The following is a 576,716-nucleotide window of genomic DNA, read 5'->3' as shown; positions in this document are numbered from 1 at the left end:
TGTAGCGTGTGGCATTGTGGGAAGAGGTGGATTGTCCTTTGAAAAAGCAGTACAGACTTCCAGATAACTGACTGATTGATTTTTGTTTTTCACATATCCTACTGGTCCTTGATTTTCCAATATGTTTTTGGGAGGTATAAGTCAGTAGCAAAGGAAATGCTGATATCCTTTGTGGGAGCCAAAGCTGCTCTCCTGCTCCTTCTAAAGCACAGAAACACCACAGGTAACATGTAGGAGCTAAAGAAATAAGCTACTAGCTCTGACCTGTGATCCACCTGTCAACAGATTTGTCCTGATAGGGAAGAAGTGACTAGGAAGACCTTTGCTCTACCTATATAAACATGGCCTTAGCGGGTTGAGCAAATGTCCTCCTCACCAGCTTTATAGTGAAGATCAGCTTCAGGGCTTGGGACACCACTGGGGAAGGTGATAGCATTTCACAATGCTATTTCACAAAGTGACAGTCTAGGGCAGGCAGAGGCAGGGATCAGGAATAACATTAAGGTCATAATGTCAACTTAATGTGTCTTTTATTGTGTTCTATTGTAAAATGAAAACAGATTACGCTGGAAAACACTCAGCAGATCAGGCTGCATCTATGGGAGGAGAAACAGCTAACATTTCAGGTCGAGGACTCTGTCAGAACTCATGGAGATTTATTGGTCCTCTGAGACCATTGCCTTTTAAAATCTACCTTGCACTCACCGTGTTGACTTCTAGAAACACTGCAAGGACAGAAATCCCGGCAAAATGTATCCAACGTTAAAAAAAATTCTTGCTGAGCTTTAAGGTGACATGAAGAAAAATGGAAGGGAAATACAGACAGGAAACAAGTGTAAAAGTGTAGGCAATTTGCTGAAATGAATAGCCAGAGCAATAAAACCACTCAAAATGTCTTCAGCAGTTACTCATGCACATTATCTGAAGGTGGATCGAGAATGAAGTCACTGTTAAGCAGGAGAATTACTGCACAACCATTACTGTGTGAAACATTACAGGCCCAGAAGGCAGGGAACTGCAGGGGATGCTATTAAATCTGCATTCACTGTTCTATTGCATAGAGAGCACTTAACAAAATTCCTCAGAGGAATACTTCAGAACTATGTTGCCATTGTGCACATGCGGCGTATCTAATTATTGGATAAAGATATTCATTGTTAGAAAGAGTAGCAAAATAAAGGGACTGTATGAAGCTTTAAATCTCCCAGTAGGCTGAAAGTATTTTTGCCTGCCAATGAAATGTAACATTATCTATTTATTTCCCTTTGATGGTCATCTCCAAATTTCCACACAAACATATTGTTTTCCCTGAATTACGTTAGCATAACACAGAAAGCAACAATCGCTAAAGACACATCTATCAGTGTCACTGGAGAAGCTTCCCTGAGAGCAGAGGTTTAAAGGGAGAGTCAATAGAAATGTTGAAAACAATGAAAGGTTTTAAACTGAAACTTTCTGCACAGGAAGGAGAGCTGATAAGGATACACAAATTTTAGGTATCAAAAATTCTCAGGCAGCGAGGTTTGTTACGAAGTGGGATAGAAAAGCCACAACTAACTAATGAGATGGAAGGTAGTAGCGTAGTTGTTTGCACAATGCTTTACAGTACCAGTGACCTGGGTTCAATTCCCACCACTGCCTAAAATGAGTTTGCACGTTCTCCCAGTGACCACATGAGTTTCCTCCAGGTGCTCTGGTTTCTAGCCACAGTCCAAAAATGTACCGGTCAGTAGGTTATTTGGTCATTGTAAATTGTCTAGTGATTAGGCTAGGGCTAAACCGGGGGTTACTTAGCACCACAGCTTGAAGGGCCAAGAGGGCCTATTCCACTCTGTATCTCAATAAAAATAACACATACAAATAATTGTATGAAACATGCAAAGGATCTGAAAGGGTTGAGGAAAAATTACATCCTCCAATGAGGCCGCTTACACCTTGACACTAGAGCTATCCTATTCAGGACTGATACCAGGAAGCAGTTGTTCACACAGAGAATCATGGGGAAAATGATATTATTAAGTGGAGGTGTTCTTTCAGGGACTAGCAGCAGTAGTCAGGTCTCTGGCAATGCAAATGGCTCTGTGACTCAGAGGGGAAGGGGGCAGTCAGAGAGGGCAAAGGTGATTGAAGGCTCAGTAGTGAGGGGGCAGACAGGAGATTCTGAGGCCACAGAGGAGAGGCCAGGATGGTGCATTACCTCCTGGGCACCAGGGTCAAGGATATCTCTGAGTAACTGTAACTTCTCAAACGGGAGGGTGTACATATTGGTACAAATGGCATAGGTAGAATGACGGATGAATTCTTGCAGAATGAGTATGAGGAGTTAGGAAGCAAGACCTCGAGGGCAGTAATCTCCAGATTACTTCTGCTGCCATGAACTAGCAAGGTCAGAAATCAAATGACAGGCCAGGTAAATTTGTAGCTGAGGAGTTGTGCAGGGGGTAGGGATTCAGGGTCTTGGACCATTGGGTTATCTCTTGTGGTAGCGGTGACCTGCACAAGAACGAGCTTCACGTGAAACAGAGAGAGAACAATATCCTTGCAGGAATGTTTGCCAGAGCTACACAGGAGCATTTAAACCAGAATGGCAAGAGGTTGGTGTGACTCTAAGCAAGTATGGCATCAAAAGCAGCCGAAGCAATTCCACATCTAACTTATAATACTTCATGTGGCAGCATTTCAGAATCACAAACAGGGCGATTGTTTTTTATATATGATGTGAAATTTGTTGTCTTACAGCAGCAGACATAAAAAAATCTATAAATTACGAAACTAAATAATTATTCCAAAAAAAAGGAATAACAAGGTACTGTTGATGAATTCATGGACCATTCAGAAATCAGATGGTGTAGGGAATGAATCAATTCCTAAACTGATGAATGTGGATTTTCAGGTTCCTGACCTTCATGCATGAGAGGAATAACATAAAAGAGGGCATGTCCCAAATGGTGAGGTTCCCTAATGATGGTTGCTGCCTTCTTGAGGCGACGCCTCTTAAAGATGCCCTCGGTGATGGGGAGGATAGTGATTGTGTTGGAGCTAGCTGAGTCTACAAGCCTCCGCAGCCTCTTGCAATGCTATGCATTGGAGCCTCCATATCAGGCTATGAGGCAACCAGTCAAAATGTTCTCCATCATAAAGCTAAAGAAATTTACAAGAGTCTTTGATCACTTAACAAATCTTCTCAAACTCCCAGCTTCCCATCCCTGAAGCCCATTATCAATTCCTTGGTCTTTCTGATGTTCAGTGAAAGTTTGTTGTTGTAGCACAACTCAAGCAGCTGATCTACCTCATTACCATGTGCCTCCTCTTCATCATCTGAGGTTTTACCAACAACAGTGGGGTCATCAGCAGATTTGTCAATGTACCTTCATCCATCCGCTACTCTGGGAAAAGCAGATCCTCCGCATCTCTGTCCTAAGTCTACTCCCCAAATCTTGACACTATGCCCCCCTGGTCTCCCTGTTCTAGTCTCACCTACCAGTGGAAATAACTTCTCTGCTTCTATTTATATATCCTTTCCATAATTTTTCTACAAATTCCCCTCTCATTCTTCTGAATTCCGGTAGTATAGTCTCAAGCAACTCAATCTCTCCTCACAGGCTAGCGTCCTCATCTCCAGAACCTGCTGCACCAGCTCCAAAGCCAGCCTGTGTTTCCTCAAGAATGGAGACCAGAATTGCATGCAGTACTCCAACAGTGGCCTCACCACTACCCTGTACAGTTGTAGCATAATCTTCCTGCTCTTAAATTTAATTCCTCGAGCAATGAATGCCAACATTCCATTTGCCTTCTTAATAACCTGTTACACCTGCAAACCAGCCATTTGTGATTCATGCCCAAGCACGTCCAAGCCCCTCTGCACATCAGTATGTTGCAGTCACTGATCATTTAAATAATAATCTGATCTTCTATTTTTTGCCATCCTGCTCCATCTTCCAATGGTGTACTCTAAGGTGCAACATGTTGTGTGAGCAAAGATATCCTTTTGCATACTACCGCTGTAATGCATGATTATTTGAGTCATTGCCGCCTTCCTGTTGGCTTGAACCTGTCTAGCTATTCTCCTCTGACGCCTCTCATTAACAAGGCATGTTTGCCCATAGGTCAGCCACTCGTTGGATTTTTTTTTTTTTGTTTCTTGCATCATTCTCTGTAAACTTTGGAGACTGTTGTGCACGAAAATCCCAGGAAATCAGCAGTTTCTGAGATACTTGAACCACCCCATCTGGCACCAACAATCACCCCATTGTCAAAGTCACTAAGGTCACAATTTTCCCTATTCTGATGTTCGGTCTGAACAACAAATGAACCTTTGACCATGTCTCCAGGCATTGAGTTACTGCCACATGATAGACTGATTAGATATTTGCATTAATGAACAGGTATACAGGTGTACCTAATAAAGTAGCCACTGAGTGTATATATTACACTCTGTCCCCTTTCCAAGTCTTTAATATATATTGTGAACAGTTCCAGGCCCAGCACTGACCCCTGTAGCACTCCACTTACGACTAGTTACCAACCAAAGAAATACCCATTTAGCTCAAGCCTCTGCTTTCTATTGGCTACCAAATCCAATATCCATGCTAATACATTACCCCAAGCTCCATTCATGCTTATCTTATGGATAAGTCCTTTATGTGGCACAACTCTTTCAAAGTGTGCATATAAGGCATTGAGTTTATCAGGGAGAAAAGCATCACTGCCATTTATGCTGTTAATTTTAGCCTTAGAGGAAGTAATCACATACAAACCCTGCCACAGCAGTTGTGTATGCAATTCAGTCTAGTTTCATTTGGAAATGCCTTTCCACTATCACAATGGCCTTCCGTATGTCATACCTGGACTTCATGTATAATTCTTGAATCTCCAGTCTTGAATGACACATCCCTCTATATACAGTGAATCTCCTGGTTCATCGACAGTTTCTGGTTTGGTTAGACTCGATATGTTCTCAAAGACATTCACTTGTCCACACTGGTCTTGATGATGGCATATTCGTTCAGGTGCAAAGATAAATTCCGGATTGTGGTCCACTCCATCGATTCAAAGCAGTCCTGTAATCATTCCTCCACCTCTCTGGACCATACCATCGCTGTCCTCACCGTGGGCATTACAGACATCAGTCTCTGCCAATATGCCGGGAGTAGAAGTACGGTGTCAAATATGGGCATGGGATGGCATAGTAAATGTTCCTGATGATGGTGTAACAGTGATTGAGTACATTGGCTCCTCTAGTTCTGCAGATGCCATTTTGGTAGTGGTTGATCACAGACTTCTTCAAGCTGGCCTGGTTGAGGTCTCCTGCAACAACTGGGAAGGCATCAGGGTGTGCTATCTCATGACTATTGATCACAGTGTACAGCTCCTCCAATGCCAGCCTGACGTCCACCAGGGTTGAAATGTACACTGCAAACTGCATGATGCAAGTACAGTATGTTACCCAAAAATCCACTTGCATGATTTTATTTAATAACATTTTATAAAGCACCTCCAAGATATCAAACACATATTTACTAATTTGTACTTATGTAGATACAACTTGAAAAATTTCCAGTAGGTTTGTCAAGCTTGATTTCCATTTTTGAAATGTACATTGACCTGACCAGTTCTATTGCTATTTTCTAAGTACTCTGTTACCACTTACTTGTTAATGAGAAATTCCTGTTCTCACTACTGATATCAGGTTATATGTTCTCTCTCTCTCTCTCTCTCTCACACACACACACTCACTCACACACTCACTCTCTCACACACACACACACACACACACACACTCACTCACACACTCACTCACACACACACACACTCACTCACTCACTCACACACACTCTCTCACACACACTCTCTCACACACACCCTCCTTTCTTTAACAGTTGGGTTACATCTACTACTTTCCAATCTGTGGGAACTGTCCTGGAACCTCTGGTAGTTTTGGAAGATAACAATTAGTGCATCGGACATTGGGCTTCCTTTGAACAGAACATGTTCATTCTTATCGTCCATCCCACAGACTGGTCAAGCATCAGCTTGACAAAATCTGCTTCATATGATCATTTATTGCAGATCATGTACCAGATCAACACACACAAGATTCTGGAGGAACTCAGCAGGTCAGGCAGCATCTATGGAAATGAATAAACAGTTAACGTTTTGGGCTGAGACCCTCCTTCAGGACTCTGATGTACCAAGCTCCTCTGTCACAATCCCTGGGTACATCTTTCAGCAAAGGCAGGGCAGACCTACCAGAGTTGACTACAAAGATTGGTAGGAGACCTTGGAGTCCTCATAGGATTAGGTGAAGCTTGGGCAAGGAAACTTCCTCCTTGATAATGGAAAAGCCTTGAGTTTTGGCAGATGAATCAATTTTCCAACTACTCTCCCACTGCACGTTAAGTTCAGAGTCAACAAACGAGAAGGTATTTGACACTGTCCAGGACGAATCAGTCTTCTTGGCTAGGAGCTCATCAATCTCCTGAAGCAAGCATTCTCTCCACCAACAGCAGACAATGGTTGTAGTGTGCACCATCTACAAAATACACTAGCATTAATTGCCCAGGTTACTCTGACATTATGTCCCAACCCTCTGACTACTAGTACTGAGAGGGAAGGGTAGAAGATTCAAGAATTGGCAGTCCTTCATTATCACTGGGTCTCAATCTTAGAACTTCCTTCCCATAGCATTCATAAGGACTGATATGTTTTAAGAAGGCAGCTCACCACTATCTTCTCACTGGCAGCTAGAAAAAGGCAATAAACGTTGGTCTTGCCAGTGACAAGCAGTTTCTGGAAATGAATTCTTAAATATATCTTTAAATAAATGCTAATTAAGGTAAACCAAACCTGTAACCTGTAATATTTAGGTCTTAACACAGCCTGGGGCAATGTGAGGTACCCATCTGCTTCAAAAAGGCTTCAATCATACTAGTGCCTAGGAAGAACGTGCTAAGCATCTTCAATTACTATTATTCAGTAGCACTTACCGTATGTCCATTGTAATTAAGTGCCTTGAGAGGTTGGTGATGAAACAGGAGGAGGAAACTGAAGGTCCATGAGCGAGTCCTCATCAGGGGATGAGAGGTGGAAAGGGTCAGTAACTTTAAATTCCTCAATATTTTCATTTCAGAGGATCTGTCTTGGGTCTAGCACATAAGCGCCATTACAAAAGAGACACAGCAGCATCTCTACTTTATTAGAAGTGTGCAAAGATTTGGCATGTCATCTGCAACTTTGACAAACTTTAATAGATACACGGTGGACAGTTTACTGACTGGAAGCACCAATGTCCTTGAACAAAAAGGCATACAAAAAGTACTGGATACAGCCCAGTCTATTACAGGTCAAGGCCTCTCAACAACTCAGCACAGGAAAGCAGCATCCGCCATCAAGGACAATGCTCTCTTCTCACTGCTGCCACGAAAAAGCATTACGAGCATTAGGACTCTCAACACCAGGTTCAGGAACAGTTATTACCCCTCAACCATCAGGCTCTTGAAGCAAAGGGGAAAACTTCATTCAACAACACTTGCTCCATCATTGAAATGTTCCCACAATCTAAGGACTCACGTTCAAGAACTCTCCATCTCACATTCTTGATATTTAATGCTTATTTATTTATTATTATTATTTCTTTCTTTTTGTATATGCACAGTTGATTTCTTTTACACACTGGTTGAATGCCCAAGTTGATGAGGTCTTTCATCAATTCAATTATGGTTATTATTCTATTATGTACTTATTGAGTATGTCCGCAAGAAAATGACTCTCAGGGTTGGATATGGTGACATACATGTACTTTGATAATAAATTTACTTTGAACTTTGAAATTCAAGTCCAAGTTTATTGTCATCTGACTGTACATTTATACAACCAAATGAAACAATGTTCCTCTGGACCACAATGCACCAACAAAATCTATATACACACAACACATAAAATATTACCACAATTAAGTTAATAGAATATAATTCAAAGTGCATGTAGTGCGCAGCACAGGTAAACAGTAAAAGGTACAGTAGACAGTAAACAGCTCGTTGTCCTAATGATGAGATTTTGGTGGTGGCAGGGTATTCATTAATCTCACAGCCTGAGGGAAGAAGCTGTAACCCAGTCTGGCAGTCCTAGTCCTAAAGCTACTGTACATCCTTCCTGACAGTGGTGGGTCAAAGAGACTGTGGGATGGGTGGTAGGGATCCTTAGCAATGCTATGGGCCCTTCATATACAACACTCTCGGTAAATGTCACAAATGGGGGAAAGAAGACCCTGGTGATCCTCTGGTCCATTTTCACTAACTTCTGAGGGTCTTGCGTTCCGATGCCTTGCACCTTTCACACCACACAACGATGCACCCAGACAGGACACTTTTGATGGTGCTCCTGTAGAAAGTTGTCAGAATGGGAGTAGAGATCCTTGCACATTTCAGTCTCCTCAGAAAGTGAGAACGCTGCTGTACCTTCTTGACTAATGAAGAGGTGTTGTAGGTACAGGTTCGATGGTCCGTTAAGTGCATGCCAAGAAACTTTGTGCTCTTCCCTGTCACAGAACAACCATTGATGTGCAATGGAGAGTGGTCAACCTGCACCTTCCTGAAGTCCACAATCATTTCTTCTGGCTTGTCCACGTTGAGACTCAGGTTGTTCTCACACCATTTGACAAGCGTCTCTACCTCCTCTTTGTAAGCCAGCTCATCATTGTTGCTGATGAGGCCAGCCACTGTAATATAATCAGTGATCTTGATGATGCGTTTTGAGCTGGATCTGGCAGCGCAGTTGTGAGTCACAGCTTGAATATCAGTGCAGCTGTGAGTCACAGCTTGAATATCAGTGGGCTGAGCACACAGTCTTGGGGGGCATCAGTGCTCAGCATGATGGAGCTTGAGATATTGCTACCCACTCAAGTCTGAGGTCTTTCCATCAAGGTCCAGTTTCAGTTATAGACTTGATCTATACCAACTTGTGGAGTCTCCAAGGCTGCCCCCCACCTTTCCTGTTCAGGAACAGTCATTACCCCACAACCATCACTGAAATGATTCCACAACCTATGGACTCACTTTCAAGGACTCTACAATTCATGTTCTCAATTTTGTTTATTATTTATTTATTATCATAATTTTATTTTTCTTTTTGTACTTGCACAATTTAGTGTCTTTTGCACGTTGGTTGTTTGTATTTGTTTGTGTGTAGTTTTTCATCGATTCTATCGTGTTTCCTTGTATTTACTGTGAATACCCACAAAAACTGAATCTCAGGGTTGTATACAATGCAATAAATTTACTTTGAACTTTGAATAAAATTTGAACTTTGATGCAGGCTTTCAACTCAAAACATTGACAATTCCTTTTCTGCCACTAATGCACAATGGGAGAAACCCATTGAGTTCCTCCAGTAGATTGTTTTTTGCTACATTTTATCACCACAGTTGTTTTCCCTCATCAGCATTAAATTTAATGACAAATCTTAATGGCATTATGTATGTAGATGCCACATAAGTACACATACACAATAAAATATGTTCTCACATGTCTCCGTGTCTTGTTCTAACTTCCCTGTATACTCTACATAGCTTGAATTCAAAGCAAGGAATCCATCTGTTTCAGAGAAAGCACATATCAAAAGGAGCAAAAGAATTTAAAAGGAATCTACAAGTGAAAGGAGGTTTTGCTCTGTTCTCTAATCTTGCCAAGGAACTGACGGCACATGTGCCAGGCAGGAATTCATTTCTAATATCTCTCTCCCCTTTTTTGATCTCTCTTCCTCTCCATCTCTGGAGACAAACTGCCGACCAATATCTTTTATAAGCCTACCAATTCCCACAGTTATCTTGACTAAACCTCTTCCCTCCCTATCTCCTGTAAAAATGTTATTCCCTTTTCTCAGTTCATTCACCTCTGCCACATCTGTTCCCAAGATGCCACCTTCCTTTCCAGGACATCAGAGACATCTCCCTTTTTCAAAGATCAGGGTTTCCTTTCCCCCACTATTGATGCTGTTCTCACCTGCATTTCCTCCATTTCCCGAACATCCGCATAGACCCCATGCATCCAGTACTCCCGATGTGGCCTCTTCTACATTGGTGAGACCCGTTGTAAATTGGTGGACCACCTTGTTGAGCACCTCCTCTCCATCTGCTGTAAGTGGATCTTCCGGGTGACCAAACATTTTAATGCAAATTCCCTTTCCCATTCCAATATGTCTGTCCATGGCCTCTTCTTGTGCCAAAATGAGGCCACCTTCAGGGTGGAGGAGAAGCACCTTATTTTCCATCTGGGTAGCCTCCAACCTGATGGCATAAATATTGATTTCTCCTTCTGGTCATTTTTTCGCTCCCCCTCCCCTCTTCTTCTATTCCCCACTCTGGACTTTTACCTCTTCTCCCTCTGGTGCCCCTCCTCTTTCCCTTTCTCCTAGGGTCGACCCTCCTCTCCTATCCAAATCCTTCTTCTCCAGTCCTATCACCTTCTAGTTTGCCTCCATCCCCTCCCCTCAACTTTTTTTATTTTGGCATCTTCCCCCTTCCATTTCAGTCTTGAAGAACGGTCTTATCCTGAAACATTGACTGTTCATTTCTATAGATGTTGCTTGGCCTAATCAGTTCCTCCAGTACTTTTTTTTGTGTGTTGCTTTGGATTGCCAGCATCTGCAGACTTACTTGTGTTTATACTGTGGAATCTGCTGTGAATCATAGTTTCAAGCACAGCATTTTATGTTGTTGCACATTTTATACCAATTTTCATAAACCTCTGCCCTCTGCTTTTGAATCTCCCAACAGTGAATATATCCACTGAAACCCAGAGCCATTTCCATCATTTCTATTACACCTCCTGTTGCTCGTGCTTGCTGTAATGACAAATATTGTCAAACCTCTATTCTGAAATTAATCATCCTGCTATTCTTACAGTCAGTATTCTCCACTCCAAGCAATGATGTTCTTCGTTATGTACAGTGCCTAGAACTGGTCATAAATTTCCTGCTGTTTCCTCTATAAATCTGCTTCCTCTGATTATGGACTCTCCTACCAGTGGAAACAATTACCTACAATTTCAATTGCAAAATGCAGTTACTTTTTCTGTCCTGGCTCCTAGAGGGATACATGATGGAAACAAGCCCTGCCCATCTAGTCCCCTAATCATCGTGCCCATTTTCACTAATCCTCCATTAATCCCACACTCTCCTCAGCTCCTCTCAGATTCTATCACTCAACTACATATGGGGGAAGCTTACAGTGAAGAATTCACCTACCAATCTGCACGTCTTCAGGAAGAAACCCACACAGTCGCACGAAGAACATACAAACTCTACTTATTTGCACCCAGTGTCAAGATTGGATGCAGGTCCGCGGTGTGGTGAGGCAGAGGATCTACTAGCTGATCCACTGTGCTGCCCAACTGAAAACTGACTTTCACTTGGACTGAAATTTCTGAACTTCTACTCTCACTCTGGAAATTCAAAGCAATACAAATCCTATGATTTCTACAGGAAGTGGCGCCTCGCTTGGGCACAGAGCACAAGGAGCAGCAGTTACCCTTGCTGGGCCCTCCTTGGGGACCTGGTGTTCTAAGCAAGTGCCAGACTGCCAGCAAAACCAATGACTAACATTGGGCTCACACCTCTGTCATGACATCTGTCCTTCTCCACCATTCTTTCCCCACCTCTCACCTCGGGCCAGATAAAGACTGGGGCCACTGGGCACTCTACACGCTGCCTTCAAACAAAGTACCTGTGGCACATTTCAGGACCAATAATATCCAACAGTAGGGGTGGGCAAGAAATGGTGGCTATGCCCAGATCCACAAACAAAACTGAACTAAAAAAAAAACTCCCAGCTTTGGGCCTTTAGCACAGCTGGCGTCATCAGCAGGGAGACAATGTCTGAAACCCATTAAGGGTACGAGAATATCCAAACAAAATTCTCCTTATTTACTCATCAAATCCTCTACTTGTGCATCCACTGAGGAAATGCTCCAAGTTATGTATTGTAAAAATTTACTCAAAGAGATTACTCAAAGAAAAGCCAAGTTCATTGCTTTGTAAATCAATATAACCCTCTACCTTTTTCTACGTGTGCCCTCCTCCATTAGAGCTCTGTTGGGCTTCTGACAAACATCAGCCAACCATGGTAAACATGTTTGGGTGAAGAGCATCCCTAGAGATTGATCTTAGTTCACCACCTTCTGAAATGGATATCAAACATTCTAAACAAGTGAGCCGTTGACTAAATGGGCTTTCAGTGGCTTCTGAATGCTTGCCGAGGATACAAGTTAATTATACCTGTCTATCCTCAAGTTCACTTGCTTTCGTTATCTATCCTCTGTCATGTGGGGGCATTTTATTTTTCCGCCATACTGAGGTCTCTTAACTCAATGACAAGAGCCGTATAGGAGGATTTAGTGAGGTTAAAGCTTGGGGTTTCCCGTTGTGTGGTTAGTTAGAGCTATAAATTTAGAAGAATAGCTTGGCAACAGCAACCTTAACGTTATCAGACCATGAACAAAGGCAGCTCTGAGAGAATGCCATGAATCACAAGACATCAAAGGAATCTGGAGAAAGGCACCCTCATTTTAAGAGAGAACTAGGCAGCCACTTAGAAGAAAATAATTAAATCGTGCATAAATCATTTACTCAACAAACCCATCAATAATTTTTGCAATACATTGACTGGTCTGATGCCTTAAAGGGAGTGTCAATCTAATTGTACAGTTTGTAAAGGTGATCTGTAATAATTATTTGTAACTCTGTCTAACTTAAAGGCTTTGCTGCGCAGGCCTTGTAATATGTTGTTAAAGATGTTATCAGTTTTGGTCTGGTGGTTTTTTGTTGTGGAACACCATAGTAAATGAGAGTTTGCTGAAACTCCCTGCCTCTTGATGGAAGGAGTAAATTAGCCTATCTTCTTAATTCAGTGCATTGATCTCATAATTGTGCAGGTATGAGAACTTTAAGGTTGGATAACATTGGATACAGTGCGAATTCCGTCAACATTCTTTCTTATAAGGAGACTACTCGGTCCATCACATCCATGCCAGCTCACTGGGAGGCAATTTCATTGATCCCATTCTCTCTCTTTAGTCCACTGTACATCTGCCACTCATTCTTTCCCACATGTACTCATCAGCTCTGCGTTGATTCGTTTTGCCATTAACCAGCTCTGAGCAGAAACCTCCCAGTACATCTTTAGGATATGGAATGAAGCTGAAGCACACAGCAGAGAAACACATGGTCACAGGGTGAACATGCAAACTCAGAGACAGATAATACACAAGGTCAGGATCAAAAACTGACTGCAGTGTCACTGCTTTTCTATTAGTTATGCCATCGGAGTAAAGGGTCCAGAGTTATAACTGAAGCATAAAGGAACACCAAGCTAACCAGTGTAGTAAATGATTTTTGGAGAGCAGCCTGTTCTCTAAGTGAGCTGGCTGTGTTATATTTCAGATGGCGTATCAAATTACTGCATACATTCTTTTGTAGGAAGCGCTCAGAAGTCCTAGTGTAAAGTGATCCAGTGGTTTAGAATAACAGCCAAAGCTCTGGACTATTGAACCATAGGCATGAATTGGAATCCCATCTAGAAAATTTAAGTAGTGAGTCTGGATTTAAACTGGTTGAAGTAATAGTTGCCAGAAAATTACTGTAGTCACAAGTTCCCACCTGGCTTGGAAAGGTCACCAGAACGAACTATACCATTCTCACCTATTCTGGCTGACTCATGAAGTTAGACCCAGCAATTCGGGATGAACAATAACTGCTGGCATTATCAGAACCAGTGTAAAAAAACACAGAGATTTCATTGCAAGGTCCCAGTTAAAATGGAAGGTGAGATTGTATTGATCTGGTTTCTTCCTCGAACTCTAACAGAACAACAGCATCACTACATTCTCAAACTATTCCCCCGGTTGGCCTCATCTTGCAGTGTATTTTATGGGAACTAAGACCCATTGAAACTTGGCAGTCCGTGAGGCACGAAAGAATGGAGAAGGCCAGCTTAAAGAAGAAGGTGGTGGCCACACCCACACGGAAACTGGACGAGAAAGGCTATCTTAATGGTGTGTGCTTCTCTGTGACGGGTGAAGGAGTTTGGAATCTCAGACACTCACCCTACATGTCTCATATCTATCCTGCACTAAAATGAAACTAGCACCCTACCCACATCAGTGTATATACCTCAACCTTGGGATTTACTGCTGAGGCCAAGGTGTTCTAATCAAAGCTTCACAGAGGGAGAAAAGCCAATCTTCCTGGGTGATTTCAACAACAGGGTGGAATCCCTCAGTGGGAGAGGGGAGATCAAGGAAATCCAGCTCCAATACAGTCTTCCTCCTAAGCGGATGCTAGGAGCCCAGATTTGACATAGCCAACACCAGGATTCCTGGTTTTCCAATGTTTTTTGTGTTTCAATTTTTTGAATGTCCTGTATGGCTGGGGCAACAACATGTGGTCTGCAGCTTCCAGAATCTTCCAAAGGTATATGACCAGAGCATGAGGTAACATAAGATATAGGAGCAAAATTAGGTCATTCGACCCATTGAGTCTGCTCCGCCATTTCATCGTGGCTGTTCCAATTCCTTCTCAACCCATTATCTTGCTTTCTCCCTATAATCTTTCACATCCTGGCTAATCAAGAACCTATCAACCTCCCCCTTAAATACACCCAATTCACACAGCTGCCCGTGAAAACTAATTCCACAGATTCACCACTCTCTGGCTAAATAAATTCTTCCTCATCTCTGTTCTAAAAGGACGTCTCTCAATTCTGAGGCTGTGCCCTCTAGTCCTAGACTCCCCCACCCCCGCTGGAAACATCCTCTCCACATCCACTCTATCCAGGCCATTCAACGTTTGATTGGTTTCAATGAGATTCTCCCCCCCCCCCACAATTCTTCTAAATTCCAGCAAGTAATGGCCCAGAGCCATCAATACTCCTCATACAATAAGATTTTCATTCCCAGAATCACCCACGTGAACCTCCTCTGAACCCTCTCTAATGTCAGCACATCCTTTCTTAAACAAGGGGCCCAAAATTGCTCACAATACTCCTAGTGAGGCTTCACCAGTGCCTTATAAGCCTCAGCATTACATCCTTGCTTTTATATTCTAGTCCTCTTGAAATGAATGCTGATTTTGCATTTGCTTTCCATACCACTGACTCAAGCTGCAAGTTAACCTGCACACAAACTCCCAAGTCCCTTTCTACTTTGGATTTTTGAATTTTCACCCCATTTAGAAAATAGGCTATGCTTTTATTCCTTATACCTAAGTATATGACCGTATACTTTCTGACACTCTATTCCATCTGCCACTTCTTTGCTCATTCTCCTAATCTGTCTGAGTCCTTCTGCAGACTCCCTGCTTCCTCAGAGCTACCTGCCCATCCACCTATCAGCCGCAAGCTTGGCAAAATGCCATCAATGCCTTTCTCCAAATCATTGAAATACAACGTAAAAAGAAGGCCACTAGTCACTGGCAGCCAATCAGAAAAGGGTCCCTGTATTCCCATTCCTTGCCTCCTGCCATTCAGCCAATGCTCTATCATTGCCAGTGTTTTTCCTGTAATACCATGGGCCCTTTCCTTGTTAAGCAGCCTCATGGATGGCACCTTATCAAAGGCCTTTTGAAAATCCAAGTACACAACATGCACCAATGTCCCTTCCTCTATCTTGCTTCTTATTTCCTCAAAGAAATACAACAGATTTGTCAGGCAAGATTTTCTCTTAAGGGAACCACAGTGACTTTGGCCTATTTTATCACGTGCCTCTCAGAATCCCAAATCAACATCCTTAACAATCGACTTTAGCATCTTCCCAACCACTGAGATCAGCTAGCTGGCCTATAATTTCCCTTCTTGAAGATTGGAGTGAAATTTGCAGTTTTCTAGTCCTCCAGAACCATGCCAGAATCTATTGATTCTTGAAAGATCATTACTAATGCCTCCACAATCCCTTGAGCGACCTCCTTCAGAATCCTGGGGTATATTCCATCTGGTCCAGGTGATTTATCTACCTTCAGACCCTTCAGTTTCCCAAGCATGTTCTCCCTAGTGATAGGATCTGCCCTGACACTCTTGAACTTCTGGCATATTGCTAGCATATTCCACAGTGAAGTCTGATGCAAAGTACTTATTCAGTTCGCCCACCATTTCCTTGTCCCTCATTACTACCTCTCCAGCATCATGTCTGGTCAGTCACACTACTACTTGCAATAAACTTATGTACATTCCAGAGTTTTATTCCATAATTTAACTGTTCTGATTGGATAAGTAAGCAAGTATCCACATACCTATTATAAGCGTGTATATGATTATTTAAATTAGTGACAGAGAGAGCCTCATCGTTGCAAGGCAGGATTCATTTGAAAAGAACAAGTCTCCTTGGGAGTGAGTGAGTTTTAGTTGAGTCAATAAAAAAAAATCAAGCAGCCAGTGAAGTGAAGGAGTGGACCAGTGTTAGAGTGGTCAGGCTTTGGTTCAGCCGGCTTCAGCGAGAACAGGTGGAGGCCAAGGCTGCTGAGCGCTTTGTTACCATTTGTTTTTGATTGTGGAACTTGGACTCGAGATGTTGCAACCAAAGCTTGGTGAGGAGTAGAGTAAGTGACCTGCAGTAGGTGAATGGGAAACTCAAAGTTTTCAGAGCGAAGTCACAGGTAAGGACAGGTAAGTTTTTTTTATTGTCTGTAAATCTTTAGTCCTCAATTCTGCGTAAGTAGGATGCTTAAGACAGTGGAATCTTTCTTCTGTGAGATGTGGGTTTTTGGGGTACCTGACCATCTCCCTGATAATTATATCTGCAGGAAATGTATCCATCTCCAGCTCCTGACCAACAAGATGAAGTAAATGGAGCTGGAGCTGGATGTACTCAGGACCCTCTGGGAGAACGAAAACTTCGTAGATGAAACTTGTACTCAGGAGGCCACACCCAGAGTGCAGGCTTCAGAGAATAGATGGGTGACAACCAGGAGAAGTAAGGAGAGTAAGCAGTCAGTGATAAAACAGGGTATCTTATGGCCATTCCCCTCAGCAACAAGTATACCCCTTTGGATACTGCTGGGGTTGTGACTAAAAGGGCACCACAACAGCAGCAACCAGTCCAGGGACACTGTGTCTGGCTCTGAGGCTCAGCAGGAAAGAAAAAAGTCAGACAGAGTGATAGTGATAAGAGACTCAATAGTTAAGGAATGGGCAGGAGATTCTGTGGCTGTGAGACACCAGGACAGCGTGCTACCACCCCCCCCCTCCCCAAAGGCTGAGGTCCAGGATGTCTCGGAACAGCTGCAGAATATTCTCAAGGGGGAGGGTGAGCAGCCAGATGTCATGGTGCACATTGGCACTAATGACATAGATAGAAAGAGTGGAAGAGGTCCTGCACAGAGAATATAGGGAGTTAGGAAAGATGCTGAAGAGCAGGACCTCCAAGGTAGTCATCTCTGGATTATTCCTGGTGCCATGGGCTAGTCAGGACAGGAATAGGATGATAATACAGACGAATGAGTGACTGAGTGCAGGGGGCAGGGTTGCACATTCTTGGACTATTGGAACCTCTTCTGGTGCAAGGGTGACGTGTACAAGAGAAAATGCTTATACGTAAACTGGAAGGGACCCAATATCTTGGCTGGGAGGTTCGCTAGTGCTTCTCGGAAGAGTTTAAATTAGCTTGGCTAGGAGAGAGGAACCAGAGAACCAGGTCAGAAAGTGGAGGGGTGGAGAGGAAGGTAGATGTCAGGGCCAGTAAAAACAGACAGGATCAAAATAATAGATACAATAGGACAGATAGTTTGAAGTGCATGTATTTTAATGCTAGGAGTATTATGGGTAAAGGTGATAATGATGGTGATGATAGATACTTTATTGATCCCAAAGGAAATTACAGTGTCACAGTAGCATTACAAGTGCACAGATATACAAGTATTAGAAGAGAAGTAAGAAAAAAAAAAAAAAAAATTACCTCAAACAGCCTAACAGGAGGCGGTCATCACTTCCCCAGCTATAGGTTGACTCATCATAGAGCATAATGGCCGAGGGTAAAAGTAACCACGTATAGCACTCTTTGTAGCAGCACAGTTGTCTTAATCTATTACTAAAAGTGCTCCTCTGTTCAGCCAAGGTGTCATTCAGAGGGTGAGAAACATTGTCCAGAATTGCCAGGATTTTCCATCGGGTCCTTTGTTCTACCACAGCCTCCAGTGTGTCCAGTTTGACTTCTATAATGGAGCCAGCCTTTCTAATGAATTTATTGAGCCAGTTATCATCACCCATGTTGATGACATTGCCCCAGCACATCACCACAAAGAAGATTGCAGTGGCGACAGCTGGTAGAACATGTGAAGGAGAGGCTTGCATATGCCAAAGGACCTCAGTATCCTCAGAAAGTAGAGGCGACTCTGGCCTTTGTGTTGGTGCTCCACTCAAGTCTGTCATCCAGATGCTCCCCTGGGTACTTGTAGGTCCTCACCAAGCCCTCAGTTTCAATAGTAACAGGAATCAATGAAGGCTTAGTCTTCCCAAAGTCCGTCACCATCTCCTTTGTCTTACTAACGTTGAGCTGCAGATGATTCAGCTTGCACCATTTGGTAAAGTCATTCACCAGGGCCCTGTAGTCATCCTCCCATCCTCCATTTATACACCCAAATATTGCTGAGTCATCAGATAATTTCTGCAGATGACACGACTCTGTGTTCTATCTAATCTTAGTGTTGTATCAGTGATGAAATTAGAGCATGAATAAGTACATGGAACTATGATGTTGTGCCCATTACAGAGACTTGTTGTGAGAGTGCCCTGAATGGGTGCTTAATATCCCAGGGTTTTGATGTTTAGGAAAATATAGAGAGGGAGGTAAAATAGAAGGGGGAGTTGCACTACTAATTGGGGTAAATATCACAGGTGGACTCAGAGGGGACATAATGGAGGGTTCTTCCACAGAGTCTACATAGGTAGAACTCAAAAATAGGAAGGGTACAATCACTCTGATGGGATTGTACTACAGGCTGTCCAATGAAGAGAACTGGGACTGGGACATTGAGAAACAGATATGCAGGCAGATTAAGGAAAGCTGTAAAAGCAACAGGATTCTTGCCAAGGGGAACGTCAACTTCCCTAATATAAGCTGGAACGTTCTGCGTACAATTGGTTTAGATGGAGCAGAATTGGTTAGGTGCATCCAGGAGAGTTCCTTAAATCAATACATTATGTAGTTAGTCCAACAAGAAGAGGGGCTGTACTGGACCTGGTGGTGGGTAATGAACTAGCCAGGTGACCGACCTTTCAGTGAGTGAGGGAACATTGAGCACCTTAAGTTTTAACATTACTATAGATAAAGATAAATGGACCTTGCAGGAGAGTATTAAACTGGATCAGAGAAAATTACAAGATCGTTCGACAGGAACTATGGAGAGTTAATTGGAAACAGCTGTTTTTGGGCAAGTCCATATCCTACATGTGGAGGGTGTTTAAAGACCAAATGCACAGAGTGCAAGACAGGTACATACGTTCCAGTCAGCAGGAAGGACAAGGATGGCAAGTTAAGTAATCCCTGGATTTTGAAAGAGGTGATGAATATAGTCAAATAAAAGGGTATGTAAAACTTGGGAAGTTAGAATCAGAGTACTGAAGGATTATAAAGAAACCAGAAAACAACTCAAGAAGGGAATTTGGAAAGCCAGTATGGGCCATGAAATGTCAATGGCAAGTAGGATTAATGAAAATCCCAAGGCATTCTATACATACATCAGGAGCAAGACAATAACTAGGGAGAGGGTGGGACCACTCAAGGATAAGTGGGGGAACATTTGCTTGGATGTGAAGGATGTACGTGACATTCTTAATGTGTACTTTAGACCAGGATTTATCAAGGGGAAGGACATAGAGGATAGGAAGATCAGGCTGAGAATATTAATATACTAGGGCATTTCAAAGTAATGGAGAAGGTAGTGTTGGGAATCTTACAGAGTGTTAAGAAGGATAAGCCTCCAGTGTCTTATGGGATATACCCCAGGTTATTGGGAAAGGCAAGTGAAGAGATTGCTGGGGCCTTGACCACTATCTTTGTGACCTCTCTAGCCACAAGCAAGGTCCCAGAGAACTGGTGAATAACTACTGTTATTCCATTATTCAAAAAGGGAATCAGAGGTAATTCTGGAAACTATAGACCGATGAGCTCATGTCAGTGGTAGCAAAGTTGCTGGAGAGAATTCTTAGGGAAAGGATTTATGGGTATTTGGAAAACTATGGCCTAATTAGGGAGAGGCAGCATGGCAAGTTGTGTCTTTCTAAATTGATTGAGGTTTTTGATGAGTTGGTGAGTGTGACTGGTGAAGGTAGAGATGTGGATATTGTCTACATGGATTTTAGTAAAGCATTTGACAAGCTCCCTCATCCAGAAGATTAAGATGCATGGGATCAATGGTGAATTGGCTGTCTGGATTGCCCATAGAAGACAGAGGGTGGTGGTTGAAGGGATTTATTCTACCTGCAGGACTACGACAGGGTGTTTTCTCTCGAGTGGCAGAGACTGAGAGGTTTATAAGATTATGAGAGACATAGATAGAGTAGACAGACAGTTTTTGTTTCCCAGGGTTGAAATGTTTCATACCAGAGGGTATGCATTGGAGATAAAAAGGGTTAATTTTAAAGGAGATGTGAGAGGTAAGTTTTCTACACAGAGAGGTGGGTGCCTGAATACACTGCCTCTGGTGGTGGTAACGGCAGATACATTTGGGTCTTTTAGGAGATGTTTAGAATGGCATGTGAATGTGAGCAGAATGGAGGGATATGGATGTTGTTTAGGCATAAGGGATTAGTTCAGTTGGCCAATTGATCACTGTTTTATTTGGTTTGGAACAACATTGTGGGTTGAAAGGCTTGTTCCTGTGCTTTATGTTCGCACACTGTGTGATAGAGTTGAGAATTGCTCTGATAGGGAGAGAGTTAACCAGATATAACATTGATATTGCAGCCCTGAGTGAGACCTGGCTTGCAGGAGAGGGTGAACTTTGCGAAAGGAGAGCGGGATACACATCCTTTTGGAAAACTTCCTCTTTGGGAGAGGCTGGGGTTGGATTTAAAGTGAAGACAGAAATCGCTGGCAGGCTTACTGGACATCCATTGGGTGTGAATGACCATGAAACTCCCCCTGATGCATCATAGGAAGAACGTCACCATCGGCAGTACTTATGCCCCAACCCAGAAGATGGAAAGGACAAGTTTTATGAAGAACTGCAGTCAGTTATTGCCACTGTTCCCAAAACAGACAAGCTTATTATCCTCTGACTTCAATGCAAGAGTAGGCTCTGACAACACCTGCTGAGATGGGGTCAGTGGCAGGTATCACTACACCTGGAGCAGGTCATGGCCTCTGCTCGGTGCAGAGCTATGTAAACATTGTGGAGCAGCGAAAAGAAACAGGCAGAACCAGCCCTCACCTTACTCCAGTCCCAACATCCTGACCTTTTCAATCTGGCCCGGCACTTAAATCACTCAAACTTTGGGTTGTTCCTTGCTCTTGGACCGTTTTGGGGCCTAAACCCCACCACCACAATTCAGCCTATACCTGAACTTTCCAATTCGACCCAGCGCTTAAATTGATCAGACGTCAGACCTTTCTTTGCTCTTGGGGACACCTTGACCCTGCCTCCACCTATGCTTGCCTCGACAAGGCCTTTCCTACACCTCCACCTCTGCTACCACTCAACTCCACTTTCCTCAACCATTTCTTTCCTGCACATTTGTCTCCACCACTCGCCTTAATAAGCTACTTAGTGGTTTCCTTTGTTTTGTTTTTTGCTGCCAGTAAGTAGTCACTAGGCATCACCAGGGCCACCTTAAACTGGATGGAACTGACGAGATCCAGGCCTATGCAGATGGTTATGATTTAAAGGACTTCGACACTGCACTAAAAGAAGACTAGGGCGGAAATCATCAGGATCGTCCCCTGTCCTCATTGCTGCTGGGAACATACTGATTATGGACAAAAAGAAAATTCTTCGTTAGTGGGCTAAACACCTTAACAGTGTTCTGAACCATTCTCCGACTATAAATGACAAATAGATCACCTGTCCCAAACACATGTCAATGAAGCACCGGATATTCCTCTGACCTCAACTAAGAAGAAAGCGATACATCAGCTCTTTCGTGGCAAAGCACCTGGATCAGATGCAATACCTACAAGGAAGGTGGTGCAATGCTAACTGAAAAGCTCCATCAGCTCTTCCAACTCATGTGGCACAAGAGACAATTCCACAGGAAGTTAATGACATATCCTTCATTCTCTTGTGTAAGCGAAAGGGAAACTGACAGTCCTGCAACAACTATTGGTGAATGTCCTAGCCATCTCTCACAGGCAAGATCTTCACCAGTCTTCTTCTCAACCATCTCACATCGCACCTTAACCAGGGACTCCCACGAGAGAGCCAGCATGGATTCCGGAAAGAACGTGGGGCTATTGACATGGTGTTTGCTTCAAGGCAGCTGCAAGAGAAATGTCAGCAGCAAAATGCTGAACTGTTTCCCTGCTATCTGTTAGCAAGATAGAGTCGATGGAAAATCATGGCAAAGTACACACCATGGTGCATCAATTCCATAATGGCACGCAAGCTAGAATTCCAGACAATGGTGAGACATCCGAGCCTGTCTTAGTGCCAGCACTATTCAGTCTGCTGTTTTCCATTTGTTGACTGATGGCTTCAGAGACGATGATGTAGGTATCAGCATCAGATTTTGAACTGTTCAGCCTCAGGAGGCTCCAAGCAAAATCTAAACTTAGGAGAGATATCATCAAGATTTCCTATTTGCTGATGACTGTGCCCTCAAAGCCGGTCCAAAAGATGATAAGCAGTGCTGTTTTGACAAGTTTTCTGATGTATGTACCAACTTTGGGTTGACCATCAGCACCAGGAAGACTGAAGTAATGCATCAGTCAGTTCCAGGAAAATCATACACTGAGCCAAACATCACAGTCAAAGACTCAACCCAGTAAGCAGGTCCCGTATCTTCCCAGGACATCGTCATTGATGATGAAATAAATGCAAGCTTCACCAATGCTGGTGTAGCCTTCAGCAGACTTTACTCCAACATCTGGAACAGAAGAAGCACGTCTACAGATGAAGCTGATTTATAGGACCATAGTACTTCCCACTCTGCCTTACACCTGCAAAACATGGACAGTGTACCAACAACATGCCAAGAAACGGAATCATTTCCACACAGTCTGCCCTCCCTCAGAAAGCCCCACAACATTAAATGGCAAGACAGAATCCCTGACATTAAGATATGTACCAAGGCGGGCCTGCCTAGTATCTACATCATCCTGATGCAGTCTCATTAATGCCGGGCAGGCCACGTAGTTCATATGCCAGACCAGTGGCTACCCAAGAGACTGCTTTACAGCGAACTACAGAAAGGAAAACATTTCTGTGGAGGCCAAAGGAAACACTATAAAGACATCTTGAAAACATCACTAAAAGCCTTTGGCATCAACCCAGACACATGGGGACATATCATCCAGGACCGGGTTGAATGCCATTCCTCACTCCAGAAGAGTGCAGTGATACATGAGGCAGAAAGGACAATTGCAGCAGAGAGATTTAGACTAGCCAGGAAAGCCTGAGCCAGCAAACCCAACATGGATACTGTCTTTTGTCCATACTGCCGAAGGACTTTTAAGATCACAAGACAAAGGAGGAGAAATAGGCCATTTGGCCCATTGAGTCTGCTTCACCATTCAGTCATGGCTGATGCACACTTTTCGAGCGTGGGTGGTCTCTCCAGCTATCTGTGTACCCACGCAGCAGTCCAGCCACTACAAATCGCAGATAACTGGAGTTACCTCCCTTCAGCTGAGTCAGCTGAGGGTTGTAAACAGGCAGCAACACTTCCTCGGGGCAAAAGAAAATGCTTGATTCCAGGCATAAAAGCTGCCCCAAAGATAGCGTATACCGTCTCTGTATGGCCCACACGGGAAGTAGCTGGCTTCAACCTACCAGAAGCCCGTGGGGTGTGCACACTGGCATTTGATCATGGTGCAGCAGGTGCAGCCTTCTCTTTCATAAGTAGAAAATGAAAGAATTGCCCTACAGCTGATGTGGAGAAGGGCAATCTGCTCATCACCAAAATAGCCGCTGTCTGGTGCATCAAGCGAGCTGTGCATCAAGCAACTCCTTTGAACTTCACAGCTGGCCAGAACTTTTTGCAAAGCAGTTTGTCTTTGCATTTAAAATGGCATATGAATAAATAAAGGACTGAATGCAAAATATTAACAAAAAAGCAGTTATGTAGAAAGATTCAGTATAATAAATTTTCTAGATTTCATTTATGTGAACTAATTAATCTAGATGGCTTTTGTATGAAAACCTATAGCATGGAAAAGTAGAAAGGCATTAAGCCTAGGAAGATGTAAGTGGAGAAAACTTTAGTTTTGAAGTTTTATTGCCTGCAGCAACCAATCCATGCCAACCACGATGCCCGACTAAACTAGTCCCATTTGCTTGCATTTGGCCCATATCCTTCTAAAACTTTCCTATCTATGTACCTGTCCAAGCACCTTTTAAATGGGGTTAAAATACCTACCTCAGTCATTTCCTCTGGAAGATCATTCCATAAACTGCCTACTCTCTGTGAAAAATTTGCCCCTCAGGTTCCTATTCCTCCAAGAGGACCACAACCTTGTCATGGTTTGGAGGCTTGTGTGCCTCATTGACCCGCAGAGCTATGTTGGCTGGAGTCAGAGCTTTACGCTTTGGCTCTTGGTAGGGTCACCCACGCCAAACAGTTCAAAGTGTAGAGGCCAGACCAGTCCTCCAGGTTTGGGGGTTCAGCTCAGGGCTAACAACCCTGACTGGTAAAACAAAATTGTTATGGAAACAGCAATCAAGAACCCTTCTACATCTGAGTGTGATGGTATTACTGAGTCTCCATCTGGGACTTGCATGACTGACAGTAGTGAAAACCAAGAGGAAGCTACTGGCACGGTGAAGGAAGCTCTGAACACTACCAGAAATAGAGGACCTTCATTGTTGCTTTAAACATCAATGGCATAATGGGCAGTAAGTAACTAAGTTTTCTATTAAATCTCTCCCCTCTCACCTTAAATTGATGCCCTCTAGCTCTTGAGTAGAAATCAGCAATGTAAATTTCTTAAGTAAATTTCCCAGGTTGAAGACCATTCATTAGACAACAGCGACATATATCCTTCTTCATTTTAAAACAATAGTTCTGTTTCTCTCTACAGGTGCTGGCTGACCAGCTAAGTATTTCCAGCATTTTCTGTTTTGACCTGCAGTTTTTTTTTACTTTTTCTTGAAGCATTATCTTATAAAGCAAGGGGTAGAAATTTAATTACGTGAAGCATTAATGTAGAAAATCATAATTTAAGAACCCTTGGTTTAAAAACTAAAAGTTGTAGTGTACAAATCAATCATTACTAGCTTTGAATTGGTTAAGGTCAATTTTCCAGGCTGTTCATTTTGTTAGGGTCTCTCAGTATGAGCAAGATAGTTGAATGATGCACTGTATATAGTTTTATGCCTGGACAACAAATCTATCTACTACATTCTTCTGGGCTATTATCGTGAAGCTTCCTGACAAATTGTGCATGCACTTTTCTCACAGGGGTGAAATTGCGGAACTGACTATCTGAAGAAGCAATTACTGTTGTGTCAAACTTCTTCATAAAAGAGCTGAATGACTGTCTGAATAAGGACTGGATCTGAATTGATAAGAAAAAACATAGATCAACTCTGTACCAAAGCACAATATTCCCCATGTGGCTGGAGTGATGAATGACTCATGGGAATATAACTGGCTAGAGCTGAATAGTATTGGTTGTAAAACCAGAGTAATATCCCTGAGATTTATTGGATTATCTTTGAGGGTCAGGACTGTGTCTGTTTGGGTTGCCTATGGTTGTGCAGTTTCTATGAAGTAAACAGATAAGGATTATAGAGTCATACAACATGGAGTCTGTGCTGGTTCCCTGCAGATCCACTCAATTTATCTCATTCCTAGCCCAACATCACGTACCAACATTTTTTTGTAAGTTTCTATATTTTACAATTGCCTTTGAAATTTATCATTGAATCTCTTCCCACTAGCCCTTCATGACTAAAATAAATGTTTCCTCATCTAATCACTCCCAATTACTGTAATACAAGGTTCTAGGTATCAGTCCAGTGGAAACAGTATCTCATTCTACCTAAATCTCTTCCATCATGCACTCTGTTTTATATGATCTCTCTGTTAGTAAAACATTTTGTAAAATGTCACTGCAAAACTTGTCTAATTGCTTTCCAAATTGAAGAACACATTCCACAGGTAGGTTAATTCTGCCTTGTATGTGTCTGCTCATTTCATAATTCTGTGCCCTCCCATAACCAATTTTTTTCTGCTATTTTCCACAGTTGCTAGTATATTCCAACTTGAAATTATGCTAAGTTCAGATCATTTATAAACAGCCATGATTTGGATTCAGTAGCTGGCTTCATTATGGCACTGACTGTAAACCACTGAAGAATGTACTAAATATGTGAAAAGCACCACATAACCTCCAAATCTGTGGTTCTTCGACAAGGAGTGAATGGAAAATGATTTTAGTTGCAAGAACTTCCATCCTTGATATATGTTCCAGTTGCATGAAACTTAGAAGTGAATGCAGTAATTCATGAGATTAGTTACAGTAGTAAATCTTATAAAGCTGAACTTCCTGGACAGAAACACTATGAAGTCCAAGAATGGTTACTGCCTAAACCCAGACTTCTGATACCAATCATTACTGAAATCTATTGATGGTCTACTATGATCCAGACCACAGTTTACAAGGATTTCGTCAATTGCAAGGTAGATTGGGCTAGCATATCCTTTTCTCCACTCTCCAATCATGTTTGAAAGAAAACTCATTCTGTGCATTTCCTGTACAATGGGAAACAATGGAGTTGGGGGCTCTGAGCATGATTGGCACAAGAAGAGACTTCTGCTTTCTGCGAGCAAATATCCACAAATGTTGCTCAAGATTTCCAGCATCTGCAAAATCTCTCATGTTTAAATATTCACAAGTGCCATTTCTACAGTCAGTGATTTCAGACTAAGCCAATATTACAATGCCATCATGGAAATGTTAACACTGATACAGTCATGGTGCTCTTCCAAGGTTTTAGCCTGTGGGTTTGACACCTTTCTATTCAATTCAGCCTGAACCCATTCTGATGGGAAATTAGTCAAGGCTGATAGAGCAACACAACCTTGAACTCATTCACAAAAAGACTTTTGTAAAATTTTTTATTTTTACCACAACAAAATTGATCTTGTGCATTTGGATTCTCTATTTCCTCACTTGCAGACCCCAGTCAGCTCGGATTGGCAACAACATCTCTTCCACAATCTCCATTAGCACAAGTACGTGTGCTTACCCCCTGCTCTACTCACTTTACACTTGTGATTGTGTGGCTAAGCACAGCTTCAATGCCATACTGATGACACCACTGCTGTCAGCCGAATCAAAAGCGGTAACGAATCAGCATATAGGAGGCAGATTGAAAATCTGGCTAAGTGATACCACAACAACAACCTCTCATTGAATGTCAGCAAGACCAAGGAGCTAGTTATTGACTTCAGAATGAGGAAACCAGAGGTCCATAAGCCAGTCGACAACAAGGAATCAGAGGAGGAGAGGGTCAACAACATTAAATTCCTCAGTGTTACCATTTCTTAGGGCCTGTCCTGGGCTCATCAGACAAGTACAATTACAAAGGAAGCATGGCAGCACCTCTACTTCTTTAGAAATCTGTGACGATTTGACATGACATTGAAAACTTTGGCAAACATTCATAGATGTGTAGTGGAGAGTATATTGACTGGCTGCATCACAGCCTGGAATGGAAATACCAATGCCTTAACCAGAAAATCCTACAAAAAGTAGTGGATATAGTCAGTTCATCACGGGTAAAGTCCTCCCTACCATTGAGCATATATGCATGGAACACTGTCACAGGAAAGCAGCATCAATAATCAGGGACCCGCACGACTCAGGACATGCTCTCTTCTCACTACTACCTTTAGGTAGAAGGTACAGTAGCCTCAGGACCCACACCACAAGGTTCAGGAACAGTTATTGCCCCTCAACCATCAGGCTCTTGAACCAGAGAGGATAACATTACTCAACTTAACTTGCTCCATAACTGAACTCTCCCCACTTTCAAGGACTTTTCATCTCATATTCTCAATATTGCTTACGTATTTATTATTTTTTTATCTTTCTTTTTGTATTTACACAATTTGTTGTCTTTTGCACAATGGCTATTGTACCATATAGCCCACTGTATGATATGGGACTACTTTATGTCATAGTAACATGTTATTGAGCATGCGCTATTGGGCGTGTATTGATCTGCATATATGTGTTCAGTTCGGTTTTAGTTAGTAAAGAACCCTGTTAATGTAGCTCCAGTCTCCAGCGTTTTTATTACTGATATTGTTGTGCAAACGGCCACATACACAACAGTTATCTACCCTATTGGTATGGACTCTCATTGATCCTATTATGGTTATTGGATTTATTGTGTATGCCCACAAGAAAATGAATCTCAGGGTTGTATATGATACTTAGATAACAAATTTACTTTGATTTCAGGTTGTACTGTATATATTCTCTGAAATTAAATTGAACCATTGAACTCTGAACCCATGAATAACTGCAAACATGACAATCAATGTAAGGTATAGCATGAATTTACTGAATTTTGATGTAAAATTCTACAACCACTGTATTCTAGGAGGACATCTGTGTTCTGTACCCTACATCACTTTAACTGCATCTCTCAATTTCACATTCTCTCTCCAAGCTGGTCAAATTTGATCCTTGTTCCCTTACAAAGCACCCTTTAACTCTATTTTGTTATCTTTTAATTCCTGATAAATTTTAACTGAACACTCCACAGTGACCACTCAGGATGTTGCCATCCCCATTCTGTTTGTGCAATGTAGGAGGTGCTCAAAGTCCAAATATTAGCACAATAATAATGTTTTGATGTTGAAAGGTTTGAGATTATCAGCAGTTTAAAAGATGGTAACAAGTTTTTCCTTAACATTCAAGAGCCTATTGAAGACAGATACAGCCATATGAAGTCACCCTGCTGTCTATCTGATAACTTGTAATATTGTCACAGAGCAGGGATCCAGAAGAAAAGCTTGCTTTTTGTATAAACAAATTCTCTATGATTTTCTTCCCAGCTTAAGTCTTTGTATAAAAAGTTCAGCAATAACATTGGCTTTGCATTGTATCTTGGGAAAGGAATTACAGCCAATTTTTAGTCAACTTTACTTCACCATGTGTTATGCATTCTTGCTGAAGATGTGCACTGCCTTTGGGCATTGTTGTAGCAGGCTTCCAATTCTGACAGGAGAACAATGCTTCATTCCCACACTGACATCTCCCATTGTGATAGTACAAACATTTTTCTTTAAAAAAATCAATATGTAAGTAATACGAACAAAATGAAAATTGTGTTCTCCAGCAGAAAGCTGGACTGAAACAAACCAATTCTGCACACAATTTTGAGGAAATGTGGGGGCTTTCATGCTTCTCTGAGTTTCTTAATGACAATGAAGAGGGGTTTAAAAGAGACAGATAATAAAAATGGCACAAAACATCACAATGGTTGATTAACTAATTTATATATATTGAATCAGAAAATGAATTATTGCCCTCTTCCACCTGATGAATTACTGCTGTGTATCTCAACTGCAGTAACAGAACAAATCCCCAGCGTGGTTTGTCAATGGCTAATTAAAGTGGGTCTTCTTTGAAAGATTAATGCAAAGCTTAATGCAAACACACTCTTCTCCATCCCCTTCCAAAAATAAACCTTCCCATGATTAAACGATAAGATAAATCAAACACATTTAATTTTCTGGTACCTTGTGTATTCCTGGCCCATGTTCTTGCCAGTTGCTCAGGCAGAATGAGTTTGTGCAAAAGTACATTAGCTATGGACCTCTCTCCATGTGCTGCAGTATTCTGTCCCTGACTTCTAATCTGAGACCTCACAGCTACCTCCTCCATTAATTCATCCTCTTGTATCACCCCTTCAAATGTCTCCATTTCTCTCTGTCTAATTATTCCTATGTGTCCATCATCATTAAATCCTCCAATAGATTCCAGTCTGTGATCAGTCTCAACTATCATTTCCTCTACATCAAGTTGCTCAGCAACTCATCCATAGATTAGCCACTTGAACCCCCTGATTCAGTCTGTGAAACCTTGAGTTTAACATTCTCATCCTTGTTTGTCTCTATCCCTCTCTGTGACCTTCTCAGCATGACATCTCTCAATGTCTGCTACAATAGTTTGTCTTGATTTTAATCACTCTCCTACAGGTACCAATGCTTGAAGTTAAGTCTGCCCACTCTGGAGTTTCTTCCTCAATCATTCTCCTTTGCATCTACATATCTCCTTTCACTCTCATAACTCCCTTGGGGTTGGGTAATGTTGCCAATGTAGTTTGGAAGACCGGAAAATACCTGATTGTGAATTATTTTTAACATGGAATGGCTGTTGCCATCAGCTACCACATAGACTGCACAGAGTCCTAGTCCTGTGGTAAGAAGGTCCTAAAAGACTGGAGATCAAGTTCTACTACACAAACATGCATTCAATCGCACACACACACATGCATACACACAATACATTGACATATATATACATATGCATACATATTCTGGGATTGAAAGGCTTGTCATATGAAGAATGTTTGATGGCTCTGATCCTCTCGTCCCTGGAATTCAGAAGAATGAAGGGGGACCTCATTAAAACCTATCGAATGTTGAAAGGCCTAGGCAGAATGGATGTTGAGAGGATGTTTCCTATGATGGGGGTGTCTAAGACCAGAGGACACAGCTTCGAAGAATAGAGGGATGTCCATTTAGAAAAGAGAATTTCTTTAGCCAGAGGGTGGTGAATCCATGGAATTCATTGCCACAGTTGGCTGTAGAGGCCAAGTCATTGGGTATATTTAATGCAGAGGTTCATAGATACAGTCAGCCCTCCTTATCTGTGGGGGATTGGTTCCGGGACACCCCACGGATACCAGAAAACGCGGATGCTCAAGTCCCTTATTTAACCTGTCTCAGTACAGGGGTCTTTAGGACCCAGCGGAACCCTGGACTTTATTTAACATGGCTCAGTGCGGTGGACGTTAGGACCTAGTGGCACAGCTCTGAATCCGCAGTGTTTCTGTTCACAAAAATAATCATGATCACAATTGAAAATAAGGTGGAAGTAATAAAGCGATCTGAAAGAGGTAAAATGCCATCGGTCATTGGAAAAGCGTTAGGCTACAGTCGGTCAACAATCGGAACAATTTTAATGGAGCATGTGAAAGGCCCTGCCCCGATGAAAGCTACAATTATTACTAAGCAACGCAGTGGTTTAATTATTGAAATATGTATGTTTCTTAAGTGCTTTATATGCATAGAATGGTAAAATATGTACTGTATACTAAGAAAAACGTTTGACTAACTGACGCTAAATAATACCGGATGTACCTGTTCCGACTTCAAATCCGACTTAAAGACAGACTCAGCAATGGAACTCATTCATAACCCGGGGACTGCATGTACTTTTAAGTCATTCCTAAATTACTTATAATACCTAATACAATGTAAATACTATGTAAATAATTGTTATACTGTATTGTTTGTGGAATAATGACAAGAAAAAATAGTCTGTACATGCTCAAACAACAAGTGCTGGAGAGAGAACTTCCGGGTTTTCCCGATCCGCGGTTGGTTGAATCCACGCATGCGGAATCCGTGTACTTGATTGCTCAATGCATGAAGGGATAAGAAGAGAAGGCAGGAGATTGGGGCTGAGAGAGAAAATGGATCAGCTATATTGAAATGGTGAAGCAGTCTTGATGGGCCAAATGGCCTACTTCTGTTCCTATATCTTATGGTCTTATAATACATAAACACATGCACGCATACTATAACACATATATACATACATATATGCAAAACACACAGGCACATGCAACAGACACTCACCACCTCTCCCTCTCTCTGACTCTTCCCCCAGTCCCAATGACTCTGACTCGAGACTCCCCAACCTCTCATGCCCCTGTCGAACAGTTCTAGAACTCTTTGGATGAGCTTCTGGTTTTCCACCTAAATACCTTCCAGTACCAAGTTTTACAGTTAATGTTTTCTATCAAGTGCCTTGGGAATTTTTATAACAGTCAAAGTTCTATGTGAAAACAAGTTGCTGTGTAAACAAGCCAAAGCTCTGGATTAGATTACAGCCTTTATTTGCTTCCAAGTAACAGTTAATCACTAGCTGCAATAATGCATTAATGACCAATTGGAATTTACTGTTGTATGCATTGACCTACATCACATGAGAGAGATCATAAAAATACCCTGTCCTGGGATGGGACGGAGTGGGGGGTGGTCACAACTTCACTGTAACTGTTGATCTTTCTAGCCACCAACTTTTTGAAACTTGGTGACTTCCCAGACTTCCTTGGTGACCTCATATTCAATAGGATCTCTAAGTTGCAACAGATACCTGATCATGTGTGTGTCCTGCCAATGACTCGTAAGAATAGTTAGATTCGCAGGTCATCTTTAAGAGCAGCAGACATGATAACTGTGGTCAGTGCTGCAGGCTGCCAAGTGCTAATGACTCAAACAGATCATCAATCACCCTCAAATACTTGTTATGCTGCTGCCATTTAGGATGGCAATGAAGGTCCTCCATCTCTGTCTGTCCTTGGTCATCTTCTCTATTGTGCCCAGGTGTGGTTTAGGGTTCCCATTTCTGCCTCTATGGTTGTCTTTTGTCTCCTGCGTTTCCTCTGCTCTTCAGGGGTCCAACGAAGTGCTGTCTTAATGATGTAGTTGGCCTCTCATCTCATCACGTGCCCAATCCATTTCCAACGTTTCCTCACGATGATTGTGGCCGTGTCCTCTTGGTGACACCGAAGGAGTAGAGCGTGGTTGGAGATCATTCTTGTCCAGAAAATATGGCAGATCTTCCGGAAGCTCATGGTGCGGAATGACAACAGCTTGGCAAGATCATTCTCTGTCGTGCACCAGCGTTCTGACCCGTACAAGTGTGTGGACAGTCTCAAACAAAGGGACTGACTTACTACTGCCAAATTTAATGATGGTATTAAAAGATGGCAGGGAAGTAAGTTGCAAAGAATCTACAAGAGATAGACTGAATGGGACAAGAATTTACAAATGGCATATAAGGTAGGAAAATATGAGCGTATCCACTTCGGTAAGAAGAAAAAAAACAGAAAACTGTTTAGTTGGAGGGTGACAACAGGTTACAGTGGGATTTGGATGTCCCTGTACAGGAAATTCAAAAAGTTAACATGCAGATGCAGGAAGTAATTAGGAAGATTATAGTATCTAAAGCTTAGATGGCATAGGTTTGGAGCATGACATAAAAGTGTACAAAGGATCTAGAGAAGAACTTTCTTGCCCAGAACACTGTTGGAATCTGGAATGGTGTCTGAGTCTGTCAATATCATGGCAGTCAAATTGTATCCAAATGAGCACCTGAGTTGTCAATGCATAGAAGGCTATGAACCAAGTGCTAGTAAATACATTAGTATAAATGCATATGAGGAGATGACATGAAAATGGTGGGCCAGATGACATGTCTCAGTGCTGCACGTCTCTATGAGTCTATGACAATTTGAACACTGGTGTGTGGAGGATGTATAAAGGCAGGGAAGTCTTATTACAGCTGTGAGAAGGCTCCTTTTGTAGTTTTGGTCTTCCAACTTAAGGAGGAGTGTACTTGCTTGGAGAATCTCAAAGAAGGTTCATAAAGTCAATTCTTAATATGAGGAGATCCACTTTTGAGAAAGGCTGGGCAGTTTGGTCTATCTCATTGGAAAGAAGAAGAAGGAAAGGTGTTCGTATTTAAGATAAAGATACATCGATTGCTTAAAACAGATGTTGAGAAAATATTCTCCTTTCAGTGGAAATCAAGAACTAATGGGCATAGTTTCAGAATGAGGCATATTTAATGTGATGATGACTGGCTTGGAGGAGGGTCATGATTATCTGGAATTCTCTTCCTCAGAGATGTGGAGACTGAAGTTCTTAATATAATCAGCAGCGATTTGACATTGTTTTTGTCCATTGTTAAATCAAGTTATAGGCCTGATGGTACACCTGAATTCTTCGGGTTAACATGAACTGATGAAAAAAGATTTCAAATGGTCCCTTTTAAAAGCGAAAGCTCACCAAAATCAACATTCACAGCACTATGGATTGTCTAGAGACGGCAACTGCTGGAATCTGGAGCAACAACAATCTGCAGGAGGAATTCAGCAAGTCAAGCAGCATTGGTGTGGGGGAAAAGAATTGGTGAAACCCCGCATCAGGATGGATATCATAATACACTGATGCTCTTCCCCATCCAGCATCAGTTTAACATAGCTTTCATGAGTAAATGGATTTCTAAGCCTATACACTCAGTGGCCACTTTATTAGGTACACCTGTACACCTGCTTGTTAATGCAAATATCTAATCAGCCAATCATTTGGCAGTAGTACAATGCATAAAAGCATGTCAACATGGTCAGGTGGTTTAGTTGTTGTTCAGTCCACACATCAGAATGGGAGGAAACGTGATCTAAATGATTTTGTCTGTGGGTGGTTTGAGTTCCTCAGAAACTGCTGACTTCCTGGGATTATCACGCACAGAAGTTTATAGAAAATAGTGCAAAAACGATAAAAAAGATCCACTGAGTGGCAGTTCTGTGGGCAAAAATGCCTTGTTAAAGAGAGAGTGCAGAGGAGATTGGCCAGGCCGATTCAAGCTGACAGGAAGGCGACAGTAACTCAAATAATTACACATTACAACAATCCAGAAGAGCATCTCTGAGTGCACAATATGCTGTACCTTGAAGTGCAGCAGATGACCACAGACATACAGAAATATACCCAGCTGGTCACTTTATTAGGTACTTCCATGCATTCGGTATTTCTGAATCTCAGATCAAAGTGCACAATTTAAAGTAAATTTATTTCAAAATATGTTACTATATATTAGTTGGAGATTTGTTTTCTTGCATGCATTTGCAGGAAAAAAAACCTACAATAGAATTTTACAAAAAACTATACATGAACAGACAAACACCCATGTGCAGAAGAGCTTTGTGCAAATAAAATAACACTTAGAACATAAGTTGTAAAGTGTCCTTGAAAGTGAATCTGTTGGTGATAGAATCAGTACAGAGTAGTGGTGAAGGAGTTATCCGTGCCAGTTTAGGAGCCTAATGTTTGTAAGGTGATAAGTGTTCCTGAATGTAGTGGTGTGGGATTTGGGCTTCGGTACACTCTGTCCATTGTTAGTAGTAAGATGAGGGCATGGCCTGGATGATGGGGGTCCTTGATGATGGATGTTTCTTACTGGTGGCAGTGTTCCATGTAGATGTACTCAATGCTGGGGGAAGCTTTGCTTGTAATGGACTGGGCTCTGCCCGTTCTGTGGCCTTTTTCATTCCTGAGCATTGGTGTTTCCATATCAGGCTGCGATGCAAGCAGCTAGAATTTCCTCCAATGTGCTTCCATGGAGCACTGTCATTTCTTGGTAACATGCCAGATCTATAGAATCTTCTAAGAAAGTAGAGGTGCTGCCGTGCCTTGTTTGTAATGGCATTTATGTGCTGGTCCCAGGACAGATCCTCTGATGTGTTGATGCCAAGGAATTTAAAGCTACTGACCCTCTGCAACTCCGTTCCTCTAACGAGGGCTAGTTCATGGACCTTCAGCTTCTTCCTCCTGTAGTCAGTAATTAGCTCCTTGGTATACTGATGTTGAGTGAGAGGTTGTTGTTGAGGCACTACTCAACTAGATTTTCAGTCTCCCTCCTATATGCCAATTTGTCACCACCTTTGATTTGGCCAACCACAGTGGTGTCATTATCAAACTTAAACACGGCATTGGAGCTGCACTTAGCTGCATAATCAAAGTTCAAAGTAAATTTTATTATCAGTCTACATATATGTTACCACATACAACCCTGAGATTCCTTTTCCTGCGGGTGTACTCAGCAAAGTGAGAGAGGAATATGGAGGATCAATGAAAGATCAAGTAGACCATAGAGGGCAACAAACTGTGCAAATGCAAATATAAATAAATAGCAATAAATAACGAGAGCACAAAATAACAAGATAAAGAATCCTTAAGGTGAGATCATTGGTTAAGGGAACATCTCCATAGATGGGTGTAGTTATTCTCTTTTAAGAGCCAGATGGTTGAGGGGTAGTAACTGTTCTTGAATCTGGTGGTACAAGTCCTGAGGCTGTTGCATAAAGTGAGTAGAGCACACAGCCCTCTGGTGCATCTGGGATGATGGTGAGCATGGAGGAGATGCAGTTGCCAGTCTGCACTAACTGGGATCTGTCAGTGAGGAAATCAAGGATGCAGTTCCACAATGAGGTACCAGGGCCTAGGTCTTGATACTTAGTGATTAGTTTCGAGTGGATGACAATGTTGAATGCTGGGCTGTAGTCAGTGAAGGGCATCCTGACATATGCACCTTCATTGTCCAGATGTTCCACAGCTGAATGAAGAATGAATGAAATGGCATCTGCTGTGACCTCTTGTGACATTAGGCAAATTGAAGTGGATCCAAGTCATTCCTTAGGCAGATGAGGAATTGATAAGCCACTTGCTTACTGGAATACTTTTTTTCCACTGCACTTTGAGGTATAGTCATTTCCTCTGGTTCAACTGCCTGCACAAGATTAATTAATTTGTCATCGTCTACATTACATGGGTGCATAAGCAGTTCAAGATGCAACAATTTAGATCTTTATTTTGTAAATGTAATAGAGACCATAAGACATTCAGCCCATCAAGTCAGTTCTGCAATTTCATTACAGATGATACTTTTACGCTCTCAACCCCATTCTCTTGCATGAGATCAGGGCGATAGTGAGAGACGATACAAGATCTAAGGAGCAGAATATTGAGATTAGGAATAGTAAAGGGGAAAAAAATCACTGGTGGGAGTTGTCTATAGGCCACTGAATAATAACATTACAGTGGCACAGGCAATAAACAGATATATCTGAGGCTTGTAAGAATGGAACAGCAGTTATCATGGGGGACTTTAACTTGCACATAGATTGGGTGAATCAAGTTGGTCGACGCAGTCTTGAGGAGGACTTCATAGAATGCATATATGATAGCCTTCTTGAACAGCATGTTACAGAACCTACAAGGGAACATGCTATCTTGGATCTAGTCTTGTCCAATGAGACAGGTAATATTAGCAATCTTGTAGTTAGGAATACTCTGGAAAGAGTGATCACAGTATGACTGCATTTCTCATACAAATGGAGGGTGCAATACATCAATCTAAAACCTATCTAAACAACAGAGACAACAATGAGTTGAAGGAGGAATTAGATAGGGTAGACTGGGAACATAGGCTATATGGTGGGATGGTTGAGGAACAATGGAAGACTTCCAAAGAGATTTTTCACGGTGCTCAAAAAAAGTAGATTCAGTTAAAAGCAAGGACAGTAAGGGTGGGGAGAGCCAGCCTTGGATAACTTAGGAGATAAAAGAAGGCATCAAACTAAAAGCTCATGCATACAAAGTCGCCAAGAGTAGTGGGAAACTGGAAGATTGGGAAAACTTTAAAAAGCAACAAAGAACCACTAAGCGAGCAATAAAGAAAGGGAAGCTAGATTAGGAAAATAAACTAGCATAGAAAATAAAAATGGATAGTGGAAGTTTTTATAATTATATAAAGTGGAAAAGGGTGGCCAAAGTGAGCGTAGTTTCCTTGGAGGACAAGAAGAGGGAATTGATATTGGGTAATGAGGAAATGGCCAAGGGTTTGAATGACTATTTGTGTTGGTTTTCATGGTGGAGGACACGTCTAACACGTCAAAGAGAGTTGTTATGGATGCGATGGCAGGTGAGGACCTCGATACAATAGCAACCACTAAAGAGGTAGTGTTGAGCAAACTCATGGGCCTAAAGGTAGACAGGTCCCCTGGTCCCAATGGAATGCACCCACGTCCTGAAAGAAATGGCAGAGGTTATAGTTGAGGCTTTGGTGATAACTTATCAAAGTTCTCTAGGCTCTGGATAGTCCTCACAGATTGGAAAGCAAATGTCACACTACTGTTCAAAACAGGACGTAGGCAAAAGGCAGGTAACTATAGGCCAGTTAGTTTAACATCTGTAGTTGGGAAAATGCTTGAAGTTACCATTAAAGAAGAAATAGTGAGGCATCTGGAAAGAAATGAATCCATCAGACAGATGCAGCATGGATTCAGCAAAGGCAGGTCCTGTTTGACAAAATTACTGGAGTTCTTTGAGAATATAACAAACACAGTGGATAGAGGGGAACAGATGGGCATTATTTACCTGGATTTCCAGAAGGTGTTCGATAAGGTGCTGCATAAAAGACTTATTCATAAGGATGCATAGAGTTGGAGGTGATGTAAACTTCTGAGAGCGTTAACAGATTGATGACAAACCATACCCTGTCAGCCAGCCAGTAGCAACAGCAGGAGGAGGAGGAAGAGGAGGATAAAGAGCAGGGTAGGAGGCCTTTTCTGGATGCACAGTCAAGGAGAGGCCCATTGTGTTACGCTCCTCAATAAGGAGAAAAATGACTTGAGATCAGCTAATGAAGCAGACCACGATGAGTGCAGCAAGACCTTTTTAACAGTTAAGGTGCACAGAGATGAAGCAAATAAGTTTTATGTTCCTGCCAGCATTTAGCATCTCCAGGAGATGATCCTGGTTAGGAGAATGCCTAACCACTTCTCTGACTTGTGACTGCATTACCATGGATGAAAGAAAAATGGATGGTTATAAGCTATAAGGGAGGGAAAGCTTAGGTTGATTGTGGACACAACCGAAGGGCCTATACTGTGCAGTACTGTTCTATGGTCTAAGTCAACATTTTGGATCTTAGCACAGGACAAAAACATGACATAACTAGACCAACTACTATGACATAAGAATGAGTCCAGTGGTGAATATTCTGCACTTGTATACTCACTTTCTCACCCCTAATCCTCTGAGGAAAATTAGGTGTGTGTTGAAACCCTTGCCTCATAATTCACCATGGGGGAAGGGGAATGTGGAATGTGAAAAGGACACCCTAGTATGGGGACACTCTGCTCTGTGCCCTGTAATGGGAAGTACCATTACCTTCACTGGGATAAGATTAGTTAGTTCCTGCTGCCTGCAGCGTTGTGCAAGAGAGCAGGAAGTGTGCTACTGGGTGCCTTAGCTATTTGGGTGATACAACAATCATTGTTGAATGGCCAGCAATGTGTGTGAGCTGTGGTGATTGACTGAGCAGTGCTAAACATGAGAGGGTACAGAGGAGCCAATGAATTATAGCTATCTGATTGATATGCATTGCTGGTAGGGGAATGAACAATGTGCATTGAACTGTGGCTGAGGCTGGGGTTGGACTTGATGGGGAATGTTGTGAAGATGTTTTCACTACTTTGAATGGGTGTGTGGGGTCATTTAAGTTCTTGCATCACTAAATCCTGTTCCTCAGGGCTTGATCCCTGCAAAATGACTTCCTGGGCAACCTGCTCCCACTGCCTGCACAGTGAGGGTTACTGCCCTCCTGCTGGTATGGGGCCTCCCTACTCCCTCTGCCTGCTCCACCAAGAGCTCCTGTATTCACAGAGTTATAGAGCATACAGCAAAGAAACAGGCCCTTCTGCCCAACCTGTCCATGTTGACCAGGTGCCTAACAAAGCCAGTTCCATTTGGCCTATATCCATCAAAAACTTTCCTATCCATGTGCTTGTCCAAGTGATTTTTAAACATTATCTCGAGCCTGTTTCTACTACTTGTTCTGACAGCTTGTTCCATATATCCACCACCCACTATGTGAAAAACCTGACCCCAGCTCTTCTTTAAAACCTTCCATTCTCACCTTAAGTCTATACCCTCTAGTTATAGACTCCAGAAAAAAAACCTGTAACCATCCACCTTATCCACGCGCTTCATAATTTTATATATCTTGATGGGATCACCCCTTGGTCTCCAGCAATCCAAGGAAAAGTAACCCAGGCTGCCAAGTCTCTCCTAAAATCTCAAGACCTCCAGTACAACCCTTTCTGCTCCCTTTCCAGCTTCCATTTATGAACATCTTCCAGCTTTACACCTGCCAGTATTCCCTGCTGCTGTAATTTTTATTCCTTTATGTTCAGAGTGGCTCAGTTCATGTAAGTGTCCATCTTTTGAGGTGAGAAGCCAATGACCAGCTGGTTTAGTGCTAGATATACACAATCTAGTGAATGGTATTTGTATGAATTTCAACAAGAGCAATGTGTGCCGATTAATCACAACACCCACTTGGTTTTGGAGGTAGCGGAAAGCATGGAATTTATCTCTAATCTTTTCCAAAGCTCTCCATCACTGGGATTTTATGTCAGGTCAGATCTCCTCAGATCTGATGAGACTCAAAGGATTTAAAGAATTCAAAGTGCATTTATTATCTAAGTATGTATGTAGTATACAACCCTGAGATTTGTCTTCCCCACAGACAGCCACAAAACAAAGAGCATAGAAACAGTTCAGAGAAAGATATCAAATATCAAACACCCCACCTCCCCATGCACAAGAAAAAAAATCACACAAATGGCAACAAAAAAATGAGCAAAAGCAAAAAAATCAAAAGATGCATTACACTTCAGCTCTATGTTCATTATCTGCAGGCTGCCCCCATTCAAAAATAGCTCAAAAGTAGTAAAAAAAAGGGGGGACAACCAGAAACTAGGACACATCCTAAACCTGAATTAGAGTTCTAATCTATAAACCGCGTCGATTTAACTTTACTCCGGCACCATCGTCTGAAAGCATCAATGGAGAGAGAGGAGGAGATCATTCAAACGCAAGGGCCTTCCCTTGGAAGCAGCGAAAGAGATGGAGAGAGAGAGAGAAAGAGTACCAGACACAGACACCATCCTCTGGCAGCAGCTAGCGAGAGGCTGGCAGATGGTGTGGAACTCTCGCTCGCTTTCCACATCAGCCTTGATGATTTCAATCTTTCTTGGTGCTTTAATCGGCAAGAGTTGGAGTCGATCATGGGCTCGTGCCCTATCTCCATCTCCAGACCTCCTGGCCTCCATTCCACACACTTTGCACGCAGCCTCAGGGAACCCTCTCAGAGACAGCAAGTGCCAGATCAACCAATCAGCCTGAACTCATACCTCCAGTATGTAGGTAACAGGTTCCAACAGCAGCAGAGCCACATCTGAATTAAAAAGATGTAAAAGAAGTGAAAGGAGATCAATTACTAGAAATTAATTACTTTGACTGGACTCTCTTTGATGTGAAGAATCACACTGGGATGGCTGGTTCTGACAAATGGAGAAACGAAGGGCCTCTAGCAAGACATCCTAACAGACAGGTAGACATGGCGCATTCCATGATTTGTCATTTTGGGTCATCTAGCACATTTCATTTGAGGACCAGGTCCCTAACATGATGGTTGTCTATGACCAGCGCAGAGAGTATCGTGCTAGAATCTCTGTGCTGGGGTCTGTTGTCTGCCTCAGTCAACAACAGTAACACTGTAGCAGGCTAAGTTGATCAGAGGTGATTACTTCATCTGTCATCTGCCTGCACAGATCTCCATAGCAGGGAAACTGGTGCTTTGACTTTATATTTAGGTTGCAGGTAATTAAACTACAGGTTGAGTGGTTCTAAAGAGAGCTCAATTATTACAGTTTCCCTACTTGGCGAATAATTTACATTGGATCTGTACTGATTCTATCAAAAGGCTCTGCAACATCCAGCTACAGAATGCTGAATGCTATCACTGGGACTCAGCTATTGATCAGATTGCACTTGAACATCGCATTAGTATTTCTGCATCAGTACGAAAGGTATTATTTTCATTTCACAGAACCTCAATTTGGATTTTGCTGCAGGAATATTGTCACGTCCAACAGATTCACTGGTCAGACAGCAACTAGAATCTGCAAGTATGCAACTAATTGGAGATATCTAAAAGTTGCTACCTGACTTCCCCTGCACCCATCAGTCTGTGTTGTGTGCACATTGACTTACTGAAGAAACTTCCCCTACTGCCCCATAGGCTCTGCTGAAAAGTTCCAAGTAAATATTATTATTAAAGTACAGATATGGCACCATACATAACCCCAAGATTCATTTTCTTATGGGCATGCTCAATAAATCTATAGAATAGTAACTATAACAGGATCAATGAAAGATCAACCAGTGTGTCAAAGACAACAAATTGTGCAAATGAAAATATAAATAAATAAGCAATAAATAGCAAGAACATGAAATGAAGAGTCTTTCAAAGTGAGTCCATTGGTTGTGAGAACATTTCAATGATGGGGCAAGTAAAGCTGAGTGCAGTTATCCCTTTTTGCTCAAGGGACTGATGGTAAGGGGTATTAACTGTTCTTGAACCTGGTGTGGTGTGAGCCTCTTGACCCTTTTACCTGATGGTAGCAATAAAAAGAGAGTATGACAAAGATGGTGGGGATCCCTGGTGATAGGCACTGCTCTCCTATGACAACATTTCATGTAGATGTGCTCAATGGTTGGGAGTGCTTTACTTGTGACGTACTGGGCTGAATCCACTATTTTTTGTAGGATTTTCCATTCAAAGGCATTGGTGCTTCCATACCAAGTTGTGATACAGCCAATGTACTCGCCACGACACATCTATAGAAGTTTGTCAAAGTTTTAGATGTCATGTGAATCGCTGCAAACTCCTAAGGAAGTGAAGGTGCTGCCATGCTTTCTTCACAATTGTACTTGTGTGCTGGGTCCAGGACAGGTCTACTGAAATAGTAACACCCAGGAACATAAAGTTGCTAACCCTCTTCTCTGATCCTCCAATGAGAAATGGCTCTTGGACCACTGGTTTCCCTCTCCTGAAGTCTATAGTCAGTTTCTTGGCTTTGCTGATATTGAGTGAGAAGTTGTTGTTATGACACCACTCAGCCAGATTTGCAATCTCCCTCCTATATGCTAATTCATCACCACCTTTGACGTCAGCGCACTTGAATATGGCATTGGAGCTGTGCTCAGCCACACAGCTGTGCCGTATCACACAAAGAGAACTGCCATTGAAATTAACACAAGGAATCAGAATCAGTTGTCCAATAAAAACAGTACAGAAAGTTTGGCTGCTACATTTCCAGTCAACCGAACTTATAACAGGGTGATTCATTATAATTAAAGGAAATCAATTCCTCACACCATGGAAATTAATCTTATGTGCAAATTCTCATTCTTTTGATATTTAATGTAAAGATCTTTAAAACAATATATTTTATTTATTACATTTATTTGATCTCTTTCATAATCTCATCCTTTTCTACTAAGCATTTTATCTGTTCATGTTAAAGATTCTGATATTTATATATTTGTTTATTCTTCCTTGTTTCAACTCTCCAGTGGCAAAATTCAGCTCCACGGCACCTGTTATTTGGTTCCAGTTGATAGGATTAGTAAGGGCATCAGCATTTACAATGCTAAAGCCCACCATCAATGCTCAGAGTAGGCAAAGACTGACATCGCTCTCCGTCCAGCGAATTGTGTGCCATCAACAATCCCTCTCAAACTTGCAACAGTTAACCCTGCATACAGCAGCAAGTATGCGTTCCTACTAAAGGGATCAATGACTATTTTTCAGCCTAGTCCTCACATTGGGGCAGCACAATAGCATAGTGGTTAGCACAATGCTTTACAGTACAGGCGACCCAGGTTCAATTCCCACTGCTGCCTGTAAGCAGTTCGTACATCTTCCCCGTGACAGCGTGGGTTTCCAGCGGGTGCTCTGGCTTGCTCCCACAATCCAAAGACCTACTGGTTGGTAGATTAATTGGCCATGATTAGGCTAGGATAAAATTGGGGGATTGCTGAGTGGTGTGACTCAAAGGGCTGGAAGGGCCTATTCCACGCTGTATCTCAATAAATAAATAAAATGCTGCAATGCCTTACTACATTCCTGAGACCATTGAAGTTACACAAGTCTACAGGTAGCAGTGTGCCTGCTGATGAAGGACTTGGACTGTGGAATAGCAAATAGGGAACAACAATCACATCTTGATTAGATTTACCATAGTTACCAAAAAAATTAAGAAAAAGATTAGCTTAATTTGTCACATGTACATTGAAACACACAGTGACTGGCATCACTTAGCGTGAATGACTAATACAGTCCGAGGATGTGCTGGGAGCAAGGCAGCAAGTGTCAGACAGACAGACAGACATACATACTTTATTGTCACCATATTTCCAGCGCCAATATAACATGCCAACAACTTATTAACCCTAACCCATATGTCTTTGGAATGCAGGAGGAAACCACAGTACCCAGAGGAAATCTACATATTCACAGGGAAAATATACAAACCCCTTACATACAGTGGGGTGAACTGAACCTGGATTGCTGGCACTGTAAAGCATTACACTGACTGCTGTGGTACTGTGCTATGCAAAGCACAAGGAAACTGAAACTGGCTGATGACGTTTCATTCTCTCTTGTCCAAAAGCAAGAGTCATAGAAACAGCAGATGTCTCAATGTTACAGGATGCCCTTGATAGTTTTCATGTCGAGTTGCAGGCGCCACATGATAACCTGCAAGTATTATGAACTGGAAGCGCTTCTGTTCTCAAAATGTCTGGCTATGCAGAGTGTACCATGGAGGTGCAGCACACGACTCCCTTCTTCACGTAGCAATCCTCTGGATCACATGCAAATGACTCTGCAGAGTGCCCTGAATGAAACAGCTGACAGCAATCCACATCATACTTGATAATCACCTTACCAGCCTGGAGACCACGTAGCTCTCATTACAAATGTAATTGTCTACTTGGTATCAACTGAGCATCAACAGTGAAGGTCTGAGTTTTGCATTTCCAACCTTTAATATCACCCAAGGCTCACAGTTCTCTGAGATGAGCAAGCAGACACCAAGCTGAGACTAGTTGATGCATAGCTTGACACCACAGTTTGCTGTTTCTCATCACACTGCTCAAATTACCTCCAATGCATCACATATATCCTGCTGTTATAAGACAACAGAATGGTCTCCCAGTACAATAACATGGATGCTTTACATCACAGTCTACTTCCTTAAGGCCTTGCATCTTATTGTCTGCCTGCACTGCACTTTCTCTGTATCTGCAACACCTTATTTTACATTTTGTTATTGTTTTCCTTCATACTACCTCGACTTACTAATGTAATGAAATTATCTGAAGGGATGGCATGCAAAGGGAAGATTTTCACTGTACCTCAGTCCATGTAACACTGACAAACCAACTTACCAATTGACATGACTCCACTTTACTAGTGGTAATAGCACCTTACAGTCTGTTCTTGGTGTCAGTAGACCACACATTTCTTTCAGTGCTGTTCCTGTCCGGGAACAGTGAACACTTGTGCTTTGACCCACACTAAAACATGCAAATGTATTTGCAATAAAAGATTAAAGAAGCAAGGTGTTGGAAGATTATTCAGGTTTTAATGAACTTTAAACCAGTCTGCTCATTCAGAGAACATTGGAATAGAAAAGAGAGCTTTACGTTAGAGTATCTGTATTAACTTGACACCACTAAAAACAAATATAGGGGTGACTGACAAATCAATAAATTCATAAAACATCTTATCCTAAAGAAAGAACTTGCATTTATGTAGTATCCTTCACAGTCAGACTGTCAAAATTTGTCTCATAACCATTAAGTTATAGATGCAATATTTCATTGTATTAGCTGTCAGCCTGTGAATCAATCACCTTGGGCAAATAATGGAAAGTGACATGGCTAATTTATTCAAATAGAAAAATAGACTTCTTGGTAAAAGGAGCATTTTTGGATACAGTATCTAGTAATTTCAAATCACAACAACTTGTATTTATACTGCTTCCTTAATACAGAAAAGCTCCTCAAGACATTTCACAGCAGGGTTAATAAATAAAATTTTACATCAAGTGTCATTATATTATGACAGAATAACAAAAATTTGGTCCATGTGTAAGGTGTATCTTGAGAGAAGAAAGAACAACAGGAAATTTTTGGAAGGAATATCATAGATTAGAACCTTAAAAGCTGCAAAAAAACCATTAATATTGGAACACGCCAGAAAAAAGCAGGATCTCCCAATGGCCATGCATTTTAATTCCACTTCCCATTCTCATTCCGACATGTCTATCCATGACCTCCTCCACTGTTGTGATGAGGCTACACTCAGGTTGGAGGAACAACACCTTGTATTCCATCTGGGTAGCCTCCAACCTGATGCATGATCATCGATTTCTCAAATTTCCAGTAATGGCCATTCCTTCCCACCCCTCCACCGTCACAATTCCCATTCCTCTTTTCCCTCTCTCACCTTATCGCCTTTCCTGCCCATCACCTTCCCCTGGTGCTCCTCCCTTTTCTTTCTTCCATGGCCTTCTGTCCTCTGCTATCAGTTTCTCCCTTCTCCAGTCCTGTATCTCTTTCACCAATCAACTTCCCAACTCATTACTTCATTCCTCCCCCTTCCGGTTTCACCTATCATCTTGCGTTTCTCCCTCCCCTCCCCCCAGCTTTTAATTCTACTCCTCAGCTTTTTTTCTGCAGTCTTGCTGGTCTCAGTCCAAAACATTGACTGTACTCTTTTCCACAGATGCTGCCTGACCTGCAGAGTTCCTCCAGCATTTTGTGAGTGTTGCTTGGATTTCCAGTATCTACAGATTTTCTCTTGCTAATGTTGGGAACAATTAAATTTGGAATCCTTCAAGAAACCGGAGTTAGGAGGATAGAAAGATCACAGAACGTTATAAGGCTAATGAGATGGTAGAAATGCAATGGCCCAAGTTTTTTTTTCTTCTTTTCTTTTTTGAGGTTTTTTTTCCTTCTTATTTACCGGTAGTCCCTTTTTTCGTAATTATTATGAGTTTGGGAGGTTATTATATATGGATTATCATCTATCTGAATGTATACTTAACCTATTAATTATGTACTTTCAAACTCTGTATTCATGTTTTATTTATGTTTGTTTAAAATTAATCAAAAGATTTAAAAAGAGATGGTAGAAATCTGAGGGGAGGGCTTGTAGAAGGAGTGAAGGTAAAGGTGAGAATTTTAAAACCAAAGCCTAAATTTTAAATGTGAGTCAGTGTAAGTCAGGAAGTAGAGGGATGATGGATCAACTTGACTTACTGTGAAGTAGGGCAGGGACAGCAGTTCTGGATATCCTTTGGATTTACAGAGGGAAAAATTAAGATGTCATACAGAATTTTAATTGTAAATTCCAGGGAAAACAAACACCTCAATTAAAACTCTCCTTAACTCCCTCAAACCTGAAAAAGCCCATTTCTTGGCTTTTTTTTTTACAGTTTAAGATGTAACAACATACCATTCAAAAGATACATCATCTCAGAACAAGATCTAATGATGAAAATTATAACTAAAACCAAGCAATTTTCAATTCGGAAAGCTCAGGTCTGTCTGTTACAAGATTGAAATTCCTCGGTTAAGATTAGGCGGGATCTTGATTGATTTAGACTCTTGTCTGAACATTCACACCCAAAGGGAGAAATTAAGTATGAAAGCTTTATAGTCACTGACATTTTGCATGAGATTAGAGCTACATTAATAAATATTGTGTGGATTTAATGGATATAACTCAGAGGAACACAATCTCCTGAAGACTTCGCTGGGAAACAAGATCTGTCATTAAAAAATACATGATCCATAAATTTACTGAGAAGACAACAAAGAAAACGTAGTTATGTTATCATTGTGCACCATACCAAGGAAATTCCATGCCAAAAAAACAGGATCTGTTAATTTTAGAGTTCTTAGATTGTGAAATACAAGACATAGGTGCTAATTCTTTCTTTGTGCAAAGGTAAGGTATTTCCATATCATGATCCTGAGGGTATAGCTGCTCACCATACACTTTAGCAACACCACAAAACTCTCATTGATATTTCTAGGCAGCACTGTCATAGGAACACAGAGGCATGTATGAGCTGGAAAGTACCTAAAAATATGATTGACGTTGCTCTGAGCACAATTACACACGTTTGCTTCATAGTATTAAAGACTCATTCAAATCTCCCTCTGAAGGCTGTTAAATTTAAATTCAGGCCCATGTCTCTGTAGAAACCAAGAACTAATGTTAATCATGTAGTCCTTGGTGCAAGTTTTCCAAGTATATTACCTAACTATACAGACCCAATGCTAGTCCTGGACCATAACCAAAGGAATATTTTCCCTTGAAAATTTCAATCAATTCAACTTCCAATACTTTTGGAAGAGGATGTCAAAGATAATATAAAGAACATCCCTTTCAGTTAATCCCACTAAAACAAATGTTCAGCTCATTAACTCACTGGAGTTTTGGGGGTACTTGCTTTGCACAACTTGGCATTTGCCTTGGTTACAAAAGTGACTAACCTTCAAAAACACTTCATTACCTGTTCCTTGATTGTGAATAGCTGATAAAGATGTCTATTTTTCTCTGCTCTTATATCTTCTTTGTCACATTACTTTCACCTTATACAAAAGTGGGGCATTTCCTCCACTTTTCCCCACAGATTTAGGATGGGGAAGGGTGACTGCATCACCTGATACATTATCCTCTTTGATCCAAAGTATAACACATCTCCTGGTAAATAAACTATTGAATTGGTTTATTATTGTTACATGTACCAAAGTGCAGTGATAAACTTGCCTTGCATGTCATCAATTCATTACACCATTGAGATAGTATAAGGTAAAACAATAACATAGGGCAGACTCATAAGACATTCTACAGATGCTGGGAATCTAGAGAAGAATTCACAAAATGGTGGAAGAACTCAGCAAGTCAGGGAGCATCTATAGAGGTTAAACATTTGCTCCTATCATTCTTCACCCTGCATCTGTCCACCTGTCTCCTACTAGCCTCACTCTCATCCCTACCCCACTCTTCTTTATATTGACTACCTTGCCTCACCATTCTCAGCCCTATTACAGAGTCTCAACCCAAAATGTTGAAAATTTCTTTCTTCACGCAAAAGCTGCTTGACATCCACCAGTCTTTTTTTTTTGCATTTGCAGTCCCGTGACTCCTCTCTTTTGATTATCCTTGGATTGTGTTGGTTGTTGACACAGAAGATGCATTTTCACTGTATGTTTCAATGTTCATGTGAAAAATGAAGCTTTTTTTTCCTTTACTTTCTGATTGCTGTGGAAAGGTATATTGATTCATATTGATGGATAGGTTTGATGACCAATAGTGAGAGTGGGAAGTGAGGTTAGGGCACAGAATAATTAGAGCCAAGGAGTTTTGCAATAAAATTTCCAAGAATTTATCCATCCAGAGCTGGCCACCATACAAGTGTGCTGAGCTTTCAGTCAGCCCACACAACTGAACAATCTCATAACTCCATTTTCTTTTGAATGAGAAAGTCCAAAGTTTGCAGGGGTAATCAAATTTAAATTACACCCAGCTTGGTGATTTTACAGAGCAGCTGCACAAAGATTCACTCTAAAACAATCGTTTAACACGCTTTAATAAAACAGCGGCGTTTCAGCAGCAAGGCACAGGGAAATATTGTTCAACAACAAGCATTTCTGTAAATAAACAATATGTAGCATTCGAAAAGAGAAAAAGGAGGGTTTTACCTTCAGGTGTATAACCTGACAGATGCACAGAAAAAGCAAAGTACTGACTCTCCTTTAAGCTGAGACTTGTAAGAGTCTACAAAACTGGCATTGCCAGTATTCCTTCCCATAATAACCCCTAAATGATTAGCTGATTATCTGCTTACATTCCCATAGTAACCAGCAGTCTGACTAAGCATGGGAATGGACGGAGACCCTTCCCCCTACAGCCCCTGCAACAATAGAGGGTGGAACTTACTTCCCACACCTGCTGGTGTGCATAATACTGAACAGCACCACTCAACAAGTAAAGGTATAATCTCCCACCATGGTCCATCCCTGCCCTGGCGGTCGCCTTCTGTTAGGTCATTAATGATAGCAATAAGATTCTTTGAAGACAATAATGGACACCAACCTCTTCAGATATTTTGTTTAGTTCCTGAGATGTAAAATCATTTGCTTTATTTCTTCCTGTGTGAAATGAACCACAAAAATAAATGTAAACTATTAAGCCATTGATCTTTCAGGAACTGATTTGGCTGCTGCTGATTTATTCCAACTTGCCCTTTGTTATTTCTAGACACAGCTATTCAAAAGCTTGCCTGGCTGGGCTTTTGCATTCCATGATTCATAAACTTGCATTTATCCAATATTATTCCGTATTTATCCTTACTTAAAATAAGTATCCATCACTCTCCATTGCTGACCACATTCGGGCCTTCGTTGGTCAGGGATGACTTTGGATGTTGTGTCCTAGTGGTCTAGATACACAAGCCAGGGAAGTACAATATGGAGAGCAAGCTGTTGCCTATGTAGCAAGCTCCCCTTCTCCATGCATCTGATGAACCCAAATGGATGGCAAAGACCAATACAGTTCAGCATCAACTGCATTGCAGGAGTGGTCAGTCAGTGTTGAACTCAACATACCACACTCTCAGGGACTCCAGCTCCGAACTTTTCATCAGGTTTCACTCCCAAACATTTCCCCGTGAGTGGGTATAGTTGCAAGGCAGTAGAGGTTTGAAATCAGAGTTTTCAGAGATGAACTGCCAACTACGGCTAATGAGACCCATCTACGCAAAGTGACTGGTTTTAAGGTGCCAGTAACCTGCCTTTGCCCCTTCTTCAGTCTGTGGATATGGCTCTGCACCAGGCTTGGTAGCTGAGCCACAAATGAAGGCCAGAAGCTGGTTGTCGGAGGCTATTTGAGGCACATGCCATTGGGAGCATTTAATAGGTAGTAGGAGCTTTTCCCTATTTCACTTCTGGCCAATGTTCTAAGATGTGCGCGTATGCACATGCACACATCTTTTGCTACTAGCGCCCAAAGGAATTCAAACTGCACACAAAAGGTTGTCATCCTCTATCTCATTGGCATGTTAAGTATATTTCACGAATGTACACAATCACATTTCCTTTCCCAGTTTCTGATGCGGAGTGTTGACAAAGCAGAGTTTGTGATGATTTGTCTGCAGATTTTAGAACTGGCTTATTTATTCTGTTTTTATTGAAGAAATTATTGATTCACTACTTTGAATTCCAAAGAAGCAAAGGGCATGAAGAGCAGAAGAACTGCTAGCCCATTCAAAGTGGAAAGGCTTAATGAAACAGCAGAAACTGCTACACTGAAAGCTCATGAGGTCAGGAAAGTAAAGCTACGAGAAATATTTATGTACAATACAGAAACTGGTGTTATCTGTTTGTATTGATAGTGCTTTGCTAGATGTTTAAATGAATAAAAAATCAGTGTGCACATGTTGGTGTCACTGGGCAATAAAGCACAGCACAAGACTTTTTGTGCACACTGGTCATTGTAATTTAGTGGGAACGTGGCTCCCAGCTATAACACCCTTAAGGTTACCTCCCCATCCCCACAGCATATAAAATTCAGATTTCTAATGTTCATATCTCTTCTCAGCTCAGTAAAACTCCCTCACTCAGCATTACTGCGTTTCTCCAGCACCAGCCTTCTGTATATTCCCTTCTTTCACTCTACTGGTGGCTAAACATGCCAATAGTCACTAGACAACACCATATTCTGGAGCTGTCTCTAAACCACTCCACTTTACTCTTCAGTTAATCCTTGTAACCTGGACTGGTGATCAAAATGTTCTGTGGTCTGGCCCTCATGCTTTGTCAATCATTGCTTGATTACACTTCTGTAGAAGTAAGTTGAGAGGAGTAAGTGTTGTTGAAATGCAAGGGCCTGTATATTTATTTGCATGGTGTGATTTTGTTTCGTATCTTGCAAATCCTGCTCAGATTTAGTAGTTGGGGCATGTTGCATGGTTATGATTGGCTGGCAACTTGATATGATGCATTTGGGCACTGAGCTGTCCTGACTTGTATGGAGGCATCAAATGTCATTTAACTCACATTTTGACATGACTTGCAAAAATGCAGATTGCACTCTGCCTGACATGTGATTGACGTGAGGCACACTCATTGAAGCAGGCCTGAACAAGACAAGTTGAGAAGACAAGTCTGACCAGCTCCGTCACTGTTGAGTTTGGCTCATGCATCCTCCTGGAGGTTAAGACCCCTTAAAAGTTTTCTGCTTGCTTCTAAGCCCCAGTTGACGCAGGCTCCTTCCACTACTTCCACCTTGGACTTTCATTCTAATTATTTTCCCCAATGTCCACATCCTCTCCAAGTAGACAACCACAACCCTAATGTACTGACAGATCAATTACAATACTTCTTAGATGGTTCAAACCAGCAGTCCAGATCTTGACCTTCCACCAAGATCCAACTCACCCTACATTTCTAAACTCTGTCAAAAAATCACTTCCCTCACCCCCACCAGCCTCCCTATTCTATCTCCTGGAAGCAGTAATCCTAAACTATTAATGATGTCTGAGGTGAGGGTGTGGTTTTGCATACAAGATAAGCTTTGCTTCACCCATGCGAGGCTTGTTTTATGTGCAAAATTAAAATGCTGGAGGAATTCAGCGGGTCAGGCCAAGCTGGTGCATCTCAACCCAGAACAAGGGTTATCCATTTCTTTCCACAGATGCCGCCTGACATGCTGAGCTCCTCTGGCATCTTGTTTTTCACTCCAGATGACAGCATCTGCAGTCTCTTGCAACACACACAAAATGCTGGAGGGACTCAGCAGTTCAGGCAGCAGCATCTATGGAAAAGCGTAAACAGTCAACATTATGGGCTGAGACGCTTCATCAGGGCTGGAAAGGAAGGGGGAAGGAGACAAACTAAGAAGGTGGGGGGAGGGGAGGAAGCAGAACAAGGTGTAAGAGGGAACCAGGAATGAGAAATGCACCTTCCACCACAAAAGCAGGATTCCCCAGTGGCCACAGATTTCAATTCTACTTCTCATTCCCATTCTGCCATGCCAATCTATGGCCTCCTGTACTGCCACAATGAGGCCACACTCAGGTTGAAGGAGTACCACCTTATGTTCCGTCTGAGTAGCCTCCAACCTGATGCCATGAACATTGGTATCTCAAACTTCCAGTAATTGCCCCCCCCCCCTTCACCATTCCCCATTCCTGTTTCCCTCTCACACCTTCTCCTCTTACTTACCCATCAGCTCCCTCTGGTGCTCCTCCCCCTTTCCCTTCTTCCATGGCCTTCGGTCCTCTCCTATTAGATTCCCACTTCTCCAGCCCTTTATTTCTTTTACCAGCTCTTTACTTCACCCCTCCCCCTCTCCCAGTTTCACCTATCACCTGCCTCCTTGCACTTCTTCCTCCCCTCCCCCACCTTTTTAATTTGACCTCTTGCCCTTTCCTTTCCATTCCTGATGAAGGGTCTCGACCCAAAACGTTGACCATTTACTCTTTTCCATAGATACTGCCTGGCCTGCTGAGTTCCCCCAGCAGGTTGTGTGTGTTGCTTTGGATTTGCAGCATCTGCAGATTTTCACTTGTTTGGATCTGCAGTCTCTTGTGCCTCCTGTCTATGTGCATCTCACTTTGGCCTTCCTGCACATTGGAATATTACAGTGGGAGGCCCCCTTACAAACATGCATTAGTTTTCCTGCATATTGCCAGTTTAACATGGTAGTTGAGGTGAAAAACACTCTTTAGATTAAGTTCAAGGTATTTCATGTGCTACTAATAATATAACATTGACCCATTTCCAGCTGAGTAGATTCTGCCTTTATATAAAGCTCCGACCAGCATCTGATCATGGGCGCATGTTGGTCCTCTCACTCAGCACATTGGAATGGAACACTGCCACGTCACAACACAGTAATTAACACTTGAGAATAAGCTAGAATCAGGTTTAATATCACTAGCATATGTCGTAAATGTTGTTAACTTTGTGGCAGCAGTACAATGCAATACATGATAAACAAAGAGAAAAAAAAACTGAATTTCAGTAAGTATATATATGTGTATATTAAATAGTTGAATTAATATAAGTGGAGCAAAAACAGACATTTAAAAAAAATAGTAGTGAGGGTTCATGGAATAAATGTCAATTTAGAAATTGGATAGCAGAGGGGAAGAAGCTGTTCCTGAATTGTTGAGTGTATGTCTTCAGTCTTCTGTACCTCCTCCCTGATGGTAACAATGAGAAAAGGGCATGTCTTAGCTGGTGACCCTGATACTGAATTTTGCAAGATTTGAGTGATGCTGTTGGTCAGCATGTTTGGTTTTGTTCGATCTCCTGAAGCTGAATGACTTTAACATTTACCATATAGTAATAGTGTCAATCTAGAGTTGACTTCATTATTCATCCATCAATTTGAGGAATTTAATATAAATCCTGCTTTGGGAAAGTGGGCACAAAAATCCAACTGGCATTCCAAAGGGTTAATGTCGGTAAACACATCTTTCACATAAAGTGCAAAGCCAAGCCATCACCCCTCTCCTCTCACATGGGCATCCCACTGCATTACATCATCAAGAACAGTGCTGTTTGCCCCTGTATTCTTAATAATAGTTATCCCTCTTTATCTCCTTTTTTAATTTCTGATGATTTGAGTCTTTGGAACTCTCTCCCTCAAAGGCCAGTAGAAGCAGAGTCTTTCAAACATTTTTAAAGCAGAAGTAAGATAGGCTCCCATTAAGCAAGGTGGACAAAGGTTACCAGGGTTAAGCACCAAGGTTATAATTGGATAAACCATAATTACATTGAGTGACAGAACAGGCTCACTGAGCCTAGTGACTGAATCCTGTTCCTAATTTGCATGTATGTTCTGCCAAAATAATGGCAAACAAATTTTCTGGTCATTATCATATTGCTGGTTGTACTTTGCTCTGCTCAGAAATTGGTTGCAATGTTTTTTTATGCTACAAAGCAACCTCACTTCAAACACTGCATGAGCTGTAACACACTCTGGGATATCCTGAGGTCATGGATATAGTAAAATCTTTCTTTGAATATGAGTGAATGCAACCTTTGTTGTGACACATAATTATCCTACAAAACCAATACAACTAAGACAGGTGGTGGCTTCTGAAACCTTCAAGAAATGTTAGTGCTTTCTAAAAATGTAAATGAACTTCCTATTAAATTGAACCAGTCAACATAAAGCAGACGATGAAAATGTATTTTTCAAGGATCAACACTGAAGCATTGGGTCTCCACATTGAAATTCACTTGACTGACTTCCCACTGCATGTTACCAAGGTAAAGCAAGACTAGAACATTGCATCCACCTGATCTCAGAATATTTCATAGCCCAATCATAACTTATGATTTGTGAGTAAACAAGTAAACAATCAACTACTTCTGCTGTAAGAACTCAGCAGATTAAGCAGCATTGATAGGAGGAAAGAAATTAGACCATAAGCATGCAAAACATAGGAGGCTTTACTGGGGCATTCAGCCTTCTCTGCCATTCAATCTCAGCTGATATAATTTTCCCCCTCCCTTCTTCCCATAATGTGATGCTCTAATTAATCAAGAACCTACCAACCTCTACTTTAAATATACCCAATGACTTGGCTCCAGAGCTGTCTGCAGCAATGAATTCCACAGATTCACCACTGTTTAAGCAAACAAATTTCACTTCATCTCTGTTGAAAACCTTCTATCCTGAGTTTGTGCCCTCTGATCCTAGACTCTCCCACTATTGGAAACATCCTCTGTACATCCACTCTCTCTAGGCCTTTCAATATTCGGTAGCTTCCCCCCACCTCCAGCCCACCACCCTCATTCTTCTAAACTCTAATGAATACAGTCCCAGAGCCATCAAACACTCCTCAAATGTTAACCCTTTCATTATTGGTATCATTCTCACAAGCCTCCTCTGGACCCTCCCCAATGCCAGCACATCCTTTCTTAGATATGGGGCCCCAAACTGCTACACAATACTCCAAGTACTCCAAGCCGACAATGCTTCAGCCCAAAACCCTGCGTTAGCACTGGCACATGACGCTGGAATCTGGAACAACACACACTCAACTGAAAGAACTCAGCAGGCTGAGCTGCATTGGTGGAACAAAATAAATTGTTGACCTTTCATCAAGTTTGATGCAGCTCCGGCAATACAGCACACCTTTGCTTCTTTATTGAAAGTTATGTGGTTGAAGCATAGGTGGGATTTGATTCCACAGCCTTTTGAGGTGAAACTTAAGAGGAGACCATAGTGGCTTTGACATATCACAGGTTGTAGGTACAGGATCCAATTCAGACATGACCCCATGAAATCATTTTAATGTAATGCAATAAAACTCTGATCACCCAGCACCTTTGGGACTTTGGTCATGCCAGAACTATTAATTTCTTTACTTATTGAGATACAGCGCGGATTAGGTCCTCCTGGACCTTCAAGCTACACAGCCCGACAATCCCCCAATTTGATCCCAGCCTAATCACAGGACAATTTACAATGATCAACTAACCTACCAACCGGTATGTTTTTAGACTGTTGGAGGAAACCAGAGCACCTGGAGAAAACCCATGTGCTCATAGGGAGAACTTACAAACCTTATGGGTAGCAACGGGAATTGAACACGGGTTGATGGTATTGTAAAGCGATGTGCTAACCACTATGCTAATGTGCCACCTCTATTAATACTCAAAGCACTTATTTTACTTTTTATTATATTAGACATCAGTTTGAATATCATATTTTGCTGTGAACCCAGTGAGTTTCATGGGAATGAAGAACAGACAAGCACAGGACGCTGGCTCCTAATGCAAACCAAACCATGTTCCTGGGTGTTCTGGACTCTAACCTTGACTCAGACTCGAATTTAGACCCTCTTCTCCAGTCATGCATGTAGTTTCAACTCTGGATCCCTGACTCACCTTCGAGTCAGATGCCAGATAAGCAGGATGTCTGATCAATTGGATGCTGGATTCCTGGAGTTTGGTGTACTGAAGACAAGTTTCACTCCTCAGGATAGACCAGCAGAAATTACCCCCGTGTTCTTGTCAAAAATTATCCCTCAACCATGAGCTGGAACAGGTTATTGCAGTAAGTGGGATCTTGTATGCAAAGTGGGTGCACCTCCCCGCATTCTAAAGTCACGTACATAAGGTCTTTAGTGTTGACGAAATGTTTTGGGACACTTGTCAGGTTATGAAAGGAGGTAAATGAACAAAATTGATAACTAAATGCAGGGAAATGGCACAGCATGTTTACTTGCTTGAAAATCTAGGGCAAAATCAGTGCAGTACAAACTCTTGAGGAAAAGAAACATTAAAAAAAACAGTGAGTCTATTTAGCATGTTCTACGAAATCGAGCTAAGGGACCCTGTTGGGTTTAGCTTCAGGTTTGTACATTCAATGCTACTTTTCTCATGAAAATTTGTCTTTGCTTTGGAGTAGAGAGCTATTTTGGAGATCTTGATTCAGCTTGGGATTGAGTTCAGCTTTTTCACTCCTTCATATTGTTGTAGATGCAGGTGGCAGGAGTGGATGTATCTGACAGTTCAGTCACAATGAACCTTGTCAGCTTTAGCCTTATTAGATGGTTGGATTACACAGAAAAGAAAAATGTGATTCTACCTGTCTTGCCTTGCAAGAACTGACAAGCAAGCAGCAGAAAAAATGAAATTCCATGTACATTCATCTCCCATTACTGTAAACAAGTCACAAAACTGGCCCTAACTGCTGTCAGCTATGATTCATTATGCTAGGGATAATCACCACTCGTCAGCCTACAGAAAGAGGAACCACAACCCCAAGACTGAATACAGTTGAGTGGCACGCAGGAATATCACTCAGTGATTGATGCTGTGTAGCAAAACCAGCCGGTTATTAGAGCCGAATGTTTCTCCCTTCTTTCAAATGACTCATCTTACCTAAGTGTAATGTGAGCTCACATGTGTGCAATATATTTACTCAAACTGTTACAGAATTTTTCAGCGTCATCTCCCACATTCCACGCTTGCAGATTGTATCGAGACATATATTTTAAGTAACTGTTGGCAGAGGAACTACAGATTGCTGAAAAATTAACAGCAAGCTAAATTAGCCATTGTGTTGAAGATGTGATGGAAAGAGCACCATGATAAAGTGCTGCTGACTAAATAAACAGATAAACTAATCAATAAAACAGTCAGAGTAAGATTTGGTCTTTGCTCCATTCCCTGGACTTCTGCTCTCACCCATTATCCTTCATCCCAGAAGAAGGATGGTATTCTTCCCCTTGCCTTCCATCCCACCAGCGTCCAATGGATCATCGTCTGCTATTTCTGCCATGTGCCCAGCAACTTCTTTCATTCCCCTTTCAGTATTCCAATGCAATATTCTCTCTGCAAGTATCTCCTACATTAATTTATCTTCACCAGTTCCCACACAACTGTGAAAGATCGAAGATGCTCTTTCACCTCTTCCCCTCCCAGCATCCAGGGATTGAAACACTGCTTCCAAAACACCAGTCCATCGTGAAAAGAATAGTAGAATGAAGCAGTCAATATGTACTTATGAAAGGAAAACCATGTTTTAACTAAGAAACACACACAAAATGCTGGAGGAACTCAGCAGTCAGGCAGCATCTATGGAAAAGAGTAAACAGTCAACACTTTGGGCCGGGACCCTTCATCGGGATTGGAAAAAAGGATGAGAAGTCAGAGTCAGGAAGTGGGGGGAGGGAAAGAAGAAGTACAAGGGTACAAGGTGGCAGGTGATAGGTGAAACTGGGGGGGTGGGGAGAGGGGGGATGGTGAAGTAAAGAGCTGGGAAGTTGATTGATGAAAGAGATAACGGACTGGAAAAGGGGGAGTCTAATAGGAGAAAAAAGGAAAGGGGAGGGAGCACCAGAAGGAGGTGATGGGCAGGTAAGGAGATAAGGTGAGAGAGGAAAATGGGAATGGGGAATGGTGATGAAGGGGAGAGGGTGGCAATTACTGGATGTTCGAGAAATCAATGTTCATGCCATCAGGCTGGAGGCTACACAGACTGAATACAAGGTGTTACTCCTCCAGCCTGAGTTAGGCCTCATCGTGGCAGTACAGGAGGCCATGGGCTGAAGTCGGAAAGGGAATAAGAAGTAGAATTGAAATGGTGGCTACCGGGAAATCCTGCTTTTTGTGGGAGATGGTGCAAAGCTACATTCCCCATTCCTGTTTCCCTCACTTCAGCCCCTCCCCTCTCCCAGTTTCACCCATCACATGCTGCCTTGTACTACTTCCTCCCCTCCCGTCATCTTCTTAGTTCGAATCCTCTCCCCTTTCTTTCCATTCCTGATGAAGGGTCTCAACGGTAGTGGCAGTAGAGGAAGCCATGAACTGATATGTCAGAATAGGAAGGGGAAGTAGAATTGATATGGGTGGCTACCAAGAGACCCCACCTTTTCTGGCAAGTGCTCAGTGAAGCAGTTTCCCAATCCACATCATGTCTCACGAAATACAGGAGGCCACACCAGGAGCACCAGATACAGTAGATGACCCAACAGTCTCACAGGTGAAGTGTCACCTCAGCTGGAAGGACCATTTGGGGCCCTGAATGGTAGTCAGGGAGGAGGTGTAGGGGCAGGTGCTTAACTAATCTGCCACAGTACTTTGAAAATCAAATAAGGTGGAACCAGTGGACGTGGTGCATTTTGCTTTTGATAAGATCCACACAGAAGGTTGGTCAATAGAGTGGGAGCACATGGAACCAGAGACGGTGTAGTGATATGGATTGAGAACCAGTTATCCAACAGAAAGAGTGGAAATAAACATCTTTCCTTGATTGGCTGTCTGTGAATAGCTGGTGTCATAGGGATTCGCAATAGGGATAGGGATAGCTATTCACAATCCAAGCCAATAATTCAACAATGGGGACTGAACATCATATTTCAAATTTTGCTGAAGATACAAAGGATATTTCTACGTATGGAGGAGGATGTAAAAGAATAAGTAACGAGGCATGTAAAGAAACTAAGTGAGTGGGCAAGGACATGGCAGATGGAATAAAATGTGTAAAATGTGAAGTCGTCACATTGTAATATAAAAAACAAGATAGCAAAGTAATTGTAAATACTGAGAGAATAGAAAACTTGATGATCAAAAGGACCTAGATGTACTTGTTCTCAAGTCACTGAAAGCCAACATGCAGGTGAAACCAAGCAATAATGAACGTTTTAGTCACAAAAGTTTCTGCAGATGCTAGGAATCTTGAGAAACACACTCAAAATGCTCAAGGAATTCAGCAGGTCAGGACTCATCTGTGGAGGGGAATAACCAGTATATGTTTTGGAATAAGACTCTCAATCAGGACTGAGTTCTTCAACCATCTTCTGTATGAACACACACCAGTCCTCATTGGGGGTTCAGCAGTAGAAAGGGTGAGCAGCTTTAAGTTGTAGGGTGTTATCACCCCTGAAGATCTATGCTGGGCCCAACATATTGATGTGATTATGAAGCAGGCATGCCAGTGGCTATATTTCATCGGGAGTTTGAGAAGATTTGTTATGTCACCGAAAACTCTGGCAAATTTCTACAGATGTACAGTAGAAAGCATTCTAACTGGTTGCGTCACTCTCCAGTATGGAGAGGCCACTAGACAGGAGCAGAAAAAGGCTGTGGAAGCTTGCAAACTCAGCCCGCTCCATCATGGACACTAGCCTCCCTGTCTTCAAGGACATCTTCAAAAGGCCTCAAAAAAGGTGGCATACATCATTAGAGGCACCACCCAGAATATGCTCTCTCCTTATTATTACAGTACTATTAGAGAAGAGGTACAGGAGCTTGAAGACATGTACTCAACATTTTAGAAACAGCTTTTTCCCCTTCAACATCAGATTTCTAAACGGACAATGAACCAATCCACGAACAGTACCTTTTGCAGATTTGCTGCATGAAGAGAAGCTGAATCTACTAGAGTTGTATTTTCTTGTTTAGATGAATGTGAGATGACCTCATTGAAACTTACAAAATTCTTATGGAACATAACAGGTTGGATGCAGTGATGGAGATGGGAGTGGGGGGGGGGGGGGGCCTCGCTTGGGCCAGTCCACAGAGGGCTGTGGATGTAGAAGCATTGAGTTCATCCAAATTACAGATCAATATCTTTCTAAAGGAATCCAGCCATATGGAGTGAGAACAGAAGAAAATAATTGTATTTGTAGGCCACTCAGCCCTCAAAATTTGTTCTTCCATGTGATATGATCATAGTCAAAGGGCTGCAGGCCTCTTCTCCTCTTCATAGTTCCCCATAGCCTTCATAATCCTGATCTCTCTCGTTCTTTTTAAATATCCATTAAAATATACCTTGTAAATATTCACAGCCTTGCTATGCTTGTGCGTGGGGGGGGGGGCTGGTGGGGGGGGGGTGCTTTGGGGTTCTAACATTTAACTATCATTCATTCTTTGGGGCACTCTGTTTTTGCAGATGTTTGCGAAGAAGAAGAATTTCAGGATGTATATTCTGTACACTTCTCTGACATTAATTGTACCTATTTGACACTCCAGGACAGAGAATTCCAAAGGTTCACTGCCCTCTGAAAGAAACATTTCTACATAATATATTTTTAAATAACCACCACCGATCATATGAATTAGTGCAGGAGAATTATTCTGGAGTGTAAGATCCGCCATGATCTTATTGAATAACAGGACAGACATGACCAGCCATCTGCTCTACTCCTGCTTCACTTTCTTAGGTTTATCATTAGGGAGCCCACAGTGGAAGCAGACCCCTACAATCCAGTGCACAAGTTCTTATTCTGCAAATACTGACACTTGTATATCACATGACTCAGCCATGACCTTCCTGTATATCAAAGCAGGCTTGGAAGTCAAATTCCAAGAAAGAAAAATGGGGCACCAGATGAAGGCGATAGGCGGACAAGGAGGTAAGGTGAGAGAGGGAAAAGGGGATGGGGAATGGGGGGGTGTGGGCATTACTGGAAGTTTGAGAAATCGGTGTTTGTGCCATCAGGTTGGAGGCTACCCAGAATGAATACAAGGTACTGCTCCTCCAACCTGAGTGTGGCCTCATCGCGACAGTAGAGGAGGCCATGGATGGACATGTCAGAATGGGAACGGGAAGTGGAATTAAAATGGGTGACTCAAATCTTTGTCTGGTGGTTTTGGATAGATCAACAGATCAGGCAGCTTGCATTGCACTATTTGGGGTGCCAACCTGTCCAGAAAATGCCAAGAGCAGCGGGTCTCCATCCCTGGGAATGGCTTGCATTGCCTGGCAAAGGATTCATGTGGATTTGATGCACCATTCATGGGCACAATTTTTTTAGTAGTGGTGGATGGAGCTACAAAGTGGCCAGAAATGTTCCTAGTAGTGTCTACTACAGCCTAGCACACAGTTGATGTATTGAGACTGGAGTGTTCATCTAGTGAAGCTTTATGAGTGGAATTAAGAAAGGTATAAACACAATGATGGGGCTATATCATAGCTCACCCGATAGTCTGTGGGATTTGTCGAGAGATCACAGACTGTTGCAAGAAACATAATGTTGTGATAATAGGTGATTTTGACTTTCCACATGTTGACTGGGACTTCCATACTGTAAAAGGACTAGATGGGATAGAGTTTGTCAAATGTGTTCAGAAAAGTTTTCTTAATCAGTACATAGAAGTCCCAATGGGAGAGTGTGCAATACTTACCTCCTATTAGGGAAAGAGGCAGGGCAGGTGACGGGAGTTTGAGTAGGGAACACTTTGCATGTAGTGACCATAATACCATTAACTTCAAGGTAATTATGGAAAAAGATAGGTCTAGTCCTCAAGTTGAGAATCTAAATTAGAGAAAGGCCAATTCTGATGTTATTAAGAAGGATCTGGCAATTGTGGATTGAACAGTCTATTTTCTGGCAAAAGTACATTTGGTAAGTGGGAAGCCTTCAGAAGTGAAATTTTGAAAATACAAAGCTTGGTATGGGCCTGTCAGAATAAAAAGCAAGGATAACAGGTTTAGGGAATCTTGGTTTTCAAGAGATATTGAGGCCCTGGTTAAGAAAAGAAAGGACGTGCATAGCAGGTAAAGACAGGTAGGAACAAATGAGGTACTTGAGAAGTATTAGAAATGCAAGACAACACAAGAAAGAAATCAGGAGAGCTAAAAGAGGACATTAGGTTGCTCTAGTTGACAAGGTGAACATAGAACAAAGAAATTTAGAGTACATTACCGTTCCTTCAGCCCACAATGTCATGCCAACCATGTAACCGACTCTAGAAATTGCCTAGAATTTCCTTACCACATAGCCCTCAATTTTTCTAATCTCTCTGTACCTATCTAAGAGCATCTCAAAAGACCCTATTGTATCCACCTCTACCACCATCACTGGCAATGCATTCCATGCACCTGCCACTCTCTGTATGAAAAAAAACTACCTCTGACATCACCCCCCACCCCCCGTACCTACTTCCAAGCACCTTAAAACTATGTCCCCTCATGTTAGCCATCACAGTCCTGGGATAAAGCCTCTGGCTATCCACCCAATCAATACCTCTCATCAAATTATGTACCTCTATCTCTCATCCTCTGTCGCTCCAAGGAGAGAAGGCCAAGTTCACTCAACCTAATTTGGAGTGTTGCGCGTAGTTTTGGTCTCCTACCTACAGGAAAGATGTAAATAAGTTTGAAAGAGAGCAGAGAAAATTTACAAGGTTGGAGCTGGGGCTCAAGGACTTCCATTATAAGAAAGATTGAATAAGTTAGAACTTTATTCCCTAGAACACAGAAGATTGAGGGGAGATTTGATGGAGATACACAGAATTGTGAGGGGTATAGATAGGATAAATGCAAACAGGACATCACATCAGGAGGTCCTCAGGGCAGCGTCCTAGGCCCAACCATCTTCAGCTGCTTCATCAATGCCTTCCTTCCATAAGAAGTGGGAAGTTCACTAACATCTGCACAATTTCAAGTTCCATTCAGAGTTCTTCAGTAGCTGTGCTTTTGTCCAGCAAGACGTAAACAACATTCAAGCATGGGTTTATAGGTAATGTAAATGTCATAAAAATTACAGGCAATGACCACTCCTACAACAGAAAGTCAAACCACCTACCCTTGAAACCATTGACATTGTTATCATCACTGAGTCTCCCACCAGATTGTCAACTGGTTCAGCTTTACAGTATAAATATCATAGATTCAAAAACAGGTTTTGGCTGGGCAATATGCTGTGTTTGACTCACTTTCCTGATGCTCCTGGACCTTTCCACCATCAACATAGTATAAATCAAAAATGTGTAGAACTGTCTGTAAATGCCTCAACGCGTGCTGCTTTAAGAACTCTTAAATCTTCGTCCCTTCTTGAACAAAGCAGCAGATGAATCAGTGTTAACTTTATTGCACAATAAATATGCTGAAAAAAACATGAAGGTAAAGCTGAAACATTTCCAGTGAGAAAGTCTTGAACAAGAGGATATACATAAGGGGACAGTCATTTAAAACTGATGCGTACAGAATCACAGATGGTAGTGAATCTATGAAATTCTCTCTCTAAGTTGTAGAGGCTGGATATGACTGGTACTTAAAAAGTAGGAAGATAAATTTTTGAAAGAATAGGGAGATGAGGGCTATGTGTAACTGGCACAGTAAAGGAATTGAGACCCAGAGAAGATCAGCAGAGAAGAATTAAGGCACCAGCTGGCCCACTCATACTTCAATTTCATTGTGTGTTCTTCTATAGATGGGGTGTTTGGGTTGAGGCAGACTCAAGGTACAAGAACAAGAGAGATTGCAAATGCTGGGATCTGGAGCAAAAGTGATGCCAAATGAACTCAGCAGGTCAAGCAGCATCAATGAAGAGAAATGGACAACTAAAGTTTTATGTTGAGATCCTTCATCTGAACTCCAAAAAGGAGAGATGTGGTTTAGGAATTAAAAGAGGAGGAAAGTTAGGGCGCTAGGACAGCGAGAAGAGTGACACAAAGGCAGAAAGTGCTGAAAAGCTATCAACATAGAGACTACTACCAATGAGTCTATGAAACTTTTAATATTGTGTCAAGTATACTGGATTTGAAAGTTTATGTAAACTCTATGGCATACAGATGGTTCAAACTTATTGAGATAATTATGCTATTGCAAGAATTACAGAGGACGTTGCCAGCCAAATGTGAATGTGACCCAAATAAGGAGCGGTCTGCTGGGAGAATCACAGCCTGATTTCATTTCAGAAGCAAACTTGCTTGTAGATAGAAAATAAGAAAATGAATCCTCCAATCTCAGCAACATTCTAATACAAAGCACAGAATATTGAAAAGTACAGCACAAGAACAGATTCCTTGGCCCACCATGGCTTCTCTGACCATGATGCTGCTCTAACTAATCCCATTTTCCCACATGTGGTCCATCTAAATGATGCTTAATTGTTCTGTAATTTCTGCTTCTTTTACCTCCCCTGGCAGCTTATTCCGTACACCTACCACTGTCAATGCATGGTAGGCAGATCCCTACAATCCGAGTCTTTATTCCAATATGACTTTGCCAATTGCTGACACAGTTGCAAATTAAGTATATCACATATTTGCTCACCTATTAATATGGTATGTCAATTTATGAAACACTCTACATTGTTATCCCTTAAAAATACCTTTCGTGTTTCAGTTGTTTTTTTTCTATGTAATAAACAGATATAATGTAAATTAAACATAAAACTATACATTCAGTTGTTCCACAGATTTGCATTCACCGACATGCCTTACAGGTCTACTCTTCTCTTTCATCCACCTGCAGTTAAAATGGTCTCATTTTCAAATAGAACTGGATGAATGTGACTAACAGGCTTACCTGCTTGGAGGCACTAAATGTAACTGCACGTCAATAGCCTTGTACATTTCTGAGCTACAACTATGTGATCCATGCACAGTCTAGATTTTATTGGAAACTGAATGAAATGCCATTTAGAACCAAACATGGCCACAACAGTCCCAATTTTCCATTTATCTCTATATATTCACTGGAATTCAAAACTTCAAACATAATCATTGACCTGCAATCTTCCTTTTTTTTAGAACTTAGCTTGAAACGCTGTTTCAATCTAAGTTCCAAATAAAGAAGATTGCAGGTCAGCAGTGAATTTTTCTGGTCTGATGAAACACCAAAACACCACAGATGCCAGAAGACCAAACCAAAAAGCTAGAAAGTTGTGGGAATACTCAACCAGCCATGCAGCATCTGTGGAGAGAGTAACATGGACCTGAATCATGAATTCTGTTACTTAACCTTTACTCTAAACCAATGCGATCTAGTTTTAGGCATCTAGGCATTGGACAGTATGTAATTTTGTTTGTTTTTTGTCAAAGTACTGAAGGTGAAAGCAATTGTGTGTTTTTTTTCCTGGCCAAGGTCTACTACATGACTGATTAATTCACAAACACTTTTAAGGACAGGTTCTTTACTTCTTGACTGTGTCTAACACATGTTATAGGCAGTTTGTTGTGATTTATCTGGGGCATTCTTTAAAAAAAATTGATGGGCCTGAGTATTGTGAAATTCATGTGTAATACTGTACCATTCACAAGAGCAATCTCAGAACAGGTACATTAGCAGGATTCAGACTGTTTATAATGATTTGTACATTTTACACCCTGTCCTCATTATATGTGGGGGATACGTTCCTCGCAGTCGACGCATAATGTGAATAATTATTTAAATGGAGAAAATAGGGATGTGTTCTGGAAGGCTTCCTAAATATGTTTTATCTGTAATTTACTCACATTTTCATACCAAAACGACACAAAAGCAGTACCACAAGGCAACATTCGTATTATATTTCATCAACTTAAGGTAATATTCAACGTAATAAATCATAGAAAGTTAACATACTAGGGGTGTACAGTACTCATCAACAGTGGCTGGTGTGTTCACTCCAGGAGATGAATTGTTGCTGTGGTGTTGGGCAGCTTTACATGGATGAGGTGGATGGTTGTGGGTCGTCAGGATCATCAAGGACAGCAAAGGGTGAAGGGAGACTCACTGAACTCTCAGTATTGCCAGCAGCAGGAGATGACACCGGTTTGAAGAAAGTGATGAGGGTTGTTTGTTTGGCAGCATTTTGTTTTTCAGCATAAATTTGCTTGTAGGGAAGAAGGGTAGACAGCAGGGAATGACTGAAATGCTGACTCCATTCTAAACTTGGGTCCATGTCCATCGCCATTTGTGCCAAGTGTTCCACAGCCTTAAAAAAATTTCTGCCAGTTGCTTCACCGTAAAATCCTTTACCTGCAACTCGACATTTTCTTTTTCATCGTTATCACCTTCAGTCTGAGTTAAACGCAGAAGGTCATCCGCACTTAATTCTTCACCATGAGAATCCAGGAGTTCTACTACTTCAGCAGTCTCAAGGTCTGAGACTCCTTCCCCACCAATTTTACGGCTTAGGGCCACACAATCCTGGACAGCTGCAGTGAAGGCAGGAAACCCCTTGAGGGTGTGCACACCCTCTGCCCAAAATGATTTCCGCACTCCATTGACAGCGGAAGACCTGACCTCTTTCCAGGATTCATCAATGTTGTTGATGGCATGTCTGATGTTGAAGGACTTCCATCATTCCCTCACCATTGGTAAACTCCCTGGATTTTCAAAATCGTCTGTTGCTTGCAGCATCTGAGAGATAGTTTGCTGTAAAAAATACGCCTTGAATGTGGATATCACATCTTGGTCAAGTGGTTGAATCAGCACTGTTGTGTTAGGCGGCAGGAAACGCACTGTTATGTTAGGATGAATGCTGTCCAAAAGTTTAGGATGGGCTGGCACATTTTCAAGCAACAAAAGAACTTTAAAGGCAAGATTCTGTTCCCAGCAGTAGCGTTCAGTCTCAACAGCAAAATGATTAGCAAGTCAATCTTCAAAGATTTGACCAGTGACCCATGCTTTCTTGTTAGCTGCCCAGTGGGCAGGAAGCATATTCTTACTCAAACCCTTAAAGCGAGGGTTTAATGAATGGTAAACTAAGAGAGGCTTCATCTTACAGTCTCCTTCGGCATTGGAACACATAAGCAAAGTCAATCTATCATTTGCTGCCTTGAAACCTGATGCAGTTTTTTCATCCTTACTTATGTAAGTGCATTTCGGCATACGCTTCCAAAAAATGTCCAGTCTCGTTGGCATTAAACACTTGCTTTGGTGTGATGACTAACTCAGCTGTCATAACAGGGTAGCGTTCAGCAGCTTTGTGTTTCTGATCATGGACTCACCCAGGCTGAAGTAGCATCCCAGAGCTGTGTTAACTTCTCCTTACGCCGCCCTGTTTATAATTTACAACTTTTTTTCAAGTGTTAAAGCGGTTCTCTGCCGCTTGGCTGATGGCCCAGGACTTGACATTGGACACTTAGGAGGCATAGTTAAATACTTCAAGCACAAAATCACTGCACCGTAGGTAAAAACAAAAAAAGTTTAAGAGCGCAAGATCGCACAGCCACACGTTGCCAAAACCAATGCGAGACTGGCAGGAGTGAGACTATGTGGCGTGCGCACCAGACTTGTATTGGTTGGAAAGCGGTGCTTCTCATCCCAACAGTGAGACTGTGAGGTGTGCGTACGTGACTTGTATTGGTGGGAAAGCAGTGCTCCTCACATAACTGTGAGTTTTGGACGCATATAAGGAGACGTTGGTAGAAATAGGTTCCTTGCATAACTGTGAATCTGCATTGTCTGAAGACGCATATAATGAGGATAGGGTGTACTTTATAGACCACAAATTACATGTATCCATTCATAAACAAGGTGAACCACCTCATACTACAGTGAAGTACACCTGCTTCTCTTTAATTTCACATTACACCTGTGTTATTGCTTCACTATTTTTGCTGATTCTTTGAATATGTTTTTCAGTGCAGTGATCAGAACACCTTTCTGATTAGCTATTCCTTGCAAAGTTTAGTCCATCGCGGACTCAGTTAATGATGATCTAATACTATATGGGATGTTGGTTACAACAATTACTTGTGGGGAATGCAGGTTCAATAATGTTGACTATCCTGATTTTCATTTAGCTGTATATATGCAAACAACAAATCTAATGTTGCAAATGCATTGCTTCAACCAGCTTACAATTAAGTTTTTGTGATTTAGGTCATGGGTATAGTACATTATCAACCATTTGATTGGCTGAGTCTTTCCAGTCATTACAAAGCCAGACTATTTTATATGTAATCAGCACAAAGCATCACAATTGATCAAGTTAAGTCAAGTTTATTGTCAATTTTCATCAATGAAGTTCAATGTGATCATTTGAATACTTGGAGTATTTGGGCACAAGGTGTACTGGTTGCCACATTATAGGAAGGATGTGTCAGTGCTAGAGAGAGCACAGAGGAGATTCACCTGGATGTTGCTTGGATTGGAGGACTTTAGTTATGGGGACAGGCTGGATAGTTTGAACTTGTATTCCCTGGAGGAAAGGAGGCAGAGGTGTGACCAGATAGAATTACATAATAACTGAGTGTAAAACTCTCATAGTCTTACGTACACAGGTACACAGACTTGTTAATGCAAGTATCTAATTAGCCAATCATGGGGCAGCAACTCAATGCACAAAAGCATGCAGACATGGTACAGAGGTTCAATTGTTGTTCAGACCAAACATCAGAATGAGTAAAAAATCTGATCTAAGTGACTTTGACCATGGAATGATTGTTGGTACCAGATGGGATCAATGTAAATTTATTATCAAAGTACATATACCATATACAACCCTGGGATTCATTTTCTTACTGGCATACTCAATAAATCCATAATTGAATAATAATCAGAACAGAATCAATGAAAGACCGCACCAACTTGAATTTTTTGAGTATCTCAGAAACTGCTGACCTCCTGGGGTTTTGACGCACAACAGTCTCTAGAGTTTACAGAAAATGGTGTGAAAAATTTTAAAAAACATCCAGTGAGCAGCAGTTCTGTGGGTGAAAATGCTTTGTTCATAAGAGAGGTCAGAGTAGAATGGCCTGATTGGTTCAAACTGACAGGAAGATGACAGAAACTCAAATAACAATGTGTTATAACAGTGGTGTGCAGGAAAGCATCTCTGAGTGAACAGCACATCAAACCTTAAAGTGGATGGGCTCCAACAGCAGAAGACCACAGACATACAAACAGTGGCCAGGAGATAGCTAATAAAGTAGCTACTGAGTATAGATAGAGTAGACAGTCAAAATCCTTTTCCTAAGGATATCAAAAACAAGAGAATAAAAGTGAGAGGAAAAAATGTAAGGGGGATTTACAGAGAGTGTAAGTTATGTGGAACATGTTGTGAGATGAGATGGTGGAATCAGGCATAATTACTATTTTTACAAGGCATGTAGTCAGACAAATATGCAAAGCATTGAAGGGTAGGGTCCTAATGCAGGCAAATGGAATTAGTGTAGATGGGCAAAACAATTGACTTGGACATCGTGGGTCAAAGGGCCTGTTTCTATGCTACATGACTCTCTGACTCTATAAGTCTAACTTTGCCTTCAATTAGGGCTGTAACCTGCAAACTGCTTGATGCACCATCAATAACTCACGCTGAGACTTAGGAAGTGAGATATCGGCTTTTATTGACTGAAGAACAACACTACATCCTGGGAAAATGAGGGAGAGCAGCAGACCACAGTCGCCTTTATACAGGGGTCTGTGGGAGGAGCCACAGGAGCAGTCAGCAGGGTCTGTGGGAGGAGCCACAGGAGCAGTCAGACAGGTATATCTAGTTCACCACACTGCTGCAATATAATGCTAATGCTGGCATCAACATCAGATGGTTGTTTTGAATTTGCACCACAGTTCTGGATGATTGTCATAGCATCTCCCACTAACAGATAATCATCTAGACATGTTCACTTCTCTATAGTTCTGGTTAAACCCAGTTGCCTGCTCTATGGTATGATGAGTGCCTGCACCTTGACCCATTTGGGATAAATGAGGAGTGGAAACAATTACGGTAATCACCGCTTTCAGAAGAGAATTGGATTAGTACTGGAGGTGCAGAACTTGTGGTGCCTTTGGTAAAGAATCAGGGGGAATGGTATTTATGGAATTGTTCGACTAAATTCCAGCATAGATTTTGATGGGCTGAACAACCGTTGTGTGTGTTATTTCAATGATGTGGTGTTGAAGCAACAGCCTTGCACTCAGTGTCAGTAAGACCAAGTTGATTGTGGACCTCAGAAAATATAAGATGAGGGAACACACACCAGTCCTCCAAAAGGAATCAGAGGTGGAAAGGGTGAGCAATTTCAAGTTCCTGGGTGTCACTATCTCTGAGGATTTACCCTGGGCCCAATATATTGATGAAGCTACAAAGAAGACATGACAGCAGCTATATTTCATTTGGAGCTTGAGGAGATTTGGTTTGTCACCAAAGACACTCACAAATTTCTACTGATGTACCTTGGAGACCATTCTAACTGGCTGCATCCTGGTATGGAGGGGTTGTGAGGCTACTGCACAGGATGGAAATATGCTGGAGAGAATTATAAACTTAAACAGCTCCATCATAGGCACCAGCTTCTTTAGCAGCCAGGACATCTTCAAGGAGCAATCCTCAAAAAGGCAGCATCCATTAGTAAGGACCCTTATCACTCAGGACATGCCCTCTTCTTATTGCTACTATTGGGAAGGGGGTATAGGAGCTTGAAGGCACTCACTCAATAATTCAGGAATAGCTTCTTCCCCTCCACCATCTATTTGCTGAATGGACATTGAACCCATGAATACTACCTCACTACTTCTTTTAATTTTTATTTTTGCACTACTTATTTAATTTAACTACTTAATACATATAATATACTTAATGTAATTCACAATTTCCTTTCTCTATTTTGTATTGGATTGTACTGCCACTGCAAAGACAAGTTTCACGACATATGCCGGTGATATGAAAACTGATTCTGATTCTGTAACTCTTAGAGATGCATACTGAGAAGACATACTGAGATACTACTGACAGCTCATCAGGCAAACAGTCTAATGGGTCAAGTTTCTTTCACAAAATAGGAGAGATCAGAATAGCCCACAATTATCTTGGATCAAGTTCTCATGGTAGAATTAGTAAATACTGTAGCTATCAAACCTGACTTAAGCAATCATTGTACATTAATTTAAAGAGAGGGATTGCATTTAATTGTCCATTTATTTGATTTTTGAAGCTTTTCTTCACTTTGGTTGTCATTCCATGTACACTGACATAGAGAAAGCTGGCAGGCTATTTCATCATCATTTGATTCTACTCCATCATCCCTAAAATCTCCACACTCACAGTCGGGGATGCTAAATAACAATCATCACTGAGAAATGGGATTCATGTTTTTTCTTCTCACCCCAGGTAGGTTGAAATGCAGGAGACTGCAGATGCTAGAATCTGCAGCAACAAACAATCTGCCGCAGGAACTCAGTGGGTCAAGCAGGATGGTCGCCGCTTCAGACTGAAACCCTGTGACAGGACTTGCTAAAGCTGTCTAAGGTTCACATCTAAAGATACGATAGCACTGGAGAGAGTGCAGAGGATGTTCAGCAGGATATTGCTTGAAATGGAGGATGAGAAAGATATGATGAGAGAGTGAGTAAGCTAAGTTTGTTTTTGCTGGAGCGAAGACAGACAAGATAATTGGATAGAACTATATAGTATTACAAGAGGCATAGATAGAATGAATTATCAAAATCTTTATCCTATGGTAGAACATTAAAACAAGAGAGCATAAACAGAGTTTTAAAGAGGAATACTTCTTTACACTGAGTGGTTGATATCTTGAATATGCTGTCAGAGAAGGTAGTAGAATCAGATACAATTACAATATTTAAGACTCATTTTAGAGACAATAAAATAGGCAAGGTAGGATATAGATTTTGTGCAAGCAAATGGGGTTAGTATATATGAACAAAAAGGTTGGCATGGACACAGAATCATACATCACGTAAAGAACCAGAGGGCTCCATCACCACCCTGAATACATGCAAGCCCACCATCAGGACAGACTCACTTAGACCAGAGTGCTTAGTCTCATGAATTTTCAACATTGTTTGCAGACCAGGTAAAGTCTGTGGCATCCGGCTTTAAAAGGACTTACTGCCTTCCCTCAACTGATGAATCAGTGTTCCTCCATTTTGTAGAACACTTGGAAGAAGTATGGAAAGAAGCAAGGTCACAGGTCAGGGGACTTCAATGTTGATCACCAACAGTAGTTGGTAGTGCCACCACTGTCTAAGCTGTGTCCTGAAGGTTATATCTGCCACATTGGGTCTGCAACATTAATGAGTGGACCATCAGAAGAGATTAGTTGACATAGATTCAGTGAGTCAAATTGACTCTTTCTACATATCAAGGGTATCAAAGGGATCAGCACTGGACTTCAAGGCAAATAGTCCTCAGTTCGAATTCGGCTGGGTCCCAATCCGGGCAGCATCTGTATTTGTGAGGAAGAAAGGCTGGCAATCTACTTCAGTGTCTTGCCACAAAAAACTTATGGACAACTACACTATCCTTAGGGTCACCGCTATTCAATAACAACATATATACAGTCGGCCCTCCGTATCCTTGGGTTCCGCATGCGCAGATTCATCAACTGCAGATTGAAAATATTCGAAAAAAAATTCCAGAAAGGTCCAAAGAGCAAAACTTGAATTTGCTGCGCGCGAGCACTACGCTGAATCCAAGCGAATGAAGTGATGTGTAGATAGACATACCCTGCTGTAGCCTCCCGCCATTTCACAGATCCTCAGTCTCTCTCCAGCACTCATTGTCTGAGCATTGTTTGCCTCGCATCTTGTTCGTTCGCTACTTGTGTTGTGAGCGAGAGGAAGGAGTTTAAGGCTAGTAAGGGATGGCTGGGTAGCTATGTAAAGCGCTACAGCCTCAAGAACTTAAAGATCACGGGAGAATCGGCATCGGCTGAGGCAGCATCAGCGTTCCCAGAAGAGCAACAATGGTTGTGTCTGTACTGAGCATGTACAGATTATTTTTCTTCTCCTTATTCCCTAAACAGTATAACAACTATTTACATAGCATTTACACTGTATTAGGTATTATAAATAATCTAGAGATGATTTAAAATATATGGGAGGATGTGCGTAGGTTATGTGCAAATACTACGCCATTTTATATAAGGGACTTGAGCATCTGCGGATTTTGGTATCCGCGGGGGGGGGTCCTGGAACCAAACCCCGCGGATACCGAGGGACGACTGTCTGTTGATAAGTTAAATTAAATAAGTAGTGCAAAGAATGTAGTGAGGTGGTGTTCATGGATTCAATGTCCATTCAGAAATCTGACAGCAGAGGCAACCGATCCTGGAAGAAATGTAGCAATTCCATGATTTTACAGGAATTAACCAATCTCAGATAGGTTGTTTACTCACTCGCTCAAGGTTGACGCTGGCTATAGAACAATAGCTTGAGATTTTTTTGGATGCAGGTATGCATTGAACAAAGGATTTGATAACACAAAACTTGGAAGTGGATAGTAACAGAGTGAAGAAACATATATAAATCCTGTCACATTGAGCAGACAAATATCTGATAAAATTTAATGTAGAGAAATGTGAACAAGTGAGTAAATGTTTGAAAGTAACAAGATGTATTAGTCAAGCACGTGGGAATTTGGACATCTGAAAGAGTGGCATGTAGGACAAAAGCAGTGATGTTACAAAAATAATGACAATGCTTTGACTGGAAAATTGTATTTCAGTTCTGCTCACTTCACTTTAGGAAGATATGAAAAGGTTGCAGAAGGTTTTTTGGAATATCTCCAGTGATTATGGATTTCAGTACAACATTGATAAGATAAAATAAGATAAAACATTGGCTAAGATAAACCTGCTCTTCTTGGAACACTGAAGACTGAAAGATTTGCTGGAACTGTTCAAGATCATGACATGTTTGGAGAGGATAATAGTTGGTGATGGGAGCTGGCATCAGAGAACACAGATTCAAAGTAATATGAAGAAAACATTTTATACCAAGCAATTATGATCTAGAACTCACTATTTGTTATTCTGGCAGAAACAATCAAGAAGAGTTTTCAAAATAGAACTGGATAGGTACTGGAGAGCTGTAGAGAGAGCATGTAGAAAGGAACAGGCCAATTCGACAGATAGCTGAAACAAGGTAATGGATCAAATAGATTTCTTCTACACTTAACACTATGATTCTACATGAATTAACTGGGTAGAAAATTGGAGCTATACCACAGATTACTTTCTCCAGCCCAGGGTTACTGACGCCTATTGAACAACACCTACAAGCTCTGAAATTTAATTGCAAGACTTTGTCTCCACTACTGTAATCTGATAGTTTGCCAAATGTTCAATTTTTGGATGTGGTGTGACAGCTGTTATCACTCGGATAAAATGATATACAGACAGATGGGTGAAGCCATTGGGATAATGAGTCATTCCTGGCTTCACAAATTAAAAAAAAGATTTTAAAAATTAGTATAGAGCATTTCATTCATTCTCTGGTGAGGCACAGCCTTGGCTAAAAAGGTCACCTAGAAAGAAACCAAATAAAAGCCTTAATAGGGGATCATAAAGGGAAGAGGAATGAGACAATTGTGATGCACTGTCTCGTTCAGTAAGGGAAGAGAACAAAGGTTATGAAAAGAGCACAGTTAATTAGTGCAATTCATGTGTTGAGGGATAATTGGTTCTGCGAATGTTTCCTCCAGGATCAGTTTGTCAGATTAAAATAGGCTCTTTTGATAGCCTTGATGGGGCTCAGTATCCTTTTGAATTGCTGGTTGTTAAACTGTAATACAATTTGAATGTCAACGTAAGAGTGCTCTCTGATGTGGCTGAATGTTTTAATGTCACATTACATAGTGTTTTGTGTTGCCAAATATCACAGATAATTAGGAATTAACAAAGTAGCAGTTTGCATTGATATTTTCATATTCTACCATTAGTTTAATACAAAGTTGTCTCCTTTTGGTCTGTCAGGTGTTCTGTCTTTTAGGCATTGAGTAATGGATTATAATGTGGTTTGTAGGAGATGTGCCAGTGTTGCAAGGGGTTTCCCTCTCTTCACTGACCGACCACCCAGCAGGTATGAGGTAGTCCAGCTCAGAGCAGGTACTGTGAGAGATGAAGACGAGAAAATGTGCAGATGCTGGTAATCCAAGCAACACACACAAAATGCTGGAGGAACTCAGCAGGCCAGGCAGCAGCTATGGAAAACAGTAAACAGTCAATGTTTCGGAATGAGTCCCTTCATCAGGACTCAAAGCACAACTCTGAGAGAGGTGCTTTGACAGATGAAGGACCTTTCTATTGTTTGTTTGTACACAATGGAATTTGGTCTCTTTGCTAGTACCAGGACAATGATAATATACGTTTCTGGAAAGCTACTTACCCTTTGAAATGACATCAATCTGTATAATAATATCTCAATGGATAATAAAATGTCTCAAAGTACTTTATATGACCATCACAAACAAGATTTCTCATACAGCCACAAGGAGAACTATGTGAACAGGTGAAATATTTTTCACATATCATCGTGAAGGGAAGGATTAGTGAAGCATCAGCTTCCTTTGAGTCTCAATTCAAATCTAACCCCAGATTTTAGTACTTATCTCAACTGGAATTTCAGCACAGTACCAAGAGAATGCTGCTCTATTATAGTTCCCATTTTCCAGTTAAGCCAGACTTTCTCAGATAACATAAAAGATCTCAAGGCACTATTTCCCAACAAAACAAGTGTCTTTTCCCAAGTACACTTGTCAATGTACATCCTTCAACCAACAAGCAAAAAGAAAATCTTCATGTCAATGATATTTGTGAGAAACTATTTTGTTTAAATTGACTGTTGCATCTCATATACTGTATTACAGGAGTGACTGCACTTCAAAAGTACTTCAATGATTGTAAGACATTTCAGGAGACGCTCACAGCTGCATTCGAGTGGCCACCTAAAAAGGGAGCGGGGACCTTGCCTACATTTCCTCCAGGTCACAAGAGCAGGCAAACAAGGACTGCTGGCTTTGCCACTGGGATTCATGGATTGCATTCCTCTCCCTACAGAGTAACCTCCTTCCTGGAGGCATTGGCTGTTACTCTGAACAGTCTTCATGGGTACCTACATGCTAAGAACATGTCTCCTGTAGGCATCTTTGTTCTCCAGCCTGGACATATCTCTGACACTTCGGGAGAACTCTAATGAGACCTGTACTGCAAGGTTCATAAAACCACATAGCCTGTCTTCCCATTGTCACCTTCAGAGTGGCATTCCTTTTTGATGTGTTATAAGTCCACCAGCCATCAGGATATAACACTTAAAGAGACACTCCATAACCAAGGTGATACCTTTCCAGCTCTAGCATTCCTGTTATTCTGCTATGTTTCAAAGATAAAGAGAAAACTTGGCAATTCATGATAAAACTAGAAGCTAAAATAATTTAAAGGAAGTTCCTTGTGGGTATGTTTTGAAGTTTCCTAAGACTTTGGGGAAAGGAGAAATACTTTGTGGGTTACAGAGATTGCTGGAAAATTTAGAATGTTTCATCAAAAGGGACAAGGGATGTGTTAATAGAGGTACAAAATTTATGAAGATATTTGAAAGGGTAAAGGAAGAGAATTATAACCATGGGATAGTTATAAACCAATCTAATAAGGAATTCAGGAGAAATTCCTTTAGTTTCCCATTAAAGGCCACTATGCCAGCAAATAGGCAAAGAATTGCATGGGAAAGGGAAAAATTCTAAGCACTCTTGTCTAAGCAAATGAAAAATGTAGTAAGTTTAATATTTTTTAAACTTCTAATTATAAGTTATATGTTTGGAAACCCGTACCAGTCGATCTTTGAATCAAATTCTTGAATGTGCAATTTATTGATGTAATCAGCTAAGTCATTAGATAGTATTGTGTAAAACAAGCCAAATATTTCTTCTTGATCAGGAAGAGAAGCTGAGGCAACTACATGATAATACCTTCACTTAATCCAATCTGGCAGAACACCATGATGGTTAGGGAGACATCTGTTGCCCAGATGGCCAAACTATCTTACTCTTCAAGGTTAGGAAGATGGTAAAAAAAGCTTAAAGATATGAAAATAGTCTGACTAAAAATTCATCTTTAAGAAATCTAGATTATCAGTATTTTAAATGGAATATGATGAAGAAAATCTCTCTAAAATTCAATCTACTGTATTCTGATAAAAGAACTAAAATTACTTTTAATAATGTACTGTTTATTATTAAGTGATAATTAACTTTGTATAAACTTGACATCATTCCTGTTCAGTTAAAAATAAAGGACAAAACTACTAACTAATGAGAAAATAAAATTAAAAGGGAAATATTTATAAGGCTATGATTTACATGTTAAGTTTGTGTAGATGTGAATGGGGGAAGGCATTTCTGGACAAATTGCGGTAGTGGGATGGGGGATGGGTTATATTAAACACTGGCCTTTCATTGTTGCTTCCTTTCAAATCCAGCCTTGGCTGTAAAGATCAAACTCTTTTGTGTGTATCTATGGTGTAAAGGTCCTATTTTACGAGTAATCTTAACCAGGTTACTGCTAGGTAGGGAGCCCATTGCTGAAAAACACAATCTTTATCACAGTAAGATGTAACATTTATCAGTTATGTGTTCGAATAAAGATCAGCAGCTGTCATATTGATATCAACACCTAATATTCAACAATAGCATTTGAAACAGAATATGGCATCCTTATCCTTTCTGGTTCATGCCCGACTGAAGTGTTGAACCTATGTAATTGACCACTGAGTGAATTCATTTGTAAGGGTAGCCAGAGATGGGCAATAAATGTGGGATTTTCTGGTGTTTGCCACATCCTGAGAAGGAATAAAAAAAAAATTAAATGCAACTTACACTGAAGAGATTATGAAAGAAGATAGATAGGTATGGCAATAATGGCAAATACACTGGAGCATACTGGAGACCACTGTACAGACCCATACAGGATTGGACCTAAGATGTTCATTCATTTCTCAGGATCTGGATGTCAGCATTTTATTGCTCATTCCTAGTTGCCCCTGAGCTTGAACTAAAGGTGGATGTTGGATGTGATCCAGCAATTTTCTCTTTTTTATCTACATAACAAGATCACACTAAGCTTTAAGTTTATATTGTAGCATTCCCAAAAAAGTAACTTTTAAGTTCCAGCCAGATTTCGAATTTGAACAAAATATCTTGTGACCTTATCAAGGAGTGAGTACTGTCAGGGAAGGTGCACCTCAAATAGCAAAAATCGTACCTTATCCCACATCAACACATCAATAGTGGATTATGAACCTGTGGTCGACTCCATTACTCTGCATGAATAAAGAGCCAAACAGGATTAAAATCGATAAGAAGCAGAGTGGAAAATTAACGGCTGTTCAGTGCTGTCTACCTGTGTTTGATCAGTCTCTCCCTCAGTGCTGACGAAAGGTGCAGGAGTCTTGGGCCCCACGCTGCAAGGTTTGATCACTTCAGCAGCTCGTGGCTTGTAGCTGTGGACTCATAGTCGGCTGCAGTTTGATATCTGTTGTCCTCAGCGCTGAACGTGCTTCACTACTTGCACGATTTGATTGAGGCGTTTTAGCACTGAAGTGGAGTTGCAGTTGTGGTCTGCACCAAATGACACAGCCCTGAACTGACTGATTCGGTGGTTGTGACCCCTGCCATCGACTCCTGGACTGGTTTTACTTGCCTTAGCGGCTTGTGGCTGTGGACTCACTTTTCGCGATTGTAGGTTTGTTGTTTGATGTTTTGCGCATTATTTTTTAGCTTTTAGTTTCATGCATTATTTTTTCTGTTTTTCGCATTTCTGATAGTCTTGTTTTGTAGGGATTTTCTTTAAATAGGTTTTAAGGTGTTCCTTTGTTTTGTGGCTGTTTGCAGGAAGATGAATCTCAAGGTTGTATACTGTATATATACAGTCGGCCCTCCTTATCCGCGGGGGATTGGTTCCGGGACCCCTCGTGGATACCAAAATTCGCGGATGCTCAAGTCCCTTATTCAACCTGTCTCAATCCAGTGGATCTTAGGACCCAGTGGAACCCCAGACCTTATTTAACCTGTCTCAGTGCGGTGGACATTAGGACCCAGCGCCAGAGCTCTGAATCCGCAGTGTTTCTGTTCACGAAAATAATCACGATCGAAAATAAAGTGGAAATAATAAAGCAATGGGAAAGAGGTGAAACGCCATCAGTCATTAAAAAAGCATTAGGCTACGTCGGTCAACGATTGGAACAATTTTAAAGGATAAAGTGCGAAAGGCCCTGCCCCGATGAAAACTACAATTATTACTAAGCAACGCAGTGGTTTAATTATTGGGTTTTTTTTAAATCTGGCACACATAATTTATTAATGTAGTAATATACAGTAAGAAATTTTCTAAATCTTCATATCCTTGTGCATTATGGTAAAGTAACTTTTCAGCTTCATGGTATTGTGATAAAATCGTTACAGTTCCTCCAAATGGAATAGTAAAAATTCATGAGGGATCCTGGTTGCTTGCTCATTTTTTCCTAAGAATAACTTTTCCAACTAGAATTAAATACATTTGGTGGGTGAGACACATTTCTTCTTTGCTTAAACATCTGATTATCTTTACGTTACAGTCTCAAATTCTTTCTTTGCCAGCAGCAGATTAAAACCTACAATGATCTGACACATTCCAACAAACAGGGACATTGCAATTCTGCCATTTTTCAGCAGTGTAATTTTTTTTGTACAAGTTGCAAATGTCTGCATATGTATTAAAAAGATCTCTGCTAATTTGCATCAGGCTATTTTGAATAACATCAGATTGCAAAGATTGACATTGGGTTTTGGGTTTTTGATCCTCCACATCAACCCAGCACGGTGGAGGGCGCACTCCATAGCGATCTGTCATTAGATCAAGCTCGGGAACTTCCCGAGCCCGGCGCTGAAACATACGTTCTTAAGTGTTTTATATGCACAGAAAGGTAAAATATATACTATATACTAAGACAAACGTTTGACGAACTGATGCTAAATAATACCAGATGTACCTGTTCCGAATTACTTAGTAAGAGAACTTCCAATTTTTTTCGATCCCAATGCACGATAATCCATGCACATCCTCCCATATACTTTAAATCATCTCTAGATTACTTATAATACCTAATACAATGTAAATGCTATGTAAAATAGTTGTTATACTGCATTGTTTAGGGAATAATGACAAGAAAAAAAAGTCTGTACATGCCTGAACAAGTGCTGGAAGAGCACTTGCAGGTTTTCGCGGTTGGTTGGATTCACGCACGCGGAGTCCGTGGATAAGGAGGACCGACTGTACTCTGATAATAAATTAACTTTGAAATTTGATATTTCATCAATAGTTACTAAAACTACTAACAAAACACCTGCCCAACAATACCACCTCTTTCAACAACAATGCTCTAATGCTATCTTACTTCCGGCAACTTCTGCAATATTGACAGCCCTTCCAGCAATCACCTTCTCCAAAAGTATGTCTCAAAGAGTATTAACACTCTCCAAGGAGAAAAACGCCATCAATGCTCCCTCCTAGTGTAACACAAACCAAAAGAGGTGAAAGTCATCACGAGGTTCCAATGGGCACAGATCCTGATAAATGTGTTCCTCCTCTGTGTTCTTTGGTTATTTGTTTCTCCATGATTATCCAATCAATAAGAAGGGAATAGTCAGAGAGAAACTGTTAAGAAACAAAATAAAACCGCTACTGCTGGAAATCTGGAATTAAAATAAAACAGGTGGCGCTAGTCAATCTTGATAGGAAAGTGGACAGAGAAACATTTAAGAGTTAACATTTCAGTTAGTGATCTGCCATCAAAACTAGAGAAGAGAAAACAAGTGTGTTTTGAATAGTGGAGAGAAGGATAATGAACAGAATAGAGGGAGCATCTGTAGTAGGGTGACAGGGACAGACCAAAATCATCCAGGTGATGATGCATTTGGTAGTATCTCATCAAATGAGGGGAGTTGGAAAGAGAGAGGGATTAAAGCACAAGAAACTGTGAGAGACAGAAACTACAGTTGTGTGAAATCTCAGACAAAAGGTAAAAGTACTCAGTAGATCAGGCAGCATTTAGAGGGAAAAGCTGAGTATTATGAATGGATGGATTTCACTGGAACAGAGAAAGGCAAAGAGGTCAGAATTGGACTTGGATGGAGTGAAATTTACATATGACTGAAAGCTTGCTGTCTGAATAAGGAAAATCTTACTATATTGATATGAAACAAGTATTGTGGGAACTATTAGTGTCATGGCTTTGGTCTAAAACCCAAGGAATAAATTAGTTTTAGCCTGCTTACATTGCTCTAATAACATGTTACTCACAAGGTACGGTATTATCTGCAAGACAGAGCAAGGATCTTACCTGATCTCCTGCTATTTTTTTGGTAATTAATTTATTGTTAAACCTGAACACATTAACTCCTTTAAGTACCAAAAAAGCAGATGTAAGGAGATTCAGTTTGCTTATGGAGACTATCTTATTTTAATCACAATATTGCCAAACCAATCAGAGATAACTCTCCAATAATACTTAACAAGTAGATATTCCATCATATTAAGTGGGATTAAGCTTCTTAGTGGTTAGCAGAAAATAGGGTGTCAGGATAAATAGATCATTTTTCAGGTCAGCAATCAGGGGAGGAATTTCATCTCTCAAAGGGCTTTGAATTATCCACCCAGTGAATCAATGAACATATTGACAAGGAAGTCAACTACAAGTCAGTGGAGAGAGATTATGAAAGTGATGTTCAGGCCAAGAACGGATCAGCCACAATCTTATTGAATGGCCGAGCTGGATCAAGGATCCCATAGCATGCATGATATTTTAGTCCAATCTATCCTCAGCTGAACTCTATACGTGGGTCCCAGCAGGAGTCATTGATTAGTGCACTGGAACACAAACCTTGATTGATATTTCTGGAATGCTGGTACCAATTGCAATCTCAGTTAACTCAGTACAGATGTGATGCAGATGCAGCCTCCATATTAAAATCTGTTTCCAGTTAAGCTGATTGGACCACAGAGTCAAAAGTGCCAACCTATTAATGATAAGTGACATCAGAAGGATGTCAGAATAATGCTGATTGTTGAGATTGTATTACATTGTGAGTCAATCCCATTATGAAACAAATACCAACAGGTTTTTTTTTATCCAGTGCACTGGTAATTCAGTATTCATTACTCATAGCTAGAGGACAAGATTAAGGCTAGACAACAGGTACAAGATGCCTTTTAATTTGCTGTTGTGCTCTGGTGAAGCTCTTACTTTAGTCCTACACTGTAAATTGATTTTACTGACACGTGCAGGCTCTGGAACATTACTGGACCTTCAGAAGCAAACATCAATCTGGCTACAACAATGATTGCCCCCACCAATAATGATTCTTACAAAATCCTAAAGTAGAACATCCAACTTGAAATTTCTGGTTTTCAAAATATCATCACTCTGGCAACTAACATTTAATCAATCAACATTATTAAATTGGAAATGATCAAGTGCAGTGGGATTAATTTTGTTAATAATTGAATTAACCTTTTCATTGAGTTAGAATTGCTACGATGATATTCCACTCTTTGTCCTCCAAGAGGACCACAACTTTGTCATAGGGTTTGGAGGCTTAAGTGCCTCAATGACCTGGAGAGCTATATAAGCTGGAGTCAGGGCCTTGAGCTTTGGCTCTTGGTAGGGTCACCCATGCCAAACAGGTCAAAGGATAGAGGGCAGACTGAGAATGGTTCACTGGACCTTCAGGTTTGGGTATTCAGCTCAGGGCTAACAACCCTTACAAAAACAGCAATGAAGAGTCCTTCTATATCTGTGTGTGACTGTGTGGACAGACAGAGGTGGAGGATCTTCGTTGCAGCCCTAAACGCTAGCAGCATAATGGGCAGTAAGTAAGTCTACATTTTGTAATGGCTTCCAGCAAAGAAATTTTACACATATAGAGGCAAATATGATGCAGTTATCTGGTACAGGAACTCAGATCATATACTGTATGATAAACAGATACCAATAAATGGATTCAAAAGTAACTGAAGTGAAGAATTTGTGATTTGAACCTTGAGAATTACATTTGTCATCAGAAATCTGAGATTCAATTACTGTCTGTGCCACTTTTTATATGCTCTGCAATCAATATACTGTAGTGTTCACATTCACAGCTGGAGTTGTTGTCAGCCATTTTTCACAAGGTGATTACTCTTCAGTTTTGAGGAATGTCATTTGTCAATTAGCCAGTGATAGAATGTTAAGGTAAACAGTGATCTGTCATCAGTGCTTTTTAATGGCTCTGGAGTATTCACACAGTAAGGTTGATTTTCCAAGCTAGCAATGTTAGCAGTGGGAGTATGTGGGGAGGTGGGGAATGCAATGAATTAGACAAGGGCTTACCTAGCATCCACGCAGATTATTGTCCACAGTATCCCGAGAGGTGGATCCCATACACACAGCAATGTACTGGCAGTTCAAACACAGAAAACAATTTTATTGATTTATCAGGAAATCTCTTTTTCTCATGTTGTCAATGATTGTTGTATGATAGAAAACTAATCAAAGATTCATAACTAGTGATTTCTAGTAAATTAAATCACCAGTAGCTTGACATTAATTTAAAATCATTTCCTAAAATAATACACAAATGATAGTTTACAATATATTTACCCAGCATCAGTTATATCTACCTTTACTTTAATCCAAACATGCCTTGTTCTCATTGCTACCTTCAGGAGGGAGATACAGAAGACTAAAGGCAGACCTTCATTGATTCAGGAACAGCTTCTTCCCCTCTGCCATCCGATTTCTGAATGGACATTGAACCCATGAACTCAGCCTCACTACTTTTTAATTTTTATTTTGATCTTACTTATTTAATTTAACTATATATACATACCTTAAAATAATTCAAAATTTTTTCTTTATGTATTGCACTGTACTGCTGCTGCAAAGTTAACGAATTTCACAACATACGCCAGTAATATTAAACCTGATTCTGAATGCAATTCTTTTTCATAACCACACACTGTGCTAAGGTTAGATCCATAGCTAGTCAGTGCAATGAAGAACTTAGGAATTACACTATATAGTTACTATTTTGCTACAAACATTTTATATTGTGGTTTGATTGAGGGGTGATGTCAGGCATTAACAAGTGAAATAATAGTAATATTTTTCAAGGTTAGAAGAAGTATTATAAATGTATACTAACTTAAAACATATAGTAACTACATCAGCAAAGGGTTGTTCAAAACTATTGTGAAAGATGTTAAAGGAAAAGCTTTAATGATGAGCTGTAGTCATTATTTTCCAGACCTCTCTTGAATTAGAAATTGTCCTTAGTTGGAAGCTTCCTATGTTATTCCATTACTTTTATAACATTGAGAAAGAAAGTTATTGACTTCAAAGGTTCATTTAATGTCTGAAAATGTATACAGTATACTACTTGACATTCATACCCTTCACAGACATCCACAAAACAAGAAACCCCATAGAATGAATGTTAGAAACATCGAAGCCCCAAAGCCCCCCTCCTCACTGATATTATTGAAATATCGAACAAATATGGAATCTGCAACTAGAGAATGAGTAAGTGAATACTTGAACAAACAGGGGTAGTGTGGATTTGTAAGAGGTAAATAGATTACAGTACATCCAACTACTCTAGCTGAATTTAATGAGAAGGCTGCTACTGTAGTGTCTGTGGATTAAAAACAGAAAGTGCTGGAAACATTCAGCAGTTCAGGCAGGTAGCATCTGTAGCAAGAGAACCAGTGAATATTTTGGGGTTGCATCCCTTCCTCAGAACCAAGCAAAAGAGGAGCTAGTTGGTATTGGCTGTTGTCACATTGGGAAATGTGAAAGGTGGAACAAAAGAAACTTTTCCTGATAGAGTGAAATAATGGGCTAGTTAACATTAAACTTATTTTACAGTGTAATGCTTTGCTGTTGTTATTTAGTCTGTGTAATGTTAAATAGTCTAATTACTCAAAAAAATGTGACTAGCAAGGAAACAAACATTTGTAGATTTCCTAAATCTGCAGTTTTGATATTTACATTTACGAATGCATAAGGACAATGTTTATATAGATTTTCAGAAATGGCTAGAATAAATTCTAAGATTCTTAAAGAAAAACAAAAGTATGTCAAATTAGAAGCAATCTATAACAAGATATTGAATCAGGAGACAGGAGACACAAGTTAAAGATAATTGGAAGGCATGTTCTCTAATTGGTGAATGTGATTTGTAAAGACCTTTACTTGCTGCCTTGGTTCTTCAATAACTTATATGAAGGAAGTGAGAAAGAGGCCGACAATGATTTACTCGACAGTCCAGCAGATCATGAAACTATGGAGCAAGAAGGGAAAAGAAACAAACGTTCTTCTTAAATTAGCACATTACCCTAGATTCAATACTGGAATAGAGATTATATTAGGAAAAAAAACACAAGTCATATGAATCTGCATCTTTCCCTTTCTCTCCCTATCTCATGCATCTTCCTACAAAGTTCAAGAGCACCTATATTCAGACAAAATGTCCAGTTTAAGCTATAGGCTAGAGAGAGAAAGACAAGCCAATAGAAAAAATGCAAGTGTGGAAAATTTGAAATAAAAATTAAAACTAAAACTACTGGAAATCCTGAAGGGCCAGGCAACATCTGTGAGGATAGAGAAACAGTGTAATCTTGCAAATCAATTACTTTCCATGAATTGGAAATAGTTTTTATGTTACAAGGAGAGTGCAGCGGTGTGAATAAAAGAGGTGGTCTCTGATAGATTGTGGACCAAGAGAGACTGATGTAGTTTGGGATGGCATCCGAAAAAAAAAGATGCCTGGTGGAGAGGAAAATTGTAAAATGACATACTGGAGAGGTTGATTATCTGAAGTCAACAAATTTAATGTTAAGTCAGAGTTGGAATGGGGTGGAGTGACAGGCAACGAAACGGTCAGATCACACATGTGGATTGAACACAAGATGTTCCCCAAAGTAGAGAAGACCACGTTGTGAGCACCGAACGCAGTGCATTAAATTGGAATAGGTATAGATGAACAGTAGCTTCATCTGGAAGATGTATTTGGGTCACTGGACCATGGGGAGAGAAGTGATAAAAGTGCAGGTATTGCATCTCCTGCGGTGATATGTAAAGTCTCCCTTATAAAAGGGAACTGGGTATCGGAGAATATCAAAGAACAGAACAGGCATTGGACTGGGAGCAGGTTGTGCAATTGTTTGCAATTAATGTTATTCTTATCTGTAAGCGCAGTCCTGAGAAAAGAAAGAAGCTAGTTGCTGCAAAACCCACAAATATGAGTTGTCTGATTAGACTCTTATGCAGTAATATATATATAAATATATATATATATAAAGTTTATTACTAACTTTGAAACAGAAAAGTTTAATCAATCTACTTTCTGTTTTTCATTAGAAGGTTATGAACCAGAATCAGAATCATATTTATTATCACAGAGTACGTCATGAAATTTGTTGTTTTGCATTAGTAGTAAAATGCAATACATAAAAACTATGTTGCAATAGAAAATATAAAAACTAAATAAGCAGTTCACAAAGGGAGCAAAATAGAATTTTTCATTGTTCACAAATCCAATGTTTGATTGCTAGTAATAAGAATACTACTGACATCTTACATCAGGAGGTGCGCCAATTTACATGTTCTGAATAAAAAATTGGAAAAAACAGTTATAAAATACCTAGGAAGCACCAAAACAGAAGACTTAATACCTGAAAATTAAATCATGGCCAAATTAGCCACTGTCAGTAACTAACCAGCTTATGAAAATCTGTTCAAGCAGGAAGAGTATATCTGTGATCCTTCTGCTACATGTGATCATTTCTATGATACTCTGACTGTGCATGAACCCTAACATAAAGCTAGAAAAGCAAAAGATTTGATGTACACTACTATTGGAAATTACTCAGGTGTTAAGAGCAGGAATTGACCATTCAACCTTTCAGACCTGGTCTGACTGAAAACTTAATGCTATGTCCTGTCAGTCTGGGGTAACCTTTCAACCCTTACATCACAATCTATCTCTGCTTCCTTTCTCCTTTGAAAGAGAAAGTTCCAAAGACTCACAAGACTAAGAGAAAACAAAACTGCCACATCTATGCCTTAAATCAAGGGTTCTGAACATTTTTATGCCATAGACCACAACCATCAGCTGAGGATTTTATGCACCCCAGATTGGGAACCCTTGCCTTAAATCTACAACCCCTTTTTTTTAAACAGTGACCCCGAGTTCTATATTCTCCCACAAATGATGCTCTCACCATCTAAATTTTCACCATCAGTTGAGATCTTTTGTGTTTCAATGTGGTCCGCTCCTACCCTTCTAACTTCCAGCACAAGCGAGCCTAGATACAAACTGACAGTTCCAGTTATCAGTCTAGTACTTACTTTCAAATCTACTTCCAATATTTCAATATCCCTCCTTTATTAAGAAGATCCCTTTTGTATTTAATTCCCTGAGCAATAAATTGACATTTTTCCTAATTATTTGCTGTAACTTTCTTTAAGGCACTTGGAGACCCAGAACCCTCTGCATCTCAGAGCTTTGCAATTTCTCATCAATCAGATGATATACCTTTGAATTATCACAGCCTACTCCATTTGGCAGATCTTTGCCCATTCACTTAAGCCAGACTTTCTCCTTTAGTCTCTATATTTTCTACTCACAGCTTACCTTCCTACCTATCATTATAACATCTGCAAACTGAGCAGCTGTGTTTGCTGCCTTTATCCTAGTTATTTATACAACCATTTTTTACATCTTAAAACTAGAAAAAGACCCAGATATTCTGTTTTATTGTTAGCCAGGCAACATTCCATCCATGCCAACATGTTATTTCTCAGATGATGAGCTTTTATATTCTACAATAACATTAGATCTTAACAAATGTCTTCTAGAAACCTAAGTACATCCCAGTTCTCTTTGTCTATAAAAACATGTTACATCTTCAAAGAACTTCAACAAATTGGTCAAAAATGATTTCTCTTACACAAAACCATACAGTCCCTAATTTTTTATGTATTTTCCAAATTCTGCACAATAATATCTTTAATATTAACTTGTAATATTTCCATGTGACAGCTGTTAACTGGTGGGTAGTTTTCTGCCATCTGTCTCCCCCTCTTTTTGAATAAAGGAGTGTATTTGCTATTTTTCAATCTAATTCAACCTTACCCAAATCTATGGAACTTAGATAAATAAAAGCCAACACAGAAACTATTCTGAATGCCAGGTTTTTAAGATCCTACTTTGAAGTCCATCAGAAATTTATGAATGTTTCATTTTCTGAACACTGGACCAATACCAATATGTCAGTCAAGCAACAAATAATTCACTGGAGCATAGGAACCATTCTTAGAGGCAGTGTGGCGATGAAAACAATTCTCAGAGAATTGAATTGAATTGACTTTATTTCTTACATCTTTCACACACATGAGTAAAAATCTTTACGTTACATCCTATGTGAATGTGCAATGTATAGTAATTTGTAATAAATAGTATGTACAACAGGACAGTCAATATAGCTCAGAAATACAATTGTGAATTAATGATGGCCTGGTGGAAGAAGCTGTCCCCAGAACCTGTTAGTCCTGGCTTTAATGCTGTGGTGCTGTTTCTCAGATGGTAGCAGCTGGAACAGTCTGTGGTTGGGTGACTTGGGTCCCCAATGATCCTTTGGACCTTTTGTTTCTACACACCTGTTGCTATAAATGTCCTGAATAGTGGGAACTTCACATCCACAGATGCGCTGGGCTGTCCGCATCACTCTCTGCAGAGCCCTGGTACAGCCAGTCAGGATGCTCTCAATTGCGTCCCTGTAGAAAGAAGCCATGTGGTGAAGGAAATGACAATGGCTTAGAAATGGTACAACTACCAAATACTTTTACTAATACCTCAATACAAAGTTCAATGTAATGAAAGAGAAAATTAGTTAGGTTGGAGAAGAGTTAGGAAACCAGATTCAAGTTTTGGATAGGACTTCAACTGACAGTGTGGGTAAAGCCTACTAAGAGGGGTAACTGTGGCATTAAGCTCAATGGTTTCAACAGCCAGGGTATAAGGTATATCTTTAAATTCAGCCCCTCACTTACCTTTGCCTTTGTGATTTATTCAAATACATATCACGCAGCACAATGAGATGCAATACCTCTTTTAAGATGGCAGTTATTGTTTGCATGATGTTTTTTCTCTCTCTCTCTCTCTCTCCACATTAAGGTATTTGATTGTCTTTTTCATGGGTTCTTTTAGGTTTCATTGTTTCATGGTTGCCTGCTAGGAGACAAATCTCAAGGTTGTATAGTATATACTTACTTTGATAATAAATGTACTTTGAATTTTAAGGTTATTATAGATGCACAGTGGAGAGTATCCTGACTGGTTGTATCATGGCCTGGTATGAAAACACCAATGCCCACAAACAGAAAAGCTTACAAAATGCAGAAGATGCAGCCCAGTCCATCACTGGAAAAACACTCTCCACAGTTGAGCAATGTACAAGAAACACTGCCATGAAAAAGCAGTATCCATTATCAAGGACTCCCACCATCCAGGTCATTGGGAAGAAGGTACAGGACCCTTAGGTCCCACATCACCAGGTTTAGGTACAATATTATTTATTACTTATTTAATTATGACCCTTCATCTATTCATCTCCTGAACCAATGTGGATAACTTCACTCACCCTAACAATGAACTGATTCCACAACCTATGTACTTACTTTCGAGAACTCTACAAATCACGTTCTCAATATTATTACTTATTTAGTTTTTATTATTATTTGTTTTTTTTTCATTTGCAGAGTTTGTCTTCTTTTATCCATTGGTTGTCTGTGTTTGCTTTTGTGTGGTTTCTCATTGATTTCATTGTATTTCTTTGTATCTACTGTGAATGCTCACAAGGAGATGAATCTCAGAGTGGTACATGGTGACATCTACATACTTTGATAATAAATTTACTTTGAGCATTCAACTCTTTAAACTTTGAAGTGCAAGAATTTTAGTTCCAGTCATGATAGTTATATTTTTAGCAAATTGATAAACATCCTATTTGACTTTAAAAAGTACTATTAGTTACAAACATGCATGTTTCTGTTACATTTATTTGATTGGGGGGTGGCGGAGAGGCAAGTTGGATATTGTACGGAAATCTACACCCATTAACCTATAATTAAATACGACCACCAAGTTGAAGGTAACATTTCTTTGCATTGAATTGTATTCATAACATTTTAAACTACCACTCATATCAAGAACCAATTATTATTTAGTCTGAATGTGCATTGGTGTCTTCTATCAGACAATGTAAAGAATACAATGAGCAAAAATACTATTTCTACTACAAATCCCAGTGGCTGAGCTAAGCTGAGTTGTTCTTTTGACCTGCTCCCTCTCGTCTCTCAGCTGGTGGTCTATGCATTTTGACAGAATTCTTTATTTCAAAAATGAACCAAATGCCTAGTTTTCCATCTAATATTTCCTCAGCTGCCCCAGCAATTCTTTCTCTTTAGTACTTTTCCATTAATTGACTGTGATAAGGTGGTATGTGGAGGATTACTCCACGGGAGTTCCCTCTGAGGTTTGCTCATTCACACATTCTTCTCTCATCCTTTCTCTGATGCCAGCCAGCATATAGTTCTTCATCTTTTATTTCCCTGAAGTAGGGAACGAACACAATTTCTTGATAGGTATTCATTCCCCCCATCATTGGCAAGGTGATAATAGTGTATACAATCACCAAAACAGGCTGCACTTACTTGACCAGCCTTCTCCAAACAGCACCTTCCAAACTTGTGACCTCTAACACCAAGAAGGGCAAGGGCAGCAGGTGTTTAGGTGTCTTGCCCTCTAAGTCACACATCATTCTGACTTGAAAATATATTGCTGGATCTATTGCGCTAATTTCTAAAGCTCTCTGCAGAATGCCAGGGAGGTAAATCACACTGACCCTTAGAACAGCAGTTGGGAGGGGTAATTAATTCCAGCATTGCCAGTGATATCTAGATCCTGAAAGAGGATTAAATAAGAGAAAATAAACCTAAAATAAATTCTCACCACATTGCCTTTAAATCCTCCCAGGTTCTACCAGTCACTTATTTAATGGAAACAACACAGTGGCCAAGCAACCTACCAACTTGCATGGCTTTGAGATTCTTTGAGAAACTGGAGCACTGACAGGAAACACATAGAGTTACAGAAAATGCGAGCTCCACACAGATGGCACTGGAGGTCAGTGTGGGACCCAGTTCCTGGAACTCTGGGCAGCATCTTCACAACTGTGCAACAGCAAAATGGCCTCATAAAATTTAATAAAGGCTATATAGGGTTTCTGAAGCACTGTATTAAATGCTTGGGCCAATCCTTCTTGATTAATCAGCCTTGGACTTGGCCTTAGTGTTTGTCTTTACTTCTCCTATGTGATAGAGAAAATGAACGTTCAGGGTGATTGACAATGCACTCAAACTTCTTGAAAGTTTTTGGCACAGTAGTCATCCAATCAAGTGGAGAGTATTTATGTTTTGCAGATGGTAAGAAGGCTTTGTGATGTCACCAGGTAGTCACTCATATGATTGATTCAGATTGTCATTAGATTAGTAACAGGTTGCATTACTTGAAGCAGTATTGAGGGCTGGTAGTGATGTGAGATGATGAGAACTTTTACAAAACAGTATCTAGTTCCTTACTGTATCACTCCTAGCATTCCCCTTAAGGATGACGTCTCCCATTGCCACTTTAGAGCAGACTTGAGAGCCTTTCTAATCTCTGCAAGCAGAGAGCCTGTTTCCTCTCTCCCAGCTTGTCTATCAAAACATTTACATTCAGACTGGAAAATCAAGGTGCATGCTCTCACCTGTGCTCCACAGTGGCTTCAAAATCTTGTGAAATGATTTATAAAGCATTTAGATACAAAGAGAATCCCTCTGAGATTTAGGCATGATTCAGTTATCAGTAATTTGTTTTATCTAGCAACATAACAAACAATTGGATTTTATAAATAAGCAGTAAGCAACAGGACTTGATCATATATGCTGGATGCTCCAGTCCAGTGGGAGCAAGTTAAATGGGTAAAAGTTAATCATGCATCATGATCATAACCAGCATTTCCCAATTTCTCTCCAAGACCCATTCATCATAGATATTGTCTATTTATTCTATCAGTTCCACTTCATAACTTGAAAACTTTGATCGATCACAGAATATCTTTCAAAATTCCAGCGCATTAGAACTATTATTCTAATAAATTCCTGCACCACTCTTCCCATGCACAACACTTAGAAGTTCACAAAATTCTCCAGACATGTTGAAGGAGAGCTTCATATAGATTAAGTTTAAAATCTACTTCCTAGAAACCAGTGTATAAAATCACCATCCTTTGATAATATTATGTACCTGTTTTTGATAATTAAACTATATGTGCATATGGATTCCCAAATATCTTTGGATTAACTGTTTCTAGCTTTTCATCCTTATGTCCCATGTGGAGGATCTTATATTTAACATACAACTCCATTTTCTACTGGTTTGCCTTTTAACCTAATCTATTAATATCAATATAATTTAATGTATCCATCTACACTATATCTGTGAATTGCAGAAAAACTTGAAGCTATCGACGTCTATTCCTTTGTCTACACTGTTAACAAAGACAGTAAATAGTTGAGGCCACAATATAGATCTTTGTATACATCATGAATCACACCCTGCTTATCTATCTATTTATTTACTTATTTGTTTATTTATTTATTGATTGATTGATTGATTGATTGATATACAGCGCAGAATAGGCCCTTCCAGCCACGCTGCCCAGCAATCTCCTGATTCAATCCAAGCCTCATTTTGGGCCAATTTACAATGACCAATTAACTTCCCAACTGGTATGTCTTTGGACTGTGTTTGGAGACCAGAGCACCCAGAGGAAACCCATGTGGTCACAGGGAGAATGCGATTCCATTCCAATTTGAATGGAAGTCTGTTATCCCTACTTTCTGTCTGGTGAGTTGGTGGATTTCCAGGCCAAGCTAACGAACTTCCTTCAATTTCAATAGTTTCAGTTTTAGGTAAACTTATTCTGAAGGCTTCAGTAAGTCCATTTCATTCTCTGTCTACTACTTGGATTATCTACTCAATCTTTTTTTTAGATAGGATTTATCATTTGCAAATCCATTCTGAATCTATGACCAGATGAAAATTTCCAACTGTTTAGTCATTCTTCCCTTGATTTATTTCCTGACAATAGAGGTTGGGCTACTTGGTGAAATGTCATGCATGATGTACTTATCCAAAGGACTTTTGACTCTCACCTGTCTAATAACAAGTATTCACCTAACTCTGGACCAGGGAAAATCTAGACACCTAAAGAGGAACAACATTATTCCTAAGCAGGTATTGGATGTTTTTTGTGTCTTTTCTGTCTTTCCTGGGATTTACATGATTCTGTGGTGTGCAGAAGCTTCTGGGGAAATAGGAAACCTAGCACTAATGTGTAAGAATTTTTAAATGGTATGCTTCCAAGTACGGTATATAACACTTTTCATTATTTTGGTTTATTTCAAATGGTTTTATAGTCAAATATTCCTGACATGTAATCACAGTTCTTTCAGAACAAATTCTTCATGACTGTACTCAAACATTAGGCTTGATTTCTGTTTATTTCTCTGAAATGGGATTTGAACTCACAACCTACCGGTACTGCATTAAGTACTCAATTAGTAGCTGAAACAACCAGTATGCAAACAGAATTACAGATAGAAACATAGAAAACCTACAGCACAATACAAGCCCTTCAGCCCACAAAGTTGTGCTGAACATGTCCCTACCTTAGAAATTACTGGGCTTACCCATAGCCCTCTATTCTTCTAAGCTCCATGTGCCTATCCAAAAATCTCTTAAAAGACCCTATTGTATTCACCTCCACCACTGTTGCCGGCAGCCCTTTCCACACACTCACCACTCTCTGAATAAAAAAACTTACCCCTGACATCTCCTCTGTACCTACTCCCCAGCACCTTAAACCTGGGTCCTCTTGTGGCAACCATTTCATCCCTGGGAAAAAGCCTTTGACTATCCACACAATCATCTTATACACCTCTATCAGGTCATCTCTCATCCTCCGTCGCTCCAAGGAGAAAAGGCCGAGTTCACTCAACCTATTCTCATAAGGCATGCTCCCCAATCCAGGCAACATCCTTGTAAATATCCTCTGCAGCCTTTCTATGGCTTCCACATCCTTTCTGTAGTGAGGCGACCAGAACTAAGCACAGTACTCCAAGTGGGGTACCAGGGTCCCATATAGCTGCAACATTACCTCTCGGCTCCTTAATTCAATTCCACGATTGATGAAGGCCAAAACACCGTACACCTTCTTAACCACAGAGTCAACCTGCGCAGCAGCTTTGAGCGTCCTATGGACTTGGACCCTAAGATCCCTCTGATCCTCCACACTGCCAAGAGTCTTACCATTAATACTATATTCTGCCATCATATTTGACCTACCAAAATGAACCACCTCACACTTACCTAGGTTGAACTCCATCTGTCACTTCTCAGCCAGTTTTTCATCCTATCGATGTTATGCTGTAACCTCTGACAGTGCTCCACACTATCCACAGCAGCCCCAACCTTTGTGTCATCAGCAAACTAACTAACCCATCCCTCCATTTCCTCAACCAGGTCATTTATAAAAATCACGAAGAGTAAGGGTCCCAGAACAGATCCCTGAGGCACACCACTGGTCACCGACCTCCATGCAGAATATGACCCGTCTACAACCACTCTTTGTCTTGTGTGGGCAAGCCAGTTCTGGATTCACAAAGCAATGTCCCCTTGGATCCCATGCCTCCTTACTTTCTCAATAAGCCTTGCACAGAGTACCTTATCAAATGCCTTGCTGAAATCCACATAAACTATATCTACTGCTCTTCCTTCATCAATGTGTTTAGACCCATTCTCAGAAAATTCAGTCAGGCTCGTAAGGCACGGCCTGCCCTTGACAAAGCCATGCTGACTATTCCTAGTCATATTATATCTCTCCAAATGTTCATAAGTCCTGCCTCTCAGGATCTTCTCCATCAACCTACCAACCACTGAGTTAAAACTCACTGATCTATAGTTTCCTGGGCTATCTCTACTCCCTTTCTTGAATAAAGGAACAACATCCACAACCCTCCAATTCTCCGGAACCTCTCCCGTCCCCATTGATGATGCAAAGATCATCGCCAGAAGCTCAGCAATCTCCTCCCTTGCCTCCCACAGTAGACTGGGGTACATCTCATCCAGTCCCAGCGACTTATCCAACTTGACGCTTTCCAAAAGCTCCAGCGTATCCTCTTTCTTAATATCTACATGCTCAAGCTTTTCAGTCTGCTGCAAGTCATCACTACAATCACCAAGATCCTTTTCCATAGTGAATACTGAGGTAAAGTATCCATTAAGTACCTCTGCTATTACCTCCGGACGCATACACACTTTCCCACTGTCACACTTGATAGGTCCTATTCTTTCACGTCTTATCCTCTTGCTCTTCACATACTTGTAGAATGCCTCGGGGTTTTCCTTAGTCCTTGCTGGCTTTCTCATGGCCCCTTCTGGCTCTCCTAATTTCCTTCTTAAGCTTCATTCTTAAGATGTCATCCTCAAAGTATGGTTCACCCTTATTCATTTAAGATTCCCTTGAAGAAGTTAAAAATAAACATTTTACAACAGTCATCAACAAATGTTTTGTTACATTTAAGAGAATAAAATGTTCACTGTGATTTTGAATGTATCTAATCACCACAGGAATGACAGAAAACAGGAGGAAAGCAGCATTTTGTATTTCTTCAAAATTCTTGAATTTTGTCATGCTAGCTTCTGTCTTCTGTCATGTTTTTGCCATGATGCTCAAACTGTGGGAGTATGTCCAAGGTAATAGTTATAAGCTGACTCAGAGTAGCTAAAAATGTGCGGTACAGATACATTACTCCCACATTCCTTCAACCTTCAGGATCTACAATTAAAATTAAACTAGTTGATTTCTCATTGCATTGTTCATGGACAAATATATACTGTAACTGCACCATTGTCTGTCTGTCTCCCACTCTCTTTCTGCATTGTTGTATTTGCCTTCCCACTCACCTTTCTCCTTTTTTATTTGGTTATAATGGAGACATTGACAAAGCATCAGAAGGGGCATTACACCACAATTTGCCTAGCAGATCATTAGAGCCTTTCTTTTATTTCTCAATATCGGGGCATCATAGGAAAATCAACATTTATTGCCAAACCCACAGTCTTTCCAGTTAAGACATTCCAACAGCGTTGTTAGGAAATTCCAGGAATTAGATCCAGCAATAATCAGGAACCAATCACCATTCCAAGTCAAGATGGTGTGGGGGAATCGACATGTGGTAGAGTTCCTATGTTCTTGAAGACCATGAACTTCACAGGGTGGGGGCTATTGTTCAACTATAACAGCAGTGCTTTTTAATATAGTGCGGCCACCATGCATCAAGCATGGTCAGGATGGTGAATTAGATGTCAATCAAGAAGGCTGCTTTGCCCTGGACAGTGCTATGAATCTTGGATGCTGTTGGAGCTGCACTCATCCAAGCAAATAACCCATCAAACACCTTGAAGGGAGTGGAAAGGCTCTGTGATGGCAGAAGTAAAACACATCACAAAATGTCTAACCTCTGACTATTCCTATCGCCAGAGTAATTATATGGTTACATACAGATATCTGAAGATTTATCCTGGGCCCACCATATTGATGCAATAACAAAGAATTACAGCGAATTAGGAGTTTGAGGAAATTTGGTATGTCACCAAAGACTAGCATATTTCTACAGATTACCATGGACAGCATTCTAACTGGTTGCATCACTATCTGGTATGGAGGACAGCACCGGACTGGAAAAAGCTACAGGAAGTTGCAAACAGCCAGCTCCATCATGAGCACTAGCCTCACCAGCATCTAGGGCATCTTCAAAAGGCAATGACTCAAAAAAGCTGCATCCATCATCAATAATGCCCATCATCCATCACCCATCACCCAGAACATGCCCACTTCTCATTACTACCATCAAGGAGGAGGTACAAGAGCCTGAAGACACACATTCAACATTTTAGAACAGCTTCTTCCTCTCCGCCATCAGATTTCTGAACGGACAATGAACCCATGTACACTATCTCATTATTTTTTTTACTTTTTTTGCTCTTATTTTGCACTACTTATTTAATTTTCTGAATTTAATTTTACTTGTATATTTTCTTATTGTCAATTGTAGTTTTTTATTATTATGTATTACACTGTACTGCTGCTGCAAAACAAAAAAGTCACAAAATATACCTAAGACACTGAACCTGATTTTGGTCCAGTTGGGGTTCTGTATAATGTGGGACTTTGTGATGACAATGCTGTTGAATACCAAGTGAGTTATACTCTATTCTGTTGGAAATGGTCATGAATTTTATGTGTCTGAGTGGTGTCTGAGCATGTTGCATACAGACAGGGACTGCCTCCTTTACTAAGGACCAAGAACCAGTCTTCAGGATATAAAACTGTACACATTTTAACTTCCAACTGATACTTCATTGCTAATTAAACCAACTTATTGGCTATGGGACATTCTCTATCCCATTGAAACTACATAGGCAATGACTAGAAGAATTTTCCTACAATTAGAACATTGTTAAAGGTGTACCTCCACTGCTTAAGATGGGGGTAAACGTTCAGTAGTGAAATGTTTTGTCACTTAACCTTCTGGTTAGTTGTATATTTGTGGAGCCTTCAACATTGTACCAAAAGGGGAATATTTTGTGCAACACACACACCAAGTGTTGGAGGAACTGCAGATCAGGCAGCATTGATGAAGTGGAATAGAGTTGACATTTCAGAACAAGACCCTTTATCAGGACTGGAAAGGAAGGGGGAAGAGACTAGAAGCCAGAATAAGGAGGAGGAGGCAGGAGAAGGAGTACAAACTGGAAGATGATAGGTGAAACCAATGAGTGAGAAGGTATGTGGGTGGGGGAGGGGTTTGAAGTAAGAAGCTGGGAGGTAGTAGGTGGGAAAGGTAAAGAACTGAAGAAGGAGGAGTCACTTAGAGGAGGAGAATGGACCATGGGAGACAGAAAGAGGAGGAGCATCAGGACGAGGTGATAGACAGGTGAGAAGGGAAGGATGGGGGAGAAAGAATCAGAAACGGAAAAGGAAAGAAGGGGTGGGGGAAAAATTACCAGAAGTTTTAGCTATTGATGTTCATGCCATCCGATTGGAGACTAACCAAACATAATATGAGGTATTCCTCCTCCAACTTGAGAGTGGCCTTAGTGTGGCAGCAGAGGAGGAGTGGACCAACATGTCAGAGTGGGAATGGGGAATGGTTGGCTACGGGAAATCCTCTGTGTTGTGGAGAGATTAAAGGTGCTCAAAACGTGTTCCCCCAAACTATGTTGGCTCTCACGGGTGTAGAGGAAGCTCTTTAGTGACTAGTGGGTATTATTTACACCAATTTCCATTCATTCCCCTGGCAGATAAGGATCAGGACGCATATGCTCTGTAGATCCAGCTTGGTGAACATCTGGGCCCTGGGGAGTTTTTCCAAATACGCTGTCCATTGGGGGGGGGGGGGGAGGTGGAGTTTAGAGGTTCTAAGTGGTGATTTTGTTGAGTCCATGGTAGTCAATGGAGGAATGAAGAACCCTATCTTTGTTCTTGACAAAGAAGAATCCTGCACAGCTGGGGACTGGAATGGTCAAATGAAGCCATGATGTAGTGCTTTGGCGGTGTAGTCATTCATGGCTTGGGTCTCAGAAGGGGTGATGGTGAACAAACAACCACAGGGATGTGTGGTGCCCAGGAATAGGTCGATCGCACTGTCATGTTGTCTGTGAAGCAATAGGGTGCCAGGTTTCCTTCTACTGAAGATGATGGCCAAGTTGTGGTATTCCTGCAAGAGTTTGGTGAGTTTGAGAGTTTCCACCGTCCCCAGGGTGAAGTTAACTAAGGTGGCAGGCAGGTGGGTCCCTAACTCAGCAGTGAATCAGATGACCAGGCAAAGCAAGGGTCATGAGTGGAAAGAAAGGGGTAAACCAAGATGAAAGGAGAGGAGGAATTGGGTGGACTCGCAGTGCTCATGTGCACTGGCCATGTGCGCACTCTGACCATCCCAGACCCCAAGGGATGTCCGTCAATGGCTATGATGCAGAAGGGGTGAGAGTTAGGTTTTATAGGGAGTCCAAGGTGCATACACAGATAGACCAGAAAACTGCAGCAGAATCCACCAGAGCCTTCTGTGTGCATAGATCCATCAGGCTGTGGAGGAGGACAGAAAGAGTGAGTTGGACTACGGTGCTGAAACGAGGAGCCAAGGGAAGCTTACTGGATAGAAGGCCTCTCGTCTCTACCTGGTGTTGCCGTTTGATGTGTAGGTGATCGGCTTCCCTGCAGTGAGCACACAAGTTGTTTCTCCACCGACTCTCACACTCTTGAGAGGTTAAGGGAGCTCGCCCTAACTGCAGGGGTTCTGGTGGCTGATGAGGGTCCTGCTGCCTGAAATCATTCTGGGAATGGAACTTGAGTTCTGGCTGTTGATCTAGAGGGTCATTCCATGAGATCCCTGTCAATATGGAGGGACAGAGTAATGAGGCTTTCGAGGTCAGAGGGGATCTTCCAGGTAGACACCTCATCTACAAATTTGCTGATGATACAACCATTGTTGGTAGAACCTCAGGTGGTGACGAGAAGTCGTACAGGAGTGAGATATGCCAACTAGCGGAATGGTACTGCAGTAACAACTTGGCACTCAACATCAGTAAGACGAAACAGCTGACTGTGGACTTCAGGATGGGTAAGACAAAGGAACACATACCAATCCTCATAGAGGGATCAGAAGTGGCGAGAGTGAGCAGCTTCAAGTTCTTGGGTGTCAAGATCTCTGCGGATCTAACCTGGTCCCAACATATTGATGTAGTCATAAAGAAGGCAGGACAATAGCTATACTTTATTAGGAGTTTGAAGCAATTTGGCATGTCAACAAATACACTCAAAAACTTCTACAGTTATACCGTGGAGAGCATTCTGACAGGCTGCCATCACTGTCTGGTATGGAGGGGCTACTGCACAGGACCGAAAGAAGCTGCAGAAGGTCGTTAATCTGGTCATCTCCATCTTGGGCACTAGCCAATGAAGTACCCAGGACATCTTTAGGAAGCACTGTCTCAGAAAGACAGTGTCCATTATTAAAGACCTCCAGCACCCAGGGCATGCACTTTTCTCACTGTTACATTCAGGTACGAGATAAAAAAGCCTGAAGGCACACGATCAGTGATTCAGGAACAACTTCTTCTCCTTTACCACCCCATTCCTAAATGGACTTTGAAGCTTTTTAAAAAATATACAGTATTTCTGTTTTAGCACACTTTAAAATAATCTATTCAATATATGTAATTGGTTATACTTGTTTATTCATTATGTTTTATTTTATTTATTATTTTTTTCTCTCTCTGCTAGATTATGTACTGCATTGAACTGCTGCTGCTAAGTTAACAAATCTCATGTCACATGCCGGTGATAATAAACCTGATTCCGATTCCGATTCAGTGCACCAGGAACTGTGACGGCAATGGACCATCAGTTCCACTGCATTCCAGCTGCACTCAAACACAAGGGTCCTGATTTCCATGGTATAATCCAGCACTTAATTTGAGCCTAAACACAGATGAAGTATCTGATCTGCTGCCTCCCTTCCACTTCCCGGATGGTTGAAAACCTGGCGCATTTCAGCATTGAATTCCTCATATTATTGCAGATGGTGGTTTTATTGTCCCAATTAGTGGCAGCCCAAGTCAGAATTCACCCAGTCAAGAGAAAGAGAGAGAGAGAGAGAGACGACAAAGGCAATGTTGGCTCGGACAATTTAATACAGAAGTGGCTGCAGCTCGAAGTGCAAGACACATGGGACAGGAAGTTGAGGCATCAGATTGGGGGATCCATTGAAGCTTTTGGGCACCGGAATTCAGGGCTCCAAGGGAGGAGGTTGACTGGCACATGGTTGTTATTATGAGACAGAAAGTTAGTTGATAGTAGTGAGCAGATGGCCAATGATTTCCTACTGTTTCTGGACCATGCGCACATGCCTGCAGATGCTTTTCTTTAGGCGTGCAAACTCTGCTGGGCCAATTACTATTAGGAAATATAGAGGAGGCTTGACTCAAATGCACATCAACAGAAACAACTTAGTAGAGAGCGATCACTTTAATAATAAACTGCAAAATAACAAGCCACGATAGGCAACAAAACATAAGAGGACAGATACTTAACACAAAGCAACATGGTAATTGGCTAGGAACTACTGGCCAATTCAATGAATGGACAAGGACTGTAGATGAGAGTTTGTTTTAAATAGGCTGCTGGTGATGCATTGGAAATGAGTGGCAGGTGACTCCTGTTAACTGGGTAGAGATTGGGAGGGGCCTGACAATTGCTTTTGCTTTCTTTACCACTAACTCAAGCAGTAAGTTAACCTTTAGGGAATCCCGCATGAGGACTCTCAAGTCTCTTTGCATCTCTGATTTCTGAATTTGCTCCCCATTTAGAAAATAGGCTGCATTTTATTCCTTCTACAAAGGTACATGGCCACACATTTCCTACACTACATTCCATCTGCCACTTCTAATCTGACTAAGTCCTTCTGCAGACTCCCTGCTTCCTCAAAACAACCTGTCCCTCCACCTATCTTGTGTTGTTCACAAATTTGGCCACAATGCCATCAATTCTGTCATCCAGACAATTGACATTACATGAAAATAAGCAGTTCCAACACTGATTCCTACAGAATTACCACTAATCACCAACAGCCAACCTATTGTTCCCACTTTTTGTTTCCTGCCAGTCAGCCAATCTCTATACACACTAGTATCTTTCCTGTAATACCATGGGCTCTTATCTTGTTTGGCAGCCTCAAGTGCAGCACTTTTGTAAAGGTATTCTGAAAATCCAAGTAGACAACATCCACTGACCTTTATCTATCCTGACTGTTAGTTCCTCAAAAGATTTAACAGATTCATCAGCCAAGATTGTCACTTGCTGACTTAGGCCTATTTTATCTTGTGCCTTCAAGTCCCCTGAAAACTCATCCTTAATAATGGACTCCAACATCTTGCCAACAACTGAAGACAGGCTAACTGGCCTATAATTTCCTGTATTTTACCTCCCTCCTTTCTTAAAGAGTGGAGTGACATTGTCTCTTCCAACCCCATTTCAAAGAAGGTAATTCATAAAATGGCTGAAGCCAGTTGCCCCGAGAAACTCCTACAATGAAGACCTGGGGCTAGGATGACCAACTTCCAACTGCACAACCGTTTTCCTTTGTACAAGATACTACTGGAAGTCATTGCAGTTTTTCTCTTTGATGCCAATGAATTTCAGCTTTATCAGGGCTTTTTTGAGGCCACACTTTGTTAAATCTTGATATCAGGAGTAGATATTTACACCTCACCACTGGAATTCAACTCTTTGGTCAATGTTTGGATGAATGCTTTGATGAAGAACTGAGTGGTTCTGGCAAAATCAGCAGGTTATTGGTGAGTATATGCTATTCAGCAATACTGCTGATGACTTTGCTAATGACTGACAATAGACTGATTTGATTGCAATTGGCTAGATTGCATTCATCTTGATTTTTGTGAACTAGGTAATTTTTCACATTGTCAAACAGATGCCAGCATTGTACATACTAGAACAACTTGTCTAGAGGTGCAGCTAGTGCTTGAATGCTGGTCTTCAGATGAGATTGCATGAGGGTCTGGAGTCAAAGGGCCACTTCTTCCCATCTATACACCACTGTGCTACCAGAGTGACAGGACATAACTAAAAACTATGATGGAGGCTTCTGCCATATTGTCACTTGGGTATGTGTCAGGCTGTTGCTTGATTACTTTGTGGACACCTCTCCCAATCTGGGCATCAGTTCCAAGGTATTTTTGAAGAAGTTTTACAAGGTTAGCTGTGCTTGGAGTAATTCTACTGTGTTGAATGCAGGGCCTAGGTTGATGCCAGATGGCTTACATGGTTTTATTCTTTCTATAAATTTGTTGATGATACAACCATTATTGGCAGAATCTCAGATGGAGGAGAGGATGTACAGGAGCAAGATATGCCAGCTAGCTGAGTGGTGTCGCAGCAACAACCTTGCATGCAACATCAGTAAGACCAAAGAGCTGATTGTGGATTTCAGAAAGGGTAGATAAGGGATCACAAGCCAATCCTCATAGAGGGATCAGAAGTGGAGAGAGTGAGCAACTTCAAGTTCCTGGCTGTCAAGATCTCTGAGGATCTAACCTGCTCCCAAAATAATCATTGCAGCTATAAAGAAGGCAAGACAGGGGCTATATTTCATTAGGAGTTTCAGGAGATTTGGTTAGTCACCTAAGACACTTGAAAACTTCTACAGATATACCATGTAGCATTCTGACAGACTGCATTACTGTCTTGTGTGTGGGGGAGGGGGAAGCTACTGTACAGGATTGAAAGAAGCTACAGAAAGTCATTAAATTAGTCAGCCCCATCTTGGGTACTAGCATCCATAGTATGCATGACATTTTCAAGGAGTGGTGTCTCGGAGTGGCGGTGCCCATCATTGAGGACCTTCATTACCCAGGTCATGCCTTCTTCTCATTGTTACCATCAGGTAGGAGGTACAGAAGCCTGAAGACACACACTTAGCAATTCAGGAACAGCTTCTTCCCCTCTGCCATCTGATTCTTAAATGGACATTGAACCCATGAACACTGCCTCGCTTTCATTATTTGTTTTTGCACTATTTTAATTTAAATATTCAATACACATATATACTTACTGTAAGGGATTTTCTTATTTATTTTTCCAGTATTATCATGTATTGCATTGTACTGCAGCTGCTAAGTTAACAAATTTCACAACATATGCTGGTGATATTAAACCTGATTCTGTTTCTCTGAATGCAGTGATAATGGTAAACTGAATGGTTCACTAAGCTTTTTCCACAGGTCATTTAAGAGTTAATCACACTAACCCAGTCTGGAAACAGACATAACTCTGAAGAGGGAAGATTGTAGATTTCTTCCCTTGCAAGACATGAGTTGACCAGATGGATTTTTATAGCAATTGGTTATATTGTTGTCACTGTTCCTCCTGCCTGGGGATTGAGGGAAGTTTACAGACACAGCTTCAGCATCTTTCCATTGCCTTTTGGTGCCTGCTGTAGGTAGATAATGGCTGTATGCTGGTGACATATGTTTTCACACCTATTCAGGGGATGAGCACCAAAAATCTTCAGCTTTTCCACTGCAGCAGACAATAGGTTAGCATTTCTACCAGTTCCTGTCAAACATCACCACCCACTAATTATAAAGTTTCAGAGTAAGATTGTGGAAATGCAGATTCTTTCTCAGGTTTCAGGTTCCACCTCTCAACAAAAGACATTCATAATGAAATGTACCATTGTCTTCAGTGCAGTAGCAGAGCCTTTCAATGATTGCGGCAAAGGGCTTTTGGAGATCAAGGCCTAAAACCTGAGCAGAAACTCATGGTCTACTGAATAGCAGTCACCCCTGCCCTTGTGTATGCTTCAGAAACTTTATCTGAGAGTTTCTGAAATTTATTAGAGGGGGATGTTGTTCATTACAGCCTAAAGCAGCACATTGACTTGTACTATATGTTTCAATGAGTAAGTCAACAAGGTTTGGACCCAGCTTTTGAATATGTGAAGTTGCACACAGCAGCTCACCTGTTAAGGTTATGAGAACCTTGATTCGGGTCTATAGACACTATGGGTTGCACAGTCCCCCAAAAGTCTTGTAGGTTATCTTCCTTCAGCGGACACTTGTTGGAAGGAGGTGCAGTACTGTGGTGAAAAATAGGACAAAATGTTGAGGAAATACTGTAGCCTTGTTTGATACCAGTCTTGACTCAAATTAGCTTTGTTGTGACATATTTGTTAAGATCGTGGCTTGCATGCCAACCTAAAACAAATGTAAGATGGAGATGAGTTTCTATAGGTAGCCGTACTTGGGGACGCTACTCCATTGTGCCTCCTGCTTGATGAAGCCAGAGGCTGAGCAAAGTCAATAAAGGGTATTTAAAATGGCTGGGCCTGTCTCTTGCAATTTTTTTAAAGCTGGTTTGCAGTGAATACACTTAGCGACTCCGCATCCACAGCTCTCTAGCACAGAGAAACCTCTGAAAGAAAAGCGTCATCACTAATCTAAAATAAGCCACCCCCTTAGCAAGTTTAGATTCTGAAACAGGGGTAACAGCCTCACAGCACCTAACCAATAAAGCTATTCAGAATCATAAATAGCGTGGTACAAAACAAATCTACTCAGTTTTTCTTCAGTAAACAATCCTTTCAGCCCAACATTCATTCCAGTGACTACAGATGGTACAAATCTGAAATAATTTTTTTTAAAATGTCAGAAATACATGCTTGCTTTCTAACTTTTGTTAACCTCTTATAAACACTATTCTACAAACATTATCTTTATTTTTCCCTACAAAGGTGCTGCCTGCTCAGCTTTTAAAGCATTTTCTGTTTTTTTTTATTTGAACCTATGAAAGATTTTTTCATTCCCTTCAAACAAATTATTTGGGTTGCTCCAGTAAAGCTTTCTTATTTTTAAACTCACTCCCTCGTGCTACAGCATCTCCATGACCTTTCTACTCCCTAGACACAAGAGATTTGATGGATGCTGGTGTTGCAGTAAGTCTCTTAACTTACCTGCTCATTGAAAGGCATTCCCTCTTGGGAGGTAGACAGTGGTCCGTGTAAGGAGCATTCCAGTCCCTCTCACTAGCTGATGATGTCACGGTGCCAGTAGAGTTTAAATCTAGCACGCAGTAACCACACAGTCTCTTTTTGCTCTCAGGTTGCCATGGACCAAGTAGATTAGCGTGCCTTGAAAATGCTAGAAAGTGGGGGGGCGGGGCGGGGGGACGGGGTGTGCTGTAGTAAAGGGTGCACAATTTAGATAAGTATTTGCCACGATTTGTAGATATAATTTCTGTTTCCCTGGTGCTTCAGGCACTCAGTTTAAGTAAGTACCTGTAATGAAGTTTACCTTGAAGGGTTTACTTAATGTTTAGTGTCTATTCTGTCTTGTAAATAAAGAGTTAACCTACTCACCTAGGGGTGATTGATAAGTTTGTGGCCTAAGATAGGAGGAGTCAATTTTAGAAAAGCTAGCACATTTATTTTTCAACATAGTCCCCTCCTACATTTACACATTTAGTCCAGCGGACATGGAGCATACGGATCTTGGACCTCCAGAAAGTGTCCACAGATGGGTGATTGATAAATTCGTGGCCTAAGGTAGAAGGAGATGTTATACAGCTCTCATTACATGCACATGCGGGTCAACTCTTTGAGTGATTATGCAGAAAGCTTGAAGTTAATAATTCATCTCCTTCTACCTTAGGCCACAAACTTATCAATCACCCCTACTTGGACACTTTCTGGAGGTTCAGGCTCTGTATGCTCCATGACCGCTGGACTAAGTGTGTAAATGTAGGAGGAGACTATGTTGAAAATTAAATGTGCTAGGTTTTCTAAAATTGATTCCTTCTACCTTAGGTCATGAACTTATCAATCACCCCTTGTACTGGCAGTTGAGTGTCTTCTGTCCCTGCTCACCGAACCTGTGAACCTGATTTCTCACAACTGCTAGAAATCTTGAGCAATACACAGAAGATGCTGGAGGAACTCAGTAGGTCAGGCATAATCTGTGGAGGGGAATAAACAATTGATGTTTCAAGCTGAGAACTTTTATCAGGACTGGGAAAGAATCTTGACCTGAAACATTGGCTGTTTATTCCCCTCCATAGATGCTGCCTAACCTGCTGAGGTCCCCCAGCATTTTGTGTGGTTTGTTCTCTGCTCCCTAGCTTTCCTAATCCTTTAAATGTCCAATGAATCTGTACTACTCTAATTTACAAACGTAATAACTAAATGTAATCACTACACCAATGGGGACTGTGCTTTCAGCTGAAAGTGCAAAGTTTGGAATTCCCTCCCTGCCTCATCAACTGAGTTTCTTTTTTGTAATACACTGACAGAAGCCTGGGTACTTTGCTCATCTATTGTGCTCAACATCTATTTCAGTTTGATACCAAGCACCTTGGGCTATAAGGCTACATTAACCATGTGAACTTAGTGAAGGTCGATTTTATTGTGTTTCCTTTGTGCGTATTTGTTATGCTTTACTAGCTATTTGAGGAAGGAGAATAAGCCAGCGTATAATTGTTGATAAAATAGATTTGAAGTTGACATGGTAATATCCATTCCCAGTTTGCCACTTCTGGTACATATTGAAGGAAATGACGGAGGGGAAAAAAAACTAGTTCATCCAGTTCTTTCCACATGAATAACTATTGAGTCCGAGTTGTATAGTTTAAAAACAGGCATTTTAGCACATCCGTCTATGCCTACTATTACACCTTTCAGTCTGCAATTATGAAGAAAGCATGGCGGCGCCTCTACATTCTACTTTCTTTCTTTGTGAAGATTTGGCATGACATATACTACGCTGACAAACTTCTATAGATGTGTGATGAAGAGTATATTGACTGGCTGCATCATAGCCTGATATGGAAACACCAATGCCCTTGAATGGAAAATCCTACAAGTAGTAATAGGGCCCAGTCCATCATGGGTAAAACCCTCCCCACCATTGAGTACATCTACATAAAACTATGTTGCAGGAAAGCAGCATCCATTAACAGCAATCCTCATCACTTAGCATATGCTCTCTTCTCACTACTGCTATCAGGAAGGAAGTACAGAAGCCTCAGGACTAACACCATCAGGCTCAGGAATAGTTACTACCCTTCAATGATTAGGCTCTTGAACCAAAGGAGATAACTTCACTTGCCCCATTATTGAAATGTTCCCACAACCCATGGACTCACTTTCAAGGATTCTTCATCTCACGTTCTTGGATAGTTATTGCTTATTTATTTATTATTATTATTCCTTTCATTTTTGTATTTGCAGAGTTTGTCTGATTGTCCAAGTTGGTGCAGTCTTTCATTGATTCTGTTACAGTTATTATTGTATATTGGATTTATTGAGTATACCCACAAGAAAATGAATCTTAAGAGTTGTATATGGTGACATTTATGTAGTTTGATAATAAAATTACATTGAAGTTTTAAATTTAATCATTGCCTGGTTATCTTTCTGTGTTCTGCTCGTTCAATTGCCTATCTGGATGCCACTTAAATGCTGTTACTGTTGGTGTCTGCATTGGGTCCTCTGACAGTTCATTCCAGGTACCAATTACGGTACATGTGTAAAAAAAATTACCCCACCTCTATATCTTTCATAATTCTACTGTACAGACCTCTATCACATCACTTTTCAGGCACCTATGATCATGGAAACACAATTTCAACCTATCCAAACTCTCTTTATAACTTAAGACTCCAATCCAGGCAATATCTTTGCAAAACCTTGCTGTATCCTCTCTGACATAATTGCATATTTCCTACAATGTGGCATCCAGAAGTGCACACAATACTGCAAAGGCTCCCTAACCAATGTTCTGTACACTTGTAACATGCCATTCCAATAGTTGTACTCGATGCCTCATCTGATGAAGGCAAATATTCCACACATTTTTTCCCACTACCCTACCTACTGATTTTGCGACCTTCAGGGAACAATGTACTGTATCCCTGTATCTCCTGATTCAATACTTCCTGGGGCCCAGCCATTCATTGTGAATGATCTGGCCTGGTTTAACTTCCCAAAATGCATAATGTCACACTTGTCTGCGTTAAATTCCATGTGCCATCCCTTTGCTCATTTTCCCAGTTGATTAATCTCCTGGCGTAAACTTAGTCAACCTTCTTCAAGGTCCACTATGGCTACTAATGGTGGTCTCTGCTGCAACCCTGCTTTCTCATCCAAATTATTAATATATATGACAACAAAAGCAGGACCTAGCATCAATCCTTTTGGCATACCATTGGTTACAGATTTTCAGTCTGAACAATAACATTCTACTACCATCTTCTAATTCGTATTATTAAAACTATTTTATATCCAAATTGTCTTGCTCACCCTGGATCCTGGTGTTCTCACTTTCTGGAACAGCCTACCATGCAGTACCTTGCCAAAGGCCTTACTAAAATTCATGTAGAAAATGTTTTACTCCTTGCCCTTGCCAATGCTTTTGCTCATCACTTCAAATTCATAAGGTGTGATTTCCCACTTACAAATTCATGCTAACTATTCCCAATCAGTTCTTGCTTTTCCAAAAGCAAATAAATCCTGTCCGAGAAATCTTTTCAATAACTTTCCCATTGTTGATGTAGTTTCTGGTTTATCCTTACTTCCCTTCTTAAATAAAAGCACAATGTTAGCGATCTTCCAGTGTTTCCCAGAGCCTTATCTGTGGGTAATAAAGTTACAAAAATCTTTGCCAGGGCCCCAGCAATTTCCTCCATTGCTTTTGGGCCATTACCTTGCATCAGGTCTGACAATGGAAAGGGAAGATAGCGAGTATAAAGACAGAGAGGGAGAGTAATAGCAAGGGGCCAGTAGGTCCCTGGTGAACTAAGCAGAAATGAAGGATGCAGGCAGCTAGGAGGGTGGTTAAGTGGGAACACAGAACATATCAGTGCTGGAATCTAATAAGGAAGAAAGGTGATAATGAGAACCATTGTGGGCGAAATGAATGGCTGATGGAACCAGATCAGGAAAAGGGTTTCAGTGGGTAAAATGTATGAGTAGTAAGAGGATGGAAAAAGGAAGGCAATGGGAACAAATGAGAGTGACGGGCCTAAATGTGGATATGGCAAAAGGGACAAAACATGGGAGCACTGGAGATGGATTAGGAGAGTGGGGAAAACACAGGAGGTAAAGGTTACATTAAAATGGAAAATTTAACATTCGTAACATTGCATTGTAGACTATCAGATTCAGATTCAGTTTATTGTCATTTATAAACCACAAGTACAACGCAGTTAAAAAATGAGACAACGTTCTCCGGAATGATATCACGAAAAAGCACAAAACAGACCACACAAGAAAAACTACATAACATTTGGTAATCCCCAATCCAGAGACTGGAGAGGCTGCTGCATATCGATATCGCACTACTGTCTTAGCACGTTCCCTGGAAAGGAACTACAAACCCATCAGGCAAATCTAAAGCTACAAGACCCACACAAAACCACATAGATTACATATAAGTATAGTTAACATATAGTTTCAACAGTGCAGACAATACCATAATTGATAAAAGACTAACTGACAGAGACCACATAATTATAACACATAGTTTCAACAGTGCAAAGCAATACCGTAATCTGATAAAGAGCAGTCCATGGCACGGTTTAAAAGAAAGTCTCAAAGTCCCGATAGCCTATCATCTCACGCAGACGGTAGAAGGAAGAAAAACTCTTCCTGCCATGAACCTCCAGCTCCGCAGCTTGCTGATACAACACTTTGGGAGCTCTGACCACAGACAACTCCGAGTCCGTCCGAAAACTTCGAGCCTCCGACTAGCCCTCCGACACCGAGCACCATCTCTGCCGAGCGCTTCGACCCCGGCCCCGGCCGCCAAGCAACAGGCAAAGCCGAGGATTTGGGGCCTTCCTCCCGGAGATTTTTCCAATCGCACAATAGCAGTGGCAGCGAAACAGGCATTTCAAAAGTTTCACCAGAGGTTCCTCCATGCTTCACACGTCCGTCTCCATCAAATCAGGATTGTACACGGCCCCACTTACAGATAACAGATATTCATTCCTGGAGTGACCGCTGCGCGCTGCGTCGCACCGCCATCTTGGCTGAACAGAATATAAAGTATTGCCTCTGTAGTTTGCATTGGGCATTACTCTGCCAATAGAGATAGAAACATAGAAAACCTACAGCACAATACAGGCCCTTTGGCCCACAAAGCTGTGCCGAACTTGTCCTTAACTGAGAAATTACCTAGGGTTACCCATAGCCCTCTATTTTTCTGAATTCCATATACCTGTCCAGGAGTCTCTTAAAAGACCCCATCGTATCCGCCTCCACCACTGTCGCGGGCAGCCCATTCCACGCACTCACCACTCTGTGTAAAAAAAAACTTACCCCTTGACATCTCCTCTGTATAGGTGTCCCCACTTTACGAATGTTCACTTTATTCCACTTCACTTTTACAAAAGACCTACATTAGTAACCTATTTTCACATTACAAAGAGGATTTTCGCTTTTATGAAAATTTTTCCCATATAAATTAACGGTTCTTCGTTTTACACCATTTTGGCTTAAGAAAGGTTTCATAGGAACACTCTACCTTTGTAAAGGTGGGGGCACACCTGTACCTGCTTCCAAGCACCTTAAAACTGTGCCCTCCTGTGCTAGCCATTTCAGCCCTGGGAAAAAGCCTCTGACCATCCACACGATCAATACCTCTCATCATCTCAATCAGGTCACCTCTCATTCTCCGTCGCTCCAAGGAAGAAAGGCCAAGTTCACTCAACCTATTCTCATAAGGCATGCTCCCCAATTCACGCACCATTCTTGTAAATCTCCTCTACACACTTTCTATGGTTTCTACATCATTCCTATAGTGAAGTGACCAGAACTGAGCACAATACTCCAAGTGGGGTCTGAACAGGGTCCTATATAGCTGCAACATTAGCTCTCAGCTCCTAAACTCAATCCCATGATTGATGAAGGCCAATGCACCATATGCTTTCTTAACCACAGAGTCAACATGCGCAGTAGCTTTGAGTGTCTTACGGAGTCTGACCCCAAGATCCCTCTGATCCTCCACACTGCCAAGAGTCTTCCCATTAATACTATATTTTGCCATCACATTTGACCTACCAAAATGAACTACCTCACACTTATCTGTGGTGAACTCCATCTGCCACTTCTCAGCCCAGTTTAGCGTTCTATCATTATCCCACTAACCTCTGACAGCCCTCCACACTATCCACAACACCTTCAACCTTTGTGTTATCAGCAAACTTACTAACCCATCCTTCTTCTTCTTCATCATGGTCATTTCTAAAAATCACGAAGAGTAGGGGTCCCAGAACAAAACCCTGAGGCACCCCACTGGTGGCTGACCTCCATGCAGAATATGACCCATCTACAATCACTCTTTGCCTTCTGTGGGCAAGCCAGTTCTGGATCCACAAAGCAATGTCCCCTTGGATCCCATGCCTCCTTACTTTCTCAATAAGCTTTCCATGGGGTACCTTATCAAATGCCTTGCTGAAATCTATATACACTACACCTATTACTCTATCTTCATCTATGTGTCTAGTCACATTCTCAAAAAAATTCAATCAGGCTCGTAACGCACGACCTGCCTTTGACAAAGCCATGCTGATTATTCCTAATCATACTATGCCTCTCCAAATGTTCATATATCCTGCCTCTCAGGATCTTCTCCATCAACTTACCAATCACTGAAGTAAGACTCACTGGTCTATAACTTCCTGGGCTATTTCTACTCCCTTTCTTGAATAATGGAACAACATCCGCAACCATCCAATCCTCCAGAACCTTTCCCGTCTCCATTGATGATGCAAAGATCATCACCAGAGGCTCCGCAATCTCCTCCCTCGCCTCTCACAGTAGCCTGGGGTACATCTTGTCTGGTTCTGTGTCTTATCCAATGTTGCTTTCCAAAAGGTCCTGCACATCCCCTTTCTTAATATCTACATGCTCAAGCTTTTCAGTCCACTATAAGTCAACCCTACAATCTCCAAGATCCTTTTCCATAACGAATACTGAAGAAAAGTACTCATTAAGTACCTCTGTTATCTCTTCTGCTTCCATTCACACTTTTCCACTGTCACACTTGATTGGTCCTATTCTCTCACATCTTATCCTCTTGCTCTTCACATACTTGTAGAATGCCTTGGAGTTTTCCTTAATCTTGTCTGCCAAGGCCTTCTCATGGCCCCTTCTGGCTCTCCTAATTTCTTTCTTAAGCTCCTTCCTGCTAGCCTTATAATTTTCTAGATCTCTATTATTACCTAGCTTTTTGAACCTTTCGTAAGCAGGTTCCAAGGTTGGTGTGGGATTGAGAAACGGGGTTGAAACAAAATGTAGCCAGGAGCTCAGGATGGTTACATGCACAGAACATAGATGTACTGCAAATTACTTGCCTCATCTGCACATGGACTTGCGATACAGTGAACCCACATTTGAAGCACTAAATATAATAGATAAGATTGGAATATCAGTCTTTGAAATTGTGGGAGTCAGTGGGTTTATTATAAACATCAGTGTGTAGCCTGTCTCCTGATACGGAGAGAGAGATTAAGAAAAGGGGGAGATTGATGCAAATGTAGGAAATCAATGTCTCATCATGAAAACAAGAGGAATACACTTTACCTTTATCTATAAAGTGGCCACTTTATCTAATATAGTATGTTTGTGGTCTTCTGCTGCTGTAGCCCATCCACTTCCAAGTGTTGTGTGTTCAGTGAAGCTTTTCTGCATACCACTGTTGTAACACATGGTTACTTGAGTTACTGTCACCTTCTTGTCAACCTGAACTAGTTTGGCCATTTCCTCGGACCTCTCTCATTAACAGGGCATTTTTGCCCACAGTACTGCCACTTACTGGATATTTTTTGTTTATAGCACCATTCTATGGAAACTCTAGAAATTGTTATGTATGAAAATCCCAGGCAATCAGCTGTTTTGGAGATACTCAAACCACCGTCTGGCACCAACAATCATTCCACAGACTAAGTCACTTAGATCACATTTCTTCCCCATTCCAATGCCTGGACTGAACAACAACTGAACTTCTTGACTATATTTGCCTGCTTTTATGTACTGAGTTGCTGCCACCTGATTGGCTGATTAGTTATTTGCAATAACAAGGTGCACAGGTATACCTAATAAAGTGGCCACTGAGTGTATGTCAAGTTTAGTCAGTGGATCATGTGAATTCCTTGAAGAGTATGTGGGATGTAGTAGTACCCTTAAGAAGGAAAATAGGAGGGCAAAAACTGCCATGAGATATCCTTAACAGATAAAAGAGAATCTAGAAGATTCTATATGAAGAGCTTTAACCTTTTACTATACATCCCCTCCGTCTTGCACTCTAATATAGTCACCTCATCCATGACAAGCAAAGAAAAGAAAGACACTGGGCCAATAAAAAAAGTGATGCAGTCCAAGACATCAATTATGACCACATAGGATAAAGATGATCAATTGATAGATTTTCCCCCATTTTTTTAATAATCAGTAAAAGGCGATAAGCATTTCAGTCTGGAAACAGCTGAAAGAGAGAATCAATATCTACCACACCTATTGACAAGGCATTTCAGAGACATGTTCTGGAAAAAGAAGAGTAACTAACTATACAACAGAAGAGATTTTGCAAATGCTGGAGAAAATAAGCAGGTCAAGTAGCATCTATGGAGAAGAATAAATAGACAACACTTTAGACCTAGACCCTTTATCAGGCCTAACTCAGTCTATTCCTCCTACTTCACTGGGGAAAGCCAAAAGGCATACATTTGAACAATCTGGTAAACTGGAATAACCTATCATATTATAATTTCATAAAAGTATTCCATAATCATATTGTTAATATTAACTTTATCGACAATGTTCACTATTCATTGCACATTTATTAAGTAGACAAAACTCTCCACATACAATAATAACCCACTTCAATGTTGTAGTGAAATAAATAAGAATTTATTCTTTATTTCTGAGCACATCAAAAAAAAATTCACAAAGTTGACTCTCTTGTCTGTGACTACGGGCTTCAGTCAACAGCAAAAGTTAACACTTTCTAATCTTAGTCACTGATCAGGGTTAGTTATATAGCTGAACTGGCGTGCTATCTACTTCGCTTAATTCCTGAACTGCAATACAGGAGGTACCATTTTACCAAAGTTAGGAGACAAAACAACAACATACTCAGGTGCAAGGTATGCAAGTCATTATTACTAATTCTAAAATGAACTTATGTAACCTTTACTTGACCATCTTTAATGTATTGTGGGTCACCACAGGTTAATTGAGTATTGCTTAAAAGCCTTCCATAAACATTGGGTTCAGCAAAGAGGTTAAGCAGTTTGTCTGGGGTCAAGAACTTTTCTGTGAGCTATGCTCAGTTGTTGAGTTGAGAATGAAGTTACTGAAGGAAAACGTCAAAAACCAGTTATTCTGCAAAGATTTAGCCCATTCTTTTTCTGCTTTAGTACACCATAATGCATGCTGACTTGGTCTTGTATGATTTTGTTATTAAAGTAAAATAGTGCAAAGTTGATTTACAGATGTATTATGGCACATTGCACCTTATGTTATTTCTGTACTTTTATAGGTTTTTATACTCTGAGCTACTGCTTCAAAACTTCAGATGGATACGAGTACAACATAACAATGAAGGAGTGCTGAGGTGCCGCCTTTCAGGTAAGATGTTAAACAGAGTACCCATAAATATCCCATGGTACTCTTTTAAAAGATTCCTGGACACTATTTATCTCAAAGACCATAGAATAAACCAAATGAATAATTAACCATTTTGGTCTTGCTATTTACTTAATGAGTAATCGTGCATTAAAAGCATTTGAAAATAAAAAATGAAAATGTTGGAAATCTAAAACAATTATAGAAAATGTTAGAGATACTCAGCAGGTCAGGCCTTCTATGTGGGAAGAGAAACAGGTCACCATTTCAAGTAGGAGACCTTTTGTCAGAACAGTTCATTGCCAACCTGAAACATTGACTTTTTTTCTCTTCCCACAGATGAGGCCTGAGCTACTGAGTATTTCCAACATTTTATTTAAAAGCACATAATCGGTTTTGACATACCGTACTTTCCTTGGGATAGGAACATCACAAGTTCTTCCTTTATGAAAGATACAAAATAACTTTGTTAATGACAAGCAAATTACTAAATTACCGGTATTCACAAAAACATTTACAAAGTTTATGAAGAAGAGGCTTTGAAATCACTAAGTGCTTGATTAGGAGCATGAAAAGAAGGAAGAACAATAATGATTATGCCATAAATTAAGGAGTTGTAATGCTGACAGAATCTAAAAATTCTGAATTACAGAGATTGTACAATACTACTATCAACAAGTCCTTTTGTTCTCAAGTGAAACTTGCAATCTGATTAGTTCAAGCAATGAAATTATTTTATTAATTATCAAGAAATTCTACCTCACTGCTATGTGTGAATTTAGGTTAAAAGCTGAAATAGCTTATTTACCCGAGGCGTTCAATATGGCATGTGCCAGTAGATTTCTAGGGAAAGTTGAACTAGTATTTTGTACAAGCACTAGGTGCCTAACAGGGTAAAGGGATTAAGCTTCTATCTTTTTCTGAAGCAGGTACCAATAGGTTGAGTCTGAAGAGAAAGTGGAGATCCAAACTGTGATTTATATCAAATACAAAATTCTAATATTATGAATGGAATCCTTCCTAACTTTTAAGTTATAGTTTTCACTATCAATCAGAAAACAGGCATTTTAAAATTAAATACAAGGTATATATTACAGAAAGTTCCATAAATTGTCTTCCATATCTAAGATATTGCTTTTCAGTAACAGTGGGGCCCACTGAGGGTAGAAATGTAATGCACATTGCAAGTGATCTGATGTTAAATGAAGCAGCCATGTAACAATATACTGAACATCTGGTCTTAGTTTCCTTGGTAGTGGTTATAAGTATCCAAGAGGATGAGGAGGTGTCCTGGCTAAAGTTGAATGATATATTCTTACAGAAAGGGTCAAAGATTACAAAGGAAATACATCAAGTAAAGAAATATAACCAAAGAGACATAAAAGGAATACCGTAATTTTAATCCTAATGTGTGGTCTGTTTAGGTGTAGATGGTGGGGGATGGTGCTCAAATCTGCAGGAGTTGATTGGAAACCCCAGTCAGAGAGGCAATTTGGTGTTCAACCATACACATAACAGGTCTGAGAAAGTCTGTCCACTGGCTCCTGGGGTATTCATTGGCATGGAATAATATGGCATTGTCAATATCAAGCAGCTTACCCATGTGCACATGATGATACATTGCGACTTAGCTCTCAGGCATGTAGGGCTGATAAGCTTTCCACTGGTTCACTCACAACTGCTGGGGGAGCTCAGCAAGTCAGGCGGTATTAATGGAGGGGAATAAAGAGTGGCCATTACAGGCCAAGACCTTTAATCAAGAATGGATAGGAAGAGGGCAGAAGCGAAATAAGAACTTGCTGGGGATTTCACATTGGCCTCAGAGACTGAAATTACAGAGTTGTCTGGGGCTGTGACAGTTCATGAAGGTGCCTCCATGTTCTATCGATCAAAGTGAACATAAAAGACATTGAGTTCATCTGGAGCGAAACTTAGTTGATATTTATGTAGCTTGGTTTTGTTTTGTAGGAGGTGATGACATTCAAGCCCTGCCACAGCTGTCGCGCATCCTTCTGTGATTCAGGTTTGGTCTAGAAATGTCATGTCGCATGTGAGATAGCTTTCAGGAGGTCATACCTAGACCTCCTGTACTTTCCTTGATCGCCTGTCCTGAACACCACTGATCTAGCCCTCAGCAGATTGCGGATCTCTTGGTTCATCCAGGACTTCCTGTTGGCGAAGACTCAGAATGAGTTTGTGGGGACACACCCACTCATGAGTGTCTTTATGAAGTCCATGACAATCATGGCGTATTTATTCGGGTTTTTGATGAGTCCTTGAACATGGCCCAGTCGACCAACTTAAAGCAATAATGTAGCCGTTCTTCTGCCTCCCATAACCTTCTCTTTGTTGTCCTTGCCTTTGGTGCCTTGCTCTTTAGTCTCTGCCTCTATACAGATAGGAGAAAGACAGCCAGATAATCCACTTTCTGGAATTGCAGTCGAGGGATGGAATGGTAGGTATTCTTGATGGTAGTGTAGCAGTGGTCAAGTGTATTGGGTCCTCGGGTGCTGCAAATGATGTGCTGATTGTAGTTGGGCAGAGCTTGAAGTCCCCAACAAGGATGCAAGATATATCCGGGTAGGCTGTTTCTTGTTTTTTTTTAAATCATGGCACTCAATACATCTTCCTTGATATCTGCCTTTGGTGGTGTCTCAATTGTGGTCAGAATCATGGCAGAAACCTCTCTTGGTAAGTAGAACAGTTGGTCCTTATCCAGTACCTTATCCAGGTACAGCAGGTGGTGAAAAAGGCAAATGGTATGTTGGCATTCATAGCAAAAGGATTTGAGTACAGGAGCAGGGAAGTTCTACTGCAGTTGTACAAGGCCTTGGTGAGACCGCACCTAGAATATTGTGTGCAGTTTTGGTCCCCTAATCTGAGGAAAGACATTCTTGCCATAGAGGGAGTACAAAGAAGGTTCACCAGATTGATTCCTGGGATGGCAGGACTTTCATATGAAGAAAGACTGGATCGACTAGGCTTATACTCACTGGAATTTAGAAGATTGAGGGGGGATCTTATTGAAACGTATAAAATTCTAAAGGGATTGGACAGGAGGATTGTTTCCGGTGTTGGGGAAGTCCAGAACGAGGGGTCACAGTTTAAGGATAAAGGGAAAACCTTTTAGGACCGAGATGAGGAAAAACTTCTTCACACAGAGAGTGGTGAATCTGTGGAATTCTCTGCCACAGGAAACAGTTGAGGCCGTTTCATTGGCTATATTTAAGAGGAAGTTCGATATGGCCCGTGTGGCTAAAGGGATCAGGGGATATGGAGAGAAAGCAGGTACAGGGTTCTGAGTTGGATGATCAGCCATGATCATACTGAATGGTGGTGCAGGCTCAAAGGGCCGAATGGCCTACTCCTGCACCTATTTTCTATGTTTCTATGTAAACCGCATCCAGAAGGTAGCACGCGTAAACAGGGAGCATCTGCACTAGTGTGATAGACATCAGTGATAGTCCTTGCGCATAAATTTACTGAGTACTGTGCAAGCCACATTTGACTTACTAGTGTCCAAATGAACACTGCAATCAAGTCCAGTTCCCTGGCTGTCTGCACACTTTCATCCATGCACTGTAACAACTAGCCAAGACTTCCAATACAACACCTCCCAAATACACAATTGGGGATACAGAGGAATAGCTATTTTCTCAAATGGCTGTGGAAGTGATGTGTTAGAGTAAAGTGGGCAAAATGAGTAGATACAAGCAAAATATGCCATGATGATTATTCTTTCTAACCCAGTGATAATTCAGGTGGTTCTAGATTTGTACCCAGAAATGGGAGAGCTTTGGACCTGCTGCTTAGTCCTTCTTCTTGCCTCTATTCATACCTTCTTGGTGTCAGCTACAGACATTTTTCGAACACAAGAAATAAAAATCACAGTCTTGTAGCTATGATGGCCCTTGGCATGATATTAAACAATGAATCTTAGAGCAAGTTTTCAAAGCATTTTTTAAAAAATCTGTGTGTAATGTCTTAATTGTTGATGTGAAATGGAATTCTGTTTGTCATCTTGTACCTGGGCAGCTTGAAATCCATTACAAATCCATTGGAGCCAACTTTGTATCCCAATTGGAGGTGGTCTTATTCATTCCCAGCACCTTGAGAAGTTAATCCAGCCTAAAGTAACTGCAGTTGCAAATGGGAAAAAGTAAAAAAAAACAACAAATGCTGGAATAAATAGGAAGTAAATTGGTGAAATGAGCAGGTGACCAAGATGGATCAGTAAGGTGGTGGATTTACAAAGCTTAGAAATGAAAGACAAAAACTATGCCTTCAATACACCAAGCATCTTTTTCATACCTGCCACTGGTACTTGCATTATTTGCATTAATCATTTTACTTATCTTTTTCTTCAAGATAAAATTATTTTTAGTTCATTTCCTTGATCTTGAAACTGCTGGGCATTACATATAATGAGAAACACAAGGGACCACACACGCTGAACCTTGGAGCAACACACAAGATGCTGGAGGAACTCAGTGGATCGGGGAGGGAATTGGACTGATGATGTTTTGGGTTGAGACCATTTATCTGGACAACATTATATCTGAAAGCATTAATCTTAATGCATTTGTTGGAAATTATACTCTCAAATGATGATGAATCAGTGAATAGGAAGGAGATAGATAGCCTAGTGGCATGATGTCATGACAACAACTTTTCCCTCAATGTCAGGAAAAACAAAAGAGTTGGCCATTGGCTTCAGGAAGCAGGGCAGTGTACATGTCCTGTTGAGGTTCAATGGTGTTGAGGTTCAGAGCTCAAGTTCCTAGGTGTAAATGTAGCAATAGTCTATCTTGGTCCAACCACTTTGACGCCATGGTTAAGAAATAGCACTATTTTCAGAGATGATATTCAGCATATCCCTGTTGACCCCACCCATTTTTTTTTACAGATGTACCATAGAAAGCATTCTATCAGGACGCATCACGGTTTGGAATGGCAACTACTCTTCCCAAGGCCGCAAGAAACTGCAGAGTTTTGGATACAACTCAACATATCATGAAAACTGGCCTCCCCTCTATGGAGTTCTTCACCAATTCTCATTGACTCAGTAAAGTAGCCAGCATAATCAAAGATCCCATCCATACTGTACATTTTCTCTTCTTACCCTTCCACATATACTACCATACTCAAGAAGACCTTCTATCTACTCTTATAAGATTATAAAACAGAACTCTTATAAGATGAGTAGACTCTTGACCTCACAATCGATCTCATCATAAACTTATATCTTATCATCTGTCTGCACCACACTGAAGTAGTAATAGCAATAAGGAAATGGTGGATGAACTGAATAAGTATTTTGCATTAGTCCAGGGTGGAAGGCATTAGCAACATCCCAGAAATTGAAGAGAGTTGTGGGGGGGGGGGAGGGGGGCATAAGCGAGTGTAGTCACTATTACTAAGGAGAAGGTGCTTCAGAAGCTGAAAGGTCACCTGGACCGGATGGACTACACTCCATTGTTCTGAAAGGTAGCTGAAGAAATTGCGGGGGCACCGCAGTAGTGACCTTTCATGAATTACTAGAGTCTGGAATGGTTCCAGAGAAATGGAAAATCACAAATATCACTGAACTTTTTAAAAAGAGAGGTAAAAGACAGGAAAGAATAGACCAGTTAGACTGACTTCAGCACCTGGAAAGATGATAAAATCCTTTATCAAGGATGAGGTTTTGGGGAACTTGGGAGCACATGATAAAATAGGCTGAAGTCCAAATTTCCTTAAGGGGAGATCTTGACTAATAAATCTATTGGCATTCTTTGAGGAAATAACAGGCAGGATAAACAGAGGCGAGTCAGTGGATGTTGTTTACTTGGGTTTTCAGAAGGCCTATAATTTACTAAGGGAAGCAAATTTATGTTCTCCTTTAAAACACAGGAGAAAGAATCCATTATTAAGAACCCACGTCAACCAGGACGTACACTCTTCTCATTGCTATCATTAAGGAGGAGGTACAGGAACCTGAAGACACATACTCAACGTTTCAGGAATTGCTTTTCCCTGTCCACCATCAGATTTATGATTGGACAATGAACCCATCCACACTACCTCACTATTTGATTTCTCTTTTTCTGCACTTCTTTGGCACTATGTATTTAATTTATATACATATTTCTTCCTGTAATATATAGTTTTTATTATTATGTATTGCAATGTACAACAAATGCCAGTGATATTAAAGGCATTGAATCTGTGAAATTCACTGCCACAGACGGCAGTGGGCGCCAAGTCATTGGGTATATTCAAAGTGGAGGTTGATGGGTTCTTAATTAGTAAAGGCATCAGAGGTTACCAGAAGAATGTGGCTGAGAGGAAATAATAAATCAGTCATGACTGAATGGCACTGCAAACTTGATGGGCTGAGTGGCCTCATTCCACTTGTATGTCTTACCGCCTTTCTTCTGTAACTGTAACAGTGTATTCTGCATTCTATTACTGCTTTCCCCTTGATAAATCTCAATGAACTGACATGATGTAATGATCCATATGGGTGGCATACAAAACAAACTTTTTCACTGTTCATGGAACAATAATAACAAAAAATAAATTTACACATTTAACATTTGATTTAAACAGATTAACATTCCACATATTAGAAGAGAGAAATTGTACTTCATGCTGTACAGTACTATATATTTATATTACAGTTCTGCATTTTTAAAATACAGGAATTTGAGAAGCAAAGTAAATAACCCAGCATATCAAAAGTTTAATAACTATATTCAAATCTCATATTATTCAAAATAAGCTCATTTTAATTAAAAGATGTAGACAGTAAACCTGTGTTTCCATCAAGAGAGAAACTGAGTTGACTTTCATGGAAAAATAATTGAACAAAGGTTTAGAAATAAAATGTGTCTTAAATTGCAGAGAAAGACCACGGGTGCTCGGGAACAAAAGGGATGCTTGTAATAGATGGAGACAAAATGATAAGGTGGCAACAGGCAGTATAGCTTTGATCTGCACTTAGTCCAGAGCATGGACTAATGATCTGGAGATAAAAGTTCAAATTTCCACTATGCCAACTAAAAGAATTCAATTCATTAAATAAATCATTAATGAAAATTGAGTATTGATAAAATACTCACTGTTTAAAAAAATCTAGTACATACTTATTGTAAACCTGATCTGGCCTTTGTTTGATTCCACTCCCACATGCAAGGAGTAGACTTTTAATGGCTCTCTAGAACGATCAAGCAAACCTTTCAGTTTACGAGCAATTAGGATGAGAAATTGGTGTTGGCTTTGTCAGTGACATTAACATCTCAGTAATGAACAAATAAAAACAACCTCTGGTGAAATGGAGAACAAAAAAAAACTGAGGTGGGGAGGGTGTTGTGGCATCAAAGGAAGATTGAAGACATCAGACAGAAAGACTGGACAGATTAGCAGAGAATTCTTGCTCCTCCAAGCCCAAAACAGAGTTGAAGTACTTATCTGCCACCTCTTTACCTCATTTTAATTGCTGGGTTTCTTGAGTTTGGAAAATGTGAGCAGCCGTTAACATTTGAAACATTGTGAGCCATATCACCGCATCAACTTAGTTGAATGTGAAACTCACCTCCCTGTGTAAATTGATTGCCTGTTCCTAGTATTTCATGTTAAAATGAAGTGGAAGGAAAGAAGGGAGGAAAGCATCATTATTTGATCTCTTCTGACTACAATGGAATGGTGCCTGAAAATCCCCATATCACGTCCTGTTCTTTCCCCACTTCAATCCGAAAAACTTATTGCTTGAAAGAGAGGGAATATGTCAGGGCAAATACCCCAGTCAAGCCCATGGATAGACATAAAATCAGAGGCTCTAGGATTCTGGTGGTGGTGGGGAAGAAAGGTTATGTTGCAGGCAAGTTTGCATGTAATAAGGGCCTTGTTTAATATAGCATCCGTCATAACACCAGCAGCTCGTTCATAAACCCGTTCAATCATTAAGGTTGCATTTCATGAACAGGAGACATTGCCAAGAGGGGGAACAAACAGCATCTTCGGGAAGTCAGGATAAAAAAAACCACAGGGTAACCCCTATATTTGGGCATTTAATATTAGCATGGTCAAACAATTGGCCTAACGTTGAAATGTCTGTGCATTCAATGTAGAAATGTTGGCAATTCAGTAGGCGTGGGACTGCAGATGATGTCATTGCTAATCTTCTTAAGTTTACAAGGTGTGATGCACCTTTAAAATATCCGCAATACTCAGTAAAACAAAAGGAAAACTAAACCTCACGTACTGCAGGCATTACCTTCCTCCAACCCTGGACCTAGATAAATCTCCACAACAATCGTCACCCAGCTTGCTCACGTCATTCCATTGGGCGAAAGACGTTAATGATAGACAATTGGAGCAGCCAATGGTGCTTGCGGATTCCGACATTCGCCTCGAGAAGACGTCACGCGCACAGTCGGAGAGGCGGGATTTAGTTTCTTTCGCAGTTACAGTTGGATTTGGGGGAGGGAGGGGTTGCTGAAAAGGGAATGTTTGTCCGTCACCGCGTGCACTTCTCCGCGCGTGCTCACTTTTGAATAATTAACGCACCGCCCACGCGCAATGATTGACAGCGCGTAAACGCCTCCTCGTCGAATGGTGCAACGCAGATTCCTCCCACCGCTCGTCGTGATTGGTGATCGTGACCGTGGAGGGCTGGCAATCCTGTGAGATCTGAGTGCTGATTAGACAGTGCACATGCCAATTAATCAGATCCGGAGGCTTTTTCATTGTGAAGTTAGGTTGAGCGGCAGTAGATGGAGGAAGATCCTTATTGAATGTAGAGTGTATTTTGTTAGAGTCTTTTAATAGAGCCATGACTGGATTTCTTTGGCTGGGCAGCATGAATTGTGAAAGGTCATGGCACTGAGTCCTGATGATGAAGACTATGACACCTCTCAGGTCAGCCTTTAAGAATCATTTTGCTACTTTCCTTAAAGGCTTAATGTGCCTGCGTGTGTTGTGTGGTAATATGAGGAGAAAGTCTTAGTTAGTAGTGTCTGCTGTTGCTACTGGGCAAGGCCTTTTCATACCACTCTTACAAAACACACAGCACTGGGAAATAATGATATCCTTTTCATAGACATGTGAAAGGTTCAGGCAAGTGGAATAGTTTGTAGTTCAAGATGTCAGTCTCTCCGTTTAGAAGAAAAAAGTAACCTAATTGATTATTCAAGCTAACCGTGTAGGAATTTGCTTTAATGAGTCATAAATCTTTACAGAGATTACATGAGATAGCAGGATATCGCCTTGTTGTGCATCATCTGTGCATAAAGATGGTGTACACATGGATTGAGTGTAACTGATCTTTCTTTTGTGGTGTTATTAAAAATAGTTGCAACTCTAGATGGGTTCGTTCCCATGTGCTTCAGTATCATTTTGAATGTATTTTGAAACGTTATGAAATCTAGTGTTTAAAACTATAAATATTTACCAGCCAAGCCAATGTTTGAGCTTGCCTCACCTTCACATTACCAATTAACCAGTCATTATTTTAGTTATTTTTATGGTTTGTTATGTAATCAAAATATTAAATGTCCACATCAGCAGTGTTCCTGCATTAGAATTAAATCTTAAAACCTTACTGTCTAAAGATGCCATTTTCATTGCAAATTTTTAATGACGGTTTTTAATATCTTTTCTGAATTGGTGCTTGGAGTAATTTCATTAGCAAGGGAATTTCATTATTATCCTGACAACATAAAAGACGCAACATCATCTTTGAGCCTTTAAAATTAACCTTTAGATTTAATGAGCTAATGTTTCACCAAAAGTCCATTGTTCTGCAATGCAACAACTTAAGGGTCTAAGGGTTACAGGGTTCCTGTATGTTTCTGACTTTATTGAAGGATCAATATATAGGCATCGAGCTGCATTTTTGTAAGCTAATAATTATCTTGCATGGATACTCTGAAGTGTTAAGATGGCTCTTGTGGAAGTTTGTTGTATTGACTTGTTTGCTATGCTGTGTGGATGGTGAAGGGCAGTCTTTGTATTTTTACAGAAAAGTCAGTTTCATTTTCTTGCAAATTTTGTTGAGTATTCTCACTTCCTGTTAAATCTTAAAACAAAACTTGATGTATAAGTCTGACTTTTGAAATGCATGTCCTTGGCCAAAAGCTTGTGTTGAAAATCAGTTATATTTGTTACCTGTTGTTGACCTCTGGTCAAATTGCTCTCTCAAACTGGCAGCCATTAAGCTCTCCCAAGGTAATTTAGTCACCTATCCCTGGTTCTTTAGTGGTTGTTAGTGTAATGTACAAATGTTGAAATGTGAATTTCTATAACACACCCAAGCTATCCCACGTTAAATGGAAATGGCAGCACAGAAATGGGTAACAATTTAACGGAACTAGAAATAAAGAGCAGCTTTTATACAAAGAAAAAATTAAATTGAATTTTAAGATATAGTTTTCTTAGCCATTGTTATTGAACCCTCAAATGTCCTGTTCTTTGTCCTGGAGTATCAATTATGAACACAACATCGCTTACCAAACTTACAGTTCATACAATCTTGTTTAGAATTGGCACCTATCAATAAATCTGAATAAAATTTTGTGAAACAAGAATCTTCATCAGATAACTGTACAGTATAGACTTCAAGCTGTACTTTTTTCATTCTTATGCCTTTTTTGTATTTTATTTACTTTAAATATGGTGCTTGTTTACTTTAGTTTTAGTGTGGTAAAGCACCAGTAAGAGGTATCTCTTTGCCAGTGTAGATGGCTCAGTAAGTTTCTTTGTGACTAGCTAACAGTGTTTATGGACAGTATTGTTTTGATTGCTTTTGTATGATTGGTCTATCACATTAAGTTTTGTGAACTAGCTCAAGTACATTTTTATTTGACTAAACTACTGTATCATGTTGTCCAGCTGCAATACTCAACCTTAGCTGCTGTCTTTTTGGTGTCTGTGGTTGTTTTCCTAGTCAGTTTGGTACTGTAACTGCAGAAATAGTTTGTAATGGGGTTTCAACAATAAAGTCTCTGTGTGCACTTATTCAAGTTTCAGCACTTTATAATGTTTTAAAATTTACCATGGAGACTTGATTTTATAGAATAAGTTGTTTTAATCTGGATCACTGCCTGAAAGAAAGACAGAAGCAAATTTGATAACTTTCAAAAATGAAATTTGATAATTTCAAGGTTCTGGGACTATGTGAACCGGTTCATCTCTGGTTTCCCTTCCAAGGTGTCAGATAAGAACTGTACTGTACTACCTCACTGAAATGACAAGTCATTTGTTAGCTTTTGATGTAATAAACCAGCTTGTTTGGATAATAAATATCTGCATTCATGCATTTCTAGTAGGGATTCCAGTATTATATCCTGATCACTATCTCAGTCCAGTCAGAAAAATTAAATTCAGATTTAGGATTTTCTATGCTTTGCAGCTTGGCTTTCTAACCCATAGAGGCAGAGCTATTTTAGGATTTTCTTTGCCAGTAGAGCTATTCCATCTGTGTTTTCGAGTTGCACTGGCAGGAAATATTAATATTCTTGCTAATTATCAAAGATTAGTAACTTGTAGTTTACAGAAAATAGATTTATTGTACAGCTACTTGAAGGTCACGGGGCTACAAGACAATTAATATGTGATAGACAAAACAAGAAATAGATGAAAGGATATGGAGTTACTGCTGGAAAATGATGTAAAGGTAAAATCTCAGTCATGATCTTACTAAATAGCAGAACAGGCACACTGGCCTACTGCTTTTTTTTTAAATCTTGTTGAAGCAGGGAGGAAGGCAGCAAAATACAAGGTGGACACAGCCTTAGTGATCGAAGGAGGAGTAAGCTGGAAGTGGATAGAGTACAAAAGAGTACATCAACAGTGTAAGGAGAATACTAAATTAGGGCGAGGCTAAGGAGTTTGGTATTGAGTAAAGAATTTTGAAATCAACTGCTGTTTGGGAAGCCACTGCAGTATGCATGGCTGAATGGTTGTGCCTTTTTGAGATGCATTTCTGTGGAAGCACATTATTTAGTTGAAATTTAAGTGACAAACTCTAATTCTGAACAATTTCAGTTACTTTTGACGGACTTAAAATTTTAAAGCAAATGGTTTCTTCATTCCACTGGAACTTTGTATCAATTTTGGTTGCTTCCTCTTTGAGTACATGTTGAGCCTTGCCTTTGTGAATAAGTTTTGTTTGTGAGAATGTTGCTGTACTTGAAATTACAGTCTATGCACCTCATTGCTATTTCTTCTACAGTAGCATTTGTAATGTAGTTATGATATTTTAAAAGGCAGGTTTCATTCCAGCTGCATATTTGTGGGTCCCAAAAATTTAAGATTTTGCAGAATATTGAAAATAATGACATTCAGAAACTGATTATTATGGGTTTTGATATTTAAGATGTACGATCAATTATAGTGAAACTATAATTTCATTTCCAATTGTTTGGAAATCTTGATCTGGCATCAGACTTGTTATTAGTTGAGAGTGTGAGCTGATGGGGCAGAAGCAGAATGCATAGCCAGGGTTCCAGAATTCAACTAGCACTGAAGTTAGGACCTAGAACACCAGAGGTCAGAAATGTGGGTAGGTTTGTGGCAGAATTGCATGTATATTTTCTGCTCCCTTAAACTTGCTGAGTTCATGGAAACTTTATTATACTGCCATGTAACATGTTTTCGAAAACAAATGGGTACATTTGGATATTAATAGGAGTTTCATCCAATAATTCAAAAAAAATCTTAGTCCAACACTACTAAAGTCACAAAGGTGCTGGATTAATGGAGTTTTACTGTACATGGCTTGCAAATGATCTGATCAATAAGTTGGGATTTAATTCAGTGGTGATCAACCTGGTTGATTTACTTCATTTTAGTGCTATTATCTTATGGTAACATAGAAGGGCTAATCTGTTTTATGAGTAAATGTTACTGTTTGGATAATTTGTTATTCAGTGATACTTAACCTAAATATTCTAAAAGATTAGTGATTTGTGACTGAAGAATTTGATTGCAATGAACTGTCATTTAAGGGGAATAATGCAATTCATTTCTGTATCCCATGAAATGTGTAGTGTTAACCCTGTAAAACCTGCAACTTTCTCACTAAACGCTAGGTTGAGGAACACTCAAATTGCCAATATAAATTCTGTACTGTTCCATAAACTGTATTTGTGTTTAGCTGGGAAATCTGTGTGTATTTTGACACAGTTTGAGGTTTTACATTTTTTCCCAAGTCTCTGGAAAAAGCTAAGAAACTTGTGTTTAATATTCTGTGGCTCCTTAAGTTCCTTTTTAATCATGCAAGGTCATGTTTGTTCAGTGTTTGAAACACATGATATACTTCCAGCACTACCTTGATAATACATTTTGCTTATCCTTCCCAAGTCAATGTTCATCTCTACTACTTGTATTTCATGTAATGAAATAATAAATCCAGCACTTGGGGATTGCACATCAAATTGCCACTTTGTATTCCTGGGTCCAGAGCCCTTTGTTATCCTGGTTTTTCTTTTGTAACTTGATAACCAAGAGAAATTTTTCCAATATAATGTTTAGGAAATAGGAATAAATGCCTTTTCAAAAGCTTCAAATTATTTTAATATTCTCCTGTGATTTCAACACCATGATTCCAACCAAACTTACCTCCTCACTCTTAAATCTAAGACTCAGCACCTTCTGCAACTGGATCCTTCCTGACCAACAAACCACAATTATCAAGGACAGGCAACAACACTTCTGCCACATTTATCTGCAGTGTTGGTGCTCTGCAAGGCTGCAGCATCAGCTCCTTAGTTTGCTCCATATAGATGGGAAATGGGAAGGAGATAGAGCCTAGATGCATGGTGACCTTTCCTTCAATGCCAGCAAACCAAAAAGAAGCAGTCATTGACATCAGTAACTGGGGTTGAGTACACATCTTCATGTTGATGGAGATTGAGAGCTTTAAGTTCTTAGATGTCAATAACTTTGATGCAAAGATGGTGCTGACCCAAAATCTTGAAACATCATATCCCTTCAGATGTTGGAAGCCCTGTGATATTATTGAGAAGGAATTACTTGATTTGGATTCTAGCACAATGAAAGGATGTTTCCTAACCAGGATAATGTGACCAGGAGGGAACTTATAAAATATGGTGTTCTCATTTTCTTGCTGCACTAGGCATTCTAAGATGTAGAAATTACAGATTTGGATAGTGCTGTTGCAGATGTTGACAAATAATTGCACTGCAGTCACAGTGATGTTGGAGAATGAATGTTTAGGATGGTTGGTGGGCTTCTTTGTTCAAAGTAACTTTATTATCAAAGTACTTGTACGTCACCATATACAACCCTGAGATTAATTTTCTTGTGGGCATACTTAATAAATCCATGAAGAATCAATGAAAGACTGCACTAACTTGGCCGTTCAACCAGTTGTGCAAAGGTTAACAAACAGTGCAAACACAAGAAGAAAGTAATAATAATAAATGAGCAATAGTTTTTGAGAAAATTAGATGAAATGAACCCATAGGTTGTGGGAACATTTCAATGAGGGGTGAGTGAAGTTATCCCCTTTGGTTCAAGAAACTGATAAATGCGAGGTAATAACTGTTCCTGAACCTAGTGGTGTAAGTCCTGAGGCACCTGTGCCACCTTCCTGATGGTAGCATAGAGAAGAGAGCATATCCTGGGTGGTATGGGGTCCCTTGTGATGGATACTGCTTTCCCACGACAGTGTTTTGTGTAGATAAGCTCAGTGGTGGGGAAGACTTTTCCCCAATCTTAAGTTTTTATTCAAGTAAATGGAAGTTATTCAGTCCTATTCCTAATTATGCCTTTCAAATGGTGAAAATAATTGAGATTTGGAAAGTAATGTGAAATACATGACACCTGGCTTTTTCATATTAGACTCAGAATTTATGACTTATCTGGAAATTTCTGGCCTTGGTATCCCTAGTGATGTTAATCTCACTGACTATTATAATTTAATGGTTTGCCTGTTATGTGGCTCAAGTATTGCTAATGCCTTAAATATTTTTAATGTCTCGAGGCATGCAAGCATGCTTCATTTCTAACAAATTCAGTTCAACAATGTCCAATCGTCATTGAATATTCTTTCTTTGCCATCATGAAAAGTGGCAGAACTCCTGGGATTGTGATTTGTGACCTACAGCAATCATGACCAGCTTTTGTATAAATTCAGTGAATTGAGAATGTCTCCCCAGATTCCCATTGACTTTAATTTTACCTAGAATCTTAAATGCCTCAATTGGCCAATTGCAACCCAATATCGAGGGCAGTCAGTTCCACCTCATCTTTTGAAATTTAGCTATCTTTTTCAATACTTGGATCAAGGCTGTAAGATCTGGAGCCAAATAATCCTGGATTAATGCAAGCTGAGCTTTAGAGAGCAGTCATTGGAGAGTAGGTGCAATTTGATTGCACTGTCCATAACACCGTGCATTTTGCTGATTGAGAGGAATTTAATTTTACTGGAATCTGGATACGAGGTAATTTTGAATATTAAGTACCTGTTATTATGTTTGCTGTGGTAATCAAGTGTTTCTGAACTCGGTATGAAATAATGATACAATAAATAGAATTCTGCAAATACCAAGAAAAGCAGCATTTGTGGAGAGAAAAGAGTTAACATTTCAGGTCGACGACCTTTCATCAGCACAGTTATTGCTTTTCAATAAAATGGTTGCATTGCATTTGTCTTAGTGACATTGATCCATGCAGATTGTTTGATATTCCATGGGATGCAGCCTTATTTTTCTAAACTCTTTATAAATTAAATAAATACCCTGAAATTGTGTTTCAGTGTGTTTTGTTTTGCAGCATTGAAATGACCAAACTGGTAATCCAGAAGCCTGAAGTCCTATAGCAGTAGTTGTGGAATTTAAATTCAGAATTTTTTTTAAAAAATCACATTTACCATGAACTATATTGTTGTAAAATCTCACATAGTTCTTGTAACTGCCCCTTTCATTATGACTCTTCCCACTAGTGAAAACATCCCAACATCTATCCTGTCAAGCTCCCTTAGGATCTTGTATGTTTGATCTTGTGTCATTTCTGATTCATCTAAACTATTGAATACAGACTCAATCTTTGACTTCTCTTGATAAGAGTGCCCTCTAATTCAGGAATGTGTTCGGATTGCCTCCAATGTTACAATATCCTTTTGGTTAAATGGACCAGAACTGTGCATGGAATTCCAGGTGTGGTTTCATCAATTCCTCATACAACTGTGCCAACAACAACTCTGTTCTTAAATTCCAACTCCTCTTGCAGTAAAGGCCAAAATGCCATTTACCACCTTAACTAATTGTTGGACCTGCATGCTCAAGTTGCACAATTCATATATAAGAGTATCTCGGTCCCTTTTGCGATCTGTCTTCATATAGATAATACGGATTTTGATTCTTTGTTCCGAAGTCCATGACTTCGCACTTTACATAAACTTTGTTTACTAAATTTTTGCCCAGTCATTTAATGTATCCATATTCTGTTGCAGGTTCACAATGTCCTTATTATGTCATGCCCTTCCACCTATTTTTTTTGTAGCATCAGCAAATTTGGAAATCTTATATTCAGGTCGTTTGATGTAAATAAACAGTTGAGGGCCAAGAAGCAGTCAATTCCTTGAGTACTCAACTAGTTACATCCCTCCAGTCTGATAAAGATTCAATTATTCCACCTCTTTGTTTTTCTAAGTGACAATTAGTCTTCAGTCTGTGCTAGTGCACTTCCTCCAATTCTTTAGACATGTAATTTAGACCAGCTTCTTGTTTCGTAACTTGTCAAATGCTTCTTGGAAATCTAAACTACACTACATTTATAGGTTCCCCTCTATGAACTCTCCCCATTATGTTCACTAGTTTACGAAAACGGTCAACTTTGTGAATCTAGACCTACCAGTGCTCTCTGAAAATGAGCTAGCAAGTTATTTGTTGAAGGTCAAGTAGGCATGGGCAACAGTGACATTTTACCAGTTAATTTTGGAGCACTGACAGACTTGATAAATCCTTCTATGAATATATACTATAGTTTGTGGGCCAAAACTGTTTCCATTGGAACTGTGTTGATATCCATTATGTGGTACCTGTGAACTGAGCAAACTATTTGTTATTGCTTAACTTAATCTTACCCTGCCAGTTTCTTTAGTTTTAGGGTTGTTCAAAATAAAACCCAATGTTCTCTGAATCTAAGCTCACTTTGGGCTCCCATTCTTCTGAAATGGTTTATTTTCTTTCTTTCTTTAGCATTTAAAACCAATAAAAACATGCTGAAAAACAGCCAGAAGGAAAATGTTTTTAGAAGTTGAAAACTGAAAAATAAATTTAAACGATCCTGAGCCACACCAAAACAAAGTAATTATAAATTGAAGACCTTTCCTCCAGTTCTGTTAAAATTAATATTTTCAAACACAAAAATGCAGGTCATAATTACAAGTAAATTACAGTTGTGGTATTCAGTAATTTCTTGGGCTAAATAATTAAGGATTACTTTATAGATTTTTCTTTGATTTGGGTAGGTGGAATTCAGTTAAGGACTTTTCATCTAAAACAATATACTGTATATGATATAATATACCATGCTGCTTTATCATGGGTAGAGACAGTGACTCTGAAAAGGTTATATCTATGTATTGAGAAGAAACAGCTGAATCACCATTAGCTGGGTTGCTGAGCAGGTTGTGTGGGGTGGAATTAACATGGAAAGGGAAGAATACACTGTGCAGAGTAAATTTTAGTTCAATTAATTTAAATTCATCTTCTGTTTGAAGGACTGGATTTCCTTATGCCTACTGCAGGGTTAAGTTATTTCAAAATGTCATAAAGCTGAGTGAACAGTGCTGTCCTTTTGAGCTAGAGACCAGAGTGATAAAATTGCAATAATTAGTGCCCCAAAGGGAACTTGAATTACTATTTAAGGCAATATGCTGAAAGAAAATTGCTTTGGAATCCATCTGCCTTTTCCATCCAGGTTTTTTTTTGTGTTTGTGAATAATTGCATCTGTTGTTCCATTTTAATGAATGCAAGAACTGTCATTTTGCAAAAATTACTAAACTGAATTACTTCAAATTGTGAATTGACCCAATTGCATATCCACAATGTGCAAGATTTTTTGAAATGCTTCTGACTTGTAACATACGGTGCCACTTCTGGATTTTACTTTAACTTGTTTACACTATCATTTGTCTTTAACTGGGCTTTCAAATGCTTTGTCTATGACCTGTACATGCATCACCTGGGAAATAATGTGCATGAGAAAATAAAAAGAGAAAGAGATTGATTGTTGGGATTCAGTATGCTGTTTAAAGAAGAAAGATGGGTGCTTATTTGCGCAGTTGACAAATTTTTGACACGTGTATTGTGCCACCTTGATACAGGACATTGCAATTAAACTACCCCCACTATGCCTAATACAGAACTCAATGATCAGCACTGCCATCTTTTGATATTCTGATCAACTTGCTCCTCCACATGAGTTACAATGTGTGCGTTCTTCCAAAGGAGTTTTGCATTGTAATTCAAGCATTGACTAACTGGTGGAGCTCACCAGTTTTGCACACTTATTTCTGCTTTGTACAAAAAAAATCTTCTGCATTTCAAACTTCTGCTTTGGCAGAAAATAACATAATTTCTTTTTTCTGTAAGTCATTTCATTATACTTTTGAAATCATTGAAATTTGATTATGTGCCAAAACTAGAAAAATAAGTGTTTACAATTTTTTTTTGTATTCAATTTGGTCTCTGTGGTGCTTTGAAAATTGAGCAGATTATTTTTGGATAGTCAAGTTGACAAAAGCAAGGAAATGCATTTTCTTCGTATTCATGAAGGGGTATAATTGGATAGGAAGAATCTCCAAGGTTTTTAATCCATCTGAGAAATGAAGGACTTTCCTAACATTTCCTCTGCAGTGCAGTGATTCTTTGGAACTGATGCAAACTGAACCTAGATTTGTGTTTCTTATTGACCTTGATTTTAAGGGATTACCTAATTTGTGTCCACTTTTAGTTCTTTGTGGCTGATAACCCCAATATAGGATCCACAGTTGGGGCTGAAGATGCTTGATAAGGGAGGCGATGCCATTTTTGATAGTGTTTTGTCTGAGCCCAATTAAGAGACCTTTGGTTCCTCAGATTTTCTGGGTGTCACTCCTCCATATTGATGAATTATAGGTAAGGGATTCTTAAAAGTGGCTGAGGATTTTTTTTTAGTTCAGAGATGCTTTAAGCATATTTTCTTCTGGTATCTTTTGCCTTTTTGCTGCTTCTACCAGTGCATTTGGAAGATTTCGTGGCAGCAATGTTGGTAGTACCTATCAAGTGTTCTGAGGTGCCTGCTGTAGATGTCCATTACAGTACTGTGCAAAAGGCTCAGACACATGTAAAAAGAACTCTGTAAAGTGGAAATGCTTCCAAAAATAATGAAAAGTATTCATATATCAAAATATTACTATAAAGAGCAGTAAAGCTTTTTTAAAAAAAAAAGTCAAATCAGTATTTGGTATGACCACCTTTCGTCTTTATAACTGTATCAGTTCTCTTAAGCACACTGTCGTGCAGTTTTATAGTTGTTCAAAATATAGCTTATAGTTGTTCCAAGCATCTTGATGAACTTGCCACAGACTTTGGCTGTCTCATTTTCTTCTGTCTCTCCAGGTAATCCCAGACAACCTCCATGAGGTTGAGATCAGGGCACTGTGGAGGCCATACCATCTGTTACAGATATCCTTGTTCCTTTCGCTGAAGGCAGTTCTTCATGAACTTGCCCTTGTTTGGGGTCATTGTCCTGCTGAATGAAGTTGGGAATGATCAGACCCCTTCCTGATGGTATTGTGTGGTGGATGAAAATCTGTTTGTACTTGTCAGCATTGAGGATTCCATTAATTCTGACCAGATCACCAACTCCATTTGCAGAAATGCAGCTCAAAATATGCAGGGATCCTCCAACATGTTTCACTATTGGCTGTAGACACTCATCCATGTAGTACTCTCCAGTTCTTCTATGGACAAACTGCCTCCTGTTTGAGCCAAAATTTTCAAATTTTGCCTTATAAGCCCAGGCCACTTTCTGCCATTGTTCAGTACCCCAGTGCTTGTGTTTTCGTGTGTAGGCGAGTCTCTTAGATTTGTTTCTACTTCACAGGAATGGCTTTTTGCATCAACTCTTCCATGAAGACCACTTCTGACAAGACTTCTCTGGACTGGGTTCCAATGGTTTCTGTGAGTTCAGGACTGATAACAGTGCTGGACTACTTCTGATTTTGAAGTTACATCAGTTTGATGTATCTCCTGTCTGTTGCACTGTTTCCATGGCTGACCACTGTGTTTCTGGTCCTCAACCTTGCCTATTTCTTTGTGATTTTTCAGAAGTGTTTGGACAGCAGATCTTAACTCCTGTCTGCTGCAAATTTTCCATTTAGAGAAAAACATTGCTGATGCAGGATGATCACCTTGTATCTTGTTGCTGTGCTCACGCTTGCCATGGTATAAGAATTGGTGAATTGATGGTTAAACTGTCATATCTGAAACATCTTCACCTTTTAGACTGGTTGTCCTTTGCCTGGTTTGATTCCTTCTATACCCATTTCTGTTTCAGTTACTCAATGCATTCACCTCATCATGTCATTGTTCATTAGCACTTGTTTGTTATCTTTGCTTAATCTTTGTTTGTATTGAGCTATATACCTACAAAATAATCAAGTTTTTATTTGGAAAGTGGTCTATTACTTTAAAAAAAAACTAGAAATTCTGCAGATGCTGTAGGTTCAAAGCAACATGCACAATAAAGACAGCATTAGATACTGTGGCGACCCACTTACTGTGCAGGCGAACCGGCTCACAAATAGCCAGCGCGCGGGGGTAGACTTTGGTAATGCACCTCTGATGTCATTTCCACCCGGAGAGGACGGGCGCTAGGGATTTAAATACCAGCGCCGCAAAGTTTGAATAAACTAGTCTCGAAATGACTTACCAACTGCGTGTCGTTATTTCAGCGCTGTGTGAAACCCGACAGTCCAAACGGGATTTGGACCAAAGATGACCGACTCTTCATCTGTTCACCCAGTTTCGCTAAAACTGCCGACTTTCTGGACGCTGCGACCACGCGTGTGGTTTAGCCAAGCAGAAGCCCAGTTCCAGATTCGGCAGATATCCTCTGATTCCACGTGTTACTACCACGTGGTGAGCGCCCTCAACCAGGAGACGGCCGCCCAGGTTGCGGATTTCATACAGTCGCCCCCGGAAGAAGGCAAATATGAAGCATTCAAAGCGTTACTCATTGGGACCTTTGGCCTCTCGTGGCGTGAGTGAGGTGCCCGCCTGCTTCACCTGGCCGGTTTGGGAGACAGACTGCCGTCAGCATTGATGAACGAGATGCTGTCCCTGGCTAACAGACACAAGCCCTGCCTCATGTTCGAGCAAGTGTTTCTAGAGCGACTGCCCGAGGGCATACATCTGCTGCTGGCCGACGCAGATTTCAGCGACCCCTGGAAGGTGGCAGCCCGGGGAGACATGCTGTGGAAAGCCAAGAGAGAGGGCGTGGCGTCCGTCGGTCAGATTACCAGGCCACGCGCCCAACAGCAGACCAGACCAGGCCCGGCAGGGAGGCGCACACAACACAGAGGCAAGAGTGAGGAGACCAGTGAACAGTGGTGTTTCTACCACCAGCGGTGGGGCACAAAAGCCCGCCGTTGTCGCCCGCCCTGCAAGGGCCAGGGCCAGCTGCCGCTAATGACTATGGCGGCTGGCCACCAGGACAGCCTCTTGTACGTCTGGGACAAACAGTTGGGACGCCGCTTCTTGGTCGACACCGGAGCGGAGATCAGCGTCTTGCCCCCGATGGGGTACGACACCCGCAACAGGAAACCAGGACCCACCCTGAGGGCCACAAACGGCAGCACGATACGGGCCTACGGCACCCGCACAGTGCAGCTGCAGTTCGGCGCCAGCCAGTTCACGTGGGACTTCACACTGGCCGCTGTGACCCAACCACTCCTGGGGGCGGACTTCTTGCGAGCTCACAGCCTGCTGGTCGACTTGCAAGGGAAAAGACTGGTACATGCCGAGACTTTCCTGACGTTCTCCCTGGGTGAAGCCAAGTTGCTGGCCCCATACCTGGACTCCATCACGCTGTCGGACAACAAATTCACCAGAATCCTGGTGGACTTTCCATCGATTCTGGCACAGCAGTTCACGGCAGCCATGCCCAGACACTGGGTACAGCACCACATTCTGACCCAGGGACCACCCCTCCATGCCCGCGCACGAAGGCTCCCCCTGGAAAAGCTCCACCTGGCGAAGGAGGAGTTCAAGAGGATGGAGGAATTGGGGATCGTATGGAGGTCCGACAGCCCGTGGGCCTCCCCCCTGCACATGGTGCCCAAAGCAGCCGGGGGTTGGAGTCCATGCGGCAACTACCGTAGACTGAATGAGGCTACCACTCCAGACCGCTACCCCGTGCCGCACATACAGGACTTTGCAGCAAACCTGCACGGGGAAAGAATCTTTTCCAAAGTAGACCTCGTCCGGGGATACCATCAAATCCTGGTGCATCCTGAAGACATCCCCAAAACAGCACTCATCATTCCGTTCGGCCTGTTCAAGTTCCTCCGAATGCCGTACAGACGTTCCAGCGGCTAATGGATGCGGTGGGACGCGACCTGGACTTTGCGTTCATCTATTTGGATGACATCCTTATAGCCAGCAATTGTCGTCAGGAGCATCTGTCCCACCTTCGCCAGCTCTACTCCCACCCGAGTGATTTTGGCCTCATGATCAACCCGGCCAAATGCCAGTTCGGTCTCGATACCATCGACTTCCTGGGCCATAGGATTACCAAAGACGGGGCAACACCTTTGCCCACTAAGGTAGACGCGATCTGCCACTTTGCCCGGCCAAACGCGGTCAAAGGCCTGCATGAGTTTGTTGGTATGTTGAACTTCTACCACTGTTTCCTCCCCTCAGCAGCCCATATTATGCACCCTTTGTACACCCTGATGTCGGGTAAAGGCAAGGACATTACTTGGGACGAGGAGGCCGCGGCCGCTTTCATTAAAGCCAAGGAAGCCTTGGCAGATGCCGCGATGCTGGTGCACCCCAGAACGGACGTTCCGACCGCCCTCACGGTGGACACATCCAACACAGCAGTCGGTGGGGTGCTGGAGCAGCTCATCGAGGGGCACTGGCAACCCCTGGCGTTCTTCAGCAAGCACCTACGACCACCCGAACTCAAGTACAGTGCTTTCAACCGGGAGCTGTTGGCACTGTATCTGGCAATCCGGCATTTCAGGTACTTCTTAGAAGGCAGGCCGTTCACCGTGTTCACGGATCACAAACCGTTGACCTTCGCGTTCACGAAGGTGTCCGATCCCTGGTCGCCTCGCCAGCAGCGACATCTGTCCTACATCTCCGAGTACATGACGGGCATCCAGCATGTCTTGGGAAAGGACAACGTTGTGGCGGACGCAATCTCCAGACCAGCTGTCCAGGCCCTGTCCCTGGGGGGGTGGACTATGCAGCACTGGCGGAGGCGGAGCAGGCAGATGACAAGATGCCCAGCTACAGGACCGCAGTCTCGGGTTTGCAGCTGCAGGACTTTCTTGTAGGCCCAGGTGATAGGACCCTCCTGTGTGACGTGGCTACCGGCCAACCTCGCCCCATCGTCCCGGCAGCCTGGAGGCGGCGAGTTTTCGACTCCATATACAGTTTGGCGCACCCATCTATCAGGACAACCGTCTGGCTGGTCTCCAGCAAGTTCGCGTGGCACGGACTTCGCAAGCAGGTCAGTGAATGGGCCAGAACGTGCACGCAGTGCCAAACAGCCAAGGTGCAGCGGCACACTAAAGCCCCGCCGCAGCAGTTCGAACCCACCCACCGGAGGTTTGATCACATTTATGTGGTCCTGCTGAGTTCTTCCAGCGTAATGAAGGTTTAATCTTCCTAAAGTCCATCACCATCTCCTTTGTTTTACTAATGTTGAGCTGCGGATGATTCAGCTTTCATCATTTGGCAAAGTCCTCCACCAGAGCCCTGTATTCATCCTCCTATTCTGCCTTTATACACCCAACTATTGCTGAGTCATCAGATAATTTCTGCAGGTGATGTAACTCAGTGTTGTATCTGAAGTCCGAGGTATTCAGGGTAAACAGGAAGGGAGCCATTACAGTCTACTATAGGGCCAGTGTGCTGCTTATAGCCATATCTGACACACAGCTCTGAAGCTGCACGTACTGTGGTCTACCAGTCAGGCAGTCCATTATCCATGATACAATGGAAGTGCCAACCTGCATTGAAAGGAGCTTTTCCCCCAGCAATGAGGGATGGTTGATATTGAAGGCATTTGAGAAATCGAGAAGCATGATCCAGTGCTGCCCTGCTTATCCAATAGGAGTAGGCTCCATTCAGCAGGTAGATGACAGCCTCGTTGACTCCAATGTGCTGCTGGTAGGCAAATTGCAGGGGATAGAGGTGAGCCAGGACCAGCCTCTCTTGGATCTTAGTGAGGTGAGGGTCACTGGACTGTAGTCATTCAAGGCTGTTGGTTGGCCCTTGGGTACTGGGACCATACATGATGTTTTCCACGTAGTCAGGACCCGTTCCAGGCAGAGACTCAAATTGGAAAATGTGCTGGAGAGCTCCACACAACTGCTCAGCACTCATTCAGGACCTTGGAGTTCACACTGTCCAGTCCAAATGCTTTTTTGTGTCTGAGTTTCCCCAGAGCCCTTCTCACCTGCTCAGTAGTGAAAGTGAGTCCATAATGTCTGAGAAATTGATGGAAGGTGGGGGTTAGGGGAGATTATGATTGGGACGATAGCATTTGGTATGTGGGGGCGTGAATGGTAGGTGTAGGGTAAGAAAAAGATGTAGACAGTAGTAGCCTGTGTTGTTCATCTACGTGTTGAATTGGAGGAGAGGAGGCGTTAGTGCTAAGGGAGCATTGGGTGCCTCTGGACTGGTATGCTGAGGGGGTGAATAGGAGGGTAATTGTCAAACCTATTGAAGAATTAGTTTAACTCATTAGCCCATTCATGGCTGCATTCTGAGGCTCTACATCTAGGCTGATTGAAGCCAGTGATATTCTTCATGCCTCTCCGTACCTCCTGTGTGCTCCTCTGCCCAAACAACTCCAGCTCTTTCCTGATTTCCTCTTTAGCCACCTTGATCTTCTCCTTTGGGTCCCTCTGCACATGTTTCAATTTCTCCCTGTCTCCTGTTCCAAAGGCGCTCTTTCTTTTGGGGTTGAGAAGAGCCTTTAGATCACTGGTGACCCATGGTTTGTTTGGGGAAGCAGTGAACAGTCCTTGATGGTATTACAGTGTCCACACAGACGTTGATGTAGCCAGTGATGCAATCAGTAAGTTGGTTAATATCTTGCCCTTATGGTTCACAAAACACATTCCAGTCAGTAACCTAAAAGAAAATGGAGGCACTCAGCAAGTCAGGCAGCATCCATGGAAATGAACAAACAGTAGACATTTTGGGCTGTGATCAATCTTCAGGACTGGAAAGGAAGGAAGGGAAGATGCCCAAATGAAAAGTTGAGGGGAGAGGAAAGACTCAAAGGCACCCACATGAGCCTCATCCCATCCCCTCATATCTTTTTGTTTGCTATGTAAAACAGTCTGTGTTCCAAGCCTACCCAAATAATGCTCCCACCTCTTCCTCTGCTACACTGACATCTGCATTGATGCTGCTTTATGTACCCATGCTGAGCTTGTCAGTTTCATCAACTTTGCCTCTCACTTCCACCCTGCCCTTAAATTCACTTGGTCCATTTCTGACACCTCCCTCCACTTTCTTGATCTTTGTCTCCATTTCTGGAGACCAACTGTTGACTGACATCTTTTATAAATGTACCGATTCCCATGGCTATCTTGACTATACTTTGTCCCAGTCTCCTATAAAAATGCCATTCTCTTCCTCAGTTTTTTTGTATCCACTGCATCTGTTCCCAGGATGAGACTTTCCTTTCTAGGACATCAGAGATGGCCTCCTTCAAAGATCGGGGTTTCCCATCCTCCACCATTGATGCTGCCCTCACCTGCATCTCCTTTATTTCCCAAATATCTGTGTTCACCCCATGTTTTTGCTGCCTTAACAATAATATAGTTCCTCTTATTCTTATCTACCACTCTATGAGCCTCTGTATCAACACATCATTTTCTGCAACTTCCACCATCTTCAAAGGGATTCTACTATTAAACCCATCTTTACCCCCCCTCCCACCACTTCCCACTTTCTGCTTTCTGTAAGGCTAGCTCCCTCCATGGTACCCTTGTCTATTCTTCACTCCCCATTGATTTACCTCCCAGCACTTAACCCTACAAGTGGCCAAAGTGCTACACCCTCATTTCCACCTTCACCTCCATTCAGGGCCCCAAGCAGTCCTTCCAGGTGAAGTAACACTTCACCTGTGAATCTGCTGGGATCATCTGTTGTATCCGGTGCTCCTGCTGCTGCCTCCGGGGAGACCGCTTCGTTAAGCACTTCTGCTCCATTGGTCAAATGTGGAACTCCCAATTGTCAAGTCATTTTTTTGTTGTTGTTTCGACCATAACTGCTGGTACTGTACACAATAAAAACGAGACAGTGTTTTTCAGGACCATGGTGCTGCATGAAACAATACAAAAACTGCACTGAACTATGTAAAACAACACAAAAACTACACTAGACTACAGACCTACCCAGGACTGCATAAAGTGCACAAGACAGTGCAGGCATTACAATAAATAATAAACAAGACAATAGGCACAGTAGAGGGCAGTAAGTTGATGTCAGTCCAGACTCTGGGTATTGAGGAGTCTGATGGCTTGGGGGAAGAAACTGTTACATTCCAATTCCTGTTCCAACACATCAGTCCATGGCTGCCTCTTGTGCCAAAATGAGGCCACCCTAGGATGGAGGAACACCTCGAATTCTGTCTTGTCTTGGTAAAAATATCAATTTCTCCTTCTGTGTTCAGGTGGAGGGAAAAACAGTTTTTTCCCTCCACTTCCTCCCTTCTATTTCCCACTCTGGCCTGTTACCTCTTCTCACCCGCCTATCACCTTTCTTTGGTTCCCCCTCCTCTCCTTTCTCCTATCTTCTCCTATCAGATTCCTTCACCTTTTCCTTTTACCCTTTACCTTTTCCACCCACCTGGCATTACCTATCACATAGCTATCCTTCCCTCTTCCTTTCCAGTCCCAAAGAAGGATCTTGGTCTGAAATGTCAACTTTTGTCTGAAATGTTAATTTTCATGGATATTAATAAATATGAAATACAAAGAAATACAAACATTTCTCTAACATTTAATTTTTTTGGCAAATGAATGTTTGGAAATCTTAAGTTGCTTTTTTTTTTACTGGCACACTAATGCAGAAGACAAAAAATAAACATTAAAAACAAAATTTATATAAAAAATCTAGGGTGCCTCAGACTTTTTCACAGTACTGTACCTCTGAACCATATAGGAAAATGATATTCCTGATGCCTATTAAATCATCACCTTGGTGCAATGTTTAAGGTCAAGATCTTCAGATGCTCTTTCCCTTGGACCACTGAAGATTGTGCTGACGTGCTGGAGGTGATGGTGGACTTCATTTAATTATTACATTTGCTGAAAGATGACTAATTATATATGGAAAGTGTTCAAAGTTTTCTAAAGTCTTATCACTAGATATTTATTTTTGCAAATGTCTAGTGTAAGGGTTGTGGTCAGGTATTTTCAGTGAGCAAGTCAGTAATACCTTAGAACTCGAGCCATGCATGTACACAAAAGTGAACAGCCTGTGTGTACCACAGTACAATGTCTTAAATTAGAGTGACTTTGGTTTGGAAGTAAAGGTGATGAATATTGAATAGTTTCCTAGTTATCCTGAATATTAGCCATACTGTAATGTGCATATTGTTAGATGTGAAAATCAATATTGTGACATCAATACAAACCCATTTAAAGTCTTAAGTGTGGTGGGATTTTCTGAAACTTTTACCCTGAAGTAAATCTGAATTTGCACAGTGGCTAGGTCTGTATAACAAATTGAGCAACGAAACCCAAACTGAATAAACAAACAATTCCAAGCTTTGGCTCTGGCTTTACCCTTGGTCAATTACATCATTTCATGTATGGCATCCAAAGGTAATTGTGTGATTGCTATCATTAAGATTTATTTTTGTGTGCTATCTTTTTTGAAGGAGGCTCCTTAAACTAAAATGTTATATTTTCTCTATTAATCCTATGTAACCTGCTGTGTGATTTCAGCATTCTCCATTTGTGTGTTGGATGTCCTGCATCTGGATTTTCTTAGCTCCAGCTTTCTTTAAGCATTGTTGACTCTATAAGCACTAAAGAGATCTGATATGCTTTTGACTTAAATGTTAAGACTTGGGTTGTGTGCTTGCTGGATGTTAATGTGTACAATAGACTTAAGGACACCTTGTATATCTGGCTAGTTTGGTTGTATAGCATCTGATATCTGAAGTATAAGATTTTGAATAAAACTGAAGAACCTAAGACCATAAGATATTGGAGCAGAATTAGGCCATTTTCTCCATTTCATCATGGCTGATCCAATTTTCCCCTCAGCTCCAATCTTCTGCCTTCTCCCTGTATCCCTTCATGTCCTGACCAATCGAGAATCTACCAACTTCTGCTTTAAATATAGAAAGATAGGACATCTCTATTTGTGGTATTAATCAGAAATATTCAAGATAGTTTAATGTAATTTACATACATTAATTGTATGTCCATAATGTGGCACTATCGTAGTAAGAAGATCTGTTGTGCTTCACCTCTGTATTTGGAAGAGTCTGCTATACCTGGCCATATACATGGCCATTATTCCCATAGGTGGACTATGGGAAGTTAATGATGTACCATTGATTTTAAAAAGCAAGGAGGAAATAGTAAGTAATTATATTTGTTAGTTTTTCTTAAGGAGTAGACAAGACATTGGAATCAGTTAAGAGGAACAATATAAATCTTGTTTTAGAAAAATGCAAGTTAGTCAAAGACTGTCAATATGCATGTGTTAAAAGAAGTCATGATTGATTAACGTAATTGCATTTTTTTAAGTAACAAGGAGTGTCAAGGAAGGTGGTCAATATGGTCTATATGGATTTCAGCAAGACTTCTGGTATGGTGGATCAGAAAAACAGATGGATGGGATGAAAAGGAGAGTGAAAAATTAGATCCAAAATTGGCTCAGCAGTAGAGTTTAATAACTATGTTTTTGTGTTCAAAGGCTATTAGCAGTAGATTCCATAACATTTATTACCTAATTCTTTTTGTAGCATTTTTAATATAGACTTGAAATAGGGTGGGGAAGAAAGAGTTACACTTAATAGAGAATTGATTGTGGTTGATAAGAGTTGACTACAGGATGATAGAGATGGTCTGGTCACTTACATGGAAACAATTTATTCCAGAGCAGCATATGTACTTGAGAGGTGCATCATGGCAAAAGAATATGCAGTAAATAGGATAGTTGAGAAATATGGTAGAGGGATTAAGTTAAGTAGTTATTGTATTTTGACTAGCACATTTATGGGTTGAATGGCCTTCTGTGTCATAAATTTTCATGATTCAGTGATACAGTAGGCTTCAAATTTGTGTGACAAGAATGCTGTATTAACCAGCAGATTTCAAGAGTACAATAATGCAATTTCAACTGAAAGATAAAGTTATTAAAATATATTGTTCTATTCTAATGAAAGGAAGTTTTACTCAGTTTAGTTTGTACCTGATTACTTGCCAGGTTGAAGTACTGTTGCACATAGATCAAAGCCAATGTGATATTTTATTCCACTACTGTATAAATTAGGTTATGTAATGGTTCACAGAAAAATTCTAGCTGAAAGCAGAAAATGCTGAAAATATGTAAGTCAGGAAGCACTTAATGAAGAAAGAAAAACAGTTGACTTATTAATTTTTTTGAGAGTCCGGGGCAGCAATGAATCCAGATGGAAGATGAGGTACCCCACTTTGAGTTTACATTGGGCTATTTGGAAACTATATTGGCCTCCTTCAGTGAGATTAGAGCACGATGGGAGAATTAAGATGACACACAATTTGGGAGATTAGAGTGACATTATTAGCAACTACATTTAAAATACTCAAAGCTGGAACTTACTTCTCGGCCTGTTAATCCCTTTTATTTTTCACTCCAGTGTCTACTTTTTCTCTCCTTTTGTAATTTTGGCTGTTCTTTTTCATTTTCATCACCACTCTTTTTCCTGGTTTGTCTCCATTTCATTGGATCATGTGTACAAAGGATTTCTAGATGTGTTTTGTAATGAACTGATCTGTATGGATGGCATACTGTAACTGGTGTACACATGACAGTAATAAACCAACTTACCAATGTAATGGAAGCTATTTGGCCCATCAGTTCAATGTCTGTTCCTGGGAACTATCTCACTAGCCCTATTTCATGCCCCCCCTCCTTTTCCTGTATCCCACATTAAGAACTACAGCTGTTTGCAATGAATTGGCTACTATCTTCTGGATGGACAAACTGTCTCATTTGTTTATTGCTTTGCAAAATATACAGCAGCTCTCAGGTATATTGAAGTACTGCTGATTTTAGAAAACATGTATTTGCATTTCCGTTGTAAGATAAGAGAATATCAAATATTTATGAAATAGTATTCTGTACTGTACTAATTATGGATTAAGCTAAAACTGAAATTATGTAATACTTTAAAGTTAACTCCATTGTGAAGTTAGCACTCTTAGACATTTTATCTCCAACATACTAAAACCTCAGTGATTGTATACATTTATCATTGGACATTACAGTATTTTGAGAAACTGTATATGTGCTAATACCGTGGGAGGAGGTGAGTTAAGATAACAGTCAACATTCCATTAGCCCTTTGATCTTTACGTAAAAATCTAAGTGGTTTTTGTAATGGGTGCCCTGAAGTTCTTTAGCAGTCAAATAAACTTAAGTTGCTGGAAACTGGAAATAAAAGTAGAAAATGATGAAAATCTTCAGGCAAAGCAGCATTTTCTGAGTTAGAAACAGCTTGTCTCAGGTTAATGACTATTTTGTTTGACTTAACCCATTTTATTTCTTTCTACAGATGCTACCTGACTTGAAGTCTTTGAAACATTTTCCCTATTTTTAACTCAGTCTTTATCTAGGGTTCCACATTTTTTATTAAAAAAAAGTCCCTCATTGTACCTTGATTCTGCAACAATTCAGAAACAGCTGCTTCCCCTCCGTCACAAATTTCTGAATAGTCCATGAAAACTACCTTGTTATTCCTCTTTTTGTTGCACTTTTATTTTGTAATTTATAGTCTTTGCACAAAACTGCTGCTGACAAACAACATATTTAATGCCATATAAGACAGCAATTCTTATTGTAAAAATAGTATTCCATTCTTCCTAACTTGTTGACTGCATTCTTGAATGAAAAAATTTGACTATTTTTCCCAAGTCATTTATTTTGTATGAGCAATGGAGTCCCCATTACTTTAACTATAAAAATTTGAACAAAGAAACTGTTGGCTTCAAAAGCAAAATTTGCACATTGGATATCATGGAATGATCTTTTACTGAGTGCATAGTATTTTGCTGTAGGCATAATTCTTGTACATATATTTTAAACTTGTTTTAAAAGTGCTGAAAATTGGTTTACAGGCAGGCTGTGGAGAGGACAGATGCTAATGAAAATTAATATCTAAAATGATTTTAGACTATGTTAGTAAATTCTGTTTCACCTAAACTTGTATGCAATGTTGGTATTGATGTGGGTTTTTATTGATTATTTTAGGGGAAATGTCAATTGTATCAAAGATATTGATTAGATGAACCATGGGGATCTCTGGCTGTGGGGTGGGAATGGTTGTTGGAAGATGAGGATCATATCCTGGCATATAGTTACTAAGGTGTGTAGCCATTAGAGCAGAGGGATATGAGTGGGTAGAAATTCTAGAATTTCTAAGGCAAGGGAGAGAAATAGAGGTTGGGTGAGATGGTGATTGCAGTACAGAGAGCAAGGTTAATTGAGGAGAGATGGGACTTTGAATTGGAGAATTTCTCTGGGAACTTGGAGGCTTGGGAAGAGAGATTAGAGTGGCTTTGGTGGCCAAAAGTTTGGACCATCATTGGATTGAGGCAGTTAATAAGATTAGTACTATTGAAAAGTAGTTAGGGAGAAGAGAGCAAGGGAAGGACTTGGTTTGAAACCTTTTCAAACTATTGTTATAATAATTCAAACATTGTTGTCCCATAAATGATCTATGACTGCGACAACTTGGTCCAAGTATCTGAATGTTCCAAAGAGCTGTGGCATGTGAATGCCATAATCTCTGGTATGACTGTTAAGGAAATTGGCAAAGGTAGCTAAAACTAGGAAGTATTTGGAGCGATGTAAGGCATCTTGGAAAATATTGTTAAGATGTTTCATTCTAGGTGAAATATATTTTCGTAAAGCTGGAAAAGAAGATTTTTTTGTTTTAAATTTTCTAAACCTGAATGATTTCTCAGAGCTGAGGATCTTCTCTATCCAATAAAGATGAAACAGCATATAAATTGTCTGGGTAGTATTTTAATAAAGATAAGAACATCCATTCTTGAACTTTAATTTGGATATATAGCACGGATAATGGAAGAATATACAGTTTACAGTCTGGAAGAATGCGCACTGCAAAGTTAGTGTCAGGGAAACTGCTTTTGGAGGAGATGAAGATTTGAAGGTTATTTTACTAGATTCTGATCTAGAATTAACATTTTGTATGGAATACTGACCCCCCCCCCCACACACACACACACACACACACACACACACACACACACACACACACACACACACACACACACACACACACACACACACACACACACACACACACACACACACACACACACACACACACACACACACACACACACACACACACACACACACACACATATCTACTAACCCAATGTAGCTAAAATTACTCCAGGAGAATTTGGGGGCTATTGATTTTTTTGTTTAAGTGTTACCCCCTATTTGAATAAACAGGAAATGTTTCTGATCTATAACATTAAAGGTTTAAACCAGTTTCATCTCTTGTGGTGAGTGAAATAGTCAGTATTTAAAAGAAAACACTGACACTGTAGACTGCTGTTTTGAAGTTGGATGGCAAATGTAAATTTGTTTCCACTGACAAGCCAGCAATTATTGTCCATCTCTAACTGAGTGAAAACTCAATGAAAGTCTGATGTTTCCACAAGGCTTGACAGAGTAAGGATGGCCTCCCTGAGAAATGTTGATGAACCAGATGGTTCAACACATGACTATCTGTAATTTCATGACTATTACTAATACCCATTTTTAATTCCAGATTTAATTATTTGATATTAAATTTCCCCTTGCCATATTGGGATTTAAGCTGTGCATTGAATTGGTAGTCTTGGCCTTTGCATACTAGTACAATATTTAAACTTTGTTACTGTATCCTATTATCCTGTAAACTTCAGTGCTATTACACAGGACATTTGTAACTAATGCAGAATGCATTAAAATAAATGGAAAATATCTGGTTTTGACAAGATACAAAGAATACAGGTTTTAATGATTAGCTTGTCTGCTGTATGTGAATTTAAAAATGAACTGCCCTGTTTTGGCTTTGCTCAGCATTTCCTGACTGCATGCTAAACCTGATTACTGTTGAGGGATAACAAAGTGTAGCAATTTAAATTTTGTGGAATCTAAAGAAATTGTGCACAAATTAAAGAGCTTGCATTAGTAATGACATTTAACATTTAGGCAGCTATTAAATCTAAGAAGATTTATATTTGGGGGAAAAACACAATATTTTTTATTCTGTGAAATGCTAGGTGCTTCTAATTAGTTGTCTTGTGCATGCAGTTTTTGTGACTGAGCCAGACAAAATCACAGGCAGTCCATTAATGTTTGCTGCAGAGTGTCCCAGAGCTCTCTGAGCTTTTGCCTGTATTTGTAATAAACTCAAAAAGCAAAATACTACTTTAGTTTTGTTCCCTCACCCCTCACCCCCAGTGCAATGCTGTTTAAACTGGGAGCCATTTCACTAAATTTAAAATTAAATGCTGACAGTGCCCCATCTATATGAATCTGCTATCTCTCTGTCTATTGTTAATTAAAGAAGACACTATTTCTGTGATGACGTATTGCTGTGAAAGGTTTAATTTAAGTATGAGAAGATAACCCATCAATGCCACTTGCACTTTGTCATCTGTACAAGGTTTATATTTTGCATATGATGTCTGGTTCTAGCCAGTGTCCAGGTTATTAGTTTAGGAATTGAGATTCTCTATAATAGCACAGGCATCGTGTTATGGTGTCATTGGAGGCAGTATCTGCCCTTAACAGAAATTTTGGTTATCACTGACATAGGCTGTTAAGAACTTTGACAATGCTAAAAGTTTGAGCCAGTTATACAGACATTCTTACCGTTCCACGATTGCTGCACTGGGATGCCTTCTGTAACTGAGTCAGACTTTTGACAGTGGGTCTTTGCATTCAATTTCCCTACAGTGGCTTCTATATGAACATAAGAAATGGGGGCAGGAGTTGGCCATCTGACCTGTCGAGCCTGCTCCAGCATTCAATAAGATCATGGTTGATATGCTTCTGTGTAAGCAAATTATATCACACACTTCTCCCATTCTCTTAAATACTATTTTACTTTAAGTCCTGCCCAGTTTTCAAATGGTCTACTTGGTCAGCTACTTAACACCAGTATAAGAAAAATGTCATTTTTTTCCCCCTAGGGTGTTTTTAAGGGTTGATCTATCCCAAAGTTGTTTAAATCCTGTTTACAATGTGTAAAGTGTAATTGCTGATCAGTGCCCAGTATATTCCCAAAAATAACAATGTGGTAATGTACCAAGGATAACTCTCCTGATCTTTATGGAGAAAATAAATTGTGATCCTTTGCGTACTTGAAGACAAAAAAAATCTTTAGTTTAAAATGTCATCACTTACAGTACATTCCTTCCACAATACTACGCTGGGTCTTGAAAATCCCTGGCCTATGACTGCTCTGAATTGTGCAACAGCTGACACAATTGACATGTTTAAATATTTGTCGGTAGCAGATAAAATAATTTTCTATTAATTCTGTAGAAAAATAAATTGAATCAGCTGTGATAACTTGGGACCAATCGCTACCCTAATTTGATATTTTGGGTCATTGCATCTTCTTTCTGAGGATACTTAGTTATATAAAAGATCTCCGATTATTGCCTCTATTTTAACTAAACCACAATATTGTTAATTACAGTAAATTATTACTTAATCCCTTTAGTGAATCACATGTTGTGGAAAATTTATTGGAAGTGCGTATAATCTCTGCAACAAACTTCCCATGTACAAGAAAGATTGATGAAGTTGTAATGATGCAGCCTTGTCTGGCATTGGTCTTCACGGAGATTGGCGAGATTATGGCTTATCATAAAACAAACATACACTGGAGTCAATTTAACAAGGAATTGAATTCAAAGATTTTTAATGAAGATGAAAAAAAGACCACATATGATAGTTGGCTCTGCTCCTTAAACTCCTGTACAGACGAAGACCACATTGCATTTCCTCACTGTAGGGAGATACGTGAAGGACCTTGGCAACAACTTTTTCTCTGACCAACAGCACTCCTTTGTTGACAGTGCTATAGAATCTGAGGTCCTGTATTATACTTTATCTTCCTGGTGCAGATGATGAGGTTGTAGATTTGTAACTTGAAGCTCTTCACCTCCAAGTTTTGGAACTTGTGTGGGTATATAGTCTACTCCCAATGCTGTACTGTATTTTAAAAGTTTTATTGGGATATGACTTGTTCAAACATTTGTCAGTTCAAGCTGTTCAAGTTTGTTGTAATTTCAAGCATATACATGTATACTGTCAAGTGAAACACCATTCTTCTGGATCTTAGATGCACAACATAGTACGTGTGTAATTCACACGTAACACAAATAAGGTGCATTTACATCACAAGTTTAAAAAATAAAAAGCACAAAACTACTAGTGCTTCATAAGTTAGGAGACCTGGTTGGTGGCAAGGAGTTCAGTAGTCTCATGGCCTGGGGTAATAACCAACACACAAAATATTAGAGGAACTCAGCAGGTCAGGCAGCATCTATGGAAATGAATAAACAGTTTGTTCTTTTGTTCGTTTCATTTCATTCTGAAACCCTTCATCAGTACTGGGGGAAGAAGCTATTTCCCATCTTAACAGTCTTGTCCTAATGCTACAGTACCTCCTGCCTGATGGTAGAGGGTCAAAGAGATTGTCAGAGGGGTCCTTAACGCTAAAGGCCTTGCATTCATTGAGCTCTTTGTAAGTATCTTGGATGGAAGAGAAACCCTGATAATCCTCTCAGCAGTTCTCACAATTCATTGTAGGGTCTTGTTGGATGCCTTGTAATTCCCATACCCATTTCTGATGCAGCTGGTCAGGACACTCTCAGTGGTGCTCTTGTAAAAATTGGTTAGAATGTGGGGAAGGCTTGCTGATCTCAATCTCCTCAGCAAGTTGAAACGCTGCTGTGCTACCTTGACTAAAGAGGTGGTGTTGAGGGACCAGGTGAGATAGTCCATTGTGTATTCCCAGAAACCTGGTGATTCAAACTCTTATCATGGAGGAGCCATTTATATGTAGTGAGGAGTGGTCAGACTTCACCTTGTCTACAATCATCTCTTTAGTCTTGTCCATATTGAAACCCAAGTTGTTGTGCTCATACCATTCTACCAGTCACTCTCTGTACACCATCTTGTCATTGTTGATGAGGCTAACTAATGTTGGGTCATCTATGAAATTGATGATTCAGTTGGAACTGGATCTAGGAGTACATTCATGCATCAGCAGTGGGCTGAGCACCCAGCCTTGGGAGTATGTCAGTGATCAGTGTGATGGAGCTAGAGACACTGCTGCCAACACTGACTGACAGCGCGATTCAATTATAGAGGGGTGGTATTGAGACCCGATTGTGACAGCTTAGCTACCAGCTTCTGAGGGATGATTGTATTAAATGCTGAGCTCAAGTCTCGATGGCACAGGATGGAGTGGAGGGCAGAGACTAAGGCATTATTAGTGAACCGATTTGAGCAATGAGATGTCTTGATCTCCTTTGAATGTTCCTCTTCATCAAAACGTCAGTATCAACACAAGTATTGTTGCAAGAAAATCAAAGGTAGCTCTTCACAACAGCACTTTGGAGGCAAAGGTTTGTCTCACAGGCTGTGTGAGCTGTAGTGTGTCCATAGCGTACAGGCCGTCATAAAAACTGCTATAATTATGTGAGCATAGGCTCTTGCTCTTCTAGTAAGAAGAACCAGGAGTAGTTGATGAGAATGACTAGGACATAATTAACTGCAAAATGTTGATGGCTACAGCATTTAACACAGCATTTGTTTTTGACACAAGTGTTCTATGTAAGTTGAGCAGAGAAAGAATCTCAGGGTTGTATGTGGTGACGTGTACTCTGATAATTTATTTTGAACTTTCAAGTTTATTTTAATAAGAAGTTTCTATGGACCCATCTTGGGTTACTTACAAATATTTGCAGAATTTGACTGAAATTGGACATGGGATGTTTAACCTGTGTGCTAACCACACCATACCTTAATGGTTAATACAAAAATGCAAACTGGGTTGCATGCTTTATTGTATTTTGGGCAAATTCATTTGATACTGATTAAGTACATTTTACCTGCAATAGTAAAATTTTGTTTCAATAGCATTTTATTAGTATTTCTTGTAAGATTTCAAAAAATATTTAAAAACATCCTCCAATCTAAAATGTGCCTCTTCTTGTTGAGGGTTTTTTTTAAAAAAAAGCCTTGAAACCAACAGTTTCCACTTCCTGGCAGCTTGTGATATCTATACCTCATTGTTGGCCGTGATTACTTGTTAGGTGCTTTTGATAACACTGTTGCTTGAAATTTTTGCTAAAGAAAAGTTCCACATGGATCAGCCAACATTTATCTTATGGTGGAATGAACATCCATAAAATTGGTTATTGCTGACAAATCTACAGCATTGCTAGGGTGATGCAACAATGCATGAACTTTCCACAGATTTAAAAAAAAATTCTGCTGGGAAATCTGCTAAATTTAGTTTAATGACTCCATTTTATCTAATGGAGCAGCACAGTTAAGAGAGATTTTGATTGTCTTGTGTTTTAAACATAAGTTAGTGTGGGTTTTTTGTTATTTTTAAACATTTAACTTAATGTATTGTAATCATTTGTGAATGTCAGCAGCATTGATAAAGATGCACATGGTTTGAGATCTTTGATGGCCAGTACTGCCGAGGTGTGGCTCAGCTCTCAGCTTTACTATTAGATATACATATAGCTAGAAACCAGCTCCCTTAAGGAAGTAAAGTGCTGGAGGAGGAACTCTGCAGGCTATGGAAAAGAGAATAGTCGATGTTTTCATCAGGACTGTTAAAAAAGGATGAGTCAGAGTAAGAAAGTGGGGAGGGAGCAAGGAGGGGTGGTGAAGAAAGAAGCACAAAGTGATAGGTGAAACTGGTAAGGGGGGGCGGGGAGTGTGAAGTAAAGAGCTGGGAAGTTGATTGGTGAAAGAGATACAGGGGCTGGAGAAGGGATAATCTGATGAGAGAAGACAGAAGATCATGGAAGAAATAAAAGGGGGAGAAGCACCAGAGAGAGGGAAGTGGGGGGGGCATTAGCAGAAGTTTTGAGAAATTGATGTTCATGCCATCAGATTGGAGGCTACCCAGACAGAATATGAGGTGTTGCTCTTCCAACCAGGGGAGGCCATGGACTAACATGGGAATGTGAAGTGGAATTAAAATTGGTGGCCACTGGGAGATCCCACTTTTTCTGGCAGATGAAGCGTAAGTGCTCAGCAAAGCGGTCAACCATTCTGCATCGGTGTCACTGATATACAGGAGGCCACACTGAGAGCACCAGATACAGTAGATGACCCCAACAGACTCAGGTTGCCTCACCTGGAAGGACTGTTTGGAGCCCTGAATGGTAGTGAGGGAGGAGATGTAGGGTCAAGTGTAGCATTTGTTCCACTTGCAAGGATTAGAGCAAGGAGGGAGATCAGTGGGGAAGAATGAATGGACATTGGATTGGTGTTGGGAGCATTCCCTGCAGAAAATGGGGGAGGGGGCAGAGGGAAAGGTATGCTTGACGATGGAGGAAGGGAAGCCCATTTCTTTGAAGGAGGAGGACATATCCTTAGTTCTGGAATGAAAAGGCTCATCCTGAGAGCAGATGCGGCAGAGACAGAGGAATTGAGAGAAGGGGAGGGTGTTTTAACAAGTAACGGTGGGAGGAGGTATAATCCAGATAGCTGTTATAGAGTCTCTGGGTTTATAATAGATACCAGTCGATAAGCTGACTCCAGAGATAGACAGAGAGACTGAGAAAGGGGAGGGAGGTGTCAGAAATAGACCAGATAAATATGAGGGCAGGGTAGAAGTTTGAGGCGAAGTTGATGAGCTCCACGTGGGTGCAGGAAGTAGCACCCAATGCAGTTGTCAATGTAACGTAGGAAAAGTTGGGGGGTAATACCAGTGTAGGCTTGGAACATAGACTGTTCCACATAGCTGACCAACAGGCAGGCATACCTGGGACTCATGTGCGTACCTGTGGTTACACCTTTTGTTTGAAGGAAGTTGGAGGAGCCTGCCCTATTACCACCTCCCTCATGACCATTCAGAACATCAAACAGTCCTTCAAGGTGGTGTGAGTCTTTAGAGGTCATCTACTCTATCAGGTACTTCTGGTGTGGCCTCCTGTTCATCAATGAGATCCAATGTAGATTGGGAAATCGCTTCGCTAAGCAACTATGCTTCATCAACCAGAAAAAGTGGTATTTTTTAGTGGCCACCCATTTTAATTCCACTTCACATTCCCATTCCGACATGTCAGTCCATAGCAGCCTCTATTGTTGTGATGAGGCCATGCTCTGGTTGGAGGAGCAACACCTTGTATTCCATCTGGGTAGCCTCCAATCTGATGGCATGGACATCAATTTCTTGAACTTCTGGTAATGCCCCTTCTCTGCCCCCCCACGCACCATTCCCATTTCCCTCTCACCTTATCTCCTTATCAACCTATCCCCCCTCCAGCCCTATATCTCTTTCACCAATCAACTTCCACATCTTTGCTTCTCCCCCCTTTGGTTTCACGTATCACCTTGTGGTTCTTCCTCCCCTTACCCCACTTTGTTACTCTGACTCCTCATCTTTATTTCCCATTCTAGTGAAAGGTCTCGGCCTGAATTCCAGCTGAGTTGGTTTAATAGTTGTGATCTGATGAGCACAAGTGGCAAGTTATTTTCAGGAAATCCAAGCTGTTGTTAGATGGTTACAGGATTTGCAAGACCTGCTCTTTATAAAGTTCATCTGGGTGAACTGTGTACAGGGAAGTGGAATTTATCGATTAAATACATTTGCAATCTTGGCATTGTTTCTTTATGTTCTAACAACTCCTGAATACCACTCAGGTGAAAATTCCAGAGAAACACACTCTTTTGTTTTTTTGCAGTGAAAGGGGCAAGAATGAGTTGTGAGTTTGAGATATGAAACTCAACTACAGATAATTTTTTCTATTTCTGCCTAAATATGACCTAAAATGTGATCAGATCTTCACAGTCCTAAAAGAAGATAGAGAACCCAATTAAATAAATAACACAAAAACATTATACTTCTATTTATTAAGAAAAATGTTCCAATATTACATGTATTTGTTGGAAAAACTACGTGAACCTTTGCATTCAGTAACTGGTATGACCCCCTTGTACAGCAATAACTTCAATTATGCATTTTTGGTAACTATTTATCAGTCCTGCATATGGCTTTGAAGCATTTTAGGCCATTCCTCCTTATAAAACTGCTTCAACTCAGGGATGTTCGTTGGCTTCCTTGTATGAACTGCTTACTTCAGGTCCTTACACAAGATCTCTATAGGATCAAGGTCAGGACCTTGACTCGGCCATTCCAAAATGTGAAATTCCTTTTGCTTTAACCATTCTTTGGTAGACTGACGTGTGTTTAGGGTCATTGTCGTCTTGCATGACCTACTTTCGCTTGAGCTTCAGTTCATGGATGGATGCCCTGACACTTTACTGTAGAATTTGCTGCTACAATTCAGAATTCATAGCTCCATCAATGATGACAAGCCATCCTGGTCCCAAGGCAGCAAAGCAGGCCCAAACCATGACACTGCCACCGCCATGTTTCATAGATGGGATGAGGTTCTTGTGCTGGAATGCAGTGTTAGTTTTTCGCCAAACAATGCTTCTCATTTAAGCCAAAAAGTTCTATTTTAGACTCATTCTTCCAATAGCTTTCTGGCTTATCCACATGATCTTTAACAAGCTTTAGATGGGTAGCAATGCTCTTCTTGGAGAGTAGTGGCTTTCTGCTTGCTATCCTGCCATGCGCACCATTGGTCAGTGTTAGCCTAATGGTAGACTCACACTGACATTAGTCAATACAAGAGAGACCTGTAGTTCCTTAGATGTTACCCTAGGGTTTTTAGTGGTCACCTGGAATACTGCATACCTTGCTCTTGGAGAGATTTTTGTTGGTCGACCACTCCTAGGGAGAGTAACAACAGTGTTGAATTTCATCCATTTGTACACCATCCAGCTGACTAGTGGAGCTCAAACTCTTTAGAAATGATTTTGTCCTTTTCCAGCCTGGTGAGTATCAACAACTTTTTTTCTGAGGTCCTCAGAAATCTGCTTTGATCGAGGCATGGCACACTTCCAAAAACCTGTGTGGTGAAAATCAAATTTTGATAGTGAAGACCCAGGTTTATTTTCTTTAAAAAGGACAGGGCCTCCCACACTCACACCTGATTGTCATCCTATTGATTGAAAGACTTGACTCTAATTTCCCCTTTAAATGAACTGGTAATCCTTGAGGGTCACAGACTTTTTCCAACAAATGCATGTAATATCGAATCATTTTTCTTAAATAAATGAACAAGTATAATGTTTTTTGTTTATTTAATTGGGTTCTCTTTTTCTGGTTTTAGGACTTGCACTAAGATCTGATCATATTTGGATAGGTACATTTAATGTCAGACAAAAGTATACAATAATAATCCTGAAATTCCCTTTCTTTGCAAACATCCACAAAAACAGAGGAGTGCCCCAGAGAATGAATGACAGTTAAATGCTAGAAGCCCAAAGCCACCTCCAGCTTCCCCCCATGCATAAGCAACAGCAAAGCAACGACCCCGCCCCCACAGGCAAAAAAGCATCTGTACCCTCCACCAAGCACTCAATAGACACCAACTTGCAGTACCCCAAAGACTTCACCCAGTAATTCGACATACCACAGGCTCGCTTTCTCCCTAATAAGTGGAAAAAGAGGTGTCCCCATTTCACAGCGAGAGCTAGACATAAAACAACTTGCCGATTTATGGTGTTAATAGTTCGTCCCTTTTTCCAAGCTCTGTGCCCAAAGAACTTGGGCCTCAGGGCATGCAGCCAGCTTGCTGCTTTCGATCTTCTGTGTACTCCACATCAGGTGGCAGCACCAACCTCCAGAGCCATGAAAATCCGGCACCCTGAAGGCGCGCTAGTCTTCCAGGCCGCGTCCTTGGCATATCGAAAAGCAGCTGGTTGAGAGGCCCTGAGAGCCGGTCCTATTTCCACAAAAAACCGAAGTCAGTGGCTTCCGAAGATGCAAGCAAAGGAATCGCCGTTAGGCACCGTCATCCTAAGCTCCACACTCCATCCATTTTGGGTCGTATTTATGCAGAAACAGAAAATTCTAAAGGAGTTAGAAATTTTCTAGCACCATTGTACATAAGGTGAAATCTGTTTATTGTTATGAATCTCTTTTGTTAAAATTTTGAACACTGGGCTTGTTTCTGTTCCAAGTCTACATCCATTTACCCATCGTATCCATTTGCACTAATCTAATTTTCCCATATTTGGATTGATGCCCTCCAGATTCTACAACTTACCTGTGCAGTCAGAGCAACTGCAGTAGCCAGTAAACCTGCATGTCTTTGGGATCTGGGAGGAAACTGGACGACTTGGGTGTAGTGGGGTAGAGGGTATGGTGGAGTACCTATATGGTCAAATGGAGAACTTGAAGACTCCACACACAGAGCATTGCAGTTCTGGATTAAACAATTGTTAATGAGTTTCGATATTACAATTTACATGCTGATCCAGGACAGATCTTTTGATATGATGATGTCGTCAAGGAACTTAGTTACTGTCCCTCTCTACCTCTAATTCCCTAATGAGGACTGTCTAATGGATCAACAACACCCCACCTCCCACCACCCCTGCCTGATTTCTTTCTACTGTAGTCAATAATCAGCTGTTTAGTTTTGCTGACATTGACCTGTTGTTGTGGTGCCATTCAACCAGATTTTCAATCTTCCTCCTATATGCTGATTCATCACCACCTTTGTCACTGCCTGAAAGAGTACAGAGAAGATTTACAAGGATATTGCCGTGTCTTGAGGACCTGAGTTATACTGAATAGGTTAGGATTTCATTCCCTGGAGGGCATGAGAAAGAGGGAAGATCATATAGAGGTATAAAAAATTGTGGGGGAGAGATTGGGTGAATACATTAAGAATGTTTCCCCTCAGCAGAAGTTGTAGATCCAGGTTCAGTTGTAACATTGTAACAATGAATGGGGCTTGGAGGGAATTGTCCCGGTGCTTGCTAATTGGACTAGGCAGAAGATCATGTTGACATGCACTAGATCAGCTAAATTGCCTGTTTCTGTGCTGCAGTATTCTGACTGTACAAACTTTTTTTTTCCCCCCAGTATGCATTTTGTTATTTCGTGTTAGGTGTATGTGAGGTAGATATATAAATTGGCATTGGCATTTTATTTATTTCATTGTTGATAACTGCAAACTGCATAGTTAAATTGGGTTCTTATGTGGGCTGTGTTGCACTGAATGGTTTTGAATTTGCTGAGTTTCTAGAATGTGAGTGTTCAAAAAAAATTTAGACTATTCTATCAACTAGGAACTTGTAGATGATGGAAAGGCTTTGAAGTATCAGGAGGTAGATTTCAAAGATCAGAGTATATTAGTGGTCGCCAACCCGTCGATCACGATAGACTGGTCGATCTTTGAGACTTTCCTAGTGGATCCCGAGAAAGAAAGAAAGAAAGAAAAATAAATACACAATACTGTTGAGAGATTGTCTCTGGGCTGCGGGGTTTTAGTTCCGTTCTTTCTGCCCAGTGCGCATGCGTGTAGCTCCCCCTCCACGTGCTGGTCCCCAACCACTGGGCTGCAAGGAAACAATATGAGTCAGCTGCACCTCTCCTCATTCCCTGTCATGCTCACTGTTGAACTTGAACCAAAGTGAGGTCATTACCCAATTGCATCAGGGATCACTGGTTGGCCTCGGGTAACCGGCCGCCTCACTACTGGCTTGGAGTGCGGGCGCTGCCTCTGAACCTGTTTAGCACACCAGGGGAGCCTGGTGCTAAAATATTCACAGATGACCTAATTCGGGCTCAGGGTTTCGTTAGTAGCAGAGCAGCTACCGTGCTGCGATCTACTGAAACAAACTTTTGTCAGCCGATAGATCCTACAAGAGGGGTGGACGTGTCTTGTTGAACTCCTTGCTTGGTTGGTCGGTCGCTTGTGATCGCTGCAGCCCCAGTACAGGAACAGACACACCTGGCCAAGGCGGTGGGCGGGCGGGAGGCTGGAGCTTGGGCCCAGAGGCTGTCTAATGAGGCAATGAAGTCCTCAGACCTGCTTCGGTACCTTGTCCAAGCACCCTGCACTTAAAGACAAACCCACTGAGTTTTTTTTCTAGCAGAAAAAACGTAAGCAAGCAGGACAGCGGGTAAGTGCTGAGAGAGACATAAACTAAATTGCGGAATAGACTGGACATAAAGAACCTGCTTCGAATATTGTATTCCCGTCATGTTTAACACCCCCCCCCCCCATCGGCTGGTCCGCAAAAATATTGTCAATATTAAACCGGTCTGCTGTGTTTATATAAAAAAAAAGAATGGTGACCCCCGGTATTCATACATTATTTCTACTTCCGGGTAGCGGGGTTTTACTTACGGTCTTTTCTGCCCCGGTGCACATGTGTGTAACTAATCGATTTGGAGTCGATCTTGCCTTTCTCTAAGGCCGAGGTAGGGCGATCTTGGGCTTCAAAAGGTTGGTGACCACTAGAGTATATATATGTCACCAAATGCAACCATAAGATTATTTTCTTGTGGGCATACTCTACAAGGCCATAATAGAATAATAACTATAATATCAATGAAAGACCACATTAACTTGGGTGTTCCACCAGTGTGCAAAAGATGACAAACTCTGCAAATACAAAAAGAATATAATAATATATAAGCAATAAATATTGAGAATATAAAGACAGAGTCCTTGAAATGGAGTCAGTATGTTATGGGGATATTTCAGTGATGGGACAAGTGAAATTATTTCCTTTGGTCATGAGCCAGATGGTTGAGGGGTAATACTGTTTCTGAGCCTGATGGTATGAGTTCTGAGGCTTGTGTACCTTCCTGATGGTAGCAGTGAGAAGAGAGCATATCCTGAGCCATGCAGGTCCCTAATGATTGATGCTGCTTTCCTGTGACAATGTTTAATGCATATGTGCTCAGTGGTAGGGAGGACTTTACCTGTGATGGACTGAGCTGTGTATACTATTTCTTGTAAGATTTTTTATTCAAGGCATTGGTGTTTCCATACCAGGCTGTGATGCAGCCAGTCAATATACTCTACTAAACATCTAAACAAGTTTGTGAAATTTTTAGACATCATGCTAAATCTTCACAAACTCCTATGGAAGTAGAGGCACTACTGTGCTTTCTTCATAATTGCCCTTGTGTGATTGGCCCAGGACAGGTCCTCTGAAATGATAACACTGAGGAATTTAAAGTTGCTCCTTTTGCACCTTTGATCCTCTAATGTGGGCTAGCTCATGGACCTCTGGTTTACTCCTCCTGAAGTCAATAATCAGGTCCTTGCTCTTGCTGACCTTTTAGTGAGAGGTTGTTGTTATGGCAGTACTCAGCCAGATTTTTAATCTCCCTCCTATGTGCTGATTCGTCACCTCCTTTGTTTCGGCTTCTGACAGTGGTGTCGTCAGCAAACTTGAATATTGCATTGGAACTGTACTTAGCCATACAGTGATGAGTGTAAAGTGAGTAGAGCAGAGGGGTTAAGCTGAGCTGGTGGGAATCGTGGAAGAGGTCTTGCCAATTCAAACTGACTGTGCTCTGCAAATGAGGAAATAGAGGATCCAATTGCACAAGGAGGTATTGAGGCCAAGGTCTTGAAGCTTTTTAACTTTGAGGAGGTAATGGTATTGAATAGTGAGCTGTAGTTGATGAAGAACATCCTAGTGTATGCATCTTTGCTAACTAGATGATCCAGGGTTGAGTAAAGGGCCAATGAAATGGTATCTGCTGTGCATCTGTTGCTCCTGCAGGCAAATTGGAGTAGATTCAAGTCACTTCTCAGGCAGGAGTTGATGTGTTTTATCACCAACCTCAAAACATTTCATCTCTGTGGATGTAAGTGTTACCGGACGATAGCCATTGTGGCAGTTTACCTCGTTCTTCCTGGGCATTGATATAATTGAAGCCTGCTTGAACTAGCTGTGTATTTCATACTGCTGAAGCGAGAGGTTAAAGATTTCAGTGAATGCCCCAAACAGTTGATCAATGCAGGTTTTTAATTCTTAACTAGCTACCCCATCTGGCCGGATGCTTTTTGTGGGTTCACCCTCCTGAAAGCTGCTCACATGTCAGCATAAGAGATTGAAATTACAGGATCATCGTAATCTGTGGTAGTTTATGATGGTTCCTCCATGTTTTGACAGTCAGCGACCATTTGGAACCGAAGCTCTGTCATTGCCCATGTCACTTGATTTAACTTTATAATAGGTGATGGTATTCAAGCCCTGCCGCAACTATTGAGCATCCTTTGATTCAAGTTTGGTACGGAAATGCCATTTGTCTGTGAGGTGGCTTTCTGGAGATCATACCTGGACCTCTTGTAACATTCTTGGTCACCAGACTTGAATGCCTCTGATCTGGTCTTCAGCAGATTACAAATCTCAGAGTTCATCCAGAGCTTCTGTTAGGAGATAAGACACGCATCCAGAGCTTCTGTTAGGACACGCTTATCTACAACTGTTCTTAATAAATCTCTTGCCATAGGATACTTATCCTCTGGCTTGATCTTACAGCCATGCCATTTATGTGGTTGGTCCAACTGAATTTCTGGTCAATGTAGAACACCGTCCGCATGATCTCCTTGCAGCATTCTTTATTGTTACTGGTCACTTCTTAGTATTTGGTTAGAAGACCTCTTTAGTTCCTGATACCTCCTTCAACTAGCAAGCAGGATTACCATTCCCAGTTTCCTGGGGCTGGTGTGCATTGGACACTGACTATATGTAATGCTTCAGTTTACTGCAGTAGGTTGCTTTGCAACTTTGCTCCTGGCTTCCTGGAAGAGGATTATTGCTGTTGTTTCCAGCTCTTTGGTTCTAGATTAATAATTTTAATACTTGTGCATGGTGAAACAAAATAAAATTGAGGACTTAACATTTGTTTTTCAAAAACCATGTGATGACATTTTAAAGATTAGCTGGTATATTTAAAAAAAAAACACTGATGCCATTTGCTGCCTGTTCTTTCTGTGCTGTTCTGACTTCTTGAGCTTTGATACAAAACTGACATATAAGCTTTCATGCATTTCTGGTCAGACTTTGAGGTTTTAGTAACCGGAATATGGGGTTATAAAATATGAAAGCTCTTCAAAGGCAAATACAGCATACAATATAAATAACGCGTGAAAATTTACTCTTGTTCTCATGATAGGAATCCGCCCAGTAATTTATTCATAAAAGTATTCTGAATGGTGCACTGCAGATTTGAAGAAATTTAGTCATGCTTTAGAGATGATTTTTTTTTTGTTTCTCTCTCTCTCTCAATTTGGTGCATTTGTTGCCACCTGATTCTTTAATTGTGATGTAGCTTGACAAATCATGTTTTATGTAACCCCACAATACTGTTCAAAATTAGCTAAATAGGTATTTAGAATGTGCAAAAAAGACATGGGCATGTAATTAATTTTGAAATTAAATTGTTGATGTTATTTATAGGAATAAAAATGCCCACAGGCAATAACACATGTAGTTTGGTAATCTAATTAGACTGAACAGTTACTAGCTGGACTAATATCCGAAGCATATTATTCAGAAACAGGGTTAATATTCCTTCAAGCACAATGTTGCCATCTGGCACATTGTAATGTACTGGATTACTTTTCACAGCCAAGATGTTCTGAATAAAACAAAAACAGAAGAACAAATCTTTTTGTTTTAAAGAATTAAGTGTTTGATTCTGCGACGTAACTCTGACATGATGGCTGGATTTTGTTGGATAGTGCCAGCCATGTATTGGTTCATTATTGTCATGTGTAGCAAGATACAGTGAAAAGCTTGTATTGCACACTTTTTAATAGATTAATTCATAACATAACATATTGAGCTATAATAAAGTAAAACAATAACAATGCAGAATAAAGTGTAAAAGATACCAAAAAAGTACAGTGCAGGTAAATGGAAAAAGTGCAAGATCATGAGGTAGATTGAGTCTGAGTCCATCCTATTGTACAAGAGGTCCGTTCAAGTGTCTGATAACAGTGGGAAAGAAGCTGTTCTTGAGCCTAGTGTGCTTTCAGGCTTTTGTATATTCTGTCTGAAGGGAGAAGAGAGCATATCCAGGATGGGTGGGGTCTTTGTCTATACTTTGCTGCTTCAGTAAAGTAGGCAGCATAATCAGAGACCATAGAGGGGAAGCTGGTTCCTGTCATGTGTTGAGCTGAGTCCACAACTTTCTGCAGTTACCTGTGGTCATGTGCAGAGCTGTTGTCATACCAAGCCATTATATGGAATTATCTGCAGTCCTTGTGCTTCTCCCACCTTCCAGCACTCAACTCCCCAGACCACCACTCCATAACATACTAAGGCCAGACACAGAGGCTTAATTTCAGTTGTTCTCCAAGCATCAAGTTTGTTAGCATGGTCTTGGCAGCAACAAGACTTGGGCCATGTATATAGAATCAGAGTTTGGTTTATTGTCATGTGCACAAGTTAAATGAAAAACTCACTTGCAGCTGCATAGATAGCATTAAATAAGCAACATCCACAAGAAAATCATAACTTGCACATAAATTATATACAATGTTTGCAAGAAAGCACAATTAGAACAAAAGGTCTATTGTATTGCAAAATGTTCATAATGTTGCTCTACTGGGGTAATGATTAGGGTTGTGCAAGTTGGTTGAAGAACTAAGTAATTGAAGAGAATCAGTTTTTGAACTTGGTGGTATGGGATTTGAGGTTTCTGTACCTTCTACTCAATTGTAGCAGTGAGCAGATGGTGTGCTGAGATGGGAGGGATCAGCAGCAACTCGTGTAATCCAAAGGTAGAAAGGGATGTACCCATGAGTCAGTTCCACCAATATCAGTGACAGTTCCATTTTTCCCCTGAGCCCTAACTTCTGCCTGCTCCCCTGTATCCCTTCATGCCCTGACTAATCAAGAGTTTATCAACCTCGGCCTTTAGGGAATCCTGCACAAAGACTCCCAAGTGGCTTTGCATCTCAGATTTTTGTTTAGAAATATCTTTCATTTCTTCTACCAAAGTGCATGACCATATACTTCCCAACACTGTATTCCATCTGCCATTTCTTTGCCCGTTCTCCTAATCTGTCCAAGTCCTTCTGTAGCCTCTCTACTTCCTCAAAGCTATCTTCCCCTCCACCTACCTTCATATTGTCAGAAAACTTTGCAGCAAAGCCATTAATTCCATCATCCAGCTCATATAATGTAAAAGGAAGTGGTTCCAACCCTTGTGGAAAACTACTAGTCTCTGGCAGCCAACCAATAAAGGCGCTCTTTATTCCCACTCTTTATCACTGCTTTATCCATGTTAGTGTCTTTCTTGTAATAACATGGGCTCTTGTTAAGTAGACTCATGTGTGGCACCTTGTCAAAGGCTTTCAAAAAAATCCAAGTACTCAACATCAACTGCTGAGAGTATTGGGTTGAGTTCACTACTCTTGGAAGTTTCTTGAATTCTTGAGTATTCAAATTGCCATAACAGATCTTGATGCAACCGGCCAGAATGCTTTTAACAATACATCTGTGGAAATTTACAGAAGGCAAATCTGGGCTTTTCTTTCTGTCAAAGCTATCAAGGGTTAACTGTCTTTAAAAACTACTAAAATTGAAGTCAATGGTGAAAATGTTAATTGTACAACTTAAATTATTTTATTTTTGTTTATTTTATTTAACCTCACCTTTGCTGTTAACCAGCACTATTAAGTTCCTCATTGAAATCATTGTAGGATTTGAGCAACTCCACCAGTTTTGACCTGGTATCCAGTAGTTTCCCCTGCAGTGATCTGGGATCCTTGTCAAGCTCAGTGTAGTTAATGTGTAAAGTTGTATTGTCATTGAGGTGCAGTGCAAAACTTGTCTTGCATACTGTTGCAGATCAGATCATTACACCAGTGTATTGAAGTAGTACAAGATAAAAATGATAGGGTGCAGAAGGAAGTGTTAGTTATAGAGAAGTGCAGTGCAGTTAAAGAGATGCAAGGTTATAATGACATGGAGTGAGAGGTCAAGAGTCCATTTTACCATATTAGGGAACCAGTCAGCTGCATAGACGCTGTTCTTGGGCCTGGTGGTATGTGCTTTTGAGGGTGGGGGGGGGTAAGAAAAGAGAATATCCAGAAATGTTGGGATCTTTGATTATGTTGACTGCTTTACCAAGGCAGCAAGAAGTGTAGACAAAGACCTTATAGGAGAGGCTGCTTTCTGTGTGCTAAGCTGAGCCTACATCTCTGTAGTTTCTTGTCATCGTGGGAAGACCAGTCACTATCCCTAACAGTGATACATCTGGATAGGACGTTCTGTAATGCATCTGTAAATAAATTGTTGGGAGTCGGAAAATATGCCAATTTTAGAAACCCAAAGCAGAGGCGTTGGTGAGCTTTCTTAGCTGTGATGTCCATCTGGTTGGACTAGGACAGGCTATTAGTGATGATCTCTCCTAGGAGTTTGAAGCTGTCAACCCTCTTAACCTCCAGCACAGTTGATATAAAGAAGAGCAGGTGCACTGCTGCACTTCCTGAAGTCAAAAACCATTTTTCAGTATGCTGAAGTTGAGGGAGAAGTTGTAATGATGCCACATAACTAGGCTGTTTATCACCTCCTTATATTCTTGTATCATCATTATTTGGGGTTCTTCTCACTATGGTGGTATCATACGCAAGCTTGTAGATGATTTTAAAGCAGAAACTGGCCATGTAGGTGTACGTCTATGGGAGCTAAGTAATGACCTGAGGACACAATCTTGTGGAGCACAAGTGTTGATTATAATCATACTGGAATTGCCTATCCTTGGTGAGGAAGGTCAAGGATCCAGTTGCAAAGGGAGGTGTTGAGTTCCAGTTCTAGGAGTTTGGAAATGAATAAATCTGGGGATGTGGGGAAAATGTAAGATTAATGTAAGGTTAGTGTAATCTGATGACTGGACAGTACAGACATGATGATCTGAATGTCCTACTTCAATTCTATATATTGGTCTTAATGTTCACTTTTTTTTTGATGTTTCATTGACCTAAAGCAGACAGTTCTATCAGAGAAGAACCTTGCTGAGTAAAGGAAACTAGTTAGTTATGAGTGATTTGGTTCCAGAGCAATTCCAATGTCACAAAACCCTTAATGGCTAATTGCTGCTGCAACAACTGTTTGTTTCGTAAAGCATTTGATCATGTAGCAGATGGTCTAAGTAGGATTTTGACTACCCCCCCCCCCCCCCAATCTTTCAGGGAATTCTGATAAATGGCCAAGATTGTTAACTCTACTTGTGAAGATTACTTATTACTATTCATAATAAGTACATGAAAGGAAATGGGTAATGCATTTCTTTGAGCCTTTATACTATTGGTAATCTGTGAAACAGGATGGGTTGCATTGTAGCAGTTTTGTTTTTATTGTGTTGCCACCTTTTTTAAGTGGCAGCTTTCGCAGGTAGCAGCAGTATGATAAAATTGAGAGTAGACAGAAAAGTTGTCTTAGAAAAACCAACAGTTTTATTTGTCAGGTAATCAGAATCAGTTTTAATATCACTGACATATTTTGTGAAACTTGTTTAGAAAAAATAATATTTTGCTTCTATTACAACTCCTGGGGATTGGAGATTATTTGCTTCTACTGTGGTTTGTAAGTTCTGATAGGTTAAGGCCAGTGTGAGAACTGTAAACACTTCTACAGAAGAGGGAAGATGATGGGCTATGTGGATGGGATAGAGTATGTGTCAGTCTGTTTCTTACATCACTTAGTCTAGAACTCTATGTACTCCAATGAATAGCCTTGTTTCTCATTACCATCTAAAATGCTATTCCTCTATTCGGCCATGGGCCAAAGATGCCCAGGAGTGGGTGAAGATTTTGCATTTCTTTGAGGCTTTGAGCAAATTCTTGAATCATTTTCTCTGTCCAAGAAGAATCTCCCCAGGATAAAGTTTGGGATAAGAGTGCCTATTTTGAGTGATGGTGTCAGGCATGTGAGCAGTGAGACTGAAAGAATGTAACTAGGGCCTCTGAGTGTTGTTGGCCTGGGTGAGGACACTTTTTTTTGCTTGTATTCCAGTAATTTGACGAATTTACTGAGACAGCATTGGTGGTAACTCGCTAATTAAGCGATGTCATCAATGCTGAAATGTATGGGAGGGTAATGATCGCCAAACTGTTACCAAAAAGGCCATGAATTTTGTGCCAAATATGACACCTTGATGTTCCAAAAAGCCTTTCTCATAACTGACCAAAACCTATGCCGATGCATTAAAGGTGGTGAGCAGTTTCATTATCGATGAATGCCTTCATTGAGTGAGTGCTTAAGATGTGGTAAGTGGTCCACCCTTTGCAGGCGTGAACCTTTATTTTTGGAGAGGCAGTGTGCAGCAGAAGAAGGCGAGTAAAGGATTTTTGTTTTGCGGGTGTTGAGTACAAGTTCCATCCTCTAGTGCACTTCAGTTCTACTGCTTTGGTCTGAAAAGTCTTGGTTCTTTTGTTCTGAAGGTTTGTTCCAGTCCTATGAGATGTTTGTTGGAAGTGAAATACAATTTTGTGGCAAGGAAAATTCAGCAGAAGCAGCAATGATGTATCCTTGATGACAGTAATCTTCACCTGGGAGTGGTTTCCATTGTAGACCCATTAGTAAATATTACAGCTTCCATGATAATGAAGACGCATATTTCTGTCAGCAGCTGAGTTTATGATGGATGTTTTATTATCCCTCCAGAATGATGGGGTCAAAGTTTCTTACATGATTAAAAGAAAATGGTGGCTGGCACTGCTCCCAGAAATCTTTTTTGTGTTGTGAATCGTGTTCACTATACTGGAATGGAGGGAATCTATGCTGCATTTGGAGCCAGTTGTTTGATCGTTTGGAGTAGAATTTTGAGGATTTTGATTTTTTTGCATCTGGTGAACATTGGAGAGATCCCTCTGTAGTTGCCAGTTGTCCACTTGTCACCTTTCTTGAAGATAGTAATGATCTCTGTGTCGTATTTCTGAGGTGTCCTGGGATATCCTCCTGTTCTTAGATATTGGTAATGAAGTTGTGGATTTGTGACTGGAGTGTTCATTTCAGTGGGCATTTCTGCTCCTGAAGCTGTATTATGTTTGAGTTAGATAGACCTTTTCAACTTATTGATCAGAAGTGATGGTAATGTTGGCCCAGACTTGCTTCTTGGTGATGAAATCATGTACTCTCATATAAAAGACAGAGTACCAATTAGAGAGCCCTTTAAAATGCTGCTTCCAGTGGGTATTAATTGGGTCTATCAGTACTAGAACTCAGAACCTGCAGCTATAATAGCTGTTAGTGACTTACTGAGCTGCCTTTGTTCACTCTCCTTCCACCGTTTGTTCTTTATGTGCCAGATATCTGTGAAGAGATTTTTGGCTTCTCTGACAAGAAGAACCAGATTTAATTTGAGAATGACCAGGAAATTGAAAAGCGAATTAATTGTACATGTAAGGTATTCGTGGATTGGAATTTCAGAAATTCCTCATGGGAAAGGATCAAGGTTCACGGTCACCCAAGGCAGATGTCTAGGAGAAATATTTTCATTAGTAAATGTCACTGGTAAAATTAACTTTTTTTTGCCCATCTCCAAAACCAGTGACTTAATAATTAATAGAGCAGGTGCAGTGACCACCTAAGAGAAGAGATAAACTTTGAATGACAGTTGATAGCTTTAGAGTTTAATTACTGACTTAATCCAGGTTTCAAATAATCAAAGTGCCATAATATTTCAGTGTGCATTCTCAAAGTTTGAATTAATATTCTTGAAGCACAATTCATTGCAATGCTGCCTAATTTAGCTGTAGCATTGTTTTACAATGTTGATGTTATTTTGTTTGAAATCAGAAACAAGTTCAATATGGTGAATGAGTTTTTTTTTTCAATCATTATAATCTGAGTAGGCATGAAGTTGAAATTATGATTTGAAAAATCAAAGATCTCAATTATAAGAAGGAACAGTAATACTTGGGTTACTATTCCAAATTTAACTTGACCGTTCTTTGGATTTAATATTATAATTAGACATTAGAAGATACTAGAATTGTTCAGATTTATGTACTGGTTGTTGCTGGCCATTGACGAAGAAGTCAAGATCTTGCAATTTGCTTAACTATGAAGTCCTCAAATTCTTAGAACTGTGCAGAAATGAACTGTCATATTGATATCCTGTAGTTTGTGAAACTAGACAACATGTCTTAGCTAAGTGTAATAACTAGTAACCTTCCAACCCAATGGTGTGTTCTGAATTTGTACATTGTGAAAGTAATCTGAGCACACGTAGGAGCTGAGATGCATAGTGCTTGGAGGGATTGCAAATATTATGATCACTGTCTGGGGTCAATAATTGTAGTAACTTAATTTTATTCTTCAAGCCCTCAAGGAAGTCACAGAATTATTATTTGATCAGATATAGAAGAGCATTGTATGTATTCAGCAAAACAACCGTCACCTCCACTTCAGAAGCATAAGTGCAGAACTAAAACTTTGTGGAAAAACAACTAATAAATGGATGATATCTTGACTGTTTTATGATAGAGATATTGCCTTGGGTTTGCTTTTCCAGCGGGGATTGTCTTAATGTGCTATTCATTTTCAGAGGAAAATTTAGATACTGCTAATTTCAAAACCTTAATTCAACATATTGAGAATTCATCTTTAAACTTTTTTGTAAACATTTATCTTTGAATTTTTAAGAACATTCTTTCACTATCAATATGATCATTTTTGCAGCTTTGAATAAAAGACAAAGGTATATGACATCTGCCTAGGCTGCTTGAGTTATACTGTTAGATCAATTTCAACTATCACAGGATATTCTATACATAAAAAGGAAAAGTTCCATGCCATTGTTTCTATAATTTTATTTCTTGATAGAGTTCTCCCATAGTATTTTTTTAAACAGTTGCTTAATTAAAATCTTATCAATTAATGGTTTGAGCCATTAATTTAGCATTTTTGGTCATTGCCTAGTGAGGCTGAAGTCATGTGGTAGAGTTTCATTCACCATGAACAGCCACAGCAAAAACTGTCCTTCAGAATCATGGTCGTATATCAATATACTCTCTGTTTTGAAACAGTTTCCTTCTGTTTTTAACCAAAAGTGGAAAATAAAAGGAAGAGATTAAAAATACATAGTCTTGTCTCATCATTTCTTATTAATTTGACATATAGCATTGTCTAAAATTGGTAGCATTAATACCTGCCTAGAAATTGAAGTATCTTTGGTGTGCCTGCACATGGCTGTGCATTGTGCAAATGCCTAATCAGTATCCTTGCAAAAGCTCAAAAGTTGGCCAAAATCAGTTTGAAATGACATTAAGCTGCTTCAGTTCTGGCAACAATGTTTTCCCATAGGACCTTATCTAATTTAGCTTATTTCTCTACACTTTGTTGTAGAATATTCAGAAAAGCAATCTGATAGAAGGTCCTTATTTTCATGCTAACTACACACCAGCAACACAGACTTTGATAGCCACAGAGTAAACAAAGTTCACAGAGGAAAAGGAGGCAGTTCCTGCAATCATTTGTAAAGGGACAGGGAAGTTTGGATCATTGAGAACCATGATGGGAGGAAGGAAGGCCCCTTGTGTTGAGAAGACCAGGAAATGTATTGAGCCCACGAAAAGAGCCTGGCAGGAAGTGGCTGTAGTAGTCTTCTCTGTGAGTGAGGATCTCTACACAAAGGAATAATGCAGAGGGAATCTTCATGTCCTCACAAACTACCTCAGAGATCACTCTGCACTTGCAGGGCATTTGTGCAATAATATGATTTCTGAGTTACTTCTGTTGTCATGATTGTGGAACTTCCAGCACCAATTTAAGATATGGATGGAAACAGGAATTGTTAAAATATAAAGAAAATGTCAGACATTCATAAGTTAGCAGGAGGAAATGCATTATCCAGTTTTGCATTTGGCTCAGTTTTTTTTTCATCTGGATGTTGATTGCCTACTGTGACTAAAACTGAATTTGTGCAATATAATGCAAAAAAAATGGCTGTTGTGTGAATCAGTTTTCTGACCGTTGTCAGGCTGTACTGTTTAGAGGTCTACCATGTGTATTTAATATTTCATAATATTTGAGCAATCTTGTAAGTATAGTTCCTTAAGCATTCTTGTTCATTTAAATAACTTCATGGGTTTTGTGTATAAATATGTGAATTGCATATATCATCACGCTACAATGTGATACATGCACACATTGCTTAAAGTAAACATGAAAGTAGGCTCTCATTTCAGATTCTCATGTCTTGGTTTGAATTAGTTTAATATTTTGATGTTACTTTGTCACCACTTAGGTTTTGTATTTTTAAACTAACCTGAGATGGCTACCAACCTGTTGAAGCGCCCGAAATGTTTGAACTTGAAAGCAAAGCAAGGAACAGCGAGTTAAAAAAAAAAAGAGCCCAAAAAATAGCCCAGTACTTGCAGAGACAGAGTTTTTAAAAACGAAGTAAATGGAAGAATTCGGGATTCATGAAGAGTGAGTACTGGATGATCTTTTTTTAAAAAAAAAGCCAGAAATGACTGGTTACATCAGAAAGATTGGCATGTTTGATTTTGCAAGAGATAACTAGCTCATGTATATTGAACTAATTGAACCATTTGCTTTCATTTTGAAGCAAATCAAATGGCCAATGAGAAACAAGTACCAATTTTGCTGAGTGCATTGGGTATAATGGCTTGCAGCTTGCTTCAAAATTTAACTGCTCCAACCAAACTATCCGAAATGAGTTTTGCTGATACTGTGAAAGTGATGCAGGAATATTTAGAACCAAAGCTGTTGTTGATTGCAGAACACTTCGGGTTTCATAAGCGGAATCAAAAGGATTGGGGGGAGGTACATTTCAGTGTACATGGTTGAATTGAAGAGACTAAGCATTGTCAGTACAGTAATTGGCTTAATGATGCACTTTTAATTTGTGGAATCTAAGAATAAAGCATTCAGAAAGGGCTCCTAGCTGAAGCACAGCTTGCATTTAAAAGAGCAGTTGAAATCGCTTTGTCAATGGAAGCAGCAGACAGAGGTGCAATTAGGTTGTGGTCAGGAATGAAATCATGTGTGAACAAAATTGCAATGTCAAAATAGAAACCTCCTGGTCAAACAACTTGTGTCACAGTTGTGGTGCAGGCTCATATGTACCAGACCAATGCAGATTTAAAGGCAAATCTTATAGAAAAATGCAATAAAGTAGGACACATAGAGTATGTTGGGCAGGCAAAAATAAATAATTGAAGGTCAAAAAGAAAGGAGTCAATGGAGATACGGAAACAGAGGATTTGTCAGATGTTGTTGATGAGGAAATCAGGAGAAGAGAGCAGGTTGTAAAAGGAGCAATAGAAGGATTAATAAGAGAATACTCCAGAGAACTAAATGCACCTTCCAAAGATCAAGATCCACAAAGTTGAAGAAGAAAATGGAAGAAGAAAGGTGGTTGCCACTGTCAGAACCCACTTCTTGCAGTCTCAGTGGCAACTCCCACAACCACCACAGAGGAGGCCCAGGAACCTGAGATTGTTTCACAGCCACAAGTCTCACCTGTCAAGCTGTGATCCCCCTTTTCAAGAAAGGTGTTACAGTGGCATGCAAAAGTTTGGGCACCCCCGATCCAAATTTCTGTAACTGTGAATAGCTGAGCGAGTAAAAGATTACCTGATTTCCAAAAGGCATAAAGTTAAAGATGACACATTTCTTTAATATTTTAAGCAAGATTACTTTTTTATTTCCATCTTTTACAGTTTTTTTTACAAATAAGGAAATGGGCCTGAAGCAAAATTTGAGCACCCTGCATGGTTAGTACTTGGTAACACCCACTTTGGCAAGTACCACAGCTTGTAAATGCTTTCTGTAGCCAGCTAAGAGTCTTTCAGTTCTTGTTTGGGGGATTTTCGCCCATTCTTCCTTGCAAAAGGCTTCTAGTTCTGTGAGATTCTAGGGCCGTTTTGCATGCACTGCTCTTTTGAGGTCTATCCACAGATTTTCGATGACGTTTAGGTTGGGGACTGTGAGGGCCGTGGCAAAACCTTCAGCTTGCACCTCTTGAGGTACTCCATTATGGATTTTGAGGTGTGTTTAGGATCATTATCCTGTTGTAGAAGCCATCCTCTTTTCATCTTCAGCTTTTTTTTTTACAGATGGTGTGATGTTTGCTTCCAGAATTTGCAGGTATTTAATTGAATTCATTCTTCCCTCTACCAGTGAAATGCCACTGGCTGCAACACAAGCCCAAAGCACGGTCGTTCTAGCCCCATGCTTAACAGTTGGTGAGATGTTCTTTTCATGAAATTCTGCATGCTTTTTTCTCCAAACATACCTTTGCTCATTGCGGCCAAAAAGTTCTATTTGAACTTCATCAGTCCAGAGGACTTGTTTCCAAATTGCATCAGGCTTGTTTAGATGTTCCTTTGCAAACTTCTGATGCTGAATTTTGGGGTGAGGATGGAGGAAAGGCTTTCTTCTGATGACTCTTCCATGAAGGTCATATTTGTGTAGGTGTCGCTGCACAGTAGAATAGTGCACCACCACTCCAGAGTCCGCTAAATCTTCCTGAAGGTCTTTTGCAGTCAAACGGGGGTTTTGATTTGCCTTTCTAGCAATCCTACAAGGAGTTCTCTCGGAAAGTTTTCTTGGTCTTCCAGACCTCGACTTGACCTCCACCATTCCTGTTAACTGCCATTTCTTAATTACATTACGAACTGAGGAAACGGCTATCTGAAAACGCTTTGCTATCTTCTTATAGCCTTCTCCGGCTTTGTGGGCGTCATTTATTTTAATTTTCAGAGTGCTAGGCAGATGCTTAGAGGAGCCCATTACTGCTGATTGTTGGGACCAGGTTTGAGGAGTCAGGGTATTTATAAAGCTTTGAAATTTGCATCACCTGGCCTTTCCTAACGATGACTGTGAACAAGCCATATCCCTAACCAGCTAATTACGGTCTGAGATCTTGGTAAAAGTTATCTGAGAGCTCAAGTCTTTTGGAGTGCCCAAACTTTTGCATGGTGTTCCTTTCCTTTGTTTCCACAGATTGTACAATTTGTACGATTTGTACAGATTGTACGATTTTACAATTGTACAATTGTAAAATTGTACAAAACAAAAATAATACACTAATCTTAAACTGTTGAAGAGAATGTTTCATCTGTAACTTCATCACTTTTGGAGATTAGTTCATCTTCTGCTCACTTAACTATTCACAGTAACAGAAATTTTGACCAGGGGTGCCCAAACTTTTGCATGCCACTGTATACCACAAGAGTAAGAAATCCTCCATTGTGGAAAAAATCATGAGCTCTGAATGGGACAATTTTTAAATTTATTATGCTGTGAATTTGGGTAAAGTTTTGAAATTACATATAACTAAGGATTTTGCCATAACTCAAATAATGTTCAAAGTATTGATCAATAATTGCCTTAACTATAATTCTGCAACAATGCATAATACTGACCTGGTTCAAGACAATACAGTTTATTTTCCCATTTACTTGCATTTATGTTCTTTCCTTTTCCTACAAGTGTAGTCTATGAAAGAAGCCTTGCAAGCATTCATGAGATGTCTGCTTGGATGCATACTCTACTGCTATGTTGCATTACATGGATAGTTCAAAAAGGTAGCTCACTTCCTTTGTTAGTGGCATGCACATTTATTGAGAGTTTTCAGATTTAATTTAATCTGAGTTTTATCTGCTGGCAGACAATTGCCCCACCCCACCCTCCGGCATCTGACCTTAACTAAGGAACTCACTCTCTAGCATCAAGTGAATTTGTATTTTCAACCATGTAGCCTGTTGGTAGAAGATTTTAGTAAAACCTGGAGTCTTAGCGACCTTTAGTATAGTAACATAACAAAGTAGTGGTTAGCCCACTTCTGCCTCTCTATTCAATGGTATTGAGTTTGATCTTGACCTTGGGTAGTGTCTGGAGTTTGTGCATACTCAACATGACCACGTGGGTTTCTGCCAGCTGCTCTTCTTTCCTTCCACAGCTTAAAGACTCAAGAGTAGGTTGATTGGCTGTTCAAATTATCCTGCAGTGGACAGTGTCAGGGTTGGTCAGGATTTAACCTTTGGGAGGGTACCATAAGGAAAGAGAAACATTGGCGGCAACAACTCAAATGCAAATCGAATTCTCACCATATGTGCTGAGCGCAATCTTATTATCATGACCATTCTCTTCCACCAGAAAAACAAATTCAAGGCATTTTGGCTGCTCCCTCAGTCTAAACAGTGGCATCTCATTGATGATGTCATTGTCTGAGCTAGTGACTGCCGTGATTGGCACAGATCATTGCCTGATCTCCTCCATGTCCATCAGACTCATGAAAAGAAGAGGAGGGTTCACAGAAGTAGACCAGGACAAGCCTGCTTGACACTGCTACCCAAAACACCTTCAGGCCTTGTTTGGGGGAAATGTCCAATGGAAATATCCAGGGGATATTGAAGAACACTGAAGTCTGCTTAAATCCACCATCCTCAACCTGCAAAGACATTTTTGTGTACAAGTTCAGCAAACATCAGGATTGGTTTGATGATAATGACATGGAGATGGACAACTTATCCCCAAGAAAAGGAAGGCTTTTGTTTCTGGCAGAATGACATCGGCAGCAAGGCCAAAAGAGAAGTTTACTTCAGAGCCAAGGCATATGACCATTCCAGGATGAGGAAGCTAAATAATTCTTGGTGGACTGTAAAAGTCCCAGAATTCCAGAGACTACCAGACACTGGTGACATGAGTGGCTTCTTCAGTGCCACCAAAGTGATCTGTAGTCCAAGTTGCTGCATATTATGAACAACATTTGTGACTCCTCAGATAGTGAAGCAGTTCATACCCAAATGCAGCAGGACCTGCACAATATCCAGGCTTGGGATGACGTGGCAAGTAATATTCAAGCCATGTAAGTACCAGGCAATGACCAACTCCGACCATCTTATTAACCTCAATCAGTTCTTGGCTAAGAAAAAGATTAGCACCAACACTATCATGGAGCTCCAGTGTGTGGAAGACAATGCCATCACAGCACACTCTGAAGACCTCTGATGTATCCTGAATGCCTTTGCCAAGCCATATTGAGTGCTGAGTCTTGAATTTTTTTTTAAAAAAATGACACTGTTCCTAAATAACCCACTGCTACCCAACCATTTATTCAGGCCTCTATAAAAGTTGATGATATCACCCTTGAAACTGCAGAGATCTTGCCCTACTTTAGAAGAACCTTAAAAGCAGTCTCTCCTCAAAAGCAGGTATCAAATCGGAGAACAATCATTGACTGATTATTATCACAGTAACTATGCAGAAAACAATTCTTAAGAGCTGCCTTCTCCAGATAGCCATAAAATACAGAAAAACCATAGAAGTAGTTGATAAAATGATATCAATCCCCCAACACGAAAAGAAAAAGAAACAAGATCTCGCAAACTACAAACCCCCTCCCCAACCCCTCTCTTGCACAAAAACTAACGGATCACCCACATGGAGAAACAAAATCAAACCTTAAACCTCCTGAATGGGCAAGAACACAAAAAAGGCACCAAAAGAGGCCAATGTGAACTACAGTCCAATCCATAATTCCCAGAATTTTGATAACATCTCCAAGAGCATCGACTCCCAGTTGAAGGAAAGTCAGCGAAGTCCCTGGTGGGCAAAAGAAAGACTTCAAAGATAACATTAAAATCAGCTTGAAGAAATTCAACATTATATCTAAAAACTGGGAAGGTATTGCACACCTGGAGGAAATCTGTTCAAGAGGAAACTGTGCAACCTGAGAGCGATCTCTGCTGTACTGCTGGCAATGAGCAGCAGCTGCAAATGGAGAGCCTGAATAACCAAAAGACCCAACCACTAACCACAGACACCACTTATTCTTACCCACACTGCACCAGAATATGTGGATCCCAGATCAGCCTTTATAGTTACTTGAGGATCCACCAATAGGCAACCCCTTAAGAGAACATCATACTCAACTCGAGTGATCATACTACTTCTAAAGCAGGGGTGTCAAACTCATTTTAGGTCTCGGGCCGGATTGAGCAAAATGCAGCTTCATGCGGGCCGGATCAGTCGGACGCGTGCGAACGCAGCTTTCGTTGCCTCCGTTTTTTCAGCCTGCTCTCATGTGTCTTGGTCTCTGCTATAACTACAAAGTGTTTCACTTTACAAATTCCGTTTCTTATGAAGAAGACTGCCGAATAAACACTAAAAACCCTGAAAACCTGGTACCTGAATAAACTCAACATTAGCCATATCATACGCCATAGGCGCTTCGATTACTGGGGCCAGCTTTAATAGTAATTAGATATTATCTCGCGGGCCAAAGATAATTCCACCGTGGGCCGGATTTGGCCCGCGGGCCTTGAGTTTGACATATATGTTCTAAAGGGATTCCTGGAGTGGGAGCTGTGCTCAAAATTACTCTTTGAAATAAAATTCCTTGTGGATCTGTAAAAGTCCTCTTGTATATTTGCTCTTGTTATTGTGCTTTAGTCAATATGCATTAGTAATGAGTAACCAGGATTCCTAATTATTGTGGAGACTTGGAAAAGCTTGGTTGATTTTGCACTAAAATAATGGTAATTTGGGCAGTGGCTCCTTTGTAGAATGCAATGGAAACGACCTCACTGGCAGCTATTTATTGTTAATTTTTCACCAAAACAAAAATCGCTATTGTTTTAACTTTGTTCACTGAGAATCTTCATGTAACTCTATTTAGTGCTTTAGGTCCTCTAACAGCAATTCCAAATCTATGGTTTATTTTGAATTGTGATGTTGGACAGATGAGTATCACAGGGTTTGCATAAAAGTTTGCCTTTCTCCTTGAGGGTAGTAGTTGAATAACTATGGCAACAGATTCTCAGTTGACCATATTGTCTGAAAGGATATAATTCGAACAATGGTGTGTTCCTGCTGTCATGCATTGGGATGCTCATTATTTGCCAAGACATGGAGCAGCACTGAATGTGCAACGTTTTGATCCTGAGTGCCAAACTGATCATCTAAGATTAATTACAGATAGCAAGGCACTGTGAACAATTAATAGAGTTTTGAAAGTAATGAAGGAATCTATCCCCTGTGGGCCAAGATATCATCTTGGGCAATCTGCATGAGTTTTGAAGAATATATTTCTTAAAGGATTATGTAATGCAATGTTTACATAATGAATGAGAGAATATTCCTATCCACCACCAAGATGCAAACATCAACAAGGAATGAAATGTTTGACAGCAAAAATGTTTTTAACATCAACCGAAGCCTTTCATGTTCTTGGGAGCAAGGTATCTTGCTCCCAGATGTATGCTTTAAGCGGCCATTCAACAAGGTGGCTTGCCTATTTTGCCCAGTCTTCTGAGTGCATGGACGAAGGAAATCATTTATCTTGCTTTCTGAGGAGCACCAATAGGAAAGTAAGCAGTCTCTTAAGTTGGGGGAAAAATAATTAGCATAGTTTGTGAGAGTTAGTTGCTTCCTGATGGAAGATGATGTACAGTATGACAATATAGCAGAACTGAACATTTTTTTGAAGTGTGCAGTCATTAGTCTCGTGCAAACCCATGTTTTCTGGCTCCTATTTATCCCACATAGTTGGAACCAATGACATCATTCTACATTGGATTTTTTTTGCTCATTACAATTAAGTTATCTGTTGTAACCTGATTTTCACATGCCCTTTTGGTTTTAAGCAGGTAATTTTTTTATTTGCTGTCCTTCAATTCTTTGTAGTTATTATTTCCAAAACGTTTTGTAAACTTGTCTACTTCCAGTATTCTATTTCATTGAGTTATTATACCTCAGATTCGTATATCCACTTCATGGCCTATTTCATTTCAATTAAATACCTGCAGTTGCTTCCATCATCATCTCATTTACTAATCCTGCAGTCCTTTCTTCACCGTATTTGTGAATAATTGCTATGATGCCATGAAACATGGAAACTCCTGTTAGTACTGGCAATTTATGTCAGTTTTAAAATAGAGAATAATCCAAACAGTGGATTACAGCCATTTGTAACTAAATACATTTTTCTACCCTGAAAATATTTATATTAGAGAAGCAGCTAATATATTGAGTGAATTTGATTTTAACTGTCAAGGTACAGAGGAGATTTATCAGGATGCTGCCTGGTTTAGAGAGTATGCATTATGATCAGAGATTAAGGGAGTTAGGGCTTTACTCTCTGGAGAGAAGGAGGATGAGAGGAGATGTGATAGAGGTATACAAGATAATAAGAGGAGTAGACAGAGTGGACAGCCAGTGCCTCTTCCCCGGGGCACCACAAGAGGACATGGCTTTAAGGTAAGGGGTGGAATGTTCAAGGGGATATTAGAGGAGGGTTTTTTACTCGGAGTGGTTGGTGCGTGGAATGCACTGCCTGAGTCAGTGGTGGAGGCAGATACACTAGTGAAATTTAAGAGACTGCTAGACGGGTATATGGAGGAATTTAAGGTGGGAGGTTATATGGGAGGCAGGGTTTAAGGGTTGGCACAACATTGTGGGCCGAAGGGCCTGTACTGTGCTGTATTGTTCTATGTCTCACTTCTCTTAAAAATATTAGATTTGTCCTTGTGAACTGTTTTCAGTGTGTGGTTGGTATTTGTTAATCTATTCCAGGGAAATTATGACATCCTTATACTTTTAATGGTCAACAGCTGGCCTAGTGATGAAGCGATTGTAGGCTGACCAAGAATATCATAGAATTATAGAATTGTTGCAGTACAGAAGGAGCCCATTTGGCCCATCAAAGTTTATATTGACTTTTGGTAGAGCATTCCTGTCATCTCGTTCTCACTCACCCCTTAGGCCTGAAATTACTTTCTTCTGTCTTTCCAATTTACTTTGAAGGCATTGATTTGATTGTCTTCAAAGGGTTTTTACACACTTCCATGTATCCTTTGTCCAAGGTTTTTAAACTAATGTCCCTCGTACTTTAAATAACTGCTAATGGGAATATTTTTCTATTATTTTCTCTATCCAAACCTGTCATTTTATACACTTCTATTAACCACTCCCAGCATCTTCACTTTAATCTACATAGTAGTTGAAGTTCCTCATCCCTGGAAATAATCCAGTAAATTTCATGTGCTTTGTTTCAGACCGTCACATTCTTCCGAAAGTTGGGTAACTGAAACTGAACATATTACTCCATTTGTGCCCTAAATGTTCAGCATAAGTTATGTCCAGTATAACTTCCCTATTTTTGAATTCTATGCCCATGCTCGTCAATTTCACAATCATACATGCTTTACTCTCAATGTCTGCCACTTCCATGTATTTATAGACGTGTGTTTGTGTTATTCATCTGTATTGTTTTCCTTCTATTAAATTTCATCTTCACTTGTCTGCCCATTCAGCCATCCTCTCTATGTCCAGTCTGTTTTACACATCAGAGACTTACGTCATTCACAAACGTGTAATTGTTAAAGTATGAATTTCTGACTCCACCAACCTTTCAGACAATGAATTCTAGATTTCACGCATACCCTTTTCCTTCTATTTATTTTTGTACCAATACTCAACTCTGGGTTTTTGATTTCTGCTAAGGGAAATGGATCCTACCTTTTTCGTTTTTGTTCTGAGCTCATTATTCTGTTCAATTCAATTAATTATCCTCATTGTCATGTTTTCCAAAATGAATAATGTTAACTTATTCAATCTTTCATCACAGCTACAGTAGCTACACAGGTATTGCAGACCTGGCAACAATGCTGTAAATCACTTTGCACCCTCTCCAGTGCAACATCATTTCTGTAATAGTCATAACATCATATTGCACAAAACAGGCCCTTTCACCCATATTATCCATGCAAACTATCAATTATGCATCCATACTAATCCTATTTATCAGCACTTGGCTTGTAGCCTTCCAAGCCTGGGTGATTCAAGTCCTCATTCAGAGTACCTGCTGCCATCACCAATTTGGCTTAATTTCAACTGCCTGCTGAGTGGGGGGTGGGGGGGGGGGTGTCTTTATTGGATACCTTTTTTAAAACTCCTTTGTTTCTTACCTTAAACTGTATCCTCTAGCTTTACTCACCTCTGCTTTGGGGGAAAAGTTTATACTATATACCCTGTCTCTATTCCTCATACTTTCATGATCCTCTATCACAGTCTTGCTTGCTTCAAGGAAAGTAGTCCATTAAATGCTCCATTTCAGGCAGCTCTGCTGTATGTGTTCTACCCGTATTAGTCCTCCCCAAAGTGCATTATCTCTTATTAGGATTATCTTAGATCTGCCTTGCTAAAGTGCTACCTTATCAATTGACTAACACTGTGGTTTAGTGTCAGTTTATCCTTGTTGCTAGCAACACCACCAATTTATGCCATCTGCAAATGTACTAACCATACCTCAAAATTCAATGCCAATGTGGTGACTAGACTTCAACACAGTACCCAAGCTGTGGCCTGACTTTTCAAGCATGCAGTTAATAGCATGATCATAGAATCTGGACGTCTGAAATAAAAATATTCAAAGTGCAGAGTATCAACAGCATTTTCAGGTTTTATTCTAGCATAATTGCCCTGCTCTTATTCCATGCCTTAGAAGAGTGAAACATGATATAACTTAAATAAATCTGTGCTTGTTGGTACTCCTTCATCAATTCAAGCATAATAGCACTGATTAGTATTTTTCTGATTTCTGCTTTTCTTTCTCTAAAGCTTTCCCAAAAGTGGGGTTACGTTGATTTGCCTATAGTTTCCAAACAAGTCTGTGTCCTTGTATGCCATTTTCCTCTATGAAAAGTGTTACATGTGCTGTTATCCAGTTGCCTAGGTCCCCTCCTGTGGCTGGGGATGTTTATTTCAAGGTTGGTGTTGACATGGTGGGCTGAAGAATCTATTTTTGTGCTTTATAGTTCTGTATCAGTCCTTATCTAACCCCTATTCCCACCTCCTAGTATCTGAGGGAGGCCGGGGTCTTAAGCATGGATCCCATGAGGCTAGTTGATTCATTTACTTTTGGGCACCCTGAGCAGTGACTTGTACTTTTTATTTCTCATTAAGTCACAATGAAGGAGGAGGCCATTTGGCAAAATTGAGCCATGCATGTTCTCAGAAAAATGCCCTCAATTCTATCCCACAATTCCTCTCACATACTTATCAACTTCCACCTGCATTCTGCCATCCACCATCTGCCTACACGGAGTAATTTTCTTCACTAATTAACCACTGATTTTAAGATGCTGGAGGAAACCGGTGTACGTGGAGGAATCCCACATAACCAGATGGAGAATGTGCAGACAGCAGCAGGGGTCAGGGTCAAACACATGTTGCAGGAGCTGTGAGTCATCAGCAGTGCCTGCTGTACCACGTAAACTGTAACTGAATCTTCATAGGAGCCTTACCACATAGTTTTTATGTGAAAAATTAAATATTATTGCAAATAATTAAATGTTTGCGTAGAGACTGGTTTAAGGAAGAGAAAAATAGAGGGGGAAACACAATCGAGAGAAGTATTCCAGAGCTTGGGACTTTGCAAGCTGAAAACATGGCAAGCAGTGTTGATGTAATTAATGTTGTAGAATGGGATAGTTATGGACTGGAGGATGTTGAGGATGGTAATGGGGTAGACCATTGTGTGATTTTAAAATAGTTCTTTTTTACCTGTGGGTTCTGAGTCAATGGATGTTTGGGTTAATGAATCATACTGTCATACAGCAGAAAAAGAGACCCTGCAATCCAACTTGTCCGTGCCGACTGTGTTGCCCAGTAAGCTGGCCCCTGATGTCCCTTTTAAGTCTCTTACCTCTGATCTTAACCTATGCCTTGTTTTTAGCACCCCTTCCTTAGGTTGTCTTCACCCTGCCCATGCCCCTCATTATCAGGTCACCCCTCAATCTCCTGCAATCCAGGGAATAAAGTCCTAATCTACACCACGTTTTTTTGTAACTCAGGTTGCCAAGTCCAGGAAATGTTCTGGAAAATCTTTTCTGCACAGATTCTAGAGTAACAACCATCTATCCTATAACATTGACCAAACCTGTACACAATACTCCAAGTGTGGCCTCACTAATGTCTTATAACTGTAACATCACAACTCCTATATTCAATGACCAGACTAAAGGCCAGTTTGCCAAACACTTTCTTCATCATCCCATTTACCTGTGACATCACTTTCAAGCAACTATGTACTTGAGCTTCTAGGTCCCTTTGTTCCATAACCTTTCTCCAGGGCTCTACCATTCACTGTATAGACCATACGCTGAAGTGAGAGTGTGAAGTTGCTGGCAGAAAGAGTTTTTGTCATCAAGTTTACAGAGGCCAGCCAGAGTCCCTTAATAGTTGGATCAGAAGAATTACAAGCATGTGGGTGAGGGTTTCATCTGCAGCTAAGCTGGGTAAATTGTCTGTGATAGCACTGTTATTTGGACTGAGCCTTGGCTCTGGTTAAATACAGAAATAAATGTGTATTCTTTTTCCCTAGAGCTTATTCCACCAATAACCTTGTGCCTGAGATCCACTTCCCACCAGATCCCCATATCATTTGAGTCCCTTGGGGGTCTAAAATAGCTCAACTTTGGGTTTTCACTTTCAACCAAAATACCACTAGAAGCCTGCTTGGATTTTTTCCCCCAGTTCTGTTCACTGCTAGAACTCATTGCCAGCAGTATTTTTTTAAACCAGGAAGAATTTACATTTGCTTTGAAGATACTGCCCATATGTTTAAAATTTGCATAAACAGCACTGGTCAATTATTGTAAGGTGTTGTGGTCAGAAGTGTGATTGTAATAGAAAAAAATGAAATAAAAAAAGATGTAAATAGGATGAGAAATGTAAAGTATTTAAGATTATATAAAAGAAAACTATCTTGTTTTGGAAAATAATTATGAAAAATTCTGAATGTGCTTGAAAGTGCTAAAGAATTGTCATTTCTTGGATATAATTGATGTGAAAAGAAAGCATAATAAAGAGGATGTCATTCATTAATTTACATTTTGGAATTTGTTTTTTGTTGTCACATATGCTGAGAATCAGTGAAAAGCTTGTCTTGTATACTGTTCATACCAATCAAATCATTACACTGTGCATTGAGGTAGAACAAGGTACAACAGCAGCTTGGGCAGTGATGCAGTAGGGACGATATTGAGTTAAGCACATAACCACTCTGAGCTCTTTCCCTTGAGCTTCTGCATTGATAATTCCTCAATTTGCCAGTTTCCCAGCAAGTATTTGCCAGAGGTTTATGAAAATGATTTACAGCAGTTACATTGTCTGTTGGGTAAACTAATGCCTGATGAAAACTAAGATTCAGAATAATGCAGTTGTAAAAGTACTATTTATATACAAGGATGACTAACTTAAAAGTGGAAGGAACACAGTATGACTGATATGAAATTGTGCAAAAATTCATTTCCTTTTCTCCAGTGACATTTCTTGGAAACGTTTTCCAGATATTACAAGATAGAGACTAATAGAGTAAGAATGTGCACAGATTCTGCAAGCTGTGTGAAGCTTAAAATTGTGTACCCTGATTTTATTTTAGAGAGATCTTTGCCACTTATTAGATATGATTAAAAAGGCTTTTTAAGGAGAGAATGGATCTTGCCATTCTTTGCTTTATTCACATATGCAATATAGTTGAAGCAAGCCAACTTTGCAATATGAAAGGAAATGAGTTTAACATCGAAAGTGATTCTAACAGTTACATTATCTTGGTGGTTTTTGTTTTGCAGCTGCTGGCTTCTGCTTTATTGCTGAAGACTTAACAAAATTTGTCCTAGTGTGAAATCCCTCAAACTGAACAACTGGATCAATTCTGGGGGGAGAAATGCATTGTGTGTTTGTTTACCTTGCTAATTTTATTCTATCACAGGGAGCACGATCCCCATAATTAATAAAACACTAAAGAGGGAAACAGTCTTATTCACAGAATAACGGAAAAAGCCTTAAAACTGTACCACAGCATAAATATGTAGATAGAAGATCTTACAGATGCTGTAAGCTTTGAGCAAAACACATAAAATGCAAGAGGGAATTCAACATGTCAGGCAGCATCAATGGAAGGAAAAGAATAGTTAATTGTTTAGAACAAGACCCTTTTATTAAGATTGTTTCAGCTGCTGAGTTCTCCAAGTATTTTAAGTGTGTTGTAGATGACTTTTAAAGATTGCAGAACTGAAATTGCTGTTCTGCAGAACTTCCAGCTCTTTTGCACTCAACCTACATGAAGTTCTTGAAACATCTTTTAAGGTATTTTTCTCTTTAACGTTTACCAAATGCCAGGTAACAATGAGGCAGTTGGATTGAAGTATTGTAATTTCAGGATATAAATTTGCTTTGGAGTATTCACCTTGCATGGAGCAAATTTTCTAAATCATAGATACATTTAAGCCTTTAACAGAGACATTGATGAGTCAGTTCATCAAATATGTATTCACTTCAGTCTTCACAAATCTATATTTTCAGTACATTTGTGAAAAAACACTGCACATTGGCCAAAATTAGCCAACTTTTAATGTTGTTAACAGGGAAGCACAAAATGAGGATCAATGTGTGTCAATTTAAAAAAAAGTTTAAGCCATGAATTACTATAACAGGTCCTAATCTCGGACTTGGACATCCTCGTTGTTTTGTTTTATTTTAATGTGCATCTGTACCTATATATAAATAGTGAATATATTTATCATATTTTTGTATTCTTAAATTAATTTGGTAACGATTCTGATAGGTTGGGTAGAGTAAATGGCAGGCAGGTTGGGAGTGTTGAACTACAGAGATACTGTGGGGTACAAGTCTATAGTTCCCTGAAACTCATGAGATCATCGGATAGGATAGTGAAGGAGGCATTTGGCATGCTGCCTTCACAGGGCAAGGCAATATGAAGAGTTGGGATGTGGTGATACAGTTGTTCAAAATGTGGGTTAGATTGCAGTTAAAGGACTGTGTACAGTTCAGCTCACCACATTACAGGAAGGATGTGGTAGTAAGAGATTCACCAGAACGTTGCCTGGAATGTAGTGTTGTGATCATAATGGGGTGATTGGATAAGCTAGTTTTACTCTCACTGGAACACAGGAGTCTACGAGGTGTCCTTAAAAATTACAATCTGGGATTTCAATATGCACGTAGATTGGGAAAATCTGGTGCTGCATCCCAAATCTGGAAATTTATAGAATGCCCATGACTTGACCTTTTAGAGCACTTTGTGATTGAGCCCACTATGTTCTAGATTGAGTGTTGTGTAATGAACGAGATTTGATTAGGTAAATGAATGCTTAGGAGGCAGTGATCATCATATGATAGAAATCACCTTGCAGTTTGCAGAAAGATACTAAAATTTGAAGTATCAGCATTACAGTTGAATAAAGTGTACTACAAAGTCATGAGAGAGGAACTGGCCAAAGTTAATTGGAAAGAAACACAGCAAGGTTGATGGTAGAGCTGCAATGGCTGGAGTTCTGGGAGTAATTTGAAAGATGTCATGTCATTTCATTCAAAGAAGAAGCATCCTAAAGGGAACGTTGAACATACAGCTAGTGTGCCTTAGACTTTTGCACATACTGTTTTTGTCAACATGGAGCAGAGAGTGAGTTTGTAAATCCTAGCTGGAGCAAAGGATGCTGGGAATGGCAAGGATGGAGCACCCCAGGAGGTGTGTTGGCTAGGTGGCAGAGAAGGAGTGCCCAGGGTTGAGGGTGGCGTGAGTGCAGACACACCCAGCCCTGAGATACCAGCTAAGGTCATTTGATTCCAAACAATTGGTTTATTAATCATTACAGAATGTCACTCTGATGCTTCCTACTTCCACTCCTCTCCTCTCCCTTCCCCCTTTCCCCAAACACGATTCCCCTCTCCCTGCCCTCTTGCCACTTTCAGTCTACAATAAAGACCTATATCAGAATCAGATTTATCAACACTGTCATGAAATTTGGTTTTTTTTGCGGCATCAGTGCAGTACAATACATATAATTACAGTACTGTGTAAATGTTGTGGGCACCCTAGCTATATACCGTGGTGCTAGAAAGTTTGTGAACCCTGTAGAATTTTCTCTATTTCTGCATAAATATGATCTAAAATGTGATCAGATCTTCATGCAAGTCCTAAAACTAAATAAAGAGAACCCAATTAAATAAATAACACACAAATAATAAATTGTACTTGTTCGTTTATTTATTGAGAAACAATGGTCCAATATTACATGTATTTGTTGGAAAAAGTATGTGAATCTTTGCTTTCAGTAAGTGATGTGACCTCCTTGTTTCCCATCACTGTTGATCAGTCCTGCACATTGGCTTGGAGGAATTTTAGGCCATTCCTCCTTACAAAACTGCTTCAACTCTGGGATGTTGGTGGATTTCTTTGCATGAACTGTTATTTCAGGTCCTTCCACAACAGTCCTATAGGATTAAGGTCAGGACTTTGACTTGGCCATTCCAAAACACAAATTTGTCTTTAGTATTTTGTGTTATTTATTTAATAGAGAAAATTCTACAGGGCTCTCAAACTTTCTAGCACCACTGTATATGTGCCTAAGACTTTTGCACAGTACTGTAGAACATAGAGTAGTATAGCACATGAACAGACCCTACAGTCCACAATGTTGATGCTGACCCAATTAGTAATCAAATAGCCAACAAAACATATCCCTTCTGCCTGCACAATGTTGATATCTTTCCATTTCATTTGCATTCACATGCTTATTTAAATGTCTCTTTGTGTGTGTGTGTGTATATATTTATTTTATATAAAAAAAAATCTTGCTCTTCACATCTCCTTTGAACTTATCCCCTCTCACCTTAAATACATGCCCTATGTAATTAGACATGTCAACACTGGTAAATAGATACTGTCTACTCTATCTCGGCCTCTCATAATCATATAGGACTGTAAGATATAGGAACAGAATTCGGCCATCTTGTCCATCATGCCTGCTCTGCCATTTCATTTTGACTGATCTAATTTTCCTCTCGGGCCCAATCATCTGCCTTCTCCCCATATTCCTTCATGTCATGACCAATCAAGAATCTATGAACATTTGCCTTCAAAAGTATACATAAAGACTTGCCTCCACAGCTGTCTGTGGCAAAAAAAATTCATAAATTCACCACACTCTGGCTAAAGAAATTCCTCCTCAGCTCTGCTGTAAAAAGACACCCCTCTATTCTGCAGCTGTCTCTTCTGGTCTTAGACTCTTCCACAATAGGAAACATCCTCTCCACATCCACTCTATCAAGACCTTTCACCATTCGATAGGTTTCAATGAGGTCATCTCTCATTCTTCTGAATTCTAGTGAATGCAGGCCCAGAGACATGAAACACTCTTCATGTGACAAGCCATTCAATCCTGAAATCATTTTCATGAACCTTTTTTGAATCATCTCCAGTTTCAGCACATTCTTTCTAAGATAAGGGGCCCAAATCTGCTCACAATACTCCAAGTGAGGCCTCATCAGTGCTTTATAAAGTCTCAACATTACATCCTTTTCTATTCTAGTTCTCTTGAAATGAATGCTAACATTGCATTTGCCTCCTCACCATAGACTCAACCTGCAAAGTAACCCTTAGGGAATCCTGCACAAGGACTTCCAAGTCCCTTCAAGTCCCTTGACACCTCAGTTTTTTGTATTTTCTCTCCATTTAGAAAAGAGTCAACCCTTTCATTTCTTCTACCAATTGTATGACCATACACTTCCTAACTCTGTATTCCATCTGCTATATCTTTGCCCATTCTCCCAATCTAAGTCCTTCTGCAGCACCTCTCCTTCCTCAAAACTATATTGTCTGCAAACTTTGCAACAAAGCCATCAATTCCATCATCCAAATCATTGACGTATAACATTAAAAATAATCTGTCCCATCACCAGCCCCTGTGGAACACCACTAGTCACTGGCAGCCAGCCAGAAAAGAATCCCTTTATTCCCACTCCTTGCCTCCTGCCATTCAGCCATTGCTTTATCCATACTAGAATCTTTCCTGTAATACCATGGGCTCATAGCTTGTCAAGCAGCCTCATGTGCGCCACCTTGTCAAGGACCTTCAGAAAATCCAAGTACGCAGCATGAACCGATTCTTCTCTGTTTATTCTGCTTGTTATTTCTTCAAAGAATTCCAACAGATTTGTCAAGCAAGATTTTCCCTTGAGGAAGCCATGCTGACTATGGCCTATTTTATCATGTGCCTCCAAGTACCCTAAGACCTCACTCTTAATAATCGACTCCAACATCTTCACAAACACTGAGGTCAGACTGACTGGCCTACTGTTTCCTTTCTTCTGCCTCTCCTTTCTTGAAGAGTGGAGTTTTGAAGACATTTGCAGTCTTCCTGTCTCCAGGAACCATTCCAGAAACTAGTGATTCTTGAAAGATCATTACAAATGCTTCCACAATCTCTTCAAACCACCTCTTTCAGCACTCTGGGATGTACACCATCTAGTCCAGGTGACCTTCAGCCTTTTCAGTTTCCCAAGAACTTTCTCTTTAGTTATACAGCTGTATCAGATCTCCCCTTGGCCTCCAATGGTCCAGAGAAAACAATCCAAGTTTGTCGAACCTCTTGTTATAGCACATGCTCTATAATCCAGACAGCATGATAAACTTATTCAGCACCCTCTTGAAAGCCTCTACGTCATTCCTCTAATGGGACAACCAGTATGAGGTAACTATGGCTGACAAAGGAAGATAAGGAGCATAAAAGCAAAAGAGAAGGCATACATTATTGCAAAACCTAGTGAGAAGCTAAACAATTGGGAAGCTTTTAAAAACCAATAGAAGGCATCTATAAAATGCAATAAGGAAAGATAAATATGAAGGTATGCTGGGCAATAATGTAAAAGAGGATACCAAAAGTGTTTTCAGATATATAAAGAATAAAAGAGAGGCCAGAGTGAGTACCGGATCCTTGGGAAAATGATGCTGGAGAGTTAATGAGGGACAAAGAAATGGCAGGCAAAACTGAATATGTATTTTGTATCAGTCTTCATCATGGGAGGCATGAGCAACATGGCAGATATTTGAGAGTCTGATATGATATGTGTAGTTGCCATTATTAAGGAGATGGTGCTTCAGAAGCTGGAAAGTGAAAGTGGATAGGTCACTTGTGCCAGATGGACTGCAGTGCAGGGTTCTGAAAGGGGTAGATTAAAGATATTGTGGAGGCAGTAGCAGTGATCTTTTAAGAGTCACTAGATTCTGGATTGGAGGAATGGAAAATTGCAAATATCATTCCACTCTTTAAGAAAGTAAGTAGGCAAAAGATATGAAATTATAGGTCAGTTAGTCTGACTTCAGTGGTGCAAGATATTAGAGAACATTATTAAGTATGAGATTTTGGGGTATTTAGAGACAGCTTGGTAGAGGTGCAGGTAGTGTTAAGGAATTAGGGATTTTGCAGAAGGTATTAGACAGAAGTGGCTGGTGGAATATAGTGCAGAGAAGTGTGTAGTCATGCATTTTGATAGAAGGAGTAAAGGTGTAAAGTATTTTCTAAATGGGAGCAAACTTGGAAATTGGAAATGCAGAGGGACTTGGGAGTCCTAGTACAGGATTTCTCCAAAGGTTAACTTGCAGGTTGAATCAGTAGTAAGAAAGGTAAATGCAATGTCTGCATTCATTCCTAATGGACCAGAATATAGAGCACTAGTACGTCAGCATGGTGGTAGAGCAGATATGATAATACACTTAGACCCCCTTCAGTTCGCCTACCAGCCCCGACTAGGAGTTGAGGATGCCATCATCTACCTGCTGAACCGTGTCTACGCCCACCTGGACAAGCTGGCGAGCACTGTGAGGGTCATGTTTTTTGACTTCTCCTGTGCGTTCAACACCATCCGCCCTGCTCTGCTGGATGAGAAGCTGACAGTGATGCAGGTGGATGCTTCCCTGGTGTCATGGATTATTGATTACCTGACTGGCAGACCACAGTACGTGCGCTTGCAACACTGTGTCAGACAGAATGGTCAGTAGCACTGGGGCTCCACAGGGGACTGTCCTGTCTCCCTTTCTGTTTACCATCAACACCTCGGACTTGAACTACTGCACAGAGTCTTGCCATCTTCAGAAATTTTCTGATGACTCTGCCATAGTTGGATGCATCAGCAAGGGAGATGAGGCTGAGTACAGGGCTACGGTGGGAAACTTTGTCACGTGGTGTGAGCAGAATCATCTGCAGCTTAATGTGAAAAAGACTAAGGAGCTGGTGGTGGACCTGAGGAGGGCTAAGGCACTGGTGACCCCTGTTTCCATCCAAGGGGTCAGTGTGGGCATGGTGGAGGATTACAAATACCTGGGGATACAAATTGACAAACTGGACTGGTCAAAGAATACTGAGGCTGTCTACAAGAAGGGGCAGAGCCATCTCTACCTCCTGAGGAGACTGAGGTCCTTTAACATCTGCCAGACGATGTTGAGGATGTTCTACGAGGCTGTGGTGGCCAGTGCTATCATGTTTGCTGTTGTGTGCTGGGGCAGCAGGCTGAGGGTAGCAGACACCAACAGAATCAGCAAACTCATTCGTAAGGCCAGTGATGTTGTGGGGGTGGAACTGGACTCTCTGACAGTGGTGTCTGAAAAGAGGATGCTGTCCAAGTTGCATGCCATCTTGGACAATGTCTCCCATCAACTCCATAATGTACTGGTTAGGTACAGGAGTACGTTCAGCCAGAGACTCATTCCACCGAGATGCAACACTGAGCGTCATAGGAAGTCATTCCTGCCTGTGGCCATCAAACTTTACAACTCCTCCCTCGGAGTGTCAGACACCCTGAGCCTATAGACTGGTCGTGGACTTGCTCCACTTGGAATAATTAACTTATTATTATTTAATTATGGTTTTATATTGCTATATTTCTACACTATTCTTGGTTGGTGTGACTGTAACAAAACCCAGTTTCCCTCAGGATCAATAAAGTATGTCTGTCTGTATTACAGCGCCAGTGACTCGGCTTCAATTCTGCCGCTCTCTGTTCTCCCTGGGATGGTGTGTGTGCATGGTGGGGTGGGGAGGGGAGGGGGATTTGTGGTGTATGCTTGTCATGTTGTTTCCACATTCCAAAGATAGATGGGTTAGCAGGTTAATTGTTCTTATTGATGTAATTGTGGAACACAGACTCATTGGGCCAGAAGGGCCTGTTATCAGAATCAGAATCGGACTTTAATTGCCAAGTACTTATGCACATACAAGGAATTTACTTCCGGCAGATGTTGACTCTCTGCTCATAACAATAATAATGATAAATATAAATTAAAATATAGATTATACATACAGGTAGTGCAATCCAAGTAATGGTTAGCCGACAGTTAACCGGCAGTTAACTGTTCAGCAAAGTGACCGCAGTAGGGAAAAAACTTCTCCAGTGCCTATTAGTCTTAGTCTGGAGGGATCTGAAGCGCCTACCAGACGGAAGCAGATCAAACAGTCCATGCGCAGGATGGGAGGAGTCCTTTATGATGTTTCCCGCCCTCTTCTTCAACCTGGAAGAGTACAGGTCCACAATAGAGGGCAGGGAGGCTCCAATGATGCGCTCGGCAGTCCTCACTGTGCGCTGTAGTCTGGTTCTATCCTGCTTGGTGGCGGCTCCAAACCACACAATGGTGGAGGTGCACAGGACAGACTCAATGACTGCAGTGTAGAAATGCAGCAGCAATTCCTGAGACAGACCGTATTTCCTCAAGAGCCGCAGGGAATACATCCGCTGCTGGGCCTTCTTCAGGATGGAGCTGATGTTCTGCTCCCACTTCAGATCCTGAGAGATGGTGGTTCCCAGGAACCTGAAGTTCTCCACGGTGGACACAGGGCTGCTGAGGACTGTGAGGGGAGACATAGCGGGGGGATGTCTCCTGAAATCCACTATCATCTCCTTTGCCTTGAGCGTGTTCAGCTCCAGATTGTTCCGACTGCACCAGAGCGCCAGTTGGTCCACCTGCTGTCGATATGCAGACTCATCACTATTCTGGATGAATCCGATGACGGTAGTGTCGTCTGCAAACTTCAAAAGCTTCACATAGGGGTTGGAGGAGGGGCAGTCATTGGTGTAGAGGGAGAACAGCAGTGAAGAGAGGACACACCCCTGGGGGGCGCCGGTGTTGGTGATTCGAATATCCGAGGTGACCTGTCCCATCCTTACCTGCTGACTTCTGTTGGTCAGGAAGCTGTAAATCCAATCGCAGAGGTCAGGTGGCACAGTAAGGTAACACAATTTGGAGCAGAGGGTATGAGGGACGATGGTGTTAAACGCCGAACTGAAATCCACAAACAGCATCCGAGCAGAGGTCCCAGGACGATCCAGATGTTGCAGGATATAGTGCAGTCCCAGGTTGACTGCATCGTCTACTGACCTATTTGCCCGGTAGGCAAACTGCAGGGGATCCAGCAGGCTGCTGGTGAGGGTCTTCAGGTGGTTCAACACCAAGCGTTCAAAGGATTTCATGACTACAGATGTCAGTGCGACAGGTCTGTAGTCGTTCAGTCCTGTGATTATTATGCTCTATCTCTAAATATAACTAATTAAAATAAAAGCAGGGATGTAATGCTCAGGCTTAAAGGCACTGGTCAGTCCACACTTGGAGTACTGTGAGCAGTTTTGAGCCCCTTATCTAAGAACAGATGTGCTAGCTTTGGAAAGGGTCCAGTGGAGGTTTGAGAATGATCATGACAATGAAAGGGTTAATATTTGAAGAGCGTTTGATGGCTCTGGGCCTGTACTTGCTGGAGTTTAGAAGAATGAGGAGAGATCTTATCGAAACCTATTGAAGGGCCTAGAAGGAGTAAATGTGGGGAGGATGTTTCCTGGGGTGGGTGAGTCTAGAAGGCGTGACCTCAGAATAGAGGGACATAATTTAGAATAGATGAGAAGGAATTTCTTTAGCCAGAGGGTGGTGAATCTGTGGAATTCGTTGAAGATCACCTCCATAGCCATCTGTTGCAAAGTGGAAATTGATTGCTATTTAAATTAGTAAGGGTGCCAAAGGTACCAAAGGAAGGGGACCAGAAAATGGTGTTAAGGGGGAATATAAACCAGCCATAATCAAATGGCTGAGAAGAATCAATGGGCCAAATGGCCCAATTCTGCTCTTTGTCTTGTGGTTTAAGGTCTTCATTTTATAAGAGAGATAGATATGTTAGTCATATAGGAACTCTTTTTGCCTCAGGACAGGAGGGTCTTCGAACTAGAGAACATAAGTTTAAGAATGAAAGGGGAGGCATTTAAAGGAGCTCTCTGGAATAAATTTAGAAGGTGGATGCCTTGTATTTAAGTTGGTGGCTCCCAGGAGAGATTCACTGGACTAATTCCTGAGGTGAAGGGATTAATGGCTGGATAAAGTGTTGATCCACATTCTTTTGAAGAATGACAGGTGATCTGATTGAAATGTATAAATTTAAGTGTGTGTGATGGGGAGAAGTTTGAGTTGTTTCCACCAGAGGGAGTACCTTGAATGAGGGGGATATTTTAAAGACAAGTCTGAAACTGAGTTGTGCAGGAATTTTATCTTGCAGAGGCTGGAGAATGGCTGGAATTATCTATCCTAGAGGGTTTTGAAGTTACATGACTGAAAATTTTTAAAGATTAGGTCATTAAATCTTTTAAATTGGGGAATTGAGTGCTGTAGAATAGACACAAGAAGAGCTGAGGCTTGGGAGAAATCAACTGAAGTTGTATTGAATGTTGGGGTAGGCTTAAAGGGCCAGGGTAGCTCGCTCTTGCTGGGATTTTTCATGTGTTGCAGTATTATGATCAAAGCTGTATGTGGCTCTCACTGTAGATCACCTAGCATTGTATACATTTCAGCATAACTTCCTGTGCTTGCTTTGTGTCTTTTTTTAATAAAGGAAAGCATCCCAAGAATAATTTGTATTTCCTTATTGGCTTATCCAGATGCCTTTAAAATTCTTCGCTGATAGTCTAGATGGGCACTTTCTTCGTTGGTAATGCTTTAAGGAACCAAGTTTGAACCCTGTGCAACATCATTCCAAAATATGTACTAAGCAGTACCCTTAGCTTCCTGCCACTGAACTATTTTTGAATCCAATTTGTCATTCTCCCATGGACCTCATGGAGTGTTGCTTTAGAATAGCTCTCATATGGCACCTTATATATAGACTTTGTCAAATGCATAGATCTTGTAGAGTTCAAACAGTTGAATCATTAGTCTAACCACCCTCTTAAATATTCCACATTAACTTATTGATCCACCTGTGCCTTTCTCAATTCTCTTCCCTTCTGACTGTTTCCACTCCCCCCCCCCCCACCCCAACTTTCTCCACCAGCCATATCTTCTTTTAGCAAGATCAGACTTTGATGCTGTCCTTAATTCATTCTTCAGTATTAGGCTACCCGCATCCTCCAATTTTCTTTCCATTTTGTTTGCCCTTCTTGAGCATCAAGTCCGTTGGTATGTTTAATTCCCAGCTAATGTCTCGGAGATACCTATAGGGCAAACACTTTTGTCTCTATTTTTACCATTTATTCATCTGTTTATTTCTTTTGCATCAGGTTGCATACAGTTAGAGATAAAGGACTGGTGTAAGGTTCAGACATGCACACAATTTTCAGTCTGTTGCCACATATAGTTGAGTTGCACGAAGTTGCCAAGGAGAGTGATAAATTGCCTCTTTTTAATGGAGGTAGAAAACAGTAGCTTTGATCTTGCCAATTTTGATTTATAATAGATTTCAGCCCATACAGTCCTGGATGTCGGAATGAGTATTGAGGATGTCTGAGGGCTGATAATGATATAAAGTTGGGTGTCATCAGTCCCTGTTTTATGGATTGACATTGCCAAGGGCTAAAGTGCACTTGGCTGTGAGATAGGGCTAGGGAAGGACTGTTATGCTCCAAAAAATCTATAGTATGAGTACAGAGTGAGATCATTACTGTTGATTCTCTAGTTAGATCTTGATAGATGAGCTGAAGCATTCTAGAAATCTCTTTGGCAAGAATTTGCCATTCTCTGCTCTTGCTGATTTGTTCAGTTACTTCCTGGTAACTCAGACTACGGGGTCACCAGAGTGGCTGTGCAATTCAAGTAAATGGCAGACTAATGATAGAGAGGGGAAAGGAGAAAAGGTGGGATTGCGGGGGGGGGGGGGGAATGATGCTTGAACTGTAACAGTCACTCTGGATATAAATACTTGCAATTAGCTTTTCTAAAAATATGCTTTAATAAATCAGATTAGAACACAAATGTAAGAATAAAATAGAAACTGAAATACCACAAATAGACTTTGCAAAATGGTACTAAAACAAGACGTATCACTAGTGGATAGCTTGAAATAAAAACTAATTGAAAGAACAGTGATGTTCATCACGTGTGATGCTTGCACTAATTTAGTCTCCATCCAAAGAGCTGGCCTTCTACATTTTGGTATCATTTAACAGAACCCTCCCTCCACCCCTCTGCCAGGAATCTCCTTTGCAGTTTATGATGAAGCAGAGCTGGAGGAGGACATATTAAAGCTGTCATGAATTGTAAGTTTTTAAAAATATTACTGGTATCTAGAAATCTAATTATCTCAAATTATTTCATTTGATATTTTAAAGTTTTATTGAATACCTAACAACAAATACAGTGAATTAAAGTAAGATAATTATTTGCTTTCCTTTTTGCTCCTAATCAATAGGCTTAGAGATGCATAAGCTGGCAATGGAGTGCATGTATTTTTTTTTTACTGGCCAGATGGTTTGTACCGAGAAGCAATTAAGGCTTAGCATGTCATTTAAAAACTCAAACTTGAAATCAGGTAAAAATAATTTGTAAAAAATCTAAATTCATACCATTTGAAACTTAGTCACACGATCCTAAGAAATGGAGAAATAGGCCATTCAGCCCATTGTGTCTGTCCTGCCATTTAATAAAAAGATGCTGGATCATTTATCAGAATGCCAGTCTCTGAGTAATTCTTTGTCTAGCTTTCCTTCATTTCTAAAAGTCTGTTGTTTCACCTTAAGTATACTAAAGCACTGAGAGTCCACCTAGCTGTTGGGGAGAGAATGTCAAAGGCTTAAATATGGTTGGTAAAATTTCTTTGCATTTCATTTCCAAATGGCTAATCACTCACTTTGAGACTCTGATCCTAGTTTTTGAGATCCCAGTGAGGGGAAAAATGCATCCTGCATCTGCTTCGCTATGCCTTGTAATAATTCTGTATTTTTCAATGAGATTCTGTCTCCGTAATCTCACAAGAATAGGCCCAGTCTGCTTAATGACTCCTTGTGCAACAAACCAAAAATCAGTGAGAGCAAACCAGCAGGAAAATTTTAAATTGGATTTTAAGAGTTTCTTATGGTATGTAAAGAATAAAACACTGATGTATCAGAATCGGGTTTAAAATCGCTGGTGCATGTTGTGAAATTTGTTGTAATGCGGCAGCAGTTCATTTCAATACATAATAAATACTGTAAATTACACTGTGTATGAGAGTCCTTAATGACGGATGCCTAAAAGGCATTGCTGCTTGAAAATGTCCTAGATGCTGGTTAGGTTATTGGCCATAACGTAGCTGACTGAGTTTACAACTTTCTACAGCTTATTTCGATCCTGTTCAGTGCCCCACCCATACCAGATGGTGATGCAGCCAGTTAGAATGCTCTCCATGGTACATCTGTAGAAATTTCAGTGTTTTTGATGACGTACCAGATCTCCTCAAACTCAGGATGTAATATAGCCTCTGTTGTGCTGCCTTTGTAGTGATTCATGTGCTGGACTCAGGATAGATCCTCAGAGATATTGACACTCAGGAACTTGAAATTACTCATTCTTTCCACTATCATCCTTGATGAGAACAGGTATGTGTTCCTTTGTCTTAATCTTTCTGAGGTCCACAATCAATTCTTTGATCTTGCTGGCAGCGAGTCCAAGGTTGTTCCTGTGACACCACTCAACCAGCTGATCTATCTCACTCCTGTATGTCGTCTTGTCACCATCTGAAATTCTGCAAACAATAGTTGCCATCAGCAAATTTATAGATGACATTTGGGCTGTGCCTCGCCACACAGTCATGGGCGCACCTGTACCGATAATCAGTGAGGTGGCGATGTTATTTCCAATCTGCGCAGACTCTGGTCGTCCAGTGAGGAAGTTGAGGATCCATTTGCAGAGAGAGCTAGCAAGCCCCAGTTTCTTGATGGTACTGTAACAGTGGTCCAGTATGTTGACTGATCTGGTTCCACAAGTGCTATATTGGTGATAATTGCTTAGAGTTTTTCAAGCTGGCCTGGTTAAAATCACCCAAAATGATGGGGAAGGTATCAGGGTGCGCTGTTTCATGCCTGTTGATTATGTCACGCAATTTGTTTCGAGCCTGTTTGACACAGAACTGAGATGGAATGTGCACTGCTCTGAAGGAGATGGCTAAAAATTCCTGAGGCAGAAAAATGGACAACAATTGATCACTGTGTGTGCACCATGAGGAACTAATCATAATGCATACTCTACCTCCGTCTTTGAAAGACTCAGCAATCCTATTTGACAGCGAATCATAAAGCTAGTGAGCTGTATTGCTGTGTCCGGAATGGCAAAGGAATATCTAAGACTCCGTGAAAGAAAAAACACAACAGTCCCTAATGTCCCACTGGCACAGTAATCTTGCTCTGAGCTCTTCGATTTTATTTTCCAGAGACTACGTTTGCCAGCAGTATAGACAATAGTGGAACTTGGAATCCTCTTCTCCTTAAGTGAACTTTTGATCCAGTGCAGCATCCTCTCTTCTGCTGTCTTAAAGGGGAACTGCACTTACAACTGGAAATTGCCATCTGAGATTTTTTGACTTTGAGTAGCGATAGATTTTTTAAAAACACCTTAAAGCGATGTTGCTTACTATTGTTCATGGCTGTAATTGCGGATTTCAGATGTAGCAGTCTAAACCAAGAATATTTGAAGATTTCCACAAAACTGCTCTCAAAGCCCAAATGTGACCTGACCACCACCTTATAAAGTCTCAGCATTGCATTTTTGCTTTTATATTCTAGTTTTCTTGAAATGAATGCTACCATTGTATTTGCTTTCCTTACTACCAACTCAATGTGCAAGTTCACCTTTAAGGAATCTGGGACTAGTAGTCCCAAGTTACCCTTCACCTTCAATTTCTGAATTTCCATCCCATTCAGAAAACACTCTGGATTTCCCCTAGGTGTACTGATTTCCTCTCACATTTCAAAGGCATATGGGTTAGAAACATAGAAAATCTACAGCACGATACAGGCCTTTCAGCTGTGCTAAACATGTACTTACTTTAGAAATTATCTAGGGTTACCCATAGCCCTCTATTTTCCTGAGCTCCATGTACCTATCCAGGACTCTCTTAAAAGACCCTATCATATCTACATCCACCACTGTTGCCGGCAGCCCATTCCACGCACTCGCCACTCTCTGCCTTAGAAAAAACTTACCCCTGACATCTCTGTACCCACTTCGAAGCACCTTACAACTGTGCTCTCTCGTGTTAGCCATTTCAGCCCTGGGCAAATGCCTCTAAGTATCCACATGATCAATGCCTCTCATCATCCTATACACCTCTGTTGGGTCACCTCTCATCCTCTGCTACTCCAAGGAGAAAAGGCTGAGTTCACTCAACCTATTCTCAAAAGCCAATCCAGGAAATATCCTTGTAAATCTCCTCTGCACCCTCTCTTGTTTCCACATCCTTCCTGTAGTGAGGTGACCGGAACTGAGCACAATACTCCAAGTGGAGTCTGATCAGGGTCCTATATAGATGTAACGTTACCTCTGTGCTCTTAAACTCAGTCCCATGTTTGATGAAGGCCAATGCATCATATGCCTTCTTAACCACACAGTCAACCTGCACAGCAGCTTTGAGTGTCCTATGGACTCTGACCCTAAGATCCCTCTGATCCTCCACACTGCCAAGAATCTTACCATTAATATTTTATTCTGCCATCATATTTGACCTACCAAAATAAACCACCTCACACTTATCTGGGTTGAACTCCATCTGCCACCTCTCAGCCAGTTTTTCATTCTATCAATGTTATGCTGTAACCTCTGACAGTCCTCCACACTATCCACAGCAGCCCCAACCTTTTGTCATCAGCAAATTTAGTAAGCCATCCCGCCTCTTCCTCATCCAGGTCATTTATTTTTTTAAAAATCACCGAGAAGGGTCCCAGAACAGATCCCAGAGACACACCACTAGTCACTGACTTCCATGCAGAATATGACCCGTCTACAACCACCCTTTGCCTTCTGTGGGCAAGCCAATTCTGGATCCACAAAGCAAAGTCCCCTTGAATCCCTTGCCTCCTTACTTTCTCAATAAGCCTTGCATGGGGTACCTTATCAAATGCCTTGCTGAAAATCCATATACACTACATCTGCTGCTCTACCTTCATCAACGTGTTTAGTCACATCCTCAAAAAATTCAATCAGGCTTGTAAGGCATGAACTGCCTTTGACAAAGCCACATTGGCTATTCCTAATCATATTATGCCTCTCCAAATGTTCATAAATCCTGCCTCTCAGAATCCTCTCTATCAACTTACCGATCATTGAAATAACCATTGGTCTATAATTTTGTGGGCTATCTCTACTCCCCTTCTTGAATAACAATATCCACAACCCTCCAATCCTCCGGAACTGCTCCTGCCCCATTGATGATGCAAAGATTATTGCCAGATGTTCAGCAGTCTTATTCCTCGCCTCCCACAGTAGACTAGGGTACATGGTCCCAGAGACTTATCCAACTTGCTATGGTAAAGGAGATAGAATTGTGATCACTATCTCCAAAATGCTTCTCCACTGAGAGACCCGACACCTGACCAGGTTCATTTCCCAATACCAGATCAAGTACAATTCTCCTCTCATAGGCTTATCTACATATTGTGTCAGGAAACCTTCCTGAACACATTTAACAAACTCCACCCCATCTAAACCCCTTGCTCTAGGGAGATGCCAATCAATATTTGGGAAATTAAAATCTCCCACCATGACGACCGTGTTATGATTACACCTTTCCAGAATCTGTCTTCTTACCATATAACAATTACAGCATGGAAACAGGCCATCTTGGCCCTTCTAGTCCGTGCCGTACCTGCACCTCGATGTCTCTGTTACTATTGGGTAGTCTATATATTAAAAAAGATCACCCAGTAGAATTATTGACCCCTTCCTGTTTTTAGCTTCCACCCACAGAGGCTCAATAGACGAGACCTCCATGACTTCCTCCTTTTCTGCAGCCATGATACTATCTCTGATCAGCAGTACCACGCCCCACCTCTTTTACCTCCCTCCCTGTCCTTTGTGAAACTTCTAAAGCCTGGCACTCAAAGAAAACATTCCTGCCCCTGAGCCTTCCAAGTCTGGAAGGCCACAACATCATAGTTCCAAGTACTGAACAATGCTCTAAGCTCATCTGCTTTGTTCATGATGCTTCTTGCTTTAAAATAGACACACTTAAACCATCAGTCTGAGTGTGTCCCTTCTCTATCACCTGCCTATCTTCCCTCTCGCACTGTCTCCAAGCTTTCTCTGTTTGTGAGCCATCTCTTCAGTTCAGTTCCCACCCCCACAGCAGTTCTTAGTTTAAACTCTCCCCAATAGCCTTAGCAAACCTCCCTGCCAGGATATTGGTACCCCTTGGATTCAAGTGTAACCCATCCTTTTTGTACAGGTCACACCTGCCCCAAAAGAGGTCCCAATGAACCAGAAAACTGAATCCCTGCCCCCTGCTCCAATCCCTCAACCACGCATTTATCGTCCATCTTACTCTATTCCTATAATCACAGTTGTGTGGCACAAGCAGTAATCCTGAGATTACTGCCTTTTTGAGGTCCTGCTTCTTAACTTCCTTCCTAACTCCCTGTGGTCTGTTTTCAGGACCTCCCTTTTCCTGGCTATATCGTAGGTACCAGTATGTACCACGGCCTCTGACTGTTCTCCTTCCCACTTCAGGCTATCATGGATGCGACCAGAAACATCCCAGACCCTGGCACCTGGGAGGCAAACTACCATTTGTGTTTCTTTCCTGCGTCCACAGAATCACCTGTCTGAAACCCTAACTATAGAGTCCTGTATTACTGCTGCCTTCTTCCTTTCCCTTCCCTTTTGAGCCACAGGGCCAGACTCTGTCCCAGAGGCATGGCCACTGTTGCTTCACCTAGGTAGGCCGTCCCCCCAACAGTACTCAAACCAGAGTACTTATTGTTAAGGGGGACAGCCAAAGGGGTACTCTCTAGTATCTGACCCTTGCCTTTCCCTCTCCTGACTGTTACCCACTAAACCGTCTCCCGAGTCCCTGGTGTGACTACTTGCCTATGGCTCCTCTCTATCGCCTCACTTTCCCTGACCAGATGAAGGCCATCGGGCTACATCTCCAGTTCCCTAACCCAATCCCTAAGGAGCTGCAGTTTGACACACCCGGCTCAGATGTGGCCGTCCAGGAGGCTGGGAGTCTCCCGGACATCCCACATCTGACACCCAGTACAGAACACCGGCCTCACAGACATATTTCCTATTCCTATTCTTCACAAGTAACTTAACTCACCTCGACCCATTATCGTGAAGCCCCATTGAGCCAAAGCCCTATCAATCTGCCTCAGATCACTCTCTCAATGACCACTCACTAACACTAAGCAGTGTCTCCCTTTTATGCCTGAACCTTCCTGCTATCTAACTCACGGTTAGTCAGAATCAGGTTTATTATCACCAACATGTGTCGTGAAATTTGTTAACCTAGTAGCAGCAGTTCAATGTAATACAGGCAGTCCCTGAGTTATGAACGTCCGACTTACGGACAACTTGTACTTACGAACTGAGGAAGGAGAACGCCGTCTGCTATTTTAAGTCAGATCGTGACGCCGTCCACCATTTTAAGTTGGATCGCGATGCCGTCCGCCATTTTAAATCATTGCCGTTGGCACTGTTGAGAGTTTAACTTTGTATTTGGCTTAAATTTTTCTTAGTAAGATTCACCCTGATCCCCGGCCCCGCCCCCCGTTTCCGGTTGGCTGGTGGCACAGTGCGATCAGCGCTGGGCTGGAGAACGGAGGTTCGATCCAGTGACAGTCCTCTTCTGTGCCGGGTTAATGTCGATCTAGTGAATCCCGTACTATCCATGCCAGGTTGATGTCAGGCTCACAACTGGATGTCGTAAAAAAAAACACTGCCACCTGCAGTTTAAATACCCACGCGGAATATTGTGGAGGATCAAATACCCAAACTCAGCACAGCCCCCACTTATCCCATTTAGCCTGTCTCAGTGCAGTGGTCCTTAGGACCCAACAGACCTCAGGAGCCGGCGCAGCTTGGGACCCGCCACCAACATTGTTTCTGTTCCATCGATGAGATGCGATCGCAATTGAAAATAAAGTGGAAATAATAAAGCGTTTGGAAAGATGTGAAATGCCATTGGTCATTGGAAAAGCGTTAGGCTACTGTTGGTCAACGATCAGAACAATTTTAAAGGATAACGGATAAAGTGAGAATAATGGAGCATGTGAAACACCCTGCCCAGATGAAAACTACAATTATTACTAAGCAATGCAGTGGTTTAATTATTGGAATACATATGTTTTTTAAGTGTTTTATATGCATAGAAAGGTAAAATATATACTATATACTAAGACAAACATTTGATGAACTGACGCTAAATAATACCGGATGTACTTGTTCCGACTTACGTACAAATCCGACTTAAAGACTGACTCAGGAATGGAACTTGTATGTAACCCGGGGACTGCCTGTACATAATACAGAAGAAAAAGAGTAAAATAATTGAAATAAATAAATCGATTCCCGTATACATATTGAATAGATTTAAAAACCCATAATATATATTTAAAAAGTGACGTAGTGTCCAAGGTTTCAATGTCCATTTAGGAATCGGATAGTAGAAGGGAAGAAGCTGTTCCTGAATCGCTGAGTGTGTGCCTTCAGGCTTCTGTACCTCCTACCTGATAGTAACAGTGAGAAAAGGGCATGCCCTGGATACTGGAGCTCCTTAATAATGGATGCTGCCTTTCTGAGACACCACTTCCTGAAGATGTCCTGGGTACTTTGTAGACTAGTACCCAAGATGGAGGTGACTAGATTTACAACCCTCTGCAGCTTCTTTCAGTCCTGTGCTGTAGCCCCGCTATACCAGACAGTGATGCAGCCTGTCAGAATGCTCTCCATAGTACATCTATAGAAGTTTTTGAGTGTATTTGTTGACATGCCAAATCTCTTAAAACTCCTAATGAAGTATTGCTGCTGTCTTGCCTTCTTTATATCTACATCGATATGTTAATACCAGGTTAGATCCTCAGAGATCCTGGCACCCAGGAACTTGAAACTGCTCACTCTCTCAACTTCTGATCCTTCTGAGGATTGGTATGTGTTCCTTCATCTTGCCCTTTCTGAAGTCCACAATCAGCTCTTTGGTCTTACTGATGTTGAGTGCCAGATTGCTGCAACACCACTCCACTAGTTGGCATATCTCGCACCTGTACGCCTCTCGTCACCATCAGAGTTTCTACCAACAATGGTTGTCGCATCAGCAAATTTATAGATGGTATATGAGCTATGCCTAGCCACACAGTCATGGATATGGAGAGAGCAGAGCAGTGAGCTAAGCACACACCCTGAGGTGTGACAGTGTTGATCATCAGCGAGGAGAATATGTTATCACCAATCCGCACAGATTCTGGTCTTCTGGTTAGGAAATCAAGGATTCATTTGCAGAGAGAAGTACAAGGGCCCAGGCTCTGCAGCTTCTCTATCAGGATTGTGGGAATGATGGTGTTAAATGCTGAGCTATTGTTGATGAACAGCAGCTTGACATAGTTGTTTGTGTTGTCCAGGTGGTCTAAAGTCATGTGAAGAGCCATTGAGATTGCATCTGCCATTGACCTTTTGTGGGGATAGGCAAATTGCAGTGGGTCCAAGTCCTTGCTGAGGCAGGAGTTCAGTATCACTATGACCAACCTCTCAAAGCATTTCATCACTGTCGATGTGCGTGCTACTGGGTAATAGTCATTAAAGCAGCTCGCATTATTCTTCTTGGGCACTGGTGTAATTGTTGCCTTATGTCGGTGCCAGAAGTATGGTGACACTTGCCGGGTGCCCCAGCGCATCCTTGGATTGTGGTTGTTGATGGAAGCAACACATTTCAGTGGATGTTTTGATGTATGTGTGATAAATCTAATTTTAATCTTTAATGTTAATTTTTCTACCCAAGCACTTGACCGTACATTTCCTATCCTGTATTCCATCGACCACTTGTTTACTCATTCTCCCAACTTGTCCAAGTCTTCAGATTTCCTGTTTCCTTAACACATCCTGCTTCTTCATACATCTTTGTATCATCTGCAAATTTAGCCAGAATGCCATCATTTCTGTCATCCAAATCATTAACGTGTAATGTGAAAAGAGCGAACTCAACACTGACCCTTTCAGACTGACACTAGTTGCTGGCAGCCAACAGAAAAGATCTTTATTCCCACTCTTTGCTTTCTGCCAGTCAGCCGATTTTCTATGCATGCTGGCATCTTTCCTGTAAAATTGTAGAGAATCAAGGTTCTATTGAGAATGAAGAACTGCAGGAAATGAATGTTGGTCAAAAAGTAATGCATGATTAATTGATAGGATTAAAGCTAGTAAACTGCAAGGATCCAGTAATCTACATGCCACAGTTTTAAGAGGTGCTTGTGCCATTTGCTCAGCTAATATCTTCCATATTTAGATTATGGAATTGTTTCCATGGATTGGAAGATAGTGTGTATAACTGCATTATTTTTAAGTGTGGAGGGAAAAAGGAAATGTGTACCTACCACACGTTAGCCTAATTATCAGTAGGGAAAATAGTGGAATCTGTGGGGTAATAACACATCACTTTTAAATAATTGAGGTTGTGCAGAATTGATTTATCAAAAAGGAGTTGGTTTAAGATACTGTTTGTTTGTGGATGTAATCAATAGAAATTGTAAGGGGGAAGCAAGTAAATATGGTGTAGTAGGATTTTCACAAGGTCCTGCACAGGTTAGTCAACGAGGTTTGAACATAGAAATGGTGGGAAGATACTGACATTGAAAATTGATTACTCACCAGAAAACAGAGGTGTGAATAAATAGATCTTTCTCAAGTTACTGAGATGCAATTTCATGGAGTAGCATAGAAATTGGTGTGTGGGTCCCTGGTTATTCACAAACTCTATTGATAATTTGTCTGAGGGGAGCCAATGTCATATATCCAAGTTTTGCCAATGATACAAAACTAGGTGAATAGGCAAGAATATGCCAGCTGCTATATCGTGTGGCGTAAAAGAGAAGTTATCCATTTTGGTAAAGTAGGACATTGTTTTAAATTGTGTGAAATGAATAATGTCCATATTAAAAGAATGTTGGAGGTCTTGTACTCAAATCATTGAAAGCCATCCTGTTCGAAGGAAGCCAAATGTAGATTTCTTATTATGAGAGGAATTAAGTATAGGAGTTAAGATGCCTTACTACAATAGTATAGATCTTTGAAGAGACTTGACCTGTAATATTGTACATAGTTTTTGGTCCTTCCATAAAGAAGGATATACTTGACATGGAGGGAAGTGTGCAGTGAAGATGTGCTGGACTGGTTCCAGGGTGCTTCGTGTCAGGATGGATTGGGTAGACTATGCCAGTATTCTCTAGTTTAAGAATTGGAGGAGATCCCATTGAAACATATGGAATTCTAGTAGGACTTTTCAGAGTACATGGAGAAAGGATGGTTCCCCTACCTAAGAAATCAGGATTCAGGGATCAGTCTTGGAATAAATGGTAGGCTGTTATATAGGACTGAGATTAAGAGGAATATCTTCATAGTAATACTGGAAAAAGTGCAGCAAAATAATTTACTGATAGTGGATGAGGCACTATCTTGATGAATGGTGGGGCATATTAGAAGGGCCCCTCTTGCTATTTCTTATGTTGTTGACTTGAAGCTCCCTTTATTGCAAATGTATCCTTAATTTAGCAGACCAGAATTTTATGTAATATTCCACATGCAATTATAACCAAGACCCTATATAAAACAGTAAGATGCCTTTACTCAATACAATTCAATTAACTTGTGGGTCATATGTTTTTGTAGTTTACTTTTATTTAAGACCCTGATTGTAGGTTGAACTAAAATTGCTTTTAATCAGGATAGAAAAATCACTCTTCCCAGCTAGACTGTAAATTAGCTAAAGCAGTCTGGGGAAAGGCTTCTCTGACACAAGGAGGATATGCCTAGGAGAAGATGAGTGGGGAACACAATGAAATACTTGGTGTCTTGTCCAGGTGAATGTACAAAATGATGCTAAGCATGGAGGAGTCTGCCAAAAATTCTTAAGAAGGAGGTCTAGCATGATAATCCTGCATACTTCAATGTGCAGCAAATTTTTGTAATTTAGTCTGTAATGTGAATGCAAGCTAATGACTTAGACATCAATAAATGATTCAGTTAAGTATTTTGCATGTTTGTAAGTGTGGGTGACAGGGTACTGGTAGATTGTGGGGTGGTCATACTGTCTAGATTTCAGTGAATATGGATGTGAGGAAGAGTGTGGCTGAGTGGTTATTGTGCTGGAGTAAAAAGCAGTGCATACCTGTAGCTATAGTAGGATATAGAAATTTCACCTTCATAAGGTCATATTAATACTTCCTAAAATGCTGTATTTTAGGTGGGGTGTTAGTCTAGAGGTGAGATCCACTGTCATATCTTTGTCATGTTTGATGACCATTCACTCTGCATCCCCCTCTTGGCAAGCCAGCACAAAAGGCACCATTCCCCTGATGACAGTTGTACGAATGAATCCCTACAGCATCTGGTAATCCTATGATCTGTCTCAGAGACTGGCATCAGAACATCTTTTAAGAGTGTGAACCCTCGCAAGGCATCCGGCCCTGATTGTGTAGCACTCTGAAAACCTGTGCCAGTCAACAAGCAGGAGTGTTCAAGGGCACCTTCTCTCTCACAGCTGCAGTTGAAGATTCCCACCTTCAAAAGTATGACATACCAGGCCCAAGAAGAGCAGAGTGAACTGCCTCAACGACCATCACCCAGTGGCAGTCACATTTACTGTGATGAAGTGCATTGAGAGATTGGTCATGGCTAGAGTTAACTCCTGCCTAAATAAGGACCTGGACCTGCTGCAATTTGCCTCTCTTGTCATTGCAATCGGTCCACAGCGGATTCAATCTCACTGGCTCTCCATTCGGCCTCTGATCTCTTGGACAACAGTTATATCAACGTCAGGCTGCTGTCTGTTGATTACAGCTCAGTGTTCAACGCAATCATATCTCAGTTTTAATCAACAAGCTCCAAAAACATGGGCTTCTGTACCTCCCTCTGCAACGGAATCCCTTCTCGCTGGGAGACCACAATCTGTGCAGATTGAAAGTAACATCTCACTGACCATCAACACTGATACACCAAAAGGAAGCTTGCTTAGCCCACTGCTGTACTCTCTCTACACCAACTGTGGCTGGGGACAGCTCGAGCACCATCTGTAAACTGCTACTTTAACAGCAACCACATGAGAGAGGATACATCAAGGACATGTGAGGACTCTGGCAATGACAATGACAGTCATCCACAGTCACAGGAAAACAATTGGTTACCCAGCGATTAAACACTGTCAACAGAGGACTGCTAACACATCTTGAATTGGAAGACAAACAATCACGATGCACCACAGCAACATCACCGCAGAACGAAGCTGATCAGGAAATAAGAGTTCAAGCCACACCTCTGCAACTTACAGATGGCACAAAGGTAATAGCATCACCTTGCACATGGGAAATGTAATTTTGAACTTCAAGTCGGGGCATATAGACACTGGCTGCTGCAATCAGAGAGAAGATCATAGCTAAACTGGTGACTGTCAATCAATGAACTAGACTTCCCAGACTTAGTGATAAAATTCTATCAGACAGCATGCTAGAAGCAGCCGGTGATGCACTACTCACAATTGCAAACTCCAACATGACTGAGACCAATACCTGATATATGCATCAGCAGCAGCAGACCTAGAAATGCTGGACTACAAGATGAAATGCAGTTGGGAGTACTGTTTTCAACACCCCCCCCCCCCACCCCCGGGGCCTGGAAACAATTGGGAGCCAAGATGAAAACCACAAGGATGGTGGTCAGCAGACTAACTGAGCTGCAGAAAGGTGGGAAGACCAAAGACTCATCTACTAAGGAAGTACAGAGAAGCGCCCATAGCTGAAGCCTTGGAAACTACAAAGTTATCAGCTCTGGCTACCAGACTACAGAGGTACGCTAAGGGCACAGGGGCCAAGTGAATAAATGCACTCTTCTCCAAAGAACCAGGAAAAGTATTCACACAGTTCCAGAGTAGCAACATGCCAGTACCTGAACCAACCAAAACAGCAACTGAGGCATACTGGAAGAGTATATGGGAGAAAGAAGCATCACATAACACCAATGCACAATGGCTGAAAGATCTACAAGCAAGCCTGTGCAATCTCCCAGAGGATGAACTAGTCACCATCACAGCAGCAGATGTCGAGCAACGGTAGCAAGTATGAAGAACTGAACATCACCAAGGCCTGACATGATCCGTGCATATTGGCTGAAGAAACTAACAACATTACATACACAGCTGGCAGCTCAAATGAACCAGCTGCTTGAAGCAGGCTCCCACTCTGACTAGCTAACTCAAAAGACAGTACTCATAATGAAAGATCTTCACAAAGGAGCAACACCATCAAACTACTGGGCCATAACTTGCCTGTCAACAATATGGAAGCTTCATCATAGTCACCAAACTGAAGGAATGTGTGTAAATTTCTGAGCCCTGCTCAGAGGGGGATTGGTAATGGGGCTCCAAGCACCATCTGCTCTTAGACAAAGCAGTCATGTGAGACTCTAAGACCAGGCAAATCAACCTAAGCGTAGCCTGAATTGAATACCAGAAAGCATAAGACTCAATGCCCCACACGTGGATCCTGGAATGCTGTCTCTGTACAAGGTCAACAAGACACTAAGGACCTTCATCAAGATCTCAAAGGGCCATTGGAGGACAATGCTGGAAGTTAGCTCAAAGCCAATAACACAAATGACCATCAGATATGGAATATACCAGGGTGATGCACTATCCCCACTGCTGTTCTGCGTATGCTTGAACTCCCTCAGCCAGATCATTTCAAAGAGTGGATATGGGTAAAGGTTCAAGAATGGAGTGACTATCAGCCACCTCCTGTACATGGATGACATCAGGCTGTATGCCAGAAATGAAAGAGACATTGACTCATTATTCCACCTGACAAAGGTATACAGTACAGCAGGAACATCGGGATGTCATTTGGACTGGAAAAGTGAAGCCTGGGGGGGGGAGTGAAAAGAGGTAAACTCATCAAGACTGAAGGAGTTGAGTTACCTGAAGGCCACATACCAGATGTACAGGACAGTTACAAATACCTGGGGATCCTCTAGGCACATGGAAGCCACGATGAGGACACAGGAAGGCTACACCATCTAAATAGCTCCAAAAAGTGAGACGGGTCCTAAAAAGCCAGCTGAATGGGAAGTACAAGATCAGAGGCATCAATACATACACCCTACTAGTCATCAGCTACCCAGCCGCAGCAGTGTGTTGACCTAGGAACGAACTAGAAGCCACTGACATCAAGACCCGGAAAGTACTAACAATACATGGAGGGTTCCACCCAATATCCAAGGACGAGCGAATGTATACCTGCCAGAATAAAGGAGGATGGGGACTTGGAAGTGTCAAGAGCACAGTCCTGGAAGAAATGTGAAAGATCCACAAGTACGTCAGGAAGATGGCTTCTAAGGACAACCTACTAGGAGAATACCTCAGACAGCAAGCAGGGGATATGGAAATAGAAGCGGGTGAAGCAGGGCAAGAGGACCAGAGGCCATGGCAGGACAAGCCACTGCATGGGCATGTACCATTGCCAGATATCAGGGGTGGCTGACATAAGAGAGTCCTACCAATGGCTGGAAATGGCAGGGCTGCTCATGGCTGCACAAGAACAGTCGCTGAGCATAAGAGTAATTGAAGCAGGGATCTATCACACCAGACAAAACCCAAGATGCAGACCGCAAGGAATCCACTGAAGCCATCCAGCATATAGTAGGGTAGGGTGCAAGATGCAAGCAGGGTCAGCATACATTGAATGGCACAACCAAGTTGCAGCAAGTGTGTACAAGAACATCTGTGCTGAGTATGGATTGCACACTTCCAAGTCCAAATGTGAAACACTAGAGAAGGTGGTGGAGAATGATGGAGCTAAGATCCTTTAGGAGTTCCAAATACTGACTGACAGCAGGTACTGACCAATCAACCAGACATAGTAATACTGGACAAAGAACAGAAGAAAGCAATTTTAATAGATGTAGCAATCCCAAATGACAGTAACATCAGGAAGAAAGAATGAGAAGCTGGAGAAATACCAGGGCTTGAAAGAGCCAATAGAAAGGACATGAAGGTTAAAGCCAGAGCAATCCCAGTGGTGTTAGGAGAACTTGGGGCTGTGGCACCTAGACTGGGAGAGTGGCTCCAACAAATACCGGAAACAACATCTGAGATCTCGGTCCAGAAGAGCGCATTACTAGGAACAGCAAGGATACTGCACTGAACCCTCAAGCTCCCAGGCCTCTAGTGGAGGACCTGAGATTGAGGGAGAAAATGCACATTCATACCACCAGTAAGAGGTGAGAAAAAGAAATAAAATACATCTACAAAATGCTGGAAGAACATATGATATAGAGTAGTATGCACCATTACCCGCTACATTACCTGAGTTCCTGATTCTGATAGAACAGTCTTTCTTCATGAACCTGACACAATCGCTTGTCTGTACTTGTTATTAACTTTGCAACCAGCAATTACATATTGCCATGTGTCTTTCTTAGCAGGACATGTCATGTACTGTACAGTGCACTCTATAAACACAGATGTATGAGTGTCATGAATGAAAAGTATATAGAAAATCTCTGATAATCAAGCACCCTTGGAATATTGGTAGGACAGTCAGATATTTCAGACATCCTCTTGTTAATACCTCAGAATGCTTTTGTTTCACTTTCTTTTGCACATTATCTGGGGATAACTATATATACTACTGTGTGACACAAAGGTTGAGTTTTGACAGATGCATACAAGTAATAAATGCATAACAATAACTTTATGGTGTATGAGATAAGAGGCATTGATAAAGGCCAACCAGTGCCTTTTCCCCAGGGTGGAAATGGCTAATCCAAGAGGGCATCATTTTAAGATGATTGGAGGAAAGTATGGGGGCTGGTGGGAAGAGTATGTCAGAGATGCATGTGTGTGTTTTTACTGAGTGGTGGGTGCATGGAACATGGTGCCAGAGGTGGTGGTAGAGGCAGATACACTAGGAACATCTAAGAGAATAAATGCTTCCAGCTGGGTACAGGTGTCGATTATAACTGACATTCAATGGAAAAACTCTGCCATCCTTATCAAAGATGATGTCTGGGCATGTCTAGTTGGGTGGTATTTATACCCCTGTAGTCCATCCCTCCTGATTGGTTAGTTCTCATCCAATCAGGTTTCCATTCTCCCACATTATTTACAATTGAATTGAAATAAAACTTTGAGGAAAAGAATTTTAACAAGGTCAAAGGTCTTGCTCTAAGTAAGAACCGGAATTCATGAGAATAGTTTATTTGTCACATACACCGGGAAAACACTAGATCCTTTTTAATTTAAGAGAATCTTAGATAGCCACATGAATGGAAGAGAAATGGAGGGTCATGTGGGAGGAAAGTGTTAGATTGATCTTTGAGTAAGTTGAAAGGTTGTCATAACATTGTGGGCCAAAGAGTCTACACTGTGCTGTTCTATTCTGATAACGTTATGGCTACAGTACTATACAGGCAGTCCCCGGGTTACGTACAAGTTCCATTCCTGAGACCGTCTTTAAGTCGGATTTTTACGTAAGTCGGAACAAGTACATCCGGTATTATTTAGCATCAGTTCGTCAAACGTTTGTCTTAGTATATAGTATATATTTTACCTTTTTATGCATATAAAACACTTAAGAAACGTATGTATGCCAATAATTAAACCACTGCGTTGCTTAGTAATAATTGTAGCTTTCATCAGGGTAGGGCCTTTCACATGCTCCATTATTCTCACTTTATCTGTTATCCTTTAAAATTGTTCCAATCGTTGAATGACTGTAGCCTAATGCTTTTCCAATGACCGATGGCGTTTCACCTCTTTCCAAATGCTTCATTATTTCCACTTTATTTTCAATTGCGATTGCTTCCTGTCAATGGAACAGAAACACTGCGGGCGGCGGGTCCCGACCTGTGCCGGCTCCCGAGGTACACTGGGTCCTAAGGACCACTGTACTGAATTCCCCGGGTCCGCACTGAGACAGGTTAAATGGGACAAGTGGGGGCTGTGCTGGGTTTGGGTATTTGCAGTATTCCGCATGGGAATTTAAACTGGAGGTGGCAGTGTTTTTTTTTACAAGGTCGAGTTGCAAGCTCGACATCAACCCAGCACGGATGGTATGGGAGTCACTGGATCGACATCAACCCGGCACGGGAGCGGTCTGTCACTGGGTCGAGCTCGAGCCCGGCGCTGATCTCACTGCGTCACCAGCTGACCGGAATGGGGGGGGGCGGGGTCAGGGTGAATCTTACTAAGAAAAATTTAAGCTAAATACAAAGTTAAGCATTCAACACAGTGTCAATGTCAATGACTTAAAATGGCAGATGGCGTTGCGATCTGACTTAAAATGGTAGACAGCGTTCTCCTTCCTCGGTTCGTAAGTACAAGTTGTCTGTAAGTCGGACGTTCGTAACTTGGGACTACCTGTACTGAATGTCATCAAAAGCACAAAAGACTGTTATAAAAGAACAATTACAGAAAGCAGAGGAAGAGGAAACTGTTTGTAGGAATGAGCACATACAGTCCATGTGCTTCAAACTTAGGAATTTAATATCAGAGCTCGTTATTGTGATTTGTAAGGTTCATCCACAGGATGGGCATTCTTCATCTAGGGCAACTTGCAATGAACTTTCTGGCGAAGCTGATGAACTTGAAGGGAGTGAAAAATACACAAAGCACTCCAAGCTCCAACTCTGAAATGCAAACATACCCAAGTTCTTGAACTCATGTTTCTGACCTTCGAGTCCACCACCGGCTGTGCACCAGGACCGTACTTCTGATCTTTGGCCCAGAGGCACTTCAAATCTGTGGCCATAGTATCACACATTGCATGCACATTGGACCTGTGGTTCATTTTCTAGATTTATAAGTAAGTACATTGCCAAACCACAGGATTTTCAAGCAATCAGTGCAGGATTAATAGAGTTTTATTATAATCCTTTGGCAACTTTTGAAACCAGCAATAGTGCTAAACAAAGCTAGAACAATTTTATTGGTTACTGTTGATTTTCTTTGCTTTTCAGCAGCACAGTTGTGCTTGTCACAAATCCATAAAAGCATGGTTTGCAACTATAATTTGACTTGTGTAGTATCTTGATTACAAATTTATAAATTAGCCCTGAATGTCGGAGTATATTGAAGCATTGATTTAGTTGGTCAGTCAGTCACTCAATTAAGTCCAACTTGAGCAAGAATCTGGACCCACTGCATTTCACCACCATCACAACAGGTCTACAATGGGACCAATCTCTTGGTCTCTCCACTCTGCTTTGGAGCACCTAGACAACAAAAAAAAATCATGTGAGACAGCTCAGCATTCAACACCAACATCTCATCAGTATTAATCAACAAGGTTCAAAATGTAGGATTCTGTACCTCTTTGCAACTGAATCCTCAACTTCCTTATCAGAGACTAAAGACAGTGTGGATTGATAGTAACATCTCCTCACCGACAACTTATTCTCAAGGATGCATACTTAACCCACTGCTCTGCTCTGCTCTACACATGACTGTGGGATGAGCACAATTATAAAGTTGCTGATGCCACCACTGTTGTGAAAAATCTCAGATGGTGATGAAGAGGTGTAGAGGAATGAGATAGATCAACTGGTTGAGTCATGTCACAACACTCACACTCAATGTCATCAAGACCAAGAAATTTATCATGGACTTCAGGAAAGGGAAGTTGGGAGAACACTCCCCAGTATTCATTGAGGGGTCACTGAAGGTGAGAGTGAACAGCTTCATTATCCTGGGCATCAACATCTCAGAGAATCAATACTGGATCCAGCACATTGATGCACCACGAAGAAGGCACACTAACAGCTTTACTTCATTAGGAGTTTGAGGGGATTTGGGATGTCACCAAAGATTTGCAAATTTCTATAGATGTACAGTGGAGAGCATTCTGACTGGTTGCATCACTGCTTCGTTTGGTTTGGAGGCTCCAATCTGCAGGAACTCAAGAGGCTTTAGTGTGTTTTAACCTCAGCCAGCTCTATCACAGGCACAACCCTCTCCACCACTGAGGACATCTTCAAGAGATGGTGCCTCAAGAAAGGAGCATCCATCACCAAGGACCATCGTCTTACAGAAAATGCCCTCTTTTCAATATATTCCATTGGGGTGGAGATACAGGAGCCTGAAGATCTAGCTCAAAGATAGAAGAACAAATTTTCCCTTCCACCATCAGATTTCTGAACAGTTCATGTGCACTACTTTTATTCTTTTAACACTTCTTACATTTTGTCATTTATAGTAGTTTTCATGTCTTTGCTTGTTGTTTGTAAACATTTTTCACATCATATAAATCAGTGATACTAACCATAATTCTCATTCCTTCCTCAAAAGATATTGATTATCTTGTGTCTGAAAAGTGTCACCCAATTTGATTTATCTCAGGGTAGCCCATTGAACAACTCTGGCATGTCCGTCACTGAGTCTCATGAAACCTGCTCCATTTATGAAACTCTTACATCAAAATTCATTTGTTTCAACCGAGAGTAGACAGTCAGATGAGGCTTAGAAACTTTGTGTACCAAATCATTAAGTTCTGAATAGACAAAACAAAACTCCAGTATTTCCTCTCTTTCCCACTCTGACCTCTTCCCCCCTCTCTTCCCCCCCCCCCTTCCCCCCCCCCCCCCCCATCGGCCCTTGCCCTTCCTACCCACCTGGCTTCAACTATCACCTTCTAGATTACCTTCTTCCCCTCCCCCCCACCTTTTAATTCTGGCATTTTCCCCTTTCCTTCTCAACCCTGAAGAAAGGTCTTAGCCTGAAACTTCAACTGTTTATTAATTTCCATAGATGCTACCTGACCTGAGTTCCTCTAGCATTTTGTGGGTGTTGCTTTGGATTTCTGGTATCTGCAGACTTTCTCATACAGTGGCAACATTATTTTCTGGATGGATTATCTTGTTAAAGTGGAATACATGCTTCTCATTCATGTCATCTGCAAAATATTAATTAACTGAAGCATATTGGGAAGTTGTTTTTTGCGCATGATGCAGGGAGACCAAGTAGAGAATGGCCTACTTGATTTCTTTTAAAACAGTACTCTTGTTTTATATGAATTAATGACTAGGATTTCTGCCAGTTTGCTTTGAATGGATGGAAACAAGTGACAATTTTAATGTGAAATTTTTTTGAGTGTTGTATGATTTTTTAAAATATATATATTTCTTTACTCTCTTACAGTCCAGGGCCTCAGCAAGATTAAAACCTCGGCCAACCCCTTCATCAGGACCCAAAATCCTTCCTCATAAATCAACCAGTGGTGCGCGTAGACGCAGAACGCGATGTCGCAAATGCGAAGCCTGCTTGCGGACAGAGTGTGGAGAATGCCACTTCTGCAAAGACATGAAGAAGTTTGGTGGCCCTGGCAGAATGAAGCAGTCCTGTATCAAGAGGCAATGTATTGCTGTAAGTGCAGTGCATAATTGTTTGATTATTCTGGCTGGTATCATCCTGGAACTCCATTTCAGTGTTGACAAGGATATTCTGTGTCTACTTTTCAGATTGTTATAACCAATCAGATTTAATTTATCAGCATTAACCTAAGGAGGAAAAACCATAGTATTGTGCACAATTCTAAATGTTTTAGATGAAATTATATATGATATTTAGTTGAAATAAAGATGGAAATTATATTTTTGAAGATACAATTAAAGTATATCCTATTACATGTGTGTGCACATCCATTTCTTATAACTGCTGATTTAAAGAGTTTTATTTTGCTTGATATTGGATGGGTTTGTGGTTACTGCTGTGTAAGGAAAGGAAATAGCATGTAATTCTTTTTCTTGTCACACAGTAATAAATCCCAACAATAATTCAAGAGTCAAGATTGTTTAATGTTGTTTTCAGTACACAAGTGTAAAGGAGAATGAAATAATTGTTAACATGGATCCAATGCAGTGCCAAAAAACAACACAATCAGTTAAAGAACACAATAATAAAAAAAGCACAATAAATGTAAATGTTAGCGTGTATACATTGATTTTATTCCATAAAGTCACTCTAGGCACAGGACAATCTCCTTATGTGTGACAGTGTGGTTGACAGTCATGTTTTAAAGAAAATATGTTTGGAAAGACAATTACAGGTCCACAATCCCTTATCCGAAATCCTTCGGGCCAGTTGCATTTCAGATTTCAGAATTTTTCGGATTTCAGAATCCCTCCTTATTGGTTCCGGGACCCCCGGCGGATACCAAAAAACACATATGCTCAAGTCCCTTATTTAACCTGTCTCAGTGCGGGTGGACTTTAGGACCCGGCAGAGCTCCAGACCTAAGCACATCCTCCTGTATACTTTAAATCATCTCTAGATTACTTATAGTACCTGATACAATGTAAATGCTATGTAAATAGTTGTTTAACTGTATTGTTTAGGGAATAATGACAAGAAAAATATTTTATTTCCAACAAAAATATTTAATAAAACATAAAAATATACAGCTTCAAACAAACCGAATCAAACACATGGTAAATGATTTATTGGAATAAATGTAGAACATCACTGTCACTATAAAACTTCAGTAACTTGTCTTTCTGTTTCTTTAAATCATATACAGTTCCAACACCATATTCTTCAGTAAGACGCTGCACAGACACACCACGATCAAGCTTCTGCAATAACTCCACTTTCTGCGTTATTGATAATGATAGATGCTTCCTTCTCTTTTTCCCATTGTTACCCACAAGGGTATCTGCAGCTCTTTTTGACATTTTCACAGTGAAATTAAACACAAAGTCAACAGTGAACACAAAATATCAGCGAACAGCAAATGCACGTGTAACCAGTACGAGCGCTGAGCCACAACTGACGTCTGGCGGCCTCTGCTAGTGCTGCCAAGTCACACCTGAGTGACGTCAGCTGTTGGCGAAAAAAAAAAAACGGTTTTCGGAGCTTTTTGGATTTCAGAATTTCGTATAAGGGATTGTGGACCTGTATTCACTCTGAGGATACTTTATAAAATGGAGGAGCAAGTTGGTGCATTGCAAAATAAAATAAAGATGGTGAAAAGCTTTGAGAAATGACATAAGGCAAATTTATGTTGTAAAATTGAAGTAATCGAAAAATAAAATACTACATTTGTTGAAAAGGTGAATTCTGCAAAACGTTACAAAGAGCTTCACAGCCAAATGAATTTTGTCTCTTGAAATTTTGGAGAATACATTGGAGATTAGCTTTAAATCTGAATAAGTGATGAGGGTAGATCAGGTCCCATGCACACTTTTGAAACGCAGCAAAAAAAAAAGGGCTGATGATTTTCCTTGCATTGGTGCAGGTGCTAACTTAGTCATGCTACTAATGAATGGTTGTAAGTTTACAACAAATGCAATAAATAAGCTAACTTAACCCTTGAGCTGTATATACAGATTGAAGATACAGTGCCTTAAAGTATTCAACCTCCAACTCTTTGTTCACATAAATGTGTATTACAACCAGGGATTTAGATCAATTTAACTGAGAATTTTTAATAGTGAGCAAGTGAAAATCTACAGATGCTGGAAACACACAAAATGCTGGAGGAACTCAGCAGGCCAGGCAGCATCTATGGAAAAGAACATTCATCAGAACTGGAGAAAAAAATGAGAATCAAAGTAAGAAAGTGGGGGTAGGGGAGGAAGAAATAAAAGGTCGTAGGTGATAGGTGAAACCAGGAGTGGGTGCAGGGGTGAAGTAAAGAGCTGGGAAGTCCATTGATGAGAGACAAAGGACTGGAGAAGGAGGAATCTGCTAGGAGAGGGCAAAAGGCCATGGAAGAAAGGGAAAATGGAAGGAGCACCAGAGGGAGGTGATGGGCAGGTAAGGTGACGAAGTGAGAGGAAAATTAGAATGAGCAATGTTGAAGGGGGTAGGTGGGCCATTACTGGACATTTGAGAAGCTGATTTTCATTCCATGTTATGGACACACTGGGAGCACTGGATACAATAGATGACCCCAGCAGACTCTCAGGTGAAGTGTCCCTTCATCTGGAAGTACTGTTTGGGGCCCTGAATGGTACTGAGAGAGGAGGTGTAGGAGCAGATATAGCACTGTTCCACTTGTAAGGATAAGTGCCAGGAGGGGGTCAGTGAGAGGGACAAATGGGCTCAATGTCCCAAACCTACACACGTATCAATCCCGAACTTTACCTATGCTACATCGATGACTGCACTGGTGCTGTTTCCTGCACCCTTGCAGAGCTTGTCAACTTATTAACTTTGCCTCCAACTTCTACTTTGCCCTCAAATTTACCTGGTCCATTTCTGACACCTGCCTTCTCTTTCTCAATCTCTTGGTCTCTATTTCTGGGGATAGCTTATCTACTGATGTCTGTTATAGATCAACTGACTCTCACAGCTACCTGGACAGTACCTCTTCCCGACCTGTTAATTGTAAAAATGCCATTCCCTTCTCACAATTCCTCCATCTTCGCCGCATGTGCTTTCAAGATGAGGCTTTTCATTCCAAAACTAGGGCGATGCCCTCAATCACATCTCTTCCATTTTGTGGACATCTGCCCTCACACCAACCCCCCCCCCCCCACCCCAGGGATAGGGTTCCTTTTGTCTGTTCGTCCCTTCTCACTAATCTTCCTCCTCACACTTATCCTTGCAAGTGGAACAAGTGCCAGACCTGCCCCTACACCACCTCCCTCACTACCATTCAGGGCCCCAACCAGTCCGTCCATGTGAGGTGACACTTCACCTGTGAGTCTGTTGGGATCATATACTATATCCAGTGCTCCCAGTGTGGATCGGTGAGACCTGATGTAGATTGGGAGACTGCTTCGCCAAGCACCTATGTGCCATCCGCTGGAAAAAGCGGAATCTCCCAGTGGCCACCCATTTTAATTCCACTACCCATTCCGATATCAACTTGTCAGTCCATGGCCTCCTCTACTGCTGCAAAGAGGCCACACTCAGGTTGGAGGAGCTACACCTGATATTCCATCCGGGTAGCCTTCAACCTGATGGCATGAACATCAATTTCTCAAACTTGCGGTCATGCCTTCCCCCCAACCACCCCATTATTCCCCATTCTCTTTTCCCTCTCACATCTTACCTCCTTATCCACCCATCAGCTCCCTGTGAAGTTCACTTGCTCCTTTTTCCACAGTAGAGCCCAAAAAACAGGGAAATTGTAAAGGATGAAAATCTAAAAATTAAAATGTCAGCAGTTCAAAAGTATTCATCCCCTTTTCTCTGAACTTTAACCACCGCTCACAGCTATTACAACCAGTAGTCTTGTTGAATAAGTCCTTGAGCTTTGCACGTTGTGATGGAGCAAGATTTGCCCCTTTATCCTTGCATAATTGCTCAAACTGTGCTAGTTTAGTTAGGGAGTTGTGGTAGACAGCAATCTTGAGGTCTTGCCAGAGATGTTTGTACAGTTTAAGGTCAGGGACTTGGCCATTCTTCTTCATTTTCTTCATTTGAAGCCACTCCATGGTTGCTCTGGCGGTGTGCTTTGAGTCATCATGCCGAAAGATGAATTTTCTTAAACTTTCTGGCAGAGGCTAGCAGGTTTTTATCCAGGATCTCTCCTAATTTAGCAGCATTCATCTTTCCATCAATCCTGACCTGATTTCAAGTCCCTGCTGTTAAAAAGCATCTCTATAGAAAGCAAGGCTTTAGAGATTGTGGAACCATGTACTTCATCTTCATTTGTGGGCACTGACTTCTGTAGCTCAGTCAGTGACTTGGCATCACAGTAGCTTCTCTTAAAGTGTCGATCTTCTCCGGTGACTAAGTTTAGAGGGACAGCCTGACCTAGGCAGTGTGGCTGTGGTTTCATATTTTTTTCTACTTTATTGAGCTCCAAGGTATGTTCAGTGCCTTTGAGGTGGTCTTATACTCTTCCCCAGATTTGTGCTTCTCAATTATAATTTCCCTGACTTGTCTTGAATGCCCTTTTGTCTTCATGTTGGTTTCGATTTGATGTACAAGGTTTTGTAGATTAGTTCAAAAATTCTTCCTAAATAGATTTTAAATTTAGAAAATGAGACAGTAAAATGTGAAAATAGTTGTGGGGGTTGAATACTTTTTCAGGGCACTATATAAACTGGATCTCCTCAGGACTATCTAAATACGATCTCAGCTATGCTCTGCTTAATTAGAGACTCTATTTCTCAGTAGTAGTTGTCAACAATTAGTTATCATTTAAATAAAATTATCAAGTGCTGTGATCCCACATTATTTCTACCAGCAGTAACTTTCCAAGGGACTAAGTCTGCTGAAACTTGTTAAATCATGAGCTCATTTGCTTTGTGTAACATTGTCTATATTTCACTCACAGTATAATGATGAGCACTTTCAATATCAATTTAGCATTTTTTTCTAAGATTGCTTAAGGGATTTATTTGTATAATATTAAATAGAAGATTGCCCAGTTTCTTTAACTTATTTTATAAGATCTTTGTGAATGTTTTGATTTAGCACCATATTTGCATAATTATATTTTGAATCTTTGCCAATAATTCTAAAAATAATTATGCAAAATCTAATTTAAACAACTAATCAGAATGGAATGTGCTTGTTAACCTCCACAAATGTTCTGCAAGCAGCTCCCAATGGGTGAGTGAAAACAATTTAGGAATGAGTACTTCAGGTTTTTAATATTGCTTGACGCAAAGGCATTAGGAGAATTGATGTTTCTTGGTTTTATTTTGAGTCAATGATTGAGTTTGCCCTTCAACACAGCATCAAATGTGTAATGTAGGCCAGCAAAGGAGAATACTGAGGTACTGCTGCGCTGTCAGAAGTGCAGTATATCAAGTATTGAGATGCTTAAACCAAGATCCTATCTGCCCAATTAAGTGATTGTAATAGAATCTAAAGAAATGCAGTGCTATTCAGTTGAGAACATTTGTCCCCCTGTTCCAGCTAGCATTTCACACACAAACATGATCAGAAACAAATAACTGGTCCTTTTCACTTGGTGTTGGTAGGCCTAAATGAAAGCGATCTCCATTTCTTCAAAATAACAGCCATCACAATTGAGTAGTATTTCAATCATTGTGAAATGCTTTAGTAGACTTTTAATATGTGAAAGAACTTGCATGAAAAAATACATCTTGTCATGAAAATGTGTCCCAAAGCTGGACGATGATGAGTTAATGTTTTTGCATTTGGAAGTGGTAAATATTGCTGAATAATAACATAATTAAATGACTTATGTAGCTTTGTCTGTTGAAAGTGATAAATTCTGTCAAAGCTTTTTTATCCTTTAGGATGTTCTGCAATTCAAGGCTTAGTTTATGCCAAGGGATTATAGATCATCCTGGAGTTTACCTTGGAGTCATTCCAACATTACAGGAGAATATTCAATTTACCTGATTCAATGCCAGCTCTCTGTAGAGCAGTCTCATTCTCTCATTGCTCAACCCTATCCTAGCAGTCCTGCAGGTCCTACAAGTCCCTGTCCAATTTTTTTTTAAAGCATTGATTATCTTTACTTCTACTGAACAAGTAGGTGACAACTTCCTGCCTCTCTTCAATGACTGTTCTTTTTCTCTAGGTTTAGTAATTCCACGTGGTGTAATGTAAGAATTAAATCAAATTTCAGAAGCTGGTACTCTAGTGTGCCCAAATGTGGAGACTCAATACAATTCTCCTCCTTCTGTGGAGATTTATGACCTCTGTTCATTTGGTAACCAAGCTTGAGTTTTCTGATTGGAACGCAGTAGGACTCAAAGTGGAACATTGCAGAACAGAGTTGATGTTGCTGCAAGCACTGCCATCAACAAATTTACCATGTCCAAAATATCAGAGTAGGCAAAGATTATGAATGGTGGTTTTATGAATATTTTGTACTGTATTATTTTGGACCAGCTTCTATTGACCTCTGTTACTTTATTGCAGCCTGTATTACCACACACTGCAGTATGCAAGATCTGCGGTGAGGCAGGAAAGGAAGACAATGTGGTGGATGAAGCAGAGAAATTTAATGCTAGCTTAATGGAATGCTCCATCTGCAATGAAATAATACACCCAGGTTGTTTAAAGGTATGCTTGACCTCATTGACCTGATGAATTATAACTTTGAAAAATTCTGGTCTTGCATCTTTCATATTTGAAATAATATAACAGATGATAACATAGGAAATTAACTGTGATTTGCAATAGTGTTCATCATTTTATTAATTAAAACTCTGCAAAATAACTTCTATTCCCAAAGTTAACATCTGGTCTGTATAACTCCATATTGCTGCCGGAGCTTACACCTCAGATCATTTGATAGCCCTGCTTGTTGCAGTGAGGTCATGATAGCCTGCAATCTTTTAGCCACCACTCATTTCAAGAAGCTTTTGCTACTATTTGTCACGCCAGTTTACAGGAACTTCTTGGAGCCTCTACTCATGGAGGGGATATTTCTTGCAGAAAGGAACAGCATAGCCACGTGGATTTTACAGTGAGAGCCAGATTTTCCCATGGTTCAGGGAGTTACACATTGTATTTGCATAATTTGAAATCCCACAAAGAATACACAACCTATTTGTTCAGTGTGAAAAAAGCCCCTTCTACCAGGCTATTTGTAGTTCAGAGTGGAAAAGCCCCTTGGATTCAATGAATAGTGTAATAGAAACAAATAAATGTAATTTACTCTGGAGTATCACAAATGACTTGTTATTCTCTGTATTCTCTGCCATAATCCTTGATTCATTGTCTTTGTACCACCTCGCCCAGCTCAGATAGAGATGATCATTAAGTGTCGACCTGCTATCAGATTTTATGTTCTCTGACTGAAGAAAAATAAAAAGTATTGCCTCCTTCACATCATAATTGTCATTGCCTCTCCTCCTAGTTAAAATCTTTAAATTCTGTCCTGATAAGACTATCGGAGCACAAGAGTAAAGATGTTTTGCTGCATCTATGTAACCTGCATGAGGACTCACTAGGAGCATCATATACAGTTTGATAAAGAATGTATGTGCTATAGAGAGTGCAATGAAGATATATTTGACTATTCCAAGATTAGCAAGTTTGAGATTAGAGAAGACTGCGTGGAAGAGAACTGTGACCTTGAGAGTTTGGAAAAATGAGGGGAGATCTCATGGAAACAAATTCTTACAGGGTTCAACGTGCTTTATGCAGGGAGGATGTTTATCCAGATTGGGAAGACTAAAAATGGCCTTAACTTAAGAATAGGCCACTTAAGATTAAGTTGAGTTAAATTCTCTACTCCTCAGAGTTAAGAAAACTGATAGATTTCTGGTTATTAAGGATATTGGTAAACAATGTAATTAAATCTACCTCTACCACTCCCTTGTTACATATACCGTCTTAGAAACTTGCTGTTCATGTTTCCTTTACATTTTCCCCTCTTCTTTTAAATCTATAACTTCTAGTTTTAAATTCCTTTCCTCTGGGAAAATCACTAACCATCATCTTTTCTGTGCTGCTCATCATTTTATGGACCTCAATGGTCACCCCTCTGCTTCCTTTGCTCCAGAGAGTGAAGCTCTACCCAATCCCATCTGTTTTTTGTAATTCAAACTCTCCAGTTGCAGTAATGTACCCTTGAATCTTTTTGTAGCCTCCAGCTTGGTACCATCCCTCCTACAGTATGGCAACCAGAACAGCAGTCAATGTTCCAAGTACCAAAATCTTGTACAGCTGTAACATAAAGTCCCAACACTTTTACTCGATACCCCATCTAGTGAAAGGTGTTCAGAAATTTTTGGGTGATCTTGCTGCTTTGGGATCTGTTACTTAAACTTCTGTTGCACTGGATGGAGTCTAGTCATGCTTACTGACTTGCCATGTGCATTTTTCTATCCAACTCTTTAAGCAAAGTGCCTTTTTCAAGCTGCTGTCTTGTCAATTGTAATCAGCAGTTTCTTGTAGCTAAGTAGCTAGTGACTGCACTGACGGGAGTTTCTGGCTGTCCAAAAGCAGAAAGGCACAAGGGTCATGGGAAAGAGAGGAGGAATGATCACACCATCCACATCTTGTTAACTGGGATAAATTCCAAGATGTTTGAAAGAGTATTAGATAGTACTTTGATAGCTTCAATAATCTTTGTCCATCATTTGGGCGTGATTTCTGACATCGGTGATGAATCTGTGGAATTCATTGCCACAGACAGTATTGGGTATATTTAAAGCAGAGGTTGATGGGTTCTTGATTAGTAATGGAGTTAAAGATTATGGGGAGAAGGTGGGAGAATGGGGTTGAGAGGAAAAATAAATCAGCCATTATCGAATGGTGGAGCAGACTGTGCTAAATGGCCTAATTCTGCTCGAAATGGCCTGATACCATTCCTATGTTTTATGGTCTTATGATCTTTGTACTAATGGTTACACATACTCCTCCAGACCACTTGATCTGATCAACATGTATTAGCTGCTTTGATAATCTATTGGTAGTAGTTATATGGCATCTTGTCTTCCAAGAGAAAAATTTCTGTTGCAGGGTGTTTGCTATGTTGAATAGTTGAGCATATGAGTCAGGTTCAAAAGTAATCAGAATCAGGTTTATTATCACCTGCATGTGTTGTGAAATTTGTTAAGTTAGTAGCAGCAGTTCAATGTAATATATAATATAGAAGAAGGAAAAAAAGTAAATCTATTATATTATACATGTATAGAACAGATTAAAAATAGTGCAAAAAGCAGAGCTAATATATATATTTTAAAAAGTGAGGTAGTGTTCACAGGTTGAATGTCTGTTTAGGAATCTGATGACATAGGGGAAGAAGCTGTTTCTGAATCTTTGAGTGTGTGCCTTCAGGCTTCTGTACCTCCTACCTGATGGTAACAGTAAGAAAAGGGATGCCCTGGGTGCTGGGGGTCCTTAATGATGGAAACTGTCTCATCATAAGCGATGTTTAGCATTAAGAAGTTATTGAAATTAATTGTTGAGTACAACAAATTGCCCATGCATTTGAGGTTGTTAACCTTTCAACTCACAATCAATATGGAGGTCCTGGTAATGACATATTTTGGAATTGCTAATATAGTGTGAGATTATTGTGGTCCAGGTCATTGACTATTGTCTTCAACCTAGAAAATCATTAGTTTCCTTTTTTATTTTAATAAAAAAGGAAGTGGTGCCTGCTTTTACTGCAACTCTATGCTGCAGAATATTTTCCAAATGTAAGCATCTCTCCTTTTGAGATTCAGTCATTTCTTCAGTTGGATCAGCTCATTCTAGAAACTCCTGAAATTACACCCATACAATGATACTATTGATCCTAGTTGTTCACTGCTATCATTATAATTAATGAGTTACATAAATGATTTAAAGCTATCAAATATATAGCTACATTTTGAGATTTTACACATGGCAGCAGCATTCACAGACCTTTATTCTGACTTGTATCCCAAAGCATTTCATTAGAACTTTAGAAGTGGAAAAGGAAGTAGAGAGATGTCTAGTCTGAGAGTAAATTATGGAACATGGGCCTTTTGCAGGTGAAGGCACAACTGTTAATAGGAGAGTGATGAAAATAGATTTCTTAATATTTAATCGCTGATCTTAAAGGATTGGAGTTGTTGAGATAAAAGTAAAATCACCAAACTGTACACATGCAGTGAAAAACATATAGCACATAATGTTAAACTTTGTTGCAGCAGAGCTATGAAAGTTCTGTATTCTACTATAAAATTGATCTGGTTTATTGTTGCTGTTCAGTAGTTTACTTCAAATCAAACATTTTCTTATTAAAATCATTAATGTCAAAGTAACTTTTTGCATTCTACCCTTAAACTATGATGCAGTAGTATTAATATAGCAGTGTAGGTACAGCAAAATAGCGTAGCAGTTAATGTAATGCTTTATAGCCCCAGCAATTAGGGTTCAATTTCCACCATTGTCTGTAAGGAGTTTTTGTTTTTCTCATGATGACATGGGTTTCTGAGTGATCTGATATAGTATGTTAGCATTGGAAGCATGGTGACACTTGGGGTCGGCCCCTGCATACAGTTGGTCATTGATATAAACAATGCAATTCATTGTATGTTGCAATTTACATTTGACAGAAAAATTATCTTGAAAATCTTTGATTTTCAAACATTTTTGATTTTTTGTATTTGGACTTCTTTAGTTTCAGGTGTATGAATTGTGGAGTAATGTATGTTTGTTTTTAATCAGGTAGAAGAGTCTGAAGGGCTCATTAATGATGAATTACCAAATTGCTGGGAATGTCCAAAGTGTAATCAGGAAGGAAAAACTGGCAAAGTAAGTACTGATGAAATGCAGTTTATTTGTAAATACAATTCCTTATTCAACAAGAATTTTAAGCGTAGTGTACACAGATCTGTCCAGAAGTGTTTTGCTCAGATATAATTCAACCTAAACGTAAAGGTTAAATAAATACGACTTGTATAATATGGGACTGATGTATTTATAAGTTAATAGTATTACATGATTCTCAATATTTCTCTCAATCAAAACATTGCTTTTTCCACCACTCTGTTTCTTTCCTTGCCACTTTATAAATATTAGCAAGATAAATATTTGCCATACTACAAATGAATTTGAGTGTATATGTATGTAAGTCATTAACAATTAGTCCACAGGTACAGATGAGTCAAATGAGTAATAGAATATTCATCTTTATCTCAAGGTGGGGCAGGAATATATATTTTGAGGACAAATGAGTAAGTGGTGCTTCAGAGTTAATTTCTTTCATGTTCCATCATCTTTAATCTTTATACAGTGGCATGCAAAAGTTTGGGCACCCCCTGGTCAATATTTCTGTTACTGTGAATAGCTAAGCGAGTAAAAGATGACCTGATTTCCAAAAGGCATAAAGTTAAAGATGACACATTTTTTTAATGTTTTAAACAAGATTACTTTTTTTATTTCCATCTTTTACAGTTTCAAAATAACAAAAAAGGAAAAGGGTCTGAAGCAAAAGTTTGGGCAACTTGCATGGTCAGTACTTAGAAACAGCCCCTTTGGCAAGTATGACAGTTTGTAAACGCTTTCTGTAGCCAGCTAAGACTCTTTCAGTTCTTGTTTGCCCATTCTTCCTTGCAAAAGGCGTCTAGTTCTGTGAGATTCTAGGGCCGTCTTGCATGCACTGCTCTTTTGAGGTCTATTCATAGATTTTCAATGATGTTTAGGTCGGGGAACTGTGAGGACCATGGCAAAACCTTCAGCTTGCGCCTCTTGAGGTAGTCCATTGTGGATTTTGAGGTGTGTTTAGGATCATTATCCTGTTGTAGAAGTCATCCTCTTTTCATCTTCAGCGTTTTTTTTTAACAGATGGTGTGATGTTTGCTTCCAGAATTTGCTGGTATTTAATTGAAGACATTCTTTCCTCTACCAGTAAAATGTTCCCCATGCCACTGGCTGCCACACTAGCCCAAAGCATCATCAATCCACCCCCATGCTTAACAGTTGGAGAGGTGTACTTTTCATTAAATTCTGCACCCTTTTTCTCCAAACATACCTTTTGCTCATTGCGGCCAAAAAGTTCAAGGGAACATCTAAACAAGCCTGATGCATTTTGGAAACAAGTCCTGTGGACTGATGAAGTTAAAATAGAAATTGCAATGAGCTATTGCAAGCTGAATGTTTTGCCATGGCCCTCACAGTCCTCCGACCTAAACATCATCGAAAATCTGTGGATAGACCTCAAAAGAGCAGTGCATACAAGGCGGCCCAAGAATCTCACAGAACTAGAAGCCTTTTGCAAGGAAGAATGAGCAAAAATCCCCCAAACAAGAACTGAAAGACTCTTAGCTGGCTACAGAAAGCGTTTGCAAGTTGTGATACTTGCCAAAGGGGGTGTTACTAAGTACTAACCACGCAGGGTACCCAAACTTTTGCTTCAGGCCCTTTTCCTTTTTTGTTGTTTTGAAACTGTAAAAGATGGAAATAAAAAAAGTAATCTTGCTTAAAATATTAAAGAAATGTGTCATCTTTAACTTTATGCCTTTTGGAGATTAGGTCATCTTATACTCGCTTAACTATTCACAGAAATTTTGACCAGGGTGCCCAAACTTCTGTATGCCACTGTAACTGAAAGTTCTACTTCCAAATACAAATATTTGTGGTTGGTTAGGTGAACTAATTAGTGGTAGAAATTTCATTGTAAAATACGCATAATGAAGTCTGACAGACATGTCAAGCTAATTCACAAGCTGAACAAGTTTTCAAAATTCCATGACATAAATGATTGATGAACCAGGTTAGAATCTAAAAGACTATCCCAATTCATGAAGGTGAATTTTTTTTCTCTGTTGCTGGTCTTGTGGGTAACCCCAAATTGATTAGCATGACAAAGTCATGATGAGCTTTGAATAGTTGGTTTTATAGTTTCATAGTAGCTTTGTATGTATTTGGAAGAAGGATAAGAAAGTGTGCAGGCATTATAGAAAATAAATTATAAAAATAAATCCCATTTAGTTTTTCAGTAGTTTGAACTGGGTAATCATCAATGTCATAATAGATGTCATTTGCATGATTGACAAGTGTCTTCCCACTTACTTTTGCACAAACCAAGCTAATTAAAATAAGCATGTATTCTAATTGTGCAGCATAAAAGAGCAAGCAGTAGTTTGAGACCCATATTAAATGTTACATATTTGTGATCAATGACTCTGAAACGTTCCATTTATTAGATTTCAGCAGCACTAATTTTATATTCTCTTCCATTGGCATGATATTCAAATATCAATTTGTGAATCATTATCTAAATACTTTGAAAGGTAGAAGTTATACAGAACAGTTGCAGTACATTTTTATCAAGCTTAAGTTTTTGGGGAAATTAGATTATTGTTCTGTATTTATTTCTTAAATCCATGTATAGTGTGTGCTAATTTTTTTAAAGAATGTATCACCTTGATTTAAATGTCATTATTACATACATATAGCTTGTAGTTATAATCAAAAGACAAGGAAAATGAATTTAAAGTAAAATAATGTAGACCACATACCACACCAGGCAGCGCAGCGCAAGCTTCTCTGCAACAGCGGGTGGTAATGTGCGTTTATTCCCATTTCCGATCTTCATGCAGAAGAGAGGCCCTGGGTTTAAATTCGCCTCCAATCTTCCTGGGTCTCTCTTAAAGGAGTTTAAAGAAGGGGAAGATGGAGGGCGACGGAAATCTGAAGATCTTGAACGTCCAAGAATGGAGGAATATCATTCCAATAGGCGAAAATCTGATGATGGGCTTGGACTCAAACGCAGAAAAGACAAAGATCTTCCAACAGATTTGGGTCCAAGGAAAAAGGTATTGTATTTTTAATTGATGTTTGTGTTTAAAACGTGGGTCAAAATTTTAAATATTTCATCCATATTCAAATTTCAAGAAATTCACATATGGGTAGTACTTAATAGAAAATATTTGCACATCCACAATCTCTTTCCTAATCATGGGAAAAGTGGCAACTGACCTTGGATCATTTGATGCATTGGAGTATTTGAAATTCATTTGTTGACACAGGAAATGAGCTACAAAAAATACCTGATTTATCTTCATTAATGTCCAGATCAAAGAATAACTTAATTTTGTGAGCTGCAGTTGCTAACTACTAATTTGATTGAATATGAAGAGTTTTGGCTAATAGAATGATGTGACTTTGTATAAAATACAAGTGCAAGAATTGATAAAGGAGCATAGGAATGGTGCAAGACCATTTTGCCTTTCTAGCTTATACTACTATTTAAAGAGATCTGACTGAAATGTAGCCTAACTCTATATATCTGCCTTTTCATCCCTAATTCTCTAACCTCAACCATATTTTAATGATCTGAAAGGATAGCAATCTTCAAATTGTAAACTTAGGTTGTCATTTGTACAAGCGAGCTTCATAGCTCTTCCATTCTACAAATGAAACGCTTTATAAATGAAAACAAACTTCAATATTTAAATTGCATCCCTCAATCCTAACAATTCAACAATGGGGAAATGGTTCTTCCTAGATCTCCTAATAGTTTGGCAATTTTTAAAAATAATTTGCATGTATGAGCGTTTTTGATAAGGCCTGCATTTATAGCCTGCTCCCAGTTACACTGAGAAATCCAGTGATAAGACACCTTTTTGTGTTATTGTAATCCTCTGGAAAAGGTACTCTGGTAATGAAATAAGGTATTTCATGGTAAGGTCAACCTCGTTATGACTTTGCACCTTATTGTTTACCTGTACTACACTTTCTCTGCAACTGTATTACTTTATTCTGCACTCGGTTGTTTCACCTGAATGCACTATAGTAATGAATTGCTCTGTTATGAGCAGTGTGCAAGACAAGTTTTTCACAGTACTTCCAGTACATGTGATAACAAACCAAATTAGATTCAACACCACGTAGAGTCACCAAATAATGGTAACATGTTAAACACAAGATTCTTCAGATGCTGGACATCTTGAATGATTTGGGCCAAGATCCTTCATCAGGGCTCATGAATGATCTTGGCCTGAAACGTCGATTGTTTGTTCCCCTTCATGATTCTGACTTACTTGCTGAGTTCCTCCAGCATTATGAATGGTAATATTTCCAAGTTAAGTTGATACAGGATTTTGCTAGAAACATGCAGATAATAGTTTCCATTTCCTGCCCTTGATTTTCCCAATGAGGTAAAAATGGGTAGGTTTGGAGTGCATTTTGCATATATTGTGGCTGCAGACTTGTTGTGGGGGAGGGAAGGAAGCATTATGCATGAAGTTCCAGCCAATTAGGCAGCCTTGTCCAGGATGGTATTGAGCTTACTGAATACTTTTGAAGCTGAATTCATCAGGAAAGTAGAGAGCATTCTATATCACTCCTGGTGTCAGCAAGTAAGTGACTTGCCAGAGGGTACCCAGCATCAGACCTGTCCTAGTCTGACCTATATACCATGGGTACATGGTACCATAGTAGCTAGTGTATTTACTTTACAGCACTGGTGATCACTGATTGGGGTTCAATTCCCACTGATAGTGTGGGTTTCTTCTGGATTCTCCGTTTTCCTCTTGTATTACAAAGATTTGGGGTTAGTGAGAAGTGGACATGCTATAGTATATGGGCACTGGAAGCATGGTGACACTTGAGGGCTCTTCACATCCCCCCCCCACCCAGCCCAACATTGCAAGCAATGCATTTCACTGTATATTTTGATGTACCTGCGATAAACAAAGCTAATCTTGTAGCCACAAAACTTACATAACTTGTCTATTAGTTTAGCTGCTCAGTGAACCTGCCACCCCAGGATGTAATGGTGAGGACCTCAATGATGGTAATGTCATTGAATGTCAAGGGTGAATTGCTAGATGCTCTTGTTACAAATGGTCATTGCTTGGCACATGTGTGGCATGAATGTTTTTGTAATGTATCCCAGGTCTGAATGTACTCTAGATCTTCCTGTATACAGCCATAGATCTCTTTATTTACTGAGTAATAAACGGAATCGAGCATTGTGCATCATCAGTGAATGTCCCCTCTTCTGATGGAATGATGGTCAATGAAGCAATTGAAAATGATGGGTGTAGATCAATCACCTGAGGAATTCCTGCAGTGATCTCTCAGAGGTGGGATGAATGATCTCCAACAAACATATTTATCTTTGTTTTGTATGAGATAATTCCAGTCAATAGAGTAGTTTACCATTTTCCAGTGACAACTTTTATTATGGCTTTTTATTAAGTATGCGACATTTGATTAAGTGTTGGCCTGATGTCAAATGCATCAATAAAATTTCTCGTACAACCTTAAATTCCAGAGAAAACAACCCTGTTTTCTGTCATCTTTACTTGTAATGTTATCTTACTCTGGGTAACATTTATTAAGTTATGCTAAATTATTTTCTAAGGTATGGCACACAGAATGGTACTCTGGCTATTATATATATAGGACTTTGTATAGCTGTAACCTAGGGGTCACCAACTGGTTGATCTTTGAGGCTTTCCCAGTAGATCCTGAAGATAGATAGATAGATAAATAAATAAATAGATAAAAACACACACAAACACTCACACTTGTTTCCGGGTTGCAGGGTTTTAGTTCCGTTCTTTCTGCCCAGTGCCCATGCGTCTAGCTCCCCCACCATGCACTACAGTGTACTTAAGTGATCCCCAACCACCGGGCTGCAAGGAAACGATATGAGTCAACTGCACCTTCCCTCAGTTGAACTTGAACGCACGCGAGGTCATTACCCAAGTGCGTCAGGGATCACTGGTTGGCCTCGGGTAACCGGCCACTTCCTGCAGCCGGTGAGAAGTGCCGATGCTACTGGCCTGGAGCGCGGACAGATGGGCACTGCCTCTAAACCTGTTTACCACACCAAATGTTCGTGGGGAACCCGGTGCTAAAATATTCGCAGACGACCTAATTTGGGCTCAGGGTTTCGTAAATAGCAGAGCAGCTACCTCGCTACGATCTACTGAAACAAAATTTTGTCGCCTGATAGATCCTACGGGGGGGGGGGGGGGGCTGGCGTCCTGTCGCACTCCTCACTTGGTTGGTTGCTTTCTCTGGACTGTGACCGCCGCGGCCCCGATACGGGAACAGCCACTCCTGGCCAAGGTGTCTGGTGGCGGGTGGGCGGGAGGTTGTTTAATGAGGCAATGAGCACTCAAAATTGCTCCGGCACCTTGAGTCCGAGCACCCTGCACTTAAAGACAAACCCGTTGAGTTTTTTCAGCGGAAAAAAAATGTGAGCAAGCAGGACAGAAGCTAAGTACAGAGAGCCGCGAAAACTAAATTGCGGAATAGACTGGACATAAGGAACCTCTGAGTATCGCCGTATTCCGGTCGTGTTTAACATCTCTCCCCCACCAACCCCCCCCCCCCCCACCCTGTTGGCCGGTCCGCAAGAATACTGCCAATGTTAAACCGGTCCGTGGTGAAGAAAAGGTTGGTGACCCCTGGTGTTCATACATAATTTCTACTTCCGGGTTGTGGGGTTTTACTTCTGGTCTTTTCTGCCTGGTGCACATGCGTGTAACTAATTGATGTGGAGTCGATTTTGCCTTTCACTAAGGCCGAGGTAGGGGATCTTGGGCTTAAAAAGGTTGGTGACCACTACTGTAACCTATCTTGCATCTTGTTTCATAATCCTTAGACATGCAAGTCATCAATCCATTAACCATTTTGCTTATCTGTTACTGAACATAATACTAAAATGTTTTTTGTATATTTAACCCTAGATCCCTTTCAAGTTTCCACACTTTGTATTTCACCTAGTAGTATGAATATTCACTATTCCAATTTCAGCAAACTCATACTCCCAGTGCTCTTTTCTCTCTCCTGATCCACCCAGGTTGTCCCCTACGCTACCTTCCATCTACCTTTCACCCAAATATTGCACCCAACCGGATCTCCTATCCCATTGCCCTATTCGTTCCATCAGCCCCATATCCCTCCTCTTCTGGTTCTTCTTATTAGGTTCAAGCATCTGTAACCTCTCATCTCCGCATCACTTTCCAGACTCAGTCTTTGCTTTCACCTTTCCCTTTGCCCATCTGTCTCCTTGTGTGTTTTAACTCTTCTGATCTGTCCCTACCTCACTCACCAACCTCTAACTCCACCTGGATCCTTCAGTCCATCACACACCTCCCCCCCCACCTCTAATCTTTCTACCTATTGAGAGCCCCTACCTCACCTTTCTCTCTTAGGTCTTTTACTAGCTTTCATCCTGTTCTGATCAGAGGTCTTGATCCAAAACATTGACTATTTCTTTGTTTCCACAGATGCTGCTGAACCCACCAAATTCCTCTAGTAGTTTTTTTTGGCTGTCCTTCAATCTCCTTTTGTTCTAGGCTTCAATTATTTAAAAAGTACACCTTTTTTAAAATCCAAAATGGATGACCTCGCATTTGCTTATATGGTTATTTATTTGGCAGTATTTTCATTACTCCCTTTGTCTGTTATAATTTAATTCTGCCATTTATACTGCTTACAAAGTGACTTACCTTTTATCATCAATCTATATCTGGCAAGAAACTGGATCATTTAGTGTTTGGGATTTTTTAACTCTAACAATTAAAGTGAAAGATGTTTTAAATTAGGAACTTAAAAGAAGAACTCCTTAGATTTTTTGGGGTCTCTGTGTCTTATGCAGTAGAGTTCATTCAGTCATGTTGAAAGGCATTCAACAATTTTTAATCCATATTCTCTCCAAGCCACTCACATTCCTATGCTGCCCAAGGACTACACGTGTAGAAACAAGCTTCAGTCTTCGGTAAAGCTGCCTTCATCATGACTTGTATATTCCTGGCTGGCACTAGAAACCAAACTTCTGCCCTCTTCATATGCTTGGCTAGTTCTCCTTCTGGGACACAGTGTTTCTCTGCCCCTCTTCTTCTGCCCCCCCCCCCCCCCCCACCAGGGAAAAAAAAAGCTGTCAATATTCTCTGAACTTTGTCTCCCACTCTTACATGCCCAGACACTTTTCTTCCCAACAAAATACCACTATCCATGCCCTTCTCTACTGATTCTTCAGCTGACAATTGCAGCTCTTCTCCCAACTCTCTGAATACACACCCTTGTTCACTGAGAATCCTAAGAATTTTGTTTAAAAATCAGAAGTGAAATGCAAATACTGGAATTCTGAAATGCAAATACAAAATGCTTAAAGCACTCAGCAGGTCACCCCACATCAGTTGAAAGAGAAAGTTATTTCAGGTCATAAACCCTTTGTCAGAATTGGGAATGAGAGAAAATGTTAGTTTACAGCAGCCATGAAGTTGGGAGAGGGAAAACACACACAACGCAACAGTCATAGATTGACTGAAATCTAATTACTTAATATAGCAGTTAGAAACCTTTTTTTCTATGTTTTAGTATAACAGGGTTCTAACTGCCTTCTTAAGTCAAACAATATTTGTAGAAAGAGAAATGACAAGTGCAAGAGCTGGCACTAAGGGACTGATGTACCAGAAGAGTTGAGGGAGTAGGCCTAAGTAGGAGTACAACAAAGAGTGTTCCACGTATCGCATCAATAGGTTGGGCCCATGTGAATGCCCAGAGCTATAACTCTGGTCTAGATAAAGTGCAAGAAGTTGAAAGAAAAGTTGAAAAATTTCCAACACCCCATCTTCCATCTGAGCGCAATTTAGTCTTCCAGACTTAGAAAAGATCTCCCAGCTTTAAGTAACCCAATCTTTCTTTCTGTCAGCATCAGAATTGGCTATTTCTGCCTGTGATTCATTTGTGTTAGTTTTTCTCTCTCTTAGTACAGTCTGCCCTGTTGGGCTTTTCCTACAGTCTGGTTATTAGCAACACATAACTCAGCCAAAGGAGCATAATGGGTTTCTAACTGCCCATTGCCATTTTCTCTTGCCCTATGAGAAATATTCCCTTTGTTCTACTCGTCCCTACCTTCCCTTCTCTGCTAACTTGTTTTCTGCCTTTCCTAGATCGAAGAAAGGGTATAAGCTCTGCTGAGAATCTTATATGTGTCACTAGGATCACCCCTCTTCAGAATTCCAATGAGCACAGGCACAACCTTCACCCCAGGAATCTACCTAGTTGTCTTCAGTGCAAGTATGTCCCTTGGCTTGGATGACCAAATTTTTTTTTTTGTGGCACTCTGTCTTACCATCCAAACTCTGAACAATTATAACAACATTTCCCTACCTTTTGCAAAAAAAGATATAATATTTCATTTCACATCCAAATTGTTTACTGTAATAATCTGATGGCACGTTAACTTTCTAAGTTTCCTTCATGAAGATCCTTGTATAACAATACAGCAGCATTCTGTAGTCTGTGTCCATTCAAATATAAATATTTTGCTGGTTACTTCCTACCAATTTGTTTCTCATTATTTCTACACTCTTTATATAGTGATGTTCCTAAAAGTTGATATATTAAAATAAACTGAAGCTAAAAGTAACTGTAGCAAGTTTGACATTCCTGTAATTTTTACTTAAGTATTTCTTTAGCGAATCTTTTAATTATTGTTTATTTAAATTGGATGTTGTATACATTGTACAAAGGTGTGTCAAATCTAACTAGAAATCTTCAGATACTGAATCAGTGAATTCAATCTGGTGAAATAAGTCTTCGGAAAATTGAGGGTCTTTTATATTTTGTAGTTCCAAGTAATACACAGATTAGGATCTCAGGGTTCAAAAAGATTCATTTGTATTAATAGGAATATTCATTGGCACTAACATTCCTTTTTACAAAGGTGTTTGTTGTCTATTCTCCTTCTACCCAACTTAGAAAATACATATTTACTGGAACATTACATGGCTGATGAGGTTGCTGCTTCTGTTATTGCTTAGATCTTGCGAAGCTCTATCACATTAGCGTTGTGCAAACAAAATCTGAAAGGGTGAAGTCTCCTAAAGAATCTAAACAACATTTCCAAAAGAATGCTCACAACTACAAGAAAGTGGTCGATTTGGTTTCTGGATGTTTTGATGTACAAACATCTTCTGTATTTTTATAGCTATACATTCTATGTGTGGATATATGGATATTAATGGCACCAGCACAGAGGTATGAAGGGGTAGACCATTTTTGCTCCTTAACATGAGGCAGAACATGTTGTATTGTGCTTGCTTGTGGTTAAGATAATTCAGCGGAATAATTAATACATACTCCAACTTAATGGATTGCTTGATTCACATGAGGAATGGCCAGTGTGTTGGCTATCCAGAGATTTTCCTTTGCGTTCTGTTGTAGATTTTTACCTTCACACATTGAAATAACATTTGGGGAAATATTGTACTTTTTGAAAATAAGACCAGTCCTCATAATGTATTAATACATGTTTGAAAGCCATTTATTCTGTCTGCTCAATCCAGTATTCTTTAGTGTGCTGGTAGAAATGAGATTTATTTTTAGGTGCTGTGGTTACAGCCAATTTTGGATCTGAACCTGTTTTTAATTAAACCTTGAATTACATCAATTTTATCTGATTTATCAGCCAAACAACAGTAAACATTTAGCGATTTGAAAGGAGGAATAAAACTTAAAGCAAAAAATAATCCAATGTCAAGAGATAATACTAAAGTGCAATTAAAAGAAAAAAGTGAAAGCAAGATGGTGTAGATTTCAGAAGACCAACTTGGAAATGTGCCTCTTTGAACCGTTTTTAGAAAGGGCAGCATTTGGATAATTTCTGTTTTCCTGTACCTAGCTCACTTTTGTATGGAAATTGCCACTTTATTTTTAATTTTAATTTTATAAATCCACTTTATGTGATACTTTATCAAAGAACTTTTCAAGTCTATCCTCATTCTCATCAGTATATCGTCAAAGCAGTCCACCCAGTTGGAACATACTAGCTTGCAAGGAAATTATTAACCCATTATATTACAAATGCAAATTAATTTCTTACCAAATGCTTTCTGTAGACTGACTTTGGGCTAGCATGTCTAAGATTGTCTGCTTTAATTTTGTGTTTTAGTGTAGTTTTTATTCTCTAACTCTATTTTAGCATTTCCAGTACTGAAATTCAAATTGGATTATGATAATATGGCCAGAGCCTCTGTTTTATTTCTTTCACAAGTTTCAACCTTTTCATTATTGTATCTTCTTTTATGAGTACATTGTCATTGTTCCCTACGACTGAAGATGTGCCAGGGACATTTAATATTCAATCCCTTCCCTTTGAGATCTCCTTTCTTCATCCTTTAGCTCCATTTATCCCTACAAAAATTAAAGTGCTCTGTACTATTAGTTGCTTTTCAATGTTATTCCTTTTTTTTGCCCATTTCTCCTACTTTTTGAAGTCCACTTGCTTGCCTATTGTCTACAGCTTTAGCAACCTTAAAATTGTAATGAGTTTTCTAGTCTTCAAGCATTCTAACTTTGAATGTCTTTTAATTGTGAGAATATTCACTCAACTTGAGCTATTGCCTATTTGAATGCTTCCTAATATTTTATTGCAATTCTGACTATCCAGCTTATAAGTGCCATTCTTCTGGGTTGTGTCTATTCAACTCATTGATAACTTTTATAGTTTAAGTTTTTTTTTGCACTTGATGTATCTTGAAGTTCAATTTCACAGTTTCTACAGTGAAATAAGGTAATTATTTATGGGCAGGGGCAGGGGCAGTTTGACCAGGTGATTTTAGGCATGGCTGCTCCTGGTCTGCTGATGCAATTTTGTTTAGATCATCACGTGCATGATTGTGGTTGATGGGCACAATACATTACTGTAGTTTGAAATGTTGATTACATGCCTTAGCTGGATGTAAAATAATTTGTGTTGGTGTGGCCATTCCTTTGCACCCAAAACAATGTGAATTCAAACCAATTCCTTACAGATAACAGATTTGTTTATTATTAAGTTGGGCATTTAAATAAATTAGTACGTGTTCCTTTTCACTTTTAAAAGAATTGGTCTATTTGTACTAAAATTTTATCTCTATTTACATAAGTTACCCACATCTTGAGCAAAGCACTTAACCACACATTGCTCTGCGACAACACCGATGCCAAGCTGTATCGGCCCTTGCCCTTCCATTGGACAACATCAGTGGCGTGGAGAGGGGAGACTTGCAACACGGGCAACTGCCAGTCTCCCATACAACCCTGCCCAGGCCTGTGCCCTGGAAACTTTCCAAGGCGCAAATCCATGGTCTCTCTGCACTAATGGATGCCTATATATTATCCACATCTGACAATTTTTAAGATGAATTTATTAAATATAAATAACATCTATGTCAACTAATATGTTAATTTAAATGATATTTATCCTAGATCTACAAAATTGCAAATATAGTGGAGAAGTGCCATGCTTAAAATAAAATTCTGTGTGCCATATAAATGGGAAACAAGTTAGTTATGCAATCTATTAAGATGTTGTCCTGGCTTTAACTCTGAAAGAACTGTTCAGTTTTCTGTTGTCCTGAATTTGTTTATGTATCCCAGAAGTTTAACTGCCATATGTTCAAGTAAAGGAGTGGCTTTAATCCAGTCACTGTGTGAAACAGATGTATGAACGCTCCAGGGATGCTATTCTGATTTAACAATTGCGAGGTAAATGCATTCAATTGCTGTTATGGTCATTCATTCACATGTCATATCAAACAACTATGGCACAACAAAAAAAATTGTATATTAGTTTTATAAGCCTCTTCAGATTGCAGACTTGTGTTTCTGTATTTATCTATGTAATTATCTATGTAGAATAATCCCATGTTTAAGCACTGCTGTGATAATTCCAGCACTTTTCTTCTCCTTTTTTCCTTCTCTCCATTCTCATTCTTTCTAATATTCTCACCATCTTACCCTTCTTGTCACCTTCCCCAAACCCTCACTTACCAAAAAATTCTGGGAAAGGAGTGAGAGCTCTGAAGCGTGGCCAAAACCTGCTATCCCATCCGTTGACAGTAGATGAGTGTGACATTCATGAATATAGATTCTTGAGAGGGATCGCCAGGGACAAAAATAATTGGGAAGATTAATCTAATGATATCCCTTTAGATGGGAGAATTAGAACACACAAAGTACAAATTTTGCTGCAACTGTAGCAACGCCTAATTTAGACAGCAAGTACTCCGAATTTTTCATACCACATGAAGGAATTAAATAGTTGAATTATGAGAGAATGTTGCATGAGCTAGAAATGTATTCCCTAAAATTTGGAAGATTATTTAGATCAACATTTTCAAGATGGAGGAACTAATGAATATAATAGGTGCTTTGGAACCATTAAAGTAAATGCTGAATTTGTTGTCAATGTTAAAGTTAAATTTGATTTTCATGAATTCATTCAAATAAGCAAAGACACTTTTTTTGAGTAATTTCTCAAATTAGTCAATCTTCTGAATAGTGAAAAAAAAAAGTTAAAAGTGAGTAAGGTGAGAAGTGTTTCCAAATTCCTATCTGTGTGTCAGGAATGAAATTCATAATGCATTTGATTCAGAAGCCTTCAATCCACTATCTTAGATTTTGACTAATCTTGTGAAGTGTAATTTATTTCGGTGTCAAGCTGTGATGTATACTTTAGCGAAGTGAAAAGTTGCATGAAAATTTCTAATAGTATTTTCATGGATGTGCTTTTTTTAGCTGAGAGGAGGAAAAGATGACAAACTTCAAAAGAGGAAGGTAGGCATTGTTGCTTTTAAAAGAAAATATGTTGTTTCAGTTTTATTGCCTCCATTAAACTAATAAACATCTTTAAAGGTTTATATACCAGTGGGAAATTGGCATTAAGCTATATTACCCTCCACTTTGGGAAAGCTTCAGTTTTTAAGGAGTTGCTTTCTCAGTTTTTGTTTAAACAATAATGGACATTTCCTGGAAAACTACTATAGGTTGAACCAACTGTTTGTCAGTTCCCCTTCAAGATCCCTGTATTAGTGACTAATTAGTGTTCAGGTAATGAAATAATTTAATAAAATGTAACAGCACACGTTATTTGGTTTAGATTGTTTGTAAAAATCCCAAGGCTCAGAGCTTCAGGCCTTGCATGCAGTGATTGACTGGGCAATTCCTTAACTCATCTGAAAACACAGAATGCTAAATTATATTAGTATCATCCTTCAGGTAGAGGGGATTATCTAAAATTATTTCTGGGAACCATCTGAATATGTTTATCCATCCTGTTTCAGGCTCTCCCATCCTTTGATTATGTTATAAATACAGTAGAATTTATTGAATTGCTCTGAAGGTTACTAAATAGCCGATTGTCTTGTGTGCACTTGATCACTGTTGTTGTGCAGAAACATTCCGTTTGGTGTTCATAGGAGCAGATCAGTTTTATTGTTTCATGAATATTGACTCTTGTCACTAGTTTTGGGTGCATTGGTTAGTTATGCTTGTGCCACCCTGTTTGGATCTATCTTCTTTTACTTATGCATGAAATTTATTTGGATTTGATATTCCCTTATTGTTTTGGATCATTTATATGAGTTGCTGGAGAGAATGTGGCTTTTGAGAGTAGAAAAATTGTTTGCAATGTTAACAAAACACTCCATTGGATTAAAATCTGGAGAAATTTATGTGTTGATATGTCAGTGCAGATTGAAATATTCAGTCATGGCAATATTTTTGATTATTTAGAAATCCTTCACAAACCAGTATTTCAGGTCAGTGGCATGCTAGGGTATTTTAACAGCTTAGCAACTGCTGGGATCTTGCTCACTCTTATCTGTACAAAATTGTAATAAAAAATTTCTTAAAGCACAAACAAATTGTTACCCTTCTAGAAGATGAGGGTGTGGTTTCTGAAGTTGTTAAATTTGGGTCACAGTGTTCACAGGAAAAGTGCAAATTCTGCTGGATTATTGTAACCTATTGGATTTGAATCTGTCAAATGGATTAGATTTGAAGGTCCCTGTGTGTTCTATGAATCACAGCATACATCTTGCTGCTATGTACACTTTACATTTAAAAAAAAAAATGGAACTTAAACAGATTACAGCTGTATTTTGTTTGGGACTTGTAGCTAAAGGCTGACTGGTCTAGCAATAGGGTGATCTCGATTTCAAAATTTTTTAGATAGTGTTTCTAACAAATATAAGATTATAGGAATAACTTCGATATTCGTATAGTATTTCTGCCTATTGTAATGTATTTGAAGAAAGATCTTGATTATGCTAGGGAGTGTTTCAGGCACAACTATTTAAAAGAGTATTAGAAGTTTTTAAGCAAGACTTGCTATTTTATTTTCATCCAACAGTAATGGACTCGAACATGTGATATCATGCTCTGTAATCCCATCATGTTCCATTCTCACTTATTCACGTTGTATGTAAATGTACTATACCACTGACCCATATAGATGTTTCTACAGCCTATATGCTAATAATGGTAACAAAATGTACTGACATCTAACTGTCTTTCTGAACTATGCAGTGTGCAATTGTTAGAATGTTAATTTCTGAATTTTAGGCAGAGATTAAAGTTCTGTTTCAAATTTTGCGGTCTTGGCGTTGTTGAGTTCAGATGCATGTTTTAAGAGTGGGCATCTTTAGGTATTGTTAATATACCCATTGTTTTTAGATAATTTTGTTGTTTGTAGCATCCATAAATTGAGATTATCAATTTTAATCAATTTGGAAGTAATCCAAGGAAGTGGCTGTTTATAGGTAGTGGATCCAATTTTTTTAACTATCAATTATCAATCAAATGTCCATTACACTGCTGGTGTTTAGGGCAGCAATGAATGCCCTCCATCTCTGTCTGTCCTTAGCCATCTTCTCTATTGTGCCATAGGTGTGGTTCAGTGTCTTCATTTTTTGCCTCTGTGGTACGGCACTAAGTTGTCTTTGGTCTCCTGTGTTTCCTCTGCTTTTCAGCAGTTCAGTGAAGTGCTGTCCTGATGATAGAGTTGGCCTCTCTTCATTTTCAAGTAGGGCTTTATAAAATTTAGTGGTAAATGTCACTTTTGGATAAGGTGTGGAGCAATTAGTAATCTGTTAATTGAACAAACAAGTCATGAATGTGATATATAATTGAACTATTTATCTGACCTTGGTTCACATGAAATGCATAGAATAATCGGTTATAAATCCTGTACAAATTCTCATTTTGATTTTAGATTATATAATTGTGTCTGTCACAGCAGGTGACACCAAAAACGATGGTGTTGCTAGTGAGGAGGTAGTTTTAGGCTACAGAATGATAATGATCAGTTGGTAAGTTGACTAGAGCAATACTAGATGGAATTTAATTCCAAGTGTGTGAGGTAATGCATTTTGGGAATTCTTTTAAAAGTAGGACGTAAATGCTAGGGCCCTAGAAAGAACAAGGGAAGAGAAGTGTATGCACCAGTAGATAGTGAGCATAAAGGATGTTTGCCTTCATTAATTAGGGCATAGAATACAAGACCCAAGAGGACATGATAGAACTTGATAAAACTTTTCTAAGAGGGCAGATACTATGTGTAGTTTTGATTGCCGTGCTAGGAAAAAAAGGACATAATATCTCTGGAGAGATTACAAAGGAGATTTAACAGGTTTCTGAGATAGAATCTTTGTTACTTGGCTAGTTTTGGTTTGTTGCCCTTGAAGCAAAGGAGGTTGAGGGGCACCTCATGGATGTAGAAAGTACAAAACTTCTGCCTGCAGCAGAGGTGTTTCGCAGAGGGATAGATCTAGGAGTAAGAGTTTCGGAGGGATCTGAGAATAATTGCTTTTTCATCCAAAGTTTGGAATATGGAACACACTGCCTAAAGTTCATGATGAAGGTAGGTACTGTCACAAGATTTAAGTATCTGGACAAGGTTTTGAATTACCAAATCATAGAATGCCAAGAACCAAATGCTGGTCAATAAAATTAATATGGATGGGTGGGTCGATCGTTAACGTGGACAAAGGCATGTTTCAGTGCTATCTGACTATGCAAAATTATTAGTAGCTATTGATTATTTATTAACTGTATGATTGTTGTAAAACATTTTCTTTTTGCTGTTTTAATTTTACATGTTATATCCATCAAAATAATTGGATATCCCATTTTGCCTTTTTTATGAAACATTCTGAATGGAAAGCAAGTACATATATCCTTAAATATAATTTATTTTGAAATAATCTACGAGCAACTTCCAATACAGACTACCGTAGTTTATTGTAAGATGCACTAGGTCGCAATGAAACTGGTTGCTGTTAGTACTCAGGGTAAGCAGAATTCAATATATCACTGAAATCTGTGCATGTTCTGCACTGTACATAACATTTCATGTCTGACTCATCATACTAAGAATGGTCAAAGGCATTTGAAATAATTTAGAGGTCATGTATGGTTCTCTTACCCTTATATTCTTACCAGGCTAAAGAATACAGTTAGAAATATAAATCCAGCACCATATTACATATACTGTAATTTGCTTTATTTGCATTTATTATATTTCTACATTATAGAGTAAGCTCTAGTTCATAAAAGATGAGCTTTAGCCCTCCCTTTCTTATGAAAGTTAAATTTTAATTATTTTGTGAAAAATGGTAAATATTTCATAAAGGCATAAAACACGTGGAAAAGTTAAACTGTCAGTTAACACTTCCTGCCATGAGGACAAATAAACCTTCATTCATAGACCAACAATTTCAGCCTCATAAATTCAGAGATGTAGCTTGTGACATTGCTTTGAAGTACTTTTCTAGGAAATGTGATGACTAATGTGGATATGACCTTGAATTTGTAAGTGTCAGTATGTAGTAATCAATGTACTTTGCTGCCTCCTACTTATTTTCCTTCTCTTGCCTGGTTTCACCTATCTCCTGCCAGCTCCTATTCCTTCACTGCTTCCCCCTTGCCCACACAGTTTTATACTGGCTTTTCCTCTCTTTCCAGCCCAGATGAAGGGTCTTGATCCAAAATGTCTTCTGTTCATTTCCCTCCATAGATGCTACCTGATCTGTTGAGTTTCTCCAGCATTTTGTGTTGCTACAGATTCCAGCATCTGCAGTCTCTCTTGTGACTCCAATATGTGATAAGTTATTTTCTGTTGGATATTGAAATAAATATTAAACAAGATATTATGGTGAGCTCTCCTATTCTTATTCCATTTAGACTTGGTGCCATGAGATCTTTAATAAATCATCTAAAAGGTTAGATGAGGTTTTGATTTAAAATTTCATTTAAAAGATGGTACCATTGATGGCGCACTTATTCTACAGTGCAAAACCTCTACATTATTCCTGCCGCACTGAAAATGGCTGAGATTTCTGTTTCAACTTTGACACACAGCCCAGAATGTCACGATTGAGCCACCATTTTCCCAAGTTCATTGATATGAAACAGTAATCTAGCCATCTCTCCATACTACTGCCCAAGCCACAGAATGATGACTGCATTTTCTGGTTTTATTTCATGTATCCTTAATAAACTATTTTGCTTTTTATTAATTTAGTACTAATATCATTTTGGTTAGTGTCACTTTGTTTTCCTGATATTCATGAATTGATCAAAATATTAAACCTGCAGTCTGACAGACATTTTTAAATGAAAGAAAATATCTTTGCTCTCAATGTGATTCATATTCATTTTGGTATGCTTTGTTAGAAATCTGGGCTAATATTGCAGAATAGAATTCCCAATTGATTTGTATCTCAGGCTGCCATTATGTTGATGCTTTAATAAAGTAGGTTTGGCTCAATTATCCTATAAATCCAGAATAAAGTGTTTTGTAAATTATTTTCCAATTCTCTCCAACATTCCTACGCATTTTCATCCGATCTTCAAGTTTAAATACTAGGCATCATCTGTTTGTTTTTAAAATCACATTAATTGTAGTTGTAAACTATACCAATTTGTAAACAGCACAAGTTTTCCCAATAGAAAGCAGGAGATTGTGGTCTATATATATATATATTTTTTTTTCTTTTATTTTGGGATTTGCACACATTAAAAGAATAATGAGATAGTGGGAGTGCATAAACCACTTTTTATTCATTTTCATCTTTATATATCAAGGGGGTTGATGTAAGTTATCTGAATGAAACTGCCTTAGTTGGCTCCATTACTGTAATTCAAAACAAATGTTCTAGTGTTATAATTGATTGTGCAGTACTAATAATTGCTGCTTGTTCTAAGGCCTCTGGTCAGATGAAATACTGACAAATGCATGGCTTCCTGGTCACTATTACTTTCATAGTGAGCTCTACCAAAAATATAGCCTTGCTAATTATAAAATAGCCACAGTACATTAAACCATATAATTGTAAGTGAAAAGAAATTGAGTTGCATTATATCAATACTACACTGAAAACATGATTGATATTTGGTAACATTTACTTTGTCAAGCTTTTCACATTTTTAATATAAAATGCAAAATATATCTTTCAAAGAAAGGCACTGCAAACTTCTGTTGGTTTGGAAGTGGGAGGTGCATCCTGAAATGTACAATTGAGTACAACAGTAAAGAAAAATTAAAAGGGCTATTTTTGTATAGGTTGGAGAAATAACTTAATTTTTGGTCAGTTTAGTTTTTGCAATGTTATGAAGTTTTGAATTTAAAAGTTTTGTTCTCTTTTTAATGGTTTAATTTGATTTTTATTCAATAGAAAAGGAAACTAACGCCAGATTCCGAAGAATCTAGTAAAGTAAAACACCTGGAAAGATCAGAGCATGCGGATAGGATAGAACGGATACGACAAATGATGAAACGTGTCAACAGAAGTGAAGTCAGCAGCTCCAGCTCTAGTTCAGATTCTGACTCCGATTCTAGCTCCGGTTCAGAATCAAGCATCCAGAGATCAGAAGGAAGCAGTGGAGAATCTAGTCCAAGGTCTATTGCAAAGACAGATAGCCAAAGGTCAAAACTCAGAAGATTTTCCAATGACATTTTTAGTGAGGAGGATGATGAGGAAGAAGAGGATGAAGATGAAGAGAATGCAAGGAATACAAAATCCAAACTGCTTTCTTTGGCTTCAAAAGTTGCAGAAAATAACTATTATTCCTTAAGAGGGGAAAATATTCAAAAAAACTCCTTCAGGACAGTGGAGGTTTCATTAAAAAAGAAAAATGGACCATCCAGTCAGCTTTGTCACAAAGTTCTAGGAAATATATCTCGACCTCGGATACTAAGCAAACTCCCGGTGCAGTCTCCTCCCAAGCCATTTCAAATGGAGAGACACGTGGTTCGTCCTCCACCCGACAGCCCTGAACCTGATTCTTTACCACTTACTAGTGGATCAGAACATGTGGTGCAAAGAGAAGTGTGGCTGGCAATATTCAGTTACCTAAGCCATAGAGACCTATGCATCTGTATGAGAGTATGCAAGACGTGGAATAAATGGTAAGTGTCAGTGATGTTAGAATTGTATTGTACTACATGTCATTGTGTATATTAAGGCCTTACGAAGAGGCAAATGTGAACTTTTCTAGATTTGGCCATTTAAATTTGCCAATAATTGGTAATTAATATTTCCTCCAGCTCCTATAGATAAAGAAATAAAAATTTATAACATAGTAAGTGCTCTGTTACTGTGATTTTGAGAATTTGTTTCTGTATTATTTCCATATCAGTAGCTTGCAGTACAAATCGATATGTACCATTTATGACAAACAATGTTGAAATTAGTTTGGACATGTGAGATTACAGGGGTTGGAGTATAAAGCAAAGCATTGTATCAGGACCAAGAATGCAGAAGGGAGATTGTCTACATAAAGTGTAGAAGGAGATAGTCTGTAAAGGCAGATGAGAAGGAAGAACAAGGCAGGGTTTGCAAATGATCGATGGAATCAGGCGAGGAGGGGGGTTATGGGCAGGTGGAGCCAGGTGTGGTAGAGGGTTGTAGCATATGGTGGATGATGGATAGAGACAGAAAGAAATACAAGGAGGTAGATAAAGACAGGTGGGTAACAGTAGAGACAGGTGCTGAAAGGTGATTTATGGAGACCTGAGGTTACAGATACTGGAATCTGGTGAGCAAGGAAGGTGATGTGAAGTCAGGTAAGGGAGGGATAAAGGGAAGATGGAATCAATTGTGTGAGGTTAAAGCGCTCTCAACTGATTGAAATTGGGTTGTGACATTAAAGCTGTACCTACGGGGGAGGAGAGGGGGAATTCAATCAGAGCAGTATTCCCCACCACTTTCTAACATCTATTACCTCTACATCTACTAATCATGTTTTCTGAGATGGACAGGTTTTAATGTAACTGAAGTTTACGATGAAATGATCAATATAAAGCACAAGGCTTAGTTGCTTTGAATGATTTGTGCTAGAAGGGAATCTCTACCCACATCACGGGCAGCTTTAAACTCTTGTGCAGATGAAGATAATCATAACATTTCAGGATAGCGTAGAGGTAAGCGTGACACTATTATAGTGCCCAGGTTCAAATCTGCCATTGTCTGTAAGGAGTTTGTGTATGTGGAGTTTTTTCCAGGTGCTCTGGTTTCCTCCCACATTCCAAAGACCTACAGGTTAATATGTTGATTATTCACATTAGGTGTAACTGGCGGGCTTTTTAGGCTAGAAGGTCCTGTTACTGAGCTGTATTTCTAAATAAATAATTTAAATACATAAAGGGTTATTTAATCTAAGATCACTGCTTATAAATGCATGCTCTGTGCTTAAACTTTCAGCTGTAATATTGACTTCTGTGATTCAGAAATTCATAGATAAAAATTTTATATTGCCAATCAAATTTGTGTTTAAAAAATAACAGATACAAATGGAAAATACTGGGAATGGATGATTCAGGCAATTCTGTGGAAGGAGAGAAAAGGAGTTAGCATGATCTTCATATCTGGCTAATTGAAAATGAAAAAATTTGTTATCAGAAGCTATCGGAGTTGGTGTTGAGTTCAGAACTGTAAAGTGCCTAGTTGATAGGTCAAATGCTGCTCTTTGAGCTTGCATTGGGGTTTATTGAAACATTGTATGAGGCTAAAGATGGAGAGGTCAAAATTGGAATGGATGGTGAATTAAAATGACAAGTAGCTGAAAGCTCACCCTTGAGGATTGAATGGAGGTAAAATATAAAATGGTACTAGCTTGGTGGGCACCATGATTAGCATGTGTGAGTAGACCTGAAGGACTTGTGTCCATCATAGTCATAAAGCATGGATCCAGGCCATTTGGCCTAACAAGTTCATGGCAACCGTGGTGCCCACCCAGCTAGTCTCAATTTCCATGTCCCTCTAAGTTTCATTCCTCTGTACCTTTGCAAGAGTTGTTTAATTGATAATAATGTACCTACCTCAACCACTGACCATTTACTCACCACCCTCTGTATGGAAAATGGTCCCCTCCCCAGTCCCTTTTAAATCTTTCTTCTCTCAACTAATCTTGGACTCCCCTGTCCTGGGGATGAAGGCTGTTATGGTCCCTTACCTATGCCTCTCATAATCTTAAGCATTTCTATAAGTTTGCCCTTGTTCTTCTGAATTTCAAGAAATAAAGACCTATCTTAGCTAACCTCTCCGTATAACTCGGGCCTTCTGGTCCTGGCAACATCTTTGTAAATCTTTTCTGCACTCTTTCTAGTTTAACCACATCTTTCCCATAACAGTGACCAAAACTGTCTACAGTACTCCAAGTGTATCCTCACCAGTGCCTTATACAACTGCAACATAATGTTGCAACTCCTATACTGAATGCCAGTATGCTAAGTACCTCTTTCACTACCGTATCTACCTGAGATTCTGTTGTCAATGAACAATTCATTTGTATTCCAAATTTCCTCTGTTCCCTTACAGTCTCTCATACCCTGCCATTCATAGTACGTCCTTTACTGGTTTGATTTTCTAAAATGCATCACTTCACACTTATCAAGATTCGAATCAATTTACCATTCCTTGCCTACTTCTGTAACTGATCAAGATAACTGTAATCTTTGATAATCTTCACAATCAATAACACCGAATTTCATGTCATCTGCAAGCTCATTGATAAAGTCTTCTGCATTTGTATAAACAAATAGCAAGATCACAACACCAACCCCTGTGGCACAGCACAAGTTACCTGCCTTATCCTCATTTATCTTTTTGGTTTAGTTTATTTTATTTTATTTAGTGATACAAACACTTTTTATAGACAATGTTAGAATTGAACTCTGACACCCTGAGCTGTAATAGTATTGTGCTAACTGCATGACACTCCATACATCTCTATACAATCACCTGTCAGTGTCCTGCTCCCTATGGAATAAAGTCCTAGTCTGTCCAACCTCTCCCTTTCACTCAGTCACTCAAGTCTTGATAGCGTCCATGTAAATCTTCACTCTTTCTAGTTTAGTAATATTTTTCCTATTGTAGGGTGACCAACACGGAACACAATATTCCAGGTATGGCCTTACCAATGTCCTGACTGATGAAGGCCAGTTGCCAAAAGCTTTCTTCACCATGTTGCCTACCTGCAACACCATATTCAGAAAACCACATTGTGCTTTAACTTCAAGGTTTCTCTGTTCTACAACACTTGGATCTTAATCTTCAAAAATACTCAATTTCATCAAGCATGACTTCCCACTCACAAAGCCATGCCAACTTCTCCTAGTAAGACTGTCTATGAGTGACGCTGGCCCTCAGAATTTCTTTAAAAATTAATGAGCCAAGACCAGTGCTGAACATGCCAAGTCAAAACCATTCCTGTTTTGCTTCAATGAACGTAATAAAATATCTATGAAATGGGTGAAAGTGGATTGCCCTACATAAGCCCCTCTGATTAAAATGGGGAGCACTTTTACCTATTTTTGCTATAAGTAGGAGATTCAAAATAAAGATCTAAATCTATATGTAAAAAACATCCTGCAGATACCCAACCAACGTAGCACCTTGCCAATTAGTTTATCTAATTGAATTTAAGGCTTTATCAGAATAGATTTTTTAAAACCAGTGTATACCGGTATTAAAATTCCTTTTAGCCCTGATTAAATAATTTCAAATGGCAATATTTTGATAGAGTTATCTGTTTTTTTTAAAAAAGCCTGTCTGTTGGTAATTAATTAAGATGGTTTCAGTTACTCATCTTGCAAGGATCTTAGTAAAAGTTCTTAGCACCAGTAGAGTTAATTGTTATTACCAATGTTCTCAAGTTTAACCAGGTTATCTGACTTGAGAATTAAAGTGTTGTTTTTTTTTATTATAATTACATGGTACTTTCCTACTTTTGATGCAAAGGACATACATCTTAGCTGAAAAGTCCATATCCAAATTATCAATTTATCCAGAACCCAGACTGGTAGTCATGCTCTTCTTAAAACTTACAATTGCTTCTTTAACCTCCTCGGTATTAATATCTAAAGAGAAATTTATGTGATTTGCTGGGTGAGGAGAAGAGGATAAATCTCACCATATCTGCCTTATGAGCAGTAAATCTGCCATTGTAGTATTCCTCATAATATTCCCTTAGTTTACTTGGCCAATGCTTTCTTATTTTCCTTAAAGAGACTGTCCATCTTTAGATATACCTTTCTCTCTTAGCAGATCCTTCTCCCAGAATTGGCGATGTTTAACATTGGGGATTTGTTGTTTTCGTATTTATTGCTTTTCTTCACTTCCTTTTTCTGAGTACTACCACTTATTCAGTAGCCCTGAGCATGAACTTCAACCTTTAGAATTATGACTATCCACAAGCAACTGGACTCTCAATTTATCTGTCACAATTAGTTCTACCACTAGACCCTATATACCTACAGACTTCCTTAACTTTTACAAGTTAATCCTAACTAGACTTCCATTACTAATTTCATTACCTGCAACACTGGTCTCATTATTATTGCCATCATCTGTATTATCCACATTGCATTCTCTTCAAAAACCAAGCAAAATGTTCTCATCTGATTTAATATGTAAAGGGCATTTAAGTAAGATTGGCATATTATATCTAAACATTGTGCTCCGGTTACTGTGCTAACAGAACACAAACTTTTTTTGCATTGCTTCAGCTTAAATTTATAGAAAAGTTAAATTGGAACCAAGATTCTTACTCACACCTTCCTTCAATTAGAAACATACATGAATAATGAAATTTTAATCTTTTGTCTGTCAGAAATGACTTTCCAGAGTTTAAAAAGCTTTCAAATTGTTATAAGAATTTGCTGCTTGCCAGTTCTTACTGAAATCTTTTATGCCCTTAAATGGAAGATGATGCTGTGCAGATGGTCTTAGTTTCCTGATGCATTCCTGTGAGAAAATAGAACACTGAAATTTAAAAGGATGGGTGATTGTTTCAAAGCAAACAGTGATGATAGGATATTGTTAGTGGCTTAGATTCAACAGTTCATTTGCTGATCAATGGCACTAACAGTACTCAGACAACTCTTTATTAATGGGGGAAACACATGATTATCTGAGACCTTATATTAAGATGTGCTAGATAGCAGGAAGCAATGGAAAATAAATAATTACTTTTTTTAATGGCTTCAGTTGTTGGAGTTACCCATGAGGTTGTGTATGATTTAATATTAGCTTTATTTGTCACTTGTACATTGAAACATACAGTCAAATCAAATCTGTAAGGATTGTGCTGGGCAGCCCACAAGTGTCTCTACACTTCTGGTGCCAATGTAGAAGCTGGTGCTGTAATAGTGTTGTTCCACTGTGAATTAGCAGGAGTCATAGGTTGGCTGGAGCTGGCATGAATCAAGAAGTAGGGTTTTTTTTCATGGTAAATACACTATCCAGCTGTCTTTTGTTTAAGTTGATTTCACCTTGTGCATTTCTCTGGGGCCCTTTGACTAGAATCTAACATTTACCATGAAGGAGATAAAAGTTGCCGCAAGTCTGCCACACCTGTATAATTGATCACACTTTCCTGTTCAACAACTTAAAATTGCTGATCATTCACAGTACAGTGCCAGAAATTTTCTGTCTCTAAAGGGCCTGAGATGTATCTCTGTAATTTAGGTTATAAACATGCCTTGAGACCACTTGACTTTAATGGGACTATAAAAATATACAGCGGATGGAACAGGATTATTAAGCATTTTTAAAGCTTAGTTTTCAGTATTAGAAATGTATTTGATCTAAAGGATAACTTTGTTGTTTAACATGAAGTTCTATAATCTGCTACAGGGTATTAGACTATGAAAGCTGAAATTCCATTCAGTATTTCCTGTGCCCAAATACTCATCAAGTGTGTATCGGCTTTCGTCGTAGCACTCCCATCAGTACCACTTCTTACCCCCCCCCCCTTCTCTGTAGCCCAACAGTTTAATCTCTCCTATGCATGTGAACTTCCCTCCGATTCTTTTTAGTTTATACCAGCCATCAGTATATGTTTGAGAGGTGAAGAAACTGGTATACAGAGGAAACCTACACAATCATGGGAAAACACACAGATTCCACCCAAGATCAGTACTGAACCCTAGTCCTTGAAGCTATGAGACAGCACAGTAAACTACTACATTGCCATGCTGCCCATGCCCATGTGAAGTCTGATTGGACTGGGAAGGCATTCTTGACAGCAAGGGCATGGGTTAAAACAAAAGTCACACCATGGGAGATGCAGGCTGGAATTAGAAGTGTTCAACCTAATATGTGAGATAAAGGACTGGGTTCATGAATCATGGACACCTACTATTCAGAGGGATGCTATTCAGATTGTGCATGCTACACAACGTAATCCCACCTTCAGGCACTGAATGTAGAGACCTGAAAATCACAGCTCTTCAAATTTACATCCCAGTATTCTAAGTGCAATGAGAATTTTTGCACCCACTGCACTTTGGTACAATGACTGACTTCCAGAGTGACGTCAGTTCCAGGTGAAAAAGCATTGTATCATCTCCTCTAAGATCTTCCTTTCCACCCCCTCCCCCTGATTTTTGATTCCTATTTTGAGGGAAGTCCTTCTTTCCTACTTAGTGTAGACATCTCCATTTAACATCTCAGTTAAATTGAACTTTGGTTTCTTCTCTTCCAAAGAAAATAATTTTAATTTACTCTATCTTCCAATAATTTTCCAGTACTGGCAACATCCTTGCAAATCTGTGTACGGTCTTCAGTGTAATTATGTTGTTCTTAAAACATGGCGACAAGAACAAAACACTCTAGTAGTCTGAACAGTATTGTTGATATTTTGAGCATAAATTCCCATCTGATCTGTACTTCAGATGATTAATGGAAGAATGCTGCATGCTGTTTTAATCATCTGATTCACCTGTTTCCTTTAAGTATTTGTGGCTGCGTACTCTAATTCCACTGCATCATTCAGTATCATGCCATTGATTATATAATCCCCTACCTTGTTGCAAGTTCCCAAACACATTACCTCACATTTCTCTGGGTTCAACTCCATTTGCCATATTTTGATCAACTAGCCAGTTATCTGTATCTTGGTGTCTAAAGTTCTCAGCCACTTTTCTTCTGCAAACTGCTTTATCATGCTCTCTACAGGTAGTCCCTGAGTTACGAACATCCGATTTCTGAACAACTCATACTTACAAGCCGAGGAAGGAGAACACCTTCTGCCATTTTAAGTCAGATCGCGACGCCTTCCGCCATTTTAAGTCATTGCCGTTGACACTGTGTTGAGTGTTTAACTTTGTATTTGGCTTAAATTCTTCTTAGTAAGATTCACCGCGTCCCGCCCTCCCCCATTCCGGTCGGCTGGTGGTCCAGTGAGATTAGCACTGGGCTCGAGAATGGAGGTTTCCGAGTTTGATCCAGTGACAGACCGCTCCCGTGCCAGGTTGATGTTGATCCAGTGACTCCCGTACCATTCGTGCCGGGTTGATGTCAAGCTCGCAACTCAGCCTCGTTTAAAAAAAACACTGCCACCTCCAGTTTAAATTCCCACGCGGAATATTGTGGATGTTCAAATACTCAAACCCAGCACAGCCCCCACTTGTCCCATTCAGCCTGCCTCAGTGCGGTGATCCTTAGGACCCAGTAGACCTCAGGAGCCGGTGGAGCTCGGGACCCGCCGCCCACAATGTTTCTGTTCCATTGATGGGAAGTGATCGTGATTGAAAATAAAGTGGAAATAATAAAGCATTTGGAAATAGGTGAAACGGCATCGGTCATTGGAAAAGCATTAGGCTACAGTTGGTCAATGATTAGAACAATTTTAAAGGATAACGGATAAAGTGAGAATAATGGAGCATGTGAAAGGCCCTGCCCCGAAGAAAGCTACAGTTATTACTAAGCAATGCAGTGGTTTAATTATTTGAATACATACATTTCTTAAGTGTTTTATATGCATAGAAAGGTAAAATATATACTATACACTAAGACAAAAGTTTGACTAACTGACGCTAAATAATACCGGATGTACTTGTTCTGACTTGCGTACAAATCCGACTTAAAGACGGACTCAGGAATGGAACTCGTAGGTAACCCGGGGACTGCCTGTATATTTAGGACTGACGGTGGAGACTATGATAATGTGTATAACAAAATGTAAGGCATTGAGCACTGAGCTTTGTGAAATGACTGGTAGCAGCCTTCCAGTTGCAAAAGCACATATCAAATGTTATCCTTGCTCCTGCCACCAGACCAATCTTGTCCATATTTCCCACTCTCCCTCCATCCCCATGGACTATTGTTTTTGACCAGCTTGCTATCTGGAACCTTGTCAAAATCCATGCAATTTATTTCAAAAGCACTTCCCTATAGGTCATCCTTGTTACTTAGAAGAATTAAGTCATTAGTCAGACATGATCTTAACAAATCCCATACTGAGTTCTAATATACCCTTGTTTTTATTTATGTTTTATCCTATTCTCTCTGTGCCTTGTCATCCTAGTGGTCTGGATTTGGCAGTTCTACCCTTTTCTTTGTATTCTGTGTACACTTTGAGTTTACTACTTAAATGTTTCCCATTATTCCAAGAGAGTAGTTGTTTCTGGTCTGCTTTCGCTAAATCATTAAATTATGACTGGGCAATATCAATTGGTAAACTGGTTACATGTACAGTGAAATACTTGCCTTGTGTATATATCATTTATATGATTGATTCATTCAAACAGTGCAATGAGATAGTACAAGGTAATAGTGCAGAAGAGGAGGCAGAGTGAAAGTGGGATGGAGGAATACCCATTCGGATATGTCCATATATGGCCTCCTCTACTGCCATGATGAGGTCAAACTCAGGCTGGAGGAGCAACACCTCATATACCGTCTGGGTAGTCTCCAGCCCCTTGGTATGAATGTCGAATTCTCCAACTTCCAGTAATTCCCTCCCTCTCCCTTCCTCCATCCCACTTTCACTCTATCTCCTCTTCCAGCTGCCTATCGCCTCTCTCATGATTCTGCTTTCTTCTACTACCCATAGTGCTTTCCCCTTACATTCATTCTTCACCTTTCCTGCATATCCCCTTCCTGCTTCCACTCCCCCACCCCTTGATCTTTCCTCTGATTGGTTTTTCACCTAGCACCTACCAGCCTTCTTCCCACTATCCCCCTTCACCTTCTTTATAGGACCCCTGTCCCCTCCTTCAGTCCTCACAAAGGGTCTCGGCCCGAAACGTTGACTGCTCATTTCAATGGATGCTGCCTAACCTCCTGAGTTCCTCCAGCTCGTTTGTACGTGTTGCTTTGATCATAGCATCTGCAGTGTACTTTTTGTTTACTATAGGCCTAGTGATGATGTTCACTCCTAGGAACCTGACACTCACAACTGTATTGACCTCAACACCAGGAGCATGTGCACTACCCCACTTCCTGAGCAGCTCTTGTTTTGCTGACATTAAGGAAAAGGTTGATGTCATAATGCCATGTCACCAGACTGTCTAATTCCTTCCTGCATTCTGGCTCATGGTTATTTCAAATGCATCCCATCATGATGATGTTGTCTCTAAACTTGTATATGGAATTAGAGCATAATCTGACCATGCAGTTGTGAGTGTACAGGGAGTAGAGTAGGGGGTTGAGGATGCAACCTTTTGGGGCAACAATGCTGAAGATAGTCATTGCAGAGGTGTTGCTGCCCCATCTTTGCAGATTGAAAAACTGTTGATCAAGAAGTCGAGGATCCAGTTGCAAAGGGAGATTTGAGTTCCAACTCTGAGTTTGAAGATACCTTTACTTGGAACGATAGTATGGAAGGTGGGACAGTAGTCAATAGACAGTAGTATAACATGAGTGTCTTTACTGTCCGGATGCTCCAAAGATGAGTGTAAGGCCAGGGAGATGGCATCTGTCATACACCTGTTATGGTGGTAAGTGAATTGCAGTGGGTTGTCTGGGTGGCTGAAGTTATTTCATGCCATGACCAGCCCCTCAAAGCAATCCATGATGGAGCATGTCAGAGCCACCAAGCAGTAGTAATTTTTCTTGGGTACCTGCATGATAATGCTCTTAAAACAGATGGGAATGTGCGTTTGAAATAGGAAGAGTTTAAAATATCTGCAACTACCAATGGACCCATCTGAACCAGGTGTTTTCTGTGAGTTCAGTCTCCAGAAGACTGATCTTACATTTGCAATTGTGACAGTGGGTTCAGGTGCATTGAAAGCTGTTGGATAGTTGGTGGCATTCCACTCTCTTTCTGTTGAAATCAAGCATTGAATGTGTTAAGCTCATCAGGAAAAGTAGTACTGTTGTCAGGGTGTTGCCTGACTTGGTTTTGTAGCCTATTGTAGCATGCACGCCCTGCCACAACTGATGGCTGATCAGGGATGATTGTGGACTAGTGCTGTCTCTTGGCATCCTGATAACCTTTCAGAGGTCAAATCTTGATTTTGTGTATAAGGCAGGGTCACCCACTTTGTACATCACTGTCCTAGGCTTCAGTAGGGAGTGGATCTCCTGGTTAATCTATAGTGCATATGCAGATTGTCCTCTTTGGTACTCCTGAACATACTTGTGAATGAAGTCTGTTACAGCAGCGACATACTTATTGAAACTGGCTGATGAGTCCTCCTAACTCAAAGCAATGTCGTGGAAGCTCTTCCATATTATCAGACAAGCACTATATGACCTTCTGTACTGGATCCTTGCATTTCAGTTTCTATTTGTATGCTGGGAGACGAAACACAGACTGGTGGTTTGATTTGCCAAGCATCGTGCTGGGCAACTAAATAGTTTCAAGTTTAAGTTAATTGCTAGAGCATACATACCATGAAAGTTAGCTTTTTTGCAGCAGCAACAGCACATTACAAAATGAGGACAAACATGAGCCAGGTCCTGACAAGGTGTCCCCTTGGACCTTGTTGGAGGCAATTGCAGATATTGCATGGGCTCTGGTAGTGATATTTACAACATCTTTGAGGTGCCAGAAGATAGCAAATGTTGTTCCGTTGTTCAAGAAAGGCTCTAAGAATAAGACAGGAATGTACAGGTCTGTTGTTTAATGATGTAGATAATGATGCATTGTCAAATTTGCTGATGACATCAAGATGTGGGGTACAGTGAACAGTAAGGAGGGCTATCAAATCTTGCATGATCTGGACCAGCTGAAAAACAGCAGATGGAATTCAGTGCAGGTAAGTGTGAGGTGTTTCAGTTTGGGAGGACAAACCAGGGTAGTATTTGCACTATGGCACGGAGGGGAAAGGTAGAAGAAAGAGATCCAGGGAAGTGGCAACATAGACAGCTAGAGTCTGAAGAATTTTTGTCAGGGCACTAAGTACTGGAGTTGGGACGTAATGTTGAAATTGGTGAAGATTGGAATATTTGTGTGCAGTTCTGGTCATGTACCAACAGGAAAGAGTGAAGAGAAAATTCACAAGCATATTGCTGGGACTTGAGGACCTGAGTTCAAGGGAGTGGTTGAATAGGTTACGACTTTATCCCCTGGAGCACAGGAGAATAAGAGAAGATCTTTGAGGTGTAGGTGATAGGTATCGATAAGTTAAATACATGTAAGCTTTTTTCCCTTGAGGTTGCATGAGACCAGAACTAGAGGTCATAGGTTTAAGGTGAACTATTTAAGGGGGACCTGAAGGGGAATTTCACTCAGAGTGTGGAGCGAGTTGCTGAAAGAAGTGATAGATTGTAACATTTAAGAGAAGTTTGGAAAGGTACATGGATGAGAGGGGTATGAAGGCCATGGTGTGGGTGAGGGTAAATGGGGCTGGGCAGAACAACAGGTTGGCATGGACCTGATGGACCAAATGACCTGTTTCTATGCTGTAGTATCTAACTCTACATTAATATCAAACTAAATTAATGTAAATTACAGTTGGCCCTCCGTATCCGCAGGTTCCGCATCCACGGATCGGGTAAACCCGGAAGTTCTCTCCCCAGCACTCGTTGTTTGAGCATTGTTGGCCTCGTGTCTCATTCGGCTGCTACTTGTGTTGTGTACACCCTTTGTTTCTGTGAAAGAATGTCTCCTTAAAAGCAGTTAACCAACTGCGGATCGAAAATACTGTACAATTTATCCCCCGCTATCCAAAAGTTGACCATTCCTCTGAAACCTATCGTAAACTGAAATGGCATAAAGCAAAGAAGCAATTACCATTAATTTATATGGGAAAAATTTTTGAGCATTCCCAGACCCAAAAAATAACCTACCAAATCATACCAAATAACACATAAAATCTAAAATGACACTAACATATAGTAAAAACAGGAATGATATGCTACTAGCAGAACCAATAGTAACATCGTCAGCTTTCAAGATTCTTTCTCTCTGCTTGTAAATACAGTAGTACGAATGGTGGACGCAGGCAAGTTCAACACACAGACAATGTCTTTATTTCGTTCACCACGATCGAAACGCTTAATTACATCTGGTTTTACGCTAAGCGTTACACCCTTACGAGCTCTTTTAGGCTTTTCTGATACCTTAGGACACAACTTGCTAACGGATGCACAAAATAAATCAAGATAAAGCACTCTCGCTGCTTGGGGTATGTGCTGCCAATATAATGGCTCGCTGCAAAACAAATGCTGAATGCTAATTTTGTTTCTTGTAACACCCTTATGAGCTCTCTTAAGCTTTTATATAAGGGACTTGAGCATCCACGAATTTTGGTATCCGCAGGGGTTCCCAGAACCAATCCCCTGTGGATACAGAGGGCCAACTGTATACGTGACTTGCATGTCAAACATTAGTGCAAGTTGAGACAAAGAAATATAGTCTGAGGTGCTAGGAGTTTTCAGGTTGGTTCAGGAACTTGATGGCAGTATGGAAGAAGCTGTTGTTGAGCCTTATTGTGTGGGTCTTCAGGTTCCAGTATCTCCTGCTCGATGGCAGCATTGAGAAGCCACAATGGATATTCAGGATCAAGTTTAATTATGATTCAACCATGCACGAATACCCATATGTATAGCCAAACGAAAGTGTTTCTCTAGAATCAAGGTGCAAGACAGTACTAATAGTCATACACAGCCAAGGCACATGCAACACATATTAAGATAGTAAATAAACAGACAGCCACACTCTATATATGTGGGTTTATATGTGTGCATATATGTATGTATATGTGTGTATGTAATATGTCCCTAGGTGACATGTCCTGTAAATTGGTGCATGGGTGTTATCAGAAAGAACCAAGTGTTCTCAGCAGTCTGCAGACAAATGTTAACACACACCCACACACTCTCCAACTTGACTTCTGCCGAGTGAACACTGGAGAGCAGTACCAATGGGAGGCGCCACTGCACCACATCACCTAGAGTACTGCAACAGGCAAGCCCACGGCTGAGGCTTTGTCCTTGCTGCAGCTGAGGCCACACAATTCCCCTGACATCAGTCTCGCCAGTGAACCAGACATGCAATATTTTACATTACCAATGTTCAATGGGGTCTTGAAAATCACAAGAAAAATTACATTACCAATTACATTAAATTACATTACCAATGTCCAATGGGGTCTTGAAAATCACAAGAAAAATGTCCAAGACAATCACTCACAGTTAGACTGCATTCTACCTTTGTGCAGCAACTCCAGTGCCTTCCTACAGCAGGCAGTAATACAGTCCACACCAAATCCAGTTGCTCCACCAACGAGCAGTTCGCTGAGGGGACAGATCGGCAGTACCTGAAGTTCTTAATGTCGAGCACTCCCCTGCAATATTAAAAAAGTTAAAAACACCTTTCTTTGTCCCCTCTGAGGCTGCTGCATCCAAACACGTACCATCCTACTGGATGTCACCTTCTTGAGAATTGAATTGAATTTCGGTTTATTGTCTTTTAGAAACCACAACTGTAATGCAGTTTAAAAATGAAGCAACGTTCCTCCAGAATGATATCACAAAAGCACATGACAAAACAGACTACACCAGAAAATCCACATAACGTTTGGCAATCCCCAAATCCAGAGTCCGGAGAGGCTGCTGCAAACTGCGTCACACTGCCATCTCAAACATCTAATCTACTCGTCACTTCGTGTAGATCCTGTCAGTGGAGAAGAGTTGTATTGATGATAGAACTGCCCGGGAGTCCTCTACTCTTTCATCTAGCATTTCTGTGCATTGGCGTTTCAATACCTGGCTATAATGCAACCAGTCAGAATGCTTTACACCATACTTATAGAGAAGTTTGTCAGAGTCTTTGAAGGCATTGTGAATTTCCTTAAACTTATGAGAAAATAGATATGGGTACATGCTCTGCAACCCTGTGTAGGGGAAATTACATGCTATGTAATTAATTGAAATACAAAGCAATTAATTAATCACTTGTAAGGAATGCTTTGGACCATTTGATAGGAAGAAAGCAATAAAAAATCAGTTACATCTGCTGCCATTACACAGGCAACAAGAATTGACTGAAAATTTGCAGCAGCAACAGTCCCTTTACATTTTTGTTGAAAGGGAAGATGATGGTGTTGTTCCATTTTGAATAGTTTGGAAATTGATTTACAAAAGTGGAGTTTAGAAGGATGGATGGGGACGACAAAGAATGCTATCCTGTTTCTGTGAAGAATCAGGAACAAGTGTATTATCAGTGGCATGTGTCATGAAATTTGTTAATTTAGCAGCACCAGTTCAATGCAATACATAATATAGAACAAGAAGGAAAAAAAGTAAAATAATAATAAATAAGTATACTGTAACTGATTTACTTATATTGAATAGATTAAAAATTGTGCAATAAAACAAATAATATATATTTAAAAAAAGTGAGGTAGTGTTCATGAGTTCAATGTCCATTTAGGAATGGGATAGCAGAGGAGAAGAAGCTGTTCCCGAATCGCTGAGTGTGTGCCTTCAGGCAAGGGTTGTGAAAGCAGAAGTTTAGGGAAATATAGCCCTAGATTGTGAATGTCATTCTACTATGCTGGAAGGTAATCTTTGAAAAAGAACTGTGCACTAGAAGTGCATGTATTCAAAGTGGAATGGTCAGAAAAAAATGGAATGGAGATGATGGCAGCAGTGGAAGTTAGTCCTTGCAAGAATCTGGGTTTGATGCTGTATAATTGTGGATGTCCCTGGATCTGAAATAGATGGTGGTTACTGGATAGAGAAGTTAAGGAAGATGAGGAAGAGAAGTACAGAGTTGGGATAGGTCATGGACACTTGCAGCCTTGTTGATGACATTTCTTGATTGGGAGAAAGACAGAGAAATGCGATTGGTTAATGAGGAATGGGTCAGAGTCCTAGTGAAGTGTCTCAGCCCACAACAGCAACTGTTTACTTATTTCCATTGATGTTGCCTGACCTCTTGAGTTCCTCCAGCATTTTGTGTGTTGAGTGGGATTGATTGAAGTCATTGGTGAACTAGTAAATGGAGTAAAGTCCAAATAGGACTGAATCAGTGAAAGTTGCATATGTAAATATTGAAATGCCTCAACATGCTTCTGATATAACAAATTTTATTTATTGAAATGATTTTAAAGTGTGCTTGTATCAGTAAAGATCTTTTTCACTTTAGCACTATTCTTGTTGCAGTGCTGAAAATGATCTAAGTAGTTTGCTGTTGGACTCTGTTACACATTTATCGTATTTGCTGAAAACTGTTGCATTACCATCTTTAAAAATCTTGCTAGTTGATCAGTTGGCTACTATTTACTTTAAAGTTGTCCTTGACTAGGTGAGACAGTGGATGAAAGAATGGGACTGATGGGAATGTTCTCTGAGCTGACATGGACTCTGTGGACTGAATGGCCACCTATCACATGAAAATATGTGTTTGATCCAGGCTTGATAGCATTCACAAGTCTGTGTGCTGAGGCAAGATTCTCAGTCATCCAAAGGTCACATCCTGTCCTATTATGAGAATTATCCCAAAATGCTTTAAACATTCATTGCCTGTGAGAAGGAAACTCTGGAGAGCCCGGGAAGTTGATTTTTATCACCAGGGCAGAAGAATTTTTTTTAAAAAAACAATGCAATGCGGTTTCATCAAATCAATCTTGCAAATAATTGAATTTTCCACATCAAAGTATTTTGAAGATTAGGTGGTTTTGAGGCATGTAGGCAGTATTGCACAAAGTCACTTTTCTGCTATTCTAAATGAAGTTAGAAAAATTGTTAGTCTTCTTAGTGAAAAATAATACTGCCGTCCTTGAAAGTTTGAATCTTTGTTACAACTGAGGCAGCAGATTCCATGGATAGAGTCACAATCTAGTGGAATTTACATGGATAAGATGTGCTACAATTTTGTTCAGAGTATCATTTTACATTCTGGCTCTGTACCATATCCAATTATTGTAAGTTCAAATGAAATGTGATCTGATTGCATTTCCTGCAATAATTCCAGATATTGAAGCCTGTTCTTAGTAACTAGAAGCTCAACATCATTATGGTTGCTGACAGATGGTAATAGATAAGAAAGGAAGAGATTTTTTTTTGCCTAATTCAGTACTAACTTTGTCCAGACTGGTGCAAGGGACAGAGCAACTCACAAATTAAAGAGATTCAAGAATAAGATGTATAAAATCATTATCTTACCTCCTATACTGATGTGTATACAGCAAGTATTGCATTCTGAATATGCACTACAAATATGTTTTTCAGTAAATATGAGATATAATTTAACCATGTAGCTATCATGCCATTTTAATTTTGTTGCTTTGATCAAAGGATTTGTGATCTGGAGGGACCTCGGTTGAATTTAACTATCTCAAATCTCAAGTGCAATTGAACATTATAAATTAGTAGTAAATACTTTGAACCAACATACTTAATTTATTTGTAAATTAGATCTGTAGTTCCATGATTAATAGACTAGGGATAATTTTCCATTTCACTGCCTGCGTGTTAACCTCCAGAGGTAACCTGAGAGAACTGGTCTTTCCATTCTAGAAAATGCAATGTTTTCCATTGTGGCAAAGGAAGAAGTCTTTTTCCCACCCCCACAACACACTTCCTACCATTTTCCCTTTGTGTGCAAGTTAACAAGTATAAATGAGAGTTGGAATTTAAACTTAGTCTCCAGTGCTATCCTTTTGAATTTATACTTTTGAGGTAATAATCCTAAAATCACAGCAGCAACGGCAATAATTTGTATTTATAAGCATTTTTTAAAAAAAAAATTACTGAAGTTGTTTCACAGGATCATTATCACAAAGTCTTGGCACTGAGCCAAAATACAAGATGGATGACTGCTAATCAAAAATTTGGGTAGACCTTAAGGAGAGAATAGAATAGAGAAAGAGTTCGGAAGCTTTGGAGTTTTAGTTGCTTAACAGTGACTAGCAAAGGTGAAGTGATTAAAATTAGCAACAGTTAAAAGCCCAGAATTGAAAGACTCCAAATAGTAAAAGGTTTTAGGACTGGACAAGATTATAGAAATGGGTTGTAGAATGACAATAGAACAATTTAAGAAACAGAATGAGAATGTAAAAAAAAATACAATTATTTAATAAAAGTGTGAATGAACAAAAGTATGTAGAAATTAACATAAAGCAGTTCTAGTTGACTTTCAACCTAGCCAGGAATCATCAGTTTAGAAAGATCTGTATGTGCTGTGGCAGGAGGGAGGAATCTGATAATGTCATAGATATGGAAATGAATAGCCGTGGAGAGGTTTTAAATGTGTGGTGCACTGTACATCTTGCATAATTCTGCAAATGTCATAATGAAATTGTGAGCAAGCTGGCACAATTAGCCAGGGAGAGAGAAAAAGAATGGAATTTGTTGTGAGGACTGAAGATGATGGTTGCTGTCGAAGATATTCTGTTCCTCTGGTACCGGATATCACAAAAGCACACATCAAATTAAATCAATTTCTGGAGAAAAATTCTAAAATGAGCTGTAATAATTTAATTTGCTTTTGAGGTAATAATCCTAAACCACAGCATTTGGATTTTTAGAATTCAATTATCTATTAACTTTGCCACAATCAAAATGAACCTTTGCAAGCTAGTCATTCAATGCATATTCAATTTTTCAATGTAGATACACAAGTCATTGAAAACAATGGTTGAATTAACAGCAGGACTCCTGTTTTTGAATTAATTCAGATGGCACATAAGGAAATTTGAAACTTGTGGTCAGAGTTCAAATTTTAAAATAAATTTATTATCAAAGTACATGTATATCACCATATACTGTACAACCCTGAAATCCATTTTCTTGCAGGCATACCCAGTAAATCGAAGAACCGCTATAGAACCAATGAAATACCACACCTAATAGGGTGGACATACAACCAATATGCAAAAGACAACAAAATGTGCAAATAATAATAATAAGCAATAAATATAAAGAGCATGCAATGAAGAGTCTTTGAAATTGAGCCCACAAGTTGTGGGAGCAGTTCAGTGATGGGGCAAGTGAAGTTGAAATGAAAATAATTTTAGCATTGATACAAAAATAATTTGACATTGAAATCAGTTGCAGAATGTAGCTGCCTCGCAATATATTTAAGTAAAAACAGGCCAGCGAATATTTAGACCAGGGCATTTAACTCAGCCATTCAGTTGTCTCTGCTAGAAGCTGCAAACTGCAGCCTCATAGCAGCCATCAAATCTGTCCCACTGATGTCCAAATCACTTGTACATAAATTGGGCATTTGTAACCTGGGGAGGATACGTAGTTAACAACAAACAAAGCAGACAATGTTAGGATTGGTTCATATAGGTTTGGTTTTAATTTGTATAATCTGTCATAAATATGGCCATATTATATATATTTTAAGAAGTGTAATTGCAGAATCCTTTTTCCTGATGTTAAATAAGTAATGTAGAAACAAAATACTTCTATCTTTTTTTCAAAATCTGTCTTAGATTTTCTGCAAATCGGAATCTAAATCTAATTTAGGTTTCCTATCAGTGAAGATTCTTTATTTTAAAAGGATACACTGTCACTTTGCAGTTTACAAATGCCAGAAATCTTAGTGAATTGGACAATGCAAGATAATATGTTGGGCAGTAACTTGCTAATTATTGTGGGGGATTCTGAATGGGACTGTTAGTATACAGAGTCATGTTGGGTAATGAATGACCTGACTTGGAGAAATCCAATTTTACACAAATTCTCTCAGCCTTTAAGAGATTTTCTAGTAATGGTATCCATTAATGACTAGATACAGTACTCCTTTCATTAGTTTAATTGTGGGTAGTGTTAGAATGATTATTAAATGAAGTAAAAGAATGATAGCAAGTGTCTGTACTTTAAAATAATGATGTTTATTATAGACAATGGATATTTCTGACTTGTAAAACCCTACGTAACTTGGGGACTGCCTGTACAACACAAAACTGAGAAGTCCAGGACCTCTAGAAATGCTTTACAGACATGGAAAGCTGGGACTTGCTGACACTTTTGTAGTGACAAACTTGCTGGGAGTTTCCACCCTTCCACTAAGTAATTGTCTCTCAGTTTCTGCTTTTAATTATTAGTAGCCTTTTTGTGTTTTTATGTAAAGTGTTTAATTTCAATAGCTTTAAGTGTCTGAATTTCATAATTTTTTTTAAAAAAATTAAAGGCAAAGGTTACTTTTCCAACAGCAAAGATAGTTGCTAACTTTGAAACCATCAAAGCTGTTAAGAATGTTGCAAGAGTAGGGCCTTCTCATTGCACTATGGGGAATTCTGTTACTAACTACTACATGCATGCCACAGGACCCAACAAGATGGGCCCTCCACTTCTGTATGGTTTAGTCTTGGGTGAATTCCTGAGTAACAATTCTAGATGGGATCCTGTGATGATGATGTCTCTATTCAAAAACAAGAGAAAATCTGCAGATGCTGGAAATCCAAGCAACATACGCTTGAGGAACTCAGCAGGCCAGGCTGCATATGTGGAAATGAGTAAATATTTTGGGCTGAGACCCTTTATCAGGACTGGAGAGAAAAGATGAAAAGTCAAAGTAACAAGATGGGTGGGGGGGAGGGGAGGGAAGAAAGAAGTAAAAGGTGGTAGGTGAAACCGGTGGGGTGGGGGGTGCGCATGGCTGAAGTAAAGAACTGGGAAGTTGATTGGTGAAAGAGATAAAGGGCTGGAGAAGGAGGAATCTAATAAGAGAGGACAGAAGGCCATAGAAGAAAGGGAAGGGGGAAGAGCACCAGAGGGAGGTGATGGGGAGTTAAGGTGAGAGAAGGAAAAGGAAATGGTGAAGATGGTGGGCATTACCATAAGTTCAAGAAATCGATGTTCATGTCATCAGGTTGGAGGCTACCCAGACGGAATATAGGTGTTATTCCTCCAACCTGAGTATGAGATGAAGGGTCTCAGCCTGAAACATCAACTGTTCACTCTTTTCCATAGATGCTGCCTGGCCTGCTGAGTTCCTGCAGCATTTTAAGTGTTTCATGTCTCTGTTCAAATCTACTTAGAAACTCAGTGTACAGGTATTAGAATTGTGTATGGCAGCAACTGATGGCAGATTCCACTTGTTTTAAACCTTTGCTTCAGGATCGACAGTTTAGTGAATGATTGCAGCATGGATAAATATAACATTCCTTTGGATACTTTGCAGTGATGATTTCATTGATAATGAGAAAATAATACTGGCTTATGTGAAAGCATTTCTGAATAAGAAGCAATTCACTGCTGTCAGATGCTGAAAGTGAATTCCATAATTTCTGGGGAATGGCTAACCATTAATCTGTATGCTGCCTCAATTTTGAAGTTCCTCTGAGACTTTAGGGTAACTTGACTTTCATGGAAGTTAAGTTTCAAGGTAGATTGGAGAAATGGAAGACAAACTACCATGAAAATGCTACTACTTCAACATGGAATCATTTCCATTGGATGAATGGTTTTCTTTATTTTCCAAACCACTCAGTATGGTTTTAAAGCTGGCCAAGATCCATTTCTGGAAATGAAATTTATCTGTGCAGATTTGTTGCAATGGCCTGAAAAATAAGTTTAGAGGGGGTTAACTAATTAATTCCAAGCCATTTGGTTCTTGAATTCCACTATCGTTATGTAATCTCTGTTGATCAGAGATGGTGTCATGACTGCAGAAAAGGAAGAAGTCATGGAGGGATTGTCTACGGAGTGTCTGTGGGTAGAAGTTAGGAACAGGAAGGGGTCAATAACTCTACTGGGTGTTTTTTTAACAGGGACAGTGAGAAGCAGATAGGGAGACACATTCTGGAAAGGTGTAATAATAATAACAGGATTGTTGTGGTGGGAGATTTTAATTTCCTAAATATCAATTGGCATCTCCCTAGAGCAAAGGGTTTAGATGGGATGGAGTTTGTTAGGTGTGTTCAGGAAGGTCTCTTGACACAATATGTAGATAAGCCTACAAGAGGAGAGGCTGTACTTGATTTGATATTGGGAAATGAACCTGGTCAGGTGTCAGGTCTCAGTGGGAGTGCATTTGGAGATGGTGATCACAATTCTGTCTCCTTTACCATAGCGTTGGAGAGGGATAGGAACAGACAAGTTAGGAAAGAGTTTAATTGGAGTAAAGGAAAATATGAGGCTATCAAGCAAGGAACTTGGAAGTATAAATTGGGAACAGATGTTCTCAGGGAAAAGTACAAAAGAAATGTGGCAAATGTTCGGGGGATATTTGCGTGGAGTTCCATGTAGGTACGTTCCAATGAGACGGAAAGGATGGTAGGGTACAGGAACTGTGATGTACAAAGGCTGTTGAAAATCTAGTCAAGAAGAAAAGAAAAGCTTACGAAAAAGTTTAAAAAAAAAACTAGGCAATGATAGAGATCTAGAAGAATATAATGCTAGCAGTAAGCAGCTTAAGAATGAAATTTGGAGAGCCAGAAGGGCCCATGAGAAGGCCTTGGCGGACAGGATTCAGGAAAACCCCAAGGCATTCTATAAGTATGTGAAGAACAAGAGGATAAGACGTGAGAGAATAGGACCAATCAAATGTGACAGTGGAAAAGTGCGTATGGGACTGGAGGAGATAGCAGAGGTACTTGGTGAATACTGAAGCAAAGTATCCATTACGGAAAAGGATCTTGACAATTGTAGGGATGACTTACAGCAGACTGAAAAGCTTGACCAGGTATCTAATAAGAAAGAGGATGTGCTGGAGCTTTTAGAAAGCGTCAAGTTGGATAAGTCACCGGGACCGGATAAGATGTACCCCAGATTACTGTGGGAGGCGAGGGAAGAGATTCCTGAGCCTCTGGCAATGAACTTTGCATCATCAATGGGGACAGGAGAGGTTCTGGAGGATTGGAGGGCTGTGGCTGTTGTTCAATTATTCAAGAAAGGGAGTAGAGATAGCCCAGGAAATTATAGACCAGTGAGTCTTACTTCAGTGGTTGGTAAGTTGATGGAGAAGATCCTTGAGAGGCAGGATATATGAACATTTGGAGAGGCATAATCTGATTTGGAATACTCAACATAGCTTTGTCAAAGGCAGGTTGTGCCTTACAAGTCTGATTGAATCTTTTGAGGATGTGACTAAGCTCACTGATGAATGTAGATTTGTAGATGTAGTGTACATGGATTTCAGCAAGGCATTTGATAAGGTACCACATGCAAGGCTTATTGAGAAAGTAAGGAGGCATGGGATCCAAGGGGACATTGCTTTGTGGATCCAGAACTGGCTTGCCCACAGAAGGCGAAGAGTGGTTGTAGACAGGTCATATTCTGAATGGAGGTTGGTGACCAGTGGTGTGCCTCAGGGATCTGTTCTGGGATCCCTGCTCTTCATGATTTTTATAAATGACCTGGATGAGGAAGTGGAGGGATGGGTTAGTAAATTTGCTGATCACACAAAGGTTGGAGGTGTTGAGGATAGTGTGGAGGGCAGTCAGGGGTTACAGTGGGATTGCCCACTGTAAAACTGGGCTGAGAAATGGCAGATGGAGTTCAACCCAGATGAATGTGAAGTGGTTCATTTTGGTTGGTCAAATATGATGGCAGAATATAGTATTAATGGCGGTGTGGAGGATCAGAGGGATCTTGGGGTCTGAGTCCATAGAACACTCAAAGCTGATACGCAGGTTCACGGTGTAGGGCATTGGCCTTCATCAGTTGCATTGAGTTTAGGAGCCGAGAGGTAATGTTGCAGCTGTATAGGACCTTGGTCAGACCCCACTTGGAGTACTGTGCTCAGTTCTGGTCGCCTCACTACAGGAAGGATGTGGAAACAATAGAAAGGGTGCAGAGGAGATTTACAAAGATGTTGCCTGGATTGGGGAGCCTGCCTTATGAGAATAGGTTGAGTGAACTCGGCCTTTTCTCCTTGGAGCGATGGAGGATGAGAGGTGACCTGATTAAACGTATACAAGATGATGAGAGGCATTGTTCATGTGGCTAGTCAGAGACTTTTTCCCAGGGCTAAAATGGCTAGCACAAGAGGGCATAGTTGTAAGGTGCTTGGAAGTAGGTACAGAGGAAATGTCAGCTGTAAGTTTTTTTTACGCAGCAACTGGTGAGTGTGTGGAATGGGCTGCCGGTGACGGCGATGGAGGCGGATATGATAGTGCCTTTTAAGAGACTCCCAGATAGGTACATGGAGCTTAGAAAAATAGAGGGCTATGGGTAACTCTTGGTAATTTCTAAGGTAAGGACATGTTCTGCGCAGCTTTGTGGGCTGAAAGGCCTGTATTGTGTTTTAGGTTTTCTATGTTCTATAATACATGAAGTCAATTTCTAGCTTGATATGGTTTTGATGATATTTGGAAGAATTTTTTGTATCATTATCATTGTAATAACCCCAAATAACCTTCTCTTGGAAGTACATAGAACATAGAATAGTACAGCACAGTACAGGCCCTTCAGCCCACATTGTTGTGCCAACCCTTAAACCCTGCCTCCCATATAACCCCGCCCCACCTTAAATTCCTCCATATACCTGTCTAGTAGTCTCTTAAATTTCACTAATGTATCTGCCTGCACCACTGACTCGGGCAGTGCATTCCACGCACCAACCACTCTCTGAGTAAAAAACCTTCCTCTAATATCCCCCTTGAACTTCCCACCCCTTACATTAAAGCCATGCCCTCTTGTATTGAGCAGTGGTGCCCTGGGGAAGAGACGCTGGCTGTCCACTCTATCTATTCCTCTTAATATCTTGTATACCTCTATCATGTCTCCTCTCATCTTCCTCTCCAGAGAGTAAAGCCCTAGCTCCCTTAATCTCTGATCATAATCCATACTCTCTAAACCAGGCAGCATCCTGGTAAATCTCCTCTGTACCCTTTCCAATGCTTCCACTATCCACATTCACAGGCGACCAGAACTGGACACAGTACTCCAAGTGTGGCCTAACCAGAGTTTTATAGAGCTGCATCATTACCTCGCGATTCTTAAACTCTAGCCCTCGACTTATGAAAGCTAACAGCCCATAAGCTTTCTGAACTACCCTATCTACCTGTGAGGCAACTTTCAGGGATCTGTGGACATGTACCCCCAGATCCCTCTGCTCCTCCACACTACCAAATATCCTGCCATTTACTTTGTACTCTGCCTCGGAGTTTGTCCTTCCAAAGTGTATGGTCTCACACTTCTCTGGGTTGAACTCCATCTGCCACTTCTCAGCCCACTTCTGCATCCTATCAATGTCTCTCTGCTATCTTCGACAATCCCCTACACTGTCCACAACACCACCAACTTCTGTGTTGTCTGAAAATTTGCCAACCCACCCTTCTACCCCCACATCCAGGTCATTAATAAAAATCATGAAAATTAGAGGTCTCAGAACTGATCCTTGTGGGACACCACTAGTCACAACCCTCCAATCTGAATGTACTCCTCCACCACGACCCTCTGCTTTCTGCAGGCAAGCCAATTCTGACTCCACCTGGGCAAACTTCCCTGGATCCTATGCCTTCTGACTTTCTGATTAAGCCTACAGTGTGAAACCTTGTCAAATGCCTTACTGAAATCCATGTAGATCACATCCACTGTACTACCCTCATCTATATGCCTGGTCACCTCCTCAAAGAACTCTATCAGGCTTGTTAGACATGATCTGCCCTTTTTAAAAAAAAAAAAGATAAATTGATTCTAGCTAAGATAACTGCTCACTTGTTAGTACATCGTAACATTAACTATCAAAAGGCCGCAGAAAGTGAAATGCTGCAACAGATGTTGATCATTACATTTCTGCGTGCATTTTCCAATGAACAAAGATATCTATGTTCATCGTAAACCAACTTGTATTGCAATGTGTCATTTTGTTCATTTTTGCAGTTGACAACTTTAATTTCATTTTGATATCCACAGTTCATCACATTTTGTAAAGAGGATACTGAGCTCCACAAGCAATATTGTAAATCACGTTTGAGCTTATTTTGCCATCCACTCACTGGTAGTTTCCAGAATTGCCTTACCTTTTACTTTGCCATTAGTTACATTGAAATGAGAGTTTGCTTGTTGATTGAGATAAGATATTGAGACTTCAATATGCAGGTAGATTGGGAAAATCAGGTTGCTGCTGGATGCCAAGGGTCAGAATTTCTAGAGTGCCTGAGAGATGGATTTTTAGAGCAGTTTGTGATTGAGCCCACAGAGCATCAGCTATTCCGGATTGTGTGTTTTGCACTGAACTAGAATTGATTAGAGAGCTTAAGGGAAAATAACCTGTGGGGAAAGTGATCATAATATGATCAAATTCATCCTGAAATCTGAGAAGAAGAAACAAAAGTCAGATATATCTGTATTACAGTGGAGTAAAGGCAATTACTGAGGCATGAGAGTGGAGTTGACAGAATTGATTGGAAAAGAACACTGGCAGGAATGACGGCAGAGCAGCAATGGCTGGAATTTCTGGAAGCAATTCAAAAGGCACAGGATAGATGCATTCCAAAGAGGAAGAAGTATTCTAACGGAAAGATGTCACAACTGTGCTGCTAGCAAGAGAAATCAAAGCCAACATAAATGCCAAAAAGAGGACATATAATAGAGCAAAAAATTAGTGGAAAGTTAGAGGATTGGAAAGTTTTTAAAAACCAATAGAAGGCAACTAAAAAGTCATTCAGAAGGTAAAGATGAAATACAAAAGTAAGCTAGCAAAGAGGATTCCAAAAGTTTCTTCAGATACTAGTGTAAAAGAGAAGCGAGTGGATAACGGATTGCTGGAAAATGATGCTGCAGAGGTAGTAATAGGGGACAACAAAATAATGGACAAACTGAATAAGTATTTTGCATCGGTCTTCACTATGGAAGACACTGGCAGTATGGTGGAAGTTCCAGGTGTCAGGGGGCATGAAGTGTGTGAAGTTACCATAACTAGAGAAAAGGTTCTTGGGGAAACTGAAAGGTCGAAAGGTAGGCAAGTCACTTGGATCAGATGGTGTACTCTCCAGAGATCTGAAGGAGGTGGCTGAAGAGATCATTGAGGTATTAGTAATGATCTTTCAAGAATCACTAGATTCTAAAATGGTTCTGGGAGACTGAACAATTGCAAACATCACTCCACTTTTCAAGAAGGGAGAGCGGCAGAAGAAAGGAGACCATAGGCCAGTTGGTCTGACCTCAGTGGTTGGAAAGTTGTTGGAGTCGATTATTACGGATGAGGTTTCAGGGTACTTGGAGGCACATGATTAAATAAGCTGTAGTTAGCATGGTTTCCTCAAGGGAAAATCGTGCCTGATAAATCGGTTAGAATTCTTTGAAAAAGTAACAAGCAGGATAGACAAAGGAGAATCAGTTGATGCTGTGTACTTGGATTTTCTGAAGGCCTTTGACAAGGTGCCACACATGAGGTTATTTAACAAGCAATGAGTCCATGGTATTACAGGAAAGATCCTAGCATGAGTAAAGCAGTGGCTGATTGCCAGGAGGCAGAGCGGGAATAAAGGGAGCCTTATCTGACAGCCTGCCGGTTATGTCGGGTGTTCCAAAGGGGTCTGTGCTGGGCCTGATTCTTTTCATTATATATCACTGATTTGGATGATGGAATTGATGGATTTGTTGCAAGGTTTGCAGACAATATGAAGGAGGTGGGGCAGATAGTTTTGAGGAGGTAGAGAGGCTACTGAAGGACTTAGACTGATTCGGACAATGGGCAAAGAAATGGCAGATGGAAATCAGTGTTGGGAAGTGTATTGTCATGGACTTTTGTAGAAGAAATAAAAGGGTTGACTATTTTCTAAATGGAGAGAAAATACAAAAAAGAATTGAGGTGCAAAGGGACTTGGGAGTCCTTGTGCAGGATTCCCTATAAGTTAATTTGTAGGTTGAGTCTGTGGTGAGGAAGGCAATTTCAATGTTTAGCATTCATTTCAAGAAGACTAGAATATAGGCCTCACTAGGTGCATTGTGATCAGGTTTGGGCCCCTTATCTTAGAAAAGATGTACTGAAACTGGGAACAGTTCAAAGGAGGTTCACAAAAATGATTCCAGGATTGAATTGAATGGCTTGTCATGCAAAGAGTGTCTGATGGCTCTGGGCCTGTATTCACTGGAATTCAGAAGAACAAGGGTGACCTCATTGAAACCTATGGAATAGTGAAAGGCCTTGAGAGAGTGGATACTGAGAGGATGTTTCCTATGGTGGGAGAGTTTAAGACCAGAGGACATGGGCTCAGAATGGAGGGCAGTCCTTTTAGAATGGAGATGAGGAGGAATTTCTTTAGCCAAAGGGTGGTGAGTGTGGAATTCTTTGCCACAGGCAGCTGTGGAGGACAGGTCTTTATGTATATTTAAGGCAGAGGTTGATGGAATGGTCAGGGCATGAAGTGATACGGGGAGAACACAGGAGACTGGGGCTGAGAGGAAAATTTTATCAGCCATGATGAAATAGCTGAACAGTCTTGATGGACTAAATGGCCTCATTCTGCTCCCTTATCTTATGGTCTGACTGTCTTATGGTCTTGGGGAAAAGGTTATGGGGGGGCATGAGGTGGAAGATGATATGGAATGTGATTCTTTATATAGAATGGGTTTGGAATGCAGTTTTCAACAATTAAAATAGTCTGTCTAGTTTTCAGGCTTTTGATTTTTTTCCCTCCCTTTAGTTGTACTGTAATTTTATATGTTAATTTAACATGAAGCAATAATTGTTAATAATATAGTTACTGGCAATTTTCCCAATGACTTTATTTGGATTGTATTGCATTTCTGCAAATAACTGGCAAAGGCAAGTAGCCATATGTATAAAAATATATGAAAGGAGGATGTAATTACCCAGGAAATTCCCCACGACATAAAAACATTGTGCAAACTCAGCTGTAGGTCATTAAAACAATATTCAGATTTGCTCTTAATTTCTAGTGCTTTGGCATCAGCACTTGTCTCCATGAGAGCAATTGAAAGAATCTTCCAAACTAGATAAGCTTAATGAAAATGCATTTCATCTTGTAGTTAGGATATTGAATTGACCACAGAATACATTATCTTGTTCAGAAATGAAAACTTCATCTTTAGTTCATATTTCAACAATCAATTTTCTGTGTGTTTCATCAGAATGTAAACTATTAAAAGTAATAGATATTTTTGTTTCACTGGCTGCTAAATATATTGCATTAACTGCCTGCTCAGCTGAATGTACACGACCTGCTTGGAGCCATTTTAGTGAAGGTGCATTGTAATGTTGTGACAATATCATGTCTTTTTTTTTAAGTGAAAGCAGGAATATTCTTTTCAGCAATGAGTTAGATAAAGCTGGCATGTTGAAGACAGGTCTGTTAGGTTACTATGTGGCAAAAAGTCACTATCTTAACTGAATGCAGAGATTCTTTTATCAGCATGTAAGGAAATTGTTGATTGTTGATAACATGCAATAAGTACAGATCAAGGATGAATTGTTGAACAGTGCTGAATAAGTATCCCTTTATTTAGAATTGAGTTATACACTGAGAATATACTCGATGGCCACTTTATTGGGTACCTTCTTTATCTAATCAAGTGGTCCCTGAGTGTACTTTCATTGTCTTCAGCTGCTATAGCTCATCTACTTCAAGTTCAATGTGTTGTGTGTCAGAGATGGCTTTTCTGGCACACCACTGTAATGTGTGGTTGTTTGAGTTAGATTGTCACCTTCCTGTTAGCTTGAACTGGTTGGGCTATTCTCTTCTAACCAACAAGGCATTTTCACCTTCAGAACCGCTGCTTACATACGTTTTTTGTTTTTCGCACCACTCTCTGCAATACTAAAGACTATTGTGTGTGGAAAATACGAGGAGATCAGCAGTTTCTGAGGTATTCAAGCCACCCTGGCTGGCATCAACAACCTCAGATACATTTCTTCACCACTCTGATGTTTGGTCTGAGCAACAACAGAACCTCTTGACCTTGTCTGCATGCTTTTATACATTGAGTTTCTGCCGCATGATAGCTGATTAGATTTTTGCAATAACAAGCAGGTGTACCTAATAAAGTGGACACTGAGTGTAGATCAAAGAAGTGTCTTCAGTACAGTTGTTGGTTTGTGGAAACATTATGATGGTAAATTTCTTCTGTAGTTAAATATTTGTTAACTGTTTATTTGCATTGTTTTCTTTTAACCAATATAGTTGAACTGTCTTTGCAGTTGCTTGATGGAGTGAACAATCCGTTTGGCGTTTGCATTTGATTTTATTGATCTGTCAATTCAATAATTTTTTTGTTACTTTTTAATGTTTTGACTGGGGCGCTCATTTTCTAATTGTAATAGCTCCTGCAGTTTTATAAAACAATATCCTTAGTTGCTCTTGGGTGGCACAGTAGCCTTGCGGTAAAGCATAATCACTGTACAGTGCCTGTGGTCACTGATTAGGGTTAGATTCCCACTGCTGTGTCTGTAAGGAGTTTGTACATTCTCCCCGTAATTGCATGGGTTTCCTCCCCATCACAAAGACGTATGGTTAAGGTAGTAAGTTCTGGACATGCTTTGTTGGTGCCAGAAGCATGGCAACACTTGTGGGCTGCCCCAGCACATCCTCACTGATCTGATTTGACGCAAATGGTTCATTTCACTGTATACTTCAATGCATGTAGGAAAATAAAGCTATCCTTGGTCTGGAGTGCAGTTACTTTGGGTCAAATAACTGAAATGCACTATATTACACCCATCACTAGAAAAGTTCAATGAGCAACATCCAATTCAAACTTCTGTTATATTGGCATAGAGAAGTGCTATTTCAGGGGGAGGAGAGTTTAATTTTTTTAAATTATTTTAAAAGTCAAGACAGTGGGTGAACAATGTGGTAGACAGGTGAGTCAAGTACGTGGCTGATAAATGGTTGCAAAACATCAGCCAAGAGTAATGAGAGGGAATTTAAAGCAATTTTTAACGGTTGCATGCAATTAAGCTGGTTTTAATTAAATTATATTTAAAAAGTTCTTGAATGGTCCAACACTGTCAAGTTGTTAAATGTTTATGTAATTGTATTTGTACCTTATATTTATACAATTATGTAGTTTCCAGCATCATCTTGAAGGTAATCTACTATATGATTAGAATGTAGCTTAGAATGTATATATTAAGGAGTGTTTCCACAAAAATAACAATGCATACAAAACTTCAGAGAAATCTGTTATGTTCATTAAATCCAAATCAGAAACTTTTAAATCTAAAGGAAAGGACAAGTGGCAAATAAAACTGAACAAAATTGCTTCAAATGGAGAATATAAAAATTGAAGGGAAATAAAACATGAATAACTAAACTGAGAATGTTTGCTAGATGTCTGCTGAAGTTATCACTTTTCTCCACAATCAGCATCTCGGGAGATCAATTAGTTGGATTAAAATTTTTGCATTTAAAAAATCCCTTCATAAATTCCATTTTAATGAGCAAGATGCACTTTAAGTAATTGGCTGTGTATCACATTATGTTTAATTTAGTAAATAGTTGACTTACTAATCCCAGCTAGTGAAACAATAGCAACAGCTATAAGTATAATTACAGCAGAAAATGTTTCTTAAACCGACATTATATGTAAGTGAGACATGTTAAGCTTTAGAAACAACTTCGGTTCAGCTCAAGGTATTCATTTAAAAAGTGCAGTGCGATTTTTTTTTCTCTGTAAAGCAAGAATTAGCTAATCTCAATCAGGAACATGTATTGTTTTCTTGATATTAATAGTAATTGTACAGAAATAAGTGCACTTAAAAGAATGTTGGAGGATTGTAGAGGTTAGGAGAGTCAACAGATGTGAGCCTTATCAGGGTCAGTATGTTTGATGGTAGTTGAGTAGCTGGTGATAAAGGAATGCCCAGAGGCTGTTCTGGATGTGGGGAAAGGAAAAGAATTTATTGAGAATTGATGGTGGACATCAGGTAAGTGGCAGGAGATTGGAGGATCTCTGGTGAGCTGGACGATTGCTGCTGTGTGCCTCGAAAGATAAAAGGTGGGTAAATTAGTGGATCAAATTTTGGTCCTGAGTAATGAAAAACTAGTCGGCTCTATTCTTCCTTCTCTCAAGAATGTTTTTTTTGTTATTCAGTCCATTTTCTACCAATGAGGCTGCAACACCTTTTACTTAATCTTGATGACACAATTATTATGTGGTGCTTCATTAAATCTTCTTTGATTGTTTATAAGTACCACATTTAATCCATATCCATCAACTGCTTTCTGTTAATTCTTTATAATGCCAAGACATCTTCTTTAAACATAAATCCTTTCTGGATTTCTCTAATCAATCCTCACTAGTCAGTGACTATGCTCTGTCCACGATTATAGCTTCTAGGATTTCCCACATCATCAAGGCTGATTTACTGTGTTTATTAGATTTATGCCTCCACTCTTGAACAAGAGTGAAGCAATTAAAATTTTCCTGGCCTCAACTTTATCCTTCAGTTTATGGAGGTTTAGAAGCTTCTATCCAAGGTCTCTGTAATTTCTTCCTATTCCTTAGCAGTTAAGAATTGGATCCTGCATGTACCAAGGTAACTAGGTTCTTCCCCGTCCATTTCACATCCGTCTTTTGTCCCTTGGAGATTTCATTAATCCCAGCACAGAGCAGGCATCTTGATCTTTGTGACTCACACCTGTGACTGCATAGCATGGTTTCTAATCACATTAAAGTGTGAAAACCTGTACTCATCTCCTAATAGGAGTGGCATAGTGACCGTTAATGCTACTTCACAGTTCTAATGATCTGGATTTGATCCCAATCTCGGGCACTACCCAAGTGTATTTTGTGCATCTCCATGGGTTTCTCCAAACTGCTCTGCTTTCTTCCAATGTCCCAAAGAATTGCTGGTAGGCTGATTGGCTATATTAAAATTGGCTTGGAGTTGGTGGTGGAAGGAGAATTGAGCAACAGGTGAGAAAGGACAGGATGCAGGGAGATTAGGTCCAATGGAAAAGCATGGATCAAATAGCCTACTGTGTAATATGGAAATAAAAACATTCAAAGGATAAGATCATTGCAAATCATAAGAAAGATTATATTGTATGAACATCTAGAATTATGCAGTGTTTTGCCATTTTATTTTTTTCAACAGCCTTCATCTACCCTAGCTGTATCTTTGTTTGTCAGTTTGTGGGAGGTGGGGTTATGGCATAGTGTGCCTTTTGATTTATCGAATTTCTACCATTTAAAAATGTACGTGCAATTTCTGTTTGCAAAATGTAACTCTTGTTAAATTGTTGTGATACTTTGTTAAAACAACTTGCTGTTATTAATAATGCTGTGTTGTTACTGTTTTTATTCCACTAGCTGAATGGCAACAAATCGTATTGTTTCAACTAAATCCATTTTATGCTTTATCAATTTGTTTTCAATCAGTGGTTCTCAAAGTGGTGATATTGCCCCCTGTGGGTTTCAATAGGTACATTTAATGTCAGAGAAATGTAAATAATATACATCCTGAAATTCTTTTTCTTCGTGAACATCCATGAAAACAGAGGAGTGCCCCAACGAATGAATGACACTTAAATGTTAGAACCCCACAGCCCCCCAGCTCCCCCCTCACACACAAATAGCAGCAAGGCAATGAACCCTCCCCCCACCCCCCACAAGCAAAGAAAGCATCAGCACCTCCCACCAAGCACTCAAGTGTGTAGCAAAGCATCAGTAAAGACACAGACTTGCAGTACCCCAAAAACTACTCATTCACCTAGTAATTCAATATGCCACATATAGGGACTGATTCTCTTTCTCTCCCTAGTGAGGGAAAAAGAGGTGTCCCCATTTCACATCAAGAAGGGAGACATAACAAACAAACTTGCTGATTTAAGATATTAAAGGTCTGTTGCATCACTTGTTCCACGCTCTGCCCCCAGAGAGTTGGCCCCAAAAAAGGCTCAGGTCTCTGGACACACAGCCCATTTCAGCTAATCCACTGCTTCCGATGTTCTGTGTATCCCACAACACCTTGGTCAGGGGTATCGGCCTTGAATCAGCCCATCTTCAGAGCCAAGAAGATCCGGCACACTGAAGGCATGCTAGTCTTCCAGGCCACATCCTTGGGATATCAAAAAGTGGCCGGTGGTGAGGCCCTGAGAGCAGGGCCCATTCCTGGACAGCGGGTGGTGGGAATTTCTAAGGGGCGATTTTAAAGTGAGTGAGTGAATGAATGGAGCAGTGGGAGGGGTGCTCAGTAGCAAGGGCAGCTGAAGAATTACAGGCTTAATTTAAGAAAAGAAATGCTGCTTATAAGCATTTGATTCTCTTCCTCATAATTGATTACAGTGATCACTTAATCATCTCATCTCTTGCTAACCCACCGTTCTCTTAGACTTTGCTCAAAGCGTGTTATAGTTGTTGAAAAGCAATGTGACTCTTCTGTATTTGGCATATCATGAGGAATATAGAATGCATAAATCCTGTTATTTCTCGGCCTGACCTGCACATTATTGCCATTCACTACTGTAGTGCAGTTCCCATACTCTAATCATGCAGTGACACAATTCTGGTGAATTAGAGTATGGCATTCAATGGGGTAAAGTTCAGAATCTGCCCTTTCAAATGATCTTCACCACATTTCCCTAGCCTTGAACGATTATGACATCTTAACTTTTCCCCTTTATTGATGGCAGTGCTTGAGGTTGGACTTAAATAAAAGACAATCCATCATCATTAATCCATAACGAGAATGGTGGACACAGACCAAATGAAAAAGAAATGTAGACAGTGTAGTGGATTTATACCAGCACCAAGCAACCAATATGTCTTTTGTGTGAATAAGTTTTTTCAAATGAAGCAATGAAACCATCCAGGCTCTTCGAGCATTTGAAGAGAATATACTCTGATAAAGAAAACAAGAGCTTGGCTTATTTTCAGTAACTTTGTGAAAATTTTCAGAAACAGAAAATAATCAAAACATGTTTGCCAGTACTTCACAACAAAACAGCGATTGTTTGCATGCTTCATACAACATTTCATTGCGAAATCTGGAAAGCCCCGTGCAACTAAAGAAGAACTGATTCTGCCACAATAAGGGAGGTTCTGAGTACTGTTTTGCAAAAGTCACCAGACCAAATAAAGCAATTCTACTCAGTGACAACTCTGTTCAAAGACAAATAATTGAACTGTCCAAGAATGGGAAGATTCATTGTGCAGGATACTTAAGGCAACAGAATTTGCTTTCAGTTCAATGAGTCAACTTTGCCAGACAATGAATTTTTACTACTTGCTTTAGTTTGCATCATAAAACATGAAAGTATGGTTCAGTTGTCATTTGCAAGGTGACTAGAAACTGATACTAAGGGGGAAATCAATATTTTGGGTTGTTGAACAATTTTACAAAGAGAAGGACATTCTGGTCACCAACATTTTTGCTTGTGCACCCTCAATTATAGGATGCCACCATGAGGTTATTATTTTTTTTGACAAAATCTGTACCTAACATAGTTACTGTACACTGTGTAATTCACAAACATCTTGTTGGCATAAAATCTAAGGAATTGGCTGCACAAATCATTAAGTACTGTCATAATGGCAGTAAATAAAACCAAGTCCCATGCTCTCAATTCTGGACTATTTTGAGCTTTGCATTGAGAATGATGAACAGTTTAAACACCTGCTGTTGTACACAGAAGTCAGATGGCTCTCAAAAGGAAACTTCCTGAGACGTTTTTATGTGCTGTTTGATACAGTGGTGAATTTCTTTGAAGACTCGAATGCTTCATTCAGTAATCAGCACAAGAATATTAATGCAGCTAGATGTAGACATAGACTCAATCACTTCTATGTAAACAGCTCATCACTTGCTGTGCGCTAGAGACTTCCTCTTGTATGCCTGCTAATCACAGTCCAAGGATCAAAAGGTTGTAGACAAGTGTATGTAAAGGGTGGGGAGGTGATCCTCTGGTAACTCTGACATAGTTTGCCTTTTAACATTTTACCACTCTTGAAAGTACACAATGTGAATCAGTTGCAAGTGCTCTTTGCAAGGAGTTCCAGGAAGAGAATTTTTCAAACTGCCCTGGAGTAAATGGGGTATTTCTTGTGCTAGTGGCACAGGTTGTCACTTGTAGTTGAATCTCTATATCAGTTATCGCATGTATATCTGTGATGTGCAGCAGAGGAGCGTGGTTTGTACAGAAACACTGGTCCTGTGGTCCAGCTCATGTTGGTGAGCTAGGAGGCTTAAGCAGATCTGGAAGTATGATCTGCAGGATTATGCTCTCTGGACACATACTTCCACTGCTTTGGCTGCATAGACTGCCAAATTATTTGGACCGTCTTATGGATGTACACACAAAACCTTTTGGATTAGTTGTATATGTATCCAAGCTCAACCGTACTGTCACAGTAAAAAGTTACAGCATCAGTTTCAAAGTCCATCACTCAGAAAATAAGTTCTGCCATTTCTACTGCTAATATTGCCGCACACAACTCTAGACAGACTCTGGTAGGCTCAGCTTGTGATACTAGTTTTGTCTTTCCCAAGATAGCAATCTGGCCGTCCTTTCAGTCATCTTCATGTATGCAACAGCACCAATAGCTTTTGTTGAAGCATTTGAAAAGATGCAGATCTCCTTTCATTTGGCGGTTGAAAGAGAGCTGACTGTGTAAGCATGTGGGATGTGAAGATTCTGCAGATGTTTTAGCAGATTTCTCCATTCCTCCTACATCCAATGTTTAACTTGTGGGAGAGAGTCATCTCAGCTGCTTGTTTCCTTGATAGTTCTCTGAATAGGAACTTTCCTTGTACCAAGACAGGAGCAACAAACCTGAAAGGATTGAAGAGGCTGCCTATTATTGGCTGAACTCTGTGTCATGTGAATGACTTTGTTGCTGATAGATACGCAGAAGGTAAATGTATCATTTGCATATTCCCAACTTAAGCCGAGGTTGAACTGAGTGAGAGTAGCTTCTTCACCCAGCTCAAGGTCTTTGATATCTTTTGCATGGTCTTGTGGAAATAATCTCAGAACTTCAATGCTGTTCGATATGATCTTGTGAAGTCTGAGATTAGACTCAGAGTAGCAGGCTTGTGTTCTCTTCAACTGGCTGATTGCTTCTTCCTCTGGCAGAGAAATGAGCCCACCTTCCACAATGAACTTGCATTCATCAAAGCATCTGGCATTTGAACCATATTGTTCCCCTTTCATTGCAGCCCTTGTGAGACAGTTAGTGGCTACTGCCGGTAAAGGACTGTTTCCATATACTTGAGCCTTCATCCTGTAGTCGACCATGTCCTTTTAGTCTCTATACCAAAGCAAGTGTAAGAAATCATGATGATCTTCTCTCACAGTGAAACAATGAAACATCTGCTGAATATCAACAGTAATTGCCACTCACATTTTCTTAGAGGATCAGGACCCCCAAAATTTCAAGTCTTGTCTGGTGAGCAGGATATTATTTGGATTGATGCCATCATATTGAGCACTATAGTCGAAAACCACCCAATCTGGTCTATCTTTCAGGGGTGGTAGAGTCCAGATGTGGATAGATTACAGCTTTCTTTTCCCTTAGTCAGTGTGGGGGGGGGGGCTAGCTCTGCATTGTCATTGTCAAGGACCTTCTGCATAAAAGCAACTAACTTGTTTTCATCTTCAACTTTTGATCAAGCCTACACCATAGCAAAGAGAAGCTTGTTCTCCATTGTTGGGCAGAAATGGTCTGGGAGACTTAAAGGGTAGAGGCACCACCCAGCTGTTGTACTCATCTTGGAAGAATTGTTTATCCATAGTCAAGAGTTCATCTTCAAAAGAATACAAGCTTATGATATTCCTCAGTTCTTTTGAAGACAGTGAGCCCAAGGTGGTCTTCATCTGTTCTGCTGATACTAACACTTTACCAGAGACCATGTTGAGGCTGTGAACTGGAGTTTATCTTCAAGGTTAACATAACTTCTGCAATGGCTAAACAGTGAAGGCCTCCCATGTTCCATAATGTTTGTCTTAAAAGTTTTGAACACTAGACATGTGGATGTAACTGAACCACATATCACCAACACATATCCAGCTTCTGTGCGAAGAGTGCATTGATGTGCTTCCTGACCTTTGTGTTCTGTGAGGATATATCACCCAAGCAGAAATGGGGTTTGGGCATCATCATCTAGAGTTGGATCTGTTCCGCAGGACACTTGAAGTGGGTGTGATAGAGAACATCATCAGGAGTCAGGTATTTCTTTGCAATTGTTTGGAATGTCATTACACTCTATTAGTGATGGAAGTGTAAGAGCAATGCACCCATTCCATGCTCCAATCTGATAGCCTGTCATTCTCCTATCTGATCTTCCATTACACCAGCACAGGTCTTCAGGATCAAGGATGGTGAATTGTTATGGGTGCTTAACAGAATCCTGACCGGGCTAAAGATTTGTTGTTCTGGTCATCAAGCACAGTGTACATTTTGAAAGCATTCACTCATTGCACTTAAGGATACACTTTAACTAAGCATATTGAGATATTGAGGCCCAAGTTATGAAAAAGAAAGGAGTTGCATAGCAGGTCTACACAGGTAGGAACAAATAAGGTGTTTGTGGAGTAAAAGAAATGCAAAAGTACACTTAAGAAAGGAATCAGGAAGGCTAAAAGGCTTGAGGTTGCTCTGGCAGACAAGGTGAAGGAGAATCCTAGGAGATTCTACAGATATGTTAAGAGCAAAGGATTGGAATGGACAAAATTGGTCCTCTGGAAGATCAGAACAGTAACCTGTGCGTGCAGCCAAAAGGGATGGGGGAAATCTTAAATGGATTTTTTCTTTTGTATTAACAGAGGAGAATGACACAGAGTCCACAGAAGTGCTGCAAAGCAATATAGATTTCAAGGACCCTATACAGGTTATAGAGGGGGAGGTATTAGCTGTCTTAAAGCAAATTTGGGTGGACAGATCCCTAGGTGACAAGATGTTCCCTTTGACCCTGTAAGAGGCAAGTGCAGACATTGCAGAGTCCCTAGCAAAGATATTTAAATTATTCTTAGCGACAGATGAAGTACCAGAGGATAGGAGGATAGCTAATGGTGTTCTGCTGTTTAAGAAAGGCTCTAAGAGTAAACCAAGAAATTATAGGCTGGTGAGCTTGACATCAGTAGTGGGAAAGTTATTGAAAGGGACTGGATATGAGTATTTCGACAGACATGGACTGATTAGGGATAGTCAGCATGGCTTTGTACATTGTAAGTTGTATCTAACCGAACCAATCCTATAGAGGAAGTTATCAGGAAAGTTGAAGAAGGAAATGTAGTGGATGTTGTCTGCATGGAATTCAGCAAGGCATTTGACAAGGTCCGGCTTGGGGAGTTGGTCAAAAATGTTCAGTCTCTTGGCAATCAAGATGAGGAAGGAAGTTGGGTTAGACATTGACTTTGCAGGAGAGGCCAGAGTGGTAGTAAATGGTTGCCTCTCTGACTGGAGGAATGCCTCAGTGGTCAGTGCTGGTTCCATTGTTGTTTGTCATCTATATCAGCGATTTGGATGATGCGGTTAACTGGATCAGCAAATTTGCAGATAACACCAAGACTGGGGGTGCAAAGAAGAATATCTGAGCTTACGATGGGATCTGGGCCACCTGAAAAATGTGTTGGAAAATGGCAGATAGAATTTAATGTAAACAAGTGCCAGGTGTTGCATTTCAGTAGGACCAACCTCTGCAGGTTGGGCACTAAGGAGTGCTACATAGAACAATGGAATTTGGGAATACAGGTGCATAATTTATTGAAAGTGGTGTCATGGCTAGATAGGGTTATAAAGAAAGCTTTTGGCACGTTGGCCTTCATAAATCAAAATGTTGAGTATAGGAGATGGGATGTTATGTTGAAGTTGTACAAGATGTTGGTGAGGCCTAATTTGGCCTAATGTGCAGTTTTTGTCACCTACCTACAGGAAAGATGTAAACAAGGCTGAAAAGAGTACTGATAAAATTTATAAGGATGTTGCCGGGACTGGAGGACCTGAGTTGTAAGGGAAGATTGAATAGGTTAGGACTTTATTCCTTGGAACGTAGAAGACTGGGGGTAGATTTGATAAACATGTACAAAATTGAGGAGTATATATGGGGTAAATGCAAGCAGGCTTTTTTCACTGAGGTTGGGTGAGATTACAACTAGAAGTCAAGGGTTAAGGGTGAAAGGTAAAAAGTTTAAGGGGTACGTGAGGGAAACCTTCTTCACACAGAGGGCTATGAGTGTGTTGAATGAGCTGCCAGCGCAAGTTGTGCAAGCGAGCTTGATTTCAACGTTTAGGTCCATGGACGGCAGAGGTATGGAGAGTTATGGGCCTGGTGTACACTTGATGGGAGTAGGCAGTTTAAATGGTTTAGTACAGACCAGATGGACCAGAAGGACTGTTTCTGTACTGTATTTTTCTATGACTTTTATCTTGGAACAGGCTTTAGTGGCTGGACTGCTGTTACAAGCCTCTACATAAAGAGTTCACGGATGACAGAGTTTCTTCCTCCCCCTGCTTGCTGGGCTCCAAAGTGCAATCTAAAACCTTGAATGCCCACAAAGGAGGAGCAAGATGTAGCACTGTAATATATCTGATGTCTTTGCATTCAACACTTTTTAGTGTAGCCTTACTACAGCTATGTGTGAGATGTGATGATGAGGAACAGCATTGGAATCACATTCAGTAAGATGGCGGCGCATTAGATTGCAGCAGTTTCTAAGGGGGCAACAAAAGGTGCTACTGTCCTATTGGCCATTCTTCTAGTGATTGCAAGATCCTGCTATACATTAGAACTTAAAGTTTTGCAGGTCTACACCACCAGTGAGTTGCCTGCTGACTGAGAAAATGAAGGAGCTGTACAACGTGGCGCTGCCCAAGTCGATGGAGGCTTAATCTTAATAGCAAATTGCCAGCAAGGTCGCTTTTCTTGTGATCACGAGATCCTTTTGGACATTGTTAACCTGGTATGCTGTAAGATCAATTCACTGATTTATTGGCTGAGAGCAGGGGCGAATGGCAGGGGAGCTGTGTGGCCTCTGTTGTAATGAGAACTAGGCCTTAAATTGAAGTCGGTGTGCTCTATGGGGGGAGGTGCTGTGTGTTGCAGCGTCTAGGCTGGAAGCGGTGCTGCCCCCACCCACCCCCACTGCTCACTCTGCAGAAGACAAGCTCTGAGGGGGTCTGGAGTATATACATGTATATTTTGTGTGGTTGTGTTTTACTGATATATTCTATATGGGCTTCTTGTCTTGTATATATGAGAACTGGGCCTCAGGCTGCAGTGTCACCGGGGTGGGGGGGGGGGGCGCGGCGGACATCCAGGCTGTAGTCAGTGCTGATCCCAGATGTGATAGGATATGTGCTTACTACCTTGTGTGTGCTTTGTGCTGTGTGTGACTGCTGGTATTCTGTTTGGCATCTTGACCTTGAAGTAACACTTTTTTTGGCTGTATTCATGTATGGTTGACAACGAAACTTGAATTGAAATCCCTTTCTCTTTCAGGTAAGCATTACGATTGTTAATAAGTTTTAATCTAAAGTCATTGCACCTTTGCAATGGATAAGGTTTATCATGGTTGGGACAATGTTTTGGCAATGATGGATCATCTTAAAGTACAGTTTCATTCTGAGCTGTGGGTTGGGAGATGTTGGTCTTGTGGACTGGCACTGGAGTGCTGTAGAGGAAATTTCTTGCTCGGAGATGAGCTGTGGCTGGGAAGAGCGAAGCTAGGGTCATTTCTTGTTTAAACTTAATGGCAGATGAAATAAGTGAAGAAAGAAGGGGGTGGGGATACATGACTCTTTACACTTTGAACCATGAGAAATCCATTTCTCTTGCAAAGTATGTGGCAGCTTTTCAACAATAGAAGTATTGGAGTAGGCAGTGTCTAAACAAGCTAAGCAAGGCAGATATAAGGCAGATCTTCCTTTTGTTGAAAGCAGCTACATTAACAGATCTCCAAGTTCTCTTAACTTAAAGTTAGCCTTATTTGCAATCTTTGAAAAGCTGTCCAGCTTCTTGAAAAGTGTGCATTCCATTACCTCCAGTGCACTATAACATTCATTGAGCCTGTGCCAGATCATCCTTAAAGCTGCAGCTGGGTTGCCAATATGAACTGCTCTAAAGTGTGTAAAATAGTCTGAGGAATCCTTACCGAGCCATTTTGATACAAGTCCAATTCTTCACCACAGTAAGATCCAGGTCTTTGAGTATATTAATACAAGATGACTTCCACACTCTAACTTTCTGGACTGTCATCAAAGTGTGTTAGAATCAAGCTGTTTGTGTGCTAGATTCTTTACCGGTAGGCCAGCCAGAGTCTTCAATCATGATGGACACGGCAAGCTACCTGTGTTACTGAGGCAGGTTAACCCTTGACTGTACACGTGGTTCATTACTGTCAAATCTTGGCATTATCTCCTCTGTTTTAAAAGTAGGGATGTATTCCTTTGGTACTGGACAGGTAAGAGTTGTGTAACATGTGAAGGATTAAGTATTTCTGAGCTTTGCTGCAAGTTACTTATGGGAGAGTGAATATTGGCCACAGTATGATTGCTGCCATTTTCCAAAGGGTTATGTGAAGTTTGAGAGGCAAGTTTTGATCCTGTGTGTTACAGGCAGACTCAAGACTGCTGGCTACTATATTTGGCTTGGTCCCTAATATAATTGCTCACATGCTCATGTGTGCCATGTATTATTGCTGGGTGGCTTTTGTTTTACTAGAAAGTTCCCCTTGCCCTGCTGCTGCCTCCAATTTCTCTACCGGAGTAACAGCAGCTGCAGCTCTTTTTCAAGATGCAGGGCTTCCAAATTAGCCTGTGGCCAAGCTTTGTTTATTTTAATGACAATCCCCCTCTCTGCAAATGTAGCACATGCTTGTGCAGCTTCTGCCTTCTCTCATTTTTTGTGCTGATGCAGCACCAACTGATGATCTAGATGGTTGCAATGACATACATTGAGAGCTATTGTTAGATGCTCTTTCTTATAAGCTTTTTCTTTCCTGTAATGTTGTGTGTTTTGAGTACCTCTCATCCATAATGCTTGTTATTCACTGCCCTTGACTGCTTGTAGGCTGTTTGGCAAGCTGTGTTCCCCTCTTTTTTTTAACTGTATTGCTCTCTTTGTGTGTGAAATGAGAAGTACACAATTCAACAATAAGCCAAGTGGCCAAGTGTACTTTGAACTCTACTCAGATGAACACAGGAATCAGGATATATCGTTAAGCTCCAGGTGCTTTATTGGCAGTACTCATATATACAATTGAATAAGAGTAAAACCAAGAAAGAATCTTAAAAATACAATAAATACTTAATGCAACAAACTTATGATTAAGTCACACAATCATAATTTAGTAATGTATGAAGCTAAACTTGCATATACAATATCAAAAAATGATACACAACATGAGTAAGCAAAGTTTTAATGTATGCAAAAGTTTAAAATCATGTAAGCATTCCCTAAATTACCAAGGCTGGTCAAACACTATACTGATAATCAGGAATAAACTTTTACATAATATTAATACAAAATATTGCTCAGATAGTATTCTCCTTTATGAACTTGCAATGACAGTGATATACATTTACAAAAGGTAGTACCGGTAGATTAGGCCCAGTCAGTTATGGGTAAAGCCCTCCCAACCATTGAGCACATCTGCATGAAATGTTGTCATAAGAACGTAGCATTCAACATCAGGGACCCCAACACCCAGGACATGCTCTCTTGCTGCTGCCATCAGGAAGAAGATATAAGAAGGACTCTTCATCTTATGTTCTCAATATATATTGCTGATTTATTTATATTATTGTTCCTTCTTTTTGCATTTGCACAGTTTTTTGTCTTCTGCACGCAGGTTGAAAATCCTAGTTTGGCTGTCATTCATTGATTCTGTTATAGTTACTATTCTGTAGATTTGTTGAGTATGCCCACATGAAAATGCGTCTCATGGTTGTATCTGGTGACATATATGAGCTTTGATAATAACATTTACTTTAAACTTTGAACACTTGGACAATGATTTTGATGGCATAAACTAAAGAAAGATGGCACAGGATTATGTACATGTGCTTCAGTCTGACTGGAAAAACTCTACTAAGAACGCTACTAAGATGAGAACTTCCTGTTGTGGCCCAACTGAATTTTAAAATAAAAGTCAGTTGGGCTATTAATTAACAAATAAAAGCCTGAACAGGACTAGCTTGCTGGACAACATATTTTGCATGGCAACTTGGGCTGAAGGGTCTGTTTGCATGCTCTTGACTCTGACAGATGAGAGAAAATGGATATCACCTTGTTATATTTCTGGAAAAATCATTTATCCAAGCACAGGGTGGATTGTTCCAGCATCGAAATTGACTGCGCTGTAGCAATGGCTGTAGGGCTGCATTGATTGTGCATTATAGAACAATTAATACTCACCCACCAACCTTCATTTAATCTCCTTTCTCCCCATGTCCAGTGTCACAGGAAACTATAGGTATCTCATTTTATTTCACCATTTTTTAAACTCTCAGTAAAAGTTATCGTTGACTAAGCTCAATCCACAGTATTTTCCATAATGTGTTAAAGTTTGCTTTCATTACCTTCAATTTTCCCTTCTTCAGTTTAATCAAAATCCCTAGTTCAGTTTAGATTGGTTAGTTATACAAGGCTTAAAATTGCGAACAATGCTAAACCATGATGTAAACACACACTCTATTTGTAAGGGAGCGGCATGGGAAGTATCTAGTATCTTGTATGGGAAGAACTCACCGACCTACTGTTATTGACTACCTTTCAATCACTAGTTTGTCCTGAATTGAAACAACTACAGAAGATTATAGTTTAATTTTAATCCCACTTGTTAGACTCTTGTAGATGTTGCCTGGCACTCATCCCATTAAATTCATCAGTAACATTTCCATTTCAGTAATCCTGATCTTTCTTCTAATATTAGAGGATGCCTTTTCCGCTGACTGAAATAACTTATCTAGTTATCAATTGTGCAATGATATCCCCTGCTTATTATACCTAAACCTGTGCTAGTCTGCATGCATACAAATGTGCTGTAAGCTGGTAATGTTAAGAAATGTTTGTATACTTAGCAATTTGTATTTGAGAATTTATCACCTGTATATCAGGTTGGAGAGAGATTTTAGTACATTGACCTTCATAAATCAGAGTATTGAGTGCAAAAGTTGGGATATTATGTTGAAGCTTTATAAGATGCTGGGGAGGCTGAATTTGGAACATTGTTGGCACTTCTGTTCGCCTGCCTACAGAAGAAAAATCCTGTTTAACCTGAATCCCAGTGTTATCACTGACTGCTTTGCTAGGACTATACACCAACACAGACGTCATTCATCTGGAGCATCATCTGGGAGTGAAACCTGTCTTTTCAACCAGCTCCCGTACCATGACTTGGTCACCTAGCTATGGGAAGACTATCTTCTTTCCCCCTGGCTCTCTCTGATCTGCAAAATGTCACTGCTGCTGTGCTCAATCCCTTAATGTGTTACCATGGTTACAGGGGTCCTTCACATCTTCATGTAATCTTAATAAATTGACTGTTTTAGTTTCTTCTGCCATCCTCTCACTGATGTCTGCCCACTTGTTCCCTTTCTGCTCCTTACTATCCCCTTTCAGGTGAGACTTTACCCACTGCTACCTCCTCAGGCAGCTGCACTATTTCAAATAGCTCCTGACTGTGCTTGGCCCTTATCCTTGAATTCCTGACATGATTCCCACACATCGTCCTGTCTCTCCTCCCTGCTTGGGCTGCTGTTTCTCTGCAGACCATGTTAGCTCCTTTATAGGTCACACATTCACTGTCCCTGCCTTAGAAACATAAAAACCTACAGCACAATACAGGCCCTTCAGCTCACAAAGCTGTGCCAAACATGTCCTCAGCTTAAAAATTACCTAGGGTTACCCATAGCACTCTATTTTTCTAAGCTTCATGTACCTATTCAGGAGTCTCTTTAAAGACCCTATCGTATCTGCCTCCACCACCATCACCAGCAGCCCATCCATGCACTCACCAGTTGCTGCGTTTTTATAAAAAAAACACAAACAACTTATCCCATGACATCTCCTCTGTACCTGCTTCCAAGCACCTTAAAACTGTGCCCTCTTGTGCTAGCTAGTTCAGCCCTGGGAAAAAGCCTCTGACTATCCACACGATCAATGCCTCTCATCATCTTACACAACTCTATCAGGTCACCTCTCATCCTCCGTCACTCCAAGGAGAAAAGGCTGAGTTCACTCAACCTATTCTTCATAGGGCATGCTCCCCAATCCAGGCAACATCCTTGTAAATCGCCTCTGCACCCTTTCTATCATTTCCACATCCTTCCTGTTGTGAGGTGACCAGAAATGAGCACAGTACTCAAAGAGGGGTCTGACCAGGGTCCTATAGAGCTGCAAAATAACCTCTCGGCTCTTAAGCTCAATCCCACGATTGATGAAAGCCAATGCACCATATGCCGCCTTAACCACGGAGTCAACCTGTACAGCAGCTTTGAGTGTCCTATGGACTCGAACCCCAAGGTCCCTCTGATTCTCCACACTACCAAGAGTCTTACCATTAATACTATATTCTGCCATCATATTTGACCTACCAAAATGAACCATTTCACACATTCGATTGCCTTGTCCATGTTATTTCTCCTTTTGCTGAGTCTATGTCTTACTCAGTATGTCTATCCCCAGGAGAGCACCTTCATTGTTTGGGTACAGCCAAAAATCTTCAGGAAGCTGCACTCCCTCAATCTCAAGTACCTGGGGCTGACTTCTCTCTGCATTGTTTCACCTCCTGCACTGGCAATGTAAGTCGCCTCTCCAGTCATGGACAAGTGTAGATCAGTTATTGATTCTGACAGTCCCATCTGTGTTCACTAACATTTCATGTTGCTGGCTCCTTAATAAATCTCGTGTGTACATCAGTGGATGAGTGCCACTGGCAGTAGAGACAGCCGTCAGCTGATTGTCTGACCTCACCAGCTCTATAATCTCGTCAGCAGTCAAATCTGAAAGAGAGGGTACTGTTGTAGATTCCATCTGTTTTGGTGAGAGTCTTTCACACTTTGCTGTCTCTTCAAGACACTACCTCCAACCATGGCCCAAGAAGCCGCAGCTGTAACAGATCATCTCTATACGCACCCACATCTATTCCAGCAGTTCCTTGCTACGTGCCGCAGCTGCTGGAACACAAAGCAAGTTCTCTGTGATATCATAGCAGTTACATTCACTACAGCCACTTTATGACCTCTCTTCCCCCTATGGTCTATCTCACCGGCCCATGATACCATCATGTTGACCCCACTGCTATCCACAAATCTAAAGCTTCATGGAGGGCTGAGCTCAGGCCTTCCTTCAGCATTTTCAGGATGACTGGATCATCCCTCTCTGAATTCTCAAACCCTGAATATTTGTCATACACTCGATATTTACTTTCTGCATAACCCATGGCAGAGTCATCAGCTGTCTGAACTACTGACATTATTGTTCCTGAGTTACTTTCACCTTGCCCCAGTTGCTGTTTCACTTCTCCCTTAAAAAAGCATTATCTCTCTTTGCTGGCATTCATGGTAGTTGCCCATATACCATCCTGCACCCCCTGGACCATACTGTCCCAAATATTCCTCATGGGATTTGCTTTTACCAATGCATATATCTTTAGGATGCATCTACTGAATTTGCAATAATTTCCTTGAGCGTGTGTCAGAATTCTGCATTCCCGTTAAGTGAGGGCAACTCTTGACAAAATGTTCTGCTTCTCCCTAAGTGTGAAGGGCTTATGAATGGTCATACTCAAAGTCAAGGGCTTGCTCGGGTTGTCAGAGTCCTCGACCTCGCGTTGCTTAACCACAATCTCTGCCATCCTGACAGATATATCTGGGGATAATCTGTTTCTCAAATAGCTCCATACTAATTCGCACATTATGCAAAATATAAATGATAGATAAAAATTAAACAGTACACCCTTAAAACCACAGAATCTGTACTCAGCAATCTGCCATTTATGTGTGTCTGAACTCATAATGCCTGTTGTATCCCTCTGCATTTAAAACTGTTACACCAAGGCTACAGACTTATTCTTAAAAACACTCACTCACAAGCATGTCTGCCACTATACAGTTTTCCCGAATGAGTATATATGCACTTCACTGGCATCAATAACCACCCTTCGCAACTGGTGACCATGTCTCACCAAAGTAACACACAAATGTTTTGTGTCTTACATAAATATACATACATGCATGCACACACACTCTACACTACTTTTATATCTACAGCTCTCTGCCATGTTTGTGATACCTCATCATTCCTTAGTTACCCGTCTGCACAGATCTAAATGTGAGTACTAATTTTAGAAGTGCTCACCCACTTGGCCTGTTGAGATTGTTGGCCACATGATGGGTCATGAAGATATTCTGAACAAGCCTCTAAATAAAATAAAGTTCTTAAAATCACTGGAGAGACACTGAAGCTAGTGGATGCAGAAGTGTTTTATTCAACAAAAACAAGCAGCAGGCATCACATTGAGATACTTTTGGAGAAAGAGGTCTGTTTGACCTAATATTACATGACATTTTATAAGCTAAAAATCAAAAGTAACAGCAGGACAACTCTATAGTTACAATCTATTTACAATGCTTTCTTTGAATTTCATATAATTTTCACACTCTTCCTTCTTTGCACCCACTCCAGACACTCAAATAGAATGTTAATCAGCATTGTCTGGTTTTCAATTAACAGCTCCAGGAAAACTATTGTTCAGGGCTGCATTTTAAATTAAATCTACAATCCACATTCGTGTCTGAAGAATGACAGATGTTGAACTTAATGTTTGTTATAAATGCTAACTCCAGAATACACCCTAACAAGAACAAAAACATGTCCTCATTCAAGGTGCCTGTACTTTGTTAGGAGTAGGATGGTATTTGGTATGTCGTTAAAGACTCTTGCAAATTTCTTTGCAATGAAGAGTATTCTGACTGGTTGCACCTTTGTCTGGTAGGGAGACATCAATAGTAGACTCAGACTCTGCCAGCTCCATCATGGGCACAACTTGAAGACCCACACTCAATTTAAGATCAGCTTTTTCTCGGCCATCAGATTCCTGAATGGCCTGTGGACATTATCTCAATTTTCCTTGTTTTGGACTATTTAGTTTTGTAATTTATACCTTTGCACTGTGCTACTGCCACAAAATTTCAAATTTTGCTTCATACATCAGTGATAATAAATCTGATTTTGTTTCTAAAGTCATATTGGCAAGTGTCTGAGGCTGGCCTTGTTTGCTGATGTCAACCAAGAAAGCTACTGGGATAAAGCAGTTTTACTGTTTTATTTCCTGCTGTCATACTGACCTTTGGCCAGAGGAAATCTGCTTGGATTTGTAAGCTTGTTCAGTGACAAGCCAGAGAAAGAGCCATTGTGGATAGGAATGGGTTTGGCACTGATACTTGTATTATTCAGTAAACTTCTGCAGAGGTTTCCACTTGATAAAAGGGCTATTAATTGTTGCAACAGAAGTGCAATTTAACAGAAGAAAGCACTTTTAGAAGTGTGCAGTATATATTAATGAATGAACAATACTCATCAATTTATCCCGGCATTTCAGAGCATCCTTGATTGATTGATTGATAGTACCCATGAACTCTGATCATTTTGTAATTTTTATAGCCAACTGTTCAGTAGTTGCATTTTATCTCTGTAAAGTAAGCGTTGCCATTGGTTATTAAACTTATTGCATCACTGACAATTTATTCTATAAAGCTCAAGACTTGTCTTAAGAACCTTAAAAGTTATCATTGGATGTTTACCAGTCTTCATTAACTGAGTTGCCTAAATGTGTGTTTGGAGACATAACACCTAGGTTCATAAAGTATTGACATTCTAGTTCAGAAGCTTGGAAGTACAGTCGGCCTTCCTTATCCGCGAGTTCTGCATCCACAAATTCAACCAACCGCTAATCGAGAAAACCCGGAAGTGCTCTTCCAGCACTTGTCGTTGGAGCATGTACAGACTTTTTTTCCCTGTCATTATTCCCTAAACAATGCAGTATAACAACTATTTTACATAGCATTTACATTGTATTAGATATTTATAAGTAATCTAGATATGATTTAAAGTATACGGGAGGATGTGCATAGGTTACCGTGGATTGGGATTGAAAAAATCAGGAGTTCTCTTACTAATTAAGTCGGAACAGGTACATCTGGTATTATTTAGCGTCAGTTAGTCAAATGTTTGTCTTAGTATATAGATTATATTTACCTTTCTATGCATATAAAACACTTTAAGAATGTATGTTTCAGCGCCAGGCTCGGAGTTCAATCCAGTGACAGACCACTATCGAGTGTGCTCTCCATCTGTGGTGGGTTGATGTGGTGGATCAAAAACTCAAAACCCCAAAACCCAATAATTAAACTACTGCGTTGCTTAGCAATAACTGTAGCTTTCATCAGGGCAGGGCCTTTCTCACTTTATCCTTTAAAATTGTTCCAGTCGTTGACTGATGTAGCCTAACGCTTTTCCAATGACCAATGGCGTTTCACCTCTTTCCGATCGCTTTATTATTTCCACTTTATTTTCGATCGTGATTATTTTCATAAACAGGAACGCTGCGGATTCAGAGCTTTGCCGCTGGGTCCTAATGTCCACCGCACTGAGACAGGTTAAATAAGGTCTGGGATTCCGCTGGGTCCTAAGGTCCACCTCATTGAGACAGGTTGAATAAGGTACTTGAGCATCGCATTTTTTGGTATCCAAGAGATATCCCGGAACCAATCCCTCGCGGATAAGGAGGGCCAACTGTGCATTGCATTCATGCTTAAAGATGCTATTCCTTTCAGAATTAGTTACAATAATAGATATGCATTGATAAGTGAGCAGTCGGGCATTCAGCTATAGCAGCTCAATCATCTTGAACATTTTCAAGATGAGATTGTAACTAAAATTCATGAGTCACTTTATTGTTAAATACTTGTTCTTGCCATGTGTGAAATATTCTAGATCATCATTTTGTAATGATGAACCTAATTAACTTCTAGGATTGCATACTAATAAATTGGAAATCATAGACTAAATATTTACTTAAGATTCTGTTTCAGAGCAGTAGCTTTGCACAATGTATAAGATTTTCTCAGGCTGTTCAGGATGGCTCCCACAGCTCTCTGATGAACATGGTATCCATAGGCATTGATTTTCCATGAGTGTCTTCACTGATGTGTGTGATGTTCTGTGGAAAGATCTTTGATTACACTCTCATACCTGAACTGGCCTCTCCATGGAGGTCAAGGTCGCATTGACTCTCCAACTTCCTCACCGCAGGATCTTGCCAAATGGTCACAGAAGATCTTTCCCATGTTTCACAATTGCCTGCTTGATGTTGTGTCAGAGGGGATAGTAACATAAAATAAAAAGGAATTATTTCACTGTTTTGACTATTTTGATTTCAGTGAGGAGCAGGTTGAGGGTATGGATATCTTTCAGCAAGCAGCTGGTTGTGGATCATAAGAATTTTATCTTGCAAAAATCATCCAGTGCTTTCCTGGCATATATGACAAATAAACACTTCTTGTGCTTCTTGCCTGGTATAGTTAACGATTTTTATGGCTGTTTCGATAACAAACTCTGCCATGTTTGTCAGGGATGATACCTAGGGATGTCTAGTTTGGTGATGTATATCCCTGCTATCCATCCCTTCTGATTGGTTAGTCCTCATCCAATTAGGCTTCTGCTACCCACTTTGTTTGAAATCAAATTCCAGCTCTCACTTAGAGCGAGCCCTTCGTCTTTGTTAAAATTCTTTTCCTTCAGTTTGATTTCAATGGCTTCTTTGACCAGGCAGTCCTAAAAGCCATTGACATGGCTCAGAAGTTTTGTGCTGTCAAAGTCAATCCTATGGCCATTGTGATTGCAATGTTCTGCTTCTGCCAATTTCTCCAGCTACCCTAAACGGATACACCTCCTCTGCTCCACTGTGTGCCCCATCTGGCGAATATACGCTGCTCCGCATTTACAGGGGATCCTGTAAATGCCAGCCATCCTAAGTCTGATGGCTTTTGGGACTACCTGATGAAGGAAGCCATTGAAATGAAACTAGTGAAAAAGAATTTTAACGAAGACTAATATCTTGCTCTAAGTAAGAACTGGAATTCGATTGTAAACAAGATGGGATAGTGGAAACCTGATTGGTTAGTTGTCATCTAATCAGGAGCGATGGACAACAGGGTTGTGTATATATACCACCTGACTAGATATGCCTAGGCATCATCCCTGATGCAGATAGCAGAGATTGTCATCGAAATGTCAGTTAACATCGATACCTGTACCTGGCTGAAAACCCAAGATTATTCATTCATCTAGCAAGTGCAATATTTCTTACCAGAAAGTGCAGAATTCCATCTTTTGAAGTACCCTGCTACTGGAAATTTCAAGTAGCCAATAATGCTGAATAGAAAAAGGGTCATATCAGTGCACACTCCAACTACAGCACTCTGCAAAAACAAGGTTGACTACTCAGAAGTTTAGAAAACACCATTGGTGTCCTGAAGATGAGATTTTATTTTCTGTATCAATTCTGGACACTCTGAAGTTGTCATTGACATTGCCATCTTGCACATTCTTGAAGATCGTGAAGCAAAGCTTGAATAGCAGTGTGAGTTGCACGACTTGGAGGAACCAGGCAACTACTGGGAATTAACCTGTTCAGTGTTATGTATCAGCTCAACAGGAAGAAATCATTATTGGCAGGGGTATAGGAGACTCCAAAGAAGCCTGCAAAATCACAATTCCCTATGCAAGCTAATTGCCTGTCTGCATATGCCAATTCTGCTCGCAGCATTATGTGCAGGTGGGTAACCCAAGTTACAGAAGTGACTTGCAACAAGATTTCTGTATTTCCTTACAACACAGAATCTTCATGAAAAGCAAGCACTGTATTCTTCAGGTGTAGCTGTGGTGTGTTGCTCACTCTGACTTAATACAAGAAATTAAAGTTCTCTTTATTGTCTCCCCTTCAAATGAACAATGTGGAGTTTTTCTGATGAGACTCCAGGTGCTCAATGCATAGAATCACCCCCCTAGCATGCATTTCTGACTGGGACAGTATGAATTTCGAACTGCCTCATTCTTCCCCATACAGGGTCTGTATTTCCTTGCAGGTGTACTGGTGCATCTATTGTGTAGCTGTCATTGGGAAAGTGTCTTCACAGGCTGCTGTCCTTCTGTTTTTTTTTCACTTACACTTTCTGGGATTTTTGTTCCACTTGGAATGCAAGCATTTATTGCCCATTGTAATTCCCATGGAGAATGAAATTGTGAGCTGCCAGTTCAAACCACTGAAATTGTTCTGGTGATGATGGTCCCACAGTGCTTTGAAGAGGGTGCAGAAGAGGTTTACCAGGGTGTTGTCTGGATTAGAAGGAACGTGCAAAAATGAGAGGTTGGACAAACTTGGGTTGTTTTCTCTGCAGCAGTAGTGGCTAATGGGAGATCTGATAGAGAGTTACATCATTGAGAGGCATAGATAGAGTACCGTAGATTCCGGACTACAGAGCGCACCTGATTAAAAGCCGCTGGCTCTAATTTTAGAAATAAAATCAATTTTTTACTTGTAAAGGCCGCACCGGATTTTCGGCCGCAGGTGTCCCACGTTGTAATATGAGATATTTACACAGAAAGATATTACACGTGAGGATTTTTTAACTTTTAATTAAATCCATATGGTAACAAAAACAAATACATATTGCAAATGCTTTTTTTCGAACCGTGCCTGTAACGCGGCTACTTTTAAATATACGTTGCGTATACTTCTTTACTGAACAACATTCCAATATCTCCTAACGACTGGTAAAAAATATATATACTGCAGCCTACCAGGAAAAGTTATTGATCGCCTTTAACTTAAAAGCAGCGTTTTCGCTCCGCCGCTCCCCCCCCCCCCCCGCCATCCCGTTTATCGCAAACCGGCGTTTTCCCACAAGACGCGGCGAAACCGGGTGTGACGTCATAGCATCCCGCGATGTAGTACAGAAAACAAATATAGTTAAAACTCTTCTAACTTTAACTAGAAAATGAATTACTAAGCGAAAATATTATAAACTAAATAACTGCCATAAAGGCAGCACAATGCTTTTCTTCGAGTGTTTTCCATGTTGATGAGGGTGAGTACAAATGACTGATTTACAATAATTTAATTGTGAAAGTGCGCTTGATTTATCGTACAATTTCATTGGACCTCTGTGAACTACTCATCAATTTTATTGGTCTACTGTTACGAGGCAAAATGTTTTTGGCGGCATGAAAAAAAACCATGTATTAGCCGCTCTGTATTAAAGGCCGCAGAGTTCAAAGCTGTTCAAAATGTGGGAAAAAAGTAGCGGCTTAAAATCCGGAATCTACGGTAGATAGACAGTACCTTTTTCCCAGGGTTGAAATGTCTAATTTCAGAGGGCATGCATTTGAGGTGAGAAGCAGTAATTTCAAAGGAGATGTGAGGGGCAAGTTTTTTTTTAAGAGTGGTGGGAGACTGGGATCTGCTGACTGGGGTGGGGGTGGTAGAGGCATTAGGGAATTTTAAGAGGAGTTTAGATCATGAAAATGAGGAAATTTGAAGTATATGGACATTGTGTAGGGAGATTAGTTAGCCATTTGATTACTAATTTCATCAGTTTGACTCAACATTGTGGGCCAAATGGCATGTTCCTGGCTGTACTGTTCTATGTTCTATCTATATTCTACTGTAAACCTTTGCCCTCCAGTTTTAGATTCCCCTAACCTTAGAAACCATGAGATAGAAACTATCACCTTATCTATGTCACTTTTGATTTTATAAACTCCAATAAGGCTCCTCTTCATGAGTCATGCCTTCCAGTCCCAGAAACGTCCTTGTGAATCTTTTCTGCACTCCACTATCTAGCTTAATCACATCTTTCCTATAGCACGGCAACCAGAACTGCACACATTCTAAGGGCAGTCTCAGCAATACCTTGTACAGCTGGAACATGACATACCAACTCTCATTTGTACTCAATGCCCCATCCAATGAAGGCAAGCACTCCATATGCTTTAACTACCTAGTTTATTTGTGTTGCTACTTTCAGAGACCCCCTGGGTGTCACTGTTCAACATCATTCCTCGAGGTGTGGTCATTCATGTCACAATTTAACTTCCCAATTGTTTGACTTGCATTCTATCTGCCAATACTTTGCCCACCTTCCCATTTGATTATGATTCTAAAGTAATGTTAGACAACGTTCTGCACTATCTACTATAAATGTTGGTGCCTTTGCAAACTTACCAATCGTGCTACCTCCATTCTCATTCTCATTCTTTAATACCAATGACAAACTACAGAGAACCCAGCACCTATCCCCACAGCACACCACTGGTCATTGGCCTCTAATCTGTAAAATAAGACCTTTCATTACTGCTCTTTGATTCTTTCCATCAAGCTAATTTTACATCCAATTAGCTAGCTCATTGTAGATTATATATAATCTTGCTTTCAGTTCAAGCCTACCATACAGGACCTTATCAAAAGGCTTGTCCACAGTGTCCACTTCCTTGGCCTAGTTAAGCTATGCTGGCTATGCCTAATCAGTCCTTAAATTCTTAGATGTATATACAGTACTGTGTAAAAAGTCTTGGGCACATGTAAAAAAAATTCTGTAAAGTGAAGGTGCTTTCAAAAATAATAAAGCAGTTTCAAAATATCAAAAAAATTACTGTAAAGAGCAGCAAACAGTAAAACAATAAATCAAATCAGTATTTGGTGTGACCACCCCTTATCTTTAAAATTGCATCAATTCTCTTAGGTACATTGCCATGCCGTTTTATAAGAAAATTGACTGGTAGGTTGTTCCAAGCATTTTGGAGAATTTGCTACAGTTCTTCTGCAGACTTGGCTGTCTCACATGCTTCTGTTTCTCCAGTTAATCCCAGACAGCCTCCATGATATTGAGAGTATGGTTCTGTGGAGGCCATGCCCTCTGTTGCAGAGCTCCTTGTTCTCCTTGTTGCTGAAGACCATTCTTTATGCCTTGGTAACGTGTTTGGGGTCATTGTTCTGCAGCAGAATGAAGTTGGGACTGATCAGAAGCTTGTGTAATGGATGAGAATCTGCTTGTACGTGGCATTGAGGATCCCATTAGTTCTGACCAGATCACTAACTCTATTTGCAGAAATGCAGTCCTAAACCTCCAGGAAACATATGCTGTACTTTACTGTTAGATACTCAATCATGTTGTGCTCTCCTGCCTCCTAGCCAAAAACTTCAAATTTTGTCTCATCAGTCCAGAGCATTTTCTGCCATTGTTCAGCACTCCAGTCCTTGTGTTTTTGTGTGTGAGAGTGTCTTGGCTTTTTATCTACTTTGGAGGAATGGCTTTTTGGCAGCAACTCTTCCATGAAGACCACTTCTGACAAGACTTCTCTGGACTGTAGAGGAGTGCACTTGAGTTCCAGTGGTTTCTGTGAATTCCAAACTGAGAGCAGTGCTGGACTTCCAACTTAGAAGGGACGTTAGTTTGATGTATCTCTCATCTACTGCGTTCACTTTCTGCGGTCGACCACTGAGTTTCTGGTCTTCAACGTTGCCTGTTTCTTTGTGCTTCAGAAGAGCTTAGACAACACATCTTGAAACTCTTGTCTGCTATGAAATTTTGCTTGGGGGAGCCCTTGCTGATGCAGGATGACCACCTTGTGTCTTGCTGCTATGCTCACTCTTGCCATAGTGTAAGAATTGATGATTTGCAGGTTAAACTGTCACATCTGCCACAGCCTCACTTTTTAGTTCGTCCTTTGCCCATTTTGATTCCTTCTATACCCATTTCTGTTTCAGTTAATCAGTTTAGTTCATTCAACTCATTATGTAATTGATCATTAGCTCCTGTTTGTTATCTTTGTTTAATCATGCACTGTGCTATATGCCTACAAAGTAATCAAGTTTTTACTTTGGAAAATGGTCCATGACTTAATATGTTACTTTCTTTAGTGAAAAACAAAAAAACTCTAGCATTTAATGTTCTAGAAATCTAAAATTTGCTCTTTTCTACTGATGCATTAATGCAGAAGACAAAATAAACATCTAAGACAATTTGTTTTTTTTTAAAAAGAGTGTGCCTAAGACTTTTGCACAGTACTATAGATCTCTAAGAATCTCCTCCAGTAATATTCCCACTACTGATGTTAGAGTCTGTAGGTTGCAGTTTCCTGGCTTATCCTTGCAATAATCACCTTAATTAAATGATCAACATTCTCCACCCTTCAGTTTTCTGTAATCTCACCTGTGGCTAAAAAAGGTTCAAAAGCCTCTGCCAGGACTGCAGCAATTTCTTCCCACAGCATCCTAGGGTACGCTTAGGCCACAGGGATTTATCCAGCTTGGTGTAGCTAAAGATCACCAGCATGTCCTTTTTCAGAACATTGACATATTTCAGGACAACAGAATTCTCTTCCATAATTTGCCTAGCTTCCATGACCTTCTCCATGGTAAATGCAGATCAGAAGTGTTCTTTTAAGACCTCACTCATCTCCCATAAATCCTTAAAAAGACATTCTCTCCCTGGTTTCCCTTTTGCTCTAGCGGTATTGAGTCACATTGTAATGTGGTTCTGCATGGAATGCTGCAGCCTCTTGGTAATGATGTGGAGTTGCAGTGTGTAAATACGTGCTATGCAGATTCAGTATATCTGCAGGTAAGTCATAGAATATCATGCATGTTCACATAACAGCCCGAACAGCTTAAAGTAGTTCTAAAACTAGTTTCTTATCACAGAATTGCAGTTTTCATTTGAGATGGAAAAGCTAATTTGAAATCATGTAAAATTTACAAAGCAAAATTCACTGAAGGAAATGGGTAGAATCTTCAACAAGATACATCAGCGTGTTCTTCAGTTCTAGTAAGTCAATATCACTTCATTTTTAAAATGCCAGAATTATTTCCATTCTGTGGGGGTAGAAAATGTAATCCATAAGATTAAATTTTAAATTGTTGCTGAAACAAACATTTTCAACATGGAAGTTCTTTCAGGACAATTCTCAACATCTGTGACTATTTACTGTGCCTTAAAGTGGCACCTGATCAGAAAGTGGAAGGAGAACAAATCAGTCCATTAGGGAATTAAGTTGACAATTTTACAACACAATAATATACTCCTTTTTTCTCCAGAGCAACAGAAAAGCAGAACGTTGCAGTTCTTTTTATGCCCATCATAAATCTGAAAATTTGAAAACTTCAATCAAAAATATACCTGAATTTCTGCTGATTGCAAGGACAGTGTCCTTAATCTTTTGATGTATTGTTGAACTATAAGGACAAGACCATAGTATTGTGAGGCACTCCATTACTATATAACTGACATATATTTGGTACATTCATATTCATTGATTTGACTGACGTTGCAGCATTTACTTGTGCAATAATTGAAAGCTTGCAACTTGCTAACAGATGCTGTAATCAACAAGAACTAAAGATGACACTGAAATTCCCAATTCTTGATTCTGAGCTCTGCAGTATTTTTAATAAAATAAGTTATTAAAAATTTTCATGACTCTCTCAAGGTCTACTTGTACTGATGATTTAGTATATATATGGATTTGGGTATTAGTAACTATAGGTCTTTAGTAGCAGTTCAGATCAACAATGGTCACTTCCCATTATTAGCTGAAGTACAGAATTTAACGGCAGGGAGGTTTTAGTTGAAAGTTATACACAACTAGTTGGTCCACAGATTGAGCATTACCTCAGTTCTAGTCACTATGTTACCAATAAATATGTGATTGTACAAGAGGTTAACAAAGATGTTACCAAGAACAGGAAATTATAAGGTTGGATAAATTGGGGTTGTTTCACTTAGCTGAAGGAGGCTATGGGACAACTGTGTTAAAATTGAGGGGCCTGGATAATATAAGTTGGAAGCACCTGTTTCTCTTAACTGAGGAGTCGAGAATCAAAAGGAAATGTATTTTTAAAAGTATAATTGGTAGGAAAGGGTAAAAAAAAATGTTGGAAATGCACTGCCTGACAAGATGGTAAAGGCAGAAAGCATTGTCTCATTTAAACAGCCTAGTGTGAAAATTGGGATTAAGGTTGATGGCTCTCATTTTTGATTACCTTAGATGTGACTAAATGGTCTCCTACTGTCCTACTCTTAAGGTTCTTTGGATAGATCTCCTGTGATTTTGTGCATTATATTACATGATATTTTGCTTTATGATAGATGGATGACCATGATATGTATTCCATTGCTATATTTTAGGATTGTCTTTTAAGATTACAAGCTATAATTTCTGAATACAGTTTTTCATTGTTTACCACTCAGAATTCTGTCATTGCTTTTTCAAGTCAATTTCAAATATCATTTAAGAGTCTGTGGCCATTTTGACTCCAATGTTTTCATATGCTGGTGAGTTGCTCCTGCATATTGTTCATTTTGTTTTGAACAATGGCACACAATTTATGTGCAAGCTCTGTCATATATTTTATACTACAGAATGTGCTTTAAATACCCTCACTGTGTTCCACTGGTGTAGTTTTTGTTTCATTGTAAGGTCTGGAGGGAGTACAAAATCTTGTTGCTGGTTTCAGTGGTTCATCATCAGCTTTACTGCTGGAGAAGTAAGCTATTGATGTCTTAGCAGGTATTCCTGAACCGTTATTCTAAGGTTATTTTGAGCTGCAGTGTCTGTTCATGTTATATTTAGAAATAGCTAAGAAACCCATTTATGAGAGGAGATGGTATAGAGCTAGCTGTTGTACAGTAAGTGGATCTGAAGTCTAATTTGTTCAGGGTAATTATTAGATTCAGCGCAGGAACTCCAACCTTCCTGCTCCTTGGACTTGCGTATTCATGGTGTGGTTATTAAGGAGGAAGGGAATTTTGTAACATTAGATAATTGAGTTGTACTTCTGATGCTTGTGAGCTGCTTCTAATTCCATTTCCTTGTGTCAAATAATAACTCTGTTTTACAATCTAATAACTTCAGTCTACATTGGGCAACTGTGAGATGCTTGCATTTTAACAATATTTTTGAAGGCAGAAACATATGAGAATGATAATATTCTTAAAACCAAGGTTTGATTTATTTGAAGATTGTTTTCATTTTAATTAATAAATATAGCCTAGACATGGTAGTTCTTATTTTTCTGGCCACGGCCAGTGGAATGTCTTAAAATGTTCTTAGAAGTTTGTCAATTAGTTTGAAGAATTTTTAATTTGGACTGAAACAGTTCCCAGTGTTGAACCTTGTGTATAATTTGTCATTTTGTGTATAAAGTAAACTAAACATCTTTGTTCTGACTGGCATAAAAGATATTGAACATTGGGTTGCTGTGAAAGATCAAAACTTTGTCCTGTTTGATTGTATGAAGTTTTGTTGTTAAAGTGCTGATACATTATCCGCTTTGTGCTTACTGCTCACCTTTCTAAGGAAAGCATACATTATTGAGACCGGTACTCTGGTAAACAATAAATCAAAATATGTATAAGTAATCAGGTTTCAGATACTTCCTTTTTGAATGGCTTTAATAGTATTTGAATAAATGAGATGGGCCAATTGTGAAGGACATGTCCTGGGTTAGTTGGGGGGGGGGGGGGGGTGGGAAGCCATAGCTCGTTTAAGAAATTTTATTTTCAAATTCATTAGTTTTTGTGTCACAGGTTTTCAGAGTAGAGTTCCAATATGCATCTTAACTTAAGTGTTTTGTTGACATAATAGAGAACTTCTGCTCAGTCATATAAGTGAGTGGCTGGAATGTGGACTTGAGGCAAGCAAGTGCTGGTACTATTGTCATTTCAAATGATACTTTTCTTCTACTAAAGCCACCTGAAATTTGGGTTAACTGTGGCAGGCTTCCAAGCACCCAGAAGGTAACATGCTGTTAAGCTGGAGTACAGTGCACATGTTCAGTCTCCTTATTTTTGGAAAAATATGTACTTGGCATTATAGAGAAGATTCACTAGGATTGTTTCCAAGGTAAATATGTTGTCTTATGAAGAAAAGTTGGTAGATTGCACCAAAAATCACAGGAATTTAGAAGAATGAGAAGTAAGCATGAGTGGGCTTGCCTGGGTAACACTTGTGAAATGATTACCCTGGTGGGAAAATCTGGAACATCAGAGATAAATTCAAGGTAAAAGATTGCCTCTGGCTGTAAAATGGAGAGGAATTTCATCTCCCTGATGGATGTGAATATTTTAATTCTTCACCCCAAAGAGTTATGGATGCTCTGTGGCTTATTCTTTAGTGATGTTTTTGTGGTTATCAAAGGAATCCACAAGTTCATTCTGGCATTAAGCAGAGGGACTAGTTTTGATCAAGAATGACTGGACAATTTTTCAGCTGGAATGTGTGGTTTAAATGCAGTTTGCCATTTTTTAATGTGGAAAATAATACAACTTTTGTCATCTGCATATACACTGCCTATTAAAAGTATTCACCACAACACCCACCCCCAGAAGTTTTCATGTTTTATTGTTCTACAACATTGAATCACGGTGGATTTAATTTGTCTTTTTTTGTCACTGATCAACAGAAAAAGACTTTTGTGTCAAAGTGAAAACAGATCTCAACAAAGTGATCTAAATTAATTACAAATATAATATACAATAATTGCTTGCATAAGCATTCACCCCCCTTTAATATGACAGATCAAATCATCACTGTGTCCTCTTGTGACAACCATTTCATCCCTGGGGAAAAAGCCTCTGACTATCCACACGATCAATGCCTCTCATCATCTTATACACCTCTATCAGGTCACTTCTCATCCTCCATCGCATCAAAAAATAAATAAATAAATAAATAAATAAAAGGAGAAAAGACCAAGTTTACTCAGCCTATTCTCATAAGGCATGCGCCCCAGTCCAGGCAACATCCTTGTAAATCTCCTCTGCACCCTTTATGGCTTCCACATCCTTCCTGTAGTGAGGCGACCAGAACTGCTCACAGTACTCCAAGTGGGATCTGACCAGGGTCCTATATAGCTGCAACATTACCTCTTGACTCATAAATTCAATTTCACCGTTATCCCGTTTTGTTCAAGATCCTGATGTTTGAAGGTTAAAACCTCTTCCAGAACCCGCTGGTGTGATTCCTGATGGCAGCAGTGAGAAGAGAATATGTCTTGGGTGGTGGGGGTCCCTGATGATGGATGATGCTTTACCTGTAATAGACTGGGCCTTATCCTCTACTTTTTGTAGGATTTTCCATTCAAAGACGTTGTTGTTTCCATATTAGGCTGTGATGTAACCAGTCAATACTCTCAACTACATCTGTAAAAGTTTGTCAAAGTTTTAGATGTCATGCTGAGGAAACTCTTAAGGAAGTAGAAGTGCTGCCATGCTCTCTTCATAATTACATTTGCATACTGTGCCCAGGACAAATCCTCTGAAATAATAACACCAAGGAAATTTTAAAGTTGTTGACCCTCTCCACCTCTGACCTCTGATCCACTGATGAGGACTAGCTTATGGATCTCTGGTTTACTCCTGGAGTTAAAAATCAGTTCCTCAGTCTTGCTGATATTGAGTAAGATGCTATTGTTATGGCACCACTCAGTCAGATTATAGTTGGCTGTTCATGGTATGTAAACTGCAGTCAGGATTATGGAGGAGAACTCCCTGAGTACGGGTTACCCCCGCTATCCGAAGGTAGAGCGTTCCTATGAAACCGTTTGTAAGCCGAAATGTCATAAAGTGAAGAAGCAATTATCATTAATTTATATGGGAAAAATTTTTGAGCGTTCCCAGACCCAAAAAAAATAACCTTCCAAATCATACCAAATAACAAAACCTAAAATAACACAAACATATAGTCAAAGCAGGAATGATATGATGTATATGGTCTATATAAAGTAGAAATATTTTGTGTAGGTGTAGTTTCACTTATCAAAATCGGGAAGATAGCAAGTTGAAATCGATTTGGAGAAAAAAATCGGCATGTACATGCCTATGCACGTACACACATGCGCACACAACTACCTGCCCAAGGCTTCACGGTCATGGTAGTCTTTCTCGGGGTAAACACACGTATAAAACAGGCATCTTTTTTTTCGTAAAAGCAAAAATCCTCTTTGGTTAGCGAAAACAGGTACTAATGTAGGTCTTTCGTAATAGCGAGCTGTCGTAAAGCGAACGTTCGAAAAACGGGGGCCACCTGTAAATAAAACTGACAGCATTTGACCATTGGGTGTTCAAGGTCAGTGAACATGGGTTTGACAAAACCACCATACTGGAACACCACCCAGAGTTTTATCATGAAACGCACACATCCACCAAATGAGCAGTTTGATATATTCTGTAAACTGTGAAGCCTTCTGATCTGATCACTGTTGGGAGAAAGCCATGTCTTGCTCAGACATAGAATGCAATAATCTCTCATTTCCCTCCAATTCAGCAGTCTTGCCTTCATGTCCTCAGTTTTGTTCTCCAGTGACTTCACATTTGTTAACAAGATGTTGGATAGAGGGCCATCATTTCTCTGAATTTTAGTCTGACTTGGAATCTCCCTGCCTTGCTTCTGGCCATGGTGATGAACTTCCATCTATTTAAAGGTGCTGTACCTGCTTGGTCCACTGAGTCCTACAGATGATCATGAATTCTGTAGTTCATTAAGTCGATTTAAAAGACTTAAAGGGAAATTACATCCTTCAGTTTGCAATTCAAAAGAGGTACATTTGAAAGTATTGTACATAGCACGCAGAATGCCACTGTGGTTCACCATCTTGCATTGTTACCTTTAGCAAAATACCCTTAAGAAAGCAATCAGGACTTGTGTGAACAGGGCAAGCAGTCAGGGTTATTTTAACAGATTACATTACAAAATGTTTTCAAAAGCATCCATTTTCTCTATATCAAGAGTATAAAACAGAAGAGACTATTCTGTTTCAGTGTCAGAGGTTGTTTAATGACTGTTAAACTTATTTTAAGTTCTGTTGCAAAGAGCAGAAAAATATATATTTAATGGAGCTACTTTCATCACCACAGGACATGCCAAAGCTATTAATATACGTATTTAGTATGACTCAGATAGAGACCAAGCAACCCATCTGGTGATGCTTTCTTATTCGATATAGCAGTGAAATCCCATCAGTACAATTTACTTTCTTCTTTCCCTGAGGTCCTGCAACTTGCTGTTTCATGAATCCATCAGCTCTTTACAACTAATTAAAGGGTAATTTACAGTGGCCATTCAATTTACTAGCACTTCTGTGGGGGGGTGGGGGGGGGACCAACTGTCCCTGGCAAACAAAAATCCACTAGATCACAGATAGAACGTGAAACTCTACACTGGCACCCAAAGTCAGAATCAAACCTAACTTCATGGAGCTGACAGAGAGTAGTTGTAACTTCTGTAATACTGTGCCAAAACAATTAAAAAGTACTTGCACTACTGTATGATAGATGACAGCCACATTACAGTTAGTAAGACAAAATAACCATGGGCAGTTGATCTGTTTTGGCAATTTTTGGTTGACATCAGTAATGCGCAGAACACCAAGTAGTCTCTACTCTTCAAAAAAAAAAGTACATTTTGGATATTTATTACTTCAAAGTAGTGTATCCTTCAACAACACTCTGAATTGCATTGGCTTTCAATTAGCCCTCAACAGTACTTATGGTTTAGGCTTGCATATAAGAAAACTTTTAAGCGGCATAAGCAAGAAGAGCTTTAGGGGAAATGTAGAACCAGAAACATGAGAATGCTGCTGCCAATGATTGGTGGAATTAAAAGTAGAAATGTACAGAAGATCAGGGGCACGTAGCATGGAAAAGATGAAGTTATATATGACACAATGACCACTTTATTAGGTACACCCATACACCTGCTTGTTAATGCAAATATCTATTCAGCCAATCATGTGGCAGCAACTCAGTGCATAAAAGCAAGCAGGCATGGTCAAGAGGTTTGTTTGGTGTTCAGAGCAAACCTCAGAATGGGGAAGAAATGTGACCTGGATGACTTTGACTGTGGAATGATTGCTGGTGCCAGATGGGGTGGTTTGAATATCTCAAACTGCACAACTTCTGGGATTTTCACACACACGAGTTTACAGAGAATGGTGTGGAAAAGCAAAACAAAAGTCCAGTGAGCGACAATTCTGTGGGCAAAAACACCTTGCTTATGAGTGGGGTCAGAGGAGAATGGCCAGAATGGTTCAAGCTGACAGGAAGGCACTAGCCCATCTCCTTTTCACCAGTTCAGTTTGAGGGATAGTTGATTTCTGTATGGAGGTGTGTAGGGCCTTCCAGGTAGTCCACTTCTCTTCTGCATATATAATAAGCTGTTTAGTCACCCTCATGTTCATGCTGAGTCCAGTGACAAGGTGTGCAAGTTGCAACTACTCCACCCCATTCTGGAGACCACACCAGGATATTTGGAACTGTTGAAGTTTGGAGTTGAAACCCTGCATTACTCAACAATTCCTCTTGCCACAGAAGTTGCTTGACCTACTTAGTTCCTCCGGCAGATAGGATGCACAATATGATATTGTTCATCGGTGAGGCAGCCTGTTGTGACTCTGCAGTTGTCCTTGTGCACTAGATTGCTTTACTTTTTGTGTGGGCACAGCAGTCCCACAGTGGGCAAGGGCACACAACACAGGTTAGTGTGCTGGATCTGATCATGGGCAGATGCACCCTGCATTTTGAACTTGAAAGGTCTGAACAATATTTTGGGCAATGACTTCACTTTCCATTTTTCTCAGCGTGGTAGTTGTAAGAGTGCTGAGAGGTAAATTGGGTTTAATCTGGCAGTGAAATGGACGCCAAATTAATTGACATTTAGCTTTCTATTTCGTGTGGAAAAGGCTGACCTACTATTTCTATTAACACAGTATCAGTAGATAACAAACCTCACATAGAAATCAGAGTAATTTGTAAATGAAGTGAAATACACTGCCAGGAAACTAATTCCACATGGTTGTCAAGCAGACTAAATGCTGATACTCGCACTGGGCCTAACCACCAATACAACAACTACAGACAAATGTACAACAGCATTCCTTTAGCAGAGGAAACCATTGTGATAAGGAAAAAATCTTTGTAACTGTACTAACAGAAGAGCTGCACAACTGTACACCACAGGAACAAAATCTTCAGCCTACCATGATGCCAGCTTTAAAAAATTGCATATTTCTGCAGGTGGCCTGCATTCCTACATTCCCTGCTGGTTCATATGCCTGTCTAAATGCCTTTTGAATGTTGCTATCATATCTGCTTCCTCTGCCTCTACTGGCAGATACCACTCCTTGTGTATTTTTTAAAAAACAGAATTGCCTTGCACATCTCCTTTTAAACTTCCACCTCCCTCTTTAAAGCTATGCCCATTAGTATCTGACGAGCTGATAGAAAACTCAAGAGACATTTCATAAAAACCAGAAAGCATGTTTGACAGTTAGGAAGCTGAGCAATTATTCCCAGGAAGCTTATTAAATGCTACATTGCAGAAGCTAAACAGCTATTTGCAAAATGCCAAAACCCCAAACAAGCTGCAGAAAAGAAAACTGCATTGAGAAAGATAAAAAGCAAACAACATCAATAACCACTTCACACCAGCTGAAATGGTGTGAAAAAGGGCCTTAACAGTAACAACTGGCACTGGACAGGCAAAGAATTAGAATCAGTAATAAGTCATTGATGGATGTTCACTCAACACCTGCTCATGATCTGTCTGTTTACTTGAAATCTAGCAATGAATTTTCATTCCTACACTGCCACATACAAGGAGCTTTTGAGGGTTTTCCTTGCTTTACCATTTCCACAACTCAAAGCAGCTCATTCAGAAAGGCAGCACTGAATCTGCCCAATTCATCAAGGCACCTTGAGTAAATGGGGTCACTTTTATTAGCCTCTCAGTAAGATGTGACTTATTGAACATTGTAATACTGACTTATTGAACATTGCTTTGGAAGATCTTTGAGATGCCATAAGACCATAAAGATATAGGAGCAGAAATACACCATTTAGTCTGTCAAATTTGCTCTGCCAACCCCATAGATATTTATCTGGTATAGTTGATCCACGTGCTTGAGGAAGCTGCTCCTTTTATGTCAAACTCAGAAGAAAATCTTGCAATGTGACATCCTACCCAAGGAAGTTTGAGATACCCTGCTTTTTAGTATAGATACCAATGAGCAACAGGAGTTTTAGTTGCATGCATGGCCTGGATAGTAGGATTGCAGGCCAGGTAACTGCCCAGATTAAGTACACTCCAATACTAAGTTCACATAGGGATTTTAAAGTAAGGATAAAACCTGAAACATTTCTGGCCTAGTAAATAAACCAGTTAATACGAATAATTAACCAATTCCAGCTTTAGCTCTAATTCCAATTCCAAAACATTGAAATATTTTAATCTTCATTTTGTTGATGGGTTTTGTTTTGTAGTTGTTTTGTAGAAACACATTAAAAAATTAATTTAAAAAAAACATTGAAATAGTTGAGTCTAAAGGTAACTAAGAATTTGAGATGGGGCAGAGTCACTCTTTGCCCATCAACTATCCAAGTTGTCTCAACATTACTTCCGCCTTATCTATCGCTAATATAAAAATACATATTTACATCTTTGGTATTAATTGCACATTGTATTTAATATTTACCATTTGACTGTTATGTGTTTGTCAGTATGAGTTTCATTTATCCAAAAGAAATTGAGAAGTAAACTGTGGGGAGAATCCAGTGACCTAGTTAATTTAATGTTAATGCAGCTCATTGCTCATAATGATGTAAAATAAACCAAGATGTATCAGATTTTTTTCAAAGAAATATCAAAGTATTACCAATTATATACATTTAAAATTAATTCAAACATTGATATTAGTTTTTGCAATGTCTCATTTTTAAAATGCTAGTTGTAAATCTTATTAGCAATTGTCATTTACATGAGTGGAATGGAATTAAATGACTGAGTGCATGTTGTCGATATTGAATCTGCAGCATAATTGGTCAGCCACTTACACAAATCACTGGTATACAACTGCTGCCACTTGCTGGTGAACAGTGGATTGAATTCCAATTTTGACATGCTAGAGAAACTAGAAATTACTCTTCATAATATAAATATCAAACACATTTGTATGATATTGCTCCTTAAATGTAGAAGATACTTTATTTATTGACCAGAAATTAAAATGACTTTTATAAGAACGCCCAGAAGTAGTTTCAGTTCCCTTTTTAGTTGCTTAGTACTAAAAATACAATTCTATAGCACGATTGTGAGTCTGGTCCGCAGAGGTAAACCACCAGCAGAAGTGGAACAGAGATCTGATGATACAGCCAAACAACTAGTTGATTCCTCAGCAAAATTTGTGAATGAGCAGTTGATAAATGCAAAAAAATCTGACTTTTTTTTTGCTTTTTTTTTCTTATTCGCACACCTAAGTGAACCAAAATCTGAAAATGTATACTAGATCACATGATTTTATAAATCTTTCTGTTGAATTAAGAGTTTGGATTTTAATCTCATGGCTTGGCTTTTGAATGTTATTAAACTGGAGGTAGGCTGAATTGAATTTCTGTAGTTAATTCTGCATCACCTCAAAAGATTATTTTTAAATGCAGATGGATGTCTGTTTGCTTTGCACAGTACAATCTGAATATTGGGCTCTCATGAATGTTTCAGTCTAAATTGCATAGTAATATCATGTTTTCTAAAAGTCATCATGCATTATAACAAAAGACGTTATATGTTTTTTAAAATGTAATATTATGTACTAATTGTATAACAACAAAGCTTCATGGACCTTCCTAATCCTAAAATGCAGGAGTTTCTGTTATATATCTTTGAATTGTGTGCATTTAAACAATTGTAGATTATTTCATTTTAACTACAAACCACAGGCAATAAGAGTCTCAGGTATAAATATTTACGTTGTGTTGTAGTTTAGCTTTTGAGCTTTAATACAACCTCTGACCACTGCAACAAATATTTATTGGAAAGTCTGCTGTTGTAGAACTGGCATCCTTTTAATTTGTTCTTTTGTATTTGTTGAGACTACTGGAACATCGCCATTTTGTAAAAGTAATGTATATGGTAACTTTTAACTAACCCACTGCTTGGTTTCATAAGCTTCATTTCTTAATGTTTGCAGGTGTTGTGACAAGCGGTTATGGACCACCATTAACTTAAGTCGTTGTAAATCTATCACTCCAACAATGCTGAGTGGGATCATCAGGAGACAGCCCATCATACTGGACCTTAGCTGGACAAATGTCTCGAAAAAGCAACTCAGTTGGCTCATAAACAAGCTGCAAAGTAAGGAAGGATTTGTTTCATTTATCTGTGTAAATTTGAAGGGGTGCACTGGGTCTTGTGTTTTTATATATCCATTGAGTATGAGATTTGTGCTGTCAGATTTAAAGTACAATATTGAAATGTTGGAAGTGTTGAATAATTTGATGACATACTAATTTGTTTGGTATGAATTTTAGGGTCATTCTCTTTATTCAGAACTAGATTTAAAATTTATTATGAGGATTCTGTATATAGACAGATTCCTTTGCAATGTGCTGCTTCCCTTTTGTATATTGTACGGTATGCTTTGTACTACCCTCATTATGGACTTCCATAAATTTGGAGATTTAAATTTATTTAATGCCTTCCAAAGTTTAAGAATGTTCCAAGGCATTTCACATTCACAAGCTTTTTAAAAATTTATTTCAAAATTTATGCCAAGAGCCATAGCAACCAATTTATTCAAGGCAAATGTCTCACAACCACCTAAGGTAAATGACTAGGTGTTTGGTCTTTGTTGTGGTTGAATATTACCAGATCAGCCACAATGATCCTGTACTTTATTCTGCCTTAGGATCTGCCCACCTGAGGAGGTCAGACATTTCTGCAGTTTTATATCTCATCTGGGAAAGACTGCACCTTTGGTAGTTTAATACTCTGCTTAAAATTGCCAGTCTGCATTATGTTATCTAATAACTAGAGCGGGGTCAGAAGATTTTGATTCAGCAGAGTTTGGCACCTTAGTTATGTAGTAGTTATTTTGGGTCAGAAATTTTGACTTCTGCCTATGGCCTATTCTTAAAAGCTCATTTGGTTTGGAATCAAGTATAGTTAATTGGAAGCGAAGAGTTGTGAAATGGCATGGCAGCAAGTTGCATATTTTAGTTCAATAAAGCTTAGAGACATAGCAAAGCTGAATGAGCAATCCTTACAGTTTAATGTACAATGTTTTGCACTGATTTTTGGTATGTGAATGGCAATTCAGTAGCATCTGCTTCTGTATAAAAATAAAACTTGACTGGGTCCAGCTATTCCAAACCCAAATATTTGCACTTTTTTCCATATCTGACCATGAAGTTATTGGCAGAATATTATAACTGGACAAAGGCATCTTACTAATATTATAGGTTCACTCTCTAGAAAGATGTAGAAAATCTCATTTGGGATGTTTTGCAGATGATACCAAAATTGACAGTAGAGAAGTTGATTGTCTTATCAACAGGATTGTGAGTGACAAAAGGGAATGGTAGATTGAATTTAACTCTGACATTTCAAGAGTGACACATTGTGGGAAGGTAAACTAGAGCAGGACATAAATAGTGAATAGCAGAGCCCAAGAGAGGGCTGTTGAAAGCAGACTTTTGGGATGCTTTCCCTAAAAGTACCAACACAGGTAGATAGGGTGGTGGAAAATTTGTTTGGCTTTCATCAGCTATTCTGATCACCATGATACAAGAAAGAGGTGATTAAGCTAGAGAGGATGCAGTTAAAAAAAATGTTGCCTGCATTGGTGGGCTTGAGTTGTAAAGAAGTGGGCAGGCTTGGTCTGTTTCCTTGAAGCAAAGGAGGCTGTGAGGTGACTTGAGAGAAGTATGTAAAACTGAGGGACATAGGGTAAATATTTATTTATTTAGTTATTTAGCGATTCAGTGCGATGTAGGCCCTCCAAGCCACACCCCTGCAGCTGGCCCCAACAAACCCGATTAACCCTAATTCACAGAACAATTTACAATGACCAATTAACCTACCCGGTTCATCTTTGGACAGTAGGAAGAAACTGGAGAAAACACCTGCATTTCACAGGGATGATGTACAACAGAGACTCTACAGAAAGGCACTGCAATTGAACTCCGAACTCCAGAACATCCTGAGCTGTAATTGCCTTGGGGTAACCACTCTGTCAAATAGCTGGAGTCTGTTTCACATGGTAGAGATGTCTAAAACTAGAGGAAAAAGCTTAAGGAAACGGGAAAAAATGTTTGCATGAAAGTTGAGTTAATACAGGGAAGTGGTATCAACGGAGATAGATGAAGGACCTGTTTCTCTGCTTATAACTGTTTCTACAGAAATTTTGATGTAACAAAATGAACAAGTGATAATTATGCTGTTCCTCAGAATCTAAGGAGGATTAGATATAGTTATGCAATTGATTTATGCAACATATATTTAAAGGTGCATTATTTTTTCATCGTATGATTCTCCTGTCTAAATCCAGTACTCCCATTTCAGATGCTGTGACTTGTACTGCACTCATTAGTCTATGGCATAAGTTTAAAACCAGCTCCTAAACTGGTGTTACGTGTTTTATCTTAAACCTTTCTCCTTACCGTATAAATTGGATTGGTGTCTTCATTTCAAAAGGGTGGTTGCTTTTGAAGTCGGCATTCTACCAATTAGTCATATACAGTCGGCCCTCCTTATCCGCGGATTCAACCAACCGCGGATCAGGAAAACCCAGAAGTGCTCTTTCAGCACTCATCATTTGAGCATGTACAGACTATTTTTGTAATTATTCCCTAAACAATACAATATACCAACTATTTATATAGCATCTACATTGTATTAGGTATTATAAGTAATCTAGAGATAATTTAAAAGTACAGGCAGTTCCCGGGTTATGAAGGAGTTCCGTTCCTGAGTCCATCTTTTAAGTTGTGTTACGTACCCCGTAACTGGGTCACTTACCAGCAAAGATAGAGGGGTCCATTGAAGTCTGATGGTACTAATTTTAACAGTATTTATTAGTAAAGATTCACAAAAATAATATCAATGCAAACATACAGATAATATACGTTGTCAATACTAAATCTAAAGGTGCGGGTATAATAATAATCAATAAGAAATAAGCTCTATCGTTGTCTAGGTTATAATGAATTGTCCAATGGAAATGTGCAGTTCCACAAGCTGCCGTCTTTTGGTTGTCGCTGTGTTGCACTTTGTTGGAGAGAGAGAGAAATAGGAATAGAATGGGAACAGTTACCCTGCGGGTTTTCCAACCTTTATGAGTTCGATCCGTCGGAGTCTCGTTGGGGGTGGCCGTTCACTTGTGGCCTCTCCTTTAGCTAAAGCCGTTCTTCCGTGGTAAGGCCGCCAATCCCAGGCAAGGGAAGGACGCACACGAGCCCCCACCGGCTATCGCTCTTAAACGCTGTCACAGGATTTCTAGCGTGTCTTCTGGTGCGTCTGAGGGGCTGTTCCCACAGACCCTCTTTTTATCCTGACTCACAGGAGCTCAGGTGTCAATCAGGTTGGGGATGATGCAATCCCTCCACCAACCTCCTCCTTGGTTCATTGCCTGGGGCGTCGATGCATTGTCCAGGATGCAATACAGAAGTCCGTCTCCAAGAGACAATAGCCGGCATCAATGGGTCCGCCTCTCGGAGGCCAAGGCACATTCCAACGCCTTGTGGATTCGGCATGTCTTTCTCTCATTTCCTGGGTCTCCTGAATTGACTCAATTGTGATCTTGCGATTCTCACAAAGGAGGGGGCTACCCCCGCACCCTTTGACCCCTCAGAGCTGTGGTACATTCATAACAGTTGGATTTGAAGTCGGAACAGTTACATCCGGTATTATTTAGCGTCAGTTAGTCAAACGTTTTTCTTAGTAAATAGTACATATTTTACCTTTCTATGCATATAAAACACTTAAGAAATGTATGTATTTCAATAATCAAACCACTGTGTGCTTAGTAATAATTGTAGCTTTCATCGGGGCAGGTTCTTTCACATGCTCCATTAAAATTGTTCCGATCGTTGACCGACTGTAGCCTAATGCTTTTCCAATGACCGATGGTGTTTCACCACTTTCCAATCGCTTTATTACTTCCACTTTATTTTCGATCGTGATCATGATTATTTTCGTGAACAGAAACACTGCGGATTCAGAGCTACGCCGGGTCCTAAAGACCACCGCATTGAGACATGTTAAATAAGGTCTGGGGTTCCGCTGGGTCCTAAGGTCCACAGCATTGAGACAGGTTAAATAAGGGACTTGAGCATCCACGAATTTTAGTATCTGTGGGGAGCCCTGGAACCAATCCCCCGCAGATAAGGAGGGCCGACTGTACGGTGTGTCTCTGTGATTCTGCACACCAAATATAACACAGTGAAAAGTTGAAGCTCGGCGGTGCTTCATATCCTTGGGAAATGGTAGCTTGGCTGAGTTATGTTCACTTTTCTTTTGAGTAAATACTTATAAATGTCCAAATAATATAGTTACTGCAAGACAAATTAGAAATAACCCAAAGTATTGGCTTGTGTCCATTGGGCAAAGACTTAATGAATACACATTTAGATGTGTTTATTTACCTCAGTTTGACTTGCATTTGAAAACAACAATCATTACTTAATCTGAATAATACAAATTAAAGTGAATTAGGAAACAAAAGCTTTGAGCACAATTGTCCTAGAAATATTTTATTCTGAAAGAACAGCTAATTCTCTGTACTTTTCATTCTTGTCCTACTGACAAAAATTGAACTGTGCATTTTTGTCTACAAAACAGTAAAAGAAAAGGAGGCAGCAGGAGATGAAGATGAACTGAGGGTGCCTGTCATCTCAGGTTTAAATGCATCTTCAAATCACTTCCTAATGTACTTGTATTATGGAACCACTTTCTCTATGTATTCTGAATATTTGATTATATTAAGAATGCCTTCTGTTAAATGCAGCTGAAATTTTGAAGCTGACTGGATGTTTATATTTTTTGGTAATAATACAGTAACTTTGCAGTCCTTTGGGGAAAGTGGCAAAGTAGCTTGGAGAATAAATTAATCCTTATGATGTTTGAGAAAACTAATTTAAAGTGGTCAGCGATTGCTTCTGCCTGCAATTCGTTACATTGCAAAAAGCTTGAACAGAAATGAGAATGATTTCAGTTGGAAAACTTAAGTGTAAAGCCAAAGTAGCACAAAATACTGTGATAAAATTTGGAATGTACAGTACGACAGTAGGCCAGCAGTTTGATGTCTTGTTAAAACAAAAGTAGTTAATTGCATGTGTTTATATCTACCTGAGACCCATGGGCACAACATCCACAGATGGATGCATTCAAAAATAAAGGAGATAGAATAATTTATAGTTTAGCCCATTTTAATCTCAAAAATTGGTAAAAGCACTTTCCATTAAACTGCCTCAATATATAGAGGACCCGACTTGGGACTGTGCAATACTGAACCTCCTATTAGGAAACAAGAAAGGGCAAGTAACAAAAGTGGTAATCAGGGAGTACTTTTGCATCTAATAAACATAATTCTATTAGTTTTTAGATAGTGATGGAAAAGGCTAAGTCAGGTAAGGGTCTTAAAATGAAGGAGAACCAATTTTGGGGGGAATTAGATAGTATCTAGCAGAGGTTGATTGGGTGAGCTTGTTTAAAGGGGAAAAAATGAAAAGCAAGTGGAAGGCTTTTAAGAGTGTAATATCAATTGTCTAAGAGCAGGATGTTCCTGTTGAGATGAAGGGTAAACCTGGCAAATTTGGGGAACCTTGGCTATTGAGAAATATTGAAGCTCAGGTCAAGAAAAAGGAAACATACATTGGGTTTAGGTTGCGCAGATCCTTTGACTATGGATGGATTAAGAATACTGTTAAGAGGGAACTCGAGCAACAAGAGGGTATGAGATGGAACTGGAAGGTAAGGTTAAGGAAATTCACAACAAGTTCTATAGCTATATTAGTATGGTGGCTAAAGAGAGAGTAGGTCTCTTTAGAGATTGCCAAGGTTGCAAAGGTGGGTTTTGTTAACTGAGAAGAAAATCATAATTACTCAAGAGATAAGGAAAACAAGCAGAGATATTTAGGAGGACATTTGTATTACCAGGGAAGAGGTGTTTTCAGCCTTACGGAGCATCAAGGTGGATAAATTCCCAGGGCTTGACCAAGTGTGTCCTCTTGTGGAAGGCTAGTGATGAAATGGCCGAGGCCCTTGTGGAAATAGGTGAAGTTCTCTCCTTATGGAAGGCAGCTGATGATGTTCCATTGTTTAAAAAGAATAACGAGGACAAGCCATGGAACTAAGGAGCAGTCAGCCTGACATCAGTAATGGGAAAGTTACTGGTGAGAATTCTGAGGGACAGGATTTACCAGCGTTTTGATCGACAGAGTGTGATTAGGTGGATTCGTCATAACTTTGTGTGTGGGAAGTTGAGCTTTTTTTTAAGGTAACGAAAGAGGTAAATGAGGGTAGGCCTGTGGATGTTGTCTATTTGGATTTTAGCAAGGCCTTCAACAAGGTCCTGCATGACAGACTGGCCTGAAGGTTAGGTGCTGGGGAATCCAGGGAGAGCCAGTCAGGAAGATTCAAAATTGGTTGAGAGGTAGGAAGAACAGTGGTAGTTGAAAGTTATTTCTTGGAATGGAGGCCAGTGACTAATGGTGGCCTGCATGGATCAGAGTGGGAATACACAAGACTTACGTTCACCTTTAACATTGAAGTCATCTCCTGAGGCGAACCCTTTCCTGATACAGGATGCCAGCTGCTCTCTTAATTTCCAGTAAGTGCAAATAGATTCTTCTGAAGGGACCAAATCCCAGCTGGGCAAATTGTACAGTGTAGGGCTGGAGTCTCAGTGTGACCAGCTTTTCTATCTTCACCTCCTTTTTAAAGGAAGTGTGTAAAATGCTGGAGGAACTCAGCAAGTCAGGTAGCATCCATGGGGGGGAATAAACGGTCATTGTTTTGGGCCGAAAACCTTCATCAGGGCCCCTCCAATAATGCTGTCTGACTTGCTGAGTTCCTTCAGCATTTTGCATGTGTTGCTCTGGATTTCCAGCATCTGCTGTACCTCTTCTGTTTAAAATATTTATGACTTTTTTTGTATACCTCCAAAAATCAAGTGCGATTATAAACAGATGTCACATGGGATGACAGTAAATATTTGAGCACAGCAAGCCCAGTTTTAATTATTAGTGAATAACTGAGTCCTAATGAAGAACCTCAACCTGACATCGGCTGTCTGTTCATTTCTGTAGATGCTGCCTAACCTGCTGAGTTCCTCCTAACTGTTAGGCATGTCCATTTGAAATATTTTGAGTACAAGTTTAATCTGTTAAGTATGATGTTTGATATTAGAAAATTGTGTTCTTTCATTAATGGTTCCTTATTCCCTTTTATTCTTGAGAATTGTTGGATTTTAATCCAGTGCAGATGGAGGCATTAAATTTGGAGGTACTGTTGATGGTAGAACACCAGGGGGTCTTGATCAGTTAGGGAGATGGCCAAGAAGTGGAAATGGATTCCAATACAGATAAGTGTCAGGTGATGCATTTTGGAAAGTCAAACCAGAGGAGGACTTGTGCTATGAATGGTGGGCCATTAATAAGTATAATTGAGTGGAGGAATTTGGGAATGCAAATGAATAGTTTGTTGAAAGTGGTGTCACAGATTGATGGTTGGTTAAAAAGATGTTTAGAAAGCTGGCTTTCAGTCAGGACATTGAGTATAGGAGTTGGACATTGTGTGGCAGTTGTATAAGATTGGTGAGACTGCACTTGCAGCACTATGTACAGTTTTGGTTGCACTGTTATAGAAAATACGTAGTTAAACTGGAAAGAGTGCAGAAAAGATTTACAAGGATGTTGCCAGAACTAAAGGGCCTGAGTTATTGGAAGATGTTGTCCAGTCTAGGTCTTTATTCCTTGGAATGTAGGAGAGTGAGGGGTGAACTTATAGAAATGTTTAAAATTATGAGCAGTTAAATGAGATGGATGGTAATAGACTTTTCCCTAGGTTTGGAATCCAAAACTAGGGGGCACTGACTTAAGGTGAGAGGAAAATTTTAGAAAGGGTCTGAGTAGCAACTTTTTCCATATGGAGGGTGGTGTTTGGAATGAGCTGCTGGAAGAAGCTGTTGAGACAAATACAATAATATAATTTAAGTAGTGTTGGGATAGGTACATGGAAGGGCAGGGCTCAGAGGAATTTAGGCTGAACTTGAGAATTTGGGGCTAGCTGGATGGTACCGTGGCTGGGCTAAAAGATGTATCAGTGTTGTATTGCACTATGACTCTTCCCAATGCATGTAATGCTCTGTGACAACTTGTGCTGAATTTCCTTCAAACTTACCTCTTGTAATGATCTAATTAATATTTGTAGTTGCAAATAATCAGTGTTGCCAGTTGCTGTGTGATGTACGTACCTTGCAGTACCTTTTCAAGTAGTGTGTTACAGTAGAGACAAGTTCATTCAAATGGACTGTTTTACCTGCTATGGTTGAAAACACTATTTTCACACACACACAGGTTGGTTAGTATCAGGTTATGAACCTATGCTGCCCAGTATGCAGGATATTGGGTGTCAATACTCTTGTTAGCTTTGACTTCCCAATTGTAATTAATCGTGTTTCATGTATTCTAAATCTAAAACTAAGGTACTGAAGAAAGCACACTAAACTCTTGAGTACAATACTCGATCACAGTTGAGGTAGTAGTGTTTAACAGTTTATTCCTTGATTATTGAATTCATTTTGTTTTCCTGCAAATATAGGATTTGAGAATGCAGAAATTATATTAAGGAAAGAGAGCTAGATGCTTGCTGCACCATTCAGTAATAACACAGCTAATTTTTTTTATGCTGATGCCACTCTTCCACACTAACGTCATGTCTCTTGAGTTCCTTAGTTACAAAATAATGATCTATTTCTGTACAGAAAGGCCAATTCCTTATTTTAAAGATAACAAGAACCATTAAATCCACATCTACTTTGAAGCTCCTTGAGTATTTTGTAATGTTCAATAAGATCACCACTCATTCTTATAAACTTTGTTGGGGACAGATGTGGCCTGCCTAATCTTCCTTGTATGTCAAACTCTCTATTCCAAAAATTAATCTTCTGAACCTTTGCAGTACTCTGCAAAAGTCTTCGACACACAGTTATAGTAGCCAGGGTGCCTAATACTTCTGTACAGTACTGTAGTAATTTTATGTATTGCACTGTACTACTGCAAAGAAAATGAATTTCATGATGTGATGATAAATCTGATTCTGATATGAGCCTCTATTTTGGACTAAGAGTGGGAAGGGGGCAGGGAGAGGGGAATCATGGTTGGGAAAAGGGGGTGGGAGAGGGGAAGGATAAGAAACCAATTGTTCGTAATCAAATGATCTTACCTGGTGTCTCAGGGTTGAGTGTGTCTGCTCCTGTGGCAACCTTCCCCACCCCCATCCACCAGCACTCCTCTGCCACCTGTCCCACATCCCTCCTGCGGTGTTCCACCCTTGCCATTCCCAACATCATTGCTCCCACCAGATTTACAAACCTGCATTCTGCTGCACGCTGACAAATACAGTACTGTGCAAAAGTCTTAAGCACCCTAGACTTTTGCAAAGTACTATAAATCCTTCCTTGCATAGTCTAAACCTATGTGTAATGTTCCAAAATGTTTCACCAATTGTTTGCTGAACCTGCATATTAACTTTTGGTAATCCCGTGTACAAGAACATCTCGGTTCCTGTAATAACAAGCACATATCCTTAAATATGTGACCACTGGGGGAGAAAAATTACAGAACCAGATGACTTCACATTTTCCACAATATATTCCATCTGTCACATCCTTGCTTTTCACTTATTCTTACTATATCCCGCTATCCAACCCCCAACTAAGGTTTCTTTGCAATCTTGCAGCCCACACTGTCGCAAAGCTTTGTATCATCAGCAAATTGGATATATTACATTTTATCTCCTTGTTCAAATCGTTAATATAGTTTGTGAATGACTAGTGCTGCAGCAACACTAAACACAACCTCCCAGTTTTCATTTTTGCTGACAGTACAAAATAGCAACAGTGTTGTCAAATATCAACTGTATCATAAGTGTTACCATCTGTTCAGTTACATCATGAAACTTTATTTTACTGTTCAATCCCTTACTTTAGTGGATATGGACACTACTCAACTTTGTATCATCACTATAATGAAAGATACTAAATGGTTATCAAAAATAAAATTCAATTGACTTTTAAGGTAAATATCCATTTAGATATAGTGTGCTTCAGAATTTTTGCCAGTAAATGAAAATGATTTCTGTCTGCTTTTACCTGTAACACAGAATGAAAAGCAATTCTATTTCAGTCAACACACACAAAATGCTGGTGGAACGCAGCAGGCCAGGCAGCATCTATAAGGAGAAGCACTGTCGACGTTTCGGGCCGAGACCCTTCATCAGGATCTGACGATTCTTCGTCCTGACGAAGGGTCTCGGCCCGAAACGTCGACAGTGCTTCTCCTTATAGATGCTGCCTGGCCTGCTGTGTTCCACCAGCATTTTGTGAGTGTTGTTTGAATTTCCAGCATCTGCAGATTTCCTCGTGTTTGTTCTATTTCAGTCAGCTCCCAACTCAGGACCATGTTGTTTGTATCTATGTTGTTTTGGTGTGTGAATAATACTGTATATCTCTGAGTGATCACTATATATTTAAAAGTTTGTTACCCCTGAAAACGTCTTTGGTAATGATCAGGTTGTTTTTCCTGTTTTCTTTAAATAAAGTCATGTTAAATGTTATATTTTTTTGTGACAGATTTGAAAATTCTGGCACTAGCAGGATGCATTTGGAGTGCAATCTCTGCACTTTGTACATCAAGTTGTCCTCGTCTGCGCATGCTTGATCTTCGTTGGGTGGAGGATCTCAAAGACTCACAGATGAAGGAGTTGTTGTCACCACCTACAGATTGCAGAGTAGGTCAGTTGAAAGAGTTGGTAAACACACAACCTCTATCTATACAAAGTTTTCTTAAAATTTACCTGGTGTGACAATTATCACTTCAACTTGATGGCAATAAAGATAACATAGTTTTCATTACCTCTGGATAGCTGAGGCTGCCTGATTCTGCAGAAAAGTTGCCCATGAATTTTGCAGTCCAGGTCCTTCAGTGTTCTGTTATCAATTTGTTTAGCACTAAATTGAGTTTTAGTAACTCTTTTCTAGCAAATGCAGCACAATTAAATCATTTTTTATTCTCTTCCATGCTTTCCACCCGTTTTCTCCAGAACAATTTGGGTTTATCTCTAGCTGGAGAAATAAATTAACTGGGAAGCCTCATTCTGAAAGAAAGTAAATATGATTCAAATTGGGAACTACATGCTCTGAATTAGACTCTCCATTAACTTGATATTTCAGGAAGTTGAAAGAATTACTATTGTGTGAAGTTGAAGGATTGGATTGTACTGATCTGACATTTGGGGCGTTCATTTAATGTGACTGGAAAATGTATTAGATACAAATGAAGCGAAGTATTATCTATCCTGTTTTGTTTTCTGTTTGTTCTCTCTGAATCCACCATTGACTTTTGAATAAAGGTCTCGGCCTGTTTATTCCTCTCCATAGATGCTGCCTGACCTGAGTTCCTCCAGCATTTTGTGCGTGTGTGTGTGTAGATTTCTAGCATCTACATGTTTTCTTATGTTTTAAAAAAAATGACTTCTGGTCTCTGGTACATTTAGCAGTGCAAATTTTAAAGGAAAGAAATGAAACTGCAATGAATGTGGAAGTAATGATGAGAATGGTTAAAATATGCTTTTTTTAAACCAACAAATATCAATCTTGAGAGATGTGTAGAATGGTAACAAGAAAGCTTATGGTCAAAAATTGTGACCTCTAATGTAAAGGGATCCATACTGATATTTGTTGCATGATGTTTCAATGGGATTGAGTTGACTTTACTTCTTACATCCTTCACATACATGAGGAGTAAAAATCTTTGTTATGTCTTCGTCTTAATGTGCAATGTGTAATCATAGTAATTTATAATAAATAGAACAATCAATATCACATAGAAATACACTCAAGTCAGCGTGTGTTAATCAGTCTGATGGCCTGGTGGAAGAAGCTGTGTTGGCCCTGGCTTTTATGCTGCGGTACTATTTCCCGGATGGTAGCAGCTGGGATAGATTGTGGTTGGGGTGACTTGGGCCCCCAATAATCCTTCGGGCCATTTTTACACACCTGTCTTTGTAAAAGTCCTGAATCATGGGAAGTTCACAACTACAGATGCGCTGGGCTGTCCACACCACTCTCTGCAGAGTCCTGTGATTAAGGGAGGTACGGTTCCCATACCAGACAGTGATGCAGCCAGTCAGAATGCTCTCAATTGTGCCCCTGTAGAAAGTTCTTAGGATTTGGGGGCCCATACCAAACTTCCTCAACCATCTAAGGTGAAAGAGGCACTGTTGTGCCTTTCTCACCACCCAGCTGGTGTGTACAGACCGCGTGAGGTCCTCGGTGATGTGGATGCCGAGGAACTTAAAGCTGTTTACCCTCTCAACCCCAGATCCATTGATGTCAATAGGGTTTAGCCCGTCTCCATTCCTCCTATAATCCACAACCAGCTCCTTTGTGTTTGCGACATTGAGGGAGAGATTGTCTTTGTGACATCACTGTGATTAGGCCAATCAATGTAGTGTCATCAGCAAATTTAATTAGCAGATTAGAGCTCTGGGTGGCGACACAGTCATGGGCATACAGGGAGTAAAGGAGGGGACAGTACACAGCCCTGAGGGGCTCCTGTGTTGAGAGACAGAGGGTGGAGGTGAAGGAGCCCACAATGTCGAAGATCTGACAGGAAGTCCAGGATCCAGTTGCACAAGGCAGGGTGAAGGCCAAGGTCTCTGAGCTTCTTGTCCAGCCTGGATGGAATTATGGGGTTGAATGCTGATTTGTAGTCCAAGAACAACAGTCTCACATAGGCATCCTTCTTCTCCAGATGTGTAAGGACGGTATGTAGAGCAAGGCGGTCTGTTGCGTCATCTGTCAATCGGTTGTGTTGGTAGGTGAATTGTAGGGGCTCCAGTTTGGGTGGTAGCAAGCTGCAAATGTAATCCTTGACCAGCCTCTCAAAGCATTTGCTTATAATTGAGGTGAGTGCAATAGGACGCCAGTCGTTCAGGCATATTACCTTGGTCTTTTTTTGGTACAGGGACAATGGTGGATAATTTGAAGCAGAAGGGCACTCTACACTGGGAGAGGGAGAGGTTTAAAATGTCAGCAAACACGCCTGCCAGTTGTGCTGCACACGTCCTGAGTACTCGCCCTGGGATGCCTCCCAGTCCCGCAGCCTTGCGACTGTCTCCTCGTTGGGAACATCTGCGTACCTCAGCCTCGGAGATGACCAGTTTGCAGGTTGTAACGGTGGCATTCCTCGGAGGCTCAGAGTTAACGACATCGAACCGAGCGTAAAAGCGATTGAGCTCATCTGGGAGAGAGGCCGCCATGTTGGCAGCACCACTATATTTGGCTTTGAAATCTCCAATGGTATGCAGCCCTCGCTACAAGTCACATGTGCTATTCATTGTGAATCTTGACTCAATTTTGTCCCTGTATTGTTGTTTCGTAGCCTTGATAGCTTTGCGCAGATCGTAGCTGCTTTTCTTGAGCTCCAGCTGATTGCCGGCGATGTAAGCTCTATGTCACGCGGTCAGTGATCGCTGGTGATGTAAGCTCTATGTCACGCGGTAAGTGCTGCTTGCACGGAACTATTGATCCAGGGTTTCTGGTTCGGGAGGACTCTGACTGACTTCTGGCGGAACAACATTGTCGATGCACTTCCAGATGAAGCACGCGAGGCTCCATCCGTGAACTCAGAGACAGCTTCATCATGGAAGACATTCCAGTCGACGTCATTGAAGCAGTTCTGCAGCATGGAGGCAATTGGTCAGACTAACAGTGGACGATTTTAACTCTGCTTGCCTCTTGTTTCAGCTTCTGCCTGTACGGCGGCAAAAGCAGAATCGAAGAGTGGTCTGATTTTCCAAAAGCTGGGCGAAGGAGAGCTTTGTAAGTGTTGCGGAAGGGAGTGTTAACAGTGGTCAGTGTGTTACCTCCATGAGTGCTAAACTGGATGCGCTGACAAAACTTCAGGGAGACTTTCATCAACAATGCTCGCTTAAAGTCACCGGTGATGATGAGGGCAGCCTCCGGGTTTGCAGTCTCCAGCGTGTGATGGTCTTGTACAGTTCCTTGAGAGCCAGGTCAGTATCAGCCTGTGGCAGAATGTACACCGCTGTGATGATAACAGCTGTGAACACCCTAGGCAGCACAGCAGCACCAGATATTCCAGGTCTGGGGAACAAAAGGATTTGAGTGCATGCACATTCTGGGGGTTGCACCAAGCATTGTTGACCATGAAGCATACCCCGCCTCCTGTACTCTTCCCAGAGAGATTTTTTGACCTGTCTGCCCGGAACAGGGAGAACCCAGAGGGCTCGATAGTGTGGTCCGGTATCTCCTCCGTCAGCCAGGTCTCCAGGAAGCACAAAACATTATGTTCCTTTGTTTCCTTCTGGTAGGAGATTCTGGTTCTCAGTTCACACAGCTTGTTGTCCAGGGACTGAACGTTAGCCAGGAGTATGCTAGGGAGCAGTGACCAATTTGCATGCCGTCTCAGTCTCACCAGGACGCCGACGCTTCTCCCTCACTTCCGGCACTTCTTCCAAGGTAGTGGTGGTGTAAGAGATGAGTCTCCCATGGATCATGCAAGCAGGGGATCCCAGTGTAAGAAAGGTGGCACATAGTGTATAAATGCCATCTTTCCAATGTTCAGAAGGGTCAGTCTACTGTATCTGGTGCGACTATAAAGTACTTGGACAGAAAATGCTAAGCAAATTGTAGAAATTTGTAGTATACTGAAGATTTGGAACAGAGCTCGCAACATGGCCACCGTATGCGGTGCCATCTTAGAAGAAATTTACAAAGTTTAACCCTGATGTGGTTATTTTAATTAAATATTCTTTTTATCATATTTAAATGTTTGTGACATCTTCACAAGGCATTGTTTGATGTTGTTGGAGTAAATATCCATTTAGTACTTGCACAAAAAAAATTAGCAATAGAGAATTGTATGGGTCAGTTAGGTGTCCAGAATTAACCTTTTGTATCATGACATATTAATTGATAAATTGAACTACACCCAAGAACAGCTCTCCTTGGGCAACTTTTTGTAAAAGCATTAAAATATTAGACAATCTGCTGTTTTTTTGCTCTGTTGTTGCTTTTGTATGCCATCCTCCTTCCCCTTTGAGTGCCCCCCCTTCCCTTTCTCTCACACTTTCCATCCATCCTCCAGTTTGTTTTTGAAAATGTTTTTCTTGTACTTTTGTTGTACTTGCTAATTAATTTGAAAGATGTTGTTTTGTTTCTTGTAGGTCATAACCAGAGCAAACTCTGCAACGTGACAGAATTTCACTTAGCAGGTTTGGATATTACTGACTGCTCGTTGGCCTTGATGATACGCTACATGCCAATGCTAAACAAGCTGGACCTGAGTCAGTGTAACCACGTGACTGATCAATCCATTGCCCTCTTGACAGCTGCTGGATCTTCCACACGAGAAACACTGACTGAAATAAACCTTTCAGGTAAAAGACCCATAAGGCATAGCAGCAGAATTAGGCAATTCGGCCCATCAATTCTGCTCTGGCATTTCATCATGGCTGATCCATTTCCCCCTCAACCCCATTGTCCAGCCTTCTTCCTGTAACCTTTCATGCTCTGACTAATCAAGAACCTATTAACCTTCACCTTAAATAGACCCAATGACTCAGCCTCTACAGCTACCTGTGACAATGAAATTTGCAGACTCACCACCCTCTGGCTCAAGAGATTCTTCATCTCCACCCTGAAGCGACGTCCCTCTTTTTCAGGGTTTGGGAACCCCTACTCTATTCTGAGGCTGTGCCCTCAGAATAAAGACTGTCATACTTGCATTCCTTGTAGTTTAAAATAAGGGATTGACTTCTTCAAACATATAGGATCCAAAGGGTAGACCTATGACATCTCAGTAATATATTTTTGTTTCTTAAGATATCTGGAAACAAGAGTATGATCTGTTGGATAAGGCCAACATAGCCAGTGGTATCATTGCTGTTCTTACACAATTCTCCCATTATTAGGTGACAATACAATAATTCACAGTGTATTCTAATAAAGGTTCCCCAATTCAAACATGCCTTTTACCTATGTTAATGTACTAATGGATGGGTGTTTCAAAACCTATTGAAATGATATTAAGGTAAACACTAATGCCCAGTGTGAATGTGAAATAAATTGTAGCACTTCTTTGGCTGCTGTAATGAAAATAACAAAATAAAAATATTTGCACAAAATGACATTGCCACAGTTAAAAGAGCCAGGAGAGGAAATTGTAGACTGTTGTTTTCCAACGTCCCTTGGGTACAAAAATGGAGGACTCTAGAAGATGCCAAATTGAATCTGCTTAAAAAAAAATAAAAGGGGTAGACCATGTAACTATAGGCCAGACACCTTTACACTGGGACTAAGCAAGTTTGAGGAAACGGTCTGTAATAACAGCAAAATCTGTGTTTAGAGAGGGCAGAAGCTAATCAGAATATACTGTCAGTATGGACTTGACTGGCGATTGAATTATTTCAGATGATAGCAGAGTACTTGTTAACCTAAAAATGATACAGAGGAAGGAAGCTTACTCATATCTGCATGTGCACTTGAAAATCTCTACTAGGTTATGGAGAGAGCTGGGAAGTGGTAAGAGGGACATTTTTGATCATCACGAACATAACGTACCTTGCAGCCTACCCCTCGCTGTAAATTTCTGTGACCTGCTTAACAGACTGGGGCAGATGACCATAACCACAGGGTGTCATCTCTAAGCAGCTTTGAATAGCAGTGCCACAAATGGTGAGAGTAAGAGTGAGTAGTTTATTAACAGAAGCCCAAACTGAGATTTCTAGTTTGTCAGTACTCATGGTGAGGTCCTTGCTTTCAAAATAATATTTAGGATGCATTCTGGGCAATTTTGTAATGATCATGGGATGAAAATGTATATAAAGTTGGCCTGTCCCTTAAAAACAGTTGTAAAAGATGTCAGGTTAGAAAATAGGGAAATTGGACCAATACATGCAAGCAAGTCATTATTTTTTTAAATTCGTCTACCAGAGATACATTCAGAGATCAAATAAGATATTAAAGCAGGAGAACGAAGGACATTCCTCTCCGAGAACAATGAGACAGCTTTAATATGCTGAAAAAATTGCACTATTAGTGATATTTGTCAGCAGTGGTTAATACTTCACCTTTAACCTGCTCCTTTCAGGTTGCCATCGAATAACAGACCAGTGCCTGTTGCTGCTTCAACACTGCCCAAACCTTAACCGAATCGACCTTCGGAACTGCAAACTGATTTCTCCCCAGGCTTGTCAACAGCTGGTGGAAGGGCTCGTAGGTGTCGCCCCCTTTGAACTCGTGGAAGACAAACTGTTAAAGAGAAGCGGTTTACAATTGACAAAGTAGCCTCATGGACGCCGATAAGCCTTGCCAGAATGTTCCTCCAAGTCCTGACTGAGACAGCACAATAGAACCTACTGGGGAACTGCCTCCACTCTTCTAGCTAATTGCTTTCTGTGTATCTGTATGGACCATGCTGTGACAGTCTGGAGTTGTCATGGCAATCACGTCATTCACTGCTGATAAAGTCAGTGATCCAGTGACAGCTGTATAGTTTTGGAGGAAAATTACTGGTGTAATTATCTTGGCCTAAAAAATGAAGCATGATTTTTGGAGAAAAAAAAAGTTTTTATATCGCAAATACAGGGTTTTAAGCATTACGCTCTGGTAATAATTCCCTCCTTTCTTTCCCTTGCCCTCCAAAAAATAAAACAGTGTAGATTTAGAAAATATTTAAAAGTATACAGTATACCTTTTTGGAGGTATACATTAAATTTCTGATTTAATGCTTATTTGGAAATAAAAACGTGGGCTTAAAGATGGGCTGCAATTCAATTTTGAAAAAGCCCATTGGTCTAAATTTGATTGCAGTCCAAAATAATATTCAGTACTTTTAATACAGTACATTTTTAATTACATTTGTTTTATTCTACTGAAAACTACACTTTCAGTAGACATTCAGTTTTTCCACACTGCATTTCTAAATTTTGATGAATAGGTGGTGCATGAATCAACACATTAATACTGAAATGAGGTCAGTCAGTTTACAAAAACCTCATTGGTGAAATAATTCCTGTATAAATTTGATTCATTCCTTCAATGGATTTTTCTCAGCGACTTCCTATTCCTTGGTCAAAACAGTCAAGCTCATTTATTTAGGTTACATTGGTTGTTATGAGATTTGAGTCCTTTTCAAATTTGTGTTGAAAGGGTGTTCTTTCAAAATGAAAGTCCTCATGGCTATATTGTTTTATGTTTTATCACATTATGTTATGGGATGTATTTTAATAGTGATCTACAATAACATTGTAGTTTTTAAAATGCTTCATGGCAACCCAAATTACCTAATTAAGTGAGTACATAGTGCTTTAATGGGGAAAATGTGAAATGTTCAGTGGTTACATTTAGTAAATATGAATACTCTGAAGGAATATCTTTGTTTTGTCCATTAAACGTGACAAAAAAATAAAAGCATGTTAAGATTTAGACCAATAGCTATAAACAAGGATTTTTGAGAGTCCGATTGTACCAGCTTATTATATTCCATCACTACAGTTCTAGCCAAGGAACAGAAATATTGTGAATTCTAACCAGGTTCATTGTCTTATGTTGTTTTTGCACTGGCAATATCTTTTTAAAAAAGAATGTGTGCTGGATAAGGCACTGGATTTTATAATGATTGAGTTTAGTTATAAGTAACCATTCCCACCCTAACATACTCTTGCCATATAGACAGTTGTTCCGTTGTACTGTAAACATTACAGGTTCATCAACAATACATTTTAAATGGAATCTGTAACATCAGCTTGTAAATAGCAGCAGAAATTATTTTTTTTCTTGCATATGCTGCCAAACATTAATGAAATGGAAATGTTATGAGTATTTTCAGTTGTTACCATAGAAAGTACACTGGGGAAATCAATTTAACAAAAAGGTTAAACTTCTACATTAATGGGTGAATTAGTTTGTTCTCACCATGAGGACGAGGGGTTCTATCTTGACAGAATTGGCTCTAAACTCCAGTTCCCTGATGATCTAGCCTTCTCTAGCGGCCAAACTCAACATTTTTCCAGTCGTTCCTTCCTACACTGATTTCGACTCTTCCAGCATTGTCCGGACTGCATCATCAATATAATTTGTAGCATTAAGCCATCTCAATTCTTTATTACCTTTCTGTTGCCTTCCTGAATCGATACCAGGAAGCTGGAAACTCAGACCCACCGTGCTATCAGATGACTTCTTAATATCGATATGTTTTATAATAATGGACAGGAGAACCTGAATCTCAGTCTGGCAATCAAAAAGCCACATCCCCTGAACTCTGTAGTTTCTGCAACTCTAGTGGAGCTTTGTGTGTTGGTGCAAACCAGTGCAAAACAACTGGTGGTTTGCTGCATTCATTCTGTTTTACTAGGTTTAAAATGTGTCCTTCCTAAGAACAAAGATTCTCGAGGTGCTGTACTTTATTTGCTTGATTTTCTGTTAAGTAAAACCCATCCATGAGCTTCATTCATTAACTCAGTCCTGATGGGAGCAGTGGCTGGGGTGGGGGGGGGAGCGCATTGATGGAGAACTGAGACTTCAAAAGCAGCGCAGACTCACTTCTGGTCTCCCTTTTCCACTGGATGTATTAGCAGTGCAAAATTCCAAGTACTGGCCACAGTATTCTAGCTGTGGATAATACCGGATCTGAATATGTCACTTAAATGAAAGAAAATAATTACATGAGAAAGAACTGACTTTCCTCATATTTGCCTTTCAGAAAGTAGATGGTACTTGCACTTGGACCAAGTCAACACAGTGGCAGTTAAAAGATACTTTCATTATGTCAAGGCACCTGTTGTACAGACACTGAAGGGTCATTCCAATTGTGTTGGAAATGGATTATAAATGTAAAAAATGTGTAATAAATGTGTAGCTAACAGCAAACCTTTGATGAAAAGGGAAAGTAAGTGGTCAGAATAAGAAAGCTGAAATTGAATGATATTCTGAAGAAATTTGATTCCCCCATTCTATGTAGTGAAGGCTTAAATCTCATTGATCAGCAGGTTAAGTTCTACACAAATATTTGAATGTCTGAGATAGACAATCAACTGTTTATACTGTAACAACACCTGATACAAACAGTACCCAAATATTCACAGAGGAGTTCTGTTTTATTTTGAAATGGGCATTTCTTCCAATGCTGATCACCAACCTCTGTCTTTTGATTTGGATCACACTGTACAGTAGCAGAGTTCCTGGTAGCATCTGAGCTTAATAGGTGGTGTTATTTACATGTGTGTACTATGAAATCATGCTGTATATACAATCTATAAGTATAGTAAGCATTGGTACATTTGTTCTTACACTTACCTTAAGATGCAAGGATCTTAACATACAAGTTAGTGACCATGGTGCAATAGCACTTTTTGGCACAAATTTCATAACATGCTTTACATTCAATAGAATTACTTAGTATCTCTGGAAATTTCCTGTCTGCAACTTTAATATCCAATATAGAATCTAAATTTCCCACTTGTTTTCTTCCTAATGTATTGTTGATGCATTAGTAAAGAAGCATTCCAGAAAATTGCTGGTGAGAGAAACTTGTCCCTCTTATGTGCTAACTTGTTATAAATATTAATTCTCCTTTAAAATAAAAATTTATATCAAAAACTAGAACTTATTTTAAACCTTATTATAATTGGAAACATTACATCTATTAAATTTATCTATTGTAAGGTTCACTTTGTTTTAAATTTTGCCATTTTCTGTGTATTTTATTTAAATACTGTATTTCTTTTCTCCCAAAGATGAAATGAAAAGCAATTGTGAATAATTCAGTAACCCCCCCCCCCCCCACACCCGTATGCTGATTGCATTTGCTTAGTTTGGAGAGGAGTGTATAGGCAATACTGGATTTGATGCCAGTCTCAGTTATGGTGTTTGTCTCAGCTGAAGCAAATGTTTTGTTGTTTGACCAGTGGAGCAACTCCATCTATTGACAGATAACCAGACAGGAGCTTTGCTTAATTCAGTTAAACACAAATCTCTGGGTTATTTGATTTATTTTGCCAGTAGAAAACAGAGATCCAAAACAAGAGCCTAAATGTAGAAATTCCCAAATTTACTGCATGTTTAATTTACTTGTAAACCATTGTTTACCTGTTGTTTCAGCATTCCACACCCTGTTTTTTTTTGGAATGACAACAACACTATGTCTTCCTATGAGTCTGCTAACATTACTAGCTCTCTTTTTGGATCTCAAATATATTTCACTTCAAATGAAAGCAGATTACTGCTGGCTAAAATGAATACGGCCATGCAAAAATATATCCATCCAAAATGTTACTCAATTCTTCAACCTCTTCACAATGAAATCTGTCAGTTGCTTTGTGAATAGTTTACTATAAAATATTTAACTGAACACAGCCTGTTGGGAAAATTGTGAAATTTAACCAGTAAACTTGGAGAGATAACTGAAGCCAATGGTAATTTGTATTCTCTTGTGATTTGTGTAGTGGAAGCCTAATTTGTGCACTTCAGTATGAACTGATTCTTCATATATCTTGGTGCTCTGTGATTTTCCCTTAAGGACCCTAAAAATGATCCAGTGCCTCTTGCCAATGTGATTTGTTTTGAGGTGGGCTTCTTAATAAACTAAAGGTCAAATCAAATGAGCTGTTGGAGAATGAAGCTACTGCACTGTTACACTGTATATCTGCAGTCGATCTCCGCACACTGGATGAGTGCGTAACTAAACACGCAATATGAGCTTGTACTCTCATTTTGCTTTGCAGATATTCAACTATTGTTGGGCTTGTATTCTGTGGCCAGGACAACCTTTTTTTAATACCATGGACCCTTACCATTAACCAAGGGGTCCATGGACCCCAGGTTGGGAATCCCTGAGCTAGGAGAATCCTGATGTTTGGAAACAAAGCTGTTTGATTAGTTTTTGAATCCCAAATAGGTATTTTTAAAAGAAAAAAAAAACCTGTCATTCTAGGATTCTACCTCTGGATGTCACTTGGTCCTTTAAAATTGGCAGTTGAATGCGTGGCTGTTAGTGCTGATGTCGGCATCGTTTACCTTCAGTACCTGTGTCACCTTGTCCAGTGTTACTTGATTATATTGTGGCCATTTTACTGCCATACAGCTCCCCATTAGACATCACCGGGTTATACACCTGTGAAGTTAATTTCTTTTCTGCCAAACATTTCACTTGCAGATTTGCAAGATTGCTGCTGTGTACCCTTCCTAGTCTCTAGAGCAGGAGTTTCCAACCTTTTTTATTCCATGGACTCCTACCCTTAACCGAGGGATCCGTCAACCCCTGGTTGGGATGCCCTGCTCTAGGATATCCAGATCTTTTATTTTAACCCATCACCAATGGTTTTATCTTTGTGCCATTTCCAATGTGCCAGCTAATCAAAAGCTCTTATGTCCACCAAACTATCTTTGCCTATATTATTTCAACAATAAGCAGTTTTATCAGCTAATTCCCTAGTTGTTTCTTCCCTGCGCTGATTTTTTACACCTTCAAATTATCATTAGAATGCAAATTCATATGTGTGATATAAACCCAATGGATGTTTATTAATGTAGCATTAGTACAACTTCTGCGACTCCAATGAGGGTAGAAGCAGTGAATCACTTGTATATACTCTAAATTTGTACCTGCACTCCACTCTTAACTACTTTTCTTTGGTCTATTTTATTGATTAGTCTTGGCACTTTGAAGTAATCTGCAATTTATCACGTCTTCATACTAAACTGGGAGACACCTTGGATAACTTGCAGGGTGTTCTTACAGTAAGGAGAGAAGTTTAAATTGGCTGCAGTGGTGAAATAACAATTTCATTAGATCTCACTCCCACTTTTGTAACTACCTGAAGATCTTTGCCCCAATGACTCCAAAGCTGTCACTGTTTGAACGTTCTTGTTATTCGTCATTATTCATAAGAGTAAAAGTGAAGCAGAGTCCCTACCCATGGTAAAGATTAAACAGTTAACAATGTTGATAAGCCAGGCAGACATCCAAGATATTCCCATTTTTCCCTTTCCACCCCACAATACCAGTGCCCCATTCATTCATTCCATGGTGTATGATCAGCTTTGGGCAGGTGGCTTAGAAGAGTGTATTTACTTGCCTGATTCACATGGTTAGTTAACAATTTATTTTGGTAATTTCCACTACTAATTTTTGTGCATAAAATTCCCTTTAAGAAATGGTCATTGTGATCAGAAACTTGCCACGTGCTTCATTTCAAATTTATTTTCAATCATCTCAAAGCCACCTTTGCCAGATGTCAAACTACCTGGTGATAATTTAGACCCTTGTGACCATTTAATAACTTTTCCATATTTGAATTATTTGTCTATTGGACACTGATATTTGTGACTGGCAATTCTGCACTGCAGCAATCCCGCAGTATCATCCTACTATTGACAAGTGTTAATAAAGAAGTATTAATGTCACTTTGGAGAAATTTCATGCACTTAACCAAAAGCACTTCAAATGATCCCAGTCATGTTCAAAAGTTACTTGGGTTAAGTGTGCAAATGCAAGCTACAGTGTCCTGTTTTATCAAAGTTATTTAAATTTTGTAGTTGGGTAAACTAAGGATGATTATGTCAAATTACAATTTTTTCTATATCTGTGAGCCTGCGAAGGATGCTTCATCAGTTTGAATTGTTTGTATTTTTGCAATGTTGAAATCACAGCTTGTATACTACAAAACCTAAAGGTGTGACTGCTGATATTAGTGGACAGATGTGTTGGTCTAAAGTTCTCTGCTTATTTTAGCAGGGATGTTAACCATTTAATATAGACAGGTTAACACCAGTGCTTAACATAAAGTAAGCAGAGGAATAGTATAAACAGTCTTGTGGATATCCTAAACTGGTGCTTGTTGAAGTGATTTGAATGCCAATACAGCTCCAAGATAAATAAGTTTATCTAAAAGCATTCCTGTTCTCAGGACAAGTTGTTTTGACAGCTCTGGTCTGAGAAACTATTGTACTGTTTTGAGTTTGATATTGCACCTCAGGGCACTACTTTGCCTTGCCCACAGGGTCTACTACATATGTGCTTATTTCTGCTGCTTCCAGGTATTACATTATTCTGACTAATGACTAGTGAGACTGTGCCATGGTGGTTCAATGCACAAGCAAAGCCTTTCAGCTTAACAGAGGAAATCATGTTGCTTATGAATTCACATACTTCCATTCATGTGGTGTTTACCTCTGACCTCTTCTGCCTTTCCATGGAGGTCAAGGACATTGATGATTGCTTAAATCTAATGTTGTGCCACTTTCCTCCAGGATGTTGTTTTCAATATTTTTTGTTTTAAATAAAATACTGCAATTATTAAAGATGCTGGCATAATTATAAAGCAAAACTAGGGTGGTTATGGAAGATATCAGTATGGCAACAGCGTAGAATTACGTCTTTATCAGTTTCCCTGGAGTTGTCACATAGCATGTGGAGTAATCAGATAACCTGTAAGCCAACTCATAATAGTCTTGGAAGCAAATAAAGACTTTTTTTTTTAGGACCATCCTAATTGAACATCCTAATTGTAGTAGGAACAATTTAGTAGGAACATCCTAATTGTTCCTACTAAAGCCAATATCCTATCGGTATTACCCTTCCATCTTGCCTTGCTTCCCACCTGCCTGTGCTTTCCTATATTTGCAGTACTTCACTGAAGAACAATCAAAATGAAATAGTATCAAGAAAAGTACTAAGAGAGGCTTCCTACTGTGAGCCACTCTCCTGTTATACGGGTGTAGGATAGTTCTAAAATGTAATGGGCTGGAGTATTTATTAGCAGCATATATTGAAATATTTTCTGCATTTTGCAGAATAATGACTTAATGTTATTACATTGCTTACCTGAATCTCCATGGTCTAATTCCTCATAAGTCTCTTAACATGGTTAGAATTTTAAATTAGCTGTTTGTTTATATATGTCCATATCAAGATAATCCCTTCGATTTAATGAACTGACCCAAGGTGCACTCTGATTTTTCACTTGCACCCTTCTACAGTTTTACTTAGGATTCCTGCTTCTGACAATGTACTGTGGATTATTTTATAAAGGTTACAACTCAAATTGCTGGTTTACATACACAAGGGGAACTACAATCTTAGCCTGTGTGTTGTGCAATTCTGTTTAAATTTAGTCCTCCATTAAAGAATTTCTGTCTGCAGGATTTGAACCAAGTTGGATGCTATCAACTAGATTTGTTAAATGGTTAATTTGCTTACCTTGTATTTTCCCATGAACCGTCATGGACTAGAACGAGTGAGTATTCCTACTCAATCACCCATGTATATTAATGATATCACCATTGTGGGGGGGGTGGTTTTGAGATTATTTTCTTTTGTTGTTCATACCTTTGTTCGTACATATTTTGGCAGCACTGTTTGGACTAGTATATTGGTCAGCTGGGCCATTTTAGAATCCAGTATCATCCAAGCGGGAACAAAAGTAGAGGACTGCTGAAGGGACACTCCATCTCCCAAGACTTGAGTTTATTGTTGGGTATATGTGTTATATACATTTAGTGACCAAAATAGTTAGCAAAGCTACACAAATTTGTGTAGAATACGTACACGACGCTGGACGCTTTCAGCGTCGTGTACATATTCTTTGATCCACAGCATCTGCAGTTGTATTTTTGTGTACAAATTTGTGTAGGATGCCTAATAATTCAGGTTATGATTTTTGTTCCTGGTGTTCTTGTTAATAGAAAATAAATGCAGAATTTTGTAAAGATTTGAGTAATTCTCAGTTGATGTTTTATAGGATTATACCACTTGTAAATAACATTTTGCTGGTTGGTTCTTAATCCTTGTACAGCTGATTCTTATTTTGAATTTGTAGCTGCACAAAACATGCTGTACTTCAGAAATCTCAAATATACTTGAATAAAGTTTTACTTTAAAGTTATTCCACCTGTTCTAATTTTGCAGAGTTTGGAACTTACCTTTGTAGATGAGAGTAATGGAACATTAACCTCTTGTACTCTGTTTTCCCGAGGTTCCTCTGCCTGCATGTCTGACACTAGATGCCATGATGTGCGCAGGCAGCCAGCTGTCTTGGCGGCAGGATTCACTGGCTGAAATTGATTTTGCATAGTGTAAGCTTGGAAGAAATGCAGAGAAAGAGAGATCCAATTTCCAGTGAATTGGTCCTTTCTCGTTTCCTGTGTTGTCCAGTGCACAGCTGCTTACTCCATTGCTGTCCTGGTAACAATAGATAGACAGGTGGGAAATGCTCCCTTATCAGAGACCCACCAGTCTCCCAAGGTCAGGCTAAAGCCAGAAGTCTGAAGATAGTCTTTAATTGTCATTGCATCCTCTAGCATTTACATTTTTGAATTTACACCAGATGATTTTTAAAAAATTAACTCAACCAGAAAATGTGCAAGTGATTTCCCTGCCAGTAAATGGCTTCACATTCACTTAAGTAAATACATATTATCTTTTATAACTGCATCGCTCCACATTTGGATTGTACTAGTGAATTTCCAATATTAAAACACAACAAAACTTACAAATGATCCGTAAGGTCTTTACTATAGAGATACTGAAAAGGTTGCTTTTTAACTGCACAAAGCCAGAGAAGCAAGATAAAAATGCAATTTTATTAAAACCAACATTTAATTCACAATTACATGTAGATCCCATGATTCAAGCACATTTAAGTTCCAACAGACGCAATGAATGTCAGAGGTCAAAACTTACAGGATTTAGGAAATGTCATAGTTATAAATGAACAAGATGAGAAAGGATACAGTTTGGTAAAGTAAAAAACAATGTCAGACTGAAAACTAGATAACCACTAGCTTAAACTTCTGCAGGCTTTACTGTTAAAATCGATCTATTCAAATGGATAGTGCTTTTAATTAATTTACCGTAAGACTTTACCTAGTTTGAAAGGATTTTTCTCATTTTCATTTATGAACTATATCCTGTGATATTTGTCTTTTCTGACCCAGTAAAAAGTACATTGATCAAGGCCACAATGTTATAGCACCACAGATCTGTTTTCAGTTGAAGTGACAATTTGCTGATAATTAATTCACTATATTCAATACCACAGATGCAATGGTAGGTGCTGCTCATAGATAAATCTCTGCAATGAATATCACTCTTAAATTCTATGAATTTCTGCTAAATTCATAAATAATAAAATGTGTTGAAAACAAGTTATTTTGTGAAACTCTAGTGTGTAAGCTATTGCTTTCTGAGCATTAAATACTATTTAAAATAACAAAGAATTTGCTGTTTTAACTTCAGAATAAAATAAACATCATCCAATATATGTTTTGCAGAAATGAATTATAGAAGGAAAGAGGGTTATTCACCAAAAATCTAATTCTGATCTTTAAAATGTATTCCATTACAGGAGAAATAATATGTCTAAATCATCTCTGTTCTTTATATTAAGATTGTTTCCATCCACTATCTCCTTAGCAAATATAAAACTGACCGGAACTATTGCCCACTATAATAAAGAGGAATAGATGAGAATTCACAATATGTCACTGATTGTGGTTACACCCACATGTCAAGGGGCTTTCAGTGAAGTTCAAGCTCCCAATACATCAGCTAAAGGCCTTGTATTGTAAAGGGGTGCTTACTAATGTGCAGAACCAGAAAACAAAGCAGCAAATACTGGAAACAGCTGAGCTCACAACTTGATAAAGCTAGGTGAAAGGAGCTGCAACGAGACAAAGTGAGCTTTAACTGGCTGATATAAGGCAGCTTTAACTGAAAAGCCCCAACAATGCAGCAGTTTGAGGTTTAAAAAGTGAATATACACCTCAAGACCCTGTTCACTGTTGGGCTGTAATTAACTGCTTTCAACACCTGACTTCATACTGGTATTTCCTTTGAACAGTTAACTGGTATCAAGTTGCTTCTCAGATGATTCAATCTCATGTTTCTCATTAACGTGTGCCCTAATTTCAAGTAAAAAGTACCAGCATTGAATAATATTGCAAATTCAATTTAAAACCAAGTAAATGCTTCTAATGAAAACTCATTGACCTGAGATGTTCATTCTGTTTCTCTTCATGGATGCTGCCTGACCTGCTGAAGAGTTTTCTGCATTGGTAAGTTTCATTTTCATTATTATTTGGAATGAAAATTGTAGTTCCTCATAGATGTATTAACTTTCAAGTTTCTAGAATGCAGCACAAACCGAGACTTGTGTTACAAAAAATAGTAGGCAGTCTCTCAAATCCAGAAACCATTACTGACATCTCTTCATAAGTGGTAAGTATGCTCCATAAAATATGTAAAGGTTTCGCCTTTCAGTCTTCAGTTTCAAAACAATGAACCATTTTGTCTGTCACTGCAGGCAGGGACCAGCAGAGGGCACTGCTGCCAGTTGGGTAAATGAAAATCCACCCACTCGAAAACCATTCACACTGAATAGATGTGAATCCTTTAAATAATGTTCACCGTTCCTCTCCTAAAATATCAGAGGTCTGAAACTCTCTTCTGTCCAAGTGATGTTAACTACATGGATTCTCATTGTGACATCTTGTAATTCAAAATTTTCCAGAAATATTTCTATTTATAACCCAATTACAGCAGGCATAATTCATCTGGAACCTAAGATTACTGTACAGCCACCCGTTAACAATATCTGCTTCATGTTAGGCTAACCAGCTACCAGTTTAAATGCGAAAGCTTTCTTCCCTCCCGTCAATGTGCTTTAGGCGCAAATAAACATCTGTTCCGATGCCTTGCATGGACTGAATGGAGAGCGATCCTCCCAGGTACTCGGCGTAAGCACGAGAAGTAGGCAGACCAAATCCAAACCTAGACAAAAAAGGCATCTTTATTACTGCAGCCTGTTCAGAATCCAGACTCCAGAAGCAAAGAAATACCACTGCAGCTGCCCACCTCCCCCTCAAAATGGTCCACAATGAGACCCCTTACAAGCTGAGTTACTGGCCATTCAGCAAGCTCTGTTTAAGCGGGTACTACTTAGGAAGAATGTCTCATCCTCCTGTCCCTCATAATTTACTGACTGATGTTTTAATTCACATTGATCGAACTCTGCTCATCTTGAATGTCATGATGTCCTCATTATCCACTGACTGACTATCCATAAACGTAGGACACACACAGTCAGCTGTGTTTTACCAGAAATGGCAGTAAACACCACAGGTTCCTCCAGCAGCCTCTGGTGACACTGAATCCTGTTTGCCTTGATGTTTTAAACTGGCACGCAGTGAAAGTATCACTAGTCAGTGTATGGCCCGACCTGGGCTCAGGAACACGGACAGGTTCGTGGTTGGATATAGGTTCTAGACAGCTTCTATATTTTAGTTTACATAATTAGTTTAGTTTACATATAAGATTCTGTGGAATCCTATATCCACAAAGAAGCTGACCACTCATCACTGACGCCTCAAAGATACAGGCAATGACTTTCAGTAGTACTGTAGTCCATGTCCTTAGCCCGACGAACAACAGACACTTGTCCAGTGGTAATCTACTTGCTATTACTAAAAAATATACTTGTGCGAATCTCAGTAACTCAAAGCTGGCATAATGAACATGCAGATCAAAACAAAGACAAGATGCTGGAAATCCAGAGCAACGTACACAAAATGCTGGAGGAAATGTTATTTGTTTCTTCCCCTCCACAGAAGCTAACTGACCTGCTGAGTTCCTCCAGCATTTTGTGTGTTATCATTCAACACTATTGACATCTGCCAGGATTTATGGTCCCTGTAGGCCTCCTCCAACATAACCTTTTTCTCCTTTCTCCTTCATGTACTTAAGTTCATTTCCACCTCAAACACAAGTACTCCTAACAACAGCAAGTTCAACTACAGTAAAGACGTTGCTCCTGAATACATAGAATTTAGAAGAGATTTCATTTCTTGAGTATTCACATTGCCCCAGCAGTAGAAACATCTTCTCTACGCCTACTTAAACTCTTCGTAATCATAAAATCTACTTGACTGTTGTCACAGTGAGCTCCAATAAACAGTACTAACCAATTCACTATCTTTGGGAGCTAAATAACAGCAAGGATACATTGGGGAATCCTACTGCTGTTCTTTAAACAGTGCTGCTGATTTTGAAGCCCAAGTTTCCCATCTCAGCTTTGAACATCATTCACAAGGTACTTGGACAGGAAAGGTTTAGAGGGATACGGGCCCAAACACTGGCAAAGGGGACTAGTATTGATCAGCATAGACCAGCTGGGCCAAAAGGCCTGCTTCCATACTGTATGACTCCCCCCCACAGCAGAGAGAGCAAGTAACAGCAATATCATTTCACAATGGCCATTACCCTGCACTGATTTACAGGCACCAGTCTGGGGTGTGTTAGGTTCCACCTACAAAGACGGGGAATACCAGATCATCTGCAGTGATTGTCACTGACCCCCAAAGTTTGTAAAGCTCATTGTTAACCTGCCAGTGATTTTTCTTTCCCCCATGCTTCACCCTGGAGCACGTTACTCACACGAGACCCTGCACTCCTCTCCCCATACTTACCCATGCATGGGCCCTGAGTGTGGCCCGCTGTTCACCACGTGACCGTAGAAAGTGTTCATCCTGGAGTCCTGGCTGTTCTCCTCGGCCGTGGTGAAGTGATAGTTCATCACTTTGTTGATGTTGTCATGTGGAATCCCACCTCCACGGTCCGATATCCTGTAGCAAGAGCAAAGAAACTGTGGCCTCAGTGTCACCAGCTCTATCTGTCAATGCTGTCAGAGAACATGCTTGTAAAGTGAAAAACACTTAAGACAGGTCTGTAAATAGCTCCTGACCCTTCATATTCTTGTGGGTGGAGGGGGGGGGGGGGAATCCAGGCACTGTCCAATCTGATGGACCGTTCAACAGAGACACAACCGTCACTTCTACTCCTAAATTTCAGTAGTTTTGTTGGTTAATATCAGAAGCTAAGAATTTGATAGGCAATTGGAATTTTAAGCAAAGATGATGCATTTTGTTGAAAATGGCTGGAGCGAGACAATTCAGAATATACACAGTTATAATCACTCTTCAGTGCACTCATCAAATTTGACAATTAGTGACTGAGAGCAGAAGAAATAAAAGAGAAGGTGCCCCCATACTTCAACACCAACACCTCAGTGACTCTGACATTAGCCTTGTGTCCACTGGTGAGTTACATTACCAGATCTAGAGACCTGTCTCAGATCTACTCAGCAACCATATCTGCACAGCCCTTGAGTTGAGAATTTCCAAAGATTCACTTCTCTATCTTATTTCTTCTCCTTTCAGTGCTGAATATCTAACTCCTGTCTCTACTCACCCTAGCCAGGGGAAACATTTTCTCTGCATTAACCCGTTTGAGTACGGGAATGTTGTACAATGCAGTCTCCTAACTCATGGATGGGCCCAGTCAGTTTCAACTCTCCTATTCTGCCACCAGTCATCAGTCTGGTGAGCCTGTGTTGCAAAATGCCTCCCCCTACCCCCACCCAATCCCATTACATCCATCCTCAGATGGAGAAATCCGAGTGGGGAGGGGAGCGTAAAATGATGATGTATTGTCTCCCTAATGCATCTCATCCCCTCCAACAGCAAAAGCATAAAAGGACCCATCAATGCTTTATTGCAGTCATTCACTAATCATCTGTTTACTGATGCTCAAATTAGATTAGAACATAGAGATCTATCATGATACATCAACTGCAAAGTAATCACTGGTTTGAACACAGCAGCAAGAGCCCAATGCCATTAGGAGAGATGGAAGTGTTGACTCTCATCTCGTGAGCCAATGTTTGACTTGAGTTTGACAGTAACATCTTGATTCAGTAGTTAAGAAGGGGAAACCCCCTATGATTATTGACATAGAGGAAAATGAATCAACACAATACTCGATCACCCCTGCAGGTAATCCTCAACCTTCCCGGAGTTATCTCAACTCACCCTCTTTTAGTGGGTTTCTCTGTTAATTGGTCGTGGAAAAAGAAGAACCAAAAGGGCTTGGGGCTGTATTGTGACAGTGAATGGGAGGAATGGAACTCAGGAGATTGTTTCAGCTGCTATGTTGTTACAAGATTTCACAGGACCAAGGCAGAGCAAAGTGCTTGTGTGGCCTAAGGGTAGAAATATTGGCAGCACTGTCTTTGTCTGTTGCTGAACATCTGCCCTCGTTCCTGCTTTACCTGGATACTGCTCCCAGTCGAGCACTGCAATGCAACATACCGCAGACCTTTCTCAAAAGAAATAACAAGATCTACACCCAGAACTGCTCCCAGTGCCAGTTAGACCCCAAACTTCAGCCTACTTCCCGTCAAAGCTTTCAAGCAATTTGAATGACGCTGAATGAATCTGCTTTTTTTTGGGAAAACTAGAGCATTTTGCATCTTTTTAAATCCAGGGCAATTAAGGAGATAAACAAACAGCCTGGTCAGTTTCAAGAAGCATTTTAAAGTGTGAAACAAGGTGTTCAGGGAGGGAATCCCACATTTGAGTATCAGGATGCTGAAGACACATTGCAGCCACAGTTGTTCCAATCAAATAGTGACTGCTGCCCATCACAAACTGACATTGGAATCAGGTTTAAAATCACTGTCGTATGTTGTTATTTTGTGGCAGCAGTATAGTGCAATACATTTAAAAATATAAATGAAAAATATACATACTAAATTAAATGAATAAGAGCAAAATTACTGAGGCAGTGATCACTGTCCTGTCAGAAACTGATGGTGAAGGGGCTATTCCTAAAACGTTGAGTGCATGTCTTTGGGCTCCCTGATGATAGCAATGAGAAGAGGACGTGTCCTGGGTAACGGAGGTCCTTAATGACTGACGTTGCCCTTAAAAGATGTTCCCCACAAGGCTGGGAAGGACGGTGCACGGGATGAAGCTAGAAGAGTTTGCATTCCTCTGCAGGTTTTCCATGATGGTGATGCAACCTCTCTCCATGGTACAACTGTACAAACATGCTAGGGTCCTTGGTGATAAATGAAATCTCCTCACAGTCCTAATGAAATTTAGCCACTGTCATGCCTTCTTTGTAATAGCCTCAACATGTTGGGCCCAGGATAGATCTTCAGAGAAGTTGACACCAGGAACTTGAAACACGATGGGGATTTCCCACCATCCACTTTTGCTCATCAGCTTTCACCATGCACTGTACTTATACTATCTTTACTTTTCAAATCCACGTTGGCAGCTGGAACCCTACACTCTCCACGTAACACTGGCAGGAGTGACCAGGACAAAGTTTCCGGGCCCTGACATTTGACTTTGCCTCCTTGCACAATCTGGTTAGGTAGCCTGAATGCTCATGTGGTAATCGAGAGTGTTGATACCACTGTGGAAGCTGGCACCATACAACTCCTTGGGCCCTGGTTCAGCAGTGACAGGCCTGTTAGCAGAGTTTTCATGACACAAGAGGTGGTGGTTCACACTGGAGAGCTTTGATCACCCCCATACATTCACTTCCACTGATATCAGGCGAAGCAAATGTGTGGAAGTGAGCATCATGCGTTCAGTCACTGAGAAGAAAAACAGGCCCTTCGGGCCACCGTGTCCACTTCGGGTGTCGGTTACTAAAGACAAATTTCTGCCCCATTCACTGAAAATCAAAAACTACTGCAAATCTAATTGAAAGCAGGGAATATAGGGAACACTCAGTGGGTCAGGCAGAATCTGCAGGGAGAAAAACTGAGTTTGGAAAGAGGAAAAGAATTAAAGTTTCAGATCAAAGATCCTTCAATCTATTTCCTTTTCCTACAGAGTGTCTCCAACATTTTCTGTCTTATTTCCAAATATATAGGACAGCTTGGTAGCGTACTTGTTAGTACAATGTTTTAAAATACAGGCAATCTGGGTCCAATGACGTAGGTTAATTGGTCATTGTAAAATTGTTCTGTGATTGGGCTAGGATTAAATCAGGGGAAGGGGGCAGCACATGGCTTGAAGGGCTAGAATGGCTTATTTTGCACTGTATCCCAATAAACGTATAACTAATAAAATATATACAGTATGTGTGTGTGTACAATCTCTCTCGCTCTCCCTCCATGTAACTCTTACATACCACAGGACATTATGTAGGATCTGTGAGATATGGTGTGTGTACTGTGTTGTGCAGCAGTTGTAAAAATTCCCAGTATGTTTCTGACACTGAGTTGATTTCAAGCACATTCCACTCTACTCTGATAGTAAAAAACAGACTGTTTTTCCACTCTCCAGCACTGCACTTTGTCCTGCCTTTTATTCCATTAAACAGCTTTGGCCTTGTGATGTTTGCCTTCACAAGGAGGGGTGTTGTTAATGTACTTGTACTTCAATGCGTCAGTAAAACAGCTGCCCGCTTTACTCCCACTGATCACACTACTTTCCTGTCTCCCCAGGCGTGATGAGACAGCAATCCCACTCGGCGGGGAGGGGGTGTTAACAATCTCCTCTGTCAGGCGAGCTGAGTAGCAATTCATATACAACCTGGTTCACACCCGAGCCTTCCTAATGAAAACCTCTCACAGAAATAGAATATGGATAAAAACAGAAACTTGTGGAAACCTGTGACATCGGTGAAGAGAGAAATATAAACATCCTTTTGACCTGGAATGTTATTTCTCTTTCCACAGATGCTGCCTGACCTGCTGAGCGTCTCCAGCAGTTTCTGCTTTTATTTCAGGCTTCTTCTCAATACAAAATAGAGGCACTTTTCGAATGATATTTATTCTAATTAGCCAAAATCCCAGAAATGATGCAGACTGCACTGTGCCATGTCGGCTGTGTGTGTGAAATCTGTTCAGGTGCATTAATCGACTGAAGCAAACTCCTGCTGTAGATTAAATGTAATCCTAAGTAAATTTAATATCAAAGTACGTGTATGTTACTATATACTACCTTGAGATTCATTTTCTTACGGGCATTGACAGGGAGAAAAGTACAGTGGAATATACAAAGAAACTATTAACAGACAAGACAAATAAGCGGTCAAAGGATTTTGTGTCTCCTTGGGCCAACAGAATTCACATGATCTCCGGCAAGCCCTGTGGTGGAGATGTACGTATCTACGTTAATAAAAGCTGGTGTGTGACCTACTGTTTACCTATGATATAGTTCTTAATGGTGAAGCACAGGCCTTGCAGTTTACCGAGAGAGTTTACCGCTATTGTATACATCCTGTATACGGCTTGCTGCTGATATGTGACTGCACTGCTAGATCCAGTTCAAACTGACTCAAGTTCAACGATATCACAGCAGTGGTTGTCCACATCAACAGCGATGACGAGATGCTCTGCTGAGAGTAGGTACAGCAGCTGGTTGAATGGTATGAACACAACTTGAATCTCAATGTGGACAAGACCAAAGAGATGACTGAGGACTTCAGGCAAGTACAGGTTGACCATTCCTCAATGCACGTCCGTGGAGAGAGTTAGGAGCACCAAGTTACTGGGAGTGCACATAATGGGAAGTCTCACCTGCTCCCTCAACACCACCTCTTTGGTCAAGAAAGCACAGCTGCCTCTCCACTTTCTGAGCAGATTGAGGCTCCTCACTGCACCCCACCCCCAAATTCCACCCAATTTTTATAGGAACGCACCAATATCCTGAGCAGCTGCATCACCGTCTGGCACGGGAACTGCAAAACATCTGACTGCAAGCCCCTCCAAAGGATTGCCAGGACTGCTAAGAGGATCATCGTGGCCTCTCACCCACCCATTTGAGATATTTTTCAGGAGCATTGCATAGCCTTGGCATTGTTAATGATCCCCGCCCCCCATCCATCCAACAATCTCTTTGACCCCCCCCCCGACCATTAGGCAAGAGAACCCATAGCAATAGGGCAACAGCTATTGGGATGGGAAAGTTTCTACCCTCAAGCTGTGAGACTAATGAACCCCCTGCCAACACCCTGGTCTCATCACGTATGAAGCGCCAGTAGCATTATACTGGTTACTTTTTAACTCATATGCCCCTTATTATTAAATCATTTGTGGTAATATTACTTTATGCATTGTGAGTTGTATATACTGTGCTGTGCACCTTGGTCCGGAGGAACATTGTTTCATTTGGCAGTGTACATGTGTATGGTTGACAATAAACTTGAACTAAAAATAATACTGAGAACAAGTTGTAAAGAGTCCTTGAAAGTGAATCCGTAGGTCGTAGAATCAGTTAAGAGTGGCAGCCAGTGAAATTATCCGCTGTGAAACTACACAGTGGCCCCGTGCGGGTGTCTCATTAGCAGAACATGTAAGAAAGCAGCTCAGCGCCACTTCTCCCCAGTGGTACTCAGGGTGGGCAACTCGGGTAGATGGGGCTCATCAGCCTGGGAAGGCAGTCTATCTAAGAGAGGGAAAACTCTGATTTCAAACCTCCGCTGCCTTGCGGCCATACCCACTCATGGGAAAGGCTTCGGGAGTAAACCCTGAGGACAAATCCGGAGCTGGAGTCCCTAAGGCAGTCCGACGTTGCCTTCATCCTCGTTCTGGCAACTCCTGTGCCAACACTGGTGCCAAGCTGTATCGGCCCTTGCCCTTCCCTTGGACAACATCGGTGTCGTGGAGAGGGGAGACTTGCTGCTTGGGCAACTGCAGGTCTTCCATACAACCTTGCCCAGGCCTGCACCCTGGAGAGGACTTCCCAGGCGCAGATCCATGGTCTCACAAGACCAACGGATGCCATACTTGGAGTGGGCCATTAATGACACCCCACATTTGGAACGGTGCGTTAAAAAGGGTAGCCGGTCATGGAACCTTTCACTCCCAGCTCTACCCTCACCCAGTCTCACAGCAGCTAACCATGATATAATGTTGCCCAATTCCAGGCCCACAGTGACTGATATAACGTGATATAATGTTGAATGATCTCATTTAATGTTGAATGATCTCGTAAATGATCTCAATTACTTCCGATTCCCTGAATGGGGTTTTGCTTAACGACACGGGATGTTTTTAGATAACCAGGGTATTTTTCTTTCTATAGATTGCCCAGTCTAACCCTCCAATGCAGCCATCAGGAAGTGCCATCACGGACTGTGATGCCACCTTCTCCCGTGATTACACAAAGACCCTTTACAAATCCAGCGGTGCCTCACCAACCTACTGAGGTTAATACATTCATGGGATAGGCAACCATATTGTAGCCCATAGAATTTTGCCAAGTTCACAAGAACAGTTTCAATTCTTGGCATTACAACAGTTAACTGGACAAATTTTTGGTCTGGACAGAGTGAGATTGGGCGAAAATCACAGAGGTTTGCAGCAACATAGAGGAAGTGCTTTCCATACCTTGCTTTGTGCAAACTTCCAGGATCCAACAAAGTGTTAGCCAGAAATAACTCTTCCCTTATTTAGTGCTAGTTCCTGCCCTGTTTCTCAGGAGTTTGCTTTGATCCACATCCATTCAGCCGGACAGTTTATATGGCATTAACCTACCTCACTGGTGGGTGGCTGCATTTACAGATTAGCAACAAGTTACAGAGAAACAGGAGTTAAAATGGAAGCAGAAGGAAACAGCAAGTTATTGTTTATAGTATTGTTAATTTATCCCCCACTTCAATTTCTCCATTGTTCAGTAGATAGGCAAATAATCTGCCCTAGATGGAACACTTGGCACTGTGCAAACTATGAAACTCTTCCCCAGACACAACCCAACTCCCTGCAAAGATCAATAGTTAAAACCAACAGGCACTGACGTTAATCTAGTTTTCCTCTAGTTACTTATTAACCTTTACGGTCAGCAGATTTTCCATGAAATTACCCTTAAGTGTTCAAGATTTTGCCCACAGCCTACTCACTGTTGATGGCTGATGATTTAAAAAGGAAAGGTTGATAACAGGGGACAACAACACTGACCAGCAGGACTCGTATTGGAACAGAAACAGTCTAATCTTGCCATAGAATGCGATCTTGGTGCAGCAGTTGCCTTATGCACCACACTACATCATAAACTGTGAACTTTGATAACAGCACATCACAATCATTAACTCAGTGTAACCTCGTATTATATTCCATCTGCCATGTCCTCATCCATCACATTCCTTTCCCACATTCCCTCGAAGTCGCTCTGCATTCACTTCACAACTCACCCACTACCCTGATACACAACCTCAGCATATTGGGATATATTACGTATGTTCCCTTCATCAAAATAATTCATATAAACTGAATAGTTGGGGCCACAGCACAAACTGCAGTTCTGTTACTTGTAGTAGGCCCTCAGCCAAAAAATGATCAAGTTTTCCTGCTTTCTGTCTATTAACCAATTCTCAGTCTGTGGTCGTACATAACCTCCGGTCACAAGTGCCTACTTTGTTTCTCATTTTCTTTTGTTTGTTTAAAGATGCCAGCATGGATAGAAGATTGGCTGCCTGACAAGAGGCAAACAGTGGGAACAAAGGGAGTCTTGGCTGCTGGTGACTAGCTGTGTTCCACAGGGGTCAGTGATGGGACCACTTCTTTTCATGTTCTGTCAGTGATTTGGATGATGCAATTGATAGCTTTGTGGCCAAGTTTGCAGACAATGCAAAGACAGATGTACTGCTGAGGAAGGGGAGGCTGGAGAATGGGCAAAGAAGTGGCAGATGGAATACAGTGTCGGGAAGTGTATGGTCAGCACTGGTGCACCTCCGGTGTGTGCTTAGCCCACTGCTCTACTTCCTCCATATCCATGACTGTGTGGCTAGGCATAGCTCAAATACCATCTATAAATTTGCTGATGATACAACCATTGTTGGTAGAATCTCAGGTGGTGATGAGAGGGCGTGCAAGAACAAGATATGCTAACTAGTGGAGTGGTGTCGCAATAACAACCTGACGCTCAACGTCTGTAAGACAAAAGAGCTGATTGTGGACTTCAGGAAGGGCAAGACGAAGGAACACATACCAATCCTCATAGAGAGATCAGAAGTGGAGAGAGTGAGCAGTTTCAAGTTCCAGGGTGTCAAGATCTCTGAGGATCTAACCTGGTCCCAACATATCAATGCAGTTATAAAGAAGGTAAGACAGCAGCTATACTTCATTAGAAATTTGAAGAGATTTGGTAAGTCAACAAATACTCTCAAAAACTTCTATAGATGTACCGTGGAGAGCATTCTGACAAGCTGCATCACTGTCTGGTACGGAGGGGCTACTGCACAGGACCGAAAGAAGCTGCAGAAGATTGTAAATATAGTCAGCTCCATCTTGAGTACTAGTTTACAAAGTACCCAGGACATCTTCAAGGAGTGGTGTCTCAGAAAGGCAGCGTCCATTATTAAGGACCTCCAGCACCCAGGGCATGCCCTTTTCTCACTGTTACCATCAGGTAGGAGGTACAGAAGCCTGAAGACACACACTCAGCGATTCAGGAACAGCTTCTTCCCCTCTGCCATCCGATTCCTAAATGGACATTGAATCCTTAGACACTACCTCACCTTTTTAATATACATTATTTCACTTTTTTGCATGATTTTTATATTCAATGTAAGTATACTGTAATTGAAATACTTAATTATTCATTATTATTTTGTGTTTTTTTTCTAGATTATGTACTGCATTGAACTGCTTCTGCTAAGTTAACAAATTTCACATCACATGCCGGTGATAATAAACCTGATTCCGATTCTGGTCAAGTACTTTGGTAGAGGAAATAAAGGTTTAGATTATTTTCTAAATCAGCAATCAAAGGTGCAAAGCGACTTGGGGCTCCTGATGCTGCTGGACTTCCTGACTTGCAGTGTGAGTCAGTGGTGAGGAAGGCAAATGTAAATGTTTGCATTCATTTCGAGACCACTAGAATATAAAAGCAAGGGACCAGAATCAGAATCAACTTTAACATAACTGACATACAGTATGTCATGAAATTTGGAAAAACTGTAAATTACTATAAGAAATACACATAAAAATTTAAATTAAGTAGTGCAGAAAGAGAACAAATGCATTGGTTCACTGTCTGCTCAGAAATCTAGAGGGCTAGAAATGTTCCTGAAATGTAGAGTATCATCTTTGTGCTGAGGCATTGATCAGACCACACAGATGTGAGCAGTTTTAGACCCCTTATCTAAGAAAGGATGTGCTAGCATTAAGAAAGGTCCAGAGGAGGTAGAATGATGGGGTTAATTTATGAGGAGTGTTTGATGGCTTGAGGCCTGCATTTAGAAGGGGGGGGGGGGGGAAGGGATCTCATTGAAACCTATTGAACGTTGAAAGGTCTTGATAGAGTGGATGTTTCCAGTAGTGGGGAAGTCTAAGACCAGAGGATACAGCCTCAGAATACAAGGATGCTCCTTAAGAACAGAGATGAGGAATTTCTTTAGCCACAAAGAGGTGAATTTATTGCCACATTCGCTGTGGAGCCCAAGTCACTGGATATATTTAAAGGTTCAGAATTTAACAGGTTCAGAGGTAAGGATATCAAAGGTTACAGGGAGAATGCAGGAAAATGGGGTTGGGGGGGGTGTAATAAATCAAAGTTCAAAGTAAATTTATTATTGAAGTACATACGTCACCTTATACAGCCGAGATTTATTTTCCTGCAAGCAATTACAGTAAATACGAGAAACACGGTGGAATAAAAGATCACACCCAACAGAACTGATTACAACCAATGTGCAAATACAAAAAGAGTAAACAAGGAATAATAATAAATAAATATGCAATAAATATTGGGAACGGAAGATGAAGAATCCTTGAAAGTGGGTTCAGTTCAGTGATGGGGTGAGTGAAGTTATCCCCTTTGATTTAAGAGCCTGATGGTTGAGGGGTAATAACTGTTCCTGAACCTGGTGGTGCAGGTCCTGAGGCTCCGAACCTTCTTCCTGACTGCAGTAGTGAGAACAGAGCAGAGTCTGGTTGGTGGGGATCCTTGATGATGGATGCTGCTTTCCTGCAACAGCATTTCATGTAAATGTGCCTAGTGCTGGGGTGGGCTTTTCCTGTGATGGACTGGGCCGTATCCACCACTTTTTGAGAGCATTTCCGTTCAAGGGCATTGACGATTCCATTCCGGGCTGTGATGCAGCCAATCAATATACTCTCCACTGTAAATCTATACAAGTTTGTCAAAGTTTTAGATGAAATGCTGAATTTTCACAAACTTCTACGAAAGTAAAGGTGCTGCTGTGCTTTCTTCAGACTTCTACAAAATAAAGACGTTTCTGTGCTTTCTTTGTAATTGCACTTACTACACATGCTGGGCCCAGGACAGATCCTCTGAAATGATAAACCAGCCGTGATGGAATGGTGGAGTAGACTCGAAGGGCCGAATAGCCTGCCCCAGTGTCTTACGGTCTTATTAACTCATTGAGTGACACCTTTGTTAAGATCTGTTAGACCAAATCCATAGCTTCACTTATTCATTTAACCATTATAACCTTAAAAAAAACTTGTAACAGATCTGTCAAACAGTATTTCTCTTTTACCAATTGATGTTGGCTCTGCTAAATCTTTCTGCACACTGTTACCAGTTCCTTAACAATAGATTCCAACATTACCCCATTACAGAAAAGCAGAGCACTGGTCTGAAGTTACCCATTTACTCTCTCCTTTTCTTAAATGCTCCTAAATTCCAATCGGTGAGAACCATTCTAACATTGAAGGAACTTTATAAGTTAAAGACAGGGCTCCCACCTCCTTTGAAGCCTTGGGGCATACGGTACTTTCTCAGGTTCTGGACATTCATGTCTTCTACTTCATTCATTTCTCTTTTTTAAATAAACTAATGCCATTCCTTATTCTCCCCCACTCTGTTAATCTCCGTATTATTTGCAGCAGACCTGCCCAGAATATGTAACAGGAACTCTCTGTTCATAGGTAACTCTCTATACATTACTAGTGAAGCAGCAGCAACAGCTTATTTGGTTCAGGTATAAATAGGCCGTCAAATGAACTACACGCTGAGCGGGGGGGGAGGTTATCTGTAAAACTCTGCTGCTCAGCACTTTGCCACTATTCTCCAAGCTTACTTTCTGTAGGTCAATAGAGATCCTGGCAGCAGCACAGTTAACACCCAGTTTGTTGTCGTCTTCAAACAGGCAGGATCTACGTACAAGGGGAGGGGCTGTCAACAGGGGGCAACCCATTTATCAGTGTGACCTGAAATTATTTACCTGATAATGAAATCAATATCGTTGTTGGCAATGGTGATCACAATGTCAGGGACATTGTACGGAGTCTCCAGGTGACTCTCCATCGTAGCTCTACCAGAGAAAAGAGAGAGAGGATCATTAAGGCAACGAAGTACAATGTCCATCATTTATGCACTTGCCCATTGTCATATTTCCATGACGTACTAAAATGACGGCAAAGAATACACTCCACTGAATGCTGAGAGCTAGCTGGTGTCACTAGAGGCAGCTCCAATACTATGAACCGCATGAGTAATTCACAAATAATATCAGTATTGTACATAGAGAACATGGGGAAATATAATTTTCAAGAATGATAATAAAGCTTCAGCTCCTGACTGACAAGGTCAAGGAGCTGGAGCTGGAGGTCCACCTGGGAGGCTGAAAACTGCACAGCTGAGACTTTTCCCTGAGTTGGTCAGAGTGCAGGCTCCAGACAGATGGCTGAGATCTAGGAGAAGTGAGGGCAGTAAGCAGTCTGTGCGGGGTTTCCCTGTGGCCATTCCCCTCAGCAACGAGTCTGCCCCATGAGAGGGGAATGGTCTATGAGGACGCAGCAGCCAAGCCAGTGGCTGTGGTCAGCTCTGAATCTCAGCAGGGAAGGGAAAAGTCACAGGTTGGACAGGAGATTCTGTGGCTGTGAAAGAGATAGATAGATAGATAGATGCCAGGATGATGTATTGCCTCCCAGGTGCTAGGGTGCAGGATGTCTCGGAACAGCTGCAGAATATTCTCAAGGGGGAGGGTGAGCAGCCAGAGGGCATGGTGCACATTGGCACTAATGACATAGATAGAAAGGGGGAAGAGATCCTGCACAGAGAGTATAGGGAGTTAGGAAAGATGCTGAAGAGCAGGATCTCCAAGGTAGTCACCTCTGGATTACTCCTTGTGCCACATGCTAGTCAGGGAAGGAATAAGATGATAAAACAGATGAACTGAGTGGTTGAGGAACTGGTACAGAGGCCAGAGTTTCAGGTTCTTGGATGGATGGTTGGAACCTCTTTTGGGGCAGGGGTGACCTGTACAAGAGGGACTTAAACTGGAAGGAGAGTGGAGGGATGGAGAAGAACGTAGATGTCAGAGCCAGTAGAAACAGACAGGAGCAAAGTAATAGACATGATGGGTCAGATAGTTTGAAGTGTGCATTTTCGGTGCTAAAATTATGGGTAAAGGTGATAAAATTAGAGTATGATTCAGTACATGGAACCATGATGTTGTGGCCAGTACAGAGATTTAGTTGAGAGAGGGACAGGAATGAGTACTTAATGTCCCAGGGTGTCAACGTTTTGGAAAAGACAGAGAGGGAGATGAAAGAAATGGGGGAGTTGCAATACTAATCAGGGACATTATCACAGCTACACTCAAATGGGAGATAACGGAGGGCCCTTCCACTGAGTCCATATAGGCAGAACTCAAAAATAAGAAGGGTACGGTCACTCTGATGGGTTATACAATAGACCCCCCATGGGTTAATGGGTCAGGGGCACCCACTAAGCAGCTTTTTCTCTCTCGTCCTTTGAAAAATGTGGGCAAGTTCTACATGGAGGAAATTAACTCTTCAAGTTTTGCAGTTACTTGTGAAAGGTTCTAAAGGAAGAACAGTGCAAGCATGGATTTTGTTTGTTTTTGGTTTGCGTTTCTTTGTTTTCCATGGAATTGGTTTTAGGGGAACTCAGAATCCACACTGGCCATGTGTAATCTGGGTTGAGAATGAAATTTGTGCATTTCTATTCCGGATACGAGATGCCCGTGTTTCTGAGGTAACCGGATGTTTCAGGAGAATCGCTTATCGGTAGACAAATTCAAATTGTGGAATTTGAATTTAACATTTTGGGAAGCTTAACATTTGGAGAACAATCCTAAAAGTTGCTTTTATTAACAAAATTGCTTCCTTTTACACAATGTAAAAGATGTTGCTCAATACCTTTCACATTGATTTTGAGTTTCAGATCCCTTGGAAAAATAATTCTGAAGTCACCAGTGTCTTGTTATGTAAAATGCAAACAGAAGTTCAATTTAAACTTCGGACTGGTCCAAACAGCATTTCAGCATTTATCTAGCTACTGCTGGACGTTTAAATTAAAAAGTCGTGGTCAGTCAGCCCTGGCACTGCAGAGTTGAGATATAGCTATAACAGGTATTAAAACTTTATCTTCCTTGCAGGTAATTTTTATTGTACTGGAGAACCGCATGGGGGTCAGGAGATGATAGCAAACAATCCCAAGGGATCACTTATGTGAAAATAATAAGGGGGTAGGTGGAAGGAGGTTAGAAAGTAATATCTGAGAACAAAATCACAAACAACGGGAAGACAAAGGAAAAAAACCCTGCTTTTTTTTAGATGGTTCCTCATCAGTATAGATGGCCGAGAGGAGAATTGGCTGCAGTATATATGCAGAGGATGAAGATGGCCAGGAAAAGGAAAGTAAAGTTTTAAAGTTACCCAACAACATGAGTGTACATGCAGCAGAACTGGCAGTCGTGGTGTGTAGTTAGCCATTCAGATCAGTCACACAATCTGACCGTATGTGTTGAAGTATTAACTAGTTTAAGAATTTTCTCCCATTCCTCTGTAGATAAAGTATTTGAAGTTCTCTTTCCCACTCATTCTTAATTTTATCAGAAGTACCTAGACATATTTTCATAATCAAATCATAAATAATTGCTACTAAACTCTTCTGAAAGGGGTTTAAACCCATATTTTTTTCTGTAACTTCGATTGGATGTGATATCGGAAAGGTAGGTAAAGTAGCATTCAGAAAGTTTCAAATCTGTAGATATCTGAAAAAGTGTGATCTAGGCAAATCATATTCATTAGACAACTGTTCAAAAGACATAAAACAATCATCCATAAATAAATCACGAAAACATGTTATTCCTTTTGTTTTCCATAACAAAAAGGCTTGATCAATTCTAGATGGTTGGAAAAAAAAGTTAGATATGATAGAGCTTTGATACAATTTAAGGTGGTTCATAGGGCTCATATGTCCAAGGATAAGTTAGCTCGTTTTTACCATCACATAAACCCTGTTTGTGATAGATGTAATTCTGAAGTAGCTTCTTTCAGACATATGTTCTGGTCGTGCCCTCCGTTAAGAAAATATTGGAAAGATATTTTTGATATTATTTCAGCAGTTCTGTGTGTTGATTTAAAACGGCATCCTATCACTGCAATCTTTGGACTACCAGTGATAGACTCTAGTCATTTATCATCATCAGCTTGTCGTTTAATTGCTTTTGTGACATTAATAGCCAGAAGATCAATTTTATTTAAATGGAAAGATTCCAACCCACCGACCACATTTCAATGCTTTTCCCAAACGACTGCATGTTTAAATTTGGAAAAGATTAGGAGCAGTACTATGGACCCCTCGGTCAAATCTGAAGAAACTTGGAAGCCATTTATTCAATATTTTCATATGATGTAAGTTGACCCTTTCTGAATCCTTTTTTCAGTAATTTTTTTTATGGATAGAGGAGCGGAGTTAAACGACAAAATATAATTTTAACCGATGAATTATGGCAGCCCAATCTTTGTTTTTTTAAAAGTCAGTTTGTTTTAGTTTGGGGTTATTTTTCTTTTTTTTTATAATTATAATTATCTTTTTCATGGTTAATTACTAAGAGACTGGGAGGTTAGACTCCATTTGTTACTTGGAATATGTGTTTCTACATATCCACCGTTATTAATGTATTCCTGATCTCTATGTATTAGTATTAATATTGTTTATTGGAAACTTAATAAAAAGTTTGAAAAAGATAGTACATGTTTTGTAATAGCCTTACAGAACATTTGCCTCTTTGGGAAGAAAGAGGGTTTGTTTCAGCTGATGAAACCCCTCCCATTTGCTGCTCTGTTGCGGTATATGTTTAGAGAAGCAAAAGGGAAAGAATACGGGGTCATAAAGGTGAAAGCCCAGACTAAATTATCTCCTGAGGGGAATGAGAAAGCTGTCGCATTAGTGAATTAAGGTGCTTTAAATGAGGAATTGTAGCCGCAGATTGGGGACATGGAAAGGCAGAAGGAACAACAGGTTAAGGTTCTGGATTTAACAGAGGAGTAGAAGAAAGATAAAGACATTTTTTAAAAATGAATAAGAGCAGGGTCAGAAATGTACAAAGAGCACAAGGGTGTATGTGTGTAGGGTGGAGTAATCCTGTATGAAGGGAATCTTTTTGTCCCAGAGGGAGGAAGATGACAGATGATCCACTGGCCCCGTGATCTATGGCGACACCAGGGAGCCGAAAGCACCATGGAAAAGATAAAGGCGATGTGTTGGTGGTTTAGGATGAAGGACAACATGGAGCACTATCAAGAATTGCTTGATTTCTGCACAATATAATCTTGATAGAAATGTGAAGAAAGGAGCCCTCCAACATAGCAGCCCAGTGGAAGTGCCTTGGACTAATCTGCAGATAGATTGTGTTGGACTTCTGCCACCGACCTCAGGAGGGTACAGATATGTTCTTGTCATGATAGACAATTCCATCAAGTGGGTGGAAGATTTCCTGCTTAAGACAAACACGGCCAAAGCCTCTGCAAAAATCAAGATATCATAGCATTTTTACACACTGGGGATTACCTGAGAGAATTAGATTATGGCACACAGTGTACAGCCTAGATAATGCAAGATATCATAGCATTTTTACGCACTAGGGATTACCTGAGAGAATTAGATTATGGCACACAGTGTACAGTCTAGATAATGCAAGATATCATGGCATTTTTAGGGATTAAGCAGAGACTGCATATACCCTACAGACCACAATCTAGTGCGAAGGATGAACCAAACATTAAAAAAATGATAGCCAAAATGGTGCAACGACGTGGAACAACAGACAAAGCAGGTAGTTTTGCCTTTTGTACTGATGATAATAAGGAATACAGTTGCATCATCGACTGGTTACACCCACTTTAAACTCGTCCCTGAAAGAGACACAACAGGATATACCATCTGGGTAGTCTCCAGCCCCTTGGTATAAACATCGAATTCTCCAACTTCCAGTAATTCCCTCCCTCTCCCTTCCCCCGTCCCACTTTCACTCTGCCTCCTCCTCCAGCTGCCTATCACCTCTCTCATGATTCTGCCTTCTTCTACTACCCATAGTGCTTTTCCCTTACATTCCTTCTTCACCTTTCCTGCCTATACCCTCCCTGTTTCCCCTCCCCCACCCCTTGATCTTTCCTCTGATTGGTTTTTCACTTGTTACATTCCACCCTACCCCCACCTTCTTTACAGGGCCCCTGCCCCCTCTTTCTTCAGTCCAGACAAAGGGTCTCGGCCTGTAACATTGACTGCTCGTTTCAATGGATGCTGCCCGACCTGCTGAGTTCATCCAGCTTGTTTGTACGTGTTGATTTGACCACAGCATCTGCAGTGTACTTTGTGTTTACTTAGGGTTGGAGGAGTTGTTAGGATTAGATTCGTCAGAACCCAAATTAGATGGGATTGTCAGTACAATCATTGGTAGAGATAGTGAAAGAGGCCAATTACGTGGCAGTCCATCAATTACGAAAGACAAGACAACAGCGCAAAGCCCACTTTTTGACTCAAAAGTCAGTCCCATAGAATTAAGTCCAGGAGAAAATGAGGATTAAAATACACTCACCCATCTCATTTTTAAACTTTTTGCAGGGCACTACGAAATGATACACAAAGTATACAGAGTACTGATTTCTCCCGATGAAACTGGATGGTCCACATCAACCAGTTGAAATTGGTAGGGGAGAAACAGGAAGGTTATCACCATCGGCAGGTAACAATTGATGCACATGACGACCCAGTTTTGGAGACTTGACAATCGATGTGCATGGTCATCCTGGTATGGAAGATTTGAGGTTGGAAAATCTGTTCCAAGGGGATGGCAACAGATTTGACCAAGGAGGAACTTTTACGTTCTCTCAGTCTGAGAATCAGGAGTGTCTTGTCAAGAAAAGGAAAAAGAACAAGTTGGTTCTTGCTTCCCCTATCTGGAAATGAAATTGGATGGTAAAAATAAAGATGGACAGCTTGAATGCAAAGACAATTAGGAGCCTGGATTGAATGGGCCAGAAAACAGACAGAAAATATAGACTTAAAAAATAATTTACTATTAAATCTTGAAACTGGAAGAACTTGAAACTGAGCAGAAATTACACTTGTGTGTTACAGGTTTAATTCGATGTGATGAGAATAATGTAACATCGACTACCCCATGATCGATGTTAGCATCAGACAGGACCCATTGATATCTCCCATTGATATACATGGACATAAACATCACCTTTTGTTATATGCTGACGACGTCCTTTTATACATCTCCAACCCACAAACATCAATACCCACCCTTCTGACTCTAATTAATAATTTTGGCAGATCCTCAGGTTTCTCTATTAATTGGGATAAAAGTGAAATAATGCCAGTCACTGCAGAGGTTAATACAGGCAGTCCCCAGGTTACGAACGAGTTCTGTTCCTGAGTCTGTCTTTAAGTCGATTTGTACGTAAGTCAGAACAAGTACATCTGGTATTATTTAGCGTCAGTTAGTCAAACGTTTGTCTTAGTATATAGTATATATTTTACCTTTCTATGCATATAAAACACTTAAGAAATGTAAGTATTCCAATAACTAAACCACTGCATTGCTTAGTAATAATTGTAGCCTTCATCGGGGCAGGGCCTTTCACATTCTCCATTATTCTCACTTTATCCTTTAAAATTGTTCTGATCGTTGACCAACTATAGCCTAACACTTTTCCAATGACTGATAACGTTTCACCTCTTTCCAAACGCTTTATTATTTCCACTTTATTTTCAATCGTGATCGCTTCCCATCAATGGAACAGAAACACTGCGGGTGGCGGGTCCCAAGCTCCGCCAGCTCCTGACCTCCACCGGGTCCTAAGGACCACCGCACTGAATTCCCTGGGTCCTAAAGTCCACCGCACTGAGACAGGTCAAATGGGACAAGTGGGGGCTGTGCTGGGTTTGGGTATTTGATCCTCCACAATATTCCGTGTGGGAATTTAAACTGGAGGTGGCAGTGTTTTTTTACGAGGTCGAGTTGTGAGCTTGACATCAACCCGGCACGCTTGGGAGCGGTCTGTCACTGGATCGAACTGGGGAACCTCTATTCCCGAGCCCGGCGCTGATCTCACTGCGCCACCAGCCGACCGGAAAAGAGGGAGCAGGGTCAGGGTGAATCTTGCTGAGAAAAATTTAAGCCAAATACAAAGTTACACACTCAACACAGTGTCAACCACAACAACTTAAAATAGCGGACAGTGTCACGATCCGACTTAAAATGGCAGATGGCATCACGATCCAACTTAAAATGGCAGACGGCGTTCTCCTTCCTCGGTTGGTAAGTACGAGTTGTTCGTAAATCGGACGTTCATATCTCGGGGACTACCTGTACAGCGTATGTACAGTCCATTCCTTTTAAAATAACTTACGATAATTTTTCCTAACTTGGTGTGACTATTACAAAACATCCAGATGATCTTTTGCAAGTGAATTGGAGAAACAAGGTTGAGCAGGTTAAATGCAGTATTGACTTTTGGAAAACCCTTCCAATTTCTTAGGTGCAGAGGGTTAACGCGATCAAGACAATTATACTGCCACAATTTCTTCATCTTTTCCAGTCAATTCCATGTTTTATTCCTCAGTCATATTTTAAGCAATTGGATTCAATTATTATACCCTTCATTTGGAATTATAAATCCATTAGATTTACTGAAAAACACTTGTCAAAGCCTAAGGAAGCAGGTGGTTTTGCTCTACTGAATGTTAAAATGTATTACTGGGCTGCCCACCTATCCATTCTTGCATGGTGGAAAAAGGCCCACCCTCTACCTCAGACTCGTGCCCAGCATGGTTACTCATAGAGCAAATGCTTTGTAAGAAGACTTCCTTACCAGCTCTCCTTCATAGCCCAACTGCAGTTAGTAAGTCACATTTTAGTAACAGCTTCGTGGTCAGCAGCACTATAAGGACTTGGAAGCAGATTCAACTACACATTAAGGCTCCAAAAACTTATACTGACACTCCAATCTGTGACAATCATTCCTTTTTGCCTGGCCTGAATGATACTGTTTATTCCACCTGGAAACAGAGAGGCATCTGTAGTATAGGTGACCTGTATATTAATGGAAACTTTGCCTCATTTGCACAGTTACAAGCAGTTTACAAAATCCCTGCATCTAGTTTTTTTTTAGAGATTTACAAATTCAAGATTACGTTAGGAAATGCCTAACTTCGAGGTTTTAGACAAACATAAGTCCCTGGAGGCAATAAATAAATTTGATCTGGTTATTCGTAGTGTGGTATCTTATTTTTATCAGATCCTACATAATGGAGCTCGGGTAAATACTAAAGGTCTTAAACAGGCATGGGTGGATGAATTGGGTATAGAAATGACAGAGGAGGTCTGGGATGAGTGTTTAAAGAGTATACATGATTGTTCGGTCAACATTGGACACAGACTTGCACAGTTTAAAACAATGCATAGACTCCATTATTCCAAAGAAAAGTTGCACAGATTCTATCCTGATGTTTCACCAGTTTGTAATAGATGTAAATCTGAGAACAGTAACTTGTCACATTCATTCTGGTCATGTTGTAAGCTTTATGCACACTGGAAAAGTATTTTTCACTGTTTCTCTGAGGCTTATGGGAAGCGGTGGGAACCAGACCCACTCATAGCCCTCCTTGGAGCAACAAGCTCCCTATCTTCAGCCAATATGTATGAAATAGTGGCTGTATTGTTTGGAATGGTGATTGCTAAGAAGCTAATCCCGCAAATGTGGAAAATGGACTCTGTGCCTACGTACGATCTGTGGCTGAGAGAACTGGCAAACACTTTACATTTGGAGAGACTGAGAGACTACGTAATGAGGACAGAGGGGACATCTTTGAAAGGATATGGGGCCCTGTATTGGACTTTCTTACGGGGTGAGGACTGAGGTTTTTTGGTGCAGTGCACCTCTGCTGTGTATGTTTACTTTTTGCCTTTTTTTTTCTTTTGCTCCTAAATATTTAATTAGATTTTGCTATGGTTGTGGTTTTTGTAGTTGTGCTGTATTTTTTTTGTTAGTTTTTTCCAAGTCTGTTCACATAAAACAATAGAATATATTTTTTTTAAATTTATGGAATATAGGTGGTTCATGGTGTTAATATGGATAACATAAGAAGCAAATTAGGACAATTAAATCTCATTTACGTATGTAAAGTCCTTGAATAGCTTTTCCACCTGAAGTCAAAGAACTTGTCTTTTATTTTTATGAAATATAGATGTTATATTTATTCAGATAAAAGGAAGGATAATGAATTAAATATTCCAAATTAAATTTTGTATACAATTGATGCCTGTAAATTGGGACACCCTAATGGGAATTTACATATGTTGATTAAGTTTATTATTAAATGATTTTTACTGTAATAAAAAAAAGAAAGAAAATATGGACTTAAAATAATTTACGATTAAACTTGAAACTGAGCAGAAATTACACGTGTGTTACAGGTTTAATTTGACATGAAGAGAACAAATTAACATTGACTACTCCATGATCTCCAGTAGCTGGAACTACACCAGAGTCTAAATGTAGTGAGACCCAGCGTAATATAAAGGGTTAGGATCAGTGTTAGGAGATGCAGGGGAATTTGTTACTTCGGTACTCGGGTACCAACAAGTACAGATAATTTCTAATCTAACTGGAATAATGGTGCCCGAATGATGCTCGTCTACAATGAGACACTTATTTACTCATTTTCTTGGTAGACAATTAAGCAGGAGCAAGTCCAAGTCAGTCAAAAACAGAAAAAGAGAGAGAGCTATTAGAATTAGTGAAAGCATCAAGGTTTGCAATGGTCAATATTTTAGAAATAGCAGATACAGTCTCGTCAGTAGAAAATGTGGAATATTACTGGAGAAAATAATCAGGACACAATTTGATGCACATCAAGTACCAAATCAGGTACCAGATGAACAACTAAAACAAAACGCTGGGGAAAAGTGCCCTTGTGTCATATTAGAAATCTTAACTAACTATAGAGTACTGGGTACCTGTGATTATGATAATGTAAGGTTTTATGTCAGTGTGATATTTCATATTTCCCGACATGGAAATAATTTAACCTACTCTTTGAAAAGAGTTATTACTGTGGGCAAATATCATGAGAAGAGGTGGATACCCTTCAGTACCCCTCCATCACACGCTATTGCTAAGAACGGTACCAGGAAAGGAATAGATTTATCAAGATGCCATCAAAGGGGAAGCCATTGGGCTTGTCCGGAAGAGATGACAAGATAGAAACTTCTGGATTGTGTTTTTAGTACCTTTAAGAACAATTCATTGTCTATTCCACCTGTAAATACTGAGATTTTCTTACAATATACTTTGGTGGGACAGACATATTATAGCAACAGCAACAATGGATGAAAACAATATCTTTTGGAAAGTCGTCATGTTGCCAGTGGGAGCATGACTATCGGAGGACGAACTTTGCCACAACCTGCAGTGGAGAAAGTAATGAAGGAGAATTTTCCAACCCTATGAACTGATACGGTTAGATACTCGTGGGCTGATGTTGTTACCAAGTAGCCTCCGATTCCTCATTTGACTGCAGACAGGACACGAGTGGTGGAAGAGGCAAAGGAGATAATCCATCAATGGATTAAACATACAAAAGTTATCAGGACATGCTGATGAAGCAATTGAAATACGGAGCGAAACAGTTTCATGGGATAAATTTTGGAATCAAGGATGAAATGTTCAAATACATCCATGGGTGAGGATAGTATTACAAGCTGTGGTAAAGTCAATTTTATGTAGGCTGACAATCGTATTGTTAAATGCATATCAACTTAGAAGGTGGAAGGCTGAAGTTGTGCAAAGGGAAGAGGATAATGGTTTTGTAAAACAGAGAAGATGATTGTCTATATACAGAGTATATGAATTCAGTAAGAAAATGGCACCTTTTATCGTTGTATAATGTAAGTGTCGCACAGCTCCTGGGGGTTCACGGCAATCCAATGAGAAGGTGAACAGAAAAGAGGAGGATGCTGATCCTAAGATAAATATCTTTGGATCAAGAGGAGGGAGACATTGGTCAGGAAGAACTACAGTCTACAAATCCGTGAATCCGAATGAACCAAGGACAGTGGTGACAGACAGACCAGTTGCCTTTGTTCTTGCCACAAGGAGGAGATTGAGGCTGCCATTTTATGAAGGGACTGTGTTCTCCATTTTGCCAGTAAGTCGCTTGGCTTGATCACTGTTTTAAAGTCGACATAATGATGCTCTAGGTAATCTGCTGGACAAGAGGTCATTTCCAAATAAGAAATTATTTATGAGGAGTTCTTTGGTTGGATGTAAAATGCAGGTTTTGACTGTTGGGGTCTGAACCTGTTCTGTGTGATTCAAGCTAGAGAAAGATTGAGAAAAAAAGAGCCATAAATGACCGATTATCACCTGCTGGGAAGACGGCAATAATGGACGACAGCCTGGAGCAGAGACAACACAACGATGTTAAAGGGCAGACACATGACCTATAGACCAATGACACTAGGATGTACCATTTGAATTAGTAAGGAACGAATACAAAAGCAGATGCTTCAAGTACGCTGGCTGCGATAACTCTGTAGGAGGATGCCACCGTTGTGGAGATTCGAAACGGGACTACAAGGAACATGTGGTCAGCAGCAGAAACCCCTATTTAACTGGCATTAAATTTCCTGTTCTTTGACTGTTCAGGGAAACTTAGGTGTGCACACAGATACTTGGTTGTGTAAATTCACATGTTCTTCCATTGAGACAATAAAGGTACTTATCATAATTACAGATTCTCTCTGTGCCTCCCTGATCATTATTACAAGGGATGATTCTTGTAACAGTAGGTCAAATGTACTGTAAATAGACAGTACACTGTTAAGGACAAGACACTTAATATTGATGAGCAGAAGGATCTTGGGGTCCAAGCTCATAGCTCCTTGGAAGTGGCCACACAGAAGGCAAATGACATGCTTGCTTTTATTAGCCAAGCCACTGAGTTCCATAGTCATGTTGTCGTTTTATAAAACTCCACTTTGGCTGCAGCTGGAGTATCTGGTCACCCCACTAGAGGAGGAATGTTGAGGCTTTGGAGAGGGTACAGAAGAGGTTCACCAAGATGCTGCCTGCATTAGAGAGCCTGTTCTATAATAAAAGTTTGGACAAACATGGGTTGTTTTCTCTGCAGCAGCAAAGGCCGAGGGCAGATCTGATAGAGGTTTATGAGATAGACAGATTATCAGTGGAATGTCTAAGAAGGCATGCATTTAAAGGCAAGGAGGGGTAATTTCAGAGGAGAGGTGAGGGGCAAGTTCCCTCTCACCCCCCCACACTGAGTGGCGGGTTCCTAGAATGCATTGCCTGGGGTGGAGGCAGAAATATTAAGGGCTTTTAAGAGATGTTTAGATAGCACATGAATGTGAGGAAGATGGAAGGGTATAGGCATTGCGTAGGCATAAAGGATTGGTTTAGTTGACCGATTGATCAGTACTTTATTTGACTGAACACAGCATTGTGAGTGGAAGGGCCTGTCCCTATGATGTACTGCTCTATGTTCTAAAACTGAGCAATTACACCTTTCCACACACAATTACACCTGAGCAATTACACCTTTCTGAGGAAGCTAGGATCCCCCATCCAACAACAAACTGAGGTATCTATTAAATAATAAGGGTGTTCAGTGCAGGGAACACATGGCATTTTGATTTGATGGACAGTCTAAAACTACAGGCTGCACATAGATCGATGATCAATCCAAGGAATTTAGCGCACACACTGAATTTATACAGCTTGTTAGCATAGTAAGAGAGCCCAAGGTGCTTCACAGGACTTTAATTAAACAGAATTTTGTCTGAGAGCAAAATAGCAATGAGTATGATAGCAATGATGCTGTAAACCTGAAACAGAAACACTCAGCAGGTCAGGTAGCCTCCGAGGAGGGACAGAGGGAGCGCTAGTGTTTCAGGCTGATGACCTTTCATCAGAAGTGTGTGAAGATAAAAATAAAACAAATTTAAAATTGCAGAGGAAAGGGGAAGGGACGTGGAGAATGAAAGGGAAAGTTTGATGCGGCAGAGACCAGGAAAGATTAAATGACATACGAGCGGTGCAAGTCCAGAGAGGGTGCTGAGGTACATCTGTAAATAGGGGAAGCTGAATGAAATTTGGAATACCAAAGGGGAGAGGGGTAAAAGTGAATAAAATACATAGCTTAGATTTAAACTGTTGACTCTGGGAAACAACTTAAGCAGCTGGTGGGAAGATGGAACATTTTTTCCCTGAACTTACATTGAGTTTTATTGGAACAGTTCAGAGGTCAAAATAGAATTTTCAGAGTGAAAGGGAGAGAGATTATTAGTTTATGTCAGTTTATTTTCGTTAATACCAAGACGCGGTGAAATTCGTTGCTCTATAATTCACGTGCCTGACAATGAGACACAGGGTCAACAGTTGTTCATCTTTTGGAGATTCCAGTGCTGCCAGTGACATCCCCACCCACCCCTTCGTATTCAGCCTGTTGGGTATTCGAAAGGGGCTGGATCCTCTTGAGATCTTCCACCTCTTAACTTCTCAGATAACAACAGGAAACAAGTACAGAAATAGCCTAATTGGCCCCTCAAGTCTGCCCTACCACTCAATATCATCAGGGTTGATCTTATCTGTTTCCTGTTCTTGCTAACTCTTTATTCCCCATTAGAACAAATCTCTGTCCATCTCAGCCCTGAATATATTCAGTGGATAAGTTTCCAAAATTCCTTGGGGTAGAGAATCCTAAAGGTTTACGAAGAAATTCTTCCTCAGCTGCTGATGCCCCTAGCTCCAGATTCTTATACATGGCAAAACTTCCTCCCGGCATCACTCACGTGATTCAATGGGTTTATCTCTCATTCTTCTTAAAGTCTAAGTGTAGGTCCATCCTGCTCAATCCTTCTTTAGGATGCAAGCCCTTCATCTGGGGAATCACCAGAGTCAATCTCTGAACTGCCTCCAATATAACTATCCCTCTGTAAATAAAGTCTAAAGCAGAATGCCAGCCACAATCTTACCAAAGTAGCAAAACTTTTAAACTTCATCACCTTGCAAAAATGACCAATGTTCCATTTGCCTTCATAATTACCTGTACTCTCAGTTTTCTGTCCTTCATGAAGAAGGACACCCAAACCCTTTCTACAGCTGCACTCTATGGCCTTTCTCCATGTAAATAATCATTTGTTTTTCCAGCCTTTAGTACACAGACTTTGCCTACAGTTCCGGCAATCCCTGGGTGACTCTGGGTGCTCTCAGTGCACATTATCCCCGTCACCTTGTGCATTTCCTGTTTCCTCCCACATCCCACACAGGTACCGTGGGCTGGTTAACTGAATGTGGTAAGCTTTGCTAATTTGTAGGCAGCACAATCCAGGAGATTTGGTAGTAATGGGAGAGAGATTAGGTTACAAGGTAATTACGTAGTAGGATATTAGACGAATTGGCGCACTCAGAGCCAGCACAGACTTGATGGGCCAGATAGCCTCAGACTGTGGAAATACAAGAAATAAAATGAGAAACCATGTAGATAACTCATCTGCCAGGTTTTGATTCATTTATTTAACATATTTCCCTTTGCTGATCGTTTATGTGCTCCCACAACTGATCCTCCACAGATCTGGCTACCTTCACCTCGTCATTAATATTGATTGCAAACATTGATAGGGTGACACTTTGCATGCTTCAGATCCATTTATTCTGACTTTATTTTCCCAATAGTCAGCCAACCTTCGCTCCATGTTGAGCTGTTACCATCAGAGACAGGAGTGGGGTGGAGTCACCTTTTAGTGTCAACTTACCTTTAGCGAATCCAAATACATCACATTACTGGTTTGCCTTCATCTACCCTGGCTGTTACATTCTCAAAGAAATCTAGTAAGTTTGTCAAATACCATTTCCCTTCCATGAAACAATAATAACCTTGCTTAATTGTATTATGATTTTCTTAATCAGATTGCAACATTTCCCTCGTGATTGACTAACTGGCCTGTAGTTTCCTGTTTTCCATCTACTTTCCTTCCTCAATAGAGTCCTTACATTTGCAGTTTCAAATCCTTTGGAAAGCACCCAGAATCTAGAGATTGTATTCCCAACCTGGGGTCCATGGACCCCTTGCTTAATTGTATTGGTCCATGGCATATATATAAAAAAAATTGGGAAACCACAATCTATGGAATATCATATGATTCTCACAAATCAAACCCTTGCTAACCCCAAAACACCACCCTGCCTGCCAACTTTTCTCAAGTACCAGTGACTATCTTCAGTTTCTCTATCCCTTTTGGCTTCTAATTTGGATCCTTCTGCCCTGAGGTTAAATATAAAATATTTATTCAAATTCCCAGCCACTTTCTCATGATTAAGCTCTCAGTCTCATTCTGAAAGGAAGTAATATTTACCAGAGCCATTCACGTCCTTCTAACACACTTCGAGAAGCTCTTACTTTACTGTTGTGTCCTCCCTGCCTCAACTTCCTCTCTTTAGTACTTATTTTAAAGAACCTCTGCCAAGTTCAAAAATATTCCCCATCTCCTGATTTAAGTATGCTGCTTAATTGAGATGCTGTAAAAACTTAGGACGTTTTTGTAAAAAGCTTTCATTTTTCAGGATTTGCCTGCTGCAGACGAGGTCATCACTCTCTGTCCATCTCTAACTGCCTTAGCGAAGGAGCTCAGCTCCCGCTGCCCTTCTGGTGAATAGAAAAGAGAATAGAACATTCTGCTCACAGAACAGAGTGGGGGAAGGTGTTCCAATGACAACGAGGGAACGGCGATAGATTTGCAAGTCGGAAGAGTGCGTGCCTTGGAGGGGAATGAACAGTTAGTGGTGTTCTTGTGTACCTGAAGCCTGACTTCATGGTCAGCGGGCTTGGGGACAGCTATGAGAAGCTAAAGGGCACTTTGTAATAGAACACATTCCAACCTCTGTGTGCCAGTGGAAGAGGAAATAAATTGATAGATTAACAAATAGGGCGTCAATAAAGACACCTGTCTTGACAGAATCAGGATAGTTTTGAACTTTTAAATGTTGTAGGAGCTGAATTCATCCTAACAAGTGGAGTGTATTCAATTGTACTCCTTACTTGTCTCTTGTGGATAATGGAAGGGCTTTGGGGTATGGGAAGTTGGCTATAGAACAGTCAGTTTCTGATGCTCCCCTTTAGCCACCGCATTTATGTGACGAGTGCAGTTAGGTTTTTGATCAATGGCCTTTCTCAGAGTGTTACTGGCAGAGAACTCAGTGCCACTGAATGTTAAGGCAAGGCAGTCAGACTCGCTTGTTGGAAATCATCACTGCCTGGCATTTTCCACTTACCTTCCCCTCCCTGAATAGTGCTTTTGTCTTGCTGTGTGCAGGAGAGGACAAATTAATTTCCTGGGGAAATCTCCACTCCAGACCTTCTGATAGGAGGAGGTCAATGGAGAGAAAAAGAGCTGGAAGGGGGTTGAGCCTGGGACTGCTCAGAGGAAGCCGTTCACTCATCCTGGGACTGACCTCAAACAACATCCAACATCTTCCTTAGTGTGAGACATGGCTCAACTACAGACTAGCTATTGACCACCTAGCACCTGAATCCAAGAACACCCAAACCAAAGCAGTACAAGACTACCTTCAATGGTGCAGTTTCACCACCATTTTCTCAAAGGCAACTAGGAACGGGCAATAAATGCTGGCCTTATCAAAAACAATCAGTGAGTTTAAAAAGAACAAAGGAAAAGCCAGAAAGATCCAAGAATAAAGATAGGTTGCAGAGTAGGTTGAATGATCAAAGCTGGGTGAATGTTGCTTGTGGCAGAAACAGCCTGGGCCAGCAGACATTTAATAGCAAGAACATTGGCAAAGTGCCAATGGTGGGACGATTTGCACTTAGGTGTTCCTGAATTCAGATACCAGGTAGCCAACAGCCATCAAGGAAAAGGGTTCAGGTAAACCTAAGTGGAGTGTGGGAATCAAGGTTCGAAAGAGAGAGAGGGCCCTGATACGTTTGAGGGAGAATGGGAACTGGGTCCGTTATTGGAGTTTGACTATACCATCTTCTGGTTTTATTTCAGAATTCAGGCTTTTGTATCATGGATTTTGTGAAACAACATGTAACCATCTTCAATGGTCACCTCCTGAGACCCCCAATTACACCAATTCCATCTTCTGTTTGTATGGAGCCCAGATCTGTGCATGATACAGCAGAGATAATCCAGCCAGCACCACAGCTGCATACAAACTTGCACCTTCCTTGAAATCTAGTGCCCGTTATAAAATCAAACACACTTTTTTGTTTTCCTTGGCACCCGAGTAATATACTTTTGAGATCTACTTGAACAAAAACTCAAAACTCTCTGTTGCAAGCTCTTTATCATTTAAAAATTACTTTTTAAAAATAACTTCCCACTTAACCATGTTGAAATCTGCCAGTTCTGAGGTGGGTTGGGGATCTCATCTTCTAGGGCAGGGGTGTCAAACTCATTTTAGGTCACGGGCCGGATTGAGCAAAATGCAGCTTCATGCGGGCCGGATCAGTCGGACGCGTGCGAACGCAGCTTTCGTTGCCTCCGTTTTTTCAGCCTGCTCTCATGTGTCTCAGTCTCTGCTATAACCACAAAGTGTTTCACTTTACAAATTCCGTTTCTTATGAAGAAGACTGCCGAATAAACACTAAAAACCCTGAAAACCTGGTACCTGAATAAACTCAGCATTAGCCATATCATACGCCATAGGCGCTTCGATTACTGGGGCCAGCTTTAATAGTAATTAGATATTATCTCGCGGGCCAAAGATAATTCCACCGCGGGCCGGATTTGGCCCGCGGGCCTTGAGTTTGACATATATGATCTAGGGATTCTTTAAGTAACAGGATCCGAGTGAGAACTCTAATCATAATCTGGGTATGATCTCATTCTCGCTGCCCACCGGTGGGATGGTTCTAGAAGAAAGCCCAGCTGAAGAAACACTGCGACTGTGTCTACACAATCCACCACCCTCAGCCTCAGTTCACGATCACCCCCCAGAGACTGAGCTCACCTCATTGCATTCTTCAGCAGTTCAGGCAGGATGTAGTCCAACGGCAAGGGGATGTAGGGAAACCTTGCCGCTACGTGGCCATTTATCCGCACGCGAGGGGAGCTGCCATACTGATGCTCACACAGTCGCCTGGAGAAAGGGGAGGGGGAAGCAAACTCATTAAAACAACCTCTTTTTACATTCAAGTCTGGGCTACCCAAGCACTCTCTGCAGACGGGGGTGAGGAAAGCTCCATTTTCACTGGATTGACCCCGTTACTAAATTCCAGTGTTGATGTACAAAGTTAGAAAGCAGACACGAGTGGTAAAGGCAGCGCAGGGTACGCTTGTCTTCATCACAAAGGGCAAGAACCAGGAAGACCTGACACAGTTGTACAAACTTTGGTTAGGCTGCACTTTGGAGAATCACATGCAATTCTGTTCACCCCATTAGAGGGAGGACGTGGAGGCTTTTCAGAGGGTCTCTGGGGCACTGGAGGCTGAGGGGAGGCCTGAGAGGTTATAAAATTATGAGAGGCTTACACATGTTCAGACTGTCAGTACTTTTTACCCCTATGGGTAGAAATATTAAATTCCAGGGGGAATAGCCAGAAGGTGAGGGGAAGGAGATTAAAAGGGGATGTGCAAAGTAATTTTTTTTATTAGAAAGAGAGATAGATGCCTGGAATGGACCTCCAAAGCTGGGAGTGGAAGCACATTTGATAGTGGTGTTTAAAAAGGTTTTACATACAGCTGGGGCTCGTCAGCTGTGGATGGCAGCTCATCTAGGTGATGGAAAACTCTGATCTCTGAGACTCAGCAATTGTTGGGTTTATAAAGGGAGGACAGGAGGACGAACCCAAGGCCCTGGTGGAGGACTTTGTCTAATAGCGGAAGCTGAATCATCTGCAGCTCAACATTAGTAAGACCAAGGAGCCGGTGATGGACTTTAGGAAGACTAGGCCTGCACTGCTCCATTACTATTGATGGTGAGGGTGTGGATGTGCTGAGGAGTGGAGCAGCAACACAGAGGCTGTGTACAAGAAGGGACAGAATCAACTCCACTCCCTGAGGAGACCGAGATCCTTCGGAGTATGCAGGCCTCTCCTTCACATGTTCTACCACTCTGTTGTGGCCAATATCATCTTCTGTGCGGTGGTGTGCTGGGGCAATGGCATCAACACAAGTGATGCCAACAGGCTGAATAAACTGATTAGAAAGGCTGGCTCTGTTATAGGAGTCAAACTGGACACATTGGAGGCTGTGGAAGAACAAAGGACCCTACGGAAAATCCTGGCTATCCTGGACAATGTTTCTCACTTTGGCTGAACTGAGGAGCACTTTTAGTATAGACTAATAGACTGCTTCAAAGAGCACTACACGAGATCATTCTTACTCTCAGCTATTAGGGTCTATAATGAGAAAATGTGTATCTGGGGAAGTGAGGACTCTTCTCCCCCTTTGGCTAAACTGTTTGAGACAACTTATTTTTATTATTTACACTTCTCTTTCAATATTTGTCTATCTGTGCACTTGTAATGTTACTGTGACACTGTAATTTCCTTTGGGATCAATGAATTACCTATCTAGTTCTAATTTCACCCAACCTCTTGGGGTGGGAGGGAGCCTGCTTGTGTTAACCCATTTATACCACTTAATTCTGTCACCCCGGCAAATCTCCCTCATTCTCCTGCACTCAATTATTCAATTCAATATTGTCACTTCAAACTTACTCCAGTGTTGTAAAGTACCCAAAACATCCTGAAGTTGTGAAACTGTGTTTATATGGAAACAAGAATTTCTTCCTCCTGCAGCTGCCACTAAAGAGTTTGATGAAGGGAAGGTTAAATCGCTTGGCATTCAGGATGAAGCAGTCAATTGGATTCAATTTTGCCTTAATCGAGAAGCCAAGGAGTAGTAGATGGTTGTCTCTCTGACTGTAGGTTTGTGACTAGTGGTGTGCTGCAGGGATTCTGGGTCCTAACCTATGAAACCTTACCCTATAACTCAGGTCATTAAGTCCCGGCAACATTGATGTAAATTTCCTCTGAACTTTTTCAAGCTTATTGAAATCCTTCTGTAGGTAGGTGACCAGAAATGCGCACAATATTTGGCATCAGTAATGTCTTATACAACTTCAACACAACACCCCAACTCCTGTACTCAATGCCCTGATTTATGAAGGCCATTGTGCCCAAAGCTCTCTTCACAAACCCATCTACCTGTAACGTCACTTGCAAGAAAATATAGATCAGTATTCCCAGCTCTCTTTGTTCTACTGCACTACCATTCATTGGTAAGTCTTACACTGCCATTTTTCAGCCAATCTAGATCATGCTAGAAGCTTTGATAGCCTTCCTCAATATACACTACAACCCCCAATTTAATTATCACATTATCTGAATCATTGATACAGCGAGAAACAACAATGGACCCACAATCCCTACGGCACACTACCCGTCACAGACCTCCAGTCAGAGACAACCATCTACCACCACTCTCTGGCTTCTCCATTAAGTCCAACATTGAATCCAATTGACTACTTCATCCTGTCTTTATAAATCAATGATTCTGATGATGGAGTTGGCAGCTTTGTGGTCAAGTTTGCGGACGATACAAAAGATAGGTGGAAGGGCAAGTAGTGTCAAAGAAGCAGAGGCCACAGAAGGACTTGGACAGATTAAAAGAATGGGCAAAAAAATGACAAATGGAATACAGGGTTGGGAAGTATATGGTCATGCACTTTAATAGAAGAAATAAAAGCACAAGACCATATTCTAAATGGACAGAAAATTCAAAACTCTGAGGTGCAAAAGGACTGGAAGTCTTTGTGCAGGATTCCCTAAAGGTTAATTTGCAGGTTGAGTCGGTGCAATGAGGGGATTACATTTCAAGAGGATTAGAATGTAAAAGTAAATATGTAATGCTAAGACTTTACAAGGCACTGGTGAGACCTCATTTGCAATACTGAGAGCAGTTTTAGGTCCATTATCTCAAAAATGATGTGCTTACTTTGGAAAGGTTTCAAAGGGGATTCACAAAAATGATACTGGAATTGAAAGGCTCATCATGAAGAGTGGTTGATGGTTCTGGGCTGGTACTCACTGGAATTCTGAATGAGGGGGAACTCATTGAAACCAACTGAATGTTGAAAGGTCTCAATAGAGTAGATTTGGAGAGGATGTTTCCTATGGTGGGGGAGTCCAAGATCAGAGGACAACCTCAGAACAGAGAATGGAGATTAGGAATAATTTCTTTAGCCACTGAGTGGTGAATCTGTGGAATTCATTGCCACAGGTGGCTGTGGAGGTCATGCCATTGAGAATATTTAAGGAAGAGGTTGATATATTCTTGATTAGTCAGGCCTCCAAGGGAGATGGAGTAAGGGCAGGAGATAGGGGCCGAGAGGGAAATGGATCAGCCATGATGAAATGGCAGAGCAGACTCGATGGGCTGAATAGCCTCATTCTGCTCCTATTTCTCATGAATGCCAAGGAACTTAACCTTCTGGACTACCTTCCCTTTCACCAATCTCTTCAGTGGAGAGAGTGGCATCTGGAAGAGAAAGAGATCCTTGTTTCTATGTAAACACTGTTTCACAACTTCAGGATGTGTTGGGTACTTTACAATACTGGAGTACATTTGATGTGTCAATATTGTAATGAACAAACAAGGCAGCTTACTGGTGAAGAGCAAGATCCCATAGAGAGTAATGCTGTTCTTGCAGATAATGGTCCATAGATTCTATTGTACAGTTCAGCGTTCCTGTGTGTTACTTACTGAAGCTTTTATGTTTTAGAAAAAGATTGTCAGTACAATCCCTGAGATTTAAATCCAAGTCCTTTGTGCATGTATTAATACCACCAGTGATAAAGAAAGGCATGAAATGATCAGTTTCATTTTATTTGTGTAAAAATGTGTTGAACAAGGAGATTGGGCCTTACATACTGAAGTACACCTTAACCAGAGGTTTAAGATTTATTTTGGCATCAAAGGACCCAATGTTGCTAGCTGACATCTCCGGCATTCAGTTTCTTCTGGACAAGTCTTCTGTTAAGTTTTTATTGTTCAGAATTGCCTCCACACACTCCTCCTGCCCATCCTCACTATTCACTCTTATCTGAGTTCCCATTTTTCTGATCACCTCCAAAGTCAACATCCTGCCACGTCTATCCAGTTCAATGTCCCATTTAATGATTCCCAGAGTCAATGATCCTCCCTACAGTTACAGTGGCATGCAAAAGTTTGGGCACCCCGGTCAAAATTTCTGTTACTGAATACCTAAGCGAGTAAAAGATGAACTGATTTCCAAAAGGCATAAAGTTAAAGATGACACATTTCTTTAATATTTTAAGCAAGATTACTTTTTTTATTTCCATCTTTTACAGTTTCAAAATAACAAAACAGGAAAAGGGCCCAAAGCAAAAGTTTGGGCACCCTGCATGGTCAGTACTTAGTAACACCCCCTTTGGCAAGTATCACAACTTGCAAACGCTTTCTGTAGCCAGCTAAGAGTCTTTCAGTTCTTGTTTGGGGGATTTTCGCCCATTCTTCCTTGCAAAAGGCTTCTAGTTCTGTGAGATTCTTGGGCCGTCTTGCATGCACTGCTCTTGAGGTCTAGCCACAGATTTTCGATGATGTTTAGATCGGCTGACTGTGAGGGCCATGGCAAAACCTTCAGCTTGCGCCTCTTGAGGTAGTTCATTGTGGATTTTGAGGTGTGTTTAGGATCATTATCCTGTTGTAGAAGCCATCCTCTTTTCATCTTCAGCTTTTCTTTTATACAGACAGTGTGATGTTTGCTTCCAGAATCTGCAGGTATTTAATTGAAATCATTCTTCCCTCTGCCAGTGAAATGTTCCCCGTGCCACTGGCTGCAACACAAGCCCAAAGCATGATCGATCTACCCCCACCCCCATGCTTAACAGTTGGAGAGGTGTTCTTTTCATGAAATTCTGCACCCTTTTTTCTCTAAACATACCTTTGCTCATTGCGGCCAAAAAGTTCTATTTTAATTTCATCAGCCCACAGGACTTGTTTCCAAAATGCATCAGGCTTGTTTAGATGTTCCCTTGCCGATTTCTGATGCTGAATTTTGTGGTGAGGACACAGGAAACATTTTCTTCTGATGACTCCTCCATGAAGGTCATATTTGTGCAGGTGTCGCTGCACAGTAGAACAGTGCACCACAGTGCTAAATCTTCCTGAAGGTCTTTTGCAGTCAAACGGGGGTTTTGATTTGCCTTTCTAGCAATCCTACGAGCAGTTCTCTGAGAAGTTTTCTTGGTCTTCCAGAGCTCAACTTGACCTCCACCATTCCTGTTAGCTGCCATTTCTTAATTACATTACGAACTGAGGAAACGGCTACCTGAAAAAGCTTTCCTATCTTCTTATAGCCTTCTCCTGCTTTGTGGGCATCATTTATTCTAATTTTCAGAGTGCTAGGCAGCTGTTTAGAGGAGCCCATGGCTGCTGATTGTTGGGACAAGGTTTGAGGAGTCAGGGTATTTATAAAGCTTTGAAATTTGCATCACCTGGCCTTTCCTAACGATGACTGTGAACAAGCCATATCCCTAACCAGCTAATTAAGGTCTGAGAACTTAGTAAAAGTTATCTGAGAGCTCAAATCTCTTGGAGTGCCCAAACTTTTGCATGGTGCTCCTTTCCTTTTTTTCACTAAAATTGTATAAAACAAAAATAATACATTAATCTTGCTTAAAATGTTGAAAAGAATGTTTCATCTTTATGACTTTTGGAGATCAGTTCATCTTCTACTCACTTAACTATTCACAGTAACAGAAATTTTGACCAGGGGTGCCCAAACTTCTGCATGCCACTGTATATAATACCTGTCCCCACACTTCCACAAATTACTCACTGTGCCTGTCTCAATCTCCATAGTGGAGTCACTCCTCCTCATCCACAAACCCTGCAATGTTTGTATAGAGAAGACCTTTTCACAGTTTACTCATATAGGACCAATCGATGATAGCTCATCACTTAACACCATTATTCCTACAGTCCAGCTCGGAAAGATACAGAACCTGGGCCTCTGCCTAACCAGAAGACCACAATTTGTGTGGATAGGAAATAACATCTCCAACTCGTTGACAATTAACACTGGCACTCCACAGGATAGTGTGCCCTACTCTCTCCACACCCATGACTGTGTGGCTAGGCATAGCTCAAAACAGCATCTAAAAATTTGCTGATGATACAACTATTGCTGGCAGAATTTCAGATGGTGACAAAAGGGTGTACAGGAGATATACCAGTTAGTTGAGCGGTGTCACAGCAACAACCTTGCACTCAATGTCGGCAAGACCAAAGAGCTAATTGTCGACTTCAGGACAAGGGAACACAGACCAATCCTCAGAGGAATCAGGTGGAGAGATTGAGCAATGTCAGGTCCCTCGGTGTCAATATCTCTGAGGAATCTAACCTGGAAGCAACGTATCCATGCAGCTAGAAAAGCGGCAAGACAGTGGTTATATTTCATTTTCATTTTCAAATTAGCACCATTTCCCACGGTGAGTTCCCACTGAACTCAAACTATGACATCCAAATATCATTACATAAATCACTGGATGTCAGCATTCTAATTAAAATTGTTGTAAATATATTCTTAATTCTAACTGTAATGTGTCTCCACCTTGTGACGACGGCAAATCTCTGGAATTCTTTACTTGCTGCCCGTTACACCACTGGCATTCAGGGCAGCAATGAAGGTCCTCCCTCTCTGGTGGTGTTCAGGGCTTCCTTTGTCACATCAGCAGCTTCCCCTCTGGTTTCACTACCGTCAGTCACACAAGTCCCTGGTGGAGACTCAGGAATACCATCATACACAGATGTAGAAGGATTCTGCATTGCTGTGTCCATATCATTTTTGTTTTACCAGTCAGGGTTGTTAGCCCTGAGCTGAACCCCCAAACCTGGAGGACCAGAGGACCACTCTGAGTGGCCTCTACACTTTGGCTCTTGGTAGGGCCACCCGTGCCAAACAGGTCAAAGTGCAAGGCCCTGACTCCAGCCAACATTACTCTCCAGGTCATTGAGGGACACAAGCTTCCAAACCACAAAGCTGTGGTCCTCTTGGAGGAGGCTCAGGCACTGGGGGCAGATAATTATTTTGAAAGGATGAGCAGGCTTGTGGAACTGGTAGAGAAAAAGATGAATTCTGGGGCAGATCAACCATGAATACTTTGAATGATTGGACAGGCTCGAGGGGCTAAGTGGCCTACTACTACTCTCCTCTTCGTGGCCCTATTCAACCCTCACAGAATCAAGCAGAGCAGTACATTCAGAGGTTACTTAGTTCACAGAGGCTGTGCCTCTAAACAACCTTCTCCAACACCTTGCTCTCTTTTCCCCCCTGGTTTTACTTCAATTAACAGTAAATTGTTGAGATGCTGATCATTAAAGAGCGTATGGCACAATCCAAAGAGGGAGTAGTTCTTAATCAATATTTTACCCACAATCAGCAGTAACATTCACTTTCTGACAGTAGGACATTGCACTGTCACTGGCCTGCTTTGTAAATAACAGCAGCTGCACAGTTTGAAAAACATCACATATAAAGCACTGGAGAGTGGTCAAAACGTAATAAAACTGGAAGCCTGTGCAGAAAGCACAAAACATTTGAGAAATCATAGCAACAGCCAGGAGAAATCAGCAGGCTACATCATCTCTGATGATGGGACGGCTTGTCCTTCCTGTCACACAGAGCACATTTAATCCTGAAACTAGGGGTGGGGGTTTGGCCTAGGGAAACAAAAAAAGAGCAGCCTGGCTTCAATTCAATGTTCCACACTGCCTGGTGTCACAATTGATGCACCATCAATAACTCTCGGAGACATGAGGTGAGATATAGGCTTTTATTGACTGGAAGAAAGAACAAGCAGCAATTGACCACCACACTGCATCCTGGAGACTGAGGCCGGGGCGGAGTCCCCAATCGCCTTTATACCGGGGTCCGTGGGAGGAGCCACAGGAGCAGTCAGCAGGGGGGCGTGTAGTTCACCACAACAACCTGCCTAATGACTGCCTTTCCAAAAAATCATTCACCATGTGCTTACTCACGTCTCTGCATAATTCACCACACATTCCTCTGCTGCCTCAAAGCTCCTTGGCTCTGTGGAGCCCAAAACGGGGGCTGGTTACTGCAGATTCACACTGCAAATGGTTTTAAAAGATTTTTGGCAGCAAGCCAGAACATATGGCCGTCGAGATAGAGAGTGCAAGGCCACCCTTCAGACCATCCAAGAACAACCCAGGTAGCTCCACTCCCCAAGGCCCTTCAAACTCTTTCCTTTTCATTACTTTTCCAGCTTCCTTTTAAACAGTACGACTAAACTGCCTCAACTGCACCTCCTCTGACACATCTGAACAAGCTCCCACTGAAGTTCCCCCCCCCCCCCACCCCAGCTCCTGGGCTCAATCTTCCCACACATTTCCCTGCCCATTGCTCACGGTCCCTCTGGCCTTGTCCTATCCACATGCACGAACAGGAAGCAGACACCAGAATCTGGTGCAGCACAAAAAAAAAGCTCTGGAGGAACTCGACAAATGCAGAGTCAGTGTTTCCGGGTCAAGAGCCTTCATCTGGACTGGAAAAAAAACAAGGGAGATAGCCAGTGTGAAGAGGTGGGGAAAGGGGGAGAGCAGGAGCTGGCAGGTGATGGGCGGATCCAGGTGAGAGGGGGAGTGATGCCAAAAGCTGTGAGGTGATAGGTGGAAGTGAAAAAGGGCTGAAGAAGGTGGAATCTGATAGGATGGTGGAACATGGACTAAAGGGAGGAAGGTGGGGAGAAAGTGCGGGTGATGGGCAGGAGAGGATAGGGGAAGAAGTGAAAAATACACAGACTGATGAAAAGCAGAAACAAAAATTGCGGAAAGGAACAGGGATGAAGCAGTTACTAGAAGTTTAAGAGTTCAACCCACCAGGTTGGAGACTGCCCAGACAGAAGGTGAGGTGCAACATCACCGACAGCAACCTCATCCTAATCCTGTCAAACTGTTCTCCCCACTTCGTTGCCGTTATCTGCTGGAGTTAACAGTCAACGTTTCGGGCTGAGACCCTTCTTCAGGGCTGAGAAGAAAGGGGGCAAGGAGGGCAAGGTGGGGGATGGGGAGGAGAGCTGGAAGGTGAAGCCAGGTGAGTGGGAAAGATTAAGGCTGGAGAAGGGAAGGAAGAGGGGACCCAGGGGAGGTGATGGACAGGTGAGCAGAGGCAAGGGCTCGGGGTAGAGAAGTGTTAAGAGGATTTCACACTAGTTTCCGCATGTTTCTAACTTTCTGCTGCACATTCACCAAATGGGAGACATGGACCATTTAGTTGGTGTGCAAATGGTTAGCGTGTCTCTGATTTGTTTCATACAGACTCCAGTGGCTGTGCTCATACAGAAACCTCGACACATTTAAGACTGGCTGCTCACAACAAACAGATTGCCTCTGATGATACACATTTTTATGTTCTACTAAACCTGCTCTATTTATATACTGAAAGCTGCCTCACCACTGTGTGTGCCCGAGAGTGTAACACCATGGCTTGTGAGGAGCATTCCAGGCACCTCAGCCGGAACAGGCTGGCTGTAAACGGATACGGTCAGACACCACTCAGCCTTCACACATCACCCGCCCAGAAATAAAAGCAGGAATTTACGGGAACTATTCGACAGGTCTGGCAGCATCCAAAGAAAGCCAAGAACTGCACTGCTAGACTGTGGCTTCAATTTATAACAATTTTGTCTCAAGGCCCACTGGAATCCAATGTAACAGAACTCCTAAACCCCTTGCTCGAAGGTGGAGTGGAGTTCGTTAGGTGTGCTCAGGAAGGCTTCCTGATGGAATATGTTGCTAAGCCAACAAGAGGAGAAGCTGTATTTGATCTTGTATTGGGAAATGGTCAGGTGTCAGGTCTCTCAATGGGAGAGCATTTTTCAGATAGTGATCACAACTCTATCTCCTTCACCATGGTGCTGGAGAGGGATAGGAGCAGACAATTTGGGAAAACATTTCATTGGGGTTGGGGGAAATATGATGCTATTAGGCAGGAACTTGGGAACATAAACTGGGAGCAGATGTTCTCAGGGAAATGCATGGCAGAAATGTGGCAAATGTTCAGGGAACATTTGCATGGAGTTCTGCACAGGTATCTTATAATGAGGCAGGGAAAGGATGGTAGGGTTAATGAACCATGGTGTACAAAGGATATAAAAATCTAGTTAAGAATAAAAGAAAAGCTTACAAAAGGTTCAAGAAATTAGGTATTGTTAAGAACTCTAGAAAATTACAAGGTTGCTAGGAAGGAGCTTAAGAAAGGAATTAGGAGAGCCAGGAAGGGCCATGAGAAGGCCTTGGTGAGCAGGATTATGGAAACCCCCACCCCCCCAAGGCATTTTACAAGTACGTGAGGAACAAGAGGATGAGCCGAGTGAGAATAAGACCAATCAGGTGCAATTGTGGAAACGTGTGCATGGAGTCAGAGGAGATAGTGGAGATACTTAATGAATACTTTGCTTTAGTATTCACCAAGGAAAAGGACCTTGGCAATTGTAGGGATGACTTAACAGCAGGCTGAAATGCTTGAGCATATAGAAAATTCTAGGCAGTTTCTAGAGTAGGTTACATGGGCGGCACAACATTGTGAGCCAAAGGGCCTGTAATGTGCTGCAGAAATCTGTTTTTGTGTTTTTCCTCTGATACATTTCACCCAGACTTTTTGATGTACGAAATTGCCCTTTATGTACCTTTTCCAGGGATACGTCTCTCTGATAGAGGATTGGCTGAATGTCCTGAGCTCAAATCCTGACACATGCTGAGCTAATGGAGAATGGCACCAGTCTACAGTAGTAAGGGAGAAATTCAACAGGATGTTGGGGGAACTCAGCATGTCAGGCTGCAACTCTAGAGGGGAAGGGCCTCGGCCCCAAAAATTGGCTGTTTATTCCCCTCCATAGATGCTGCTCGACCCACTGAGTTTAAGCTTTTTGTGTGCATGGCTTGCAATTTCCAGCAACCACAAAATCTCATGTCAGGGAGAGAATCAAAGTAGTCTGCCACTTCTAAACACAATCCAGTGATGTCTTCCGAGGCAAATCTCGCTGTGACGAGGAGAGTTAGGATGTGGCTGATTCCCACAGACCGCAAACCAGTGTAAATGCATACTTTCACGAGGAGGCACACTCTACATGGGATCAAAAAGTCACTTTCTTTTGCATCTCCCATCTCACCTTTCAAGTTACTAGTCATTTTTAACCTGGAACACAGACCTACTCACAAGTTAATATAGTTTAAAGATTTTTTTTTTAATAAATGGTCCAACTTTCTCCCTACATTCTACACCCTTCCCCAGGTTCTGTTCAATGGCAGGTTTAGGGGCTTTTCACTGTGGTATTTGCAAGTGGTTTGAGAGTATTCTAGAATTTCATAAGAATAACAGGTCAAGGTACAGTAAAGACAAAGTAAAAAAAAAGTTCATTTCCAATGCATTAATTCCGTGGTTTGGCTAAAATGCCAAGGGAAATACAATACAGCAAAGTCAGGATTACTTCTGCAAAGTACACTAAATCCTACTTCCCAGGCTAGAATGTTAAATTTCAACACCAAGTGTTTACAATATTATTGAGAAACAGAGGAAGTTTTTATTTCAACATGTCCTACAGCACACATAAAGCAGCAACAGGATTAAGATTACAGATCTTTAACGCTATCTTGGCCTGCCACAAACTGCTGGTCATTAACAAGCACATATCAGACCTGTAATCTATCTATCAAAATTCCAGATACCCAAGTGTAATAGAGTTAGAACTTCCAATTAAGTGGCTTACATCGGCAGCCTCTCAAAACTCCTAAAGATAATCTGTCTTGCCCGGACCTGAAGCAGTGATTATGTACAAACTGTCCTCATGGTTCCAGGCACTCTTCCAAACCATCCTGTTGAATGAAGTATACAGGGAAGATTTCCAAAAATTTGAACCAGCCACACTCCCCCATACTTGAAGGGTATTAAGCATTCTCAAGTGTTAGCAGTTCCAATTACACACTGATCAGTGCTCCAGTTTTAACAGTAAGTGTACCATTAAGTTGTCTCCAAACTTGACATACATGTTTTGAAGAGCAGCTGACACAATCAAGGCCACAACAGGTCCATAGCAAACAATCTCACTGGCTCTCCACTCCACTGTGAAGCACCTGGGCAACCACAAAACATGGACATCAGACTATTGTTTAACTACAGTTCTGCCTTCAATACTATTATTCTAAATAACTCATCACCAAACTCCAGACCCTGGGAGTCAACACTTCCCTCCGCAACTAGATCCTTGATTTCTGATCAATTGACCCCAATTAGTCAGGATAGGCAGCAACACCTCCACCATGATTATTCTGTACACTGGTGCTCTCAGACCCCCTACTCCACCCACTATGCACCCATTGTGAAGGCCAGATTCTGCTGTAAATCCACTCCAGGTTGCAGATGAATCCACTGCAGTTGGCTGCATCTGAAGTAATGATGGGTCAGAGTACAGGAAGGAGATAGCATGGTGTCATGACAACAATGTTTCCCTTTTGACAACAAAAAAAAAAGCTGGTCACTGACTTCAAAAAGTGCACATGCTCTTATCTATATCAACAGTGTTGACGTTGAGAGTTTCAAAATCCTAGGCATAATCATTAATAGTCTGGCCTGGTCCAACTAAGATGATGTCAGTCAAGAAAGCTCCTTCTTCAGGAGGCAAAAGAGATTTGGCAAGTCACTACCACCTTTCACCAATTTTGCACTCTGTCTGATTGTACAACAGCTTGGCGTGGCAATGGCTCAGCACGTGACTGCAAGAAACTGGAGAGTTGTGGACACAGCTCAGCACATCAGAGAAACCAGCCTCCCCTCCATGGACTCTCTCTACTCGCTGCCCTAGTAAAGCAGCCAGCTGAATCAAACACCCGATTCTCTCTATACATTCTCCCTCCCTTGGGGCAGAGAATACAAATGGCTGAGGTATGTACCACCAGGTTCAAGGACAGCTTCTATACCTCTTATCAAACTCTTGTAGACAAGATCTCTTGATCTGACAATCAACCACGTTATGATCTTGTATCAATTGTCGACAATGCACTCTTTTGGTATCTTTTACACTTTATTCTGCATTGTTATTGTTCTACCTTATTCTATATCAATGCACTGTATAATGATTTTATAGATCACAAATGAGATATTTCCTTGCTGGTGTTCCAAACATGTTGGAGACCCTCAAGCGATAGAACGTATTCCAAGCACATTTTTTCCCCAGATCACTTAAAAAATCTGATTCTGGTATGCCTCTTTCCACCAGTTTGGAAAATGCTCTAAAACCTCGATTGGCTAACCAGTCCAACAAACATCAGATGACTCAAATCCTAAAAATAAGACTACATTTGGAACTATGCGGTTGGTGAGGCACTTTCAGTGGGGGGCATTTCCAATTTCGAGAGCAAAACTGATCTATTGTCCCACAGGTGCTGTTTTTCAGTCTCAGGTAACCACATCCCATGTCATTAATATTTAGATACACTGCTTATATTAAACTGACAGTCCAATCTTCATACATCAGCAAAATAAAACTAAGCTTACTAAGGCAAAATAAGGTGGTCAGTTTATTTACTTATTTATAATACAAGCTTATTTATTTATTGCATTCAGCACAGAATAAGCTCTTTGAGCCACACTGCCCAGCAATTCCCTAACTGAATCCTTGCCTATTCACAGGACAATCTACAATGGCCAATTAACCTACCAACTGGTTCTTCTTTGGACTGTGGGAGAAAACTGGAGCACGAAGAGGAAACTCATGCTGTCATCGGGACAACATACAAAACAATCAGGAAATGAAACCGGGTCGCCCGTACTGCAAAACATTGTGCTGTCCACTGCACTACTGTGCTGGCTAATCTCCAGCACCAATTTGATGTTCAAACGTTACTTTGTCATGGATATAGAGAACGGTGACAGCTACGAGATTAGAGGCGGTCAATGCTTTGCCTCATTGGGAGATAGCAGTGATGATGAAGAGTGAGGATGACAAGTCAGGCCAGTGTTTCACTGTGGGCAGATGCAGGTGATCATCATCCCCATGACTATGTACTCTGGACAAATTCAAGCCCCAACCTTTTGTCCTCTAAATTCCCAGACAGGAGGCTCAGAAATGTGTGGTGTCATGCCAGCAACCTTTCCTCAGAGGATCCCTCCTAGCGCTGTCTAATGAAACACTCACCGAGCAAAGTCTACCCATTTCTCAATGATCCTCTTCGGAGACAGTCGTGTGCAAATAATTCCCACAAAGTCAGGCTGCAGAAAGAAAATAGAGGGTCACTCTTCAGGAAAATACTTGAAGAGATCACTTAAGAGTTTACAGCAAAGAGGCCATTCAGCTCAAATGGTCCATGCCAATGCCAATGGTCCAATCAGGCTTCATCTCCCTCATCCACAAGATCTTTTCAATTATGCAGCAGCATTTCCTAGTTCAGTTACCTCGAAGTTACTTATTCAAGCTGTAATGAATACGCGAGCTCTATAGTGGAACCGGTAAAAGAATCAATTATTGTCATTTTGATGCAACCTAATATTCTGAGATCACCTTTATTTCACACACTTACTTTAGTGAACAGGAATTGGACTTGGATATGAAAATATATCAGACTTATTTTTGACAGTTAAATAATTAATTAAAGCCATTCAGGGAAAGAATGAACTTTATGGTGAACAATGACGGTGGCCGTATTCTCACCCTGAGTAAGAAGATTTTATGACAAAGACACAAGCACAAACCCCAGGTCGCCTGATGCATTGGCATAAAAACTCTAGCCCAATGCTTTTGCCTAAAATTTATGATTTAAGCCAACCCTATTTTCCTCAGTATGTGGGTCACACAGGCGATCATTTTTCTCCCAAACCTTGGAAGCATATTATGACCAAGTGCCCAGCACCCAATATATGCCCGTCTGGAAGTGACTTCCTTAAAATTAATTTGCAAGTGCATAACGTCTGGGAACATTACAAAAACATCATGAAGAAACTGATTCTCATAATGCACTTGAGATGTGCATCGAGGCAAGTTAAAACGAACCAGAATTACTTGGCTGCTTGCAATGTAACTTGACACCTCCTCACAGAATTTCGGTACACTTAGCTGCAGTCAAATCCGAGTACCGTGCTTACCACTTCACTTAGGATTGACCGCAACTCTAATGTCCCACACACCAAATGAATACGATCTCTTTCACTGGCCCTTCCTCCCTCCCAACACTCTCATCTGGCGGTGTCCCAACCCATTCTCTCCACCAGCTCTCTCCACCTTCCTCTCCAAGATCCACACACTTCTTGCCAGTGACCTCAATTCCTCAACCTACAGACGTTCCTCCGTGGAAACAAAGAGTGCAAGGCTATTCCGCCTTGGCTGCAGAACACTGAGACTGGGAACTCTGCAGGGAACTTAGTTGGTCCACAATGCCTTTCGAAGCACAACCACCTTTTCAATGCCGTATTAACTTTTGCTGTGCCTGCTTCTTGGGGGGGATATTTCCAAATTTTTTAAACCAGTGCTTATATTAAAATAGTTCTTCATTGACACTACCCCTCATAAGCAACTTAACTCCCATTCAGACACCACAGGAGATTTTGGACACTCTAGGTATTTGATGCTGATTATCACCTCAGCAACAGGCACAGTGCACAGGATAAATCCTAGCAGATGTCCACGCGCACATTTCCTGCATTAGCATTTAAGGAATTCTTACTCTTATTCTCACCAATTTCCTTTTCCTAACTGAAGATTGGTCAAGCAGTTCAGTTTCAAGACACACAGAAACTCTGTCCAAATCCTGCACCCAATGGTTCAGAACACCCAACGGCCCATATCTGTTCACTCTGTCGTGAAGAATACGAATTCGGTGCCCAGAGTCCGGGCGAGATGCACGGCCAGAGCAGGGAGCTCAGACACAGACATCCAAAGTGCAGCGGGGCTGTGGACTGAGTATGCGGCCAGAGTCCGGGCGAGATGCACGGCCAGAGCAGGGAGCTCAGACACAGACATCCAAAATGCAGTGGGGCTGTGGACTGAGTATGCGGCCAGAGTCCGGGCGAGATGCACGGCCAGAGCAGGGAGCTCAGACACAGACATCCAAAATGCAGTGGGGCTGAGGACTGAGTATGCGGCCAGAGTCCGGGCGAGATGCACGGCCAGAGCAGGGAGCTCAGACACAGACATCCAAAATGCAGCGGGGCTGTGGACTGAGTATGCGGCCAGAGCCGGGGTTGGGATCTGCAACAAGCAGCTTGAAAAGGTTGACAGCCAGAGCCAGAGACCAAGGTGCTTCTAGGTGTCCCTCTCCCTTTAAATTCAATCGGTTCACTGAAAGATTTGTGTTTAACAAGCATGTCTGGAAAAATCAGGCCCTAGCCAAGTCCCAAATCAGAATCTTCCTGTCATCACATAACTGCCTGGGGCTGGTTTCCGTGAATGCTGGATGACAGCTGGCATGAGCCAGCAAGCGGCTTTGCAAGTAAACTCCTCCTAGAAGCCTGATTGACCACTCTGCCAGTGACACAAGCAAGATATATCTGTGCAAGCGATGCCAGTCGGACTAAACTTGTTCAGAGTGGCGGTATTCACAGCAGAGAAAAACTTTGGGGGGGTGTCTGCTGCTTGCTGTTTCACCCCTTGAGTCATCAGGTCTGGTCTAAACTGTGCAGTGACAAATGAGAGTGAACCCCACCATGCAACTCACTGCTTTCCCCTGCTTTTAGACAACTGAAGATCTTTCTCATTCCATTAGACACTTACACTATCCTCGTACAGGGCCAGGTGATGTGTTGCCAGCATTCGGATTCCCAACCGGGAAGTCAAGGTGTTGTCCAGGAAAAAACGGATTAACGACTCATCCTGCAAAACAAAGCAGTTCCTTACAATGCGGGGTGGCTCCTTGTGGAAGTTACCAGGTATTCAGCCCCACATCAAGAGAACCCAGAGCGTAAGAGGGAAATAGTGACCATTTCAGGTCTGTGACCATCTGTTAGAACAGGTTACAGACAAGAACTTCTTTTGCCCAAGGAGACAGAAACAAAACATTCACCATTTCTGTTCCCACAGATGTTGCCCATCATAAAGTCAGAGCTTGACAATGAGTAACTGCCGACCAAGATTCCCATATCCCTGAAAACCACTCCCATCCATATCCCTGTGATTACACCTGCCTCAACTACTTCCTCTGGCAGCTCATTCCATACACTAAACCCTCTGGCCCCTCAGGTTTCTATTAAATCTCTCCCCTCTCAGCTTCAACCTGCATTCAGTAATTCCTGATCCCCCAACCCTGGGGGAAAGTTGTGCACATTGACACAAGGCATAGCTGGAGTCACTCTACAAGATCACCTCTCATTCAATGAAAAAAAAATCCCAAACTGTTCAATCTCTCTCCATAATTCAGTCCTTCAAGTTCTGGCAACACCCTCAGACTATTTTTCCAGCATTCTGTGTTCTTGCATCAGATTTCCAGCACCTGGAGATTTTTTTTAATATTACTTTCATTAATATACAATTAGATATTACAGCTGGTTTAAACTGACAAAGCCTTGTACATTGTAAATTTTCAATGTTTCATCCAGGTGTTAAAGACCTCCAGAGTTCCAGACCATCTTTGACCTTGTGTTTTTATCCCCTCCTAGCCTTCTACCAATGAACTTAAACCCAAGTCCAACTCAGCAACCTCCCTTCCAAAGGAAACAAGTTGTTACTATTCCTCCAATGTATAACCTTCATAGTTTTGAAGGCAGCAGTCTCCCAAAGCAACCACAAGCAGATCACTCTCTTCAAAGCTTTAAATTTTCCAGCACAGGTGACATCCACATAAATCACTTCTTCACCTTCCACCACATTCTCATCCTGTCCTTCCTGTCTAGAACTACCCATCACCTGATTATACTTTTATAAAATTCAGCACAACTTTCCTGCTCTTATATTCTATGCTTGGCTGACAAAGTGTATCCCAAACACTACCTTACTACTTTAACTGACTCTCCTGCTATCTTCAGAGATCCGTGAAGTGCCCTCCTGAAAGAACCCCTTTATCCACTTCTGTGCCCACATACCCAGTCCATTAATGTCTAGGTGCAACTTAGAAAGTTGAAAGTTGAGACTGCTCACTACAAACCACAAAACCAGTTTTGGTATCATCAGCCAACAAATTAATCAAGACACTACACTCAAGTCCAAATGTCAAAAGAAAAAAAAATGGAAATTAAAATTCAGAATGAAAGTAAGGAGGCTGGTACAACTTTATCCAGAAAACAACTCTAACACACCCAAAATCCTGGAGGAACTTAACTGCACCTACAAAAATGAACAGATGGCCCAAAACGTTGACTGTCTATTCTCTTCCATAGATGCTGCCTGATCTGCTGAGTTCCTCCAGCATTTTGTGCGTGTTGCTTTGGATTTCTAGTACCTGCAGACTTTCTCATGTTTTAATTTGTTTATCTAATTTCTCATATGCTAATTGACCAGTGTTTATCGTGCTTTTTTAATGTGTCACCACTAGACCATGCATCATTCGGTACTTAGTACATCAGTACTGTTATGATACGCATCTTACAGAAAGTTTTCACAAAGCCAGTTACAAGACGCTTTCAGATTTCCCCACCCCCTTGTGGACAACCCACAAGTACGTTATTTTATAACACTTTGGTATGTGCATCCATGGTGTTTTAGCCAGTCTTATATCTGACACAATTGAAGATAGGAGTTTATTTATCCAAGCCCCAGAATGCTGCTAATAAGAGTTCCTCAGGGCAATGTCCCAAGTTCAATCATCTTAACCCACTACGCCACTGATTTCTCCTCCTTTACAAGTGGGGAAGTTCACTGATGAAAGACAATATTCAATTCCATTTATAGTTCCTCAGACAATGTGCAATCGGTGCCAAGATACGCAAAGTCCTTTATAGCTAAGTGGTAAATATAATTCACATCGCACAGATGTCAGACAATCAAAGTTCACCTCCAACAAGTCAGAAAAGGGCACCTCCCCTTGACTCTAATAACATCCAGACAAAGTTGCTGGTGGTGCTGGTTGCTGGTGTTAATTACCATCAATTAGATGAGCCATACAAATAATTTGACAAGCAAGTGAGAGATTGTTATTTTACAATATGTAACTTGACAGATCCACTATCCTCTACAAGTGAGCGTTTTGCTAGAACATTCTCCAGCTGGACTGGGTCAGAGTTCTCTGACAGCTCATCAACTGACATAGACAGGAACTTTTCCAATGAATTGATCACAACATCACCAAAGTGCAGACTCTCATAGGTGTATACACAGCCCAATATCTTGTGTGCACATGGCACTTGGAACATTCTGTTTAAAAAGTTGTTTTTTAGTGTAGACAAGGGCTCTGGATGGCAGGCCTTTAGAATCTGATGGAACCTCAGCAACTTTCATGAATCACCAAAGGTTCAAAGTCAGATCGAGTGAATCTGGTGCTGAAGCAATTGACACTGTGATGCTAAACTGGCCTGTTCACCGTGTTACAGAATTCCAACAGCTTTGAATCACTGATAAGAACTTATCTGAGCAGGGATGGGAATATAACAGACGTGACAATGCTTTGTTGAGAATATACCTGGATATGTTTCCGGCATTCTTTGAAACCTTCAGCAAGCATTGTGACGACATCCTTGTGATCATCTAGAAGCTGTCGAACCATCTTTCCATACCGAGTCTCCGTCTTTGTGTTGGTGATCTATGGGAACAAATGTAAAAGGACCACTTTACTGCTAGATGTGCAATGTTGGTCTTAAACAGCAGGAAGATCCCTCTCCACAGAATAACTGCTGAAAAGTGGACATAGTTAGACTCACCGGTGGGAAGTCTGACAGCATCTGAAAGGCTCTGATATACAACTCGTGCTGAAAAACAGCAAGGATTCTCATTAACAAATCTTTCTACAAAGAATGAAATACCAACAGCTACAGCATATTCATCGTCCTCTGTCATTCAGAAGTAATGCGGCTGAAAGTGTGGTCACAGCAAGACACCATTCCTCCACTCCAAAACAAACAAACCCAATCAATTCAGTTAAACGTTTTGCTGTGAACAACAATTATCTTTTTCTTTGCACAAAGAAATTAACGACAGACGAAAACAAAAAGGTGCTGGAAGCACAAAGATGAACTAATAAAGTGTTCCCCACTGGCACAACCTCTTACCCGACGCTAAACCTATCCTGCTACAAACAACAGATAACACAATCTTCCCCCCCCCCCACTTTTTGCTTGTTTGATTGCTTCCTATAGGCACCTCCAAGTAACAAACAGCTGCTGCAGCTTTTTAAATGCAAAAAGAAATCATTTCTAAGACAAGTACTATCCTGAGGCACAGCAAGTACAGACCAGCGTTCAATCCTGACCTCAGAAGCTGTCTGTGTGGAGTCTGCATGTTCTCCCTGATATTGACTAGCTCCTTCAGAGTCCTCCCCCATCCCGAAGACGTGCAGGTTGATGGGCTTATTGGCCACTGTAATTTGTGTACGAACTCTGAGTGGAGTCGTCGGTACGGATGGAAAGCGTGCCAGGGAGCCGGCCGGATTCGAACTCAGGAGCCTTCGATCCAAAGTTCGGCGCTGATGCCATTACGCCACCAGCCGGCCTCTAGTGTATGGATGAGGAGCAGAATCCAGAAGAGTTGGATGGGAAAATAAAAAAGAAAGATTAATGGAGAATTGTGCAAATGGGGGTTTAATGACCAGTGTGGACTCGATGGGTTTAATGACCTGTTCCTGTGCTACATCTCTCTAGGAATCTCCAACAAAAACAAAAGTGGGCTCTCTTGTATCTGTGGGACTAGTGTGGTAGCAAGGAAATGCTTGGGTTCCAGAATGTCGCTCACCACTAGGAAACGATCAGGGTCTAGAGGGTTGATCATGACCATGGGTAATTCTGTAAGAAATGAAAACTTTCCTTTCTACCACCCTCCCCCCACCACGCCAAACTCTTTGTAAGGAGCAGAAAGACTCCCTCTGGCCATTCATAAATCTCTCTCCCATCTTGCAAGTTTTGCCTTCAATAGTTTTTTTGTCATTTCCACTTGCCTACTTGTGTTTCTCAAATGGCATTATTTATCCTTTTAGCATAAATTAGACTGAATCATTTATGTTATTTTCAAGTCATGTGTCTATCACAAAGTTGAATTCTAGTCACATACTTTTCAAACACAGATTCTCCTCAAGTGCCCAGTGGTCAGAAGATGTCTTTCAAAACGTCTCTCAAGTTTAGCAATGGCACTAAAATGCCTGACTCATTAGTACACGGTACTCACCACTTGCAGAATTGTGGGATTACAACCAATGATGAAAGGAAGGCTCCGAAACCCCTTAATTCGATGGGCAATGCGTACTGGCAACTCTTTATACAGATATCTGGCACTCTTCTGGATAATCACAGAGAAACACAATCCTTAAGTTATCTTTGACTCTAATGTGGATGGCTATATGTTACTTGGATACCCCCACTTAAAAATCAATGCAGGGCCACGGTATGTTTCATGGCATGAGTCAAGATGCAAGATTTCTGAGGCAAAGTTCAATAAACCTCTCAGATTTATGTAGCGTCTGTTTGCCACCTACCTACATTGCCTTAAAGATATCCCATATCTAAAGAGCTTCTAAACCTGCGCAATATATTATTTCTCTGCTTGGAAATGTACACTCAGATTTGCTAAGATAAACTGCACCTTCATTTGTAGGAAAATAATGACAAAGTGATCATCTTGCATCAGAACTGACCAAATTTTACTAATGCATCAAGTGTTTTTGATACTTGTGGGCTAACAGGTAGATATCCCTTTCCCTTGGCCCGTACTTCCCTGGCCAATAAATTCTAAAATTCAAACTTACCAGGATATGACTCCCATCTGGTGATTTCCCTGAATATAACATGGTTGTAGGAGTCAGTCGCACAGATGACTAGAAAAATAGGAAAGCAAAAATAAATAAATAAATGAATAAATGCATTCCGGTGTCATTAAACTTGTTTATAAAGATTCCTAGTTCCCCTTCCACAAGGCCCCACGTCTGGAAACCTCCCTTGTTATAAAACTGTCCACGAAAAGCTGCAATTCAGAGCTGGCACAGGGTTAGAAATAATATTCACAAAGCTACAAGTTAATTATCTCTCTCACAGTGCTATTACAAGTAATTGGAGAATATAATCTGAGTTCATACACTGATGGAAGGTTCCACTGTCAGAACAGTTCCCTTTCACGTTAGACATCAAATCAAGATCTTGGGGATTTTTATAAAAATATTGTGTGATTCCATGCATTTCTAAACGAAATCACTGTTAATATACAAATTCTGTTCATGGGGTTTTGCTAAGTGCAACTTGCCGACCATGTTTTAATAAGGCTTATTTACAATTCAAAATTAATCCTGCCACTGTGGTGCACTTGGAAACATCCCAATAGTGTAAAAACTGCTATGCAAATCAAAACATCGCCATGCTCAGGCTATTTCCAACTCTGGTAATGGGTTCCAGTGCATCTCTGACACGTTTAGAACTTAAGAGCAGTGACAACTTTTCCAACCGCACAGAGGCCTGCTGCCTCATCTACAAAGGGCCTCTGGGGAAGGGATTCCTCAGTGTTCTGCCTGAGGTAATCCAGGCTATGCTGCTGGACTCCCGAGAGTGAGGAACCAGTCAGGGAAAGTCGGCACGTCTGGTCCAGAGACGCGTGGTTAGGAGTCTACAGGCAGCAATCTTCAATTGGAAATCCACTTCCAATCCTTCCAGCAATCCAGTTTTTCTCTGATTTCTCTATTTCTCCGTGGTTTTCCTGGTTACTACATTTTGTGCACTGTAACATTTAATGTCTGATGTGCCCAGTCTTTGTACTCACTGTATCAAGTGATCAACAAACTTGCTGATATGTCGAACACACTTCTCTAGACGTTCAAATCAGGAACTCATGCCAATTTGCCACATTGGCACTTTGAGGTTTCCTTATACAAGGGCTGGTTAATGTGAATTTTGTATCATTCAGCAATTTCTCCCTACATCAACGCCCTTTGTTTTACAACTTTCAAGTCCTAAGCAATTAACTATTCTCTCCCATTATGATACACACATGCTAGCTGTGCAGTTCCTCCATTTTCTTTCATTTCAAACAATCCCTTTTGATCAGACTTGCATAAATAGTAAGTTGAAGGTAAACAGGTTGCATTCCATAAAATGAACCCAGAAACGCACCTTAGACACAATCATGATCAGAATCAGACTTGGCCAGCTCCATCATGGCCACAACCCTCCTCACCACTGAGGTGGGTACCTCAAGATGGCAGCATCCCTCACTCAAGAGCCTCGCCATTTGTCTCATGCCCTCTCCACGTTACTGCAATCAGCGGAGGGAAAAAAGACACACACACAACAATTCGGAAACCAATTCTCCTTCAACATCAGATTTCTGAAGAGTCCATGAACACTGTATTTGCATTCTTTGCTCATCTTTGTAACTTACAGTAATATTTACGGTATGTCTACACTGTACTGCTACCTCAAAAAAATCTGAACCTCAATGATAATGAATCCGATTTAGATCAGAAAAAGGATTCTAAATTTTGGAGCAAAACAGAAACTGCTGGAGGAACAATGGGATGAGCAGCGCCTGTGGTGGCACAGGGATAGCTGATGTTCAGAGTGAAGATCGTGGCAGGACCGTGGCAGTTTCTGAAAAAGATACAGAGAGGCCTAAAAGTCACACAGACAGACGAACTGAATGAGCGAGGGCTCACGGAATGTAACATGGAAAAAGGCAAGGTCATACATTTTGGTAAGAAAATAGGAACATTTGTAAAAATGACATCAGATCGAAACGTATAGGTCTATGGAGGAATTTTGGATGTCCAAATTGATGTACACTAAGGCAGGCAAGTGTATTGTTGCTACTTATTGAAAGAGGATTTAAGTGCAAGAGTAAAGTCATCTTCCTGCCATTACAGAGGATCCTAAAGAGACCACACCCGCAAAACTGTGTTCGGGTCTGGACTCTTTGTGGAAAGAATGCCACTAACATTCACCAGACTGCATCTGGAAATGGGAATTTCTCCAGGGCGGTGAGACTAAACAAACTGAGCATACAGTCCTAGGCACGTGATCTCATTGCGATTTACAAATTTTTTTTTTACTGGTTTTGACAAAGTAAAGGATTTCTCTGTTTAGGATTTCTAGAACCTGCAACCACCATTACAAAATAAAAGTGTTGACCAATCAGGACAGATAGGAAGTAGCTTCTTCAAATGAAGATTTGAGATGAGTGTAGAGGTTTTATTGAGAATGTCAGTGGGAGGCATCAATAGATTCTTGATCACAGAAAAGTGCCGCTGAGGTAAAAAGCCAGTTCAGTGGAATAGCGTCATGGCTCCTTGCATCATAGGTACAAGCGATACAATGTCCCACCTCTGCTGCAGTTCCCACATGGCCAGGGTCAGGGCAGATGGCTCTGAAGCCTCCAGCTGGTTTGGACAACAGCTGGTCAGTCCGGAGCATTTGAAAAGAGGGAAGGGGCAACTCCAGCTTACATGACAGGCTGATACAGCACTGATACAGGTCCATGCTGACAAAGACGCCCACCTATGCTGGTCCCAATTGCCTGCGATTCTCCAACATCTCTCCCTTTCCTATCCATGTGGGTAGTCTGGAGGTCAGGAGTAGGTGGTGTGTCTTTGGTAATGGTTGCTGGTAGGGCCATTGGCCTTAGTTCAGATACCTAGTAGAAATCTTACCCCAGCACGAGCTTGGGAAGATCATGCTACACATACTGTGTCCAGCTTCAAGCTCTGCTAGGATGTGGTCAAGGTCATTATACACTGTCCCAGAGGCAGTGCTGCACTGGGAACGTCACCATTCCATGCATCCCCACTGTGGGAATCAGGTCAGGATTGCTTGGTTAATCGTATCAAGGACGTTCTACTCAAATTTGTAGAGAAACTTGAAGCAACTCAAGGTGGTGGTTATCAAATGCATGGGGGGGGGGGGGCAGAGAGAGAAAGAATTCAGCTGTCCAACAGCAAAAAATTTCTCAGCATTGTGGTGGATAACAGTATCCCAGCCATTGGCAATACTGGTTTAGAGGAGACAAATATGTGGGATATTCCCTTCCTCTGGGAAGAAAACATGGCTTCTATTCCATATGGTAATTGAAGGAATTCACTTCACTTACAATTATTACTCAATGCAACATTATTTTACAATGTCCCACAGTAAACTGCCTGAACATGTCGCCACTTCAAAATGAATATTTTTCTGTCATTCTGGTCCCTAACATGCCTTGGAGACACACATCTGCTGTTGTAGATAGGTTTAATTTCTTTTTGATCCTTCTGAATGTTAGCCCAATTGGCCCAACTCTATTTGGGACATTGCCATATTGATCCTGAAGAGCCCTACCCACCCCTTTGGCGTGCTGCACTAGAGCCTGAGTTTTCCCCTCAGTCGGTGAATACTTTACAACAATCCCACAGGGCAAGCTACTCTGACTCCCAAGTGTTTACTGCAGGTCCTCCCCAGGTTATGAATTGAAGCGTCTGTAACCCAAAGCCTGCATGTCAGAAATGCAGACGTTAGCTGAGTTCCCACAAGGCAGATGATGTCTGCTGCCCCAGCAGCCTGCAAATCTGCCCTGCCTGTCTCCCAAATACTAATTCGTATGTCCACTCTGTACTGAAGTCAGGTACGTACTCAAACTGAGAAGCAGCTGTTGTTCTTCTCGATGCCCTGTGGTACATCAAGTGGAAAGCTTGCTGTTTCTTTAGCATTTGTCTGTTTTGCCAAGTTGCTAGTTCAATGCTCAACCCAGCACCAATGGAAAGCATACAACAAGCCGGCCAGATTCGCTCTCGGGACCGTTCACCTCAAAGTCCAGTGCTGATGCCACTACACCGATAGCTGGCTACCTAAGTTGGGTAGAACTTGTACTAAATCACAACCAAGAGAAAATCTGCAGATACTGGAAAACCAAGACACACAGACAGACACACACACATTCAGCAGGCCAGGCTGTTCTGCTGAAGGGTCTCGGCCCGAAACATCAACTATACTCTTTTCCATAATGCTGCCTGGCCTGCTAAGTTCCTCCATCATTTTGTGTGTGTCTGTTGAGAACTTGTACCAATCCTTCAATGTGATAGACAAATTTCAGTTATACCACATATTCCCCAACTTCTACTAATCTCCACCTTCTGTGTGAAACCAATTTACTCACAGCTTCCTGAAGTTACTCTTATCCCAGGTACACTGCAGAGGACTGCATAAACTATTTGGGCAGAAAGTTTTTACTGGGTAACTCCTGCATCTCTGTCAGACTGCAGACTGCTGTCAATGATTGGAATTGATTTTACACAGTATCCCACTGGAGAAATCCCAACACTTCATTGGTAAAATGCTCCTACAATTTTGATCATCAAAGAGAACTTGTACATTAAGTGGACTTTCTAAGAAAGGTTAACTGAGTACATAGCTTTCATTAGTGGGTAATAGACACTGTTATCGATACTGGCCACACGCCGGAGGAAGACAGTGATGTTAGCAGGAAACATTTCAGGCTTTGACAGTGCGGCATTAAACTAATCACCCAACACGCCGTGAATGTATCGTAATCCAACTGTGTTGTACACTCCCAAAATACATTACACCTATCTTAATTTACACTGCCCTGAAGCTGGAACACTAAACCCTGAAAATATTGCAATATTCCTCAACATGATCTATATTCCCTGAACATACTGTAATCAGAGTACAAGACAGCACAGGAAATGACAACCTTGTCTTTTGTCCTTGCACAAGCTTTCCTGCTGAACATTAATCATTCTGCATTTACCCCATTGCTCTGCATTTTCTTCTGGTTATCCAATTCGCAAATATTATTGAACTCACTATCAATCACTTGTTTGTGCATTCCCGATTACTATATCCGGCTTTCTGCCACATTATATTTGGTTTTGATGTCCGTCACATCAAAGGCAAGTACTGGAAGTTCTCAGGGGGCAGAGCTGTACCTGCGGTAGAGCAGTCCAGTTCTGTGCCAGGCTCTTCATCAGAGCTGGAGGAGTGACCGAGCAAGTGTGCTCGAGTTGCAGAGAGGGCAGGGGTGGTTAGAACAGAGCAACAGGGAGGAACTCCAAGGTAATCAGGTGAGACACTGCTTTCGGAGCTGCAAGTAGATGAATGAGGACAGTTGAGGGAAAATTAAAAGGGTGCTGTAATTAATGAGATGTAGAATGGCACAGTTGCTGTGGTAGAGCACCTGTCTTCAGTCCACAGGAATAACCCCAAGCTGCTTCTTGCCCTCCCACTCCAACTGCCTGTGGTCTTTACAATAAGCCCCACAGCACCTCATCCTCCATCTGGGTACTTTACAACCTTCTAGCAGACAATCAAATTCTCCAGCTTTAGGTAATTCACTCTTTCTTTCCAATGGTATCAGAACTGGCCAATTTTGAATGGCGTATTTTTTCATGTCACTACCACACTGTGCTGCCAAATTACATCTGTCATGTTTGGCTCATCTGGCTCTTCTGCTGATGCAGGGAGGGTCAACATGAATCACTTCTGAGTACAAGGTTTCACTTTAACCAGATGCTGACAGAGGCAAAATACCAAGTTCTATTCACACCCCTGCTTCCTTTCAGATGAATCAAGAGGCCAATATCTGCCTCTTTCTTTAAAAAAATGATTTTATGTAATTCTGATGGATATTTGAATGTCTGTTTGCATAAATGGTTCTCAATAATTTGAAACTAGTTATCAGTCAAGAAGATTCAGTCTGAGTGTTTGATGCTGCATCACTGATTTTAAAATATCCACAGCCTCAATATGAAGTAGAATTTTATTTTTTTAAAACAAGCTTATAGTTTAAAATACAAATTGATTTATTATGGAATTCACATGGCTTCTTGGAGATTGATTGTAATAAAAGCAATCAAAATGATTTGTGTCAGTCAATCCAATAAGCCAAAACCAGAGGACAGCTCGGATTAGCTGATTTAATTCTTGTGAATGCACTTTCCCTCCGCAAGGCTTGATTCAGGACTACAATGGCCAATTCTGATGGGTTATAACTGTCCTCGTTCTGAAGAGCAAACCTGGCGCTTTGCTGATCTGTACGCCTTACTTTCATCCACTCACAGACAGAGGCCATTCAAGGTCATTGTATCGCTATAAAAACTCCAGAGTTCTAAATGCAGCCCAGGAAGAAGCTGTTCTCTAGAGAACATCGAGACCTGGCACCTGCCATTCTCCCAGAACTCGGGTCCTCTGGGAGGACAAGGTTGTACTGTCAGAGGAGTATGACTCTCCCAAGAGGACACTAAGGGTCTCAAGGACCAGGCAGCTGGTACAGAAGCTACAATCACCGGATTTGGCACGTGGCTGGAAGTTATGAAGAGTGGAATTTGGTGGTTGGAATACCGCAATTTACATCTCCGTCCAGAGTCATGGAGTAAGAGAGGAGCAGCACTCAAACAGGGGCTTTCACCCACTAGGTTTATGTCGACCACCAACCACCCACTTACACTAATCCCATAAGAAAATGGGCTTTGTATTTTCCCCAGTCCCGTCAAATCACCCAGACTACCAGCTGATTTACAGTGACTAATGACCCACTAACACTCACATCTTTGGGCTGTGGGAACAAACCAAAGCAGCTAGACGAAACCCACGCGGTCACAGGAAATGTGTGCCAGGCTGCACCCACCCGAGGCAGTGGCTCCCTACTGTCCACTGGGTCCCAAATTCGATTTGCATCGGAGGAGCCGATAGTGCTGTCCTCCTCTCAATCTCTCTTCTTCCTCCACCCCACCGAATCTAATGCAGTGTGATCACCATTGCTCCAGCAATTCCAAACCACCAGCAGTCTGATCCTAGTCACAGGGGACACTGTCATTGTTAGCCCGTCCACATCCAGTGGGTTATTAAATTAGTGGGTACACAGTTCATTTTGACATTGTATTCCTTATTTTGTGAATCACACGTTCACTGATTTGACACTATAGAACATAGAACAGTACAGCACATTACAGGCCCTTCAGTGGACAATGTTGTGCCGACCCTCAAACCCTGCCTCCCATATAACACCCCACCTTAAATTCCTCCATATACCTGTCTAGTAGTCTCTTAAATTTCACTAGTGTACCTGCCTCCACCACTGACTCAGGCAGTGCATTCCACGCACCCACCACTCTCTGAGTGAAAAACCTTCCTCTAATATCCCCCTTGAACTTTCCTCCCCTTACCTTAAAGCCATGTCCTCTTGTACTGAGCAGTGGTGCCCTGGGGAAGAGGCGCTGGCTGTCCACTCTGTCTATTCCTCTTAATATCTTGTACACCTCTATCATGTCTCCTCTCATCCCCCTTCTCTCCAGAGAGTAAAGCCCTAGCTCCCTTAATCTCTGATCATAATCCATACTCAATCATTTGACGGAATATTCCCCAGGCTGCTCCACGAGGCAAGGGAAGAGATTGCTGAACCTCTGGCTAGGATCTTTATGTCCTCGTTGTCCACGGGAATGGTACCAGAGGATTGGAGGGAGGCGAATGTTGTCCCCTTGTTCAAAAAAGGTAGTAGGGATAGTTCAGGTAATTATAGACCAGTGAGCCTTACGTCTGTGGTGGGAAAGCTGTTGGAAAAGATTCTTAGAGATAGGATGTATGGGCATTTAGAGAATCATGGTCTGATCAGGGACAGTCAGCATGGCTTTGTGAAGGGCAGATCATGCCTAACAAGCCTGATAGAGTTCTTTGAGGAGGTGACCAGGCATATAGATGAGGGTAGTGCAGTGGATGTGATCTACATGGATTTTAGTAAGGCGTTTGACAAAGTTCCACACGGTAGGCTTATTCAGAAAGTCAGAAGGCATGGGATCCAGGGAAGTTTGGCCAGGCGGATTCAGAATTAGCTTGCCTGCAGAAGGCAGAGGGTCGTGGTGGAGGGAGTACATTCAGATTGGAGGGTTGTGACTAGTGGTGTCCCACAAGGATCTGTTCTGGGACCTCTACTTTTTGTGATTTTTATTAACGACCTGGATGTGAGGGTAGAAGGGTGGTTTGGCAAGTCTGCAGACGACACAAAGGTTGGTGGTGTTGTAGATAGTGTAGAGGATTGTCGAAGATTGCAGAGAGACATTGATAGGATGCAGAAGTGGGCTGAGAAGTGGCAGATGGAGTTCAACCTGGGAAGTGTGAGGTGGTACACTTTGGAAGGACAAACTCCAAGGCAGAGTACCAAGTAAATGGCAGGATACTTGGTAGTGTGGAGGAGCAGAGGGATCTGGGGGTACATGTCCACAGATCCCTGAAAGTTGCCTCACAGGTAGATAGGGTAGCTAAGAAAGCTTATGGGGTGTTACCTTTCATAAGTCGAGGGATAGAGTTTAAGAGACGCGATGTAATGATGCAGCTCTATAAAACTCTAGTTAGTACCCTTTCCAATGCTTCCACATCCTTCCTATAGTGAGGTGACCAAAACTGGACACAGTACTCCAAGTGTGGCCTAACTAGAGTGTTATAGAGCTGCATCATCAATCATTTGTTGTAACTAGGACATGAAGTTAGTTTGCAGAGCACTTAGAAAATAACAAAAGCACTGTATAATTGCACTCTATTTTTGCAGTTAGCATTCATGCTGGAATCTTCATGCAATGAAAGATTCAAGAGCACTAAAAATTCACTTATTCAGCTATGTAATCCCCGTGAATTGTTCTGAAGGAGGTCTTCATTGCAATGCTGAAGGAACACTTCTTCTGGTAATACGGTGGCCCGCTCAGACGCAGAGGCCTCTCCAGAACCAAAGGCGCCTTTGTCTTTTTTTTAAAAAACACAAGACAATGCTAGACACCAAGAACTTCAAGAATGGCAGGACCACCTCATCAGTGAGCTGCTCGTTGACAGAGGAGCTGGACATGGTGTGGACCACACTGCTGAAGAAAGGCATTGAAGTCGGTGCGCGAAGGTGGTATACAGTCTAACAGCGAGCGTCGGACATTTTTCCTACGATGCAAGGCACTGTTGGACGTTGCTAACTTGGTACTGCAAGTCTAACTTACTGGTTTATTGGTGAAACCAACAGCAAGGGAGCTGTGTGACCTCAGCTGTAGTGAGGACAAAGCCTCAGCCACAGGCTTGCCGGCTGCAGCAGTCTAAGAGGGTAGACGCCAGAGGTGGTGTGGTACAGTGTCCATCCTGGATTGGGGTCTGGCACCTCCCATCAGTGCTGCCCTCCAGTGTTTACTCGGCAGAAGACCAGCTGCATCGCATGGCATGTTTGTCTGCGGACTACTGAGAACTGTTTGTTCTTCCTGACAACACCCATGCATCATCTATTTACAGGACATGTCCTTCAGGGACTTGGGCTATATATATTTTATTTTTTGTGACTGTATGCTTTCTTGCCATCTTGCATGTGCTACATGTGCCTTGTGCTGGGTATGACCACGGGTATTGTTTTGCACCTTGGCCTCAGAGGAATGTTGTTTCCTTTAGCTGTGTTCATGTATGATTGAGCGATAATAAACTTGAACTTGAGAAATACCTTGGATATCAGCAAACAACGACAGCAAGTGTTACAAATACTCAGTGGCAGGGCAGCAGTTAGTTGGTAGAGAACAGAGCTAGTTTTTGAGAGAATGAGAAAATGTGTTGCCCATTGCAGAGAGGAGGAGAGAACGCGGAACGTTTGTGATGAAGTGCAGAGCAGGTTCAGCCCGGTGATAACATTTTTGGAGCTGTCCAGGACACAGAAGAACATGTGCGAACTGCAGGACACAGAACACAGCAGCTGTTGGAAGTCTGAAATAAAGTGCTGGAAATACCCAGCAGATCAGGCAGCATCTGTGGAGAGGTAAACACCATGATGTTACAACTGGATGATAGAGATGCTTATGTCGTGATTTGATTGAGAGGGCTGGTTACCTGAAATTGTTGTATTAAGATATTGAATCCTCAGATTGCATTACACCTCGATATAAAGGTGAGGTTCTGTTCCCCAAGCTTACGTTGGCCTTCATTGAAACTGCTTGTATCTCATGCAGGGCTCTCTATCCTGCTTGAGATACACAAAAGTGACAGGCTTCAGAAAGCCCATGATCATCCTTATAGTCAAGTGTACATTATACTATGGATTGCTATCTTCTCGAGCACACGACTTCATGACGTTTTGGTAAATACCGGTAATAGTTTATAGAAGATCACATTAGCTTTCACATGTGTTAGAATAATGAAATTTCTTTGGTGGTACAAAGTTTTTCCTGGTATAGAGTGTAGCGGTCACTTGAAAACAAAGCAGAACTGCTGAGAGACTTCCAGGATGAATTAACACTGTACAACTCTCTTCCAAATAACAAATTTCCAAATTTAGAAAAACGTACATTCGATCCTTTATTACAAAACCAGCGTAGACGAACGATCTTGCAGTGATTTTAAAAAAACTAATGAAACTAAATTAGCAATACAACAGTCTAATTAACCTAATTAGCAATATTAAGTGATATTAGTGTAAATAAGTTTGCATTTCAATTAATGAAGTTAGTGTAATAAGCAGCCCAATAACATTCCAATTAGCAAAGCTAGTGGTTGAATAGCATTCTAATAGCATAACTTGTGTAGTTAAATGAAGTTGGCAGTCAACAAAATAATACAATTCCCATGGCTCATCCCCTCCACTAAACTACTGAGCACAAATATGTAACTATACTCATTTGCTTCTACCACACCCCAACCTACGTGACAGATCAGCATAATAAACACGCCAAAAATACAATACAGACAGAAAATAAATACATGGCTCTCACATCAAGGACCAAGTAACTTATCTTACACAACAACTACGGTCAAAACAAACTGCAGGTGAGATAACTATCTGGACATTCTGCGGCAGCTTGGTTACCAACCTGGTCCATCCTCAAGCAAAAAGCACATCACGTAACCACTCCATGTGGGTTCATGCCACGCACTCATCCACCAGAAGTGTTTTGGGACAAAGTTGCTGTCCTCGAAACAAAGTAAAGGTTGTGAGAAGATGATATCTGCTGTGGGGAAGCTCAGGGTCCATCGATTCTATCCCATCCCTGCACCAAGATAGACTTCCAGCATCCCGGGTGGGGGCTGACAACAGCAGCACAGGGCAGAGGGCGTGCATCTACCAGTACTTTTCAGTTCTCAGCATTATATTGGAATGCTTTGAAGACTATGAACTCCAGAGACAGGAATGTAGAATCAAATATTCCCCTGAAAGTATTATCCTACCCAAATGAATCTCATGGTCCAACTGGTAATGACTCCTTGCCATCAATTGGACACCTCCGAGGGAGCTTCAAGAGCTAATCGGTGAACTAAACTGACTTAAATGTTAAGAATTGTTGAATCAGAAACAGTTCTTTGGATTTGGATGAATGATTGATGATAACCGTCTCCTTTGATGACTGGTACCAATAACAACAACTGCCAGCATCAAAGATAAGCCCTTGTGAAAACTCACTGGACCATGGATTACTTTTGAGGGACAAATTTATCCAATCACTTCCAGGAATTGCCATGGCATTAGGGAACAAAAATACAAAATCTAAAACTGAAATCTCACATGATCCTGTGAGACATTTGTTGTCCAGCAGTGGTGTGGAATATCATTTCCTCATAGGGGTGTGTTATATGTGTCATGATCTGTTAAGGGCAAGTTCACCAAGGTACTTGTAGAGTATTGGTCAGAATTACATTTGCAAAGTGTCCCCTTCATCCTACACATCACACAATCCCCATTTTCTATGTCTGATGACCCTCCTTTTCTTCTGACTCTCCCTGCTCTTCTGCTAGCTCTGGTGTCCTCAGGCAGTGGCCGAGATCTGGCTTGTATCCTGTGCCCAATGTAGCTAACATTAGTGATGCATGAAGATCCAAAAGATAAATACACTGAACAATCCGGACTTGTGTTTTTAAGATCACACACATCCCTTGCATCGCTGGCAAAGACACTCATTGTCCATTTCAAACTGTCCCCAAGCATGTCTTAAGGTGCTTTCTTGCATTGCCTCTACAGTGTTTGTAGCTTGTAGTTTTTTTTTGGTTTGTACCAATGGTTTCAGGGACAGAGATGGGAATATTAGAGGTCAGGCCAGGGTCTAGACCTCCATTCCAGAGTCAATGGCCAGCGATGTGATTATGTCACAATGGACATCCTGATCGGGTGTCAGGCCATCAGAGTAGCAAGGCTGAAGGTTGGTGGCCACCCAGGAATGGACCCGTGAGAGCAGGAGAACGATGAACTCTACGTTGGCGAGTTCAAGCCACAGTGTTTTATGATTCTGTCATCAGCAAGTCCGGACTTCCGAGTTCTTATCCATCGTCATTGGCGTGTTCTGAGATTGACACTGAAGTCCAAAGGTCGACTGGAAGTTGACCTTTGAAGAATGATGGCCGAAGCCTGGGTCACCCAGTCTCCCGGTCCGGTGGGGAAGGTGAAGGCCCAACTTCTACGAATCCCAGTTCACTAGAGACTGCAGAGGCCCAGAGACAGCACATCACGTATGCACGTGGGAGGCAAGAGTCCTGGTTGTTAGTTCCGTTGTTCTGCTGAACACACCAGCTCAGCACTGGAATATGCGGTGACACTTGCAGGCTGTCCCCTTAGGCTGAGTTGGCTTTTAATGTAAATGATGCATTTCACTCTGTTTTGATGTACAAGTAATAAACTTGAATCTATGTTCTTCCCCCCCACCCCCCATTTTGTATTTCTTCAATATTCTTATGAAATGGAAAGGTCTGTCTCGATGGCATGTAGACAGTTTTTCCACTGTATCTCAGTCCGTGACATAACAGCAGCTCCTCTAGTGGATAGACTTACAAACAACAGTTGGAGGTGTTTCAGGATATAAAGGAGGAACAGTGAGGGATTTCCAAATCAAGATTAATAATTAATTTACTGTGTTATTGAGAAAGTGGACTGGTGTTTTATTCAAGTGCGACAAAACAGAAAGTGGTTGTGCATACCTCAGCCAAACTCCTCTACAAGTTTCATAGTTGCATTTGCACGATTAGGCGCCGATGGCAAGCGTGCGTTGCCCACCCCCAGCAGTATTTGGGAAGAGGGCCTCCTCAAAACTCTTAGCCCTTCCTGTGAAAGCAGCCCCAATGCTGCTACACAAGAAGTCCCAAGATTTGGACCAAGCACCATGGGAGAAAGTGTGATACATTTTCAAATCTAGACCAGGCCTGGCTTGGGATAGGAACATGCCTCAAGCCACTGTTAACAACAGAAAATCCGCAGATGCTGGAAATCCAAGCAACACACACACACACACACACACACACACACACACACACACACACACACACACACACACACACACACACACACACACACACACACAATGCTGAAGAAACTCAGCATTGCTGGTGACAGACGTTCAAGGTGCTGTTGTTGTAACCTTAGCATAAACTACAGTTTGTTTTATACCAATGATTCTTTTGGAAGGTGTGGCAAGTATATTCAGGGTAGCAGATGGAGTTCAGTAAGTTTACACTTTCTACATAACTTAGTACATACGGCAGAAATGGAATCCTTAATTCCTATTCAACAGCGCACACGAAAAATTATCAAAAAAACACAAAAATCAGTTCCAGAAACAGGTCAGATGGAGAGGAAATAGTGTTACAATCGTTTTGACGAAAGGCCACTGACCCGAAATGTTAAGCAGACTCACTGTACACCCAACACATCATCCATCAGATTTTCAAAACCAGCTTTTTTTAAAAAAAAATCTTTCAATTACAAATGAATATTAAACATCCTGGGAGAAATTAAACTTAAGTTTTCTTAACTTAATAATACTTTGTGAAAACTTAAGTACTGTTTAAAAAAATCTATAAACAGATCAGAATTTAAAGCATTGAATCCTGTGGTTCTAAAATTTAAAATATTCATAAAAACAGACTTGTTAGTGAAGTTACTTTCCGGAGCTGGAGTTTTTGGTTTATTTATTTAGATACAGCAGGCCCTTCTGGCCTTTCGAGCCTCACCGCCCTGCAACCGCTGATTTAGCCTAATCACGGGACAATTTACAACCGCCGGTTAACCTACCAACCGGTACATCTTTGGACTGTGGGAGGAAACCGGAGCACCCGGGGGAAACCCACGCGGTCACGGGGAGAAGGTACAAACCCCTTACAGGAATTGAACCCGTGTCACCGCCACTGTTCAGAGAGAGAAGGTGAAAGTTAATCCCGGGTAATTTGGACGGCCCTTCCTTACAGACACGATCAGTGTACAGAGCCAAAACACAAAAAAGAGAAAAGGTAATTAAAATACTTTAGGAAGTAGCGCACACCCACGACCCAATCGCGTTATTTGAATGTAATATATTTTTAAATTTGCACAAAAGTCGGAGTAATGTCCTCTGTCGGGCAGATTCAATGTGTACTGGTGAAGCCTCAACAGCGATCATGGGGGTGAACACTGAGGTAAACAACTCTCGCGAAGAAGCGCAGAGCTACCAAATATTTCAAGCAATTGGACATGTTCTTCTTTATTTGAAAAAAAAACTCTATGTTCTTCAGCTCTCAACAGAAAGAAGTGTTAAGAACAAAGCCTGCATGTTGTAAACAACTCTGGGGGCGGGGGTGGGGGTTACGGGAGTGGAGAGTGTCACAATAACAAGAGTCCTTCCAAAGGCAATGCACCGATTTAGAACTCAGCACAGCAAAATAAAAAGAAACCCCACATTCAGGATTGTTCCATATAAAATGCCAACTTTAAACGTTCACCTAATCGAACTTTTATACAAGTTCAAACAACGGGAATTTTAAAGACGGGCTAAAAGGTTTGAAATCATAGGAGACTCATTTAGTTTTTAATTTGAAATTTCTCCCCATCCCCCTACCACCACGTTTTCAAAAAAAAAGGCACACAAAAGACAAATGATATTGACCTTTTCAGCTACTGCATCTATCGCGGACTGATTGTAGAAGGAGGTGACAGTTTTGGACCTTTCCCTGCTTAGTTCAGAGTAGCCCGTCATGGAGGAGGTGGACTGCCACCTCTTCACGCCGGCGACGCCGGTCCGTGCGGCAGCGAAGCGGAGAACGGGGATCGGGCAGGGTCCGGACCATTCGCGGCTGGCGTACAGTACAAAGACAACGGGTCGACCCCTCCAGACACACGCCATCGTTTCCACCTTGTGCTAAGCCCACCGGCTCTGCAGACTTTTCGTCAACTTCACCTCTCCGGACTTGGCCTGAATCCTTCCTATCGTTTTATTCCATCAGCAAACAAATTAGAATTTCACTTTCCGGAAAAGGCTTCCTACATTGCGTGGCGCAACAGCCCTGGAGATCCATTTCCATCCCGCAACTGAGATCAAGGCAGCACTTAAACTAACTGCTTGCGGGATTCCGTCATGCAACAAACACATCTCTGCTGCCGTCTTCAAGGACAAACAACTGCCCAGTCCCATTCATTGGCCGGCCCCGGCCTCCCATTTCATTATTAATAACCTCGCCACCAATCGTTTGAAAGCGCCGTTCCCACGGCCGTTGGATACTACAGACGTCACGATAAATCAATTTTGTGTTTCACCGATATTCATTTCCAAGAACACATTAAAACACCGATTCGCTTTTTAAAATAAAACAGTTGATCCTTTTTTTTTGCACTTTTCAAATAAAAATAATATGACCTTTTTCCAGATTTAACAACCACTTGATAAATAGAGTATTGTCGACCGCTTCACTGACCTAATCTAGTACCAGGTGTGCAAACAGAGGCAAATAGCATGACATCACTGGAGACCACTGGCATAAATTCAACGTCAGTCATAAAATTAAAATTAATCATGCAGTTCTGCATTTAACCGGCAGTTTTGATTTAAAATAGCGATCGTGTAACAACTTCTGTGATTGATAGAGCAATGATGCTGCTTTTGCACAGAGGGGTAAAGTGCCCTCCTTTTCTTTCCCTTTGTCTCCTGCAGTCTCTCGGGATCAGAGACGGTTTACCTACACTCCGATTATAGATTCTAAAGTGTCTGATTGTTGTTACACGGGTGATGCCTGTCTAATTCGTTGTTCCACTTTAGCGAAGCCCGCGCATGTGACGTCATGGCGTAGTGACGTCTGCCATGCACGGACTTTTGCACATAACCTGTAATGAATCATGTAAGCAAGGAAGAATGCTAAATTTACAATATTACTTAAATTTTACCGAAGTGCTAAATACACAACACTCTTCCCTGCTTAGCTATAAACTCCAACTCAATTGACAATGCTTCTCAACTTATGTACATATACAGCGCTGTGCTAATGTTTTAGACACTTGTATACTGTATAGTGAAAATGCCTAAGACTTTTATACAGTACTGTAGTAATTTTATGCTGCAGAAAAAATAAACAAATTTCATAGCATAGATGAGGGATTCTGATTCTGTTACGAGTCTATATTGAGGACTGAGAGTGGGAAGGGGGCAGGGAGAGAGGAATCATGGTGAAATCTGAGGGAGAGAGCAGGAAGCACCAGAGAGGTACTCTATAATGATCAATAAACCAACTGTTTAGAATCAAATGTCTCAGGGCTGGGTTCTCTGCACCAGAGGCACCACCTACCCCTGCCACACCTTCTCTACCACCTATCTCACACACCTGCAGGGTGTTCCACCCTTGCTACTTCCAACATCCTTTGGTCCAGCCAGATTTATAAGCTCGCTCTCTGCCCCACTTTAACAAATACAGTCCTGTGCAAAAGCCTTAAACATCCTAACTATATATATATATATAGGCCGAAGACTTTAGCAATGTACTTTGTGCATGTATGTACACACACACACACATATAAAATACTATATACTATACATTACAACTACAAAATAGACATCCACAGCATAGTACAACACAATTTAAATTCTCCCATACAGTCCTAAAGTTTTAATCGCTGCGGACAATTTCTTATTCTTGTGGGATAATGTCTTTCCTGACAAGGGAGCTGGGGGTCACTGCTTGGCACGAGAGACTTGTGGCTGTGAAACAATCTCAGGTTCTGGAGCCTCCATGGTGGTTGTAGCAGTTACTGTCGGGGCCACAGGAAGTGGTCCTGACACTCTGGATAACTTTCTGCTCTCCTCAACTGACCGATGTGACATCTCCAGATAACGTCACATGCAATCTCTTCTGTGTGGGACAGTGGTCCTAATCTTCCCAAGTACTAACTTCTGACCACCTCTGTAGTCTTTGGCCAGGACTGCTTGCCCAGGAGCGAAACATTGAACCTTCTTGTTGGAGGAGCGCTCGGTTTGCTTGTCCTGCATACACTGTCTGAGGTTGGGCTTGAGCACACACGAAGCTGAGCGCAAGGGACAACCCAGGAACAGTGTGGCTGATTGTGGAATGTGCTGCACTGCGATATGCAAGGAGGAAACCGGCGAGCTTTCAATTCTGTGCTAGTGTACTATGTTCTGACAACATTGCTCGCAGTGCATCCTCTAGACTCTGGACAAATCTCTCCGCCAAGCCACTTATAGCTGGCTGGTGTGGTGCAGATGTAATATATCTTATTCCATTCATTTTCAGGTATGGCTGAAACTGTTCCACAACAAACTGTGGTGCATTGCCACTGACAAAGTGTTCTGAAACACCAGCCCTCAAGAAAAGGCTTTTCAACACGTAAGCAGTGGATGCTATCGGGAACTGTTCTGGTCACGTTGTAGCTGCATTCACTAATACCAAGAAATTTGTGCCCATGAATGGTCTGGTAAAACCCACATGAATCCTCTGCCAAGGCAATGCAGGCCACTCCCAGGGATGGAGAGTTGTCGGATATACTGGATCTCAAACAGAGCTGCAAGCTGCTTGATCTTCTGATCTACCCCAGTCCACCAAACAAAGCTTTAAGTCAGTGCTCACAAAATGCTGGTGGAACGCAGCAGGCCAGGCAGCATCTATACGGAGAAGTACAGTCGACGTTTCGGGCCGAGACCCTTCATCAGGACTAACTGAAAGAAGAGATAGTAAGAGATTTGAAAGTGGGAGGGGGAGGGAGAGATCCGAAATGATAAGAGAAGACAGGAGTGGGAGGGATGGAGCTAAGAGCTGGAAAGGTGATTGGCAAAAGGGATACAGATCTGGAGAAGGGAAAGGATCATGGGACGGGTTGGAGTAGCTACAGATCCAGCTAAGATAGAGGTGGTCACCACCTGCCCAAGACCCGAGACTGTGAGTGCCCCATGCTCATTCCTTGGATTCTGTGATTACTATCGAAGGTTCGGGAAAGGCTACGCAAAAGTGAGTCGCCCGTTGAATCAGCTTCTGTGCGGTTACCCTCCCTTGGGGAAGAAAGGACAGGAGGGTGGAGAGTATCTTAGCCCATTGGAGCTCTTTGGACCGAGGTGGGATGCAAAATGTGAAGAGGCCTTTCAGTCGCTGAAGGAGCTGCTGACCCAGGCGCTGGTGCTGGCTTTTGTGGACCCCCGATTGACATATGACCTGCACACGGATGCCAGCTGAGAGGGTTTAGGGGGCGTCCTGTATCAGGATGAGGACACTGGGTTGAGGCCCGTTGCATTTGTCCGCTTGAGTCTGTCGCCCTCTGAGAAAAACTATCCCCTGTGCAAGTTGGAATTTCTGGCGTTGAAATGGGATGTGGTGGATAAGCTGAGTGACTACCTCTATGGGGCCAAGTTTGAGGTGAGGCTGGACAACAACCTCTAACTTAGATCCTGACCTCGGTGAAACTGGACACCACAGACCATCGGTGCTGGTAGCGTCGTCTGCCTATGATTTCAGTCTGAAATACCGGCCGGGGAGCAGGAACATTGATGTGGATGCTTTGTCCCGACGGGTGCACGAGGGACTGGTCAGGGACGGGGAGTGGGAGAGTGTTCCTGCCCCAGGGGTGAAGGGCATGTGTCAGTTTGCCATCACCATAAATGCAGAGGAAAAGGAGGGTCAATTGGGAGCTTCTGATGAAGCCATTCCCCAAGTTTACTGTAACCTGACTGCTCTGGAGACAAATCAGCTGCCGGAATTGAGCGCTGGGGAAGTGACCCGGGCATTGGTACCATTTGGGCAGTGGTTGACAAGGGAGACATAGCTCAGTCAGAGAAGACAAAACATACATCAATGCCTCCATTACTGTGAGAATGGCCTCGCTGGAGTTGAAGAACCAGATCTTATACCGGATCACGTCACCCCCAGACCAGCGCCAGTGTTGCCAGCTGGTTCTGCCCAAGAAGTATCGGAGGATGGTGTTGAAGTCACTTCATGATGATTCTGACCATTTGGGGGTGGAAAAGACCTATGGATTGCTCAGAGACCGGTTTTACTGGCCCCGAATGAAGTCGGAGGTCGAAGAACACTGCAAGTTATGCATTCGATGCATACGGCGGAAGACACTGCCTACGCGGGCATCTCCCTTGTCCCACTTGCAGAGTGCAGCGCCCCTGGACCTGGTGTGTATGGATTTCCTGGCAATAGAACCCAATGCCAGCAACACGATGAATGTCTTATTCATTACGGATCACTACATCAGATATGCTCAGGCTTTTCCTACCAAGTACCAGAGGGTGACTACGGTGGCAAAAGTGTTATGGGAGAAGTACTTCATCTATTATGGCCTTCCCAGGTGGATACATGGTGATCAGGGATGGGATTTCGACAGCAGACTCATCCATGAGTTACTGGGCATGTTTGGAGTTGGGAAGTCAAGGACCATGCCCTATCACCCACAGGCAGATCCCCAGCCAGAGAGGTTTAATCGGACCTTGCTAGACATGCTCGGGACTCTGGAGATCAGCAAGAAGAACAAGTGGAGTCAACATATTGGGCATCTGGTCCACAGTTACAGCTGTACATGAAATGAAGCTACTGGGTACTTGTCATATTATTTGATGTTTGGGCGCGAGGCAAGGTTGCCCATTGACCTTTGTTTTGGGACTGACGAGGGTGACTTACCCCTGAAGACTTATCCGAAATATGTGTCTGATATTAGAATAGAGCTGAAAAGGGCTTATGAATTAGCTGGGGTTGCAGAGTAAAGGAAGTAAGAGGAGGTATGATGAAGAGGTGAGGTTCTCTGGGAGCTGGGATTTCGCGGTTTTTTGCCGGGGAGAGATGAGGAGAGAAGACCAAATGGAGAGAGTTGGTAGACCTTGGACAGAGTGGACTTGGAGCGAGGGTCCGAAGGTCAGCGACGATCGGAGGAGGTCAGTGGTGGACGAACGGCCTTATCAGTGAGCTCCAACATCGCGCATTAGACTGTTTCATGAGAATGGGCCCATTTTCTTTACTAACCATATAGTCAAAGAATTATAAAGCTCAATTGTTTAATCACATGTTGTGTACTGTTTGTTATTTCGTGGTACTGATTTGTAACAGGGGGCACATTGTGCAGCATCCACCCAAACGAGATTTCCTAAGTTTGGCCGGGCTGGTAGTGGGGGGGGGCTTATCATCCCCTATATTAAGCTGCTAACTGAAGCAAGAGTTACACAACAATCACCTCCCAGTTTCTCACCTAACCCGAAGCACCCCCACCACTCCAACTCCAGCCATTACAAAAAAATTCCAAGGAATGTTGATTTACAAAGCAGTGAAAGAAAACAGGATCTGTAAATTCAAAGTAGTGACAAATTATTGCAAAATAATTCAAATCTATTTAAAGCTACAAATAAAATTATTTAATTACAGTTGAACAATTTTCATCAAAAATTTTAGAGCATATATTAGTCGTCCAACTATTCATTGTGTCATTGCTTTATCAACTTTCAATGAAATGGATGGGCCTGGTGCAGTGTATCAGCTCCTCAACGTCAGGCAGAATGTTACTCAGGAGGAGCCTCAGATCCCCACATTTCAGTAATTTGCAGTCTGTTTTGTTGCTTTGAAAGAAGCACTGAGACTGTGTTCCACTGAATATTTGTTGGACAGGCAATAAAGAACATCTTGACCTTCTTCTACATTGCAGGATAATGTTCAGAGATTTCTTTCTGCAACCAAAAGCCTTGATATGATTTTTTGAACCTCGGTTTCAGCTCAAAGTCATTTTGTAGCAAGATCAGTTCTTCCTCCATCCTTCCTGTTAATTCCTCACTGGAATGGATTTATTATCCAATCTGAAATTTGGATTGAGAGAAGATCCTGAAATCTCTCTGACATGTCTTTATGCAACTCAGCCAGGTGGGTATAGTATACTTGAAGATCATCATCTGATATTCTTTCTTTCACTTCCAACTCAAAGAGGCTTGAAAATTGGAAAAGGTCACGGTGGCCAATGTTGCCCTTAAATAGAGTTAACTTGGACAGAAATGTGAAGATGACTGATTTGACTTTGATGAGATTCACATAATTTCTTTGCAATTGAAGATTGATTTCATTAAATTCTGTGAATAATTCTGACAAATAAGCAATGTCATGCCTAATATTCTTGCATTGATTACTGAATGAAGCATTCAAGTCTTCAAAGAATTTTATCAGTTTCTCATGCAGTTTCCTTTTGAAAGCATCTGACTTCTGTGTGGAACAGCAATAAAAAAAGCTCTCAAAATAATTTAGAATTGAGAGCATGGGACTTTATCTTATTTACCACAGTGATAACAGTATTTAAATGATTTGCACAGCCAATCACTGAAGTTCTTTTGGGATAAAATGCTGTCCGTGAATTACACAGTGAATAGTAAATATTGTTAGATACAGCTTTTTTTCAAGAAGGTAATTACCACGGTAGTATCCTATCATTTCCCCATCTGTTTCACAAGGTGAGTGGAATACCCTTCTCTTTGAAAAATTGCTCAACAGTTTGAAATATTGACTTCCCGTTTTTATGTTTCTAGTCTCCTTGCAAATGACAACTCTTGAACCATACTCTCATCTCTTATGAAGTGAACATAACCAAGAAACAAAGATTCATTGCCTGGCAAAATTGACTCATCCAAATACAGAGCAAATTCTATTGTCCTAAGTATGTTGCATAATATGTCTTCCACATTCTCAGACATTTCATCTATTCTTCTTTGAACAGAGCTCTCGATGAGTGGAATCACTAATTATTTGGTCTGTAACTTATGCAAAACTGTACTCAGAACCTCCCTTAGTGCTGGCAGAATCAGTTCCTCTCCAATTGGATGGGGCTTTACAGATTTAGCAATGAGCAATGAAATGTTGTATGAAGCACGCAAACTATCACTGTTTTGTTGCGCCGTGCTGGCAAACAGGTTTTGCAGTGTTTTCCGTTTCTCAAAGTTTTTGTGAGGTGACTGGAAATAAGCCAAGTTCTTGCTTGCTTTATCAGAATGTATTCCCTTCAAATGGTCAAGGATCCTGGACAATCTCATTGCCTCATTTGAAAAAACTTTTTCCACACAACGCTGCTGTTGGTCGCTCAGTGCTGGTATAAATCTATATTTCAGATACTCCACACCACACTGTCTATACTTTTTTGTTTGGTCTGTCTCTGCCATTTTCATTATAGATTAATAACCACAATCACCTATTAAGTCCAACCTCAAGCTCTACGATCAATAAAGGGGAAAATTATGACATCATCATAGCTCAGGCAAAACCTGACTCTCGGCCTGAAGGTACATAAAGTGGGGCAGTGATATCTCAGTCGGGCCCTGGGCTAAAGAAATGCAATGAAGACCATTCAAAAGGGCAGATTCTGGAGTTTATCCCATTGTGTCACTGCGTGGTTAGAGTATAGGAATCGTACCTATACTGTACTACAGTATTGAATGGAAGCAATACATAGGGCAGGCCCAGAAATAACAGGATTTCTTCTGTCCAGGTTTCTCATGGTATACCAAATCCAGAAGAGACACATTGCTTTTCAACACACTTTTAGAAAAGTCTAAGGAAACAGTAGGTTAGCAAGTGATGGGGTGATTACATGATCATTGTAATCAGTTATGAGGCAGAGGATCAAATGCTTATATAATAAGTAATACATTTCTTAAATTAAGTCTGTAGCCCCCCCCCTCACCAGCTGCTCCCTTGCTACCGAGCAACTCCCACCATTTCCTTTATCTTTATCGCCCCCTTAAAAACTCCCAGCACCCCAAGGGGGCAATATCGCCCAATTCAGGAACCACTGTTCTAGACTGTAACCACGTTGTATTGTAGCGAAGTAGGTGCTTCGCATAATTTGTCTGTCCAATAGAATCATGAAATTTTTGCAAAGAACATGTTCCCTGCTTAAAGATACTTCATTCTCTGCTTCCCCTTTTTTCCAAGTGACCCCTTCATTAATAACTATAAATGGAATTAAAATTCTTTGAAACCAAATAAGGTCCTGTTTATTTGTGAACTTTCAGGGATTTTCTACCACACTTCATGAAGTCTCCACCGGATCCAACTCAGATATAACATCGCCAGTTGAGTTATTCAGCATCCAGACCTGGTTCACCTTTGGAAGAAATTATTTCACCTACATGAACGCTATGGATTTTGTCACCAATAAAGCTAAATATCTTTTGATTGTCTACACTTCCGCTCTGTAAGCTCTGCACAAGCATTACTTAATATAACATTCTTTGCAGTCACTCTCATGGCTACATTTTTGAAATGTGTCGGGTAATGTAATATGTGGAAGCGTACATAATTCACAACCACTGTGGGGTTCATTTCAAGAGACTAGTCTGACATGACATAATGATGTGAAGTTTTTTAAAAACTCTGCTTTAGGTTTGGTGTTTTGGTTGACGAAAAAGGTTAGTTTCCCTTAAACTTAAAATGCCTCTGCCATTTTATTTACAAAAACCTACAAAACAATCGCTTCTATTCAACATTGGAAGCCAAACTTAGATGAAGACGACTTTACGTGCATGCTCATTTTTTACTTCATTCAGAATTCTACATATGCATACCCAGTGATATCCCTTTTTGAAATTTATTATTTTTGTGATCAGCAAGTCCAACATCATTGCCTACCCTCAATAGCCCTTAAGAAGATAGTGGTGGGCTGCCTTCTTGAACCACTGTATCCTTTACTTGAAGGCAATCAGATTCCAGGATTTTGATCCAGTGATAATGAAGGCACAGTGAGATATATGCTACTTGCAGGGGAAAGCTGCAGGTGGTGAAGTGCCCGTATACCTGCTGCCCTCATCCTCATGGTAGTAGAGATGGGAGGTTAGGTGGGAGTTATTGGTTTACTCTAATCAAATATTTGTTGTGCAATGGTGGTGACAGAGAGAAAAGGTTGGAATGGAAAACCAATCAGCTGAGTTTCTTTGTCCTGGATAATGTCAAGATTCTTGAGAGTTGGTGGAGCTGTGTTCCACCACACTCTTACTATCTGCTCAGAGTTGGCTTTGGTGAATCAAGAAATAAATTGCAATGAGGTAGTCAGTTGCAACAAATCATGCCGCTAGTTAACTGTGGTTTTGGTGACTCCCAGGAAAGTGCAGGACTTGGGCAATTACCCTTAAATGTTGAGGGTAGGTGGTTAGATTCTTGTTGGAGATGGTCTTTGTCTGGCTCTTTAACAGTACAAAGGTTATTTGCCACTTATCAGTTCATGCCTGAATGTCTAACGACAGTGGTGGTAGTCTGGGTGCATGTAGGTAAGGACTGCCTCATTTTCAGGGAAGGTATGAATGGTGTGACCATTGTACAATCATTAGCAACCATTCCCACTTATGATGGAAGGAAGCTCACTGTGGACCGAGGCTGTGATGAGGTATGGAGATGAGTGGGTATTGGTAAGCAAATAATTGATGAGTAAGTAGCACCTGTAGAAGACCAACTAACCTCAAATCATCAGCAATGTGACAAAAGGTCTCTTTTGCAGGTAATTATCCATATTGGGCTTGTCCTGTTTTTTTCCCTGAACAGAATACCCCTGAGCAATTTTTCACAAACTCAGGGAAAACACACAAATATAAAAACACCATAACAGACCAGAAGTTGTTTATTTTTACACAACACTTTCAATCATTCCAGACTATACAAGGCATAATTTGTAATGAAATATTAAGAAAATGTTATGAGCGCACAAAATTACAATTCACTTATAAATTAGAACAGAATAGGTTATCATTCCATTAATAGTTGTTTCAGTCCGGGGAATAAAGCTATGGCCATGTTCGTCATGACTATATTATATCACAATTACATGATTTGCTGTTCAGATCTTAGTTAACTTTAATATGCATCTTCAAGGATGCAAGTTTTAATTACTCTTTAGATAAAGCTAAACTTTGACAACTCTTTAGTTTGGAGGTCACAACATTGCCTTTGCATTTTAAGATAATTTGGACAATCACTGTTTAGCACATGACTGGCTTTGTCATTATTGACGTGTAACCAAAAGATTTAATGATGACCATACAGTATATGAAACCAGAACTGTGAGGGACTCCAAAAAGAACATAAAAAGAAGCAAGCGTAATCATTTCTAAGCACTGATAAATGTTTCCATCAACAGCTAATAGATGTTGATTGCTTAAATTTTGCATTTCATGGAGTGATGAGGTGAGAGAGGGAATATTTATAAAAAAAGTACTGTATGTCAGATTTCTAATCTGCTTAAAAACAATTGGACCACAAATCATTGCTGGAAGGAACAGAAATTACACCTTGTCACTCTAAAGAAGAATTACAAGTTACACATGACTGTTCTTCAGCAGCAAAATAATATATTGCACATTATATACTATAAAATGTGTTTCTTCCAAATCACCTATCATTAGCAGCATGACAGATGACCTGGTAGAATTTATTACAGTAACTCAATAACTCATACTTTGTCCCATATTTCTCACACATTTAGAATGCAGCACCAGAACTCTAAGAAGCATTGTTCAGTTGTGATAAAAGTTCAGTGGCTTAAAATCTTTAAGTTTGGATATCCAGTTCATTTGCCAATAACTATATTCTTTTCCAAATAACAATAATGTTTTTGTCTGTTGCTGCCACAACATATTTAAGTTCTGAATCTGTATTTACGACATTTACCAAAGTTCCTTCGATCAGTTTCCCTTTTGCTTCTATGGCTGGCCACTTTAGAATCTGCAAAATATCCAAAAACGTTATCCAGATGAGCAAATGAAAGCAACAGCTGTCCACATTTTGCAAGTACAAGTGATAAATTACTGGGTACAACTATGTAACCACTTCATGCAGTTCTATAAATCATTCAATGTTATTCACAGATGTTACTGTATTTCACTAATTCTTTCCACCCAGAAGACCATAAGACATAGGATTCCACTGAAAAATGTTGACTGGAAGGCTGTGAAAAAAAATCAATCTCCTAACATGATTCCTTTTAAGTTATCTGTTGTTAAAAGTTAAGGAACTGGAAATATTGATTCCATTAATTCATATTTTCTTTCACTTCTCACAGATTTAGCATAACATAAGCTTCAGAAAAAGGTGTCAGCCATCTGGCCTGCTGAGCCTCTCCCACAGTTCAGTAAAACTGTGGCTGATTTGGCCATGGATCCAGTTCTACCTGTACATCACTGTCTGTTTCAATGTACGTGACAAATGAAGCTAATCTAATCTTTTCTCCATAACCCTTAATTCTGCTAAGTAAAAATCTATATACAGTAAATCTGCCTTAACTATATTTAATGAGGTAGCTGCTGTTGCTTCCCTGGGCAGAAAATTCCAGATTCACCATTCTCTGGGAAAGCAGTTTCTCATCTCCATCCTAACTCTATTCCCCTGAATCTTCAGGCTACGTCCCCTAATTCTCAACTCACCTACCAGTGGAAACAACTTTCCTGTCTCTATCCTACCTATCCCTTCCATAATTTTATATGTCTATATAATTCCAGTGAGTATAGTTCTAGGCAACTTGATCTCTCCTTGCAGGATAACCCTTCATCTGCAGAATCAACCTCGTGAACCTCCTCTGCATCGCCTCCTGAGCCAGTATATCTGTTCTCAAGTGAAAAGACCAGAACTGAACAGAGTTCCCCAGGTGTGCCCTCACTAATACCCTGTACAGCTGCAGCTCGACCCTTCTGCTCTTAAATTCAATCCCTCCGGCAATGAAGGCCAATATTCCATTTGCCTTCTTGATAACCTGGTGCACATGCAAACCAAGATTTTGCAATTCATGCAGAAAAGCTCCCAAGTCCCTCTGCAGAACAGCGTGCTGTAATCTTTCACAATTTAAATAATAATCTGATCTTCTATTGTTCCTTTCAAAGTGATTCACCATTTACCAATGCTGTACTTCATCTGCCAGACTCCTGCTCACTTACTTAACCTGTCTATATCTCTCTGCATCCTCTGCACAATTTGTTTTTCCACTCAATTTCGTGTCATCAGCAAACTTAAATACGTTACATTCAGTCCTTTCTTCCAAACTGTGAACGTATATTGTGAATAGTTGTGGGCCCAGCATCAATTCCTGCTGGACTCTGTTCAGCATCGACTGCCAGCCATTTCTGCCTTCTTTTGGTTAACCAATCCTCTATCCATGCCACACACACAAAATGCTGGAGGAACTCAGCAGGCCAGGCAGCATCTATGGAAAAGAGTACAGTTGACGTTTTGGGCCAAGACTCTTCAGCAGGACTGAAGAAAAAAAGCTGAGGAGTAGATTTAAAAGGTGGGGGAGGGGGGAGAGAAACTTCAGGTGACAGGTGAAACCTGGAGGGGGTGGGATGAAGCAAAGAGATGGGATTGATTGGTGAAAGAGACAGAAGGCCGCGGAAGAAAGAAAAAGGGAGGAGGATCATCAGAGGGAGGTGATGGGTGAGCAAGGAGGGAAAAGGGGATGGGAAATGGTGGTGGGTGGGGGGGGGGGGTATTATCACAAGTTTGAGAAATCGATATTCATGCCATCAGGTTGGAGGCTACCCAAAAGGAATAAGGTGTGGCCTCATCACGACAATGGAGGAGACCATGGATGGACATATCAGAATGGGAATGGGAAGTGGAATTAAAATGGGTGGCCACTGGGAGATCCCGCTTGTTCTGGCAGATGGAGTGTAGGTGCTTGGATAAGCAGTCTCCCAGTCTATGTCAGGTCTGAACGATATAGGCCACAACGGGAGCACCGGACACAGTATATGACCCCAATAGACTCACAGGTGAAGTTTCTCCTCACCTGGAAGGACTGTTTAAGGCCCTGAATAGTAATGAAGGAGGAGGTGTAGGGGCAGGTGTAGCACTTGTTCCACTTGCAAGGGTAAGTGCCAGGAGGGAGATCTGTGGGGAGGGACGAATGGACAGGGGAGTCACATCGGGAGTGATCCCTTTGAAAAGCAGAAAGTGGGAGAGGGCGGGGGGTGAGGGAAGGGGAAGATATGCTTGGCGGTGGGATCCCGTTGGAGGTAGCGGAAGTTTTAGAGAATTATGTGCTGGTCACGGAGGCTGGTGGGGTGGTATCCATGCTAATACATTACTCCCAACTCCATATATCCTTCAATATGGATAAGTGTTTTATGTGATACCTTATTGAATGCCTTCTGGAAATTTAAGTACACAACATCCACCTGTTCCTCTCCATCCACTGGGCTCATTATATCCTCAAGGAACACTAGCAAGTTTGTCAAACAGGACCTGTTCATCTGTCTGCCTGATAGAACCACTTCTACCCAGAAGTCTCGCTAATTCATCCTTAATGATAGCTTCAAGCATTTTCCTGACTGCGTATGTTAAGCTAACTTGCCAACAGTTACCCACCCTTTGCTTACATCATTTTTTAAACAATCACAGATACTGTGTCATTGATTCTGATTAATCTCTGTTAACTGAGTACTAGAATAAACAGTGATGGGAGGACACAAAATGCATAATAATCCCTTACAAGTTCTGCTATTAAAAATAATGTAACATTTCTTCAAAAGCTAACACATTAAGAATGCAACATTTTCCCATGGGAATGTTCTCTGCATGGTAGAGTTACATATATGATATCATTTTAAATAAAAGGATGAAATTAAAGCCAATCCAGTGCAGATCGCACTGCATAATGTAGGAAATTCTGCACTTACCCATTTAGGGATTTGCAAATTTCAGCTGCATTAGCGGGGACATTGCGGAGGTGCTAAAACAGTCTACGGCAGCTCTTGCATCTAAATCCGAGTCTGCACGAATGTTTCTGACTTGCCTAGCCACTTGCTACCCTAACTATTGGCAGAACAGTTCCTGGTAACTTAACCTCTCAAAACATCCAGTGTGACATCGCCAAACGAAACAACTAAAGTTGAACCCACTGTTACCGTTGAAACCACGCTCTCCTGTTATCTTAAGGGTTCCCGGGGCCAACCCAGCACTGGTGAGTGGATGGGTATAAGGGAGTGAGAGGGAAGAGGCTGAGTGTCAAGAAGGCAGCAAATACAACAGTAATGAGGCAGTGAACAACAGCAGAAAACTGTCGATAGAATGAAGAGGAGAAGATTCGGGTGCAGTAAGAATCATGGCATTTGAGTCTTCAAGTCACTCAAAAGTATCTGCTACTGCATATGTATGAGTACAATAAAGTATGACTTTCATGTATGACCCTCAGAAATTGATTTAAGATCACAAATCTGGCCCAGTCCACACAAAATGTGTGTGTCCCTGGCCTAAGCTGGCCCAAGTCCTGACGAAGGATCTTGGCCCGAAACGTCGACAGTGCTTCTCCTATAGATGCTGCCTGGCCTGCTGTGTTCCACCAGCATTTTGTGTGTGTTATTGTTTGAATTTCCAGCATCTGCAGATTTCCTCGTGTCTAAGCTGTTTTATCTGCTTTGATAACCAGACCAGTCGCTCATTCACCTGGTTGAGCAGATGAACAGAAATAAGACCAAAAAAAAGTGAAAGATGACTAAAATTCCACACTGATAACATCTTGAATCACTGTAACATAAAGTCATATTCAGAACTGTTATGCTGCCAGAGGTCAGTAATACACAAGAGCAAATGGTCATATTTACAGGCAGAAGATTGATGTAGTAGTTCAAAAAGTTTCTCCACATCATTAAGAGTATTGAGAATGTGACTATTGGCAACTATAGAAGATAGAGAATACAGTAAAGAAACTGAGGAAATTTGTAGGCCACCCCATCTGACAGGATGATATCATATAATATGATTTGATTTGGAAGGGACATTGATATTAAAAATACCTGTAAAAGATAAATTAAATCCTCAGACATATGTGGATTCCAGGAGAATATTTCATTTTAACATCACAGGACATTTTACACATTTTGTATTCCACCCATGAACAATGCCATTTAAAAGTCATTTGAAGTCAATATTTACAATTAGTAACTATGCAAATGATCATAAAGAAGCTTATTTTTGTTTAACTTTGCATTAGTATGAGGTACCTGCATCGGTGGGATCTTCTTGCCTGAAGTTACATATTCTGTACTGGACTCATCCAAATTATACATCCAAATGTCCCCCTTCTCATCGCCACATAGAAGATAGTTTTCAGCTGTGGAAAGACTTCTGCTTAATTATTGTTATATTTAATTCCATTCACCTGCATGACTTTACAACTCCGCCATGAACGGTCGCAATCACTGCAATGAAAGCAGCAGCTCTGGGCAACTCGATCCCTTCCACAACCAGTGCTACAGAAATGCCAACTCAAGCTCCTCCCTGGGAAAGGAAGGATTCCTCAAGAAAATGAACTACACCTGGGGACAGTTTGAAAGACTGGCCCAGGATAGAGGACTTTGGAGCTACTATCAGCAGCTCATGGGTTGGTAGGGGTGATGGGCTTAAGTAAATAAGTATCACACAATTCTTTAACTTTTCTTATCTAAGGTTTTAGGATCTTTACTTAAGACTACTTCACTTGCATTAAAATGTCAAATAAAGAAAATGTTGACAGGAAACTATGAAATTCAATTAAATGAATGATTATAATTAAAAGACTTGTAGGTATATAGATAGGTAACATCAACAAATTACTAGGAAGTTCTAAAATGTCTTTCAAAACCTTATTAGTGAGCTATCTTAACACAAAAACATATTAATGGCCATTAGCCTGGTGGGGCTGTAATATAGGGTTTAAAGTGTACTAAGCAACTAAACAACATGCAATAGATAAGGCTAAGTAATCTTTTAACCATCAAATCAAACCACCATTCTGCAGTACTGCCAAGTCTAGTCATTGATGGGGGTGGACCATTAAATAAACAGGAGTACAAATCTTCCAGAAAACACCCAGTATCTGATGCATTAATGTTCAGTCAGAAGTAATGACTGGGAGATACTACTGCTTCCTTCCAAGAGCTCTTCCAACAATATTAGTTACATCTACTTTGAAGAGCTGGCACCATTGGATACAGCAAAAACTACGGCATCAGACAACATACCAAATGCAGAACTGAAGCCTTTTATCTACAACCCCAACCAAGCTGCTCTAGTACAATTACAACAGGGAAATGTACCGATTGCATGGTAACTTTCTCCAAGGATGTTCTGAGCACAAAAAAAGCAGGAAGGACACAAACTGACTAATTACTACTCAGTTTGCTCTCAATCATTGGCAAAGTGATTAAAAGCATCATTGACCATTCTTTCAAGAAGTCTTTACTCACAAATTTGGGGTTCAAGAGGACCACTCAGCTCCAGACTTCAATGGTTCAATAGTTCCATTTAATATCAGAGAATGTATACAGCGTATAACCTGAAATTCTTACTCTTTGCAGACGTCCACAAAACAGAAGGAAACCCCAAAGAATGAATGACAGAAAAATGTTAGAACTCCAAGCTTCATCACAAACTTGATTATAAAACATGGATCAAAGAGCTGAGTTCCAGCAGTGAGGTACAAGTAAGCTCCCTTGACATTAAAGCAGCAGCTGCAGCTATCAGCAGCTGCTTCATCCTTGTCAGAAATGGGGATGTTCACTAATGATTGTACAATTGTTCACAACTCTTCAAAATAAAAAAAAGAAAATGGCCAGTGCTGTGTGCAGCAGAGCCTAGACAATATTCAGGCACGGACTAATAACTACAGGTGTCCCCCGTTTTTTGAACGTTTGCTTTACGACAACTCGCTGTTCTGAAAGACCCACATTAGTACCTGATTTCGCAAACCAAGGAGGATTTTTTCTTTTACGAAAAAAAGACGCTCGCCTTATATGTGTGTTTACCCCAAGAAAGACTACAATGACCGTGAAACCTTGTGTGGGCAGTTGTTTGCGTATGCGTGTACATGCCGATTTTTTCCTCCAAATCGACTTTGGCTCGTGGTCTTCCCGATTTTGATAAGTGAAACTATATCGTACATACAATATTTCAACTTTATATAGGGTGTATATTTATCATATCATTCCTGCTTTTTCTATATGTTAGTGTTATTTTAGGTTTTATGTGTTATTTGGTATGATTTGGTAGTTATTTTTTGGGTTTGGGAACGCTCAACAATTTTCCCCATATAAATTAATGGTAATTGCTTCTTCATTTTAAGACATTTTGGTTTACAAACTGTTTCATAGGAATGCTCTAGCTTCGGATAGCAGGGGAAACCTGCAATTACAAAGCATTTATAGAAGCTATGACCTTGGTAGTTTCCAAGAAAATCGCTTTGTAGTTTCCAAAGTAAAGGCTATAGTGGCTGGTTGATGTAGGGTATGGGACTCTTAGGAGATTGACTAGTCAATTTCCAAATCAGATACTTTAAAAGGTCAGTAGCTGCAACATTTTCAGATGGGACTTTTTTTGATTACTGCTGAGAATAAACATTGTCTTTGGAGACACAAGCAATAAAAATAGACAAAACTTGTTGCTTAATTTGCATTTTGTTGTGAATTCCATCAGGGTTAATTTCTGTTACAAAACTGCTGTTTTGTGGGGGTTGCCTGTACTTTCTCCACTATCAGCACCACCATTGATCTTTGTTATCTACAAAATTACTAATCTTACCTCTTACATTGACATCCTAATTGTTAATGTATTGTATATACTAAATAAGAATCTCAGTACTGGTACCAATGTTACAGAACTAGTTCTTCCGATCACAAAACCAACCTCAACTATAATCCTCTTCCATCAAGCACAACAGTTTTGCATTGCCCTGGATTCTGTTAACCTAGTCAAAAGCATTGCCCTATTCAATATATTTTGCCACCTTTTCAAAAATGCAAGATTTTTGGTCAGACAGGATCTCCCGGAATAAAGACCTGCTGACAATGTTTAAAATTTTAAAAATAATTTTTCCTTTCCTTTCCAAGTGTACATTAATTGGATTAATACTCTATTCTTGGCTGGATGATTATAAGTGGAACAATTACCTAAAAGCTTAATACCATTCAGGCCAAAGTAGCCAGTGATTTCATCAGTGTTGCTGGATCTAAAGCCTGGAACTTCCTAACCAAAAGCAATGTGAGTGCATCATTGTCCAAGTTCAAGGGAGCTCAGAATCATCTTCACAAAGGCACCAATGTACCAAAAAGGGAATTTAAAAGATATCTGGCGTACTCCGTACCTCCAGGAAGACATACACTTAACTCCTGGTTGATCAGTATTTAAAGACAGAAATTTTAATACAGGCTGAGAATTGAAGAAGGCTGTGAGAAGCTTCTTACACTTCACAAACAAGATTAACCCAAGGACACATTTATATCATATGTTTTCTCCGAAAAGATTTTGAACTCTGACTGTCCATAGAATGCCTGTAACATAGGTAGAACCTTGGCAGGGATTGATAAACTCCAATCATTTCTCCATTATCATGTTTCTTCAGTGAAAATTAATCATACAGGAATTGCTGAATGAGGATGGATTCCTTATACAGCAATTATAACAAGACTTTTCCTTTAAATGATTTTCTATTTTGCGATTAGCTGATATTTTTAAATTCAGCCAGAAACATGGATCAACTCAAATATTGAAATGTCAGTTCTAATACCACCTCCGAATGTAGTGTGAAGACTGCATCTAATTGGTTAATAGAATATAAAGTACACCACTATATTACAGAGAGGTTGTAATCCTAGCAAACCACCTGCATTGCTATTTTCCATAACATGAACCTCCCCCCCCATGGAATCTGATGTATAAGTGGAAATGAATTCCTATGAGGCTTTTCTCTCAACAGTTATACGGTCTGACTGTATTGTTGGCAAAAGTGCAGAGGTTGTATTTTAATTAACTAGAAATGGACATTACAAGGAATGGGAGACTGATGAACAGATTGGGAGACAATATTTGGAAAAATGATAGGTTTGTTATCATGGGTACCTCAGTGCGGAAGGTTTAGATAGGGGCTGAATTTGTTAGGTGGATCCATGGAGGATTCCTGACACAACATGTAGACAGGCCGACTTGAGGAAAGGTGCGCTGGGTGACAGATATCTCGGTGGGTAAACTTTTTGGAACAGTGACCGCAACTCCCTGACCTTTGCCATAGCCTTGGCTGGACAGGTACACTGGAGCAGATGTTATGGTGCTGCAGAGAACGAGGTTCATTGATTCATTAAAGGAGACAGAAGCCAACAACGACAGGCAAGCTTTTAACCATTCATCAACAAACACTAAAGCATTCATAAAACATACAAGTTACACAGCTACTCATCTAAGTGTGCACCCACGCCCTTTATCTACAGCACACATCCAAGCTTTCCAAGGCATTGCCCACGTAATCCACAGTCCAACAGTTACCCACAGAGCGAGAGCTCCACACGTGCAACATATATACACTGACAGTACTTTGATGCCGGAAGCAAGCACCATGATGCCAGAAGCAGCCAATGGAAGGGCTGCACTAGCTTTTGACCTAGATAGTTTTAACCTTTCACACTACATTCCACCCCTCAAAAGAAGCAAAACTCAGACTACGTCCACACAACACCGGATAAATCCGTAACCGAGGCCTTTTCTCTTTGTTTTTGCCCTCCATCCACACTAAAATGGCGTTTTCATCCCCTGAAAACAGATTTTCAGAAACGCTCTCCAGAGTGTGTAATTCTGAAAACGCCACTTGGGCAGAGCAGTGTGGACGGGGTAACCGGAGAAATCTAAAAACGCGGTCATGATGTACCGGAACAGATGGTGGCAGGAGCACGGAATTTCATTGTTTTCATGAACGCAATAAACAACGCCACAGTGGAAACGGAAATAGTAAACTGCTTCCTCTTCGGTTGTTTTTTGCAGATGTGTCCTGTGCATGCCCAGGAGGAGGAGATTTGCCCAAATATCCGTTTTAATGTGAACAGAGATATTTTTAAAAACGCCTAGTGTGGACGCCTATCGTTTTTACACGAAACCAGCGTTTTCAAAATTATCCGGTCTAGGGTGGACATAGCACCAGTGACACCCAGTCCAGGGATCAAACAGTAGGTATTTTATGGTAGTATAGCAGTGATTGAACTATTGCATGGATAGGTTGACAATAATTGGGTAGAGATTTCCTCAAACAAACCTGATTGAGGTCTGCGGCAATGATTTGAAAAGCATTGGGGTAGGCTGCTGTTTTTCTGATGGCAGCACTCAGTACCACGACTGCCTACTTACCGTCGGTCTTTGGCTGTGTGTACACTGTGGTCAGGATCATGGAGAACTCTCTTGGTAAGTAAAACAGTTGGCACTTAATAACTAAATTTTCCAGGTTGGAAGAAAAAAAAGAGTGCCAAAAACTGCTGTAATCAAGTTCCACAAAGTGTTTATAACAAAACACAGGACTATTTCTATCTTTAATGTCTCTTTTTTTTCCCCTTTTCAGGGTTCTTTACAGACCCTGATCTGGAGTTGCACGTTGACTTTGGTTCTTTGCAGAAATGGGACCCGCTCTCAGGGCCACACGACCAGCCGCTTTCTGATATGCCAAGGACACGGCCTGGAAGACTAGTGTACCTTCAGGGTGCTGGATTTTTGTGGCTCTGGAGGCGGGCGGATTCGAGGCTGGTTCCATAGTCTGATGTGCCTTGGGAGTACACACACAAGATCAAAAGCAGCGAGCTGGCTGTGTGCCCTGAGACCCGAGGTCTTTGGGCACAGAGCTCAGAAAAAGTGACGCAATAGACTTTTAACACAATAAATCAACGTTGTTTCGTTATGTCTCCCCTTTCGCTGTGAAATGGGGATACCTCTTTTAGGGAGAGAGAGAGAGCCTGTGGTATGTCGAAATACCATGTGAATGAGTGGTCTTGCTAGAGCAAGTCTGTGTCTTTATTGATGCTTTGCTGCATGCTTGTGTGCTCAATGGGGGGTGCAGACGCTTTTTTGCTGGTGGGGAGGGGGTTGATACTTTGCTGTTGTTTGTGCATGGGAGGGGGGAGCTGGGGGGACTTTGGGGTTCTAACATTTAACTGTCATTCATTCTTTGGGGCTCTCCTCTGATTTCATGGATGCTTGCGAAGAAAAAGATTTTCAGGATGTATAGTGTATACATTTCTCTGACATTAAATGTACCTGTTGAACTCCCACTTTTTGCCTTCTCTGAATCAGCAATCCATTCCATTCCATGTATAGAGGAGACTTTGGGTCTAATTGGTGAATCTCGCATGTCTTGAGTGAGCCATGTCTCGGTGAAATAGAGAATGCAGCAATCCCTCATTTCCCTCCAATACAGCAATCTTACCCTTAGGGTGTCAATCTTGTTCTCCAGCAACTGTAATTTGATAACAAGGCACAGGGTAAGAGGTTTCCTATCTTGTCATTTCAGTCTGTCTTGAAGTCCTCCCCTCCTCCCTCTCTTTCAGCCATGGCAATGTACCTTCGTTCACTTTGTGCCGTAGCTGCATTCTTGAGAGTTAAGTCCATTGAGCCCTTCAGAAGATTGTGAAATCACATATTAAGATGGTTCAGAAGTACACTATTTTTATATAATGTTAATATTAAGGTGGCTCATTGTTTTCAGGCTGAGTAAAGGTTTCCTGCACAGAACAATGGTTGGTCCACGCAACCGTAAAAAGTTAGAGGGAACCGACATACAATGAAAAACTTTTGTTTTGCATGCCATCCATAAAGATCATTTCACATCAATATGTCAATCTGATCAAGAGTGCTATAATAGAGGGATAGAAGCCATCTTTGAGCCTTGTGCTTTCAGGCTTTTGTATTTTGAGTGTGTTGTTTGAATTTCCGGCATCTGCAGATTTCCTCGTGTTTGCTTTTTGTATTTTCTGCTCACTTTGAAGGGGGAGAAGAGAGAATGTCCGGGTAGGTGAAGCCTTTGAATATTTTGGCCGCTTTTCTGACACAGCAAGCAGTGCAGACAGAGTCCATGAGGTGAGGCTGGTTTCTGTGACATGCTGAGCTGTGTCCACAACTCTCCACAGTTTCTTGCGAACACAGGAGGAACAGGAAGAGCAATTGTCATACCATTCTATTGTACACATCCAGATAGGACTATCTCTATGATATACCAGTAAATATTGTTCAGTGTCTACAGAATTAGGCAGTATACATGGAGGGAACAAACAGAATCAACATGCCGAAAGAGCATTCATCCCTTTTGTAATTATTACTCTAACTTTCCTCAAGTGCAATACTCTAATTACCTTACAATGCACCCAATTTACTGACGTAAGAAATTAGAGGATCACCTGTTTTCAATGAATTCATAAGGCAGATGTTCAACAGACCAAACCAAAATGAAAATAGAAGAGCATTTAGATCAAGTCAAGGAAATGATAGGAGGGAAGCACAAACCTGGGGAAGGGTACAAGACCATCTGAAAGGCACTGAACATACCTCACAGCTCAGTGCAGCCCATCATGAAAATGTGGGAAAAATATGAAACCATACCCACACTGCCAAGTTACACAGATATTCATCTAAGTGTGTGCCCAGACCCTATATCTGCAGCACACTGCCAAACTTTCCATGGCACTGTTTGTATGACTCACAGTCCAACGATAACCCAGAGAGCAAGAGCTCCATGTGGGCTACATATATATGACAGCAGTTGTACTTTGATGTCAGAAGCAGCCAATGGAAGGGTTGCAGCATTTTCCAAATGGGCCAATTGATAACTAATTTAATGGGAGCAGCTATTGACCAGCATGGACAGGAGCAGATAATATGGGAAAGTATTTAATGGGGGGGGAGCAATTATGCTATTAAGCAGGACTTTGAGAGTGTATATTGGGAAAAAATGTATCTTCTGATAAGATGGTGGCGCGTGCAAATATAGTGGACTCTTAGGGCCAACCAAAGATGCTTTTTTCTTTGTAAAATTTATTTTCTTATGATTCAAAGACAATTCCGCTCCAAGAACATCAGGTACTGCAGGACTACTCCATCAGTGAGCTGCTCGTTGGTCTGAGTAGCTGGCTGAGATTTTGAAGGGGATGGCCGAGGTGTCAGAGGAGCTGGTCGGGATATCGGAGGAGCCCGCCGATGTGTTGAAGGAGTTGGTCGGGATATCGGAGGAGCCAGTTTGGGTTGGAGGAGCTGGTCGGTATATCGGAGGAGCCCGCCGATGTGTTGAAGGAGTTGGTCGGGATATCGGAGGAGCCCGCCGATGTGTTGAAGGAGTTGGTCGGGATATCGGAGGAGCCAGTTTGGGTTGGAGGAGCTGGTCGGGATATCGGAGAAGCCCGCCGGTGTGTTGGTCGGGATATCGGAGGAGCCAGTTTGGGTTGGAGGAGCTGGTCGGGATATCGGAGAAGCCCGCCGGTGTGTTGGTCGGGATATCGGAGGAGCCAGTTTGGGTTGGAGGAGCTGGTTGGTATATCGGAGGAGCCCGCCGATGTGTTGAAGGAGTTGGTCGGGATATCGGAGGAGCCAGTTTGGGTGGAGGAGCTGGTCGGGATATTGGAGGAGCCTGCCAATGTGTTGAAGGTGTTGGTTGGGATATCGGAGGAGCCAGTTTGGGTTGGAGGAGCTGGCCTGGCAGCAGATCGTGTTGTTGCCCACTACTCGGAAGCATTGGAGTTGGTGCAATATAACCGTGGGAGATTGTCCCAGACATTTTACTTGAGATGGCGAGACTCAGTTGGACAGTGATAAAGTAAGTTGCCGCAGGCCTATTACCCTTGTTAGGTGGAGGGACTGTTGACATGGCAGCTGTGTAGCCTCAGTTGTAGCGAGAACAAGGTCTCAAGTCTTGGGCTTGCCTACTACAAACCAGGTGAGAGATGCAAAAGTGTCACAGCAGAGTTGAGTTTGGCTGGGATCTGGCCTTGCCCATTGGTGCTGCCCTCCCGTGTTGGGAGTGGTGGAATGACAGGCTAGATCGCATGTGTCTGTACACTGCCAGGAGACTGTACCATCGATTGCTGGATTGTCGCTCAGGGTCTTGGACTGTACATATTCTTTTGTCAAGTGAATATGCTTCTTTGCTTGATATGTTACTCATTACAGGTGTCCCCCGTTTTTCGAACTTTCACTTTACGACACCTCGCTGTTACGAAAGACCTACATTAGTTACCTGCTTTTGCTAACAGAAGGTGTTTTCACTGTTACGAAAAAAGGCCCGAGCAGCCGAGCTCCTCCCCCGGAACTGCATTCTAGCCGGCATTGCTTAAACACGTGCCCGTGTGCATCTGTGCTTTATGTCGATTTATTATGTGCATCCGTTAGCAAGATGAGTTCTAAGGTATTGGAGAAGCCTAAAAGAGCGCGTAAGGGTGTTACACTTAGCGTGAAACTAGACATAATAAAGCATTTCGATCGTGGTGAACGAAGTAAGGATATAGTGAGTTTGGCTAAGGGTTTGTGGAAGTTGACGAAGATGATGTTGAAGAGGTTTTGGCATCCCATGACCAAGAACTGAGAGATGAAGAGCTGATGAAGAGGAAAGGATAACAATTGGAACCGAACGCAGAAGCGAAAGGCCCGAAAGTGAAGTCATCCAGGAATTGAACGCGAAGCAATTGCATGATATTTTCGCTGCGACTGACAACGCTGCAATGATTGCTGAAAAGTATGACTTTAATCTTGAAAGGGTACATAGGTTTAGGGCATATTTGCAGGATGGATTGAGTACTTACAAAGAACTGTATGATAAAAAAAATGCACGAGGCTAAGCAGTCAAGCATACTGTCATTTTTCAAGCCTTCCACATCAGACAACGAAACTCGAACTTTGACATCAAGGCAAGCAGACATAGAAGGTGACCTGCCTGCCCTGATGGAAACAGACGACGATGAGATGACACCCCAGTCTCCTCTACCTCCCACCAGCCCAACCTCCGACAACTCAGCCTAACACACCATCATCAGTGTGCTCACTGTCTTCCCGATTCCGGTAAGTGAAACTACACTGTACATGCATTATTTCTACTTTATATAGGCTGTGTGTTTTTGTGTCCTTTGGTATGATTTGGCAGCTTCATAGCTTAAAGGTTACTGGATTGAGTGCTTCTGCCGAGAGCGCTTGCGCCGTGTCTTTCTGCCGAGAGTTCTTGTGTGAGATTTTCGCTACGGTGGACAGTGCTGCAATAATTGCAGAAAAGTATTCCACACTTTATATAGGCTGTGTATTTATCAGATCATTTCTACTTTTACTACGTTACTGTTATTTTAGGTTTTATGTGTTACTTGGCGTGATTTGGTAGGTTATTTTTTGGGTCTGTGAACGCTCACAAATTTTTCCCATATAAATAAATGGTAATTGCTTCTTCACTTTACGACATTCCGGCTTACGAACCATTTCAAAGGAACGCTCTACCTCCGAACAGCGGGGGGAAACCTGTATTTTTGAATGTTTTGCACCCTGGCTCCAGAGGAACACGGTCTCGTTCAGCTGTATCTATGTATAATTTGAATGGTAATTAAACTTGATTTGATACTCAGAAATGCACAACAGAAATGTGGAGATTGTTTGGGGAGCACTTGCACAGAGTTCCGGATAGGTTTGTCCCACAGAAGCAAGGCAAGGATGGTAGGGAGAAGGAACCATGGCTGACAAGAGATGTGGAACATCCAGTCAAGAGAAAGAAAGAAGCATACTTACAGTTTAGGAAGCAAGGATCATTTTGACCTCTCGAGATTTTCAAGTTACCCAGGAAAGAGCTTAAAAATAGACTAAAGAAAGCTAGAAAGGAGCATGAATAAAGGCCTTGACGAGTGGGATTAAGGAAAACCCCAAAGCTTTCTCCCCATGCATCAGGAACGGGAGGGTGTTTAGTCAGGGTAGGACTAAGGGTAGAAAAGGAAACATGTGCTTGGAGGTAGAGGAGGTAGGGAAGGTCCTTAATGAATACTTTGCTTCAGTATTCACCAGTGAGAGGGGCCTCTACATTTGTGAGAACAGCGTAAAACAGGCTGATACACTACAACATGTTGACATTAAGAAAGGGGGTTTGCTTGAACTTTTGAAAAACTTTAGGATAGATAAATTCCCGGGGCCAAACTGGATATATCCAGGGTTACAAGAGGAAGCAGGGGAAGAGATTACTGGCCATTGGAGCAGTACAAGAAGATTGAAAGATGGCAAATGTTATTCCTTTGTTCAATAAAGGGGGACAGGGATAACCCTGAGAATTACAAACCAGTGAGTCTTATGTCAATGGTGGGAAAATTACTGGAGAGAATTCTAAGAGACAGGATTTATAAGCAGATAGTCAGCATGGCTTTGTGAAGGGCAGGTTTGGATAAAGGTAGAATGCGGTTGTAGATGGACTGTATTCTGCCTGGAGGTTGGAGATCATTGGTGTTCCATCGGGATCTATTCGGGAACCCCTGATTTTTGATATTTTTATACATGATTTGGATTAGGAAGTGTAAGGGTAGGTTTGTAAGTTTGCAGATGACAAAGGTTAATGGGAGTTATGGATAGTGTAGAAGTCTGTCGTAGGTTACAATGGGACATCTATAGGATGCAGAACTGGGCTGAGAAGTGGCAGATGGAGTTCAATCTGGAAAAATGTGAAGTGATACACTTGTGAAGGTCAAACTTGAAGGCAGTTAAAGGCAAGATTTTTCAGTGTGGAGGAACAAAGGGATCTTGGAGTCCATGTCCATAGATCCCTCAAAGTTGCCACGCAAGTTGATAGTGGTTAAAATTGTGCATGGTTTTAATTGTGCATTTAAACTTACAAACCTACCCTTACACTTCCTAATCCAAATCATGTATAAAAATATCAAAAATCAGGGGTTCCCGAATAGATCCCAATGGAACACCAATGATCTCCAACCTCCAGGCAGAATACAGTCCATCTACAACCGCATTCTACCTTTATTGGCCTTTATTTGTTGGAGGATTGATTTCCAGGAGCCACAAGGTAATGTTGCAGCTCGATAATTAACCAGTTTATCTTTGGACTCTGGGAGGAAACCAGAGCACCCAAAGGAAACCCATGCGGTCACAGGGAGAATGTACAAACTCCTGGGTTGATCGCTCTGAACACTAACCGCTACACTGCCATGCCACTCCGTGCAGCATGTGGAAGCTTTCGAAAGGGTGCAGGGGAGAATTATTAGATGCTGCCTGGATTAGAGAAGATTCTTATGAGGGTAAGTTGAGGGCTAGGGCATGAAGGAAAATGAGAGTTGACTTGATAGAAGTGTACAAGATGATGAGAGGCATAGATCAAGTGGACAGCCAGAGACTTTATCCCAGGGCGAAAATGGCTAAAACAAGAGAGTATAATTTTAAGGTGACTGGAGGAAAGGATAGGGGACCTCAGAGGTAACAGAGAGGTAGGTACATGGAACGCACTTCCAGGGGTAGAGATAGAGGCAGAGGCAAATGCATTTGGGATACTTATGAGACCCTTAGGCACATGAGCAAAAGAAAAATGGGAGGGAAGTGTTAGATTGATTTTGATATTTGAGGACCCTAAAAGGTCGGCATAACACCTTGGGATGAAGAGATGGTACTCTTCTATGTTCTAAAGATTAGAGACAGTAATGAGGTTTCCATGATCACTCCAACATACCACAGACATTCACTGTTTAGTGGGGAAATTATTGAGCATGCACTGACAGGGCACAGTCAATAACAGTGCACCAAGTCCATATTCTTTATACTGTATAACCCACAATGTCTCTACGTGGAACAGATTCAATTTTCTTACATAGCTACTTGGATGACACTAAGTACAGGAAACGATAATTTGTCACTACAAGATACATAATCAGGAAAGATCTATGTGTGGATCTTCTGGGAAGAACTCAGATTGAACCATATATTCCATATCAGACAAACATTGAATTCTTAATTGATTTTGCAAGTGGGTTATGATGAATTGTCTATAACACTATAGCGTCTAATACCCATGGTGATAACCCAATATGCCCTGTTATATACCAACACATCGCACCACACCTCCTCAAAAAGTGCCAATAGGAAATATAGTTTTACTATCTTTACAACGAAGTACTGTTATATCTGACTAAAAATTTAAAGTAAATTTGGGAGAATACATCTGCAAATTTTGAAATTATATTTACCTGCTTAAACTTGAACGTTGGGCTAAAATGATCAAACTGCTGGATGTCAATGAATAGATATTTTGGGAACTAAAATTAAGAAACAATGTGACAAAGGGACAGAAATACAAAATGAATATTACTTTTTAGTGGCACCTGTTAATGGAATTAGGGAACTACAGACAAGATAAATCCATTGAAGAGATTTGTTGCATGTAGCTGTGATGGCCCAATTGATGATTGATGGATATATTAAACAAACCACAAGGACAGAGAAACGATGGCAGAAGTAGAAAAAGCTACTGCATCAGGTTCTGTCTCAGCAAGGATGCATTTAGAGGTGTCATTAGTCGAGACAGTAACCACTTGTGAGTGGACTCTTTAATCAAGACATTAACTACTTTCCAGTCTATTTACCTCCTGTTTGATCAACTCTGAATAAAACTGACCACATTTCTATCCAGTACTGTGTGCGACCATATTTAAAATCACCTACAAAAAAAGAGTGAGAGTTGAAGGAAGTTACAAGGAAAATGAGATCAGCTCCAGGACACAATTTGATATGCCTAAATCTCAATTACAAAGCCATTAATCCCTGAACATTCAAATGGCCTTTGCTTCCAATCTCTTTTTTTGTGTTGCAGTTACATACAGCCATAATAAGGCAATACAGTCAGAAAAAAGTAGAGTTTTGGATGTATTTCAGAGAAGATCCTTGTTAGTGAGAAGGACATGCAAACTTTGGCAATTGAGTAATTCAGTGCTAAATCCCTGGAGTGCTCGTTGATTTCATCATATGTTCAATATTAATAAAGTTGTTGATGTTTAATATGTACTGGTTAGGAAATCTGTGAATTAAACTTGTGTCAGTGCAGGGAGGGAAACACGTTCCATAACTGTGGGTCAGAAATGCAGATCCTCAGACAGTACAACTTTAAAGCACTATTTTATACACAGAACATTTTCCTGTCCTGTGTCTCATTTGCCTTATTTTCATGTATATGCTTGCACGTTCTTCCCACTAACGAAGCTCTTCTCTGAAACGTTTCCAAAACTCTAATCTTTCTCAACTCTTCAAAACAGCCCTCATTCAATTTGAGTATTATACTCCAGCTTAGAAGCAGGGATTCTAACCACACCCTTGGGGCTTACAAACTTTTATGGGAATCTTTTTCTGTTTTAAAATTGGCAGAATTTTTGTTTCATATATTTGTAATGATGTATTCAGAACATTATTCCACCTACCCACTAATACCATAGAGCAAACCATAAACACAAAGTCTACAAATGCTGGGAATCCAAAGCAACACACACAAAATGCTAGAGGAACTCAACAGTATCAATGGAAATGAATCAACAGTCGATGTTTCAGGCCGAGACCCTTCTTCAGGACTGAAACAGAAGATGGAGGATGCCAGAATGAAAAGAAAGGGGGAGAGGGAAGGAGGATAGCTGGAAGGTGATAGGTCAGTGATTCCCAATGGGGGCATTAGGGGAAGTAGAAGGCATGGGGGGGGGGGGCATTAAGCGGCACCCTAACTTAAGGCACGAGACCTGGCTGACCGTTAGTAGAGCAGGCACTTCCAAAGAAAAGGATGAGGCACTAAAACACAGGAAGAACCGTAAGTTGCAGGTGGTGAGCACTTATCATCACAACACATCTGAAACTTGGCAATCTCATCCGACCGTACCAACCAAACAAATGTTATTGGGGATGCATAAACTAGCAATCAGGGTGCCCAACAGTTCCCCTTGAAGTACAGTTCCTGCAATTTAACAGCTGGTAAGTCAGCTACACCCTCTCAACTTTCTCAATACATCTATGGAAAACAGGTTGTACAACGATAAAGTGATGGCTAGAATCAGTGAGTGAAATAGATAGATAGATAGATACTTTATTCATCCCCATGGGGAAATTCAACTTTTTTCCAATGTCCCATACACTTGTTGTAGCAAAACTAATTACATACAATACTTAACTCAGTAAAAAATATGATATGCATCTAAATCACTATCTCAAAAAGCATTAATAATAGCTTTTAAAAAGTTCTTAAGTCCTGGCGGTTGAATTGTAAAGCCTAATGGCATTGGGGAGTATTGACCTCTTCATCCTGTCTGAGGAGCATTGCATCGATAGTAACCTGTCGTTGAAACTGCTTCTCTGTCTCTGGATGGTGCTATGTAGAGGATGTTCAGAGTTATCCATAATTGACCGTAGCCTACTCAGCGCCCTTCGCTCAGCTACCGATGTTAAACTCTCCAGTACTTTGCCCACGACAGAGCCCGCCTTCCTTACCAGCTTATTAAGACGTGAGGCGTCCCTCTTCTTAATGCTTCCTCCCCAACACGCCACCACAAAGAAGAGGGCGCTCTCCACAACTGACCTATAGAACATCTTCAGCATCTCACTACAGACATTGAATGACGCCAACCTTCTAAGGAAGTACAGTCGACTCTGTGCCTTCCTGCACAAGGCATCTGTGTTGGCAGTCCAGTCTAGCTTCTCGTCTAACTGTACTCCCAGATACTTGTAGGTCTTAACCTGCTCCACACATTCTCCATTAATGATCACTGGCTCCATATGAGGCCTAGATCTCCTAAAGTCCACCACCATCTCCTTGGTCTTGGTGATATTGAGACGCAGGTAGTTTGAGTTGCACCATATCACAAAGTCCTGTATCAGTTTCCTATACTCCTCCTCCTGTCCATTCCTGACACACCCCACTATGGCCGTGTCATCAGCGAACTTCTGCACATGGCAGTCAGTGAATCAGTGAACCTGCTGACTCCATGGATTCCTCTTGAATTGTTCAAAGCAACCTTGGCTTCATGTGTGCGGTCAAGAACCGTCTTTGGGGATTATGGGACCTTGCGCGATTGGTCAATCACTCTAACTGGAATCGTATAAAGGTAGCTTGCTGAACACCAGTTCTACTCCGACTAACATGCAGATTCCAAACATAATTTTCACTGTTGTGATCGTCTTCATCCTTGCGTCGTTGTTTCTTTGCATGCTGCTATCATCGTTCCATCTGCGCTAGCTTGCTGCCATCCGATAAGCATTCCCAGTTTGTGTTAATTTTTTATTTCAATATAGCCCTGTTAATGATGGATAAATATGTACGGCTCAATCTCTTTGTGTCTGAAGGCGGTGAAGCCTTGAGTTCAAAACCTGTTAAGAAACAGAAACTACAGAAATACAATGTTACATACCTGGGAACTCACACAAAATGCTGGTGGAATGCAGCAGGCCAGGCAGCATCCTGCTGCGTTCCACCAGCATTTTGTGTGTTGCTTGAATTTCCAGCATCTGCAGATTTCCTCGTGTTTACATACCTGGGGTATAGTTTTACTCTGTTCCCATCACATCAGTGACGCCCCATGTTTCTTATTTGTAATACTGTTCTGCCTAACGAAGGCATAAACAAACAAGACTGCTGGAACACTTCCGTAAAAGACACCCTGAAAAGGCTACTTATGGTATTACTCAGTTGCAGAAGATGAAAGAAGCATTCGAAAAGTGTTGCACACTCGAGTCATTTGCCAAGAAAGCTAAAATGACCTTGATAGTGGTCTCATTGCTTCTTATAACATTTCCAAAATGATAGCAAAATGTGGAAAATCTCATACAATTGGTGGAAGAGTACTAATGCCTGCTATAGCAGAAGTGCTCATCACTGATCTAACAAAGACCTTAACGTTTCATAGGACTTGAAGAACGCCGTTCTGTTGTCATGCCTGCAGCAGACATGGATATCACAGTAGAAGTTCCAACAAATGGCTTCATAAGGCTATCTCCAACCAGCAATATTAGGGGTTACATGCAGCTAAAGAAAACAAAATACAATAAATACAGGCAGTCCCCGAGTTACGAACGTCCGACTTACGACAACTCGTACTTACGAACTGAGGAGGGAGAACACCGTCCGCCATTTTAAGTTGGATCGCGACACCATCCGCCATTTTAAATCATTGCCGTTGACACTGTGTTGAGTGTTTAACTTTGCATTTGGCTTAAAATTTTCTTAGTAAGGTTCACCCTGACCCCGCCCCCTACCCCCGTTCCGGTTGGCTGGTGGCGCAGTCAGATCAGCGCAGAACTAGAGAACGGAGGTTCCTCAGTTTGATTTAGTGACAGACCGCTCCCGTGCAGGGTTGATGTCGATCCAGTGACTCCCGTACCATCAAACCATGCCGGGTTGATGCCGAGCTCGCTACTCGACCTCGTTTAAAAAAAAAACACTGCCACCTCCAGTTTAAATTCTCACGCGGAATATTGTGGAGGATCAAATACCCAAGCCCAGCACAGCCCCCATTTGTCCCATTTAACCCGTCTTAGTGTGGTGCAGTTTAGGACCCGGGGAATTCAGTGTGGTGGTCCTTAGGACCCAGCAGACCTCGGGAGCTGGTGGAGCTTGGGGCCCGCCACCCGCAGTGTTTCTGTTCCATCGATGAGAAGCGATCACAATTGAAAATAAAGTGGAAATAATAAAGCGTTTGGAAAGAGGTGAAATGCCATCGGTCATTGGAAAAGCGTTAGGCTACAGTTGGTCAACGATCAGAACAATTTTAAAGGATATTGGATAAAGTGGGAATAATGGAGCATGTGAAAGGCCTTGCACCGATGAAAGCTACAATTATTACTAAGCAACGCAATGGTTTCATTATTGGAATACATATGTTTCTTAAGTGTTTTATATGCATAGAATGGTAAAATATATACTATATACTAAGACAGACGTTTGACTAACTGACACTAAATAATACCAGATCCACTTGTTCCAACTTACGTACAAATCCGACTTAAAGACGGACTCAGGAACGGAACTCGTACATAACCCGGGGACTGCCTGTACAGAATAACTAAATACAAGTCCTAATATTATACTTACCTGTCATCAAAATCTGCTCACATAATTACACAACTCAACCAAGATAATTTTTACTTTAGCTATTTAGAGAGGTGTAATAATTTTCATTTTTACCTTTAATCCATCAAAGCATTTTACTGTTCAACTACACAATAACAATAGAAGCGCAGAAAACAAAACCAAATATTAATTGAAGCATGGGAAGAATGTTGTTCCAGAGAGGTTATGCACTAACCTGGACAAGCAGCGAGTGCTATGTACATCTGTTCAGTATTAGACCATTCAAACTCTCTCAGAATCTCTGCATGCACTTTAGTATTCCGTTTCTTACATTTTTTAAAGGTCTTACTCCAGCTCCACAGGTATATTGAGCCTTGCATGGAACTTTTGGAAGCTGTACAATCACAGGACAAAGTATTGTTAAGTGTGATAAACTCAGTAATCTCTAAGGAAGTATCAATTGAGTAAATTACAAATAATTTCAAATGATATGTTCATGCCTTTGAAAGATGCTGGAATGACCTGACATTTGAGTCAAAAGAACCATTTTCATGTCAATGCAGAAATAGGACAAAATTGCTGTTGATAGTTCACATCCAATAGACTACGTACTTCCGCCTTGTGCACAAGCAGACAGAGTCCATTGGATGTGAACTGTGACGTCAATCAGCACACAACTTTTGTTAATTGCATTTAAGCCAATTTCTACATTTATAAATCCATAACAATGCTGCATTTTGTCTTAACTGGAAGGTCAAACCTGCTTTGGCGGTAAGGATTTGACACTACCCAAGATATTGCTGGAGAGTCAGAAGCAATCATCTTTCTCCATTAGGAACCCTGTTCATTTTTCTATTCCTACTGATTGCTCATTCCCTACCATCTTAGCCTACAGTAGGTATATGCCTGCTTCCCATATATTTGCATAAACATCTGCCTCACAAACCTTTCTCTTCCCCAAGGTCATTCATCAAGATGCCATCATCATAACTCCATCCCTGCATGATTCAGTTTGCCAGTCCTTACTTCCACCACAACAAAACATGACAACCCTCTTATCTTTCCATTTCTGACTTCCCCCATGAAATCTTTAATTTGTCTCCTCCCTTCTGTTGCAGATGACCAGAAAAACTTTGGCCGATTGATCCAAGGATTACACTGCTGACAGACATATTACTATAAACCACAGACTCCATTTCAAAAGTGGCCAGTCTAGTTCAAGCCATTCAGCAATTATCAGAGCCAGCCTGCGCCACTCAAAATTGAAGTTTTTTGTAGGGGCAAATATAGCATCAAGTGATGGCACACCAGGACACGGTGACACTCTACGCTTATTTGCAGATGCCATTCTCGGTAGGACAGGAGAGGGAGATTTATCATCTTCCTATTGGACAGCAAGAAGGGAGACACTGAGGGGAAGGAAAATTGTGACAATACAATGAATGAGTCAATCCCAGAGGACACAGATAGAGCATTGTAACGTTACTGATGCACCCATCAAAGAAATTCACACTCTCAATTGCCCAAATGCAAAGCATTTCTTACAGGGTTTTCAGCAACACTATTTCTTGAAGACGTAAATATTCTTCAATATTTCTGCAATTAGCAAGCACAACTCTAGACAAATCTCTAAGCAAGTAAGGCATTTTAAAACTATAGTGCTGATGTGGAAGTGCTACTTCTTTTTGTTAGCTTAACAATGAGTTGTAGCTGTACTGCAGCTGCCCAGTTGACTTTTCTCAACAGATGTTCCACCACGTTGATCGATTCGCAGACAACAGCAGTCAGGGTACAAATGTGCTTTTATGAATTCAAATTGGCAGCAATAAAATTGATACATTGAATGCTACAAAGCCCAGCTTCGTGGCATATAAATTTACAAATTGTACAGTAAACTTGTGCTAAACAAATTATTTTTATTAAAGAAATAAGCTTTAAAGAGGATGAATTGGTTATAATCTTTTGCTGCAAATATAATAGCGACCCCCCCCCCCCCCGCTTTAGTCACTTTACAAGGCTAAGCAAAGCTTCAAAGCCATATTCAACTTTGCTGATGACACCACTGTTTGCAGGCTGAATCGAAGGTGGTGACAAATCAGTATATAGGAAGAGGATTGAAAATCTGGCTGAGTGGTACCATAACAACAAGCTCTTACTCAATATGAGCAAAACCTAGAAGCTGATTATTGACTTCAGGAGCAGGAAACCAGAGGTCTGTGTTCCAATACTTATTAGAGGTGGCAAGGTTCAGCAGCTTTAAATTCCTTGGTGTTATTATTTCAAAGGACCTGCCCTGGGCCCAGCACATAAGTGCAATTACGAAGAAAGCACAGCAGTGCCTCAACTTCCTTAGGAGTTTGCAAGGGTTCAGCATGACATCTAAAACTTTGACAAACTTCTATAGATGTGTAGTGGAGACTATATTGACTGGCTGCATCATGGTTTGGTATGGAATCACCAATGCCCCTGAACGGAAAACCTACAAAAAGTAGTGGATATGGCCCAGTTCATCATGGGTAAAGCATGTCCCAACACTGAGCCTATCTACATGAAATGTTGTCGCAGGAAAGCAGCAACCAACATCAGGGACCCCACCACCCAGGGCATGCTCTCTTCATACTGCTGCCATCAGGAAGGTGGTACAGGAGCCTCAGGAATCACACCACCAGGTTCAGGAATAGTTATCACCCCTCAACCATCAGGCTCTTGAACCCAAGGAGGTAATTTCACTTGCCTCATCATTGAACTGTTCCCACAAACTATGGACTCACTTTCAAGGATTCTTCATCTCTTGTTCTTGTTATTTATTGCTTATTTATTATTATTATCTTTCTTCTATATTTGCAGTTTGTTGTCTTTTGCACAATGGTTGAACAACCAATTTGGGGCAATCTTTTATTCATTGATTCATAGTTATTATAACATTATGGATTTATTGAGTATGCCTGCAAGAAAATGAATCTTAGGGTTGTAAATGGTGATGTACATGTACTTTCATAATACTTTTAACTTAATAGCCTTCTGATATCTAGTCCAATTTCACAAACCATGTGCAAATTTAAATAGGGGCAGGTAGTTCACCGGGCCACTGGAAACTACTGATTCGGATTATGGCTGACCTTTTCCTCTGAACCATTCTCCAGCACTAAAATATAATCAAGGGATATTGTGCCAATGTTCAGAAATCAACCAATCTATTTTTATTGAACATGACTATCCATGCCATAACAACGATAACTTTTATTTCTTTTTGGAAGAGCCTTTTAACCAAATCCTTATAATCAGGGAACTAGTTTGTAAACTTCATCCTCATAAGTAGTTAAAAATTCTGGATTTGAAATAGAGCCTCATTCTATGTTTGCATTTTTAGTTATTATGCCAAAGTTTTCTGTGTCTTCTCTGTGGATTCTAACTAGCCAAAGCAAAAGCTGACACAGCCACAGTGCACAGAGTCTTGGTTGAATTTGAGCTTTAAAATTGGTAAGTGAAATACTGGTATCGAACCAATAGAGATAAAGGAGATAAGCTTAAATGCAAAACCACTTCCCCTCATCTCAGTCCTAAGTGATCCATCCCTAATTTAAAACACCTTCCTCATGTCAACTCATTAGCCATCCTCCCTCCATCTGTCAATACCTTTAAGAGTTTTGTATATTTTGTAATGTCTGATCTCACTTTTCTAATTTCTGGCAAATTCAGTCTCTCCTCATAAAACCAACCTGCAATTTGTGGGACCAACCTAGTCAATCTATAATGCATTCTTATGAAGCCCCCACACACTTGTATGTATACTTCCTTTCTCCTGTACTCAAATATTTATAATAATAAAGCCTAACATACCACTTCTGCACTTATTGCTTTCAGTGACTTGCATACAAGCACAGCTGTTGCCTCTTTAAACATAAACACCACTCAACTTCACACCATTTAACAAATTTTCTACTTTTTCTTGACACGCAAAGTGGACTACCTCATGTTTTTCCACATTATATTCCATCTGTCACTTTTCCACACGTTTACCCAACTTGTTTACCTTTGAAAGCTTTTTACATTCTTGTTTGTAGTCAAAATAAATCCTAGTTTAATGTCATCAGCAAGCTCAGAACTGTCATCTGGACTGAAATTGTTGATCTAGATTGTGAATAAATGGAGCCTAGCATTAATCTCTGAGGTGGTCCACTGGTCACCATCTACATATCTCAGAGAACTAATTTTGTTTTCAATCCGATAACCATATATCAATTATGTCAATATGTTACATAATGCCACATACTGAAATCTTGTTAAACAAACCCCTGTGCAGGGCCATATTAGTCACAATTCTGATTATTTTCATCAGATTTTAAAGATACTTACCTATTAGATCATCACTGCAAAAAGCTAAAGTATCAACAATATGATAGTCGTTTTCATCATCCTCTTTATTGTAAATTGGAAACAGAAATTCCATCTCAATGTTTCTGGAAAAAGAAACAAGATGACAACCATAAGTTAACTTCACTATAAAGGGTTTTACCCATACGATGAGATTCATTCACAAGTTGATTATTCACTATTACTTTTTGTATCAACATGAAAAACTAAGTGATACTGTGCAACATAATCTTAGTGCTTTATCAGTATGTGTATGCAGATTTCACATTGCTGAATTCCAAATTTTGGAACTAAGTAAAAGCAATGTTAAAGATACATGTGGGCTGCTAAGAAGCTGGCACAGCAGTGTAGCAGTTAGCTTAACACTTTTACAATGCCAGCAACATGGATTCAATCCCCAGCGCTGTCTGTAAGAAGTCTGTACATTCTCCCTGTGACCATGTGGGATTTCTGGTCACTCCAGTTTCCTCCTACTCTGTTATGGCATAGATGTCGGGGTTAGTAAGTTAATTGGATGTAATTGGCGCAGACTTGCTGAGCCAGAATCGCCTGCTACTGTGCTGTATCTCTAAGTTAAAAAATAAATACTGGAGAATTGGCCTCAGATACTCTACCTAACCCTTCTATGAAACAACTTTCAGCCTCTCAAATACAACTGGTAAGTTTTTGAGAGGAAAAAAGAACTGTAATCTCACAACAACAATCTCACAGAAAACAATTAAGTTCAGTGTTGCTGGAAAGTCAAAGTTGGATCACTTGGCAAATATGTAATATGGGCCACTCTCCCCCAAAAAGTGAAGTATGTAAAAATATTACACACAAAATACTGAAAGCAGCCTTTTACCATCATCTAGGAAGCATGCCAAATGCTTGTCAAGATTCTAAACAATATTTAGATGTTAATTCTGACATCGATAGGGAACATTTTAAGATCTCGTCTCATGTAGAAAAAGTTATTTAAAAATAAGAGGGACACTTGCCAATGGACCTAATAAGTCCCCATAAATATTTGTCCTTTATGTATTATAAATTTTAATCCTACTGTTTTACCAATTAATTTTTCCTTTATTGTTCACAATGCCAGATTTAACCTTAGAAAACAGAAGGATTGACATTATTGACGGGAGAAAAAATATATTTAGAATAACAGGGATACCTAAAGATAATTTTTGTTAAAGAATGGTGTCGATGGTTAGGGTGGGAATGGTGTTTGGGAGGTTGAGATGGAAGAAAAATACAAAATGCTTGCAACACTCAGCAGGTCATAGAACGTATGAGGATTCTTCATCCTGAAATGTTAACCCTTTCTCTTTTCACAAATGCTATCTGATCTGCTAAGTTTCCTCCCACCATTTTCCATAAGGAAGGCGGCAAAAGTTTATTAAGCTTCTGGGTATCAGTGTAAAAGCTTTTCAGCTCATTGCACAATGTCCTGAGAGGCAATGGATTACGAAGCAGAGCAGCAAGGGAAATCCACAGCTATTGGCAAGGCTGGAACCAATAATGATATTACTAAAACCTTGAAACAACACACACAAAAAGCTGGTGGAACACAGCAGGCCAGGCAGCATCTATAAGGAGAAGCACTGTCGACGTTTCAGGCCAAGACCCTTCCACCAGCATTTTGTGTGTGTTGTTTGAATTTCCAGCATCTGCAGATTTCCTCGTGTTTGCTTACTAAAACCTTGATCCCTTTTAACAAATTTCCAAAACTTGAAACAAATCTGTGTGAGCAGCTTGTCTTTGAGCTGATCTTTTTGCATTAAACAGACTCATCCAGTATTCTAAGATACTTCTAAAATTACCTTCTAAAATACTAAGATGGCGCTGATAAGGAGCAACTCTTTGTGTGCAGCTCTGATGGCAATAATCAAATATTCCTCTTCTCACCTGCCTATTACTTCCCCCGGGTCCCCTCCTCCTTCACTTTATCCTATAGTTCATTCTCCTCTCCTATCCGATTCCTTCCTTTCCAGATCCTTGACCTCCCCTGCCCATCTGACATCACCTTTCAGCTAGCCTTCTTCCCCTCCCCCCAGCTTTTTATTTTGGCATCTTCCCCCTTCCTTCTCAGTCCTGAAGACGGGTCTCGGCCTGAAACGTCCACTCTTTATTCTTTTCCATAGATGCTGCCTGGCCTGCTGAGCTCCTCCAGCATTTTGTCTGCGTCATCTGGATGTTACGCATCGGCAGAATTTCTTGTGTTCAACAAATATTCCTGTTCAGAACTACTACAGCGAAAATCTGCAGTCACAGTAATAGATATTTCAGTCAGACACATCATTTCATGAAGTTTTAAAAAAAAAATCTATTGGTACTCAAATTTAATGGATCCCAGACTACAGACTCAGTCCACGAGTGCAGTTCCACTTTAAGAAAACAAAAGAGCTGAAGCTGAGCCATACCTAACAGGAATAATTGAAACACAGAGGCTTGGACTCCCCCACCACTCCTGACTATCCTGCTGGCGAATGTCATCTCTGGATATAAAATCAAGGACCTCAGAAGATTATTGTGATAGCGGGATCAGCTGAGTCGGATGCTACTATTTTCAAACGTTTTATTCAAAAAGGGGCACAAACGTATGGTTAATACAAAACATTCAGATCATATACATCGTCAAAACTCAATCCAGAACACCGGTGTAATAATAATCAATCAGAAATAAGCTCTATAGTTGTCTAGGGGTAATACTGAGTCCAATTGAAATATAAAGAGTCACTCAGAAGTCTGCAGGCTTTTCCCTTTTGGGAACCGCTGGGGTTTCACGTTGTGGAGAGAGAGAGATGGTTGAGAAAGGATAAACACTTGCCCGTTGTCTTTACAGAGCAAATCCTTGGAATCAGGGGAGCAGGCTTCCCCGTTGTTAGTTAAAAGCAGTCTTCCGTTGGTTCCAGCCACAGATTCAAAATTTGGAATCTAACGCATGTGGCTTCCTTCAAAATGGCTTCCCGCTCCCACAGGAATCGGTATCGTGCTTCCTTGGTGTCTCCTTGGTGCGTCTGAGGGTTGTCCCCCCCTCAGACCCTCCTTTATACTTCTTCACGGGATCGCAGGTGTCAATCAGGTTGCAGGTGATGCGATCTCTCTCTCAACCAGCCCACTTTGCCCGAGGGCTTTTCACGTGCTCTCCATGAGACAATAGTCAATATCGCCTTTATTCTGCTTCTCGGGAGAACGTGGTCTTCCGCACGTCTCTCTCTCTCTCTCCCATTTCCTGTGTCTATTCAGCACGTCTCTCCCCCTCTTGGGTCAGTTGACCCCCCCTTGACTAGGGCTCTTGCGATTCTCACAAAGGAGGGGGCCGAGGTCATAACACCTCCCCCCAAAGCAGGTTTTTTACCAGCGGTTAAAAACAGGTTGGTACAGGACTTTTTTTTTGAATCTACATACTACACAAGCTTTTCTCTTCACAGAGTACTACTGTTATACATTCAAGTCAGTATCTAAACAGGTAACAAGTACAGTGCCCCTTTCTTTAATACCTTAACCTCACATGCCATACTAAAGTCTGGTAGCATCAAACTTCAGCTCAATAACCACCTTATTTATTTATTTTCTTCAGCAACATAACTAAGGGGGTGTGATCTTAGCTTAGGTGCATCTACAAAAGTTTATACAAATACTAATCGTTTCGGTCGTGGTATTTCACCGGCAGGTCTCCCAAGGGGTTGTCTTTATTATTCACAGGCTTTGGCGTGAACCCATACAACCGGCATTGTGATTTACAAAGGGCATTTCTATTACCCATCGCCTTTTCCCGGGGAGTCCCCCCGTGGGGACTGCGAGTAATTTGGCAAGATACTCTCCCGCCTTTCCTTCCCACAAGGGATATTCTCTTAACTCCGCGTCCACCCAGGTAGTTAGCCCTTCTGCCAAGACCATACAGGCTGATGTGTTTCAGGGCGAACCTTTCCCCCTGGCCGCATTTAAATTTCGGCTTCCTCGCAGCGCTTTCTTGAATAACAATAGCGTGTGAGGCACCTTTACATTCCAAATCAACCCGTAATCGGTGCGTAGGCATCATTTTAGACTTTAACCTTTTTCCCTTCGAGTTGGGAACTACAGATTTACCGTTCTCCCCCACAACAACAGTTATCTCCCCATTCATAAACTCCACATTAACTCTGAACACTCCCCTCAGCACAACCCTCTGGGAACTCGCACTCCCCAAGGTTAACCCTTTCTTCCCCGAACCAAGCCTATCTGATCCAAAAGGACGGCCGTCTCGTCCAGCTGAGTCAAATACCTCAGCTTTTTCCTGAGCTCCGTGACTAGGTTCAGCACCACGTGCATCCCCATCTTGGACACACTCAAACGGGACATTGGCCTCTTCCAGGCTTTCAACACCCGTACCTTTTTCAAATTCTAACGTCCCCCGATCCTTCCAGTTACTCTCTAGGCAGCCCCCCGTTGGGGAAGGCGCAACCCTGCGAGCTGAAACAACCTCCTCGGCCATTTCAGCTGACTTCTCCACAGCAAGGATACCCTTCCTCTCTAAGACTGCCCTCATTTCACTCTTGGGACCATCGGGAACATCTTTAGAACTCTCAACTTCTCCAAACAATTCTGCCAAACCAGACAGATCAACCATTTCCAATTCTGGACCTTTTAACAGCTTTATCCGTTTCTCATCTTTATTTCCTACCTCTAGGACCTTTCTCTTCACTAAGTTCTACCGCCCTCGAAACCCTCGTGGCACAGGGTCGGTAAAAACGTCTGAGTCAATTTTAAACTGCTCGCTTTCTCAGCTGTCGTTCTCGACAGGCTGCGAGTGTCCGCACATGCGGGATAGCTCGGGGACTCTATGGGCGGGGCCTCAACATGGCGGGTCATAGTCATGGCTGACCAAACTTTTCCTCCTGCTAAATCGTTTCCAAGGAGGACATCCACATCAGTTCTCGGGAATTCTGATGGCAGCCCCATTTCAACTGATCCATACACCAGCTCACAATCCAAAATGACCCTACGCAAAGACACCCTTTCTGTCCCTTTTCCTATTCCTCTCAGGGCTACCTCGCCCGTTGGAGGTCCGAATTGTAATACGTTACGGCTAATTAATGATAGCTCCGCCCCCGTGTCTCTCCAAATCCGTACGGGGATAGGCGGGACCCCCTTCCTCACAGACACGGTTCCGTGTGACATATAAATCTCCGACCCCTCGTGCTCTCTGCTCCCCTGGGACTCTCTTGCCGATTTTCTGATTACCACTGCACACCCGATAGGAATTGCTGCTTTCCCTCTCTCTGGCTCCTTTCTTGGAGCAAAGCATTTTGATGCGATATGACCCACCTTCCCACAATTAAAGCAGGTTAAACCAGGGGGTCTCCAGGTTTCCTGTCTGTTATCCTCACTTTTTCTGCTAGCTCCCAGCGGGATCTCCGCCTCAGCCGGCGGGCTTTCCCTGTCGTTCCGACGGTCTCTCGGGTAACTTTTTGGCGAGGAAAACTTTGGCTTGTGGGTTAGGGCATATTCATCTGCGACCCTAGCAAGTTCTGAGATGGACTGATTCGACCTCTCATTTAAATACACCCGGATCTCTTCCGGAATACAACCTTTAAATTCCTCAACCAAAAATAACTCCCTGATACGCCCATAATTCTCGGCCACCTTTTCCGCGGTGCACCAGCGATCCAAGAGCACACCCTTCTCGTGGGCTAGCTCGGTATACGTTTGATTCCACCCTTTCCTTAAATTTCGGAACCTTTGTCTATACGCCTCAGGTACTAACTCGTAACCTCGGAGAATGGCCTCCTTTACTTGATCATAATTCCCTTCCCTTTCTGGGGGCAGCGCGGCATATACCCGCTGTGCTTTCCCTCGTAACACACTTTGTAACAATGCCACCCACTGCTCTCTGGGCCACTTCTGATTCACTGCCACCTTCTCAAAAAGCAAGAAATAAGTATCAACATCCGTCTCCTCGAACGGGGGGACCAACCTCAACGCCCGACTAACATCAAACCCCTCCTCTCTCTCTTGCCCTTGAGCTCTTCGCTCTTGCTTTCGCCTGTCCAGCTCCAATTCATGGCTCCTTTGTTTCTCTTTCTCTTCTGCTTCTAGCTGCTTTAGCTGGAGCTCATGACCCCGTTTCATCTCTAATTCCTTTAGTTTGAACACATGCTCCCTTTCCTCAGCCTTTTCCTTTTCAGCTCTTTCCTCAGCCTTTTCCTTTGCAGCTCTTTCCTCAGCCTTTTCCTTTGCAGCTCTTTCCTCAGCCTTTTCCTTTGCAGCTCTTTCCTCAGCCTTTTCCTTTGCAACTCGTTCCTCAGCCTTTTCCTTTTCAGCCTGTTCCTCAGCCTTTTCCTTTGCAGCTCTTTCCTCAGCCTTTTCAGCTGCTTCTAGCTGCTTTACTTTAAGATCATGGTCCAACCTTGCTTTCTCCAACTCTGCCTGATCTGTCCCACTTGCTAATCTCTTTTCGGGGATATTTTCCAAATCCTCAGCTGCAAACACCTTCTTCCCAACGTAATACTGTTGTATGACCCTTCGCACTTCCTGCTTTTTCATTGCTGGCTTCACCGCTGTGAGGTCTAACGCCTGCGCCAAATTTACCAAGTCTGATTTTGTAGCCTTCCCTAGCGCCTCTACCGTCGGGTTTCTCGTAAATTCATCCACATCCATCTTTGCTGGTTTCCTGTCTGGCTACCTGCGTAACCAGATTTAAGTTTGGACTTACAGCCCGATTCACTGACCCTCCCCTTTGGTTTCAAATCCGGGACGAGAACCCCACTTGTTACGTAACCTCGTAACCAGGTAACTTACCAGCAAAGATAGCGGGATCAGCTGAGTCGGATGCTACTATTTTCAAACGTTTTATTCAAAAAGGGGCACAAACGTATGGTTAATACAAAACATTCAGATCATATACATCGTCAAAACTCAATCTAAAACACCGGTGTAATAATAATCAATCAGAAATAAGCTCTATAGTTGTCTAGGGGTAATACTGAGTCCAATTGAAATATAAAGAGTCACTCAGAAGTCTGCAGGCTTTTCCCTTTTGGGAACCGCTGGGGTTTCACGTTGTGGAGAGACAGAGATGGTTGAGAAAGGATAAACACTTGCCCGTTGTCTTTACAGAGCAAATCCTTGGAATCAGGGGAGCAGGCTTCCCCGTTGTTAGTTAAAAGCAGTCTTCCGTTGGTTCCAGCCACAGATTCAAAATTTGGAATCTAACGCACGTGGCTTCCTTCAAAATGGCTTCCCGCTCCCATGGGAATCGGTATCGTGCTTCCTTGGTGTCTCCTTGGTGCGTCTGAGGGTTGTCCCCCCCCTCAGACCCTCCTTTATACTCCTACGGGATCGCAGGTGTCAATCAGGTTGCAGGTGATGCGATCTCTCTCTCAACCAGCCCACTTTGCCCGAGGGCTTTTCACGTGCTCTCCATGAGACAATAGTCAATATCGCCTTTATTCTGCTTCTCGGGAGAACGTGGTCTTCCGCACGTCTCTCTCTCTCTCTCCCATTTCCTGTGTCTATTCAGCACGTCTCTCCCCCTCTTGGGTCAGTTGACCCCCCCTTGACTAGGGCTCTTGCGATTCTCACAAAGGAGGGGGCCGAGGTCATAACAATATAAAATCAAGGACCTCAGAAGATTATTGTACCAGAGGGACATTAGGGATTGCTGTGTTCTTTGCTTCACAGAAATATGGCTATCCCCTGCCATTTTGGATGCAGTGCTGCAGCTCAATGACTTTCCCATTCTCCGCAAACACAGGACAGCTCAGTCTCTTAAAGGCAGAGGAGGTGGAGCATACTTTATGATTAACTCATCACATGACCTGGAACATCTTAAATATATAGCTCAAAGTAAATTTATTATCACAATCTATATACAACCCTGAGATACATTTGTCTACCGCCCACAACCTGTTGCCGTGGTTCATTGGTGCCATCTTGCAATCTATGGTCAAATGTCGTCCCTTTTATATGCTAAGGGAGTTTCTCGCCACCATCTTGTTACTGGTATAGATTCCACCTCAGGCCCACGTCAAGCAGGCACTGGAGTAGCTAAGCTCCATAATCAGCAGGCACAACAGCGCACCCTGATGCCTTCCCTATCATTGTGGCAACTTCAACCAGGACTGCTTTGTTATGAATGTGAAGCAACTCTGAGGGGCCGAAGGGTACAAAGTCGCCCCCTCCTTTTTGAGAATCGCAAAATCGCTATTAATTCGGGTCTGGGACCCAGGAAATGAGAGAGAGACACGCAGAATACACAAGGTTTGGAATGTGTCCTGGCCTCAGCGGAACGGAACCACTGATAACGGCCATTGTCTCTTGGAGACGGAATTGTGTATTGAGTACTGTACTATTCATTGAAAACCCTCAGGGGACAACCAGAGTGGTCTGGTTGAGGGATTGCATCATCCCAACCTGATTGACATCTGAGACCCCATGAGTAAGGATAAAAGAGGGTCTAGGGAACAACCCCTTTAGACGCACCAGGAGAAACGCTAGAAATCCCGTGACAGCGTTTAATAGCGAAAACCGGTGGGGGCTCGTGTGCGTCCTCCCTTGCCTGGGGTGGCGAGCTCACCACGGAAGAACGGTTTAGCTAAAGGAGAGGCCACAAGTGAACGGCCACGACAACGAGACTCTTGACAGATCGAAATCATAAAGGAAAGCCGGCAAGTTTTTCTCCAAATCTCTTTCTCTCTCCAAAATTGCAACACAGCGGTCCCCAACGGCTGCAGCCTGCATGAACTGAGTGAACTTTATATTTCCATCGGACAATACATTATCCCCTAGACAACGATAGAGCTTATGTCTTATAGATTATTATTATACCCGCACTTTTAGATTTAGTATTGACGACGTATATTATCTGTATATTTGCATTGATATTATTTTTCTGTATTTTTACTAATAAATACTGTTAAAAATAGTATCATCAGACTTCAACGGACGTCTCTATCTTTGCTGGTAAGTGACCCAGTTACGGGGTTCATAACAGCTTAAAGTAGTCTCTGAACAACTGCCACTATTGTATCATCCGTGGAACCAGAGGATGGAATATTGCAAACTATTATAAGTGGAGAAAGTGGAGGAAAGAATACACCAATTAATAACATGCCAGTCAGTTTAACTTTCATGGGAGACATATCATTAGAATCAGTTTAAGAAATGTAAAAGCTTTTATTTAGCAAGTTTAAAAAAGGACATTGCTTATTTGGGACAAGTCTGAAAAGAACAAAAACTAAATAAGAAAATTGTTGGGACTCCTTTCATTTATTTTGGATACTCTACTGCTTAATCGGGACAGCAGTCTGTTGCCAAACATATTCTAACTAGCATTGGTCGCTCGCAGTTGTATGGTTGTTAGATGCTACACCGTGCTAAGAGCAATCAGTTTCTAAATAGTGTCAGTGTTTGTGTTCAAAAAGCAGTGAGTAAGCAGTCAGCAATTCAGAACCGTTTTGATCACTGCAGTTTCAAGCATTCAAATGATTTCACTACTTCAACAATTGCCAGTAATGTTACAATCAAAATGAAGATTTGGAGGATGCAACTGGTGATAGCATTGTATGAAGGCAGTCTATTATCTGCACTTGGTGCTCGTGCTGATGTTGTTCATTGTGTGCACTGGATGAATTCCTCCATTGATAACTATTATAGTACTGCAGTACCAATGGTAGTGTTCTAATTTGTTCTGTATTTCATTTAAAATCCTAATTTTTTTTTTACTCAGTTTGTCTTTTTTATACCTTTTTAATTATTTCCATGAAACTTCGACTAATTGAGGCAGCCACTAATAGGGCCAAAATGTACTAGTCCCAATGAACTGGAATCCACTATATTTCCACTTTGTTTCTGAAATGATTTCCAGAGAGAATCTGATAGCGGCTTAATGATCTACGACTGACTGTGTAGCAAATGTGACTGATTTCCAAGAGCATGCGGTAGCAAAGGGAGAAAGAATTCTTAAGCATCGTGATGGTATTTGAATGAGATACAGGAAAGATGGAACTGTAGCTCAACAAGAGTAAAGACTTTCACAAGGCTGGGGAGAAATGTAGAATAAAATCTTAACAAAATAACACAATTACATGATAACACACACACAAAAAACTACTTACCTTTTCCTCTCAAGTTTTGCTGGTGTGATGTTCCAGGCAAAGCAACCTTCTTCACAGGCAGCCACAAGATAATGATCAGGACACGTTGGAACTAGACTCATCTTTAAAGGAGTTGAACAACTATTCAAAACCAGCAAGCGACTGCAATGAGAAAATGAAGTATGTTTAATCCAGATACTCTATTACCCTGTTCTTTTGGGGTAAATAAAAACAGAAAATAATCTTTTCCTGTACTTGGCTTGGTACCTCACACATTATGATTGTTTCTCTGTTCCATGTAAATATCACCCCATGTATAATTTATTTCTGTAATAAAGATTTTAACTATATTTTGGTTGGCATCCTTCTGTCTCGAAAGACAATGGGTGGTCATCACTATATATTCACAATTATGTAAAAAATAATTTCTGTGGAATCAGAACAATATGTAAGAACTCTGAATATGATCACAGTAAAATGACACTTTTTATAAGACATCAATCAATTCTGGAAGCCCAGCTCAAAATGTATCACATCTATTAATTAGATAGATGGCGCATTACCTTCTCTCGCAAGCTGTAACAAAAAGTTAATTTATCCAATTACGGTAAAAATATATACACAAGTACCGTAGATTCCGGATTATAAGCCGCTACTTTTTTCCCACATTTTGAACAGCTTTGAACTCTGCGGCCTATAATCCAAAGCGGCTAATACATGGTTTTTTTTTCATGCCGCCTCGTAACAGTAGACCAATAAAATTGATGAGTAGTTCACAGAGGTCCAATGAAATTGTACGATAAATCAAGCGCACTTTCACAATTAAATTATTGTAAATCAGTCATTTGTACTCACCCTCATCAACATGGAAAATACTCGAAGCAAGACCCGAGCGCGTCAGACCCGATTAGACCCGATCGCAATGCGCAAGCGTCAGACCCGATTAGACCCGAGCGCATTGCGCAAGTGTCAGACCCGATTAGACCCGATCGCAATGCGCAAGCGTCAGACCCGATTAGACCCGAGCGCATTGCGCAAGCGTGTCAGACCCGATTAGACCCGATCGCATTGCGCAAGCGTCAGATCCGATTAGACCCGATCGCATTGCGCAAGCGTGTCAGACCCGATTAGACCCGATCGCAATGCGCAAGCGTCAGACCCGATTAGACCCGATCGCAATGCGCAAGCGTCAGACCCGATTAGACCCGAGCGCATTGCGCAAGCGTCAGACCCGATTAGACCCGAGCGCATTGCGCAAGCGTGTCAGACCCGATTAGACCCGAGCGCATTGCGCAAGCGTCAGACCCGATTAGACCCGATCGCAATGCGCAAGCGTCAGACCCGATTAGACCCGAGCGCATTGCGCAAGCGTCAGACCCGATTAGACCCGAGCGCATTGCGCAAGCGTCAGACCCGATTAGACCCGATCGCATTGCGCAAGCGTGTCAGACCCGATTAGACCCGATCGCAATGCGCAAGCGTCAGACCCGATTAGACCCGATCGCATTGCGCAAGCGTCAGACCCGATTAGACCCGATCGAAAACGCTGCTTTTAAGTTAAAGTCGATCAATAACTTTTCCTGGTAGGCTGCAATATATATATTTTTACCAGTCGCTAGGAGATATTGGAATGTTGTTCGTGCTGTTCAGTAAAAAAGTATATGCAACGTAATTTGTGTTACCGATACGTATGTATATTTAAAAGTAGCGGTGCGGCCTAAAATCCGGTGCGGCCTTTACAATTAAAAAATTGATTTTATTTCTAAAATTAGAGCCTGCGGCTAATAATCAGGTGCGCTCTGTAGTCCGGAATCTACGGTACATTAATTTTTATCTTTTCCATGCAACTGTTACAAAATAATGTTTAAATTCTTACAGTTTAACTGACATAATGTTTGAGTGACACTGTAACTGACATTTCAGAGAGTAAACTGTCAGCAAGCTTTGGCAATGAACAAGGAGCATGGAGCAATGCCTTTCCCACAGAACCATTAATTTCCATTGTGTAGAGAGCTGCTTCTTCTAGGTTAAGTTTTCAGGTATAGCTTTTGGAGAGCCTCTAATAACTGCTAATACCCCAAAACATAACTGCTAGTTGAGAAATTATAATTTCCGCTGTCTACCCATCAGCATCATCGTCCAAATAGCCTCACTCTAGCTCTCCATTCATGATGCTGTACTACTGATCTGGAATTACTACTTGAGCTTTGCTTCCTTCAAATTCTCTTACAGACTATTTCTGGCTGCAGAATTAAATCTTTGAGGAATACAGGATCTGGCCCTGCTCAGAATTCTGAGCAATCACCACTTGAAACAGCAGATGGTGAACACTTTAGAGGTTGTTTTCTGCTTTCAGCTGACCAGGTTAAAATTCTTTCCCATCAGCTGTGCATCTCAAACCCTCTCAAAATTTCATCAGCACAAAGATGCAAACTTCCCAATATTTACAATTATCTTTAGAACACTGAAACAAATCCAAATTTAGATTTTACTGGTAGTTGGTAATCAAAGCATCTACACCCACCATTATAACTGGATAGCCTATTCTTTTCCAACCATATACAAACAATTTCTAGATACATGTGAATCTCACATTACGAATGGATTGGGGGAGAAGTGAGTTCCTACAAAATATCACATCATCATTTTTCATTGCATGAAGCTGCATCTGCACATGCATCGAGAAATGCAAGTAGAAAAAATTGTGATGACTTATTTGCCTCCCCATCCCCCATAAATTCCATGAAAGGATATTTTACTCTCTAGCCCAAAATTTTGGGTAGTGAGATGTGAATTCTGTAGGGAACGAATTTCTGTAATCTGAATTTCCATAACACATAGATCACCAATATATTGTGAAAATGAAATATGCTGAAAATGCAAAGGATGATTAGATGGAGATAAATGTGAATAGTTTCTGTTCACTAAGTCTATACAATACATACCTCGCTTGGAACCTGTAATCAGGATCTGGAACACCAATATCCCATAAGATGATTGTTTGATCATAGGATCCAGCTGTTGAAAGAAAATCAATAATTTAATCTTAAATGCTGTGAAAATGAGGCAATGTCAGTGGTTTATGGATCACTTTGTGTTTTTCTCTCCCTTCCCTCCCACCTTTTAAATCCACTCCTCAGCTTTTTTTCTCCAGTCCTGACTAAGGGTTCAGCCCGAAATGGCGACTGTGCTCTTTTCCTAGATGCTGCCTGGCTTGCTGAGTTCCTCCAGCATTTTGTGTGTGTTGCTCGGATTTCCAGCATTTGCAGATTTTCTCTGATTTATGGCCCTACTAGTTTTGTTATCCGCTCAGCAGCCACAGTTTAACGGGACTATTATAATAATAATAATAATAGTAAAATAGGTTCCTAAAATATTTATAGTGTTTTCCAACTCAAACGAAAATGTCATCATTGCATAAAGAATTTTTTGGAAGCAATGGATCTTGCAAAGGATTTCTACTCGAAAGAACAATCATAGCTCTCATTCTGAAGCTCAAATCATTGATGTACTGAGACAAGTGGTTGAGCATTAAGTTTTGAAGAACTCCATTTCACTGTCGTGAAGAACCATCCTTTGTTCTCCCCACTAAACAATTTTTGGATCCAACATGCCTACTTTTCCCATGGCCTTTTATTTGTCTGCTTTGTCTGCCCATGTCGGACTTTGGGAAAATTTTGCTAAAATCCTGTAGACTACATCAAATACTTTAGGCTGGATGGAAAAAAAAATTGACAACTTTGAAAGAATTCCTTATGTGTAGCAGAGGACTGTCAAAGCATTTATTCTGAAATTCATTACACAAGTACAGCATGGGGCAGGTCGGGGAGTACAGATGGTTTCTCATCCATGAATCTGTGATGCTACCAATTCATATGAAGCCTGTGGAATTGAAGAATTGCTTCATGATGTCGAATTCACAGCTATTTTAAAATATTTATAATATTCTAAAAATCAGGTCCATTTTCAAACTGAAACACATTTTATATTGTTCTTTACAAACACAACAACCACCTGATTTGTGGAACATAAAATATATTCATCCTTTAAGTTTTAAGCAGCACATTCCTTAAAGCCTGTTAGGTATTTGTCATAAACATTTACAGCAAAATACAGATACTATGAAAAAAATGCTTTCAAAGATTTGCCTTATGAGAAGGACATGAAGATTCCATGGAAATGAAATCTGATCAAGACCCTGCTACCCCTCCCCTCCGACAGCAAATTATGACCTTCCCTGTCCAAACCAACACTCAAAGATCCTGATCCCATCACCCACCACACCAACATTTGACTTCCCAATCTCTCTAAAGTGACATCATAAGACTTGTGTGCTATTGAATTTTATAATGACAAGCATTTATTGGCATTCCTTGAACACCTAATTTTACATGCCTCTCTACAAGGCACAAAATTTATGAGCAATATCAAGTCAGCCCAAAACCTGGATTCAAAATGTTAGTTTTACATGAGTAAATCATCCACGTAACTCTAAGGATGACAAACAACACTGGAGCTGAATTGTAAGATTTAATGGTATTCCATAAACCAACATCCTTCTCATCTGACAAGGGCTGCAGCATAATTTAAGTTTTGTGCAATAAAACAGGAGTAGCATTAGGAATTAGTATTCATTATGTAATCAATTTGTCACAAATAAAAGGACATGGAGGAGTCAAGTTCAAGAACACCGGACTGGAAAAACAAAGTTCAGAGATGCAAGGAGGAGTCTGGCAAAAATTGAAAGGACAATAAAGAGGTTAACACTTTGGTCATCTGAAATCGTCAAGAGCACAAAATTTAATCAACGCCAGGAAAACGGGTTTGATAATTGGCAAGGAAAATGTAACAGTTCTCTGGATGACATTCAATTAAACATGGTTTAGAAATGAAATCAGGAAACATGATAAAAAGTGGAAAGATGCTTAAAGAATGAACAGAGACACCTAGGGACTCCTAAGAGCATAGCATTAGTAAAGAGAAAATGTAAAAGAGGGTAACAAACTTTTCACTTAATTAATGAGAAGTTTATTTATATATATTCTGAATAATGTTTGTATTAGAATGTCCTTGACAAAAAGGGGATTTCTTGCCCGTAAAATACAGCAACCCCTAGATCCATAAGGTAAAGTTTGTTGTGAAAAGTTACTTACAAGTTGAATTGAGACACTAGGCAAATTTTCAGTGAAAAGGGAAGACAAGTTTTAAAAAGACTTTGATAACTTGATTTAGAAAAGCTTATTTCATCTGATGAGAGACAATGACAACAGCATTGGTTCAGAACAATTATCACTGAATTAACAAAATGATTTAGAACCAAATATAAATTCACTCAGAAATGCCAACGTGAATACCTCAATTTTCCACGGAAAATCATACAATCTAAGATATCAAGCTTATCTTTCAGCATTTTTACTCCAGTTGTAATGTGTTTTCCTCTCTCGATTAATATTAAATACTGGAATTACTCATCTGAACTCAATTCAACATTATAAAGTCTGTGCCAATATCAAGTTCAATACTTACTGAAGAGAAAAGTCTCATGTTTTGGAGAAAAGCAGAGTGTTGAGATTGGTTTCTTGTGAGCTTTTATGCTTCCATAGCAGTAGTTTACTTTTGCGTGTATGAGCTTTACTACACCCGTTCCGCCAGCTGCAGCTAAGACATTAAGCTTTCTTTTATGATTCTCATCAAACACAGTTAGAGTGGTCCAAGCCAGAGAAAAGAAATCCTGAGGAAAATTATATGAACAATTAGAATCTTGTTGAGGAACATGTACACAATACATTGAAAGGTTAAACTAAGTATGTGTCAGTACAAAAGATGCCAGATTGGCTGTGTAATATGCCATTATGGTTCTGAAGATAACTCCAAAGGAAAGAAAAATTTCACGGCACTGAAACTGATTTACTCACTAATGTGAGATATGGCACACAGCAAGATGTGAAATATAACACGCTTCAATGCCAAATATGTAAGACAATGTACAGTAGATGCAGCTTAATTGGGACAAGTACATTTGGTCCATTTAAGAGGCTGCCCCAATTAGCCGAAGTTTCATGTTAACAGTTAAAGAGGTATAAAAAGATAAAATGGGTAAAAAAAAGTGTATTTAAATGAAATACACAATAAATTAGTAGATTACTAATACTACTACTACTACAGTATTATAAAACTGTGTATTAGTTCCTAATATTTATCAACAGAGGAATTCATCCAGTGTATGTTGCCAAGTTCTTTTAACTGTAAATGAACAAAATCAGCATGGACACCTAGTGCAGATAATTGACTTCCTTCGTAAAATGCTTTTGATGATTGTTGATACAATTCTTCATAGTGTCTAACTTGCTGAAGTAGTGAAATCATTTAATTTATTCCTTTTTTAAAAAAAACACTGCTTTTTGAACACACGCTCACAACTGATGCTATTAAAAACTGTTCATCCTAAGCATGGTGTAGTGTCCAAATGTCACACAAATGTGCGTGCTGATGCTGGTTAGAAACTGTTTGCAGCAGTCTTCTGTCCCAACCGGATTCCGGTTAATTGGACCATCGGTTAGCAGGGGCAGCTGCTTTATTTAGATAGATAGATAGATACTTTATTCATCCCCATGGGGAAATTCAACTTTTTTTCCAATGTCCCATACACTTGTAGCAAAACTAATTACATACAATACTTAACTCAGTAAAAAATATGATATGCATCTAAATCACTATCTCAAAAAGCATTAATAATAGCTTTTAAAAAGTTCTTAAGTCCTGGCGGTTGAATTGTAAAGCCTAATGGCATTGGGGAGTATTGACCTCTTCATCCTGTCTGAGGAGCATTGCATCGATAGTAACCTGTCGCTGAAACTGCTTCTCTGTCTCTGGATGGTGCTATGTAGAGGATGTTCAGAGTTTTCCATAATTGACCGTAGCCTACTCAGCGCCCTTCGCTCAGCTACCGATGTTAAACTCTCCAGTACTTTGCCCACGACAGAGCCCGCCTTCCTTACCAGCTTATTAAGACGTGAGGCGTCCCTCTTCTTAATGCTTCCTCCCCAACACGCCACCACAAAGAAGAGGGCGCTCTCCACAACTGACCTATAGAACATCTTCAGCATCTCACTACAGACATTGAATGACGCCAACCTTCTTAGGAAGTACAGTCGACTCTGTGCCTTCCTGCACAAGGCATCTGTGTTGGCAGTCCAGTCTAGCTTCTCGTCTAACTGTACTCCCAGATACTTGTAGGTCTTAACCTGCTCCACACATTCTCCATTAATGATCACTGGCTCCATATGAGGCCTAGATCTCCTAAAGTCCACCACCATCTCCTTGGTCTTGGTGATATTGAGACGCAGGTAGTTTGAGTTGCACCATATCACAAAGTCCTGTATCAGTTTCCTATACTCCTCCTCCTGTCCATTCCTGACACACCCCACTATGGCCGTGTCATCAGCGAACTTCTGCACATGGCAGGACTCCGAGTTATATTGGAAGTCTGATGTGTACAGGGTGAACAGGACCGGAGAGAGTACGGTTCCCTGCAGCGCCCCTGTGCTGCTGACCACCGTGTCAGACCTACAGTCTCCCAACCGCACATACTGAGGTCTATCTGTCAAGTAGTCCACTATCCAATCCACCATGTGAGAGTCTACTCCCATCTCCGTTAGTTTGTGCCTTAAGATCTTGGGCTGGATGGTATTAAAGGCACTAGAGAAGTCAAGGAATGTAATCCTCACAGCACAACTGACCCCCTCTAGGTGAGAGAGTGATTTGTGCAGCAAATACGTGATAGCATCCTCCACTCCCACCTTCTCCTTATACGCAAACTGAAGAGGATCCTGGGCGTGCCTGGTTTGTGGCCTCAGATTCTGTATTATCAGCCGCTCCATGGTCTTCATCACGTGCGACGTCAAGGGGACAACTCTTAAAAAACAAAAACTAATCACGTAAATAGCCAGGATTCCCTTCGTTTATCTGGGACACGATCTTGCTTAGTTGGGGCAGAAGACTGTGCTTAGAGCGAACACTATTTAAATAACACCAGTTTTGTGTTCAAAAAACAGTGATTTTTGGCACAGATAATTGGCAAGAAATAAGTAGCAAGACAATTCAGAATTGTTTTGCTTACTGTGGTTTCAAGTGTTCCGACTTGCAGATGCCAGAAGCAACTGGCAGTGAAAATGAAATGATCTCATTACTTCAACAAGTTAGGAATTATAAGGAATTTGAAGGTATTGCCAATCATCTTTATTGCTACAATTAAAAGGAAGATTTGGAGTATGCAATCATTGATAACTTGGTATGAAGGCAGTTTATTATCTGAACTAGGTGAGTCTGTTCATTGTCTACAATTCCTCCATCGATAACTAGTAGGAACTAATATACAGTTTTCTGGTATGTTATACTACTGGTAGTGTTCCAATTTGCTCTGTATTTCATGCAGATACATATTTTGTTACTCAATTTGTCTTTTTTTAAAAATCTTTTTTAACTACTTCCATGAAACTTTGGCTAACTGGGCCCAAATGTACTGGTCCTAATATGTCCCAATTGACCGGAATCTATTGAATATTAAGTTTTGATTAGACCTGATTGAGAAGTGTTGGGTTGTTGATATCTAAAGATGTACTGAAGCTACTGGGCTATTTTGAGGATGCATTTATTCTTATGATATCATTCAGTTCTTTTGTGACCCTCCATTAAGATCATTGGAATTTGACTCCTGGTAAAATAAAAGATCTTCTAGGCCTTTGCAGCCAGTCAATGACATGTCAAATTAATCAGTATGATCAGACAGCATGAAGTAGGCTTGTTGCCGGCATTGTAATCAAGGACAACAAATTATTCACGCAGCACACTCCATGCAACTTTTTTTGGGGTGGGGGAGGGTGCTATCAAAGTTAAATTTAAATCCCTATGTAATTCTACTTACCTCCCCTAATGATTTGTACTTGTGAAGAACAATCCCAGTTTCACAGTCAATGACACAAACTGAATCACCTCCACATACAGCCACATTTCGAGATGATTGCATCTGAGCATCTAATTTAAACAATAATTAAATGTTATGCAGTTATTTACATCCCCCACCAAAAATGTCTGATTAACTAAAAATTATCCAGAAAAACAGAAGACACATTAATATTCTGATAATTAGCATTTCAAAAGGCAAAAGGATAACATATGAGATCCTGCAATTTCTCTTTTGAAATCTGAAATATCAATTTCAAAGACCAAGTAAAAATAGATCACCCATAGGACAAGGTTTAATTTTCACACTGTCACAATGTACACCAACAAATTCACCTACAAATGGTCTAGAGAATCAGGTGAAAATTCACAAGCATTTGAATGCGATGTCTCTGCCCAAAAAGTCTGTAACAATTCCAATTTGTTTGGTTAATAGTACTTTTTTTTTAAAAAAAAAAGGATTACAAAATGTCAGTTTTCCACCAACAATAGGATTATACTTTTCAGTCTGGAAATGTAACAGCTACAAGAATGAAACCAGACTTCCTGTTGAGAACATGGATTTATATTTTTATGCATCAAGTCTCTACACAACAGCTTCTCTTCATCAGTCACAAGGAGAACAGTTACTGATGACACTCATTTTCTTCTATAGGAAAATGAACTCAGACAGTCCTTTCATTACAGAGATATATTATAATTGTGTTGTCAAAATAAATTAATATCGGTTCACTTTTGAGAGGAAATCAGTATTAAAAATAACTCAATCTCAATAAGCAACTTAAATTGTAAACCTCGAGAATTCTCAAAAAAGAATCAATACCAGAATGCAACAATTGCAAGATCCCAAGGTAATCAAATAGTGAAAAATAATAAACTGCATCAATGATTTTCTTTCTGAAAATATCATTCTGCCTGTCTAGAATTGTTTAGAGAGTTCCCACAAGATTCTTTGGGGTCTGCTCCATCTGAAAAACTAACTCAAATGACAGTGATAGAAATGTGGCAGAGTCTTAGGAAGTATTGATTAATTTGAATATTTAATAGGCTTCAACACAATGGTACCTCCCTAACTGCTCAGGATATGTTTCTGGAAACAAAATGCCTACCAAATAAATTCTGACAGGGGCCATGCAGACTGCACTCCCATTGGCTGAGCAACGAAGACCCGAATAAGAAAACTACTCATCAAATTGCTAAACTAGCAAGCTCTCAAGATTTTATTTTTTTGCTTTTTAATGTTTTTCAGTAAAAATATTTAATGCCAAGTGTGCTCCAATGAATCGGTGTTCTGCATTGCAGCACTAAACACAATATCAAAGTACACTACTGTATAAAAGTCTCAGGCAGTGGTAAAAAAGATTCTGTAAAGTGAAGATGCTTTCAAAAATAATTTAGAAATGTCTAAATATCAAAAAAAATTACTATAAAGAGCAGTAAACAGTAGAAAACTAAATCAAATCAATATTTGTTATGACCAACCTTTGCCTTTAAAACTACATCAATTCCTAGATACACAGTTGTGCAGTTTTATAAGAAAAACAGATGGTAGGATTATTCTAAGCACCTTGGTGAACTTGCCACAGTTCTGCAGACTTTCACTACCTCACTTGCTTCTGCCTCTCCAGATAATCACAGACAGCCTCGATGATGTTGAGATCATCGCTCTGTGCAGGCCATACCATCTGTTGTAGAACTCCTTGCTCTTTTCACTGAAGATAGTTCTTTGATCTGGGCCATGTGTTTGGGGTCAGTGTCCTGCTGCAAAATGAAGCTGGGACCAATCAGACACCTGCCTGATGGTGTTGCGTGACGGATGATAATCTGCTTGTACTTCTCAGCATTGAGGATTCCATTAATTCTGACCAGATCACCAACTCCATTTGCAGAAATGCAGCCTCGAACCTGCAGGGAACCTCCACTGAGCCTTACTATTAGCAGCAAGCACTCAACCATGTAGCACTCTCCAGCTCTTCTGTGGACAAACAGACTCCTGTTTGAGCCAAAAATTTCATACTTTGATTAATCAGTCCAGAGCACTTTCTGCCATTGTTCAGCGCCCCTGTGCTTGTGTTTTTGCATGTAGGCAAGTCTCTTGGCTTTGTTTCCACTTCAGAGGTATGACTTTTGGGCAGCAACACTTCCATGAAGACCACTTCTTTCAAGACTTCTTCAGACTGTACAGGGGTGCAATTGGGTTCCAGTGGTTTCTGTGAGTTCAGAGCTGATAGAGCGCAGGATGACCACCTTGTGTCTTGTTGCTATGCTCACTCTTGCCATGGTGTAAGAATTCATGATTTGACAGTTAAACTGTCACATCTGTCACACCATCTCCTTTTAGCTTGGTTGCCCTTCAGCCAGTTTGATTCCTTCCATACCTGCTTCTGTTTCAATTAATCAGTTTAGTTCATTCAACTCATTATATCATTGATCATTAGCACCTGTTTGTTATCATGGTTTAATCATGCACTAGGCAATATACCTACTACTTAATCAAGTTTTTATTTGAAAAGTGGCCTACTGGGCCTGAACACCTCCCTCTGCAACTGGATCCTGGACTTCCTGACTGGGAGATCTCAGTCAGTCCGGATTGGGAGCAGCATCTCCAACACCATCACACTGAGCACGGGGGCCCCCCCAGGGTTGCGTGCTCAGTCCACTGCTGTTCACTCTGCTGACCCACGACTGTGCTGCAACACACAGCTCGAACCATATCATCACGTTCGCTGATGACACGACCGTGGTGGGTCTCATCAGCAAGAACGACGAGTCAGCTTACAGAGAGGAGGAGCAGCGGATAGCAGACTGGTGCAAAGCCAACAACCTGTCTCTTAATGTGAGCAAAACAAAAGAGATGGTTGTTGACTTCAGGAGGGCACGGAGCGACCACTGCCCGCTGAACATCGACGGTTCCTCAGTAGAGATCGTTAAGAGCACCAAATTTCTTGGTGTTCACCTGATGGAGATTCTCACCTGGTCCCTCAACACCAGCTCCATAGCAAAGAAAGCCCAGCAGCGTCTCTACTTTTTGCGAAGGCTGAGGAAAGTCCATCTCCCACCCCACATCCTCATCACATTCTACAGGGGTTGTATTGAGAGTGTCCTGAGCAGCTGCATCACTGCCTGGTTTGGAAATCGCTCCATCTTGGATCGCAAGACCCTGCAGCGGATAGTGAGGTCAGCTGAGAAGATCATCGGGGTCTCTCTTCTTGCCATCACGGACATTTACACTACACGCTGCATCCGCAAAGGAAACAGCATTATGAAGGACCCCATGCACCCCTCATACAATCTCTTCTCCCTCCTGCCGTCTGGGAAAAGGCTCCAAAGCATTCGGGCTCTCACAACCAGACTATGTAACAGTTTCTTCCCCCAAGCTATCAGACTCCTCAATACCCGAAGCCTAGACTGACTCCTTGCCCTACTGTCCTGTTTATTATTTATTGTAATGCCGGTACTGTTTTTGTGCACTTTATGCAGACCAGTGTAGGTCTGTAGTCTAGAGTAGCTTTCTCTGTTTTTTTATTACGTAGTTCAGTCTAGTTTTTGTATTGTGTCATGTAACACCATGGTCCTGAAAAACGTTGTCTCATTTTTACTATGCACTGTACCAGCAGTTATGGTTGAAATGACAATAAAAGTTGACTTGACTTGACTTGAACATGTTACTTTCTTTAATAAAATATAGAAATTTCTCTCTTACACTTAATTTTATGGAAAATGAATGTTTGGAAATCTAAAATTTGCTCTTTTTTTACTGACACACAAATGCAGAAGACAAAAAATAAACACATAAAACAACATTCATTTAAGTAATCTAGGGTCCCTAAGACTTTTGCACAGTACAGTATAGCCTTTAGATGAAAGGTCTTCAACATGAAACTTTAACTCTGTTTCTCTCTCCACAGATGCTGAGTACTTCTGGCATTTGTGTTTGTTTTTTTATTTCAGATGTCCAACACCTGCAACTTTCTGCCTCAGATTATTTGAATACTAATAGTATGTTACAGAGAAAGCATAAAATAGGCCTCTACCCTTTTTCCTGTTTGAACAGCTGTTGCATGAAGACAAAAAAGGCAATCAACAATTAGAATTAGAGGTTTGATAAGAACCTGAAGGGCATTTTTTTTAGGACACAAAGGGTGGTAGTAGAACAATGGAACCAGCTTCCACAGGAAGTAGTTGAGGCAGGTACATTATATACATTTAAGTATGTGTACTGATATGTGGACAACTTCAGCAGGGGTTCATATAACCTTTTACTATGTCATCGACCAATACCATTAAGCAAGGGGTACATGGACCCCTGGTTTAGAGTGATATGTGCTAAATGCTCAGGAATAGGATTAACTTAAATATACATCTTGGTTTGATGGACAACTATGGACCAAAATGCCTTTTTCCATGCTGTACAGTTTTATGACTTTATAATTATTTTGGAGAAATTCCTTTGAATATAGCTGAATGAATATTTAAAGTACAATCCATCTCTCAATTGTCCATATCTCCCTATCAGTTCTCACCAACCCCTGACCCATCACTCACACAAACGCCATCTTCTCATTCAAAAGATTCAGAATACTACATGGAACATAATTAAACCTCTGCCATCATTATGTCTTAATTTTTCTGAGAAAGTGAGAACACTGACTGTCTATTACATTTTTGTCACAAGTACCAAGATAGTGAGAAGTTTGTCTTGTATTCAGTTCATACAGAGCAATTCATTACATAATGCATTGAGGTAGAAAAGAGAAAAACAGTAAAAGTGCATAATAAGGTAACAATTACAGAGAAGGTTAACAACAGAGATTCCACAGTACAGATTGTGGGGAAACCTCAATGTAATCACGAACATTTGTTATTGAGTTTGAGATTCAAACATGCAAATATGGAAACAGAAATCCCAAATTTGTCTTCTAAATGCACGTCAATGTAGGAAATGGCTAAGAGGATTTTAGTATTAACTGATTTAGATTAATTATTTAAGTGTTTTTGATCTGTTTCAGGTTTCTGAATTTCTTTTGCCTTTAGTTGTTTTAATAATCTTTGCACATTTGAGTTTCTGAAATTTTCATGATTTTGTCAAGAGAGCTTTGGTAAATGTCAAAACTTTAGTTTATCTTTTTAGTTGACAGAACACATTCAGATGACCTCCATCATGGCATAGCACACACTTGCCACGAGCAAACCAGCTGCCTCTCCACTACAGGTTGCATCTGTCTGATCAACTCTTGAGCAATTTTTCAATGATATTATTTCACCTGGAATCTGGGAGCTTTCAATGTCTGGTTCGAAAGCACAGCTCCAGAGCTGAGTGCTGAAATCGTCAGGGTTGTTATTCTTGCTGTGGCACTGAAGATAATGCAGAGGCTCAAGGACAACAGAATTCTGGTAAAAAAAAAACACATTTTATACTAAGAGTTGATGGGACATAGAATCATGGATATTTTGCAACACAAAATTTATGTCATTGTATTTGCCCTAGTTGTTTGCTATACGAGTGATCAATGCCACAACTATACCTTGTGGCATTACAACACACCATTTGCAAAACCGTTTCTCCAAATCACTTTCCACACACCTGAGGCATAACTGCACAGTAACTTAGTCAGCAGAAATAATCATTACTCACTCAAACTTAATTTTTAAACCTAAAATCTTGGACTTCTTTATTAAAAATTGTACCTCAAATTTCTCCACACAATTATAGTTGCATGACCATATCCTCATGATATTCCAATTCTACCATGGACATCAAATTTGGCAGTAATTCTAAATTGTGACTTAACTTGTGTTTCAGGTCCATGATTAACCCTTTTATTCAAAGGGCCATTTTAAACATAAATCTACTGGTCTTTTTCTTCTCACAGGAGCAGCATATTAGCATGCCATTCCACCTGCAGAGAAACACGGGACTGTACTCACATTCTCTCAGACAATCTTCTGTCAAGGGCATCTGGCTGTAGCAGGAATGAACTGCTTGATTCCCTTGCACACGAAAATGTCCCCTGCAGATAATATTCTTCATTAACCTCTCTACCATTCTCTGACCTCACGTGAGTATTCTTTCAGCCCTCCACCCTTTACTCTACCATCTATTCAAAGAGAAATAGCATTCCTCTGAAGCTGGGACAATGATAATTGTATTGTATTAATCCTGGTGAAAGCTGCCAGCAAATATCATCTCTGGTATGATAAATGCTGACAGCTGAGAACTTGAACTACATCAATAGAAAGCCATTTTTAGCATGAGATCACGCAGGGAAGCCTAGCTATAGTCTTCTACGGAAAAAAACTGAAGTTCTCACTCTCATGCAACTTTCACAAACAGCATTAGATGACCTAAGTGTCCATTATCTCAGCATGGCAAAGGAAGCCACTCAGCCAATCAAGGCCATGGTGCTCTCAGAGCATTCACATCAGTTCCATTCTTCCAACGTAATCTATGGTGTCTTCAAAACTCATCAACACCACTCTCCACCCCCTCCTACACTTGGAGTAATTTATAGTAACCAAATCTTTTGAGATGTGGGCAGAAAATCAGAGCACCCAGTGCAATCCATACTGTCACAAGCAGAATGTACAAATGCCACACAAATAGAAACCTCAGTCAGGTTCTCAGCAATGACTGTGTCACTGTGACACTTCATAAGGTAGCAATGCAACATATGTAGCATTACAACTTCTAACCAGCCTTGTCCGTAACAGAGAGCTGGGCAATGCTGCTGAGTTTCCCCAGCAGTGTTTGCTCATCTTTAACAAATATATGATGGTTATCATTGTGTAATCCATACATAAATTCAAATGGTCATTTTAATGTTGAATTACATATTCTAAGTTTCCTATAACTACTGACCTTTAGCTGCCTAACTCTGTGTGTGTGTGTGTGCGCGCGTGCGCGTGCATGTGTGTGCGTGCGCGCGTGCGTGTGTGTGTATGTATGTGTGTGTGTATGTGTGTGTGTGTGTGTGTGTGCGTGCACACGCATACAGACATGCCCACCCTTAACTCCTGGTGGAGTCGTCGGGGCGCCATCATGACAAGCTTTTTGCACCGATCTTTTTGGTGATTGCTCATCATACGGCATGTCTTGGACATCTGAAACCTGGCAGAGACCATCTGAAACCCATCCCTCTCCAGTTTTTTTTTTTTTTACGAGGTCGAGTTGCAAGCTCGAACTCAACCCAGGCACAGATGGAGAGCGTGCAAGAGAGCCAGCCGAATTCAAACTCAGGACCTCTTGCCTCGAAGCCCAGGCTTGATGCCACTATGCCGTGAGTTACAGCCACTAATTTCTTGAGCCAGGGAAAAATAATGTAGTTAATGACGTGTTCTTCTCCAAGAGTTCTTCAATCAGCTTAAGTCCTTCCAGACAGGCCCAGGACTTCTGTACTATTAATTCAAAAGCCGTTTCACAATTCTAGTATTTAAACACTCACAAGTCCACCATCATTTGCAAAAGTTGATACAAAATTGTTATTAGATCCACTATAAACTTAATCATCATCAGTTATATTTCCTCCTCCTTCTACAATTCTTCCTATTCTCCCTGAGCACAATTTGTTAAATTGATAATCCTAACTTTCTAAAAAAGCTCAACATATAACATCTTGTCACCAAACAAGAAAGTGTCCACCCCAACAAATTTTAAACCATAGTTGGGGATTTCAATCAGGCTTGTTTGAAGAAATCCCTGTCTAATTACCATCAGCAAATAACCTGTAGAATTAGAGGTCCCAAAACACTTGACCACTGCTATACTAGGATAAAGAATGCCTACCATTCCATTCCCAGACCACATTTTGGGAAATCTGTACTACTTCTTGCATACAGGCAGTGGCTAAAGAGCAAAGCTCCAGAGATTAAGACAACAAAGAGATGGGCGTGGGAGGCAGAATGATTGCTTCGACTTAGTGAACTGGGCTACGTTCAAGTACTCACCTATAGTTCTGAAAGTATACACCATGGTTGTCATGGACTTTATAAAAACTGTCATAGACAAGTCTTTTCCAATCAGAAGCCCAGGATGAACTATGAGATCTGAAATCTGCTAAGAGTCAGATCAGAGGCAGTCAAGTCTGGCGACCAAGAAGGTTACAAGAGGTCCAGATATGATCTTTGGAAAGCCAACCCATGAGTGAAGTAGCATTTCTGGACTAAACTTGAATCAATGAAGGATGTGCGACAGCTGTGACGGGGTTTCACTTCCAGATGGGCTCAATCTCTTCTACACTCACTTTGACCATCAAAATATGGAGGAACCATCATGCCCTCCCACATCCTCCGATGACACTGTGATTTCAGTCCCTGAGGCTGACGTGAGAGCATCCTTCAGGAGACCCATGGAAACATCCAGCCCAGATGGGGTATATGGCAGAGTACTAAAGACCTGTGCTGATCAACTGGCTGGAATATCCACTGCGATCTTTCAACTCTCACTTCCACAGTCTGAGGTACCCACCTGCTTCAAGCAGGCTTCAATTATACTGGTGCCTAAGGAGAACGTGTAAATCTGCCTCAATGACTATTGCCCAGTAGCACTTACATCCATAGTGACAAAGTGTTTGAGACGGTTGGTGATGAAACATATTAACTCCTGCCTGAGAAGCGACTTGGATCCACTCCAATTTGCCTGCTGCACAACAGATCTACATCAGATGCCATTTCATTGGCTCTTCACTCAACCCTGGAATATCAGGACAGCAAAGATGCAAATATCAGGATACTCTTTATCGACTACAGCTCGACAATCGTTACCATCATCCCCTCAAAACTTATCAATAAGCTTGAAGACCTTGGCCTCAATACCTTCTTGTGCAACTGGATCTTCAATTTCCTCAGTTGCAGACCTCATTTAGTTCAGATTGGCAACAACATCTCCTCCACAATCTTCATCAGCACACGTGCACCATAAGGCTGTGTGCTTAACCGCACCCCGTTCCCCCCTGCACGACTCACATTACATTATGACTGTGTGGCTAAGCATAGCTCCAGTGCCACATTTAAGTTTGCTGATGACACTACTGTCGTAGGTTGAATCAAAGATTGTAATGAATCAGCATATAGGTAGAACACAAACTCTGGTTGATAGGTGTCACAACAACAACCTCTTACTCAATGTCAGCAAGATCAAGGAGCTGATCACACTTCAGGAGGAGGAAACAGAGGTCCATGAGCCAGTCCTCTTAGGGGAAATCAAAGGCGGAGAGGGTCAGCAATTTTTAATTCCTCAGTGTTATCATTTCAGCGGACCTGTCCTGGGCCCAGCACACGTGCAATCACAATGAAAGCTTGGAAGCGCCTCTACTTCCTTGGAAATCTGCAAAGAGTCGACATGATATCTAAAACTCTGACAAACTTCTGTTAGGCGTGTGGTGGAGAGTACATTGACTCACTGCATCACAGACTGGTATAGAAATACTAATACCGTTGAATGGAAATTCCTACAGCTCAGTCCATCACAGGTAAGGCTCTCCCTGGCACTGAGCACATCTACAAAGCGTTGTTGCAGAAAAGCAACTTCCATCATCAGGGACCTCCACTACCGAGGTCTTGCTCTCTTCTTGCTGCTGCTGCTGTCAGTAAGAACATACAAGAGCCTCAGAACTCTCACCACCAGGTTCAGGAACAGTTATCCCTCAAGCATCAGGCTCTTGAACCAGAGTGGATAACTTCAGTGTTCAGTGAACTGTTCAAACAACATATAGATTCCCTTTCAATGACTCATGTTCTCCATGTTTATTGCTTATTTATTTTTTATTATTATTACTTCTTTTGTTTTAAATTGGCATAGTTTCTTGTCTTTTGCACACTGGTTGTCCACCCTCTTGATGCTATTTGTCATTGATTCTATTATGGTTATTGTATTTATTGAGTATACATACAAGAAAATGAATCTCAGGGTTGTATATGGGGGACATACATGTATTTTGATAAATTAACTTGGAACTTTGAAATATTGCACCTTTTTGTCTTCTTTGGCATTGGCCTTTATGACCACATTTTTCACCTTTTAAGGCAAATTTCAAGAATAGAACTATTTTCATTTTTATTTTCTACTTCTTAACTTTTTAATTTGAAGATTCCCCTTAAGCATTCGGTTAATAAGAGGTCAAGCGATACAGACAACTCACACATGGTGGTTCATCAGACTAGAGCTCTTAGTTACTGGTGTCAAAAACCCAAAGGACAATGTCAGTGGAGGTGACAGAGATGTCTGCCAGTGACCCCTACCGCTGGACCCATGAATAGAAGATGGCTGCTTAATTTAATGGCTACATTTGGTGTCAACAGTTCAACTTATGGAAATTCCCCTTTAGAAAATTTACTGAATCACTACTCCAAAGTTTGAGATACATAATGAAATTATTTCCCACGGAACTTATTTGGAATTAAGGTAAATAAACTAACACAACTTTATTTTCAAGCTTGCATTTCTTGAAGCAGGCACAGATAAAGTGGGAATGGGGGAAGAAGGTCACCTACATTTCAAAATAACTATCAAAGTCATGGGATTTGAAAGCTTCACATATAAATAAAAGTATCAACAGGTTTAAAAATAGCATAGAGGGGCTGAAAATAAAGTTTTAGTATTATTTCATGCAAAAACAACCCAATTTCATTTCACAATCATGCCAGAACTGTAGTTCTGACCCACAGTAACTGAAATTTCAGACAGGGGTAAAAACTACAAATGACAGCTTTTAAACTCTTTTAAAACTCAATCTCTACTTAAGCCTTCGTTTCAGTACAAAAATGTTTTACTTCATAGGCATTTAATACAGAGGATTACAACTTACAGGAATTATTACTTCTTCAATTATTTTAATGGGATGAAGGTGTCACTGGCAAGGCCAGCATTTCCCGTCTTTAATTCTCCTCAGAAAGGTGGCATTGCTTGGTAGATTTTGTTGGGAGGGTCTTTGCTTAATTTCAAGTGTGCATTTTATAGGTAGCATAATGTAATAGGGGCATGGTAGCATTGCAGTCATGGTGCAATAGAAACAGAGGGACTTCCTGTTTTGGGCAGGGATTTCGTTTCCAATCTTACTGTGTCTTGGATGATGAGGAGCTTAAATGTTACTGGAGCTGTACCTACAGACAAATGGAGGTTATACCATTGATGCCCGATTTGAGCCTTGCAGCTAGAGGAAAAACTAAGGCTATTTGAGCACTTGGGTTTAATCATCTAATATCTTTTCTTCCTATTTATTCCTTTAATGTCGGTAAAACTGGCAATCCAAGAGGTCGAGAGGAATAAGTGAGGTGTAAAAGCAAGATTGCCTTTTCTCTTTTAGGTGGACATAAAGATCCCTGCGATAACATTTTGAACAGCAAGAATATTGAAACTTCTCTCCTCACCAAGACTATTCAATCAACAACATTACTGAACAAAATATATTTATTCATTATTGTATTCCTGCTGTGGAAGCTTTCTGTGAACCAAATAACTGCAAATCTCCTACATTACAACTGACTAAAAGTACTTCATTGGTACTTTCAAAAATACTCTGTAAAGCATTTTGCAACATTCTGAAAGGGACAAATAAAGTCCTATAAAATGCAACTACATATTTTACATGTACAATGCAATGCATCAACTCAAACCATAAGCAGAATTAGAAGCAGTGGCTATTCAAAACCACTTACCCCATGCTTCGATTTCTTCTTTGGAACACTTGCTTTACTGGCTGCAACTGGAGATACTGAAAGCTCTCTCTTAGAAGGCTTTGCCTTATTGTTCCCTGTACTTCTATTGTCCTTCTTGGTTGATTTTGTCAGTTTAGCTTGCCTTTCTTTCCCAGACTGAAATTTATTCTTAGAAATCTTTCCATTGCCATTCTGTGGAACCTTAGATCTTTCATTTTTTGCACTTCTTGCATTATCCTCTGCAGTCCGAAGGCAGGTGTTTCTATCTGAAAATAATTCAGTGGAGGACCTAGATATCACATTACTTCTACCAGATATCTTAAGGACCTGCATAAAAACAGAAGCATATCAGAAAAATAACTCTGCAGTCTTACGGTGTTTAAAGAAGATACAATACTTTGGCAACAAATATTCAAGACCAATTCAATAACATTAAAATTGTACTTGCTATCAATTGCAAAGTGCCTGTACTCATTAATGAACAATAAAGTTAAGTTTGGTATTACCTTTGCCAGCCAGTGCAGCATGGAACAAAGAACACAATTTAACGAAATGCTCGTGGAATAGGCACTTCTGGCCCAACAATCCCAACTTTGCCTCAGCTTTGTCACAAGACAATTTACACTGACTAATTAACCTACAAGGCAAGTCTTTGGATTGTGGGAAGAACTGAAACACCTGGGGAAAACCTATCCATTCCACGGGGAGGACAGTCAGAGACTGCTTACAAGAGGATGCTGGGAATGAACTCTGAACTCCAATGCCCTGACATGTAATACCATTGCGCTAACTGCTATGCTACCATGGAATCTCCACACCATGATACACCAGCACATCCCTTGACATCATATTATCTAGATGACTTCTCTCCTGTTTTAGAATTCTCTTGAGATATCTGGAGTATGAGGAATACTTCTCAACCTTAACTTCTTACATCATTATGGTTTGCAATATTTTCATTGTCTTCTTCTTTTTCTGAGTCAGAGGATCCTTCCTTATGTAGTAGCAGAGAAGCCAAAAGCTCTGAAGCTATCATTTCCACCTAGTGGGCACATCACAGAAATATAACCAGTTAACAGATCAATGTCACCCTGGGCTGTTAAAAATGCAGGGGTTTTTTTTTAAAGATGTTTAATATTCGCAATAATGGCTCCTGTGGGGATCTCTGGTTTTATCATTGTAAGATTCAAAATTAAGATGTGCGTTTCTGAAAGAGGTCTGGGTTAAAGTCAAAGGAAATTATGTCTGGGTTAAAGTCAGAGGACAAAGGTGATTTAATTATGTCCGGGGACAAATGTGATTTAATTATGAATGCAGAAGCCCTGACAAGATTAACTGTTTGTGGAATCATTGAAGTCCTGAGATATGGACTATTGTTTTACAGAAACGTGTAAAAAAACAACTCCAAATATGGAATGGGAAAACACTGTGTACCTCCCGAGTCAGGGAGGAGGGGTGGTAAGGAAGAAGGATAAAACCTGCTGCCCTGTAAGGTTCAGGGTTCCCTTCTCTGAGGGGGCCCAGCTCTGCAGAACTGTTAATAAACTTTGTTTCCTTGAATTTGTCTTGAAGCCATTATTCGGGAGCGTGGCTCGTTTCTGACAATCATTTTGCTAATCAACTTACTATAAAAAGAATGCCCAGAATCAGAAACAACAGGCATGGAAGTACTGAAAAAAATCTACTTACCCTCCATTTTGTAAATTCACTCAGAGAATTTGGTCCATATTTAACATTAGCAACTGCAGATTTCACAAAATTATTTCCAACCGCCCTTATCTCATCAGCAGTTGATGATTCGGAGAGCTGACATTTGTACTTTCTATCCCAATAAGCATTTACCTTTAAAAAATTGGAAAAAAATGTTAAACTATCCAAAGCAGATTATTTTCTTCAAAGTCTTTTACTTTTTAATTGGGCATCAGGAGTGACTGCTTCATTACTGATATTTAAGGAAATGAGAAATATGGGTTTTTGGGAAGCCAGGGGTATGAGATCTAAAAGCAAGTATACAAGACAAGTAATTACTATCCATCAAATCACTCTTCTAATATATATACACAACTGCGTTACACTGAAGTAGGAAGAGAGGGCACAGTGAAGGATGATCTTTTGCTAAGCTCCCATATCTATCTGCAGATGAGACCTTAACAAGCTATTCCCAGAACAGGGTGTATCACAGCCTTCTGCTCAACAAAGTGTTGACCACGTGATAGCTGTAACATGCTAGTGAATGCAAAACAGAATCCAAACGAAATGGCGTGAACTTCTGCAACTTTCCCAAATTAGGCCTGGAAACTTGCCCACCGAATCCTTGTCAGGTTTACAGTGCAAAGCTTCAATTTAATAAATGGTAGAAACTGGCTGTTAGGAGAAAGGTTGTGAACTTGATTTAATTTAATCAGCTTCAAAGTATATTTTTAGTTTTATTTCGATTTTTAAATCATTTTAATTTTCTTAACATTTTTAGTTTTACAGGTGCCAAATGATTGAGACTTCCAAACGTCAAAACACCCTCAAGCAATTAAGGTTTTGACAGACAGCAAGCCTGGGGGATGTTCCTCAACGACTATCAGCCCCATTCTGTCAGTCCAGCCACTTGCTGGCAGAAGGCTTACTCTGCCCTTGGCCATGCTGATGGAATCAGCTACACGTGCAAAGACACAAGCAAAAAGCATAGTTCAGGGTACAAGTCACTGGCAATCCCAGAGCAGTGGAAAATCTGCTCCATTCTGTCCCTTCTTTGTACGTATTTGTTGAGGACCATTATTTTAAGTTAGCTTACAAAATCAGGGGATTCTACCTCTTAAAACAAACTTTAAATTAATTCCAAACTGTGTTAACCAAATACTTTTCTACTCTATTTCTCCGGACTCACTTGACACTTCAGCTGCCGGCTGTTGATAAACCTCAGTTGATATCCATTGGATGTTATATTACTGCCATTGAGTTGCCGCAGGTTAGGCAATAAATATATCAGCTTGTATGTATCACAGATCTGGAAAAGATCAATAAGGATTAGAACCTGATCAAACTCAAAAATATTGACACAATATGTTAAAAGAAATTAAATGCTGTTATAGTTATTCCTTTTTTGCTGAACTATTTTGGTGTTCCCTTTTACTAAGATTACATACTTTCAGGTGTTAAAATGGAAAAATGCATAAAACAATGATCAGAAGGTCACTTGTAAATGTTTTGCCAAATGTTATATAATAGAAAATAGAAAGCAATTTAATCTACTTATTACTAGCCAAGGAAACTGGAATTTGCAACACCAAACAAGATTTGATCAACCAATTTCACGTGCAGCTTCAAGTAGTCTACGTGTAGGCAGGGCAGGCAGCAGGTGACATCAGTCTCAATGCAGTGCCTACACCCCCAAACTGAAACAAAAGAACTTTAAGACTTGGTCTTTCTGTCCCTTCACCCTAATCCTACATTTTAACAAAAAATACTCTGAATAAAATCTATTAGTTTCTAAACGGAAATACAAGTATAAAGATGCATCCCAACACTTCTAAACTCCACTCAAGTCCGAAGTTCCAAGTAAATTATCAAAGAACATAATGTCACCATATACAATGCTGAGATTCATTTTCTTGTGGGCATACTCAATAAATCCATAATATAATAATAACCATAATAGAATCAATGAAATACTGCACCAACCTGGTTGTTCAACCAGTGTGCAAAGGTCAACAAACTGTTCAAATATGAAGAAAGAAATAATAATAAATAAATAAGCAATAAAAATCAAGAACATGAGATGACTTTTCCCATTCAGCAGCAACTTTTGAAATCTAAAAGTCAATTTTATCAGCAATCTTGCCAATGCTACTGGACATGGGGCTCTTGGTAGCTAAGAGGTAGGCCAGTAGGACTATGTGTGTACATGATTTTTTTTAAATAAGCAGATGCTGAAAATGTGAAATAAAAACAGAAAATAACAGAAACATTCATTAGATTACAAATCATCTGTAGAAAGAGAAACAGAATTAATAATTTAGTGTAAAAGATCCTTTCTCACAACTGAGAGGAGAAAGGAGAAAGCAAGGCAGTTCTACATTGCAGGGATGTTTCAGTTTCAGTGAAGGTGGGAATGGGTTAGATAAGACAAAATGAATTCTCCACCTTCTGGCATTATTAATGGCGGTTGGCAGAGGAACGCAAGGTACATTACTGCCACCTACTGAGCTGGAGTGTGCAACAGTCTGGAAGTACATCCTCTTTAATTGGCCTCCACCCACCCCCCCAACAAAACGTCTAATGCTTTTTAGAAAGTCAAATATGCACTTACATACATTACAATGACAGTGATATTCTAACAAACTTTCCATGTTGAATTGTGTCCTAAAGATGTCAATTTAGCAATTAGACGTTTCATTTGCACTTCATAGGAACTGTATTCAAACAATATATATTGCACCATTTCTTAACAAGTGTACTCCTTACAAATTTCCATAATACGTATATTAGTTCTGAACAAAGAATTATTCAACAAGTATGTCCAATATATAAAAGTGTACGTATAACTTCTTCCCTCCTGTTATACCCATGTCCCAATTGAGCTCTCACCAGCCTCTGACTTTTATAAAAATGTTGTCTCTTTCTTTTTCTTATCCCAACTTTGTTGTGACAATAATAAAATAGAGCTTTTAATTATGGCTTTCACCCCCCCTTATGCAAAGGGATCACTATATATACATCATTAATTTTTAGCGATTGCTTTACTAGAAGATCTGCTACCTCGTTTCTTTCAACGTGGGCAGAGACCCAGAAGAAATGGGTACATAAGCCTACACTTTGCAGCCTCAACAGATGTTGTTCAATATAGAACAATGTTTGGCCTACAACCTGAAGTACCTGTTTTAAGAGATGTCAAAACCAAGAACAAGTCGGAGCACAGAAGTACATAACCCGAGCATACTTCTTCAATCCATTCCTAGGCTAAAATGACTGCACCACCTCAGACATGAATAGTGATACCTTGTCTGACATTGCTTTTGCAATAGTCACCTGAAACTTGGAACACAGACAGAAACACCTGAATGACCTGTCACTGGATTTTTTTTTGAACCAACTGTATAGATAAGTAACCATAATATCTGCCTTACATATATTGCTGAACTACCTGTACCACTGATATGTAATCATTCTTCATCTTGATCATTTTTTTGAAGGCTTAAATCATCCATCGGTCAAGGGAAAACCAGTGGAGGATTGGCAGAAAGGGGTACAATGGGACTATAATCCACATTGAACAACCCAAGATTTTTGTGCCCATTCATTTCCCATCCATGTAAAACTGAAGATCTTATGAACGAAGTGCTCCCAACACTACTGTTATCAACATTGGATGACCAACTTTACAGTCCTCTTATGTTAACCCAATAAACATTAACCTACATAAGCTAACTGTAACCTACATAGATGTTAGAAGTACTTTACCCATTTCTACCATTAATGGTGAATTTGGGAATTATTTAACAGAACCACAAAATAATCTTAATGCTCGAGCTTGAACTTTATCTAAGACTGCTGCTGAGGCTGACCCATAAGAAACACATTCATAATCAAAGACAGATCTGAGCTAAACAAATGTATATGGCTTTAATGACTTCCTACTTTCATCCCAATCACAGCCAACTGAGCACATCGAGGACATTTTTGCACTTCTCTGGAATTTCATTCACACGCACTTTCCACGTATCCATCCACACACCAAGAAACTTTACCACTGAATCTCAAGTGATTTACTGAGGTCAATTGTGGGTGAATGCTCCTTTTAGAAAAACAAATAGTTTGAGCCTCCATCAACATCCCCATTCCTCTATTTCATTAATAACTGTCTGCAACTTCCCAACTATAAACCTGTACTCTTGCCTCTCTTCCACACTAAATTGTCATTAAGATAAAACAATTTGGAAATGTCTGAGCCGAATTTAAGAAAATAACATTAGTCATAGTATTAAAAAGGAGTCGGCTACATGCAGTCCTGTGAAGTATCATTCCTTAAAATGCTCCCACCCTAACTTGTAACTTCCTGTTGCATAAAAAAAATCTTGAATCCAATTGAACATTCTATCAACCACCTGGTCCCATCCCTTCAAGTTTAAGCAATAAGCCTTGTGTCCTTAACATACCATAAGCTTTTTCTACATAAAAAAAATTATACCACTGATTCTTTATTAACTTGGGCTTTACAAATTTCAGATTCCAAACTTAACAGTGGGTACCTGGTCATTCCCTCTTTACAAAATCCAAATTGGGAAACATCTAATTTTCCACGACCCACCACAAAATAAGAAAGTCTCGCTGTAACCATTATCAATGTACGTTCCTAAAAAGGCACGGCTGGGATTGGTGAGGGGATACCTTACAGAGGTCATACAGTCGAAGGATTAATGGCAGTAATTAGAAAGAAGGAAATAGAACGAGGCCAAGAGATAATGGCAATTAGAGAGCGAGAAATTTGATAAGGAAAGCACAGTAACATATGCCCAGCAGGTCAGTTTGTGTTAATGGAGAGGGAAACACTGTTGCACTCTCACCGATGGAGAACCTTACACTTACACTAGAAAAAGCAAGTTACCTGAAGATATAGAATTCAATATTGAGTCCAGAAGTTGTAACATACCCTGAAGTGCTATTCTTCAACCTGACATTGGGCATTGTTATAACAGTAACAGTGGAAGTGGGATGGAGAATTAAAGTGGCAAGCAGCAAGAGGTTCTGAGCCACCTCTGCACACTGCATGTTAAAGTGCCAAAAGAAACAGTGGCTCATGGGTTTAGAACAGCACAGGCCAGGGAATGACGAAGGGAATGATCCCTTTGAATTGCTGAGAGGAGTTGGGTGTGTTTGGCTTACAACCTTGTTCAAGTTGGCAGTGATTGCAAAGGGTGGCCCACTGAACACTAAAGTTGATGGTGTGGGGGTCAAGGACCAGAGGAGTTTTATCCTAGCTTTGTTCTGGAGGAAAGAGAACAAGAACAGAGATATAGAAAATATATTAAATGCAGTGAAGAGCTCTGCAGAGCAAGCTACAGTTGTACGCAGGCCTTTCAATATTCCGTACATTTCAATGTGATTCCCCCGTCCTCATCCTTCCCAATGCCAGTGAGTATAAGTTGGGAGTTGTTTCATCTTTGGAATCATTTCTCTCAACCTCCTCTAGACCCTTCCAACACCAACATATCCTTCCTTAGATAAGGGGCACAAAAGTTATCACAAATATCGCCTGACCAATGCCTTATAAACCCTCAGCATTACTTACTTCCTTTTATATTCTAGTCTTTTCGAAAGGTTTATTGCTAACCTATCACTCAAGATGGAGAGATCCAAGAAAGGAAGGGCAGAGTCAGACCCAAACCATGTAAAAGTATATCAAGGGGCTAACAGGCAGCAAAAGTCACGTAATATCCAAGCTTCAAGTGCAAAAGCATTACCAATGCAGTCAAGGTACAGCTCAGAAAAAATATTCAGTCTAATCCAGGCCATGCCTTCAGGCATTAACTCTAGTCAATTAAACTAAAGTATTTTCTTCCATTGACAAACAAAGTCAGGCTCAAGTGACAACTACATCCTACTATTTGCTGACTCTTGATTTATTTGCAGAGTATACCACATTTGCACAGTGGTTCGCATGATGCTATTACAGCTCGGAGCGTTCTGGAATTCAGGGTTCAATTCCAATGCCATTCCGTAAGCAGTCTTCGTACGTCCTCCCCCTGGAGTGCGTGGGTTTTGTCCAGGTCTTCCGGTTTCCTCCCACAGGTCAAAGACGTACAAATAACTTAACTGGTCATTGGAAATTGTTCCATAATTAGGATAGGGTTAATCAAGTTTGTTGGGGCAGTGTTGCTAGAAGGGCAGGAGGATCTACTCCACACTGTATCACCAAATAAATAAATAATGTAAGTGATCACAGAATGGAAGTGGGCTAGAATGGCTGGTGAATTGGTAATAAACAAAATTGTACACTGTTTCCATAGGATCAAAAAGAAAATGATTCATTAAATAAATCTAAACAAGTTTAATCAGGCCTGCTTTGATGACATCAGTTTTATTCCTACTCAATCACTCACCGTCAAATGCAAGTTATCGTCACAATTGAGATCTTCAAGATTCACAAACTGTCCAAGTGACGTAATCTGCTCCAAATCATTATTGGCACAGTTTAGACATTTCAGGTTGGCAAGCCCCAAGTCGTTTGGAATCTCTGTTAGCCTATTTCCAGACACATCCAGTTCTTCCAACTCCAGTAACTGGGAAAATAATACTGGATCCAAATCGCTTGTTTTCAAATTTAAGTTAGAAAGACTAAATTTTAAAAAAAGGGAAAACTAAATAAGATTAAATTTCAAAGGAATTGTACAAATTGCAGTATCAATATTACAATTCTCCCAAGTGATGGACAAGCAGTTCCTAATTTGAATATTGCTTTGCATTAGTCCAGTACACCACTTTTGTAATTTTACCATTCACCAAGAATCAAATAGTAATCTTTTCTTTTCAAAATAATTCATTACAGATCCAGCAAAAAAAAGGGGGGGGGGGGCTGGAGAGGGGGTCAGTGCGGGGGGGGGGGGTGGAGAGAGGGGGGTGACAAAGACCCCCCCCCCCCATAGAACTGGTGTTCTATCCACACACTAAGCAAGTGCTGAATGATAGAACACATCCAACAGGCTCATCATGCCAAGCTGCAAGTGATGAAATTCCTGGCAGAGCACCCAACAACTTCAGGGAGTATAGGCCTTTGGTCCAAGCTCCTGCAGAGCAGTGTTATCTTTCATGTTTCTCTACACTTAAGAGGTTATAATGATCACCGTTAGTTTAGCAGTTAAGGGCAGCACTGTAGCGTAACACTATTACAGTGCCAGGGACCAGTGATCAGGGCTCAATTTCCACCTGTGTGTAAGGAGGTTGTATGTTCTCCCCGTGACGAGGACCAGGGTTTCACCCAGGTGATCTAATTTCCTCCCATTTCCAAAAACATACAGGTTAAGGGTAGTAAGTTGTTGACATGCTATGTTGGTGCCAGAAGCATGGAGACATATTCGGACTGTGCTGGTCGTTAACACAAATGACGCATTTCACTCTGTACTTTGATGTACATGTGACAAATAAAGCTAATCTTTCCTTGATTCTATTTGCATTTCCTGGGAACTCATCCTAAGCTACCAGCGCCAAAATTTTCTGAGGATATTCTTTATACAAAGCAGGCAAATCCAAATGAGCCAAATACCATACTCCTTAGAATGACCAGACAAATAGCTGAAGATGTTTTGTACAGTAATGTATAGGGCTGATTTATTTTCCCTCATTCAACACCATTTTCCTGCCTTCTCTCTGTAACCTTTGTCACCCTTACTAATCAAAAATCTATCAACCCCCACTTAAACATACTGAATGACTTGGCCTCCACAGTGGTCTGTGGCAATGAATTTCAGATTCACCAGCCTCTGGATAAAGAAATTCCTCCTTATCCCTGTTCAAAAGGGACGTCCATCTTTCCTGCGGCTGTGTCTTTTGTTCCTAGACTTTCCCACTATTAAAAACATCCTCCCACGTCCATTCTACCTAGGCCTTTCAATTTTCTCAACATCTGCAATTCTGAATTAATAAAACGTACATCCAGAAGTATCTCTGAGGTTATGTTCAAATGATTTTTAACTATAGCGCAATTAAAGTTTACTTCCAAACTCGTGTACAGCCCACAATCTAGGGGTTTAATGTGAAACAGTAATAAGAGATTAATTCTTCTTACTCGATTTTCTTGACATTTTCCAATTTCGACTCCTTTGGGGTTCCTTTTTCAAGTAATAGTTCTTTTGTGATCTTTGTCATATTTGGAGTTGCTGTTCCTTACTCTGTGTGAAAATCAACAAAAGCACAATTCATGTTCTGTTCCTTCATTCATTGAGTCCTATGTAACAAAATCCAATAATCAAAAGGCCCAAACTATGGACAGTTGACCTTTGATAACCTGAGGCTCGTCTCAGTTACTTTACCCCAGGTCTCGTGCATGGTAGAATTTCCTCCCCAAACTCCTTCAAACTGAAAAAGAGGAAGAATTTCAAATGAAGTGCTGGGGAGGCGATCATGAAGACAAAGAGAAGTTTGCAGATGGGTAGTGTGTAACCATTTAAAATAAAGAATGCAAGGTAGGAAGTTATGGAGGTAGGCTTGAGAAGTGGCAGCAGAAAGGGCAGGGTTGGTGGCTTAAAGCAATTTCAAAGTGAGAAAAGATACCATCTCCAACAGTGGGCCATGTAAAGTTCGGGTCTTTATCATGTAAATAGCTTCCGACTCTCAAATTTGTAATGCATCACCAGAATGAGAGCCGATGGTAATATTTCTCGTAGCATTTAAGAAATGTTTAGAGAAGAACCCCAATTACCAAGGTTCATAGACTGCAGGTAATAGTATAGATTGGTACTTGAGGATCAGCCTGGACATACTGGGCTGAAAGGCCGGTTTCTAGCTGTATGACTGATTACAATATCTCATGGTTTATAATCAAGTCTACCTTCTCTAGCCATCACCCTCACACAGACACATATCAGGTAAAAGAGGCCGTTGGAAACACTTTGTAGTCTCATCAATCCCCTCAGAATCAATGAAATTAGAGAGAAATTAAGTAATCCTCAAAGCCACCAAAAGGGGTCTGTGGTTTATAATGGATATTGTTCACAAGTCTATTCCCTTCTGGTATACAAGTCTAGAAAGGAGAAAGAGTCTGGAGTTGACTGAAAAGTTGTTCAATGCAAGATCAAGTTCAGCCACTGAAGGAGTGTAGTGCTGTGAGTGAGGGGACTGGTTGTAACTCCATTTAAGGCTTAGTAACTCCAGTAAGACTTAGAAACAAAGAAACATGGAAAACCTACAGCACATTACAGGCCCTTCGGCCCACAATGGTGTGCTAAATATGTACTTACTTTAGAAATTACCTGGGGTTACCCATTGCCCTCCAATTTTGTAAGCTCCATGTACCTATCATGGAGCCTTGAAAAAGACCCTATTGTATCCATCTCCACCAGTCGCTGGCAGCCCATTCCACGTACTCACCACCATCTGCATAAAAAACTTACCCCTGACATCCCCTCTGTACCTACTTCCAAGCACCTTAAAACTCGGCCTTCTCATGTTAGCCATTTCAGCCCTGGGAAAAAGCCTCTGACTATCCACACGATCAATGCCTCTCATTATCTTATACACCTCTATCAGGTCACCTTTCCTCCTCCATTGCTCCAAGGAGAAAAGGCCAAGTTCACTCAACCTACTCTCATAAGGCAAGCACCCCAATCCAGGCAACATCTTTGTAAATCTCCTCTGCACCCTTTCTATAGTTTCCACATCCTTCCTGTAGTGAGGTGACCGGAACTGAGCACAGTACTCCAAGTGGGGTCTGACCAGGGTTCTATTATCTCTCGGCTCATGAACCCTGGGCAACTAGTCAACAATATTCCCGGTATGTTAATCCCTCTCTCACTCTCGCTACACCATCTTTTTCTCCTTACCCAATTTCTGGTAAGTGTCTTATCTGAACCGTTTCCCTTTCCGCAGACGCTGCTTGACCTGCTAAATGAACCAGTTTTTTCCTCGCTTTATTTACAATTTATGCAGTTTTTTCAAATATCTACTTTTTGAAACAGTTGTGAACTCAAAGAGCAAATTATTTATCCAGAACAACTTAATAGGATAAGTGTATGCGCAAAAGCTCGGAAATCTAAATTAAAAACAGGAAAGTTGCACACATTCTGCAGGTCCCATAGCGTCTATGAAAAGTGAACGGTTTGCTTTCACCGCCTATTAATGGGAAAAGCCTGAAAACAGTAGTAACTTGATTGAAAGTGGCGCCACTGTCCCTCCGTAGTCACCCTCAGCACTGGGTCCAAGGAGCCACACGTGGACACAGCCGCGGGGGCTGCCATTACACCGGATTAACCAGGAAACATTTGCATTAACTTTCCCAGCACCGACACCGCTCAGCCCGGTCACCTTCTGCACCCCGTGGCACCGGTTCCCAGCCGGGACTTCACACCGAGTCGTTTCCGGAAGCCCGGTTCGCGCGCTGGCGGCGTCAATACCTAGTCATCCGGCATCTTTAGGTACGCATGCGCACAACGTGAGCAGTCGACCGGCATCTTTTGGTGCGCAGGCGCGACTCGATTCATACGCGATCCTTTCAGGGCGCATGCGCGCTGTGCTTGCCATCGATGGTGGCCGCTGCGCGCAGGGTTGGAGTTGTGCGGTTGGCCGGTGCTGGCGGCGGCTGGAGACGGCCTCTCGGAGTCCCCCAGGTAGGGGGCGCGGCCTGACGATGGCTACCGAGGCCACCGCGCAGCCCAGCTGTGGCTGCCGAGGGATCCGTTCGTGTCTGAGTTGTGAGCGGGCCAAGGGCCCGGTTGTTGTGATGCCCAAGTGTGAGCAGGTTAGTGTCTCTCCGTAAGATGTGGCTTCTGTATTGGAAATAATTTATGGAGGCATAGGGGGATTGCAGTACTTGAATCTGGAGCAACAAGCAATCTGCTGAGTGAGCTCGAGGGCCGAGCAGCATCTGAGAGAGGAGGAATTACTTTGCCCCCACAAATGTTGCTCGACCAGCTGATTGCCTCTACCAGAATGGTTATTGCAAGTGAATGAATGGGGCCCTTCTCAAAGAAGCCTCACTCATCACCAGGACTAGGGCTGCAAGAGGTTGTGATGGAAACAGATGTTACAGTGGTGCTTAAGAGTATTTGAATATTGGTATTAGTTTATTCTTGTCACATGTACCAGGGTGCAGTGTAAATCTAGTTGGGAAATGTAGAGAAACGGTTCATGTACAGGCAGAAGAGATTTGGTGTAATTTGGCATTGTGCTTAGCACAGACATTGTGGGCTGAAGGGCCTCTACCAGTGCTGTACCAGCCTGTGTTTCATGTTCAAACTCTGTACAGTTGGAAACTTAAGATGAAGTTAACACCAGCCAGGCTGATCTTCACTTTCACTTGTGGAATATTTACCCCAGTAAACCATTCTGGCACAGTTGGCTATGAGGAACATTGGGACAAACTGGATTTGTATCCACTGGAAATTGGAAGAGTCAGCGAGGATGTGACTGAAACAGGAGATGAGAGGCTTGAGAGAGGGCATGTGAAGAGAAAGGAAGTTTCCTATTATGGGAGAATCTAGAAACGAGAAAATCTGCAGATGTTGGAAATCTGAGCAACATGAACAAAATGCTGGAGAAACTCAGCTGGCGTCTACGGGGGGAAAAGGACAGTTGACGTTTTGGGCCGAAACCCTTTGGCAGGACCGAATAAAAAAAAAATGCTGAGGAGCAGATTTAAAAGGTGGGGGGGGGGCAGAGTACCACCTGATGATGGGTGAAACTTGGAGGGGAGGGATAAAGTAAAGAGCTGGGATTGATTGGTGAAAGAGGCAGAAAGCTGCAGAAGAAAGACAAAGGGGGAAGGAGCACCAGAGGGGGGCGATGGGCAGGCAAGGTGATAAGGTGAGGGGGAAAAGTGGGGGGGGGGGGCGGCATTACCAGAAGTTTGAGAAATCGATATTCATGCCATCAGGTTGGTGGGTACCCAAATGGAATATGAGGTGTTGTTCCTCCGTCCTAAGTGTGGCCTCATCACAACAGTGGAGGTCTCCATGGATGGACATATCAGAATGGGAAGTGGAATTAAACTGGGTGGCCCCAGGGAGATCCCACTTGTTCTGGTGGAAGGAGTGTAGATGCTCAGCGAAGCGGTCTCCCAATCTACGTCGGGTCTCACTGATATACAGGAGGTCACACCAGCAGCACCGAACACAGTAAATGACTCCAAAAGACTCACAGGTGAAGTGTCACCTCACCTGGAAGGACTGATTAGGGCCCTGGATGGTAGTGAGGGAGGAAGTGTAGGGGCAGGTGTAGCACTTGGTCCGCTTGCAAGGATAAGTGCCAGGAGGGAGATCAGTTGGGAGGGACGAATGAACAAGGGAGTTGTGTAGGGAGTGATCCCTGCAGAAAGTTGGGGGAGGGTAAGATGTGTGGTGGGAGGCTGGTGGGCTGGTAGGTGAGGACAAGAGGAAACCTATCCCTGGTAGCGTTGCGGGAGGATGGGGTAAAAGCAGATGTGTATGAAATGGAAGAGATGCAGTTGAAGGCAGTGTCATTGATGGTGAAGGAAGGGAAGCCCTTTTTTTGAAAAAGGAGGACATCCCCTTTGTTCTAGAATGAAAAGCCTCATCCTGAGAGCAGATGCAGCAGAGGTGGAAGAATTGAGAGAAGGGGGTGGCATTTTTACAAGTAGCAGGGTGAGACAAAGTATAGTCCAGGTAGCTGTGAGAGTCCGTTGATTTATATAGACATCAGTGGATAAGGTGTCTCCGGAGATAGAGACAGTGAGATTGAGAAAGGAAAGGGAAGTGTTGGAAATGGACCAGGCGAATTTGAGGACTGGGAATTTGCAGGCAAAGTGGATGAAATTGACGAGTTCAGCATGGGTGCAGGAAGCAGCACCAATGCAGTCGTTAATGTAGCATAGGAAAAGTGCAGGATGGTCACCAGTGAAGGCTTGCAACATAGACTGTTCAATGTAGCCAATAAACAGGCAGGCATAGCTGGGACTTGTGCGAATGCCCATGATTACCCCTTTTGTTTGAAGGAAGTGAAACCCAATGTAGATTGGGAGACTGCTTCACCGAGCATCTATGCTCCATCTGCCAGAACAAACAGGATCCCCCAGTGGCCACCCATTTTAATTCCACTTATCATTCCCATTCTGATATGTTCATCTGTGGCCTCCTCCACTGTCAGGATAAGGCCGCGCTTAGGCTGGAGGAACATATCATACCTTATATTCCGTTTGGGTAGCCTCCAACCAGACAGCATGAACATTGATTCCAGTAATGCCTCCACCCCACCCCCTTCTCATCCCCTCGTCCCTCTCTCATGTTATCTCCTTGCCAGCCCATTGGCTCCCTTTGGTGCTCTTCTCTTCCCCCCCCCCCCCCTTCTTTCTTCCATGGCCTTCTGTCTCTCTCACCAATCAACTTCCTAGCTCTTTGTTTCATCCCTCCCCCTGCAAGTTTCACCTATTGTCTAGTGTTTCTCCCATTCAAATCTATTCCTCAGCTTTTTTTTTTACAGTCCTGTCAACTGTGCATTTTTCCATAGATGCTGCCTGGCCTGCTGAGTTCCTCCAACATTTTGTGTGTATTGTTTGAATATTGGTATTAATTTATTCTTGTCACATATACTATTTCCTATTATGGGAGACCCTAGGGCTCTTTAAAAATAAGGGGCTAGCTGTTTAAGACACTCAAATTTCCTCAAAAAATGCTAGAAGGGGAATCTTTTAATATTGTGAAGGCAGAAATTGATACATCCTTGTTAAGCTAGAAGTTTAAGGATTACTATCATGTGCTGTAAAATAGCGTTAAAAGTTAGAGCCATAATCTTGTTAAGTGGTAGAGCAGGTATAGAGACTGAATGTTCTATTTATGCTCCCATTTCGTACAGAGGAAAGGATGGTAAGCCCCTCCATTGATTGAGGTCGACCATGGGTGTTACGTCCTAGCTGTCATGTGCAAGTCAGGGCAGTACGATTTGAAGCGCAACCTGTTGCCAATGCAGCAGGCTCCCACTCTACACACGGCTGATGAATTCAAAGGAATGGCAGAGACTGATAGTTTGGCACCAGCGGTGTCGCAGAAGTTGCCAGTCAGCATTGAACTCAACTGAGGACTGCCTTACGGATTCCAGCTCTGGATATTTCCTTGGGGTTTACTCTTGAAGCCTTCCCCATTAGTGGGTATAGCCTCAAGATAGTGGGGTTTGAGATCAGAGTTTTCCTTCTCAATGAGCTGACAGCCAAGGCTGACGGGACTCCTTCTGTAAGAAGACTGGTTTTAAGGTGCCATTAACCAACCTTTGCCCCTTATGTCAAAGGAAACTGTTCCACTGGTCTAGTAGCTAAGGCCCACGTGAAGGCAGGAGTTAGACATGGTTGTTAGAAGCTATTTGAGACGCATGCCATTGGGAGCATTAATAGATAGAAGGAGCTTATCCCCACTAACCCCACCACCCCAGACTATGATGCAAAGGATGCTGACCAATAGATAACTAGAAAGGCATCAGGTCATTGGAAGTTAGTGAATTTCAAGGGCATTGATTTTCAGTTTAGGTGAAGGAGGGATGATTCTCAGTTTGACAGCAATAGTGAGTTCAACTTGCAGTGGTTACTTCAACCAGCATTCATAATGACTACAGAAAGTGCTGGAAAAGCTCAACAGATCAGGCAACATCTGTGGAACTAGAAGCAGCTAATGATTTAGATGAAAGATCTCTACAGATTATTTGATAATGAATTTTCCACCTGAAATATTTTTCTGGTTTCTTTTTCCACTGCTTGTACCTAACCTGCAGGATATTTCCAGTATTTTCTGTTCTTAGTTCAGATTTTCAATATCTACATTATCTTTGATTTTTCACAACTGCAACCTGATCGTCTTTGATCGTGAGATGAATGATATCGTAAGACCATAAGATCTCAAAGTAGAGTTAGACCTTTTGACCCATCGAGCATGTTCTGCCATTCATCACCTTTCTCCATTCCCTTTCACCACACACTTCTCTGTCTGGCAGAACTGGTCCTCGCCCTCAACAAATTTTCCTTCGGCTCCTCCCACTTTCTCCAAACTCAAGGGGTAGACATGGGCCCCAGCTATACTTGCCTCTTCATTGGCTATTTAGATCAGTCCATGTTCAAAGCCTTTCCCAGTAATGTTCCCCAGCTCTTCCTCTGCTAACTGCTTCGGTGCTGCTTCATGCACTCATGAGCTCATCACTTTCATTAGCTATGCCTCTGACTTCTACCCTGTCCATAAATTCACTCAGTCTATTTCTGGCACATCCTTCCCCTTTCTCAATCTCTGACTCCATTTCTGGAGACACAGCCAGCTGACATCTTTTAGAAGTCTTATGACTCCCATGGATATTTTGATTGACTATACCACTTCCCACCCTATCTCCTGTAAAAATGCTATTCCCTTTTTTCAATTCTTTTGCCTCCACTGCATCTGTTCCCAGGAGGCAACTTTTCGTTCCGTGATGCCCTCCTCAAAGAACGGGGTTTCCCTCCCTCCACTATTGATGCTGCCCTCACCCACATCTCCATTTCCCAAACATCTGTGTTCACCCCATCTTCCCTCCGCCTTAACAGTGATAGACCTCCTCTTGTCCTTACCTCCCACCCCATCAGCCTCCACATCCAGTACATCATCCTCTGCAACTCTGTCGTCTCCAAAAGGATGCACTAAACAAATCATTACCTGCCTCCCCCTCCAGGACTCCCTTGTCTATTTGTCCCTCCCCACTAATCTCCCTCCTGGCATATATCCCTGCAAGTGGCCAACGTACTACACCTGCATATTTAACACCTCTGTCACCTCCATTCAGGGCCCTGGATGAGGCAACACTTCAACTGTGGATCTGTTGGGGTTGTTTATTGTGTCCGGTCCTCCCGATGCGGCCTCCACAATGGTGAGCCCCATTGTAAATTGGGGAACGCTTTGTTGAGCACCTCCGCTCCATCTGCCACAAGCAGGACTTCCTGGTGGCCAAACAGTTTAATTCCGGTTCCCATTCCTGTTCTGACATTTCAGTCCATGGCCGCCTCTTGTGCCAATATGGGGCCACCCTGAGGGTGGAAGAGCAACACTTTATATTCTGTCTGGGTAGCTTCTGGCCTGATGGCATGAATATCAACTTCTTCTGATCAAACAATTTTCTTCTGTCTTGCATATCACTCCTTCCTGGGTCCCCTCCTCCTTCCCTTTCTCCAATGGTCCACTCTTCTATCAGATTCGTTCTCCAGCCCTTGACCTTTCCCACCCACTTGGCATTCCCTATCACCTTCCAGCTAGCCTCTTTCCCACCTCCCCCCACCTTTTTTATTCCTGCACCTTCCCCCTTTATTGTCAGTCCTTGAGAGGGGTCTCGGTCTGAAATGTTGACTGGTTACACTTTTCCATAGATGGTGCCTGTCCTGCTGAGTTCCTCCAGTGTTTAGTGTGTGTTGCTTTGGATTTCCAGCATCTGCAGATTTTCTCATGTTTATAAAACAACACAATGTTTGGATATGACTTGTGCTGCATTTTATATTTGTATGTGCACCTTGCATTTCTTTTCCAATTGGATTAAAAACTTCTTCATAGATGTTGGGAATGTTAAGAAAACACTTAAGTTTTGTTCTTGGTCCAAAAATGAACACATGTATTATTTATATGGTGCTTGATCTGGTCATTGAGTTTCATTGTTTGGTTTTTATCAAAAAGTAGTTTGGGATGGAGTGATATTGATGCCAGTTTTTTTTGTGTCAAAGTGCTCTTTCTAATTATGTGAACGTTGTTATTAAAAACTCTTTCTACAGAGAACGTACCACTTCACTTACCATCCCAAGTCAGGCTTGGCAGTTGGGGATGACTCCACATGTCTGAGTGGCTGGGCTTTTCCATTTCCTGGCGTATTTTTAATAGAAAATTTTGTGAATGAAGAGGAAGAAACAGAGTTGGTGAACCTGATGGATAACAATGAGTGGAAACCTTCACAATCTGGACGAAGGAAGCAGGTTAGGTTTCCCTGTCATGATGAACATGCTATTTATGGATCACTTATTAAGACACCGATACAATACAGTTTTGCAGTATAAAGTGATGGAATGAGAAATTTCTGTTTCAAGTGGTCAGATGTGATAGCCAATTTTTATTTAATTCCATTCCTTTTGTGTTTAACACTTTGTTTTGATGGGATTATAGAAGATAACTTCCTATTATAGACATTAATCATTCTGGTGCAAATATGTCATACTTCCCAGATATCTTAAAGCATTTGTAAATAGTTTTTCAAAATACACGCAAAGCTATGTGCTGAACGTTTTTAAATGTTGATACAGTAGATTTTAAAGTAACTCAACAGATTTTTTTTCTTTTAAATACAATCTTAATTAAAGCCCACTCTTACTAAAATCAATCATTTCAAGTTTCCTGTTTTGGATGTTTACTGTGTCCCTTGAGATTCTAAGGATCTGGAAGTACTTAATTGAATTGTTTCTTTTGCTATTAAAAACATTCATAACATTGTTATATAATAATGAGATCTATCTACAAGCAGGGATTAGAGTGGCGCAAATCATTAACCAAGCAGAAATTGCTGAATATTATCAACAGGCCCAACAGAATCTGTACAGAGAGAGACAGTTATCAGAGCAAGGAAAAGTCATTTCTTAATTCTGATGAATAATCACTGATCTGAAATGCTATTTCTGCTTCTCTTTTCAATAGATGTTGCTGGACTTGATTGGGTATTTTCAACAATTTCTATTTTTATTTCTGTATTTTTTCCATATTGTATTCACCAGACGAGTTCAAACAATCCATCTATTTTGAATGCTGTTTTAAATCCCTTTCATCTGTTGACTGAAATTACTTGGGTATCAGTACATTTTCATTCTTGGGTCAGATTTTTTAGAAGAGAATAGTTTAATACAAACTTTTGTGGGAAATTGAATATTTAACAGGAAGTGTATGAACCGTATTGTTTAAAAATATATGAGTAAAGTCAACTGGAATGTGAAAGAAGCAAAGAGATTTGTGGTGATTGATGCCAAATTGAAGAATTTGTTGTATTATGATGCTTGCTGTAGTCATGCATTTATACATCATTTTCTCCAGTTTCTTACAACTGTACTGTATTTACACAGTACCTTCGATCCACAGGCCAATTCAGTATGGTTAAACTTGGACCGAGTTAAACAGTTCCATAGCTGATGGATCAAATCAAAGCTTGGTTGACCCATCCTATTTGTTCATGAATAGTTCAGAATAATTAAACAGTTACTGTGAATCGAGGAGAATCAGAATCAGGTTTATTATCACTGGCATGGGACGTGAAATTTGTTAACTTAGCAGCAGCAGTTCAGTACAATACATAATCTAGCAAAGAATGAAAAAATAATAATATGACCTAATAATAAGGAAATAAATTAATTACAAATATTGAATAGATTTTTTAAAATGTGCAAAAACAGAAATACTGTATATTTTTTTAAAAATTGAGGTAGTGTCCAAAGCTTCAATGTCCAGTTAGGAATTGGATGGCAGAGGGGAAGAAGCTGTTCGTGAATCGCTGAGTGTGTGCCGTCAGGCTTCTGTATCTCCTACCTGATGTAACAGAGAGAAAAGAGCATGCCCTGGGTGCTGGAGCAACAACTCCCAAGAACATAAAAAAGCCCAACATTTGAGTGTCAAATTGAAGGCTGAAGCAAACAACTTCAGCCAATTGTGCTGAGTAGATGATTAATCCCAGCTTCTTCCTGAGGGCCCCATAGTCACTTAGACTTGGCTTCAGCCAATTCAATTCCCAACACTTAAATAGTAAGAAAAATACTGGAGAAAAAGTCCAACAGGAGAATAAATATTGTGTGCTGGGTTTGTGATCCAGGAACATGTCTGGAAATCTGTTCTTTCTCCCTAACCCAACAGGTAGGGAATTTGAATTCAGTAAATCTAGAACTTGGGAAAAAAAAAACTATTGTGCTATCAGTAACAATTAATGTAAACTTTTAAAAAGTGGTTATAGATATCAGTTTGGTTTTCTATTTGCTTTTAGGAAACACGTGTGTCTTGTCTTGCTTAAGTGGCTCCAGGCCAGTAGAAATATTATTAAGCTTATCTGCCCTCTGAAATAGTTTACCTAGCCAATAAGCTATCATCACTATCTTTCCAAGAGCAAATATTGATCAACAATAATTTCAAGGCTTGCCAGTGATTACAAGTGAAGAAATAAATTAGTATTCTTGTTTTAATCCATTGTTACTCATTTATTTCCTTGTCAACTTTCAGGACTATGGCCCAAAGGTGAACTTTAAAAAGCACAAGTTGAAAGTGGGGTGTTTCAGCGGTCTACCATGCTTCAGCCTCTTGCTTGTGGACCGAATGGCACAATACAATATCCTGGAAAACTTCCTTCCTGTGGAACAATGTAACCTGGATTACAGACCAGAGCAAGGCTCCGCCATTGATCCGCACTTTGATGACTGGTGGCTGTGGGGCAGACGTTTGGTCAGCATTAATTTGTTGTCTGAAACTGTGTTATCAATGACCTGTGATTCAGATGATTTCCTCCAGCTGCACTTGACTGAAATGGTACAAAACGCACAGCAATATGATCTCATAAATGGTCATTCAGAAAGCATTTTTGATTTCAATGTCGATATTCCAGGTCCCTACAAAAGTCAAAGATCTGTACCTTCCAATGATGTCGAGGTGGCAATTCATTTACCAAGGAGATCTTTAATTGTTCTGTATGGAAATGCACGATATAAATGGAAACATGGAATTTACAGACAAGACATCAAGTCAAGGCGAATTTGCAGTACTTTTAGGGAGCTATCAGAAGAATTTATCGAGGGAGGGAAACAAGAGGCACTTGGGAAGGTGCTCTTGGATATTGCATTAAGCTTTAAGGGTGTTCCCGGATAATATCGCTGAAACATCAAAAAGGAATGATTGTGATTATAAAACTAGCTCTGGGATATGTACATTAAAAACTTGGCTTAAGTTATTTTATTCCCTCTCCCTACCATGCAGCCTGGTTTTAAATAACTGCTCTATATTTTTACAGATTAAAAGGGTGAGTACAAGAATCATGAATTTTGTTTTTTTTTCCTCTCAACTGCCCCATTCGGGGAAACTTTTCTCTACGCAGAATTGTGTATTGTTAATCACACTATTATTGAGGACACTTAGAAGACATTACGGTGTTAAAATTGCAAATACGAGGAAATCTGCAGATGCTGGAAATTCAAGCAACACACACAAAATGCTGGTGGAACACAGCAGGCCAGGCAGCATCTATAGGGAGAAGCAGTGTCGACATTTCGGGCCGAGACCCTTTGTTAGGACTAACTGAAAGAAAAGATAGTAAGAGATTTGAAAGTAGGAGGGGGAGGGGGAAATGCGAAATGATAGGAGAAGACAGGAGGGGGTGGGGTGAAGCTAAGAGCTGGAAAGGTGATTGGCAAAAGGGATACAGAGCTGGAGAAGGGAAAGGATCATGGGATGGGAGGCCTAGGGAGAAAGAAAGGGGCACCCATGGACCCCACTAAGGAGCACCAGACTACTGTCTCACACACCATCACCAACTTTTATCAGCTCTGGGGATCTCCCATCCACTGCCACCAACCTCATAGTTCCCACACCCCGCACTTCCCATTTCTACCTCCTACCCAAGATCAACAAACCCACCTGTCCAGGTAGACCTATTGTCTCAGCTTGCTCACTCTATTGAGGCTTTTCAACAAAATTCCAGAATATTGCTAGTGTCTTCCACAGTAAAGATGAAGGCAAAATACTTACTTAATTCATCTGTCATTTCCCCTATTACTGCCTGTTATGTACCCTGTAACGGGTTAAAAAGAACCAACAGAAATGGACACACCTGAGTCTTCCGTTATAAACTCTATTTTATTAGTAACTACGTGAATAAAGTAATATAAAACGAGATAAGGTAAACAGGTTAGCAAAGGTATAGGTGAGTACATAAGGTTCCCAAGCTTTGCCAGCTCAGCTGATTAGGTGATACAGTCTTACGGTAGTATGGTAAGTAATGAGTTCAGTTCTGGAATTTGATATGAGTAGAATTGGAGAGAGAGAGTTAGTGTGTTGGTTTATTTTCCAGTGCTAATCCTCCATGTCACCCTCCAGTTCCTGAAACTTACAGTCACCAACTTATGACCACAGAAAAGTGGAATGCTGGTCTTCCACGGTAACGCTATCAACCCAGGCCAGGGTTGAACATAACCGATAGCGTTCCACTGGTCACTCCTTTGTCCACACTGTGAGCAAAATCCCCACCCTTGTCATGGGCACACAAAGCTCACCAGCGTCCTCCTTGCCTCTGGAGTCATGTGTCTTGTGTGTCTGATTAAAAAGTCGACTGACCTTGTATATATTTCAGTAGTGCGGAACATGTTGTCCATCATATAGCTCCACCTTTCAGTTTCCAAGGCAACTCACAGATTTTCTGTCTCGTCCTGCTGCTGAATTAGTACACAAGCTGTTCGCTCACTCTCTCTCTTGTTAAAGGAACAGTCCACTTTAGAATAATCCTTCAGATCTCGTCACACTGCTTCTCCAGCATCACTCTCCAGTTGTCCGATATCTACTCTTCTGTTTTACTCTTTATATATCTGAAGAAACATCTAGTGTCCTCTTTAATATTATTGGCTAGCTTACCTTTGTATTCCATCTTTTTCCTCTTTATGACATTTTTAGTTGCCTTCTGATGGTTTTTAAAAGCTTCTCAATCCTTCCTACTAATTTTTCCTCCCTTTGACTTTTACATTGGGTTTGACTTCCTGTGTCAACAACGATTGAGTCATCCTGCCTTTAGAATACTACTTCTTCTTTGGGATGTATCTATCCTGCACCTTCTGAACTGATCCCAAAAATTCTGGCCATTGCTGTTCTGCCATCATCCCTGCTAGTGTCCCCTTCCAATCAACTTTGGCCAGCTCCTCTCTCATGCCTCTGGAATTCCCTTTACTCCGCTGTAATACTGATACATCTGACTTTAATTTCTCCCTCTCAAATTACAGGGTGCATTCTATCTTATTATGATTGAGCTGTGTGGCTAAGCACTGCTCAAATGCTATTTATAAATTTGCTGGTGATACAACCATTGTTGGCAGAATCAGAGATGGTGACGTGAGAGTGCACAGGAGCAAGATATGCCAGCTAGTTGAGTGGTGTTGCAGCAACAACATTGCACTCGGTGTCAGTAAGACCAAAGAACTGATTGTGGATTTCGGAAAGGGTAAGACAAGGAAACACAGGAGGATCAGAAGTGGAGAGAGTGAGCAATTTCATGTTCCTGGGTGTCAATATCTCTGAGGGCCCAACCTGGACCCAACATATTGATTCAGCTATAAAGAAGGCAAGGCAATGGCTATATTTCATTAGGAGTTTGAGGAGATTTGTTATATCACCAAAAATGCTCCCGCATTTCTACAGATGTACAATGGAGAGCATTCTAACTGTCTGCGTCACTGTCTGGTATGGGGGAGGTGGTGGGGGCTACTGCACAGGATTGAAGTAAGCTGCAGCTCCTTTATGAGCAAATTTTTAGGGATATTAAACATTCTCAGTTTAAATTTGTCAAAGTATACAGAGATTGGAGTGCAAAGGGGCAATTGGCAAAAAGGTTTGGTGTTGGGCTTGAGAGATGTTCCCATCCAGTTCATAAACCATGACACAGTCTTCAGCCATCGGGTCTTAGACTGACATTTTTTTGGGTTATTAAAGCTAGATTTTCTCTATCTGCCCCTCTGCTATTCTGCTGTAACTATTTGTAGCTCAGAGTGGGTACCTTGCTTTGCTAATCAGATATGCTTTCCACAAGTATGGCAATATAAAAGGTCATCTTGCAGGTTAAGGAAAACATGGTATTGTGGTTTGGGTCTCAGCAATGATAGACAGTCCCAAAGAACTCATGATACAAATGTCCCAAATCATTGTGAGATGCACTCCTAGACCTGGAACTCAACACCTCCCTTTACAACTGGACCGTTGACTCCCTGACAAGCAAACAACCACCTCATTCAAACATTACCCACTTTCTTCCACCCAAACAGAGACCAAAATATTTCCCAGCTTTGTTCCTGGTTAATTATCTCCATAATAGTTTTTACCCACATCTTCTGATCAAGTTCATTGTCATAAAAATATTGTTTCCCCACAAACACTAACCAACCCATTTCCAGATTCAGCAGTGTGTGCATTTAATTGTGATTGACTTTTGATTAGAACTGGAACTTCCAATATTGAGTGAAGCACGTTATATCACCACCCTTCCTGAATTTAACCTCCTTTTATAGTTTAACAATATTGATTACTTATCAGTGAGTTTGGGATTTCACTTTAGCTTCTGTCGTTCTACAAACAGGAAGTATTAAGTATCTTAATTCTAGAAGTTCGAGAAGTGAGCAGCTAAATGCAAAAGAGATCTCACGTTATTTATGCGCATCTTCAATTTTAATATTCACATTTTCTCTCCCCGTAGATTAAAAAACGCTATCTACCTGCAGTTGCAGACTCTGACCACAAGGTGCCTCTGCAGGCTGCCTTTTTTTTAAAGCTCCTTGTTGAAATATTGGTGTAATGCAAGATAATACTTCAACGTTATCTTTGTTTATTCCAGTCGATGTTTCCCGTCTACGACAGTTCTCTAGTTCATCTTTCCCCTATTTCAGCACTACAGATAACTTCTCTCAACTTCACTTGCCCCATCATTGAAATGTTGCCACAACCAATGGAATTACTTTCAACGACTCTTCATCTCATGTTCTCTATATATATTGTTTATTTATTTATTCATTATTATTTCTTCATTTTGTATTTGCACAATTTGTTGTCTGGTTGAACACCCTAATTGAGTGGTCTTTCATTGATTCTGTTATGGTTATTATTCTATAGATTTGTTGAGTATGCCTACAAGAAAATTAATCTCAGGTTTGTGTATGGTGACATGCATGTACTTCAATAATAAATTTATTTTCAACTTTTAACATTGTCTGTCCTCTTGCAGAATCTCTCAGATCTTTGAGCTCCTGTACTTTTAAGTAATTTTATCTGCTCTGATAGGTCATCTAGTGTCTTTCTAGTTGAGTATTCTGCACCTTTGAGCATTGCATTCATTAAAACATCCATATAGTTGTTTACTATTAAAATTACAAAATCAGTCCTTTTATTTTCAAATTGAGTGGTAAAATGAGTTTTATTTCATGGAATGAAGGGAAGAATAGATTGTTGGAAAATTGACAATTGAACCTAGTTTAAAATAGTTTTCCTAACACAAAGGTTTTGCATGTACTTGTAGTTATTTTCCTAAACAGAGTATCTCAGGTCACTTTGCATATATTTTTATATATTTTTTACAGCAGGGGTCCACAGATCCCTTGCTTAATGGTGTTAGTCCATCAATGGCAGTAAATGTGGCAGAGATATTGCAAACATTGAAATAAACTTTCAAATCTACTTTGATGATGTAGATTTTAAAATATTGGACACAACACCATGAGAGAGGGTCTCAATGAGATCAGAGTACCATGAGAGATTTCCTCTGAGTAATGGCAACTGTGTTTTCCAAATTTACTTCTTAGGAATAACATAGCCTTGTCATGTGCTCACTGGAGCTTAGCGTTAGCAGTCTTGCCTTGGTATCGGAATGATGCATGCCCAACCCCCACCTGAGAATATGAGTTTAGAATCTGGGCTAATACAGTATTGAGGATTGTTTCTTCACCTTTGAAGGTAGTGATATTATCATGACATAAATACGTACAGGCCATCCTCTCAGGTGAACTGAAAGGACCCGTGCAATTTATAAGCAGGACAGTTCTCCGAATTCCAAGGCAGTATATAATATTAGAAAACTGCATGATTATCCAGTTCAGTAAAAATAAGACAGCAGTGTAATTTTGGGGTGGCTTGGTAGCGTAATGGCTAGTGCAACGCTTACCGTACCAATAACCTGGGTTCAATTCCCACCGCTGTCTGTAAGGAGTTTGTACGTTCTCCCTGTTACCACACGGGTTCCCTCCTACAGTTCAAAGCATACCGGTTGGTAGGTTAATTGTAAACTGACCCATGATTAGGTTAGGGTTAAATCAGAGGTTACAGGGTGGCACGAAAGGCTGTAAGGAACTATTTCGTGCTCTATCTCAATAAGTAAATACTAAAGTAATTTTTAAAGATGAGAGACTGATACATGTTGATGTTCAAAGGATCCAAGTGCCCTTGTCCATAAGTAACTGCAAGCAAATGTGCAAGAACCTCAGGCAATTAGAAAGGGAAATTGTATATGGGTCTTTATTGCAAGAGAATTTGAGTATAAGAATAAAGATGTTTTACCACAATTATACAGGACCTTGTTGAAACCACACTTGCGGTTGTGTGTACAATTTTGGTTTCTACTTAAAGAAGAATTTACTTGCTATCAATGGAATATACTGTAGATTATCTGGGAAGGCAGGTCAGCCAAATGAGATTGACTGAAGTAAATATACTTGCAATCAATCCTGAATTTCTGTATACCTCTCTGAAAGAGTGTTTACTAGAGGAAGATTTAAAGCAGATGATGTTAACCACCATCACCAAGTCATTTTTACTTGCTTACTTTATGACTCAGGACTCATCCCATTGTGACCATACAAAATCTCAGCAGTGATCCTATCAATTGTATTCCTGTACCTCTGCAGCGTTCTGCCTTACGAGGCCTATTAGCTAAACCTTGTGATTATTTTGTCCTTTGATTACGTAGAGAGCCGTTCACAGTAACCAATTGATTTATCTGCACTAGGGAGGAAACCTGATCTTCTAGGGGAAGATAGGTGGTCACAGGGAGAATGTGCAGACTTAACTGATATTGCTGGAAATGGGAGCACCTAGTAATGACCCCCTCTGCCACTCCTATTTACATCATAAATGTCCTTTTGTAGATGTCTTTTTCTTTCAGTTTTGCAATGTTATTTATCCAAAATCTTTTCTAATACAAGCCATTAAACAGTTGGATAATCAATTATATACTTCTGACCCAACGAGCTTTTAACCCTAACTTAGGACAATTTATGATGACTAATTAACCCACCGGGAAGATTATTGGGCTGTGGGAGGAAACCTGAGCACCCGGAGGAAACCCTGGCGTTCACTGGCTAGACGTAGGACGCCAGAATTCAACTCCGTTTCTCCGAGCTGTAATGGTGTTCCGGTCCAAATCAAGACGCTTAGTAATGGTTAAATATAGGGTGTAAACTTCCGGGATGAATTGAATACGCGTTTAAAAATAGATAGATGATCTTTGACCCAAAATATTTTTTCCTGCTCTACAGATGCCCGTCGACCTGCAGTGCTTTTCCATTATAATTTCACATTTCCAACATTCACTTTGTTTTTGTACTCAATCCACAATTTCTGTGATTGCCGAGCTCGCATTCCCAACGCAGTTCTATCCTGGTGCCCAGTAGGAACTACAACAACAGAATGATGAAAAGTTCTCCACCAAGTTTCGCAGCTCCGCTGTTGCACTCGCACCTGTCCATAACCGTCAGCTGACTGCTAGTCGGCGTGCTCATGGGAGTTGTAGTCCGTCAGTGGGCAGACCGGATGTGAGATCCCCGGGATCCTGACACAATAAAACTACACTGCCCAAGGTGCGGCGCGGCGACGCCTGCCCCTTTTTTCCTGGAGACAGCAGGGGGAGGAGCTTAGATCGGAAAGTTCTCCGCGGTTGTTGCTCGCCGTTTACTCCGGGAAGGGAGCACGACATGGCGGCCTCGGCGTACGGAAACGGAGGGGCGACTGCGGGAGGCGGCGGCGCCTCAAGCTTCCCCGTAGCCGGGGCGGTGGCCCAGGGGCCGCAGGTGGTGGTGTGGGAGTGGGAGGACGAGGCGGGCCACTGGAGGCCCTACAGCAGCAGAGTGAGCGAGCACGTCGAGCGCAGCCTGCAGCAACTACACGGAGCGGCAGCGGTGGCGACCGGCAAAGGAACCAACAGCATCGCGCTGGGCCAGGCCGACCCCTGGCTAGCCCCCTACATAATCGATATCCCTACACTCACCCAGTTCCGCCAGGACACCGGTACGGCCGCTCGCATACCGACTGCTAACGTCGCTATCGCGTTCACCCTTTAACGCTGTTCTGCATGTACGGCTCTCTATTGCTGTTGTCTAATTATTGCTCAATATTCATAACTTCACGTCAGAATGGCCTTTTGTTTACTTACAATATTTTATTTTGTTACAATTTGCTGTTTCTAGTGTACCTGCGGTAACTGCAGTTCAGTGTTGTCTTCAACTTTTATAAACACTTATCTGTAGATGTTTTCTCGTATTCCCTTTGCGGTAATCCACTTTTTTTTTACCTTGATATTTAGAAGGCTTATAAGAGATTAACGACATCTCTCAACAGATGTGTTCATTGGTTTTATTCCAATTACTTCACTGTTTCTGTTTTTAATTGATTCCAGCGGGCTACATATTTGTTAATATATTTATGACGTTTAGTTTTTGAGGTAGAGAATCTTCTCATTGGAAGTACTTTTACTTGATTTGTTTTCAAAGAACTTTAGTTTTTAGAGTCTTAAAGTTAGAAATTACATAAGTAAAGAAAATAACAAATGCATATCTCCTTAGGAGATTCAGACTTGATAATTGCAGTTGATGTTTTTGGATTTTATGTAAAGAAGAAAAAATAAGAAACAGCAGGAGCAAGGCAGTCAGCTCCTTAAGCTGCTTTACCATTCATTAAGATGGTAACCAGCTTCTTTCATTGTGGTCTCTCCATACCTTCATTCCTTTGAAGTCCGTCTCTGTTAATTTCTTTAAAGATATTTAAAGACTTCGTCAATTTTCTCAGTGGTAGAGAATACATAACTCTTGAGAGAAGAATTTCTACTGGTCTCTGTTTGAAATCGTTCACCCCTAATTCTGTAATAATGCCCTCTATTTTAGCTATTCCCATAGGAGAATTCTCTTAGCATAGATCTGTCAAGCCACCTCAGAAACTTGAATTTTAATAAGATCACTTGCCATTCTATGTCACTCCAAGTGTAAATTAAATCTTATTCATATTACTCCTTTTATCCCAGGAATCGTGGGTGAACCTCTGCACTGCCTTCAGTTAAATAATATCATTGCTTAAAGAGGAAACCAAACTATTCAATACTCAGTGGTTTCACCAGTAAAATTGTACCACAGAGATATTTTGATACAACTGTGCAGTTGTAGCAAAATATCTTTATTCTATACCACTGGCGATAATTGGCAGCATTTCACTAGTTTTTCCAGTTATTTACAGCAATTGAATACACTTTGTGTTTTTAGCACAATGGCTACAACATCCCCTTGTGTTGATGGTATCTTCCCTTTTAAATATTAAATTACTTTTTCCAGAGCGCACATTTTCCAACATTCTACTTTTTGGTCACATGTTTAATTCCTTTCGACCTGTCTGACAATTTACTAGGTCATCTATCTTTGTATCATCAGTAAATGGTTGCAGCTATCTACATTAACGACTTGGTCCTGTCACCCGTTATTAATATGGACTCTTAATAATTGAGGCCCTGACGCTGATCCTTGTGGCTATTGATTGCTGGTATGAAAATGACCCACCCCCTTCTCCAAAGCCAGTCTCCGCAGCAATTAGGTACTTTATCAACACTGTTGAAATCTAAGTATATTCCATCTGCCAGTTCCCTTTTATCTGTCCTTTTTGTTACAACCTCAGAACACTAGCAGATTTGTCAAACATTTTCCTTCATAAAACTTAATCACAAGATAATTGAGCAGAATTTACTGTTTTTCTAAATGATTCTGCTATTACCTCAGTGCATTATTGCAATGATTGATCTTAAGTTATATGGCTTTTTATCTTTGTCTGGCCCTGAATAGTGGTGGTAGTTTTACAACTTTCTGACCTTGCCAGAATTGAAATAATTTAATTTTGTCATCCCATGTGTTCTACAGTTAATGAAGTGTTTTTGAAGTATTGTTGTTGAAGTAAGGCAGTTTGTGTGTGCTCTAAGTGCAATGCTATTTCTGTGGTGTTAATCAGAGTTTAAATATTAGCTGGCATGCTGGAGTTAAATCCTCTGCTATTTGAATTAGTATCTTGGGGACTTTATATTTTCCCAACTTTAACAACTTCAGTGGAGAATCTCTACAGAGAGCACCAATATATCATCATAGTTTTTTTGTACTCAAATCTTTGTAATCAAGATTTCACCCATTGGCTTTTCCCCCAATAGAGCTGTCTAATTGTCTTGAAAAATATAGTCTAGTATGATGGTGAATATTGGTAGCTTGGGTCATGGTGTTGAGCTTGGCAATTGCTGTGCACTGAGGACGTCACCTCGACTGGCAGTGAAACATCAGCAAGCTAATTGCTAAGCTTGAGGAACACTGTGTCACCAATGGGATCACCTGAAGTCAAATTAACCAGTTTATCCACTTGGCCCAGAGGCTGCACCGAACTGAGCTTTCTTGTCTCCAGGGCTCATTGCAACCGTTTTCTAAATTTGAGTAAATAATGCTCAGGTCTAGAGATGAGATAAGTGACTGTCCTTAACATCAAGGTGTTTTTGGCTGAGTTTGCCATAAGAAACCTGAGTAAAATTGAAGGATGTGCATGGAGTTTAGAGGAAACAATTCTGTACAGGCTTGTGTTAAACCTAAAAGTAAGGAATACCGTTGGCTTCATTATTCACATTCTTCAATCCAGGATATCACAGGGAGTTTATCAGAATGATTTTCTTCGCCTCACCTTCAGCTGCTTTGTAAAATTTTAGTCTCCATGATGCATTCAGAAGCAGTGTACCATTCTTTCCACTTGATGCAGAAACTGGCGAATGACTGCTATGCCAGAGGCTGACTGTTTTCCACAAAGAGCAATTCAACCACCTCTGTTCAGTTTGGAAGAAAGATCATCCTGATTTGATAACTGTCTCATTTCATAGATACTACCAGACCTTTTGAGGGTTTTAAGGATTTTATTTCTGGTTGCTGCTATGGCTAAGTTGTTGGCTCTATAGAGAATGTTGAAAATAGTTCCTGTAAGAATATAAAGTTGATTAGCTATTAAGACCAGTAAACCCTTACAAAGAGCCTGGTTGTGGCACAGAGTTCAAGTTATGAGAGGATTGAATAATGAGTTCATCTCCCACCGTGGGATTTGAATTTAGAAATGGTCTTTATGATTCCTGATTATTAATAGTGCTGACTATAGAAGCTTTGTGACAGGTCATCAAATCTATCCAAAGTATCCTTTGGCCTTAACAGACACATACTTACAGATACTGATTGCAATGTTTCATCAGTAAACCTGATCACCTTCCTCAGGCTCAAGTTAGTCAAATTACAAGGTTCCTTTAGGTGGAACTTGTCGTTTGACTAGTGCCTGAGGAAGATGGTTGGTTTACCATTGAAATGTTACAATCAGTATCTGTAAGTATATGACTTAAGGCAAAAGGATACTACGGATAGATATTAGTACTGGTCGTAGTATTGGTTACCACAGAACAACTGGATGGTCTTTAAAAATAACCCACATGGTCCGCTAATATGTCCTGTCTTGCCTCTGATAATTTCCATGCATAACATTGTCGTGGACTCTTAACACACTTGCAAATGTACTAGTGGGGCATTCAGGTGTTTTATAACTGCAACCTTAAAGTAATTACAACAGAACAAAGCTGGATGGACCAGCGTCATTGACTTGGCACCATTCCTCCCAGCCCAACTCTGGTTCTTCCTTGTGAACATCTGGCAAACAGATGTTTCAAAGAACTCTCCCACAGGTTTGTCACTCAGTGTCCTAACATTGCCATACCCACATAATTTGCAATCATTGCACTGGACTCCTCCAGTGCAATCCTTGGGTACACCCCATCCTGCATGGCACTGTATTCAGACATTAGGTAGTCATCCTGGGAGTCTTCAAAGTTTACTCCAGACTCTGTAAAATCTCAAGGTCAAAAATGAGTGAGGAATCTTTCCCTGGTTACCACTAGCCTATCTTATTCCCACTACGTTTGAAAATAAGAGAACATGTGTTCTCTGGGTGTTGGGGAGGGAGGCTTCATTGTATTTGATTTAAAAACATATGAAATGAGAACAGGATTGGTCATTTGGACTCTTGAATCTTCCCTGCCATTCAGCAAATTCATTGGCAATTATTGGTATTTTCCTACATCATTCTTGATTCTCTAGTATCCAGAGACTTGTTGCGCTTGTTTTTCATCAATGACAGCCTCCACAACCCTCCAAATAGAGAATTGTAATAAATCACACTGCTGGAGACATTTCTCCGAATTCGAGGCTTAATTAAGCTCCTCTAGAGTATTGAAGTTGACATCCAAGAGTGGCTTGGTGACACTATCACTGGCCCAGATCTGAAGTCCACATCTGTCGGATTGGGTCTCAGCTGGGTCATGAGTAATTTGTCCTTGAGCGATGAGCTGACTTGACATCAGCCCTGCCACTCCGTCGGATGCAGGTAAAAGATGAGAGCACCTTATTATAATGGAGAGATAACAGCCAGAAGTGCTAGGTGAATGATTTATCTCTGCTTCCTCCTGAGATCCCCACCATCACAGAAACATTCCTAAAATTTCCTTCAATTTCTTCATTGGCCTGCAACCTTGGGTCTATACCACAGAATTTGCTTCCAGACCTTTCTCCTTCCCCATCTTTAAATCATTCTCAAATATCACTGTAACCAAGTCTCACATTTTGCCTCCCTTTGACTTGGCATCTATTTCTTTAAATGTAAAATGCTTTGGCTTGTATTTATGTTGCACCCTTTCGCTCTTGCAGCAAACATCCGTGCATTTGAACCCTCAAGTTCTTTTTTAAGTCTGTCACTTAAATGTGCTTCCTGGAGCATAGTATCTCTCTGCATTAAATTTCAAACAATATGCTGGAAATCTGAAATGTGAACAACAGAGAACCTCAGGAGCAGCAGATGGTGTTAGCAAAGTGATAATAAACTCAGTGTGACAGACATAGCCCCTTCAGGATACTTGAAGTTTGAAATACTTGGGCTAAAACAGTATTGTAAGGCAACTGAGGGGCTGTTGTTGCTGGCAGCTGCATGTCTTCATGGGTTTGGCCAAATACAGCATTGACAAAATAATTGGTACCATTGTTCCCATGCCTCCGTATGCAAGTCTAAAATGGTTGAGTAAACTATCGTCACACATATGTGCTAATAATTCAGTACAGCTGTACAACAATTCGGACGCTGAATTAAGTTAAATTTGATGTGGTGCTGCAGTTACATATTTTGGACATGAAATTACCAATGTCTCACATGAAATCAATGTATACTGAGAAAAGTGTTTAGCACTAATATAAATTGGCAGCAGTAAGAACTTTGTAGATTTATGCCTGGCATCAGCATGCAGACATTAAATGGAAGCTGTCACACTTCAATGTAGAACCAAGCAAATGTGTATCAGAGGTGTTACTCTGCATGGGGAACACAAATCCAAGATGGTCATTAACTCTTTGGCAGAGAATGGTGCCCCGTATTCTTCCCACAAACCTCAAAAATGTTATCGCTGCGTAGTCATTGCAATTTTGTTGTGGTTGCTATTGTGTGCAAACTAGTTACCAAATACACTTCAAGCATTCATCTACTCTAGTATTTCAAAGCAAGTTATGTGCGAAGTGTTTTGGGTTGTAACTGAGAGAGGTGATTTTGTGCTACATAAATACAAGTTGACAAATTTGCAAGGAGTTGGTTAGTCTTCTGATGATCTATGATTAGCCGACACTATTGTTTGCACTGTTGTAACTATATGTTAACTATAACTATATGGTTTTGTGTAGACCTTGTAGCTGTAGTTTTTGGTTTGTTGGGTGGTAGAGTTGGTCTCCTGATTTGGTGTATCTGGGTAGTCTTGTTTTGTCTGGTGGGTTTGGAGCTCCTTTCCGGGGAACCCACTAAGATGGTAGCGCGATATTAATACACAGCAGCCTCTCCAGACTCTGGATTTGGGGATTGCCAAACATTGTGGATTTTCTGCTGTAGTCTGTTTTGTCATGTGCTTTTGTGATATCATTCTGGAGGAACGTTGTTTCATTTTTTTAATCTGCTTTGCAGTTGTGGTTTCCAAATGACAATAAATCGAAATTCAATTTGAGACTGAGGAAGGCTGAAAGGTTCAAACCTGGAACCAGTGCAAAATTGGGGGGAGAGGGGGATTAGAGGAAGAATGGGAGACAGTAATTACAATGGGGAGAAAGGAAAGCTGAGCAGAGAAAGGATAGCACAGATTAGTATCTATACCGTAGTGATTTTATTTTAAGGTGCTGACAATTGTGCAGGGAAGAAAATGTCATTGAACTACATGGGTGCTGTGGACGAGAAATGCATTTGGAGATGTTTTCAACCAGTTCATGGCTCCTAGTTCAACGTGATTCATAATGTTACATTTCATAAAGTTGTGCTGACTTTTTATTGTCAATGTGGAATATGGCAGTCCTTTTCTCTGTAGGTGGGAAGCAGGTCAACATAACAAAGATCAAAGATAAGGATTAGTGAAACTAATTTTGCATACAGGAATAGCAAAATATAATTTTGAAGGTTGACAGCCAATTATTTTGTGCTTGTATACTGCACAAATTTGTGTATAATCCAATTTTGATCTTAGCAAAATAGTGTTAGATGTACCTGGGACAGTTTGGAACTGAGGAGAAAAGACTGATAGACCTATTTGCAGAAAGCAGCAGATGAAATGCTAGTTAAAGCCACACTTTTGTTTAGAGAGATTATTGCTAGAACTCACCTGTAGGCACACTGATGTAGTTAAATAAAGGTCACAGACTTTGGTAATGCTGTAAAAGTCAATATTAGGCTTAAAAGAAAAGGTAATGTGCTATGAAATTTGAAACAAATTTCTTTTGTCCCATGGGCACTGATGAATTAAACTGGAGCCACTATGAACTCAAATGTTATACCTTTTTTTAAGCAGGTGAGGTTGAGTTGTCTCACATTTTTTGTTTTGAAATACTTGGGATTTCAAACTCATATTGTGCAGAAAATATTAAAGTAGGCATCCAGGACAAGTTTGATCATAGCTTTGGTTGATCTCTGAAAGATCTTCACATCAGAAATTAAGAAATTTTGAATATGTATCTAAGTGCTTATTGCTTGATCCAAGTGCAATAAGATGATTCAGTCTCCACAGCCTGTCCTGCCTCTTGGTAGTATTGACTCGAGTGGAGAGTAGCATCCACAAAGTTGCCAGTCTGTAGCAGGAGGCCAAGTGAAGTGCAAGATTGGCCTGAGTACCAGTTGTGTTTTCTCTTTACCAAGTCCCAGTTCTGAGGAAAAGCAAGTTGATTTATTCCTGCTTGTTTCACTCCTGTTGAGGGAGCTTGTAGTACTGTGTAGCTGCAGATAATATATGGGCTTTTTTAGGTCTGTGCAGTTTTTTTTAAGGCAAAGCATCTTCAATTGTGGATCACAGAAAAACTAAGTTTCCAAACAAAATTAGTTCTTTTTTTGGATTAATTTCATAGTGCGGAAGTGCCGGTGGTAAGGATTTCCACACTTTTCATCTGTGGTATTAAATTAGCCATATTAAATGCAAGGTCAATTGTTGCTCAGCCCATAGCACTTTGCTATCACTTGTGGCAGCCATCCTCCCAGCCTCTTTCATGAAATGGCTAATGCAAGACTACTTTGTTTTGAAGTGGGCATTTTTTTTTTTACATTTGTTATCCCTTTCAGGGACTGATTTGAGTAGCATTTGTATTATGTAGTTTTGCAATCTGACAAGATTTCGTTTGGTCCTCATTATTTTCAAACTTAAAATTATTAGTACAAGTTTTAATTCATTATAATTGAAATGTAAGAAAGGGCTGAGTTGTTTTGATATCAACAGGATGGGACAGTTCAGAAAAATAGATAAAAAGAATTGTCTGACATGTAAGCAGGAAGGTATGTGCTAGTTTTAAAAGCTGCCTGCACACTGTCATGGCAGTCTTCACAGGAAGTTGGAAAGAATAACAGGAAACTTGTATGTGCAGAAGTGATTGTTAAATGCATTTCACGGTTGTTTCTATAATGGACAATTGTAAAGTGAAATTGCATGTTTATTGGGATACGTTGTGTTGGGAGGGACTGCACAGCTGAACTGAGTGTTGTAAAATAGGACTGCAGGTTCTCTGTAGGCCAAATCTATTTTGAAATTGAAATTAATCATTTTCTAGCAAAGATGAAGAAAGCATTTTAATTTTATTAAACTTTTGTAGAGGCACTGATCTAAATGAGAGTAATAGAAGATAAGAGTATAAGAATGCAATCTCCAAATCATTACACGTATTAGAGTACACCAATGTACTGATGCTGCAACATGGGTCCAGCTAAATCTTTGAAGAAATGTTGGCCTATTTAAGTAAATAGATTTCACTGTGGAAGTTCCAGATGTTGCAATGAAAGTCATTGAATCATTCAAGACTAACTAGCATACAGTAAGTGATGTAATAGTGGGGGAAAAAATCTGAATTCTTGTGGTTACTTCCCAGATAAGAGGATGGCAAGTGATTCGGCTGCTCCTGGAAGAGTCACAGAGCAGTTCGTTTTCCCAGAATAAATGGAGTCATTTTCAGGTTAGCAAGCTAGGCAGGTGGGATCAATGTTACTTCTGGTCTGCATTAGTCACAGATTTGGTCAAAATTTCCTGATCTCTCAAAAAAAAAAAGGGAAAGCAGGCTGTGTGGAGGACACAAGCAGGCAAAAGGTGAGAAACAGCAAATAAAGCCATCTTGTTTTCACCATTAAGTCATTCTATATCTGACAGCTAAATTAAAGGTATGGATATAGCAGATTAATATTCCCCAGTATAATCTAAGTAGTTTTAAGAAAGTAGAAAAGATGGGCAATGTAGGTTAAATATTGTAAGATTTTAATTAACTACCTCAGTTACAAAAACTTGGGGTGGAACAACTTACACTTGAGGAAAAATAAATGTGATATCATTCAGCTACCAAGCAGCATATCCCAATGAAAGATAATGATTATTTTATTTTCTATATTCCTTCTGTGTTCTCTCTGAATTTAAATTTATTTTAATTTTTACAGGAAGAATGCGAAGAGTCAGGAGGCAGCTATATTCTCAGTCAACTGCACCAGGACAAGGACTGGTATGGCAATGGGAAAACGATGAAGGTGGATGGACAGCCTATGAAACAGTCATTTCTATTTTCCTAGAGGGTTGCTTCACTGGAAGACAACAAGTAGTTGATTTAGGGAACTTCGGATACAACTATGTGGTGGATTTGGCCAGTCTATGTCAGATAAATAAAAGTACTGGATTTCGGAGACGAATTCAGAGATGTTCTGATGTACCATATCCACCACCTATTTCTGGACCATTGCACAGAGGTCACAACTGTTCTTGTCATCAGTGTCTAGCTTATGCAGCCTCAGGACCTATTTTAAATCGTAGTCGACATACTCCTTACAACTTGGCAGGACCTTCTCAACAGACTTCCAGCAGGTCCTCTCAGATCATCTCTCCTAACCACGGATACTTTCCTTACAGTAAGAGACCAGTATCTGTGGGTCCAGTAACCATTGGAAATCCACAGTGGCCTCGCTCAGCAATAGCTACAACAGGGTTACCTACAGCATCTAATTTGCATGTCGCTAATAGTCCAAGGTATCGTATTAAAGCTTGATTGCAGTACATTAATTTGCAGTTCCACGTGACACAGCAGAATGTAGCTGGCATGAACCTTACTCTAAGCTTCATGTGGAAATATTGAGAATAAATTGGTGATGCACTCAGTGGGTTCAGAGAATACAAATAACACATCTGGTGTCTGCTCAGTTTGGTAGCAAACTATATGGTTGTGTTCTATACCAGCCTGATTTTTGCTATGGATATGTAATGTGCTCAAACTAAAATGCTCCATCTTTGTGACACATCTGCCTTAAATGTGCTTGCAACATGTTGCATTCTGGTAATGCCTTTTGAAAGTTCAGAGTAGCTATATCAAATATTGGTTGAAGAGGAAGATTTTATGGAGTTTCTTAAGGGAAGTTATTATGTGTGTGTTTGTCTTTTATATAGTTTTCACAGATCTACTATTGGTAACTAGGTCTTTTTAGCTGCCAGAGCCTTGGCTTGAAACTTCCCTAATTTTTAATATGTATATATTTTTTAAAAATTGGATCAGTTTAGAGCCAAGACTCTGGCAGCTTTTTAAAAAAAAAAACCTAGTTACCAATAGTAGATCTGTGAAAACTGAGGATGTGAGAGCCAAGGCATAATTGGAGAAAAGGAGAGGGTATGGGGGAAGCAGAATATTGATTAGAGAGAGGAATACTTTTTTTTTACAGTCAAATGTTTTCAGATGTGGAACCGGAATAGACTGCTGCACATAGAGTTTAGGGTGAATTAGAATATTCTCATTTTAACTCTGATGTTTCAGAGATCTTCTCTAGATTACTAATATCCAGGAGAAAAGGAGTCCAGAATTAACGATTGCATGAAGGCTTTTCAAAGATGAGCAAAACATTTCTTCTGGAATCTTGCAAACGTTTAAACTTGAACCAGTATATTTTATGTTGTATTTATTAATTCCCACAATGTTAGTGTTGCCATTTATTGACATCTCTAATGATCCAAAATTGAGAGAATAGGAACAAGCCACTTTGGTCTAGATTGGGATAATAGAGGGAATAAGGATGGCTGATTCCTAGCCTGAAATTATGAGTGAAAAAGATGTGGTTTTATGACATTTAAACTTGGATTTTAAATTTCATATTTATTTAATTCACAATAATTAAATTCTCCAACCATTGTGATAGGATTCAAATTCACGTATTCAGATGAATAATCCTAGCCTCTGGATACTATATCTTTGCATTGTCTGGGGTCTCATTGAACACAAATTGTTCCTAAATATAAATTTATATTTTTATATATATATTCCATGACTGAGGTTCATGGAATAACTCCCGAGTTGTGAAAGATAACATCTAAGTATGTTTTGCCGGGGAGGCAGTGGTGAGAGCACGAATATTCAGAGTGTTGAGAGTTCATTTTTCACATTTGATAATGTTACTGATAAGAACTGATTATAACAATTTATGACACTCTGAGGTCCAGGGAATCCAAATTTCAGTCACAGACTTGCTTGGATTTGACTAATTTTTCAAAAACATGTTGATGACAATACTTGTGTTAAACTTGGCTCTGAACAACTATCTGCTGACCATTTTATGCGGATAGTTTAAAGCTGGAAGCTAACATATGGTTAATTACTAAATGATTTTTAGTTATTTTGGATGGTTAATTGGCAGGTGGAAACCCATTTGCTGCCAAATGGTTGAAGTCACTGGGAAAATTAGATGTCACAGTTCATACACTGTTCTGTGCAACACGATCGATTTCACAGCATAATGCTGTGACCTACCAGAGCCAATGTGATAGAACTTGCTGTTCTGTCCTAGTGAAAGAATACCAAGTACTGGAGCTGGGGTAGTTTTATGCTGTTGTGTTCTGGAATAGTATGGTCTTGTTTTTTTTTGAGTTTGTTTGTTTATACCAGAGATTCCCAATCTTTTTTATGCTACAGAGCTATACTTAGCTGGGGCATCCATGGACCCCAGGTTGGGAAACCATTGTTTAGACTCTTAGCATTATTTACACCTTGTGTGTCACTATTGAAGTTCTTAGAAAAAATTGTACATTTGATAAATCAACATGTTCCTCATTGTTATACAGTATTGTGCAAAAGTATTGGGCACCCTGGATTTTTGTGTATACAGTTTATTTAAAATGTTCATTTTTTATCTTTTGCATTAGTAGAAAAGAAATTTTAGATTTCCAAACATTCATTTTTCAAAATCTTAACTGTTATAGGGATTGTTTTGTTAAAGAAACATTAAATAATAGACCACTTTTCAAAATAAAAACTTGATTACTTTGTAGAGATATAGCCCAGTGCATGATTAAACAAATAACAAACAGGTGCTAATGATCATTGACATAATGAGTTGTGATAACTGATTAACTGAATTGGAAATGGGTGTAGAAGGAATCAAGTTGGGCAAAGGACATTCAGTCTAAAAGGTGAGGGTGTGGCAGATATGACAGTTTATCCTTCAAATCATCAATTCTTACACCATGGCAAGAGTGAGCATAGCAACAAGACACAAGGTGGTCATCCTGCATCAGCAAGGGCTCTCCCAGGCAGTAATTTTGTGACAGACAGGAGTTTCAAGATGTGCTGTCCAAGCTCTTCTGAAGAAGCATAATGAAATGTGCAAGAAGTATGCAGTGGTTTGCCATGGAAACTGAATGAAGAAGACTGATGTCCCTTCTAATTTGGAAGGAGTTCAGTACTACTCTGAAATCTCTCAGAAACCACTGCAACACAAATACACCCCCTCTGCATTCCAGTGAAATCTTGTCAGAAGTGGTCTTCGTGGAAGAGTTGCAGCCAAAAAGGCATACCTCTGAAGTGGAAACAAAGCCAAAAGACTCCCCTCTGGACTGATGAATCAAAATATGAAATTTTTGGCTCAAACAGGAAGTTTGTCCATAAAAGAGCTGGAGAGTGGCATGGTGGAGGTTCCCTGCAGGTTTGGGGCTGCATTTCTGCAAATGGAGTTGGTGTTCTGTTCAGAACTAATGGAAAGCTCAATGCTGAGAAGTGCAAGCAGATTCTTACCCATCACACAATACGAACAGCGATTGGTCTCAGCTTCTTTCTGCAGCAGGGCAGTGACCCCAAGGTCATAAATAACTCTTCAGTGAAAAGAACAAGGATTTCAACAACAGATGGTATTGCCTCCACAGAACCCTCATATCAACACAGAGGCGGTCTGGGATCACCTGGAGAGACAGAAGTGAGACAGCCAAAGTCTTCGGAAGAACTTTGTCAAGTTCTCCAAGGTGCTCCAGCTAGGTTTCCTATAATACAGTGTACCTAAAAGAACTGATGCAGTTTTAAAGACAAAGGATGGCCATACCAAATATTCATTTGTCTTTTTAACTGGTTTATATATTAATTTTTTGATATTTAGAAACTCTTCATTTCTTTATTTTTGAAGGCATCTTCACTTTACAGATTTTTTTTAACATGTGCCTAAGACTTTTACATAGTGCTGTATACAGGGTGTTTTGGATTAATTTAATTAAATGCAATCAAACTCATTAGCTATTTGTTTGGGGAATAATCAGCTGATGATTCTGTTCTGAAACCTCAATGCATTAATTAGGCCATAAATGGTGATTCACTGACTTGTACTGGGTTGTCTGTCCTAGAGACCCCTAAGTTTTAGGATGCCATTGAGTAAACTATTGCCAAAGCAGCACGTGGTCTCTATTTGAGGTAAGGTATACTTGGAGTTTCAGGATTTACTAGATTAATATAAAAGGACTGCATGTGCTGGAAATCTGAAATAAAACTGTGCCAACATTTGTCAAGAGGGGAACAACAGGTAAAATTTTGCTTGTGACCTTTCATCAGCATTAAAGCTTTCATTAGTTCTGAGGAAAGGCTATTGGCTTAAAATATTGAGTCAATTTCTTTCTTTACAAATAATGCCAGACTTGCTGGGTGTTTTCAGTTTTTTTATACTCAATTAATTCCTGAGTTATTCTTTTAGAGCAAGATTGATTAGCCTACTACACACTCTGAAGCCTAGAATAATCTCACTAAAGTTTAACGTCGTCACTACCTTCTCCCATAGATGCTGTCTGGCCTGCTGAGTTCTGCCAGCATTTTGTGTTTTTATTAAAAATGAGTGGGTTTGATTAGCTAGGAAAAGTGAAGATTTTTCTTTTACTGTGAGTTTAGAACTAGGAGGCATAGTCTCAAGCGTTTTCACCACTTTAAGCTGAACAAGAATGTATGAATCATTGTAATTTATTCAGGAGAGGTGTGGATTCAAGTTTCTGATACACTTTTGAGGATTATTGGAATTTGGCAAGTAAATGAGAGTTGCAGCTGAAGTTTATGACTGAGGCAGGCATTGAAGAGATTTTTGACTTGCTTTCAGGCGTGGGTTCATTCATGACTAGGTTTCTGGAATACATGAGTCAAACTGCTGGAAGAAGGAAAGGTGTGGGTGGAAGGGAAGAGCTGTCAGCCTGCGTCCAATCCACTGTGGGTGCTTGCAGATAATTTCTTTAGAATATCTTGGCACAGAATGATGCATGAGAGGTGAACACTGACATGTGGATTGTTGTCCCTTGCTGGGTTGGGCTCATTCTTGCTGAAACTTTGTGCTTTTAATGCATTAAACATTTCATTCCACATTAGTCACACTGAATGGTGAAACTGACCTCTTCACATACTTCTGTGTTCATTCTCTCCTCGTCTGTGTATCAGCCTTCAGATTTGTTTTAATCACATCTTCATCTTGCCTTTTCACCTGTTCATTCATACATGAGATCTTGATTACCTGCACCATAGGTAAGAAGGTGCTTTCAGACCTGTCCTGCTGTCAGTTATTTCTTTGCCAGAGTTTCTCAGTAGTGTTGCAGCTGTAAGCTGAATATTCCCATGTGAAGCATTATTTTATCAGTCAATTTTTAGAATCAATAAATTTGTCAAGAGACTACGGAGTGTGCTAGCAACTGCATAGAGAATCAAGTGGTTCAATAGGAGGTTCTTGTCTGTGGTAAGAACAGGCAATAAACTGAAAGTGAAAGTAGCAGTTTTTGTATAATATTTGTGGTTTTGATGTCATTTGGTGCTTTTTGTGTTTACCCAGTGGGTTGCTTTTAACTTCACTTGATTTAGATTGAGCATCAAGCACCTTTGCTCCATCTGCTACAACAGGCGGCATTTCCTTCTGGCAACCCACTTTAATTCTACTTCCCATTCACATTCTGACATGTTGGTCCACTGCCACAATGAGGCCACTCTCAAGTTGGAAGACCAGCACCTCGTATTCCGTCTGGGTAGCCTCCTACCTGACAGCATGACATTGATCCTCTAAATTCTAGTCATTTCTTGCCCCACCCCCCCTTTCCATTCTCCATTATGACTCTCCTCTTACAGCTTCCCTTTTCTTCACCTTCAATTACTATGTCTTTCTCCTCACACTCATTACCACCAAAATTTCCAGGCTGCCTTGTCCGGCATTGTTTCTGTTCTGTCCTGATTTGTTTTCCTACGAGTATAAAATTCTGCTCGCTCTGCACTGTTCTTGGGTTGAGAGTTTACAGCGCTGAGCTGTTTGTTATCTTGCCCTTTCAGTTCTAAATTTATGGAAGGAAGAGAGATTATAGAAAGCCAAGTGAATCACACAACTGCTTCCACTGTTCACCACATCCTGTAACAACAACACATTCTTTTAAGATCCATTTAACAAAATAAAAATGTTTTCAGTCACTCCGATGACAGTGGCGAATGAGCAATACCTGAATTACCTTTGAGTTTAGAGGTCGTATTCAGTTCAAAGTGATGTTTGAGGGCAGGTGAGGAGGTGGCCAGCAGAAATGCTGATGTTTTGGGGAAAAGCTCTGAACTACTAACGGCCAATAGTGTAGTTGAAGGACTAGAACTAAGAATTGGCCAACTGAAGGATATGCTGAGTGAGGTCACTATTGTTGGCAGGAAATACCTATTCTGGGGCCAAATCTACTGAAGATGATAATATACTGAAGTTGGCCAATCAATTCTAGCGTACTTTTCCAGTCTTCAAAAACACTTTCTTGCCCATATCCCTTGATTATTCTAAAATGCAAAAATCTATCAATCATGAATTAGGAATGAAAGAAATGACTTGACTCCTTTGACCTCTGGGCTAGAGAATACCAAAGTAAAGAAATTCATCCTAGATTCCATCTTAAATTGCCTTAGTCACATCTAGATGTCTCAGTTAAGAGAAATGCCCTTCCTCTTATTGTCAAACTTTTTAAAAAAAAAAATTCTGAACTTTTCAGCTGGGACAACTCTCAGTTTTATAAACGAATGATAAAGGCCTTGTTTTCCCAACTCTCTCTTGAATGATAAATAAATTTACCATCCCAAGAATCAATCCGATTAAATCATTTCCATATTCCCTCCACAGCAAGTACATTATTTTTCTGATAAGAAAACCAAAATTGGAACTGAGCTGTGTAACCTACCTATGGCCCTATATCCCAAGACATCTTTACTTCTGAAGTCAAATCCTTTTGCAGTAAAGACCATTATAGCATTTGCTTTCCTGACTGCTGCACCTGCATGCTATCTTTCAGTGACTTGGTATATATGTACCCACAAATCCCTTTGTTCTATTCAATATTTTTTTTAACCATTAATAAACTTCCTGATAGAAGATCATTAAAGTGAGAAGCACAGTTAGACAGCCAATATCCTCTCGGGTTCAGTGTCTAATACTAGGAGGCATGCATTTAACATGGCATGGAGAAAGTTCAAGGGTTGAACTTAGTGGGGGAGGCAGGTGTGATAGAAGAATTTAAAAAGCTCTTGTATACTTATGTGAATATAAAGTGATATGGACCATGAACAAGCAGAATGTGTGAGATGTCATTACCTTAATTAATTTGCCATAACATCATGAGCTGAAGGGCCTGTTCCTGTGCAGTACTATTTCATGAACTCTTTTTAAAAGCATCATAAAACTCCAACCTGGCATCCTTGGAAATTGGCTTATTTTTTTGGATTTTTGAATGCATTCCTATTAATATCCCAAGACAATTTTAATTTGATATAAATTTACCAGTGCAAATAGTTTCAAGGGTGCTATTTTTTTATTTCCCATTTACATAATGCCTTAAGTTCTTGTTTTTTTATTGGATTCTTTTAGTGTCTTCCTCTGAAGGTAGACACAAAGTATTTGATTTCACTTCCATTTTCTTATTTCCTATTTCTGTAAGAGGTCCACATTTAATCTTTACCTTTTGAAATGTTCACAGAAGCTCATGTATTTTTATGTCCCTCACAGATTTACTCTTTTCCCTTTACCAACTTTTTTGGACATTGTTTATTGATACCTGGAGCCCTCTAATCCTCAAGTTTACACTTTTACTAGCAACCTCAAATCCTTTGATTCATTGATGGATTACAAAAGATAACTAAACCAGTTTCCCTGCTGTATCTTGGTCATGTATCAAGTCTTGTTTCTTTGAATTTTCATTATTGTATGTTCATTGTCACACTTTAATGCAATTTTTCAATCCATCCTATCTGGGCTTTCATACCCACATTTTCCCTTCTTTACATTGAAAGTCCATGTTTCAGACTGAGGTACCTCAATTTTGAACTTCCTGTTATTTTATGGTCATTCTTTCTGTGGGCCCCTTCCCAACAATTACAAATGAACAATTTCTTCAGTGGTCGATCTAAAATGGTCGATTCTCCTCAGTTATTTCCTCAGTGTACCAAGGAAGGAATCTTGTATAGATTCCAGACATTACAAGTACTAATTAAAGTCCCCTATGATTACTATATTATTCTTGTTGCATGTGCATCTAATTTCCTTATTGATTCTGCACCTTGCATCACCACTGCTATTCAAAGGCCTATAATCAACACCCACCAATGTGTTCTGCTCCTGCTGATTATCTCCATCCACACTAATTCTAACCTTATCATGTGGGGGGGGGGGGGCGAAGAGTGGGAAACAAAGCCAAGATCTTTCTAGCTATTGTAACATATAAACCAGGATTTTTTTTAAAAGCTTAAAAATACAAGGAAAAACACAATTTTAAAAAAAAGCATAATTTGGACCCCAATCCAATGAAATTTAGAGGTTCTTTAGACTGATATCTGGAATAGGCAGGCAGTTGTAATAGAATTCCTCAGGAATTTGGAGTGCGAAGGGGTGAATGAAATGTACAGGATCCTAAAGAAGTCTAAAAGTCAATGTCGAGAGCAGACTTTGTCTTTTTGGAGAATCTGGGAAACGGGACTCACTGTTCAAAAAAAGAATCTCCCAATCAAGAAGGTTCAATGTTTTTTTGTTGGAGCCCTTGGAATAGTCTTCCTCAAACAGAGTGAAGGCAGAGTCTTTGATTTTTTTGCAGCAGAGATGGGCAGATACTTGATGGTCATAGGGTAAAAAAATTACTATGTGTAAGCAAGAATGGAAAGTTGAGATTAAATTCACATCAGTGAACATTTTATTGAATGAAGGATCGGGCTTGAGGGACCAAATTGAGTACTCTAAGTACTTAAATGTGATTTGCTGTCTATAGTATACTGCTCAAGTTGCTGAGTTTGCATTGAGCAGAACAAAGGCAGACTGGGTGATTGAACTGCAGAGACATTCTGAATGTCTGCTCCATCTGTAGGCAAGGCTCTGAGCTGCACTCTCCCCTTCTGTTTCCTTTTTGGTCATCTTTCTTTGGTTGCTTGTACTGTTATTGTGAAGGTCAGTGTAATGAGGAATAGCACTACTACCTTCTATCTAAGCATATTATTGTCTTCTAGGCTTAACACAAAAGAGCAACAGTTTCAGACAGTGAGCTAGCTTACTGCCCATTACGGCATTAGCATTTAAGGCTGCAATGAAGTAGCTTCCTCCTGGTTTTCACTGTATCAGGCATACATTTCCTGGGTGGAGACATTAAGTATTGTTGCAGTCAGGTGTAGAAGGATTTTGCATTGCTGTTTCTGTAGCAATTTTGTTTTACCAGTCAGTGTTATTAGCCCTGAGCTGAACCCTCAAATCTGGAGGACTGGTGGATCACTCAGTCTATCTTCTACCCTTTGACCTGTTTGGCATGGGTAACTCTACCAAAAGCCAAAGTATGAAGCCCTGCCTCCAGCCAACGTAGCTCTCCATGTCATTGAGTTACACAAGCCACCAAACCACGACAAGGTTTTGGTCCTCTTGGAGGAGGCAATGAGCATTTCTCCCTTTTGTTTTTCTCTGATTTCCAGCATCAGTATTGTTTACTGCAATTTCAGTTAATGTCTCAAATTTCCTCTTTTATTGGGCTTGCTTTTGGTTAATTTGTGTAGTACTTTCCACTTTCGTCATTTTATTTCTCCTTTTTACTCTTTTTTTTCTCCTTCACCTTTTCCCTTAACGGTTATCTATCACTTAGTTTTCCCAGTTCTAAAACAATGTCACTGACCAAAAGTTTTGGCGCTGGTTCTCTCCTCAGAGATGTGATCTGTCATGCGACATGTTTCTGTCATTTTTTAACTATCTGTTTAACTTCTGTATCTTCTAGTCCTTCAAATTTGAATTGAAGGAATTTGTGCTATCACCTGATAGAACATACTGTTGCAATAATTTGTATCTACATTGGCTGTAGTATGCTGTAATTTTTCCCTGTGGTTCTCAGCCCAGCATTTGGATCTTAATGGATCTTAAGTGAAGTTGCCACCTATGGGATATACAGTGACATGCAAAAGTTTGGGAACCCTGGTCAATATTTCTATTACTGTGAATAGCTAAGCGAGTAAAGGATGACCTGTTTTCCAAAAGGCATTAAGTTAAAGATGACACATTTCTTTAATATTTTAAGCAAGATTACTTTTTTATTTCCATCTTTTATAGTTTCTAAATAGCAAAAAAGGAAAAGAGCCCGAAGCAAAAGTTTGGGCACTCTGCATGGTCAATACTTACTAACAGCCCCTTTGGCAAGTATCACAGCTTGTAAATGCTTTCTGTAGCCAGCTAAGAGTTTTTCATTTCTTGTTTAGGGGATTTTCACCCATTCTTCCTTGTAGAAGGCTTCTAGTTCTGTGAGATTTTTGGGCTGTCTTGCATGCACTGCACTTTTGAGGTCTATCTATAGATTTTTGATGATGTTTAGGTCGGGGGGACTATGAGGGCCATAGCAAAACCTTCAGCTTGCGCCTCTTGAGGTAGTCCCATTGTGGATTTTGAGGTGTGTTTAGGATTATTATCCTGTTGTAGAAGCCATCCTCTTTTCATCTTCAGCTTTTTTACAGACGAGAATTTGCTAGTATTTAATTGAATTCATTCTTCCCTCGACCAGTGAAATGTTCCCTGTGCCACTGGCTGCAACGCAAGCCCAAAGCATGATCGATCCACCCACATGCTTAAAAGTTGGAGAAGTGTTCTTTTCATGAAATTCTGCACCCTTTTTTTTCCAAACATACCTTTGCTCATTGCGGCCAAAAAGTCCTATTTTAACTTCATCAGTCCACAGGACTTGTTTCCAAAATGCATCAGTCTTGTTTAGATGGTACTTTGCAACTTCTGACGCTGAATTTTGTGGTGAGGATGCAGGAAAGGTTTTCTTCTGATTACTCTTCCATGAAGGTCTTATTTGTGCAGGTGTGGCTGCACAGTAGAACAGTGCACCACCACTCCAGAGTCTGCTAAATCTTCCTAAAGGTCTTTTGCTGTCAAACGGGGGTTTAATTTGCCTTTCTAGCAATCCTACGAGCAGTTCTCTTGGGAAATTTTGATCATCTAGACTTCAACTTGACCTCCACCGTTCCTGTTAACTGCCATTTCTTAATTACATTATGAACTGAGGAAACGGCTACCTGAAAACGCTTTGCTATCTTATAGCCTTCTGCTTTGTGAGCATCATTTATTTTAATATTCAGAGTGCTAGGCAGCTGCTTAGAGGAGCCCATGGCTGCTGATTGTTGGGACAAGGCTTGAGGTGTCAGAGTATTTATAAAGCTTTGAAATTTGCATCACCTGGCCTTTCCAGCCATAGCCCTAACAAGCTAATTAAGGTCTGAGACCTTGCTAAAAGTTACCTGAGAGCTCAAATCTCTCGGGGTGCCCAAACTTTTGCATGGTGTTCTTTTCCTTTTATTTCACTCTAAAATTGTACAAAACAAAAATAATACACTAATTTTGCTTAAAATGTTGAAAAGAATGTTTCATCTTTATGACTTTTGGAGATCAGTTCATCTTCTACTCACTTAACTATTCACAGTAACAGAAATTTTGACGGGTGTGCCCAAACTTTTGCATGCCGCTTTATTTGTCACTCACTTGTACCTATATGGCAAACCAGTCATCTAGCATATTAACTCTACCCCATTGCCATCACCAGGGTATTTGTGTACCTAGTTTTCATTGGTATTGCCAGTAGGAAGCCAACACCACTTATTATTAAATATTTGGCTGGAGAGAGGTTTTTAAACCCTGATTTCAAATAGGGGAGAGATATAGAGAAATAGTTCGAGCTTACAACCAAGCAGCAAAAGATGAATAATATATATATATGCCCTTTTAAAATTATGTGCAATCAGCACGTGGAAGCTTTTAAACTTGACTGAGAATTTTAAATTGGATGCTTTGCTAATGGATCCAATATTAGAATAGTCAAGTTTATTAGTAGATTAGTGAATACCAGAAACACTGGAAGATGAAAAGAAAACTGATGAGAGTATTGGAGTAATTATGCCAGAAGTAATAAGACTCATAGTTTTGGCTGAGGTCATGAGTCAGTACCAAAACATAGTTCTAGCAACTGGCTGAGGCAGGAACAGAAACCAGTGAATCCTAAAGATCTATTTAAGATTTAGAGCAGTTGAAAGGGGTAACTCTAAAGATATTATCAGTGGAAACAATCTATAGCAAAACAGGATGCTAGGTGGACAGTCGGGTAACTTGTGGTTAGACAGAGCTGGCTGTTGTCATTGTCTTTCAGTCTGGTTTTGTTTTTGGATAGTTTTTGCTGAAAGATTTTGTGGATGATGGAGATCAAGCAAGGACTATTTGTGGAGGATGTCAGAGATAGCTCAGTGAAATTTGAAACGGACCAAACTTGAATCACTGAAGGATGCACGACAGCTGTGGCAGGGCTTGAATGCTATCACCTCCTACAAAGTGAAACCAAGTGATATAGGTGACAAGGCTTTGAGCTCAATACCTTTTATGGTCACTTTGACCATCATGACATGAAGGCACCTTTACAAACTCCCACAGCTCCCAGTGACCCTGTGATTTCAGTCCCTGAGGCTGATGTGAGAGCATCCTCCAGGGGGGTGAATCCACAGATGGGATCCAGCCCAGTGGAGTTACCTGCCCGAGTACTAAAGACCTGTGCTGATTAATTGGCTGGAGTGTTCACCAATATCTCTAACTTCTCGCTTTAGTAGTCTGAGGTAACCTGCCTCAATGACTATCATCCAGTAGCACTTGCATTCAGTGAAGTGATTTGAGAGGGTAGTGATGAAACCTACCAACTCCTACCTGAAAAGCCACTTGGATTTGCCTACTGTCACAACAGGTCAGCAGCAGATGCCATTTCATTACCTTTTTATTCAATCCTGGAATATCTGGACAGCAAAGGTGCAAACATCAGGATGCTCTTCTTTAACTACAGCTTGCTACTCAATACGATCATCCCCTGAAAACTAAGCCATAAGCTTCAAGTCCGTGGTCTCAGTACCTCCTTGTGCAACTGGATCTTCATTTTTTTCTCACTTGTGGACCCCAGTCAATTTGGATTGGTAGCATCTCCACAATCTCCATCAGCACTGATGTACCACAAGGGTGTGTGCTTAGCCCCTGCTCTACTCACTGTTTATTTATGACTGAGGCTAAGCACAATCCAATGCCATATTCATGATTGCTGATCAGCACATAGGAAGGAGATTGAAAACCACTCTCACTCAATGTCAGCAAGACCAAAGAGAAAACTGGAGGTCCATGGGCCGATCAGAGGTGAAGATGGTCAGCAACTTTAAATTCCTCGGTGTTATCATTTTAGAGGACGTGTCCTGAGTCCGGTACGCAACTGCAATTATGAAGAGAGCACAGCTCTACTTACTTATAAGTTTGCAAGGATTCAGTATGTCATCTAAAGCTTTGATAAACTTCTATAGATTTGTGGTGGCGAGTGTATTGACTAGTTGCCTCATGGCCTGGTTATGGAAACACTAGTGTCTGTGTATGGAAAAGTTACAAAAAAGTAGAGGATATGGCCCAGTCCATCACAGGTAAAGCCCTCCCCACCATGGAGCATTGTTGCTGAAAGCAACATCCATCATCAAGGATCCTCCACCATCCAGGCCATGCTCGGTTCCTGTGCATTCAAATTGCCTTACCAGACCATGATGCAAGCAGTGAGAGGTTATTGTAGAAAAAGAAAAGATCATGGTGTAGGCAGCAAGATATTGGCATGGACAGATGATTGCCTTGCTAGCAAGAATGGGAGTTTAGGTTTAAATGTGTTGTCATATGTAGAGTGTTTGATGGCTCTGGGCCTGTATTCACTAAAATTCAGAAGAATGAGGGGTGACCTCATTGAAACCTATTGAATCGTGATAGAGTGGATGTAGAGAGAATATTTGCTATGATGGGGGAGTCTTAAGACAAGAGGTCACAGCTTCAGAAGAGAGGGGTGTCATTTTAGAATGGAGATGAGGAATTTCTTTAGCCCAAGAATGGTGAATCTGTGGAATTTTTTGCCATAGGAAGCTGTGGAGCCCAAGTTTTTATGTATATTTAAAACAAAGGTTGAAAGATTGAAAGATTCTTAATTGGTCAGGGCATGAGGGATATGGGGAGAACGCAGGGTATTGGGGCTTGGAGGAAAAGTGGATCAGCCATGATGAAATAACGGAGCCAAATGGCCTAATTCTGCTCCTATATTTTATGGTCTTGTAGGTCTTTTCCTGGCTGGTAATATGTGCCACAGGAATCAACTTTTTGCATGAATTTGGATCAAGGCACAGAAGGCATGTCTGCTAATTTTGCTGATGTGGCAAAGTTGTGAAGAGGACGAATAAAACTGCCGGGAGCAGATAGGTTATGTGATGACCAAAGTGGAATATAATTTAGGAAACTGAAAAATTAGGAAAGGCATTATCCCAAAAGTGAGAAATTGCAGAGCTTTGAGGGGCATGATTTGTAAAGTATGTATAGTAGGTAATTCTAATATAACATTTATGACTAGATGAATTGTACAAAGGAAGGTAAGTAATATTTTGGATATATGGAGCATGATGATAATGCCATATCCCAGAAAATGAAAGGTCTAGAATGGAGAGGGAGGATGTTTCAAATAGTGGGAGAGTCCCGCGCCAAAGGGCACAGACTCAGAATACAAGAACGTCCCGTTAGAACGGAGACGAGGAGTTTCTCTAGCCATTGGGTGCTGAATCTCTGGAATTTTTTGCCTTAGGCAGCTGTGGAGTTCAAGTCATTGGATGTGTTTAAAGTGGATGTTGAAAGGTGCTTGATTAGCAAGGGTGTCAAAGATTATGGGGAAAAGGCAGAAGAATGGCATTGAGAAGGAAAATAGATCAGCCATAATGGAATGGTTGAGCACTGAATGTGCTGAATGGCCTAATTCTCCTACTGTGTGTCTCGTGGTTGAGATAGTTTGTATTGTTATTTTCCAGAACACACAGCTGTTATCTGGACACTATCGAGAAAAATAAATGAATTTTGTTTATTTGCTACATATTCACACACTTTCTGTGAGGATGAATTTTATTCCGCATTTCAAAGTGCATCTGGATAGCATTTTGCACAAGAGTGAATTTTCATTACCTAAATGGCTGTAAAGCTGGGGTTGTTTGCATATTGATCTAGAAAATGCCAAAACACAACTAGAAATTTTCAAGAAAATCATTTTTTTTTGTAACCTCAAGTTTTTTCTTTGCCAAGTATTTGTCCCCTCTCAATAATTTGTACAAAATATTTTTAATTTTAGTAGAAAAGGCAGATTCCATTTCATGCAATTCATTAGGGCAGGTTAATCTTACGTGGCTTTGAACAGTTTGTCTAATGCGTATTATGTTTCATTTCTGTCCTTTTGAGGTCTCAGTTTAGAAATATTAGGGAAATGTCGTAGCTCCTGGGACTGGCCTGTTCAACAGCTGGTTGGTGAGCAAAGTTTGGCATGTTCTGTGTCTCAGTCTCAAAAACCAACACAAAATACACCTTTTTCATTTACGTGTGCATTTTTTTTTAACTTTGTGAGATTTATTCAAAACTTGGATCACTATTTTGAAAATAGGATCAGCTGATGCACACTGGATGTGTTCTGGAAGTTGGAGGCAAAGCATTAAACCTGGAGCTATTTTAAGCAAACAATTTAAGCTTCTAGCTCAGTTAGGAATGGAAACATTTGTTTACCCTCTCTATTCATAGTCTAAGGAAGGAATAATGGGACTAGCTATCTGTTTCTGGTCTCTATTCCTCCAAGTAAAGGGCTTATCTTTTGTTAACTGATCAATGTACAATTGAACTCTCCAATAATGCTCCATTAGGTGAAAGTGAATGAATTTGGGGGTGGGGGGGAGGATTGACATAACCTGTTTGGTATTGTTTGAAATTACTGTACCTCTGTGCTCATTATTTTTGTATGCAGAATACGTTATGGGTTTAATTATTCCTTAATTAATATTTTTTGACCCACCACACATGGATAGGTTCTCCTTAACAGCACTGCTTTCTTCATTGGATAATATTTTATCTAATAAAGGAGGCATGAACACTGGTGACTCCCTTGGTACACAAGTCAGCGAGTCTGGAGATTGGGGCCTGATGGCTGAAGCTCTGGTTCTGCAGGTTCACTGGGTGTTGGAGGCCCAGTATCTGTGAGGCTACTGGCAGCCCAGAGGTAGTGCTTCCTGGGGTTGGAGGGCAGTCTGTGTGAATGGGTGGGAGGGAAGAAAAGGGCTTGAGTTGCTGTTGTCGCTATGTTGGTGTCAGGATGTGTGGTAACACTTGTGGGCTATCCCTAGCACATCCTTGGGTTGTGTTGGTTATTAACACAAGTGACACATTTTGCTAAAAGTGTGGTATATGAAAGAATCTGAATCTGTCTTCATTGCCTATTGTGCAAAATCACTTACTAACATGAATGTTACTCCTCAATTTAATCACAATCCAATGTGAAGAAATGCTGCTGCCAGTGTTTATAGCCAGACGAGTATTCCAGAGGACTGGGCTAAGCAGAGTTCAGATCCCACCTTGGCAACTGTAGAATTTAAATTCAGTCTTTCTCTTCTTAATCTTTAAATAATCTGGAATGTTTAAAAACAACGTGACTTATAATGAGCACAATACTGCCAGATTGACATTTGAAACAAGACATAATTACAATCACAAGATTCTGTGGATGCTGGAAATCTTGAGCAACTCACAAAATGCTGGAGAAGCTCAGCAGGTCATGGGGGGGGGGGGGGGGGGGGGGGAGAGAGAGAACAGATGTGGGAGAATAAACAGTCAACATTTTGAGCCAAGATGGAGATCATTCAAAATTTATAAACAGCATCATATGCATTTTACTGGACCATCCAGTGCAGTATGGTCTGCAGTAGTGTTTAGCTGCAGTGCAGTGTATCGTTGCTCAAAGCCACACACCCCTTTTCCTGAATAACCCCTCCCCCAACCATCCAAAAGTTCTGCTATTCAAGACAAAAAGACTAACTATAAATATGGCAAAATCATATATGGTTCCAACAACCACAAGGAAGCCTTTCTGGCCAGCAGTCTGTATCTCAACTAAAACAAATTAGCAGGTTATTAATCTTTTATTTAGAGAGGCAGAGCAGAACAGACCCTTCCAGCCTAACGAGCCACACACAGAAACCCACCTACTTGACCCTAGCCTAATCACAAGACAGTTTACAATGACCAGGTAACCTACTAACCGGTAAGTCTTTGCACTGTGTGAGGAAACTTGCACATTCACAACAAGGACATACAAACTTCTTGCAGAGGAGCCGGAATTGAACTCCGTACTCTGACACCCTAGCTGCAATTGTGTCACGCCAACCATCGCGCCCCGCTGTGTGTGTTTAATTACTTAACAGCAGTCGGTCTGAGGACATGAGAAACATTGTAGAAATGCAGATGTCCTCTTTTCACTGTGTAACTGCTAATAACTTTTTCACCACTAAAACTGGGGTGCCCGGTCATCTGGTATTCTTAAAGTATAATAAGTCACAACTGGGAGGAATTATTGTTTGTGTTCAATTGCAGTAATTTGAATTTTTTTTCCACATTTCCCCAGCATTCCAGCATTACCGATACAGCTGAATGGTCCGACTAATGTGTTCCCAGCATTTGCAGGTAATTGTTTAACATGTTATTAAAATGGAGATATTAAATAAAGCTAGAGAGCCAAATCAAAAAAGCTTCTGCAAGAAGTTGAAAATGGCGATAGTAATTCACATTGTGCGCATGTATCTGATGTTAAACAGCACCATCTGAGTTCAATCAGGATAATCTCTGGGATGTTTTAGTAGATTGAGAGGGAATAAAATGATTATTGATTTTTTTGATCACACACACATTCACATATATGCTGGTCAAGGACAGTCTCAGATTCGATTGCCTTTTAACGTTTAAGTAATCAATAATTTGTATAAATTTATGATATGCAGTTCCATTAGGAATCATCAGATATTCCTGTTTAGGACTACTACTGCTGATGTCCACAGACACAGCCACATGATGTGAGTAACATCATTTTAAGTCGCTTTTAAACAAAAATCTGAATATTCACACCGGCAGATTCCAGACTGCAGACTTTGGTTGTGAGTGCAGTTCCCCTTTAAGAAAGCAGAAGCCAAGCCAATCTGCAGGTACGATTGAAACAGAGGCTGCACTCCACTCCAACTGTTGTGCTGATAAATGTACAGTCTCTGGAAAATTTAAAGACCTCAGACCAAGATTGCTGTATCAGAGAGACATCAGCTGCTACTGTGTACATTGCTTCACAAAAACAGAGCTATCCCCCATCATTTCAGATGTAGCACTGCAACTTGATGGCTTCACCATTCTCAATAAAGAGGGGACAGCTCAGTCTTTTAAAGGCAGACGAGGTGGGTATGCTTTATGATTAACTCATCATGGTGTACAGACATGGCAGTTCTGTCTCAGTCCTGCTCACCCAACCTGAAACATCTAAGCAGTTGAATGTTATCTTTTTTATCTGCTGAGGGGGCCTTAACCCATCACCCTGGTAGTGGTGCACCTCAGGCACTGGCAGAGCTAAGCTCTGTAATCACTAGGCATAAAATAGTGCATCCTGATGCTTTCTCTATCATTGCGGGGGATTTCAACCAGGCCAGTATGAAATATCTGAACAACTACCATCAACATATCACCTGTGGAACCAAGGAGCTAACACACATGACCACTTGTACCACCATCAAGAGCGTTTACTGTGCCCACCCACGCCCACATTTGGAAAGTCCAATCACCTGGCTATACTTCTACATCTGGTGTATAGGCAGAGACTAAAAATGTTGTGCCAATGGTGAGGACCAAGAAGATATGGTCAAGGGAGTCAGAGGAGTGTTTGGAGGACTGCTTTGAGTCAATGGACTAAATAATCAGAGACTCAGTTTGAATCTGAATGAATACACCCTAATTGTGACTGACTTACAAGACCTATATGGATGAGTATGTCCTTCAAGAACATACCAGACAGCCCAAACAAAAGCTGTAAATGAACCAGAAGATTCATAGTCTGCTGAAGGCTAGATCTGTGACATCCAAGACCAGAGATCCAGGACTATTCAAGAAACCCAGGTACGGCCAATGGAAGGCTATTTTAAGAGCAAAAGATAACAATTCTGATTGGGGTTAGAAATGGAATCAGATGAACACCAGCTCTGGCAGGGTTTGCGGCCGTTTGTTACTACAGAGTGAAATCTAACATTGTGAATAGCTGTGATGCTTCACTCCCAGATGAGTTCAATGCCTTTTATATACACTTTAAAAGGGCGAATAAAACTACATTAATGTGAATCCTACAGCATCTGATGACCCTGTGATTTCTGCCTTGGAGACCAATATCAGAGCATCTTTCAAGAGGGTGAACCCTCGCAAGGTGTCAGGCTCTGATGGTGTACTAGGTAGGGCTCTGAAAACCTGTGCCAGAGAACTGGCGAGAGCATTCAAGGACATCTTTAATCCCTCACTGCTGCAGTCGGAGGACCCCACCTGATTCAAAAGGGCGACAGTCATACTGGTGCTGAAGAAAAGGGTTTGGTGCTTCAGTAACTATCACGCAATGGCATTCCAATCAACTGGAAGTGCTTTAAGAGACAATGTTACCTCTAATTTTATTTCACAGCTGTATAGAACAGCCATTGCTCTGAGCAGGAAATTTTTGCACTGTTATTGAGATGCAGTACAGAATAGGCCTATTGATTACTGCTTGGCTTTCAACACAATTATACCCTCTGTTCTAATCAACAAGCTCCAAAACCTAGGCCTCTATACCTCCCTCTGCAAGTGGATCCTTGACTTCCTCACCAGGAGACCAGTCTGTGCAGATCTGAAATAACATTTTGCTGACAATGGACACTGGAGCACCTCATGGGTGAGTGCTTAGTCCACAGCTCTACTCTTTCCACACCCATGACTTTGTGGCTAGGCACAGTTCAAGCACCATCTACAGTATAAATTTTACAACCACTATGTTGGCAGAATTTCATATGGTGGCAAGGAGGCATACAGGAGTGAGATAGCTGGTTGAGTGGTGTCGCAGCAACAACCTTGCATATGGAGTGTCAGTAGGACCAAGGAATTGATTGTAAACCAGGAAGGGGGAGTTGAGGGAACACTTCAGTTATTATCAAGGGATCAGCAGTAGAGAGGATGAGCAATTTCAAGTTCCCGGGTGTTAACATCTCTGAAGATCTATCCCGGGCCCAACATATTGATGCAGTTACAAACAACGCAAGATGGTGGATATATTTCATTTGGAGTTTGAAGAATTGGTATGTCACCAAAGACGCTCAGATTTCTACAGAGGTACTGTGGGGAGCATTCTAACTAGTTGCATCACTATCTGGTTTGGAAAGCCCAGTGCAAATTCAGCCATCTCCATCATGGCACTAAACCTTCCAGCATCTAGGACATCTTCAAGCAGTGATGCCACAAAAAGGTGGCATCCATCAGTAAGGACCCCCATCACTCAAGACATGCCCTTTTCTCATCGCTGCCATCAAGGAGTTGGTGCAGGAGCCTGAAGGCACACACTCAGTGTTTCAGGAACAACTTCTTCCCCTCCACTATTAGATTTCTGAATGGACAATGAACCCATAAACACTACCCTCACTAGTCCCCTCTTTTTGCACTAAATTTACCTTTTTTATATTTATACTTTTTACTATGTACTGCAGCAAAACAATACATTTTGCAACATACTGTGTGCCAGTCATATTAAACCTGATTCTGATAACTTTGAGCTTAGTATTCAGTGTTTTTTGACCCAATTGAATGAAAGTGGAAAACGTTTTCTCATGTTAGTTTATATACTAAATGGGGTTTCAGTGAAAGAGCTACCTCTTAACTGACTTAACCTTCATTCTCGAAGACTACAAATTCATACCGACTGTAAATTTAATGTCATAAAAGCAAGTGAGGAAAAGGTAGGAAATGCATCCCATTGTTGTAGCTGGTCTCCTAAAGGCAGGAGTCTAAATTAATATTAAAACAATAATAAAACCTAAACTATGAGATTCACTATCAGCCTTCTTGGGACTGAAGGATATGGGAAATGTGGGCAATAAAATCTATTAAGAAGGCAGAAATGCCTGGATTAAGAGTTTATTGGTGCCATGCATTGAATTTGGTCTCTGCTAAATTTTAGAATGTTTGATGGTGCTATCGACTGCTTAATAATATATTTTCTATTATGATTTTACTGCAGTCTCCACTTGAATTTGCTACATAGGCATTCCTACAGATTTTTTTTTATATGAAATCGATTGTCTGAAAAATTCCATTAGTTATTTATTACTGAACCTGTTGATCAGTTTGCTACTTTTTGTGTTGCTTGCTTGTAGAAAGCTTTGAACCTGGCAGTCTATTAAATAAGTGGTGTCTTAAAACAGATATTCTAGAGGTCTGTGATTTCCCACCCAACCCCCATTCCTAAATAGGGCAATTTATCAAAAAGTCACTGAAAATACTGAATATTCATGAAATGGAATTTCAAGGCTTGCTATTGAGCCAGGCAAACATAAACTATGGCTGTAAGAAGGAATTTGCAGGAAAAGTAGAAATTTAGAATAATTCAATTTATTTAATTGTTCAAATAGTAAAGAATTCCTATTTCACTACAGAAGCAATTATAGATAGCAATGTAAAATCTATCCCTAAGTTTTCTGAAGCAGCAGCTCAATCATTGCAAGCATTCCTCTTTTTTTTTGATTCACTGATTTTATGATCCATTGTGTATCATTAGATTTTGGCTTAAGATAGTAAGACGCAATTCAATGTTAGGGGATTGTCAGACCAGCTTTGTGTTTACATTAAATATTTGTTTACAGTTTAACTATTCAACTATACCATTTAGAAATGATGTGAATAATCAATAAACTTGAGCTTCATTTTTAATAGTGTACAAGTAAGGTGACCAGCATCTGAAAGTAAAGCTGAATAATTACTAGAAAATGTGCAATACAAGTTTGCTTGGTAGTACTTACAGTAGCACCATAAAGCAGTCCAGATGATTCTGCTGCAATGTCAGGGCTTGATGTGGTATTAGTGTGATGCAAGGAGCTAGAGATGCATTTGTTTATACTAGCAGAAGACAGTCTAGTCACTGTCCATTTCCAATCTTCCCAATACAATGTTCCCTTTACACTTGAATCAGTTGCCCTAACTTCATAGCATCTTCTCCAAGTAATGGAGGTCTCATTGATCAGATCAAAGGATACTTCCAATGTACTAATAGTCCTTCCATAACCTCATCAGATTAAATCAATTGGCTGGTACACTGATGTACTCAGTTGCTTTGGAATCTTCCTCCAACTAACATTGCAAGTGGTAAGTTTAAACATAACGTGATTCATTGTGCATCTGTTAAATTAGAAGTTGCAAATTTTAATGATTCAACGATAAACTTTACAGGATCAGGATAACCAAAAATTAAGTTTATTAGTCTTCACTTACATTGCCATGAACATATTGGACCGACTGTGGAGTGCAGTATTCTTGTAGTCTTCAACCCTTCCATTGTCAATATGCTGACTGAAGAGTGTTAGACAGTGGTCACTGTCTCAACCTGTTGCTTGTCAGTTTCTTGTGATAAAAACAAATTGCTTTAAAGTCAGAGCCTCACCATTAGCCAGGTGAATTTTGCTGCAGTAAACAAGCTTCTGTCAAATTTTATTGATTTTTTTTTCCCTTCCACCTCTTTAGTTCTAAAGCTGGAAGCTTAAACATTATTGTTCTAGTTTTTTGCAGTCAATTTTATAAAGACAGTATTTTAATGACCAAGTTACATTAATACCCTAGCATAACTGTACATCTGAACACCCTGATTTTTGCATGTTTGATTTTGGTTCATTGGAAGGAGTCCATGCCTGGTTTGTTTCTTAAACAGTATATAGACTTGACAATTAAATTTTGACAATTCCTGCATAATCTTCTGATCTTTGCAGAGGACAGTCATTCTGTGGTAGTCTTTGTCCATGACTTACCAGTCTGGTGACAGAGCCTTTGGATACAAAGGCCATAAGATCTGAAATTTCTGAAAATTTCTTGTATTCTTCCATGAAAGATACCCATCAAAGTCAAACTTTGATTAAGTTTTTGGTAATTTGCTTGTGCTAGATATCAGATAATTTGATAATGTTTGTGTGAAACAGATATTTGCAGTGTTAATAGTGCCACTTAAAGTGGTGGAACCTTCAAATTTTGAGAACTGACTTTCAGAGATTAAGTGTAAGTTTGAAAGCAGTGGTTTGTGTTTTTTTTAAAACAAATCTGAACTTGCTTAGCTGAACTTTGTAGAGTTTGTAGGAATTCTGTTCACCCTTCTCTGCTTCTACAGTTACGGGCTTTACATTTTGAGTTATCTACATATTGCATCACAGTAACAGGATACACAAAAAGTAGGGAAAATCTTCTTCAAACATTAACATTCAGAGAAATTAAACCTTTGTATGAATTTGCTCCAGGTGTGAAAAATCTGATAGAAATTTGAGAGAAAATTCTTCCAAATGACCCCTCAACTACATAATCATGACCAATTAATTTTCAATTGCAAATTTAATTGAGCAAGGGTGTGGGAACAGTCCTACAGGGAGCTCCCACGCTGAATATAAAGGATGAAGACATTGATTTTTTTCAAAAAATGAATGCCATGCCACGTGAAAGGGATACAAGCCACAGTGCTTTGAGAATTTTGAATATTCAACTTCCTTAGACATTGATGCTTATATTTTATTGCAAATTCTATATAGTTATTTCATTTAGAGCTACATCTGTGTTGCATTAAAGCTCTTATCTGAGCCAGGATTTCCCGGCTAAAATGGTATCCCATTGTTTCTGCTGCTGTTGCCCTGGTATCCACACAGGCTTGTCTACTTATTCAGTGGGGTTTTGTTCACTTGGTCTCTTTCAAATCACTGGTGAGGTGAAGGGGCCTAGAATGTCAGACTAATTTTACTTCCACTTTTTGTGTCATGAATTAATTTTGTCACTTGGTGAATTTGATTTTTCAGTTCTGTTGACTTTCTTTTATTTCCTCTGGTTCCTTTTTTAATTTACTTCTGTGTGTTCTATTTTGTTTTTCTTTTACACACCATTCCCCCTGTGCATGCTGATGATGACCACTGAATCTTTAGGCATGACCGCAATTCTGATGTGTGCTGCTGGACTGCCTGTGTGCTTCACCCGCGCAACTAAACCCGTAGACAATGCTGACTCAAGAAAAAGGGATAAAAAACTCAGCACTGCCCGAGATAAATCATTTAAGAGATCGAAGAAAGTGTCCAGAAAAGGTAGTTAAAATAAGATTTCCTATTTACTTCCAATGTTGATCTGTTTTCTTTTGCCCAGTGGGAAGAGTTTTAACCTTGGTATGGCATGGTTTTTTTCTATTTTCTTATATTTTGCTTCAAACCTATACATGAAATGATTCTAACATTTAATAGCATTTGCTGGTGCAGTTTTTGGGACTAAAGAGGGAGATTTCAGGCATCAGACCAGTTGTGTTGAATTTTAAATGCAATTATTTTAATAAAACAATTATTTCTATAACACTATAATGTAGAATTAAAATGAAAAGGTTCAGTGTCACATGTTACTTCATTGTCAATCAAATACAACTCTAACAATGCCTGTATGGCACTAAAAATACCAAAACTTCATCTTGGTTTCTAATGTTTGCATGTAACAGCATTAAGTTTGAAGATCAAAATGCGTATTTTTGTTTAATTATTTCTTTCCAAGTCGCACAGCCAATTTTAATTAAAATGTGTTGCAGATTACATCCAGTATTGACATTAAGCCCACTTTTTCATTTGCGTTGAATTCAATGTATTATTTTGCTAATAGCGTTTTCCCAACCCCTTGAGTAAATAGCTATTGTTTTTTTTAAACTGTGTAATTATTTGGATGTTGAATATTTAAAATAAGCTTGTATAGAAAGTGTATTTCCACTCCTTATACTATAGCAATTTGTGGTCTTGAGTTTCTGCACTTATCAGATTTTCTCATTACATAATTCATCCAAATCAGCATGCAAGCTGCTTTATACAGATTTCAATTATAGAAACTACATTTTGATTCCATGCAACATGAGATTTATTCTTTTTGGTGCATGTACCTTGAATTCATCACATTACAATTACTTAGTGTGGTAAATCATATCTGTTTTATAGTCGGAGTTCTAAATTCAACCGTGGTCCATCTGTGGTGCAATATTTTGCCAACGTTTATCTGGGCTCATTGTGAAGAAAAATCTCTTGGGGAAAGTTTTGAAACATTGATAATTTAAAAAAAAAGTAATGCTCAGGCAAGAAATAATTTGAGCTTCTCAGTCATAACCCCCATAGCTCCAGTGATACTAATTTAAAGTGCAAAAGCTGACATAGCTTTAAATTGACGAGAAGTCCTTTCTAAGGGAAAGGTTACTGTAGTCAAAATGACCCAACAAAACAACTATCTGAAAGGAATTCCTATATGCCCGTTATTCAATGTGAATAATAGTTTTTTGTGTTTCTGGGTGAAGTTTAAGGAGGTGACATTTTAGGCAGTTTAATAGATAACCTCAAAATTTGAAGCAACACACAGAATGCTGGAGGAGCTCAGCAGACCAGGCAGCATCTATGGAAAAGAGTAAACTGTTGATGTTTTGGGCCAAGACCTTCATCGTACTATTGACTGTTCACGCTTTCCTATAGATGCTGCCTGGCTTGCTGAGTTCCTTCAGCATTTTGTGTTTATTGCTTTGATTTCCAGTATCTGCAGATTTTCTCTTGTTTTCAATGTTTGAAGTTTTGTTTTCTATCCCAACCAGAACTTCACCTTTTCAGAAAGCTGAGGAGTATTTATTCAATGTTTTGAATGGAACCTGTGCTGCAGAATTAGTGTCTCAGGGTTCAAACTAAAATTTATTGTCAGAGTACATGCATGTCACCATGTACAACCCTGAGACTTTCTCCTGCACCATACCCAGCAAATCTAAAAGCAGGGCAAATGCAATCTGGTTAATTGCAGAGAAAATTCAGAAGGATGTTGCTGGAATTGAGGACTTGAGTTAAGGAGAAGGTTGAATAGGTTAGGATTTATCCACTGCAGAGCAGGAGAGTAAGTAGAGATCTTGGACATGCAGAAACTGAGTGCTTTTGGCTTACAAGCTTTTCCCCCTCAAATTGGATGAGACTAGAACTGGAGGTCGTGGGTTTAGGGTAAGTGTTGAAATGTTTGCTGGAACCTGGGAAATGAGGATGATGTAAGCGCGGAAAGAGCTGCCAGCAGAAGTGGCAGATGTGGGCTCAATTACAACATTGAAAAGAAGTTGGGGTAAGTACTGGATGGAACAGACATGGTCCAGCTGCCTTGTACTGGTTAGTGTCAAGCTCCTTGAGTGTTGATGGAGCTGTACTCACTCAAACAACTATTCCATCACACTCCTGACCTGAACCTTTTAGATGGTGGTCAGGCTTTGGGCAGTCAAATGAGTTTCACACTGCAGAATTCCTAGCCTTTGGCCTACTCTGGTAGCCATGTTATTTAAATGGCTAGACCAGTTCAGTTTCCTATCAGTAGTTACACCCAAGAAGCTGACAGAAGATTCGGTGAACCCACTGAATATTAAAGAAGGATGATTAGAGCCTCTCTTGTTGGCGACGGTCGTTGCCTGGCACTTGCATGGCTCGAATGGTACTTGTCAGCCCAAGAATGGATATTCTTCAGATCCTGCTGCATTTGGGTATGAACAGCTTCACTATCAGAGGCGTGCAGAACGTTGTGCAGTCTTCTGCGAATATCCCCAATTCTGACCTTATGATGGAAGGAAGGTCTTTGAAGCAGCTGCAGATGGTTGGTCCTAGGATGCTTCCCTGAGGAATTCCTGTAGTGATGTCCTGAGGGTAAGATGATTGACCTCCAACCACCTCAACAGTCTTCATTTGTGTCAGGTATGATTCCAACCTGCAGAGGGTTTTCCCCATTATTCCCATTGACTCCATTGTACTTACACTATTGTGGATTCAGCAGGGTGACACCTCATTGAGGTATGCCTAGTGTTGTTCTCGGCATGCCCTTCTGCATTCTTCATTGGGTTGATCCCTGGTCTGTTGGTAATGTCAGAGTGGGGGATATGCTGGGCCATGAAGTTACAGATTGTAGTTGAGTACAATTCTGCTGCTGGTAGCTCACAACGTCTCCTAAATGCCTAGTCTTGGGCTGCTAGATCTGATCGAAATCTATCCCATTTGGCACGGTAGTAGTGCCACACAGTGCAGTGGAGGCTTTCTTCAATGTGGAAATTGGATTTAGACTCCACAAATACTGTGTGGTGGTCACTTCTACCGGTGCCGTCATGGACAGATGCTTCCGCAGCAGGCAGGTTGGTGAGAATGAGGGTGTGTGTTTTTCCCTCTCGTTGGTTCCCTCGCCACCTGCTGTAGTCCCAGTCTAGTAGTTATGTCCAGTAGGTAGTACCAGCTGTCCAGACATGAATCTAAAAGCAGAATTCTCAAGGTTAAATGAGAGTGAGTGCTATTAACTCAAAGTGATACATTAACCAAGTAGGACATTTAAATTTCCTAGTAAAACTGAAGACAGTGGCTATCAAAGGGAAAACATCCTAGTGATGAAATCAGACCTTGTATAGTTATATAATTGAAAGTCAATTACCCTAGTCCAAAGTTGATCACTGCAGGAGTTCCTCGGGGTATAGAGTCCTAGTCCTAACTGTCTTCAGCTGTTTCATTAATAGTTTTACTTCCATTTGAAATGGGCATGCTGTCAATGACTGCAAAATATTTGATTCCATTTGCATGTCTCCAGAAAATGAAGTGAAGTCAAATCCATACTGCATTTCTGGTGCTAACTTGAGCTTGTGCCACCCAACTTGGAGCCCAGGTTTGTTAGAACTGGAGAAGAGCCAGCACTTCAGATTTATATGTATCACATGTACATCGAAACACAGTACAATCCGTCAGTTTCCTTAACAACCAAAGTACCTAAGGATATGTTATGGGCAACCTGCAAGTGTTGTCACACAGTCTGGCACCAGCACAGACACAGACACACACCTCCAAAGTCTGCAATCCCAGGACCTACCACCTCCGGTCCTTGGCCCCGGATTCTCCGACCTCTGAACAAGCTGCGATCTTTGCATCTCTCAACCTGGGCTCACTGACTTTGGTCTTCCGGCTTCAACCTCTGAAGGTGCCGACCTCTAAACTTCAATCTACGGCTTTGCCCTTGACTTCATCTGCCTCTGGATATGGACCCCAGGACCTGCCAATCATGGGACTTTGACCATCAGACCTTGACCTCTGGACTTGCATGGACTTCTGACCCATGACCTTGGGGGTGATTGGTCTTTGTTTTTAATTTACTTAGTGACACAACACTGTAGCATGCCGTTCTGGCCCAAAGTGCCCATGTGCCAAATTACACCCATCTGACTAATTAACCTAGCCTGTATGCCTTTGAATGTCGGAGGAATCCAGAACAAACACGTGGTCACGAGGAGAATGTGGAAATTCCTTTCAGACAGGTGGGAATTGAACCCAGGTCACTGGTACTGTAACAGCATTATGCTACTGTGCCATCCATTCTCTCTCAATTTAAGCATGGAAAAAGAAACACTTGTGACTCAAGCAGGAGAAATATGTGGTAACTTCAGTGTTGGAGGTTCTAGAGAGGTTTGGAGAGCATTCCATGAGCCAAGTATTGTGTATATAGTTTAAAACATTATTTATGTTGCAGACTATTTCAGTTTTGATGGGCCTAAAACTGGAAGCTGAATACTACAGCAGTGGTACTTGAAAGGTGAGAAACTGTCTTGGAGGTCCTTGGGTCTGCTGTAGCTACTGAAGGTCAATAAAAATTCATGCATGAGTTTGTTAATAGGATCTTTTATTCAGCAAATTAGCTTTGTACGTTCAGTTGTTAGTCATAGTGGCAGTGGCTATATGTCATTAGGAGTTTGAGGATATAAGGTTGGTCAGCTAAAACATTTGAAAGTTTCAACAAATGTACCATGGGAAGCCACCTGGCTGGCTGCATCACTGTCTGGTATGGGAAGGGGTGCTACTGCACAAGAATGCAAAAAGCTGGTGAAGCTTCTACCATGGGTACCAACCTCTGGTATCCAAGATGACCTCAAGGAGTGGTGCCTTAGGAAGGTGGTGGTGTCCATCATTAAGGATCCCCACCACCCAGGACATGCCCTCTTAACACTGTTACTGTCGGAAGCAGAAGTCTGAAGACACATACCTCAGTGATTCAGGAACAGCTTTTTCCCCTCTACTACCTAATTTCTCAAGGCAAGTCAAGTCACTTTTTATTGTCATTTCAACCATAACTGCTGGTACAGTACGCAGTAAAAATGAGACGTCTTTCAGGACCATGGTGCTACATGAACAATACAAAAACTGCACTGAACTATGTAAACCAACACAAAAACCTAGACTACAGACCTACCCAGGACCGCATAAAGTACACAGAACAGTGCAGGCATTACAATAAATAATAAACAAGACAATAGGCACAGCAGTGGTCAGTAGGTTGGTAGTCCGATGGCTTGGAGGGAAATCTGTTACATAAAACAGCTGAATGGCAGCATCCAGGATTCCGTCCATTTCTGTACTCCCGCCGAGTATTTCATTGCCACAGATGTAGTCCAATTTAATGTCCATTGGAGAGCAGAATGGACGGGAGAGCCGGCCAGCTGGGGCTTGCTTTTTTTTCTGGCACGGACTCCTGCCTGCTCACCTCGCCTCCACTTCCTCGCACGCCGCTTACGACGTCCTCACCTCCAGCCACTGGCATCAGGCGACTCTGAGGACTGCAGGCCCGATTCCCTCAGCAAGCAGACATTGGAGAGCAGAATGGACGCGAGAGCTGACCGGCTAGGGATTACTTTTTTCCTGTCACGGACTCCTGCCCGCTCGCCTCGCTTCCGCTAAATGTTCATTGAACCCATGAACACTACCTCACTACTTTGTCGTTTTGCACTATTTAATAAACATTTGCTTGTATAACAGTTTTTTCTGCTGTTTTCATTGTACTGCTGCTGTCAACAAATTTTGCGACACATGCCGGTGATATTAAATCTGATTCTGAAGTGCAAACGTCTTCTGTCTATGCATCCTGTGCGATGTGCTAATCGCCTACCCGTGTGAAGTGGCTATTGCATATTTGTTGCTGGATGTTTGGATTTGGAAGCTTAGCCCTTCAAATATTAGCTTCTGTGCTTTAGAATTACAGGGATTACTTTCAGGAGTGCTTTGTCTGTCGATATTAGGATGAACAATGAGCAGAAAGCTACCAGGGATATCATATGACATCAGAGAATACAAAACCTCTGAGATTGGCTTATGTGATTTCGGCAGTGATCCAAGGTAAGGATTTAGTTACTCAGCAAATAATCTGAGGCATTGTTAATTTGAGGTTTATCATGCTTTCCTCTTCTCCCAGAGCACCAGCTCTCAGTGGTTTGTTGATGTTTGCATATGTTCAAATTTCTTTTAATATTTTAATTCTTTCTGAAGAATCTTTTGGTCCATTCCACGAAAATATAAGTGGATTATTCAGTACAGAAATATTGATTTAGGTTGTTGACAAGCCTTCATTTGTTGCCCATCCCTTGTTGCTCTGGGGAAAAGTGGTGACTGGCTGCCTTGAGTCATTCATGAGGATTGATTTGACCACTTGGGTCAGTTTCAGTGTTTTGACCAGGTAAAGATGTTAAGTCCTTCATACTTTGAATGTTGGAAATATTCAAAGCCACTGACAGCTTGGACAACTGGGAAAGTCTGAGGACGTGCACAATTCCTTAACAATCACTTTTCCAAATTATTCATCGTTGTGAACGTTGATACCACACCTTACAAGGTTCTGACCCCACGTATCATCTCACCATTTAGGGGTAGTCTTGAGTGACAAAACAGTAAGTTTGTACTTTGTTCATTGATCCTTAAGCACAAATATGTCGCTCTAGGAAGCAAGTTTGGCTTGTAAGTCTGGGAGCCGTTGAAAGAATGACTATTGGCTGTAGTTGGATCACAAAATTTGATCCAAGTTGTGTGTGGAGATTAAAACAGATGTCCAAAAGCTTGGCCAAAGAGTTGTCATGATGAACCTTTTAAAAAGAGAAGATGAAGGAGAAAGATTTGGAGGGCTTGGCATTTAGGGAAATGAATGAACAAAGATATAGATTAATATATCATGTTATTTCACTGGGGAGAAATGGTCAGGAAAAACTAAATGTAAAAATTTTCTAAGCTACAGACAATGAGAGAATAGAATGCCAGAGGATCTGTTGTATAAGTGACATTTGGAATGTTCTTCAAGCAGCTGAACAGTTTATTGAAATCTGATCAAATTCCCCATCACATCTCGCTCCAATTCAGATCAATCCAATATTGGAAAAGATGTGGATTGACAGAAAATGATCCCAAGAATATTAAATATTCATCTTAATGGGGATGTGCTGTTATAGTGTTCAACTCTTACACAATTAGTGTTTGTAGTATTTTTCCCTCCAGTCAACCATTGAATTAATGTTTTTTTTAAAAAAAGTACTGCATTTTATTGCTGACTTTGCTTTAGAAAGTTTTTCTCCTCTGACATAGTGTAAACTTGATCAAAACATTAGCCTATTATGTGTGAATTGACTTTCTGTGCAAGTTTTGGGAGAATCAGTCTTGGTGCATGTTGTAGCTTTTAACTAAATTTCATGAATTCGATGAAAGCTTTCCATTTCTCAGCTGATGCTAATTCTTGTAGGAATTTACTTTGAAGAAGGTTCAATTTGTCCAGTAGATTGAATTGAAATTTTAGTAAAGGTATGGTGGATATTTTTGCACAGTTTCAATTGGACAAATTAGTGAAGTAATTTGAACAAGAGGAGAGAGATTGTCTGTGTTCCTTGGCAATAGGATGTAATCAAGGAAGGAATACTGGCATGACCAAAGTTGCTCTGTGATCTCCATTGCAGCAGGTTACTGCCCCATTAAAAACTTGGCTGCTCTATCCCATTAACAGAAATTGTGTTTGCCTTTTTTTAAGAGGGAATCCAGGGAAGTGATTTGGAGTGGGACCATATGGAGAAGGAATGGATCCCATACTGCTGTGCTCTAATCCAGTTAAACCATGCATGTACAACAATAAGAGGCTTTGATTCTGTGAAATGCTTAAGCCTGGTGACAAAACGCTGATTTAATGAGGATTACAATTTCAAAATTACCAACTGAGTTTGAATGGTTTACTGACTGGAAGGCTGATTTGTAATGGGTTCTGAGATATATTTTTATGATATATGGTATAATAAAGATTTAATCTTGAATGTAAGAGTCAAATTAAGATAATTGCAGTGTTCACAAATATAAGTGTTATGTTGTGAGGAAGAAAGATTTAAACTACAGAAAGGAATTAATGGATTGGTCACGAGGGAAAGGAAATGGCAAATTGAATTTGGTCTGGAGAAGTGAAAGGTAACTTTGAGTTGGCGTACAAACAAGAAATGAAAATGCACATGTGAGTATGTGTTTGAATAGATCAGATGGATGTTGGAGTACACCTTCACAGGCAAATGAGCGTTCATAAGGGGATGTACAGGTGCCTCCTTGCCAATATAGAATACAAGGTTGGAGATGTTATTAGGAATCCATAAAGTACAAGTTGACCCTAGCTAAAGCTAAAATTCTAGTAGCTGTATCACGGAAAATGTGTGAACAGCAGAGATGATTCAAATGATGTCTAGGTTATTGATGTGAGGGAGAAGGGTAGTTACAGTTGAAGAAATTTGCCTGTTTACTTTAGTGTAAAGCAGTGATTCCCAATGTAGGCAGTAATGACCTCCAAAGGGGTGGTTATGTATCCAAAGGAACCATTAAGGGAAATCAGAGTCATGGGGGGGGGGGGGGGGGGCATGGCGGTATGCAGCACCCTAACTTGAGGCACAAGACCTGACTGACCGATGGTGGAGCAGGCACTTCCAAAATAAACACGTACAAACAAGCTGGATGAACTCAGCAGGTCAAGCAGCATCCGTTGAAATGAGCAGTCAGCGTTTCGGGCTGAGACCCTTCATCAGGACTGAAGGGGGGGGGGGCAGGGGCCCTATAAAGAAGGTGGGGGGAAGGTGGAATGTGCCAGGTGAAAAACCAGAGGAAAGATCAAGGGGTGGGGGAGGGGAAGCAGGGAGGGGATAGGCAGGAGAAGTGAAGAAGGAATGTAAGGGGAAGGGATGGTGGAAGGGAGAGGGAGAGAATTACCGGAAGTTGGAGAATTTAATGTTCATACCAAGGGGCTGGAGACTACCCAGACGGTATATGAGGTGTTGCTCCTCCAACCTGAGTTTGGCTACTGTCTTCCACCATCCCACTTTCACTCTGCCTCCTCTTCTAGCTGCCTATCACCTCTCTCATGATTCTGCTGCCTTCTACTACCCATAGTGCTTTCCCCTTACATTCCTTCTTCACCTCTCCTGCTATCACCTCCCTGCTTCCCCTCCCCTTGATCTTTCCTCTGATTGGTTTTTCACCCTCCCCCCACCTTCTCCCACCCCCCCCATCTTCTTTATAGGGCCCCTACCCCCTCCTTCTCCAGTCCTGACGATGGGTCTCGGCCGGAAAAGTTAACTGCTGGTTTCAACGGATGCTGCCCGACCTGCTGAGTTCATCCAGCTTGTTTGTACGTGTTGATTTGACTACAGCATCTGCAGTGTACTTTGTGTTTACTTCCAAAATAAAACCAGGCTGAGGCACTGCAACACAGGAAGAACCAAGGCTCTGAAGGCATTGAGCTTGCGTCATCACAATGCCTCTGAAACTCAGCAATCTTTTCTGAACTTACCAACCAAACAGACATTATTTGGGATGCATAAGTTAGCAGCCAGGGTGCCCAACAGTCTCCTTGGCTCACGGTGCAGAACAAGTTCATACAATTTAACTGTTGGTAAGTCAAGTACACCCTCTAACTTTCTCTACTAGATCTGTGGAAATCAGGTCACACAACAATACAGCACTGTCCAGAAACAAATGGTGAAATAGAGCCGATCAGTGAATCTGCCAGCACTGAGGATTCTTCTTGAGGTGTTCAAAGCAATCTCCGCTTTATATGTGTGACCAAGAACCACCTTTGGAGATTCAAACCTTGCATGATTGATCAATTACACTAACTGGAATAGTTTAAAGGTAGCTTGGTGAACACTCGCTGTATGTCGACCAACATTCAAATTTCAATTCTAAACCTTATGTAATCTTCACTGTTGTGATTGTCTTCATCGTCGCCTCTATACTCTGCATACTGCTATCATCATCCATATCCAATTTTTTATTTTAATTTGCCCCTGTTAACGATGGATAAATACGTACAGTGCAGTCTGAGTAGAGTGAAGCCTTGATTTCTAATCCTGCTAAGAAACAGACCACAGAAAGTGCTTCACACACCTGGAGCATGGTTTTATTCCATTCTGGTCAGATCAGTGATGCCCTGGTATGTCTATTTGTAATACTGCACTGTCTAATGAAGTATCAAGATTGTATGAATACTTTGGTAAAAGGCACCCTGAAAATGCTACTTGTGATATTACTCCATTCCAGAAGATGGAAGAAGTATTTGAAAAGTGCTGCACTCTCAAGTCAATGACCTTGACAGTGGTCTCATTGGGTTTTTTTTAACATTTCCAGAACAATAGCAAAGTGTGGAAAATGCCGTACACTGGGGAAAGATTAATGCCTGCTGTATCAAAAATGCTCAGCATTGTTCTCAAAGTGGATACCAGTATTATAAAATCAGTTCCTCTGAGTAATAACTCTGTAGCTCATATTAACAAAATGAGTGAAGGCATTGAGTATCAACTATGCTCAGAGCTACAAAAGACAGAATTTGGGCTACAACTGGAAGAGTCAACTGTGTGTGACAAGCATTGGTGATGGCAAATGTATAGTTTATCAAAAATGGAAATGTTTATGAAAATTCTCTTTAGTAAAAAGTTAAAAATAAATATCAATGGACGATCAATCTACAACCAGCTCGAAATGTATATTGAGGATAAAAGTATTCAGATTAGGAACACTATTTCTTGTGCAACAGATGGAGCACCATATATGACAGGCCACCATGCTGATTTAGTTGCATTTATTAAAAAAAATTCAAGTCTGCTTGCAATTCATTGCTGTCAACATCTCGCAGCCAGAAATCTCAGCCAGCGATTTTTTTTTTCAAGCATGACTCTTATAATACCTGCTATCAACAAAATTAAAGCTTATCCACTAAATAGCAGAATATTTTGCCATTTGTGGCTAAGATAATGAAGAGTTTCAGTGTTTCTTTACAGTGAAGTGTTAGCTGTCAAAAGACTTTGCTTAAAGTGCTTCTTTGAGCAAAAATTCAACCACAGTGTCAAAAAGATCAAAGTTGACAAGAGCTTGGGAAACAAGATTGAACTTCTACATGGAGATGTGGCATACCTAGCTTTATCTGTATGACAAAATGCTCCTTCTAAATATGAAACTGCAGGTTGAGAATTTCAGTTTAATCCAAGCAAAGTGCAGTGTCCACTTTTATCGGAAAATTGGAAATGTATAAGTGAAACATTGGGAGAAGAATGTTCTCAGTTTCCCTGCATTGAAAGTATGATAGTCTTTCACAGATGGTGATTTGCAAGAGTACTGCTTACATCTGCAGTCACTGAAGAAGGATTTTCAGAATCAATTCAAGAATCTGAACAATCTGGAAATTCCAGACTAGGGTAATTAACCCATTTCTTTGCAAGACAGAAGAACAGGAAGAGAGCTTGCAAGAAGAAATGATCAAAATTCAGAATGAAGAAGCAGCAAACATGCTTTTCAAAAATGTTGCCTTTTCTGGTAGGTGGCTACACTATCATAGGAATTTTCCTGGTCTTTGGAGATGAGCCAAACTGCTTTTCATTGCTTTTTCATCCTCCTACCTTGTTGAAAGAGGCTTTCATGCAGTGAACCACATAATCACAAAAACAGAAATCACTTGGATATTGTTACACGTGGGATTTGAGACTTCTTACAGTATTTCAATTCTTGCAAAAAACCAGACTCGAGGATCACATTGTCGAAGCTGCTGTACAGTGCACAGGTACTGTGTAAGCTAAGTTTGAAGACAAATAAAAAATTTAAAGCACAGATAATTTTTCTCATGTTGGCATATGATAGGCATATTTTTACACTTTGGGGGTGCTGGAAAGTATATTGTGCCTAAGAGGGGCATTGGCAAGTATGTAATTTTTAGGCTAAAAAAGGTTAGGCAAACACTGGTGGAAAGCATGAAAATTTAAAATTGTATAAAATTAAGAGAACTGGACTGGATGAATGGGAAGATGTCTTATAACCTCAGCAAATATTTCAATAACTTGAGGCTTGAGATAAAAGGTATTTGTTGAATACAAGTTGCACAACACAGGTGCAAGTGTGAACTGCCTTGTTCCACCATGCTATCTGATCATGGTTGATCTATCCCAGGCCTTAATTTCTCTTCCATACTAGTCTTCCAAGGTCCTTGATTGTCTTTTTTTTCAAGAAGGAAGTTGAGGGTTTAAAGGAAGAAATCATCTTGCTGATGGTGCAAATATGACATTCCTAAAATTAAGGCAAAAGTCACAATAGATCTGAATAACATTTCATAAGTAATAGATGAAGGAAAGGTGGAGTGTTAATTCTAAATAAATATTTTTGACCCATTTCAATGCGATGGGCTGAGTAGAATCCATTTGGGCTGTAAATTCCTACGATTTGATTCAGTGGCTAACATTGACATCACTTGATTTCGTAGTTACCCTCAGCAGCTTAGTATCTGTGGTAATGTAATTTGTCTTTAGTTTGTGTACATATCCAAAACCTACAGGAGAATTTATTGTGGTGTACTGCAAAAATCGCAATGTTGTGCATCTTGTTATGAGTACATAGTGATAGTTAAGCATTTGTCCTTTTATCTAAAATCTTTTGCATAGGATATCATATTTCAAATTGATCTCACTTTTTAGCCATTTTTACTGCTTGTAAATTTTTTTCAATTATATCCAGAGGAATTAATGAAACTTGTAAGACTCTTACAATTGGAGTAAGTATTTTGCATAAACATTGAGTAAGCGCATAGTTTTGCTTCAATTGTGGTATCATCTTTTTTCATTTCTTCTATTACAGAAATAGTGAAAGATCCAGAGGAAGTGGTAAAGAAGTACATGACAAGAATAGAGGAACATCTGGATGAGGTGAAATCAAATTATTAATGGAATACTTGTAATTTTTGTGGGGGGGGGAGAACTTGGGCAGTTTAACAGAAATCTTAAGTGTCACTTTTCAGTTTCAGTTTGGCCTTTTGCAATGACACAGCATGAGTCCTTCAAACAAACCTAAAATCTGTATCTTCAATAGTTGTGTTCCTTCTGAACTATAACCCTCCAATCAATATATTGGCTGCCTTCTTATGAACACCGTGTCTTTTTTCTTTTACTTTCCTAAAGCTAGTGTTCTTTTATACAGTCTACTACTTTCAGTTATGCAAGGAATTTAGTGGTTGTGGACTTACTGAAATTTCTTCATATAGTTGTCAATCTTTGGGATTTTCTAACCTAGAGGGCTGTGGAGGTTCAATGTTTTGAGTTCATCCAAGATGACCAAAACATTTCTGGTCTGAGGGAGTAATGGTATAAGGGGATGGTACAAAAAAAAATGATACTGAAGTAGATGTTTAGTTATAATCTTCATGTCTAGTGGAACAGGTGTAAAAGACAAGTGGCTTGCTCCTGCTAATTTTCTCTGGGGTGATTAAAGATAATTAGTTGATAACAGTCTAGGAGCAGACCCTCTTCATAATGTGACAAGCTTCCTGAAAATGAAAATAAAGTATTGCACAGAATATGATTGGAATAGTCCACAACTAAAACATGGGCTAAAATTCTTATTCAAATTCCAAAGACAAATATTTCAGCTAGTGTGTATGAATGCACTTTTATAAAGTGTGGATTTTTGTTGTTTTTCCTGTGACCTTGTTTATTCTAATACACCTATTCTACATGGGCTTCTTGTTAATGCACACCTTTACCACAGCTGTATGGTTGTGATGAAACGGGAAGATCCTGGTGTGAGATGAGTGTTGCAGATGCTGGTGGAATAGTGGGCTGCTGAAGGCTGTTCAGAGATGCCCAGTGTTGGATTTACTGGATCCAAACAGTAATTTGAAAGAGTAAATGCAAAAAAAGAACAAAATAGTTGAGCTTAAACTGTACTTTCTTTGCTTAACAATAAATTAAACCTTTCAGTATGCTTTCTGTTAAATCCTCTGATTTGGCATATGATTGTCTTCCATTTGTGGAAATTGAATTGATTTCAGATCTTTTGATGATGCATCAACAAATTAGATGGAGCATCTTAAACAAATGTTTGACTGTTGTGGGTAAAGATAGGCCTTTCACAAATCAATAAGCCTTTACATGGTCTTTCCATTATACTTAACTCTTCAGGCTAATTCTATGTTGTATCTCATTATTCTCTGATCACTATAATTTTTCTAAAACAAAATCTCATGTATCTCATTCCTAAAGACTGGTAATCTGTTTCACAATTGGGGAAATAGTACTGAATACTTCTATATATTGTGGACAAAAGTGGGAGTCAAGTTACCATAGCAAGGCCCCACAAGCAGAAAATTATAGCATGGATAACTTGTATGATAGTGTGATTGAGAAGCCTGTTGGCAAGACCACCAGAACAGCAAAATAGCATCTTTAGTTATTGATGTACTAAATTATCAGCTTTGATTTGATGCTTGGACCTGATGTAGTATTCTTACAGCTAGTTCTGGTGCAGATGATCAGTCATAATTTTATTGAGTAAGTGGAGATGTATACCAATCTGAAAAGAGATTGCTTCAGATAACTTGGTGTCCTCAAGTTAGTGGCACAGATGAATTTATTGTTGGTTTTTAATTGCAAAAACTGCAATTTCTGAGCAATGCTGCATTAAAAAAAATGTATTTTGAGACAAAGGTATAGTATTGCTCGTTTTCTATTGCATCCAATATCACAGATTGCATATCAGCACAAGGCATTCTGCCTAAAACTAAATGTTGCTCTTGTTTTCAAATTTAAATTTATTGTCATTCAACCATACACATGTATAGAGCTAAAGGAAACAGTTCCTCTGTGACCAAGGTGCAAAACACAATACATATATCACATAAAATAATATTAACAGATTAATGCTTGTGTTTCAGGACTGTATAATATGCATGGAGAAGTTGAATGCCTTGTCTGGATACGATGGAATGTCCAGTGCAAGAGCCTTTAAGTCGGATGCAATAGGGAAGCTCGGAAGGTGTGGCCATGTCTTCCACTTGCTATGTATGATGGCCATGTATGAAAATGGGAACAAGGTACAAAAACCAACTTTATCTAATTAAACAAAATGTAGTTGTCTTCCTTTTTTTTTAAGGCATCTTGGCAACTTTCCCCAAAAGGGAAGGATGTGGGACTTTGCTAATAAGAATTTATTGTACACCAGTGCAGAAGGACATTAATTTAGACTGCTTAAAGAATACTTCATACTTTGCTCACAACACTCACTAATCTTATTAAATAGAAGCTGGTGAGAATTCAAACAACGTAATAGGCAAAAAGCAGATGTTCCACCACTAGTCCTGACGAAGGGTCTCGGCCCGAAACGTTGACAGCGCTTCTCCCTATAGATGCTGCCTAGCCTGCTGTGTTCTACCAGCATTTTGTGTGTGTTGTTTGAATTTCCAGCATCTGCAGATTTCCTCGTGTTTGTTCCACCATCGGCTCAGTTAAAAATTCACCACATCAGCCTAGACAGAATAAACATTTTGTCTTGCTTAGTTGGAACTATCTTATGAAGATTGTTTGTTATGAACAGTGTCCAAGTTATTGGTTAGCTAGCTATCATGGGAAAGTTGCTTTGTCCCATTGAGAGTATCGTGTCCAAATTAGAGATGTTTATTAAACAACTGAATTCATTTTTTTAGGATGGAAGTTTACAGTGTCCTTCATGTAAGACAATTTACGGTGAAAAAACTGGAACTCAGCCAAAAGGAAGGATGGATATTTATTTATTACCGCAGTCACTTCCAGGATATCCAGACACTGGATCTATACAAATTGTGTATAACATCCCTCATGGTATTCAGGTAATGATCAGTCACTGCTGACAGCAGGTATTAAATGATATCAAGAATATTTAGATTATGATAAACTATTGAAGAATATAATTGGCATTCTCTGTATATAGCTGGTTTTGGTTTTATCATTGTCACGCTACAGAAAGATGTAATCTATTAAAATAATTCCTCCTTTGATTTATCAGTGAACAATTTGGATTTTTTTACACTTGCACATTGTTCTAATTGTCTGTATTAAGACCAGAAGACATGGGAGCATATTGAGGCCATCTGGCCCAGCGAGTCTGCTCTGCCATTTCATCATGGCTGATCTATTTTCCCTCTCAGCTGCAGTCTCCTGCCTTCTCTTCCTATCCCTTCATGCCCTGACTAATCAAGAATCTATCAGCTTCTGGCTTAAATCTTAAATATACCCAATGACTTGGCCTCCACAGCTGCCTGTGGCAACAAATTGCACAGATTCACCACTCCCTGGCTAAAGAATTTCCTCATCTCCATTCTAAAAGGACACTGCTCTATCCTGAGGCTGTGTTCTCTGGTCTTGGACTTCCCTACCATAGGAAGCACCCTCTCCACATCCACTCTATCGAGGCCTTTCAACATTTGATAGTTTTCAATGATGTCATCCCCTCATTCTTAATTCCAGTGAGTAGAAAATCAGAACCATCAAATGCTCCTCATATGACAAGCCTTTCAATCCAGGAATCATTTTTATGAACCTCCCCTGAACCCTCCGTTGATAGAATTGATGCCTTGAAAGTAGTAATAGAAATGATGTCTTGGATCTATAGTATGATGGAAGGTCAGACTCAATGATTTTACCACAATTAGAGCACCCAGTGAAGAATTCTTGAATTCTTTGAGTTCAATAATAATCGGAAACAAAGTGCAGTCAAATTTCAAAAGCAATACTTAAAATAGCAAACTGATTCATCATCTATGTATTTATGTTTTTGCTAGTGTCTTCCAGTGAGAACATGTTCATATTTTCTGTACCATAGAACCGTAGAACATTACAGCACCCTTTGTTTTCACATCTGTTAAGTAAGATATTGTAATGGGTGGGATGAAGGCAAGTATGGGCCGATACTAATTGCTTAGAATAACACCAACTCAAACATTTGGATGGATATGAATGGAAACTTAGACATTGAAATTCATCATTAGAACATCAGAACCAGGGTATTGTATTCAATGTTGTAAACTGCTGTGAATTTCTTGGAGAAATTCTAATGTTATTAAGCCCATTTGTATTGAGGATGTGAGATTCAGTCCTAATAATGCAGCAAAGAAACAAGCTCTTTAGCCCATTGAGTCCGCACTAACCATCAAGTCATACCAATCCCAATTTTTAAAAATTCTTTCTACATTCCAATCAATTCCTCATCTCTTCCCCACCCTGCCCCCATTCTACCACTCGCCTACACACTTTGATTTTCATATGACCAGCATTTAAGGCTGTTTGTCAGTGCAGAGCTGTCTTCATTTTGAAATCAGTCTGGCAACCTCTGGAAGTCCCAGGAAGGGAATAGCATGGGAGAATCTGTTTGTTTATGTGGTACCTCTATCTTTCACAGGGTCCAGAGCACCCAAACCCAGGCAAACCATACACTGCCCGTGGCTTTCCCAGGCATTGCTACTTGCCCTACAACGAGAAGGGTAAACAGGTAATAATACTTGTATAAATCTGCTTTAACAATTACAACCTCAAACATGCCATGATTACTGACAATTCTGTTATTAAAGATTGCCCAGTTTTGTGAAATGAAGTTCATTGGAAGAATGTGACTACTAGAATCATTCTGTTTTTAAAGGAAGTCAATTCTTTATTTTCCACATGAGAAGCAAAGCTCTAGTGGTACCAATGGCAGCAGTCTACTGTGTGGCTGGCCATCTGTTTCAAGTGTATGCTTTAAGATATGTGCAAGTATTCCACTTAGGAGGTTCCTTTACTTTTTGTCTTAACACATGCCTCCAATAGTACATGGAGCTCTGAAAAATAGAGGGCTATGGGTAACCCTAGGTAATTTCTAAGGCAAGGACATGTTTGGCACAGCTTTGTGGGCCGAAGGGCCTGTATTGTGCTGTAGGTTTCCTATGTTTCTATTAGTGTTGTTACTTTGCTGTATAAGATGCTCTCTTTAGCATTCCATTCCATGTCCACTCTCACCCTGAGTGTGTCAGTAGCCTGTTTTACCATTGATTAAGGGTGGGAGTAGGCAAGAGAGCAGTTGAGATCTGCAGTCAGACTCACATGACCTTTAGAAATAGGCAGTCCTTTGGAGCTTCAGTGGTTCCATTTAATACCAGAATGTATACAATACAACCTGAAATTCTTACTCTCCACAGACATCCACGAAACAGAAGAAAATCCCCCAAAGAACGAAAGACAGAGAAAGCTCCTCTCACCACCACACACAAACAGCATCGATCCTCCCCTTCTCCCCCCTCCCCACTTATTTTAGCAGAAAGCATCAGCGCTCCCACCACCCACTAAGCAAGCAACAGCAAAGGCCCAAAGTGAGACCATGGTCTACAGTCAACATGGTCAACATCCCTCAGGCTCTCTCTAACAAGGGACAGAGATATCACTGCTTCCACAGTGACAAGGGAAGCAAGCAGTCACTATTCTGATGTTACAGTCTGTCTGTAGCGCCGCTTTTATTTCAAGTTTTTCCCCAACTCGAGAATCGGCAACAAACTCACCATAGAGAGAGATAGCACCCGAGTGCAGAGGCCTCCGATATGTTCCGACTTCCTGTGACACTTCGGTTCAGTCTGGATACTTGGGGCTCATTGGAAGCTACTGTGAATTTTCTTACTTCAATGCTAGGAAAGTAAATTGATGAGAAACTGATAATACTAATCCGTTCCAAAGCTACTGTGTATAGTATTCTCGTATGGTAGCCATGCATGCATTGTTGTCAAAGATTGAATAAAAACTAATTTGAATCTTTTATTTTAGGTTCTGGAGCTTTTGAAAGTAGCATGGAACAGAAGACTGATTTTCACAGTGGGCACCTCAAGTACAACTGGAGAAACAGACACAGTAGTTTGGAATGAAATTCACCATAAAACGGAGAAGGGATCCAATGTCTCTGGCCATGGATTTCCAGACCCCAACTACCTGGATAATGTCCTCGGAGAACTAGCTGCGCAGGGTGTAACTGTAGACTGTCTTAGGCAATAACTGAATGTTATTTTGAAAGGACTTCTGATTCAGTGTGCTTCTAGAGATGCTTCCCTCTTTTGCACTCTTTGGAGTACGAGCTGTGCTTTATTTTACTTAAGTCTTTTGCTAATGCAGAATCAGCCACCACAGCTTGGATAGTGAAGTGGGGTGCACAGGCTGCATCTTCTTAAGTCTAATTGTTTGTAACTGCAGCACTGGTAGTAGATGTTCCATTCAAAGCCAGATCGAGTTGAGCTGGACTCGCATGTTTCCCTTCACCCCGTTTCTTTTCCTGGCACTTAGGAACACCTCCAGTATAATGTTTACGTAAAGCATTAACCAGCAAGGAATTGAACTAATTTAATCTTGTTTGATTACATAGTTTCTTGAGCATTGTTGCATTATATTTGACAGCCGCAGCAATATTAAGAACTATAGACTTGGAATTCTTGTATGCATCATTCTCCTTTCAACCACAGGCAGTAAAAATAAATCTGGGGCTCACATGGAAGCAGGCAGTGGAATCTTGTAGCATGTGCACTTACCATGTGATCACAGCAGTGTTGGATAATGGAGCGTTTTAATGTACAATATTATTTTCATCCTAGAGGGTAAGACAATAGATGTTCATAGCATGTGCACTAGTACTGGATCTTGGCAGGCTGAAACAGTGGAATCTTAAATATGCACTGTTCTGTCTGATCTTAGCTGTGTGGGGCTGTACAGTCTAGTGTGCATAAATTGTTTAGTTTTGTGCCCAATTCTATAGCCTGTTTCATACCTATGACAAGGTACTATGATTTTTAATGAAATTACTTTTCTATTGTGCTCAGGGAGGCCTTATAATTAACAATGATTTCCATGTAATAAAGTTTTCTTTAAAACAAAAACAAAGCCATTGGCATCAGTTATATTCCATATAACCTCTTTATTTTCAGGTAATTTTGGTTCTACATGCGTTTTATTACACCTCCAGCAACAGTGAACACAAGACTTTGTGTAAGGAGGTTAAATTGCTTGTGACTCAGCCTTTGTGCATCTGCTAAAGTTATTCAGAATCATGTTTTATTATCAGTGACATATGAAGTAGGTCCTAATGAAGGGTCTCGGTCAGAAACTAACAGTTTACTCTTTTCCATAGTAGCTGCCTGGTCTGCTGAATTCCTTTAGCATTTTGTGTGTATTACGTATATAACCGTCTCACTGGGGCTTGTACACCAACTTGGCTTGTGAGAAGGCCACCTTTCATAAGCAATACAGGTCTAGGGTCAATATGCTTTGGAGTTCAACCATACAAGATTGTCAGGGTGTTTGGATTAAAGGAACCTCTATTTGAGTGAATGCAGTGTAAATACTGCTCATACAGTTATCGGTAGCTCAGAAAAGACAGATCGTACACCAGCATAGAATTATAAAGTATATTTACCAATTCTCAACTTTATCAAACTTTAATAAGGAAAGAAAAAGATAAAAAGCCCCGTTAGTTAGACCAGTCTAAATGTGCACAAATATTGGAGCTCATTTCTGTAGTAGCTTTACTCACGGTGGTGAATTCTCTTCACCAACCACAGATAAAACTTGCTTTCTTGGAATCCTCCTGCTCATGAAGCACTCCTTGCAATAGGGTCTCCCCTTTTTGATGGGATTCGCCAGGTATCTTTGGTGCCCTTTTCTCCACACCTCCCACCAAAAGACCCCAAACCGGACTGCTGCCCTTCAGAAAACTCTTCCTGCCCAGCTCTTGAATGTTCCATGCCATCCCACTCCTGTCACTGACACAGCGTTCCCAAGTTGAACAACATGGCTTCTTATCTTTAGCCGAATCCAAAACACTGTTACCAGCAGGAAACACTGCTTTTACAGAAATCTTAACTAGGGCATTACACTTTCTTTCTTCTCTCCCCACCCACCACCAAAAATAGTCATGTCCTTTTGACTTTGGAACTTGCTAAACCGTTATTAATAGCATAGTATTCAAATGAAGTTTGTAACTCCAGGACCTCTAATCCATTTGTAAATGGCAATAACATATCTCACCATTGGGATAGATGCAACATTCTGTTCCCCCAGTACATCATATTGTCTGCCTATCTGGGGGTTTCTTGACTCTGAGATTACCTCATCTCATCATCAGCCTCAGGCATGTCTTGTGACTGTTTACTTGAGGATGCCTCCCCCTTTCTTATCAAGTCCCTACCCACCTGACTGAACTCTGCTTCATCCCCAATTATATTGGAGCCCAGTTTCTTGTCACGTCTGCCTGTCCATTGGTAGTCCTCCCCATTACAACTGAGTCAGGGCTGGGAGGTTCAGTAATCTCCATAAATTATTGGGAAGTTTGTACAAGGTAGACTACCATACTCCCATTTCCTCATCCGGAGTCTGTACAGTGTTTAATGGTTGGGTTCCTCCAAGTTTTTCCACTGAAATCACACTATTGTCAGAGGATTGCCTTTCTGTTCTCCTTCTCTGCAGAGCTCTACTAGGTTCCATGTCAGGCTCTGGGTCAACACGTACTTCCTGCTTCAGGGGTAGTAGGTGATTCTGATAGAGTTTTGACAGGACCATTCCCATCCTTTGGCTTCACCTGGGGAAAAATGGCAAGTTTGGCATTGGCTGTAGACTACATAAGGTGTAGACATCCAGTTGTCAGCCAACACACTTCCCTGGTAGCCCCAAGTTGCTTATTAAAACTGTCTCTAAGCATTTCTTGAGAGAGCCTAATCTTTTGATTATATCTCCTTTGTTCCTTGGTTTTGTCTCGTAGCGGAAATGGCTGCTAGTTCAGCTTTTTGCAGCCCTGTCCTCATGTCACACACATACTTGAGATGCGTCTTCGGCAGCAAGTCTTGACCCCCATTTCCAAAGTGGAGATCTACAGCTATTCTTGCTTCACCTCCAAACATAGTTTGGCAAGTAGCCAGCAGCTTCATTCTGTGTATAGTTGTAGCAGTGTACTCCAAATGTTCGTTTTGGTGGCATCCAGGGTTCCAAGCATGTCTGTCTATTTCTGGTTGTACTTTTCAGGCTGAGGATCACCCTGAGGGTGATACGGAATGGTCCTTGACTTCTCAATTCCAAGCATGCCCAGTAACTCTCAAAATCACTTTCCTGATCATTCGGTATCCTTCTTGGGAGGCCATAATGAACAAAATATTTCTCCCATAATACTTTGGCAACTGTGCTTGCTCTCTGATCCTTTGTGGGGAAAGGCTTGAGCATATCTAATGTAATGATCTGTGATGACCAAGACATTTTACAATGTTGCTGGTATCAGACTCTTGGGGAGAGGAAATCCATGTACACTAAATCAAGTGGTCCCGTACTTTGTAAGTGAGATGAATGGAGCAACTTGTGCAGGCAGCATTTTCCTCTGAATACATTGAATCACAGTACTCCTCAACCTCAGGCTTCATTCGGAGCTAATGAAACTGGTCTTGGACCAATCTGTAGGTCTTGTCAAACTCCAACGACCCAAGTTTTGTGAAGTGACTACTATAATCCTCCGGTATTTCTCGGAAAATCAACTAGGAACACCGAGATCTGACTGGAGGAGATGTGACCCTGTATAAAACTTGGTTCCTCCACACTGTCTCCCATTCCTTCATCAGTGGAGGTATGGAAGGGTGTTTTGTCTTCTCAACTTGGGCCATATCCCCTTTACCAACAGGTGACCAAATGGTATCTTTACAAGGGTCATCTGGCTGGACTGCTGCCAGTTCTGCAGGACTCAAGGCAGGCAACTGCTTTGTATCCAGAGCTGGCAAGTTGCAATGTATTTGTGGAATGGCATAACCAGAAACTCCCAAATAATCCACAGATCACCGTGCATCTAGCCTTGCGCCTGATTTTCCCACTGTGGAAAGCTGGCAAGTTACTTTCACACCAGAGGCAGGAACACCATCCCACTGTGCGCTTCGAGAACATCAGGGCAATGCATCTGCATCAATGTTACAACTGCCATCTGATATTTAAAGCCAAAATCATAAGAAGACAATGACACCAACCACCAATGACGTGTGGCATCCAACTTCACCGAGGTCAGGATATAAGTCAATGGATCATACAAGTGCACCAGTACCTCAAGCAAGTTCATGTCTCCATTATGTGTTGAAATGCTGGTGCTCCTGATATGCCCCGGGGCACTTTCAAATGGAGAGAATCCAAGTGGACATAATTCCATCTTCTCTTTATCAGCTTCACTCATGGGTATCCTTAGTTTCAGCACACTGAACCATTTTGCTCCACTCAGGTAGGCCAGAGCACCCTCGATCTGTGGACATCGGTTCTGTGTCCAATAATCAACACACGTTCATACCTTCCCAATCTTCTTCCTCACCGCCACTATGGGTGACACATAGGGACTTCTTGACTCAGTGATAATTCCAGCTTCCTTCAATTTCAGTAAGTGGTGCTGAACATCTTCCACCTCTGCCAGTGCTAACCGTAAAGACCTTTCTCTGAAAGGGGTGACCTCCACTCTAATAGTGTGGCGAGTACTCTTGAAGTAACCCACCTCAAAATGGTAAATAGAAAAGACACCTTAGAGCTTCATCTTCACAGTTAGTCTCCCTTTCCATTCCTCGGGGTCCAGGGAGTCAGCAAAGTTGAATGAACTTGCTGTTAGCTTTCCCGATTCAGGAGACTCTCTCTCTCCCAGATTTCTCACTGGTAAACTAGACATTACTGTCACAGGGAAAAGATGTACCATCAGCCTCCCACATCTGAGAGTAACCTCTCTCTCCGAGTTGTTCCTGACAATCTCTGCCATCCACTTTGTGTGGACAGCCAAAGGTTTCTACAGTTCAGGTCTCACCAGCAATTCATCATTTCTTCATGATTCTCTGGAGCATCCACCAAGAAGGCCTTAGCATCAGGCATTCCAGGGAATTTGGGGTTTTCCATCACTCTAGTTACCTCCCCAGGATGTAACACATAATTCCTTGTTTATGCTCATCATCCTGCTTTGGAGGAACTCGCACCTTTTCAAAACTGCTCTAAATACTAGGTGAATGGACAAAGTTTTCAAAAAATCCTCTCCCATTTCTCTCCTTGCAAGCCCCCACGAGTCTTCTCACAATAATGGAAGCTTCCCTTTTTCAACTGGATCCAGATAGACCAACACTAATGTATCAAGGGTCTCAGCCACTCCAACGTCTTCTGAAAACTCCGGTTTCAACGACAAATAACCATCGAATGCGTAATCATCAGTACTAAAGCACCAAATTTCTAGGGCATTGAGTGATGTCAATGGTAAATGCATCAAATACTGGTTGTAAAACGATCTGTTGAGTAGAGTAACTTGAGAACTTGAGTCAATTATGGCTCTAGCATAAATACTCTCAATCCGTATGGATATGTCCAGGCTTTGTCCCACTAAGCCTTCAGGAATAGGGTTTTGCACTTCAGCATTTCCCTTGATACATTGATTGGAACATGTTGTCTCCAAGACGCCAGGCCGTTGCTTTATTGAGTCCCTCAGAAGTTTCCCAACTTCCTTTTCTGCTTAAGCAACCTTCAGGTTACTTTTCGAAGGTTTCCTGTCCTTCACACTCCCACTTGAAATGTCTATCCTCTCCACAGTTGTAATAGAAAATACCGCTAGTTCCCTAATCAAAAGACCCTTTTCCGGAGTATCATTCTGCTTAGTACGTTCTACAAATGCGTTGGGTTTCTATCAGACTTGTTACGCTAGGTGACAGCAGTCACCGACATCAACCAAGGTACCTCTGTTTATAGGGTTTTCACTTCATCTGGCAAAAACCCCACATGTGGTATCGGGTTGCTTTGGCAACAGAGGCTAATACTGAAGACATTGCCCGACTGGTGGGGGCCTCCTACTCCTCCATTATGATTTCTTCCTCTCTTATTTCCCTGATCAACTCAACAAACGGGAGAGGGACACTTCTTGTGAGTCATGCAAATACTTAAAGCAATTGTGTCATGTGACAACTTGCCCCATCCTTAATCAATTTATCTCAGCTAGTTGAATGGCCCCTTTATGTCACAATCAATGCAGCTGTGTCTCTCTCTTTCTAGCCTGAAAACGTAGGCAGAAAGTTTCTCCCCTTTCTCCTGGAATGTGTGCCTGAACCTCATCACAAGATCATCATCCATCATGCCAACAACACTTTCTAATGCTTGCATGTAGCCTACGGACATGACCAACAGGTTTTCTCTCTTTAAATTTCACCACCTTAGCAGCCAGACCTTTTTAAACTCTACCAGTTGCTGTTTTCTCATATCTGAGCACAGTATCTGATGATTGCTCCGCGCAGGCCTCAGAGTCTTCTTCCCCAGCAGAGTTGGCTGACTCCAGTCAGCACGCTCAGCCTACGCTAGCTTTGACTCTCTGCGGGTACACCTTGGCATTTATCAACCAGTGATGTAATTGCCAGAACCAGCTCAGAATTTTTAAATCAACTACTGAAGGACTCATTAGACATTGCACATCAGGCAACTCTTCTCCCTCACTTCGCAGAAACAAGAACAAATTGTCTTTAAAGTCTTCACTCTGAGCTTCATTCCCATCTTTTCTAAAATAATGAGCTGTCTATGGCCCCACCCCCATCTTATCAGACAGCACAACTTAAGTTACATACTGGTAGTCTGGACTAACACGACATCCTTCCCTGCTGATTGGTCAAAACACTATTCAACCAGTATAACTTTCTTCAATAATTTTACAGAACTCAGCACTCTGAGTAGCAGTTCATCTGGAATTCTAATATCCACCCCACTCAGAACACAAGCATGACTTGTGGATAACAGCTTCAAATCGTACCAAACCTTCATCCCTACAGCATTCATAATAAAGTACCTTAATTACGACACACCTCACTTTCCCCAAACACTAGTTTAAACATTGCTTAAGCACACAAATAAAACACTCAATAAACCGCTTAATCATCCTTAAACAGAATTCGTACAGTATCCGAAATCTGGGACAGGCAGCCAATAAGTGTGACCCTCTCATGGGACTCATACACCAGCTTGGCTTGTTTGCTGACTCTGCTAACAACCATGTGACTCAGCGGTGAGCAAGCTGCCTTTCATAAGCAATACACATCCATTGCTTATGTGTGTAGATGTACACACATGGTGTGATTTGTGGTTCAACCAAACAGGAATGTTGGGATGTTGAGATTAAAGTAACCTTGATTTGAGTGAATGCTGTTTAAATACTGCCCATACCCAGTTATCAGTAGCCCAGAAATGATCATACACCAGCAAAAAATTATAAAGTAAGCATATTTACCAATTCTCAACTTTGTCAGTTAACAAAGAAAGTTAAAAGGGCCCATTCCAGTTAAACCAGTCTAAGTGTGAACATAAAATGTTGGAGCTCGTTTCTATAGCAGCTGGGAGTAGCTTCACTCACAGTGCTGAATTCTCCTCGCCAACCACAGGTAGAACTTCCCTTCTTGCAATCCTCCGCCTCGCAGAGCACTCCTTACAATAGGGATCCTCCAGGCGCCTTCCCTGATGCTCCTCTTAACGCACCTCCCACAAAAAGATGCCAAACCAGGCTACTGCCTTTCAGAAAACTCCTCCCGCCCAGCTCTCAAGTATGCTCCATGCCATTCCACTCTTGATAGGCTGACACAGCATTCCTAAGTTGGACAACGTGACTCCTTATCTTTAGCCAAAGCCAAAACACTCTAACCAGCAGGACATACTGCTTTTACGGAAAATTGTTAAAATAAAATAACCTCACAGCATAGCAGTAGAAATCTTAACCAGTGCATTACATATATAATGTGAAATTTGTTTTGTGGCAAGACAAAAATTACTATAGCTTACAAAAATGTTCTGAAGAGCAAGATAAGAGGTAGTTAAAATGATCGAGGTAGTCAGAAATATTGTCAGAAGGGAAGAAGCAGTTCCTAAAACACTGAATGGGGGCTTTCAGGCTCCTGTATATCCTTCCCAATGGTGCTAACGAGAAGAAGGCATGTTCTGGATAGTGAAAGTTCCTAATAATAGATGCTGCTTTCTTGAAGCATTGCCTCTTGAAGATGATTTGATGGTGAGGAGTGTTGTGTTGGATGAGTCTACACCAGTCTAGTCTCTTTTGCATTGGAGCCTCCACACCAGGCATTAATGCAACCCCTCAGAATGCTCTCCTCTGTGCATCTATAGAAATTTGTAAGTCTTTGATATACTAAATCACCTCAGACTCCTAATATACAATCACTGGCATCAATATGTTGGCACTAGGATCGATCTTCTGAGATTTGGAGCTTGAAGCTATTGACTCCACAATGTGAACTGGTGTGTGTGCTCTTAGCCTCCACTTCCTGAAGTCCACAATCATTCCTTGGTCTTGCTGATGATGAGTGTAAGGTTTTGTTTTGCAACCATCTCTCAACCAGCCAATCTGTCTTGCTCCTGCATGTTACCTCAACACCATCTGAGATTCTGCCAACAGCAGTCATTTAATTAAGTTTAATCACTTCTTGAAGTGCAGATTATAATCAGAAGTTCCGTATTTTTAATACTTAGACTAGTTTTACCATTGCATTTCTTGTGCCCTCAACCTCACATATGTGCATGCGCACACACACACACACACACACACACACACAATGAAATTGCCTATATGTGTTATTTCAATTCATAATTCAACTCAGAATAACTGATGCCAAGATTAAAGAAGGTATTTTTGTTGGTCCACAAATCAAACAGGTCATTGATGACAGGCTATTTGAAGATCTTCTATTTGGATCGGAGAAAATCACATGGAAAGCATTCAAGGGTGTTGTTGAAAATTTTCATATCAACTACCGAGCTCCAAGCTATGTACAGTTGGTTGTCAACATGCTTCAAGAATGCAAAACCATGAGATGCAACATGTCTCTAAAGATTCATTTTCTGCATTTGCATTTAGAGTTCTTCCCTGCAAATCTTGGGACTGTCAGTGACGAGCATGGTGAAAGGTTTCATGCAGTCACGGAGAAACAGTATCAGGGCAACTGGATTCCATTAAAGCTGGCTGATTATTGTTGGACACTTACAGCGAGACACCTCAGACACTGAATGCAAACAAAAATTATCAACAAAACGTTTTTAGCTGAGTTGAACTATTGCAAAGCATCAGCACCACCATGCAATTAAATGCATTATATTCAATAAATGTTCATTCCTTGTTTCTCCAAATTCCTACATGATACAAGTAGTCTGAAATTATATTTGTGTTCAGCTTCACGTGGTCTTCTAATAAACAAAGAAAAATTCTGAGGAAGTAGCACTTTCAAAAAAAATTGTTGTTCAGTGTTATTTTGACTAAACAATGTTAGTGAGTTTGAATTTTCCTTACAATAAAAAAAAACTTTCCTTCCTGAACTTTTAAGAAATGTTCAAGAGTTACAATGAGTGAAGTAGTTTTATAAAGTACAGTCACCATTACTGGAAACACTACAGGCGATCTTCCCCACAGCTATATTATAGCAACCATATCCTGGCAGCTTTAGTAGAAGGATAAATATTGGGACAACGCCTACATTTCAAAATATCACCAGCAAGGATTCTGCATCTACAAGAGAAGGTAGAATTGCTCTCAATTTGATCTTCTTCTTGGGTCCTTAGCACCCTTGGTAGAGTTCATTAATGTTTCTGCAATCCGTTGTATCTTCTGTACAGGGGATTGGCCTATACAGCTTCACCAGAGCCCTGTTGGCCAGCCTTACCCATTTCCACCTCTCACGATGGGGATGTAGGGTTGGACTTTGAGAGATTCTGAATTTGATGTCTCATCCAAGAGATGGTACCATGGCAGTCTAATAGTTCAAAGTATTGCAGTACTGAGTCAGACAAGCTTAATGTTAAAGTGATATTAGTTAGATATCAAATCATTAAGCCAATCACAGCAATAAACTGAATGCTGGTAGTCTTAACATACTGTGGTTGTGTACACACACTGGCAGTGTCTGTACACATCCTTACCTACGTAGACCCTCATTCAAAAGCTGAAGCAACAGCAGATGGTGGCCCTTGAAAGAAGTCTGCACTTCTGGAAGTCTTTTGGGAGTAGTTGATCCCTTCCTCAATGCTGGACAATGTGGAATAGACATATTCCCAACCTTTCCTGACCAGAACAAAACCAGGCTCCATCAACTGCTGAAAGGGAAACTGTTCTAACTGAGAAATTATAAAATCTGGTGTTATTTTGAGTTTTTTGAGTTTCAAAGTTGAATAGCATCATAATGTTGAAATTTCCAGTGAATTTTGGCTTGTTCCACTGTTTTTAGACCATAATGTATTAAGAGGAAGAGGATGTGTAGGACACAGTTGAGACTAGCATAGAAACAGGCCCTTTGACCCACCATATCTGTACCACCCACTGGTCTGACCTATGCTAACCGCATTTACCCACATTGTCTATTTTTGTATTCTTTGACAATTCAAGTGCTTGTCTGAATGCTGCTTAAATGTCACGACAGTATCTGTCTCTACCTCCTCTTCAGGCATTGTGTTCCAGACTGCAATTACACCGTGCAGAAGAATTTTCCTTTAGATCCCCTTTAAACTGTTGCCTTAAATCTATGCCCTTTTGCCTTAGATCCCCCACAATGGGAAAAATATTTTAATTATCAAATCTTATCTCTCCTGCTCATAATTTTATATTCCTCAGCCTACTCCAAGGAAAATGAGTTCAACTTTATCCAGTATGTCCTAATGGCTGTAATTTTTATTTATTTTAGTGAGATATAGTGCAAAATAGGTCCTTCAGGCCTTTCGAGCTGTGTTGCACAGCAATGCCCCGATTTAACTCTAGCCTAATCACGAGACAAATTACAATGACCAACTATTTCAAAAGTTCTGCTTCCTCAGAATTTTTTTTGTTCATAATAGAGCACGCAAAGCTGAACAGAACTATAATTTCAGACTACATGTAACACGTAGGAAATCGGAGAAAAAAAGAAATGAACATTTATTGAATATAATACATTTAATTGAATAAAGGTGCAGAAAACTTTGCAATATTTCAACTGAGCTAAAAATTTTATTGATTCTCTTTTGAATCATAGAAGTGCTTTCACCAAATAAGGCAAGACCTCATAGAAAGGGGTTTTGATTGATTATACAATGGGCTCAGTAGTGAGGAGAACAGACAGGAGATTCTGTGGATGTGAAGAGACACCCGGATGGTATGTTGCCTCCCAGTTGCCAGGGTCAGGGATGTCTTAGATCATGTCCATTTTGGAGAGGGAGGGGGAGCAGCCAGATGTCTTGGTACACATTGGTACCAATGACATAGGAAGGAAAAGCAATGAGCTCCTGAAGAGAGAATTTAGAGAGCTAGGTAGAAAGCTGAGACGCAAGGCCTCCCGGGTGGTAATTTCTGGATTGCTGCCTGTGCTATGCACCAGTGAGGGTAGAAACAGGATGGCTTGACAGATAAATATGTGGCTGATAAGCTGGTGCAGGGGGCAGAGCTTCAGGTTCTTGGATAATTGGGGGAGGTATGACCCGTTCAAAAGTGACGGGTTGCACCTGAACCTGAGGGAGACCAATATTCTCGTGGGCAGGTTTGTTAGAGCTGTTGGGGAGAGTTTAAACTAATTTGGCAGGGGGGTGGGAACCAGAGTGAAGGGACTCAGGATAGGACAGATGGTAAAAATGTAAAGACAGCATGCAGTCAGATTGTCAGGAAGGGCAGGCAGGACTTAGTTGCAGTCAACAGGCTGAGTATCAAATCAGGAGGGACACAGAATCAGAAAGGATAGCAAATACGGTACTCAAGGTGTTGTATCTAAATGTGCGTAGTATAAGAAATAAGGTGGATGATCTTGTTGCAATATTACAGATCGCCAGGTATGATGTTGTGGCCATCATTGAATCATGGCTGAAGGATGGTTGTAGTTGGGAGCTGAATGCCCACAGTTACACGTTATATTGGAGGGATAGAAATCCAATATAAGGCAGAGGGGTGGTGTGGCTCTACGGTAAAAAATGGCATCAAATCAGTAGAAAGATGTGACATAGGATTGGAAGATGTTGAATCCCTGTGGGTTGAGTTAAGAAAGTGCAAGGGTAAAAGGACGTTGATGGCAGTTATATACAGGTCTCCCAACAGTGGTTACAACAGGAAATAGAAAAGGTGAGTCCAAAAGGCAATATAATGGTAGTCATGGGAGATTTTGCAGGTCGATTGGGAAAATCAGGTTGGTAATGGATCTCA

The 576,716-nt window shown here is 40.7% G+C and overlaps 5 protein-coding genes, 1 long non-coding RNA gene and 1 pseudogene across 19 annotated transcripts; 3 read left to right on the top strand and 4 right to left on the bottom strand.

The window, feature by feature from the left end:
• Positions 1-110,826: 110,826 nt before the first annotated feature.
• On the bottom strand, positions 110,827-124,645 carry LOC140731413 (uncharacterized). Its single transcript, XR_012099811.1, has 4 exons — positions 124,567-124,645; positions 120,337-120,446; positions 116,715-116,751; positions 110,827-111,712 (listed from the first exon to the last, which is right to left on the bottom strand). It is a non-coding gene; the product is annotated as an uncharacterized lncRNA (long non-coding RNA).
• Positions 124,646-125,036: 391 nt separating this feature from the next.
• On the top strand, positions 125,037-343,888 carry LOC140731844 (lysine-specific demethylase 2B-like). 6 transcript variants are annotated; one of them, XM_073053748.1, is made up of 11 exons: positions 125,037-125,210; positions 218,354-218,578; positions 225,011-225,154; positions 229,244-229,330; positions 232,174-232,335; positions 243,050-243,088; positions 248,989-249,722; positions 317,889-318,052; positions 328,551-328,712; positions 333,170-333,382; positions 335,095-343,888. In XM_073053748.1, exons 1-11 carry the CDS (start codon positions 125,169-125,171, stop codon positions 335,289-335,291), a joined length of 2,169 nt encoding a protein of 722 aa, XP_072909849.1. In that variant the 5' UTR covers positions 125,037-125,168; the 3' UTR covers positions 335,292-343,888. The 6 variants fall into 6 exon arrangements, with proteins under 6 accessions (XP_072909849.1, XP_072909847.1, XP_072909852.1 ...); XM_073053746.1 differs by having other exon boundaries at positions 232,120-232,335; XM_073053751.1 differs by lacking the exon at positions 225,011-225,154.
• A 678-nt stretch (positions 343,889-344,566) lies between these two features.
• Positions 344,567-415,626, bottom strand: bckdk (branched chain ketoacid dehydrogenase kinase). 4 transcript variants are annotated; one of them, XM_073053756.1, is made up of 11 exons: positions 415,057-415,586; positions 399,988-400,056; positions 399,411-399,521; positions 397,955-398,002; positions 397,717-397,836; positions 394,881-394,979; positions 392,313-392,386; positions 378,083-378,211; positions 359,992-360,081; positions 348,468-348,623; positions 344,567-346,773 (listed from the first exon to the last, which is right to left on the bottom strand). In XM_073053756.1, exons 1-11 carry the CDS (start codon positions 415,291-415,293, stop codon positions 346,629-346,631), a joined length of 1,278 nt encoding a protein of 425 aa, XP_072909857.1. In that variant the 5' UTR covers positions 415,294-415,586; the 3' UTR covers positions 344,567-346,628. The 4 variants fall into 4 exon arrangements, with proteins under 4 accessions (XP_072909857.1, XP_072909859.1, XP_072909858.1 ...); XM_073053758.1 differs by lacking the exon at positions 378,083-378,211 and having other exon boundaries at positions 415,057-415,587; XM_073053755.1 differs by lacking the exons at positions 344,567-346,773; positions 348,468-348,623 and adding an exon at positions 358,164-358,931 and having other exon boundaries at positions 415,057-415,606.
• A 6,233-nt stretch (positions 415,627-421,859) lies between these two features.
• On the bottom strand, positions 421,860-422,568 carry LOC140731524 (protein FAM200C-like; annotated as a pseudogene).
• A 2,432-nt stretch (positions 422,569-425,000) lies between these two features.
• On the bottom strand, positions 425,001-495,404 carry lrwd1 (leucine-rich repeats and WD repeat domain containing 1). 5 transcript variants are annotated; one of them, XM_073053744.1, is made up of 16 exons: positions 495,352-495,404; positions 493,029-493,131; positions 491,347-491,581; positions 486,135-486,254; positions 484,946-485,098; positions 484,191-484,298; positions 483,257-483,583; positions 476,869-476,995; positions 471,567-471,676; positions 468,170-468,374; positions 465,589-465,661; positions 462,665-462,805; positions 452,565-452,668; positions 448,444-448,602; positions 430,387-430,496; positions 425,001-426,118 (listed from the first exon to the last, which is right to left on the bottom strand). In XM_073053744.1, exons 2-16 carry the CDS (start codon positions 493,106-493,108, stop codon positions 425,978-425,980), a joined length of 2,193 nt encoding a protein of 730 aa, XP_072909845.1. In that variant the 5' UTR covers positions 493,109-493,131; positions 495,352-495,404; the 3' UTR covers positions 425,001-425,977. The 5 variants fall into 5 exon arrangements, with proteins under 5 accessions (XP_072909845.1, XP_072909842.1, XP_072909844.1 ...); XM_073053741.1 differs by having other exon boundaries at positions 495,263-495,376; XM_073053743.1 differs by lacking the exon at positions 495,352-495,404 and adding an exon at positions 495,105-495,349.
• Positions 495,405-495,459: 55 nt separating this feature from the next.
• Positions 495,460-504,947, top strand: alkbh4 (alkB homolog 4, lysine demthylase). Its single transcript, XM_073053740.1, has 3 exons — positions 495,460-495,695; positions 501,675-501,872; positions 504,145-504,947. Exons 1-3 carry the CDS (start codon positions 495,585-495,587, stop codon positions 504,781-504,783), a joined length of 948 nt encoding a protein of 315 aa, XP_072909841.1. The 5' UTR covers positions 495,460-495,584; the 3' UTR covers positions 504,784-504,947.
• A 6,589-nt stretch (positions 504,948-511,536) lies between these two features.
• dtx2 (deltex 2, E3 ubiquitin ligase) lies at positions 511,537-565,426 on the top strand. 2 transcript variants are annotated; one of them, XM_073053752.1, is made up of 9 exons: positions 511,537-511,938; positions 520,951-521,530; positions 538,763-538,821; positions 545,346-545,501; positions 558,369-558,436; positions 560,440-560,598; positions 561,208-561,369; positions 562,938-563,027; positions 564,326-565,426. In XM_073053752.1, exons 1-9 carry the CDS (start codon positions 511,626-511,628, stop codon positions 564,548-564,550), a joined length of 1,812 nt encoding a protein of 603 aa, XP_072909853.1. In that variant the 5' UTR covers positions 511,537-511,625; the 3' UTR covers positions 564,551-565,426. The 2 variants fall into 2 exon arrangements, with proteins under 2 accessions (XP_072909853.1, XP_072909855.1); XM_073053754.1 differs by lacking the exon at positions 545,346-545,501.
• The last annotated feature ends 11,290 nt before the right edge of the window (positions 565,427-576,716 follow it).

This window comes from Hemitrygon akajei, chromosome 8 (genome assembly GCF_048418815.1).
Source record: "Hemitrygon akajei chromosome 8, sHemAka1.3, whole genome shotgun sequence".
Classification (NCBI taxonomy): domain Eukaryota; kingdom Metazoa; phylum Chordata; class Chondrichthyes; order Myliobatiformes; family Dasyatidae; genus Hemitrygon; species Hemitrygon akajei.
Note: the sequence above shows the minus strand (reverse complement) of the source record. Positions and strands in the feature narration are given on the sequence as shown.

Coding starts and splice junctions, on each gene's coding strand:
- dtx2 (XM_073053752.1), top strand. CDS start 511,626: ATGGCGGCCTCGGCGTACGGAAACGGAGGGGCGACTGCGGGAGGCGGC. Junction 545,502..558,368: donor GAAGAAAGTGTCCAGAAAAG/GTAGTTAAAATA, acceptor CTTCTATTACAG/AAATAGTGAAAGATCCAGAG. Junction 560,599..561,207: donor TGTATGAAAATGGGAACAAG/GTACAAAAACCA, acceptor TCATTTTTTTAG/GATGGAAGTTTACAGTGTCC.
- lrwd1 (XM_073053744.1), bottom strand. CDS start 493,108: ATGACAAAGATCACAAAAGAACTATTACTTGAAAAAGGAACCCCAAAG. Junction 465,662..468,169: donor ACATGAGACTTTTCTCTTCA/GTAAGTATTGAA, acceptor TTCTTTCAACAG/CTGGATCCTATGATCAAACA. Junction 452,669..462,664: donor GCAAAACTTGAGAGGAAAAG/GTAAGTAGTTTT, acceptor TTCTTTTTCCAG/AAACATTGAGATGGAATTTC.
- LOC140731844 (XM_073053746.1), top strand. CDS start 125,169: ATGGCACTGAGTCCTGATGATGAAGACTATGACACCTCTCAG. Junction 232,336..243,049: donor ATTTGGGTCCAAGGAAAAAG/GTATTGTATTTT, acceptor TGCTTTTTTTAG/CTGAGAGGAGGAAAAGATGA. Junction 328,713..333,169: donor ACCTACAGATTGCAGAGTAG/GTCAGTTGAAAG, acceptor TGTTTCTTGTAG/GTCATAACCAGAGCAAACTC.
- bckdk (XM_073053755.1), bottom strand. CDS start 415,293: ATGGCGTGTGTCTGGAGGGGTCGACCCGTTGTCTTTGTACTGTACGCC. Junction 399,522..399,987: donor CAGATGGGAGTCATATCCTG/GTAAGTTTGAAT, acceptor GTGATTATCCAG/AAGAGTGCCAGATATCTGTA. Junction 394,980..397,716: donor AATGCCGGAAACATATCCAG/GTATATTCTCAA, acceptor TTTGTTTTGCAG/GATGAGTCGTTAATCCGTTT.
- alkbh4 (XM_073053740.1), top strand. CDS start 495,585: ATGGCTACCGAGGCCACCGCGCAGCCCAGCTGTGGCTGCCGAGGGATC. Junction 495,696..501,674: donor TGATGCCCAAGTGTGAGCAG/GTTAGTGTCTCT, acceptor CTCTTTCTACAG/AGAACGTACCACTTCACTTA. Junction 501,873..504,144: donor AATCTGGACGAAGGAAGCAG/GTTAGGTTTCCC, acceptor GTCAACTTTCAG/GACTATGGCCCAAAGGTGAA.